Source organism: Pristis pectinata, chromosome 30 (assembly GCF_009764475.1).
Source record: "Pristis pectinata isolate sPriPec2 chromosome 30, sPriPec2.1.pri, whole genome shotgun sequence".
NCBI lineage: Eukaryota > Metazoa > Chordata > Chondrichthyes > Rhinopristiformes > Pristidae > Pristis > Pristis pectinata.
Genome location: NC_067434.1, coordinates 24,618,809 through 25,129,892, shown reverse-complemented (window position 1 = coordinate 25,129,892; position 511,084 = coordinate 24,618,809). Strand labels below are relative to the sequence as shown.

At 43.5% G+C, this 511,084-nt stretch overlaps 6 protein-coding genes and 1 non-coding gene across 9 annotated transcripts; 5 read left to right on the top strand and 2 right to left on the bottom strand.

Moving 5' to 3' along the window:
* The first annotated feature begins 11,088 nt into the window (after positions 1-11,088).
* LOC127584608 (transmembrane protein 273-like) lies at positions 11,089-58,845 on the top strand. 3 transcript variants are annotated; one of them, XM_052041395.1, is made up of 5 exons: positions 11,089-11,172; positions 41,606-41,662; positions 43,031-43,141; positions 45,911-45,941; positions 57,228-58,845. In XM_052041395.1, the coding sequence occupies exons 1-5, from the start codon at positions 11,118-11,120 to the stop codon at positions 57,250-57,252; spliced, it is 279 nt and encodes a 92-aa protein (XP_051897355.1). In that variant the 5' UTR covers positions 11,089-11,117; the 3' UTR covers positions 57,253-58,845. The 3 variants fall into 3 exon arrangements, 2 of the variants coding, with proteins under 2 accessions (XP_051897355.1, XP_051897356.1); XM_052041396.1 differs by lacking the exon at positions 11,089-11,172 and adding an exon at positions 34,594-34,728; XR_007958408.1 differs by lacking the exon at positions 11,089-11,172 and adding an exon at positions 39,548-39,566.
* A 29,221-nt stretch (positions 58,846-88,066) lies between these two features.
* Positions 88,067-138,906, top strand: vstm4a (V-set and transmembrane domain containing 4a). The gene is made up of 9 exons (XM_052041540.1): positions 88,067-88,492; positions 108,932-109,327; positions 111,871-111,939; positions 118,490-118,558; positions 120,847-120,960; positions 121,075-121,108; positions 123,250-123,356; positions 129,796-129,860; positions 136,707-138,906. Exons 1-9 carry the CDS (start codon positions 88,444-88,446, stop codon positions 136,851-136,853), a joined length of 1,050 nt encoding a protein of 349 aa, XP_051897500.1. The 5' UTR covers positions 88,067-88,443; the 3' UTR covers positions 136,854-138,906.
* Positions 138,907-183,791: 44,885 nt separating this feature from the next.
* wdfy4 (WDFY family member 4) lies at positions 183,792-422,450 on the bottom strand. Its single transcript, XM_052041363.1, is given in 65 exon segments — positions 183,792-184,600; positions 187,377-187,491; positions 190,245-190,338; positions 194,062-194,244; positions 201,176-201,355; positions 204,976-205,134; positions 207,807-207,964; positions 208,833-208,968; positions 212,095-212,307; positions 216,025-216,116; positions 219,461-219,614; positions 229,962-230,071; positions 234,386-234,500; positions 236,719-236,838; positions 238,659-238,698; positions 257,049-257,108; positions 257,207-257,292; positions 259,562-259,682; positions 260,591-260,739; positions 263,543-263,691; positions 265,298-265,388; positions 267,869-268,093; positions 278,555-278,632; positions 298,752-298,897; positions 300,866-300,988; positions 303,661-303,776; positions 307,346-307,584; positions 310,795-310,952; positions 312,180-312,306; positions 316,150-316,326; positions 317,448-317,615; positions 322,633-322,773; positions 325,146-325,315; positions 325,780-325,985; positions 326,071-326,164; positions 326,278-326,369; positions 326,882-327,043; positions 329,912-329,982; positions 332,779-332,931; positions 334,886-335,076; positions 339,074-339,185; positions 341,316-341,467; positions 341,550-341,781; positions 342,657-342,835; positions 348,911-349,129; positions 350,412-350,488; positions 353,235-353,342; positions 353,344-353,381; positions 353,414-353,454; positions 355,928-356,040; positions 357,984-358,198; positions 361,471-361,561; positions 363,595-364,202; positions 369,330-369,520; positions 370,558-370,656; positions 371,262-371,714; positions 377,042-377,202; positions 381,161-381,350; positions 389,032-389,218; positions 391,712-391,864; positions 397,201-397,310; positions 399,435-399,555; positions 409,036-409,218; positions 413,224-413,422; positions 422,354-422,450. Coding segments are annotated over 63 exon segments (9,447 nt in total). The 5' UTR covers positions 409,204-409,218; positions 413,224-413,422; positions 422,354-422,450; the 3' UTR covers positions 183,792-184,533.
* lrrc18a (leucine rich repeat containing 18a) lies at positions 245,427-254,288 on the top strand. The gene is made up of 3 exons (XM_052041648.1): positions 245,427-245,466; positions 252,021-252,172; positions 253,514-254,288. The coding sequence occupies exon 3, from the start codon at positions 253,518-253,520 to the stop codon at positions 254,286-254,288; it is 771 nt and encodes a 256-aa protein (XP_051897608.1). The 5' UTR covers positions 245,427-245,466; positions 252,021-252,172; positions 253,514-253,517.
* Positions 279,290-279,360, bottom strand: trnav-gac (transfer RNA valine (anticodon GAC)). Its single transcript has one exon. It is a non-coding gene; the product is annotated as a tRNA-Val (tRNA).
* Positions 422,363-446,181, top strand: si:ch211-223a10.1 (uncharacterized). The gene is made up of 10 exons (XM_052041702.1): positions 422,363-422,588; positions 424,005-424,140; positions 424,832-424,942; positions 427,282-427,414; positions 431,162-431,340; positions 435,800-435,873; positions 437,747-437,909; positions 439,722-439,804; positions 440,706-440,896; positions 441,787-446,181. The coding sequence occupies exons 1-10, from the start codon at positions 422,396-422,398 to the stop codon at positions 442,249-442,251; spliced, it is 1,728 nt and encodes a 575-aa protein (XP_051897662.1). The 5' UTR covers positions 422,363-422,395; the 3' UTR covers positions 442,252-446,181.
* Positions 446,182-474,720: 28,539 nt separating this feature from the next.
* On the top strand, positions 474,721-510,268 carry fut11 (fucosyltransferase 11 (alpha (1,3) fucosyltransferase)). The gene is made up of 3 exons (XM_052041703.1): positions 474,721-478,753; positions 488,980-489,605; positions 504,613-510,268. Exons 1-3 carry the CDS (start codon positions 478,118-478,120, stop codon positions 504,755-504,757), a joined length of 1,407 nt encoding a protein of 468 aa, XP_051897663.1. The 5' UTR covers positions 474,721-478,117; the 3' UTR covers positions 504,758-510,268.
* Positions 510,269-511,084: the final 816 nt, after the last annotated feature.

Genomic DNA, 511,084 nt, shown 5'->3' with positions numbered 1-511,084 from the left:
ACTCAACCTGCAAGTTAACTGTCAGGGAATCCTGCACTGGGACTCCCAAGTCCCTTTGTACCTGTGATTCACGAATTCGCTCCCCATTAAGAAATTAGTCTACATCTTTATTCCTTTTACCAAAGTGCATGACCGTACACTTCCCTACGCTGTGTTCCATCTGCCACTTCTTTGCCCATTCTCCCAACCTGTCCAAGTCCTTCTGCAGACTCCCTGCTTCCTCAACACTACCTGTCCCTCCACCTATCTTTGTATCATCCACAAAGTTGACCACAAAACCATCAATTCTGTCATCAGATCATTAACATACAACGTGAAAAGTAGTGGATGCAACACCGATCCCCGAGGAACCACTAGTCACCGGCAGCCAACCAGAAAAGGCCCCCTTTATTCCCACTCTTTGCCTTCTGCCAGTCAGCCAATCTTCTATCCATTCTGGTACCTTTCCTGTAATACCATGGGCTCCTATCTTGTTACAGCCCCTCGTGTGTGGCACCTTGTTAAAGGCCTTCCGAAAATCCAAGTAAACAATATCTACTGACTCTCCTTTGTCTATCCTGCCTGTTACTTCCTCAAAGAATTCCAACAAATTTGTCAGGCAAGATTCCCTTTAAGGAAACCATGCTGGCTTTGGCCCATATTATCATGAGCTTCCAAGTACCCCGAAACCTCATCCTTAATAATGGACTCAATGGAATGTTAATCTTACCAACCACTGAAGTCAGGCTAACTGGCCTATAATTTCCTGTCTTTTGCCTCCCTCCCTTCTTAAAGGGTGGAGTGACATTTATGACATTCCAGCCCTCTGGAACCATTCCTGAATCCAGCGATTCTTGAAGGATCACTACTAATGCCTCCACAATCTCTTCACCTACCTCTTTCAGAACCCTGGGGTGTAGTCCATCTGGTCCAGGTGACTTATCTACATTTCAGTTTCCTCAGCACCCTTTCCTTGCTGTACTGTTCTATGATGTTTATATATACTGCCTCAACCACTTCCTCTGGCAGCTCATTCCATATACACGTCACCCTCTGGGTAAAAAATTTGCCCCTCAGTTTCCAATTAAATCTTTTCCATCTCACCTTAAACCTATGCCCTCCAGTTCTTGATTCCCCAACCCTGGGAGAAGGATTGTGGGCGTTCACCCTGGCCATGCCCCTGATGGTTTGATACACCTCTATAAGATCACCTCTCAGTCTCAGATGCTCCAATGGAAAAAGTCCCAACCTGCTCAACCTCTCTCCATAACTCAGTCCCTCTAGTCCCAATAATATCTTCGTAAATCTTTCCAGCTTAATGGCATCTTTCCTATAGCAGGGTGACAAAAACTGAACACAATATTCCAAATCCGGCATCACCAATGCATTATATGAGATTTACTTGTCATTAGAGTTGCAAATGCCAAGCCAATTTAACAGAACTGATAATCCTGAGTTACCATGGAATATTCACATTTATCGATCTACTTTACATAGTATTGACACAATAGGTAAATCACCTTCTGCTGTGCCATAAGTTACTCTGATTTGAAAAGATTTCCCGAGATGTGTCACAGGGCAGAAACTGATAGTGAAGAGTGAAGGAACTTGCATTGATAGGGTGCCTATGACATCCAAAGTATTTTGCATCAAATGAAACAATTTTAGGGTAAATTCACTTCACTGATGATGATGCACTCTGATAATCAGAGGTCACACAACCTTGGTTAGATTTTAATGTCTTTGGAAAGCTTTGAAGAATGAAGACATTTTACCAATGCTTGAAAGATTAAAAATAAATTCTAGTAGTGGTCAGGACAATTGAAGGAATAGTTGAACCTTTGCCCTCTGTCACTTCCATTTGCCTGGATGTGGCATTGATTTTTCCAGACCAATTGAACATATAAAGTGGATTTTTTACTGTCAGTGGTTCCATCTTCCTGAATTTGAAACGACTAGTCAAAAAAAAATTGTGACCAATTGAATAATCTCCTCTGTAATGTGATGTGACATAGGCGTGCTCAAGTTGGCAGCTGAAGGCCTGTTTACCGGTGCTCTGTATCCCTGCCCCTTTCCCTGCTCAAAAACTCCACCTTTCATGTGTTGTATAAAAGTCATAAAACATGGAAACAGGCCCTTCGGCCCAACTCATCCATGCCGACTGCATTGCCCAGTGAGCTGGTCCCATCTGCCTGCATTTGGCCCATAGCCCTCTAAACCTCTCCTATCCATGTACTTATCTGGATGGCTTATGTGCTAATGTGCCCACCTCAACCACTGTGTCTGGCAGCTCATTCTAAATACGCATCACCCTTTGTGTGAAGAAGCTGCCCCTGATGTCCCTTTTAAATCTCTCGCCTCTGATCTAAAACCTATGCCCTCTTGTTTTTAGCACCCCCTCCCTGGGAAATAGACTGTGTGCTTTCACCCTGTCGATGCCCCTCATGATTTTATACACCTCTATCAGGTCATCCCTCAATCTCCTACATTCCAGGGAATAAAGTTCTCATCAACGCAATCTCTCCTTGTAACTCAGGCCCCCAAGTTCAGGCGACATCCTGGTAAATCTTTTCTGCACTCTTTCTAGTTTAATAACATCTTTCCTATAACAGGTGAACAAAACCGTACACAATACTCCAAATGCGGCCTCGCCAACGTCCTATAAAACTGCAAGGCAACTTCCCAACTCCTATACTCAATGCCCTCTTCACCACCCTATCTGCCCGTGATACCACCTTCAGCAAACCATGCACTTGCACTCCTAGGTCCCTCTGTTCCATTACACTCCCAGGGCCCTACTATTCACTGCACAAGTCCTACACTGGTTTAATCTCCCAAAATGCAATACCTCACATTTATCTGGATTGAAAGCCATTTGCCAATCCTCAACCCACATACCCAGCCAATCCAGATCCCTCTGTAACTTTTCATAACCTTCTACACTGTCTACACCATCTATTTTAGTATCATCCGCAAACTCACTAACCACGCCTTGTACATTCACATCCAAATCGTTTCTCTAAATTATAAACAACAAAGGTGCCAGCACCGAGCCCTGTGGCACACCACAAGACACAGGCCTCCAGTCTGAGAAATAACCCTCAGCCACCATGTCTGCTTCCTACCACTGAGCCAATCATGAGTCCAATCCACTACCTTCCTTTGGATCCCATGAGATCTAACCTTCCAGACCAGCCTGCCATGAGGGACCTTGTCAAAGACCTTGCTAAAGACCACATAGACAACACCCACTGCCCTACCCTCATCTACCCTCTTGGTTACCTCCTCGAAGAAGTCCAAGAGATTTGTCAGGCATGACTTCACATGCATAAAGCCGTGCTGACTGCCCTGAATCAGACCCTATCTCTCCAAATGTTGGTAAATCCTGTCCCTCGGGATCCCTTCCAGAAATTTACCTACCGCTGACATCAGACTCACCGGCGTGTAGTTTCCTGGCTTGTTTTTGCTTCCCTTTATAAACAATGGTACCACATTATCCACTCTCCAGTCCTCTGGAGCCTCACATGGCCAGTAATGAAGCAAAAATCCTGCAAGGGTACCTGAAATTTCTTCTCTAAAAGAATAATTATCCACAATAGCTCTCCGAGGATGAGACTTCTCCACGCCTTTGAGTTCCAGTAGAGCCATTGCCTCACAGCTGCATTGACCCAGGTTCAATCTTGACCTCTGGTAAGATAAGATAAGATAAGATTTCTTTATTAGTCACATGTACATTGAAACACACAGTGAAATGCATCTTTTGTGTAGGGTGTTCTGGAGGCAGCCCACTGTCTGTGTGGAGTTTGCATGTTCTCCCTGTGACTGCGTGGGTTTCCTCTGGGTGCTCCAGTTTCCTCCCACATCTCAAAGACATGCAGGTTGGTAGGTTAATTGGCTGCTGTAAATTGCCCCCTAGTGTGTAGGTGAGTGTAAAATCTGGGAGCAATGATAGCAATGTGGAGACAATTAAATGGGACTAGTGTAAATGAGTGCTTGTTGGTTGGCCTGCACTCAGTGGGCCAACAGGCCTATCTCCGTCCTTGTGGCTCGAGGACTAATGTGGAGTTTCAATGTAAGTGAGAACAGGAGTGGAAGCTTCATCCACTTCAGTAGTTCCAAGCGACTTTGATCATTCTGTAGGGATTCCTAGTGTATACCACAGAATTCAAAGCTCCATGCCAGAGGTTTTCCTGGGCTGTGTTGCTTCATCACTCTGACTGGAGGTTTCATCATGTTGCTTCCAGCTGACCAATCCAGCCCGTCATTTTCCTCACCCAGTGAGTTGTGAATGAATAAAAATGAAAAAGAGAGTTTTGTAATAAATTGCTTCTTCCATAACTCTCCAGAATGTCATAGTGTTTAAGGGACAGTTAAATACTTCTGTAGTGTAACTTTGTTTTCATTGTTACTTTGTTTTCATTGTAGGAAAAAAAAACAAAAGGAAGTAATAAAAACACACTTTTACCTGGAAGCTACAGTTCCTATATTTTGTGGTGCTAAATAAAGGCTGTGTACAGGCCTGACACCCACACCCCTCACCTGGTGGAAGGAGCCCAGGTGGGTGATGGTGGTGAGTGGTTTGTAGGGGTGGGCGGGGAGAGTGGTGTTGGTGTGGGTGGGGATAATGGAGAACTGGGGCACGTGGTGGGTGTGGGGGGTAGTGGTAATGTGTGGGCAGTAGAGTGGTGGGAATGAGGGAGGTGATGGGTGTTGACAAGGTGAGAGGGATGGGAAGAGGGGATAACAGAGGAGCTGAGGAGGTGGAGAATACAGACAGAAATAAAGAAGGGAGGGAGGATTGAAGAGAGAGAGGGAGCGTGCGTGAGAGAGCGCGAAGTGACATTCACTGGCATTCCCATTACTGAATCCCCCAGTCTGAGGCAGTAAGGGTCAGTAAGACCAGTATGGGTCAGTGACTGGGGACACAAGAGACTGGAAGGGGTTATAAAGATAGGAAATGACATGGGGATGGGCAAACTTAAGAGATAGGGAGGGCTGTTGGAGCAGAGGGTAGTTACAGGGATATGTAGGCTCAGCAGGATATTTTTTATTCATTAAAGGGGTGTGGGCTTCGCAGGCTGAGCCAGAATTTAATTGCCTGTCCCTAGTTGTCCTTGAGAAGGTGGTGGTGAGCTGCTTTCTCGAACCCGTGCTACCCTTGAGGGAGAGAGTTCCAGGACTTTGACCCAGCGATGGTGAAGGAATGGCGATAAATTTCCAAGTCAGGATGGTGTGAGGCTTGGAGGGCAACTTGCAGGGGGTGGTGTTCCCCAGGCTTCTGCTGCCCTTGTCCTTCTAGCTGGTAGAGGTGGTGGGTTTGGAAGGTGCCGTCTGAGGAGTCTTGGTGAGTTGCTGCAGTGCATCCTGTAGACAGTATAAACTGCTGCTACTGTGTGTGGGTGCTGGAGTGAGTGAATGGGTGTGGATGGGGTGCCTGTCAAGCGGGCTGCGATGTCCTCTATGGTGTTGAGCTTCTTGAGTGTTGTTGAAGCTGTACTCATCGAGGCCACCATACTCCTTATGAGCCTTGTAGATGGTGGACAGGCTTTGGGGGGTTAGGAGGTGAGTTACTTGCCACAGGATTCTAACCTCTGACCTGCTTTTGTAGCCACATTGTGTATATGGTTACTCCAGTTCAGTTTCTGGTTAGTGGTAACCCAGAGGATATGAATAGTGGGGGAGTCAGTGATGGTCATGCCATTGAATGTCACTTGGGTAACACATGGAGAGGGTTATTGGGCAGGAAGAAGTTACAGAGATATGGAGGGATTTAGGTGCTGGAGGGTTTATAGAGAGAGTGGGTATTGGGGCTGAGGGGGATTATACAGACAGAACAGGATGTGGGAACTGGAGGAGGTTGCAGAGAGAGAGGGAAGCAGGACTGGCAAGGGTTCAAGAGATAGGCAGGGATGTAGAAGTAGAGCAGGTTACAGAGACGGGCAGGGCTGAGGGATGGAAGGGGATACAAAGATAAGGAGGATAAAAGGACTGGAGGAAGTTACGGGGAGAAGGAGGCCATTGTGTCTTCAGGAAGATACAGAGAGCGAGGGATATAGAGGTGAGAGCAGGTTACGGAGATAGGGAGGGTTATTGGGGTTGGAGAAGGTGACAAAGGTAGTGATGGATTTTGGAGATGGAAGAGGCTGGGGGAATAACAAGGGGTCACAGAGATAGGGAAGGACGTAGGGTTGGATGAGACTACAGAAGTAGGGAGAGCTCTTGAGCCCGGAAGAGGTTATGGAGCTCGGGAAAGGTTTTGGGGCTGGATGGGTTCACAGATTCAGGGAGGAACAAGGACCATGGTGGGATTTAAACTGCTTCCCTCTCTCTCTGCAACCTCCTCCAGTTCCCACATCCCCCTCAGCCCCAATACCCACTCTCTCTATAAACCCTCCAGCACCTAAATCCCTCCACATCTCTGTAACTTCTTCCTGCCCAATAACCCTCTCCATGTGTTACCCAAGTGACATTCAATGGCATGACCATCACTGACTCCCCCACTATTCATATCCTCCGGGTTACCACTGACCAGAAACTGCGTAGCCGGTTTGTGTTTACTTCAGCAAGCCCAGCAGGATTGTGGTGGGTGCTGGGTTCTGATCACAGGTGGGATTTGGTCCAATTACTGAGCCCAGTCTCTGAAATCTCACTGTCTCGGGGCACAAACACCGCTTCACCTCACAACCCTAAGGCTGTTTTTGGTTCCCAACTAACAAGGCTAACAAGGTTTGTGCTGAAGTTGTACAACCACAGACGTATGTCTGAAGCACCGCACCCCCCCCCCCCCCCCCCCCCCCCCCCCCCCCCCCCCCCGTAAGTTGACACACAAGCCTTCTATTGGGATTTCCCTTAATTATGACTCACTGTCCAGGGCACTTGTGCAGTAATAATTAAAGAGTGGCTTATGATGGAGCTGTTTATCATATATTTTAATAATGACTAATGGCCTGAATTGCATTTGGGCAATTTGCTTTCTATCTTTACATACCCATTCGGAGACATGTTCTAATATTATAAATAACATATTCTGAAAATGGAATTAATTACCACTGATGTGAGCAACACTACTGAAATAAATAAAAATCAGGCAACATGAACATTGCGTGAGGGGACAAAGCTGGGAACTGAAATGAAGCATCTGTTTGCGGAACATTACTGGGAGTGCCTGAGTAAAGAATTCCTCCTCCAAAGTGTCGACAAATGCAGTGCTGGATATGTCACTGTGTATTGTAACATCACGTGTGCATTAGGTCACTGTGGTTCTGGCCTGCCTCAAGCTAAACCAGTAGCTGGCTCCTGTAGCTACATCATGGAAAGAGGCTGAAAGATCCAGTCGGCCACAATCTCCAGAGGACCGTGTTGAAAACTTGAGGGAGCAGCCACAATCTCATAGATAAGGCAGATAATTAGCTCCTGGAGAATTTATTTAATCCCATTTTCCGTCACAACGCCAACAGAGAAGAAATACCCTGCACTCACGTGATAAAAACAGGAAGTGCTGGACATACTCAGCAGGTCAGGCAGCATCTGGGGAGAGAGAAACAGAGTTAATGTTTCAGGTCACGACCTTTCATCAGAACTGAAGTTTTCAGACAAGCATCTTTTTTACAGGGAGGGTGGAGGGTTGGAGGTTACAGTGGGAATGTCTGTGATAGGGTGGCCACCAAGGATGTGCAGGAAAGACAATGATTTCAGGGTCGTTCCGGTAGTTGATGAATAAGAAAAGTTAGAGGGAGAATTAAAAAAGGAACGTGCTGGAACTGAGGTGCAGAACACAGCAGTTGCTGGAAGTCTGAAGCAAATTAGAGTTGAGGACAGGAAGCATCTGTGGAGAGAGACAAAAATGAGTCACAATGGATGTCCTTCCATCAGGACTTGGCATTCCAATACAAACAGGAAAAGCTGGTTACCTAAAACTGTCGAATTTGTATTGAATCCTAAGGGCTGCAACGTACCCAGAGGGAAGGTGAGGTTCTGTTCCTTGAGCTTACATTGGGCATTGTTGGAGAAATGTAGGGACCCAAAGACAGAGAGGTCAGAGGGGACGTGGGATGGAGAGTTACTGAGACTCATGGCTGGAAGTTCAGGGCCGGCTGAACCAAGGTGCTCTGCACAGCGGTCACACAATGTGCATTTGGTTTCACCCGAGGTGATCCTGCTGGATTCTGCCCACATTCCTGTGTTGCCCAGAAGCTGTATGACACTTAAACAGTCCATGGCACCATTGTTCGAGGGTCTAACCAGGTAGCGTTCAGCAGCACAAGGCACAAGGGATGGCATGCCATTGGCAGGCCTTCCGTACAGCAGTCTTTCCATGCTAAAGAAGTTGAGTAAGTCCAGAACTGAGTTTCACAAGAGAGGTGGTGGAGAGAGACCAGTATGGGCCAGTGACTGGGGACAAGAGACTGCAGATGCTGGGATTTGGAGCAAAAAGCAAACTGCTGGAGGAACTCAGCGGGTCAAACAGCATCTGTGGAGGCAAAAGGATGGTCAACGTTTCGGGTCGAGACCCTGCATCGGAATCATCCCTCTGCCTCCACAGATGCTGCTTGACCCGCTAAGTTCCTCCAGCAGTTTGTTTGTTGGATCAGTGATTGTAAGGATAGGGTGGTCAGTGCAAGTGAGGTTGGCTGTGAGGTTGGAGCAGCAGGTATGTTCTGGGGGGGCGGGGTTATGGTAAAAGTTAGCTGCCAGGAGTCATGAGGTGAGGGTGTTAGTTTGTCAATATCTGGGGGAGCGGTGACGTCAGATGGGCATCTGCGATGCTGTGAGGGCAAAGATATGGAGGCTTTGGAGAGGGTGCAGAAGAGCTTCACCAGGATGTTGCCTGGATTGGACAGTAAGAACTACAAGGAGAGGTTGGACAAACTTAAATTGTTTTGTCTGGAGCGTCAGAGGCTGGGGGGAGACTTGATGGAAGTTTATAAAATTATGAGAGGCACAGGGTAGACAGTCAGGGTCTTTTTCTCAGGGTAGAAATGTCCAATACTAGAGGACATCGCTTTAAGATGAGAGGGGGAAAATATACAGGGAGATGTGCGAGGTAAGTTTCTTACACAGAGAGTGGTGGGTGTCTGGAAGGGACTGCCAGGGGTTGCATTTTTAATAGAGGCATTAATAATAAGACAGACTTAGACAGGCACATGAACATGCAGTGAATGGAAGGATATCAATCATGTGCAGACAGATAGGTTTAGTTTAATTAGGCATCATGGTCGTGTTATGTACCAGCAACAAAAGAAACACACCAAGTCATGTATAAGTGTTAGAAACTATTTTATTAATAACTACTTATGATAATAAGAAAAATAAAAGTAAAATGTTAGAACGTTAAAAGTAAAATGTTAGATATCAAACATTAACCCCAAAAACTAAACTTGAATTGTGTGTGTGGCAAATTACCAAACTCCAAGTCCAGGAACAGTTCTCAAAGTTCAGTTCAGCAAGCCGTAAGGTGAAACGTGAGCAAAGGCTTCTTCAAAACCAGTTGACTGAAAAGAAAATGTAGAGAGAGGACAGACATTACAAAATCCAAATGTTCCACGATGGAACCCATACGACACCTCAGTCACTGATGATCTTCATTCCTTTGTTCCGAAGTACCTGCCACCCCGAAAGCATTCAAGACGTGGCCGTCCACACAAACACCTGTTTCCCACTGCAGGTTAACGACAAAGTGGACTCCACTGGAGTATTCCACAAATCCATCCGTGGATTGTAGTGACAGACACAGTTATTGTTTTTCACCCATTGATACAGAGACCAGCAGGCAGTGTCTCTCCCCTCCTCTCTCTCCTCTGATTGTCTGACTGTCTGCTCCAAAACGTCATCACGTCTTTATCTCCTGTTGTTGTCGTAATCACGCCACACACACACACACACACACACACACACACACACACACACACACACACACACACACACACACACTACTGTGCTATGTCTTAAAGGGACATTTACCAAATCGTAACCTAATCAGTAACAGCCGGCACAGACATTGTGGGCGGAAGGTCCTGTCCCCGTGCTGTTCTGTGTTCTGTGTTCTATGATCACAAGCTCACTGGGGTTAGAGGATACAACAGGAGTGGGAAAGGTAGTGGGAGACCTGATGAAGACCTGGGGATGTACACTACCTAATGGGAACTTGCTTGAAGCTAGTTGCCAGACCTGGATTCCATGGGCTTGAACTGGCTCAGGCAGGTCTCAATAAAGAGATGGTTTGTAACACTCAGCAGGTTGGGCAGCATCTGTGGACAGAGAAACATGTTAATGCTTCAGGTCAATGACTTTCCATCAGAACAATGTTACTGTGTCTTTGGAGAAGATGAAAACAGAGACCCAGATGCAAGTCAACTTTTACCAATTATCTCTATTTCCATCTCGGTTCTCACTCCCGAGAAAACAACCCCACTTTGTCCAACCTGTCCTTGTAGCACATGCCCTCTAGTCCAAGCAGCGTCCTAGTGAACCTCTTCTGCACCCTCTCCAAAGCCTCCACATCCTTCCTATAATGGGGCGACCAGAACTGGATGCAATACTCCAGCTGCAGCCTAACCAGAGTTTTTTAAAACTGCAGCATAACTTCCTGACTCTTGATCTTAAGCCTTTTCTGACTTCCAACGACTCTTTGCTCTTTTTTGAGCTTTGATAAAACCAGTCCTTGAGCGAGTTTCTGGGCACTTCCTTATAGCTTCTGCTTAGCTTGGTGTATTTTTATTTGATCGCACCTCTCTGAAATAATTTCCCACCTTAAGAACACTACCAGAGTGAGTTCCTGTTGCTAATGTCAGCTTATCAACCAGACAAACTTCCCCTCTAAAATGTGCTGGTGATCTGCAGAGCATGACAAGGGAATTAATGTAAACAATAGTTACGGAAAGGAATAACAAGGTCCAGTTATTTTAATAACGTGAAAACAGTCAGAAACTAATTTCTAAATAAGATGTTTTCAACAACCATAACTTGTGCTTTACACCGAAAGTGAACAAATCACTTGGTTCCAAACCAAAAGGAACAGCTTGATGTTTTACACCATTTACAGGATGTGGTTTTTGTTTCCTCTGAGTATTTTGTAGTTTATACATCCTAGAAGTCACAAAGTGATCTTAAAGGACAGTTGCTTTGACTGTGCAGTGAAAATGGTTCAGGCTTTCAGCTGGTTTAGGATATTAGCAACATTCATTCTCTCACTTGGTAAGTACATAAGATATTTTTATTAAAGAATTAAATGCTGATTTCTGTTGGCTAAGTGTTCTGCTCAGGTTCTTTGAACAGTTGTGGTTTACCAGATCAGTTAAGTGGTTGTTTGAGCAACAAAATATGGCCTCAGGCATCTTGTTCAATGTTTGGAAAAGGACCCAAAGGTAAATAGGCAAACTGATTTTGTGTGGAATCCAGTGATTCTGTGGTATTGACATCTTGACTACTTACGTCTGAGACCTAATCAATTTTCTTGTCATTTCCAAGTCTGTTAACTTCTTTGCCTGCATTAATGTAGACAAGTCCGACAAACTCATTTTCGAATGCTCTTCCAGCTACATTCACACAAATGTCCTTGGAAAATTCCAGGTTCTTTGCTAATCTGGGTGGACTTTCCCTTTGCATCTCATAAGGATAAACTTTAGGCTTTCAGTGAACAATTTAGTTTGGGTAACAAAATGGAAGAAATTAAATCAATTTGTTCAACTATTTTCTATTGACTGTGAATCAGTCATCTTAAATTAGCCATTTGTGAATTTCTGAATAATAATTCAGGTAAAGAATTTACCTATGGTGGTAAAGAAGGCGTATGGCATGCTTTGCCCTTGTTAGTCGAGGAATTGAGTTCAAGAGTCAGGAAGTTATGTTGCAGCTTTATAAAACTGGTTAGGCTACATCTACAGTATTGCATTCAATTCTGGTCGCCCCATTACAGGAAGAACGTGGAGGTGCAGAAGAGGTTTATCAGGATGCTGCCTGGATTAGAGGGTATTTGTCTTAGGGAGAGGTTGGACAAACTAAGGTTGTTTTCTCTGGAGCGGCAGAGACCTGCTAGAAGTTTATAAAATTAAGAGAGGCATAGATAGACAGTCGGTATCATTTACTCAGGGTCGAGATGTCTATTACTAGAGGGTATGCACTTAAGGTGAGAGGGGGAAAGCTCAAAGAGGATGTCATAGAGTCACAAAGGACTACAGCATGGAAACAGGCCCTTTGGCCCATCCAGTCCATGCCGACCTGATCTTCTGCCTAGTGCCATCTACCTGCACCCGGACCATATCCCTCCAAACCCCTCCCATCCATGTACCTATCCAAACTTCTCTTAAATGTTACAATTGAACCCACATCTACCACTTCCGCTGGCAGCTCGTTCCACACTCGCACCACCCTCTGAGTGAAGAAGTCCCCCCTCAGATTCCCCTTAAATATTTCACCTTTCACCCTAAACCTATGTCCTCCAGTTCTAGTCTCACCCAGCCTGAGGGGAAAAAGCCTGCATGCATTCACCCTATCTATACCCCTCATAATTTTGTATGCCTCTATAAGATCTCCCTTCATTCTCCTGCGTTCCAGGGAATGAAGTCCTAACCTATTCAACCTTTCCCTATAACTCAGGTCCTCAAGTCCCAGCAACATCCCTGTAAATTTTCTATGCACTCTTTTAAATATTGATATCTTTGCTACAGGTAGGTGACCAGAACTGCATACAATACATAAATTCTGCCTCATGAACATTTTGTACAACTTCAACATAACATCCCAACTCCTGTACTCAATGCGCTGATTTATGAAGGCCAGTTATGCCAAAGCTCTCTTTATGACCCTATCTACCTGTGATGCCACTTTCAAAGAATTATGGATCTGTATTCCCAGGTCCCTTTGTTCTACCAAACACCTCAGAGCCCTACCACTCTACACAGTAAGTCTTACCCTGTTTTGTCCTCCCAAAGAGCAACACCTCACACTTGTCTGCGTTAAATTCCACCAGCCATTTTTCAGCCCATTTTCCTAGCTGATCAAGATCATGCTGCAAGCTTTGATAGCCTTCTTCACTGCCCACTACGCCCCTAATCTTGGTGTCATCTGCAAATTTGCTGATTCATTTTACATATTATCATCTATATCATTAATATAGATGATAAAGAACAATGGACCCAGCACTGATCCCTGCAGCACACCATTAGTGACAGAGACAACCATCTACTACCACTCTCTGGCTTCTCCCACTAAGTGACTGAATGCCAAGCGACTTAACCCTCTGGAGCAGCCTCCCATGCAGGACTTTGTCAAATGCCTTGCTAAAGTCCGTGTAGACAGCATCCACCACCTTTCCCTCATCAACCTTCTTGGTGACCTCCTGGAAAAACTTTATAAGATTGGTTAGACATGACCTACCATGCACAAAGCCATGTTGACTATCCCTAATCAGGCCCTGTCTATCCAAATATTTATATATCCTGTCCCTTAGAATACCTTCCAATAATTTACCCACGACTTACATCAGGTTCACCAGCCTGTAATTTCCCAGTTTATCCTTAGAGCCTTTCTTGAACAACGGAACATTAGGTATCCTCCAGTCCTCCGGCATCTCACCCGTGGCTAAGGACGTTTTAAATATCTCTGCCAAAGCCCCTGAAATTTTTGCACTAGCCTCCCACAAGGTCTGAGGGGACACCTTTTCAGACCCTGGAAATTTATCGACCTTAATGTGCAAGGCAAGTTTTTTTTTACACAGAGAGTGGTGAGTGCCTGGAATGCACTGCCGGCATTGGTGGTGAAGGCAGATATGATAGAAGCATTTAAGAGGCTTTTAGACACATGAATATGCAGAGAACGGAGGGAAAGGGATTTGTTTATTTTGGCATCATTAGCTTAATTAGTTCGGCACAACATTGTGGCCTGAAGCACCTTTCCTGTGCTGTTCTGTTCTATGTTCTATGCTCTATAAGTGTAGTGGGTGTCATGTGAGAAGTTCCAACATTATCCCCTACCTTCATACCTTATTTTCTGTTCCAAACCCCATCTTTGATGGAAACCACACAATGCCTTTGCAAAGGAACTTGCAGCACCCAGAATAAATCTCTGGGGCCTGATCAGGTATATTCAAGAACACTGTGGGAAGCTAGAGAAGAAATTTCGGGAGCCCTGGCTGAGATATATGCGTTAGGGCCAGAAGACTGGAGGGTGGTTAATGTTGTGCATTTAGTCAAGAAAGAATCAAAGAAAAAACCAGGAAATATAGATCAGTAAGCCTAACACCTGTGGTAGGTAGGATACTGGAGGGGATTCTGAGGAATAAGATATACATGCATTTGGAAAGACAGGGGTGGAGAGATTTGATCAGCTGGGTAAGTGGGCTGAGGAGTGGCAAATGGAGTTTCAAAGTGAATGGCAGGGACTCGGGAGTATTGTAGAACAGAGGGACCAAGGAGTACAAGAACACACTTCCCTGACAGTGGTATCGCAGGTGGACAGGGTGGTGAAGAAGGCGTTTGGCGCGCTGCCTTCATCAGTCAGGGCATTGAGCAGAGAAGTTGTGAAGATTTAGAATATTGTGTTCAGTTTTGTCACCATCCTTTTGGAAAGATGCCGTTAAGCTGGAAAGAGTGCGAAGCAGATTTACAAGGATGTTACTGGGACTTGAGGGGCTGAGTTATGGAGGGAGGTTGAGCAGGCTAGGATTTTATTCATTGGAGTGCAGGGGAACAAGGGGTGATCTTATTGAGGTGTATAAAATTATGCAAGGCATAGATAGGGTGAATGCACATTGTCTTTTTCCCCGGGTTAAGGAATCAAGAGGGCATAGGTTTAAGGTGAGAGGGGAGCAAATTAATAGGAACCCGTGGGGCAAATTTTTCACCCAGAGGGCGGTTAGTATATGGAATGAGCTGCCAGAGGAAGTGGTTGAGGCAGGTACATTAAAAACATTTAAAAGACACTTGGACAGCTCCATGGATAGGAAAGGTTTAGTGGGATATAGGCCAAACATGGGCAACTGGGACTAGGTCAGATGGGCATCTTGGTCAGCATGGACCAGTTGGGCTGAAGGGCCAGTGTCCGTGCTGTCTGAATCTATGACACCCAGTCGAGTGGTATGTTATATGAGCAGATCTGTTATCAGTATCTGCCTTGCTGAGCAATTTCTCCAGCACTGGATAGCAACTACTCTGCTTTGCCTTTGGACCACTCCATACTGTGCCAGCCTGTTCTCTTTTGCTGTCCTGCAGGGTAGATGATAGTCTTTTGGTAAATTGGTAATAATCAGGGAGGTCTTCAAATCTGTGTGAGGAGAAAGGTCTCCCACATCTGCAAATGTGGTTTTGCCATTTCCTGGTTCTTCCAGATGTGCCTTCTTGAGTATTTGTAAAGTACTGTCATCTTGTTGAGTATTGGCAGAGTCTTGAGACTAAATATTGTAGAACTTGATGGAGATGGTCAGGCAGTTGTTACACTCTCTTTGGTTATTGTTTAAAGGGCAAGTTGTTTCAGTAATTGTCATTGTCCTTCACTGCTCCTGTCTGAGAATGAGGAATCACATTGCTGTATCAGCCAGCAGTAAAGACTTAACATCATTTCCAACTGCCCAAGTCTTATATCACCAGACTGGTAAGGTCCCTCAACTGAAACATGGTGGCCATCACAACTGAAAATGTTCTTGCCCAGAGTAGGACTTCAAACTGGAATCACTGTGCAGAAGTCTTGAGTAAGAGACACCTGATGTTGGTTCACATGCTTTGGGCCAGAAACACTGACGCCAATGCAACTCATTCAGAATTACTCAGGCTAAGACTGACTACCTCCTAGCTTGGTCATCGTCAAAACTGATGCATTATTTAATAAGGAGCCAATGTAGGTCATATTGGATGGACAGGATCTGGTGTGAGTCAAGACATGAGCAGCAGAGTTTCACATGACAAATCTCCAGCGAGTGGATGTGGGAGACCTGTCCTCAGTGATTGGGACTGTCAAGTCTGGAGGAAGCAATAGCAAGGGTGGGAGCTTCAGTAACATGAGTTGAGCCAAAGGGATTCATGAGGAGTTATGGAGGTGGAAATTGGTGGTCTTAACAATGGCAAACTCACCCTGGCATCAAATACAATACCAAAGTTATGAACAATTCAGTTCAGTCACAGACAGTAGCAAGGGAAAGAAGTGGACCTCAGACACAGATAATGAAGGGGCTTCCTAACTAACAAGTCAAAGGCCTTGGTCCTCATCAAGTATTTGTAATATCCATTCGATCACCACGGAGGCATACAGTACTTTAATATCTTCTGTCAGGTCAGCATATCTAACAATGGGCATTCCTTCAAGCTACAGTTTACAAAGGAAACACTGCACAGCCTGATCTTACCTTACTGGTGTGCATCTCTGACCTCAATATGTCCAGTCGACTCTTAGTGAAGTGAAAAACCAGGTTTCCCTGATGCCAAAACAATTGCCATGGCTGCATCAGTATTGTTCAAAATCTTTCAAACAAACTCAGAAGATAAACATTTCAGAAAATGGTCCCAACAGATCAGATGAGATCAATGCTATACACTAAATATTTTTTGTTAGCTATTGTTAGAATCACAATCAGGTTTATTATCACTGATGTATGACGGGAAATTTATTGTTTTGCGGCAGCAGTACAGTGCAAGACATAAAAATCTATAAATTTCAAAAATAAATAAATAGTGCAAAAAAAAAGGAATAATGAGGTAGTGTTCATGGGTTCATGGACCGTTCAGAAATCTGATGGCGGAGGGAAAGAAGCTGTTCCTGAATCGTTGGGTGTGGGTCTTCAGGCTCCTGTACCTCCTCCCCAGTGGTAGTAATGAGAAGAGGACATGTCCCAGAAGGTGAGGGTCCCCAGTGACAGATGCCGCCTTCTTAAGGCACTGCCTCTTAAAGGTGTCCTCGATGGTGGGGAGGATTGTGCCCGTGATGGAGCTGGCTGAGTCTACAAGCCTCTGTAGTCTCTTTCAATCCTGTGCATTGGAGCCTCCATACCAGGCTGTGATGCAACCAGTCAGAATGCTCTCCACTGTACATCTGTAGAAATTTGCAAGAGCCTTTGGTGACATACCAAATCTCCTCAAACTCTGAACGAAGTAGAGCCGCTGGCGTGCCTTCTTCTTGAATTCATTTGTCTTGAGGGCATATCTCTATATTGAACAAGCCTGCTGTGATTTGGTAGATTTGATTTAAAGCCAACAACAACAATTAACAATTGCTATTAAACATTTCTTCAATCATAATTATGTTTCTAAGTTTTCTGTAGATTATTGTTCCAGATTACATGCTTGAATTCCTGTGAAAAATTGTAATTGTTTTATTTAATACTTGAAAAGAGGTACTTAGCTCGATTAAACCAATTTTAATGACATAAATGATCAGATAAAATCATACGTTCATTTAAAAATGTATCAGAACATTACAATCATTTATCAACATTGCATTCTTGTTAATTAGAATAAGCATCGCCAAATGCCAGAATCCTGTAATATACCAGTGAATATTATATTATTCCAGAAAAACCAAAGGGCGTGGGCAGGGGTTGGGGCATAGAGTGATTGCTTTGATTGTCAGGGGCAATTCTAACTTGCAATGGTTTTTAAAGAGTTTTTTTCCTTTAAGTTCACATATCATCAAACGCAAGATCTATCATGAACTGGTGTAGAAGGGCGGTACTTTAAAATTTATTTTATTTAATGATGATTTTAGAATTTATGCGGATTGACAAGGCAAAGTTTTGGTAGTGCAGCTAAGCATGGGTTTATCATGGAAAATGATCATTTTAACTCAGTGCCAATCTGTGAATAACCTGGTATAACATTACTGGATATGATAAACAAAAATATATAGAGACCCATTTGCAAATTTGTCTCACAGTTGTGGGACTGGCCCATTTAGTGAGTGCCTGTTCTAAGTATTCACGTGGCTTGCCAACGTGGTCTCCTATTCAGATGCTGCCTGACCTGCAGAGCATTTCCAGCATTTTCTGTTTTCATTTCAGTTTTCCAGCATCTGCAGGTTTTTGCTGACATCTCTGTATAACCTCCGCACTGCCATCCAGCTCTGTATCATCTGCAAAATTGATATTACACCTAATCCCCTCATCCAAGTCGTTATGTAGATTGTGAACTGCTGGGATCCCAACAATAATTCCCCACCTATCACAGTCTTCCAACCCAAACATGACCTGTTTACTCCTCTTGATGTTCTAATCATTCACCACTCCTCAGTCCATGCCTGTATATTACCCCCCAATGCCATGCACTTTAATTCCTTGTGATTAATTTATGCTGGACACCTAGCCAGTTTACATAGTGTCATAGAATCGGACAGCACAGAAACAGGCCCTTCGGCCCACCACGTCCATACTGATAGTTTTGTCCATCTACACTAATCTAATTTGCCTGCATTAAGTCTGTATCCCTCTACACCTTGCCTATTTAAGTGTCTGTTTAAATGCCTCTTAAACACAGTGATTGTATCTGTTTCCACCACATCCTCTGGCAGCGAGTTCCAGACATCAATCACTCTCTGTGTAAAAAAAACTTAACCCTCAGATCCTCTTTAAAACTCCTTCCTTTCACCTTAAACCTTTGATAGCTTTGTGGGCACAATCAGCTTCCATTTGAACCTTCATAAAACTACCAAATGCTATCACCAAAAGTGAAGAAGTCCATGCAATCAGGACCTAAAATTCCAAAACAAAAACACTTGTGTAGCTTGCATATGGGAGAATTGTGCTGGAAAAAGACCGGCACCATCAGGCTGAGACTCCAGGCCCACAGTTGAGTGTGTGCTAAAGCCTGCGTTGGTGCACGGAAGGTGATGGTGAATTTCACCCTCAACGTCTGCATTCATTAATCGGTGGCTCCGAAACGAAGAAAAATGTCCTATGTTTTGCAATGTCTCTTTCTGAAAAAATGTGGGATTGAGAGCAATGGAGGTCTGGCACATAGAGGAGTTGGGGCCTTCTCTGTGCCAGACCTAGGTAATCACATGGCTCACCATGTGACTTTATGGATGAAAAAGGGACTGGGAAAATCGAAGTCAGAGCACAGCAAGTCTGTCCTTTGAACGAGTGGCACGAGAGTATGTAACATTCTGCTTAGTTGGGCAGCTCTTCCTTCGACTCATTCTACTTATCATCCAGTCACACAAGAAGAGAGGTTACTTCCTCACCAGCAGCGTGTGTGTGAAACACACATAGGGGGACATTCATACCTTTGTTCAGGAGTTCCATCCATTCATTTCTACAGGCAGAAGGTCAGGATGATAGTACATCCCCCTGTGCTCCCGGCATGTTCTGAGGTGGCAAAGTCTCCAACAGTGATGTTTCCTTAAGAATAAAGAAGCAAAATGATTCTATCTGTGGTTTACCAGAAAACCTCAGGAAAGAAACTCAATAAATCATCTTTCTGTTGGATCTGCCTTACCACTCCTTGCAGGAAAACAAACAAGATGCTGGAGGAACTCAACGGATCAGGCTACATCTGTGGAAGTAAATGGACAGTCAATATTACAGGTTGACACCAGTCCAGATGAAGGCTCCTCCAGCATTTTGGGTGTTGCTCCAGATTCGAGCATCTGCAATCTCTTGTGTCTCCACTGCTTGTGGTAGTTTGCTAAGCAGTAACTGTCAGCTGCATTTCCTATGTTTTGCCAGTGACTACACCAAGTATTTCTTAACAATTTGAACTACATTGGGATGTCTGAAACACATTGGCGTTGGTATCGGTTTATAATTGTCACATGTACCGTGATAGAGTAAAAGCTTTGCTTTGTATGACATCCAAACAGATCATTCCATACACTGAGGTAGTGAAAAGAAAAACAGAATGCAGAATATGGTGTTGCAGGTACAGAGAAAGTGCAGCGCAGGTGGACAAATAAATTGCAGGGGCCACAACGAGGCAGATTGGGAGATTGAAAGTTCAAGCATTCATCTTTAGTGTATGAGAGGTCTGCTCAAGGGTCTGATAACCGTGGGGTAGAAGCTGCCCTTGAGTGTGGTGGTTCGCACTCTCAGGCTTTTCTATCATCTGCCTGACGGGAGAGGGGAGAGAGAGGATGACTGAGGTGGGAAGGGTCCTTGATTATGTTGGCTGCTTTCCTGAGGCAGCAGGAAGTGTAGACAGAGTCAGTTGTTGGGGGGGGGGGGGGGGTGGAGCTGCAAAACACATCATAGAAATAAAAGTTTTTCTTTTTTACTGTTAAATGATTGCGGGTAGAATGGGACTCATCGTGAGCCTGATGTTGTCACAGGAGCACCGATGCACTCATTCCAACTGGTGGAAAGCTGCTGACAGAAGTAAGTCTAGGGCTTTAATCCTTTACAATCAGCACTCATATCTAAAGCGAGCCAACCCAGATTTGAGGAGCTTAGTCAGAGGGAACATTTGCTGATTCAATCAAAATTCACTTTGGATTTTTTTTGAAGAAGCAAGACATTCAACTCTGCATTGCTGGGACTTTGCACATACATAGTACCCTGTAATCTGAAGAAAAGGATCCCATATTGGATTTCTTACAACTATGCAGCCTCTTTTCAGAGACTTGTAGTGTTGCTGTCATTTTGTTTGGATGGGTTGTCTAAATTTGGCTGAGCTAAGCTAAACCTCGGAATGTTGGCAGACAGACTGAACTCCAGACTACGTTGCACTTACTTGGAACTGGAAAACTCCTGACAGAACTTGCAAAAAAATAATGTGTTGACAAAGGAATATTATTATCGCCTTGGAGCAATCATTTCAAAGTGCTTTGTGTAAATACAGAAATTGTTTTTAAAGATTATCATATAAGCCTAGCACTTTCATGGAACCTATTCTGATGAACAAAATGTTCAAAGATGCACAGAGGAATTGTTTTGCAGATACCTTGCAGGAAAACAAAAACTGCCAAGAACAACAAAGAGTAATGTGCTGAAAGAAGTTACATAAATAAGGGATTTTTTAAATCATTAAATAGTGCTCAATGTCACTGGTTGGGAACTATCCAGCACAGAATAAATCTTTCAAGTGTGCAGTGTGCAGATGAAGGTTGTGTACAAAGCCGAACTCCAAGTCATCGTTGACTTGTTCACTGAAGGTGCCGAAGCATTGGCCTTACACTAAACTTTTGTAAACCAGAATTCCTCTACTAATCTGCCCCAACTGCACAACATCGCCCTCCAACAATAAAAGTCCATGAAGAACAAGAGCACAAAAAACAGCAGCAAGCGTAGGCCACCAGATCCCTGAAGCCTGCCCTGCCTTTCAATATGATCAGGGCTGGTCTACCCCAGGCCCCAGCTCCTTCTCATAGCCCTCAACCCCACCATCTTTCAAAAAACAAAGACCACCTTCTATCACTTCAGAGCCACCTGTTAATGAACACAGACAAGATAGAGTCACGGAGTAATAGAGGCAGAGAGTCGTAGAGTCATACAGCACAGAAACAGGCCCTCCAGCTCAACTCATCTGTGCCGATGAAGATGCCCGACTGAGCTAGTTCCACTTGCCTGTGTTTAGCCCATATGCCTCTAAACCTGTCCTAATCATATACCTGTCCAAACGTCTTTTAAATGAAGATGAATTTCACCTCACCTTCTGTGTACCAGTGCAGCCTTTAGTTGTCTTGAAGAGCAAACCTCAAACCCCCACTAAGCTCATGATCCACTGGGTAATCAGTGATCCCTGGCTTCCTTCATGCTTTGGAGATATGGACTATCAAAGTACTGGAGACACACCACCACTTTGCCTCTGGCAGGGTGAGCAAACCAACATCAGAGTTATCTCCCAGGCCAGCGTTCCCAACATTCAGGCTCTACTGGCACCCAGTTAGCTCTGATAGGTCAACTACATTCATCGCATCCCTGACACCAGACTCTCAAAACAAACATTCTATTTTGAGCTCCCTTGTGATATGAAATTCAAAGATGTCCTCAAAGTCTCCATAACAAAGTGATTAGCCCCAAAGACTCATGGGAGTCCCAGGTCCATGACCATTCAAAATTCTCCAGGAGAACCCAGGGTGGCATTGAAAATCTCACTGCTCTTTGTCAGGACCCTACTGAAGCCCAGCAATAACCGTGTAAGGAGTACAGCACCTCCCAAACTCTTCACCCACCAACCCCATCCAGACCTGCCCTAAATCAGGACTCATGATAAGGGTTCTCGGCCTGAAACATCAATTGTTCATTTCCCTCCATAGATGGCGCCTGTCCTGCTGAGTTCCTGAGCATTTTGTGTTCATTGCTCGACAGTCATAGCTGCTCCACCTGGAGGAGATATAAATAGGAGGTGTATGAGGACAGAGATAAGAAAGGCTACAGTTACTGGAAATAAAGGAGAATGCCGGAAATAGCCAACAAATCAGGCAGCAACTATGGAGAGAGGAAAAACTCAGTTACTGTTTCAGGTTGATATCCTTTCATTGGGACTGTCCAGTTCTGACACAAAGTGAAGTTGTTGAATTCAATATTGAGTCCATTGACCTGAAACATTAACTCTGATTTTCTCTCTTCAAATGCCGCTTGACTTGCTGAATATTCTAGCATTTTTTGTTTTAATTTGATACATCTGCGTTTTTTTTGTTTTTTGAATATTTTTCAGAAACATTTTTTACTCACCTCCACCTTACACTCTGCTGCTGTTGGCTGTGCATCATGAAGCTCTGTGTAGCTCCATCCAGAGTCCAACCCAGGAAAGCTCCACCAATGTTTATTCCATGGTTTGGACTTGTACATAGGCCACAGGGTAAAGACACTTGCAAATGATACAAACATTGGCTGAATGGTTGGAGATAGTCCTTGTCTGGTCCTTTTGTGGTGTGAATGTTACTTGTCACTTATCAGTCCATGGTTAAATATTGTCCAGGTCTTGCTACAAGCAGACATGGGCTACTTCACTTGCTGAGGAGTTGTGAATGGAATTGAATATTGTGCAATTGTCAGTGAACATCTCCACTTCTGACCCTATGATGGAAGGAAGGTCATTGATGAAACAGCGGAAGATAGTTGGGCCTAGGCCACTGCTCTGAGAAACTTCTGCAGTGATGTCCTGGGACTGGGATGGTTGACCTCCAGCAACCACAACCTTTCTGAAAAGTATGACTCCAACCACTGGAGTGTTCTTTCTTTGATGTCCATTGACTTCAGTCTTATCAGGGCTTCTTGATGCAACATTCATCAAATGGTGTCAAGACCAATCACTCTTATCTCACCTCTGGAATTCAGCTCTTTGGTCCATGTTTGGTCAAGGCTGTTATAATGTTTGGTACCAAGTGGTCCTTATGAAGCCCAGCTGGGCATCAGTGAGCAAACGCTACTTGATAGCACTGTAAATGACAATCTTCCATCATTTTGATGATGATTGAGAGCAGAATGATGGAGTGGTAATTAGGCAGATAGAGTAATTATAAAGGATCTGTTTCTCTTAACAGAGCAGTCAAACACAGAGGGGAGTGGGATCTGGAACTCACTGCCTGAAAAGGAGTAGAGATAGAAACTCTCATTGTAATTAAAAAAAAGTTTACTTAAGGAGCCATAACCTGCAGAGTTATGGACCTTGTACTGAACAGTGAGATTAGACATTTGACAAGCACAGACACAATGGGACAAATGGACTCCTTCTGTGTCATCGATTTTCTGTGATTTTAATGGCAAATCATGAGAGAACCACAAGAGTGCAAGAAAACTGGGGGAGGAGACTTAATGATGGACCAAAATTCTTGCTTTCTGCACCATCTACATGTGGCCAATAAGTTGAAAATAACTGAAGTTTCATTCCCTGCTGTTCTGTGATGAAGATCTATCCAGTTCACCTCCTACCATTCTGGTAGGTTCCCAATGCAACACAAATAGAGCTGTTGGCTAATTATAGGTATCAATGTCTCAATGAGTCCACAATTGGTTTTGTTTCTTGGACTGCAGTGATTGCAGCCAACATTTAGTATCTCAGAATATCTCACAACTAATTAGTTCACATTAAAATGCAGGGATTGTTGTTAGGTGAGTCAATGTTTCAGTCTATATGTTCAGAGCTAAAGAAGGATTACTGCTTCCTTATGTTGGAGGAGGAATATTATCCAGGGCAAGGAAATTCTTGTGAGACCTCCATTCAATAATATGCTCCATCACGGGCACAACCCTCCCCACCATCAAGGACATCTTCAAGAGGTGGTTCCTCAAGGAGGCAGCATCCATCAGTAAGGACCCTCACCATCCGGCACATGCCCTCTTCTCGTTATTACCATTGGGGAGGAGGTACAGGAGCCTGAAGACCCACACTCAATGTTCCAGGAACAGCTTCTTCCCCTCCACCATCAGGTTTCTGAATAGTCCATGAACCTTGTTATTCCTTTTTCTTTGCACTGTTTATTTATTTTTGTAATTTATAGTAATTTTAAGTCTTTGCACTGTACTGCTGCCACGAAACAACAAATTTCACATCATATAAATCCGTGATAATAAATCTGATTCTAATTCTGATGGGATTATTCTGTTATGCCTGTTTAAGCTAAGAACCAAGGTCTTTGATTAAATGTTTTGTCTCACAATGCAAATTTGCAAACCATAAAGATCTATTTTTAGACAAATTGGTCAACGATCGAAACTTGAAAAATCAACCATACTTATATATGGATTATTTCGCATTCACAGTTCACTTTGACTTTGGGAGTAATATTGTTTGACTAAAAAAAACCTGGTTTACGGTACACTGTGTATACTTCTTGCAGTCACAAGATACAGGTGTTATCTTGCCTTTTCAGCTGGATGCGAAATTTGCATTGTGCTATTTAAAAGAATTCTGTGACCACAGGATGTTAAAAATCTACCTATGAGGAAACAGTAGCAGAAAAAATCAAATTACTTAATATACATTTCATCCATCTTAAAAAAGCTTTAATAATATGACACAAAGATAAGGAGTTAATTCTGCTACATATGGTGCAGGCAGTCATGGGGGAGGGCTGCAGTGAGCAAAGTTATGGTCCCAATTGTGTGATTGCAGTTATGTGTGGGAATGAAAATTGGGCAGCACATATGCAATAGATAAATCTGGATCAACATGTCAAAAGGCACACATTGTTGAACACATTTTATATGATTAATTTGATACTGGGATTCATGACCTCACCAGATGTCAAATGTTCACAGGGGTCTTTTGTATGATGTGCAGCCTTGGATGTTTAAGTTGAAGGAACTTGCCAAATTAAACTGCTGGGCCAGGATGTTCACCGCTAACACTGTTCCTGTTTACAATCAACATTGCGTAAATGAAAAGCACCAAATCACAACCTCTTAGGATTCAGCCAATTGGTACAGACATGTTTTCATAATTACCCTCACTAGAACATTACCACCATTGCTGAAGTCTCAGCATTTTTCACAATCAGCCACTTACTTCTCAGTACAAGACTGAGATTTACTGAAAACTTTTGCACTTGCAGGGGAAGGATAGGATATTTAGCTGTTGTACTCAAACATGTTTAGTATTACAGAGTTCTTCTGGGGAACCTTGCACGCCTGAAAGACTGGACCTCCACTGGGTTGGAGAAGCGTTCTGCCAAGTTTTTAATGTGTATGGACTGTACATGGATTTAAAACATCTGGCCAAACCATCTACCTCATAGCTTCATGTTTCCACCAGACCTTCTTTATATTTGGATCTCCCTGACTCTGACTGTAAATGTTCCTTTTATTATCCGGTCGTTCCTGTGGGCTGCTGTTCTTGGGAAACGTTCCTGTCTCCAGTGTACCACCCATTTCAGTTCCAGTAACAGCAGTCCTGTTGCTCAAGTATTTCTCTTTTGGGCTCTTCCTTTTTCTGAGCCAAGCTCTTTATATTCATGTCCACTTGATCATCGGATGTGCTGTTACTTTCTTTTGCCCAGTACATAGAACATAGAACATTACAGCACAGTACAGGCCATTCAGCCCACGACATTGTGCCAACATTTTAAGCTGCTCTAAGATCTACCTAACCCTTCTCTCCCACACAGTCCCCCATTTTAGCCCTCCAAGTAAAACGCGTTCTGGGCTATAACCAGGAATGGTCTTTAACCTCCTTGTGCTTTTCAACAACAGAAGTGCTTCCCATGCAGAGCCAGTGATGTACAATACATTAGCTACTAACCACCTGTGGCTAATTGGGAATCCAGAGGAGGTTAATTGAATTCCGATTTGCAAATAAAAATGAGTAATAGATTTGATGCAATGATCATATGGAGTATGCATGTGGATTCCTGCCCTTTATGAGTTTATAAAATGCAAGAATGAGAAGCTATACGTGAGCAGTTTTTGAATACTGATGGTGTTTTACCTCTTGGTTATTGAATGTGGTAGATGTTTGTTAAGTAAGCAGTATTTACCTGCATTGAGCCAACATATAGTAGGTTCTTTATCACCTTGTCCATGGGCAGGTCCCCCAGGGTCAAGGGGGATTTGCTTTCACTTCAGTTGCCTGGGTTCTGAGATGGTTCAAGAGGCCAATGTTGGACCTGCAGTGTTCGCCATGGGTGAGGCAGGAGCGGCTCGACAGAGCAAGGGGGAGACTGGGGTGTTATGCTCACCTTTTGCTGCCTGCTCTTGGCTTCATGTGCACCCATTGCAGAGATACAAGATGCTCAGTCCCTCCTCCATTTTATGTGGTCTCGAGCTAGGGATTCCCACAGGTTTTTCGAGGAGACCCTGAGAACATCAGATGGGCATAGATAGGGTGAATGCACACAGTCTTTTTCCCAGGGAAAGAGAATCAACAACTAGAGAGCATAGGTTTAAAGTGAGAGGGTACTTAAAAGGGACCTGAGGAGCAACTTCTTCACGCAGAGGGTGGTGGGTATATGGAACAAACTGCCAGTGGAAGTGGTTGAGGCAGTCATTATTAATTATGACACTATCGTACAAACTGTATGGAAGTAAAGGAAATATGTATTAGTAAAAAAGGAGCTGGAAGAATTAATGGCACTAAAAGCTGATGAGTCCCCAGGGTCTGATCGTCTGTATCCTAGGGTCCTAAAAGAGGTTGCTATGGAAATAAAGGATGCATTGATTGTCATCTTCCAAAATTCCACAGATTATGGAATAGTTCCTACAGATTGGTGGGTGGCAAATGTAACTCAATAGTTTAAATAAATAGGGAAAAAGAAAAAAGACGTTAGCCTAACATCGGTAATGGGGAAAATGCTGGAGTCTATTAGAAAGGATGTGATAACAGGAAGTGTGAATGGAGATCAGTCAGGATACAGGTTCTAAAAATGACTAACTGTTCAGTCAGTATCTTAATGAAGGAGTTTACACAGCTGCTGGTGAGATGGGCAAAGACAACGTTAACATTTTCCCCAGAGGATCTCCTATAAATCCCCAAACCCGCTTCCCTTTAAGGACAGCTCCTATCCTGCAGATTTGTTAAAACGTTGCATACCAGTCATTCTCTCTTCTCCCCTCTCCCGTCGGGCAGAAGATACAAAAGCCTGAGAACACCTACCACAGACTCAAAGACGGCTTCTATCCTGCTGTTATCAGACTCTTGAACAGACCTCTCATATGCTAAAGATGAACTTTTGATCTCCTAATCTACCTCATTGTGGCCCCTGCACTTTATGTGTCTGCCTGCACTGCACGTTCTCTGTAGCTGCTACACCACGTTCTGCATTCTGTTTTCTCTTTACTACCTTGATGTTCTTACGCATGGCATGATCTGCCTGACTGGCACACAAACAGAAGGTTTTTACTGTATCTTGGTACAGGAACAATAACAAACCGATTCCAATTCCCTTGACCCCTCAAGTCTCATTGATCAGAGAGCACATGTCCAGGTCCATCCTTGTTGATTCAGCCATATCCAGCTGTGGCTTCCCATCCTGCCCCACGGTCTTCCCTCCAGCCTGAATCCCTCCAATTTTTCATGTGTACACACTGCTCTTTGGTAACACCATCTGAAAATCCGCTGACAGTTTCTCCCTGCACAAAGCTGATGCTGAGCTCTGTCTTGCCACCACATTCTTGGCACCCAACTCTCTAACCTGCCAGACTACTTGTCTGACACCCACCACTGGATGAGAAGAAATTTCTCCAACTAAACGCTCAGGTTGTCTTTGGTTACCACCTCTCTGCTCCCACCACTCTCCTTGGTAACTGCCTGAGACTGAACTGGTTGTCATGCCTGACCCTGAGATGAGGTTTGGACCACAGATCCGCAGCAACCTCACTGAGTCAGTCTGTTTTCACCTTGAAATATCCTCTGGTCTTCCTCCTCATTCAGCTCTCTGCTTCTGAAACCCTCATCGGTTTCCTCCAGACTTTACCGATGAGCTCCATGGTGTCTCTGTAAACATTTCATCAAAACTCTGCTGCCCAGGTCCTGGCTTGCACTGTGTCCCATTCACCCATTGATCTGGTCCTTGCTGACCTCCTACTTAATGTTCAACCCCACTCTAGACACATGAGTACAATAATCCAACCTTTGCTTCAGTACCCACCTGAGGAAGTACAGCATTGTCAGGCGGCCTGCCCACTGTCAGAGAGCCTGCCCACTGTCAGACATCATGCCCCACTGATAAACCAAGATCCAATCTGCTCTTTGAGGTAGATGTCAGAGATTCCATGGTATTATTCTAAAGAGCAGGAAATTCTAGAATCCTAGTCAACATTACTGAACAATTGGTTGTCTGTTTTCTTCTTGTGGGAGTTGGCTGTGTGCAAGTTGGCTGCAGTGTCTCACAGTATGAAAGTGCCTGATCTGCATTCACACTTCCTTGGCTGTAATGCCCTCTGGGTGCTCACGGACATACTAATTAGAAGCAGGGCAGGCCACTCAGCCCCTCTAACAGCTCCACTATTTAGAAGGACCCTGGCTGATTTTTACCCGACACTACATTCCTGCAGAAACCTTTCACTCTCCCTGCTCATCAAAAATCTATCTCTGTCTTAAAAACATTCAAAGACTTTGCTTCCACTATTATTTTTTGGAAGAGAGTTCCAAAAACTCACAAACTTCTGAGAGAAAAAAAATGCCTCATCTCTGTCTTAAACAGTGACTCTTGTTCAAGATTCTCCCACACAAGGAAACCTCCTCTCCACATCCACCCTGTCAGGAAGCCTCAGGAGTTTGGAAGGTGCATTGAAGGGAATGAGAAAAATATTATGCAAATGTAAATTAATCGTTCTTTGAAACCTGACCCGACTCTTTGTCCCTGTCCTGGCAGCATCACAGCTGCAAAGTCCAGCCAGGGACCTTCTGTCCAAACTCCCTGCATTCTGTCTTATTGCAGGGAGAGGCTGACAATAACTACTGCCACAGCTTGCAACACACCAGCTCACTGGCCCTGTTACTGCTTTTAGAAACAGAACTTTCTTTCTCAATCAGGAATCCTTCTAGTTACACCATGGCAGATGGGCAGGAATTGATGTTAACTCTCAAAGATCAGTCATGCCTTCAACTGAATGCCAGGATTTCCTGTTAATACAACAGCACTAACAAACTGGTGGTGACGAGGTGTCTCAGCACATTGGAGACTGACCTTTCAAAAAAATGGCAACCATCACTAAGGACCCTCACCACCCGGAACATGCCCTCTTCTTGTTACTACCATCGGGGAGGAGGTACAGGAGCCTGAAGACCCACACTCAATGATTCAGGAACAGCTTCTTCCCCTCCGCCATCAGATTTCTGAACGGTCCATGAACCCATGAACACTACCTCGTTATTCCTCTTTTGCACTATTTATGTTTGTAACTTACAGTAATTTTTAGTCTTTATGTCTTGCACTGTACTGCTGCTGCAAAACAACAAATCTCATGACATATGGCAGTGATAATAAACCTGATTCTGATTCTGATTCATCTCTGGGACTTTAGTGCCAATGAAGCTTATATTAGGTGAGAACAATGTTGCCCCATGATCTGCCACTGAAGGATGATGTTGCCCCATGATCTGCCACTGAAGAACAATGTTGCCCAGAGGAGCCAGAGATTGGTTGGGGTGAAAAACTACGCACCATACGGCATGGATGCTGATTATTGACAGGTGTCTTCTCACCTTCAACTACCCCTCTGTGCTTCTCCAGGGAAATGCTGTTGAGGAGGCTCTGTGGCTGTCAATTTCCAAAGGAGGCAGATTATTGGGGCAGTGGTAGGGTCTGAAGGATGTTGACTAACTGTGATGTTCATAACCTGCAGAACCGAGGCCAGAGATGTCACACTGTGTGGGAGGTCACCAGTATCTCAGCTGCAACCAGCGATCCTAGAAACAGGGACCCCTCCATTTCCAGCGCTAGCATCTATCACTTCATGTGCAAAGTTACAAAAGAGATGCTGTCAGCTAAAGCTGGTGCAGCATGCAGCATCACTGGCAGTAGAATGATGGAAAGGTGGCTACAGGAGAGTAAACTTTGGCTCTGCACAACAATCAAAGATGACAAATGATTGCCTAAAGAAGCAAACACTTGATATTATGTGATTTTCAAGACACAACCTTCTATAACCCAACACACTGGAATGCTAATTGCACCATGGTTTTTGCAAGCCCATTATTATCAGTGAGTACTGTGTCATTTTAAATGGAACTTGGGTAAATTTCAACCAATGTTGAATCAAATATACAATAGCATACAGATAGGAATACTCTGAGATAAAAGACTGAAATTATTATCAAATAAAAGTATCTTTGAGTTTACTGCTGGTCCAATTGAATGAGGTAACAGTGAACTATTGTTGGAAGTTACGTTTTGTGATAGTTGTTAAAAGTTTCAAAACCAAATGAAAAGCAAACTGTTCACGTTGAATAACATACAGGGAAGAAAGCCCAGTTCCATTCCTAGGAGACCGCAGTTTGGTTTGGAATGCTGATTCCAGCTTGAAAGTTCCAAACTGGGCTGGTCATCCTGTGGGGATGGTTTGCCTCATATGGAAACTAAATGGCTTTTCCTGGAAGATGAACAAAATATGATTTTAATGTCCTCTTTATCCTCACCGAGTCTCAGAGACAGACTCAGAATCAGAACCAGAATCAGGTTTATTATCACTGAGTTAAATGACGTGAAATTTGTTGTTTTGCGGCAGCAGTACAGTGCAAAGACATAAAATTACAAATAATAAATTACAAAAATAAATAAATAGTGCAAAAAGAAGGAATAACGAAGTAATGTTCATGGGTTCATGGACTGTTCAGAAATCTGATGGTGGAGGGGAAGAAGCTGTTTCTGAATCATTGAGTGTGGGTCTTCAGGCTCCTGTACCTCCTCCCTGATGGTAGAAACAAAAAGATGGCATGTCCCAGGTGGTGAGGGTCCTCAGTGATGGGCGCCACCTTCTTGAGGCACTGCTTCTCGAAGATGCCCTCGATGGTGGGGAGAATTATGCCTGTGATGGAGCTGGCTGAGTCTGAGGCAGCCTCTTGCGATCCTGTGCATTGGTTCCTCCACACCAGGCTATAACCTTCACAGTGTGCATTCACCCTATCTATGTCCCTCATGATTTTACACCCATTGTCCATTAATTCTGTGCTGGCTTTTTCAAAGGCCAATCATATGGCACCACTCCCTTGTTCTTCCTCAAATCCATGAAATGTTTTCTCCAAGTATTTATCTAATTCCATAATGAAATCTAATTATAAACCTGTTGTCATTGCCCATCAGGGAGTACACTCCAAATATTACCCACCAGCTCTGTGAAGAATTTTTTCCTCATTTCGCTTCAGATTCTTCTGCTAATGGTTTAAGATCCCTGGTTATTAGCTCTTCAACCAATGGAAACTATCTCTCTCTATTTAAATAGAGAGAGGTATTTAAATCTTTGTGGGTTTAAATCTTGGTGGAATTTGATGAAGGAAGCATTGGGCAGGAATACAGGAATTTGCATTAACCTCTTCACACAATGCTCTTTCTATTGTATATTTTGACGGAAGTATTTTTGAATATCTTTTGTTTTGTTTTACTTGACATGTTCGTTAGAGATAGAGAGGTGATGCAAGATTGTAGCAGGATTGGGAAAGCCGTGAAAGAGCTGACCTCAGAGCTGAGGACACTCCCTGCACTTGCCCAATGTCTGTCGGACAAGTCCCGCATTCATTGAGCATTTTCATCTTCAGCACAGCAATTGTAGCCTGATCCCAATGTTGGGCAAGTTTATCGTCGGTGCTGTGCCACATTCCCATCATTGATTTAAGAATCATTAAGTGGCAGATATGCTGTTTGGGAATATCAGTGTCTTTTCTATCAGATGGCATATCAAGATGCTGAAACCACTGGACTGATCTTTCAGATTACCTCCCCCCAGGATGACAACTTTACCCCCTTTGAAGTCATCATGAGGACAATAGAGGCAGGAGTTAGGAGAGCTGTTTCTGGGAGGCATGAAATACTCTGCCAGGCACTGTGGAGGAAGCAGATTCCATAATACATCCAGAGTTTGTAGTTGAAAGTGAAACAATTGTGTTCACATCTGAGGTCCCAGATTATGGAGGAGCTATCTATTGGAGGAGCATTCAGTAAAGATTGGAATATACACATAAGGTTAAAAAGGAAGTTCAAGTACCATAAATAGATATTGTTATTCTTTTCTTAACTTTAAAATCCATGTTTTTAAATATTTGCATCAGGAGATTGCAATAAACATCGATGAAATCAGGTTTTAGAGCCAGTTACTTTGCAAAAAATAATTATGCTTTAATGAATTAATTAAAATATCATTTAGATCTCATGCAAGAAGCAAGATTTTCAGGATATTTTACTGCGGGAATAGTTGCAACGGCTTAACTCATGTCAGCTCAAGTGACTTCCATTCATTCCATGTTTGCTGAAACAGATGTAGATGGAACAAGTAAGGAGGTAAAAATGTGGCGGTTGGGGAAGATTGTGGGGAGTTGTGGTAGGAAGGGCAGGAAAGTAGAATATTGTGTAAATGAAGAGAGGAGAGTGCTACTTGGACAACTGAGAATCCTCGTACGTGAAGCAGAAGATTGGTGGAGGATAGCAAGTAATTGGGAAAGCAAATGAAATGTTGGCGTTCGTTGCAAGTACAGAAATAGTGAAGTCTTGCTACAACTTTATGGGGTACTGGTGAGACTTCCCGGGATATTGCATGCAGTTCAGCCTCTTTGTTTACAGAAGGATACACACGTTGAAACTCTCCACTCCGGCATTCTGTGGTCCGGATACGCCCATGGTCCGTCATGTTTGAATCTGTAGAACAGATCTATACTAATTAACTAATTCTAACTAAGATCTATCTACGATCTAAAATTAACTAAGATCTGAAGTAATCTGGAGCTAATTAACCTACCAGTGCAATTTTTGCAACCTCAGCCGACAGTGTTTCCAACTTACAGAAACTTGGGGTTATGGGCAGTTCTCGGAACCCTCCAGCTTCCATCTCCCACATCTGTCCCACCATACATTCTCCTGCTCAGAAGAAGATTGTCAGAGAGTGGTTTCTGTGTTCCCGATTTTCTGTGGTCTGACACCAGTCAGGTGCCAAGGGTGCTGGACTAGAGAGTTCCAACTCATACCTAAACTGGAGGCAGTTCAGAGAAAGTTCACTAAGTTGATTCCTAAAATGAAGAGGCTGCTTTATGAGGACTGGTTGAACAGGCTGGGTCTACATTGATTGGAGTTTAGAAGAATGAGGGGTGACCTCATTGAAACATTTAAGATTGTGAGAGGGTTTGACAGGGTGGATCCTCAAAGGATGTTTCCACTGATGGAGTAACTGGAACTAGGGGCATAGTTTCAGAATAAGAGGCTGACCATTTAAGATTGAGATAAGGAGGAATTTCTTCTCTCAGAAGGCTGCGAATCTTTGAAATTCTCTATCCCAGAGCACTTTGGAGGGGGAGTCACTGAATCAACAGACTATTGATTCGCAGTCCCAGTTCTGATCGATATGCTGGAAAGGGTGCAGAAAAGATTCACAAGGATTTTACCAGGATTGGAGGCTTTCAGTTATAAAGAGAGGCTGGACAGGCTGGGACTGTTTTCCCTGGAGTGTAGGAGGCTGAGCAGTGACCTTAAAGACATTTATAAAATCATGAGAGGCACAGATAGGTGAATGGTCACGTTCCTTTTTTCCAGGATGGGGTAGTCTAAAACTAGAGGGCATGGGCTTAAATTGAGAGGGGAAAGGTTTAAAGGGGAACGGAGGGGTAAGTTTTTCACACAGAGGGTGGTGGGTATGTGGAACGAGCTGCCAGAGGAAGTGGTAGGGGTGGGTGCAATTACAATGTTTAAAAGACATTTGAACAGCTTCATGGATAGAAAAGGTTTAGAGGGATATGGGCCAAATGTAGGCAAATGGGACTGGCTCAGGTGGGCAACATGAATGAGTTGGGCTGAAGGGCCTGTTTCCATGCTGTATGACTCTATGACTCCAATATTCAAGGCTGAGGCAGAGAGATTTTGGTGTATAATTGAGTCCAGGGCAACAGGGCAGGGATGTGGAACCGAGGCTGGGCCGTGATCTCATCGAATGGTGGAGTTGGCTGGTGTACTCTGACTCCCATTTGTTATGTTCATGTGAAAAGTTTTTTAGAGAGGCCAAGCTGACAGCAAGGGTCAGAAGGTGCAAATTTAAATGAGTTTATAATCCTAGCAAAACATCTGATCATGAGTTTGAATTTAGTTCCCATTATTTCATATGAGAAAAACCCAATTTTTTCTGCCTGACATTCTCTGAAATAGTTAAAAGACACACAGCACTAATCCAGGAAGCTGGGTGTTTTTTTCTGCAACAAGGAAGAACGTGTGCAGATATTTACTCCTTCTCACTCCGCGCAGAGGCAATGGATCATAAGAGAGGTGAGACAAATATATAAGCACGGAAAAAGAACAATGGGAAGGCTGCAGTATGGCACTGTAGCCAAAAGTTTTATTGTCTCTGTTGCCTGTTGGTGCTTTAGACAATGGCTATTTTCATAAATCTGTGGAAGTTTTTGAGGTTGTAATGAGCAGAATAGATGAACTTGTGGATGTAGCACATCTGGACTTTCGGAAGGCCTTTGTTAAGATGGCAGATATTTCAGGAAGACCACAGCATGTGAGATTGAAGGAAATATACTGGCATGAATGAGGATTAGTTCATGGATAAGAAACAGAGCAGGGATTATGGGACATTTTTGGTTGGGAAACTGGGAGTGCTGCAGAGACTGGTGCTATGGCTCAGCTGCTCACAATCTGTATCAATGAATTAGATGAGGGGACTACATGCAATCCATGTTTGTTGATTTAGAGAGCTGGGTGACAGTATGAGTCACAAACAAGTAAAGACGGGGAAGGAACTGGGAGTGTGCCGTGAAAGGGATCATCCACTTTGGTAGAAAGAATAGAAAGGCAAAGTATTTTTAAATGGGGAGAGATTGAAAGGAGTTAGTGTTCTGAAGGACTTGTACATGAGTCACCGAAAGTTAACATGCAGGTACAACAAATGATATGTTATCCTTTTATGCACAAGGATTTGAGTATAATTCATGGAGTAATACAGCCCAGAAATAGGTCCTTTGGCCCAACTCGTCCATGCTGACAAAAATGCCCATCTAAGCTGGTCCCAATTGCCCACATTTGGCCCATGTCCCTCTAAACCTTTCTTATCCATAGTAGAGAGATTGAAATTATATAGGATCCTGGTGAAACTGTACCTGGAATATTGTGTACAAATCTGGAAGGAAGAATGTACTTGTGAAAGAGGCAGTGCAACAAAGGTTCACCAGATTACTTTGTGTAAGGAAAACAGACTGGGTCTACACTCTCTAGAGATTAGAGGAATGAGAGGTGATCTCATTGAAATGTACAAAATTCTTATAGAGATTGACAGGGTAGATGCAGGGACGATGTTTGCAACATCCAAAACCAGGCATCACAGTTTCAAAATCAGGACACAGATGAGAAAGTATTTCTTCACCCAGAGGATAATGAATCTTTGGAATTCTCAGCACCAAGGGCCGCAGAGGCTCAGTCACTGAGTGTGTTCAAGAAGGAGATCAATAGAATTGGGCATCAATGGATATGGGGTTAGTGCAGGAAAGTGGTGGTGAGGTAAAAGATTAGCCAGAATCTTACTGAAAGGCAGAGCAGGCACAATGGGCTGAATGACCTTCTCTTGCTCCTACTGTCCTTGTTGTTACATTAGGCTCTCTGGCAGTTGCATGGGGAAAGGTTTCCTGACACTTGCCTGCCTATGAGTCAATAGTGCCTCGGTCTTGCTGAATACAGGCGTGGCTGCTTTATTTTCTGAGGAACTGTGACATTGTGCAATCATCAGCAAATTTCTGACCTGATAACGGAACTGCTGACGATAGCTGGGGTGAGGACACTGCCCTGAGGAACTCTGACAGTAACATTCTGGGTTGGATTCAACAACTACAACCATCTTCCTTTGTGTGAGGCAGTGGAAGGATTTCCATTCCACCAGGGTGCCTTGATGCCATACTCAATTCAGTGCTGTTTCGATGTCAAAGGCAGTCACTCTCACATCACCCCTGAAACTCAGCCCTTTGCCCCATGTTTGTATTTATTGAGGTCTGGAGATGAGTGGTGAAACCCAAAGAGGGCATTGGTGTGCAAGTTATCAGTGAAAGACAGCTTCCATCACTTTGCAGATGATTAAGAATAGATTGATGGTCTGGTAATTGTGTATAAAGAGAAGCTGATGACCTGCCCCCGATGACCTGCCCCCTGATGATCTGCCCCTGATGACCTCTCCCTGTTGACCTTTCCCCTCCAATGACCTGCCCCCTGGAGCTATCACACATTCACCTCTTTTTATTTACAGGAGAATGTTTTACAAATTTGAAGGTATAGCAGACAGTAACAAAGGTTGTCTGAGGTTACAACAGGATGTGGATCAACTGGGAAAGCGAGCAATGGAAAGTCAAATGGAATCTAACTTGAACAAGTGTGAAGTGATGGATTTTTGGAAGTTATACCAGGCCAAGACGTACATAGTGAATGACAGGGCCCTGGGAAGTTTTGTTGAATAGTGAAACCTTGGAGTACAAGTAATTGGCAACACAGGTAGATGGGGCGGTGAAGAAGGCATATGGCACGCTTTCCTCCATCGGTCAAGGCATTAAGTACAGGAGTTGGGACATCATGTCGCAGTTGTACGTCACATTGGTTCTGCCAGACTTGGAGAATTGTGTGCAGTTCTGGTCACCACACTGCAGAAGAGATGTGATTAAGTTAGTGAGGGTGCAGAAAGGATTCACAAGGATGTTGCCTGAACTGGAGGACTTGAGATATAAGGAGAGATTGGATAGGCTGGGTCTGTTTTCCCTGGAGCAAAGGAGGCTGAGAGGTGATATGACAGAGGTATATAAAGATGTGAGAGGTATAGATAGAATAGATATGTTTCCCATGGGAGGGGTGTCTGAAACTAGAGGGCAGAAGTTTAAGGTGAGAGGGAGGAGATTTAAATGGGATCTAAGGGGCATTTTTTTCACACAAAGAGTAGTCGGTATCTGGAATGAGCTGCCAGAGGACGTGGTGGAGGCAGGAACAATACTTAAGAGGCATCTTGATGGGGACTTGAACGAGCAGGGCACAGAGAGATTAATGCAGGCAAGTGGGATCAGTATAGGTAGGCATGATAGTCAGTGTGGACATGGTGGACTGAAGGGCCCGTTCCTGTGCTGTATCTCTCAATGATGCGATGAGACAGAATTCCTGTTGTGGGAGAGATTCCAGTTCCAGTGAAGTGCAAGGGCAGTCGTTGAATCCTAAGCCTGGGAGTGGTGAAGGGGGAGATCACTGCATTATTGGCGCAAGGTGACTAGAAAAGATCAAAGTGCACTGGGGAAAGGTCTTCAACTTAAAAACCAAAGGAAGTGTTCCACAATGCAGACTGTGGGAAGTACTGGATTGATACACTTCTGTCTGTAAGGAAGTTAATGGAAGATGGTTTCAAAGTGAGGATCCATGTGGAGGCAGAAGCGACCACCCTCTTCTGTAAGCCCTGACCTGTGACCTAGGACTTCGATGGATGCAGTCGAGAATGAACAGGATCATCTGGAGTGACGTGGCATCATGTCACACATGGGGAGGAGTGACTGGACAGGACTGGTCAGCTCCTACTGTAGTCACACCAAAGCAAGAAAAGAGAGAGAGACGACATGGGACTGCAAGGTCACGGCAAAATTTTTCCATTCCCCAATGCAGAGGATTTATTTTCACCTTGGCAGGTGGAAGGTTCTTCAGTATCGCTCACTTCTCAGCAGCTGGAGTTAGATCCAGAGTCAGGAGTTCAACTCTCCATTCACATCTACAGGGTATCATCGCCTGGCCTTGGGAGCTTCAACAGCTCCAGTGACACCCGGACCCTATTGTCTGCTTCCTCAGTGACACCTGCTTTTAACACCTACAATAACAGAGCATCTGACCACTGTGGAGGAGGTCTCCAGACTGCAGTGATACAGAGTCAGAGAGCAGTTAGCAGAATGCAACCTCCAGCAGAGGTCTGTGGCAGGCCTGGGCTATGGAAGCAGTGTGCAACACAGAGCAGGGTGATGCATTGTTAACACCCCAGCACCAACCAATGTGGCAGAGCTCAGGTCATTATTGAGTCTGTGCAACTGTTATGAATGTTCGACAAACAAAGTGCTGGAGGAACTCAGTGGGCCAGGCAGATCTATGGAGGGAGATAGACTGTCTTCGTTTTGGGTCGAGACCCTTCATCTCGACTGAGAGGGGAGAGAGCCAGTATAAAAAGGTGAAGGGAAGGGGTGAAGGGGTGTAGCAAGAGTTGGCAAACAATAGGTGAATCCAGGTGAGGAGGGGTGATAGGCAGATGAAGGAGGGGAATAGTGACAAGAGGCTGGGAGGTGAGAGGTGGAGGCAACACAGGGCTACAGATGATGGAATCTGATAGGACAGGAAGGTGGAGCTTGAAACCAAATAAGCTCAATCTTTTTTTCCGTATGTAACAGAACCAGCCATTTTGGCCTGTTGTCATTTTGGTTCTGTTTTTCTCAGTTTATTCGTATAGTCTGGTCTGCTGGGCACGTCCCACAGCCACATCCTTTACAACACATTACACAGAAAATGAAACTTAATGTGTTGGTAATTACCCTCTTTGGATCTCACCCTACCGGAGATATTGCCTTTGGTCTCCCCATCCATCTCCCACCTCTGCTACTCTTCAAAGCTTGAGAAGAGAGTTGGTGCGATGGCACAGCCTCGCTTGACCCCAGGCTGAACTTCCATTAGGACCCGTTAATTAAGATGCAGCAATGGTTGAATTTCTCAGGGCAGCCACATTTGGAAGGATTCTCCACCATCAGGGTTGGAGCCTATTGTACGGTCAAAAATTCCCTTGTATAGTGTCAGGCAGATAATATAATGTAGGACACAGTGATACCAATTCTAGGAGCCCTTTCCAAATCTTGCTGCATTTTCCTTGACGTCAGGAGTGTAAAGTTATACTCCAGCTTGGAGCAAGCACCAGGTACACCTGCAGGAAAGTAAATATTTGTGTAACTGCCCAGAAGTGGATAATTAATGTCTAAAACTCAGAAAGCATTATCTCCAGTTTCAAATACTGTACAGAACATCTGGGCAGGCCTGGACATCTCGTTGCCAGCTCTCAGTTGCTGCAGATGATGCTTGGAAACAATAGAAGACAAGTCTGGCTTCAGCACAACCAGGTGAGTGGAGGTTTCAAAAACAACTCAGCAGGTCTAGATGGAGGCTCTCGACCCGAAACGTTGACAGTCCATTCCCCTCAATCGATGCTGCCTGACCTGCTGAGTTCCTCCAGCGTTTTGTGTGTTAGCTTAGCAGGTATCTTGGTCATATTGTGAGGTGTGCTTGGTACGCAAGTAAGCCAGGAGATCCCTTCCATTCATACAGTCAAAGGGACCAAAAATGGACTTGCGTTGCTAGTTTAGCAGTTCACGCTTTGCAGTACATTTGAATATTTTATGCAGATAAAATTGAGTGAAAATTGAGTGAAGGTGAACTGGAATCTCCAAAGGCAACTACTTCACTCCAAGCCTAACCACAACACGACAGGCAGAACACGTTCACAGACTCTGAAATCTGACTCAAAAATTGCCTGAGGAATCTGTTGAAACTTTTGGACACGTTTTAGTTTTCACCTCAAGTTACATGTACTGAGATATTTGTAGAATTCTAAAACAGGAGGCTTGCCTTGTGACACAGCATGGGATGTGATAGAGCATCTGCTGCTAGTTATATGTTCTGACTTCTGCAGTGAGTAGCCTCAGTGGCTGGCATTTATCACAGTGTTGGAAACCAGAGATGGCTACTTCCTCACTGAGATTTGATTTACATTAACTGTGTAGAAGTATGCAGAGTCCAGAGCAGAGAATCCACCACTGTGTCTTCATACTACACACCAGCCACATCCTGCCCCTTGTCCACCTCAGCTCAGCATGGCCACTTCCTTCCAGCCTCCTCTGTTCATGATATGGTGACGACCTCCATTAAATTTACAAGCAAGAATTAACTTTCCAAAAAATGACTCTTATTAACAAGAATTCCCCTTCAGCACTGGAAGGGTGGGATATATTTAGGAAATTGCTGGGGAATTGCTGGGGACAGGCCCTTCAGCCCACCATGTCTGTGCTGACCATGATGCCAATTTAAACCACACAACTGTCTGCACATGGTCTGTATCCCTCCATCCCTGCTTGTTCAAGTGTCTGTCTAAATGCCTCTTAAATGCCGCTGTCATGTCTGCTTCCTCCACTTCCCCAGCAGCCCGTTCCAGGCACCAATCACTCTGTGTAAGAAACTTACCCTACACATCTCTAACTCGCCTTAAAGCTACATCCTCTAGTATTCGACATTTCTATCACGGGAAAAAAGCTCTGACTATCCACTCTATTTATGCCTCTCATAATTTTATAAACTCCTGTCAGGTCACCCCTCAGCGTCTGATGCTCCAGAGAAAACTATCCAAGTTTATCCAACCCCTCCTTACTCTCCAATCCAGGCAACATCCCGGTGAACCTCGTCTGCACCCTCTCCAAAGCCTCCGCACCCTTCCTGTAATGCACACAATACTTCAAGTGTGGCCTAACCAAAGTTTGAACTTATCTATTTAAAATCAAAGGGCATGTGTGAACTTGACAGACACTTGACAAAGTGCTTTGACCTCTCAGATTGTCGTCTGTGCGAGGCTTGTGTACCTGGTTGCATGGTCAAGGATGGTTTGGACTGGTGTCCTGTGGGTGACTCGGTAATGTACTGCATGGCTGCACAATGCTCATGTGTAAAGAGGAAGATAGTTGTCCGTCGTGTACCCAAATGTGCTCAAAGAACCTTTCTCCACCAGCTAGTAGAGGAAAACAGATAGATCACAGGTCAGAGAACGTCGGTAAAAAAGGTCCCTGTGAGATGGGGAGGGAGATTTGGAGCTCTGGTTGGGATGGGGTGGGGTGGGGAGAAATCAAGACTTTGAGGGTTGCACCAGAACATTAGGATGGGATGAGGCTGGAGCTCTGACCTCTTGGTAGTGGAGGTGTGCATATAATCTGCTAGTTTGCCATCAGGTCTTGATTCAGCAGTGGGTACCAGCAGGTGTCCAGAAGCCAGGGAGGGTTGCTGTTGGAAGCAAGTGGTAAGGAGGAAAATATTAAAGGGGGCAAACTGTAGGAGGGTCCACTTTCCAGATACCATGACTGTGGACTTATTTAATATTTTCACATTTGTGTTGTAGATTATTTCACGACAAAAGCATCTGCCAATGGAACAGACAAAGATGGTGATGGAATTGGTGAGTGTCCTCGATCTGGTTTAGCTTTCCAACTGCACTCCCTCCAGCCTGAGTTTACTCTGATAGATAATAAGTTATCTGTACCTGAACTCCAGGCTCTCCTTTGCTGTCCTATCTTCCTCTTTCAGTCCTGTCAAAGGCGCATCTGCCACCTGAACCCTTCCACACTGGTGAAAGGCCACAACCCAAATATTTTCCTACCCACTGACCGAATTGCTGTATTTTCTGTTTATAAATTCTGTTCTTGAATATTTCCAGCTACACTGTAACGTGTCCAAAGAAAGAAGATTAATGATTAAATGGTGAACATATTCCCTTGTAGACATGCTGGAGTGTCTTGCAGTCAGTGAAGTCCTTCCTGAAATATTGTGGAGGTTCTAATGCTGGAAACAGAGCAAGTTCCCACAAACAACATTGAGAGAATGACCCGATAATCTGCATTCTGATATCAGTTGAAGAGTAAATACTGTCCCTAGGACACCAGGGAAAATCCCACTTCTCCTCAACAGCATTGCAGGATATTGTACACCCCCCACAGGGGTAGACAGAACTTTGGTTTAGAGATATCTGTGCTGAGAGATATCGTCACTGACCCCAATGCTCACATTCTGCTCAGGTGCAGTGGGGCCTGAAACTATTATCTTAATTTTTTTTTAAATTTAAATTTTATTTACAATGTGGTAAAAGGACCTTCCGGCCCAACGAGTCCGCGCCGCCCACCTTAAACCTAAATTAACCTACCCATACGTCTTTGCAATGTGAAAGGAAACCGGATCACCAGGAGGAAACCCACGCAGACACAGGAGAACGTATAAACTCCTTACAGACAGCGACGGGAATCGAACCCTGATCGCTGGCGCTGTAATAGTGTCGCGCTAACTGCTACACTATTGTACTGTGTACGCGACTTCTTACTGAAGCTTCTGATATCCCATTCCTCCCTGTTTTTCCCAGCTTTAACATACACAAAACATTACAGAGATACACTTTAATGTGTCCCTCTCTCACACACTGAACGTAGCAACTTAATTGTTTTTGCTGAAACATGCTTCTTCCAGAGAGAAGTTATTGTTAATCTAGTTAGATCGGTCACTCATTTCTGCTTGTGGAATCTTGTGTACAGATGGGTAATATGTTTTCTAAATTACAATGTTGACTACATTTCAACAAGCTCTCCATTTGCCTGAAAACGCTATGAGATATACCCTGGTCATGAAAGATGCAATATAGTTGCAAATAATGGCAAGTCTTTTGTCTTTACGCAGTGCTGAGTTGTGGGGTTAAACCTGTCTGTGGGACTGGGATAGCCACTCCACATTCTCTTCATCAGCACTCACCACCTTTCATTATCTGTCTGCTCTTTTCCAGAACTCAAGTATGCCTTGATGGGAGCTGGAATAGGAATATTTCTAGTTGTCTCATTTGTCTTGGTTAAGATTTACATGATTAAAAAGCACATCTATGAAAACGATTTAACAGGTAAGATTGCAAACAATTAGACACCTTTTGTTCTAATGTTACCTTGGCAGAATGTAATTAATTCAGACACTTGTAAATGTCAGGTTTTATGGTCTCTTCAGCAACGGGAGCTCGCATATCGTTTTACTATTCATGGTATTCCTTCAATGTGAGAACTGTCACTCCCTGCGTCCCTCCCCCACCAGAGAGGGAGAGTAAGTGTCCCACCACAGCATCAACATCCTCAGTCTCCAAGTGCAGAGCAAAGCCATGAGTGAGCCAAGAAGCCAGAAGTGGTCCTTAAATCTATTTACAAATCAACACATGCTAATTGGCAGATACAAATCATTTCATGCAAATCAATGCACACAGATCACCACATATGTGTCAGGACACATAAATTCAACCTGTACAGGTTCCATTCAACATACTTAATTTGCTGAACTTGAAAAAGCAATTCTGAATATTCTCCCATCTCTTCTCACTGAGAAGATAATAAAACTCTTAAGACATCAGCATATTCTTACATATTTACCAATAAGTAATGCACAGCCATTTTATAAAATACACATTCATTGAAAATTGATATGTGGGAATACAAATTCTGGTGGCTTGTCCTTTTGATGTGAGCTAGAAGGACATATTGTAAAACTGTGCTCCCAGAGGGGATACAGAGTTTTATTTTATGTGGTGTCAGTGTTAGGATTCTTATTAACACACATTGCCAGAATTTGAACCTAAATTTACTTTGGTGTCAATCAATAGATTTGCTCAAAATTGAAAGGTCTGGCCAAATTGATATCATTCAATCATGAAAGTATAACTCAGCCTTTTATCTCCGTGCTCTGTGATCCATGTTCTTCACATCAGAGTGGGCCATACAAATGGAGTCAAGGAGCCATAGAGAGATACATCACAGAAACAGGTCCTACAGCCCAGTGAGTCCACACCGACCACCCATATACAGTCATAGAGTCATACAGAGTGGAAACTGGCCTTTGGGCCCAACTGGTCCATGCCGACCAAGATTCTCATCTAAGCTTGTCTCATTGGCCCATGTCAGGCCCATATCCCTCTAAACCTTTCCTATCCATGTACCCGTCCAATCCCATTTTGTCCTGTGCTATGTCCGGTCCAATCTTGCATTAATCCCATTTTATTCTCCTCACATTCTCATCAACTCCTCCACCTCCCCCCCCCAACCTCCCCACATACTATACCACTCACTTACACACTAGGAACAATTTACAGCAGCCAGCTGACCTACCAACTCACACGTCTTTGGGATGTGGGAGGAAACTGGAGCTCCCGAAGGGAATCCACACGGTCAAAGGGGAATGTGCCAACTCCACGCAAACAGCATCCGAGGTCAGGATTGAACCCCAGTCTCTGGCACTGTGAGGCTGTGTCTCTACTAGCTGTGCCACTGTGTCACTCATGAGCTGTCATTTAAGCAGGACACATTTATGATAGTTTGAACTGTGAACTTCTCTTTAACTCTAGATATTATTCAAGACAAATTTCAGAGTTTGACTGGCAGTTAAATATAGGAACTAGTCCAGCAACCTTAATCATACCACAAACCACAAAAACATACCTGGAATCAGTCACTGATGCCAACAAGACAGTGAGGTTTTCTAATTTATCTATTTGTGGTAACAAGATATTAAGCTAATTAGTCACTTAATGCCTGGGGCTGTCCGTGGTGAGATGCATCACAGCATGGCCATCCCCAGTCTCCAAGACTAAATCAAAATCATCAGTGAGTCACAGACTCAGGATGGGTCTGTAAGTCCAGTTGCACCTCAGCATAGAAGTTCATCTGCTACCAATTCCATTCAGCCCACATCGATTTAAATGTAAGCTGATATATTCGGGCAGTTTGCCTGTATTTCTTCATGGAGCTTGAAAGATCCTACGTAGGGCCAACAGTTTTTCACACAGCCAGTTTCTCATCACAACTGTCCCAAAGGCTCAAACAAAAGGCTGGTTGCCTTTGTCTGTGAGTCAGCAGTAAGTACCATTCAGGTTGTCCACCACTGCATCCCCTGATATTTACTGACAGGGCAGAACTGGGAAAGACCTGAAACACTGATACTCAATTTCTCAACGAGAATCTGGTACCTTGCACGTTGAGATCATAGACCGTGCCAGAAGCACTCAGCTGTGGTCAGATTGTGGAACCTCACCATCTCTCCTCAATTTTCATCATCTCTGGGTAAAGCCTGTGTGGCCTGGAACTCTGTTGTTTGTCAGTAATTCAGACTACACACTGTTAAGAACATACCTGCACCAGAAAGTACAAGCTGCAAGATTTCCTGGTGTGTTTGGTGTGTATATGCCACTTATAGGCAGAATACTGAAAACCTGGATAGAGTGAACGTGGAGAGGATGTTTCCATCAGTGGGAGAGTCTAGGATCCAAGGGCACAGCGTCAGAATAAAAGGACGTCTCTTTAGAACTGAGGTGAGGGGGAATTTCTTCAGCCAGAGGGTGGTGAATCTGTGGAATTCATCGCCACAGAGGGCTGTGGAGGCCAAGTCATTGGGTGTACTTAAGGCAGAAATTGATTGGTTCTTGATTGGTGATGGGGTTAAGTGTCACAGGGAGAAGGCAGGAGAATGAGGATGAAAAAATCAACCATGATTGAATGGCCGAGCAGACTTGGTGGGCCGAATGGCCTAATTCTGCTCCTATATCTTATGGTTTTATGGTCAAATGTTTTAATCATAATTAACACAAACTTACAAAGCCACTACTGAGCTGGTATCATCACTGTTTCCGTTTCAGATCCTCCATCCAAGCAAAGCCAGTCATTAAGGTAAGAAATGGAAATTTCCTCAGAATCATGCCCAGAAATCGGATGGTAAGGCATGAGTGTATTACACAATGTAACTTCAGTGGAAAAAACACTGGTAAAGGCCATTGGAGATTTATTAAAGTTCCACAATGTCAGTGATTTTCTCTCCAGGAACTCTGTGGTCTGACACGTTAATATTTGGAGGAGCCCAGAGAGACTCAGCTCCATTTCGTGGCCGACGTTAAGTTGAAATGTGTGTCCCATGTGTGACATGGGCCACTGACGCAGAAGCAATGTGTGAGCTTGCTTCAGCATTGTTTAAAGAGGACTTGCTTCCACAGCCCCCTGGTGCTATGAAACTCCTGCTTAAATTACATACATACCTTTTACTGTGGCTCTTCCTCAGGCCCCAGAGCCTTACCCTCCCTGTGCCACAATCCCACCTCCCCCTCCACAACCTCCAGTGCAACCCTTGCCAGCTCCCAGACACACCCTCCCTTAATGAGGTGCTTCCATCCTTGAGGTCCTAATCCCATTTGGTGACTTTCGTTCCCAGGACAGTCTGCCCCAGGATCTGCCACATCAGCTGAGCAATGTCTACATTGAGTGAGAGGAGTGGGGGCCAGCCAGAACCTGAAGTATGGGTGTAGGTTTTGGCAGCTGCTCTGGAGGAGGCCAGAGGTGGACACTGGGGCCGTTATGGAGCTGGTGGTCTCACTGGTGATGTGTTGTGCATGCTATCACTTACCTGGGGTGAACTATGACACCAACGTTGGGATAAGCTGCAGGAAGCTATAGGGAAGGCTGAAGTAAGCAGCTTCTTTATTTTTGTTCATTTTTGGGACCTGGGTTTTCCTGGTAAGACCCATCCCCAATTGTCCTTGAGAAGGTGGTGATGTGCCTCCATTACAGATTGCTGAAGTTCTTCTAATGAGAGTGCTCTTGTGGTGCTGTTGGGAAGGGAGTTCCAGGAATTAAACCCAACGATGATGACAAAATGGTAAGATATTTCCAAGTCAGGATGTTGGGCAACTGTGAACTGGACCCTATAGGTGGTGGAGGTCCCTTGGTCCTACTACCTTTGTACTTGTTAGAGGTCATGGGTTTTGCAGGTCTGGAGGTGAGGATATCTAGCCTCTGATCTGCTCTTGTAGCTAGAGGATTTGTGTGGTTGGAACAGTTGAGTTTCTGGTCAATGATGACTCCCAGTTTGTTGATGATGGGGGACTCAGGGATGGTAATGCCATTGAATGTCAAGGGTAGGTAGTTAGACTCTCGCTTGTTGGAGATGATCATTGCCTGATGCTTCTGTGCCACTTACCAGCCCATATCTGAATGTTGTCCAGGTCTTGCTGCTTGAGGCATTAGCTGCTGAATTTGCTGAGGAGTTGTGAATGGAATTGATCATTGTACACCCTCACATTTGATCTTATGATGGAAGGAAGGTTATTGATGAAGCAGCTGAAGATGGTTGGGCCCAGGACACTGCCCTGAGGAACTCCTGTAGAGATGTCCTGGGGCTGAGCTGATAGACTTCCAATAAGCACCAGTATCTTCCTTCCTGTGAGGCATGACACCAACCATTAGAGTGTTTTTTCATGAATGACTCTCTTCACCATTGCACCTTAATACAACACTTGGTCAAAAGCTGCCTTGATCTTAATGACAGTCACCCTCACCTTGTGGGGAGGGCTTCTCAAGATCATCTGGGCTGCATGTAAATTTGTCATGTCCCAACTTGGTGCCCAGACTGATACCAGGTGGTGTCCCCAGTTTTATTTCTGTTTCAATCTGACATTTGTGGTAAAACTGAGTGGCTTGTTGGGCCAATGAAGAATGAACTACACAGGGAGGTTCTGGAGTCACAGGTTGGCCAGACTGGGTTATGGTGGCTGGTTTCTTCCCTCAAGGACTTTAGTGAACCTGGGGGATTTTGCAGTTAGTCTTCCCCACCATCTCAGCTCAGTCCCCACAGGAAAGAAACAGTAATATTATAAACCTGTTTATCATTTTCAAAGTCAAAGTCAAGTTTATTGTACATGTGAGCACAGGTGCAATGAAAAACTTACTTGCAGCAGCATCACAGACACAGAGCATCAGATAAGCAGCATTCACATGGAAAACATAAATTAAACACAAATTATACACAATTTTTACAAGAAAAGACATAATTAGAACAAAATACAACAAAGTCCATTTTAGTGCAAAGTGATCAAAGTGGTCATAGTGTTGCTAAACTGTAGTGATTAGTGTTGTGCTGGCTGGTTCAAGAACTGAATGGTTGAAGGGAAGTAGCTGTTCTTGAACCTGGTGATGTGGGACTTCAGGCTTCTGTATCTCCTGCCTGATGGTAGCTGTGAGAAGATGGCATGGCCTGGATGATGGGGATCTTTGATGATGGATGTTGCCTTCTTGAGGCAGCACCTCCTGTAGATACTACTGATGGTGGGGAGGGATGTGCCCGTGATGTACTGGGCAGAGTCCACTACTCTCTGCAGCTTCTTGCACTCCTGTGCATTTGAATTGCTGTACCAGACCGTGAAGCAACCAGTCAAGATGCTTTCAACAGTACATCTGTAGAAGTTTGTTTGAGTCTTCAGGGATAAGCTGAACCTCCTAAGAAAGTAAAGACACTGGTACGCCTTCCTTGTGATTGCATCTCCATGCTGGGCCCAGGACAGGTCATCTAATATGTTAATACCCAGGAATTTAAAGCTGCTGACCCTCTCCACCACCGATCCCCCAATGTAGACTGGCGCATGTTCGTCTCCCCCTTCCCCTTCCTGAAGTCAACAATCAGCTCTTTATTTTGTTTGTGAACAGCAGAAATATTCCCTATATTACATAATTCAGAGCGACCATGGTAATTAATAGCCCCCCAATTCTCCAGTGATGGCAATGCTGTCTCAACGAGTGGAACAGTGGCCTCCTCTGTCACTAAATGCTGTTAGTGCAAACTGAGGTAGCCCTGAAATGGTGATGAAAATGAGTAAACTTCCCATGACTGGGGACCTTAGCACAGGGAATGCAGCAGAGTGCAGAGACATTGGGGGAATCAACAGAGCAGAGCTGGTGCTTCACTCTTTAGGTACACCACCTGGAGGCAGCTGATGTGTGTGGGATTGGGCAGACCGAGACTGCACTCTCTTGAGTTTAGAAAATGAGCAAAGGTCTCATCGAAACTTAGAAAATTCCGGTATGGCCTGTCAGGCTGGATGTAGGGAATACGTTTCCCCAGACTGGGGGCTTCAGGGCCAGGGACACAGTTTCAGAATAAGGGATAAGTTGCTTAGGGCTGAGAAGGGAACTTTTGGAATTCTCTGTCCCAGAGGACTGAGGAGGCTCAGTCACTGTGTTCATTCAAAGTAGTCACCAGTAGACTTCTCGTCATTAGGGGAACCAAGGGACAGTGCAGAAAGATGGCACTGAGATGAAAGTTCAGCCATGATCTCGATGAATGGTAGAGCAGACTCGAGGGGCAGAATGGCCTTCTACTCCTCAAGTTAGAGAATCATACAGCACGGAAAAAGGCCGTTCGGCCCACCACATCCAGTGGGGAGCCTCTGTATTAATCCCATCTTCCAGCATGTCCATAGCCTTCTATGCCTGGGCGGTTTAAGTGCTGGTCTGGACACTTCCTAAATGCTGTCAGCAACTCTGCTTCCACCACTCTCTCCGGCAGTGTGTTCCAGGTACTCACCACTCTCTGGGTGAGGAAGGTCCCCCTCATATCCCCCATTCTCCTCTATTTCTACGTTCTGATATTCATCTTGCAAGCAGTACTACTGGTTAACACTGCACATACAGATAAGGAAATCGCAGAGCTAAGACTATCAGTTGCAATGAAGGACTGACCATTCCAATCGATAGTGATGTGAACGAGCCAGTTGACAGTTTATTCTCTGGTTTCTGAGAAGATTGGTCCACAATGGCTGCCTCAACAACTGTGGGAAATGGGTTGCCCCATCCTGCAGGCCGGACATTGGCTGATGCAACAGGCTGTGATGTATCAGTGTGGAAGGTTCGGTGTTGTGAGCATAAAACCTTGCAGGGAACACTTCGCAATGTTGTTTTGAACTGAGCCTTCAGTGCCTGCAGTGTTGAGGGCACAGGTGAAGAAACTATGGTAAATCAGCTGGTGAGGCCTGTCAGAATTCAGCAGAAATATCAACAAATTAATGGAGGGAGATAGAGAGAGGGAGAGGTGCAGAGTTAGGCAATCTTGTGTCAGAATGAGGTAGCAGAGGATGTGGTACGATGGGTCAACACTGTGAGGTAGAGGGGAAGGAGCAGGCTGTGAGAGGCGGCAGCCTTTCAGCTTAACAGACACAGTGGAGAGTGCATGTATAAATGGGCCTCACAGTGTCCCAAAGGACCAAACTCTACAACATACATCTAAAACATGCTCGCTTTATACTGTATGAAACAGCACGGCAGCTTATGCCCGGTGAGATCCAAATACGCCAATCACCGAAATATGTGTTAGTGATGTTGGCTGAGGAATCAATGTCTGCTACAACAGCTGGACTGGACAGGACCGATGCAGGGTTTCGACCTGAAGCTTCAGCAATTCATTTTCCCCCACAGATGCTGCTTAACCCTTTAAGTTCCTCCAGCAGATTGTTTGTTGCTCCAGATTTCAGCATTTGCCGTCTCTTGTGTCTCCAGCTTGGAAAATTCCCCTTCTCCTCAAATGGTTTTTTACATCCACCTGAGAAGGTTTTTAGAGGCCTCACTTCAACTTCTCATCTAAAACAAGAATCCCACAATAATGCAACGTTTCCTCAATGCAGTCCTGATATGAGTGAATTAGATCTTAAGTTTGTCTCTGAACTTGTATCTGTAAGACATGACTTATTATTGAGCTAAGACCAACTTCAGCAGTCAGGAGCAATAATTGTGAGAGAATTTTGTAAGGTTACAACAGAGGCAACAGATAAGTTCCTCCAGGGGTGAATCATTCTTTCTTGCAGCCTCTCATGTTGGGAAGTTATTGCAGGAGATTGTCACCTAAAGGAGAATTGTGCAACCTTTTACAGACTTGGAGTTTAAGAGTTAAGAGTGGCTGGGGAAAGTGCTTGGCCACAAGGATCTTTAATGAGGAAGCAAGGAGTTCCCCATAGGGCAGGAAATGAATGTAATGTTTTCAGTAAAGTTGGCAGTGCTGCCAGAATAAATACAGCAATGAGATTTCAATATATTATGCAGCTTTCTTTAGCAAATGATGATCTTTGTTTATTTTGTCAACTTCTTAATGCAAGGTAAATTCAAGTAGTCCAGCAGCTAGATATTACTGGAATGTTAAATTTCCCAGAATGTCATCTGACAGAAATGGTCAGAGTCAAGGCTGATTGACCGGCACGACGAGAGTCAAAGAGTCATAAAACTATACAACATAGAAACAGGCCCATTGCCCAACTCACCCATACTGACCAAGGTGCCATCTTGAGTTGGTTCCATTTGCCCGCATTTGGCCCACGTCCCTCCAAACCTTTCCTATCCATGTACCTGTCCAAGTACCTTTTAAATGTTGTAATAGTACCCGCCTCTGTCACCTCCTCTGCCAGCTCGCTCCATATACTAGAGATGACCAGGCTGCACAAAACAGTAAAACGTACACTGTTTTATTTATTGATAACTTGAATACACAAACCTGAGCAGAACACACAGGAATACAGAACAAGGACTGTGTTTGATGCTGGATGTGGTTACTAACCTCGCATGACTGTTAACAAAGTCCAGCTGTAATGAAGCAGTCCAGTTATTTTCGTATTGTCAATCCAAAACTCAGACAGATGCTCATTAACTTAGATGCAAGTCTCCTTGTATCTGACTAATTATGAAAAATGGCTTCATAGAGAAATAGTTTGTTTGTGGCATAAACAGTGCTACAGAATAGGGCAACCAATAGCAATAACAATTTGTGTTCCTGTCCAGTGAGTTGGAAGCAAAGATTTGTAAGATGATTCCTATTTTCTAACAATGGAGCTTCTGTGACATGATTAGCACAAAGTGACATGGAATGCACTTTATAAAAGTAGATGTATTGTGCCTGACTCATGAGTCTGTTGCCGAGAGAAAGTGTATCCCTGTTGGAACACAAATGATGGCTTACTCTTGAGCAACTAATGGGTGAGGCCAATCAAGCTTCATTCCTCTTGGGTTTGTCATCAGAACCCAAGCTTGAATATTAACTTTCTTTATTTTAACTGTCTCGTAGCATCTTAGTGCCATAGAGTCATCCAGCAGTGAAACAGACCCTTGCCCGTGGTACCTTTCCCATTTACCCACTTTAGGTGCATAGCCTTCTATGCCTTGGTGACTTAAGTACTTATCTCTTATGTTGATAAAATGTCTGTAACTATTTAGTTGTTCATTCAACAGTCTGTATCCCTCCTTAGACAACTTTAAAATATAACACCGAAACCTGTGGCAATAGGAGGCTCAGAGTCTAAAGGGTAGAAGCACTGAGTCGATGTGGCAGATACCAGTGGATCTCCAGTGTTGTTGCTTGTGGTTACCTGGGCAATGTTGATGAGCACAGGTATATCATACCATGTGGTTCATGAAAAATTACCTTGTTGCTCAGGTGCTGATTGTATCACTTCAGGCCTCTGCTTTGTGTTCTTGAATTCAGATGAAAAACACGATGATGCTGGAGGAACTCAGCAGGCCAGGCAGCACCCGTGGAGAAACGCAGCTGGTCAACATTTCGGGTCAGGGCCCTTCTTCAGTACTGAAGAGAGGAAAAGGGGAAGCCCAATGTAGATGAGGGAAAAGCAGAGCAGTGATAGGTGGACAAAAGAGGGGAGGTGGGGTGGGTACAAGGTGGTGATAGGTAGATGCAGGTTAGAGATAGTGATGGGCAGGTGCGGGGGAGGAGGGGAGAGCAGATCCACCGGGGGATGGGCCAAAGGTAGGGAGCGAGAGGACAAAAAGGGGCTAGAAAAAAGAGAGCTAGGCTAGGAAAGGGAAGAAGGGAAGCATGGTGGGTGGAGGTTGTGGGGAAGGGGTGGGGGGGGTGAGGATTACTTAAAGTGGGAGAATTCAATGTTCATGCCGTTAGGCTGCAAGGTTCCAAGATGGAAAATGAGGTGCCGTTCCTCCAGTTTGACCAAAAATGGGCAGATTTAACATCTCACTCAGAAGAAGGCAGCTCCAACAACACAACACAACCTCACTAGGGTCTGGCATCTTTGGTACTCGAGTGTCAGCACTGGGATTGGAACCCACTTCCTTTGGGCTCAGAGGCAAGAGTGATATGGCCGAGACAAGCCGTCACAGGAACCATTCTGCTAGAAATTCCTCCTTGATTGGCCGTGCTGCATACACAATACAGCAGCTAAAAACTGCATGTTGCATTCATGTAATCCTAGCCACAAGCTGTGCTGCTCCTGGGTTATGTGTTTACACAACTGACCAAAGGGGAAACTCTAGACAGTTGGTTCTTGGGAAAGTCAGTTCTCAGAGGGATTGTGCCCTGGTGAGGCCTTCTGAACATGCAAGTACGCCACACACACTGGTTCTCCCTTATCCACCCTCTCAAAAAACACCCACAGGTTCATCAGACACAGTTTCCTTTTCGTAAATCTATACTGATGTTGTCTAATCCTATTGATATTCTCTAAGTGGAGACACAAAAGAGACTGCAGAAGCTGTAAATCTGGAGCAACACACAAAATGCTGGAGGAACTCAACGGGTCAGGTAGCATCTGTGGAGGGAAATGAACAGTCGATGTTTCAGGTCAGAATGAGAATCAGGTTTATTATCACTGATGTATGACATGAAATTTGTTGTTTTGCAGCAGCAGTACAGTGCAAGACATAAAAATCTATAAATTTCAAAAATAAATAAGTATTGCAAAAAAAAGAATAACGAGGTAGTGTTCATGGGTTCATGGACTGTTCAGAAATCTGATGGCAGAGGGGAAGAAGCTGTCCCTGAATCATTGAGTGTGGGTCTTCAGGCTCCTGTACCTCCTCCCCAATGGTAGTAACGAGAAGAGGGCATGTCCCGGGTGGTGAGGGTCCTTAGTGATGGATGCCGCCTTCTTGATTCAGTGCCTCTTGAAGTTGTCCTCGATGGTGGAGGTCCTTTATCTAGACTGGAAGAAAGAAGGGAGACAGCCAGTCTAAAAAGATGGGGGGAAGGGGAGGAGCAACATATTCTCTAATTGCCCTGTTATCATATTCTTTTCAATAGATTTGAGCATTTTCCCTACTACTTATGTCAGGCGAACCAATCTGCAGTTTCCCATCTTCTCTTTCCCTCCTTTTCACACGTAGTGTAGTTACATTTATCACCTTCGATCTGTAGGAACGGTTCTGAAATCTCTGAAGTTCAGGAAGATGACAACCAATGCATCCACTACTTCCCCGGTAACGTCTTTCACTGTTCTGAGATGCCAATTATCTGTTACTGGGGATTTATTGGTTTACAGTGCCATTCATTTCTCTAGGTCTGTTTTTACTAAGACTAATTTCCTTTAACTTCTCCTTTTCATTGCGATCTTCCTTCTCTAGAATTTCCAGCAAGTTAATCATGAAGCTATGGATTCATACAGCACTGAAACAGGCCTTTTGGTCTACCCCATCCAGCCTGACCATCACGTACCCATCTATATCAAAGTTATTTGTGTTCTCTTCTATTAAGACAGAGCAAAAGTATCTGTTTAATTTCTTTGTTCCCCATTATAAATTCCCCCATCACTGTAAGGGACCCACATTTGTCTTCATTAACCTTTCTCTTTTTGTACACTTTACAGTCTGCTTTTATGAAAGGTCATGACAGGTCATGACAGGATGAACGTGGAAGAGAGAATCCAGAACTTGGGGTTAAAAGTAAAGAGTCACTCATTGAAGGCAAGAATGAGTGAATATTTTTTCTCTCAGAAGGTTTGGGACTCTCTTCCTCAGAGAGTGTTGGAAGCAATCTTTGTGTACTCTTAAGGGAGAGTTACATGGATACTTAATGAGCAAGTGGGTGGAAGGAAATGTGAAGTTAAGGTTACAATCACATCAGTCATGAGCTTATTTAATGTCAGTACAGGGTTGAGGGTCAGAATGGCCTTCTCCTGCTCCTAATTTATATGTATCACATGCATGTATGTATGTACATGTGGTGGTATCTTTCCAATGTTTTGAGGTGCTTTCTCTATGTAGTCCATGTCTCAGAAGTATACAAGAGGCAGGGATCACTGCTGCCAGTTGACCGCATGCCTTGTGCCAGGTTTGAAGACTTGATCTTCAGACAGCAGGCACACTGGAGGCAGAGGTGAATTTCATCTTCAATATCTGCCTTCCCTGAGAAGTGTTTCCCAAGGTCTGGGATGCCATCCATATTTTCCAGAGTCTCATTGTGGAAGTTGGGTGTTGTACGCTGGGGGCAAGTTAGTGCATCTTTTTTAAACGATGTTGATTGTAAGACCCATCCCCCGTGTGTGCTTTGTAAAGGAACCAACAATGCCTTGAGCTTGGCCTCTGAACATGTACAAACACAAGTGTGGTTTTCATTTTGCAGCTCTTGGTTCTTGAGTAGAGGTGAAGTAGGTGGTGTAGTTTCCCATTTGTCCTGTATATTTCCCATGATGTTGGACATTAATTGACCCTTTACTGTTGACCAGTGAGAGCTCTGTCCATTTAACCCCACAAGATGATCAGCAGTCTGGTGTAAACCCCATGAAAGTATTGACTTCATTAAGGCTGACAAACAGTGAGAACATGACAGTTATACTTCCGTGAATCCCATGAGTGCTTGCATGAGGTTACAACTTCCACGTCAGTGGAGACAATATCATAACTAAGAGCATTTGCAATGATTTTGCCTTTGATCACAAGTAGTTCTTGAATATACCTGGCTGCCACTTAAAATAGACCCAGAATTTGCCTCTTATCAGGAAGTAAATCACACTGCATGATTCATTATGAGATGAATTCTTTCTGGGTGGATTTAAATCCAGTGCACTAAACAAAATCAAGCTGCCATGGACAGTTTTGAAAACAACTTGGCATCTGGTTGGTGTCCAAGAGAGCAAAGCATAAATACGAAAGTAGAAAGATAAAAACCAGATTAACAAGGAAAGCTGCAGGTTAAGTCAAAAAATGTCTACAGATCATTCCTACTTGCCATCAATATTAAATAATTTGTAAGTTGAAGCTGACTCCTCAGAGAAAATTCCTCCACGAATATTGCAGACAGATAATTGACAACTATGTTTTATGTAACTCTGCATCAAAAATGGTAGTTTATGAATTTTGTGATTTTCTGAGGGTCATTTCCACAGTTAACAGTATATAAATGTATTAATCATGTCACTGAAGGAATCAATATTGGAATAAGGTACTGAAAGGAGAAGAATAATGGGTAGATCAGTAGAGATTTGGGAGAAATATGATTGATCTGACATAGACACAGAAGTCTGGAAGAGCCACATCCTTTGCAAATGGAGCAAAATGTGTTGCACTGTTAGTGTGGGGGGAGTCAAGTGTTGAGCTCACCAGTTCTGACTCTCCACACTAGCAGTGAAACACAATTTATGATTGGTAATGGTCCCTCCACAAAGTGGAAAGGTCACAGATTCACAGTTCACTCCCAAGAAGTGAATGCAAATGTTTGGGCTGACTCTTCAGCACTGAACTCGGGGAACATGTCGCTGTCAGACATGCTAAGTTCCAGAGAACTGACAACTGGTCTGCTCCAGAACAGGTCAGTGCTCAGCTGAACAGAAATCATCCTGTATCATTAACTGGAAAAAGAACAGGGACATTCTTAGAAACCGCTGCAAACTTATCACTGATGACTACTCGTGCTGGAATCGGAAGCAATAAACAAGATGCTGGAGGAACTCAGCACGTCAGGCATCATCTGCATGAAGGATCTCGACCTGAACCGTCGACTGTCCATTTCCCTTCACAGATGCTGCCTGACCCACTGAGTTCCTCCAGCATCTTGTGTGTTGCTCTCTTAGCCTTTCTGCTCCCTTCCTGTACAGCTGAGGCACCCATGGTATTACAGTGTTGGCTCTGACAGCACTCCCCAAGGCTTTTGAAATTTATAATTGGCACCAGTTCTAATGTAGCCACACAAACCAAGTCTATAGATGGTCTCTGAATCAGCGTAAAATTCACAAGATCCATGCAGTGAGTTCAAATCTGTTGTACATTTATTAGTTTACTGGAAAAGGTATCTGATAGTATTTTCCCTCTCACGTTGAAGCTGCATTACATTAAACAAAAAGTGGTTTTATTGAAAATGGTATACATTGCAGTCTTGCTATTGCTTTAAAAGTATTATATTTTGTATTGCAGAGAAGAGAGAAACAGAATTGCTTAGAACAGAAGGTCGCAGGAGCAGTGAATGGGCCGAAAGCTTGGACAGCTGCTTCCCCGAAGGAGAAATGTTTGTGTTTGCAGTTACCACTTGGGACAAGTTTGGATTCATTGCCAGATATTACAGAGAATACACAATTTATTCAGCATTGAAATAATGTATTTTAGTTTATCCCAGCACTAACATTCCATTCCATTCCTACATTTCCCCAGCTAATTCTGTTTGCAGAACCATCTATTCCTGTCTCCATTATATCCTTACCTCACTACCTCTTAAATAAGTCTAGACCATTCACCTCCGTTACTCCCTGTAGTACCCAGTTCCATGTTCTCTTCACTCTCCGGATAAAGAAAAATGCTCTTAGTTTCCTATTGGATTTATTAGGCATGATATTGTTTTCTCTTTTTGTTGAATAATGTAATATTCCTGGTGCATGAAACTTAGCACTTTTAATCTTAAACTGCTGTCAGACCATGTGATTAGTCTGCCTCTTATACCAAGAGTTGACCACTACCAACTGCAGAGGTCTGGACCATACCCATTGCCTCTATTCTGCACTCTGTGGCCATTAAAATATTTACACAGGCAGTATCCTATCAGCTGTAATAGTTAGATGTTGCAAAGCAGAATAAGGAAAATGGTAAACAAGTAGATTAGGATATGGTCCAGTCATGTCTCAAATATTCACACCCACACAGTTATTTTGCTTGGTTCCTCATTTTCAAAAAATGTGCTTCCAATATTGCAACCGTTAAAGAGGCTCATTCCCAATTATCAGCTCCCAGTGTTGCAAACTACTGTCAACGCCAGTGACTAGTATACATGCAGGACAGTACTCCTGTGGAACACATGTCCAAATACATGTGCAGTAACCTGTACTGATGTCTGTGTACAATAACTCAGAGAGAGTATGAGCAGCAGCACAGACCAGAACTGGCTGAATAACCAGATCCTGTGCAGTAAATCCAATGTAGTTCAATGTTCCTCATACCTCTGTAAGCTCCATTACAGCCATGAAAATGATAATTCAAAGTCTTGACTGTGTGCTGCTAATATTTAGCAGCTTTACAGTTATTTCAGAAGATTGTATTAACCAGTAGCTTATTGTTTTGTTGCTTAACATGGCAATATCCTTTTTTGTTGTGTGTTTCCAGTCATCTATGTTCTGTATCTGTAAAATTAAAATGTAAAATTAATTATTTCTGTTATTGTTGGATGCAAATTTATAAAATCAGCAGAATTATGAATGGTGAGAAGTTGGGTGTGAAAAGTAATTCCACTATCCAACTATTCTTCCCCTATCCAGTTCTACTTTTCCACCAGGCCTGACTACTTCCTGACAGTCCCTGATCTGTCAGCTCCTCCGTAAGTTTTAGCCTTCCCTTGCAGTTTACCCTGCACATATAGGATCTCTGCAGTTTGCTTTCAAGAAACTAAATGTGCTCACAAAAACAAGCTTCCTGTATAGATCCCAATCACAGGCAATTAGAAGCCTACAATCCTAATTTATTTTTCCCAGAAGAAAACCTCTGTAACTATGTGCAATGTCATGATAGAATCCAGTTATTTGTATATTAAACTATTTTAGATTCTTGATGTATTCTGAGTCCTCAATGAAGTATTAAAAGTAGAATTCTCTTTTGAATGTGGAATTTGTGCTTCAGAGTGTACGCTTTTCTCTAACTACAGCAAAGACTATTGGTGACCAAAGTCAAGTCAAAGTCGAGTTTATTGTCACATGCACTAGTACACGTATGCACTGCAGAGGTGTAATGAAAACTTACTTGCAGCAGCATGCACAGGCACATAGCATCAGATAAGCAGCATTCACAAGAAAAGATTAAATTAAACACAATTAAATGTTCAAGGGTCACTAACAAGTGAAGTGCTGCCATAGATTGAATGATCTGATTAATTCATTGGTCAAGCTTCTCCCCTTCTAATGATCGAAAGCATTGATGTAACAATGTCTCCTCAAATGGATTTTGAGATCTCTTGCAACGTAGGTTTGCACGGCTGATCTAGTGAGCTAAGATCATCAAATTCACACAAGAAAACATTTAATGGCGTTGCATCCTTTCTTGTCATATGGAACATTGAACAATTGAACTGAAAACAAAGTTTACAATTCTTTAACCCAAAACTTGGTCAATGCTTTGCAGGGACTTTAACCCATTTTTTTAAAAATTAACTGTTTCACCAAATATCCAAGACCTGCATTTTCTATGATACCTCGAGAAGAGCAGAAAAAATGACTCTTCCAACACTATCATCTCCCAGGAATCATTCGGAATAAAGGAGGACTTCTTCACCATTTGCTGATGTGAACTGCTGCCTAGGAGATACTCTCTCGCTGAACAGAACCAAATGATGTAGAACGTAGAACATAGAAGAGTACAGCACAGAACAGGCCCTTCGGCCCACGACGTTGTACTGACATAGCTAATCGCTCCTACTTACAGAATGCCCATGTCCCTCCATTTTCCTCTCATTCAGGTGCCCATCCAAGCCCGTCTTAAAAGCCCTCAATGAATTTGCCTCCACCACACCATCAGGCAACGCATTCCAGGCATCCACCACTCTCTCAGTAAAAAACGTACTCCTCACGTATGTTCTGAACCTACCCCCTCACCTTAAATGCATGCCCTCCGGTATTGGGATCGCTCAATAATGGGAAAAAGATATTGCTTGTCCACCCTATCTATGCCCCTCATCATTTTATACACTTCCAACAGATCACCCCTCAGCCTCTGCCGCTCCAAAGAAAAGAGCCCAAGTTTGTCCAGCCTCTCCTGATAGCACATGCCCTCTAATCCAGGCAGCATCCTAGTAAACCTCCTCTGCACCCTCTTGAAAGCCTCGACATCCTTCCTTTAGTGAGGTGACCAGAATTGCATGCAATACTCCAAATGCGGTCTAACCAGAGTTCTATAGAGATGCATCATAACTTCTTGACTCCAATACTCAATACCCCGATTAATAAATGCAAGCATTCCATAAGCCTTCTTTACCAACCTGTCTACCTGTGTAGCCACTTTCAATGAGCCATGGACTTGCACCCCAAGGTCTCTCTGCTCTTCAACACTGTTAAGGGTCTTGCCCTTCAGAATGTACTGCCTCTTGACATTAGTCCTACCAACGTGCAAAACCTCACATTTATCCAGGTTAAACTCCATCTGCCATTTCTCTGCCCACGTCTGCAGCTGATCTATATCACGCTGTATCCATCGCCAGTCTTCTACACTATTCACAACTCCACCAATCTTGGTATCATCTGCAAACTTACCAACCCACCCATCAACATACTCATCCAGGTCATTTATGTACATCACAAACAGCAGAGGTCCCAGCACAGATCCCTGTGGAACACCATTACTCATAGACCTCCAGCCCGAATAAGTCCCTTAAACCACCACCCTCTGTCCTCTATTGGCAAGCCATTTCTTGATCCACACAGCCAATTTTCCATTAACCCCATGCATCTGAACTTTCTTGATTAACCGATTATGTGGGACCTTTTCAAATGCCTTACTGAAGTCCATGTAGATGACATCCACAGCTCTACCTTTATCAATCTCTCTCGTCGCCCTGTCAAAAAACTCAACCAGGTTAGTGAGACATGACTTTCCCCACACAAAGCCATGCTGGCTTTCCCTAATCGAGCCATTAGATTCCCATTTTTTTTTAAGACCAACAGTATCACTCAACTCTCTAATGAAGCTTTAAATTCCAATCTAAGAAATTGAAGTAAATGTTCCTGGAAATATTCATCTATTAACGTAGCAATTCACTAATGATCCATTTAGGGCTATAGATTCAGGCCCATCCTATCAATGCAGACCAATAAGTTTGTTTTGAAAGTTCATTTTACATTTAAATTTATGAGTCATAAATAGGAACAACAGGGAAATGATTACTAATATGGCGATGAAATGAAAGTAAGAGAAATAATCCTGACAAATGTTGCAGAATGAAATAGAACAGAAGTAAATATTGACAGTGGTGATCAAAAGAGCCCAGAAGCAAATGGTCCACCAAAAGGAAGCCCAAAGTAACCTTCAGTGACACTTCGGGGATAAATACAGAAGAAGGAGTCAAATGGAAACTGAAGATGAAGATCAAGAACAGACGGGAAAGGCTCAGAAACAAAATCAAGAAAAAAATCTGGAAGACAAAGAGGACTTAACATTAAATTATCAAGAAACATAAAAAGAAATGGTAAATAAAACAGCAGGCACATTGTACAGAAATCAAACTGGAGGCTCAAGTACCTGCAGATGCTGGAAGGACTCAGTGGGTCAGGCAGCATCTCTGGGGGGAAATGGACAGCTGACATTTCGAGTCGAGACCCTTCATCTGGACTGAAAGAAAGAGGGGAGACAACCAATATAAAAAGGTGGGAGGAAGGGGTGGAGCAAGAGCTGGCAGGTGATGGGTGGATCCAGGTGAGGGAGGTGATAGGCAGATGGGGGAGGGGAGAGTGGGGATAGTGACGGGCTGGGAGGCATCAGGTGGAGGCAACAAAGGGCTGAAGATAATGAAATCTGATGGGAGAGGAAGGTGGAGCCTGGAATGGAGGGAGGGAGGTGGGGAGGGCAGATGGGAAGTGTAGGAGAGGGAAAATCAAACTGTTTTACGGTCACCAAGTGGTGACCATAAGAAACAGGAACTGGAAGGGTTTACTTCGCTCCTTGAATCTGCTCCACCATTCAATAAATTCATGGGTGATATTCTACTTCAACACCATCTTCCTGCTGTACCCTTATATCCCTTGATTCCAGTAATACCCAAAAATCTATCAATTTGTTTTCAACACAGTCAGGGACAGAGCTCTATCACTCTCAGGGGAGAGAATTCCAAACCAAAACAGAAAATCCTGGAAGAACTCAGCCAAGTAACATTTGTGGAAAGAGAAACCTGTCAACATTTTGGGTCAGGAGGAGAGCCAAGGGTTTACGGTTTTCCAAGCAGAACTGGGGCTGAGGGGAGGAGTGAGGTATAAGACAAAAGACTGGATTGAGATAGGTTAAGATAGAGCACATGATAAAGAGCATGAGGACTATTTTAAAGAAATGGGATGAGAAAGAGACATTGGCATAATGGGAAATGATGAGAAAGCAGTTTTCCTGAATTTGGAGAATTCACTGTTCATTCCAGAAGATTGCAAAGTGCCCAGAGGTAAGACAAGATGTTGTTCTGCAGGTTTACATTGGGCCTTGCTCACTATGGTGGTGAAGGAGGTCACGGACAGACAGGAATTGAGAATTAAATTGGTTGGGCCTCCGTCTGAGGAAGAAACGGAGGGAGGAAGAAATGGAGGGAGGAAGAAATGGAGGGCCCTCAGACCTTCCTGATGTGGTGGAGCTATAAAGGGCCTGAACGTGAGCCTGTTGGGACCAGGGAATTGTCAAAATGGCAGAGGGCATCAGAAGTGCCGTGGATGTATAGTAGAAGACATAAAATTACTATAAGTTACAAAAATAAATAAGTAGTGCAAAAGAGGAATAGCGAGGAAGTGTTCATGGGTTCATGGACCGATCAGTTAAATCTGATGGCAGAGGGGAAGAAGCTGTTACTGAAATGTTGAAATGTGGGTCTTCAGGCTCCTGTACCTCCTCCCCGATGGTAGTAACGAGAAGAGGGCATGTCCTGGGTAGTGAGGGTCCTCAATGATGGATGCTGCCTTCTTGAGGCACCGCCTCTTGAAGATGTCCTCAATGGCGGGGAGGGTTGTGCCCGTGATGGAGCTGGCTGAGTCTACAACCCTCTGCAGCCTCTTTCGATCCTGCCTATTGGAGCCTTCGTACCAGGAGTGATGCAACCAGTCAGAATGCTCTCCATTGTACATCTGCAGAAATTTGCAAGATCCTTTGGTGACATACCAAATCTCCTCAAACACCTGATGAAGTAGACCCACTGGTGTGCCTTTGTCATGATTGCTTCAATGTGTTAGGCCCAAGATAGATCCACTGAGATGCTGACGCCCAGGAACTTAAAGCTGCTGACCCTTCCACCACTGACCCCTCAGTAAGGACTAGTACGTGCTCTCCTGACTTCCCCTTCCCCGTCCACAGTCAGTTCCTTGGTATTGCTGACATTGAATGCGAGGTTGTTGTTGCGACACCACTCAATCAGCCAATCTATCTCACTCCTGTACGTCTCCTCATTGCCATCTGAGATTTTGCCAACAATAGTGGTGTCATTGGTGAATTTATAGGTGGTGTTTGGGCTGTGCTGAGCCACTAGTCATGAGTGTAGAGAGAGTAGAGCAGTGGGCTAAGCACACATCCTTCAGGTGCGCCTGTGTTGATTGTCAGTGAGGAGGAGATGTTATTACGGATCTGCACTGACTGTGATCTCCTGATAAGGAAGTCAAGGATCCAGTTGTAGAGGGAGGTACAGAGGCCCAGGTTTTGAAGCTTGTTCTGAGAGGATGATGGTGTTGAACGCCGAGCTGTAATTTCCCATTCATTTCCTTTCTGACTGCCTGCTGCACCTTCATGTTGGCTTTCAGTGGCTTGTGTACAAGGGTACCCAGGTCCCTCAAACATCAACATCTCCCAATGTCTCACCATTTAAAACTACTTGGCACGTTTACCTACGGAAGTAGATAACTTCATATTTTGTGATATTCGTCCCCATCTGTCATGTTGTCCACTAGCTCAACTTGCTGATATCCTGTTGATGCCTCTTCGCATCATAACTGCTCACATAATTATTGTATCATTGGAAATATCATGCTTGGTCTCTTCAGCCAGCTCAATGATATGGATTGTGACTAGTCAGAGCCCAAGCACCAATTCCTGTTCTCCCACACTAGTCACAGACTGCCGACCCAAAAAGGACCCATTTACTCCCATTGTTTCCCATCTGCCAACCAATTCTCCATCCGCATCATATATTACCTCCAATTTCACGTGCTCTAGTCTTGTTCACCAGTCTCCTGTGTGGGATCTTATTGAAAGCAATCTGAAAATCCAAATACACCATATCCACTGGTTTATTCCAATGGTCAAATCCTTAAAGAATTCAGGGAGATAACTCAAACATGATTTCCCTTTCAGAAGTCCATGTTGACCCTCCTCAATCACATTAGTTTCTAAGTGTCTTGACGTCACATTCTTTTATTATGGATTCCAGCATGTTCCCAACTACCAATTTTAGGGCTATAAGTCAGTAGCCCCCACTTACTCTCTCCCTCCGTCCTTAAAAAGCAGATCATCGGAGGGAGGGGGCTTTACTGGCTAGCTTGAGCCTAGAGGAAAATCTCCTGCATCCAGATCAAGACCTGCTCAAATCACAGTGGTGGGCCTTGGGTAGGAGACAGGAACTGATTTAATATTTACTTACTATTTTGGTTTTGTTTCATGATAAAAAGACAGGCAGGAGCCAATTAACAATCTCAGTAGGCTGACGGCAACGTGCTGGAATGTGACTAATTATCTTCAGCCAAGGGCCGAGGGCTAGGGGAGCTAATTACTAAGTAATGGGAGAGTGACCATGCAAGTCTTCTGCAGCACTTCATGTTTCTTAAACAGCTGCAGCTTTGGATCTGACTAATTCTGGTCAGACCACCCTAACTCTCTCCTTGCAACCTACCCTGAGAGACCTTGGTATGTTCCCACTTGGTAACATGAATCAAAATGCATCCTCAATGTTATATTTAGATGTGGTACAGACATAACAATATAAAGCACTAATGTGTTAAAACCTTTCGACGCTCTGATGAAAAGAGATGTAACCATCAAGCTTCCATCAGTCACGAGAATATTTTCCATTTCTTGGAACAACCATTGATCTTAAGGGTGATCTGAGCTGATCAAATTGTTTATACTCTGTAGTTCCAGTCTCAAATGCCAGATACTCAACTGGATATCAATATCCTTTTCTGTTGACAGACAAGGATTAGAGGTTTGAAAACCTTGCAGACTGACAAATCTGATTATTAAATTAGTCATTGAAAATGCAAGGGATTTGATTTATACCAGACTGGGATTAAACATGGATTCGGATTTATCATTCAAATTATTTGCATAGAACAATAAATTCATCAGTAGTGATTGGAAATGTGCTTTTTCTTAATTCTGGGTTGGTTATAGTACACTCCATTGAAGTAATGTTTTGATGTCTTGTGTTAAATAAATAATTATTTGGCCATATAACTAGATTCTTCAAAATTTGGTACATTAGTTATATTCTTATGCCATGCAAAATTCTTATTTCTGAACTGGTCCCAGTCTATCTCCCTTATGCTCATTTTATAGCCATCCTCAGTCTTCTCAGAATTTATAGGATTCTTGTTTCTGCATGTTTTTCATGCATCATGGAGCATCATCATTCAAAAGGAACTTTGATGTACATGTTTGTGCTTTCTTTATCAGCTCTCTTCCGAAAATACAACGATTGTGTAATGATGAACTGAACAGAGAAATGTTATAGACAGAACACACGAATGTCCATTTACAAACATTCCTGCCTGTGATTTTCCAGACTACAGGCAAAGAGGAGCAGAAATTGGCTGTGTGCCCCCTTACCCTGCTCCACCATTCAGCATCAGTAAAGCTGTTTCTGTGCCTCAATTCCGTGCTCCTACCTGATTCCATATCCAAAATCTTATCAATCCCAGCCTTAAGTATAGTTGGAGGCTGAGCATCCATAGACGTTGAGGAAAAGAATTCCAAAGATTCATTTATAAAGTCATTCTCTTTGGAAGAAAAATTGAAAAGTGAAGTATTTTTTAGCTGGTGAGAGATTGAAGAGTGATGTTGTTCACGGGGACCTGGAGACCCTTGCACTCAAATCACTGAAAGTCAATGTGCAGGCACAGCAAGTGATTGGGAGAACAAACACATATCTCAAATCACCTCTCATTCTTCTAAACTCAAGCGAGTATTGACAAGATGCTAATGCAGGGTTTTGACCTGCCACGTCGACAATTCCATCCCCCCCCCCCCATCCCCCCACAGATGCTACTCAACCCATTGAGTTGCTTCAGCACATTGTTTATTGTTCCAGATTCTGGGCATCTGCAGCCTCTCGTGTCTCTAAAGTCCTGGTGTGTTGGATTATTGGAGCTTCACTGTACATTGGTTGTCATCTTTCAAAGTTCTATAGGTTTCTCGGGTTGGCAGGCTGTAAATACCACAGGGATTCATGCTTGGTCCATTCCCGATGACCAGATGGAGACACAATAGACTGCAGACGCTGGAATCTGGAGCAACACACAATCTGCTGGAGGAACTCAGTGGGTCGAGCTGCATCTGTGGGGGGGGGGGGTTTGGACAATTGATGTTTCGGGTTGAGACCCTTCATCTGAACAGGCCCTCTGAGTTCCTCCAGCATCTTGTTGTTGCTCAATGACCAAATATCTGTCTTCCAAATTTGCCGATGGTTGTAAGTAAGGAGGAGGATGTAATGAGGCTTCAGAGAAATACAGACAAGCTGAGTGAATGGGTGGACATAGCAGATGGAATATAATGTGGAAAAGTGTGATGCCATCCACCTTGAAGTACAAAACAGAAAAGCAGAGTACTTTCTAAATGGTGAGAGACTGGGAAATGTTAATGTTCAAAGGCACATGGATTTCCCTTTGAAAATAAGTCCCTTTGAAAGTTAACATGCAGTTGCAGAAAACAATCAGGAAGGTAAATAGTACATTGGCCTTTATTACAAGAGGATTTGAGCACAGGAGCAAAAATGTTTTCTGAAATTGTAAAGGCCTTGCTGAGGCCGCACCTGGAGTATTGTGTACAGTTCTGGTCACCTTATGTAAGAAAGGTTACACTTGTCATGGATGGAGTGCAAGAAAGATTCCTCAGACTAGTTCCTGGCATGGCCCATCTGTCATCTGAGGAGAGAATGAGGCATCTGGGCCTTCTTTCTTTTAAGTTTGGGAGAATAAGCAGAGATCTCAGTGAAACACTCCAAATTTACAGTGTTTGACAGGGTGGGTGCAGGGAGGGTGATTCCCCTGCTGAGGTGTCCAGCACCGACGGTCTTAGACTGACAATTGGGGATTGGCCATTTAGGACCAAGAAGAGGAAAAGTTTCTTCATTCAGAGAGTAGGAATCTTTGGAATTCTTTACCCCAGAGTGTTATGGATGCTCTACTGTTGAGTTCATTTAAAACAGCGATTGATAGAATTCTGTATATTAATGGAATGAAGGAAAGTGGCACTAAGGTAGAAAATTAGCCATGATCTTGATGAATGGTAGAGCAGGTTCAAAGTGCCAGATGGTTCATTTCTGCTCATAGTTGCTATGTTTTTATGTACAAAGAAGTTTGCTGTATGTGTGAACTGTGTGTTTTTAGAACCCTCAGTCCTGTTACTGGAAAATCTTTTCAGGAAGTTATTCTGAGTGGGAGCCAGAAAATGATTCTGTATGGATCCTGAATAGAAACTGTGGCGTTATTACTCTGTTTATTGGTGTAACTGTCAGAATCTTTAAGCCCAGGGAGACATTTGTCAAAGTGTCAGCATTTGTTGGCAGAGTCTCTGATGTCATGAAAATTAAGATTAAACTTGGGCTGCTTTCATCAACAATACTGTAGGAAACATTAGCTCGGATTCACAGGGGGGTTATCATCACTGTGACCTCCTTAAGGAACCCATGACCACTGATGATACTCACCATTTTGAGAAATGAATCAAAAGAGGTAGAAATTATCCTTTCTTAATGGATGTCAACAACATTAATGTTGCTATTCAACAGTACTAATAAAAAAAAGAAGTCTGCTTCCCTACTTATATGGTTGCGTAGTGTTGGGCTAACAACCCAGAGACGGAGAATTTTAATCCTATCAGAGTGAATGATGAAAATGAATCCAACCAACTTGCAGCTTTCACAAGTAGAATGAGCAACTTTGAAGGTTGCTGTTCAGATGGAGGGTCATTGAGCCAAGATGTTAACTCCTCGCTGCCTAACCTGTGGAGATAGCATTTTCTGTTTTTATTCTGACTTCCAGCATCTGCAGCCCTCTGCCTTAGTGTACAGCGGCACAGCTGGTCGAGCCACTGCCTCACAGCTCTATGACCCAAGTGTGATCCTGACCTCCGCTGTTGTCTGTGTGGAGTTTGCACTTTTCCTTGTGATCATGTGGGTTTCCCCCGGGTGCTCCAGTTTCCTCCCGCATAGCAAAGATGTGCGGGCTGGTAGGTAAAGTGGCCGCTGTAAGTTGCCCTCAGTATGTGGGTGAGTGGTAGAATCTGGGAGACCATTGATGAAATGCGGAAAGATATAATGGAATGAGCAATTGGATTTGTGTAATTGAAAGGCTGATGCTCAGCCAAGTCTCGGTGGACTGATGTTGCCTGTTTCTGTGCTGAGTGACTCTGTGACTCTTGTATTGCTGTGATCTAACCTAGGGTCACCCTGACTCAGAGGGAAGCCACCATCCATGATATGTCTGCTCTGTGTCTGGCCACACTCCAACACAATGTGGTTCACTCCAAGTCACCTCTAACTTAGTCCAACAAGCACTTTCTGGCAGAAAATCCCTCAGCAACATCTGAAAATAGTGGCCTTGCTAATATCACGTATCTTGGGAACAGCGTTTTCCAAACATCTGACTGCTTTGTTTGACAGAACAGACTGAGGTATGGCTGCCGTGTTCAGATTTCCTTTGGCGAACTGTGGCTCCCATTCGACACCGGTATCCCTGGTTACAAATGGAACCGTGACAACCAATATGACATGTAAAATTCCTGAGTCAGGGGGAAAATGAGGACAGTTAGAGAGTGAACACGCAAACAAAGGAGTGTGAAATGTTGCAACGCACCAGGTTCTGACACACCCAGTGGGTTAGACTGTGATAACAGAGGACTTTAGGGCCAAATGGCCTCCTTTTGAGCTGTAACCATTCTGTAGTGTATTTCACAACCTCTGGTGCTGGTGGGGCCCTAAATGTGTTGAACTGCAATGAGATTAGGTTAGAGCATCAAGAGAAATATGCAGCTCGAAACTGTCCCAGTGAAGAACTCCAAAATCTGCCAGCCCATCTGTTGCTACCATGGCATCTGATACACTTCCCACCAGCTTCAGGTAGAAAGGAAGATGCCAGGGGTTGTAAGTTAACAACACATGGAGCAGGCAGATCACTGAGTCCTTCACTAGACCAGGTTCTAGTTTCATGCTTCTCCTTGGTTAAACATACCTCATGGTAACCAATGAAATAGCCAACAAAGAATCCAACCTGACCCATGATTTCTGTACATATCAACAGTTATTGCAGTTTAAAAACCTTCAATTGGCCCAAAAGCATTTTGGAACATCTTAAAGTCATCAAAGGCAGCAATATAAATGTGGGTCACTCATTATATCCAAGAGTGAAATTAGTACACAGTGGTACAGTACAATTTACAGATGCTTGTGTAACCTCTGTTCCCTGGTGAACATTCTAATCAACACTGAAGAACAAAGAACATAGAATATAGAACAGTGCCACACGAAAACAGACCCTTCAACCCACAATGTCGTGTTGAACTAATTAAGCTAATGATGTTCAATTAAACTAATCCCTTCTGCCTGCACAAGGTCCATTCCCCTCCATTCTCTGCATATTCATGTGCCTAGCTAAGACCCTCTTAAACACCTCTATCATATCTGCCTCCACCACCACCCCTGGCAGCACATTCTAGGCACCCACCGCTCTCTGTATAAATAAACTTGCCCCGCACATCTCCTTTGCACATACCCCCTCTCCCCTTAAATGCATGCCCTCTAGTATTAGACATTTTGACTCTGGGAAAAAGATACCAGTTGTCTACTCCATCTACGCCTCTCATAATTTTATAAATTTCTCTCAGGTCTCCCCTCAGCCTCCGCCGCTCCAGAGAAAACCATCTAATTTTGTCCAACCTCTCCGTATAGCACATGCCTTCTAATCCAGGCAGCATCCTGGTAAACCTCCTGCACCATCTCCAAAGACTCCACATCCTTCCTACAATGGCATGACTAGAATTGAATTGAATACTCCAGATGTGGCCTAATCAGAGTTTTATAAAGTCGCAACATAACTTCCTGACCCTTGAACTCAATGCCTCAACTAATGAAGGCAAGCATATCATATGCCTCCTTTACCGCTCTATCAACTGGTGTTACCACTTTCAGGGAGCTATGGACTTGGACCCCAAGATCCCTCTGTTCGTCAACACTGTTAAGGGTCTTGCCATTAACAGTGCACTGTCTCTTTCCATTTGATCTTCCAAGGTGCAACTCTTCACATTTGGCTGGGTTGAACTCCATCTGCCATTTCTCCGTCCATATCTGCAACTGATCTATATCCTGCTATATTCCCTGGCAATCTTCTACACTATCCACAACACCACCAATCTTTGTATCATCTGCGAATTTACTAACCCACCCATCTGCATTTTCATTCAGGTCATTTATGTACATCACAAACAGCAGAGGTCCCAGTACGGATCCCTGCGGAACACCACTAGTCACAGACCGCCAGCCAGAACCAAGATGGCGCCGGAGTGTGGCGACTCGTTGCGAGCTGCTCTCTACAGATCTACTCATTACCTTTACTATAATCATTCTACACTTTTAAATCTAATTTCTATGTCACTTACTATTACTAATAACATCCTTTTAAATCTTCTTACAGGGCTGACGATCTTCTGCTCTTATACAATGAGATGGACTCTTGACCTCACCATCTACCTTGTTGTGACCTTGCACCTTATTGTCTACCTGCAATGCACTTTCTCTGCAGCTGTGACACTTTACTCTGTATTCTGTTATTGTTTTTACCTGTTCTACCTCAAAGTACTCTATACTAACTCAATGTAACTGCACTGTGTAATGAATTGACCTGTACGACCGGTATGCAAGACAAGTTTTTCACTGTACCTCGGTACAAGTGACAATAATAAACCAACACCAATACCATCAAGACCCATTACCCTATGGGGAAGCCAATTCTGAATCCAAATGGCCAAGTCACCGTGGATCCCATGCATCTTAATCTTTTGGAGAAGCCTCCCATGAGGGACCCTGCTGAATGCCTTACTGAAGTCCATGTAGACAACATTCACTGCTCTACCTTCACCGATCACCTCATGAAGTTACCTGCATCTTCCTTCCCTACAGATTCCCTATCACTCCTTCCATGCCAGCATTCTTCTGTTTCAAACCAACAAAGTCAACACAATCTATCATTCCAGGGATTATCACTAACTGCCTGTTCCTGTAATTGTTCAGCAGTTTACTAATACAACAGACATTCCACACAATCTCTAAAAGCAGCCTGTGATAGCATCATAGTCAATGATAATGAATCCTAATAGTTCTATAAATCACAGCAGTCCCTTAAGTAGCAGAGTATGTCTGACAGATTTTTAACTAAGTGCTTGTTTAATAGACTAGAAGAATTAAAATCTGCTACCAATATATCTTCAGCACACAAAAATACCATGGGCTATGCCACTTTATTACCCTATCACCAGCTCTACTCCTTAATTAGTGTTTAATTGGTACTTTAGTTTAATTTGTTTAGTTTATAGTAAACCATTTGTCGGTTTAATTCACTGAGAAAAATACTGTGTCTGAAATTACACGAGAAGCAGGTATTTTGTTAACAGCAGTAACGTGCCCAAGAATGAGGTTAGATGATCCTGCCCTGAGTTATTAATTCCCTTCCCAGTTCCACACTAATTCATTTCACAGTTGGATGCTGAGTCCTATATCTCGAGAAGGAAGAGCTGGTTGTGCGTGGTGTTGAGATATACCTCTTATAATAAGCCCTGTCTGCAGCCTGTGTGTTGGCTTCGGAGGTTTCAGGCTGTGAGTGCACATTGGCCTGGGTTGTGCTGTTGTTAAGGTGCTGAAACTACTACTGTCCATCACTACACAAGAAACTTGACTCAAGTTCAGGTTTCCCATGTATTTGTACAAAATCTCAAAGTTGCTGTCAGCAATTCAGACTTCATGTTCCAGCTGTACAGTTTTGCAGCCTTCGCCACCTCAATTAAGAAAAAAATGGTGACTTAATAAAATAATCAGGTGATTGCAACCAGTTCCACCGTAAAGTATACCGAAAATGATGTGCTTCTTAGCTTGTAAAGACATGGTGTCCGAATCTGAGAGATAGCCGCAACACGATGGTGGAAAACAAAAAAACTCCAAGCATTTTTAGAGAAACAAAGGACTGCAGATGCTGGAATCTAGATGAAAAACACGATGATGCTGGAGGAACAGCACCTCATTTTCCATCTTGGAACCTTGCAGCCTAACGGCATGAACATTCAATTCTCCCACTTTAGGTAATCCCCACCCCCACCATAGTTCTTCTCTACTTCCCTTTCCTAGCCTCCTTTTTTTTCCCTCTCTGTTCTTACCTTTGACCCATCCCCCGGTGGATCTGCTCTCCCCTCCTCCCCCACACCTACCTATCATTATCTCTTACCTGCATCTACCTATCACCACCCTGTGCCCACCCCACCTCCCTTCTTGTGTCCACCTGTCACTGCTCTGCTTTTCCCTCCTATATATTGGTTTTCCCCTTTTCCTCTCTTCAGTCCTGAAGAAGGGTCCTGACCCGAAACGTTGACCGCCTGCTTTTCTCCACAGATGCTGCCTGGCCTGCTGAGTTCCTCCAGCATCATCGTGTTTTTCATCCAAGCATTTTTATATTGATCTGGTAGAGAGTCGTGTAATTGGTCTCAGTGTGTTGCAGGGTTCACGAGCAAAAACCAGACTGCTGGGGAAGCTCGGAGACACAGGAGACTGCAGCTGGTGGAATCCGGAGCAACACAAAATGTGCTGAGGAACTCAGCAGCATCCAGTCCAGTGAAGTCCAGTCCCAGTCCAGATGAAGGGTCTCGATCTGAAACGTCAACTGTCCATTGCCCTCCACAGATGCTGCCTGACCCGCTGAGTTCCTCCAGTGCTCTTTGTGTTGTTGGAGAAACTCAGTGGGTCAAGCAGCATCCATGGAGGGAAATGGACAGTCTACATTTCGGGTTGAGACCCTGCAGCTGAATTTCTCCAGCAGTTGTTTTTACCCCAGATTCCACATCTGCAATCTCTTGTGTCTCCAAGTTGCAGGGTTCTGGTTCTTTTAACGAATCTTTTGATGGAATCTGGATTTTGCTCGCAAGGCCAGAACTTATTGTACGTCCCCAGTTGCCCCCTGAGAAGGGGTGGTGGTGAAAACTGAGTGACTTGTTTGGATATTTCAGCAGGCATTTTAAGAGTCATCCACAGGGTGTGGGTCTGGAGCCACAGATAGGCCAGACCAGATAAGGATGTCAGGTTTCCTCCCCCTGAATAATGTTAGTTAACCAGATGGGCTTTTATGACAATCCAATAGTTTCTGTGGTCATCATTTCTAAGAATAGTTGTTGCTGTTTCTCCAAATTCCAGATTATCAACTGAATTTAAATTCCATTGGTACACAGTTGGACTTGAATTTGGGAATCTCCGTTGCTAATCCAGGCTTCCGGATAAATTAACTGCTTCACTACCATTGAACTCTGTTGGTTTACCGCTGAACTCTATTAGGGCCAGATTACAAATGGTGCTCCTAGTGTGGAGTTCAACCTTCAGAAAAACATACTAGGAATCATGACCATTTCTGAGGCTCCGAGAAGTGGCCACAGGTTCCCACTTATGTTACCCTGGAGACAGAAGGTTTGCACCAGCGAAGTGTTTTTGTAAAGTCAGTTCTCTGTCATAAAAACAACATAAGAACATAAGAAGTAGAAACAGGAGTAGGCCTCTTGTTCCTGTTTTTCGATTCAAGAAAATCATGGCTCACCTTTTTTCTCAGCACTTTCCTGCATTAGTCAAGTCAAGTCAAGAGACACAAGAGATTCTGCAGATGCTGGGAATCTGGAGCAACACACACAAAGTGCGGGAGGAACTCAGCAGGTCAGGCAGCATCTATGGAGGGAAATAAACAGTTGACGTTTCGGTCATTCCTGATGAAGGGTCTTGACCTGAAACGTCGACTGTTTATTTCCCTCCATAGGTGCTGCCTGACCCACTGAGTTCCTCCAGCACTTTGTGTGTCAAGTCAAGTCAAGTCAAGTCAAGTCAAGTTCATTATCATATACACAACTACATGTGTGCACAGGAGCAATGAAAAACTTACTTGCAGCAACATCACAGGCACATAACATTAGAGACACAACATTCAGAAGAAAAACATTAATTAAACATAAATTATACAAGAAAGAACACAATTAGAACAAAACAAAAGTCCATTGCAGTGCAAATGGTCAAAGTGGTCATAGTGTTGTTAAACTGTAGTGATCAGGGTTGTGCAGGTTGGTTCAAGAACCAGTGGTTGAAGGGAAGTCGCTGTTCCTGAACCTGGTGGTGGGACTTCAGGCTTCTGTACCTCCTGCCCGATGGGAGCTGCAAGAAGATGGTGTGGCCCGGGTGGTGGGGATTATTGATGATAGATAGGGTAAGATATCTTCATTACTCACATGCACATCAAAACACACAGTGAAATGCACCTTTGTGTAAAATGTTCTGGGGGCAGGCCACAAGTGTCGCCATGCTTCCAGCGTCAACATAGCATGCCCACAACTTCCCAACCAGTATGTCTTTGGAATGTGAGAGGAAACCGGAGCACCCGGAGGCAACCCATGCAGCCACGAGGAGAACATACAAACTCTTTACAGACAGTGTCTGGAATTGAACCCGGGTTGTTGGCACTGTAATAGCGTTATGCTAACCGCTACGCTACTGTGCCGTCCCTCCTTGAGGCAGTGCCTCACGTAGATACTTTCAATTAATTCTATACTCCTTGATTCTCCTAATATCCAGAAAATCCATCCATCTCTGTCCTGAACACATTCAGTGACTGAGCCTCCACAGTCCCCTTGGGTAGTGAATTCCGAAGAGTACGTATGAAGAAGTTTCTCCTCATTCCTGTCCTACGTGGCTGACCCTTTATTTTGAGGTTGTAAACCCTAGATTTAATCACCTTATCCAAGGGAACACCCCTGCATCCAACTGGGAAAAGATGTAAGAATTTTATACATTTCAATAACATCATCTGTCCTAAACCTGAGAGGGTACAGGTTCTCCGCACAGGACAATCTGATGAACCTTTGCTCCATTACAAGCATATATTACTTTGGTTGAGAATTGCCTGATCTGTGAATAAAATCCCATATGTAATCCCACAATTGGATATCTTTACTCTCGTACCCAAATCCTCTCAAAATAAAGACCAACATAACGTTTTCCTTCCTAATTGCGAACTGTACTCCAATAACTTCCAGTGTCATAGAGCCATGGAGCATGGAACCATGGTCTTCAGCCAACTGTGTCCCTGATGGGCATCAAACACCCATCAATACCAATCTCATTTCCCAGCCCATAGCCTTCGATACCATGGCAATTCAAGTGCTCATCTACTGAAACGTTGTGGGAGTCTCTGCCTCCACCACCCTCTCGGACCGTGTGTCCCAGAATCCAACCACCCTCTCGATGAAAAAATTCTGCTTCAAGTTTTCTCTAAATCTCCTGTGCCTTGCTTTAAACCCATGCCCCATGGCCATAGACACCTTTGCTATGGGAAAATGTTTCACACTATCTGCCCCTCGTAATTCTGAATACCTCAGTCAGGTTCCCTCCCCAGCCTTCTCTTCACAGTACTGGAACATTCCATCCCAGGCAACACCCTGGTGAGCCTCCTCTATATCCTCCCCTATCCTTCCTGTAGTATGGCAGCCAACACTGCAGACTGTACTCCAACTTCAGCCTGACCAATGTTTTATAAAGTCATCCCATAATCAGACAACTTAGACAGCACGTTCCAAACCTACCACCTCTACCAGCTAGAAGAACAAGGGACAAGGGCAGCAAAAAGAAGGGGGACACCACCCCCTGGAAGTTGCCCTCCGAGCCACACACCATCCTGACTTGGAAATATATTGCCATTCCTTCACCGTCGCTGGGTCAAAATCCTGGAGCTCCCTCCCTAACAGCATTGTGTGTATACCCGCACCTTAAGGACTGCAGCAGTTCAAGAAGGCAGCTCACCACCACCTTCTCAGGGGCAATTAGGGACGGGCGATTAAACACTGGCTCAGCCTGCGAAGCTCACATCCCTTGAATGAATATATTTTTTAAAAATCTCCGTTCTATGCCCTGGCTAATGAAGGGAAGAATCCTGTATGTAGTCCTAACCACTTTATTTACCTGTCCTGCTGTCTTCAGGCGTGCTTGGACTTGGACTTCTTTGGGTCCTTCCATCCACCCTCATAGCCTCATAGGTCCTCCTAAAATTCATCACCTCACATCATTCAGGATTAAATTCCACCTGTCATTTCTCTGCTGATCCTACCAGCTCATGCATATTGTTTTGTAGATAAAGGCTACCCCACTCACTACCTGTACCACCACTAATTTTCACACTATCTGTGAACATAGTAATCTACCGCTGCACTCACATCCAAATTGTTGACAAATATAACAAAGAGCAGGGGTCCCAGCACTGGTCATAGACTGGTACACCACTGGTCATAGACTAGACTGGTACACCACTGGTCATAGACTGGTACACCACTCGTCATAGACTGGTACACCACTGGTCATAGACTTCCAATTGCAAAAACGACCCTCACCCTCTACCTCCTATCACTTTTGGATCCAATTTGCTAAGTTGCCTTGTATCCCATGGGCTTTTACCTTTTGGACTTGTCTCTCTTATCAAAGGTCTTACTGAAGTCCATGTAGACTACATCAACCACATTACCCTCATTAATACACTTGGTCACCTCCCTGAAAACTTCAATAAAGTTAGTCATACAGGATCTCCCCCAAACAACGCCATCCCTGATCTGTGCCTGTATTTCCAAGTCCACATTAATCCTGTCCTTAAAACCTTTTCCAATAATTTCCCCACCACTACTGTTAGATTTGTCACCCTGTAATTACCTGGTTTATCTCTGATGCCCTTCTTGTCAAGAGTCACAAGGTGATGTTGCAGCTCTTTAGAACCCTGGTTAGACCACACTTGGAGTATTGTGTTCAGTTCTGGTCGCCTCATTATAGGAAGGATGTGGATGCTTTAGAGAGGGTGCAGAGGAGATTTACCAGGATGTTGCCTGGATTGGAGAACATGTCTTATGAGGATAGGTTGAGTGAGCTGGGGCTTTGACTGGACAATTCTTTGTATCTATTTCAACTCCTGAGTATCAGAGACATTTAGGAATTGCTAACAAGGCCTCTGAGAACAGTGAGCTGTTGGGGTGGGCAGGAGGTGGGGACACAACATCAAAGTCAAAGTCGAGTTTATTGTCATTTGCACAAGTACATGTGTGCACAGGTGCAACGAGAAACTTACTTGCAGCAGCATCACAGGCTCAGAGCATCAGATAAGCAGCATTCGCAAGAGAAACATAAATTAAACATAACTTATACACAATTTTTACAATAAAGAACACAATTAGAACAAAATAAATGAAGTCCATTTCAGTGCAAAGTGGTCAAAGTCACCTGGGGCCCAACTGCTGCTCACAGGGAGCTCTGTGTCGCCAGGGACTGTGGAGTCTTCAAGCTTGAATGGAGCCTGTGCCCAAAACGGTAAGTGTGGTGGTGGGAGAGGTGCAGGTGGCAAGCAAGAGGAGTGGCCTGTTACTGCTGTGCCTCTCCCTGGATACCGCCTGACCTGCTGTGCATTTCCAACATCTTCTGTTTTATTTCATTGAAGTGGACGATCTGGTTGTTGTCACGTTGCACTGTCCCTGGGAGCTTGCTGGTTAGAAGCATTTGCTGCATGATAGCAGAGGCTATTCTTCAGACATCACAGCATTGGAAGTCAGGAGTGCTGAGCTTCTAAAGGTGCATTTTAATTTTACATTCTTTTTTCTCATACTTGTTCATGAAAGTGTTCAATCCTGGCCATCTTTAACTGGAAGAAGTCACGATGACTCAGTTGTTGTTAGCTTAGCTATTAGTTAGGTCTAATTATCAGTTGGAAAGCTGAGAGGGGAAGAGATCAGCAATCCCACTGAAAGCCTGGATCCTGGACACAAAGGGTGATAAGGTTAAACTGCCGTCTTTGTACCAAATTCCTTATTGTTGATACTAGTTATTCAGAAGCCTGGTAATCTATCATGTAAGTCATAACAGAAGAATTGCAATGCTTTAATACTTACTAATCTGTATTGTGGTTGTAGTGATTAGTACATTACACTATAGGGATACTTTTGACTGCAATTGCTGGTGTCTCAGATATACTTTAATATCTGTCAGGTGGGTTAATCACATTATGATGAGTAACTGCTTTGCATTTACTGTGGCAAAGCCATAATAGCTTTTACAAAAACATACCTCAGAAAACTATTGTTGACTCTACAAATACCTCCTGGTCCATAGTAAATAATTAGTGATAGAATCATCTGTGAATGATTTGTGTAATGGTGCTGTCAATAAGAAAATTCAGTACTGATTTATGGCACTGTCTTATTTCTTCACTGTGAGAGTGGCTTACTGTGGCTGGCAACTCACAGGGCCTCAGAGACACAGCTTCTGCAAGGACTTGTCAGCTTCTGTCTTTGTTTCCTAGGTCACTCTCCCAATACTTTGCTGCATTTTGTCCATTCTATCCATTACCTCAGTCCACATGTGACCTTTGTGTTGTTAAATCAGACCTATTAATCTCTAGGTCAGGTTGAGGCCTGTCCATTTTGCCCTGGGTGAGAGGGCAGCTCCCTCAGTAGTAACCCCACAGATTGGGCCAAAATCACTGTGCACTTTAGTGGGTAGGCAAGGGTCATCCGGTGTCAGAGGGAAGATATACACCAGCTCACAGCAGTCTCTGCCTTCTGTGAATCCACTACCTAGGGCTTGATTAATCCATTGTCTCCGCCTGGACAATTTGTCATAATCTCCTCCCAGTCAGTGTGATCAATCATCATTCTGAAAAATGAAATTTCTTACGTGAAGATTATCAGTCTATGACAGACCGTGTATGATTCAATTATCTGACAGTCCTGAGTGTTTCAGTTAAAGCCCTGGCAGCAAAACAATGTAAGAAATAATGACAAAATTTTATCAGGCTGTGGTGAAATTATGTCAGGCATTTGCTGTCTAAAGCTGCAATCGACATTCATTTGTCATTCCTATTATGAGCACCTGAAGCAGTACCAGAGGAAGTGACTGGTTTGCCCTTTTCCATTATGGTTGCAAGATGAAACTATTGTTAAACAAAAGAGCTGCTGTTGTTCAAATTAAATCATTCTGCTTTGCATAGTCCATCAAACTATTACAGGACTAACCCCCTTACTACAATGTTCCTGCCAAAACACAACCTCTTCTGTATTATGGCCATTTTGTCTTTTAAAGAGCTAGGACCTGGTGTTAAAATGGCACTAGGTGGGGCCTCTACTTGAGTCTAGGGTCTGAGGGCACAGCCTTTATTCTAAGGGACGTCCCTTTAAAACTGAGATGAGGAGGAATTTCTTCAGCCAGCAGGAACTCACTGCCACAGAGGGCTGTGCAGACTAAGTCATTGGGTGTATTTAAGGCAGAGATTGATCAGTTCTTGATTGGTAAAGGGGTCAAGGGTTACGGGGAGAATGCAGGAGAATGGGGTTGAAGAAAAAAAATCAGCCATGATTGAATGGCGGAGCAGACTCGATGGCCAAATGGCCTAATTCTGCCTCTATATCATGGTCTTACGCAGTGCTGTGTGGAGCTTTGGGGTGTTGGGGGTGGAAACAATTCTCCAACACCAATGTTGCAACCATCTTCTGCATGGGTATCGCAGACATGATCTTTCCACACCATTGTGCACCTAAACTGCACATTAATTTGAAAGTCAAGCAAGAATTTGAACTTCAAACATAATATACTTCAAACAGAATATGTCAAATACTAGACGCCATGCATTTAAAGTGAGGGGGATCATTTAAAGGGATGTGTGGGGCAAGGTTTTTATACACAGAGTGGTGGGTGCCTGGAACAGGCTGCTAGGGGTGGTGGTGGAGGCAGGTACAATAGTGGTGTTCAAGAGGCTTTTAGGCAGACATGAATATGCAGGGATGGAGGGACATGGATCATATACAAACAGAAGAGATTTAGTTTAATTCAGCATTGTGTTCAGCACAGACATTGTGGGCTGAAGGGCCTGTTGCTGTGCTGCACTGTTGTATAGTCAATGTTCAATGGTCTCCCACCGAGAAGGGAGCTGTAAAGGTGGCAGTTCCCTCAAGACTATGGATCAGTGCAGTCCTCCACGTCATCCCAGCTCAAAACTAAACCAGTGACATTGATGGTTTTCACACCCTGCTGCAGCTACTTCACTGTGTAAATAACAAACTAAGATAAGATATCTTTATTAGTCACATGTATATCAAAACACAGTGAAATGCATCTTTTGCGTAGTGTTCTGGGGGCAGCCCGCAAGTTTCACCACGCTTCTGGTGCCAACATAGCATGCCCACAACTTCCTCACCTATACGATTTTGGAATGTGGGAGGAAACCGGAGCACCCGGAGGAAACCCATGCAGACAGGGGGAGAACGTACAAACTCCTTACAGACAGTGGCCGGAATTGAACCTGGGTCGCTGGTGCTGTAATAGCATTACACTAACCACTACACTACTGTGCCTGCCCACTACTGGAGGAACTCAGTGGGTCGAGCAGCATCTGTGGAGGCAGAGGGACGGTCAACATTTCAGGGGTGGATGGTCAATGGACGTCAGGCAATGCAGGGTCTAGACCCAAAACATTGACCATCCATCTCCCTCCAGAAATGCTGCTGGACCTGCTGAATCCCTCCAGCAGTTAGTTTTCTGCTCCAGATTACAGCATCTGTAGTCTTGTATCTCCTTCACTGTGTACTTACTGCAACATCAAAGGAGCCATGACAAATGCAAGCAGTTTTGGGGCCCATATCTAAGGAAGGATGTGCTGACGTTGGAGAGGGTCCAGAGGAGGTTTACGAGAATGATCCTGGGAATGAAGGGGTTAATGTATGAGGAGCGTTTGATGTCTCTGGATCTGCACTCACTGGAGCTTAGAAGGATGAAGGACGAAGGACGATCTCATTGAAACCTACTGAATATTGAAAGGCCTGGATAGAGTGGACATGGAGAGGATGTTTCCAGTAGTGGGAGGGTCCAGGACCAGAGGGCAGCGCCTCAGAATAGAAGGACCTCCCTTTAGAACAGGGATGAGGAGGAATTTCTTTAGCCAGAGGTTTGTGAATCTGTGGAATTCATTTCCACAGACGGCTGTGGAGGTCAAGTCATTGGGTGTACTTAAAGCGGAGGTCGATAGGTTCTTGATTAGTAAGGGTGTCAAAGGTTACAGGAAAAAGGCAGGAGAATGAAGTTGAGAGGGAAAAATAAATCAGCCATGATTGAATGGCAGAGCAGACTCGATGGGCCGAATGGCCTAATTCTGCTCCTATGTCTTATGGTCTAATTGTGCAAAGCATGCTAACTGACATCAGATTTCAGATTAACTTATTGTCACATACAACAGGGTGCGACAAAATCCCTCGCTTGTGTGAAGTAAGCAGTATACACGGTAATGATAAATGCAACAACAAATAAAACAATGAGTGCAAAACAACGGAATGATGTATAGTCATGTAAACAGAGGTAGGGCACACATGGACAGGCAGTCAGATCTAAACCTGTGAGCTTGTGCCGCACAATAGAATCTCCAGTCCAATGGGGAGAATTTGCCCCCCATATGGACTCTGTCTACACTTCCCGCTGCCTCGGTAAAGCAGCCAGCATAATCAAAAACCCCATCCAGCCTGGACATTCTCTCTTCTCCCCCCTCCCATCGGGCAGAAGATACAAAAGTCTGAAAGCACGTACCACCAGGCTCAAGGACAGCTTCTATCCCGCTGTTATAAGACTATTGAACGGTTCCCTAGGACGATAAGATGGACTCTTGACATCACGATCTACCTCATGACCTTGCACCTTATTGTCTACCTGCACTGCACTTTCTCTGTAACTAACACTTTATTCTGCATTGTTATTGCTTTACCTTGTACTACCTCAAAGTACTGTTGTAATGAAGTGATCTGTATGGATGGCATGCAAAACAAAGTTTTTTTCCTCAGTACATGTGACAATAATAAACCAATTTATCTGATTGCCAGTGCTGACCAGGTCTGAGAACAGCCCACTGGTTGTCCTCCCCGCCCAATGACGCCATCAATGAGGACAACAAGGAGCTGACACTCACACACACTGTGCAAGCAACCAGAGCCAAATCTACTTTCACATTGACGCTCAGCACCACAGGTACCAGCAGTCCTTTGTTATGAGTTACTTTATGACTAAAGGATCCCTGTGTGGGCTATTCACCCAAGCTGGGAATTACATCAACACCCAGGTTTGTCCTCACACCTGCAGGTGATTGGCTATTAGGTTGAGGCTAATTCCAGCCAACTAGTTGTTTTTCAGCTGTGACCCATCACCCCAGCATGTCCCAGGGACAAAGTGTATCCTTCTACATCTATACAACATGGCCATGTATTTAGCAGCTAACCAAAAAGCTCTGCAGTGAAAGGGAAAGCACACAATCCATGTCACTGTTTGCTCTTTGTTGTCTTTCCAATGTTACTTATCTTGTATCAGTGCTCTAGCAGTAGGCAGCATTCTTTCCCTGGTGATGTTATCGGGACAGTTTCAATCTTTCCCCGAGAGCTTTTAGTTCTCGGACAAGAGAATGAGCTACGTAAAATCAGACTCTGTTTAACCAAGTTTATAAATCTTCTTGGAATGGGCAATCAATTAAACATTTCAGAGTTTGTTGTCACTCAGCCATGTTTCTTCATTTTGTCCCACTCCAGACTCTCACTAAAGCAACTAATGTTACCCAAAGGACAGGGAGAGGAAGATGACAAATTCTCTCCACCCTCAAAGACTTCAGTCTCTGCAGAGAGGGAGAAGGTGTGTACAAATGATTTTCAATGACTGAAACTTTGCTTGGCTTTTAATGCCATTAGGATGAGATAGTACTGACATGGGAAGGACTTCCTATTCAATAAAGTGTTTTGTCACAATGTCACACAAAGAACAAAAATCACAGAGAACCCAAATGCAGAACACCAGAACGAGACTGGAGTCAGGATGCTTCCTCAGTACCAAACACAGAGCAACAAACCAAAAGAGTCTTGCCAACACAGAAACAGGGCTTTCTAGGAGAAACCCAGACTGCCCTAGAGGTAACAGCTCTAAGCAGCCTGAAAACAAAGTATACCCAGATATAGACCAATAATCTGGCAATCAGTGTTTGTGAAACCAGGGTTCTTATACTAGTCTCCTGATGGAACTCAGGTGTGTGTCATTAGGCAAATAGTAGTGTATGGAAACCATGCACTGCACAACAAGGCCCCATCAATGGGGATAAGGGGCAGAATCGAGAACCAGCACTCGGAAACATGACAAGTTTGCTTCCTTCTTGAAATGAGCTTCTCTCCTTAAGCAGGAGCAGAAAAGAAATCCACCTCTTGTACAAACCTTGTTACAGCTGAGGGAACAATGTTTGTAAAAGTGAGGATCACAACTAAACCACAGAACTTTACCTCAGTCCTAAAGGAGGTTTCAGTTACCTGGTTAGTAATTGTCAAGGTCATATTAACATTTTATTGTGGGTGTTTTACACAATGATAAAACATCTTGGGTTGCATTTAAATACCTTTATTGAAAGCAGCGTCACAGGTAGACAGGGTGGTGATAAAGGCTTTTAGCATTCTGGCCTTCATCAGTCAGGGCATTGAGTATAGAAGTTGGGACATTATGTTGCAGTTGTATAAGTCATTGGTGAGGCTGCACTTGGAGCACCGTGCACAGTTTTGGTCACTCTGTTATAGGAAAGATGTGGTTAAACTGGAAAGAGTGCAGAGAGGGTTTATGAGGATGATGCCAGGACTAGAGGGCCTGATTCATAGGGAGAGGTTGGCCAGGCTAGGTCTTTATTCCTTGGAATGTAGAAGAGTGATGGTAACAGTCTTTTCCCCAGGGTAGGGGATAGATTTAGGGTGAGAGGGGAAAGATTTATAGGGGATCTGAGGGGCAACTTTTTCACACAGAGAGTGGTGAGTACATGGAACGAGCTGCCAGAGGAAGAGGTTGAGGCAGGTACAATGGTATTATTTAAGAAGCACTTGGGTAGGTACATGGAGGGGCGGGGCTTAGATGGATATGGGCTGAACGCAGGAAATTGGACTAGCTGGATGGGCACCATGGTCAGCATGGCCTAGTTGGGCCGAAGGGCCTGTATCCATGCGGTATTGCACTATGACTCTATCACCTTAATAATGTGTAATAAAAGCAAGTTGGTGAAGAAACACAGAGCAGCGATTCTTCACCCAAACTTTTTACAAAAGACTGAAGGCAGTAGTTTCACACGGACCACGAGTTCACAGAGTGGAAGGAAGCCAGCCCATTGAGGCTGTTCTCAGCTCTGACTGATCTTTCTTTCATCCCCATATCCAGGGTATCAGGAGCATTGGATTTCTGTTTCGCTGATGTTGAGATCATCTGATCAGCTTTGTCTGGTACCTTTCCCCTCAGCAATTGGGCTAACGCTCAGCTTTCCCTGCCCCAGTCCTGGCTTCACTCCTTATTTCAGCTCACCTCGTCCCTGAGACACACCTCCTGCTCCCTCTCCCACATTCCCACTAACCTACCAGTCACCCACTACCATTCCTGGCCCCACAATGTTGTCACTGCTCTCTCCCTTCACCTACTTTGCACCACTCCTTCAGCCCTGCCCACACCTTCCCCGTCCTTGACTGTCCCAGGCCCTCCCCAAACTGCAGTCTTCCTTCACACAGTGAAGCCACAGAATGGGCTGGAAACTCCCCAAATCCTCCTTGTCCCCCCACGAACATTCCTGCCCCTCACTGTGCTGAACCCACCTAATCCAACCAAGAACACCCAATGCAACTGTAACCCATCTCAAGCTAAGCAACAAACAAGATGCTGGAGGAATTCAGCGGGTCAGGCAGCATCTGTGGAGGAAGATGGACAGTCGACGTTTGGGATTGAGACCCTTCATCTGGAGATGTCTATCCATCTTAAGCTGTCTGCCGCCTTTGACACTGTGACCTCTCTGTCCTCTTCCAATGTCAACCAGCAGACTGGCTGCACTTCCCTGGTTCCATCCTTTTCCCAAAGTAAAAACAATTGCTGATACTGGAAATCTGACAACAGAGAATGCTGGAAATACTCAGCAGGCCAGGCAGTGTCCATGGGGAGAGAAGCAGAGTTCATATTTCAGAACTGGGAAAAGTTAGAAAACAAGCATATTTGAAGTTGGAGAAAAGGGACGGGTTGAAAATGGAGAGAGCAAAGTCAAAGTTATGTTTATTGTCCTATGCATGTACATGTATGCACAGGTTCAATGAAAAACTTACTCATAGCAGCATCACAGGCACAGAGCATCAGATAAACAGCATTCACAAGAAAAACATAAATTACACATACATTACACACAATTTTTACAAGAAAGAACACAATTAGAACAAAAAAAAACAAAGTTCATTTTAGTGCTGAACTGTAGTGATTAGGGTTTTGCCGGTTAGGTCAAGAACCGAGTGGTTGAAGGGAAGTAGCTGTTCTTGAACCTGACGGTGTGGGACTTCAGGCTTCTGTACCTCCTGCCCGATGGGAGCAGCGAGAAGCTGAAAGTTGCAAAGGGAATGTGTGTGATAGGTGAAGATCGAGAGAGACTGAGTGACACAGATGGTGGTGGCGCTGGCGAAGAGAGGGTGGTGAAGGTTTCAAGTCAAGTTTATTGTCATGTGCAAAAGTACGGTGAGGTACAGCTACAGAGAAAATCTTGCTTCCAGCAGCATCATAGGAACGTAGATGACACACAGAACATAAAATTATACCTAAATTATATATTGTGTTTGTTAATCACAGCTGATCTTTTGGAGGAGGGGTAAGTATATCTCCAGTCCTGCCAAACCCCACCCTAACTGGATAAAACATTCCTCAATCTGGAAAAACCCTGGGAGGAATCTCTCTGATGGTCCTGATACACAGAGCATTGAAGAGCGTACAGACCTTCCTCAACCAGCTGCCCATCTTTTTCTTCCAGTTCCTGCACTGGGCTCGAACAGACAACGAGATGCTGCTACTCCTCCTGTGACATCTTTCACGAAGGTACTCCCTACTCCTCTCGCTGTGATTTCCAGGAACCTCTTACATGCCTGTTACCTGTTTCCAAGGGAAGATTGTGTCACCACTGCCTCGGCAGGCGCTGGAGACCAAATCTGAGCCACTTGCTGGAATCCCAGTGCTAGTTGGGTCAGGTGGAGAGCGCCAGGCTGCAGGACCAGTACACACTGAAGCTACACAACCACTGTGGGAAACACAACTCCTACTTATATCATCAGAGTAGTTTGGAAAATGAAGCTTGACCTGAACAGAGAGAGAACCACATTAGCTCGCAGCAAGGAGCGAGGTCGACGGGGCAGAAGATGCCCGCAGAATAAACACTATACATTTCTCCTCTTTAGCAACAAATGGGAGGGGTCACCAATAGGATAAATGGACCTCCCACCCTGTGGTTCTAGACCCAAACATCTCGAAAAAACACATAGCTTGTGGTAGAAAATTCCTTAACGTGAGCCAATGGCTTCTTGTTTGTGGATAAGGTTAGGAAGCTCCATGGGGTACAGGATGAAGAAAAGGGATTTACAACCTCTTCCTGCCACTTACAGAACATGTTACGCTATTGGTATTGGTTTATTATTGTCACATGTACGAGATCCAGTGAAAAACTTTGTCTGCATGCCATCCATACAGATCATTCTGTGCATAAGTACATGGAGGTAGGAAAATGAAAACAGAATGTTAGTGAATGGAAATACAGGCTATGACTCTCAAAATATGAACTGCCTTCTCAGTGAGATGTTCGTTTTGACGGGTTATTCTTTCTTTACAGGCCATCCCCATCCCTGCCCCCACACTGCCAACAACAACAAACAGTTACATTTACTCAGCATCAATGAGATGGAATTGTCACCTCCAACTGTAATCTCCCCCATAAGTGATCTTTCTATAAAAGTGAAAGGTCTCAGAGTAATCATACAAATCACTTCAGTAGCTCCAGTGGAAGGGACATGGCTTTTATGATCATTTATTTACCTGATACCTTGAAGCTGTTGTTGAAGGACTTTGGAGACACAAGAGAGACTGCAGGTGCTGGAAATCTAGAGATGAAGGGTCTTGACCTGAAATATTGACTGTCCATTTCCCTCCATAGATGCTGCCTAACCTGCTGAGTTCCTCCAGCACTTTTTGTGTTGCTGAAAGACTTTGTTTGTCTCCTGAAGGGAAGACAACTGGATCTGTAACTATTTATGATGCTTTAGTCCCTCCTTAATCCTCAAAGTCAGCAGTCACATCCCTACAACACATCCTGAGGTGAACCCAGTGCCCAGGGCTGCCCAGGAGAAGCAGACGCTTCTAGCAGCCAGAGATTCAGCCCCTGCTGGTCTGCAGCCTGTAAAAACACATTGCTGGATGTGTCTGCCGCCTCACACTGTGAGGAGAAAGGTCATGTTCAAAACTGCCGTTCTGGAATTCGCTTAAAGAACTGAGTTCAGCAAAAGCCCTGGAGGGGCCGAAACAGAATACGCTGCACCCCAGGAGCACACAATGAAGTGATTATATGTCAGCTAATTTCCTCCAAACAGGAATGCCAGAGAAATTAGTCACATAACCAGGTCTCATTCTCAGCCGCTTGTATGCAGGCTTGCTCCTCCCAATGCCCCCCCCCTTCCCATCCTTCCTTCATTGCCCCTCCTTGTCCTTCCCCTTTGAAAATCTAGTGTGGTACAAATACTTTCAAGGCAACTGCTAGGCAGCAGGCTCTGTAACTGGCAGCTTTTTGCTGTGCCATTGCGCCCACTCACTGGAAAGTTTTTTAACCCCAGGCAACTTTTCTTACAGCCAAAACGTGGAGCTGCTCTGTCTGTCTTCCTGCAGCTGGGCGTCTTCATCTGCACCATATGTGCTGACAATGAACTTCAATCAGGCTTGTTCTCTTTAAACATCGACTGAAAGAAGTTCCTTGCCTGTTGGACTACAGAGGAAATGGCATTTCCTACATTCGTGGAGAGAAGATTGTGTGTGCACAGAGAATGAGGAGTCGGGAGCACACAGCTCGCCGACTTATTACATAACATGTCAGACGCTTGTACGCTTGATTTAAACAGCTGGCTTCTATGAAGCATGCAAACCCTGGGAGTAGTGCTGCTGTTGACAAAACTCCTGACAACAGGTAAGATGTCTTTTACAGCTCTGTACCAGTTGGGCAAAAATTTGAGACTTTCACTCAGAAAACAGGATGTTATCTTTTCAGTTTGCCACACAAGATATAAGCACTGCCAGGATGCTGTGGGCCCCTCGAACATTTTTAAGGAACTGCTCATATAACACTCCAGTGTTTTTCTTGTTTAATAAAAGGAGGTGATTTTAGCCAACTGCAATGTCTTTAAATTTTGTTTTACTCCTTCATTGTCTCACCTTTGTTGAGCTAAACTGTGCTTCATCAACCTTCAATTCCCAGTTAGGGGAGATTGTGATGTGGGCAACACTGACATCACTGGGTGCTGGTTGCTCCATGGGTAGCTAATGGTAGAGTGGTTCTCGCAAACCTTTATCCTGCAAGCACCCCTCACCATCTGCTATCAGTCAGTCTAAGCCTCAATCACCCTTTAACCCATCACAACAGGCAGGTTGGGAACTCCTTGGCAGCCTGCCATCACGTTGTTTAAAAATGCAAGTGAGAGAAAACAGCTCTAAGTTTAGTAGCTTTAATGCAAAACCTCGAGGACTTTAATCTGATGCCGAGTTAAGGAAAATTCTGTTGAACAATTTGAACTGTCATTTCATTTTGATGCAGGGCATTATTTTATTGCACTCAATGAAAACTTCTGATTTGTAGCAATTTGTGTTTGATGAAACAACTGTGAATGGGTAGGGAGCACAGCAAAAAAAGGCTCTCCTGTCACCATTTGAACTGTACAACTCCCAAAGGGCAGTTCTGCATGGACAGTGTTGTGTACAGTTGTGGCTATTGAGTTCCTAGAATTCCTCAAAGAAAGATGCAATAGAAGGAAGCCATTCAACCCCACATGTCTCTGGGGGGCTTGCCCAGCCTGCAGATGAGGGATGGAATTACCTTGTCTACTTATATTTCTCTGATTATGTTTGCCCGATCTATGAAACGCTACACCATTATTGTAGTACAGTGTGTTGGGCTGTAACTTTTATCATTCTTTAATTGGGTCCGTAGTGCTTTATCGGACAATCTTCCTCCCCCTCCGCCACAGACACTGGGAAATGCGCAGTATGCACAGTATCCCACTGGCGCATTCTTAATTAGTAAATGTTAGACAGGAAACACTGCACCTGCACTGGAGCCTGCAGTGACAACTGGACTACTTGCTAGCAAATGTTCTGTTCTGATTCAATGAAAGATAAGGCTTCCACTTATAGATCAGCTTGTTGGGTCCCAATGCCAGTTAGGTGTTTAGTCAGCAGATCCAAAACCATTCCTCAAAGTAACATTATGCTTTGCTGGAGCAGTGTAAGAGGTAAAGCAAGGGATCGGCGTGGGAGAGAGGTGGAGAACTAAAGCCCAGTTTCACTCCCACACACTGAATGCAGGGGTTTTACAAAGTTCTGTTAGATCCCACAGAGAGATGCTGAGTGACTGATAAATATTGTCCAGGACATCAGGAGAGCTTCTCGACCCATTACCAAGAGATTCCTGGGACCGCTTACATGGCTGAGAGAGGAAGTAGATATTGGTTTAACATCTCACCCAAAGAAGGGTAAATGGCTGACAGCAATGTACTGTTACAGCCCAGGAGAGCTCAGGGCAGGAACTCTGGTCTGTTTAACATTGAAAAGGCAGAGCAAACTAATTCAGGTATAAATTAAGCCTGGATATGCAGTGCAACTTCATGCCAAGCTGGGGTTATACTGCAGCTGAAGACCCACCACAATCTCGTCTTGCACTTTCAAGGCCTTAGTGCATGAGGGTGGTTGAGGAACATTTACAGTCACTCTTATCACCTGTGGATGTCTTAACAACTGCCCTAGCAAAGAAATAATCATCCAAATCCTGACCTCACCTTCCAGCTATTGCCTCTACAGTATTGACCGACTGCAACCTCCAACTTTTGACTCCACCAGGGCAAAGCAGTTTTCACACTTTCTTCAGAATCAGAATCAGGTTTATTATCACTGACATATGTCATGAAATTTGTTGTGTTGTGGCAGCAGTACAGTGCAAGACATAAAAATTACTGTAAGTTACAAAATAAATAAATAGTGCAAAAAAGGAATAACGAGGCAGTGTTCATGGGTTCATGGATTGTTCAGAAATCTGATGGTGGAGGGGAAGAAGCTGTTCCTGAATCATTGAGTGTGGGTCTTCAGGCTCCTGTACCTCCTCCCCGATGGTAGTAAAGAGAAGAGGGCATGTCCTGGATGGTGAGGGTCTTTAATGGATGCCACCTTCTTTATACAGCGCCTCTTGAAGATGTCCTCTTCAGTTCTTTGTGTAAAGGAAAGTGACGCAGATTATAAAAAGTCAAAAAAGAATTAAGAAAACTCAGTGCCAACACACTGCATAAACTGCCTTCAGCAGCCAGATTTATTTTGGCCTGTATTTTTGAAGAAGTCCTGGACTGAGTAAAGTTTGCCAGCTGGAGAGGCGACTGTGGATATGGAGAGCTCGATTTAAAAGGCAGCCTGTGCTGCAAAGTTCCAGTGATAATGGAACACGGCACCGCAGAGAGGACGTACATACAGGATTAGACAAATGAGGGTAGAATTAGTTTGGAATGTTGTCCCAAAAATTAGGTTTATTTCTTCCCAAGTTAGGTCTGGAGTAGAGAAGATGGAGCTTCCAGTTCACAGGCAATCTGCGATCCTGATGTCAACTTTGAAAAGTGATTTTTGCTCAAATTCATTTGCAAGTTGCTGAACATAAAGAAACTGATGAAATCAAGCTGTGCTTCAAAAACATACTTTCTCGATTTTAAGTATATTTTTATACTTTTAAAAGTGGAAATTGATAAAGTTGATTCGTACAACTGAGTAAGGATTTATTAGAATAAGCACTTTAATCTCAGTATCATCACTTTAAATGAATAAAATTGAGTTAATCATAGCTATTTGGAAGTTGTATTGAGTTCAATGGTCAGTTTGCTAGTAAATTAAAAAAAATACATTCAACAGCTTATGAAACAATCCCATTAGTGTCTTTGCACTGAAAATATCCAACTGAACTTTTGGAGTGTCTTCAAAGACCTACAAGTGAATACAACCAATGAAAGGTCACCCTCTGTAATTAATTCATCCTGGGGGGAGGGTCGGTTTCTGGATCTATAATGATTCTTTTAAGCCAGTGTTAAAGATCATAGAAACTTGGTTTGCACTGGTTGTAAATTATTCTTACAATTCTGCAGCCTTTTGTACCACTTATACGACATTGTGCAAAATGAGAAACATCCCATCCAGGCTGAAACTTTACCCCGTGATATCTTAGAATGGATAACATTCAGAAGTTAGGTCGTAGCCAGGCACTTTATGAAAATATATTCTGCTCAGCATACAGTACAATGTCAAGTTCTCTTACTTTGTATCAAATAAAATGAAATTGAAAATAAGTTTATGCTTGTTATACCAATCTAGCAGAACTTAAGGAATAGAAGCAGGATCAGAACACTCAACCCCTCACACCTGTTCTGCTATTTGTTAAGAACATGGCTGATCTTTCACCTCAATGTCACTCTCCAAACCCTTTGAATCCCCTAATATCTAAAAATCGATCTCAGACTTGATTTACACTCAGTTACTGAGCCTCCACAGCCCACTAGGGTGGAGAATTCCAAAGATTCACCACTCTGTGTGAAAGAATTCCTCCCCTCAGTACCTGGCTCTTTACTTGGAGGCTGTGACTCCTGGTTCTGGGGACTCCAGCCAGGGCAAACATCAACTCCGCATCTACCCTGTCAAGTCCTGTAAGAACTTTGCCTATCTCAGGTAGATGGTGAGGCAGCACTTGGGGTATTGTGTTCAGTTTCGGTCGCCTTGCTATAGGAAAGATGTTACTAAACTGGAAGGACTGCAGAAAAGATTTATAATGTAGTTGCCAGGACGTGAGGGACTGAGCTATAGGGAGAGGTTGGACAGGCTAGGACTTTATTCCTTAGAGTGTAGGAGACCGAGAGGTGATCTTATAGAGGTGTATAAAATCATGAGGGATATAATTAGGGTCAACACACAGTCTTTTTCCCAGGGTTGGGGAATCAAGGGCATAGGTTTAAGGTGAGAGGGGAAAGATTTAATAGGAGCTTGAGAGGCAACTTTTTTTACACAAAGGGAGATATGTATGTGGAATGACCTGCCAGAGGAAGTGGTTGAGGCAGGTACAATAACAATTTTTAAAAGACAGTTGGACAGGTACATGGATGGGAAAGGTTTAGAAGGTTATGGGACAAACGTTGGCAAATGGGACTAGCTTGGATGGAGCATCTTGGTCAGCATGGACCAGTTGGGCTGAAGGGCCTGTTTCCGTGCTGTATAACTCTATGACTCGAGAAACAAAGGACTGCAGATGCTGGAATCTAGATGAAAAACATGATGATGCTGGAGGAACTCAGCAGGCCAGGCAGCATCCGTGGGGAAAAGCAGGCAGTCAACATTTCGGGTCAGGACCCTTCTTCAGGACTGAAGATAGGAAAAGGGGAAGCCCGATATATAGGAGAGAAAAGCAGAGCAGTGATAGGTGGACAAAAGAGGGGAGGTGGGGTGGGCACAGGGTGGTGATAGGTAGATGCAGGTAAGAGATAGTGATGGGCAGGTGTGGGGGAGGAGGGGAGAGCAGATCCACTGGGGGATGGGTCAAAGGTGAGGAGAGAAAGGAAAAAAAGAGGGATAGAAAAAAGAGAGAGGTGAGGAAAGGGAAGAAGGGAAGAAGCACGGTGGGGGAGGGGTGTGGGTTACTTCAAGTGGGAGAATTCAATGTTCATGCCGTCAGGCTGCAAGGTTCCAAGTTGGAAAATGAGGTGCTGTTCCTCCAGTTTGTGCTTGGAATTCTCCCGGCAGTGGAGGAGGCCGAGGATTGACATATCCGTGATAGTGTGGGAGGGGGAGTTGAAGTGACCAGCAACGGGGAGATGCAGATCGCGGTTATGGACAGAGCGCAGGTGTTCTGCGAAACGGTCACCTAGTCTGCATTTGGTCTCACCAATGTAGAGGAGGCCACACTTGGAGCACCAAATGCAGTAGATGATATTAAGGGAGGTGCAGGTGAATCTCTATCTCACCTGAATGGACTGCTTGGGTCCCTGGATGGAGGTGATGGAGGTTGTGTTGGGGTAGTGTTGCTCCTATGGAGGGGGCAGTGGAAAGTTCCCAGGGTGGGAGTGGGACAGGTGGGGGAGGGTGAGGAGTGGACTAGGGAGTCGCAGAGAGCGCGGTCCCTGCGAAAGGCAGAAAGGGGTGGGGAGGGGACGATATGCTTGGGGGTGGGGTCCCGTTGGAGATGGCGGAAGTGGAGGAGAATGATGTGTTGCATCTGGTGGGATAAAATGTGAGGACAAGGGGGACCTTATCCCTGTTGGATCTGGGAGGGGTGGGGGTGAGAGTGGAGGTGCGGGAAATGGCAGAGAGCCTCGAATGGAGTGGACATCTGAGATCCAGAACATCCGAGATGTCCAACTTCTTTTCTAACCAGGGCTTCCCCCTGACTGTGGTTGAGAGAGCTCGCACCCGTATCTTTGCCATTTCCCGCACCTCCGCTCTTACTCCCACCTCTGAGGAACGGCACCTCATTTTCCATCTTGGAACCTTGCAGCCTAACAGCATGAACATTGAATTCTCCCACTTTAAGTAATCCCCACTCCCCCCACCCCTTCCCCACAACCTCCACCCACCATGCTTCCCTTCTTCCCTTTCCTAGCCTAGCTCTCTTTTTTCTAGCCCCTTTTTGTCCTCTCGCTCCCTACCTTTGGCCCATCCCCCGGTGGATCTGCTCTCCCCTCCTCCCCTGCACCTGCCCATCACTATCTCTAACCTGCATCTACCTATCACCACCTTGTGTCCACCCCACCTCCCCTCTTTTGTCCACCTATCACTGCTCCGTTTTTCCCTCCTATATATTGGGCTTCCCCTTTTCATCTCCTCAGTCCTGAAGAAGGGTCCTGACCCGAAACGTTGACCACCTGCTTTTCTCCATGGATGCTGCCTGGCCTGCTCAGTTCCTCCAGCATCACCGTGTTTTTCATCTATGAGATCACCTAAACTCGAGAGAGTATCGGCTCAACCTGCTTCATCTCTCTTCACAGGATATCCCACCATCCCTGGAATCAATCTGGTGAACTTTTGCTATATTCCTTAAATCATGAATATATCCTTCATTAGTTAGGGAGACCAGGCCTTTACACAATATTCCAAACATGGCCTCACCGAGGTACTAAATAATTGGAACCAGATGTCATTACTCTTGAACTCAAACCCTCTTGCAATAAAGGCCAACATAGCATTTTACTTCTCAATTGCTTACTGTACCTGCGTGTCAACAAAGGAGACGCAGATCCCTCTGACCCACACTTTTAAATCTGTCATCATTTAAAAAGTAATCCACTCTTCTGTTTGTTCCGACCCCACATTATTACCCAACTCTGTATCCATAGCAAACCTAGATGTTTTACACTAGATTCCCTGAGCCAAACCAATGATATTGATTGTGAACAGCTGGAGGCCCAGTACTGACTCCTGCAGCACCCAGTCACAACCACCAGCAAAAATTAACCCCTTTGTTTTTAATCTCTATGTTCTCTGCAGTAACCAATTTCCAATCCTCACAAGAATATTTCCGCAGTACTGTGCACTTTAACTTTGTTTAGTAATATTTTAATCACAGGAATTCTGAAAATCCAAATACAGCTCATTTGTTAGTTCAACCTCAAAAAATTGAACTAATTAGCCAACTAATTCTCATGTGTCTTTAAAACGCAGAAGACAGCCCTTCAGCCAATCAGGCATGTGCCGGCTCTCAGAGAAATCCCATCAATCCCATCCCCCCCACTTCTTCTCTGTAAACTATTCTCTCTCACTTACCCATCAACTCCCCCCTGATTCTCCTACCACCCACCTACACTAGGGGTAATTTACAGCAGTCAATTAACCCACCAGCACGTGCTTAGAATGTGGGAAGAAGCTGGAGCACCTGGGGGAAACCCACACAGTCAACAGGGAAAACATGAAAACTCCACACAGACAGCACCCGAGGTCAGGATCAAACACATATCCTTGAAGTTAGGAGACAGCAGCACTAGCCGCTGCACCACTGTGCCGCCTCTATGATTCCTCTTTCATAAGTCCATGCTGGCTTGGTTCAATGATATTATTCTTCTTCAAGTGGACCCCCGATACTCCTTAATATTAGATCCCAGTGTTTCCCCACCACTGAAGTCAGGCCGATGCTGACGATGTAAATGCCAATTCATTTTCCTGAGAATATTTCACATTTGCCTCAGGCAACAAAAGTATATCACCTCTTTTTATTCAGTTCTAAAACATTTTGACAATATTGCAATGAATTGACCAGCAGCAAAGCCTGAGCTTCTGGCAGATGGATTACCCCACAACTCTTTCATCCCCAGCACAAGATTCCAATCAGACTTGGATGCTGGTTTGGGGGGAGGTAAAGTCAAGTTGTTGGGTTTGTTGTCCAAGGTGAGAAAACATGAAATTGCAGAGAGTGGAGAGAAACTGTTACATTTTTGGCTGACAGCACATCTACGGGAGGCTAACTGCTGCAGAATAAATCACTGAATCATGAATATAATGTAACTGAGAACCTTCTTTGAACTATTAACTAGTCTGGGTGTGAGACTCAGAGCTCTGCAGCTGATTAGAATTCTGATCTGAATTCATCAGAACAGGCAGAGAATATCCAGCTCCCGAGTGTGTTCCACCGTTCAGCTTGACTCCAGTCTAAATATCTTGGTTCCCCAACCTGAGCTGCCTATTGAAAGTCTGTCAGTCTTGGCTTCAGAATTTTCAGTTGACCCACAGCCACAATAGAATTTTGAGGGTGACAGTCCCCGATACCCACAGCCTTTGGTGCCAAGTGAATGTTTCCTGACGTTACTTGTGAATGGGAGGTCATCTACGTTACCGTTCTCTTCCTTTGTTCTGGACTGACTCTAGCAGTGGGAATACCTTCTCTCCTACCTACCGCTTCCTTGAATCACCTTAAGCACCTCAATAAGGTAACCCCTCAGTCTTCTTATTGCCCTGACAATTTCACCCCTTTGGCCCAGACTCATTGTGGTGAACCTGTCCACACCCACTTAAAGGTCATCAGATCCCTTCTGAGGTACATGTCCGGAACTGAGCATATTAATCCAAATGTTAACGTGTAGGCAAAGTTCGAAATACTTCCCTTAATATTGTGATACCAGGGAGCAGTAAGTGATATGGGGGGGGGGGGGGGGGGGGGGAGGGGTGCGGTAGGTGTTACAATATGTGCCTTTACCTTTGGAAGCTGAACTGGGCACAGAGATTGATGATGATCCCTTGCTCACACACTTCCAATATAAGTTTGGGCAAATGTCATTATGGAGCTGCAGCCTGCAGTTTATCAAGAACCAACCTCACTGAAGTGACAAGGGAACAATAAATAATTCTGTATCATCAGGAGGGACCATTTGTGCATGAAGCAAAGATCTCCTGTGACACATGCTCCTGCACACTAATCTCACAGTTGACACTGTATAGCAATGTTAACAATTGTCTCCACTGCCATTTGACAGTAAACATGATTCTGAGGTGGAGATCCCAACATGGGGTCTATTGAAAGCAACACACATTGTACAATCAAACTGAGCTCAGAATTTGTGTTAGCAGCTGCACGAAACTGATTGCAATGAAAAAGAGAGACTCATATTTAAATAATGTCTTTTATTTCTCCGTCAAAGATTCCAAGGTGCTGTACAACCACTGAACTTTGAAGCATTGCCACTGTTGAAATACAGGGAATGTGACATCCAGTTTGTGCACAGAAAACTCTGACAAATTCTGAGGGTTATTGAACAGTGTCTAGAAATGTAGATTGAAGAATAATTATCAGTTGGGAAGGGAAACAGCTTGCTCTTCTTTGAATTGGGAGAGCAGACAGTTTGAACACAGCACACTCACAGCACTGCACTTGGGTGTCAGCCAAGTCCATAATATCTGCTTTTGTCTTCCAATAAAAGGTGAAGGAAGTGTAACAGTTGTGATTTGGTGAAGATTTTCACTGAAACTATAAGCATTTATGAGAGCTCTGTATGTGGTATTGTTCATTCAAAGTTACAGTGAAATCCTGGTGAATACTCACAGCCTGGTCAAGAACTTCATCCAAGAAATTGTGACCCAGACGTAATTCCATAGTTTCATCTTGATCAGGGACACAGTAGTTTAAACTTGGTACTCGGGAAAGGATGAAGATCCGATGGGCAGGATGACCTCCTTCTGTTCAGTAAGAATCCTAAAACCTGCTGGACTCAAATGATGGCTGAATTGTGAACACGGGAAAAGAGGGCCAATTGCCCCAGAAGATGGTTCTAAATGCCGCCCACGACCAAGCTGTAGCTTCCACCTCTGGTCAGCAGTCAAAGCAGAGCCAGCGAAGTCCCCCATGTTCCCAACTACTCTCAGATCACTTGCTTAAATTGAATTAAGCATTTCTTTTACAGTACCTTGCACTGAAACATAGTAAAAGAGAGCAACGCCACAAGAGCAGTTAATGTGCCTCAAAATTGCTATAGCCCAAAATCATGATGAGCTACACCCTAGAGCCTTGGAAGAAGTAGCTCTGGAGATGATGGATGCTCCGGTTATCATCTTCCAAATGTTTACGGATTCTAAAATGGTTCCTGCAGATTGGAGGGACGTAAATTGGAGGGAGGCAGGCACAGTAGTGTAGCGGTTAGCATAACGCTTTACAGCGCCAGCGACCTGGGTTCAATTCCAGCTGCTGTCTGTAAGGAGTTTGTACGTTCTCCCCGTGTCTGCGTGGGTTTCCTCCGGGTGCTCCGGTTTCCTCCCACATTCCAAAGACATACAGGTTAGGAAGTTGTGGGCATGCTATGTTGGCGCCAGAAGCGTGGTGACACTTGCGGGCTGCCCCTAGAACACTCTACGGGAAAGATGTATTTCACTGTGTGTTTCGATGTACATGTGACTAATAAAGAAACCTTATAAGAAAATATGACCCAACTATTTGAGAAAGAAGAGGGACAGAAAACAGGGAATTGTTGACCTGTTAGCCGGTTGCAATAGTAGGGAAAACACTGGAATCTATAAAATCAAAGTCAAGTTTATTATCACATGCACAAGGACATGTGTGCACAGGTGCAATGAAAAACTTTCTTGCAGCAGCATCATAGGCACAGAGCATCATGTAAGCAGCATTGACAAGAAAAACATAAATTAAACACAAATTATACACAATTTTTACAAGATAAAACACAATTAGAACCAAAAATAAGTCCATTTTAGTGCAGTTACAGTTCAGTGGTGATTAGGGTTTTATCAAAACACTAATAGTAATAATATGATTGAGTTGGGTCAACATGGTTTATGGGAGGGAAATCATGTTCGACTAACCTAATGAAGTTGTTTGAGGATGTACTTAGGACAAGGTGAAGTAATTGGATTTTCCAAAGAATTTCCATAAGGTTCCTAATGGGATATTGATGAACAAATTTAGAGCACATGGAATTGGCGGTTAATATACGGGTGTTGTTCAGAGCTAGTTAACAGAAAACAAATAGTAGGAAGAAATGGGTCCTTCTCAGAATGGCAGACAGAGACTCATGGGGTGCTACAACTATTCACGAGCTTTATCCACAATATATAATAATATATAAAGCTTTTCACTGTATTTCGGTATCTATGACAATAATAAACCAATAGCAATACCAATGTCGATCATTTGACTGAGGGAACCAAATGTGGCTTTCTGGTTTGATGATGTCACCAAACCAAGGGAGAATGGAAGCAGTGATAAGGGATGCAATGAGGTTTCAAGGAGATATAGACAGGCTTAGTGATTGGGAAAACAATACGGCAGGTAGGGTATAACATGGAAAAATGTGAGGTTATCCACTTCAGTGAAGAAAAAAGCAGAAATATTTTTTAAACAGTGAGAAATTTAGGAAATGGTGTTCAGTGGGACCTGGATGTCCTTGTACAGAAGTCACTGGAAGCTAACACACAGGTGCAGCAGGTAATCAGGAGAGTGAGAGGATTTGGATGCAGGAGTGAAGATGTCTTACAGCAATTATATAGGGATGTGATGAAATACATCTGGGGTATTGTGTACAGTTTTGGTCTCCTGCTGTGGAGACAGTGCAGTGAAAATTCACCAGGGAGTTTCCTGGCATGGCTAGTCTGTCACATGAGGAAATTGAGTGGGTTCAACCTATTCTGTTGAACCTAGAAGAATGGGAGTTTACCTCTTCAAAAAGTATTGAATTCTTACTGTGCTTGGCAGGGGAGATATGGGAGGATGTTTCTCTCACCGAGGAGTTTTGAACCAGAAGCCATGGTCTCAAAGTCAACGGAAGGCCATTTCAGACTGCAATGAGGAGAAGTGTCTTCACTCAGAAGGTGATGAATCTTTGGAATTGTCTCCCCCAAAGGACAGTGGAGGCTCAGGTCATTGAGCTCATTCAAAACAGAGACATTAAATGAACCAAGGGATATGGTGTAGGAACATTGCAATGAATAGAGGATTAGCCTTGGTCCTTGTTGAATGGCACAGCAGGCTCGAGGGGACTGAGTGGCCTACTCCTGTTCCTATTTCTTACGGTCTAAGTCTTCACATTCGCACTGATCCCATAGACCGCTTGATATAGCTGGTGCTGGCTATTCATCAGGAATGCCTGAAACAACAACTTTTATTTACATAAAACCTACAATGTTGTTACACAATCCCGACCAGCAGACACGAGAGCACGGGCACGTGTGGGGATTGAAACCTGGATGCCTTTGCAGGGGTGTGTGCAGCCTCACTGTTCTACAGGAAAGGTTTTGAGCATATCCATAACCTCACATTGTAATCAATGATTAGAGGGAGTTCCCTTACCCACCCTCCCACACCCACTCCATCTCTGTGCGTGCCTCTGATGTAGTGGACACAGCCCGTGTTCAGTTTGAGACTGGGGCTGCTGAACAAACTCGAGGCAATGATGTCAGTTTTAGAGAGTGTGTTGAAGGAGGAGACACTGTGAGTTGGGAGGTGGGATACTTAATAAACTGAAGAGCACAGATACAAATGGTAGGAAGATATTCTCTGCAGTAAGTATACAAAACTGTTACAGGTACATACATGACTTTGTGTAGTTAAATATGGGTCTGTGATTTCTGTAAAATTACAGATGTCTAGTGTCCAGGATGTGTTTGTATAAATATTGTAATAACAGATCTTATGCAATGAGAAGGTGTGTCTGAGTCTCCAACTCCTCAAAACAAATCTTGCCTGTAAAAGCTGCCTGTGCTGCCTCCATGTGAAGACTTCTCCCCAGTCCCAATCCCCTGCTTGTTTCCTGTAATCCTGCAAATTATCTACCCTCATGTTCCCGTCCTGTTCACTCATAAATGTCCTGATCAATTCTGTTTCAACTCCCACCCCACCCCATACCTCATTACAGGCACTGAGTTTGCGATCATCACCATTCTCATTGATTCATAGAGAGACAGAGCAGGGAAACAGACCTTTTGGCCCATTGAGTCCGCACCGACTATTCACACTAATCCTACTCTAATCCCATTTCATTCTCCCTGCATTCCCATCAACTTCTCCCAGGTTCTACCGCTCACCCGCACGCCAGGGGCAATTTATATTGTCCAATTAACCTGCTGACCCACACGTCTTTGGGATGTGGGAGGAAACCAGAGCACCCAGAGGAACATGTGAGCTCCACACAGACAGTACCCGAGGCCAGGATTGAACCTGACAAAGGATCCACTAGCTGCACTACTGTGTCACCTGTTCTCTGCATTCAAGGTAAGTTTAATTGCTATGCCCCCGGTATTGGGTTCTTCACATAACTCCACTGTGGAGTTGAAGCTGGAGCATCAAAGAACTACAGCTTTATTGTGACAGTCAGGTCTCCGTGGTACAAACCACGTTCCTAGGTCAATCCTGTGACTCGGCTTCGTAGAACAATAACAGGCCGCCAAACTTATAGCAGCTCATACACACGAGCCACTAAGTAATACATACACCACACTACCTCGCTTTTAAAAGAGAAGAACAACCATTTAGAGATGGGCAGACAGATGCACAGGCGAGTAAGTTAACACGTCATTAATGAACTTGTAAGACCAGATGCATTCAATAAGTTCCTAACACATAAATACACAATATGTCAAATAGCAGGGGTTTAAATCCTTTGACATCAAAGCATGACATCTTTCTACCCCCTGCCTCCGCCTCCTGTTTTGTGGAGAATTCTCCCACAGCATTCCCTGTAACCTGGAAGGCTGATCACTCTCAGGTTATATTGACAAGCTCCCCCCCAACCCCCCCGGAGAAAAATGGTACACTAGTGCACTCCTCGCATGCTCTCTGGATTGTGTACATGGATTTGGACTGTATTTCCTGCTCCTGAGCTATGCCACTCCACCGCATTGTCCAGTGGAATTCCCCAGGGCGCGCTTTCCTTCAACCTCTCTCTTTGGCAATGTCCTTTTACATTGCCTTTGCCATACTGCATTAACTGAGCAGAGACCGGCTGATATTCCAGCCTCCTTCTCTTCAAAGTCATCACTTATTCAAAACTGAATGCAGCTGCCACAACACTACACATTCCGACCAGGAATTCAAAATCAGTGAGGGAACAGAGGCCAAGTGATTTAAAAATATTCTTCCCTCAAATAGCACTAATAACTAACAGATAATCTGGTCATTGTCACACATCTCTTTGAGGAAGTTTGCTGTCCACAACTGCCTCCCACATTTCCAAATATCCATTTCAAATACTTCATTGTTTCTGAATGTCTTGGGATGTCCTGAAAGGCTTGAGTTGGATGTTTGTAAGTTCCTTCTAAAAAATCTCTGCAGCCCCTGTAACAATGAACCAGGACATCCCTGGTTGCGGCTCTGTCATTACGTTTTGCCTTTGTCTTAATTCCAGAATATTCTGTTTTGCGTGAATATGACATCTTGCCTTCTCATGGCTTGCCTGAGGGATATGCTGATCTATTGATGATTGTTAGTTGATTCTCTATGATCTCATTCACTGAGAAATAAAGATGTAGCTCTGCAAACACAAGAATCCCAAAGGCAGAGAAGTGGCAGGGTTTTCAATCTATTAACCTGGATTAGATCCAAACCCACGGGCAATGATTGAAAAGCCGGTGTGCTAGTTCACTTTTCCACATTATTCTGAAGTTCAGTATTAAAAAAAAGTGCCATATTTTCCAGTTATAGATTTTGGCAAAGCCTTATAAAGCACAACAATGCTTTTCACCTTTTCAATTGGTATCTTATAGGTGCTATTCGTTAACAGCGATTGCTTCTTTAAAACAAAACAGGTTCAGATATCTTCAACTACCAACTTCAACTTCAATGCAACTATGTGAACTTAATTACTAGATTGAAAATAGCAAATGAAATCTGAGAAGTATACCGAAGAAATGCACATATAGAAGAAACATATATCGAAGATTATGGTGCACTGTCAAGTCATTTTCATGCTATGAAAATCTGTTTGAACTTAATTTTCCCTACAAAACATTACAAACACTGAATCTGGTGCTGTAGCTAATACAACTGCTGCCTGTTGAAGTCATTTAGGAGACAGATTGATCCCTCTCTGCATGACAAACATTTCTTTAAGCGTAGCTCCCTGCAAGTTCAGACAGGGAGCCTGGTTTCCATCCAGACAGTGGGATTGTCCTTGTTCTCCTGACCCAAAGTACCAGAGGCTCAAGGGCTGAGGCAGACACAAAACTGGGATCCCAACACTGTGAGGAACAGCTGCCGTTCAGCCCTCTTGACTCTCTGCTACTGGTCTTCCGGAGCACCATGGGACCTAGAATGCACAGAGGCAAATAAAATAGATACATTTCAGCATGTTTTTAAGCCACAGCCTTACCAACAAAGTTGATGCCAGATCTGCTCAGCAAAGACAACTTCAGCTGAGCATTCATCAGCTGCTTGTTATTGCATGCCAGGGACTTAATGGGGTTGCTAATGGAAGCCTCCAGAATTACTGATACCTAACATGATCAATATGGTGTCAGAAGTATTTTAACCATTCTTAGCCCACGGGGCATTGCATTCACTGGATGGATCAGTTCCCTCCATTTACCACCTGGGCAACAGCCAACTTCTACCTCAATAAGTATTAAAAATGTGAAACAGCAAACAATGGACCACAAGCTCAGGGTAAACTTTCCACCAGTGTACTGGAATAGCTGGACAGGAAACTGACTCTGTCATCTGCTCCCAGAGCCCAGTGCACCAGGACACCGGCCATAGAATCGCAGAGAGATACAGCACAGAAACAGGCCCTTCAGCCCACAGAGTCCACACTGACCATCTACACCAATCCTACTTTAATCCCTTTTTTTATTCATCCACGTTAGAATTCCCAACTTTGTGGATCCAGCTGTACGACTTCATCACTTCTCTACAAAGCTCCTTGCCTGGCACCCAGTTTCTCAATTCCCTCCCACCTGCCCATCATTCACTTCTACACTGGCTCTTGGTCTCAAGATAAAACTTAAATTTGTTACTGTGTTTAAATCCCACCCTCACATCATTACAAAATGAGACAGAGTGGGAGAGGAGGAAAGGTGAAGACAAGAAAAGTAGAAAAGCAAAAGACACCAGTTTAGTTGTGACAATGATGTTTTGCATCAATTGGACAGCTTCTATCCCGCTTGAACGGTCCCCTAGTACAATAAGATGGACTCTTGACCTCACAATCTATCTCGTTATGACCTTATTGTCTGCCTGCACTGCACTTTCTCTGTAACTGTAACACTTCATTCTGCATTCTGTTATTGTTTTCCCTTGTACTACCTCAATGATCTGTATGGATGGCATGCAAAGCAAAAGTTTTTCACAGTACCTCGGTTCATGTGACAATAATAAGCCAACCTGCCAATTGCTGTCTCTCTTGGGGCAGCAAAAAAGATTAAAAATGATGGTGCCCCAGTGGACTATTGCATGTGGACTCCCTGAAACTACTGGACTACTTATTGTTTGACCTATGATCAGGATTTAAAAGGGCAATGCCTGAAGGAAAATGATAGTAGAACAGGCTACATGTATAATATTAATGATTTTATAGCACAATATTGAGGTAAGAGTCAGGCTTATGTTGAGTTCCCTTTTCTCTGACTCCACTCAGTCACATTTAATCAGAAACTTAGTCTCACGAATGATGTGCCATGTAACTCCATTGTTTGTGGCTCTTGCTCATGTCTTATCAATGGAAAAGTTTGCAAAGCTTTCAGATTTGTTCTGGGTATGTCTCTGTACCTTTCTGTCCACCTCCCTTGGGATATTTTGCTGTGTTTAACAGTGGAGTAAAATCTCAGAATAAAAATCAGACTTATTATCACTGACTTATGTGACACGAAATCTGTTGTTTTGCGGTAGTAGCACAGTGCAAAGACATAAAATTACCATAAATTACAAAAATAAATAAATAGTGCAAAAAAAAAGGAATAAGAGGGTAGTGTTCATTGGTTCATGAACCATTAGGAAATCTGTTGCCAGAGGAATGCATGTGTGTTCAACAAGGCCAGTCCAGTGCAGTTGTCCTGAAATAGGCAGCACTCAGTATTGTAATGCTACACTATCAAATGCCCATTGAGTTGTGCACTTCGCAATGTGGGAGGAAACCGGAGCACCCGGAGGAAACCCATGCAGACACGGGAGAAAGTACAAACTCCTTACAGACAGCAACGGGAATCGAACGCCTATCACTGACGCTGTAATAGTGTTGCGCTAACCACTATGCCGCCCACTGTGTTGATGCGCCTTGGGTTGTTGTAGTGCTGGATCACCAACAGTTAACCAGCAGGGGAGCCAAGAGGATAATAACAAAGATGGCTGTTAGGCAGATGAAAAGCAGACGTCCCTCCCTTCTTCTCTGTGTTGTCATAACAAAGATTATTACTATGCCGATAGGGTTAAACTGACATGAACCTAAAGCTGCAAATGTCCTGTATGTTGTTTTGGGGCACGTGAGTAACCAGAAATGGTGCTGTTAAAAAAACAGCAGAGCAGTAAAATGGCAGCAATTGTGCAGATATCACACTCTGAGGGATCAAAAGAGAACTGTGATTTTTATTTGGAATGTTTTGAAAGGTGATTAGAGGCAAATAATATTACTGTTGAGAAAAGGCAAATTTATACCTTGTTGTTTCAGGCCCTACAGATCTTGGAGCTAAAGATCTGGTTTCACAAAGAGATTGGTAGATGTAATGGATGGACATGTTTTTACCTCTACTGGGGGCTGTTGGAAGGGAATGGGTTTCAAAACAGAGGTCCATGTGGAAGTAGAAGCCACTACTGTCTTCCATAAACTCTGCCCTGTGACCAATGACTTTAAAGGATGTGGCTGAGAATGAACTGGAGAGACATGGCATTGTGTCACACATGGAGAGGCGTGACTGGGCAGCTCCTGTCGTAGTCACACCAAAGTTGTAGTCACAAGACAGTGAGGCAATAACAACTATAAAGCCACGGCAAATCACTGTATAAATGCTGGATCATTTCCATTACCCAATGCAGAGGATTTATTTTCACCTTGGCAGGTAGAAGGTTCTTCAGTATCCCTCAGTTCTCAGCAGCTGGAGTTAGATCCAGAGTCAGGCATTTACCTCACCATTCACACCTACGGGGTATCATCGCCCAACCTAGGGAGCTTCAAAAGCACCTGTGATTTGTCAGTGCACTGTGGACCAGGTTTGACATGGTCTGTACCCTATTGCTTGCTTCATGGATGACACCGACAGTAGCAGAGGATCTGACCACCCTGGAGAAGGTCATGTCCAGACTGCAGTGATACTGAAACAGAGGGCAAACTCCAGCAGAGATCCGTGGAAGGCCTGGGCTATGGAATCAATGGGCAGCACAGAGCAGAATGATGTGTTGTTAACACCGCAGCACCCACCAATGTGGCAGAACTCAGGTCATTCTGGCATCTGCAGAGCAGTTATGAATGGTTGCTTGTCAGACCTGTCAGTCTTCCGACAGCCACTACGTGAGTTGTTGAGAGCATAGGCCAGACGGAATTAGTTTCCACAGTGTGAAGAGGCATTTCACAATGCCAGCACTGACTGTTGAACAGCAAGTGGCTAGCACCCTATGTTTCAGAGAAGCCTTTGGGACTTGCTTGTGAAGTATCTCCATTTGCAGTGGTGCAATCAACTCACATGTTACCTGAGGTATCTCTGTATCTGGGGATTACCCGAAGAGTTTGTGTCAGACACCGATAAAACACCCAATCTGTTTTGCTTCTGAACTCTGGACACCTGGTGAGTGAAATGATGCTCAAATTGATAAACAAGCAATGAGGATAATCTTTGGCGTCAAGAAATTTCGCAGATATTTGTACGTCAGAAATTCAGCTTGTTGATGGATCACAAGCCTCTCTTGACCATACTTGGGCCAATGTCAGCAGCACCAGTCCTTGCAGCATTGAGAGTGCAGCCCTGGACCTTGACCTCGTTGGCCTTGACCACGAAATTGAGTGCAGACGTTCCCAGGGTCACGCAAATGTAGATGTGTTGATCTGACTGCTGTAAAAAATCATGCAGGAAGTGATGACAATGGAGTGGTATTTCAAGTGTTGCATATTGGGGAACTGCCCGTGTCATCAAGTGATATTCCTACAGAAACAAGGTGATCTTGTCCTTTCAAAAGTCTTAGATTTAACCCTCATGGGTTGGGCCAACTTCCTGAGAGATGCAACACTTTGACCCTTCTTGGATAAAGGGGCAGCTGCCCACAGATCAGGGCTGAATTCTGTGGGGTTCCAGAGCCATAACATTTCCAATGGTGACTGGGCGACCAACACGAGTGTCACCCTGGTATTTCCCACATGAACCCCTTGGCCTGGGGCTACCTTTGGTGACCAAGACCGGGACAAAACATAAGAGAATTTGGTGAGTCAAAGTCACCCTGTGAGGTTGTTTAGAATCTGCAGCTCTGCACCCATGGTCCTGGGCCACTGCACTAGAGGCCGCACCCACATGGACCACCCTGAAGTGGACAAGCAACATCTTCCAATGGTGTCCACTCAAAACAACTGGAATTGCTTCCCACACAACTGACCTCTACTGAGAGGACTGGGAATCCTCTGTATCTGTTGTATTACCCATAGAGTTTGTGTCAGACACCAGTTCTCAGTTTCTTTCAAATAAATTTGAATTCTTCCTAAAACTATATGGGATTAGACATATTTTGTCCCTACCTTGTCATCTTGAACTAACAGTACATCTGAGCAGGTTGTCAGAACCTTCAGAAGGCCTTCCACCAAACGTTGGTTCTGTTGTGTTTTGCAAATTGAACACGCCTCACTCCGTAACCCAGAGGATGCCTGCCAAGTTGTTCTTGAGCTCTCTCTTTTGTCTGGCTATGTTCATGCTGGAGTTGTTCTCTGCTGTTTCCAAACAACAACTGCAGCAACTGAGAGCTGATGATAAGATGACCAGGCCTGCCTGGATGTTCTGAGACATCCAAATGCCTGTGAATTTCTGGAGATGTCATCAAGTGCCAGGGACCTATGAGCTGCACGGTACAAGTGTGAACAAGTGGAACAGAGACATCCTCATATTCTCATCTATATGGACCACCTCTTATCTTCACGAGTTCCAACTCTGCCAGCAGATGTTCTTCCAGATCAAGACCTGAGATATGGAAGAGTTTGCTCCTGCTCATGAGACTGTTCCACAGGCTGATGACCATCTGACTTCACAGTTCCCTGTACTCCTGAGCAAAATTACTCCATACAGCAACAGGAGGCACCAGAGGGACCTGATCTGTAAGTCGTACTGTTCTGACTGTGTTCTGTTTGTTGGTTACAAGTTCTACAAATGAGCAGAGTAATCTCCTGAACGTTCCGGTGTTGAACATTCTACTTCAGCCTAGGAGTTAGTTACTGCTGTGGGAAGTTTAATTTCAGGGGAAGGAGTGAAGTACGTTGAGTTGCACAATTGGTTGTGTTTATTTGACCTGGGTTGTTATGCTGCTGACTTACCAACAGTTAACTAGCAGGGTGCATCAGAAAGGAGAAATAGAAAGATGCGTGCAGGTGAACAGCACGTCTCTGTCTTCCTTTCTGTATTAGTTTAATGAAGGTTATCGCACCAAGAATTAAGGTGTTTGCAATCTTGTTTTCCCTAAATTCTGAATGCAGCACAGAAGAAAACTATAAAGTTTTGAATATGACAGATGGGTAATCTGTAGCACATAATCTGTAGGCAGTACTTCTTATATAAAAATAAATATAGACACTATGCAATAATTTAACTTTACCTATTGATATTGTGACAAGACATCATTGAAACTATTGGTATTATGTCTGGTATATTGTCACTGTACATTGATACCATCTGACAGCATATATGATCTTGTAGAATATTTTAACATTGACTATAATATTATCTCTTGTTACAGATTTCTGTGAGGGCCTGAGTGTTATTGTAACCCCGGGGCCTGTGGTGGAGTTCACTGAAGGGCAGCGGGGGAGTCTGTTCTGCCGAGTGTCCCAACAGAATAGACGGAGGAACAGTTACTTGTCTCTGGTGTGGCTCTTCTCAAATTCAGAGAACAACAATCAAAGAATCCTGAGACTGAACCGGACAGGTCATGTACAAGCATTTCGGAATTGCAGGGAGCACCATTGTGAGCTCCAGTTCTTTCAACAAGGTGCAGCCAAGGTCTTTGTATTGATCATCAACAAATTTCACAACACAGATGAAGGGCATTACAGATGCAAGGTTCAGGAAATTGCATACCTAAATAGGAAGTGGCTGTCAATATCGAATGGAGAAAATGCCACAGAAGTGAAAGGTAAGATTACGCTTCACGTTGACAACCCAGCATCTTTACTTAAATGTGAAGGCTAAGTAATTAATCATGGTTCCATTTGTGAGGTCAAAAATGATGGAGCTCTCTTTTAATTGCAATGAAGAATTATAGATTATTATAGTAACTATGGAGGCAAGAATAAAACAATGTAATATTTACCAAAGTTAACATCATTGTACCCTTGGAGTCAACTGCCTTCACACAATTAAAGAAGTCATGCTGAAGTGAAGGTAACCTGTTGTTTTTCAACATGCAGAGTTTGGGCCCTGATTGTAACCCTTTTCTCTTCCCCATCACTTCTCCTCTATGCTGGTATTTCCACGAAAATCACCACCCAATTACTTCCTCATCACACTCTCTCACCTTGGTGCTGATCTTGCCATACACAGTTTACCCCTCGCCCACACTTACCCATGGAGGGTCTGAAGATTCCTGGAGTGCAGTAATGAGGTCTGGGCAGAAGTAACATCTCTGGATCAGTGAAATTCACCTAACAGCCTTTGACAGCCAGCAAAAGCCATCTCTGGCTTTGCTGCTTTTAAAAGCTGTGTGATATTTGATAGCTTTCAAATGTCTTGGAAAAAGAGAGATTTAAAAATATTAAAAATGAAGTTATGAAATAATTTGTCATAATTAAATAATAAACTTTAATAGTAAAGAGTATTAATAAAGATAAATATCTAATTAGAAACACCTAAAATAATTAAATACATTGGTTTATTATTGTCGGTTTATTATTGTCACTTGTACCGAGGTACAGTGAAAAACTTTGTTTTGCATGCTATCCATACAGATCATTTCATCACATCAGTATATCAAGGTAGTACAAGAGAAAAGCAATAACAGAATGCAGAATAAAGTGTTATGTGCAGTGCAGGCAGACAGTAAGGTGCAAGGCCATAATGAGGTAGATTGTGAGATCCATTAAACTAAGGAGAAATGATTTTACAAGGAATAGCTTACCTTCCCCTGTGACTCAAGCCTTCATTTCATAATCTTCACTGAAATGTGCATCAGGTTTGACCATCCATTGGATCCAACAGGTGGCTTCTCAGCCCAGTGATAGGTAAAGCCAGCAAGACTGTGCTGCACTGCCAGACACCATGTACAGTCCATCAGCAGATTGTGTACTGCTGGACTTGGTACAGCAAATGAACATACAAATTGGGAGCAATAGTTCACCTTCCAGCCCTCTGAGCCTGCTCTGCCATTCACTGATCACGGCTGATCTTTTACCTCAGTGCAATTGTCCACATTCTGCTCGACCTGCTGAGTTTCGTTTTAATTTCAAATTTCCAACACCTGCATTTTTATTTGATTTTCATGGGACAGATCCAAACCTCACCCAATGTCCATGGATGGTCAAAGGTGACCAGTGACTCATTCACCCAGTCCAGATGAAGGGTCTCAACCCAAAACGTTGACTGTCCGTTTCCCTCCATAGATGCTGCCTGACCCGCTGAGTTCCCCCAGCATCTTGTGTGTTGCTCCAGATTCCAGCATCTGCAGTCTCTTGTGTCTCCATTTTCCGAATGAACCAGTCTGTTCATTCCGGGTATCAGTGTGCCAAACCTTCTCTGAACCATTTCCAATGCATTAACATCTCTCCTTAAATAAGGAGACCAATATTTTACAAAATATTCCAGATGTAGTCTCAACAATGCCCTACATAAATTGAAGCATAACTTGCATACACTAAAATTTAATTCTCACGGATAGCATCCATTTTTCTTTCCTGATAACTTGCAAAATCAGCATATTAGCCTTTTGTGAATCCTGCTTTAGAACACACCAGATCCCTCTGCCCTCAGGGCTCTTCTATCTCTTGATATCACCTCGATATTAAGCTTCCCTTTTACTTTTCCTGTCAATTTCATGCTTTTCCACATTGCACTCAGTTTGCCAGACCTTTGCTCACTCACTTAATTCGAGGCATCTTCCTTCATAATATACTTCACTTGTGCTGTTAAAGGCCACTTCAACTATTTCAGATAATCAGTGAGGTTTTAAAAACAGCAGAAGTGGGTTTAATAATTGAAAAATTAAACAATATTTCAAAAATTGAAGAATAATGAATTTATTTTAAGTTTGTTTACCCCCTATAAATTAAGTAAAATGTTAAGACTAATTAAATAAAGGAAAAAAATAAAGTACATTTGTTTACTTCCCTTCTCTGTCTGGGTGGAAACCTCCATTCCAATGGCAGCATCAAGCTGCAGGCCGACAGGACAGAGCTCTGCGCTGAGTCCAGAAGCACAGCGGGTGGTCAGGTGCACCTGCCATCTGACCTTCAGGTTGTCTGAGTTCCATGTGGCAACAGTCAGCCTCAGGATCCAGAAGACACTGACCTTCAACAGGCTAGTAATGGCTCACCACAGGGGTACTGGTCATCCTCAGTGGGATCCCACCAGTGGGGAAGAGAATGTGGCATTGGCAGCGACCCCAAAGTGTGGCCAGTTATGGTTAAATCTATGATTTTGCTAACAGTGGCCAACAATTCTGATGTTTCTTTCATTTGCTGACAGTGCGTGTACTGAGGACAACTACAGTGCTGATCCCCCAGAGCACACGTCAGACTTGGACAGTCTTTGAAGGTAAAATGATCTTCCTACTTGCATATTATCTCTGTGTGATTTTCTGACAACCTCTTAGTCAATCATTGAAGAGAACAGGATGGGCTGACCAATGAAATGAGCAGGGACAACTTTTATCATGATAGAACATAGAACACTACAGCACAGTACAATGTTGTGCCGACATTTTATCCTGCTCTAAGATCTATCTAACCCCTCTCTCCCACATAGCCCCCATTTCTCTATCATTCATGTGTCTATCGAAGAGTCTCTTAAATGTCCCTAATGTACCTGCCCCCACAACCTCTGCCAGCAGTGAGTTCCACACACCCACCACTCTCTGTGTAATAAACTTACCTCTGACATCCTCCTTATGTCTTCTTCCAATCATAAAATTATGCCCCCTCGTGTTAGCCATTTTCGTCCTGGGAAAAGTTCTCTGACTGTCCACTCGATCTATGCCTCTTATCATCTTGTGCACCTCTATCAAGTCACCTCTCATCCTCCTCCTCTCCAAAGAGAAAAGCCCCAGCTCACTCAACCTATCCTCATAAGACATGCTCTCCAAACGATTATGATTGTGTACAGTTTTGGTCACCCCCATTACAGGGTGTGGAGGCTTTGAAGAGGGAGCAGAAGAAGTTTACCAGGGTGTCGCTTGGACTAGATGTATTAGCTATAAGGAGAGGTTGGACAAACTTGGATTGTTTTCTCTGTAGTTTTGGAGGCTGATAGAAGTTAATAAAATTATGAGAGGCATAGATAGGGTAGATAGAGTCTTTTTCCAAGGGTAGAATTGTCAAGTACTAGAGGTCATAGCTTTAAGGTGAGGGGGAAATGTTTAAAGGAGATATACGGGGCAAGTTTTTTACACAGAGAGCGGTGGGTGCCTGGAACGGGCTGCCAGGGGTGGTGGCGGAAGCAGATACGATAGTGGTAGACAGACACATGAATGTGCAGGGAGTGGAGGGATATGGATCATCTGCAGGCAGAAGAGATTTAGTTTAATTTGGCATCGTGTTCAGCACAGACATCATGGGCTGAAGGGCCTGTTCCTGTGCAAGACTGTTCTATGTTCTAAACATCACAGTCGGGTGTCCCGAACAGCAGGCTGTGAGATGAGATAACAAGACACCGAGGCTTCTGGGCTTCTTGAGCCTATTCCATTGTTCATTTGGATTGCGACTGGTCTGTGACTCCATCATGACCTGGTTCTTTCTGTCCCCGAGGCAAAACTACCTCAGTGTGCGCGCGATCTCAGTCTCAGGCAGGGAGGTTGTTTGGTGCTCACTGGCCGGTTTGGCCATCCATGAACAGTTGGTAAAGTTCGGATCTGTCCTACGGAAATAAAAAAAATTGCAGATGCTGGAAACTTGAGACGAAAGCAGAAACTGCTGGAAACACTCAACGGGTCAGGCAGAATCTGCGGAGACAGAAACTGAGTTAATGTTTCAGGATGAAGACCTTTCATGAGAATGGAAAGAGACAAAACAAGTTTATTTTAAAACTGCTACCTGTTTTTATCATGTATACATCCTCAGCACGCTCTGTAAGTGATGTGTCCATTCATATCTGTGTTTCAAATTTCAAAGTTAAAGTTGAGTTTATTGCCAGATGCACAAGTACATGTGTGCACAGGTACAATGAAAAACTTACTTGCAGCAGCATCACGGGCACAGAGCATCAGATACACAACATTCACAAGAAAAACGTGAATTCAGCATAAATTATACAAAATTATACAAGAAAGAATACAATTAGAACAAAAAAAAGTCAAAGTCCATTGGAGTGCAAACTGGTCAAAGTTGTCATAGTGTTGCTATACCAAGGTAGTGATCAGGGTTGTGCTGGTTGGTTCAAGAACTGAATGGTTGAAGGGAAGGAGCTGTTCTTGAACCTGCTTCTACTTTTGCCTCTACTCCAGGCATGAGACCATTATCTTTCCCCTTTGTTCTTCCCTTGTCTTTTTTCATTAGCACTCCCAGGCCCCTCTCTCTTGCTTTCTTTAACTCTTTTGTACTCAGCTCTCCCAAGGCCCTACCCTGTTCCTCCAGTGCTCCTGGCCTTCCTGTTCTCCTCAGCTCCCACTGGAATTCAAAAGATCACAAGACAAGGGAGCAGAAGCAGGCCATTCGGCCCATCGAGTCTGCTCCAAGGAAAGGGAAATAGAAATGAGAAATGGGGAATGGAGGAAGAAGAAGAAAAAAAACTATTCTAATCCCAATTACCAGCCGTATCCCCATATCCCTCGATATCCTGACTATTTAGATATCTATCTATCTCCTCCTCGAACGCCCCCACTGATCGGGCCTCCACTGCTGTACATGGCAAGGAGTTCCACAAATTCACCACCCTCTGGCTAAAGAAATTTTTCCTCATCTCTGTTTTGAAACTGTACCCTCTAATTCTAAGATTGTGCCCTCTGGTCCTGGACTCACCCACCAAGGGAAACAGCCTAGCCACATCTACTCTGTCCTTTCCTATCAATATTTTAAATGTCGCTATGAGGTCCCCTCTCATTCTTCTGTACTCCAGTGAGTACAGTCCAAGAGCCGACAAACGCTCCTCATACGTAAGCCCTTTCATTCCTGGAATCATCGTCGTAAATCTCCTCTGAACCCTCTCCAACGTCAACACATCCTTCCTAAGATGTGGGGCCCAAAACTGTGCACAATATTCCAAATGAGGCCTCACTAGTGCCCCGTAGAGCCTCATCAACAATTCCTTACTTTTATACACTATACCTCTCGAAATGAATGCCAACATAACTTTCGCTTTCTTTACCACCGATCCGGCCTGGTGGTTAACCTTTAAGGTATCCTAGACGAGTACCCCCAAGTCCCTTTGTACTTCTGTGCTTTGGATTTTCTCTCCCCCTAGATAATAATCTGCCCGCTTATTTCTGCTTCCAAAGTGTACAACTGCACATTTCCCTACATTGAATCTCATCTGCCATTTCCTTGCCCATTCTCCTAAACTGTCTAGGTCCCTCTGCAACCTTCCTATCTCTTCAATACTCCCTAGTCCTCCCCCTATCTTGGTGTCATCCGCAAACTTAGCCACGAAACCATTTATTCCATCATCCAAATCATTAATGTACAAGGTAAAATTCCCTTCCCAGCACTGACCAACGTTTCTGTCCCCCTCACTAGCACCTCTTGCAGCTCCATATCAAACTTTGCGGAGGAAGGCCTCTCTGTGGGCACCAGGCTGATTATGCTGAGACTGATAAAACATCAAATAACTTGTTAGGATTTGTCCTGATTAGGACTTTATTCCTTGGAACATAGGAAACTGACTGTGACATTATGGAGGTCTGTAAAATCCTGAAGGGCATAGATAAGGTGAATGCACACTGTATTTTTCCTAAGGAAAGGGAACCAAAAACTAGAGGGCATAGGTTTAAGGTGAGAGGAGAAAGCTTTAAAAGGGACCCGAGAGTGGGGTGCATACAGAATGAGCTGCCAGCGGAAGTTGTTGAGGCAGGTACAATAACAATATTTAAAAGACATTTGGAGAGGGACATGGAAGGGAAAGGTTTGGATGGAGACGGGTCAAATGAGGGAAAATAGGACTAGCTTAGATGGCCATCTTGGTCGGCATGGACAAGTTGGGCCGAAGGGCCCGTTTCCGCGAACAACACCATCTAGATTTTACAGAAACGTGTCTATCCTGGAATTTTTGCTCTCTGTGACTGAAATTTCCAGTTTGACTGCCTTCTGCTTGAAGAAGTTTCTCCTGAATTCCCTAATGGTTTCCTTTTGTATGATTCAGTGAAGCAATTGACGCCGATTTGGAGCTTGGCCTCCGACTGTGCACAAGCTTCACCTGCGCAGAGTGACTTAATAACTGAAGTTGTGATCATGGTTCTGGAGGGGAGACTGATGGCAGTAACTACCGAGGAAACTTCACCGTAAACCTAACCCTCTGCTTCTCTCCATTTCACCCCATCTTTAATCCCTTCAACTGGCATGGTTACTGAAAAGATAAGAATTAGAACATAGAACAGTACAGCACAGGAACAGGCCCTTCAGCCCACAATGTCTGTGCTGAACATGATGCCAAATTAATAAACTAAATCTCTTCTGCCTGCACATGATCCATATCCCTCCCTTCCCTGCTTATTCAAGTGTCTGTCTAAACACCACTATCATATCTGCCTCCTCCACCCCCAGCAGCCCGTTCCAGGCACTCTCTACTCTCTGTGTAAAAATCTTGCCCTGCACATCTCCTTCAAACTTCCTCCCTCTCACCTTAAATGTCCACTAGTATTTGATATTTCTAACATGGGACAAAGATTCAGACTGTCTACCCTCACTATGCCTCTCATGATTGTATAGCTTCTATCAGGTCTCCTCTCAGCCTCCAAAGCTCTAGAGAAAACAACCCAAGTTTGTCCAATCTCTCCTTATAGCTCATGCCCTGTAATCCAGGCAGCATCCTGGTGAACCTCTTCTGTATCCTTTCCAAAGCCTCCACATCCTTCCTGTAATGGGACGACCATAACTGCACACAATATGATCAGGGTAATTGTCAAGTTAGATTGTTTTCAGAGAATGTCAATGCCTTGATAGTTTAAAACACTACTATATTCTTCTGAGCAACATTAATCATCTTAAATAACTGTGCCATGTCTATGAGTCCTGACTCAGGGTTTTGACCCGAAACGTCAACAATTCCTTTCCTCCCACAGATGCTGCTTGACCTGCTGAGTTCTTCGAGCAGATTGTTTGTTGTGCCATGTGTAAGATCTGTCCTTCAGTGCCTATTTATCATGCAGTCCCACAGGCTATTCAATCCACCTCATCACACCACTCAACACAGGCTACCTTCAGGACAAATCCTAACAAGTCATTTGATGTTTTATCAATTTTGCATATCAGAATAACTTTAGAGATCTTTTCTGATCTCATTTCAATGGTCCTAGTATGTCAGGTTATTGATTACTCAGAACAACACAATGATCAGCTGCTACCTCAGAGTTCTAGTGACCCTGATTCAATCCTGACCTCCACTGCTGTTCATACATAGAGTGATACAGAACAGACACAGGCCCATTGGCCCTGCTCATCCATGCTGACCAAGTTGCTCACTTAAGCTAGTCCCATTTGATAGAGTCAGAGAGTAATACTAATGTCATAAGGCCAGGCCATGATGGAGCCACAGACCAGTCTCAATCCAAATGAACAATGCAATACACATAGTCTGTTTCCCAGGGTTAGGGAATCAAGAACAAAAGGGCCTAGGTTTAAGGTGAGAGGGGAGAGCTTTAATAGGGACCTGAAGCAACTCAGCAGGCCAGGCAGCATCCATGGAGAAAAACGGACGGTCAACGTTTCAGGTCAGGACCCTTCCTCAGTCCTGAAGAAGGGTCCTGACCCGAAACATTAACTGCCTGCTTTTCTCCATGGATGCTGCCTGACCCGCCGAGTTCCTCCAGCATCATGTTGTTTTTTCATCTCTATTCCAGCATCTGCAGTCCTTTGTTTCTTTAATAGGAACCTGAGGGGAAACTTTTTCACCCAGTGGATGGTCTGTAAATGGAACGAGCTGCCGGAGGAAATGGTTGAGGCAGATACATTAACAGCATTTGATAGGCACTTGGACAGGTACATGGAAAGGAAAGGTTTAGAGGGATATGGGCCAAACGTGGGCAAATCGGACTGGCTTAGATGGGAATCTTGGATATCATGGACCAGTTGGACTGAAGGGCCTGTTTCCGTGCTGTATGACTCTGTGACTCTATAATAGGCTCAAGGAGCCCAGGGGTTTTCTTGTTTTGTTATCTTATCTCACAGCCTGCAGTTCAGGGCTGTCTGTGTGGAGTTGGCACGTTCTGTCTGTGAATGTGTGGGTTTCCCCTGGGTGCTCCAGTTTCCTCCCACATCCCAAAGACTGTGAGTTGCCCTAGATGTGTAGGTGAGAGGATCTGGAGGGTGGGGGAGTTGATAGGAATGTAGGACGAATAAAATGGAATTAGTGCAAATAGGTACTTGAGGGTGGGCATGGACATGATGGGCTGAAGGGCCTGTTTCTGCTTTGTATGTCCAATGACTTAAATGGATGTCTCATTTTTCCACCTTTGAAAAAATGTTCACTGGCAATGATACAACGTTTCCTGAAAGGTGTCAGCTATTCTTCTTTACACTGTATTTAGAGTGGATTTGAACTTGTCAATGAACTTATTGTCAATGTCAATGATCTTATTACCACATAGCGGGAGGCCATTCAGCCCAGCAGGCTCATGCTAGCCCCCAGCAGAGCCATCCTTTCTCTCCTTTAGATCTTATGGACAATACATCAACTTCCTCACCTCCCTGGCCTGTAATCTCTTTCCTAACCTCTGCCCACATGGTCTCATTTTCCCGGCGCTCAGAGGCACCGCTTGTCTTAGCTAAACCGAGGCAACGATCCCTTGATGGGCTTTCGTACAGCCCCGTATCTGAGGACTGTTCACACCGGACTCCATCTTGCAATAGACAATCATCACTGTTGATGCAACTCTGATGCACAAAATCTGACACCTGCCCTTAAATTAACCAAAATAAGCAAAGGAAATTATCACTTGCAGATTCTCTTCCGGAAACTTCCACTCTGCTGATTTCTAGGAACACTAAAGAAGAATGGAAAGTATTTGAAGGTAAAATTCATTGCTCTTTGCTGATAAATTGCCTCGAGCTGAATTGAACGTGAAGGGACTGTATTTGGAACATGGGATCTATGCTATGTGTTGGCACCATTACAAATGCAGGGAGGGTCTTCAGTAAGGGGGAATCAACTATTTGAGAGAGTAATGGTTTTTAAAAATTTGTTCTTTTTTTGTAGAATAGCAATGATTGATGTTAATTTTGTTGGCGAATGTAGTGAAACATCACACAGTGTTTCCTAGATGGGATAAGATTGGAGTCCAAAGGAGTTTCAGGGTAAAATTTATAGAAGTGAATAAAGATGGGAGAGTTTCAAGGCTTCAGGAGAGGAGATCTGCCACAAGACGGGCAGGGTGAGAGGAAGAGATGCTGTTTGAATCTGATTCCAGTTCCAGTGCACCAGTTAAAATGCTGGGGATATTTTGCACTCAAGGCAGCATCTGTGGAGATAAAAAGAAGGTTATTGTTTCAGGCCAATGAACGTTTGTCAGAATTCAGATAGGTTAGAAATTAAATATGTTTTAAGCTGCAAAGAGGTTCAATAGAGAGAATAGAGGGAAAGGTTTGTGATAGGGTGGAGACCAAGAGAGACTGGGTGACACAAATGGCGGTGGTGCTGGCTGAGAGAGGAAGGTGAGACCTCATTAACTGCAGCTGATCTGTCTGGAGGAGTATGAGGACAGAGGAGGAGAGAGAGAAAAATTGCAGGAATTGTGAGGTACTAAACAATGCAGATGTCAGAAATCTGAAATAAAACAGAAAATGCTGCAAATACACAGCAGGTCAGTTAGCATCTGTGGAGAGAGACAAATTAAGTTAATGTTACAGACTGAAACTGTAAAGACCAGTTATCTGAAAATGCTGAACTTAGCATTGACTGCAAGTTCTTCCTTAGTGCACATTTGCTGCAGTCATTGGAGCTTAGTCTAACGATAACGTAATTCTTCATAGGCGTGAACCAAAGCTCAATAGTTCAAAAGCTCAACCAAAGTTCAAATCCCAGTCCAGGAACCTGGGCATTTACTCCAGGATGATGCTTTGGTACCAGACTGGTTGAAAAGTGGACAGCTGGATGTGGTTTTAAACCAAGGTTCTATCTGCCACATCAGATGTAAAAGTTACCATGCCATTATTTTGAAGAAGATAAGGAGAGCGATCTTTTGTGTGTTGGCCAGTATTTAACCTTCAATCAGTGAGAAAAATAAATCTATCTAAAGGGCCACTAAGTTGGTACAGTATGTGCTTTGTACAAATTGGCTGCTGTTTTGCGTATCAGCTTGCTGTACTCAAATATTTGAATATGCCATAGCTGAAAATTCAACATTACTTTCTGATCACAATATCACACAATGTCTAGAGTGGAATATTCTAGTAAATAATAATTGAATACATTAGTATCCATGGAGGGGTATAGACAGTGTGAACACAGACAGACTTTTTCCCGAGAAAGGGCATCGGTTTAAAGTGAGAGGTGAAAATTTTAAAAGGGATCTGAGTGCAACTTCTTCACATGGAGAGTCCTGCGTATATGGAATGAGCTGCCAGAGGAAGTGGTTGAGGCAAGTACAATAACAACATTTAAAAGACATTTGGATAAGTACACAGATAGGAAAGGTTTAGGGCCAAATGTGGGCAAATGGGACTAGCTTGGTGGGCACCATGGTCAGCATGGACGAGTTGGGCTGAAGGGCCTGTTTCCGTGCTGTATGACTCTCCGTGATTGCTCTGGAGAGAGCGCAGAGGAGATTCACCAGGATGTTGGCTGGACTGGATGACTTTCGTTATGGGGAGAGATGCTTTCCCTGGAGCGGAGGAGACTGAGGGGTGATCTGACGGAGGTGTATGAGAGGCGTAGATAGGGTAGATAGTCAAAATCTTTTTCCCATGATAAGGGTATCAAGAACAAGAAGATATAGTTTTAAGATGAGAAGAAGGAGTTTTAAAGGGGATCTAAGGGGAAAGTGTTTTACACAGACAGTGGTTGATATCTGGAACTTGCTGCCGGAGGAGGTGGTGGAGTCAGATACAATCACTAAGTTAAAGATACATTTAGACAGACACTGAAATAGGCAAGGTACAGAAGGATATGGTCCTAATGCAGGCAAATGGGATTAGTGTAGATGGACAAAAAGGTCGGCATGGACGTGGTGGGCTGAAGGGCCTGTTCCTGTGCTCTATGAGCCTTTGACTTTATCGTGAAGGAGATTGGCTGTAAACAAGCAATTGGTTGTTTGCACTTTACATGACTGAAGACCTGTATTTGTCAGCATCTGTGTCTTAGTTTCAGATCTGTATCTTTATGTGACACTGGTGTGCTCTGTGGGCATCTTATCGGTGATGCTTTTTGCAGCAGTTATCATTTGTCAGATTCTGAAGAACAGGAAGAAGATAAGAGGTGAGTGAAAGATAAACTTGCTTCTTTAATGTTCAACCTTCACAGGATAGCATCAGCACATTTACTTGGTTTCGTTGTGACTGAAGAATTTCAACTTTTGTCTTTCTTTTGCAGCGAGGAAATACTTGACAAAAGAACCTAATAGCAGGTACTGTGTGTATGCGATTTTGGGTGAATTTTAAAGAATGGAATGAAATTAACCAAATTAACTTAAAAGTTAACTAAAAATGGAACATTTTCTCACTTAAGATGCCAACCGCCAAATTCAAGCTCTTCCTGATCAGATGTGGTTTAGTCATATGTGAAATGAGGCTTCATCCTCTCCCCCAGCCTGAGGGATTGTGTGTCAGTATCCATCCGTCCCACTCCAGCCTCCATCCCACCAATCCCACACCTGAGTCAGAGTTCGGGTTCTGTGACTGTATGGACTCTTCTGCACATGGAGTTGGGTTGCAAACCACCTCACCTCATTTCACATTGGACTCTCGAGGAGATTGACCCATGAGACTGACTGGATTGGAATCCAGGTCTCGGATGTGAAACGCCTCTTCTTGTGATTTTATGTGAGGTACAACATCCCTTTTTCAGAACTCAACATGTTGGTTCCATATCTTCCAGTTACCCAATAGACAAATACCAGAAGTTGCAGCCATAAGGCATTGAGCAAAGCATCTCCAGGGCAGGGGCAAACTTTATATGAGAAAATGCAATGGCTTTTGAAAATTGATTCCTAAATATTTCATGGTGTGAAATAAAAACAGGAAATACTGGAAACACACTGCAAGTCAGGCAGCATCTGTGGAAAGAGGAACAGAGTCAGTAATTCAGGTTGAATACCCTTCATCAGAACTTCTTCAACCTGATATGTTAACTGTCTCTCTTCCTACAGATGCTGCCTGACCTGCTGAGTTTTCCAGCATTCTCTGTTTTATTTCAGATTTTCAGGATCTGCAGTTTTTTCTGATGTTCCTATTCCATGGTGTGCTCATTGGTTATTCTTTTAGCTGCCAGACCATTGGAGCTATCAAGACAGGGATAGATTTGCCTTGGAGAATTTAGAGCAAAATGGATAATTGGGATAAAGCAGCTGATCAGTCCTAATGTCTTTGACCAGCTGAGCTGGCTCAAGTAGCTACACAGCCTATTCCTATCCTCACGGTGTAATCATAATATAAGCCCAGGAGCTGGATTCAGCCATTCAGCCCATTGAGTCTGCTCTATCATGCAACAAATCATAGCCGATCCCATTTTTATCTCAATTCTATTTTTCTGCCTGTTCCCCATAACCATCGACTCGCCTATCTTAGCCTTGAATAGTTCCAATAACTCTGCCTCCGTTGCTGTCTGGAGTTAACAATTCCAAAGGTTCACATTCTGAGAAATGTCTCCTTGTCTCCCTCTTAAATGGCCAACCCCATGTTCTGAAACTATGACTGCCTTGTTCTTGATACCCAGCTTTGGGAGAAACATACTCTCATCACCTAAACTTTGATGGGAAGTACAGATTCAGGGTGAATCTTATTTTTGCTTTTTATTTTGCTGTTGGTTTGTTAGAATAGGACTAAGTTATTCTTCTCAGGAGTCAAATAGCTTTGAAACACTGAAGATATCCTAATGGAGTAGAGTTTTAAAAACAGTTGAATAATGGTACAGATTTGGTTTAACGTGTACCTGGGTATGTGTCAGACCCTCAGTGGGGCATTGACAGCCAAACCCGAATTTGTTCTTTCCCATTCCCCACAATTGGGATATTGATTGGAAAGGTTTTCTAAAGATATATATGGCTTGGGTAAATTACCATTTCTTCATTGACAATTGAGAACAAATGCTGCCTTGTGGGAAGTAAATTAGAATCCCTTCTTTAAAATATGATAACGTGGTTGCTTTTTGGTTTCCAGAAGTCTTATTATTCTGACTGGGACAGGCATTAACTTTGCAATTGAGGGAAAAAAAAATGTCAAGTACTTTTCTCCTGAATTGCAAAGTTCATGTCTGTAGTTCTTCCTAATCATATTGTTTATCATCTATTTTTGGAATGTTGTTGTATACAGTTAAGGACAGGCCATAAAGCAAAAAGTCACAAAGTGCTTGCATTTCCTAGTTTGATAGAGATGACCCTTCTGTACATCTCTGGGAGATTAGTACTCTGGGGATGACAGACAGCAGATGTGAAAAATATGCTTGTTGTGATAAATACAGAATAGAGAGCAGCTTACTATATTTCTCTGTGGAGATTGGAAGGTGAAAGGCAGCTCAATGAATCGTGGAATGAAATCTCGTGTTTTGCAGTTCAGGAGAAATGGCGACAACTCCAGTGAGCTCACCCATATTCCAAAGCAAAGCGGAGAAGAAAAAAATTGCAGCTCGTGATGCACCTCCACCAGTCCCGGTGAAAAGTAGGTCTCAGTGGATCTTCCTCCAAAGCTGGTGTATCTGCCAATGTTGTGCAAGAATACAGCCGTCTTAAGCTGTCCAGGCCCTAAACGTTGGAAGTCAGCCCTTGAAACCCTCTACATTCCTCTCCCCTATCTGTAACCAAGTTTCTGGTCATCTTGCCCAATATGTCCTGGGGCGGCTTGCTCCCAAATTTTGTTTGATATGCTTCAGTGAAGCACATTGGGAACAAGATGTTATTGGTGAGTCCCTTCTTGTCCCAGATGAAGAGCATTGTTACCCATTAAGGCGATGTTGTCAATCGTGCTGTCTTTCTCAAGCTTTGCATAACTCTTCCTAGCCAATCTAATAATACAACAAAGTCATGCTCTAAAGATTCCTTGTGTTCCTGAACCAACCTACCAGTGTGGAATACTCATTGTTTGGTCAGTTTATTTGAATATGTAAGATATCCCTATAAACATATACTCAATTATTCATAAGGAACTGGTTAACTGCTGACTCGGTTACTAACCGAGGCCAGTTTAACATTCCAGCCAGCCACACCGTGCCCTCCCCACTCATCTCCTCCACTTTTTTTATTGAGTCAAGAGTTCTACAGCACAGAAATGGGCCCTTCAGCCTGTCATGTCCCCGCCGAACTTTTTGTCCAACTACACTAATCCTATTTGCCAGCGTCAGCTCTGTGTCCTCACATGCTTTGCCTATTCAAGTGTCTATTTAAATACCTCTTAAGCACAGCAATTATATCTGATCCCACCACCTCCTCTGGCTGCAAGTTCCAGGTATCAACCACTCTGTGTAAAAAAAACCTACCCCTCAGATCGCCTCTAAATCTCCTTCCCCTCGCCTTAAACCTATGCCCTCTTGGTTTTGATGCCTCTATCATGGGAATAAAGATTCTGACTTTCTGCCCTATCTGTGCCTCTCTTGCTGAAGAACTGTCCAGTTTGGATGAATTTTCTGTGCCAAAATGCCCGTCAAGCTAAATTCCAGGAAAAGCAATGAAAGACCTGCCCCTTCCAGTATCCCAGCTTTTCCCGCTTACATGGTTAACAGTAATAAAGGACTACTTAGGATATCAATCAACAGAAGCACAGAAAGGTTATTTGGCTGCTGAAGAATTGATTGATGGAGGCGGCTTGTAATTGCTGGCAGCTGCCTAAGCCTCCCCCTGACATGGCTACTAATGAATTGGTGGAAATCTAATTAATGACCAAGTTAATGTCCAGCATTTTATTTATTTACCTTGCATGTTCGGTATCACACACATTACAGTTATCTACAGCAGAAACAGAAATGTATCAGCTGCTCTGTGAAGAGAAAATCAAAACTGACCAATGTAACCATGTCATGTTAAATACCTGATACACCGAGCAGACAAATACACAGATATCTATATACCTATATTTATTATATACCTATAGTTTGCATCAATGCATAGATAGCAAATGTACTTGTGCACATATACTCTCACATAAATATCCTCACCCCACCACATCTGCAGTGCATCTACACAGATGTAGTGTGCAGATACATAATCAGATATATGGTGCACATACTTAGATACACATATGCCAAACGTACACATATATGCTGATAAATATTTAAACACAAGTACACCCAGGAAAATAAGCTGACAAGCTGCAACGGAAGATTTTGCTCTGAATGGCAGGTTAGCACAGAGGACAGGAAATCTGGTGATGAAACCTAAGTGTTATTTTGCTTCCTGCCCTAACTAGACTATGCCTCTCGTCCCTGACTATTTTCTCACCTTGACCCATGTATGGCTATTTTATTAATTATAGTTCTATACCAGAATGGCACTAAATCTGGAAAGCTCCAAGATCTCTTTGCTCATGGTTAGGATTCTGATTTCTGGCCACTTCGTCTGATTCAAATTTGGAATTGGTTTATTATTATTGTCACATCTACCACGGTACACTGAAAAACTTGTCTTGCATACCGCTCATACGGAGCAATTCATTACACAGTGCATCAAGGTAGTACAAGGTAAAACAATAATCTAATGTAGGTGTCAATAAACAATAATCTAACGTAGGTGTCTTTACTGTCCAGATGCTCCAGAGGTGAGAGTAGGGCCAGGGAGATGGCGTCTGCCATAGTCCTGTTTCAGTGGTAGGTGAATTGCAGTGGGTTGAGGTTGTCTAGGAGGCTGGAGTTACTGTGTGCCATGACCAGCCTCTCGAAGCATCTCATGATGGTGGATGTCAGAACCACCGGGCAGTAGTCATTAAAGCATGTTACCTTGTTTTTCTTAGGTACTGGGATAATAGTGGTCTTCTTAAAGCAGGTGGGAACCCTCAGAATTTGTTGAGCAAGTAATGGGTGTTCTGCATTGAAGAGATGGAACCATGGTTAAGAAGACATATGGGATACTGGCCTTTATTAGCCGGGGCATTGCATACAAGAGCAGGGAGATCATGCTCCAACTTTATAAAACATTGGTCAGACTTCAGCTGGAGTACTGCATGCAGCTCTGGTCACCACACTATAGGAAAGATGTAATGATGCTGAAGTGGGTGCAGAGGAGATTCACCAGGATGTTGCCTGGGACGGAGTGTTTCAGTTATGAGGAGAGGCTGGAGAGGCTGGGTCTGCCCATGAGGGGACATGATTGAGATATATGAAGTTATGAGGGGTGTGAATAGGATGGACTGCAGGAAATGTTCCCCCATATCACAGGTAGGTAAATCCAGAGGACATAGATTTAGAGTAAAGGGTAAAAGATTCTACCACTCACCTATGCACTTAGAGCCAATTAACCTTCCGATCTGCACATCTTTGTGATGTGGGAGGAAGCTGGAGAACCCGGGGCAAATCCACGCAGTCACAGGGAAAACAAGCAAACTCCACGCAGACAGCACCAGGGGTGAGGATTGAACCCAGGTCTCTGGTGACGTGAGGCAGCGGCTCTACCAGCTGTGCCACGGTACCACCCAATGACAAGGGTGATAGTGGAAAGCACCAGTGGTCTCCTGATGGTGAGAGTTTGCTGCCTACACAGATGCAGGGAGTTCGTCAAGGTGTGATGCTCCACGAATGAGTGCTCTAAAGACGGCAGCTGATGAATGAGAAAGAGGAACGAGGACATCTAGAACCTGAGGGAAATGGGGCAGGAGCAAGAACAACAGGAAGAAGATGGTGGCTGCTGGTGGTCTCCCTTGTTCAGCACCCACAGACTCTTTGGGAATCGTTTAGGCCCCATTTTAGTGCTTGTTTCCAGCTGTAAGCCCTTATAAGCCACTTCAGACTGGATTTTACATAGAACATAGAACACAGAACATAGAACAGTACAGCACAATACAGGCCCTTTGGCTCACAACATTGTGCCGACCTTTAAACCTCGCCTAAGACTATCTGACTCCTTCCTCCCACATATCCCTCTATTTTAAATTCCCCCATATACTTATCTAGTAATCTCTTGAATTTGACCGATGCACCTGCCTCCACCACCGCCCCAGGCAGTGCATTCCATGCCCCAGCCACCCTCTCCTGATGCAGGCTTTCGACCCAAAACATCGAAAACTCCTTCCTCCCGCAGATGCTGCTCAGACTGCTGAGTTCCTCCAGCAAACTGTCTGTTGCTCCAGATGGGAAATAGGAGTAACTCATAGTTCCACACTTGGTTGGCATGAATAAATGGTCAAAAAGACCTCTTTTTGTGCCATAAATGTCTCTGATTCTTAGTTCTACAGCAACCACTCTCCATAACATCCACAAGAGCCTTTGCCTCATCATATTTGACGGGGCTTTGTAACCAAAAGAATTACAGACTTCAACCAAGATTTGAACCCATGTTTTTTTGGCCCTGGTCACTACTTGGAAATCAGGAACAGGGAGTGTGGTCCTACTTGTCCAAGCAGGGTCAGCCTGGTCCACATAAACAAGGGAGGCAACATTGCAAGTCGCGAAGCTATGTCATACCCTAGATGATGCATTTGGAAAAGGAGTTGCAGGACTCATGTTGACCCACAACTCATTATGTACCTCATGCCCTCTTATGCTATTGGAGTGAATGTAAAGACTGCGCACTGGCAGCTTGGGGTAAGGGAGCAATCAGTCTTCAATTCTGTACCTCCCACACAAACCCAACTGGCAAAATGACAATGTTGTTGGGGTGACCCTGATTACCAGGCCCCATTTTGCAGGCTTGGAGTGATCTTCTCTGTCATCTATACATTATTAAATACTCCCACCAGCAGAGTGATGAATTTTTTAACACACTCTGTAAATGGCAGATCATATTTCAGCTCCACATCAGTCTGGATCTTTCAACAACACCACTTTTTGCAAAAAATGTTTGAAGGCAGAAAGTGGTGTGTGTTGATGCCCGTTTTCAAACATAAAATAGCCACAGACAACAGCAAGTTATGCTTTCATCTTTCAGGCAAAGAGCAGAAAGCACTTTCTGGGGAGGAACAGGAACCAGCCAATGTCCTGAAATTCACTTCCCGCCCCCTACCAGCTGCCTGCCAGCCCCAGAAGCAAGTACGACCTGCCTATCTGATGGGAACAGAGCGTAAGGCAAGGTTTCGATTGAGCCAGAGTTTCATTCAGCACAGAGGCACGTCTCCGCCCACCAATGAAGTCTTATTTCTGACTGGGATCGAGCTATACTTTGGGGGCTTTCAGCTGGCAGCTGAGTTCTCTTTCACACTTTCATTGTCGCAACTGCACAATGGAATTGGATCTCGCTGCAGAGACAGGATAAGTCCGTTATCACTCTGGCTAGGATGAACCCCTGGCCAGGATTGACCCAAGACTGCAGTGCTTGTTACCACCGTTCAACCTGCAGTGTTACTCACCCTGCACTAACTTACTCCCACTTCAGTCACTCCCCACTTTTCTCACTCTGCCATTTACTCACCTTTCACGTTGATCACGCCACAGTTTACCCTCTCTGTACCATTCTCTGTGCTGCACTCACCTGGGCCTTTGTTCATTCCCCAGATATCCAGTGATGTTAGGAGTGCAGATGAGGGCAGGGTTTGCAGTAACTTCCCAAAATATTTAAACATGTAAATGGATTGGAAAAGTCGTGTGCTGATCCAGACATTTAAAATACCTGTACAACCCAAAAGGTCAATGTGAAATGTGATCAAAAGCAAGTAACTGCTCCATGCTCCATAACAATTCAAGCTCACAAGACTCGCTGCAGCAATAAGCTCCCTGCTATTCCTTGTCTTCGCTGAACCAGGGGAACATCGCTAATGGTGGCACAATGGCACAGCTGGTGGAGCTGATTCCTCATAATCCTGACCTCGGGTGCTGTCTGTGTGGAGTTTGCACGTTCTTCCTAGGACTGTGTGGACTGTAATTGCCCCTAGTACGTAGGCAAGTGGTAGGATCTGGGGGGGGGGGGGGGGGGGTGTAGCGATGGGGAGGAAAGTTAATGAGAAAGTGAGGAGAATAGGAAAAAAAGGGGTTAACAAAGGATTCGGGCGACACGGTAGTGTAGCGGTTAGCGTAACACAGTTACAGCGCAAGCGACCTGGGTTCAATTCAGGCCACTGACTGTAAGGAGTTTGTACATTCTCCCTGTGTCTGCGTGGGTTTCCTCCAGGTAGTCCAGTTTCCTCCCACATTCCAAAGACGCACGGGTTAGGTGCCGGAAGCGTGGCGACACTTGTGGGCTGTTCCCAGCACCTTCTCAATAACGCAAAAAGACACACTTTACTGTGAGTCTTGATGTACATGTGACTAATAAATAAATATCTTAAATAAATATCTATTGGTGTAAGTGGTGGGTGATGGTAGGTGTGGACTTGGTGGGCTGAAGGGCCTGTTTCCATGAGGAATCTCTCTAATATATTGGCCCCTATTAATAAATTCTTTCCAATCTGTGCACTACTAATGAGTCAGTGTAGTTTTTGGTACCATGTGACAAAAGGTGCTGTGAATTCACCTCAGCCTGTGGTCTCTGAAATAAAAATGCACTTTTTTTTACACACAATTCATTTTTTTCTGCCTTTGATTCACTCCGTCACCATCATTATACCTCTGGGTCCAATAACTTACATTTGCAATATGTTACACTCAGACTAAACAAGAGTGCAGACTGCTGAAGTCTACTGTGAGAGACTTGGTTATTAAAAGTAATTTAAAACTTGTTGGCAAAAGAAGTAGTTGTAATTCCTCAAAATGCAGTGTCAGCATATGTGTGTGTGTGTGTGTGTGTGTGTGTCTCCCTGTGTGTGTGAGAACATATGTGGGCCTGTCTGTACCTGTGTTGTCATTTGTCTGTATGTATACTCCACTGTGTGTCTGTGTTGTTCGCGCCTGTGCCTCTGTGTGTGCACATGTTGGGGGTGTGTGCAGTGTATATAAGCATGAGAAGGCCAAAGCATCCATAGAAAAGCAAAAGATACATTATTTGCCGACATTAACATTATGGCATGCCTCTGCTCTATATTACAGTACCAAGAAGAGAGGCATCCTCCAAAAGAAAGTTCTTGAAGAAACATGATGCCAAATCCATTCTGGTAAGTGAATACTTGACACAACCTTGTACTGAAGCCATGTCTGGAGTGAAAAAACTACTTCCCTTATTTTGAAGGAATTAGAAAGAATAGTCTGGTTCTGGAGCAATTCCTGGGTTGTCCCACATACTCTGCACAGACCAAACCTAATCTGCACTCACTGTTCACAGTTCTCCACACATAGAAACAGCCCTTAAACACTGCACAGCCAGTTTTATATGGATGTCTTATAAACTCAAATCCAGCCTTATTTTATTCAATTATACTCTTTCTGCTAATTTTACCATAGAGATCTGGCCACATCTTTAACACCTAGTTACTGAGTATTGTCTTGTTTAAAGAAAAAAACATTTGTTTTATGCTGGGAAGTACTTCTCCTATGGAGCAAAGCAGATTCCATTAACCCTACACATTCTTTAAAACCATACCACTGCTGTGACCTTTGAACGTTCATCTAACGAGATGGCTCAGGGAACAGACAGAGAAATTGTCCAGGCATCTAGGATGAACACTGCTGGAGAAAAGTAACGGGGTTATTATCTAAAATATAGTGGTCCAGAGATTCACTGTGAGCTGCTTGAGCTGAATATCCCATATAGTGCTGTCATCTGCTTCTGAAACTTGGTGCCTTTTTTTTGATGGCTGTTGCTCGCTACAGAAAAATTGGGCACTGGTAGAAAAAGCTGTAAGATTGGAAGCAGGTAATGAAACCTTCAGCAGCACACCCAGCCAGCGATGGCCACTCTATCAGCTGTTGTATTGCATTGTCTTGCCTGCATTGTTTTAATGCCTACATCTTATACAAACACCTGCCAGTTTCTGCAATATTTTTATATATTTCGATTGTCAGAACCTTAAGCAATAAGCAAAGACAGAATTTGAAATCCTATCATTTCACGTACAATTTACTCATTGTAGACTTGCTAATTTTATTGTATCTTTATTGCTTTCTAAGATCCAATTATTTATTTAGTGCTCTTTGGCTTCATTGAATTATATTTACTATCAGACCATCATAAAAATGTATGAAAAGCTCAGACCACACTGGGTGATCCATATTCGAGAATGCAGCATTATTTTTCATATCAACGCATAATAGAATAAAGAATAAATAGCTAATCTACAATAGAACACAATGCAATTTTGCAATAATTCAATAAAACATCCAGAGAATCTGATTTTACCACTTGATGTGCTTAAAATTTGCATGATTTAGAGTTTACCGGGGCGATTATAAGAGCCTGTAATAGCCCATAAGACATCAGCCCTGTGAAATGAGAATAAAACAAATGGTAATTAAATGAGAGAGCGGGATTTAACACACACACGTAGGGCACTTGGCAAAAACAATTAACACTAATTACATTACCAGCACAAAATGGCTGAAATATTACACTTCGGCTTAAACAATGTAGCATGATTATCGTGGTCCATTTTCTGTTCTTTGTGTTTAGTGAAGAATTTTTGTTATCTCTCTTGTTCTGCTCAGGCACCTTTTGAATTAACTTTTGCTCCTAAGTCGATTTGTTTTCCCTTTTGGGTTTTGATGTCATCTTTGTTGAGTTGATGCAACTCAACTCTGCATATGTAGCATAGCTTGCAAAAGTGTCAGGCTTATTCTGGAAATGATGGCAGTAATGCAGAGAATGCACTGAGATGTTGCACCTTGTAATTATTGGGTTTGCCTTTAATGGTTTATATTAGGGAAGGAATTAAAGGTTTTTGTTTTACCTAGGTAGATTTACAAAGGCTGTATTTCCATATATTCTACCGAGTAATTTGCAGATATAACAACCCTTAACCCCTCACATAATCTGGTAAAAAGATGTAGCAAGTTCAGCATACATGGTGTTACACCCAAACTGCATGGGCAGAATGGGGAAAGGAAGCAAGTCGTTGGAACTCTGATCCATCTGCACCATGGCTAAGAATATAAGGACATAAAAAATGGAAACAGGTGTTGGCTTGGGGCCCCACGAATCTACATTGGCATTCGTTAAGATTCATCTCAGTCCCATTTTCCTGCACATTCCCCTACTCCTCGATTCCATTCATGTCCAGGAATCCACCAATTTCCATCTTGGATGAACTCAAAAACTGAGCACCCACTGCCATCAGTGGTAGGGAATTCTAAATATCCAGCACAATGAGAGTGAAGAAACTTCTCCTCATCTCTCCCTCCTGTTCTGATGCTGTGACTCCTGGTTCCTCACTCCTCGGCCAGAGGAAACATCCCACCTGCATCCAGCCTGTGCATTCCAAAGATCTTCCTCTCATTCTTCTGAACTCTAGGGAATATTGGTCGAGTCTACTCAACCTCTCCTCATACAGCAAACCCATCATCCTTGCAACCAACCTAGTCTCTCTGCGGCAACTATATTCTTTCTTAGCGGGAGGGAACGAAACTTGATTCAGAATCACCACTGCTCTGTACAATTGCAGCAAGACTTTCTTACTCCTGTATTAAAATCCTTTTATATTAATAGTTAACATACCATTTGCCTTCCTAATCACTTGCTATACTTTCATGTTGGGCTTTCCGTGACTTGTGTACCAGTATTCAGATAGAGAGAAAAAGGAGTTGGCTTTTGGATTTTGTAATGACATCATTCACTTGCTTTGACTTTTACTGAGTTAAAGTATGATGTGAGTGTAGAGACACACTTGAGGAAAAGACCAACCACCCACCTTAACTGCATTGTACTATCCTCATATTCACTTAACACAATGAAAACGCACTCGTCAGCAAATCAAGACAAATCTCCGCACCATCCACTATTGTGTAATTCACCATATTTCTGTTGCTCAGGGTAGGTGGAGAAGCAGGGGCAGAAATCCAATGACATTAGTTCAATATTGGTCAGTTGCTGGTACAGCCACTGGTGACACTGATCACAAGGAAGGATTACTGCCTTCCCATGTCAGGACCATTCCTTCCGTTTAAATTTGAATGCATCTAATCTCAGGGATCCATGTAAGAAAAGGTTAAATTCCATGTTGTGTAACCAGCAAGGAAATACTTTTGTGTTTTTTTTAATATTTTAAATATAGATTGGTTGTGGGCCTGGTGACTATATGCAAGAGTTTACATTTATTAATTATATCCATTTTCCCAGTGGTACCTTTGACACAAGTAAAAGCAACTTTCCCACTCACCTCCAGCAGCGTTTCCCTACCATCAAGCTTGAGAACTTCAAAATGATTTCATGGATCCCCAATACATCTTCCCACCTGGAGAGGTTTGATCACGGTAATAAATAAGCACTGTGGTAGGCCCCTCCTGATATCAGGCTCCTTTGATTTAATTGGGCGTAAGTATTGAGAGAAGCATAGGGGATGCCTGATTGTCTATTGCCTGTTTAGTACAGGAGATAAGGATGGATTCCTAGCTCTTTGCCTCCTTTCAATCAGTGGTACAACATAGAATTGGCCCCTTAAATGAAGTAATTGTTCTATTGGAGACAACCAGATTTCAGGTTGGACCTGAAATGGAACCCAAACACTCCTAGTTTTTCTCAGCTCGGGCTAGTTGGGTGCACAGCAGGCTGATCCAAAACCCTGAGATCTGAGTGAGTTAATGAACCTCCTGTTAGTGTAACCAGCCCTGTCAGCAGTGATCCATTGACAATGTTCCCACCTGGGCAGGAAGACTGTGGGTTTGAGTCCCACTCTGGAGACATGGAGCGCAAACAAACTGAGTGTAGTTTATTCAACACCTCTGGAACAGCTCAAAGGCTAATTAATCAGAAGATACAATTCTTAACAGGCTGATGGGCTTTAAAGCAATAATTACCATTCACAACCACTGCAACAACAAACTCAGCGAGTCGAGCAGCATCTGAAGGTGAGGGGGGTTGGGGGGGCGGGGGGGGCAAAGGATTGACAACTGACAATTCCTCTCCCCCCACAGATGCTGCTCGACCCCCTGAGTTCCTCCCGCAGATTGTCTGTTGCTCCACATTCCAACATCTGCGGTCTCCTGTGTCTCCATTACATACACTGCACTGGGTATGAGGGACTTATTTAAGTATTAGATAATTGAGTTTAGTTAACTTTATTTAAAAAACATTTTTATAAAATGTAATAAATGTATTTCTGTAATTCTTTCATTATTTTAAATTAGTTTTGGATGTTTCTCAACATTTCAAAGACATCGATAGGTTTTGCAGATTAAGCAGGAGACATGGTTTTGCCAATTGCCAATTTCTTTCAGCTACTCTTTAGGAATGGCCTGATCTGTCCACCTAACCAAACCCCCAGGTGTGTTGTCAATGAGGCACATGAAACTCTGCCACAACACTGGGCTTCACCACTTAGGATCAGACTGGTCCTTGGTACAAGGAGTGCGTGTATGATGACCACTGGGGCAGACATCAGTGAGGACAGTTCAATGCTGGCAGCATCTTCTGGCGCAGTTTTTAGCAGTGCTCAGCACACAGGGTTGAAAAGCATCCAGACCGTATTTTCCAAACAGAATTTTTCAATTACTGGAGTTAGCTTACAAAGCATAAGTGGCATTTATTCAATAAAGGGAAAGTACTTCAATATACATTTTCACTCAGCAAAGCAAACAGCTTTAGCCAAATAACTCCGGTGGTGCTTTTTTAACATTTAAAACAATGCTCCAAACTAATTGCATTGGACCAAGCTGCCAAAAGACTTCAGTCCTCCTGGGTGTAGAGTCAACGAGCAGAGCTCAAGACAAAAACAACAACTTGTACTTCATCAACACCTTTATTGCAGTGGGGCATCCCAAGGCACATCAAGGGGTGAGAACAAGCATATATTGGCAGACCAAGCCTCTGAAGAAGAGAACAGGAGAGATGGCTAAATGTACCAGGAACCAAAGGTAGAAAGGTGCAGGGACCTCGGAGGACTGTGGAGCTGGAGGAGGCCACAGAGTTAGGGGGGAAGGATTTAGAAAATAATACAAAGTGAATTTTTAACTCTGTAGAAGGAGTTTTCAGGATGATATGGAGAACCTCAAGACCATACCTGGGGAGCAGACAGAAACCCTAAACAGCAAAAAGAGTGCACCACTTCACAACCTATCACTCAACTACTCCAACAGGTACCTCCTGCTCTGTCTGCGGAAGAGTTTCTGCTTCCAATATTGGCCTCATCATCCACCTCAAAACCCATAAAACCAGAGTGGAAGCAAGTCATTGTCAATCCCCTTCCGCTCCTGATACCATTGACCAGGTTATGGTTCCCTGATACCAGGCAGCTCTGCACTCCTACCAGTGGTCTGTTTAAGTATGTGGTATCCAAACCACAATTGTCACATCAGATAGGCAATGACTTTGTACAGTCGTCAAAAATGACTGATAATCTATGTTGTATCTTCTCCAATTTTTACGCCCATTAGCTTCAAGTTCAAAATTGACCCCTATTTCAGGCCAGTTTTTGGGCTGTGGCCTGGAGAGGGAAGGCTGATGAGTATTCCCAGGAATACTGAGTGTTGCCTCAATCTACGAACTCAATGAATAACCAGAGACCAAAGCCAGGACTTTTCCAGTGTACCTAGTTCAGAGCTGTGTGTTTGTGAGCCCAGCACTGGGCAAACTTCTCAGCTTGTGGTGAATAAGGCTGTTGTCCATCTGTCCACTTAGAAATCCACTTTAAAACATTGGACGTTGGATTTCTCAGTAATAGCTGTTGTGTTACTGCTGTTGGAAGCAGTGAACCTTACAGCACCAGTGGATGTCATTCGGCTCATTGTGTTTCTGCCAACTGAAGAAATGATCCAATGGCGTCTGCTCCCCTTCTCCTTCCACATCACCCTCAAACGTTTGCCTTCCAAACACTTATCCATCTCCCTTTTGGAAGCTTTCACTGAACCAGCATTCCTCACCCTTTCAGGCAGTGTCTTCCAGATCCCCACTCCCTCACTTCCCAACTATCTCACATCAGTTCCCTCTTTTTGTCAGTGCAAGAAGTCCTCTCTGCTTTTTCTTCTGGAGCTTTAATCACCTCCATCATCTTCAGTTAACATTTTCCACACCCTGGAGAAAGATTCCAGCTTTGAATCTCCACTCTGTGGAAGAACCTTGTCCGTGGGTCTGTTCCAATAAACCTCCTCTGCACCCTCTCCAAGGCTCTGACAAGTTTCCTGCAGTATGGGGCCCAGAACTGGTTGAAATTCTTTAGTGAATTATAAAGTGTAGTTCAACCTGCTTGCTTTTACTTGCATCCCTATTTCAAAAGACAAGGATCCTGTGCGCTTCTTAATAGTCTTCCTGAACTCACCACCTCTTCTCCAACTGTGCAGGCAATTCCATTTTGGAAGGTTCCACTGAATTAGCCCCCTTCAGTCTCTCAATCTCAAATCAAATCCCCACATAACTACACTCCTCCACTCCCCCCAGTCCAGCCCAGAAACTCCAACCGGTCATAGAGTCACACAGCACTGAAACAAACCCTTCAGCCCACCCCATCATGATGATCATCCAACACCTATCTACAGTAATCCCACCTACCAGCTCTAGGCCAGTACCTTTCTGTGTATTATGGAGACAGAAGAGACTGCAGATGCTGGAATCTGGAGCAACACACAAAGCGCTGGAGGAACTCAGCGGGTCAGACAGCATCTGTGGAGGGAAATGGACAGTAGACGTTTTGGGTTGAGACCCCTGTCCAGATGAAGGGTCTCGACCCGAAACGTCTACTGTCCATTTCCGCCGTAGATGCTGCCTGACCCACTGAGTTCCTCCAGTGCTTTGTGTGTTGCCCCTCTGTGTCTTGGTGATTTGTGCTCATGCAGATACTTCTTCGATGCTTAAGTCTATGTCCTAAGCCTTTCTAAGATGTTGCTTTGGGAGCTTTATAATGCTTCTATCTCTTCCTCAGCCTCGGATCATGGAAGACAGCCTGACCTACGCTGAGCTGGAACTGATGCCCACACAGCCAACTGCCCCACCTGTGACGAGCTCTCCGAGCCCCCAGAGTCCCTCCACAGTCTACGCCAAGATCTTCTTTTCCAAAAACCAGAGTTAATTAACTCCTGCCAGAACAGCTTCAAGAACTTCACAGTTAATGCTGGACCTGGTGACTGAGGTGATACTGTGGCCCAGTAGGAGTTCTCCAGGACTGGTGAAACATGTGTGAACTTGCCACTGCAGCTGGAGAAAGGCCTGGACCATGGTTCCTAGGCTAAAACGTCAGCTCAAAGCCTGCTTGTGTGAGGGGTGAAAGTCATCTTGTCTACTCCAGGCTGTCTTCTCAGTCCTGGCCTTATGCCGGCCCCTGGGCTCTGTTCCACCGACCTGTACACAAGAATTGGCTGTGTAGGAAATTTGGGGTTGGGGGTCACCTCTCCATGGCAACAAAGAAGGATGCGTGTGTGTTTGTAAAAAAATATAAAATAATTTAATTGGTGTATACCGACAATAAGGTTTTATGAGTGAACAACTGACTGTGTGAATGCAGAAGCAATTGTGAACATATATAGTTTGCTAAATTTACTTGATAATGCTCCTATGAGGCTTTACTACGATAAAAGTGCTATAAGCATGCAGTTTGTTGTTCTGCACATATGGGTAAATGATTGAGTAAAGGTCAGTGTACCTCATTATATATTACAATGTAAGTGTGCGTGATCATTGTTGTGCTTGTGTGTGTGTGTTTCTCTGTACACATGCACATGTGTGTGTGTATATGTGTGCATATGTTTCTGTGTATGATGAAAGAGCGTACACCTACGTGTGTGAGAGTGTGCAGCTGTATGTGAATGCATGAGTGTGTGAGTGAACATGTGCACATCAGTAGATGTGTGCGCATAGGAGGATGTGGACAACTTTCTGTGTGTGTGTGTGTGTGTGTGTGTGGTTTATGTTTGTGCATGTGTATGTACGAGTGTGTGTCTGTGTGTGTTTGTGCATGAGCGTGTATGTGTGTGTGTGTGTGTGTGTGAGAGCCAGTGTTAACTTGGCACCATAATCCTTACTCTTTATATAGAACCTGTACTCAATGAATTTCTTTAACAATTTGTTAACAGTCAGTACCAAACAGCAGTGGGGCCACTGACGTCAGTTGAAGTCCCAGCCTGTTGCCCTCCTCAGTTACATCAAGCAGAACTGTGGGAGATCGCCGCTAGAAACCTCCGGAATGGAACTCGACGTGGACGGTCTTCAGCGCTTCATAGTGGCTGCAGCAGCCACCATCTTGGTTGCAGGAATCAGCCAAGGCAGACAAAAGTAAACCTAAACCTGACTGAATACTCCTGTAAAATGACTGGGGGAAGCTCCTCGAACTCTAGGCACCGGGCAAATTCCAAAACGGCTTGTCATCTCTTGCCTGATTCTATAGGCAGTGTGATTTCAGTTTTATCTTCAATGTATAAGGATTTCAGTTAGTGAATTACTTGAATTGTGTGTTTCTGTACTGAGTTCCATAATGTAATGAAAGATGTGGGCTTCTGTATGCAAAAAACTTCATTGTAAAGGCAGAATGGTAATAATGCTGAATAATAAACCATAGTGGTTTTATGCTTTCATAACATACACAGCTGCCCAGATTTAGATAAAACCAACACTGCTTTCACATTGTATAGGAACTCCAGCTGTAACAGCAGGCTCCTTCAGTTCCAGCTGTGCCTGATACTCGTTGCAGACAGAAGCCTCAAGCTATTGGTGCAGTCTGGGTGAACTCAGCAGAAGTAGCCCAATAAGTCACAAAACCTAAAATGTAAGAGAGCTGTGCCCACAATCACTACGGCTTAGAACAGGCCATGCCCAGGTGAGCTTCAGTATGGCACCAGGAACAGTTCCTGCTCTTCACTCCAACCACCTCAGAGGGCTGAAAGTGATTAGGTATAGAGAAAATTCTAGAACAAGGCTGATGGGTTTATGGATACCGAGGAATATTGGGTCAGATACTCAGTGATGAAGCAGGTTGCAAGTTCATCTCTAGGGTCAAGCACAGCACAACCAGATCAATGAAATTCTCCTTCTGATAAACTCATCACAGCAGAGGAAGGCCCTTCTACTGTCTTGTTCTGTGTTGCATATCGTAGAGCTTTAGATCATTAATTTGTTCCAATTCCCAAACCCTTCTTGTCCTGTTTCCGGACAATGTGTAAGGCCGTTCCTGTAACTGGGGTGTAGATGTTCTGACCTTAAACTCCTGGTCCTCTGGCAGCCCGTAATCTACTCTCTAGTATAATTAACAAGGGCACTGAGGTGAGCTTGTGGCAAGTTCAAGACGACGATATGTCAATGGTCCTGCTTCCTGCTGTACCCAAATCCTTGTCTATAGAGTTCAGTGTATAAAGGCTGATGAACTAACCTATAGTCAGTGATTGGCCTGACAAGCGTTGTTTTTCTGTTTTATACCTTTACTGTTGCATCTTTGAAGCCAGACAATCTCTTTTATCTCCTATCATAACACTGTGGTAGTATTTCTATCCAATAGCAGTAGACAATGGCATAGCCTCACATGGTTCAACTCATTGTTCGAATTAACTTCCGGACTGTGGTCATGTTGACCCATAGACAAGTTCAACAAGGCTCATGTAACCTGAGAACAGAACCTAGTTATTTTGTTATTCTGCCATGATTTTCCTCTGAGCTTAAGATCTCCATTTAGTAGTTCAATAGAAGATTATCATGCTGGGAAATGATTTTGATAAAAGTACATCCAGTTAACAAGTGACAATAAATGTTTTGACCAGGTATTTGTCAAGCAGCAGGCTTGGCTTAGTACAGCCCTTTCTCTGGACCATAGTATCAGTGTAGCGCTGAGGGTGCCTCATGGTTAGCATTTTGGATGAGATGTTGTGTAGAGATCCCATCTGTCCTTGCACATCACTGGCACTGCTCCAGAATACTCAGAAACATTTATCAATGTACATAACCAAATCAGACTTGTTCTTTGGAAACACAAGAGACTGCAGATGCTGGAATCTGGAGCAAAAAACAAACTACGGGAGGAACTCAACGGGTCAGGCAGCATCTGTGGAGGGAAATAGACAGTCAACGTTTCAGGTCGAGATCCTTAATCTGCACTCGTGAGGGGCCATATCCAGATGAAGGATCTCGACCCGAAACATCGACTGTCTATTTCCCTCCACAGATTCTGCCTGACCCGCTGATTTCCTCCAGTAGTTTGGTTTTGCTCCAGATTTGTTCCTTATTGTTTGTAGGATCTTGTACAAAGTAGCATTCCTCTCCATTCCAACAGTGACCAATCTTCATTGATTATCCTGTATAAACTTAATCCTTTCTTCACAATACTTTTTTGCTTCTCTTGGAATTACAATGCCATTGCTACATTCAGGAGGAGTCAACATGCATTTGTTTGCTATGACCACAGGGCCAGTGCAATGCACCACACACACTGCCCTGAAGTATTCATGGGTACAGGTTTATAAATGTTCAAAGTTATCCCAGGTACCAAGGGAATTAAAGTGTCTAAAACGTATCACAGCACAGGACAGAATATGTGAAGATAAACAGTAATTAGATACCTGGGACACTCTGAGTTAATTTCATGTATAACTTCCACTGTGAGGGTGCCTTCATTACTCAGGTGTGACACACTGTGTAGTTCAGTACTGCAGGTTTGTACTGCAATAAGAGGTCTGTGTTTTATCACACGGAATGTCTCCCACTGGTGCTCTAATGCTCTGTCATATTTTATTTAAGAACACTTAAGGGAACAACATAGAAAATGTCCTGATTCATCTAGTATACATCCTGTGGTGTTGCTGAGATTCAAGAAGCCGAGTATTGGATGTACAACAAATACAATTAATTAGCAAACAAACTAATTATTAAACTCCCAAGCTTTGCTTCTGGGAGAGTGGTCAAGTGATTTGACTGATCTCCAGGCCTGGGCCATTGATTTGGAATCATGAATTCAAATCGGTAGCTGGGGAATTTAAATTGAAGTAATTAAAAAAAATAAAAAGTCTGACTTGGTAATGATGACCGTGAAACCACTAATTTCCTATAAAACCTGGCTGGATCATTTATGTCATCCTTACTCAGTCTGGCCTTATTAGTAAAGCAAAAACACAAAATGCTAGAAACACTCAGCAGGTCAAGCAGCATCTGTGGAGAGAGAAACAGAGTTAATGTTTCAGGTGAGTGACCTGTCATCAGGACTGATTTTAAAAAGTTGGGGTTGTTCCTTAGTGAGTGGTGCACTACAGGTTGAGAAAGGGGTAAGTTAGAGCAATCACAGAGAGAGGAAAAGTTGACACGGTCAGTGTCATGAATGTTAGAGATGAATAAGTCTAAAGAGGGTAAAAGAGGTGTCCGGGTGAATCAGAAATTCTGAAGGACAGAAGGAGGACTCCATTGTCTGCTCCTGTTCTATATATGACTCCAGACCAACAACTGCAGCCAACTCTGAAATGGTCCAGCAAGCCATCAGGTTCAGGGAACAATCAAGGATGGAGCAAGATGCTGGACAACAGGATTTACTCTGTGAACAAGTGAATGATAGGGTTAACCAGCAGTGGAAATTCTTGGTTAACTAGCACTGAGATGAACATATGGTCAGCTACAACTATAAGCATTCACCCCGAATTCTGAAAGAAACAAATACAATTAAAGATCAGCTTAATAAACTCAGGTCCAGACGGTCCAGTATCTGCACATTTGCTGCTGATTTGTGAAGTTGGCCTAATTACATTTAGCCGAAATCAAGAGGTCCAGAAAGCTGGGGTGATAGGCTGGATATGCTTAATATCCATAGACACATACGTCATGGAAAGAGGCCCTTCAGCCCAGCATAAACATGCTGTCTATCTATACTGTTCTTATTTTCCAGCACTTGGCCCACAGTCTTCAAAGACAAGGAACTTGACGTGTTTGTCTAAATACTTATTAAATGTTGTGAGAATCTCTGCCTCCATCACTCCCTCAGGCAGTGAGTTCCAGATTCTAACAACCACCCTCTGGGTGAAAAAAAATCTTCCTTAAATCCCTCCTGAATCTCCTACTCTTCACCTTAAGCCTATACCCTCTGGTCATAGACATTCCTGATAAGATAAGATAAGATAAGATAAGATAAGATAAGATAAGATTTGATTTCTTTATTAGTCACATGTACATCGAAACACACAGTGAAATGCATCTTTTGTGTAGAGTGTTCTGGAGGCAGCCCACAAGTGTTGCCACGCTTCCGGCACCAACATAGCATGCCCACAACTTCCTAACCCGCACGTCTTTGGAATGTGAGAGGAAACCGGAGCACCCGGAGGAAACCCATGCAGACATGGGGAGGAACTTACAAACTCCTTACAGACAGCAGCTGGAATTGAACCCGGGTCGCTGGTGCTGTAATAGCGTCATGCTAATGACTACACTACCGTGCCTGCCCTGATAAGGAGAAGTTTCTCATGTATAAACTATCTATGCCCCTCATAATACTGTCAGGTTCCCCCTCAGCCTTCTCCGCTCCAAGGAAACAGCTCCAGCCTATACAGTCTCTCGTCAAACCTAAACACTCCATCCCAGGCAACATCCTGGTGAATAAAAACCGAATGCTGGAAGAACCCCGTGGGTCAAGATGCTGCTTATTCTAGCATCTGCAGTCCCTCCTGTCTTCAACAGCCTGATGAATCCCTCTGCACATTCTCCAATGCAATCATATCCTTTCTATAGTGTGGTGACCAGAACTGCACACAGTGCTGCAGACATGGTCTAACTAATGTTTTGTCTGCACACTGTGCTGCAGACATGGTCTAACAATACCATCAATCACCATACTCTTACATTCTGCCCTGGTGAATGAAGGATCCCATACGCCTACTTAGCCACCTTATCTACCTGCCCTGCCACCTCCAGGGATCTGTGGACATGTACACCAAGGTCCCTCTGTCCCACCCAGCTTTGCACCAGCCATCACATCTGGCACTGGTGTACATCTTTCTCTTATATCTTATATTTTTATATATTTTACATATGTTTCATTCAAAATGGGATTAACTACCTTCATTTAAAAGTTACGTTTAGGTAGGATTTACATATATTCCTTTATTTCACTGTTTTTTTGATACTTCAATTAACACACCCATTTAATACATTTTAAAATAAATGTATTAAAAATTGACAATCAGGACTCAGAAGATGAAGGGTCTCGGCCCGAAACATTGACTGTTTATTTCACTCCATAGATGCTGCCTGACCGGCTGAGCTTCCACAGCATTTTGTGTGTGTTACTCCAGATTCTAATATCTGCAAAATCTCTTGTGTCTTCGTTTCACTGGTCCCATCACATTAATCATTGTCTCGACTTTGTAATGCTAAGAATTAGAACATAGAACAGTACAGCACAGGAACAGGCCCTCCAGCCCACGACGTCTGTGCTGAACATGATGCCAAATTAAACTAATTCCTTCTGCCTGCAGATGGTCCATATCCCTCCATTCCCTGCATATTCAAGTAGGTCCCAGTCCTGCTCCCTTTCCCTGACAAACACAAACCCGGCACATCCTTGTAGTTTCAGACTCTCAATCACTGAAGCAACAGGTTATCCTCAGCCTTTGTTAAGGTTCCAGTAAAGAAATGATGAGTATTTTGTAGATGATCAGGTCCCAATCACTTAAAAGGAACATAATCAGCAAAGAGTTAAGACCAACGAATACTCATGTTCTGGCCCCACGTGTGACTCTGCTAACTCATGGGCTGCGTGACTGGAACAGTCAGATTCCGTTGGCAGTCAGACTATTGCTGTCAGTATCCTGTGTTTCCACTGTAGTTGTGAGATCACTGCTGTGGTTACTCTTAAAATGCAGTCCTTAATTATAATCCGGAAGCAATCAGATCACCATTGTCTTGGGGGCTTATGAGAAAAGGTGAAGCTTATGCTGATGGATCAGCCATCCACTGGTAATCGAAACCAAAATTAAACCTTTGGTATAATTTACTTCCAACTGTAAATATTCTTTAATCTGTTTAACATCATCTTTAACCCTTGGTATGGCACGGACTAGTTTATCCTTCTCAATGTCGTTGCACTGTGGAGCCACCAAATGATCACCTGAATGATGGGGTGGGGTGAGGAGGGAGAGTGGGGGGGTGAGATGGCGAGGAACAGACCTGGGGTAGAATAGGAGGGTTGAGGCAGAATTGGAGGGGGTTGATTGGAATGGGATAGGCTTGGGTGGTGGGAGAGGGCTGGGATGGTGTGGGATGGGTGGTGGAGTGGAATGGGATGGAGTGGGCCAGTGAAGACAGGGTTGGGGTGGACTGGGGTGTTGTCAGGGTAGTGAAAATTGGGATGTAGAGTGGTGTGAGATAGACAGATGGAAGGGGAGAGGAGTCGGGTGAAGTAGAACGAGAGGGCTGGTAGGATAGTGGCGTGACGGAGAGGGTCGGGATGCTGAGGAGTGGGGTAGAGGAAAGGGATGAATTGGAGTGTTGGAATATAATTAGGGTGGTGGGAGAGGGCTGGGATGGATTGGGAGAGAGGTGGGATGGATTGGGAGAGGGGTGGGTGGATTGGGAGAGGGTGGGTGGATTTGGAGAGGGGTAGGAAGGACTGGGAGAGTGTGGGTGTATTGGGAAAAGGGTAGGAAGGTGAAATGGGTTGTTGGGCTAATGGAATATGATGGGGTGGATTGGAGGGGTGTTGATTGGGTGGAGGTAAAGTAGATGTGGGGTGGAGTGGGGGGATGGAAAAATGTGGGAGAGAGTAAGAGAGTGGGAGGGGATGTGGAGTTTAGTTTAGAGACTGAGAAAGCAATTCCTCTGTCCACCACAGCACAGTTGTTTCCAGATGTTCCATCTGCCTTGCGTTTCGGCAGTTGCTTCGTTTTTTCACAGCGGAACACTCATTCTGCACCGTGTCCCATGTTGAGAGGGAGTTGGTTTACCAAGGCCAACACTCAGAGGGACGAACAAACAGACTGCTTGCAAGTAAGTATTTTCTCAACAAATAAGAATGTGCAGATTTTAAGGCTTTTTTGCTGCCCCACCTATGCAAAACATCTGGAAGTTGTTGAACCTTACGTTGCAATGTTATGAGTGGGTCCAAACCCTGTTTCTCAAAATTAAAATGCAACCAGATGAGTTTATAGGAACAGTTCTTTTAAGTTCCACTAACCCAACAGTATAAATTGAAAAGAAATGTACAGAGGGGACTTCAGCATATGTTAAAGTTCATTGATAGTTAAGAGACAATCAGATGCCAAGTGATATTCATGTACTGCGAACCTTTGCTATCACATTAGTTGAAGTTGATCCATGGAATCGTGGTGGATAGCCTTGCTCTGCTGTCATTGTGTGTGGGGGGTTTTTGATAATAGAATTTATCCCCAGTTGTCCCACCCACTGATGGAATTGAGCTCCATGGTCAGGCCCAGAGTTCCTTACAATGGCCCGAGCAATGCATTTTTCATTGACTACCAACTATGTCATTGTCCCTTCGCAGTCATTACCTGAATTCACCTGTCCCCTGCCTGCGTGTACTCCTCCCTCTCCCTCAACCTTCTTATTCTGGCTTCTGCCCTCTTCCTTTCCAGTCCTGATGAAGGGTCTCGACCCAAAAAGGCGACTGTTTATTTCTCTCCATAGGCACTGCCTGACCTGCTGAGTTCCTCCAGCATTTTGTGTGTGTTGCTCCAGCTTCCAGCATCTGCAGAGTCTCTTGAGCCTCAGGTTTTGGGTGGTTTTGTGCTGTTCATCTGAGCCAGAGCAGTGGGCTCATTGTTGAAGCTCATTTCACTTCTCTCAACAGCTTTTAGAGGGGACCTTCATCTGATCAGTCCCAAACAGGCCCAGTTCCTGGAGATCAAACTCCAAATTCTAATGCACCTCATCACTAATTTCTGTTGTACTATCAGTCTTCATTCAGACCTGTGCATTGATCTAATCCGACCTCTGGTAGCCTGAGAAACATTGAGCAAAAAATGCATCTTATCTTTTCATGGAAATAAGTTATTTTCAGAGAGCATCTTTTTCTCTACTTGGGGTATCCCTTAGCTCACTATGAAGAGCATTCAGTGATGAGAACATTATTTAATGAGATTAACAGCACACAGACCTGGATCATAAATCAAGTGGCAATCGTAGGATTTCTAGCATCTAGATCTTGTGATTCATTGGCATTCAAGCTGCAAAGGGTGGACCACTCCCATTGATACCACATGGAAGGAAATTCCACCCATCAGCTTTAACTTAAACGTAGTTACTGATGTGACGCTGCCTTAGAAAATTAGCCTGGGTGTGAACCAGGAGCTCAGAACTGAAAATGAACAAGCCTCAAGAGTAAAGAGAAATTACAAAGATTTGTTCCTCCTTCGTTGGGAGCTTGGCTTCTGGAACCAGTTCTCAGCAGATGTAATTGGTGCGGTCGCAAAAACAATTGAACAAAATGACACAGTAGGAGTGGAATTAAAGAGGACCCAGTGGGAGTGCCCAGCTTTGTGAGCAGTTCCATAAACTGTTTCAGTGAGCTGTTTGCACAGAGACAGAAACACAAGCCCCCAGAACTCAAAAATCAGCTGCCTTCTACCTCATTTAGGCACCTGCCATTACTAAAATTCAACCTCCTTTGACTGGCTGTCTGCTACTTACCCTTGCTCCCAGTCTGATTTGATCCATCCCATCACCACCCATTGGATCCCCAAATGCTCTGCCCTCCAGACGGTTCTCTGCTCACGTTGCCTGCACTGGATCTTCCCCGCATCCGCCCCCCGCTGCTGACTCCTGTTCCCCACAGACCTTGTGTGCGCTACCTATGTATCACGGCCTGACATGCAACTCGTCAGAGCCCATCAGCATTCCCATGTATTCACGTCCTCTCTGTGCCTCGCCCATCCTTCTGCTTCTCTGGTTCCACATGCCTCACTACCCCACTGCCTCTTGCTACCTCATCTGCCTACGTGTCCCTCTCCCACACCCCTGAGTATTTACACAAAGCTTTCCCTTTCCTCAGCACATAGATGGATGTGGTAAGGCTCCTGGTAAGGTGCCTTCCATGAAGGAGTGTGGCATAATGTTTCCCCCCTGTGATGGAAAGCCACTGGAAAGTGTGTCAGGAATGTAATTGAAGCCAATAAAATATCTAAATTTACCATTAAGTGATCAAAGAACACTTGACAAGAGGAATTAAATACATCATCAAGATACTTCAGTAATTCAACCCTGCGAGGATTCCATTGTACACTAGATACTTTCAGAACCTGTGGTCCTTGGTAGTGAAAACATAATTGATATTATAAATGTTCCAGAGAGGATTAGTGCTTCTGTTGAGTTTTCCTCATGTGACACTGGTTATTGTGCCCAATGTGGCAGTCTCCACCATGCACCCTACTCCCTGTGTGAAACCCATCCTTTCATCCCGCAGGAGCTTTGTCAGACGTGTCAATTCTTGGATTTTCAAACTTCTTGTCACATAGCATCTGTTGAGAATTTCAGTAATGCTTTCACTGCAAGGAGGTATCAGCCTGGTTAAACAATCCAATTCAGTTTATTGGCAGTGAAAAACCTAAGAGAAAATTTGGCAGCAGAAGAGTCATAGAGTCAAAGCATCACAGAGCTGTACAGCACGGAAACGGCCTTTCAGCCCAACTTGTCCATGCTTACTGTGATCCCTATCTGCACTAATCCCGTTTGCCTGCATTAGACCTGCATCCCTCTACATCTTTCCTGTCCGTGTACCTGCCCAAATGCCTTTTGAATGTTGTAATTGTACCTGCCTCAACCACCCCCTCTGGCAGCTTGCTCCGTATACCCACCACCCTCTGGGCAAAAAACCTGCCCCTCACACCTGCTTTAAATTTTCTCCCCTCTCACTTTAAACCTGTTCCCTCTAGTTCTAGACTCCACGACCCTGGGGAAAAGATTCTGACTATCTACCCTATCTACGCCCCTCATAATTTTATAAACCTCAATAAGATCACAAATCAGCCTCTACATTCCAGTGAGAACAAACCCAACCTGTCCACTCTCTCATATCTACAGCCCTCCATTCCGGGAAACATCTTAGTGAATCTCTTCTGCACTCTATGTTGCTACCATATCCATTCCTGTTGTGTAGTGACCAGAACTGTGCTCGGTATCCCGTGTGCAGCCTCCCCAATGTTTTGTACAGCTGCAACATGACATCCCAACTATTATACTCAATGTCCCGGTCTCTGAAGACAAATACGCCGAATGCCTCCTTCACTATCTTAGCCACCTGTGCACCCCAACGTATCTCTGTATATCAATGCTCTGAAGATCCCTGCCATTTACTGTATATATCCTGCCAACATTTGATGTTCCAAAATGCATGACCTCACACTTGTCAGGATGAACTTTCATCTGCCACTGCTTTGCCCAATTTCCAGCTGATCTGTGTCCCTCTGTATCCTTAGGCAACCTCCTTCACTATCTACAACTATGGTCACTCTTCCCGAAGGGTTCCTCCTCTGACACTTCCACTCTATGCCCATTCTCATTCCTTAATACACGGTCGAGCACAAGGACTCTACATTCTGCTTTAGATATTGGCTTATTGGTTTATTATTGTCACTTGTACCGAGGTCCAGTGAAAAACTTGTCTTGCAAACCGATCGTGCAGGTCAATTCATTACACAGTGCAGTTACATTGAGTTAGTACAGATAAAGACAATAACAGTACAGAGTACTACAGTCACAGCTACAGAGAAAGTGCAGAGCAGGTGGACAATAAGGTGCAAGGTCACAACAAGGTAGATTGTGAGGTCAGAGTTCATCTCATCATATAAGGGAACCGTTCAATAGTCTTATCACAGTGGGATGGAAGCTGTCCAAACCCTCTTGGATGAAATTCATGAATTCTACCCTATCCACAGCCCTTATAGAAAGGCAATATCAGTCAATACTGGGAAAGTTAAAATTCCCTACTACCGCCCTATTGTTTTTACACCTTACTGCAATTTGCCTATCTAAGTCTCATTAACTCTTGGGAGGCCTATAGTATAACCCCATCAAGGTGACTGCCCCTTTCGTATACTTAAATTCTATCCATTGCCTCATTGGCCAATCCCTCAAGATCTCCTCGTTGAGCACTGCCCTAATGCTCTCCCTGATCAGCCATGCAAAACACACTTGCTTTTGCACCTTCCTCTGTCACATCTTCACACTTCTCCACCCCAGAACACTGAGCTGCCAGTGCTGCCCTTCCCTCCACCACATCTCTGTGATCGCAACAACTTCACAATTCCTTGTGCTGATTCATGCTCTCAACTCATCCAGGATTCCTTGCATTAAAATAAGTAAACCTACCGACCCTCTCATACATCCCCTCCTGTCCGTGTCTGCTCTGCCCACTGGACTTAACTGTTCTATTTTCTACAGATTATTCTGACTCCCCACTTGCTGCGCTGTCATTCTGGGTCCCACCTCCCTGCCTCATGAGTTTAAACCCACCTGAGCAGCACGAGCAAATCTCCCTGCCTCAAGAAGGAAACATCCATCATCAAAGATCCCCACCATCCGGGCCATGCCATCTTCCTGCAGCTCCTATTGGGCAGGAGGTACAGAAGCCTGAAGTCCCACACCACCAGGTTCAACAACCGGCACAACCCTGATCAGTACCTCAGTCTAACAACACTATGACTATGACCACTTTTCACTACAATGGACTTTGCTTTCATTTGTTCTAATTGTGTTATTTCTTGTATAATTTTGCATAATTTACATTTAATTTATGTGTTTCTTGTGAGCGTTGTGAATCTGATGTTCTGTGCCTGTGATGCTGCTGCAAATACGTTTTTCATCTCACCTGTGCACATATGTACTTGTGCACATGACAATAAACTCGACAATGCCTTTGACTTTGCAAGGATATTGGTCCCCTCCAGTTCAGGTGTGACTTGTCCTTGTTCTGGTCAGCCCTGCTCCAGAAGAGATCCCAATGATCCAAAAACCTGAAGTGCTGCCCCCTGCACCAGCTCCTTAGCAACACATTCATCTGTCCTACCTTCCTATTTCTATACTCACCAGCACAAGGCACGGCGAGTAATCCTGAGATTACAACCTTAGACATCCTGTCTTGCAACTTTCTACCTATCTCCTTAAATTCCCTTTGCAGGACCCCATCTCTCTTCTTGCCTATGTCATTAATACCAATATGGACTACAATCTCTGACAGGTTGCCCTCCCCTTTCAGAGTGTTCTGTACCCACTCCAAGACATCCAAGAAATGTGATTTAAATACAAAAGCAGGAAGAGGCAGTGCTTGGATAAGATTTCTACAGGAATTGTCAACCTCTGATCATGTTTAAAATCTAACATCTACCACAAGAGATCTTTGCCGGCACGTTTTATCCAATAAGTAATTCAGGCGTGAGACCACTTAGCACTGAGCAAAAAGGTGAGACATTTTAGCTCCTGTACTTCACACTACCTACACAGACAATCCTTACATTCTCTCCACCAGTTCTCTCTTCTGAAACGTTAAACATATTTGGTTTTTAATCTCTCTGAGTTCTAACGAAAGGTCATCCTGAAACAGTGACTCTACTGCTCTCTCCATAGATGCTGTCTAACCAGCTGAGTACCTCCAGCACCCTGAAACAACCAGTCAGGCTGTCAGAAGATTTCTGGGGGTGAAATGAATCTCAGAGAGCAGCACAAAATTAACGAGGATGGATCAGCAGTAACACACAATCTGCTGGAGGGACTCAGCGGGTCGAGCAGCATCTGTGGGAGGAAAGGAATTGTCGACATTTCGGGTCAAACCCCTGCATCAGGACTGAAATGAGAAGGCATAGGTTTAAGATCAGAGGCGAGGGACTTAAAAGGGACATCTGGGGCAGCTTCTTCATTGCAAAGGGTGGTGTGTATTTGGAATGAGCTACCAGAAATGGTGATTGAGGCGGGCACATTAGCCATGTTTAAAAGCCATCTAGATAAGTCCATGGATAGGAGGGGTTTAGAGGGGTCTGGGCCAAATGCGGGTAGATGGGACTAGCTTGCTGGGCAACACAGTCAGCATGAACAAGTTGGGCTGAAGGGCCTGTTTCCGTGCTGTATGACCCATGACTCTGTAAAAATGCAGCACAGGAACAGGCCCTTCAGCCCGTGATGCAGTGCCAAGCTAATTAACTAGTAATTATACGGCTAACGAAACTAATCCCTTCTGCCTGCACAATGTCCATCTCCCTCCATTCTCTGCACATTCATGTGCCTATCTAAGAGCCTCTTCAATGCCTCCGTGTATCTGCCTCCACCACCACCCCTGGCAGCGCATTCCAGGCCCCCACCACTCTCTGTGTAAAAGACTTGCCCACATATCTCCTTTGAACTTACCCCCTCTCACCTTAAATGCATGCCCTCTAGTATTACTGTCTACCGCAGACATTCCCTTTCCTCCCATAATTGCTGCTCAACCCGCTGAGTTCTTCCAGCAGATTGTGTGTTGCTCTAGATTCCCGCATCTGCCGTCTCTGGTGTCTCTGAGGATGAATCAGAAGCTGCTTTACCCCTGCCCTGTCTTCCTTTTCATTGACTTTAAGACCACATTCAGCACCGAACCATTCTGGTGTGAAACTTTTTAATGTCAGGAATAGCTAACTGCCCTGTACTTTCAATCAGACATGTAGAACACCCTTCTTTCTTTGGTCAGCAAGCATTGCAGTATAACTCAGATCTGTCAACTCTGCTCTGCACTTAACAATTACCGGCATTTAAAATTTGAATAAAGAACTCCCAAACACATGTGGAGGCACTAATTGGCGCAATCCATTTTAATTGATGATATAATCAGCTCCATTAGCACGGTAGAAATTCCTCCTGCATTTCCAACTAATATTCTGCCTTTGTGAACAAATAGAAGCAGAAACGCTGTTAATGACAAAGCCCGACTTCCATCAGTAAAGTTAATCAGTGAAGCCCCTGCTATGGTTCAATAATGTCAGGAGTGAGGAACTGAGCTGTGCAGACAGGCATGGTCCTCGCTTCACAGCTGTCTGTGCTGACTAACTGATCTCATATAATGTGGCACAAAATCTTAACCCTGCACACCCACAGGGCAACAGGGAAAGCCCACAACTCAGGACACACAATGGATTTAAAAGGCTGTTTCTCAGACTGGAGGGAAGTGTAAAATGGAATTTCCCAGCAGAAGGTACCAGGGCCACTGCTTTTCTTTATAAGACCATAAGACATAGGAGCAGAATTAGGCCATTGGGCCCATTGAGTCTGTTCTGCCATTCGATCGTGGCTGATTTATTTTTCCCTCTCAATCCCATTCTCCTGCCTTCTCCCCGTAACCTTTGACACCCTTACTAATCTAGAGCCTACCAACCTCTGCTTTAAATATATCCAATGACTTGGCCTCCATAGCCGTCCGCAGCAATGAATTCTACAGATTTACTACCCTATGTTCTAAAGGGATGCCCTTCTATTCTGAGGCTGTGCCCTCTGGTCCTAGACTCTCCCACTACTGCAAACATCCTCTCCACGTCCACTCTATCCAGGCCTTTCAATATTCAGTAGGTTTCAATGAGATCCCCCCTCATCCTTCTAAGCTCCAGTGAGTACAGGCCCAGAGCCATCAAACACTCCTCATATGTTAACTCTTTCATCCCCGGATCATTCTTGTAAACCTCCTCTGGACCCTCTCCAGCACATCCTTCCTTAGATATGGGGCCCAAAACTGCTGACAATACTCCAAATGTTGTCTGACCAACGCCTTATATATAGCTTGGACGTGGGTTTCCAAATCTGCAGATGATACAATGGTGAGAGATGGAATAGACTCCGGACAGATATAGCAGCTCGAAACTAAGCACCATCAGCAGTACACCAGCACAACCTGTAACCCCACGCCTGGCATACATCTCACTCCAATTATTGTCAGATCAAGGGATCAACCCTGGTTCAGAAGAGCATGCTGGGAGCAGTACCAGGATTACTTAAAATGAGGTATCAAACAAGTGACGCTGCCACAAAGGGTTACACACGCACTGAGCAGCAGAGAAAAACATGCAACAGCCAGAGTGCATCAATCCTACAACCAACAGATCGGATCGAAGTTCTATGCAGGCAATCCCCGCGTTACAGCTGTTTGGGTTACAGAAATTCGCCCTGATGGAGTTCACAAATCACAACCCAAAAATTTGAGATGCGGAACAAAATTGATTCTCACAGAATTTATGTGAGAAAAAGTAAATAAACACAATTTTTTTTTTCAACTTGTGCTTCTTGACACACATGCAGTGTTCGGAATCAGAGCTCACATAAAGGAAGGCGGTTACTGGGTCGGAGCTCAATCAGTCCAGCCCTAGATCTCACTGCAGGAGTTCCTCAGGGCAGCGTCCACCTTCAGCTACTTCAGCAATGATCTTCCTTCCATCATAAGGTAAGAAGTGCTGATGATAGCACAATTTTCAATTCCATTCACAGCTCCTCAGCAAATGAGGCAGTCCGTGCCTGTATGCATCATGCAGCAAGACCAGGACAGCATCCAGGCATGGGTTAAATAGCAAGTAACATCCATGCACCAGAAGTGCCAGACAGTGACCATCTCCAACATGAGAAAGTATAACCAGCTACTTTTGACCTTCAATAACATCACGTCGCCAAGACTCCCACCATCAACCGTCTGGGTTCACTTTCAACCAGAAACACAACCAGACCAACTGTATAAATACTGTGGCTATAAGGGGCTGGGTATCCTGCAGCAAGTAACTTACCTCCTTGCACTCCAAAGTCTCTCCACCATCTACAGGACAGAGATCAGGAGCTGTCCTGTCAAGAATATGTGTGTGTAACTCCAACAAGACACAATAAACTCAACAACATCCAGCACAAAGTAACCCACTTGATTTATAGCAACAATCTGCTGGAGGAACTCAGCAGCTCTTCCTCCAGTAGATCATTTGTTGCTTCAGATTCCAGCATCTGCAATCTCTTGTGTCTCCACTTGATTGACAGCCCATTTACCGGCCTATTTATTCTCTCCAGCACTGGCACACAGTGGTGGCAGTATGTGCATCTACAAAAAGCAACACAGTTATTCACCCAGGTTACTCCAACAGTATCTGCCAAGCCCGCCACCTCTATCACCAAGGATAAAGGCAGCAGAAAATGGGAGATACCACTACTTACAGGTTCCCTTAAAGTCATTCCCCATCCTGAAGTATACTGGCAGTTCTTCATCATCACTGGGTCTAAATCTTGGAAATCTCTCCTCAAAGACACTGTGGGAGCACCTTCACCAGCCTCTCAACAAGATGGCTCATCCTCACCTTCACATAGGCAATAGAGAATTGGCAATAAATACTGGCCTTGCCAGCAATGCCTAGATCCCAAAAAATAAATAAATACAAATAAACTTAGAGGCCTTGTGAACTTTGAGGAGACTTCAAGGAGATATTGGGGTTGTTGGAATGGACAGTAGGCGGCAGATGAAATTTAATGTTGAGAATGTGAAGTGTTATGTACTGGGGAAGAATTAGAAGAGGCAATATAAACTCGACGGGCACTATTCTAAAATGGTTCAAAGACAGAGATCTGGGGGTATTTGTGCATCGTTCATTGTAAGCGGCAGGGCAGGTTAAGAAAGTGGTTAACAAAGCAGACAGAATCTCAGGCTTCATAAAAAGAGGTACAGAATATCAGAGTAAGGAAGCCCTTATGAGCCTTTATACACCACTGGTTTGGCTCCAACTGGAGTATTGTATGCAGCTGTGGATGCCACCCTTTGGAAAGGATGTAGAGATATTGGACGATGCAGTAGAGTTTTACTCAATGATTCCAGAGATGAGTGACTTTCGTTATATGTGTAGAGTTGAGGAACTGGGCTTGTTCTCCTTGGAACAGAGAAGGCTGCAACAACTAACATGCACGGAATGAAGGTGATCAGCAAAAGAATCTAACATGATGTGAGGACCTCCCATTTTATGTATTGAGTGGTTGGGTTCTGGAACACACTGCCAGGGGGAGGAATGGAGGCAGGTTCAGTTGTAGTGTTCGAAGGACATCTGAATAAGTATCTGAAAGGAAAAGAGTTTGCAGGGCTAAGGTAATAGGACTAACTGACTTGCTCTGAACTAGAGTCGGTATGAAATTGATGGGCCAAACGGCCTTGGATCTGTGCTACAATCGTTCTGTGAGTCTGTGATCTTCTGACCGTCGTCCTGCCAGTTACGTAGAATCATTGACCAAGGAAGGGCTGGGGCTCTGCAGTGTTGCCCCTGTTGCCAAGCATCCTGCTGACATTGATTGGAATAAATTGTGGTCATTTCAGGAAGTTAGCTGTCAGCAATATGCTCGCCAGAACTGTACGCTACGACTCTGAACCTGATAAACAAGAAGAGGAGGGGGAAGAATGAGATTTTCAAAATCAGATTTAATTAGTTTCCAAATTTCAAATGATGAATAATCTGGAGATTGTTTATTTCTCTATATTTTCTTCAGTTGAAAAATGATGCGTTTGCCTTGAGACAGCCACTCAAATCAGGAATAACAAGAACAACTGGAATTTATTTCACTTAGCAACATTGCCGACAAAATATTACAACCTAAGGTGCAGAGAACAGTAAACATACTCAGTCATACCAATGCTAATTAATGTCTTACTTTAAATTCACAGACACAGTTCACCATGCCAGCTAAAGGCCACCACATGTATCTTTACAAAAAATTGCAGCTTGGCTTTCTTAGAGAGAAGATTGCTTCATAATTAGTTTTACAGCAGATGATAATTAGGTTAGTTCAGTAAATGGCTCTGCCTGGGTGCTATAAATTTCTCCATTAAATTATTTTCAGAGTTCCTGTCAATCTGACATTTGCGATTCCAGAGTCATAGACTTATTGAATTAGGACAAGTGCCACTGTCGTTTTGAAGGTCATTTACTTCCTCATTTAGATATATGGTGATTATTTTCCAGTCCAGTGAACTGTGTTACTTGCCAGTCAATTTAATGTTTTCTAATATAGGAAGAATATTGTTGTGTCATACATTACCAAGCCCCATTATCAGAAGCCTCACAAGATCCATAAGGGTCATTACTATTTTAATATCCAACTCTGACAATGGAATGGTTGGCCATTGCCCAGAGCCTCAACTGACAGTTGATGTATCCCTGTAACCACTCTAACCCAGATAAATGTGTTGTTGAAATGTTTAGTCTAAAGTGTAACACAAAGAACCATAGTGTGTGGAAGTATTGGAGCCTTATACTTATGGCTTCCCACAAAGACAGTCTCACTTGATTTAATGTTATCTGTTCGTCACCAGTCATCAAGGATAAAAAAAGAAAAGCTTTGTGGTTTTAGTTTCTCTCATTGTATATCCAATGAAATCTCATCCCTACAGATTTTTACAATGAAGAACGCAAATTAGTGAGGAGAGGCTGAAACGTGTATTTATTTTCATGCGTCATTGGGGACTCTGCTCATTTAGCTCAAGGCTTTGAAAGAAAATTGAGATGTAACACTTTACCACTGAGGTTCAGTGACAGAGGAATAAATCCTCTCATATCACATCACAGACAATGACTGGGTTCCTATTTCTTGACTGACACGTGTAAACGATTCACATCCATTAGATGCTAATAAAAACTAGGTTGGTTTGGTACAACAATGGTCTTAGCAGATACATTAAAAAATAGTGAGTTCAGCTCACAGGAGTACACAACAGTTACATGGAAAGGGCTGGGGCTGAGGTGAGTAGGTGCAGTGTTGCCTTGGGATTTGTAGCTCAACTTCTTGCAGCTGAGAGCACAGAACCCCAGTAATGGTTCTATGGTCCTTCTACTTTGGTTGTTATTTCCCAAGAAGAGTAAATCATGTACAAAGCGAGTTTTCATGACCGGAGGATGTTACATTTTCTCAAGGAAGCTTTGGTACTGCCCTTGAATTGCTTGCTCTAACTTGCCATGACAGAGCTTAAGTTGAGTGGCTATTTCAGGATGTGCAAATTACATGGTCTGCTCAATAAAACTGACAGTAATTACAACCCTGAAGCTGGGACTTAGGTCTTTGATGATTGGGAAAATTGATCAAGAAACCAAGGTCAGGTCCTCAAACCACTTCTTCCTTGAACGGAGACCTGACCATCCCTGTCCCCCATCACCTTCCATCGCCAGGCTTAACTCAAGCCTTACAGTGAACAACTTCTCCTTGAACTCCACTCACTTTCTCCAAAAGAAAGGTGTGGCTCAGGGAACTCACATCGGTCCAAGCTACATCGTTCTTTCTGTGGGATACGTGGAACAGTCCCTCTTTTAGTCCTATTCGGTGTCCTGCACCAATACAGAATTCAAAAGTTTCATCACCTTTGCTACCAGTTTCCACCCTGTTCACACTTTCAAGTGGTCCATCTCTGACTCCTCCCTTCCCTACCTCCGTCCTAGGGGATAAACAACCAACTGACATACTGCATAAGCCCACCGACTTCCACAGTCCACAGCTATCTCAACCACACTCCTCATGGCACTTACTGGAAGGACTCCATTCCATTTTCCCAGTTTCTGCTCAACCTTCATCAGTGTTGTGACGATGGACACATTTCATGCCAATGCTTCTGTGATGTTTTCCATTTTCCTTAACGGTGGCTTCACTTCACCATAGTTAACAAATCTTTCAACAGCACCTCCTCTACTTCTTGCGTTTCTGTTCTCACTCGCTCTCCGAGCCAAACCAAGGATGGGGTGTCCCTTGCCCTCATCTTCCAGCCCAGCAGTCTCCACACTCAAAGGATTATCCTCTGTAACTTCCGTCACTTTCAAACAAGGTGCCACCAGACACACCTTCTTTTCCCTTTCAGCATTCCGAAAGGACTGTTCAGTCCTTAACTCCCTGGTCCACTCTCTGTCTCCGTCAACACCTGCCCGTTTATCTGATATAACTCTGCAGAGACGGTGAATCCTGCCTCAACACCCACTAAACGCGCAAGTCATCCTCAGTCCCAAGAGATGCATAAATGAAGGAGCATTTGCTCATTCACGCACGTATATATAATACACATGGGCAATTCTCCTGAGTATTGCCTGTGCACCAGTCTATTGATGCTACGCCCATTACGGAAGAGGCTGGGAGAAGGTGCTGTGTTTTACTTCATGTTGAGTGAAAGAGTTGCCCTCTTTAAATTCAGTTGCAATTCCAAGATTCACATTTACCTTTCTGAACAAAGGTGTCAGCCTGTAACAGTCACCAGACAAAACTCAAAGCCTTATCCTGCTCCAAAATTAACTCTAACATCACTGGCATGAAAAGCTGTTTTAATTTCTCCAGCAGTCCCTAATCACACAGAGTTGCTTTAGTGTAAATATGATGGCCTTGACTTGCATGATGATCAATAAATGTGTCAGAATTTTCCATATCAGCCCAACATAACTGGATTTGGATTTCCAGGGACTCTACTTGCACTTTCTTGAGCTGTGCATTGGGATCAAGGGTAACTTGTTTCCACTCCGGTTCTGTAGGTTATGTGGTGATTGATGAGGTGATGTGGGAACCATAGACTCTTCCACAGATTGGGGCAGATGGTGGGGGGGGGGGATAGTTTGTGAGGTGGTACAACCCTTCCATTTTTCTGTACTATCCTTTTATTTCCTTAATAATCAAAAATCTCTCTTTTGAGTGAACTCAAAGACTAACCTTCTGAACTTGAGGATACCAAAGATTCATCACCCTTTTCTTGAAGAAATTTCTACACTGTCCCAAATGACTAACCCTTATTCTGAGCCTCTGACCTCTTGCTCTAGGCAGGGGAGTTACCCTCTCCAATTCCTGTAAGAATTTTGCATGTTTCAATGAAACCTACTCTCATTCTTCTGGACCCTAGAAAACACAAGCCTAGTCTACTCTATTACTCCTCAAATGACAAACTCCCCATCCCAGAAACCAAATTCATAAATACTTGCTTCCTGTTAATGCCTCTGTGGCCTGTTAAAGTAAGGAAACAATAACTATACACAATACTCCAGCTGTGAACTTGCCAAGGCTCTATAACATTGCAGAAAGCCATCTTTACCACAGTATAGAAATATTATTCTCATAACAAGGGCCAAAATACTATTTGCCTTCTTAATTGCTTACAGTACCTGTATATTAGCTTTCAGTGAGTTCTGCACACAGACATACAAGTTTCTTTGAACATCAACATTTCCCAATCTCACACCATCTAAAAAATGATCCATTTTTCAGTTTCGTGCACTCAAGTGGGTAACGTCACATTTCTCCACATTAAATTCCATCTGCCGTGTCCTTGCCCATAACTCACCTTGTCTCTATTGCTCGAAGCCTCCTGACCTGCTCCTCTCTATCCACAATCCCACGAAGTATTGTTCCACAGGCAAACATTTTGTCCCATCAGCCAAATCATTGATATAAATGACAGGGACACAGCCAGAGCAGCATAGGGGAGGAGCCAGCAGCTTTTTTTTTAAGTTATCTGATTGGCTAGGTATGTGACAACTCAGCCAATAAGAAGAAGGTAGGGTAAAGCACAGCAGCAATTTTGGAGTGGTCATTGTGTGAGTGGACAAGTGGGAATCTGAGGCTTTGGTGAGGAGGCACAGGTGAGTAGCAGGTATGAACAGGTAAGGTTTTTATAATAGTTAAATAAAAAGACACCAAATTACAATGAATTAAATAAAGTAGGGATGCAGGATCAGGTGATGTGTTGTAGCTGCATGATGTGGGAGCTGGTGGACCCATTGTGGTTCCTGGTGACCACATCTGCAGCAAGTATTGGTTGTTCATGGAACTCAGGCTCAAAGTTGATGACCTGGAATCTGAGCTTCAAACACTGCTACACATCGGGGAGAGGGGGAGTTACCAGACGCTGTGTTTCAGGAGGCAGTCACACTCATTAGATTAATGGCTTCAAATTTGGACTGTGGTCAGGGACAAGAGGGTGTGACGGTGAGTGAGGAAAATAGGGAGATTCAAGAGGTAGTGCTGGAGGATCCTCAGCCCTTGAGCTTGTCCAACAGGTCTGAGATTCTTGCTCCCTGTGAGGATGAGAGTGGGTGCTGTAGGAAGGATGAGCAACCAAACCATGGCATTGTGGTTCAAGATGCAGAATCCTTGTGGGCAGAGTTAAGAAACTGCAAGGGTAAAAAGACACTGATGGGAGTTATATACCAGCCTCTGAATAGTAGCCAAGATGTGGGGTACAAATTACAACAGGAGATAGAAAAGGCATGTGAAAAGGGCAATGTTACGGTGGTCATGGGGGATTTCAATATGCAGGTAGATTGGCAAAATCAGGTTGGCATTGAATCCCACAAGAAGGAATTTGTAGAATGCCTACGAGATGGCTTTTTAGAGCAGCTTGTGGTTGAGCCCACTTGGGAAAAGGCAATTCTGGATTTGGTGCTGTGCAATGAACCAGATTTGATTAGGGAGCTTAAGGTAATGGAACCCTTGGGAGGCAGTGATCATAATATGATAGAATTCACCCTGCAGTTTGAGAGAGAGAAGCTAAATCAGATGTATCAGTGTTACAGTTGAGTAAAGGTAACTACAGAGGCATGAGAGAGGAGCTGGCCAAAGTTGATTGGAAGGGGACCCCAGCAGGGATGACGGTAGAGCAGCAAAGGCAGGAGTTTCTGGGAGTAATTCGGAAGATGCAGGATCAGTTCATCCCAAAGAAGAAGCAGCATTCTAAAGGGAGGATGAGGCAACCGTGGCTGACAAGGGAAGTCAAAGACAACATAAAAGCAAAAGAGAGGGCATACACTATTGCAAAGATTAGTGGGAAGCTAGAGGATTGGGAAGCTTTTAAAAACCAACAGAAGGCAACTAAAAAAGCAAGAAGGGAAGAAAAGATGAAATATGAAGGTAAGCTAGCCAATAATATAGAAAAGGATACCAAAAAGTTTTTTCAGATATATAAAGAGTAAAAAAGGCAAGAGTGGACATCAGACAGCTGGAAAATGACCCTGGAGAAGTAATGGGAAACAAAGCAATGGCGGATGAACTGAATAAGTATTTTGCATCAGTCGTCACTGTGGGAGACACCAGCAACAAGCCAGAACTTCGAGAGTCAGGGGGCAGAAGTGAGCATCGTCACTATTGCTAAGGAGAAGGTGCTTGGGAAGTTGAAAGGTCTGAAGGTGGATAAGTCACCTGGACCGGATGGACTACACCCCAGGATTTTGAAGGAGGTAGCTGAAGAGATTGTGGAGGCATTAGTAGTGATCTTTCAAGAATCACTGGAGTCAGGAATGGTTCCAGACGACTGGAAAATCACAAATATCGCTCCACTCTTTAAGGAGGGAAGCAAAAGACAGAAAATTATAGGCAGGTTAGCCAGACTTCAGTGGTTTGTAAGATGTTAGAGTCCATTATTAAGGATGAGGTTTCAGGGTACTGGAAGCACATGATAAAATAGGCCAAAGTCAGCATGGTTTCCTTAAAGGGAGATCTTGCCTGACAAATCTGTTGGAATTCTTTGAGGAAGTAACAGGCAGGATAGACAAAGGAGAGTCAGTGAATGTTTACTTGGATTTCCAGTAGGCCTCTGACAAGGTGCCACATATGAGGCTGCTAAACAAAATAGGAGTCCATGTAGTGTAGCGGTTAGCATAACGCTATTACAGTGCAAGCAACCTGGATTCAATTCCGGCCGCTGTCTGTAAGGAGTTTGTACGTTCTCCCCATGTCTGTGTGGGTTTCCTCCAGGTGTTCCGGTTTCCTCCTACATTCCAAAGACGTACGGGTTAGGAAGTTGTCGGCATGCTATGTTGGCGCTGGAAACGTGGCGACACTTGCAGGCTGCCCCCAGAACACTCTATGCAAAAGATGCATTTCACTGTGTGTTTCGAAGTATATGTGACTAATAAAGATATCTTATCTTATTACAGGAAAGGTACCAGCATGGATAGGCGATTGGCTGACTGACAGAAGGCAAAGAATGGGAATAAAGGGGACCTTTTCTGGTTGGCTGCCGGTGACTAGTGGTGTTCCGCAGGGGTCAGTGTTGGGTCTGCTACTTTTCATGTTATATGTTAATGATCTGGATGATGGAATTGATGTCCTTGTGGCCAAGTTTGCAGATGATTAAAAGTTAGGTGGGAGGACAAGTAGTGTTGAGGAAGCGGGAGTCTGCAGAAGGGCTTAGACAGGTTGGGAGAATGGGCAAAGAAGTGGCAGATGGAATACAGCGTAGGGAAGTGTACGGTCATGCACTTTCATAGAAGGAATAAAGGTGTAGACTATTTTCTAAATGGGGAGAGAATTCAGAAATCAGAGGTGGAACGGGATTTGGGAGTCCTAGTGCAGGATTCCCTAAAGGTTAACTTGCAGGTTGAGTCGGTAGTAAGGAAGGCAAATGCAATGTTAGCATTCATTTCGAGAGGACTAGAATATAAAAGCAAGGATGTAATGTTGAGGTTTTATCAGGCATTGGTCAGACCACATTTGGAGTATTGTGAGAAGTTTTGGGCCCCATATCTAAGGAAGGATGTGCTGGCATTGGAGAGGGTCCAGAGGAGGTTTATGAGAATGATCCTGGGGATGAAAGGATTAATGTATGAGGAGTGTTTGATGGCTCTGGGCCTGTACTCACTGGAGCTTAGAAGGAAAAGGCAGGGGGTGGGGGCAGAAATCTCATTGAAACCTACCAAATATTGAAAGGCCTGGATAGTGGACGTGGAGAGGATGTTTCCATCAGTAGGACCAGAGGGCACAGCCTCAGAATTGAAGGACATCCCTTTAGAACAGAGATGAGGAATTTCTTTAGCCAGAGGGTGGTGAATCTGTGGAATTCATTGCAACAGATGGTTGTGGAATTCAAGTCACTGGGTGTATTTAAAGTAGATTCTTGATTAGTGAGGGGTTCAAAGGTTACGGGGAGAAGGAAGGAGAATGGGGTTGAGAGGGAAAAATAAATCAGCCACAATCAAATGGTGGAGCAGACTTGATGGGCCGAATGGCCTAATTGTGCTCCCATGTCTTATTCAGAAGTACAATTTCAAAATCTGCAGACAGCACTAAGTTGGGGTGTAGTTAATACAGAGGAAGACTGCAATAAAGCACATTAAACGTATCAATAAAATGTAGAATGGAAGGGAACCGGCATATACATCAGGTCGTGTGAGTTGGTGCATTTTTTGTCAGGAAAAGTACAGTGGGTCACCTCCTTGGAAAGAGAACATCTAATGAGGGAGCTGAGGGACCTGAAGACACAAATAGACAAAGCACTCAGGGTATCATGCCATGGTATTTGTCACATGCTTACATAGTAATGCTAATTAATTGCATGAAGTGCTTTGAGGCATTTTGTTTCAAAATGTACTGAATAAATACATGTATGATTATTGAACTTGCAATTAAAGATCATGTCAAAACAATGCTGATTAAATAACCAGACAATCAGAATGGAATGCAAGTCAAAGGCAGCCAGTGGGTTTGTTAATGCCTAGGAGAGCTTTCATCAAGCACAAGTCCTTGATTAAACATGTAACTGCATGGTACTTAAAATTTTATTAAAGTCAATATTGTCTTTTCAGTGCTTTGATTTACCATGTGTTCTACCTGAGAATTTACTGTCTGCAGTGCACATCACAAGTTACCGTCTTCTGCCTTCTTTGGCCCACTTGGGTTTTGGTTGAATTTCAGGTGCCAGATGTTTGGGCAGCTGGGCTTCAGTGGAAGCACTGATAGTCCTGAGACAAAACTGTAGGTTCAAACTCCATTCCAGTGACCTAAGTGTGAAACTCAGAGCAGAGGTCAATAGGAGAACAACTGCTCCTCCATGGAATTTTATTGGATGTGATGAATATCTGTGATTTCTGAGTGGACATGACCGATCTCAGGATACGGTTTAAGCACAGAACAATATCAGCCATGAGTCATGGAATAAACTCAACAGTGTGTATAATGTACTGCTGCTCCAAAGTTCTCTCTGGCAAGCTGAGCAAGCTCTGTTCCTCAACCAACACCACATCAAGCAGATTATCTAATTGGCACTGCACGATTCTTTGTGGGATCTTGCTGTGTGCAATTGGTTGCAGTGAAACACCTTCAAGAGGTTTAACATTTCAAAAGCACTGCATCAACTTTAATGCCCTTTGGGGAAAGTACATTAGAAACAGAAGTATTTTTCAGTTTAATAGCTCATTCAGGTACAACATTGAGCAAATTTCTGTGGGGAACATTGACTGAGAGATCAACAGTTTGCAAATCCCTGATCAAAGCTTCCTGTGAGGTGTCACATTCAGTGTAAACTTGAAACCCTATTCCTTCACTACTTACTATTTGCATGACTTGCCAACTGAACTCAGTGTTCTGGCCATCATAGAACACAGGAACAGGCCCTTTGGCCCACAGTGTCTATGCCGACCATGATGCCAAATTAAACTAAACCTAGAGCAACAAACAATCTGCTGGAGGAGCTCAGCAGGTCGAGCAGCATCTGTGGGGGGGAAGGAGTTGTTGACGTTTCGGGTTGAAACCCTGCATCGTCGATTCCTTTCCTCTCACAGATGCTGCTCAACCCACTGAGTTCCTCCAGCAGATTGTTTGTTGCTCGAGGTTCCAGCGGCTGCCTACACGTGATCCACATCCCTCCATTCCCTACATGTTCATGTGTCTGTTTAAATGCCTCTTAAATTCCATCAATGTGCAAACAATATCAGATGCAGCTCTAGGACAGACCCAGAACATGCCTGGATTTTCCCGGGTGTGCTCACTCCTTGAACTTGCTGCCTGTATTCCCCATTCCCCTGAACTCCCTCTCTCCGGATACAGAAGACCGACACGCTGTCCCAGGCAGCCCTGGAGCTGATTGGCAGCAGTGCCTTGGGAAAGGGGATGGAAAGAACATAGGAAAGGGAAGGAGTTGGTCGATTGGGCAGTCACGCCCGTTCCCACAATCTTCAACCACCATCCCCCATACCATTCATTCCCTTACTGTCCAGAAATCTGTTTGAACATATTCAGTGTTCACAGCCCTCTTGCATAGAGAATTACATAGAATCACCACCTCTGGGTGAAAACATTTCTTCTCACCTCAGTTCTGAATGACCAACCATAATGTTGAGACTGTGTGCCCTGGTTCTGGACACTGCAGCCAGGGGAAACATCTACCTGCATCAACACTCTCGAGCCCTATAGAAAGTTTGTACATTTCAATAAGATCGCCTCTCCTTCTAAACTCAGTGCCCAGTCTGCTTCATTTCTCCTTTTACAACAAACTGAGGAACCAACCTGGTGAACCTTCACCACACTGCCCCTATCGCAAGGCTATCCTTCCCTAGGCAGGGAGACAAGTCCTGTACCCAATATTCCAAACACAGTCTCACCACAGGACTGCATCTGGAATAAATATTTATTGTAAGATGTCTTTATTCTTGTACTCAAATCCTCTCACAATAAAGGCCAATGTGATATTTGCCCTCCCAATTGCTTGCTAACTTTTAGTGATTCATGCACAAGGACAACTCTAAGCACCAGCTTCTTTCAGTCTCCTACCATTTAGAAAATACTTCATCTTTCCATTTTTCTCCACCCACCATGTCCTCACCCAGTCACAATCCTGTCTATACCCTCTTGAAGCCTCCCTGCATCCTCCTCACAGTCCCAGCTTTGTATTGTACCCATGAAACTCCATGACTGACCTCAATACATCTCCTCCAGGAAGCCCCAGTCTCCAGTGTCACCATCTACCAAAGATGTTCAAGAATTCCTGAACGACTCAGAAGTGCATCCGGAATTTGTGCTTGCTTTGTAACAACCTGCAATTTCCTCAGAAGGTTCCTATGGCCAACATTGCTTCAGATACATAGACAACACATGGTGCTCTATGAAACCTCTGACTCCTAGTCTCTGGTAGCCATTCATTTGTCAACAGAGCAAATTAATGTTACAATTTTTAAAAACACATTTCTGCACAAGTTACATGGCTGAAAATTGCATTAAAATTCATCAATGCTGAAATAACATCTGCCAAAGAGAGGTCTGGTCTCCATGAGAAAACTGGTGGCCATGGCAACAGGAGAGCAGGATCTCCAGGAAAGAGTCAAAGTAGACCCGAGGGGCACAGAAGGAGACCAAGTGCTGAAAGTTCCCAACTTTCCGAAGGGATGAGGATGGAACAAAGTAAATAACTCTCATCTTTCGACCAATTTTATAACTTCTCCTGGTGCAACAACAGTGGTACAAGCTCGACAAAAGTCTCATGGCACCAAGTCAAGCACAGGCAGAGAAACCTCCTTCTGATTCCCACCTCCCATCCTCCCTTAGTTGATGAATCAGTGCTCCTCCATGTTGAACGGCACTTGGAAGAAACGTTGAAAGTACCAAGGGCGTAGAATGTACCCTGAGCGGGGACCTCAATGTCCAACACCAAGAGTGGCTCCATAGCACCAGCACTGACCAAGCTAGCTGAGTCCTGAAGAACAGAGCTGTCAGATGGGGCTATGGCAGAACAGATATAGCTTCTTGATCTTGTCCTTACCAATTTATTTGTGGTCGATGTATCTAGCTTTGGTAGAAATGACTATCACGCAGTTCTTCTGGAGACAAAGTCTTGTCTTCACACTGAGCACACCCTCCATCATGTTGTTTGCCACTCCAGACATGCTGAGCGGCAGAGACGCACAACAGATCGGGCAGCTCAACACAGTGGACAGGCAGAAAGAGCAAACATTTTTCACAGAGCAAGATCCCACAGATAGTAGTGAGGTAACTATTTTAGTGATGATAGTTGAGGGATAAATTTTGACCACAAGTGCTCCTACTATTCAAGTGGTGTTCTGCAGGGTTTGGGCAGAAGTCCAGTCTCCTAATCATTATCACCCACATTGAAGGTGCATGCATATGCTTTCAATGTAAGGCTCATTGTGACCCTCCAAAACCAGGCAGATCTCATTACCTGCACTTGCCCGTGGAGCCACGGAATCCTTTGGGCCCAGTTAAGAAAATGGATGATGCCTCGATTAAGTTCGCGTCCAGGCATCAGATCCTTCAAGTGCGTCACTGTAGCATCTGCCTAAATAAGCTGTACAAACCCCGGAGTGGGGTTTGAAGTAATAATTTTGTATGTGAAAGATGAATTCTTGACCTCACAATCTACCTTATCATAGCCCTTGCACCTCTTGTCTGCCTGCACTACACTTTCTCTGTTATTGTAACACCATATTCTGCATTCTGTTATTGCTTTCGCTTGTACTACTTCAAAGTACTCATGTTTTGAAATGATCTGTATGGATGGCTTACAAAGCAAAGTTTTTCACTGTACCTCAGTACATGTGACAATATTAAACAAATACCAATAAACCAATACCAATAATCTGCTGACTCATCACCAAAATGCAAATGACAAGAGTGATGCCAAAAATGGGTTAACCTGCCCATCCTAGCGCCGGGATGAAGTGTAGGCAAGAGAAACCACGGTTCTATTCCAAATTTCAGCTTTCATGTTGAACGGCACTTGGAAGAAACGATGAAAGTACCAAGGGCGTAGAATGTACCCTGAGTGGGGACCTCAATGTCCAACACCAAGAGTGGCTCCAAGAAAGGCCACTCAGATATTTCTGTTTAGTTCACTAGTGAACATAAGATAAGATAAGATCTTTATTAGTCACATGTACATCGAAACACACAGTGAAATACATCTTTTGCGTAGTGATTTTTGGGGGGCAGCCCGCAAGTGTCACCACACTTCCGGCGCCAACATAGCATGCCCACAACTTCCTAACCCGTACATCTTTGGAATGTGGGAGGAAACTGGAGCACCCGGAGGAAACCCACGCAGACACGGGGAGAACGTACAAACTCCTTACAGACAGCGGCCGGATTTGAACCCGGGTCGCTGGCGCTGTAAAGCGTTACGCTAACCGCTACACTACCGTGCCGTCCATGAAGTAACATGGGACAGGGGAGGAGGATGAATGATGTGGAGAAATAAGATCGGCTTGTCTCAGCTGTGGAATTATAACCGGGCAGATTCCAATTATCTAGAAATAGACAGAGAAGGGAAAATGTTAGTGGTTACAAAGGGAGATTTTTTTGCTATGTAATAATGGGTATTTTCTCAATCAATATGTTTTTATTTCAACAAGAAAGGGAACATTTTTGGTGTGGTTTTAGGCAATCAAATGAAACAAGTAAGCGGGACCAGCTAAAAATAAGTACGGATTTTGGAAGCTGAGAATACTGTTAATTAGAGTCAAGGGTTGAGAAAAGAGAAGAAGGAAAGTTGAGGACAAGGGCATGGACAAAAAAGTGTAATCTATAATTACAAATAACCTCCCTGAGATTATGTGGAAAGGAACCTAAATCAGGCACGGGAAATAAGAAAGCAGGGGATTAAGAGGATGACGTGTATCTGAGGAAAAGAAAAGAAATAATAAAGGGCAGGGTCTGATGAAGAGTCTTCAACCTGAAGCATTAACTCTGCTTCTATTTCCACAGATGCTGCCCGACCTGCTGAGTGTTTCCAGCAATTTCTGTTTTTGGTTCAGACTTCTAGCATCTGAAGTAATAAAAGGGAAGTTGCATTTGTGGGACTTGAAGGAAAATGCCACAAATCTAAATTTAGAAAAGGCATTTGAGCTTTCATTTCTGATGGAAATACAACACAGCCAGCAGCTGATCTACACAAGCATTAGATAAACTAGTCCCAGCCTTTGACAGATGCCCCTGACATGAACTCAGGTTGCTCATTAATGTTGAAATGATGTCTGCAATAACTTGAGTGATCAATGGGGACATTTTTAATGGACCCAGACTGTGTTAGATCCAGGACAAAATCTGGGACTGAACTTTCCCTACATTTACACCAGTGACACAGGCCACAGAGGTGAAGATTAAATACTCAGCCAGAAAAGGTCATGGAATTCTCATCTGCAAGTAGAAGTCACTTGTTCACATTTGTTTACCTAACACATCCACGCCCATAAACTGGCTAGGCCCTGAGCTACAGAACTTCATCTGTGAGTTTGCCATGTCTACACTTGCCCAGAGAGTCTCTTCAAATTACAACCAGATTTTCAGGCACAGCTGATGAAAAGTCATTTTTTACTGTTTTATTGCATTTTTAAGCATTTTTAGCATCTGTCCTCACTGAGACCTACACTGCACTTGGAATCTTACAGCATCAGTACGTAAGATTAAAAATTGAGAAGCTTTCCTAATCAAGTAAATGAAATGAAACGTTAATCATTGTGCTTAAAGTGAAAGCATACCATGTGGGTTCTTGCTTTCCTTTGATGCTACTTGTTTTCCTGATTTATGGCTCTTTTACACTTGAATGTATTAGAAAGACAATAATGGGAAATTTAAGCACAAGTTGACAACAACACATTTTCACATCTAACTTTTGGATTGCCCCTCAACCCCTTGCCCCTCTCTATTTTATAACAATATTGGAACACATTTGGTTGAACACTATTGTGTTCCATTTCAAAATTCCTTTTAGATGAATAAGGCACAAACAGAAACTGCAAACTCTGTAGTTTGTCAACTTGGGGAGAAGTGAAACTCAGCTCTCTCATAAACTTCAAAGAATCCAAAGTGATTTGCCTCAACATGTGTTATTAATTATGACTTACAGTTTTTGAAACCTTGCAGTTTTGGAACTTTTTGAAAACAGGAATTCTCTAAAACTTTATTTAAAAAAAATTTAAGGAGAAACAGATACTCAGAATGGAACTAATCAAAGGTGTTTGATAGAAAGAATGTGTGTTGTTTTCCCACTCGATTTCAGACACTGTAACATTTACTTTGTTCATTAGTTAGATGACATCTCAAAGATGCTGCGGCATGTTTTTTAACTTTCTTTCCCTTTTATTACTAACCCAGGGTAGAAATGTCAAACACCAGAGGACATGCTTTTAAGGTTAAAGGGAGGAAGCTTAAAGGTGACATAAGGAGCAAGTTTTTACGCAGCGAGTGGTGGGTGCCTGGAGTGGGTTACCAGGGGTAGTCATGGAAGCAGGCAGTTTGGTGGAGATTAAGAGGTGTTCAGATAGACACATGAATATGAAGGGAATGGAGGGATATGGATGATACACAGGAGGAGGACATTTAGTGTAAATCAGCATTAAGATCGGCACAACATCGTGGGCCGAATGGCCTGTCCGGTACTGGACTGTTCTATGTTCTATGTTAACTTTAATCTTTCATTGAAGGTTTTGGAGATTTGGAAAGCAGAGACTTGTTTGACTGTTACTGGCATTCGCCAGATTCCTCTTCATTGCTGAGAAGTTAGTTCCTTTTAAATGTGATGTCTGCTTAATCAGACGATGTGAATTATGTGCACCCATGTGGACCTGGGATATGTTAATGCCCAGGGCTAAATTAATGTTTACATTGAAGTCTTGTGGTACAGCCCCCTTTATCTCCTGCTGGGGTAATCTGCACGTTCCACACTATGCGCCAGCTCGACAGACCTCCAGCCAAAGTCAGCAGCTTCCCAACACATCCTTATTTTCAACAGGCAAACATCGATGGACCCCGAGGTAAATCCAAACTGTCCAACGTGATTGTGATGCCAGTATACATCTCCACTGCATCTCTTGAAACAGTGTGATCCTCCGCTGGTGGAGATCGTGAAGTGGGGGTGAATGGTTAAATAAATACAAAGCCAAACCAATCTGAGTGTAAAGTCTGGTTACACTCACACTGAAAATCTGCCCCACCTTATCCCAGCCCAAGCTCTGAGTCATAGAGAGATACAGAAACAGGCCCTTTAGCTCATGGAGTCCACACTGACCATCTAACACCCATTTTAACACTAATCCTACCTTAACCCATTTTATTCTCCTTGGTTGCCCATCGACTACCCCCAGATTCTACTGCTCTCCTACACACTCGGCAATTTGCAGGGGCCAATTAACCTTCCAAACTGCACATCTTTAGGATGTGGGAGGAAACCAGAGCACCCAGAGGAAACCCGCAGGTGCAAAACTCCACACAGACAGCACCAGTGGTCAGGATTGAACTCAGCTCATTGAAGCTGTGCAGCAATGGTTCTACTAACTATGCACCGCACCCCTCTGTTGGACCTAGCACCCATGATCAAGATGTTCTGGATGTTTATGTGCAGGTCTGATGTTCTGCAGTGTCTGACTCTCACTAGCATGGGCCTCTCAGTTTGGACAAACAGATGCATCTAACTTGAGGACACCCATGAGTGCCGGTACTGAGGGAGTCCTACATCGTTGAAGGTCCCATATTTCAGAGAAGAGTACTGCTGCTCAGTCACTTTACCTCACTGTGGGATCTTGCTGTGTACTCATTGGCATTTCCACCCTCAGAACAGTAGCTACTCTTCAAATGTGCATCATGGGATGTCCTGGCCAGATGGTGGCTACTTAAATGCCAAGTCCTGTCCTTCACTTTGTGCAGGTGTAACTTAATTTGTTGCTCTAATTTGCTTTAACTGGACTAAATGAGGAATTTGAAACAACCCCAAGTACCTAAAAAGGGACCGGCTTGAGTTACAACAGCACCTTTTGTGGCCTCAGCACATTCCAAAGCACCTTAAAAGCCAATGAACATGTTTGAAATGTAGTCTTTGATGCAATGTAGAAAACAGCAAATCCTTTTGCAGAGCAAGATCCCATAGTTAAGATGTGATGTCTAGGACACTGGATAACTCGTCTGATCTGTTCAAAACTTACCATGGGAATATGTACATCCCTCCGATCCAAAAAACAGTGCTCCCTCAGTACCACCCCTTTTTTTATAATATAAACATTTATTAGCCAAAAGCACTACAAAAGAACAACCATTGTCAAAATACTACAATACAGAAAGAAGAAAACAAACTAAACAGCTACATAACTACAGCAAAATAACGCTAACTAAACACCCACTAAACGCACACGCAACACTTCAGAGAGGAATTGCATTCTCACCGTTCACGGCACACGCGATCCCAAGGGGCCCACTGAGCGCGGAACTCAACCAGGGTGCCCACGGATACCGCGTGCTCCCTCTCCAAAGACACCCATGCACGGACATAAGCCCAGAAAACGGGCAGGCAGGCTGACCGGCCGGAACCCTCGGCCACCCGCTTTGGACCCATGGATGGCCAGTTTGGCCAGGCCCAGCAGAAGACCCACCAGGAGATCCCCCTTCAGCACCGCCCCTTTTTTTAATACAAAACGTTTATTCGCTAAAAGCACTACAAAAGACAACCAATATCAATACATTACAGATAATACAGAAAGAAACAACTAAGCAACTACATAACTATAGTGAATAATGCAAACTAATACTTGCGAAACACACACGCAACACTACACCCGCTACCGCAACACACAACACTTCAGATCAAAATCACATTGGTACCGTCCACAACACACGCGATCCCCTGAGGGGCCCACCGAGCGCGGAACTCAGCCAGGGTGCCCGCGGAGACCGCGTGCTCCCTCTCCAAAGACACCCGTGCGCGCACGTAAGCATGGAAGACAGGCAGGCAGGTGGACCGGCCAGAACCCTCGGCCACCCGTCGCCGCGTCCTGTGGATGGCCAGCTTGGCCAGGCCCAGCAGAAGACCCACCAGGAGATCCTCCGCGCGCCCCGCCCCGTGCCGCACCGGGTGCCCGTAAACCAACAGCATCGGGCTGAAGTGCAGCCAGAACTTGAGCAGCAGCCCCTTCAGATATGCAAAGAGGGGCTGCATCAGTACCGCCCTTTTTTTTTACAAAACGTTTATTCACTAAAAGCACTGCAAAAAACAACCAACATCAAATACAGTACATCTAATACAGAAAGAAACAACTAGGCAAAACTAATACCCGTGCAACACTACGCCTGCCACTGCAACACACAACACTTCATATCAAAATCGCATCGGAACCATCCACGACACACTCGATCCCCTGAGGGGCCTCAGTACCAACCCTCCCACAGTGTGATCCTCCCTCAGTACTACCCCTCCCTCAGTGTGACACTCCCTCAGTACTGCCCCTTTATTTATATATAATAATGTTTATTCACTAAAAGCACTACAAAAGACAACCAGTGTCAATACACTACATCTAATACAGAAAAGAAGAAACTACGCAACGACATACTATGGTAGAGAATGCAAACTAATACTAACGAAACATACGCGACGCTACACCTGTCAACGCAACACGCGACACTTCAAATAAGAATCGCGTTCGTACCGTCCACGACACACGCGATCCCCTGAGGGGCCCACTGAGCACTCAGTACTGCCCCTCCCACAGTGTGACGGTCCACACTTGCGGGCTGCCCCCAGAACACCCTACACAGAATATGCATCTCACTGTGTGTTTCGATGTACATGTCAGTAATAAAGAAATCTTACCTTATAGTATTTTATCTCTAAAAGTGCAATGTTCTCCCAGTGCTGCCCTTCCAATTGTGTCACTTCTTTGCTCCTGCCCCCTCAACAATGCAACACTCCCTCAATACACCCCTTCCAGCAATGTGGCACTCCCTCAATGCTACCCATTCAACAATTCAACACTCCCTCTAATATAACCCTCCATCAATGCAGCATTCCCTCTCTGACAGTGCGGCACTCACTCAGTACCGTCCCTCTCTGACAGTGCGGCACTCACTCAGTACCGTCCCTCTCTGACAGTGCGGCACTCACTCAGTACCGTCCCTCTCTGACAGTGCGGCACTCACTCAGTACTGCCCCTCTCTGACAGTGCGGCACTCACTCAGTACTGCCCCTCTCTGACAGTGCGGCACTCACTCAGTACTGTCCCTCTGACTGTGTGGCACTCCCTCAATACTGTCCCTCGGTGTGGCACTCCCTCAGTACTGTAACTGCGACTGTGTGGCACTCCCTCATCACTGGGCCTCCAACAATGCAGTGCTTCCTCAGTTCTGGACTAAAGTACTGGTATAACTTTTTATGGTCAAGTCTCTACAGTGGGACTGAACTCACAACCTTCTGATGTAGAGGCAAGCTGCCATCAACTGGGCACCAAAAGCCATGGGGAACACCACCCGCTGGGAGTTGCCCTCCAAGCCACGCCCCATCCTGACTTGGAAATATATCATTCTTCCTTCACCGTCACTGGGTCAAAATCCTGGAACTCCCTCCCTAACAGCCTTGTGGGGTCTACCCACACCTCAAGGACTGCAGGGAAGGCAGCTCACCACCACCTTCTCAAGGGCAGCTAGGGATGGGAAATTAAATGCTGGCTCAGTCTGTGAAGCCCACATCCTTTGAATGAATATTAAAAAAAAACTGAATCACAACTTGGTTTTGAGACAGCATCACATCTCGGGTGCATCAAAACTGCCCTGCAAACCCTGCTGATGCATCTGCACCCTGCCCACATTGGGCTGTGGGCTACACTTTCCTTTCTAACCACAGCCTGCATTTGAGGACGTGATGTGCATTTTCTTTGCCGCTGTAAATCTATCTGAGTTGGTGCAGTATTTCCATTATTTCCATGTGGGTTTGTACTATATTCCAGGAAATAGATTTATATTTATAAAGAGATTATGGTTAAAATTGGGCTTTACTGGAAGGCGGAATATGGGACATTTTTCAGGAAAAACCTGTGCCAAGAATTTGCACACATTTTTTTACACAAAGCACATATCAAAGCTGTCCAGCATGATTAGATCATGGTCGCAATCATTTCCATTATCAACCACTGGGAACTTGGATCAAATGTTTGTGGGTGAGACACACCATAGCATGGCTGACGCTTGCTTAACACCAGATGTTCCGGGTGACATCTCCTCCAATGACAACAGAAATTGGAGCTTTTAGAGGAAATCTATAACCTTTATTATTCACTTTCAGGAAAATCAGGAGCACATTTTGCAGGGAGACACAAGATTGTGCAGATGCTGGAATCTGGAGCAACAAAGATTCAGCTGGAGGAACTCATCAGGTCAAGCAGCATCTGTGGGGGAAAGGAATTGTCAACACTTCAGGATGAAACACTGTATTGGGTCCTGATGCAGGGTTTCGACCTGAAACATTGACAGCTCCTTTCCCCCCACAGATGCTGCTCGACCTGCTGAGTTCCTCCAGCAGACTGTTTCTTGCGCATTGTACAGGGATTGGAATGAGTTGGCAATGACAGCACATTTTTTTAATTCAATTGTTTTGAGATCTGAGCATCACTGAGGACACCAACATTTAGTGCCCACCCTGAGTTGCCCTTGAGAAGGTGATATTGAGCCACCTGCTTGAACTGCTGCAGACCTTCTGATGACAGTGGTCCCACAGTGGGTTGGGAGAAGCTTGACACCATCCAGGACAAAGCAGCCTTGCGTCCCACCCTAAGCATTCATTCCCTCCGTTTTGCACGCACACAGTGGCTGCAATGTGAGCCCGCTACAAAATTCACTGCAGTTACTTGCTCAGGCTACACCTACAGCACCTCCCAAACACAAGACCTCTACCTCCAAGAAGGTCAAGGACAGGCGGCACAGGGGCTTACTGCCACCTGCAGATTCCCTTCCAAGTCACACATGAACTTAATTTGGAAATGTCCTTCATCATCACCAGGTCTAAATCCTGGAGCTCCCTCCATAGCACCATGGTAGCACCTTCACCACGCAGATGGTAGTGGTTCAGGAAGGCAGCTCGCCACTACCTACCCAAGGGCATTAAACATTGCCCTTGCCGCACCCTGAGACGTGAATATAAACATGTTTTCCCCCCATAACCCTTTATCTGGCCTGCTGTCAAATATTGTTTGATAATGCTTCTGGCAAGTGTCTGGGGCTGTTTTGCCGTGTTAAACACAATGTGGTTACTGTTGTTAACTGTGGCTGTTGCTGTTGGATATTTTTGGACAATTGGATAGTGTTGTTATCATCTTCTGCAATATGGAAGAGTCTGATTATTCCTGGTCTGACCTTGCTGGATGTCCACCAGCAGGAAATCACACCAGCACGGGGTTCTGACACCTCCTGGTTATCCCGCTCTTACAACTTTTGCCTCCAGAGCTCTGATTCTGAATTACACTTTAAGACCCAAATCAGGGCTTCCTTGGTGTTTATTTTCATATTACAGGGCATGAGCTACCGAGAGATACAATGTATGATTTCTACACCTACTGAGTGATGTGGTACAGGAAATACAAGTTCTACACATGAAATTCAGAAAAAAACCTGCAGATGCTGGAAATCTGAAATAAAGCCAGAGAATGCTGGAACCTCTCAGTAGGTCAGGCAGCATCCGTGGGGAGAGAAAAACAGAGAAACAGTTAACGTTCCAGATCCAAGACTCTTTGTCAGAACCAGGAAGGGGAGAAAACAAGTTACTTTCAGTTGCAGAAGAGCTGAGGGAGGAATGATGTTATACTTGGAGACGCCAGAGACTGCAGACGCTGGAATGAAGAGCAACAAAAGTCTGCTGGAGGAACTCAGCGGGTCGACCAGCATCTGCGGGTGGGGGGGGGGGGGGGGGGGGGGGGGGGGGGGGGGAGGGAAGGAAGATGTAGATGGTTCGGTGTGAAACCCTGCATCAGGACTGAGAATGGAGAGGCCGTTTCCCCTCTCCACTCTCAGTCCTGATGCAGGATTTTGACCTGAAACATTGTCAATTCTTTCTCCCCCACAGGTGCTACTCAACCGGTGGAGTTCGTCCAGCAGACTGTTCGTTGCTTGGTATCATACTTGCACTGAGAACAATATAGATCTCTTGCAATAACATAATGCATTGGCCTTTATGCAATTACAAAGAGATTATGCAAAGTACACAGACAAAATTGTTTCGCGGGCATCCTACCTCCTTAAGGTTAACCTGCACAATGTGAGGGGAAAGCTTTCCATCTTTGTGCCTTTGGTGTCGCCAACCCATGCCTGTGGATAGAACATTGCTTTCAGCCTCTTTCCCACAACCAGTGACCTGAACATTAACTGTGCCTTGCAGTCCTGTACCAATCAACTGCTCCGTTTTCTATCACGATCCTATATTGCAATATTGACCCCACTTCATTGGATTTGGGGTGCAGTGAGACCTGCTATGGAGATGCATGAAAGTATTGAGCACTGGTGCCATCTTCTCCCCAGCCCGCGCTATAATTTTCCAGTCTTTCCTGTTTTCCTATTGAGGCCTCTGCAATGTCCATAAATTCCTCGTTTCAATTAAATGTTCCTGAATATACCTGAAATTTCAGAGTCAGAAGTGTCTACCTTCATTGCCATCCATTGCTGGACGTTTTTCTTGTTCTCACAGATGGAACAATTTCTGCTGGAGTACGGTTCTGTTCACACTCTTTGGTAATTTGCCTTCTTGGCCCAGATGTATGGTGATGTGCTCCATACAGGGCTGGTGGTCGGCTCTTGGCTCTTTGACCAGAGGATTTCCCCTCCACAAAGCCTACCAGTCACTGAGGGAGTGCTGCACTGCCAGAGAGATGGCTTTTTTGTAAATAAGATGTTAAATCATGGCCCCATCGTTGATGCGTTAAACGATTATATAAATGAACAGGCGAGATCTCCCCTGTGACTGGTTAATATTTATCCCTCAATCAGTTTCTGAAACAGATCATCAGATCACTGTTGTTTGTCAGAACTTGCTGTACACAAACTGGGCACCAGGTTCCTGAGATCGTGACAGAACCCAGAGAAACAAAGGACTGCAGATGTTGGAATCTAGAAGAAAAACATGATGATGCTGGAGGAACTCAGCAGGCCAGGCAGCATCCGTGGAGAAAAGCAGGCGGTCAATGTTTTGGGTCAGAACCTTTCCTCAGTACTTCAGGTTCTCCTGAGAGGGGGTAAAAGCTGCCATACAAATGCAAGCCTTCGTTTATTCATTCTGTTAATTCACCTTTCTTTCATTCTTAGCTGCGATATGCTGTGCTGTAAGGCTGTGGAAGAAGCTGACAGAATATAGAACATAGAACAGTCCAGCACAGGAACAGGCCCTTCAGCCCACGATGTCTGTGCCGACCATGATGCCAAATTAAACTAATCCCATCTGCCTGCACGTGATCCTTACCTCTCCATTCCCCGCATGTTCATGTGTCTGTCTAAATGCCTCTTAAACACCACTATCGTGTCTGGTTCCACCACTACCCATGGCAGCCTGTTCTCCAGGTACTTACCATTTTTTGTGTAAAAGAATTTGCCCCACACACCTCCTTTAAACTTTCCCCCTCTTACCTTAAATACATGTCCTCTAGTATTTTACTGTTCTATCCTGGTAAAAAGGCTCCGACTATCTACCCTGTCTCTGTCTCTCATAATTTTATAAACTTCTATCAGGTCTCCCCTCAGCCTCTGATGCTCCAGAGAAAACAACCCAAGTTTGTCCAACCTTTCCTCATAGTTAATACTCTCTAATCCAGGCAGCATCCTGGTGAACCTCCTCTGCACCCTCTCCAAAGCCTCCACATCCTTCCTGTGATGAGGTGACCAGAAGTGCACTCAGTACTCCAAATGCGGCCTGACCGAAGTTTTATACAGCTGCAACATGACTTTCTGACTCTTATACTCAACGTCCTGACTGATGAAGGCAAGTATGCCATATGCCTTCTTTACCACCATATCTACTTGTGTTGCTACTTTCAGGGAGCTATGGAATTAGACCCCAAGATCCTTCTGTACATCAATGTTCCTAAGGATTCTGCCATTAACAGTATACTTTCCCCTTTCATTTAACCTCCCAAGGTACAACACCTCACACTTGCCAGGATTCAACTCCATCTGCCATTTCTCTGCCCACATCTGCAACTGATCTATTCCTCCTGTATCCTTTTCCAACCTTCTTCAGTGTCCACAACACCACCAATTCTTGTGTCATCCACAAACTTACTAATCAGCCCATTTACATTTTCGTCCAAGTCATTTATATATATATATATATATATATATATTACAAACAGAGGTCCCAGCACTGATCACAGCACGGAGAGGGCAACTGGGACCACAGTGTGTGATAGAACCAAGAGTCCACCTCACAATGCAGAGGATCAAAGGAGAAAATTTGGCAGCGGTGCAGCTAATAAAGCTGCTGCCTCACAGCTTCAGTGACCTGGGTTCAATCCCGACCTTGGCTGCTGTCGGTGCGGAGTTTACACGTTCTTCCTGTGACCACATGGGTTTCCCCGGGTGCTCCAGCTTCCTCCCACATCCCAAAAAATGTGTACATTGGTAAGGTACTGGGCTGCTATAAATTACCCCTGCTGTGTAGGGGAGTGGGAGCATCAGTGCTTCAAGGGAATGTGGGGAGAATAACATGCATTGGGGTAGGATAGAGTAAAAATGGGATTTGATGGTCAGTGTGGGGGTGGGCTGAAGGAGCTGTTTCCATAACTCTATGAGAAATAAAGTGAAAGCAAGACTGGATTAAGAGCAAAAAGGCAGGAGAAAAGCTAAGAAAAAAGTCAATATATTTACACTTTAAAAATCCCTAATAACAATGCTGAAATGAGACTGTTGTTTAAATTGTTCCCTTTCTGGATCAGAGAGGCTGCAAAGCTTTGCAGGGACATAAATCTGCTCATTAAAAAGGTTAAGTGTCACTACTAACTTTCTGTGGTGAGTTTAATTGGCAATTAATGCAGAAATGCAGCAATTTCATGAAAGTCATGGGGAGGTTGACAGCAAGCTGCTGTCTATGTGAGACTAATGATGGAACAAATCAGCCAGCAACTTGCAGTGGTTCGCAACACATGGCTATTTCTTCCTTGTGATATCACCAGAGGGTTCTTGCATTAGTAACATTGAGCACCATTGAGCACACGGCAACTTCCGAATCCAGTCCATTCCAATTTCATACAAGGTCTACACATTCAACACATTGCATACTTCCAGCTGAAGCCACGACTCTCCCTGTGTCCTGACTCAGGTGAGAAAAATCAGCTCAGAGCAGGGAATAACCTGGACTCCTCCTGTACTGAATCAATCTGCTAATCCATCATATCAGAGTGCAGAACCAAGAGGAGGCTATCTAACCCGCCCTCCCCCAAATCATCTGCCTCTTCCCACACAACATTAATCCCTTCGAACCAGCTGCTGCAAACATTTTGGGGAAGGGAAGGCTTCCACATTTCCAACAGCTGTAAGAGAACAATGCTTTCTGAATCCTCCACGAGCTGGGATGGAGGAGCTGGTTGTAGAATGGGGAATGGAACATGAATCAGGTGGGGGAGAGCTTTGTGGAGAGGAGTGTGGGGGAACGGAGGCTGCAGGCACTCTGCTGGAGGTTGGAGGGAAGGTGGGATGCAAGTTTGCCTCATTTCCTCATTCTCAGTTCTCATTCGGTGTTGTTCCCTCTGCAGGGCTTGCTCAGGAAGGAGTCTCACCATCGAAGAACTAGTTATGTGGTAGCACAAACCAAGAGTAAGATTGACACTGGCATCCTTTGTTACTTAGGAGACACAAGGGACTGCGGGTGCTGGAATCTGGAGCAACACACAATCTGCAGGAGGAACTCACCGGGTCAAGCAGCTTCTGTGGGAGGAAAGGAATTGTTGACGTTTTGGGTTGAAATCCTGCACCATTTCCTCCCACAGATGCTGCTTGACCCGCTGAGTTCACCTGACGTGAGTCCAGATAGAGGGTCTCGACCCGATTATGTCAACTGTCCATTTCCCTCCACAGATGCTGCCTCACCCACTGATTTCTTCCAGCAGCTCGCCTTTTGCTTCAGGGTCCAGTATCTGCATTCTCTTGTGTCCGGTTCTTGTCCATCCTCTAACCACAAGAAAACCAGGCAACAAGCCTTGGTCAATGACCAGAGTACTAATTGCATCTGGGTTTCCAAGCTCAAGTCTTTTACCTCCCTTCTGGAATGCCTGATCATCAGATGCCAAACTAAATTACCCACTGAATTCTGACAAGAAGATACCAGTCTAATTTCCCAGTTTGTGGGAATTGTTGGAAATGGGTGCAAACGCTTCAAAACCTGCACAGATCACTTTTATGGGTGATTTATGCATTACCCAACAAACAGAAATATTTTTCTTTCTAAACCCAGGATTTGGAATTTGGCCACATTCTGTAAGAAACAGCAGCAATTGTTCCAAGGGTAGACTTGGATGGAGGGTGATGAAGCAAGATTGTCAAAGATTAAGTGTTTGACTGAACATTTGAAATCAGCAATAGATTTAAAAAATTGGATTTCGATCTGACAAAGATCTCATTCAGTGAGTTGCCAGACTTGTGCCTGGTTCAACTCCAGCCAACAAAACAGTAGAGTGAGAGTTTGACAGCATTGGGTACATTTGTCTTCTGGCCCCATGAATTTTACTGACCCTTCCCACACATAATAAATGGATTAGAAGGGTGTCCATCCACTGATATCTAATCAAATATCTATTTGCTTCCACTGGAGTACCACCAGAATTTGTATCATAATAGAAGTTTGTTTACTGCAATCATGCAGGAACAGATGATCAAATAAAGTTCACATAAACAGGATGAGAATGCAGACACAAACCAGCTCTGTTCTTTTTTGGACATATTGTGGTTTATGGTTTTGAATCACAAAACTATTAGTCTGTTTCCATTTAAGCCTGCACATTAACCCAAAGCAACTTAACATTACAAAACATGGCCAAGTATATCATTCCTAATTACTTACGAATGGAATGAAAATTGTTAGCAGATATGTGGAGTGGATAGGCCACTCATTCATTTATAAATGGCTTATCTGATTCATGGCAATTTATCAGGGATTGCCCAACTCTCAGTCTGCTCTACATAACTAAAGATTTATTCTGATTCACTGTGGGGACATCCAGCAAGAGACTAGAACGGAGGCTCCAACGTACAGGATCGCAAGAGGCTGCAGAGGGTTGTAGACTCTGCCAGCTCCATCATGGGCACAACTCTCCCCGCCATCAAGAACATCTTCAAAGGATGACGCCTCAAGAAGGCAGCATCCATCACTAAGGACCCTCACCATCCAGGACATGCCCTCTTCTCGTTACTACCATCGGGGAGGAGGTACAGGAGCCTGAAGACCCACACTCAATGATTCAGGGACAGCTTCTTCCCCTCCACCATCAGATTTCTGAACAGTCCATGAACACTACCTTGTTATACCTTCTTTTGCACTATTTATTTATTTTCTGTAATTTATAGTAATTTTATATCTTTACACTGTACTGCTGCCACAAAGCAATAAATTTCAAGTCATATAAGTCAGTGATAATTGATTCTGATTCTGACTTGTAAACTATGTTTAACTTTTTAAATGTCAGTCACTGCTTTTTTTTTAGTGTTGTATCTTTTACTGTGATGTCCCAATCCACCATTGCCTCACGCCCTCAGCTTGCTTCAGGGTTAACGTCCCACTTTCAGGTTGAGCCAAATCATATTCAATCTTTAAGTAAAAGGTATCATGTTATTAACATTGTCCCTTAACCACCAGATAATCAATTAATCATTCTTTGTTATAGAATATTATATCTAAAATAGCCTGTTCTTTTATTGATTCTTTACTGTAACCAGAGAGCGATCCACAAAGTTATCCTCCACACTATTGATGCTCATTTAGTTTTCCAAGTCTATCAGTGGATTGAAGCCCCACAATTACTGTATTACCCTTATTATATGCATCACTAATTTCCTACTTTATTTTGCTTGAGGACCTATAGATAACTCCCACCAATGCTTTCTGTCCCACTGATGTTCATTAGCTTTACCCCTTATCCCAATGATAACAGCAATACCCTGCCTCCTGCTCCAATTTGCCTGATGCTTCTAAAAGCACCTGGAATATTTAATCCACAACCTTGGTCATTTTCTGACTATGTCTCCATAATGGCATTTAGTTCTATCTACGTCATTAATTCACCTGTCTTGTTACAATCAAATAATTATGCCTTTGTACACATTTTCCCTTATTCTATCTATATCGTCCCCTCTTGCTAGAATCTGCTTATCATTTACTCATTTTGTTATCCTGAACTATTACTTTTAAGAGCAGGGAGGTTATGCTGCAACTGTACAGGGTACTGGTGAGGCCACACCTGGAGTACTGTGCGCAGTTCTGGTCTCCTTACTTGAGGAAAGATATACTGGCTTTGGAGGCGGTGCAGAGGAGGTTCACCAGATTGATTCTGGAGATGAGGGGGTTAGCCTATGCGGAGAGATTGAGTCGCCTGGGACTATACTCACTGGAATTCAGAAGAATAAGAGTGAATCTTCTAGAAACATATCAAATTATGAAAGGGATAGATAAGATAGAGGCAGGAAGGTTGTTTCCACTGGTAGGTGAGAATAGAACTAGGGGACGTAGCCTCAAGATTCAGGAGAAAAGATTTAGGATGGAGATGAGGAGAAACTGCTTTTCCCAGAGAGTAGTGAATCTGTGGAATTCTCTGCCCAGGAAAGCAGTGGACGTTACCTCATTAAATGTATATAAGACACAGATAGGTTTTTGCACTGTAGGGGAATTAAGGGTTACGGGGAAAAGGCCGGTAGATCTGAGTCCACGGCCAGATCAGCCATGATCTTATTGAATAGTGGAGCAGGTTCAACGGGCCGGATGGTTTACTCTTGTTCCTATTATGTTCTTTGTCCTTTCCTTAAACTTTCTCCTCATCAAACCACCTCCCACTCTTTAATATGTAGAAGACCACAACAGGGATTTCTTCAAGCGAGAATGTCCCAATTTGGTGATAGTTTTTGGTGATACCCGAATAGGTATAGTTATCAAACTTTAGTGCCTAAATGTCAAATACCAAAAATGTGCAACATCCAATGTTGAGGTTCGTGTCCAGCTGAGTGATGCTCAGAACCCAGCAGACTTGCTGCCTGTGACCTTCGGTTGATACATGGCATTTTCCTAGAAAATGGCTCAAAGGGAAAATAGGAACTGCTTCTAATATTTTTGGCACTGGGGAACAGCATCATCCCTCCCCAAAAGTGTTCATAATTTGGCAGTCCTCTCACTTGAAACATCTGCTGCCAACTAATCAGGAAACTTAAATCGGAATGTGGGAAGGAACAGGCAAATGAATCAAATGCATATTTTAGGATGATTAACTTGATTAAAACTTTGACACTGATGACTAACATATCAGCCTTTAGTAGTAGGAATGGAAGTCTCAATGAAGTGCATTTTGCTTAAGTTTCCAGAACATAGAACAGTGAAGCACAGGAACAGACCCTCCGGCCCATGATGAAACCATGAACACTACCTCGTTATTCCTTTTTTTTTGCACTGTTTATTTTTGTAATTTACAGTGATTTTATATCTTTGCACTGTACTGCTGCTGCAAAACAACACATTTCACGTCAAAAAAGTCAGTGATAATACATCTGATTCCAATGTCTGTGCCGACCATGATGTCAATTTAAACCATACAAAGGCCTGCACGTGATCCATATCCCTGTTCATGTGTCTGTCTAAATGCCTCTCAAAGATCCAATTGTTTTTGCAAGTATTTCCTTTCCAAAGGATTTACAGTAAAATTTTTTGTGTTGTTTTGTCAGCATGTTTGTTCCAGGCCATTTTTGGTGAGTTTTAGGGAGTGATCCCTTCTCAACACTGGAGGAGATAAACTCATCAGATCTCAGTCACCCACACCCCTAAAATTTTGTAAAACTGGATTTTGATAAATGACCTGGTCTAATATCTGTGAATTCATTCAAATGTAAATTGTCCCACTAAATAGATTATAATTTTCCAGAAATTTCCATAATATCCATAAAGTTTCATCTATAATTTCAGTCATATTTTTCCATTAGAATTTTGCTGGGTCTACTGTTTTGATATAATTTAGTTGGACTCAACACACATTATTCCAAATGTGTATAAACATAAGAAACCCTCTGAGCAGGTGCTTTTTCAGACAATTTACTCTTCACTGGAAGCCGTAGTTCCATTATGGAATCCATCGCCATTGATCTCCTGCTCGGTTATTACTTCAGCCTTCAACAGACCAAGCATAGACCCTCCCCCATGAATCGCCAACAAAGAGCTTTGTGTGATTCCTGAAAGGCAAACAAAAAACAGAGAATTGTGACATCCCGGTGAAAAATGACAGTACAGCACAAAGTATTCTTTTATTTTCACTTGAAACACTTACTTTGGGCAGGATTCGTGAGCAAGTCAGAGCTTGGCTTTATCATAAGACCATAAGATAAAGGAGCAGAATTAGGCCATTTGGCCCATCAAGTCTGCTCCGCCATTCAATCGTGGTTGTTTTCTCATCCCCATTCTCCCACCTTCTCCCTGTAACCCTTAACCCCATTACCGATCAATCTCTGCCTTAAATACACCCAATGGCTTGGCCTCCACAATTGTCTGTGACAATGAATTCCATGGATTCACCACCCTCTGGCTGAAGAAATTCCACCTCATCTCAGTTGGGACAGCCCTTTATTCTGAGGCTGTGCCCTCGGATCCTAGACTCTCCTACTAGTGGAAATATCCTCTACAAGTCCACTCTATCCTGGCCTTTCAGTATCCAGTAGGTTTCAATGAGATCCCCCCCTCATCCTTCTGACTTCCACTGAGTACAGCCCCAGAACCATCAAACACTCCTCATAGGCTAAGCTTTACATATCCCAACTAATTTGCTCCACAGTAACCCCAGAGAAGGCATTGACGAAGTTTCAGGTCGAAACCCTGCATCAGGTTTTAACCCCAGAGAAGGCATTGACGAAGTTTCAGGTCGAAACCTTGCATCAGGTTTGGACCCGAAACGTCGACAATCCCTTTCCTCCCACAGATGCTGCTCGACCCACTGAGTTCTTCCAGCAGATTGTTTGTTGCTCCAGGTTCCAGCATCAGCGGTCTCTCCTGTCTCCAAGCTAATTTATAAGACTGAAGTTTTGCATTCAGACTTTTCACTCTATGCTCTTCTCACAACAGAAGTGTAAGAAGCATATTCGGGACAGAACCAATCAATGGGAAACTGCAGTGAGATGTTGCCCTCATCCACCACTTGAAACCCTGAGCAGGTAATAGGAAAAGACCAGACCACATTTTAACTCAAGCACCATGTTTGAAAAGAAAATCAATCCCACTGCAGTAGCTACTCAGCATCTAAGTGAAGCTCCATCTCGCTTGGTTTGCTTGGTGAACCTCAAGCTATATGAAGGGGCAACTGCTTCACACAGAGGGTGGTGCATATATGGAACAAGCTGCCAGAGGCAGCCGTAGAGGCAGGTACAATTACATCGTTTAAAAGACATTTAGACAGGTTCATGGATAGAAAAGGTGTCGAGGGATATGGCCAAACACAGGCAAATGGGACTAGCTTGGATAGACATCTTGGTCAGCAGGGATAAGTTGGGCCAAAGGGCCTGCTGCTGTGTCGCATAACCCTATGACTTTATGAACGAGCAGGGTTTCAGACTGCACTCCAGTGGGCCTGAGGTGGGACAGCAAAAAAGGAACAAGATTCCTCTTCAGTAACCCAGCAGAATGAAGGTGAGAATAATTGGTTGGGCTTCGCTGCTCCTGGTTAGTTTCTGGTAACCCTGGGAATTAGGTGGCAGGCAGATGTCACTCAGCAAATCTGCAGCCGTCCAGTGGCTGCAGACACCCTACCTAGCTTCAGACCCTCAAAATTACTGGGCTAGTCATCACTCCGCTGAACATCTGTTTCGATCCAGGAACACTCCTCAATCAGCTTTCGTTGAAAATCAGGGCAATTCTCCTTCAATTTGCTCTGTCATCAGCCTCCAATGGAAGTCAGTATACACGCTGTCACTGATGCAGGATCTCAACCCAAAACATCCCTCTGCCTCTACAGATGCTGCCTGCCCCACTGAGTTCCTCCAGCGGTTTGTTTTTTGCTCTGGATTCCAGTATCTGCAGTCTCTGGTGTCTCCATGGAGTCACCACTCTCACTGTTGGACATTACGTTTTAAGCTGTGCCGACATCTTCCTGTGTCTGCACTCGAGCTCAGGCCTTTAAAGGGGTTGAGTTGGTCAATTAAAAAATTATAATAAAAATCTCTCAGGAAAGGCCATTTGGCCCATCAGCACCAGATTGGTATATGACCATGCTCTTTAGAATATGAAATATTTTAGTACAGAGACGAACTACAAGATAGCTCAAAGTAATTAAAGAAAGAAATAATAGTGTTTGGAATAATCAAAGCTAATCAAAATAAAATTGGACTCAATCCTCCTTCTCTATAGGTTTCTGAACAGTGATGCAGCTTGTGTACTGTAAATGTAAACAGGACAAGGGGTGGAGCACTGAGCACTCAAGGTCCTGAGCTTCTGTGTGTGAGCTCGTTCTGAGCATGAACAGAGAGGCACGGAGAGGGTACAGGAGAGGTTCACCAGGATGCTGCCTAGATGGGAGACCATGTGCTATAAGGAGAGCTGGGACAAACTAGGTTTGTTTTCTCTGGAGCATCGGAGGCTGAGAGGAGACCTGATAGAAGTTTATAAAATTATGAGAGGCGTATATAGAGTAGACAGCCAGTATCTTTTTCCCAGGGTCAAAATGTCTATTACTAGAGGACATACATTTAAGGTGAGAGGGAGCAAGTTCAAAGGAGATGTGCAGGAAATTATTTTTTTTTTTACACAGAGCACAGTGGGTACCTGGAATATGCTGTCGGGGTGGTGGTGGAGGCAGGTACGAACGAGGTGCTTAAGAGGATCTTAGGCACACGAATATGCAGAGAATAGAGGGATATGGACCTTGTGTAGGCAGAAGGGATTAGTTTAATTAGTTCAGCACAACATCATGGGCCGAAGGGCCTGTTCCTGTGCTGTACTGTTCTATGTTCTATGTTGTGTTACCTGGAGATGGCCAAAGCTGTCACTGCAGGGCTTCTCTTGTTCTGCTTCCCCGCCAGCCCGCTGGTTCTGCTCAGTTCCTGACAAAGCACAAGGCGCCGTTGCCATCGGTGATCAGCTGCGGTGGAATGTTAAAAGCCACGGTCAGTACTTTAGGGAAACAAGTCAATAAAGCAGACACCCCCTTTGATGGAAAATGAGTTATGAATGGACCTTTTGTACGATAAAGATGAACTCTTGATCTCTCAGTCTACCTCGTTGTGGCCCTTGCACCTTATTGTCTGCCTGCACTGCACTTTCTCTGTAACACTGTATTCTGCATTCTGTTATTGTTTTCCCTTTGTACCACCTCAATGCACTGATGTCTTGGAATGATCTGTATGGATGGCATGCAAAACAGTTTTTCACAATATCTTGGTACATGTGACAATAATAAACCAATTACAATTACCAGGTAATGCTGGCAGTAAACCAGGTTTAATGACAGCCTGCCTGGTAATGGGAGGGGGACATTCCCAACTTCATTAAATTTTAATTTGAACTCTAATTCAGTTTGTGCACTATCTAACGGCTTCTAAATTGCAAGTCCTGATCAACGGTGAAGTGACTCATCTGTGGTTGAATCTCTGATCTATTGATTGCCACAGAAAAATAAACACAAGGCTTCAGTTAACAACAGAGGAGCCAAGTTCCTATTCCCAGTTTTAACTGCTGGAAGGATTGAAATGGAAATTAAAGTCATAATGAGCCACACAACAGGGAAATCATGGCTGGAAGTTCAATTGCATGAAGGCTTTTTTCCAGGGTTATGAAATCAAGAATCTATTGCACCTCCCCCCAACCTTCCCCCCAGAGTGAAACACGATCTCCATGTTGTTTTGGTCCATTCAACCAGGGTCTTCGCACTGTGAGGCGTCCCCGTGACCCCAACAAGATTCCTCTGTCAACATCACATGGAATGATGTCCTTACCTGTGAGTGGGGAGAGGAGAACTGATGCTGGGAGGAGGGGGAGCACTGGATTCAGGTGTTAGTGCAGCTAGTAGAGTCACCACCTCACCACTAGAGACCAGGGTTCAATCCTGACTTCGGGTGCTGTCTGTGTGGAATTTGCCTGTGACTCTGTAGGTTTTCTCCCCCCACCAATAGGTGTGTGTGTCAGCAGGTTAATTGGCAGCTGCAAATTGTCCCTAATGTGTTAGTGAATGGGAGAATCTGGGGGGAAGTTGATGGGAATGTGGGGAGAATACAAGGAAGGATCAGTGTAGGATTAGCGGTTGATGGTCGACCCAGACCTGCTGGGCCAAAGGGCCTGTGTCCATGCCATATCTCTCTTTGACTTTAAACCATGTATGCCCACTTCCAACGTCAGCCAGGCAGGTGATATTGGGCCTTGGATTCCAACTTGAAGGGGGAGTTTAACAGAAACAACAATAGTGAATATTCGCTGGCTTTAACATCGTAAAATGAGCTACAGGAGCCAAAGACAAAACATGCCTAAGGCAGAATGACCAAGTACCTGGTCAAAGAGGCAGGTTTTAAAGGAGAGAGATGAAGGTTTTGGGAGAGAGCTGAAGATACAGCCAACAAAAATTGGAACAGATAGGCAGCATGTTACAACTCAAAGTACAGTTATCTTCACTCAACAACAGCGAGGACCTGAGGGACAGCAGTTCCTGGTTGAAGCTAAACCCAAACTTTCAGGCCGTGCAGGGTGGGAGATAGTGGCAGGTTGGTTTACTCAGTACTCAGGATTACAGCATCACCAGCAAGGCCAGCCTTTACTGCCTGTCCACAATTATCCTTGAGAAGGTGGTTCTGATGAAGGACTCAGTGATGGTAATGCCACTGAACGCCAAAGGCAGGTGGTTAGATTCTCTCTTACTGACACAATGTTATTTGCCATTTAGCAGCCCATGCATAATGTTGTTTAGGTCTCGGTGCATGCAGGCATGGGCTGCTATATTTGCTGAGGAGATTAAATGGAATTGAATATTATGCAACCATCAGTGAACTTCTCCACTCCTAACCCCATGGTGGAAGACGTCATTGATGAAGATGGCTGGGTCTAGGACACTACCCTGAGGAACTCCTGCTGTGGTGTTCTGGGAGTGGGATGATTGATCTCTAACAATGGCAATTACCTTCCTTTCTACAAAGTATGACTTCAACCACTGGAAGGTTTTCCCCTTTGATGCTAATTGACTCGTTTCACCAGGGCTCCTTAATGCCACACTCAGGGAAATTCTGTCTTGATGTCAAGGGCAGGCACTCTCACCTCACCAGTGGAATTCAGCTCTTTGGTCCATGCTTAGACCATGTCTGCAATGAGGTCTAGACTTGCGTGGCCCTGTGCCAGTTTAAACAAACAGCAGGCAAAGTGGGAGGACAAATATCAGGACAAGAATCTCCCATGAGAATATAAATGATACAACAAAAGAAATTCTACAAAGGAAAGCTGGAGATATTTACCCCAGTATGCTTAAAGCCTTCCATGGTGGGACGATCATGTGTACTAGGTGCTAGCAACAAAATTATTATTTAAGTTCCTTTCTGTTTCATTGTTGTTCAATTGTGTACCTCTAAGAATGGACCCTATTTTTGTTAGATAACACTGGGTCAACTCAATACTTCAATTACTACATCCAAAAGGATTATTCAGTTCCATGAGATTCAGCATTGAAGTGTTGGAAATGGCAGCTTTCAACAGCTTTATTCATACAGCTGCAAAGGACACTCAGATTATGAAAAGATAAAAACTGTCTGAGTTGTCCACAAGCAGTCCAGACTGGTATATGCCAGACAGGGAGGGAGAAGTTGTGCACTGTGAACTCCCGTCAACCTGTTAAAATACAAACTATAGAAACATTACCGTGTTTTTCTGAATCTGGGACTATGTGTTGAGATGCAGTGTGCTCTTTATCATTCCCGGAGACTTGTACTCTTGTAAACTCTGTCTTCCATAGCTGTATTCAGAACAGAATTCAGAATTTTATAAACCTCTAAGATTAGCAACACAAAATATGCCCTGCATTAGATAACCACTGGACCATGTAGAGGCCAGACACATTGTGGCCCTGGGAGTTTCTCATGGCTAACCTTCCTCCCATCATTCCCACATAAATAAACACCAGTGCCCACCAATGGAAGGAGCCATGGCTTTGGTGCATGAACACAAGAAGAATAATTAGAAAACCACACAAAAAAACAAACTACTTGGCCTGGCCAACACCTCCAAGCAGCCACACTGCTGCAGAAGATGAGTGCAGTGCCTCACAGCTTCAATGGCCCAGGTTTGATCCTGGCCTCCGATGCTGTCTGTGTGAGGTAACCACATGGGTTTCCTCCGGGTGCTTCAGTTTCCTCCCACATTCCAAAGACATGCAGATTGGTAGGTCAATTGGCTGCTGGAAAATGCCCCTGGTGTGTAGGTTTGTGGCAGAAGATTGGGAGCTGAGTTGATGGGGATGTGTAGAGAATAAGTTGCAGGGACAAAGGTGGGGAAGAGGATCAATGGTATTGATCTGAGAGCAGGGATAGACTCACTAGGGCTAAATGGCCTCATTTTATGTTTGAGGAAATAGGGAATATGAAAAGAAACCTCTCCATCCTGAGGAAGGTGAGATAGTAGTACTTGCTACCATGGATGCTTTGAGGGAAAGGGATAATTTGGCTTCCTTCTGTCCTTCAGTAATTCTCATGTGAGGAAACGGAAGGAGATGACGTTAGACTCGGTGAAGGTCAGGAGGCTCATGAGGAACAAAAAACAACACAAACAGTTGGGCCGAATGGTCTGTTCCTGTGTTGTAAATTCTGTTCCAGGAAAGCTGGCTGAAGGAATGAGCTCCGCAAACAAAACAAGTTTGAAGAACAGCGATGACTGGAAGTATATGGTAGTGACTGACCTATTCTTGCTTTTATAAGTTTGTAAAAGGCTCAGGCAAACAACCAGTTGCGTGGTTTTCGAGTTTGAGGACAATAAAAACAATGAGCGGAAGAGAAGAGAGAGATCTCTATCATTTCACTTCTTCAACACAGGGCTGAAGGATCTCCCCTGGCAACTGAAACGTCTGGCCAATGGGGACTCTCTGTTGATGCAAATTCCAGGTGGAGTTGGTCAGGGGGGAAGTTCACAGATGGAAGAGACCTAAACACAAGGACACACCAGCTGTCCATGTTGGCTGTTTACCTATATAGACATGTTGAAATACTTAAAGTGCTATACAAATTGGGATAAAGCAATTGGAAGAAACTCTAATAAATGTTACGCTCCAGGTTGTGCTGCCTTCTGTGGATAAGTTGAAACTATTGCAAATATTGTTGATTAAAGAATTGTAAGAAAAACAGCCCATTATCAATTCGTCAAGGGCTCCAGGGGAAAAAAAACATGACACAAGGATTATTCTTACTAAATTTTGAAAAGAAGAAGGGTAAATGCAGTGTGGTGGGCTGTGCAGAGATGAGAGTGTGGATGGTTCACTTTGATTGGGTGATAACTTGGGATAGCTCACGGTTGACTGTGTATGGGTCACAGTGTCTATTCAATGTGAATTGTTCTGCTTTAGAAAAGGGGATTAAGGTCCAAATGAATGTAGAACCTACAAAGAAAGTGCCAACAGTTGACACTGCCTTTATTGTGCAGTGGTTAGTTTGACAAATAAGCCAAAGATAAGCCTAAATACCTCATCTGTGATGTCTACTTGAAAAAGAGGACCTTGCCCTCCCTTCCTCCCCAACTGATTCACATTGGGTTTGGTCCAGGGACCACTGGTTCCTCGGCCACATCTCCACAGGGAATGTGGCCATGAGAAAGACAAGAGCCAAGCCCATGCATTCTTGCTTTGGATCAGGAGACGCCAGACGTGGCCGAGAATCCTGGCTATTTTATGCTCCTGCTCCTACTCCACTTCTCCATAATAACCCACACCTCCATGTCTCCCACCAGCCCTACGTACCCCACTCTACCCAACTCTTCCCATCCCTTCCCACTAACCCCTCCCTCTCCTCCCACCACCCATCCCTCACCCCACTGTAGTCAATCGTTGTCCTTCACATATAATAGATTATGTCTAATTTACAAATGTTGTGACTGAGAAGACAGGATCTGGGTGAGCAGATTCCACAGCAATCGTGCTGCCAGGGAGGTGAAAAATTCTCATTGAATGGTTAGGTGCAGTCTACAAGCTGCTCAAAGGAGACACTAGAGATTGATGATGCTGGAATCTGGGCCAGATGAAGGGTCTTGGCCCGAACACCTACTGTCCATTTCCCTCCACAGATGCTGCCTGACCTGTTGAGTTCCCCCAGCATTTTGTCTGAAGCTGCTCAAAGGTCTTGTCTGAGCTGAAGCAACTGTTTTTGAAACAGGGTTTACACATTAGCAAGCATAAATAATAAACTGATGGTGTGGGACTAGTACTCATTAAGTGTTCAACTGTTTTACTGCGATTGAACAGTGTATTTCAGTGGGGTCACTGCCTTCCCAGAATGCTGGAGAAAATAGATCTGTATAACAGTTAAATGTTGCTTCATTAACATCTCTAATTGCTGGATTGATTCTCACAACACACAAATTAACTCAAGGGATTAACTCATTTGTTTCCTATGTTGGAATTATATCTAAACTGTGCCTGAGTTGGTAGGATCAAGTCAGAAGGTTATTGGTTCAAGCATACTCGGCAGCGCGGGGCATGCCATGCAAGCTGATGCACTAGTGCAGTACTGGCGGACTGGTGCATTGCTTCAGGTGCAATCCTTCGGTTGAGATGTTAATCTGCCCTATGGGGTAGATGCAAAGTTCCTTAGCAGAAGAAAGAAAGGAGGCAGCAATCTCCCTGGGGCTCTGGCCAAAGTTTATCATTCCCCAACATGACTGAAGGAGATTACCTGCTCATTTTTTTTGTGGGAATGAACAGCAAATTACACAATAACTGGGTCAGCATTCGACAGAAATGACAGTTTTCACAAGAGGCCATAAGTGGAGGTTGAAAACCCTGCAGGATGGGAATCAGATGCATCAGTCAGCAAGTGCACACCCCAGGGTGACCCAGTGTGACTCTGTCACAGAATGGGCAGTGTCAGGCTAATGTAATACAGATCTATTTTGTTCAGGAGGTTAGGTTGCATCTGTGGGAAGAGAAACAAAACATTTCAGGCTGATATCTAACGAAGGGTCCCCAACCAAAACCTTAGCTCTGTTTCTCTTCCTACAGATGCTGCCTAATCTGCTGAGTATTTCCAGCATTTTCTGATTTTAGTTTACATTTCCAGCATCTGTAGGGTTTTTTTTAGTTTTCTGTTCAGGAAGGCGTCAGATTTTGGACCAGGATGAGCCCGGATGGAAGTTGGGCACTGGGGAAGGGCAAGAGTGCTGGGCGCCTAGGTCAGCATGGATGAGTTGGGCCAAAGGGCCTGTTTCTGTGCTGTGTTACTCTATGACTCTAAGAGTAATCAGCCAGGCCCTCACTCCCTGATGTGAAGTCAGGAGGACTCTTTGATTTGCTGTGATGCTGACAATCTCAAACTGCCAGAGCCCTCTCAGCACAAGGCAAGAGGGAGACAAGTCCTTTAGAACGGGGGAGGGGGAAGGGGTTCAGTATTATTTTCAACAAGACAGTGCAGGAAGAAGTGATGTTTGGATCAGACCATGACCTTTGGCAGTTTTACCCTCTGCCGCTGGTAACACTTACTCGCACCGTGCCATCAGAACATCCCGTTATAACAACATTGTGAGGATCCCATTCATGCGCCTCCGTGAAACAACAGCACAAAATCTGCTTCACCGGCTCCGTGGACGTGTTGATGCTTGCGATTGGCTGGCCATTGAGGGTCCACAGGTATAGGTGTGTCCCTGCACAGGTAGCAATGTCCCCCTGTAACAATAAAGGACTGAGTAGTGAGAGGGTACAAGGTACCATATTGGATAAAGCAAAGAATTCAAAGGAAACTGCTTTATCTCAGGGTAGGTAGATTGTGAAACTTGCCAAAATGTAGAATAATTGTGAAAAATAACATAGCTAGAGATGAGTACACAGAGGTAATGCAAATAGGGTTGGAGTACACAGGGAGGCTTCCCTTGACTGAGGCACCTGGAACAGTCTCAAGATATGTGTAAGACATGCAGAACTGAGATGAAGCACAGAGTAACGCTGAACCTTTATAAAACACTGGTCCCGCCTCAGCTGGAGTATTGTATTCAATTCTGGTCACCTCATTACAAGAAGGATGTCAGAAGATTAGAGGGTTAGATTTGTGAGAATGATTCTTCAAACTGAAATGTTAACTCTGTTTCTCGCTCCACAGATGATGCCTGACCTGCTGAGTGTTTCCACATTTTCTGATTTCATATTACATTGTGATAGATTAGAGAGGCTGGGATTGAGTTCTTTGGAGAAAAGAAGGCCAAGGGGAGATTTGATGGAAGTGAAGAGGGGTCAGGATACAGTGTGTAGTGGGAGGTGGTTCCCGTGGGCGGAGAGGTTGAGGTTGATGCAATTATGAGGAAGGGACACCAGTGGCTCTACTGCATTAGGAGTTTGAAGACATCTGGTATGTCACGAAAGACTTACAAATTTCTATAGATGAACTGTGGAGAGCATTCAAACTGGTTGCATCACACCCTGGTATGGAGGCTCCAATGCACAGGATCACAAGGGGCTGCAGAGGGTTGTAGATTCATCCAGCCTCCATCACGGCAACAACGCTCCCCACCATCGAGGACATCTTCAAGAGGCGGTGCCTCAAGAAGGCAGCATCCATCACCAAGGACCCTCACCACCCGGGACATGCCCTCTTCTTGTTACTGCCATCAGGGAGGAGGTACAGGAGCTGAAGACCCACACTCAACGATTCAGGAACAGCTTCTTCCCCTCCGCCATCAGATTTCACCATGAACACTACCTCATTGTTCTTTTTTCGTACTATTTATTTTTGCAGTTTATAGATTTTTATGTCACTGTGCTGCTGCCGCAAAACAACAAATTTCAGGTCATACGTCAGTGATAATAAACCTGATTCTGACACAGGTATAAAATAAAGGTGAAGAGGACTGGGAGTGATGAAGGAAAATCCTTTTTTATGCAACCTGTGGTTGGAATCTGGAACACACCAACCACGGATGTGGTGGAGGTTCTATTGTAGGAACTGGACAAACATATGGTGAAGGAAAGTTAGAAGACTACTGTAGGGGGTTGGAGTGGGACCGGATGGCTAGATAGTAGAGAATCAGCATGAATATGATGGGCCAAATGGCCTACTTCTGTGCTGTAACCATTCCATGACTTTAGGATTCACGAGTCACCCTGGGAATGAGCCATTTACTTCTACTTTCCGTTTCTGGTCTCTCAACCAAAATTCAATCCATGCCTGTGGATTACCCTTCAGTTTACACGTGTGACTATATCAAAAGCCTTCAAAAAATCCAAATGCACCACATCCATGGTCTCAGCCTTATCCACTTTATATCCTCCAAAATACTCCAGTAGATTTATCAAACACAATTTCATAAATCCATGGTGATTTTGTCTAATTCTGTTGATATTTTTAAGTGTCTCATTATCACATCCTTCATAATGAACTTGGACATTTTGTCAACTAATGATGTTATGTGTAACTGTTATATTAAGGTTGGCAGAGTTACTATAACTGAAAGCTGTGGTTAACTGCTGCAACATCTTTTTGTCATGCTTTAGGTTCATCTGAAGATCACTGTGTTTCCTTGATGTTCCTGCTCTATGACTCCACAACAGTCCATAGTAAGAATACAAAAAACCAATACACTACAGACTGTGATACTCCACAGTGAAATTGACAGAAGTGCATTCTAACTTAATGGGTGAGAAACACAAAAGGTCTTGATCAAATCTGGAGTTAGAAAAGGTTGTCTCCTCCCCTGTCTCATTTATGTGTCGTGTTGAGCCTTTGCCAAATCCACCAGGAAGGACAGGGGGATAAGGAGGGGTACGGTACCAGGCAGTGGGGGACACTCAAGTCAACATTGAGTCTTCTATTCAGACCCACTGCCGGTCCACAGATTGAATCTAAGACCAGTTCAGACTGATCTCAGTGGGGGACAGAATCAAATGCAGCCAAAGTGAGGCCACAGTATCTGCCAGGTGCTCTGACCGGTCCTCTGTCCCCTTCACTGTCAGATCCAATTACCTAACAGTGCCAGGAATCGGCTCCGGAGAAGACAGGGTTTGGGGCATCACCAGAACTTGATTCTACTTGTCGGCTGTGGCGTGGTGGGTGGTAGGGGCAGGGACTCGACTGTTGTTTTTGCCAGTGCTAAGGTACGATGTCCTCCTCCCACAGCCACCATTAGCCTGCACCTTGGGCATGTTGTGGAGAAGATGTGAAGGAAGACCTAATAAACAATCTATGTTGTGACATGCCTCCCTTTTCCCTGTCTGAGGCATTGGTTGACTTTTTAAGTTTTTGACTTTAGATCACCTGATTTCTTTTTACACTTGAATTAACCAATTAAAGAGCCACTTTACTGATGAAAGCCCACCAATGCTGATGAGATACAGTGAAGGTATCATTACCCTGTCAATTCCTAGCGAAACATGAAAAGCAAAACCATCCCCAACTCTGACACTACAAAAAGATAATAAAATTTTAGCCAGCTCTAAATATTTTTAAATTGCAGAAGATTATACTCTCTTCACCATTATAAATTTTTATTGCAGTATAATTTGGAGGATATTACCCAGCTATAAATGGCTCCTGTGGCAATAAAGCATCATAAGAACAAGACATCAGCTCACCTCTCCCAGCAGAAGAGGGAAAAGCATCTATGAACAGCTTAATGCTATCATAAATGTATTTGTAATAATATTAAGGTGTGTAATAACATACATCATTCCAGGAACCAGAGCCCTTTCCCATCTGCATAACTCCTTGAGTGTTGTCAGACATCACTACAATTCTGGTCTCCAATTAGTGCAACCTCAATATTCTTCACACCGCATTCCCAGTTTGCCTCATCCTACCATGGGAGTCCTCATCACAGACCCTGTAGGGTTCCCTAGAATTATCCATACATCAACTCCCAGTGTTCTACCTACACTCAATGCTGTTCACACTATGTCACTACTCAAGAAATCTATTTGTTCCTTCAGTAAACTGTCCCTCACAAGGGGTTCACTTCTCACACTGCCCATGCACAATCCTTCACACCACCATCATCTGAAACTCTCACGATTCCTCTGCAAAATTTGTTTAGAGCTTCCCCCAAAGCACAAGCAAATCTCCCCGTGAGGATATTGGACCCATTCCAATTCAGGTGCAACAGGTCCAGTTTATACAGGTCCCGCCTTCCCCAGGAATGGTCCCAATGTTCCAGCAATCTAAAGCCCTCTCTCCTACACCATGACTTCAGCCATATATTCATCTGACGTATCCTCCAATTCCTGTGTGGCACCCAATGTAATCCAGAGATTACAACCTTACAAATCCTGCTTTTCAATCTGACACCTAACTCACTAAATTCACGTTGCAGGACCTCATTCCTCTCATTTTCCTATGTCATTGGTACCAATGCAGACCATAATTTCTGACTATTTACCATCTTCTTTGGAATGCTCTGCAACCCTTCAGTGGAACTAGTGGTATCCTTCAGTGGTATCCCCCATCCTGGCACCAGGGAAGTTACACATCTAGGATTCATGTCTACAGCTGCAAAACCACCCACTTCCTGAGAAGGCTAAGGAAATTTGGCAGTCTCTGATGATTCTTACCAATTTTTACAGATGCACTATAGAAAGCATCTTATCTGGATGCATCACAGCTTGGAATGGCAATTGCTCTGCCCAAGACTGCAAGAAATTGCAGTGAGTTGTGAACACAGCCCAGTCCATCACGCAAACCAGTCTCCCCTCCGTTGACTCCATCTACACTTCCCGCTGCCTCGGGAAAGCAGACAGCATAATCAAGGACCCCTCCTACCCCAGTCATTCTCTCTTCTCCCCTCTCCTGTCAAGCAGAAGATATAAAAGCTTGAGAACGCATACCACCAGACTCAAAAACAGCTTCTATCCCACTGTTATCAGACTTTTGAACGGACGTCTCATGCACTAAAAGATGAACTCCTGATCTCCCGATGCATCTTGTTGTGGCCCCTGCACTTTATTGTTTGCCTGCGCTGCACTTTCTCTGTAACTGCAACACTATATTCTGCATTCTGTTTTTCTTTTTACTACCTCAGTGTACTTATGCATGGCATAATCTGTCTGGATGGCACAGAAACAAAAGTTTATCTCTGTCTCTCAGTACGTGTGGAAATAATAAACCAATTACCAATGCACTCTCAACTCTCCTGCCACTATGGCCCTCGGAGTCTGGCTCCTCTTCCCTTGTGCAGATGAGTCACCCAGAGTGCCATATTCATGGCTCTGGGTGGACTCCTCAGGAATACATTCACTGCCTCCATTTTCCATTATGGAGAGACTGATTTTTGTTCTATTCATTCTAGGGATATGGGCATCGCAGGCTGAGCCAGCATTTAATTGCCCGTCCATAAATGCCCTTGAGAAGGTGGTGTTGAGCTGCCTTCTTGAATCATTGTGGTTCTTGAGGTGTGTGTATACCCACAATGCTGTCAGGAAGGGAGATGCACTCTGAGGTTTCCCTGACTGCATCCCTCCCTCTGCCTGGTGGTCACCCATTCCTCCTCTGATTGATTGCCTTTCCTTACACTGTGAGGAGATCACCTCTAAAATTATGCTCTCATAGTGCCTTCAGTAGGTGCTCAAGCTCTGAAACCCAGCACTGAAGCTGGTCAAACTGGAGGCACCTCCCACAGACGTGGTCTTCTACATCACAAGGAGTGCCTCGGAATTCACACACACTGCAAGTTGTCCAACATATGGAACTGAGCTTCTTGCCATGCTTTTAATGTACATGGAACACTACAGCACAGAACAGGCCCTTCGGCCCACAATGTTGTGCCGACATTTTATCCTGCTCTAAGATCTATCTAACCCTTCCCTCCCACATAGCCCCCTATTTCTCTATCATTCATGTGTCTATCTAAGAGTCTCTTAAATGTCTCTAATGTATCTGCCCCCACAACCTCTGCAGGCAGTGCGTTCCACACACCCACCAGTGTCTGTAAAAAAAAAACTTTCCCCTGACATCTCCTTTATAACTTCCTCCAATCACCTTAAAATTATGTCCCCTGTAGAAAGGGCTCCTTAAATGTAATACAATCTCTGTTCCCACACTGAATTTGAATGACAAAAAAATACAAATGGCACCAACATCACACTGCCCAGGCACAGGCCAGTGTTGAGGAGCTATCTCAGACCCTCCTCACAGAAGTCCCATCACTCACGCTCTAAGATCTGCACTGTGGTTTCCCTACCTCCTCCTTTATCCACTCAGACACCTCTAGACCAGTCAGCTGAAATTAACTGACCTCAAATTCAATGTCACAGTGACAAATGGGGTACTTTGTTTACCTGCTTACGCAAAACGTGGGGAGCTTCAGCAACAACCAGTCAGCCGTCAGGGATTTAACTGCAGAAGTTACTAACTTGGGACAAACATAATGAAATGACATACAATAACCCTCAGCTTAGGACTGAGGCCAGCATTCATGTTGCTCAGAATATGGAGCTCTACAAGAAGTTCTCTCACTGAACACACAATGCCTTGCATATGGGCAGTTTGCATGAATTATTCACTCTTAGACTGTTGAAGTTGCCAGTTGTATTTCAGCTGTTGTTCTGTCCCAAGGGCTGGACTACAGGCTTTCCCCCTTCGTTGGTTTCTAATTCCCAACCAATAACCATTGAGAGTGATTAAGTGTTGCTATTGGCAACAGTAAGGCCTCATGGAGAGTGCCGTGGGGATTGTACATAGACTCCGGCAGCTGTTCTTCTCAGGAGTGCCCTTCAACACTCTCCCCATTGCCTGCTGCATGTTCCACAGGCTTGTCATGGATGGAGCTGAGTCCTTGCCCGAGTTCTTCAGGAGGAAGAGGATGTGGTGATGGAGGAGGTGAGACACTCCAGGTGCACCAGGAGGAAGGCGCACCCTGGTCACACACTTGATGTCCAGAGGTTTTGAGGAGCCCACTCCAGGGGCTTTACAACGCAACGTGGTGAAATAATCATGGAAACACAGGCCTCCTCACATCACCTGCTTCCCAGGTCCCCTTCAGGGTAACAGACCGTCCCCGGGTAATGAACGGGTCCAGTTTTTACAGACGTCCATGGGTCGATTTTGTCCATAAGTTGGAAAATACACAAAGTCACTCAGTACCATACCTCCACAGGATTGCAATGATGGCATTAAAAGACCATAAAACTGATAGTGAAGATCAATAACTAAAAGTGGAGAGAGAGGGGAAACTAATTCTGCCATTTGTAGGAATGGGCGTGTGTACGTACATCGGACTTTTGAATTTAATAATATTATTGGAGCTCATTCATATGTAGGTGTGTCCATTATCGGGCATTCGTGACACTGGGATAGCCTGTACTGTGTGACTCCCACTAACGTCATCGGCAATAGTCCTCATTGACAACCATTCAGCTCTGACCTCTGCATATGGTGAGACACATCACAGGCATGTGCACTCAGAAAGCACTCTCATGATGATCGAATCTCTTTTGCTAGCTGTACCAGCATGAACAGGCAGAGTTAACCACAGACCAAATGTTTAGCTTTTTACCTTAGACAATCAAGCTTTATAAGAATTTTGTTGGTTAAATTGGTTAATGTTAAAACATCTGATTGTTCTTATAGGTTTTTAGGTACAATTACCCTTTGAGCAAAGACGTGTGGGAAGGGACTTACAGTTAGGTTGTTGATGGAAACTGTGGAAACTGCTGCCTCATGTGGCTGGAGTTGACTGACATATGTTAGGGTGTTAAAGTCCCAGATGATGCACGTCCTGTCACATGATCCACTCACAATCGTGTTATAAGATAAACTCACTGCCAGGCAAGTGACAGCTTCTGTGTGTCCATGAAGAACCTAAGGATAAAGAATAAATCACAGCTGTGAGTTCATGACACCAGACCTTTAAATAATTTCAGTTTTTGATTATTACTTTCTAGAAAGCAGAGAAAGCTCCTCTTGCTGGTCTTGAAACAGAGACCCAGTTGTGGGAGCAGAGAACCAGAGACATCCACTGGAAATGTGGACAATTACACTTTGAAGAATATTTTGGAAGATTCTGGAAGTTCCAACGGGCCTGACCTCTTAACACTTGCAAATTTTCTAACTTTTTCATTACCACATCCAACATTGGCTATGGTCATTGCTCATTCTGCACAGTCAATTTTTCTAAAGTTCACTTTCACATGAGGTACTGATCTTCTCCAGTTCATTATCTCAGCTTCGTGCTAGTCTGTGTTTTCCCCTGTACCACTAGAATTCTACATATCTTAATCTTCAAACTCTTTATTTTGATTGTGTTTAGTACAATTAATTGTTCTGATCAGCATCAAATTATTGGGCATGACAGCCATATCAGAGTCACTAACAGGAATCTGATCTGCAAATGTTACTTCCAAAACAAACAAAAATACAGCAACTGGTTTCCTGTTGTCACTTTGAGTTCACTTTCCAGAGGCATCTTGAAGAGGGCAGGACTTCCCTGTCACATGGGTCGAGCCACACCGAAAGAGATGACAGTTGGGTCAGCCACGTCCCCAGACTTACCAGCTGTCCAAATTGTCAAAACGTATGATTATCTGTGACACCTCTGCTCTGCACAAACATTGAAAATTTTTCAAAACTTATCACACAATGATGATACATCACATCATGAAAGGGATGTGTTGCTATTATAATGATCCCATCTATTATGCCTAATTTAGTTGCAGAGGACAATTATATAATAGCATACATAGTGTGCTTTCAGCATCGAGAGAGGGTCCCAAGATGGACGGTGGAGGGACCAGGACAATCTTCACTCCAATACAGGGCTAGTTAATATGAAAGTTTTACTGTACAATTAAAAAAAAAGCAATTAAAAGATATTATAAGTAAATTATGTCAAAACTTGAAACAATTACAACATGTAAAACCAACAAATAAAATAGTCTATAAAATTATGAGAGGCACAGATAGGGGAGATAATCAGTATCTTTTTCCCATGGTAGGGGCATCAAAAACAATAGGGCATAGCTTAAAAGTGAGAGGAAGGAGCTTTAAAGGGGATTTGTGGGGTAAGAATTTTTTATGCGGGGAGTAGTTTTTTATCTGGAACACATCACCAGAGGGGATGGTGGATTGAGATACAATCGCTATATTTATGAGGCATTTAGACAAGACAAGGAAGAATACAAACTTAATGCAAGTTTAGTGCAGATGGGCAAAAAGGTCAGCATAGATATGATGGGCTGAAGGGCCCATTTCTGTGCTGTACAACTCTATAACTCTTTGACAATTACATACATGTGAAGATATATAAATATGTTTAATCAACTCAAAATAATATACTGTAATTCACGTAAAATCTAAATTAGTAAATTGGTAATTGGTTTATTATTGTCACATGTACCAAGGTACAGTGAAAGACTTTGTTTTGCATGCCATCCATACAGATCATTTCATCACATCAGTACATCGAGGTAGTACAGAGTGCAGAATATAAAGTGTTACAGCTGCAGAGAAAGTGCAGTGCAGGCAGACAGTAAGGTGCAAGGCCATAACAAGGTAAATTGTGAGGTCAAGAGCCCATCTTATCGTACTAGGGGACTGTTCAATAGTCTTATTACAGCAGGGTAAAAGCTATCCTTGAGCCTGGTGGTACGTGCTTTCAGGCTTTTGTATTTTCTGCCCAATGGGAGGGGATAGAAGAAAGAATGTCCAAGATGGGTGGGGTCTTTGATTACGCTGGCTGCTTTACCAAAGGCAATGAGAAATGTAGACCATGGAGGGGAGGCTGGTTTCCGTGATGTGCTGAGCTGTGTCCACGACTCTCTGCAGTTTCTTGTGGTTTCGGGCAGAGCAGTTGCTGTACCAAGCCGTGAGGCATCCGGATGGGATGCTTTCTATGGCGCATTGATAAAAATTGGTGATGGCCAAAGGGGACATGCCAAATTTCTTTAGCCTCCTGAGAAAGTTGGGGCACTGGTGAGATTTCTTGGCCTCAGTGGAAGTTCTGGACTTCTGCATTTGCCAGAGTGGTCCTTGGAGTGTCTCATATTGTCACACCCTAAGGAGAGGTGAGCATGGGAAACAGGCTGAGGGTTAGGGTCCACACAGAAGACAGAATCAAGAACAGCTGAGACTAATTGGAAGGTAGCAAACGTAACCATGTTATTTAAGAAAGGAGGGAGAGACAAAACAGGAAATTATTGACCAGTAACATTACATCAGCAGTGGGAAAATGTTAAATTTAATATTATAAGAGTGGTAACAAGGCACTTAGACAATAATAATAGGTTTGGGCAAAGCCAAAGTAAATTTCTGAAATAGAAAGCATGCTTGACAAAATCTTTGGAATTTTTGAGGAGGAATCAGTAGACGTGGTGTATTTGGATTTTCAGAAGGCCTTTGATAAGGTACCACATGAGACATTATTAAACAAAATCGGAGCACGTGGTATTGTGAATTGATTGGTTAATGGATAAGGTAGGAGTAAACAGGTCATTTTCAGATTGGAAGTCTGTGAATATTTTGGTGCCTAATTGTTCACAATCTGTCAATGATTTGGATGACAGGATCAAGCATAATAAAGTTTGTCGATGATGCACAGTTGTAGGCTAGGCGGTGGATGCAGAGAGGGCAATAAATGAAAGATGACATGAAGACATTTGAGACAACCCGCCTTGGCAGAAAATAAAGCAGAATATTTTTTAAATGATAAGAAATTGAAAAGTGTTGGTCTTCAGAACACATGGGTGCCCTTGAACAGGGACCACTGGAAACTAATAGACAGATACAGTCAGCAATTAAAAAAGGTCAAGGAAATGTTGGCCCTTATTGTAAGAGGATTTGAGTACAATTGCTCCAATTCTATAGAACCCTGGTCAGACTGTATCTGGAATATTCTGTACAGATCTGGTCATGTTACTTAAGGAAGGATATACTGTATTTGTAATAGAGAGATTTCAGCAAAGTTTCCCCAGACTGATGCCTGGGAGGGTGGGATTGTCATTATGACCAGACTGGGCTTACACTCTCCTGAGTTTAGAAGAATGAGAGGTGATCTTCTAGAGACATTCAAAATTCTTATGGGGTTTGCCAGGATAGATGCAAATTTGATGTTTTCCCTGGACGGGGCATCTGGAAGATTCACAGAGTATGTGGTTGCCTATTCAGTTCCGAGATGAGAAGTTTCTTCAGGAGGTTGGTGAATCCTTGGAATTCTCTACCCAAGAGATCTGTGGTCAGTCACTGACGGTGTTCAACGCAGATATTTAGCCATGATCTTATTGAATGAAGGTGCACACATGAGAGGTCTCCCCCTAGTTCTACTTCTGACAGCCTTATATGCTCAATCTGACCCTCCCTACAACAAAAGCTGTGCAGTACCTCCACAATTTCCAGAAAGGAGGACTAGCGGGAACACACTGGGACATGGAAGGCTGTCAGGAAAGCTGGATAAAGCAGATGGGCAAATAGAAGAAACATCAACTCACCTCTTTCAACACCATGCTGTTCAATTTTTCTTTGCTGCTCGACAGTTCCCATACGCAGATTACACTGCTTGTTCCGCCAGTAAAAACCATGGTGGATGTTGGACACGCAGCACACAGGCACTGTCCCCAGTCTGACAGGCATTCGAAAACCGTCAGGCTCTGTGTGAGAAAGAGGAGCACTTTCAAAAGTGTGTTCTGGTTCCAATTCGTGTTGAACCTCTCAAATCCACCCGTGCTTCAGGAATGCCTGAGGCAGATCCAGTAAAAGTAAACTGCTGCAGGAACTCAGTGGAGGGGAGATAGCCAGTATAAAGAGGAGAGGGGGAGGGGTGAGGCAGGAGCTGGCAGGCGATAGGTGAAACAGGTGATGGGGGGGATGATGGGCAGATGGAGCGAGGGAGGGGGGAGGTGGGGGTGAGGAGGGGAGGGGGAGGAGGGGACGGGGAGGAGGGAGGTGGGCGGTAGGGGAGGAGAGAGAGGGGAGAGGGGAGGGGAGAGGGAGGGGAGGGGGGAGTGGGGAGGGGAGGGGAGGAGGGGGAGGGGGGGAGGAGGGGTGTGGGGAGGGAGGGGGAGGGGAGGGGAGGGGTAGAGACTTGTTATTTCCTTCTGTGACTCCACCTTACTTGCTCAGCTTCACAACTCAATCAGCCACTTTTGCTCCCTGCTGCCGTCGACTGTTCTGTGACCTCTGTTTCCTACCTGGGAATCCTAACTTTCTTTGTGTCTGTTTCCCAAATGCGCTCCCCACCACCTCTTACTCAGAGTCAGGCTTTCACACTGGGAGTCTATACAGCAACCCGACTACCTAACTGGGATTGGGCACACCACAGCACAGAGACTCTTTTATCCGTCTGTCTTGCCCATTTCTTTCACCAATAAGAACAACATTTCATCTGTTAATAAATTAGCTCTATCAAAGGTAGAATAGTCATCCTACAGAATCCAGATTTGGAAGGATTGATTTACAAGGAACAGTTGAGCAGATTGGGTCTGTACTCATTGAAACTTAGAAGGAGAGGTGATCTTATTGAAACACATTTATAGGGGGCTCGATGGTAGACACTGGGGACGTTGCGTTTCCCTACTTGGGAAAGTCTAGGACCAGAGAGCATAGTCTCAGAATAAAAGGGCCCCCATTTCTTCTCTCAAGGGTTGTGGGTCTTTGGAATTCCTTGTTTCAGAAAGTTGTGGAGGTTGTATCCATGAGTATATTCAAAGCTGAGATAGATTTTTAATCGGTAGAGGATTCAAGGTTTATGGGGAAAGGATGGGTAAGTGGACTTGAGAAAAGTTGGATTGTCATGATCCTATTCAAAGATGGAGCATGACTGAGGGGCAAAGGGGCCCAATCCTGTTTTCTGTTCCTATTTCTTACAATGTTGTGGTCTTATCCTGTAGTTCCTCTAATATCCAGAAATCTATCAATTTCTGTTTTGAATAAGCTCAGTGATTGAGCCTACACAGCCTTCCAGAGTAGAGAATTCCAAAGGTTCACCAGCCACTGAGTGAAGAAACTGCTCCTCATTTCATTCCTAGACAGTCCAGTCTTATTTGAGACTGTTCCCCCAGTTTCCAGACTCCTCAGCCAGGGGAAACATCCTCCCAGTATCTCTCCGGTCACACCTCTAGAATGAGGTCAATTCTCATTCTTCTTATCTCTGCAGACCAGAGACCTCACCCACTCAATCTCTCCTCACCTGACAAACTTGCCATCTCAGGAACTAGTCTGCTGAATATATATGGCACCTTTCACAACCTCCAGCTATTCCAAAACTCTCTATAATGTTTTATGAATTGCAGGCAATGTTGTAACATAGGGGAGGTGTCAGCAAATGTCAACACAGCAACATCGAGAAACAAAAGAGACAATGACTAATTTATCTGTTTTTATAACAAAACATTAACCCTTTCTCTTCACACAGATGCTGCCTGACTTGCTGGTTTTTTTCCAGCATTTTAGGCCATAAGATATAGGAGTAGAATTAGGCATTTGGCCCATCGAGTCTGCTCCACCATTCAGTCATGGATAACTTTTTTTTCCAACCCCATTCTCCTACCTTCTCCCCATAACCCTTAACCCCCTTACCAATCAAGAACCCATCAATCTCTGCCTTATTTACACCCAATGACTTGGCCTCCACAGCCGTCTGTGGCAACGAATTCCACAGATTCACCGCCCTCTGGCTGAAGAAATTCCTCATCGCAGATCTAAAGGGACGTCCCTTTATTCTGAGGCTGTGCCCTCGGATCCTAGACTGTCCTACTAATAGAAACACCCTCTCCATGTCCGCTCTATCCAGTAGGTTTCAATTTTCTGTTTCTTTTTCAGATTTCCAGCATCTGCAATTTTTTTTGATTTTCATTATCAGTTTTTGCGATGCTGGTTGAGAGATAAATATTGGAAGAGCCACAGGGACAACTTTCCTGATCCTCCTTCAATGGATGGGATCTTTTCCAACCACCGGCAAGAATGGGCAGCGCCTTGATTTAATGTCTCAGCTGAAACAGAGATGAAGCAAAAATCAAACTGCTGGAGGAACTCAGCAGGTCAGGCAGCATCTGTGGTGGGAAACGGACAGTTGATGTTTTGTGTCGAGATCCTTCATCTGGACTGAAAGATAAAGCAGAGATAGCCAGTATAAAGAGGTGAAGGGGAGGGCTGAGGCAAGAGGTGGCAGGTGATAGGTAGTTCAAGAGGAAAGGAAAAAGGAACAGAGGGGGAAGAGGTTACCTGAAATTGGAGAATTCAACGCTCATGCTGTTGTGTTGTAGACTACCCAGGCAGAAGATGAAACAAAGTTGGCTATCAGCAGTTTATGCATTTTACACACCTTGTCAGTGCTGTAGCTTCCCAGCGAGCAGCTGAAGTCATCATAACCCCAGGAGAAGGCTTTGTTCCAGAGAGGTGGCATCAGTAATGTGTTCTTCTCTACAGCAAGAACTCCCTTCTCAGTGAGTACAATATGTCCAACAGCTCCGTTCAGTAATGCTGTGTGAAATGAGAACAGTGAGGAATAATGGAGTGCAGAATGGAATTGGCGCAAAGACCCAGACCCGCTGGCCAGCTGTGCTCACGGCCTCATTCCCCCATCTCAGCAGCATGGGAGGGGGACAGGCAGGGGGGTGGGAGGAGAAATTAATGACACAATTTCTCAGTCTTCACTCTTCCTGGGGCAGTTCAGACCATGGCTGGAGTTACTCCCCGCAATAGGGAGGCATGACTTTACATCCTCAGCAAGGACAGTAAATCACAAAGACCGAGCAGGCAATGCTGAATAACACCTGCTGTCAACTGACCTTGTCATCAAATGGAAGACCATCAAAGTCAAATTCTTGTAGTAATAAGAACAGTGACCTTCTGGTACTAAAGACTTCCAGTCCCCACGTTCAATCACGTATCAGAACACTTCACACAGTAAACCCATGCACCATGGTGTCTTAACCATTTCTGGAGCAGCTGTCTGTGTGTGTGGATGGTCAGTCTTCATTTCTACTTCGAACCTTATTTGATATCTGGTCAATATGAACTTCTGTAACCTTTGTACTTAAAGTCAGGGACACCATGAATACCATATGAAGTGCAGGAGAATGCTTGCTGAATCTGCTATATTTGTCCAGGCTTAATCCAGAATTCCTTGGTGAAAATGGGATACAGGATAGAGGAATTCTGACAATGGTGTGGGGATGGTTATAAACCATCATGAGACAGTTGCCTCTCACTGACAGCCCTGTTCTCACTCTGATGGTCAGTGTGATTTGAGCAGTTGTCATTGATTAGTTTACACACAGTCAGGTGGCACGTCTCACATTGTCAATGAAACATGATAAAAGCTTCAGGGGTCCTCCTTTTTAAATACCTGACACGGGAACAGCAGAGGGCTTTAGATTCTTCAGATGGTAGAAGAAGGGCTGGGCGCAGGCAAGCAGGAGACTGTCCTTCCCTGATGAATGTTTTGCTTGGATTATCCGGGCAGGATGAGCTTTCTTGAAAAGCTAAATGCAAAAAGATAAGGCTTGTGAGTCACTTATCTTAGAAAACCTCATCTACCTGCATCACTTCATAGCAGAGAGCAACACAACACAACAGGTGAAATGGAGGCTATTGCTGAATACAACCCTGTTATTCATTCAGGCTGGCCTGAGGCAGGCACAAGAGACTGCAGATACTGGAGCAACACACAAAATGCTGGAGGAACTCAGCGGGTCAGGGAGCATCTGTGGGGGAAATGGACAGTCGACGTTTCGGGTTGAGAACCTTCATCTGGACTGAAAGATAGAGGGGAGATAGCTGGTATAAAAGGGTGGAGGGACGGGGTAAGGCGAGAGCTGGCAGGTGACAGGTGAGGAGGGTGATCCCCTCCCCCACCCTCACCATCTGTCCATCACGCACATTCCTCCCTTCATTCCTTCCTATCCTATCAGATTCCAACATCTGCAGCCCTTTGTCACTTCCATCTGTCATCTCCCAGCTTCTGACACTCTTCCCTCCTCCATCTGCCTATCACCCCCCCCTCACCTACATCCACCTACCACCTGCCAGCTCTCACCTCACCCCCTCCCTCCACCCTTTTATACCAGCTATTTCCCCTCCAGATGAAGGGTCTCAACCCAAAATGTCAACTGTCTATTTCCCTCCATAGATGCTGCCTGACCCACTGAGTTCCTCCAGCATCTTGTGTGTTGGTCTGATGCAGAGAGAATCTCCAGACCTTTCCCATTCTCTGAACCATCAGAATCTGGGGAACTCTCTCTGTTCCTCTCTTGGAAGCTCTCACAGATACAGGACGCAGTTCATTAATCAGCTCTGTACCTGAGGTCAAACCACAACCTTGGTAGCTGGGGCATTTAAATTCAAATAATGAAATAGATGAAGACTTTTTTTAAATATAAAAGGAGTCATTGAGCCATAGAGCAATACAGCACAGATACAGGCCCTTCGGCCCAACCAGCCCATGCTGACCGCGGTGCCCACCCAGCTAGTCCCAATTTCCTGCATTCAGCCCATATCCCTCCAAGCCCCACCCCTCCATGTACCTATCCAAGTGCTTCTTAAATGATACTGTTGTACCTGCCTCACCCACTTCCTCTGGCAGCTCGTTCCATACACTCACCACCCTCTGGGTGGAAAAACTTGCCCCTCAGGTCCCTTTTAAATCTTTCCCCTCTCACACTAAACCTATGTCCCCTAGTTTTGGACTCCCCTACCCTGGGGAAAAGACTGTTACCGTCCACCTTATCTCCGTCTCTCATAATTTTAAACTCTTCCATAAAGTTGCCCCTCATTCTCCTACGTTCCAAGGAATAAAGACCCAGCCTGGCCAACCTCTCCCTGTAACTCAGGCCCTCGAGTCCTGGCAACATCCTCATAAATCTTTTCTGCGCTCTTTCCAGTTTAACCACGTATTTCCTATAACTGGGTGACCAAAACCATACTCAGTGCTCCAAGTGTGGCCTCACCAACGACTTATACAACTGCAGCATAATGTCCCAACTCCTATACTCAATGCCCCGACTGATGAAGGCCAGCATGCTAAATGTCTTTTTCATCATCCTGTCTACCTGTGATGCCTCTTTCAATGAACTATGCACTTGTACTCACTCCTAGGTCCCTCTGTTCCATTGCACTCCCTGGTGACCTACCATTCAAAAACTGTCATCAGTAATGGTGACCATAAAATTACCACCACATTATCAAAAAATTCCATCTGGTTCACTGATGTCTTTCACAGAAGCAAATCTGTTGGCCTTGTCTAGTCCAGTCTATATGTGACTCCATTCCCACCAACATGGTTGTCTCTTAAGTGCCTGCTCAGTGCAAGGATAATTGACTAGTAAATGACGTCAAGAAACATAGAAAAATATGAGCAGTAGTAAGTAATTTGGCCCTTCAAGTCTGCTCCATCATTCAATACAATCATGGTTCATCCTCTCTCTCAATATTCTCACTCTCTCCTTGTATCCCCTGATGCCATTTGTGTTCAAAAATCCATCTATCTCCTTCTTAAACACATTCAGCAACTTGGCCCCTGCCATTTTCTGTGGTGACCCCTGGTTCCAGACTACTTCACCAGGCGAAACATCTTCCCTTCAATTTTGTATGTTTCAAATGGATCCTCTTTTATGTTTCCAAATCCTGTGAATACAGGTCCAATGAATTCAATGTCTCCTCATGCAACAGCCCTTCCATCCTGAGAATCCTTCTGGTGAACCTGCACTCCACTCCTACTATTGGAACTATATCCTCACTTAGGTAAGGAGACTAAAACTGTACACGATACAATGTTTGGTCTCTCCAAGGTCCTATATAATTGCAGCAAGGCATCCTTGCTCTTGTACTCAAAATGTCTTCCCAAGAAGACCAACAAACCATTTGATTTCTTAACTGCTTGCTGCACTGCATGTTTTCATTCAGTGGTTGGTGTACAAGGAACACTTTGTACATCAATATTTCCTGAACTCTCACCACCTAAGTAATACTCTACCTTTCTGCTTTTCCTACCAAAGTGGGTAACTTCACATTTATTCACAATACACTGTGTCTGCCATGATGTAACCCACTCATTCAATGTGTCCAAATCACCTTGAAACCTCTTTGCATCCTCATCACAACATACATTTCCACTGCGTTCACTTCACCATGAAACTTCGAACTATCATGTTCTGTTCCCTCCTTCAACTAAATGGATGAGGTTTATTTTATGAATGCTCATCTCCCCGAGAAAGACCCATTTATTCTTACTCTCTGCTTCCTGCCTGTCTGCTAAACTTGCACTAGGAGAGAGGGAGAAGTTTGGAGGAGATTCCAGGGCAAGATTTAAACGTCCTCAGTTGTATTCTTCAATCATTAAATACACGTAGGAACAAAATTCCAACTTTACTACGTTACTTGTGTTATTTAATTCAAAATGCTGGTTAATTTTTTTTAAATATACACAATATCTTTGAATTATCATTACATTCCACACACTAACAGTGAATCTATTTTGCTGCTTTCTGCCATTCTTCATATAAAAGAAATATTTATATTCAGGGAAACCTTTTTGGAGATTGTGACCAAAAAGAATCAGTTTGCAAAATTCAAAGAAATCTGTAAAATTTTGAAATCACGTGAACTTGTACCTGTTTAGGAATCTGCCCAAAGTTATTGGCAAAACCAAGGATAGTAGCCTTTTTCATTGGGTCTTTGATGTTATTGAGATCAACCTGATCATCAAAGAAATAAGGATGGAAAACATTAACTGCTTCAATGGCACTTGGACCCTTCTGCTTGTAACCAAATATGAGGTCTATCCAGTGATGGAGATGGGCAGAGACATAGTCACTTTCCAAGGCCTGTGAGAAGAGAACAGGACAGTCTATGAAGCAAGTCATTTCTTCCATTTAGTTCATTTTATTTTAAATACACAAGTTCTTTATTGATTTACTTTATTTATTAAAATGATCTTGCACTGATATTCAAAATCAAAGTAGCTCACCAATTTTCTACATTTGTATGCTTATATTTGCAAAATCTAATTTAAAGTTTAATATTAAGCAGCTGCTATTCATTCGAAGAAGAGATGTGTAAAAAGAATGGGTGGTTGATGGTCAGCATGGGCTCGATGGGTGAAGGGCCTGTTTTTGTGCTCTATCTCCTGATGACTCAATTCCACTTGGATGGTTAGAGGTTTTACACGTGCAAAATGGAGTGAAAGTACAACAGCGAATGAAGCTGAGAAGTGAAATCCAAGCTGAGATACACGAGTGAAGAAGCCTGAACCATCTGACTTGGCTGGTGCTGTTGACTGATTTATAATTACAATAATAAGACAAATTAGGACCAGCTTATTGGACACAAGTATGACAGTTCTACAGCGCTGGCTGTTAGTTAGTAAATAATGAGACATTAAATTGATCCATTTGGATGAACAATTAACAGATTAGCATTTGCAAAGGTGAGAGTGGATGTTATTAATCACCACTTAAATCAGCAGTATGTTCGTGGACAAGGCCAGGTCTACTTAACCCTCGCTCTGCCAGCAGCAACGGGGAATTCTATACTCCCTGGCCCTAGCAACTTTTCCATCAGTTTTCACATTGTCACAATGACAAGTCACAATGTTACTGGGAACAATGGGATTACTGTCATATTTCAGTGAAATTACACATTTTAAACATTTCTAAATTGCAAGTTACTTACAGTAATTCCTAGAACTAGGGGCTGTCATCTCAGGGTAAGAAATCAGCCAATTAGGACAGAGTTTGAAAGAAATTTCTTTATACCAGGGTCTACCTCCCAGGCACTGCCTCAAGGAGGCAACATCCATTATCAAAGATCCCCACCATCCGGGCCATGCCACCTTCTCGCAGCTACCATCGGGCAGGAGGTACAGAAGACTGAAGTCCCACACCACCAGGTTCAAGAATAGCTACTTCCCTTCAACCAATTGGTTCTTGAACCAACCAGCACAACACTAATCACTACAGATTTGCAACACTATGACCACTTTGTCCACTTTGCACTAAAGTGGACTTTTTTTTGTTCTATGTTCTTTATTGTAAAAATTGTGTATAATTTATGTTTAAATTAAGTTTTTTCTTAAGAATGCTGCTTATCTGATGCTCTGTGCTTGTAATGCTGCTGCAAGTAAGCCTTTCATTGCACCTATGCACAAATGTAACTCGTACATATGACAATAAACTCAACTTTGACTCTACCACTCACTTACACATTAGGGGTAATTTACAGCAGCCAATTAACCTACCAAGTGGCACATCTTTGGGATATGGGAGGAGACCCACATGGTCACAGGGAGAACTTGCAAGCTCCACACAGATAGCACCAGAGGTCAGGATTGAACCCAGGTCACTGGGGCCGTGACGCAGTGCTGCCGGTTCTGCAGAGTGGGTCAGATGGGAAGGGGCAGGGAATCTTTGTGTACAACAGAAACACAAGCACAGGCCTGATGGACTAAACGACCTTTTTCTGTGCTGCAAGAATGTACAGCGCTTTGCCATGTGAGTAAGCCTTGCCATTTAGTAAGACCATGGCCACTTTCCTGCCAAGTCCACATATGCCTGATCGAAGGGGGGAGAAGAGAGAATGACCAGGGTGGGAGGGGTCTTTGATTATGTCGGCTGCTTTCCTGAAGCAGCGGGAAGTGTAAACAGAGTCAATGGAGGGGAGGCTGGCTTGCGTGATGGACTGGGCTGTGTCCACAACTCTGCAATTTCATGCAGTCCTGGACAGAGCAGTTGTGATACCAAGCCGTGCTGCATCCAGACACCATCTGTAAAAATTGGTAGTTGGTCATTCTGGGAATTGTTCAACATTTTCTGTTTTTATTTCAGATTTCCAGTATCCACAGAGCTTTGATTTTCATGTCACAAGCCCAACCAGGGAAGGTATGTTGTGGGAACGGCAGTGATCATATTTCAGTTGGATTTAGCAATCATGAAAAATAACAGATTATGTTGGAGTAAAGATTCTAAAGTGAGAAAAAAGGTCAGTTTTACTGAATTGGGAAGTGATTCAGCAAAAGTAGATTGGAAACAGCTGGTTTTAAAGGCTAGAAGCAATCTGCTGGAGGAACTCAGCGGGTCAAGCAGCATCTGTGGGAGGAAAGGAATTGTCGAAGTTTCAGGTCAAAATCCTGCATCAGGACTGAGCAGGGTTTCAACCCGAAACATCAAAAATTCCTTTCCTCCCTCAGATGCTGCTCGACCCGCTGAATTCCTCCAGCATCTTGTGTGTGGCTGCAGATCCCAGCATCTGGATTTTCTTGCTTCTCCAGCTCAATCAGCTTCAGAACCACTGGAGGCAGGAATATCTGTGATGGGGCAAGTCAAGAGAAGTAATGGCAGCAGGTACCAGCATAATCAGCTTCTTGGTCTGGTAACTTAAGCTGAATGTGCTGGTAACTTCCTCCATTCACGCATCTCTGACTCACTTTGTTCTACACATCCCTCCCCTTCATCTCTCTTGTTAAATAACTTGTATCTCTCTCTTTCCCAGTTCTGATAAAAGATCGTAGACCCAACACGTCAACTGCTCCTCCTTTCACAGAAGCTGCCTGACCTACTGAACTTTTCCAGCACTTTCTGTTTCTATTTCAGATTTCCAGCATCTGTAATTTTGTTGATTTTCATTGACTGCCAAAGAAAACCTCCTACAGTGAGCTGAAGGAACGAATGGGCTCTCAGGGAGGGGCCCTTCACCATCCACGAAGCGAGACCACTCGTGTAAAAGTACAGGCCAGACTGTTCCAGTCCAATACACCAGCCGATTCTTCAGTGGCCAAATATAAGCATGTGGTGTATTGGTGGGATGCAGAGTACACAGCTTGGTGGGACGTGCCAAGCCACAGGTTGAAATATGCAGCCATGACACCAGCGGTTCGTTGAATGAGGACAATGGACAGGCACAGAGCTGTCCAGTGATTTCAGAAGGAAAGGGACAAACAGTGAAGTGATGGTATGGAATTGATGGGCTGAATGGCCTCCTCCACTGCCATAACAATGCAGTGATTCTGTGAAGCTCGAGATTACGTTGGAGGCTCCATCTGCCTGAGCTGAGTTACTGCTGAGCCCGGTTGTGTTGTTGTGTCCAGTTTAAGAGATTACATCTGTCCCTTCCATCTCTGCACTTGATCTTTCTTGAGTAGGCACACTGAAGAATTTGAGATGTTGAGAGGGCGGCACAGTGGGGCAGCTGGTAAAGTGGCTGTCACACAGCTCCAGCGACCCAAGTTCAATCCTGACCTCTGGTGCTGTCTGTGTGGAGCTTGCATGTTCTCCCTGTGACCGCGTGGGTTTCCCGAGTGATCCAGTTTCCTCCCATATCCCAAAGACGTGCAGGTCAGTCGATCAATTGGCAATGGTAAACTGCCCCTACTGAGTGTTAAGTGGTAGAATCTGGGGGGAGTTGATGGGAATGTGGGGAAAACAGAATGGGATTAGTGTGGATTGGTGTTTGGTGGTCAGCACAGGTTTGATGGGTCAAAGGGACTGCTTCCATGCTGTGTGACTCCATGAATAAATGAAGTCAGCCAGCAGTTCACCAGTACTTACCATGCGATGAAGTCGGATAAATTCTCGAGCATCGCCTTTAGCCCAAGGAGGAAGAATCACATCTCCCAGTGTCGTCCCATCCTGCATGGAACCTGCAAATATGTTTGATGCCGATTTACTATCCAATATTGTTAGCTTGCAGTAACTAGTTCCTTTCTATCAGGCCTCATCGGAATTCAAATAACACACATCTCATGCTGACATCGGGAGAGGGCTACCCACTGTTGCATGGGTGTTGCATGTAGTCACAGGTGCATTTGTCACACTCCTGGCAAAGTCAGGAAGGCTTTACAGTTTACTAGGAACAATAACCTAAAGTTGGAAAAGCTGACCTATCTGGAGTAGAGCCTTGTGGAAATGGGTCAGATTATTTCACATCCATTAAAACTAATCACAGGACCAGCAACCTGACTCAGAAACCACAGCACACAAGCAGTCAGTTAGTTCCACCATCACCTGCACCACCCTCATGAGACCCAAAGCTGCTAAGATGAACCCTATGATACCTCCCAATGGTGGGACCAGAACCAAAGGGCTGACTGTCCTGTGCCCAACAACCATTTGCTTCTCCTGTTTGTGCAGCAACCTGAGCTTAGCCCGAGATCTCCAGTCCTCCCATCACACTAAGCCTGAGAGGGTTCCAGATGAGGGGCAGCACTGCTGATGAGGGGGTATTCCCCAAATCTACGCATCTCCCTCAGGCTATGCAAGCTATAATACCTATCAAAAATACACCCAGATCTGGTTCTGGGAAGGGGATGTGTCAGCTGGGGAGATGATGGAGCAGTTTCAGGTTTTCAGTCTGATAAGCCATAATTTCTTTAAAACTGGATGCATTTACACTTGCTTTAATACATGAATCATGCATAAAAATTGTTATGCACATGTTTGAAGTGCTTGCACCCATTTCCTGTAGAAGTCCTGCCATCCACACAAGTTGATAGGGTGGTAAAGAAGGCATATGGCATGCTTGCCTTTATTAGTCGAGGAATTGAGTTCAAGAGTCAGGAAGTCATGTTGCAGCTCAATAAAACTCTGGTTAGGCCACATCTGGAGTATTGCATTTAATTCTGTCACCCCATTATAGGAAGGATGTGGAGGCTTTGAAGAGGGTGCAGAAGAGGTTTACCAGGATGCTGCCTGGATTAGAGGCCATGTGCTATAAGGAGAGGTTGGACAGACTAGGGTTGTTTTCTCTGGATGATAGGGGACACAAGGATGTCCCAATCCCACAATTTTTTGGTGAACCCCAAGAGCATAAATTACCCCCATTTAGCCCACACAGCACAGAGACGGGCTCTTCTTCCCACTGAGTCCACATCAACCATCAAACTTCCATTTGCACCGATCCCATTTCATTCTCCCCACATTCCCATCAACTCCTCCCAGGTTCTATCACTCACCCACACACTAGGGGCAATCAAGAGCGGCCACTTAACCCTCCAACCCACACTTCTTTGGGATGTGGAAGGAAACCAAAATGCCCAGGAGAAACCAATATTGTCACCTGAGATGGAGGTCAGGATCAAACCAGTGTCACTGGAGCTGTGAGGCAGCAGTTCTCCTGTGCACCACTGCACTGCTCCAAGGCTCATATCCTTGCAGCTTTTTCCTTATCTAAGTGTGCTCACCATCATGGATCCCTGTGGCTCAGTGAGTGTCCCTCCGTGCGTCTGTATCAGAAGCTAATAAGCTCAAATTTCAGTGGTGCTTGCATAGCCTGAGGGAGATGCGTAGGTTTAGGGAATACCCCCTCATCAGCAGTGCTGCCCCTCATCTGGAACCCTCTCAGGCTTAGTGTGATGGGAGGACTGGAGATCTCGGGCTAAGCTCAGACTGCTGCACAAACAGGAGAAGCAAAGTGTTGTTGGGCAGGGGACAGTCAGCCCTTTGGTTGCGGTCCCACCATTGGACATCTTGTGGGCCTCGTGTGCTTCTGATTCGACTGATGCCAAGCAAGGCAGTTCCTTCATCCACTCACCAGTGTGGACCGCAAAGGAAATCAGAGGAAGCTCAGGGTGTTGGTGGGAAAGCAGGGATGTGGAGGGGGTGGTCATGGTGAAGTGGATGGAGAGGTGGGGGCAACGGGTAGTTGAATAGGGAAGTGTGACGGTGAGAGTTGGGGTGGTGTTGGGTGGGTGGGGTTGCAATCTGACATGTGAGGTTTGGGTGAGGATTACAAGCTCGTGGGCAGGGGAACGGTGGGGAGCTGAGAGAGGGCCAGTTATAGAGTCATAGAGTCATACAGCACGGAAACAGGCCCTTTGGCCCAACTCATCCATGCCAACTAAGATGCCCCTCTAAGCTAGTCCCAATTGCCCATATTTGGCCCATATCCCTCTAAACCTTTCCTATTCATGTACTTATCCAAGTGTCTTTTTAATATTGTTATCGTACCTGCCTCAACCACTTCCATTGGCCGCTTGACCCTTACACGCACCACCCTCTGCGTGAAGAAGTTTCCCCTCAGGTCCCTTCTGAATCTTTCCCCTCTCACCTTAAACCTGTGCCCTCTAGTTTTTGATTCCCTTCCCCTGGGAAGAGAGTGCATTCACCCTATCTATGCCCATCATGAGTTTATACACCTCGATATGGTCACCCTCTGCTCTGAGGAATAAAGTCCGAGTTATAGCCCAACATCTCCCTGTAACATTCTTGTAAATCTTCTCTGCACCCTTTGCAGTTTAATGACAACTGCAGTTGTACAGGATGTTGCTGAGGTCGCACCTGGAGTATTGTGCATAGTTTTGGTCACCCTGTTATAAGAAAGGTGTCATTAAACTGGAGAGAGCACAGAGAAGATTTATGAGGATGTTGCCGGGGCTCAAGGGCCTGAGTTATAGGGAGAGGTTGAGCAGGCTGGGAGTTTATTCCTTGGAGCGTAGGAGACTGAGGGGTGACCATATAGAGGTGTATAAAATCATGAGGGGCATAGATAGGGTGAATGTCCCAACACTTATACTTAACGCCCTGACGAGTTGGCAAAGGGGACCCAGTGCCAGGTGGCTCCTGTGGACGGTGCTGAGGGAGCCCTCACCAACACCGGGGAAGTTGCCTGTCCAGCGGCAGCGGCCACAGCGAGCAGGAGCGGATTGAAGGGACAAGGGCGGTGCTGGGATCCTTGGGATGGGATCACCCACCATTCTCGGAGAGAAACCCACACCTTTGCGTTAACACTGGCCAGCCCAGTTTCCAGACATTCCCTTTCAGATCAGTGTGATTACAGGATCCCACTGGCTCTAGAAGACCTTGGGATGGACTCAGGCTATGAATGGCACCTTTTACAGGACAGGGCAGGAAGTGAAGCAGTCACACTCATTCCTGTCATCAAGAGCAGGTTATATAATCAGGGGCCACCTGGGATGTAAAGTACTTTGGAAGGTGCTAAAGGACATGATACCAGGCGATAATCACAGCAGGGTCTTTGCTTACGTACCGAACTCCAACTTGTTGTGATTCAGCAGGAACTCAGGCAGATAGAAGAACTCCGGGGTCAGCTCCCTCACATCACTCATGTTGTCCCTGGACGATGATTCCCACTCCTTCTTAATGCTGAAAAACATCCTGTCCGCCACATCAAAGCTCCCTCCCTGAAAACAGAATCACAGGATATTTACAGAAGGGGTCCATTCAGCCCAGCATGTCCAAACTAGCCCCTCTTCCCCCACCATCCCTGGAACTGTTTTCCATCCAATCTCTTTGTGAATGTCACAACCGAATCTACCTCCACAGCTCCCGAGGAAGGTGCATTCCAGGATCCAACCATTCACTACAGAAAAATTATTTTCTTCATGTCAACACTTGCTTCTTTTGCCAATCTCTTTCATTGGATGTCCTCTGGTTTCTGAACCTTCCATCACTGAGAATAGTTTCTTTATCGACTGTGATCTCACCTCTATCAGGTCCCCTTCACAATCTCCACTGTTCCAAGGAGAACAACAAACACCAGCTTCTCCAGTCCATCCACAGAACTAAAGTTCCTCATCCCTGGAATCACTTCAGTAAATCTTTTCTGTACCTTTCCAAAGTCTTCACACCTTTACCGAAAGGTGACCCCTGAAATTGGACACAATACTCCAATTGTGGCTCAGCCAGTGTTTTATGGGGGTTCACCATGACTCTATTGCTCCTTTACTATGCTTCTCTGTATAAATCCCAGGATCTCATAAACTTTTTAACCATTTTCTCAACTTTCCCAGTGTTATGGACTCAGTGAAAGTCCCTTTAAGATAGAGAGTGTGTGTGTATGTGTGTGTGGGGCGTGCTTACGTCAATAGAAGATAAAGGACGTAATGACGTTGTTGAAGAGGTCAGAAGTCAGAAGAAGAAGGAGAGAGAGAGAGAAGGGAGAGAGACACCAGCCTGCTTGTTTTCTCTATCGATGGATGAGAAACAATAACTGTGTTTGCCACTGAAATCCATGTATGGAAGTTGGAAGTAATCCGGTGGAGTTCACTTTGTTGCTGACCTGTAGAAGGAAACAGGTATTTGTGTGTGGACGACCATGGTTCGGATGCTTTTCGGAGTGGGGAAGTCACTACCGAGTAAACACTGGAGTGTCGTTTGGGTTCCATTGTGGAACATTTGGATTTCGTATGTACTCTCTATGTTTTTCTACATCTACATCTTATCTTCAGACAACGGTGGTTGTTGAAGAAGCCCTTGCTCATGTTTCACCTTATGGCTTGCGGAACTGAACTTTAAGAACCATTCCGGAACTGGGAGTTTTGGACTTTGTCACACACACACACGACGAGTTTAGTTTTGGGGTTAACATTCGAGGTTTAACATTTTTGAATTCTAACATACTAACATTTTTACTTTTATTTTACGTATTATCATAAGTAGTGATTAATAAAATAGTTTTTAACACTAAATCATGCTCAGTGTGTTTCTTTTGTTGCTGGTTCGTGACACCAGCAACTTTCAATATGTACATATATCCCCAGATCTCAATGCCACTGCACCACTTTTAGAATTACGCTCTTTAGCTTACATCGCCTCTGCTCACTCTTCCCACTGAAGTGTAAGATATAAAATTCCATCTGCCATGAGTCCACCCATTCAACCAAGCTGTTCACATCCTCAGAGTCCATTACTATTCTCATAGTTCAGTGCACTTCCAAGTTGTGTTTCACCTGTAAGTGCAGAGATTGTGTCCTGTAAAACCAAGGCCAAATCACTAATACATGTAAAGACAAGCAATGGGCCTGGTGCCAACCTTTGGGGAACTCCACTGGACACATCCTTCCAGTTCCGAAAAACAACCTCCCACCTCTACTCTCTGTTTCCGATCAGTTAGCCAATTTTCTATGTCCACTGTCAGTACCTCCTCTATGCCACACACTTCAATCTTGGTGACAAGCAGATCTTTATCCTAGAGTCATAGAGTCATACAGCACAGAAACAAGCCCTTCGTCCCAACTGCTCCATCCCACTCAAGGTTCCCATCTAAGCTAGGCCCATTTGCCGGTGTTTGGCCCATATCCTTCTAAACCTTTCCTATCCATGTACCTGTCCAAGTACCTTTTAAATGTTGTTAATGTACCTGCCTCAGCCACTTCCTCTGGTAGCTCGTTCCATAGACTGACCACCCTCTGGGTGAAAATGTTTCTCCTCAGGTTCCTGTTAGATCTTGCCCCTATCACCTTAAACCTATGCCCTCTAGTTCTTAATTCCCCAACCCTGGGAAAAAGACTGAGTGCATTTACCCTATCTATGCCCCTCATGACTTTATACACCTCTATAAGGTCATCCCTCATTCTCCTACGCTCCAATGAAAAATGTCCCAACCTGCTCAGTCTCTCTCCATAACTCATTCCCTTGAGTCCTGGCAACATCCTTGTAAATCTCCTCTGCACTCTCCAGTTTAATGGCACCTTTCCTGTAGCAGAGTGACTTAAAATGAACACAATATTCCATTGCAGCCTCACCAACGTCTTGTATACCTGCAACATAACATCCCAACTTCTACACTCAATGACCTGACAGATGAAGGCCAGCGTGCCAAAAGTCTTCTTCACCACCCTGTCTACCTGCGACACCACTTTCAGGCAACCATGTACTTGTACTCCTTGGTCTCTGTTCCCTTCCAGGTGTTCTGGAGAGCCATAGAATGGTGTTCCAGTTCACTGACCATATCCTTCATTTAGGCACACCACTTCTGCCACATGCCACCCAAACCCGCCTGCTTGGTCAAATTTAAATTCCCAAATCCAATGTCCTTTATAATAAGTAAAAATATTCAAAGAGATGGAAAATGGAAATACATTTTAAATTCCTCTGTTCATACGTGCTGGAGTTTCCAGAGATTAATATTTAATTCCTGGCAACTCTGAGACAATCCTAAAGGCTGCCAGCCCTTCATTCTTTGAAAGCCATTTACAATTGGAAGCATTATCATTCAAACATGACATGGAATGCATCGGAAGATTCAGGGCCAGAGACCAAAAGCTTGGTCAAAGCTTGGACTAAGGACAGGTTTGGAGGAGGTAGAGACAAAGAGGCAGAGACGGTTAGGGAGGGACTTCCAGAGCTTAGGGGAATTGAAGGGAAGCAAGATTATAGGGAACTGTTAGGAGGCAGATGGACCATGGAGGGATCTGAAAACAAGGAAGAAAGCTCACATCTTTATGCTAAATTATATATTCTTCTACAGATCTCACACCTAATCAACAGAATCCGTTGAGCAGCACCTGGGTAGACAAGCACACTCTAATTTGACTGGCACCCGTTCAACTTGTGTAGTTTAGGGAGTGGGTTTTACCCTGAGCACTGTCTATATTTAGCTGGGAAAGCTCAGCAATTGGCCCTGGTTAACGTTGGGCTGAGACAAGTCTTGCTGCTTAAGGTGTACACAAGGTGATCTCAACATTAATTATGTGGACAGTCCTGTTCCTGGAGGACCTGAAATTGATAACACTAAGAGCAGATACCCCCTCTCACAGATACCCTGTTTAGTTACTTGGGGATCACCTGTAGACCCAGAGTTGACTATCAGAATCTGTGAGGATGCTTCATGAATACATGTCCCATTTTGAACAGATTCCCAGCTCCCCCACAATAAGGCAAAGTGTTTTATTGTTCACCTGAAAACAGCCGTCATCCCTACACTGTATTCTCACACGAAGCACCCACCCCACGACAACCGTTGCCCCCTCCCCAAACCTCTCCCAGATCACTTCCTCTCCTTCCTCACCACCCTGCCATTACTTCCTTCTTCCCATGGTCCCACCACATCAGACCCACCTTCGTCACACCCATTCCCATCATATGCCCTCCCACCCTCATTTCCCTTTCATCCCCTTCCCCTTCCCACAGCCTCTCCCAATCATGCATCACCTCTTGCCAATCCCCTCTCAAACTCCAGACCATTTCCAGCGCATCTCCTAGCAGCACATCCTCTACTGATCCCCTGATAACCCACCCCCAGTCCCTACCCCATCCCCAAACCACCCACCCAATCCAGTTACGCAGAGAAACCACTGACTCAATTCTCTACCTGTACCCAACACCCAACTGCTTCCCACCACACCCCACAGTGCACCAACTGCAATCCGTCACCCACCCTTCCCCATACTATCACCCTAGTGAGCCAAACACCCCCCACTCCCCATTCTATTGCAAGAGAAACCAATCAACCCTTCAAAGGGTCTGATACCATGTCTCAAGCAGTGTGCCAATCTGGAGATCAAGTGAGGCTCTGAGATTCCAGGGCAGGAGTGAGGAAATTTGATCAGGATTACAAAATAAAGATTACATTAAAAGATGACAAAATACTATTCTGGTGAACTTCAGTTCACTGATTCCACAGGGTGAAGAGCGCTAGTGATCTTTGCACTTAGTGAGCACAAACAAGGCGGCGGCTACTGTATTCAATAAAGCAAAAATGTGCAGATGCTGGAACTCTGAAATAAAAGCAGGAGATGCTGCAAATACTCAGCAGGTCAAGGCAGATGCTGGAAACTGTTGTACAGTGTAACAGCTATCAAGCTGCAATCTTTTCGACTAAATAAACTAATTAGGCAATGGTGTCGGTTCTGTGACCACAACTAGGTCAAGGTTACCAGAACTAATGATCCTTTCCTCTGATCTCATTAATCTTCACAGTGCTACCGGTAAGGTGCGAATATCAATTTTCATCCTAAGCTATTGCTAATACTTGATCAGTTCCTCCCTCTTCTCACCTTCCATGGCTGATTGTAACTTGCCCTCTTTTTTATTGTATTTGAATCTCTCTCTGACACCCCTAGGCCATTTATATTAAATCTTACCAGCTGCACTCAACTCCTTCCCAGACAGTTTTTATTACATTTTATTGTTCCTTTTGCAGTTCCTTTAGGCATTCATTTTTTCAGTTAATTTCTTTATGGTCTTTAACTCTCCATTGGCACTGTTAAGAAATCAAACCTTGGAACACTCATTGAACAACAGCTTTGACATCTTCCTAGACAAGTGGACATTTCATTGATAAGAACATAGTACTAGTTTTAAATGCCTCTTTACACACTAAATAACAATATGCCTGTTAGAATTGTAACTTTCCCAGCGACTGATTGTATGCAGTTCACTGATTAAAGTATCCTTTACTTTACGTACTCTATTTCTTTCAGATTTATCATTTTCACAATGCTTAGAAATATGAAAAGAACATGTTGCATTTTTTGTCAAATTGCTGCCATATATTGTCCATGAATTTACATTATGATACTTTTGTTTTGTTGCAATTATTATTTAGATGTAAATTACAGCACTATTTTTGAGGGTGCAATGTGATGTGACCAAGACACAATGTGGGATGGTGTCTAATTAGACCATTTTTAATTTGCCTCTGGTGAGTGACCAGCCAGTGACAGCCCTCTGCACCTTTTAGCCACACTAGGGAGATTTGCAGACTACAGAATCACTGATGGCATTATTCCAAACTTTCCAAACTCTCCTAACTCTCCTGTGGTCCTGGGTTGAAATGGTTTTACACATTTTCTGCTACTTCACCAAATGAAGCATCAGGCACCCCACAAGAAAGGTTTGCCAATGTACCACTTCCACCAATAAAAGTCTTCTCTTGGGTTGATGTTTGAGTTCAATCCAAAAACTGTTGCCCTCACCTCTAATTCAACAATGTTACTCACCCAAAAACAACAGCCCCATCTGTTCTATGTACGAACTGTGGATCTTCCATTGTTTGTCATAAGCATCAAGGTTTAAGTCTGAGCTGCCAGCGTGCACTGTCTTCCACTTTCACAGTTAACAGGGTTAGCCTCAGTCACTTTGTACGTACTAAATCTTCCCACCACGATGAGATGAGATGGATTCTTGACCTCACGATCTACCTTGTTGTGACCTTGCACCTTATTGTCTACCTGCAATGCACTTCCCTGCAGCTGTGACACTTTACTTTGTACTCTGCTATTGTTTTTACCTGTACTACCTCAATGCACTCTGTACTAACTCAATGTATCTGCACTGTGTAATGAATTGATCTGTACGATCAGTATGCAAGACAAGTTTTTCACTGTACCTCGGTACAAATGACAATAATAAACCAATACCAATACCATCCCCCCAGCTCAGATCCAATCCTCAGACTTGCCACAATCAAACATCAGCTTCCCAGAATCACTCAACCAACATGGACATGTGGCTGCTCGATTCCTCATAAACCTCATTCCTTTTGATAGTCATGACTGTTTGCCACGCCATCCTCGTTGCCAGCGTAGGACAGGTGTCCTCAGTGCATTTGTAACCTCTAATAGCATTGCAGACTGGTCCACATGGGACCTGCAGGGATCCTGGTTTATTCCTAAATAGCAAGGGGCTGACAGGTTCCGGTGGAGAGATGGGGATGTTGAGCTGAGGTTAAAAACAGATCAGCCATGATCTTATTAAACGGTGGAGCAAGTTTGAAGGGCTGAGTGACCTACTTCTGCACCTAATTTGTGTGTGTGTTCTTGTATTCTGCTCAGACTATATACTCACACACGTGAATACACATGTGTCACAATACACACGTGAAGGAATACGTCACAGCCAATGTCACACGTATGTACACATTCTACAACCATGTATTTAAAAATCTTCCCAGTCCTTCTAACAGTCCATCTGGAGACACTTCAACATTTGTTTCAGTGCTGGTTTGTAGTTATACTGCAGCAGGTGTCAGCCCACGAAGGCATGGCTCTCTCTGAAGTATTTTCAGGTCTCAAGCCCTGATAGTGGGCAAACTACCATCGGGATTCCTTAGTTATATCACTGCCTGTGCAGCGATGTCCACACAAGCCACTGCTTGTTGGCCCTCCACTGTTCACTGGCATTGATGTTCATTAGCACTTTGCTGCTCACTCACACCTGCTACTCACTGGCACAAAAGTGACAGTGTAAAGCTGCATTCCTCTAGAAAGAAAATTATAAAAATATTAGGTCGTGTTTCTATTTATTGCTTCAATGAAAGGCCTGATCTCAGTACACCGACGTATGGCATGGGGGAGTGTTTGGGAGCAAGGACTCCAGCGTGATCACCCTCCAGGTGCTTTGAAGTGAAAACTCAATGGGCTCAGGTACGGGAAGATCCAAGTCTCTCCCAGCCAGAGCTGAGAGATTCCAGTCTGGATAGAACCCAGGATTGCCCATGGAAGTAAGAGCCAGGTGAGTTCAGGAGCAGGTGATGGGATAAATCCCAACAGTGGAATTCCAGGTGCCCCTGTTCCCTCGCTCCTCCCCTTCTGGCTTCTGTGTCAGCCCTGTCCTGCTCCGGGAGCTGCCTCCTGTAACTACTCCTCACTACTCTTTGCTTCCCATCTCCCCCTCCCTCCCACAAACCTTTCCTTTCGAGGTTATTGTGTGACACCTATTTCCTTTCAAAACTCTGGGTCTATCTGTGGGTGTTGCTTTCTCTGCCTCACTTCTTCACATTGCCACACACACACACACACACACACACACACACACACACACACACACACACACACACACACACACACACACACACACACCCGCGACTTAGTTCACTTTCCCAGGGCACACAGAACGTGCTTTCAACTTGCAGCTCGATCCAGTGAACAGAACTCAATGTCTGTCCACTGCCCCACCTAGTGGTGAGATGAAAACTGGCAATAGTCAACTCACCTGGCAGGTTCTGTGGAAATTCAAATACCTGGACATTGAGTTGAAGGTAAAACTCTTTCTTTTATCACTACTAAACAGTAACAAAGTGGACACTTTAAGCTGTAAATAAAAGAACTTTTGCAGGTGGAGTTAAGCATTCTGTTATTTTATATTAAGATGTCATTATTTAGTGTTTTTCCAACTAAAGAATAAATATATTTGATCAAAGAACAGTTGAAATGCAACTGACTAACACTGCTCCAGAGACAGGAAAACTAATCATAAAATTCCAATGAATTGACAACCCACGTGTAGGCTGATTAATGATTTTAATAGCCAACTATATAATTTTTTTTTACCTCTGTGGCTATTTCTTAAGAATTTTTTTATTAAGTTTTAATAACCAACTCTGCACAAACATTTTTCCAGCTTCCCTGACCTTAATGTTGTGACTTTGGTTTGTATGTGCTGGAGGACAATGGAATCTAATCAGTTATTTCAAAACAGCACAAGTGGGGGGAAATGGAATAAAGCAGAGCTAACACACAATTATGGATATTGTTAATATTTTGATATTAAATAGAAAAATTGCTAACAGGCAACAATAACTACAGAAAAAAAACATTAAGCAAGTGGTGAGTGATTTTAAAATGTCAGCATTTGCATTTCCTTTCACTTCATTCTCCCCTACCCCTCCCCAGGAGACTGTGGCCAAGTTGTTCTTTGCACAGCTGCCCTCTGGTTCTTTGAGTCACAGAGTCACACAGCACGGAAACAGGCCCTTCGGCCCAACTATTCCATGCCGACCAAGATGCCCATCCAAGCTAGTCCCATTTGCCTGCGCTTGGCCCATATCTCTCTAAACCTTTCCCATCCATGTACTGTCCAACTGTCTTTTAAAAGTTGTTATTGTACCTGCCTCAATGACTTCCTCTGGTACCTCATTCTCTACACATACCACCATCTGTGCAAAAACGTTGCCCCTCAAGTTCCTATTAAATCATTCCCCTCAAAAAATAATTTGGGATTTGGGGCAAGACGTAAATGCCAGCGAGGAGTACTGAGAAGACTGTGAAACCTTTTGACCCTGTTCTGCTGCACAACGATTTGTACCTGGACTATACCTAGCTGACATTACACGAGTGCCAACAGCCTGACTGACTTTGATGGCTAGCTTAGGTGTTTCCTCCAACTTTAGAGCACATCCACTCTTCAGCTTGGGTCTCCCTCAAGCAGGATCCCTGACATACTTTACTGCCTTGTTCACCTGTGATTCCCCAGAGGTCAGTTCCTCCTCAACGCTGATCCGGAGCTCTGCAGTCTGTCCTGAGTCTGCAGTCTTTTTTAATATTATGCTCTAAATTGGAATGGCACTCTTCACATCTGCAAGCATGCAATGATTGATACTTTTCATTAATGTAATTTTTGTTTTAGATAGGGACAGAAGTCTCTCGGGAGAGACAATAATATCTGATAAAAGCATTAGTGATATCAAATAAAGAAAAGAAATATACATGCGAAATGTTGTTAGTGCATCAAATTGGGTTAAAGATATTACTCGAATAAAAAGTAGGATCTGTGGTGCCCTATTGCTTTATGTATCAGCAAATCTCTTTACTGTGGGATTTGGTGCAGTGTCATCAAATATGCATCACATTTCTCTAATAAAATAGACAACATTTTATTATTTTACATTGTATTGTCTTGGGCCGGAAAACTCTAAACTTTCTAATCATCTCTGCTCTTTTTTTGTACTTTGCATATATTTAACTGCTTTAAAACTTCTCATGAAATATTGAAGACTTTTTGATATCATTATATTTATAAAAGTGTCAGTCAATGTACTCAATGCTGTCCAAAGGCAAGCAACAAATGCCTTTGATTCACTGTTGGGGCAAACATGCCTTCCTGGCCAGCTTAGAGAAATTAAACAAACCTTCCAATCACTTTGTCTATGAATAATCAGGAGACTAATACATAAGGTTACTGTTCATTTGATTAATTATAACATATGTTCATGAGTGTCTGTATTTCGGCATCAGGGCAGATATAGCAATCTCAGCTTTGCCCTTTTTTCCACCAGCGGCAGAGAGAATTGAGCACATATTTTGGGGTAACGCTCTGTAGGACTGAGCATGCCATGGAAACTCTTGGCCCTGCTCTGCTATTTGATGATATCCTGGCTGATACATACCCAGACTTTACTGAGTTACTTTCACATTATATCAATCGATGCCAAATACCAGCAATTTCAGTCCTGACTCAGCATTCACCGCCTTTAGCAAGAATTAACCAGTTTCCTATCACCCTCTCTATTAAAGAGTGCTCCCTGATTTCCTTTCAAGGTGGCCACACTGTTCTGACCCCCATCTTACAAATCCTTTTGACCTTCACAACCCCTTGATTGGGCCACTCAAACTGCTAAGTGCAACACAGGAGGTGCTAGAGGAACTCAGTAGGTCAGGCAGCATCATTTTCCTCCATAGATGCTGCCTGACCTGCTGAGTTCCTCCAGCACCTCTTGGGTTGCTCCAGATTCCAGCATCTGCAGTCTCTTGTGTCTCCAAACTCCGAAATGTCCTGCTCTCATTCTGCTGAAAGTGGAACTGAATGCGGGGGGTGTTGCACAGTTGGAGGTACGGGTGGTATTAACCATGGCTGTCTCAATGAAAACAGACCATTCCTTAAGAGGCATCAAATGTGACCACTCAAACCCAAGACTGGACCTCCCTTGGCCTCTGTGAATCAACGTTGTACTCAGGCTGTTGCTCCAGGTGGTCTCGGAGAGGAGCCCAGCCAGTCTATGACAGCAGTTAATGACAATCCCAGTGTACCTGGAGTGAGCAGAAGATCTCAGTGAAGGGTTCTATTCGGACAAGGTAAGAAGCGACAATTATTGCTGACGAGTAGTGAGTGCAGTAGTGACACCTTACAGACAGGTTTCCTGTAAGAAAAGGAATTTCCATTGGTTAGCAAGGTTCTGGAAAATGAAGAGAGGCTTATACAGTATACTTGGGATGATTGTCAGGCAAGGGAGGGAATGAGCTGTCCACTCCTTGTATCTCCTTCCCTGATGAATTAAGGTCACAACTGATCTACACCTCAGCTCCATTTATTCACTTCAGTTGCATGTGGAAAGTGTAACTATGAATTCCTCCCTTAACGGCCAAGGATGCTTGGCAATTCAAGACAGAGCAACAAACAAGGAGGAACCCAGCGGGTCAGGCAATGTTTGGAGGGAAACGGTGGTCCAGGTGAAGGGCCTTGACCCGGAACATCGACTGTCCATTTCCCTCCACAGATGCTGCCTGACCCGCTGAGTTTCTCCAGCACTTTGTGTGTTGCTTCAGATTCCAGCATCTGCAGTTTCTTGTGTCTCCAGTCCACACAGAGAGTGAAATGGAGTCAAGTGAGGAGGAGAAAAAATGGGTGAATAAGTTCACACAGTTAAAGCTAATTGATTGGCAGAGGAGACCTGAAAGGCTGGAACCCTTTGCCTATTCCAGGCCCAGGGACAGAAGCTGTGGAGCCTGTGAGCAAGGAATCACCGTCACTTTGAAATACAGGAACACATAGGCTAGGAAGGACCTATATATGAGAATTAAAAATGGGGCCAGAGAAAGTATCTGCAACTGAAGGAATTCCAGCGCAGAGTTGGTGAGTTGGAGTCTGAGATTCAGGGGGAAAGTTACATGTTCTTTGTTCTCAGAGATAGTCACAGGCCTTAGATTAAGCACCACAGAAGTGAGGAACGTGAGGATGTGATTATGAGTGTGGGGACCCAGAAAGTGATGTTGCAGGAACCTCAGCCCTGGCACTTGTCCAACAGGTATGAGGTCCTTGCACCTGTGTGGATGAGAACAGAGACTCCACGGAGGATGAGCAAACTGATCTACAGCACTGCAATAAAGGAGGCCATTCAATTTCAAAAATGCCTTAGAGATAGGGATATAGTTAATGTTCTCTGCAGTCACAACTGTGAATCCCAAAGGCTGTACTGTCTGCCTGGTGCGAAGGTTAAGGACATTTCCTTAACTGAATATTGGAACGAGCTGCCAGAGGAGGTGGTGGAGACAGATACTATTATAATGTTTAAAAGCCATTTGGATAGGTACTTGGGTAGGAAGGGGGTAGGAGGACACAGGCCTAATGCAGCAAACAGGTTTAGGGTAGGTAGTCATCATTCTCAGCATGGGCTGCAAGGGTCCGTTTCTGTGCTGTAAACTTCTGTGGTTCTATATGTGGCACAAAGACTGATGTAAGAGAAATGGGGTTAACTTATGTGGCACCAGCACAAGGAGAGAGGTAGCCTTTCCTTTGCATCACCTATGGGACGGTGTCCTAGATAATCCAATAACCGAGGCAATTGGTATGCCTTTAAACTAAATAGTAGGGGGAAATTTCATGTGAGGAGAAAGGTACAGAGTTAAAAAGAACAAATGAGACATTAATGCAGAGTAGCAAAATGGGCAATGATAACCAGAGTCTGTCAAGAAGGAACGGTGTGTACAAACATAAGAGTATAAAGTCAGAGCAGGGAACATTGGTACAAAGACAAAGCTGTGGGTTCTTTATCTGAACGCAGGGAACAATCCACAACATAAACTCACAAGTGGAACGAAACAGGTACCAGTCTAATAGCCATTACAGAACTGCGGCTGCAAAGTGACCAGAGTTGGAAATTAAATATTCCTGGATACTTAATTTATAGAAGAGGCAGATAAAATGGAAAAGTGGTGGGTACCACTGATGATATGGATGGGGTTAAAGCAGTTGAAAGGGAGAATCATTGCGAGGAAAATCAAAAAGTAGTTGGAGCTAAGAAACAACAAGTGGCAGAAGACATTGATGTGAAGTATCCTTAAGTCCCCAGGTAGTAGTTGTGATTAAAGTTCATTGGCTTGAGATGTTACTACAGTTTCTCTGTCCACACATGCAGCCTGTCCTGTTGGGTATTTCCAGTATACTCTGTTTTTAATTCAGATCTTCAGCACCTCCAGTTCTTGCTTTTCAAGTAATATAGGACAAAGCATAAATCAGGAAAACTAAAGAGCACAGAACAAAGGTGATATAACAGTAACAGGGCAATTTAATCTATATATTGACTAGGAAACTCAATTCAATGGTAGTAGTCTGAAGTGCATAAAAGGTGGAGTTCCAGATCATTATGTCGAAGGATCAATGAGAGAACGGGGCATTTTAGATCCAATATTTCAAAATGAGAAAGGATTAATTAGTAGTCTTGTAGTTAAGGGGCCCTTAGAATCATAGTCTGACAGAAATTAACATTAAGGAATGAAGTGATTTAGTTCAATCTGAAATCAAGGCTTAAATCTGCACAGAGCAAACTCTGTAGGTGTGAGGTGTATGTTGGCTCTGATGGATTAGGAAGCTACAACGACAGGTATGACAGTGAAACGGAAGCAGCTAATACATAAAAACCAATACATAGCTTTAACGAAGTAAATGTGGGAATAAGGAATTAGCAGAGAAATGAAACAAATAGTCTGTGCCTATCTTCACAGAAGAGGATGTAAAAACTCCACGAAATAGTGGTGGACTGTAGGTCCACGGTGAATGGGGTAATGAGAGAAACCAGCATTAGAAGGAGATCAGTAATGGAGAAATTAGTTGGAGAAAAAGGCAACAAAAGCAGAGGAACCCAATGATTTGCATCCCAAGATTGTGAAGATCCTGGGTTCGGAGGTAATGGATGCACTGTTTGCCATCTTCCAAAATCCTAGATTGGTTCCCATGGGTTGGAAGGTAGCACTATTCATTAAAGGGGAGAGAGAGAGAGAGAGCGAGAGAGAGAGAGAGAGAGCGAGAGAGAGAGAGAGCGAGAGAGCGAGAGAGCGAGAGAGAGAGAGAGAGAGAGAGCGAGAGAGAGAGAGAGAGAGAGAGAGAGAGAGAGAGAGAGAGACGAGGAACCTAAGACCAGTTAGCGTGACATTGGAGGTAGAAAATATACTGGAATCCATTATTTAGAAAGTAATAACAACACACTTAGAAAATTATACTGGAATTGGGCAGAATCAGTATGGATTTTATGAAAGGGAGACTAGTTTGGCAAATCTATTAGAGTTTTTTGAGGTTGTAATCTGCAGACTAGGTAAGATCAAACCAGCTGACAATGCAATTGGAATTTGAGAGGACTTCAGTAGAGTTCTACCCAAGAAATTATTGAACAAAAGATCACAGTAGTGGGATAATACATAGCTGAGGATTGAGAACTGGTTAAGAGACAGAGAACAGAAAACAGGAATAATTGTTCTGTAAAGTGAGACTAGGTAGACTGGACCTCTTCAGATGAATGAGAAGTGATATTGAAAGGTAAAACATGCTAATTCCTTGCTGGGGTACAGAAGCAGCTGCAACTGTGACTGTCTCAGTATCTGTGGAATTCCTTGCAACAGACGGCTGTGGAGGCCAAGTCATTGGGTGTGTTTAAGGCAGAGATTGACAGGTTCTTGATTGGTAATGGGGGGTTAAGGGTTATGGGGAGAAGGTGGGGGAAAGGGGTGGAAAAAAAATCAGCCATGATTGAATGGCAGAGCAGACTCAGTGGGCCGAATGGCCTAATTCTGCTCCTATATCTTAGGGTCTAAAATGAAGGGGTGACAATTTCGGACTGAGATGGGAAGAAGGTTCCTCATCTGGCGTCTGCAAACCTTTGAAATTCTCTGCCCAAGAGAACTGGAGGGACTCAGTGGCTGAGTTAACACAAAGCAGAGATCAATAGATTTTTAGATATTAAGGAAATCAATGAACATGGAGTTAATGCGGAAAGGTAGTGCTGAGGTAAAGGATCAGCCATGATCTTATTGAATGGTGGAGAAGGTCCATTCCTCTTATACCTGGTGGGAGTGGGACTCCCTAACCAGGGTGAGAATGGGACCACTAAATGTGGGAGACAGTGCGATCCACAATCCCAGATGAAAATGGGCAAGATTGTGACCCACGTACCCAGGAGAGAACAGGATTCACAATCCTGGGGAGGACAGGACCCACACACCAGGATGACAATGGGATCCATGTACCTGGGAGACAATGGCTTTCACAAACCTTGTGAACCATAGAAACTAGGTGCAGGAGTAGCTTATTTCACGATGGCGGCCCTTTGGTTTTGATTCCTTCAGAGAAGGAAATAGCTTCTGTCATCTGCCCTGATGTACCCTGTAATATTTTAAGCATATATATTCCTCCTTCACTCATTTCAGTTTCTCCTTATTGATTACTTCCTCATGAAAATACACACCATCATTATCTGTTTCAATGTATCGCTTGATGAATTTATCTTTCCTCTCCTCTGTTTGTGCTCCCATGGGTCTTGAGAGATCACGGAAGGTCTTTGCATTGGTCAGATCCAACTCCTGGGAAGAAAACCGAACATGAAGAATGACACAAACACTTATTGCATTCCAGCTCTCAGCAGCCAATTCAAAATTTACGAATTTAAGATAAATTTAAGTCATTATGTTATGTAAACAGATTGTGTGATATTCCACTGAGGAATGTTTGGCTCCACAGTTGGGTTAGGATTAGAACATACAACACAAAGCATCCAAAGAGGACAAAAGTGAGGGTAAGTGTTCAATAATAACAACAGAAAATGCAGGAAGAACTGAGCAGGTCAGGCAGCATCTGTGGAAAGAAAAACAGTCAATATTTCGGGTCTGTGATTGAACTGGGAAAGAGAGAGATACAGGCTGTGCCCAGGTTATGAGTGCTTGACTTATGGACACCCCCTATGTACGAACGAGCTCCTGTAATATTATTAATTATTAATATTATTAGCCTTGCACTGTACTGCTGCCTCTAAACAACAAATTTCACAACATATGTCAGTGATAATAAACCTGATTCCGCTTCTAAATTCTCAGGTCTGATGTACGTACGTATGTTCATTCCTATGAATGGCAGAACTTGTTTCCTCTCTCCTTCCACTTCCAGTAATCGTTCTTTCTAATCAGCCTTGTGTGTTTTTGATGCCATTGATTGCAATACGGTGGAGGTGTAGTCACCATACCAAGTGATTTTTGTGTATTTTCTAATTTATGGACAAAATTTGTAAATTCGTTACTTGGGGACAGCCTGTACTGATTAGTTTTGAGCATGAGAAAAGGTGAGGGAGAGATGTGTAGGACAAAGGCAGAGTCTGTGATAGGTCGAGGCAACATTCCCTTACTCTATCAAAGACTGTTTGTTCCACACATCCCTCTTTCCCCCTTCTCCCCAACTGAAAACTAACTTGCGTCTCTCTCCCATGCCCAGTTCTAACAACGGTTTGCAGACCGGAAACGTTGACTGTTTCTCTTTCCGCGGATGCACTTTCTGTTTTTGTTTCAGATTTCCAGCATCTGCAGGGTTTTTTTTGTTGAGTACTTTTCCCCAAGATAAATTTTTAAGTGGGTTTGGTTGGTCAAATGGTGAAGATATCCTAAACACCACAGAGGGTGTTTACACTGAAAAAAAAATGATTCTCAGAGATGTTTAAAATCTTCAAGAAAGTAAGCAAACTAGGTGGCGAGCTGTTGAACACCAGTACCCGCATCAAACCTTGGAGGAGCAGGTGGATGTAGAGTTATCACTGAGAGGCTGCTTTGCATTTTAACAGGAGTGAAGAACCATGGTTGCAGCTCAGGCACTTGCACTAAACTTGGTCAAAAACTTCAGAATGAAGAATGGGAGGTTGTATATGGGTGTGACCAATCTGCCATCTTACAACTCCTGGCCCCAGCATTTCTTCACACAGTGATAGATAATGGGAGCAACACATTACAAGTACCTGCTGTTGCTAGTAAGTTTTTCATTGCACCTGTGCATACATGGACCTGTTCATATGACAATAAACTCGACGTTGACTTTGATAGATGGGCTTCTAGAGGTTAAATGCAACACATGTGTTGGGATTAGCTGGTCATTTCCAATCCTGTATGGCTGGAGCTGATAAGTGAGCTTGTGGAATAGTGCAGGGAAAGATGCCCGGAGTCTGGTGATATGTGAGCTGGTGATTAAAGGTGAAGGAGGGAGCACAGCAAGGGGCACTGGAATAGCTGTGTCTAGGTAATGTGATCGCAGATTATAACAGTATTCATCCTTCATACGGCATCATTAGGAGAAATAAGATCAGGGTAGATTTACCACTGAATTCACACAAGGAGAAACCAGACCCAAACCAGACTGGAGACACAAGAGACTGCAGATGCTGGAATCTGGAGCTGGAATTCTGGTTCGGAATCTGGAGCTGCTGATTTCCTCCAGCAGCTCGTTTTTTGCTGCAGAGAAAGATTGTCCTTCTATTTATTTGTTAAGACAGCAATGGATGATGGAGGACCTTTGGCCCATTTGAGGACACCACCCCAAAGTTTACCATGTTTCCTGGCCAATATTCTTTTAATCAGCACCTGCACTATAGTTTGAGACATCAGCTGCCCATGCCACTTTGCTGCATACAGATTGGCTGCTGGGTTTTCTACACAGCAACAGAGATTAGAATTGAAAGGCACTTATGGGCAGTCAAGTGAATGAGAGCACAAAAGATTCTGCCAGAGACAATACAAGCAACACACTGTGCTGTGTATCACTTACCTCAGAGTCATAATCAGCAAGAATCCAGGGGAACACTGGATACTGCATTAGATCTTTATAAGTGCGCCCAGCCAAACTGTTCAGATACATGAGATACTCAAAGTTGCTCATGTCTCCTTTCTGTCACATAGAAGGGAGAAGATACAATTTCAGAAATACATTGTAATTAATAGCTTATTGAATTTCCTAGTACTCCCTTGTACTACCTCAATACAATGATGTGATGAAATGATCTGTATCGATGGCATGTAAAACAAAGATTTTCACTGTACCTTACGAATTACAAATACAAAAAAAATTACTCTTACAAATTTCTATAGATGTATGATGCAGAGCATTCTGATTGGTTGCATCACAATCTGGTATGGAGGCTCCAATGCACAGGATCGCAAGAGGCTGCAGAAGGTTGTAGGCTCAGCCAGCTCCATCACGGGCACAACCCTCCCCACCATTGAGGACATCTTCAAGAGGCGGTGCCTCAAGAAGGCAGCATCCATCACTAAGGACTCTCACCATCCGGGACATGCACTTTTCTCATTACTACCATCAGGGAGGAGGTACAGGAGCCTGAAGACCCACACTCAACAATTCAGAAACAGCTTCTTCCCCTCCGCCATCAGAATTCTAAACGGTCCATCAACCTATGAACCTTATTATTCCTTTTTTTTGCACTATTTAGTTTTGTAATTTATAGTAATTTTATGTCTTTGCACTGTACTGCTGCCACAAAACTACAAATTTCATGTCATATAAGTCAGTGATAATAAATCTGATTCTGATACCTCAGTACATGTGACAATAATAACCCAATTTACTAATTAGAACTTTATGAAGCATCTTTAAAACCGATGCTTTTATAGCATTTTGGGTGCACAGCTGGTGGAACTGCTGCCTCATAGATCCTGACCTCTGATGCTGTCTGTGTGGAGTTTGCACATTCTTCCTGTCAACACACGAGTTTCTCCGGGTGCTCTGATTACCTCCCTCACCCCAAAGATGTGCATGTTGGTAGGTTAATTGGCCACTGTAAACTGTTCCAAGTGTATGTTGGTGGTAGAAATCAAGTTCATTCACTGCCATGGGCACACATACCCAGGGCATAAATGCAATGAAAATGAGCTTTTTGCAGCAGCAGCCCAGTACATTACAAACATCAGTTAATATGGAATTAAATTAACATAAATTACTTACATGACACAATAAACAAAAACAAAAAAAACACAAAAAATGAACATAAAAATAACATAACAATTGCTGGGAATATGCATAGAATAGGTATAGGTCAAATCAGTGAGAAATAGGATTGCTCAGTAAACTGGCATAGCCTCGTTCTATGCTGTAAGGAAATATGGAAATGTATTTTGTGATTAGGGTTGAACATTGGTGAGACAAAAATGGTTACTTGGCCAAACAATTTAACACAGTCTTAAATATCCAATCTCCTTGACGGTCTTAATACACTCGGCTTTAAAATGTCAAAAATCAGATTTCCTCTCATGTAAACACAATGCATCACCTACAACAGACCAAGTAGAGGTTTGTTTGGGTATAAAATTAAAACGCAACCTGACCATGGCCAATCTGAACCTGGTCCAATCTGGAAACATGCGGCATGGTCCCTCCAGACCAGTTAGCTGGCCTCAAAGTCCAAGACCCACCTCAGATACCTGAGCACAAAAGTCTAAGCTGACAGTCCAGTGCAGGACTAAGGAAGTGCTGCACTGCTGGAGGTGCCACCTTGTACATCCTGTCTGTCTCAGGCGGATGTGAAGGATCCCACAGAAGCCTTCTGAAGATGAGCAAGGAATTTATCCCCAATCTACAGGCCATTTGTCCCTCCTCAAAGTTATACATCAAATTATCTGGACAATTTCACATGTAAGCGCAGTATTTTTACCTCCTTCCTGCCCAAGTCTGTAAGGAGGAAAGGCATATTTTACCTGCCACTTCTGAATTACTCCTTTATCCACCACTGTTTTTCTGTGGAAAGGAAAAAAAATAAAGAGGTATTTTATTGACATATCTCTGTAAAATAAAATCACACTTTTGTACAGTTCTCTGCTCTGTTTTCAAGTATGTAGAGTGACTAATATCAGCACATGAAGGCCAAAGCATGGTGTTTGATTTGTATACTTCTGTTTTGAACTTTCTCTTGTATTGACCAAAAAGTCAGGAAAGCACATACTTCCTCTCCATCTCGGGTAGATATCACAGTCAGCGCTGATTTGTCATAGCCAAATTGTTCAACCAAATTCTTCTCAGTGTAGGTTTGAACCTCCATTTAGCTGAAATTCACAAAATTAAATCTTCCACCACACATTATAAAATTCAGATGGAATTCAGTTGGCCATAATCATGGAGACACAGTCCAGTCCTGATGAAGGGTCTTGACCTGAAACTCAGCTGTCCATTTCCCTCCACAGATGCTGCCTGACCCGCTGAGTTCCTCCAGCACCTTTTGTGTTAACCATAATCATAAATGCTATTGTAAGGAACTCAGCAATTGGCCTAAAAATTAAAGAGTTCCACAGTGAAAGCATCTATTTATAGAGGGACAGGATATTAGGTTCCATTAAATATTCCTGCTAATTGTCAGAATATTGGAGAGGGTGGAATGAGTGGGGCTGGCTGGAGTAGGTGAGGAACAAGGGAATTAACCAAGTGGACTAGATGGACATGGGGGATCAGGAGGTGAGATGTTCAGGAATGTGTGCAGTCAGGGTTGCCACCCAGTCAGGCCTAATTGATGCCCAATAATATGAGGAAAGCTCTAGCTCATAATTAATCCTGGAGTAGTGGGTGGAGGACACTACGCTTTCAGACAATTGTTGTGTGTAAAGTGTTAGAGCCTATCCTTAAATAACTTGCTGAGGTACAAGTTACAGCATGTCCTTGTTTTCAGAACAGGTCACTTGTTCAGAAACTACTGGGAGTTTTTGTTTGACTAGCAACTTTACTTCTGTTCAAAGTTGATGAACACGGTGCACCATAACAACCACTGGCAACTCACTGCAATAGCCAAAGTCAATGAGCTAACAGTAAGTTTAGGAGACACAAAAGGAGCCAATCGTTTTCCCTGTGAGCCTAACACACACTAATGGACACCAATGTTACACAAAGGCCCACATCCAGATTATCCATCAGTTATTGCCCTGGGTTCTAACAATATTCCACTGGGCTGGATCACACTGGGCCAATGCACCTGCCTGGAATCAGCTCCACAGTCCTGCATGCCTGTACTTCCCTAGTCTGATACAGAGGGGTAATTTTGTGGGCCCTCTGAGTTCTGCAGTCCAGTGGTGTGGTCTCAGTGACCGGGACTCAGGCAGTCTCTCTCTCTCTCTCCCTCACTCCTTCCTATCTTCCTGGTTGTTCTCCTAAACCCATCCTCCCTCCCTCACTCCAACTCTTCCACCCTCTCTCTATTCACCCTCTACCCCATTTTCTTTCTCTCAAAACCACTCTCTCTCATTCAGTCCCATCCTTCCACCCTTGATCTCTTCCACCATCCCACCTATTTGCCCTCCCACTCTCTCTGTCTCTGTCGTTATCTCTCTCTCTGTTCATCTTACTGTCTCTGTCTGTCTCTCTTCTCACACTCCCTCTCTCTCTCTCTGTCTCCCCACCTCTCTCTCTCTCTGCCTCCCCACCTCTCTCTCTCTCTGTCTCCCCACCTCTCTCTCTCTCTGCCTCCCCACCTCTCTCTCTCTCTGCCTCCCCACCTCTCTCTCTCTCTGCCTCCCCACCTCTCTCTCTCTCTGCCTCCCCACCTCTCTCTCTCTCTCTGCCTCCCCACCTCTCTCTCTCTCTGCCTCCCCACCTCTCTCTCTCTCTGCCTCCCCACCTCTCTCTCTCTCTGCCTCCCCACCTCTCTCTCTCTCTGCATATCCTTTATTCCTGTTCCTTTTCAACATTCAGACACTTAGATTATTTTTATACAATGGTGCAGGGAGAAGGAAGTGGATTTCTTTAGGAATTGAAGCATTTGGTTTAGTGTTACACAGACACTGAAATATTTCACCTGTCTGCACAGCTAAGGGCTGTAACCAAACACCTTAGCAACACTTGGTGTGAAGGTGCTTTCCCAAATAAACACTTCATAACCAAGACCTTTCATTCTCCAAAATAAACTCACTGAGTATGTAGATTTATTGTTGAGTACTAAAATGCGCAAGATTATAAATTGTAATTTATATCTCAATTTACACATTTTAACAAAAAGAACACTACAACACTACTGAGTGTGTTGGGGTGTTGGGCAGTTGGGAGACCTAAATCCAGTCTTTACCTCGCTGTACATTATGTATCAGTCATTTCAGCTTCCATATCTGCAGTTTTCTATCTCAAAAAACAACCTCTGTAAAGCAACAGGAGGTGTACAAGGTAGTTGAACACCTCGGAACTAAAGGCCGTTCACTACCAGAGCCAAACATGCTAATTGTCAGCAAAACCCATAGGCCATGCTGCCTAGCAACCAAGTTAAACAAGGAGCAGAAGGAAAGCTCAGCTGTAAACAGGAGTTGCTGTGTGTCTTATTTCTTGAGCAAATGTTTGACAGCATTTTCACTTGTGGAGATTTCTCTGGCTCCTATTCCACAAACCGGGAGACTTAATCTGGCAAGGGTGACAGTTCTCTCAGCTCCTGATCACTGGGCTCCACACATGATCTTTGCTTAAGACGTAATCCATTATTCAAGGTAGGAGAAAGAAAGAGAAAGAGAGAGAGAGAGAGAGAGAGAAATGGAAGGAGCTTGTACAATGGGAGGCAGCTCTGGGCAGAAAGGATCAGAGTGCTGAGAAAGACACTGCCAATCAACTAACCCAGTGGGTAAGGACACACACAGCCTCCTGTTCTTAAATCCTATTCAGCAAAGTTGGATGAATGAGATAGCTGGCTTTCTGAATCTCTTACTTCTCTTTTTACATTTCTCCAAAGTGCTGTAAAGTAGTTTGAACAAGCTTGATCGATTAATCCCTTATTGCATTTTCAATGTTAACAGTGCGGATTTTAATTGCTGTTCTGATACCAGTTCCTGAGTGCCGACTTGATACCTAATTTCTCTGGCAACGATCTTGAGCTGATGTGAAAATATGTGAAACATTTCTAACCTGGATTAATATCTAATAAATGCTCGCTAATCTTCCATACTAATCCATCTTGCTTACATAAAGGTTCAGGTTTGTGTTACAGTGCTGCCACTTCATCACCCCCTCTCAGCCTGCAGTGCATAACTGACCGCAACAGTGCAGCACTGGGGAGGGGTGAATTGGTGCAGGACACCCTGCTGGGGGAGTGGGCAGACTCCTTGTTCAAACTTGGCAGCTGAGGTTCATCTCCCACCAGTAAACTCAGCATTAACTTTGAGAAAGGGAGAAGAGAGAAGCCAGGTACTAATGGACCCATTAGCCAAACATCAACAGTAGAGAAAATATTGAACTATTTAATGAAGACTGTAATAACAGAACCCTTGGAAAATAATAGGTTTGAGCAAAGTCAGTATGGATTTATGAAAGAGAAGTCATGATTGTTCAGTTTCCTGCAGTTCTTTGAAGATATGACAAATAGAATAGATTAGGGTGGAAGAAGTCATAGAGTAATACAGCACGGAAACAGGCCCTTCCACCCAACTGGCCCATGCTGACCTAGATGCCCATCTAAGCTAGACCCACTTACCCTATTACTGTCTTATGAGGATAGGTTGAGCGAGCTCGGGTTTTCCTCTTCGGAGAGAAGGAGGATGAGAGAAGGAGGATGAGAGGTGACGATAGAGGTGTACAAGATGATCAAAGGTATCGAGTGGACAGTCAGAGACTTTTTCCCCGGGTGACAATGGCTAACACGAGGGGGCATAATTACAAGGTGATTACAGAAAGGTATAAGGGGGATGTCAGAGGTAAGTTTTTTTACACAGAGAGTGGTGGGTGTGTGGAACGCACTGCTGGCAGAGGTTGTGGGGGCAGATACATTAGGGACATTTAAAAGACCCTTAGATAGCCACATGAATGATAGAGAAATAGAGAGCTATGTGGGAGGGAAGGGTTAGATGATCTCAGAGCAGGATAAAAGGTCGGCACAACATTGTGGGCCAAAGGGCCTGTACTGTGCTGTAATGTTCTGTGTTCTATGCCTATATTTGGCCCATATTCCTCTGGACATTTCCTATCCATGTACCTGTCCTTTAAACATCATTATTGTACCTGCCTCACCCACTTCCTCTGGCAGCTTGTTCCATATATGGACCACCCCCTGCGTAAAGAAGTTGCCCCTCAGATCCCTTTTAAATCTTTCCTCCCTCACCTTAAACCTATGCCCTCGAGTTTTTGATTACCTTTCCCAAGAAAAAAGACTGTGTGCATTCACCCTAAGTATACCCCTCATGATTTTATTCACCTCTATGAGGTCACCTCTCAGTCTCCTACATTGCAAGGAATAGCTTGCCCAACCTCTTCCTCTAACTCAAGTTATGGCAACATTCTCATAATGCATGTGGTACATTTAGATTGTCAGAGGGCTTTTGATAAAGTCCCACATGGGAGAGTTGTTGGGAAGGTTAGAGAGCATGGAACTGAGAGTAATATATTGGCATGGATTGACAACTGTGTAATGGACAGCAAGCAAAGAGTGGCAACAGACAGTCTGTGTCAGGTCAGCAGGTGGAGACTAGTGGATACCACAGGAATGGATAGGCTTCACAATCTATTTCAGAGATTTGGTGATGGAAACCAAATGTTATATTCCCTAATTTTCTGATGACACAAAACCAGGTGGGACTATGAGCTGGGAGAAGGATGTAAAAGGGCTTCAAGGAGTCATAAAGAAGCTGAGTGGTCAAGAATGTGGCAGATCCAATATAATGTGGAAAAATGTGAGGTCATCTACTTTGATGCTGAAAGGGACCTAGATGTTCTTGCCCACAAGTCACTGAAAGCTAATATGCATGAGAAGGAAGCAATTAGGAAGGTGAATGGTACATTGACTTTTAATACGAGAGGATTTGAGTACAGGAGTAAAGATGTCATGCAATTATATGGGCCTTGGTGAGACCACACTCAGAGTATTGTGAGCAATTTTGTCAAGTGGAGTTTATTGTCATGTGCATGAGTACGGTGAGGTACATGTACAATGAAGACTTGCTTACAGCAGCATCACAGGCACATAGGTACGGACAACACACAGAGTATAAATTATACATTAATTATACAAGACAGTGAAGGGAGAGAGAAAAAAAGTGTGCAAAAACAAGACCTCATGGCAAAAAAAAGACACAGTCAGTGACAAGTCCATGGTAGTGCAAGGTGGTCTGTAGTGTTCTGCTGCTGAGGTAGGATTAGGGTTGTGTGGGTCGGTTCAAGAAACTGATGGTTGTAGGAAAATAACTCTTCCTGAACCTGGTGATATGGGACTTCAGGCTTCTGTACCTCCTGCCTGATTGTAGGAGCATGAAGCAGGCATGACCAGGAGGGTGGGGATCCTTGATGATTTGGTCTCCTTCACCTAAAAAAGGATGCACTTGCTACAAGGGAAAACAGCAAAGATTCACCAGACTGGTTCCAGGAATGGTAGGTGTTCCGTGTGAAGAGAGATTGTGTAGACTGGGCCTGTATTCTTTAGGGTTTAGAAGTATGAGAGGAGATCTCATTGAAACTTATTAAATTCTTAGAGGACTTGACAGATTGAATGCAGGACAGATGTTTTCCCTGGCTGAATTGTCCAGAACCAGGGTCAATAATGGGGGGTGCATTTAAGACTGAAATGAAAAGAATATTTTTTTCATTTTGAGGGTGGTGAACATTTGAAATTCTCTACCCTGTGGTCACTGAGTCCATTCAAAATGGGATTGATTTGCAGTATCCAAAAATCTCTCAAAAGATATGGAGATAGTTTAAGAAAATGAAATCGAGGTGGAAGGTCGTACATAATCCTCATTAAAGGCATAGACTTACTGGGCCAGGTGACCTACTCCTGCTCCAAATTCCTATATTCTAAACTTGCATATTAAACTGAGTTGTTCAGACCTCCATATCAGGGTAAAGAATGATTAGAATCAATCATCACCTTCCATACCAGGAGCTGAGCTCCTCCTTTTTAGGCCTAAATTGATTCCCTGAGTCCCTGGAGTGGGATAAATATGGGTTCAAATCCCACTCCAGTGACCTGGGGAATTAATTTAGGCTGACAGACTGGCGTACAATGAGGGAGTGAGGTACTATTGACAGAGCTGTCTTAAAGCGAAGCCTCATATTTTCCGTCAGGTTGACGTGATGTGCAAAGTAAACCACTCTATTATTTACTGCTGAAACATCTCATAGATGTTTGAGTTAGCTTGTTGTTTTGTTTCCATTGACTATACTTCAGCATTAGTTGTAAATGTGGATCCAAAGAAGTGAAAGGTGCCAGATAAATGCAGACTCTTCCTATGAATACAAGCTTCCTACATTAGAACACATGGAACAGAAGAAGTAGGCCATTCAGCCCTTCATGCTGGATCCATCATTCACTAAATTGTGGCTGGTCTTCTGCCTCTGCTCCACTCTCCTATACTAACCCCACATCCTTTAGATCCCTTAATATCCAAAAATCATACTCACTAATTACTCTTCGGGTATTTCCTGGATACAATTCACATGGAAGTCTGAATTCTGCCAACTGTCTTGTTCAGTTTCACTCGTGAAGAGTGAAAACATCTGTACAGAACTCAACCTGGAGATCACCTTCACCATAGGAAAGCAGAGAACCCTGAGCCCAAGGTATACAACCAAACCATCCACCGATTCCTATTTCCCACTGGTGTGGTTCCTCCATTAGGAGAGATTATAGAGGTTTGCAAAGATCCCGTGCAGAGGTTGGACAACCAAGATGTTATAACAGACAACACAGTGTCCCATGAGGGAGTCCCAACCTTTGATGCTGAATACTGGAAATACATAGCAGAGACTACTCATTCCAGGCCAGTGTTTACATTATGGATGAGAATGATCCTAAGCCTTCAACATATCCCTCCGCTACAACAGGATAAATGACAGCCTTCAGTCCTGGTATCAATGCGCAATAACAAGCCCATGTGAGGCAGATATTTGTAATGTGGACATTGAACTGTCTGAAGAATTACATTGTGGGGAGCTTGCTGAGATTTCACCCTGAGAAGGTTGTGAGGAGGAAGGAGAGATGTTTTCTGAGTCACATCCATGAAGCATGTTCAGGGAGAGCTCTGACAGCTACTGAACACAAAGAGATTAAATGTTCTCACTGGTCCTACTCGCATGAGCCTGTTAGATTCCCCAGATCTCTTGCTCACCGCATAGTTAATCCTCACAATTTCATTTTCATGTCGTTCCTCATGGCTGCCTTTTCAGACCGATTGTTTCTCTTCAAATTAACTCTGGAAAATGTTCTGACTACTGACCTTCAACCATAGTTGTTTAAAAAAACACTTAACAACTTTTCCAGTACTTTCCAGCAACAATTCCAGAATCATTAACTGTCTCTCTTTCCACAGATGCTGCCTGACAGCTTCTGTTCTGCACTGGGGAAAGCTGCATGTTCACACAACCAGTCAGCACCCCAGCTCATTTGCTATGTCTTGAGATGTATGGTGCCGCCCAACACCATGACTTAACTGCACCCCTGTGTGACATTGTCCATTCTCTGGATCTCCTGTGTAATACTGCCTCCCAGGATGGATTACCAACACATTACATACAGGGTCCTGGCTATTTCCGGATTGGCCTGAACCTGCCCAAAATTCCTTTCCCAGGACTGACTTAAATAAGAGATGGTGTGATTGCATTCCAGAGAGTGCAGAGGAGATCCACCGGGATGCTGCCTGGATTGGAGGAGTTTAGTCATGGGGAGAGATTGGACAGGCTGGGCTTGTTTTCAAGGGAGGCTGAGATATGACCTGATTGGGGTATATAAGATTATGAAAGGCATAAATAGGGTAGACAGTCAGAAACTTTTTCCCATGATATGGGTATCAAAAACAAGAAGGCGTAGTTTTGAGGTGAAAGGGAGGAGTTTGAAGAGGACACGAGGGGTCAGATTTGCTTTACACAGAGGGTAGTTGATATCTGGAATCCGCTCCCACAGCAGCTGTTGGAATTAGATACAATTACTACATTTAAGAGGTAGTTAGCGGACACTTAAATAGACAAGGCATAAAATCACACGGTCCTAATGCGGGTAAATGGGAGTAGCGTAGATGGGAACAAAGGTTGGCACGGACAAGGTGGGCAAAGGGCCTGTTTCTGTACTGTAGAAGAGCAAGAGTCAACCCACCTCTCTGGGCTGAGCATAAAGATGGAAGAACAGTGTATGACCCATTTCCTCCACCTCCTCCTCACTCAGAATCACACAACATAACTTCATTTCAGGGACGATGAAAAGAAGTTTGTTAGCATTAATCAAATCGATTAAGAGATTGTGGAGACTTAGGCAATTGTTTGGTCAAATTGGTCTCAGTAACTGTCAGCTTCACAGTCTACTTGCTTCAAATCATTTTAATTAAATACTATAGTTTGGTCTAAATAAAATTTAAAAGATGAAAGTATGTTGCAGACAACAGACTGTAGTAACTCCAGGCCCTGATCTCTCAGAACTTGTATTCCTGCAACTACAAAAATATCACTGCAACAGCTACGGACAAGTTTTGTTCCTGCTACAATGCATCACTGGATTAGTTTTGTCATAACATATGTCACCATATCGAGTTGCTGACTTTCCAGTAATGTACATTCAGGCCATTACTCTATTACCATTAAATCTGATAACTGCTTCAAACTCAGCTCAGGAAATTCAGGTAGGTCAGTGCTACCTAAAAACACTGTGGTGTTTTGTCTGCATTTCAGAAGATGAACAGGCGACACATACAATCCAGGACAATTGGAGGAGTGAAACGGCAGTAATCAAACGTCATTCATCTTGTGATTTATTCCAAAGGTGTAAGGTTGTCATCACCTTCCAATGCCCCGATAGGTTCACTGTGTGTGTAGACACAATCAGATCATTGTGATGTTGTTTGAAACAAAGATTGTTCTATGACTTGGAGATGACTGGAATTCTTTGAGATAGCAAATCATTTATTTATTTATTCCCACTTCCCTCCATCTGATGAACCTGTGGCACTTTGACTGTCACCTGCCTTCTGGTGGTCTGTGTCCTGCATTAACTACCTCACATAAGGTTAGGTAAACACATCATTAGTGATATTTATGATGTCACAAGGTACAAGTGTTGATATCCATTTCAAGAAAATGTATCAGCTGTCTTCAGGAAGGATACATTTGCACTGACTCTGCTTCTCACTGATACAACAGGGCAATTGGAGCCAAGCTTCAGGAGCTCAACTATGTCTCCATTGTTTTTCTTCTTGAGATCAAAGATGACTCCAGTAGTGTGGGTTCTGAGGTGGCTGATGAAGCCCCTGTGGGAAGCACAGACTCAGCTACAGATGGGGTAGGAGATGGATGCCCCCTGACTGAGCTTTTAGCTGCCCAGGACTTACCCTTTCCAATTCCCTGCTTTGCCTCTCACTCTCCTCCTTTAAGACACTCAAACCCACCTCTGTGAGCAAGCTTCAGTCACCTGCTCTAATCATGTGGCACAAAACCTCCTGTAATGCGCTTTGGAAAGTTCATTATGTTAAAGCCACTGTCTATTGGATGAAGTGTTAAACCAAGGCCCAATCAGACCCAGTGACGGACACAATAAAGCCCACTGGACTACTTCAAAGTAGCACAGGGAGAGTCATCCCAGATGCCCTCTGTCAATATCACTGGAAGAAAACCTAATTATCCATGTTGCTGTTGTAAGTTACCACAGAAACAAGTTCTTTGGTGCAAATGATAGCTGTTGTGGTCATGGTTCTTACATAGAACATAGAACAGTACAGCAGAGGAACAGGCCCTTCAGCCCACAGTGTCTGTGATGACCATGATGCCAAACTAATCCCATCTGCCTGCTCATGGTCTGTATCCCCCTATTCCCGGCCTGTTCGTGTGTCTACCTCAATGCCTCAAACGTTGCTATTGTATCTGCTTCCACCACCTCCCCTGGCAGTGTGTTCCAGGCACCCACCACTTCATGTAAAAACTTTGCCTCATAAATCTCCTTTGAACATTCGCCCTCCTTTGCCATCTATTTGACATTTTCACACTGGGGAGAAGACTCTATCTACCCTATCTATGCCTCTCATCATTTTATACATCAGGCCATTCCTCAGCCCCCAACGCTCCAGACAAAGCAATCCAAGCTCGTCCAACCTTTCCTTATAGCTAATACTCTCTAATCCAGGCAACAATCTCTTCTGCACCCTCTCCAAAGCCTCCATATCCTTCCTAGAGTGTGGTGACCACAAGTACCCCAGTACTCCAAATGTGGCCTAACCAAAGTTTTTTTTACAGCTGCAACATGATTTGCCAACATCTTGGTGAATTAGTTTATTATTGTCACATGTACCAAGGTACATGAGAAACTTTGTTTTGCATGCCACCCATACAGATCATTTCATCACATCAGTGCATTGAGGTAGTACAATGGAAAACAATAACAGAATGCCGAATAAATTGTTGCAGTTACAGAGAAAGTGTAGTGCAGGCAGACAATAAGGTGCAAGGCCATGATGAGGTGGATTGTGAGATCAAGAGTCCATCTTATTGTACTAAGGGACCATTCAATAGTCCTATAACAGCAGGATAGAAGCTGTCCTCAGTGCCTTGACTGATGAAGGCAAGCATGCTGTCTGATCCACTTGTGTTCCCACTTTCAGGGAGCTTTGGACTTGCACCCCAAGGTCCCTCTGTACATCAATGCTCCTTAGGGTCCTGTCATTTACTGTATATTCTCCTCTTACATTTGTCCTCCCAAAGTGCAGCACCTCACACTTGTCTGGATTAAACTTCATCTGCCATTTCTCCATCGATATTTTCAACTGATCTTTCACCAATTCCACATTACAAATTAAAATTAAATTCTTCCAGCACCCCCCTAATGCCCAGAGCTTCCAAGCCAAAACTTCTAGTTATTTGAAACTTGTGCCTCATCAACTGGTGTCAGGTCAAAAGTCCCAGCTGGAACTCAGGTGGAATACCATCGGTGTGTGGAGCAGGAGACTGTTCGTTCAAATACTGAGACTTCCTTCTGTTAAGTGATGTACCTCCAGCTTGCTCATTAATCTGTTATCCCACATTACTTCACATCCCTCTGGAAAAACATGTATAACTGTTATACTGTTTCTGACTATATAACTATATATACACTGTTTATAGCTGAAACAGTATTTGCTGGCATCTCACAGCAACTGTGGAGACACAACGATAGTCAACGTTTCAGTGATGTCAGCCTGCTCACTATGACTGCTGTCTCCTTACATTTTCAGTATTTTCACTATTTCAGCTTTCCAGCAACTGCAGTATTTATGTTCCTTCAATTTTCAAACAGAAAATAGTGCAAATATATTATTTGGCAAAAGGAAATTCAATAATTGAGTGAGATGAATTAGACAGGGAGAGCAGAGCGCAAAGGAAGGTGAGGTAAGAGAGAGAAGGAAAGAGGCAGGGAGAACAAATATGGAGAAGGAGTGTACAAGATGATAAGGCATAGATCGAGTGGACAGTCAAAGACTTCTTCCCAGGGCGACAATGACTAACACGAGGGGACATAATTATAAGGTGATTGGCAGGAGATATAAGGGGGATGTCAGGGGTAGGTTTTTTTTTTACACAGAGAGTGGTGGGTGCATGGAACGCACTGCCGGCAGGGGTTGTGGGGCAGATACATTCAGGACACTTAAGAGACTCTTAGATAGACACATGAATGATAGAGAAATGGGGGGCTATGTGGGAGGGAAGGGGTAGATAGATCTTAGAGCAGGATAAAATGATGGCACAACATTGTGGGCCGAAGGGCCTGTACTGTGCTGTAGTGTTCTATGTTCTATGAGTGAAGGAGAGATGGAGAGAGGGAGGAAGGGATGGAGGAGAAATGGGAGGGGAGAGGAGAAGGGAAAGGAGGGTGGTAGGGAGTGAGGAGGGAAGAGATTTTGTGTCTAAGCAGGTTTGCTTTTGGATCACTAGAAACAGACCAGGTGAGAAACCCAATCATGCAGCACTGTTTTTTCAGTTCTACATGTATGAGAAACATTTTTTCCACAGAAGGTAACAAAATGAATCAGAGTCAAGTGGCTGGAAACCTGAACACATGCCATTGTGAATTATGCTTGCACAGACCAGCCACCTTCTGAGCAACAACCTCATTCAATGAGTGTTTCTGGAGAAATTATTTCTCATGGTTCTGAAACATGGCTAGTATCAGGCATTCCCACAACAACCAAATTTTCAAAGTTTGCTTGCAACTTAAAATGGGCCTCCCTGGTTAGGTTACAGCTCGAATTAGGCAAAGGATCCAAAAAAGTTATTTACTTACCCGCTGTTCTTTGGGCCCACCATTGATTTCACCTCTCTCCCCACCATAAAATCATGAGGGGCAGAGATAAGGCGAAGGATCACAGTTGTTTTCCCAGGATAGGGGAGTCGAAAATGAGTGGGCATAGGTTTAAGGTGAGTTTTAAAGGGGACCCAAGTAGCAAGTTTTTCCTCACAAGGCTGGTGGGTATATGGGATGAGCTGCCAGAGGAAGCGGTAGAGGTGGGTACAATTACAACACTTAAAAGACACTTGGACAGGTACATGGATAGGAACGGCTCAGAGCGATATGGGCCAAATGAAGGCAAATGGAACTAGCTCAGGTAGATAAATTGGTCGCCATGAACGAGTTGGGCCAAAGGGCCTGTTTCCCTGCTGTATAACTCGATGACTCTATGACCCATGGCTGTCAATCTTAGGCCCTGACTCCCCCATTACCAGCATCCAACCATTACCCCAACACCCTTCACAATCCACGACCCCTTCCCCCCTCCCCCCATGGCCACTTTCCCCAGCAAGTCATCAGACCCACATCACCCACTTCTCTTCACATACCCGCAAAGGTGCAGTGCGAGAAGGGAAAAGCTTATCCTTGTGAAAGGCTGATTCAACAGCATCCAAGTCTTGGGACATTTGGTGCTGCTGAATTTGAAAGCACTGGCTCCATGACCCAAAGGATTGGCAGTCTGCACTGTGCCCAGTGAACGGATGTGGGGCTGAGGGTGATTATCACTGTGCTGTCACTGGGAGCTGGTGCTGCACTAACTGGCTGCTAAATGTCATATATTCTAAAAGTGAATAGACTTCAAAAGCAATTGGTGGTGAAAGGCACTGTCTAAATGTAAGTTTTTTTCCCCAATCTATGACATAATTAAACAACAAAGGAACAACTTGGGTCTACGGTTCCATGATACTCGAAACAGGTGGTCTCCTCTGACACAGGGACCCCCCCTTTACAGGAGGCAAACGTTCCAACAGTGTGACTCTGCTTGTGCTCAGAACACATTTTCAACTCTGTGACTGCAGATTACAAACCGTAAGTATGCCTTTGGACAAATTTTATGGATGGATTAGAGGAACTTTATTACATTGTGTATTCTTTTTGTTCTTTCGTCTCTCCCTTCCAAGAGGGATAATTGAAATTAGCTGGATGGATTAGTTATTATCTCAGATTCCCCTGCACATGGCTGAATATGATTAATGAGTAGCCAGCGTCCCTTAGGGCTTGTAATGAAGCCTTTTTAATGGAAAGGTATGTATGTGAGAAACCCATATTGCTTCCCAAACAATCATTCATCACCACCCAACCTGGCTTAGCACAATTAAGTGTTGTTGTACAAAAGCCAGCTACAGAGCAGTCAGCTGTAACCTGTTCCAGCTCCCAGTGGCTCCCAGTTAAATTCAGCCCCATTTGTTTATGTTAAATCACATTAAAAGTGTTAGTCAGGACACCCATGCAGGAGGAGTGCTTCTTTGTGTTTTAAAAAGTTAATCATCTTCCTTTATAAAATGAAAACAATACCTCATTGTTGTGCACTATAGGATGTTCCTATTAAGTCAATGGCCTTTAAAATGATCGCAATCAATGCTGGGGGAGTTTGTGGGAGGAACCACACACAGTGAACAGCAGTGTGGATTTGGGTGCGAGTTTGGAGTTAAATGGGATGAATTAACTTTGCCCCAGGAAACCAGGCTCCATAGGGCTGGTTCTGGGATTTACTGGGTCCAAACAAGTGGTGAGCATCTGTGGAGGGAAATGGACAGTCAATGTTTCTGGTCAAGACCCAGCTCTGACTCCACCCTTTTACCTCACCTCTTTATACCGGCTATCTCCCTTCTATCTCCTAGTCCTGATGAAGGGTCTCCACCCAAAACGTCGACTGTCCATTTCCCTCCACGGATACTGCCTGACCTGCTGAGTTCCCCCAGAATTTTCTTTGTTGTTCCTGATTTCAGCATCTGCAGTCTCTTGTGTCTCCCTGCATTAACCAGTTGACGATTGGTGTCACTGAATCACCATTAAGATGTACCTCAGGTTAATGCACAAGTTGCTGTCCTGATTGTAATAGAGCAGGAGACCTGGAATAGATGGTCTTTCTGACTTTCCATACAATATAATTATGAAGTACTATTTGAAGGGAGGTGAGATAAACAAACGAGAGAGAAGGGAAAGGAAAGGTCTACGAGGGGGTTAATTGGGAAGGAGTGGTGAGGCTGTTGGATGCCTCTCTGGAGCTTAACGCAGGCAGGAAGCTGTAGGTTCAAATGCTCCTTTGAGCACTGAAAATACCACATCACTCCGTGTAACTGTTTGTTTCTGTGGGAGTTAAGAACATTGACTCATTGTTTTTTGTTTACTTTCTTCTAAAAATTATAGGAAGATGCCAAAAAAGAAAGGTGCACAGGGGAAAAAGATTACCCTGAAGATGGCAAAAAAGTCCATGAAGATCACAGTGGACGGAAAGCGCCGCTTAGACCTCAGCAACATGGGCATCGCCACCTTCCCCAGGTGCATCCTGAAGCTGACCGACATTGAAGAAATTGATCTCAGCAGAAACATGATCAAAAAAATTCCGGACTACATCAACAGATTTCCAAAGCTGCGGTACCTTGACTTTCACACAAATAAGATAGAGAAAATTCCGGAAAATATTGGCCAGTTGGAATTACTTTATTACTTAGACCTGTCCAATAACAAACTCACAACAGAGGGCTTGCCCTTAGAACTCACTCAGCTGAAAAATCTACGTGTCCTGAACCTCGGGCTGAATTCAGTAGAAATGATTCCAACGACCATCGGCACGCTAAAGGAACTGAAGGAGTTAGGGTTGTTTGACAATCGGATCACCTACATGCCAGAGAAAATCACCAAGCTTCCGAAACTGAAGAAGCTGAACGTGATGCGCAATCCCTTCACCACGCCACAGATACCCGAAGAGCCAATAGACACAATTGATCGCATTGAGGATATTTACCTGGCCAGGAAAAACATGCTGTGTCGCCCCTGCCTCAGGAAGTTACAGCAAGAAAGGGACAAATGGAGCAAAGTGAAGCAAATTGCTGAGTTGGATGAGGAGCCTGACTTCAGTGGTCTCATTTCACCTAACTCTGTTGCCAGACAACATGAGGTCTCCTGGAGAGTTACTGAATAAGTTTGTGAGGTGAATAAATCACTATGATTAGTCTAAAAATGACCCAGCAGCAAATAAACTTAATTTCCTCAGTCCCCTATATTTTACTGCACTCGCACCTTCTTTTGTGCTTTGCACTGTCCCCAAAGCAAAACAATCTCTCCTTGGTATTTGACATTTGCAGCCTTGAAAGAGCTTGATGCATTGAAACTGCTGCCAGCAAACATAGCTCCCTGGTCTGTGCATGACCTGGTCCCGATGGACCATCTTACCTTGGCTTCTATCCCATTTGATTCATGAGGTTTGACACTGACAACACTCTTGCTGCTGGAGGCAACCATGGCAAGAAGAAAAACGTTCTTGAAAGTATCTTCAAGGGGAAGGCAGGGCCCAGTGTTTGCATCCTGCTGCAAGATGTTTTCACTGTTGCTGACCTGAGGTACCTTGATATCAACTCAAGGAAGTTTCTGGCCAGATGCTCATTTTTGGACTCTGAGTTTCCATGAAAACCACATACATGAAGTCACCGAAGGCAGTAAAATCTCTACACTGCGAGCAATCTGTGTAGTGACAAGTGCCTTGCTTGCTGTAGGCTCGATGTGGCATTCACTCCATCAGAGCACAAGTTCAAGCTTCCCATTCCTTGCTGAGCAAAATCTGTCAATTCAACAGCCCACTCTGTATCCATCCATTCTACTTCACCTCCCTCAGAATCAACCTCCTCAAAATGGTCTCCTCTGATGACACAGAGCAACATGTGAGGATGTTTTTGTACATCTCTTCATGCACAATACATCATCCACAATGAACACAACACCCTTAAGAGAAAAGACACTAACCATGGACGTTTATCCTGGAATTGATGAAGCTGTGTAACAGTAATGAATAACATCATTCTAAAGGGATTTAGGATAACAGTAATTAAATAACTTAGTATTTCTCTGTCTTTACACTGACCATATTATAGTAAGTATTGAGAATTTTAGTTGTATGTATATATGGCTGCATAATTCTAATTGCAGCTACTAATGTTCACTGAAAGACTTTTGCCCCAAACTAGACGATACATTGGCGATGTTGCTGACTAAACATTGTTAGTAATGGTCACTAACAACTCCCAATTTTATTGTAATATGATTGCAAAGGTGTCTCCCAACACTGTGTGGCTTTGTCTCTGATAATGGAGTTTATTAAGAACGTTTCTGCAAAGGAAGTGTTTTAACATCAACACAAGCAAACTTTCAGCAATGTTCAAATTGCTGGAGGGAGTTTGGAGAACTTCTCACGTTCCATTTGTGTTCATATTCCAAATGTTGAAGCTTGACTGAATCGCATTGAATAAACATTTGAAGTCAACAGACTGATTGCAACAAATAGAATTATCTGAAAAGATGAGCACAGTATCTAAAATATAAAGTTTAAATTATTGAACTGTATGAAGTCATTAACAATGTAAAGGTTGAGCTCAAAGACAACGGGCCACACACTTGTCATTTAATTTTGAGTTTAAATGAAGAAGCACCCTGTGAAATATACCAAGGAGCTCCAAAGCATCTAGATGTCAAAGTTAACTAAATCATTAAGGAATGTGAATATTATGATTGGAAACATTCACTACTTTGAAAATATGAAGAATAAATTGTAAAAATGCGAATGTTGTGAGTATTTGCTTTGGTTTTATTTCTGAATGTTTTCGGGATTGAAGTTTGACAAGTTCAAAGTTTGGATAAAGGCTGCTCGAGGAGTGATCCTGGAGCTGAGTCTGGAACCAGGCACGCTTTGGAACTCGCACTGGTCCATCCTAGAGATCGCAAGGTCAGGGTGTGAAGGACCAGTGTCTCTGATCCCTGGAAATTCAGTGGTACAGCAATGTGCCTGCTGAGGATTCCCAGGAATGTGAGATGGCTGTGAGGTGGGATGCCTTGGGGGAGGGGGTGGGGGGGGTGGGAATGTTGGTGGGAGGAATCCAAGGTTCCCACTCCCTGCAGGGGAACCTTGATGTAAAGGGGTTGTCTTCAAGCCTCCTGAACGAGCACTGACTGAGTTTGCTGCCTTACTGGTAAGGCAAACATGCGGTTGAAAGACTTTGACATCCAGTCTGCAATTTACACTCCTGGAGGGTTGAGTGGATCCTAAACTAAAGCTCAATCAAGATTGCACTGCGATCAATGGATGCTAACACAGAGGGGTGTGGATATTGAAAACTGTTACCTGATTTGGCGGTTTGAGTCAATTTAGATGGCAGAGCTAATAGAGCTGTTACCTTGCAACACCAGAGATCTGGGTTCGACCCTGCCTACATGCTTTTCCTGTGATCACGTGGGTTTCCTCCGGGTGTTCCAGTTTCCTCCCATATTCCAAAGATGAGCAGGCTGGTAGGTTAAATGGTAATTGGCCTCTGTAAATTGCCCCTTGTGTGTGGAAGAGTGGTAGAGTCTGGGAGGAGTTGATGAGAATCGTGGAGAATAAAAGAAGCGTGACTGATGTAGGATTAGTGTCGATGGTGGGCGATGGTTGGTGCAGACTCGATGGGCCGAAGGGACTGTTTCTGTACTGTATCTGTCTATGATTCTGTGAATGGAGGAGGGTTGGGGGAGGGCAGCTGGTGCTCAGCTTCAGAAGCTTTTCCTATAAACTTAGTTTAAGCACAATAACACTGGCATAGTTTCCCACCCAGAGGTCAGTTTGGCCGATAGACTTGATGTCCTACTTGGCAGGGAACACACCAGAATGAAGCCCATTGCAGACAACAGTCAGGAAATCTCAACAGAGTGAACTCACCCTAGATTTCTGGTGGTATCAGGATTTCCTTTCTTCAAAGCTGGTATCATATTGCAGAATCTGTAGAGAACAAGGGTAAACCAATCAGAAATTCAGTGGAAAACTGCCACTCAAATGACAGCAGTTGGGAGAGCCATGTATTTTATTCATATACTTACTTTCTTAAGATGCTTTTCTTATCATTTTTATGGCAAACAAGGAACTTTGTAAATCCACTCTTTAAAAAGATTTCAAATGCAATATCCTAAAGGGAAAGAATGAAAAAAAAGTTAGAGGGTCCTAAACACAATATTGTAATTACTTAACACAAAACAGTCCAAAGTGGAATTGTACAATCTAAAGTGGCTGTAAGACTTCAATTTATAATTAGTACAAGTGTCGCCCTTTAACAACTGCCAAGGGAAATAGGTCCTTCCTGTTTACCAGCTCTGGTCCTTTGATCATTTTGTACAGCTCAATTACATCTCCTTCCAGTATCCTTTGTTCTAAAGAAGCATCCCAGCCTAGTCAGTCTCTCCTCATCACTCTCATTGACCAGCCCTGTGAATCTCCTCTGCATCCCCTATAGCTCATTGACCTATATCCGCCCATGTAACAGGACCCAAGCCCTGATCTCCAGCCCCATGATTCCCACCATTGTGATTTCCACCTTCCCCAGACACAGTACAAGCCCAATCAGGTCACCAGCCACCCCGAACCTAGCCTCTGAATGCAGGGCTCATGGTGTACCCATTAGGATTTGTGTGGACACAAATTTCAGGGAGATGAGTTAAGGTTATCTAGGGAAAGGAGAAATCAAACCTCAACAATTCTAAACAAAATGCGCTGATGATATGAAATATGTAACTACAAAGCAAGCTAAGGACTAATTCTATTTCAAATTGTGATAGGGAGATTGTATTTTTAAAGTTTTTCTGATTGATTCAATGACCTTTATGTTGAAGATGACCTTTGCTGCACTGTCATTTACTTGGAAGAAATGTTTTGTTTCTTCATTCTTCATGTATTTGTTCAGTCTGTGGAATCGGCATTGTAAGAAGTTTTAACAGACTGGATGTAAAGCTTGTTCGAGGCTGTATTTAATAGAGCAATGAGGGTAATGAGGGTGATGAGGGTAATGAGGGCGATGAGGGTGATGAGGGTAATGAGGGTAATGAGGGTGATGAGGGTGATGAGGGTAATGAGGGTAATGAGGGTGATGAGGGTGATGAGGGTAATGAGGGTGATGAGGGTGATGAGGGTGATGAGGGTAATGAGGGTGATGAGGGTGATGAGGGTGATGAGGGTAATGAGGGTGATGAGGGTAATGAGGGTAATGAGGGCAATGAGGGCGATGAGGGTGATGAGGGTAATGAGGGTAATGAGGGCGATGAGGGTGATGAGGGTAATGAGGGTAATGAGGGCAATGAGGGCGATGAGGGCGATGAGGGTAATGAGGGCAATGAGGGTGATGAGGGTAATGAGGGTGATGTGTTAGTGGAACTGGCACAGAAGAGGGGTTGAGTCCGGCATAGATCAGCCGAGGTCACACAGCAGGTTGCCTACTCCTGCTCCTATTTTCTTGTGTTTTCATTTAAATCTCCATAAAACGCCAACTGGGATTCACCTGGAGTGTTCTGGGCATCAGACACTTGAAGATTTGTCAAAGCTTGGAGAGTTACAGAGGCAATTTACCCAAACCGCCTCAGCTTTGAGGGAATTTAGACCTGAGAATCTGGAATTGTTTTCAGACACCAAATAAAGCATTGGGAAACTTAACAGAGGCATGCAAAATGATAAAGGGTTTGGATGTTAACAATCTGAGGATGCAACTGATCCAAAAAGCCAGGAGTAATCAGGAGAATTTTTTAAACCCAACGTCCTGCTGTGACCTTGGTTGTACTGCTGAGAGGGATAGTGGGGCAGATTTGATGGTAATTTTCAAAAGTAAATTAGATGCAAGCTTAAAAAGGAAAAGATCTGTAGGTTTTCAATGACTTAGTCTGGTCACATGGTCTGCCTGTATGCTGTAAGATTCTGTGACAAGTCTGTCTAAGTCCCAAACCCTACTGCTTGGGAAGTCTTAGATTCCATCATGATTGGTCCTGCCAGCTCATCTCCAACAGTGAGGTTCACTCAATCCAAATAGCCCAAGGTGAAATGAATTGACCAGGCATCATGATCCTATTTTGTTGCCAATTCCCCTTAGGAGGTGGACATGCTGTGTATGGTTCTGAAGAACTCTACAGCTGAGTTGTCTGACAGCCCTCACTGTCACACCTTCTACTTAAAGAACAGCCACTTGGGTGACACCTGGGCAGACCTGCCAGATTAGCCACCCCTGGCAGAGGAGGCAACACACAGGTGACAAAAGCCCCAACTTTCTCTTTAAGCTGGAAACCTCCTTTAAGGCTATATTGCCTTTTATCACCACAATGGAATAATTCTTTTGTGATCATTGTCCTCAATCTTATTGACTGTTGATACATCAGGGATTAGATTTCACCTGATCAGATGCAGAAACCTTTGATCACCTGAAGGAGGAAGCGGCGATGATGGATTTCTTGAACACCATTCCAAGGATATCTGGAACATTTTGGAATTTTCCCACCAGCCTCTTTATTGCACATATCGTAAATGTAGGAATCATTAATACTGCAAAGCAAAAACAGGGTAACATTGACATTAAAAATCCAACAAATACAATTCTTAAGACAGAACAAACCCACTGCAAGGCCCTGCCTTATGCTGGGACAGTTTCCATGGCTACCAGTGGGTGCGATAGGTGTGCTGTCCAAGTCCTTCAGCTGTGAAATAAGGATTGTCAGCACACCAATCCTCGGACAACAGCAGGACTGGTCCTCCGAGCAGAACTTCACCCGAGTCTTTATGGCAGGGATGGTTGTGTCTCATCAGCTTGGTTGAAGTTTGTGGAACTAACAAGGATCAGAGGGCAGAGCACTTGATGTAGCCAAGAATGTTAGCTCAGCACTTGACTAAGTCCTTCCTGGCTGACTGAACAAAGAGAAAGCCCACAGGTTCTATGGGAAAAGGGAATTAAAAACTGGCTTAGTAGGAGAAAACCAAGGGTAATGGAGATGGGAGTTTTAGTGATGGGAAAGAACTGTGTTACCGGGGCTCCTTGGGACCCCTACTGGGCCCCTTGCTTTTCATGATTTAAACTTAAATGCAAGGACCAGGATTAAAAAGTATTCTGATGACTCCAAGTTGTGCATTTGATAATGAGCAGGAAAATCCCGGGGGAGTGGGGGGTGTGGGGGGAGGGGGAGACATCAGTGGACACAGGAGCAGCAAATGGAATTCAAATTGGGCCACGTGCATGGTAATGTGTTCGAACAACACGAACAGGGCAAGGGAGCCTCGATAAGTGGAAGGACAATAGTGCAGAGGAACAGAGGACTTTGGAGTGCACGTCCACAAATCCCTAACGGTGATGGGCCAAGGAGAGAAGATGGTCTTGAAGGCACACAGAATACTTGATACAGAATATAAGAACAGAGAGGTCAAGGGAGAGAGTTTGACTACATCAGATGGAACATTACCTCGAAGGATGGTGCTTGGTACAGTAAACATCGCCAGAAGACGACAGAGTGAAATTCTCACAGATGTAGAAGTGATTTTTACCAAACAGCAGAACACTTTCCATCAACAAGTGGTCTTCTGCGACAATGAGGGAAAACTTCATGTTGATCTGTGAAAGAATGGCATTTTAATGTTGGGCAATGCTGGAAATAGACCTGCTCCCATCCTCAATTATAAACAGTCAACAAACAAGGACTTAATGGATAAAAGCAGGAAATGGCCAGCTGTCAGGAACTCTGGGACCATACATGGTCCATTTTCAGGATCACTGGAATCAGACCAGACCAGGTATTCAGGGCCTCCAGAATCAGACATGGCCAGTGGTCAGCATCACTGGAATCTGGCTGAGGATAGGATTCAGGATCTTTGGAATCACACTGAATCCAGTATTCAGGACCTCTGGAATCAGACAAAGCTCAGAATTTTGGATTAATGGAATCAGGCACAATCCTGCATTCAGAATCACTAGGCACAGTACATTGGATCAGCGAAATCAGAAATTGTGGGTTACTGGAATCAGGCAGCTGGCTATTCAGGAAGACTGGAATCAGGCTGAACACCAGTATTCAGGATCACTGGAATCAGGATCTCTGAAATTTCGGCTACAAAACTAGCCCCTCTCCTAAAATGAAGATCAAGTGTCTGCTGTGTATTAGAGGAATCAATAGATACGGGGATCTGGAGGAAGACAATGTTATGGTAGGAGATCAGCCATGTTCTTGTTGAATCAGGATAGAGGTGATACAAGGCTTACCTCTACTTCCATTTCTTAAAACAAACCCCACTTCCTGGAACTAACCTTGTTCCTTGAAAGAAACTATGCTCTGCAAAACTATTCCCTAACTCAAAACCAAACCCACTCCTGAAAACTAACTCTTTCATTATATTAATCCCATTCCTCATAACAAAACCCTCTCTGGTATTAATCCAAATCCTTGAAACCCATCCTCTCCCCAAACTAAACCCTCCCTAAATACTAGCCCCCCTCCCCAGTATGGAGACTCCTTCCCATAATTACACCTACTTCCCAATGATAAAGACTACTCCTCTCCAAAACTAACCCCTCTCCATGATGTTTACTCCCCTGCTTGATTCATTCCCTGATACGTAAACCCCTCTCAATTGCCACAAGGGATAAAGTCCAATAAAGTTAATGAATATTAGAGGCTGGCTGCTGTATATCTGGAAATATTGTGAACAGCAACTACATTGTAAGTTGTGGAACAGGGAACTGGAGAGATATTTCAATTTGTTTCAGTAAATTGACTGAATTACAAAGAGGCTAACTTTCACATCAATAATGGACTCCTTCAAAGTCCCCTCATTCCCATCAAGTTTGTACATCCATTACACCTGCTTTTGTATCATTATGTTTTTTACCTTTCTTAGAAATAGGTCATTCGCCCCAACTGGTCTGAGCTCCTCCTCTGTGCCATCTTCCCCAGCCATGACAACCCTTTGTTCCCGTCTTCCCCTCCAGAGGTGGTGTGGATTTAGGAAGGAACTTTCCAGAGTGGAGGTGACAGTTCCTGAAGGTGGTGCCCAGTGAAGACCAGTACTGACCCGTGGGTAGTGAGGGGACAGCGAGAGGATTGACTGGGAGATGCTGAAGGACCAGGATTGAACAGAATGAGGTGTACGGGTCTGGTCACCCGTTATAGGAAAGACATGGTTAAACCCGAAATAGTGCAGAGAAGATTTGTGAGGATGTTGTCAGAACTAGAAGGCCCGAGTTACAGGGAGTGGTTGGCCAGGCTGGGTCTTTATTCCCTGGAACGTAGGAGAATGAGGGCCGACCTTATAGAAGTGTTTAAAATGATGAGAGGCACAGATAAGGTGGATGGTCATAGTCTTTTCCCCAGGGTAGGGGAGTCCAAAGCTATGGGGCATAGCTTTAGGGTGAGAGGGGAAAGGTTTAAAAGGGACCTGAGGGGCAACTTTTTCCACGCAGAGGGTGGTGAGTATATGGAACAGACTGCCAGAGGAAGTGGTTGAGACAGGTACAATAGTATCGTTAAAGAAGCACTTGGGCCGAACACAGGAAATTTGGACTAGCTGGGTGGACAACATGGTCCGCATGAACTGGTTGGGCCGAAAGGCCTGTATCCATGCTGTGTAGCTCTATGATTCCATGACTCCTCTGTTATTCATATCAATCACTCCTTGGGGCAGTCAGTCCAGTATTTTCTGGCTGAAGAGGGCTCCTCAGATCTGAAATTTACATCTTCAGGTTTTGGATTACATTTTCTCAATAACCATCCATCAGATCATCACCTTAACGATCACCATCAGGTCACATCTCAATTTTTCCTTTTCCAGAAAGAAACTTCCAGCCAAGTGCTGGGAGTGGAATGAGGTTTGTAGCTTTTACACCTGCTCAGTAACGGTGGGTTGAACAGGCCCTTTCTATGAAAGGTGCCAGCCTGTGCAGTCTCCGTCGGGTTCAATCCTGGTCCTTCAGCATCTCCCAGTCAATCCTCTCGCTGTCCCCTCACTACCCACGGGTCAGTACTGGTCTTCCCTGGGCACTACCCCTTCAGGTATCAGCACCCCCATTCTGGAAAGTTCCTTCTTAAATCCACACCACCTCATCCAGGTCTTTCTAAAAAAGACAATTTATTTTGACAGGATAGTTTCTGTAATAGTTTTGTCTTTGATTTTGTTTATTGCTTAAGCCCTTGCACGGACAAGGTGTGATGAAAGCCACAAATGCCGTGGTGACTGTGGAGGAACAGCAGAGGAGGGGTTTTTTGAAATGTCCTCTGTGTATTTTCCTCACAAGGCAACCAAACTTAAAATCTCCATAAATCTCTGACTTTAAATGAACAATTGTGTTTTGAATCAATTTGGCTTAAGGAACAATCTTAACAATATGATGCATCAACTTCAACTTGTTGATAATATATCCATACCTTCTCTTTCTCAACCAGGTCCTCGAAAATGGCTTGTCTCTCCACACACTGCTCAAAGAACTCCTCAGAGTGGACACTTTCAGCAAGGGCAGGGAAAAACGTTAACTGACTGCAGTCAATGCCCTCTTCATCGATGCTCATCTCCCCTGCTGGAATCAACACTAATGCTGAGTGTGTATTTTATGGCAAGTTCCATAAGACCATGAATTAGGCCATTTGTCCCATCGAGTCTGCTCTGCCATTCAATCAGGGCTGATTATTTTGTTCAACCTCATTCTCCCACCTTCTCCCCGTAATCCTTAACCCCCTCACCAATCCAGAACCTATCAATCTCTGCCTTAAATACACCCAATGACTTGGCCTCCACCACCCTCAGTGGCAACAAATTCCACAGAATCACCACCCTCTGGCTGAAGAAATTCCTTCTCATCTCAGTTCTAAAGGAATATCCCTTTATTCTGAGGCTGTGCCCTCGGATCCTAGACTTTCCTACTGATGGAAACATCCTCTCCACGTTCAATCTATCCAGGCCTTTCAGTATTCAGTATTTCAAATTCAAAATAATCACCATGTCCGAACTAATTATAACACTATACAACATAACTTCCAGCACAAAAAAGTACTGTGAATAGTGGAAATCTGAAATAAAAATTCATTTGCTGGGAAGGACACTCAGCAGGTCAGACAGCATCTGCAGAGAGAGAAAGCCCCAGAAATTCAGCTCTTGTTATGCTTATGCATTAAAAGTTTAAATTTTCCAATGTACAATGAAATTACAATGATTTTCAGGTTTAATCACATCACCCCAGAAGTTCGGCCAGGCAGTACCAGTTGCACACCCAATAGTGTCAAACCGTGATGGAAAATTGGCCGTGTGGTTCAGAGTGTCCCTCTAACCGGGCCAGATCTCGTGCAGCTACTTTCTCTGTTGTAGCACATTAAAGGGAAATGCATTGAGCAGCTCTGGGAAGCTAGCCTCAGTCCACGGAATCTGCAACCCCTCTGCTCTGTATAGATCTCCACACCTCCACCTCATGAATAACACGGCAGCCAGACCATGATCCTTGCACTGGACACCCCTCCCACCCCAGGTGACTCAACAACAATCCTCTCTCCTTCGCCACATCCCAGCCTGGAATCATGGAGTCATATAACTATGCACAAAGCTATCTGTGAAAGAGATTGGAAATGCAACAAAATCTGAAGGAGGTGTACATGGGCAGGCACGGTAATGCAGTGGCTATCATGACGCTATTACAGCACCAGCGACCCAGGTTTAATTCCGGCTGCTGTCTGTATGGAGTTTGTACATTCTCCCCGTGTCTGCGTGGGTTTCCTCCGGGTACTCCGGTTTCCTCCCACATTCCAAAGACGTACGGGTTAGGAAGTTGTGGGCATGCTATGTTGGTGCCGGAAGTGTGGCGACACTTGCAGGCTGCCCCCAGAACTCTCTACACAAAAGATGCATTTCACTGTATGTTTTGATGTATGTGTGACTAATAAAGATATGTTATCTTATCTTATCTATGGGAGAAGCAGAAGCACTACCTGAGGTCAGCAATGTTACAGAACTGCACTTCACATGTGCTTAGTGCGGTTAATCCTGCAAAACATCCAGAAGTGCTCACCATAAAGGGGAAGAAGGGACCAAAGCACTTCGGTTATCAGGTATTAGGTATTAAGGAAACTATTCATTTCTACCTCCCCAAGGATTCAGACCAGCAGCAGGAGTGTTAGAAAATTTTAGTGATTTACCCGAGTATAGTTGGTTTTCAGTTCTTCCCACATGTTCATCTGTGGAGCATAACTTTAGGTAGAACTGATCATTTCCAGGATTCACACTGATCTGTGATGAAAATAAATGATAAATGTGAAGGATTTTGAGACTGGATTTTTTAATCTGATTCTCCTTAACTCATTATAATGAAGTATGAACAATTCAAGAAGTAATTTTTCAAACATGAGATGCTATGGCAGGTCACAAAGATGAACAAAGTGTGGTGTAAGTTAATTCATTGGGATTGAGGCAAGCAAGTTGCTTTAATATTTTATTAATGAAATGTAAAATGCTGTCTCCAATTATAGACCAAAATTCAGAGGAAAGCAAATACAAGAAATTTGAAACCATCAGCAGGTCAGGCAGCACCTATTGAGAGAAAAACAGAGTTAGTGTTTCAAATCAATAACCTTTCATCAGTTCCAGTATCTGTAGTGCTTTGTTATTGTACTGTTGAAGAAAGCAATGATAATATAACAATGTTAAGTTGCATTGGACATTGATGAGACCACACCTGGAAATATTATGCACAGTTGTAGTCGCCACCAGAATGATGTTGTCAGGTTTTCTTTAGGGGAGAGCATGATGGGGGTGACTGGGGACCTTGGGGCAAGGAGGCCTGGCCACTCAGCACAAAACAAGTCCTGGCAGGGGATCTAAAACAGTTACATACATAAAGGGTCTAATGACTATTTTAGGAGAGGATAAAAAAAACTGCAGATGCTGGAATTCTAAAACAAAAACAGAAAATGCTGCAGATACTCAGCAGGTCAGGGTGCATCTGTGGGAAGAGAAACAGAATTAATGCTTCAGATTGAAGATTCTTCATCAGAACTGAGAAGAAGACTAAAGAAGCTTCTAAAACTGCAGGGAGGACGGGGGAGAGGGATGTCTCTGATGGGATTAAACTGGGGTAACCATGGGAATAAACTGTAAACAAGGTTATCTGGTCAGTGAGTAAATGGGAGCAGTTAGGGAGTAAGAACATGGACAAAAGAATGTGGGAGTTGTGAAATGCAGGGCAGGGGGACAAACCTGGCAGGTCAGATTGGGCGTGTCCTCCATCCACAGAGAAACAAAAGGAAGGAAATAAAAAAGCAAGTTGAGCTGATGTTACAGACAGACGACTGATACAGACCGAGAAACCAGGTTACCTGAAGTTGCAGGATTCAGTATTGAGTCCAGAAGGCTGCAACGTACCCAGATGGTAGATGAGGTGCTGTTCCTCAAGCTTTCCTTGGGCCTCACTGTGACAGTGCAGGAGGTCACAGACCAATAGGTCAGAGTGGGAGTGGGACAGGGAATTAAAGTGTCAAGGAACTGGTAGCTCAGGGTCATCCCTGCAGACTGAATGCAGGTGTTCTGCAAAGCGATGATCCAATCTGCATTTGGTTTCCCTAGTGTAGAGGATACCGCAGTATGAACACTGAATGCACTAGACCTGACTGGAAGACATGCAAGTGAATTGTTGCTTCATCTGTTAGGACTGTTTGGGTGCCTGGATGGTGGGAAGGGAAGAGGTGAGAGGATAAGTGTTGCATTGCCTGTGGTTGCACTGGGAAAGTGCTGTAAGGGGGGATGTTTGGTGGGAACAGAAGAGTGGACCAGGGAGTCACAAAGGGAAGGGTCCCTGTGAAATGCTGAAAGAAAAGGAGAGGGGAAGATGTGCCTGGTGGTGGAATCTCTTTGAAGGTTGTGGAAACTGTGAAGAATCATCTGTTGATTGTGGAGTCTGGTGGGGTGGAAGGTGAGGACCAGGGCAACTCCATCCTTGCTCTGTCCCAGAGGAGATGGGGGTGAGAGCCGAGGTATGGGAAATGGATGAGATATGATTGAAGACTTTGTTAATGATGGTAGAGAGGAAGTCGCAGTTCAGAAAGAAAGACTGTTTCGGGATGTCACCAAAAACTCAGGAAATACAGCTAATAAAATTTTGAATTGACATTTCTTTTCCAGTGAGCTTGGGTGCAGGACTCGACCTCTGAACCAGGGTTTCATTGCACTGACTTTATACTCATAAACCAGGCCCTGTGTCCGGTTTCTAATGTGCTGTCCCTGTGCCATTTAAAGGAACGCCCCTTTCACTTTTCCCATGATCGCACATCACAGGAATTCCCGAGAGAGAGCTTACCCGCTTCATTTTAAGTTATTCCATTTCCAGCTGCTACCGTGAATTTCTGATGTCAAGCAAGTTGCAAATTTGTGTTCTTACTGCCAGTTGCTTCAGCAAGAGACAGGCCAATGCCACTCACCACTTTTTGAATGACTATTGGAGGGGGATGGGGTGGGGCCAGGGGGAGAGGCAATCATTTTATTACAATTTTAACATTTGTGACAATGTGCCTTGAAATGTTATCATTTAGAACTTAACATATTTTCTACTTAAACACCCCTGAGAGAAGGGACATATTTACTGCACATCTTAATACTACAAACACATAGGATCAATTCTCTGCCTTAATTAACAGATGTGCCACTTTGCCAGCTTAGACAGTGATGCATTGGGGTTCTGAAATATTCAATGTATTCTCCAAAAAATATAATCTTACTTCACTTTTGGCCTGTTTGGCTCGACATGCACCGTAAGCATAATTGATGCAAATGGTTTGTCGTCTCATCTTCTTCCTGATTCGGCTGGGGCCCTCAGCCATGTCCAGCATCCAGGCACCCTGCTGGAACCCTGATGAAGGACCCCATAATCCTCTCTCTTGAAGCAGCTGCTGTTCAACCTTGGCCCAGTCTTTTGACGCTCGGTTCAGAATGCACTTCTGCATCTGGGGACGCAAGTGAAAAGCCTCAACAGATGGTGTCTATGCAGCCTGCAGCTGCCAGCTCAATTGGCACTTTACTCCTCTATATATAAAAAAAGACACTGGATTTTTTCTGCTGGATTACACAGGCTCCAACACATTATCCTATAATAACAAACTCAGCATTGACCAGGGATCACACTCACTCAACAAAGGCTACAGTGGTCATTAAAGGCCCTTGGCCTCATCTCCAAGTTCACGGGACCACCTCATGTACATAGACTTTATTAGGAAATAAGGGAACCAGCATCTCGCAGCCTCAGGGCATGTAAAGCATTCTGGAAGTGTGACCACTGTTGTAATGTAGGGACCACAGCACCAGTTTAAACACAGCAAGCTCCCACAAACAACAAGGTGACAATGTTGAGATTCTGTCTCTGAGTGGTGGTGATATAGGGATGTTCATTGATTATGGGGGAACTTTCCTGGTTCCCTGCCGAATTGGGGTGAAAGATTGTTAAGAGGCACTTGGACAGGTACATGGATAGGAAAGGTGTAGGGGGATATGGGCCAAACACAGGCAAATGGAACTAGCTTAGGTGGGCATCTTGGTCAGCATGGACCGGTTGGGCCGAAGGGCCTGCTCCCCTGCTGTTTGATTCTATGACTCACGAAGGCAGATAGGACTTCGGTCGAGCAGCTGCACTGAACGTCAGTACCTCCACGTCTGAGTGCCAGATTAGAACTTTGTGCCAAGCCCTTGAAACAGGACTTGAATCTCAGCACCTTCTGGCTGAGAGGTGAGAGTGCAACCCACTGAACCACAGCTGAAATGTCAGGATAGTTTGTGACAGGCCACATATTTAAAAGTACACAGGGTTAGGTGTTTAAAAGTAAAGGTGTAACACTGAGCAATAATGAATGGTACAATATAACAACAACAAATGATTTGATTGTGAAAAGCAGCCTGGAACCTGCTGTAGTAGCAGCTAATGTATGTTTAGTGTGTTCCTGTGACAATCCTCTGACCACTAATTAAATGGAATTGCAAAGCAATTTCAAGGAATGTTTCTGTTGAAGGAGCAGCCAGAGGAGTGTGCTGGCAATTCTGTGCTGCCATCACAGGAGACACTGATCATTTTGGATTTACCTTCAAGCAAAACCCAGTCAGAATCTTCAAGACATTGCAAATTGCTTACCAAACTTTGATGGTAGTCAATACATTTTTATCTTTCTTAAATTGCTACACGTCTAATAAGATTCCCATAGGCTGCTGGCACCTAGTCCTTGGCTACCTAGATAAACTCCAGAGATACACTGGTTTAATCTGAAACTTCCATTAACCTGTACATTAGATCACACGTGTTCACCACATCCCCACTGTCCATTGATGAATGCTCATCAACCTGAACTTTTTCTCTCTCTCCACACATGCTGTCAGACCTGCTGAGTGCTTTCAGCATAGTCAGATTTGTCTTGGGTTTCCAACATCTGTAATGTTTTGCTTTTGAATGATATATTCATATGTAACCATTAGTAGGTTACACATTATCATTTTATGTCATATAACTCAATGGAACAATATGTACAGACTGAAAATAATCATTCTGATTCTACACATCTCTACATACACCACCAGGTTTAAGGACCGCTTCTATCCCGCTGTTATAAGACTCTTGAATGGACCTCTTACGTGATAAAGATGAATTCTTGATTTCTCAATCTCACAGTCGTGGCCCTTGCACCTTAACTGTCTGCCTACGCTGCACTTTCTCTGCAACTGTAATGCTATATTCTGTATTCTGTTATTGTGTTTTTTTACGTTTTTATACTATCTTGATGTACTTATGTATGGAATGATCTGTCTGGATGGCAGGCAAACAAAGCTTTTCACTGTATCTTGGTACATGTGACGACAATCAGCTCACATTCAGCTTAGTGTTAACTTTGGTTCAGTAATAGCTCAAAAGGTCATGTTTTCCAGCCCCACTCAAACAAAAAACACAAGTAGCTAACCTCAGCAGATAGTTTTTTTTTTCAAACATGCGAACTTGATCAGGAAGGATGTAGGTACAGGAGGAATGATGATCCCAAGCAGTGGGGACATTCAGGTCAAAGCATCTTTCTGCTCGACCCATTGATGGTCCACAGATTGAATAGCACCTTCAACTACTTTAAACTAGCCTCAGGGGCCAGAGTGAGCAGTGGCAAAAGGGAGGCAACGTTCTTTGGTATCTTGTCTGATTGAACCTCTGTTCCTTTCACCCTCAAGTCCAATTACCATGAAGGTGCTGGGAATATGGTTCAGTGGAGTCACAGCACACATCAAAAACTGGGTGGATCACAAAGCCAAGGTGAAGCAGAAGCTGAGATTGTGGGAGCATTTCGTTGCAGGAAGAGTCTGGTGTAACGGCCAGAGTGATGTCAAGTATCCCATCAGGCTTCGGCAGGATACTCTGCTGCCTAGGAAGAGACATTGGAAACCACAGAACAAGGGGGCACAGTGGAGGAAGGTCATGTAATTTTCACTTGGTCAATCTCAATTGAGAACATAGCTGAGAGAGTTTTACCAGCCCTGTGGATTATCCTATTGTAAACATCCAGGACATTGGATGGATTATAAATCTCAAATAAACACTCTGGTAATTTAGGAACCAAATGGTTAAAATAATTGTAGGATGGCACCAGCAGCAATTTGAAGAAGTTAAGGAAACACATGCTCATGTGGATGAGGATTGGAATTAAGGCCCTATAAAGGCAATAAAGAACTAAGCAAAGTATGGGAGGCGTGTGAAGAAGTGTATAAAAAGCTGCCTTATGAGATGACCAGCAGCAGTGACCCCGGAGACCAGCCACTGAAGAAAATGACCGAGTCAGGGACTCAGAGAAGAATCACCAAGATCGAACCCCGGCCAAGTTCATCAAGAATGGGTAATACGTGAACATAGGTGGTGGGTTTTGGAAGTTGTGGAAGTAAACCAAAGAGTTGTGCAAGTAACTAAAAGAGTTGTGAAACTAAAGAGTTAAGTGATTGTTTGAAACTATGTGGTGAATCTTTGAGTTGTGTGAATCAATCACGATTAATAAAGAAGTGCTGTTGTTGGGCAAAGTCAATTTCTGGTGTGTTTTTACCTGTGCTGTATTTAATTGTCATCAGCTGTAAGGTGTTTGGGGTGTGTTTGGGGGTCCATACCCTGCCTCTGCACCGCATCAGTCACCCAAACTGTTTTCAGGTTTATCTGAGATCAAAAATGGATTGGGTCTGCAGAATTACAATGTACATATTCCCAGAAAAAAGGAAGAAAACTATGCCCAGTGTGGCCCTCATTGTCATGGCCAGATGTGTGTGTGTGTGTGTGTGTGTGTGTGTGTGTGTGTGTGTGTGTGTGTGTGTGTGTGTGTGTGTGTGTGTGTGTGTGTGTGTGTGTGTGTGTGGCTGTGTCCAACTGTGTATAGAACCTGAGTACACCAGCACCATTACTGCTGAGGTTCTAACTGTTCCTGGTGTTACAAAGGAAGGGACGGGCTGAGGTACAATCAATTTAGTGAAAGATGGGCTCTAACCTGCTTGAAATGCACTGATCTTTTTTTCCACACTTGTTCATTTTTCAGAAGCTGGGTCTTGCAGAAGGTGGGCATTTATTGCCTATCATTTATTGCCCTCAAGAAGTGGTGGTGAACTGTCTCCGTGAATTGTTGGTGAAGGTACCTCCACATCTTGTTGGGCAGGAAGTTTTGCGATTTCAACCCGGTGACGAGGAACCAACGAGAAATTTCTTAATCAGTAACTGTGCGCGACATGGAAGGGAACCTACAAGTAGCCTTCCCATGCTCCTGCTGTCTTTGTCCTTTTTTGGTGGTCAAAAATGCGGGTTTGGGAGGTGCCCGGATTTTGTAGATGTTACACACTGCAGCCACTGTGCACCTGTGTGTGGGGGGGGGGCGGAATGAATATTTAGGGTGCTGGACGTGGTGCCAGTTAAGTCCTTTGATTGGTCCCAGATGTTGTCAAACTCATTGAGAATTGCTGGTGTTGCACACATCTGGGAAAGTGCAAAGTTTTCCATCATACTCCAGACTTATGCCTATTAGACGGCTATTGCCTGGTACTTTGGTGATGCAGTTGTTACTTGCCACTTCTCAGCCCCTGCCTGAATGTTGTCTGGCTCTTGCTCCTCACAGACATAGATTGTTTTATTTGATGAATTACAGCAAATGGAATCAAACGCGCAGTCATCAGCAAATAAGTGGCATGCAAGAGTTTGAGCACCCCGGTCAAAATTTCTGTTACTGTGAATAACTAAGCGAGTGAAAGTTAACCTGATTTCCAAAAGGCATAAAGTTAAAGATGACACATTTCTTTAATATTTTAAGCAAGATTACTTTTTTATTTCCATCTTTTACAGTTTCAAAATAACAAAAAAGGAAAAAGGGCCCGAAGCAAAAGTTTGGGCACCCTGCATGGTCGGTACTTAGTAACACCCCCTTTGGCAAGTATCACAGCTTGTAAACGCTTTCTGTAGCCAGCTAAGAGTCTTTCAATTCTTGTTTGGGGGATTTTTGCCCATTCTTCCTTGCAAGAGGCTTCTAGTTCTGTGAGATTCTTTGGCTGTCTTGCATGCACTGCTCTTTTGAGGTCTATCCACAGATTTTCGATGATGTTTAGGTCAGGGGACTGTGAGGGCCATGGCAAAACCTTCAGCTTGTTCCTCTTGAGGTAGTCCATTGTGGATTTTGAGGTGTGTTTAGGATCGTTAGCCTGTTGTAGAAGCCATCCTCTTTTCATCTTCAGCTTTTTTACAGATGGTGTGCTGTTTGCTTCCAGAATTTGCTGGTATTTAATTGAATTCATTCTTCCCTCTACCAGTGAAATGTTCCCCGTGCCACTGGCTGCAACACAAGCCCAAAGCACGATCGATCCACCCCCGTGCTCAACAGTTGGAGAGGTGTTCTTTTCATGAAATTCCTCATCCTTTTTTCTCCAAACTTTCCTGTGTCCTCACCACAAAATTCAGCGTCAGAAGTTTGCAAACGAACATCTAAACAAGCCTGATGCATTTTGGAAACAAGTCCTGTGGACTGATGAAGTTAAAATAGAACTTTTTGGCCGCAATGAGCAAAGGTATGTTTGGAGAAAAAAGCTTTGGGCTTGTGTTGCAGCCAGTGGCACGGGGAACATTTCACTGCTAGAGGGAAGAATGAATTCAATAATTCTGGAAGCAAACATCACACCATCTGTAAAAAAATTTAAGATGAAAAGAGGATGGCTTCTACAACAGGATAACGATCCTAAACACACCTCAAAATCCACAATGGACTACCTCAAGAGGCACAAGCTGAAGGTTTTGCCATGGCCCTCACAGTCCCCTGACCTAAACATCATTGAAAATCTGTGGATAGACCTCAAAAGAGCAGTGCATGCAAGACGGCCAAAGAATCTCACAGAACTAGAAGCCTCTTGCAAGGAAGAATGGGCAAAAATCCCCCAAACAAGAATTGAAAGACTCTTAGCTGGCTACAGAAAGCGTTTACAAGCTGTGATACTTGCCAAAGGGGGTGTTACTAAGTACCGACCATGCAGGGTGCCCAAACTTTTGCTTCGGGCCCTTTTCCTTTTTTGTTATTTTGAAACTGTAAAAGATGGAAATAAAAAAGTAATCTTGCTTAAAATATTAAAGAAATGTGTCATCTTTAACTTTATGCCTTTTGGAAATCAGGTCGGCTTTTACTCGCTTAATTATTCACAGTAACAGAAATTTTGACCGGGATGCCCAAACTTTTGCATGCCACTGTATCTGCCCTTCTGACCTTATAATGGAAGGTCACTGGTGAAGCAGCTGAAGATGGTTATGCTAGGACATTGCCTTGAGGAACTCCTGCAGGGATGTCCTGGGGCTGAGATGATTGACCTCTGACAACCACCTCCATCTCCCTTTGTGCGAGACGTGACTCCATTTAACATTTCTTTTCAATGCCCAATGACTTGATGTCAGACTCTAACGAATGCTGCGTGAAATCAAAGGCAGTCATTCTCACCTGACCTCTGAAATTTGGTTCTTTGGACCACATTTGGACCAGGGTTCAAATGAACTCTGACAAAAACCAAATTAGGCACTGGTGACTGGGTTATTGGTAAATGTCTCCTGCTGCACTGTCTGTGACACCTTCTATCACTTTGCTGATGACTGAGGATAAACTGACTGGGTGGTTATTACCAGGAATTGGTTTGTCCTGCTTTTTGTGAACAGGCAATTTTCCATACTGTGAGTTAGCCACTGGTGTTGGACCTGTACTGGAACAGCTTGGCTGGAGAAGCACAGGTTATCAGCACTGCAGCCAGGATGTTATCTGGTCCCAGAGTCTTAGCTGTATCTAGTGCTCTCAGCTGTTTCTTGACATTGAATTGGCTGGAGACAGGCTTCTATGATGGTGAGGATCTCAGGAGGGAGGCAAGGAAGAGTACCCATTCAGGACTTCTGACTAAATGTGGTCATGAATGCTTCAGCCTCGTCTTTCACACTCACTTGGTGGAGCCCATTATCATTGGTCATTGGGGTAATCTTGCAGCATCTGCCTCCTTTTAGCAGTTTAATGTCCACCCCCATTCAATAAGAGATGTGGTAGGACTGCGGAGCTTGGATCTGATCTGCTGGTTGTGAGGTCATGTTGCTCAGTCTATTGCCTGCCACTTAGCAAACATCTAGTCCTGTGCTGCAGCTTCATTTGGTGGGCTCCACCTTCTTGGGTCTGCCTGGTGCGGTTCCTCATTGAAACAGGGCCATCCCCCGACTTTACAGGGATGGTGGAATGGCTGATGCCATCACAGACTGTGCTGGTGAACATTTCTGCTGCTGCTGCTGGTCCACAGCACCTCACGGATGCCCATTGCGAGGAGGTGCCCATGATCGAATGTTGCAGACTGGTACGTTCCACAGTCCAGGAATGGTGCAGATGTCACAAAGGTGTATTCTGCTGGCCAGTGCTGTGTCATCGATCCCTTGTGGAACACATTAACAGAAGATCACATTTGATCGCAGTCAATCAGAGACGAGCTGAAGTAAAGTGACTTGTGGAGATTCAGAACTATCAGTTCCAGAACTGTAATTGTTTCCCTACAGAATCATTTGGCATAAAATGATAACATGGAAACGTAGCAAACAGGAGCGGGAATAAACCATCTGGCCCTTTAAGCTGCTCCAACATTCAATCCCAACACCACTTTCCCACTGTCACCTTGTAGCCCTTGATGACTTCTGCATCGAGAAATCTATCAACCACCTTAAATATGCTCCACGATTTGGCCTCTGCACCCTTCTGTGGTAGAGAACTCCACAGCTTCACCACCCTCTGAGTGAAGAGATTTCCTCCTCATCTCAGTCCTAAATATCTTAGCCTGTGACCCGCATCCTAGTCCACACCCACACCCCAATCTGGCAGAAACACCCTTCCCGCATCGAGTCCGTCTCATCCTATTCAAATTTTGTACGCTTCAGTCAGACCTTTCTCATCCTTCTAAACTCTAGTGAACACAAGCCCGGTCAATCTAATTTCTCCTCATATGACAGTTCGGGAATCAGTCTGGTGAACCTTTGCTCCACTGTCTCTATGGCAAGAATATCCTTTCTTAGGTAAAGAAGACAAAACCACACACAATGCTCCAGCTGAGGTCTCATTATTAAATTATACCCTGTACAACTGTAGTAAAACATCCTTGTTCCTGCATTTAAGACCTCTTGCAGCCAAGGCCAACGTGCCACCATTTGTCTTCTTAACTGCTTGCTGTACCTGCATGTTTGCATTCAGTCACTGGTATATTGGGATACTCAAGTCCCTTTGTACATCAACATTTCCCAATCTATCACCATTTAAACTGAAGTGGATGACTGCACATCTATGAATACTATACTGCATCTGGCAATACGTTTGCCCACTCACAGAACTTGTTTAAATCACCTTGTATTCTTGCTCACAACTCACATCCCCACCCAGTTTGAAGTAATTGGTGAACTTAGAAACATTATATTGGTTCCCCCATCAAACTATTGGCACATATTGTGAACAGCTGAAGTTCAACCGCTGATCCCTGTGATACTGTACTTGTCATAGCCTGCACTATGAGAAAGTCCCATTTATGCTAACACTCTGTTTCCTGTCTGTCAATTAATTTTCAATCAATGCCAGTATGTTATCCCAAATCCCCAATCTTGGAAAGCCCATTCCCTGGTTGACTCCTCAATGTGTTGGTCCATGAATCATCTTGTACACACTCCAGGAATTTACCCACCACAATGTTATCCTTAATCTGTTTTGGCCAGTCTATCTTTTGATTAGAGCAGGCCATTATTAACAAAGTATTCTTTTTACACACTCTAAATTCCTGTTTAATGCTGCCTCCTATATTATCAAATGAGAAAGTAATTGGGTTATTTTTAATTATCATTAAAAATAATCCAATTATATGACTATTTATAACTTTGCTTGTCAGATTCTTGGAGATGCCCTGTCAATGTGGTCAGAGGAATGTTTACTCATTCTACCCCTTATCCATGAGCTAATGCAGCACAGCTCAGGTTTTCAAATTAGAGCTTCCAGGTATGTTGTATCAGAGACCTCAAGGTACAATGCAACTGAAGTACACAGGGTGCAAAATGTTCTGGAATGGTTGGATCAAAAGATCAAAGGTTTTGGAATTTCCTGCATTAATTCACCCTCTGGGCCATCACATCATCTGATATTGAACTGGAAAGAAGTGAATCTCTGCTGTACGGATATTTGGCAAACTGACTGGAGGCTATTTTTCATGTTTGGCTAATAGAAATAGGAGAAAATGTGATGTATATAAAATAAAACAAAATGCAGGTAATACTCAGAAGGTTAGACGACTTCTGTGGAGAGAAGCTAAGTTAATGCTTCAGGTCTGCCTCCTTAAACAGAACCAATCCTAAAACACTGAGAATCTAAAACCCTCCTTCCTGCACTACCCCTGGAGCCACACGCTCCCCTGCATTCTCCTCCTTTTCCGTACTTCTGGGAAGCGTGGTCGGTCTCCTGGTGTTTGCTCCCCCGCACACAGGGTCTCTCTGTCAGCATGTATGTTGTTTGAACGTTGCTTACAGTGAAGGTGAAAGCTGCCTTCCTCTCCCCAAAGCCTCAGTCTCACCCATGGCATTCATAATGGCTCATTGCTGCTGTCTGAAAGGGAGTGTGTCTTTGAGACTCCCAGCTCTGATGAAGGATCCGGGACCTGAAACATTAGTAGTTTTCCTTTCCACAGATGCAGCCTGGCCTGCTGAGCATCTCCAGCATTTTCTGTTTTTCATTTTTTTGATTTTTATTTCTCTTAAAGGGCGGTTGCCTGGTCCAGTTGCTGTACAGGGAACATAGAACACAGAACAGTACAGCACAGGAACAGGCCCTTCGGCCCACAATGTCTGCACTAAGCACAATGCCGAATTAAACTAATCCCTTCTGCCTGCACGTGATCCGTATCCCTCCACTCCCTGCACATTCATGTGTCTATCTAGCAGCCTCTTAAATGCCACTGTCATATCTGCGTCCACTCCATTCCAGGCACCCACCACTCTCTTTGTAAAAAAAAACTTGCCCTGCACACCTCCTTTAAACATTCCCCCCTCTCATCTTAAATGCATGCCCTCTAGTATTAGACATTTCGACCCTAGGAAAAAGATTCTGACTGCCTATCTACGCCTCTCATAATTTTATAAACTTCTATCAGGTCTCCCCTCAGCCTCCGTCGCTCCAGAGAAAACAACCCAAGTTTGTCCAACCTCTCCTTATAGCACATGCCCTCTAATTCAGGCAGCATCCTGGTGAACCTCTTCTGAACCTTTTCCAAAGCCTTGACTTTCTTCCTGTAATGGGGCAACCAGAATTGCACACAACACTCCAGCTGCAGCCTAATCAAAGTTTTATACAGCTGCAATTATTGGGAGTTGTGCTGAATTAAGTGTAATACGTCTGGGAACTGTGTAGGCCTTGTTTTAGTGTCAGTTTCTGAAGGCAAACCATTCAATGCCATTTTCTGAGCAACACACAAAAAGCTGGAGGAACTCAGTGCGTCAGGCAGGACATGGGCAGTCGACATTTCTGGTCGAGACCCTTCATCAGGAATGGAAAGAAAGAGGGGAGACGGCCAGTATTAAAAGGTAGAGGGAAGGGGTGGAGCAAGAGTTGGCAGGTGATAGTTGGCAGATCAAAGCACTAGAGAGCAGCAGAGATCACAGAGGGGAGCAATGAGAGAGTCTCCCAGGACTCCCATTGAAGAGATGAGAAAAATTGGAATTTTGGTATTTTTTTAAATGGAAACCTGATTTATCATCAGCGCTAAACACAATCATATTTTAGCCCAGCAAAAATGGGTGCAATCCAATTTTTCGATGTCTCTTTGTATTAGAAAAGGATCTCAGGAGACGCACTCCTGGGCAGGAGTTATTTATTGCTGCTAACAACTTTCTGTAGCGTTACCTGCATATGTTCTATGTGAAGGCTGGCAAACACGTCTTGTCCGGTTTTCCTTTGTGCATCCATTCTGATGGTGAAGTCCTACACACACACACACAAAAGAGAATAAGAATTGTGTTTGACATGCACAGTAACACTTCAGTAATCCACCGTCTGACCTTGGGAATCCCAATGGTTCAACACCTGCCTCACCAGGTAATGTTTGCCGTGCTCCCTACCCACCCCCTGGGGCCCCAGGTCCCACAATCCCTTCCAACTCACCAGGATCCAGGTTCCCACACTCACCGGGTTCACTGGATAACGTGTTGTAATGTTGTGCAACATCTAAAAATAGTGAATTCAAAGTGTGCTGGTGTATTAATAGGACCAATATCTAACAGTGTGGAAAATCTGCCAGTCCGGCACCTCTAAAGTCCCAAGAATGCCATATCACTGATATTTTAAGATAAGATAAGATATCTTTATTAGTCACATGTACATCAAAACACACAGTGAAATGCATCTTTGCGTAGCGTGTTCTGGGGGCAGCCTGCAAGTGTCGCCATGCTTCCGGCACCAACATAGCATGCCCACAACTTCCTAACCCGTACGTCTTTGGAATGTGGGAGGAAACCCACGCAGACACGGGGAGAATGTACAAACTCCTTACAGACAACGGCCAAAATTGAACCCGGGTAGCTGGCGCTGTAATAGCGTTACGCTAACCACTACATTACTGTGCCTGCCCTAAGATGTGATTGCATTGGCCGGGAATCGAACTCGGGTCTCCCATGTGTCGGGCGAGAATTCTACCACTGAACCACCAATGCAAGTGATTATATTTTTATTAGTCACATGTACATCGAAACACACAGTGAAATGCATCTTTTGTGGAGAGTGTTCTGGGGGCAGCCCGCAAGTGTTGCCATGCTTCCAGCGCCAACATAGCATGCCCACAACTTCCTAACCCGTACGTCTTTAGAACATGGGAGGAAACTGGAGCACCCAGAGGAAACCCATGCACACACATGGGGGGAACGTACAAACTCCTTACAGACAACGGCCAGAATCGACCCCAGGTTGCTGGTGCTGTAATAGCTAACCGCCACACTACCGTGCCTGCAAAGTATCAGAACTAACAAAGAGTATCGGAACTAACTGACTCCCACTGAGCACGAGTGGAGCAGAGCTCTATCCAAAGCTGCAGAAGATTCAAGCAGTCCTGGCTTGTCCCTGGACATCTCCACACTGAAATGTATCCATCCTCACCATGCATTGGCCAAGTGGCAGCATTCTTGCCTGAGAGGTAGAAGATCTGCAGGTCAAATTTCAAATGCCAATTCAAGCTCCACTCCAGAAAATTGACTCCTGTCCCAACCGACAGTATGTTACACCGACAATGATGCCTTCTTCAGATGAGACATCACTCCGGGGGCCCATCAACCCTCAAGCGGCATAAAAAGTCATCCCTTTGCCTCCACTGCTGGTAGACCTGCTGCGTTGATTGTTTGCTTCAGATTCCGATCTCTTGTGTCTGACATTAAAGATCCTTTGTCTGGGGCTTTGATCTGTGGGTCTTGGCCAACATTTACCCTTCAATAAGCACCACAGAAAATGTCGAATGTCTAGACATCATCACATTACTGGTCGCGGAATTCTGCTTTCTGCCTTATTCCATTAAATCAAGAAACAGGATTAGGAGTAGGGTTGGGAAATCAAGAACTAGAAGGCATAGGTTTAAGGTAAGAGGAGAGAGATTTAATAGGAATCTGAGGGGCAACAGAGGGCAGTATGTATATGGAATGAGCTGCCATAGACAGTGCTTGAGGCAGGCACAATAATAACACTTATAAGACATTTGGACTGGTACATCGATAGAAAAGGTTTAGAGGGATGGGTCAAATGTGGGCAAATGGGACTTGCTTAGATGGGCACCTTGGATGATATGAATGAGTTGGGCCGAATGGCCTGTTTCCATTGCTGTATGACTCTATGTATTCTACCATTCAGGCAGGTTGTTCCTCTGCCTCTCCTACATCTTCCACTCTGGTTCCATTTCCTCAGATTCCAGCAACAGCCAAAAACCTATCCCTCTACTTAATGACTCAATACCCATCGTCCTCTCAGGCAGAGTATTTGAGTGAAGAAATTTCTCCTCATCTCAGCTGAAGATGGAAATCACCTTTCTGTGTAACTGCATCTCCTGCCTTCAGCTGTGAGAAAGTGACTGGGTTTCCAACAGTAAACCATTGTTAGGTGTACGGTGGGTTACATTATGACAGTGAAAAAGTAGAAGGACTTTCCCCAGGTCTGACTGAACACAGAATTAATAAGTCTCTTTTTTTTATAACAGTTCATAGAGCACAGAAACAGGCCCTTCAGCCCACCCCATTCATGCCCACTATCATGTACCAATCTCTAACACATAATCACCAGGGAACTGCAGAATACAACCCAAACACGGCTCCCTCAAACTTCCAACTTCACATTCTAGACGCAAAGAATGCGGCATTATTACACTAAAAAATAGCAAAAAACTGCACATGCTGGAAATCTGAAATAAAAAGAGAAAATGCTCAACAGGTCAGGCAGCATCTGCAGTGAGAGAGACAGATTTGACATTGCAGGTCAAAGGCCACTCATCACAATTTAGACGCAATTAACCTGAAATGTTAACTTTGTTTCTCGTTTCACAGATGCTGCCCAACTTGCTGATTATCCCCAGTATTTTCTGTTTTTATTGCACTAATATATGCATCACAATGCCTCTGGAATCAAGGGATTAGGTATAGTAAATACAATGCAAAGAAAAGGAACAATGATGTTCATAGAACTCAGCATGAAACTGGATTTCACAGATTATTCTAGATAGGTTGTCTAATTTATAAATGGCATTTGATGTAATCAAAACCAAACATCTAAAATATGCATTGATCATTGTAGTTAGTAACAAAGCAGCAAAAGCTAGTTAGTGCACAGTTTCTGGTTCTGGTAGTTTACTCACACACCACCTAATGGCCTCTTTTACCCTAGCTGTTAAAAAAGATCACATAAAATCTACACATCAAAAGGTCTCATTTCTTGTTCCCACATTAAATAGTACAAAAATTAATTGAAGTTTTGTCAATCACAGAGAAAATCTACTCCTAGATGACGTGTGACTAAGTTTGGAGGCTTGTTTCCTGTTTAAAACAATGTGTAAGGGACTATGCTAATCTTGACTAGGTTATAATTTGACACGCATTCTTTGTTTAGTTTTAGTTCTCCGTAAAAGTGACACAGCAGACGCAAACATAATTACATTCTCCCTGCTGTGAGATAACATAGATTCTGAATAGTACAGATGGGTGCTGGCAGAGAGCCAAGCCCAGATATCCCACAGAGAAGTTATATTCATTAGCAGCTCACAGCAGGAGATGCCTGCGCAACGTGAAGGCAGTGATTATATTGTGTTTGTTTACAGGATCATTAAGCTTTTAGTCACAGCTAAGCACTGACAAAACATTATTGTTACTTAACTGAAACTCTCACTGAATTAACCCATCAAACAAATATGAGCTGGGCCCCAGCGAGACCATACAATTGCTAAGCTAATAATTTTGTTCAAGGTCATTCCTTGTTACCAAGCCAGTCAATCATTTTTGCTGATGATTTACCATAATAGCTTGTTCACTGCCACTACATTGATAATGTCACAGTGCCTCCTGCTTTGATTTTGAACTGATGGCTTCATAATGACCTGAGGCACCATTGTACTACAGAAAAGTTAAAAGGAAAATTAAGTCCAGGAGTACTTTACGTCAGAAGTTTATCCATCTATTTTGTGCGTAAAGTATAGTGGTTTACGAAAAAAACATATCAAAGCAGAGATGTCCCAAAAGCAGTCTTTGGTCAATCCCAATGCACCAGAATCTGTCCAGAGCTCCCACCTGTAAAGCTCAAGAAATGCAGTTCTGATTGTGCTGAGCCTGGCAGTCAGTTGTTAACAGAGGCAGCAAATGTTCCTGTTGCCTCTACGGTTCTCGTTCTAACCACCGACTGCAAGTTTCAGCAGGGGGTTGGTATTTCATAACAACGTAACAGATGGAGCAGGACTACACCTGGTCCACCATTCAACAAGATCACAACTGATTGCCTTCTAACAACGCTTACCTGCCCTGGGCCCATGATTCCTCTAACATTCAGAAATCTATTGAATGGACCCAGTGACTGAGCTACCACAGCCCTGCAGGGTAAAGAATTCGAAAGGTTCATCATCCGCTACATAAAGAGATTTCTCCGTGAGAAAACATATTGTTTTCTCAAACAATATGTAGATGGCCCTACTGGAGAGGGGGCAACACTCAACCTCCTTTTGAGAAGTGAGACTAGGCAAGTGACTGAAGTGTCAGTGGAGGAGCACTTTGGGACCAGTGATCATAATTCTTTCATTTTAAAATAGTTATGGAAAAATAGAGGACTGGTCCACAAGGTAAAGTCCTAAATTGGTGCAGGGCTAATTCTGAAGGCATTAGGCAGGAAGTTGCGAAGGTTGGTTGAGAGAGGCTGTTTGAAAGTAAAGGGATGTCTGGCAAGTGGGAGCCTTTTAAAATTGAGATAGGTAAAGTTCAGGGACAGCATATTCCCGTTAGAATGAAGGGCAAGGCTGGCAGGATAAGGGAACCCTAGTTGATGAGGGATATTGAGGCTCTGGTCATGAAAAAGAAAGCGTATGACAGGTACAGTTAGCTGGGATGAAGTGAATCCCTTGAGTATAAAAGATGTAGGAATACACAAGAGGAAAATCAGGAGGGCAGAAAGCGGCCACAAGATAGCTCTGGCAGATAAGGTAAAGGGAAATCCTAAGAGCACTACATTAAGAGCAAAAGGTTAACTAGGGAGAGAATAGGCCCCTTTAAGGATCAATGTGGTCAGCTGTGTGTGGAGCCACAGGAGATGGGCGAGGTCTTAAATAAATATTTCTTATCTGTATTTACCGTGGAGAACGTCATAGAAGCTAAGAATTAAGCGAACATATCCACATCAGAAAAGTGGGGGGTGCTGATAGTCTTGAAGTTGGATCAATCCCAGGGTCTGACCTACTGTATTCTAGGACATTGCGGGAAGCTAGGGAAGAAATTGCTGGGGCCCCAGCAGAGATATTTGCATTATTTTAGCCACTGGTGAGGTACCGGGAAGCTGGAGGATGACAAATGTTGTGCCTTTATTTAAACAGGGCTGCAAGGAACTATAGGCTGGTGAGACTAACATCAATGATGGGAAAGTTACTGGAGAGGATTCTGAGGGACAGGATTTACCTGCATTTGGAAAAGCAAGAACTGCTTAGGGATAGTCAACATGGCCTTAGTGCGTGGGAAGTCATGTCTCACAGATCCAATCAAGTTTTTTGAAGAGGTGACCAAGAGGATTGATGAGGGCAGGGTGCTAGATGTAGTCTAAATGGACTTTGATGAGGTCCCGCATGGCAGACTGGTCTAGAAGGTTAGATCCAGGTTGAGAGATCCAATTGGATACAAAACTGGCTTGGTGGTAGGAGTCAGAGGGTGGTAGTGGAGGGTTGTTTTTCAGGTTGGAGGCCTGTGAGCTGCGGTGTGCCGCAGAGATTGGTGCTGGGTCACCTGTTCTTTGTCATTTATATAAATGATTTGGATGAGAGTGTAGTTGGCATGGTTACTAAGTTTGTGGATGACACCAAAATTGATGGCATAGTGGGCAGTGAAGAGGGATATCTAAGATTACAATGGGACTTAGATCAACTAGGGAAGTGGGCCAAGGAATGGCAGATGGAATTTAACTTGGACAAGTGCGAGGTGCTGCACTTTGGTAAGTTAAACCAGGGCAAGACTTACATAGTAAATGATAGGGCCCTGGAGAGTGTTGTTGGACAGAGGGACCTTGGGTTTCATGTACATAGTTCTCTGAAAGTGGAGACAGGGATAGACAGGGTGGTGACGAAGGCATTTGGCACGCTGGTCTTCATCAGTCAGGGCATTAGTATAGGAGTTGAGATGTCATGTTACAACTGGACAAGCCTTTGCTGAGGCCGCACTTGGAGTATTGTGTGCAGTTCGGGTCGCCCAGCTGTAGGAAGGATATCACTAAGCTAGAAAAGGTGCAGAAAAGATTCACAAGGACATTACCGAGAGAGACTGGACAGGCTGGGACTGTTTTCACCTGGAGTGTGGGAGGCTGAGGGGTGACCTTATAGAGGTTTACAAAATCATGAGGGGCATCGATAAGGTGGATGGTCACGGTCTTTTTCCCAGGGGAGGGGAATCTAAAATTAGAGGACATGGGTTTAAAGTGATACGGGAAAGATTTAAAGGGGACCCGAGGGGCTATTTTTTCCAGACAGAGGGTGGTGTGTACATGGAACAAGCTGCCAGAGGAAGCTGTAGAGGCAGGTACAATTATAACATTTAAAATATATTTAGATAGGTACATGGATAAGAAATATTTAGAGGTATATGGGCCAAACGCAAGCAAATGGGAATAGCTCAGGTAGACAACCTGGTCGGCATGGATGAATCGGGCCAAAGGACCTTTTTTCTGTGCTATATAACTGTCTGACTCATCTCACACACACACACACTCATCTCATGTGTGTGTGTGTGTGTGTGTGTGTGTGTGTGTGTGTGTGTGTGTGTGTGTGTGTGTGTGTGTGGAGATGTGGGTGGCTGCATGCAGGTGTGGGCGGATTTATGCAGTGAGCCTTTTGAAAATCATGGAGCTCCCTTCCTCTCCCTTGCAGCCTTACTCCTCTCTGGCAGCCATTGTACATGTGGCTCCTGTCTGACTGCCACAGGGAGTGTGTCGTTGAAGGTTGATGCCCCGCTGTGAACTCCAGGTCTCAAACTACTAGCAGCTAAATGAAATCCACACTAGTCCTGGCAGACCTGCATAGTTAGTGATTTATTGCAGTGTTTGGGATGCACATCACACCAGCACACTTGACCTCAGTCAACAATGAGACATTTTAGAGGGACCACGTTCAGAGCAAGCACTTCAAACAACAATATTTTAGTACTGTAAAACTGAGCCAACCAATTTCTTTGCAATAATTCACCACCAGAGTTATGGCAGTGGATCTTAAACTAGCATTAAAACTGTCCTCCTATAACTAACACTGTAAACTACCACTATTTTCATACTAAAAGGAGCAAGGCTAAATACTCCACTGTGCATTTTCATATAGAAAATTCTGTCTGTCCATAGTTCAAACTGAGCAGTTACCAAGCTGCCTGACAAGATGGGATTGGTGCTTTGTTTCAGCAGAAACTTTGCAACATAATTCAGGGTGCAGTTACTTGAATCACACTTGGGTTGAGTGTTAGGAGACACCCTGAGATTCACACTGAGTGTTGCTTTGCTCCAGGTGAATTGGAGGATCATTGCCACTTCTACTCCAGCTTCAAAGACTGGTTTCCGACTGTGCCCCTGCCTTGCATTCCTTCTGATCTACTTTCATAGCCACAGTTCTTTTCTCAGGACCTGCCTGTGGCTGATGTTTATGGTTCCACTGACAACCGTTGATATTCTGGTTACGTATGTTATGCTTGAGGCTGCTGCTCTCAAAACTTTAACTGCTTTGTCATTTGACTTCCTATCCCCTAACCTTGACCTCCAAGATGATCAGGGGCACTAATACTGCAGGAGTGCCTCAAACCGCTCCGACACTGCTTTCATTGTGCTTGGGTCGGAATCACGGACCTTCCACTAACGTGGGTACGGTCACAGTAAAGACAAGCCATTCACAGAAAGGGTCTTCTACCATCATTCCCACTAGCAATGACCAATAAACACATACCAAGAACTAAAGGATCTACTAGGCATCACTGCATTCATTCCCTCAACCTCCTGTTGCTTATAGCTTCAGTTTAAGCTGCATGGCATTCTACCTCAGCTCATTCTTAAACCCCTCTGTCTTAACAGGTAGTTGCTGTGTTTTGAGGATTTCTGATACAGGGACCAAACAAAATGGTTAAGCAGCATTTTACCCTTCAGATGCTGACCAACTTGTTTCGATACCAAACTTTGGCAGGCAGACCAAGATACGATGACAAGAGTCTACTTAAGCTGTAACTTGCCACATAAGAAACATGTAATGTGGAGATAACAGCAGCCCAAAAGCATGTAATGGCGATTTTCTCAACTGAGTGAGAAAAAAAAATTTGAATTAAATTGGCCATGATAATATTGCATTAAGGATAATAAAAATCTAGCTGGCTAATGATGCATTTATGGAGAAGCTGGATTGGGACATGAGGGAGAAGGGTCCAGATGAGAAGATGAAAGCATTAGATGGACAGGAGTGGGAGGAGTCATGTGGAGCAGAAATGCTGCCTTGCACCAGATGGGCCAAATGGCCTCCTTGAGCAATAAGGCCTAGGCAATTCAGTGTAACTACCATATAAAGGTATATAGGTTTATGTGCAATTCACAAGCCTCCCCAAATGCAATTAACATCATGCTAATTTACATTTTAATTACTTCCCAAGAAAACAGTGCAGTTACTGACAGTAGAACATAATGTCAACTTCATGGTGCTGTGTTGGTAGACACTTAATGAACTTAATTAGATAATAAGGGATGTTAATTATCTCAGTAATATGCAGATAAACATATTATGCAAATGATACATTAATTTTTCAGACAAAATTCACGGATAGATTTGTAGATTCATTCTTCTGTACACTGCCAACATGCCTGCTAATGTCAGGCAACTGAACCAGCAGGATAATTCACAAAAGCAGCTATAGTAAACCAAACTATCACAAGGTAATATTAACTAGCAATGTGAAAGAGATAAATAAATAATTCTGCTGTCATGTTGCGGCTATATAACACCTTGGTTAGACTGCAGCTGGAGTAGTGTGTGCAGTTCTGGTCGCTCCATTACAGGAAGGATGTGGAGGCTTTGGAAAGGGTGCAGAAGAGGTTCACCAGGATGCTGCCTGGATTAGAAGATATGAGCAATAAGGAGAAGGTGGACAAACTTGTTTTTTTTTCTGGTGCGGCGGAGGCTGAGGGGAGATCAGATAGAAGTTTATAAAATTCTGAGAGGCATTGATAGGTTGGACAGTCGGAAACTTATTCCCAGGGTAGAAATGTCAAATACTAGAAGACATGTGTTTGGGGGGGGGAGTTTAAAGGGCAAGTTTTTTGTTTACACAGAGAGCGGTGGGTGCCTGGAACAGGCTGCCAGGGGTGGTGGTGGAAGCAGATATGATAGAGGCGTTTAAGAAGCTTTTAGATAGACACATGTATATGTAGGGAGTGGAGGTATATGGATCATGTGCAGGCAGAAGGGATTTAGTTTAATTTGGCATCATGTTCAGCACAGAATCGTGAGTCAAAGGGCCTGTTCCTGTGCGGTACTGTTCTGTATTCTATGTTCCCTGAAGGTAGCGTTCAATCTTCATATTAAATGAAGTCTGATGTTGACTGGAGTAACTTTTGTGTAACATTAAAGTGACAGTTCTGTGCGTGACTGGAGAAAATAGTGAAGGCACAAATTTACACACAAAAAAAGAAAGGAAGAATTTAACCTTGTTTAGCATCTAACCAGATCCTCATGAGGACCTTGCACCAGGACATAAGAAAATACAAGCAGGAGAAGGCCATTCGGCCCCTCAAGCCTACCTACCATTCGATATGATCACAGCTGATCTATGCTGGCCTTAACTCCTCTTCTGTGCCGGTTCCCCATAACCCTTAATCTTTTAAATATCTATCTATCTCAACCATAAATATATCTAACCTCAACCTTCAATGATCTAGTCTGGCCTCCACCACACTCAGAAACAGAGAACTCCAGAGAACCACTATCCTCTGAGAGAAGTTCCCATGCACCTCAGTTTTACATGACCAGCTCCTTATTTTGCAGCCAAGTCCCCTTGTTTGTGACTCTCACACTAGTGGAAACATCACAACATCTGCCCAGTCAGGCCCCCTTAAGATCTTATAGTTTGAATAATATCACCCTTCACAGAGCATAGAACAGTACACCACAGGGACAGGCCCTTCGGCCCACAATGTTGTGTCGAACTAATTAAATTAGTAATAAAATGCCCAACTAAACTAATTCCTTCTGCCTACACAATGTCCATATCCTTCCATTTCCCTCACATCCATGTGCCTATCTAAGAGCTTCTTGAATGTCCCTATCATATCTGCCTCCACCACCACCCCTGGCAACACATTCCAGGCACCCGCCACTCTCTGTGTAATAAGAACTTGCCCCACACATCTCCTTTGAATTTACCTCCTCCCACCTTAAATGCATGCCCTCTGGTATGAAGCATTTCAACTCTGGGAAAAAGATATCAGCTGTCAACTCTATCTATGCCTCTCATAATCTTATAAACCTCTATCTGACCTCCCCTCAGCCTCCACCGCTCCGGACAAAACAACCCAAGTTTGTCCAACCTCTCCGTATAGCGCATGACCTCTAAACAGGGCAGCATCCTGGTAAACCTCTTCTGCAGCCTCTCCAAAGCCTCCACATCCTTCCTATAACAGGGCGACCAGAACTGAATGCAATACACCAGATGTGGCCTAACTGGAGTTTTATAAAGCTATAACATAACTTCCTGACTCTTAAACTCAATGGCTCGACGAATAAAGGCAAACATGGCTTATGCCTTCTTTACCACCCTATCAACCCGTGTAGCCACTTTCAGGGAGCTATGAACTTGGACCCCAAGATCCCTCTGCTCATCAACACGGTTAAGGGTCTTGCCATTAACAGTGTACTGTCTCTTTCAATCTCCCAAGGTGCAACGCTTCACATTTGGCCAGGTTAAACTCCATCTGCTATTTCTCCGCCCATATCTACAATGGATCTGTATCCTGTTGTATCCTTTGCCAGTCTTCTACACTATCCACAACACTTCCAATCTTCATATTGTCTGCAAACCCCTCATTCTTCTAAACTTCAAGGACTATAAAGTTAAACTGTCTAGCCTTTCTTGATAGGACAAACATCTCATCCCAAGAATTAGCCTAGTGAATCTCGAATGTTACTTTTATATCCTTTTTTAGATAAGGGTACCAAAACTGTACACGGTATTCCAGCTGTGGCCTCGCCAACACCCTGTACATCTGTAACAAAATCTCCCTATTCTTAAACTCCAACCTCTTTGCAATGAAGGGCAACGTGTGTGTTTTCCTGCTTGACTACTTGCCAGATAATTTATTGTGATTCATGCACTAAAACACCTAGATCCTTCTGAACTTCACTCATTGGCAGTCTCTCTCCATTTAGATAATAATCTGCCTCTTGATTCCCCTTGGTACAGTGCATGACCTCACACTTTCCCATTTGCCAGGTTTTCACCCAATCACTCAATCTATGCACATGCCATTGCAGAGTCACAATGTCCGCATTACCACACACCCTCCACCTGCAGGGGTGGTAACAGAGTCGGTGATAATGGTGGGCAACGAATTTGTTCACAAGGTAGCTCAAACAGCTAATGAAATTACTGAACCATGTTGATAAGTCTGGCGAAATGGCTTCAACAGGCACCAGGAGGAGGACTGCAGCCCTGCTTAATGGCAGACCGAGGAAAAGTGAGGATGGTCAACTGCTGGTCTGAAAAATGGACAACCAGCAGAGGGAAACTTGGTGTGAAATTTGGATGAACATTTATGGCCTTGGAACTGATCTAATTGGAAAAAAACTTTCATGGTCCTCCTGAGGAAAGTCCTTCAGTTTGCTGCAAGGTTGTTCTCAGTGCACTCAATCACACATTCCTGCTAGGCTCTTGTCACCCTGATCCCACTAGGCCTGAGACCCGTCATCACCAAATGCCCAGATCACCATCATCCCCAATCCCATTCTGCAGACCCTCAGCACCCTCCACCCATTCCCCCCAGACCCCTGTAATCCCCCAACCCCCACTCCTCCCAGATCCACGTGGCAGCCCTATCCCATTCCCCCGACACCCTCTTCAACCCCATTCCCCCAGATCCTCATTGCACCATATCCCATTCCCTGTAGATGCTTGTCAGCCCATCCTATCCCCCCAGAACCTCATCATCACCCTATATCCCATTCCCCACAAACTGTCGTCACCCCCCACCCCACTCCTCCTGGACCCGTGTGATACCCCTCACCCTGCTCCCCCAGAACCTCATCACCCACCCTTCACCATTCCTCTCAGTCCCATCTTGAGGACCTTCATGTTGCAGCTTTGGTTGAGCCTCATTTGGAGTATTACGTGCAGTTCTGGTCACCCCCATTACAGAAAAGATGTGGAGGCTTTGGAGAGGGTGCAGAACAGGTTCACCAGGATACTGTCTGCACTGGAGTATATTAGCTGTAGGGAGAGGTTGGACAAACTTGGGGTCTTTTCTCTGGAGCACTGGAGACTGAGGGGAGATCTGAGACTTTTTCCCAGGGTGGAGATGTCAAACACTGGAGGACATAGGTTTAAGGTGAGGGGGGCATTTATAGGAGATTTGCAAGGCAAGTTTTTCTTTACACAGAGAGTGGTGAGTGCCTGGAACCCATTGCTAGGGGAGGTGAAAGCAGATAAGATAGCAATGTTTGAGGCATTTAGACACATGAACGGGCAAGGGTACTGAACACGTGCAGGCAGATGGGATTAGTTTAGATTGGCATCACGGTCAGCACAGACGTGGTGGGCAGAAGGGCCTGTTCTTGCGCTGTACTGGTCTACGTTCTATATTTCAGATTTTATGTTCTAGCTGCAGGTTAGAAAGATAGTTTGACTGTTCAGGAAATGAGATCAGGACTCCTGGCTATGTTTCTGGCCAGGTTCTATGGCCACAAAAGTGATTTTCTGCATGACTGAAGTTAGAGTTATAGAGTCATACAACAGGGAAACATTCCCTTCGGCCCATCAAGTCCATGCCAACCATCATCTATCCATTTACTCTAATCTCATTTTATTCTCCCCACATTCCCATCAACTCCCCCCAGATTCTACCACCCACAAACACAGTAGGGGCAATTAATCTACAACCTACATGCTTTTGGAATGTGGGAGGAAACTGGAGCATCTGGAGGAAACTCATGCAGTCACAGGGAGAATGTCCAAACTCCACACAGGACAGCACCGGAGGTCAGGATCGAACTTGTGTCACTGGAGTGGTTCTACAAGCTGCAGCGCACTGTGGCACCCAAATCCCAGATACAATCATAAAGCTTCCCCATTGTTCAATGAGATCACAGCAGTCCACAGCTCCTGTTACCTCCTTTGTGTAACTTAAACAAACATCTTGGTCTCAGCATGCAAAAGTAAAACGTCATCCTCTGTGGCAAGCTTTAAGCATGTGATGTACTAACATATCCAAACTGAACACTACACCTGAAATTCAATCCTATTGAAATAAATGGAATCAAATTCCAGATGTGAGTTCCATAGCCACAGTCATAGAGTCAAGCAACATGGAAACAGGCCATTCAGCCCAACACGTCCATGGTGACCAAGGTATCCATCTGAGCTCGTCTCATTAGCCTGCATTTGGCCCATATCATTCTAAACCTTTCCCATCGATGTACCTGTCTAAATGTCTTTAAAATGCTGTAATCATAGATTTACACATACATGCACATTACTACACTGTTCATTTGGCAAAACCAACCAAGGACAATTGTGAACCTTCTAACCCAGCTGATGATGCTACCTTAGTGATGCTCTGTTTCTACCACAGGATGATCAACATAAAACCTTCTTTTGTATCTGGGGGTGAGGCACACCTATCAGGAGGCTGCTATGGAAGCAGTTCCAGCTCAAGGAACGGTTCTCGTGGCATTTAACAACTCACACTCATTGTTGACTTACATGTGAGCTCACTGTACCTTTCTCTGTTGCTATGACTTCCAATTCAAAAGTTAAACACTACTTTAAAACCGAAGCCAGCAGTTTACCCTTGATTTTTTTCCTAAACAAAATGTACTTGATGTTGACTTACAGGTCAATGAACAGAGGACCAGGTAAGATGGCAATAATGGAGTGGGAGTCAGAGGAATCGTACAATGTCTTTAAACCACTTTCAGGGATTATTTTAATACTTCAAGTTCAAATCCAAGTTTATTGATGCCACGGGCATACATACAACAGAGGGTATAAATACCAGGAAAATTAGCTTTCTTGCTTTACCCATATAGGAACAGTCAAAGGCTGACAAAAGATTTGTCCCTGTTTTTCACTAAACAGGATGATAATACAAGACCCCGACTCCAATTTAATATCGGAGGTCTTTAAGACAGATCCCTTTGAGTTTTCAGATAGTTGTAGCTTTTTTTTTGCAATAGAATTTGATGATTATACAAAGGAATTAACGATTCCTACAACGTTACAGCTAAGCAGAACTGAATCAGATTATTGGGTTGTAAAATAATATACCGCCTGTGAAAATAATTGTGGCTGAAACAAAGTAACACTTCCAACTCTGTGGTTCATAGAAAAGTTATACAGCACAGAAAACTGCCCTTCAGCCCAGTGAGTCTTGCTGACCATCAACCACCCATTTACACTGGTCCTGCATTAACCCTACTTTTTATTCTCCCCACATTCTCATCAACTCCCCCCACATTCTACCTAGAGGTAATTTACAGTGGGCAATTAACATACCAACCTGCATGTCTTTGGGACGCCAGAGGAAACCAGAGCACTGGGAAGCCCAGAGGAAACCAGAGCATTGGGAAACCCACACAGTCACAGGGAGCACCCCAGGTCAGAATCGAACTCGGGTCTCTGGGGCTGTGAGGCAGCGACTCAACTAGCTGAGCCACTGTGTTGGCAGACAAGTGATGTACAAGTAACATATCTTATATCATCTTACCTTACCTAAATGAATCGGACCTTAAGTTATTTGATTATAGTTTATCAGAAGCAATATACTGCTCTGTCATTTGCAGAATGGAACTGGTCTTAATCAAGTCTTTTTCTTTAAAACTGAAGTCCAATTACCATAAATCTTGAGGTCAGTCAGCAGTTGATATTTTTAGACAGTTTACAGATTGGGATACACTTGCAAATTCCCATTAATAAGTCAGAAGAAACCAACACGAAATAATTTCCTTTCACTTTTGATATTTATATAATGAACAATCTCCAGGTATAACTTTGTATTTTGTGATTATAAGCATATTAGCAGAACTTTAATGCCTATTATAAGGCAATTATTAAGACCACTGACAAAAAAGATTTGTATTGTATTTGTCTAACACTGTATCCAACCTCAGAACATCTCAAATTGCTTTACTGATAAAAAAAAGTACTTTTGAAGTCACAGTTGTTAAGCAGTATATTATTCTGGTTAAGTCACAATAGACTTCAAAGCAAACTAACAGAATGTCTGTGAAGCGTTCAAAATTAGGAATGGTTTCAATCAGCTAATCAGAGAAACATAACTGACTTGCATAACATAAAGCCATTTTCTGATTCTAAATAGAGATTCAGTTTATTTGGAGCTTTATTCAAGTTTGTTTTGGAGCCTTTGTAAACTTTGATGTGACTATTAATTATATATTGGTAGTTGGAAGGACAAGTCAACATTTTAGAATTCTTTGCTATCTGTAACAAAGCTGAACCAGAATATAAGATCTGTTGTATCAGTATTGAAGCATTTTTGGTCACAAGACAGGCAGATATCTAGGGAAAGAGAGAAATGCAGTTGTTTCTTTACCATGTCTTTCTAATCATGCAGTTTTGGCGATGTTTACAGAATAAGAAAGGAGAGAAGGCAAGGTGCTATCGAGCAGGACAAACACAAGGGATAATTGAGAAGTGGCATTAATGGGACTGAGCTGGTTGAGAGGTAAAAATCACCCCTCTACATGAAGCACTTGAGTTAGCAATTAAATGGGGCAACTTATGTAAATACATTAATGTAAGTTTATCCAATTATTGTTGAGGAAAATAGATTAGATAGATTAATTTAGTTTCTATCTAATTATGTAAGCATGGAAAAATATCTATAATTGTATAGGAACCTTAAGTTTGAAAGCTGGAGACATTACTTTGATCTCCAAGAACTATATTTGAAAATTTCAACAGTATCCTAAAACTTTAGACTACTCACAACTGATCACTGGTACTTATAATGATCTTTTACACCAAGAAAATGAAGAGACATTTAAGATTAACAAAATAAAAGGCTCACGGTGCAGTCATTTATCAAAGGCTTGATAGGTTGTCGGAAGGGTACATGTTAAGGGAGATCACAAGATGATGAATAATGTTTTGTCTGATCACAATTTACTTAATTACAGTCTTTTTGTCTAGGAACTAAAGCAGGAGTTGCAAAAACACTAATTTCATGCATTCGTGCATGAGTTATGTCTCAAAGCTGCATTTTCCAGATGGTAACATTTTCACTGGAAGAACTAATGATGTGGATATATTTAGAGGAAAACCAATAAAAGAGTCTTTAACCTTCAACAGCAAAAGCTTGTTCTACAAAATGTTCCAAGGGATAAATTAACAAATATCAATTACACTGCTCACTGAGGTGTAATCAGCTGTAATAATCAAAATTAATTTTTAAAAATAATTAAACAGACCCTTGGGCAAATTGTCTATGCTTTCTGCTATGACATCACAGCTTACATTTGTACCTGTGACTGAAATTTCATTGTTTAGTAATCCTCCCATCTAAACTATGCTACCTTGAATGGTGCAGTTCTCCGAAGACAACAAGACTGGCAAATCCTTACTCTTTTCACAACTTCAGATGGAGGTTTCATGTCAAGTTGCAGCTACTTTACACTGTAAGATGAATGATGCAACAACATTCATTCTAAGTTTCACCCTGGCAAATAACACTCCACTCCTCAGATCAGGTATGTACTCCACTGTGGAGAAGTTCTAACCAACAATTCCCAGAGTAACGTCTACACAAAGGAAAATTACATTTGGCAATGGAATTTAACACGTGCCTGGTAAATGTAAAGGGACGGAGAGGAACGTTGCTGTTGCAAAGGTTCCAAGTCTAAATCTGAATGGAAATTCCAGAGTTTAACGAGTACATTTTCAAGAGTCTTGCCTTGACCTCCCTATCTTAGGATCTCAGAGGTCCACAGTAGAACCAGCCAAGCTGATATAATCTAAATCAGCAGGACAGATGGAAGAAATTATAAGTTTGTGAAAGCCAGGGCTTTCCACTAACTGAGATTTAGTTCCATACTGCCTTCAAGGGATCTAGAAACTGCTTGAATTAAATTCTGGCAGAGAACTATGAACAATTTTAGATAGCCATTAAAAAGGCCATAAGCTCTGGTCATTCTATAGTTGTTTAGTTGAAACATATTGCAATATTGAAAGGAAAATCATTCTTGGGAAACTTGCATTGACTTATGAACTTCCTTGTGTCAATTTGGTGCAATGGATACAGTTCAGCCAAGAACAGTTTTGATGCTTCATAGACAAATATTTACCTTTCAAACATCAGTTGAGTCATAGTCATGTAGCACGGAAACAGGCCCTTCAACCCATCACGTCCATGCCGACTTGTTTGCCCAGCTACATTAATCCCATTGTCCCAAATTAGGACCATATCCTTCTATGCTTTGCCTATTCAAGTGCCTGGCTGAGTGCCTCCTAAACACAGTGACTGTATCTGACTCCACCACTTCCTCTGGCAGGCACGTTCCAGATATCAATCACTCTCTGTGTAAAAAAACCTACCCGTCAGATCCCTTAAAATTCCCTCCTCTCACCTTAAACCTATGCCTCTTGTTTTGATACCCCTACCATGGGGAAAAGTTTTTGACTATCTACCCTAAATCTGCCTTTATAATTTTATATGCTCAGCCTCTTTCCACTCTAAGGATAACAAGCCCAGACTATTCATTTTCTCCCCATAACTAAAGTCTTTCAATCCAGGCAACATCTGGTGAATTTCCTCTGAACTCTCTCCAGCACAACCACATCCTTCCTACAGTATGGCGACCAGAAATGCAACAGTACTCCAAAGCGTGGCCTAACCAGTGTGTTGTAAGGTTGCAACATAATGTTCTAACTCTATACTCTGTGCCCCAACCTGTTGAAGGCAAGCATGCTACATGCTTCTTCATCACCCTATCTACCTCTGTTGCCATTTTTAGGGAACTATGGACTTGATATCTGTGGTTGATATCTGTGGTCAATATCTGGAATGTGCTGCCAGAGGAAAGTGGTGGAGTCAGATACAATCACTGTGTTTAAGAGGCACTCAGCTAGGCAACTTGAATAGGCAAAGCAGAGAAGGATATTGGTCCCTAATTTGGTCTATCTGTTCATCAACATTCTTCGTGCCCTACAGTTTACAGTAGAATGTCCTAACCCCTATTTGACTTCCCACTTCACACCTGTTGGGATTAAACTCCATCTGCAACGCTCTGCCCACTTTCCCTGCTGATCCATATCCTCCTGTAGCCTTATTCAACCTTCCTCGCTGTCCACACACCACAGTTTTTGAATCATCTACAAATTGACTAATCAAACCTCCTACATTCCATGACCAAGGTATTAATATATATCGCAAACAGCAAAGGTCCCAACACTGATCCCTGTGGTCCACAGTCTTCCAATCAGAAAAAATACCTTTACACCTCTACCCTCTGCCTCCTGTCACCAAGCCAAACTGGATTGGTATTGGTATTGGTTTATTATTGTCACTTGTATCGAGGTACAGTGAAAAACTTGTCTTGCATACCGATCGTACAGGTCAATTCATTACACGGTGCAGTTACATTGAGTTAGTACAGAGTGCATAATGTAGTACAGGTAAAAACAATAACAGTTCAGAGTAAAGTGTCACAGCTACAAGAAAGTGTGGTGCAATAAGGTGCAAAGTCACAACAAGGTAGATCGTGAGGTCATAGTCCATCTCATGGTATAAGGGAACCGTTCAATCGTCTCATCACAGTAGGGTAGAAGCTGTCCTTAAGTCTGGTTTTACAAGATCTCCCATTGTTCTGTAACACCTTTACCTGGCAACCTTTTCTTCCATTTCATCCTGCCCAGGCCCCTCCTCATCCCACTTCCTCCAAGTAAGACATTCTATTTTAGATAGCTCCTTGCTGCTCTGCAGCAATAGTCTAAACCCCATGATCCGATGATCACTGCTCCCCAAGCTTTCTCCCACTGACACATGGTCCATTTTGCCCACCTCATTCTCCAGACACAGATCGAGCAATGCTTCATTTCTCATTTGGTGAAAATGCACCAATCAAAGAAGGTTCCACAAGAACATACACATAGGAGCAGGAGTAGGCCACTCGGCCCCTCAAGCATATCCTGCTGTTCAATATAATCACGGCTGATCTGCCCCAGGCCTCAATTCCTCTTCTGTGCCAGTTTTTCACTGCTGTCAATTCCCCCAGCTTTCAAACATTTATGGACCTACTTTTTAAATACATCCAATGATTTATCCTGCCCAACCCTCTGGGGTAGACAATTCCAGAGATTCACTAACCTCAGCAAGAAGATATTTCTACTCCCCAGTTTTAAATGACTTCCCCTTATTTTGTAATTATACACCTTCATTCGAGATTCTCCACTCATGGAATCATCTTAATATCTATCATGTCATGCCCCTTGGGATCCTAGGAATAGCGCCCCTCCCCTCCACAACCTCCCCTCCATGCATTCCGTCTATACTTCTTACTGCCTTGGTAGTCAACGTAACAAAGACCCCTCCCACCCCCGGACATTCTCTCTTCTCCCCCTCCCATCGGGCAGAAGATACAAAAGCCTGAAAGCACATACCACCAGGCTCAAGGACAGTTTCTATCCTGGTGTTTTAAGACTATTGAACGGTCCCCTTGTACGATAAGATTGGATCTTGACCTCACAATCTACCTCGTCATGGCCTTGCACCTTATTGTCTGCCTGCACTGCACCTTCTCTGTAATTGTAACACTTTATTCTGCATTCTGTTATTGCTTTTTCCTTGTACTACCTCAATGTACCAATGTGATGAAATGATCTGTATGGATGGCATGCAAAACAAAGTTTGTCACTGTACCTCGGTACATGTGACAATAATAAATCAATTTACCAATATTAATTCTGTTTTTCTCTTTCTGCAGATGCTACCTGTTTTCTGTTTTTTTTTACTTTATATTTCCAGCAGCTGTAGTGTTTTGCTATTGTGCTAATATCAGCAGAGGGGTGAGGGAAAAGTGAGTTTTCAATAAGCAATAGCCAAGTTGTATAGCTGCTGTACAAAGGCAACAGGAAACAAGTTTGGGAACAGATACCTTTGCAGTCAAATCGTCAGACTCTCTTGAAAGCCGCTTGCCCACCAAACGCACAGCCGTTGACAAGCTCTCGGAGAACCATTCTGTTTTATTCTGCTGAAGCTGTACTGGGACACCTTTACTGCAGACATTCTTTCTTTCCGAAGCTGGGGAATAAAAGCAGATCCTGTTTAAGGAGCATCATGCAACCTTCAGCGATTTACCTTGAATGAATGCTTATGATTACCACAAGGTGACTCATGTGGAAAACATGAAAGCTGCATCAGTTATACTTCTGCTGCAGCACAGCTAAGAAAAGATAAAATGAGCTTTTTGTCGCCTGACCTGATATAGCTGACGTACAAATGCTTAATGGTTATAGTGGATGGTTAAAATAAAAAATGAGCTAGTGTGCCTTACCTCAATTAAAATAAATGTTTACTTCACTGAGTCCACTCTCATAAACACCAGTAATCTATAAAGAGGGCATCGGGAGGTCATAAGGGGGATATAGATTGGTTTAGTGAGGGAACAATGATAGGAATATAATGTAGGAAAATGTGAAACTGTATATTTTGGCAGGAAAAAATATAAAATAAAATATTATCTGAATAGTGAGAGACTGCCCAGTTCTAAGATAAATTGGTAAATTGGTTTATTACTGTCACATGTACCGAGGTAGAGAAAAAAACTTTGTTTTTGCATGCCATCCATACAGATCATTTTGTTACAACAGTACATTGAGGTAGTACAAGGGAAAAGCAATAACAGAATGCAGAATAAAGTGATTACAGTTACGGAGAAAGTGCAGTGCAGGCAGACAATAAGGTGCAAGGGCCATGACGAGGTAGATTGTGAGGTCAAGAGTCAATCTTATCGTACCAGGGGACCGTTCAATATATGCAGAGGGATCTGGGTGTCCAAATACATAATTTGCTAAAAGCTAAATAGAAAAGTATAGCAAATAATTATGAAATTTAGGCAAAGTTTTATCATTTATTGTGTGGAGAATCGAATACAAAAATAGAGAGGATTACCATGTAGTTGTATAGGCCATTGGTCAGAAAGCATTTGGAGTTCTGTGGAGCAGTATTGGTCTCCTAATTTAAGGAAGGATGTTCACGTGTTAGAAGCAATTCAGAGAGGGTTGACTAAACTAATACCTGCGTAGGGCAAAGGTTGGACAGGATAGGCCTGTGTCCATGGGGGTCTAGATGAGTGAGAAGAGATGATTGAAACATATCAGATTCTTAAGGGCCTTAATAGGATGATTCCTTTTATTGTTGAATCTGGAATTAGGCTTCACTATTTGAAAATTAGGAGTCACCCGTTTAAGGCTGAGGTGAGGGTGTGAGTCTATGGACAGTGCAAAACAGTGGGTATTTTTCTGGCAGAGACAGACTGATACTTGTTACGTGCGGGGTATGGGTGTGAAAGGTTATCATGACTAGTCAGAAATGTGGGGCTGGGATTAAAATCATATCAACCCTGATCTTATTAACTGGTGGAGCAAACACGAGAGATCAACCGGTCTACCTTGTTCCTAATCTGAATGCTCATAGCACCACACCACCAGTATATTGTCATCTTGCAATTATTTTCCCTGGGATAAACCTGACTGCAAAAGTGGAAGCAATGGGAATGTCAATATTTCAGGTTGAGACCCTACATCTGATGCAGGTTCTTGACCCAAAATGCCAACCATCCCTTTGCCTCCCCAGATGCAGTCTGACCCATCGGATTCCTCCAGCAGTTTCTTCTTTGCTCCAGATTCCTGCATCAGCAGTGCCTTGTGTCTCCTGTGGGTGAAGGTACTGGGCAATAAAATTAAGAAGATAATAAATGAAGATCACAAAAAAAACTGCAGATGCTGAAATCTGAAATAAAATGGCAGAAACATTCAGCAGGTCTTTGACCTGAAACATTAAACTCTGTTTCTCTCTCCAAAGATGCAGTCTGACCTGCTGACTGTTTCCAGCATTTTGTTTTTGATTTAGATTAAGAAAAACTTACAACTTTGCTTCAGCTTGAGATCAAACCTTGTAGTTCTTCAATGCACTGACCTATATACTGAAGCCATGCCTTTGTTGCCCGATTCTTCCCAGAGGAGGTGAGACCTCAGAAATGCCAACAACCCTTCTCGCTGGACCCTTGCTTTACGGAGAGGTCTATCTTGTAGCAATCCTCCAGGGCCAGTCTTCTCTGTGCCATTAGATGATTCCACACCCACTCAACCAAATCGAAAACTTCTCTTTGAACTTGCAATTCAAAGCATAGAAAATTTATCTATCAAAACTATATTTGTCACTATTTCACTGATGACATACAAACCTGTCTACAATGTTCAGAAACTGAAAATTGGCTTCATGTGCAATTGAACTATTTAATACAAAGAACGGTTAAATATTTTTCCTAGATTTCCTCTGGAAAGTCATTGCTGAATGTTTTAAGACAGACAAATTATAGAGCAAGTCAAAGCTGGAAAGGAGCACACATTGGGAATCTGAATTGTTTGTATGTAATTGCCTGGAATGATGTGGGGTTCTCAGTTCTCAATCTCCTCACAGACCACATGCCTGACTCCCCCACAGTCCCTGGGTTCATCCTGTCTCACCAACAGTGGCATATCAGCAGGAGAGCATAAACCTCAGAGTTCTCCATGTTGAATCCACACTCTCTGAAGCCTCAGCATCAGCTCAAACATGGAAGAGGAAACCTCCTCCTGGTTACAACTCACTGTCCTCCCTTGGCTGATGAATCAGTGCTCCTTCTTTTAAACAACTGACAGTGACTTCAAGGCCCATCAGCAGGTGTGACTTGATGAGTCCTGAAAGACTTGGTTGCCAGGCTGGGTCTGTGGCAGGTCAGGGATAAACCTACTTGACCTTGCCCTCACCAATCAACCCGAGAGTGTCCCTACCACTGCAGCACTGGTGGAGGTGGCCACTGCACAGTGTTTGGGGAAACAAAGTGCTGTCTTTATTTCTAGACGCCTCCCTCGAAGTGTGGCACTACAGTCGTGCAAAATGAGATTGGCTCGGAACAGATTGGGTAGCAGCAGAACGATACACCCCCACAATCTGTAACCTCACGGCCCAGACATCCCTCACTCCACCATTACTGTCAGCCTGGGGTTCAGCCCCAATTTAATGCATGCAGAAGGGCATGCCAGGAGCAACAGCAGGCACACCTAAAGAAGATGGGTAAAACTACGCAGGGTTACATGCAGATAAAATGTCAATAACAGCAAGCAGCTGGCCAGAGCTAGGTACTCCCACTGTCAACAGATCAGATCAAAACTCTGGGGTTCTGCCACATCTGGTTGTGAATAGCTGTGGACAATTAAACAGCCTACAGGAGGAGGAAGAGGCTCCATAGGTGATGGTGGGGTCCAGAACGTGAATTCTGAAGGAAAGGCTGAAGCATTTCAACCATGTTCAGCCATAGGTACCAAGTGGGTGATCTCTGCTTCCTCCTGAGATCCTCTCTGTCACAGAAGCCGTCTGCAGCCAAGTTGATTCACTCCTTGCAATGTCAAGTAGAGACACAAGGTACTTGATACAACAAAGGCCATGGGACCATGGCAACATTTCAATGGTAGAAATGAAGACCTGCACTCCGGAAACCAGCCGTGCCTTTGTCCAGCACAGTTACAGCGCTGCATCTAGCTGGTAATGTGAGAGTTGCCCTTAACATGTCCTGTCACAAAAAACAGGACAAATCGTCTTTGGCTAATTACCATGAAATCAGACTTCAGTAAAGTGACAGAAGGCATCATTGACAGGACTTTCAAGTGGCACTCACTCAGTAATAACCTAGTTACCGTTCCCCAGTTGGGTTTACGAGGACCACCCCAATCCAGCGCCTGAAATCAAAGAGCTGAATTCCTGAGGTGAGATGGGATTGACTGCCCTTGATGATAAGGCAACATCGGATTGAGCTCAAGGAGCCCTGGTAAAACTGAAGTTAATGGGCATCAAGAGAAAACACTCCAACAGTTGGAGTATATTTATTATAACATAGCTGGAGGTCATTTGGCCCAATAGGGTCAATGCCGGCTTCCACATGAGCAATCCCAGCAGTCCCATTCCCCCCTTTCCACATTTCCCTGTAACTCATTGTCTCTTACACACACAGCATCAACTCCTCTTTGAGTCTTCTTGCCATTAATCTACACAAAAGGGTAGTTTGCAGTAACCAATTAACCCACTGGCACATCTGTGGGATGTGGGGAGGACACCAGAGACCAGGAGGAAACCCACATGGCCACAGAGAGGACTGGAGTATTTTCTCCAGGACAGCAGTGGTTCAAGCAGGCAGCTCACCACCACCTGCTCAGGGCACGTGAGAATGGGCAACAAATTCTGGCCTTACCAGTGAAACCCAGATTTCACATCCCAAAGAATGAACAAAAACATTGTGCCAAGTTCCAAACAATTCACGATATCTATGCACTGCTCTCTGGTGTAAAAAGACAGGAGAGCATGATGGTTACAGTCCGTGGAGGTTATAGTCCGTGGTGGTTACAGGTCACAGGACAGAGCCAGCAACCAAACAATCACAAGTTCCAAACATCACATGAAAATGAATTCAATAACTCTGGGTAAAAATAACCATGGATCCAGTCAAACCGCTTAAACACTCAATTGGATCACTCATCGTTTTGGAGGAAAAGAACTGAGCATTGCTATCAAGTGTGGCCGATGTGATTCCAACCCCACCCCTTGTGACAGGCAGTTGATGCCCTCTGGGTCACCTCCCATTACCACAATCCCCGAGCCATCATCCCCCCAAAATGAGTCGAACTACCTCACAAAATTAGTGACCTCCGGGTGAATAAAGGTGAACAATTTCAGAAGGCAAATTGTTTGATAATTAACTAATCATTTATTCATTAGACTTTTTTTTGCTTTGAACGGACAATCCTTACCATTGTGTGTGTGGAATGATTCGAAGGATCCATCATATTGTTCACTGTATGCTGCTGGCTGTAAACTCCAGGAGGCCTTTTTGCTGCCGGTTCCCACTCCAAAGCCGTCAGGATAACTGGAAAATTGGACAAGATAACATCCTGCCAGAGGAACTACCCAAAGGAAATGGCATATCAATGTGACTATGGGTCAGGTGACTAGTCTTGTCCCACGAGGAGGGTCACTCAGTAAAACGTCTTTTACACACTGGATCCCTCCAACTTAAGAAGTTGTTCGTTGATAACTTATGCTGTGTATCCCTGGGTTCAGGAAATACAGCAGCTGGAAACAGGGAGCTGTCCTGGCTCAGTCAGTGAAGGACTTTTATTGCACTGGTGTAGGCCAGGAGTGGGAGCACACTTCTTCTGTGGCCCCTCCCAGGTCTGTCAGATATCCCGCCGGGCATCACAACCATCTCCAGTTCCCTGGCAAAGTTCTCCCTCCACCACACCATCTCCATCACTGGCCATGTCTTCCACCAACCACTACCTGCAGTCTCTGCAATCACCTCCAACCCTCTACTGGATCCCCAACCATTCTCCACACTCTCCTTCTTGGCTCCTGTGTTGTATGATGCAGGTTTTCCCCTCTGACCACCAGCTAACCTATCAACCAAGAGAGCTATCAGACAGAAAACACCAAATTATAGAAGTTTACTCACTGTAGCATTAAGGAAAAGAACTCTAAAAAGAATACTGTGGGTTAAAAAGTGCAGATGTTCAGGAAACCCTAACTTGCAGCTTTCTTATCCTCTGTTTCTCCATCAACCTCAATCCAAACATTGTCCATAAACACTGAGTTCTAGACTCCTATATTACACATTCAAGGCACACACCTATGATATTTACAAAGACCTAGATAACATGGTGCTTATAGGTTGTGTTCTTTCTTGTAAAATTGTGTATAATTTATGTTTAATTTATGGTTTTCTTGTGAATGCTGCTTATCTGATGCTCTGTGCCTGTGATGCTGCTGCAAGTAAGATTTTCACTGCACCTGTGCACACATGGACTTGTGCACATGACAATAAACTCGACTTTGACTTTGATGGAACCAGCATCTGAATAGTCACAAGTCACAATAACCCCCAATCCCCAGCTGTTGAGGTGGATACAAAAGGCAATGAAGGTAATAAGAATGGAGTCTGTTTGTGCTTAATGGTAGGTATCTAAATGCAGCAAGAAGACTAAGTAAAGTAGATGAGCTGGAGGCACTAACAGACACATGGAAGTGCAATATGGTAGTTGTCATGGAAACAAGGCTTAAATGGGAGCAGTTTAATGTTCCTGATTCCAGGTTTTCAGGCAAGATAAGGAGGGGGAGCAGTAAATAAAAATGGAGAGGTGGGGGCAGCAATGACAGCTGTGAGAAGATGTTAGAAGGTCCCCAAGTGTAGATAGATGGGTTGAACAAAAGTACAAAAAAGGAGTAATCACAATATTGTTGCAGGGAAATTGCTGGAGAAAATTCTTAGAGATAGGATACACGAGCATCTGGAATCCAATAGCTTGATTAGGGAAAGCCAGTATGGCTTTGTGTAGGGCAAGTCATGTCTTACCAACCTGGTTGAGTTTTTTGACAGGGTGATGAGAGAGATTGATGAAGGTAGAGCTGTGGATGTCACCTATATGGACTTCAGTAAGGCATGTGACAAGGTCCCACATAAATCAGTTAATCAAGAAAGTTCAGATGCATGGAGTCAATGGAGAATTGGCTGTGTGAATCCAGAACTGGCTTGCCAATAGAAGACAGAGGGTGGTGGTCGAAGGGACTTACTCGGGCTGGAGGCCTGTGAGTAGTAGTGTTCCACTGGGATCTGTACTGGGACATCTGCTGTTTGTGATGTACATAAATGACCTGGATGAGTATGTTGATGGATGGGTTAGTAAGTTTGCAGACAATACCAAGATTGGTGGAGTTGTGAATAGTGTAGAAGACTGGCGATGGATACAGCGTGATATAGATCAGTTGCAGACGTGGGCAGAGAAATGGTAGATGGAGTTTAACCAGGATAAATGTGAGGTTTTGCACGTTGGTAGGACTAATGTCAAGAGGCAGTACACTCTTAAGGGCAAGACCCTTAACGGTGTTGAAGAGCAGAGAGACCTTGGGGTGCAAGTCCATGACTCATTGAAAGTGGCTACACAGATAGACAGGGTGGTTAAGAAGGCTTATGGAATGCTTGCATTTATTAATCAGGTTATTGAGTATAGGAGTCAAGAAGTTATGATGCATCTCTATAGAACTCTGGTTAGGCCGCGTTTAGAGTATTGCGTGCAATTCTGGGCACCTCACTATAGGAAGGATGTCGAGGCTTTAGAGAGGGTGCAGAGGAGGTTTACTGGGATGCTGCCTGGATTAGAGGGCATGTGCTATCAGGAGAGGCTGGACAAACTTGGGCTCTTTTCTCTGGAGCGGCAGAGGCTAGGGGTGATCTGTTGGAAGTGTATAAAATTATGAGGGGCGTAGGTAGCGTGGACAAGCAATATCTTTTTCCCATTACTGGGCGATCCAATACCAGAGGGCATGCATTTAAGGTGAGAGGGGCAAGGTTCAGAACAGATGTGAGGGGTACATTTTTTACTGAGTGCTGGATGCCTGGAATGCATTGCCTGATAGGGTGGTGGAGGCAAATTCATTGGGGAATTTTAAGAGGGGCTTGGATGGGCACATGAATGAGGGGAAAATGGAGGGATAGGGGCATTCTGTAGGTAGGAGGGAATAGCTATGTCGGCACAACATTGTGGGCCGAAGGACCTGTTCTGTGCTGTACTGTTCTATGTTCTATAAGGAGAGTATCACTGAATCCAAGGGAATGAGTAAAGAATGTTCAACACATCTGAGATAACTGGGAAGGTGCATGGGCTGTGATGGTGGGGATCTCAGTGATTGGAATGTTAACTGGGATACAGGCAATGTAAAAGGTACAGAGGATACAAAGTTCCTAAAGTATATTCTGCAGCAAGCCCAATGAGAGGGGAAAAATTCTGGATCTAGTTTTAGGGAATGAGGAGGTGGAAGGTGTATCAATGGGAAAGCAATTTATAGTAATGATCAGAATACAAGAAAATGTGAGTAGGTCACTCACCCCCTCACGCCTGCCCCTCCATTCAATATCATCATGGCTGATCTGCCCCAGGCCTCAACTTCTCTTCTGTGCCAATTCCCCCATCTTTCAAAAATGTATCTACTTCCTCCTTAAATACCTCCGGTGATCCACCTTCCACAACCCTCCGGGAAAGAGAATTCCAGAGAATCACTACCTTGTGTGAGAAGAAATTCCTCCACATCTCAGTTTTAAACAACCACGCCTTTATTTTGCCACTAGATCCCATTGTTTGGGTGTCTCCCACCAGTGGGAACATTTCAACATCTACTCTGTCTTTGCTCCTTTGAATTTCATACTTCAATGAGATTACCCTTCATTCTTCTAAACTCCAAAGATAACAGAACCAACTTCTTAAGCTGCTCATGATAGGACAACTAAAACTATGAGTCTATTTTGGACTGCAGGGTTTGTGGACATCATTAAAAAGGTTGGGCACAACAGACAGTTTATCTCATCTCAAGATTAAAGTTGCAATTACTAGCTGAATTAAAATCAATAAAATGCTTCCCTCCAAAAGGAGATATCAGTGTATTTACCTTCCAGTTTTAATCTGACAAAGGCAATGGATGAGGCAAATGATGAATGATAAACTGGAGTTGTATGTTGCAAAGATGACATCCCATTGTTCTTGCAGGAACTTCAGAGTATTCACCAGGATTAGCAAATCTGAAGACGATTGTCTAGGTCGTGATAGGCAATATAGAATGGCTCTGTTTAGGCTACTGTAAAGGCTGCTCACAACGTGATCTTTCTGGGAGTAAACAAGTTCCATTACCTAAGGAAAAAAGAGAAAGGCCGAAGTAATCAGACTCCAGAGTCCTGGAGCAGAGCACACCATAAGATCAGATCTTCATTAGTCGCATGTACATCGAAACACACAGTGAAATGCATCTTCTGCGTAGAGTGTTCTGGGGGCAGCCCACAAGTGTCGCCACGCTTCCGGCGCCAACATAGCATGCCCACAACTTCCTAACCCGTACGTCTTTGGAATGTGGGAGGAAACCGGAGCACCCGGAGGAAACCCACGCAGACACGGGGAGAACGTACAAACTCCTTACAGACAGTGGCCGGATTTGAATCCGGGTCGCTGGTGCTGTAATAGCGTTACGCTAACTGCTACACTGCCATGGAACCTACTTCAGCAACCTGCAGCCAACGAAGGGTCGGCAACTTTAGAAGTGTTTTGTGTTTAAGTTTATTTTAATACTTAATGTGTTTAATATACTTGTTTTTAATATTTTGTGTTTAATTTCTTTAGTAGTCTGATTAACTTTAATAAATTGTGAATGTTTTTCAATGCTTCTGCATGTCAGTAACATTGACAGTTTTTGATAGGATTGACAACTGAATCCAAGGCTTAGCCACCTTTTAAAGTATTTTTAACCCTTTCACGCGTGAGGCTCAGTTTATGTTCTACCCCCACAGGGTGGGCCTTCACCTTCACCCAACAAGTTTTCACTGTGACATGGGGTAAGTTCAAACTTAGTCAAGTGCAGGCAGTTCACCGAAGACTGCACCTTTCAGGCAATATGTTTGGCAGAAGCACAGAATCTCCCAAATGCCATTGGCTTCACACTCAGAAGATAAGCAATTACTTTGTATTCTAAATAGGTGATATATCAATGAGGAATACAGAGAAATGGGTAAGGGTTGTGTGTGGATATTTCACAAGAGAATTTATACTGTCAAGGAACAGTGCATTTTTTTCCCCCAGACATCAGATCTGTTCATCTATGGTCTCTGGTCCTTTATTCCGATGTTCCAAAAAGTCACTCAGAACTCCATGATCTGCAAGTTGACCCCGCTCAATAAACATAAGTCATGTCCAAACAACTTTCACAAGTGCTTCTTCATTACATTCAACTGAAAAGCTCCAGAGCAAGTTGAAAGTGTGAATCCTTAGGTCTGCTCCATTGGCTGCGGCTGGGTCAGATACTGTGCTGCAGGACTGATTACCTTGGGGGAGGGATCATTTTCTTAAGGAAACATTACGGTGAATTGCTCTATAGAGTGAGAGTAAGAGAGCAGATTGGCAAAAGGTCTGAGAGTTTGTCCTCTGTTCTATTTCACATTCCTTCCTCTATAAACCACTGCCATGTCCAACGGCTCACAGGTACCGAGAGGGAGACCGAGGATATCCTGTTCGGGGGTGAAGGGAGTTTAGAGAGGTGCAACCGGAAGTATCCCGCTCAGGGTGAAGAGACCGGCCCTACAACACTGGCCTGGCTCCATGCAGGAGGCAAGATGCATCAAAAACAGGTACACGACTCAGTCAACATTTAGCTGTTTCTGGGATTAGTTGCATTTCTCTTCTGCAGTGTCTTCATTTCAGTCCATCGACTGTGAATCCTCAGGATGTGATCGGTGCTGACTAAATGCAAATTAATCTGCCTTTAAAACACTGATAGGTAAAATCAAAAGTACGTACAGCAAAGAGGCATTGAACTCAATGACTGTAAACAATCTTGGAAAAGTTATGCTGATAAAACAGGGGACAGAGTTAAGGTTAAAGTGAATAATTGCAATGTGATTGATCAGATTAATTTCTTCCTCATTTAATGTACAATCTCCTCTTGGGAGTTGTGAGGGAAATTATGCAATTTGCACACTGAGGAATAAACTGTAACATTGACACCTGCATTTACATAGCTGCCTTTCACTGTTTGACAGCAAACTCTTTAAAATGAACACAGAGACACAAGAGACACAAGAGACTGCTGGAAGAACTCAGCAGTCAGGCAGCACCTGTGGAGGCAGAGGGGTGGTCAATGTTTTGAATCAAGACCCTAAACAAACGAACATTCCCTGCCTTGACAAGAAACAGAGAACTGCCCGGGACCGCAAGAAACTGCAGAGAGTTGTGGACACAGCCTAGTGTGTCACAGAAACCAGCCTCCCCTCCATGGACTCTTTCTATACTTCTCACTGCCTCAGTAAAGCACCCAGCATAATCAAAGACCCCACCCACACCGGACATTCTCTCTTCTCCCCTCTCCCATCAGGCAGAAGATATAAAAGCCTGAAAGCACGTACCACCAGGCTCAAGGACAGCTTCTATCCCACTGTTATAAGACTATTGAACAGTTCCCTGGTATGATAAAATGGACTCTTGACCTCATAATCTACCTCGTTATGACCTTGCACCTTATTGTCTACCTGAACTGCACTTTGTCAGTAGCTGTGACACTTTATTCTGCATTCTGTTATTGTTTTACCTCGTACTACATTAATGTAGTGTAATGAATTGATCTGTATGAATGGTATGCAAGTCAAGCTTTTCACTGTACCTCAGTACAAGTGACAGTGATAAACCAATTCCAATACCAATTCCAATTCCAACTCAGTTCAATCTGAATTCAAATCCAACTTGAAATTTAGGACAGAAGACACAAGTTTCAAGGACCAAGTTCTTCAAGATTCCATCAAACTATATTACTCAGACCAATACTATTAAATAATAATTAAGCAAGCACAGCAAAAATAGCAGTGGATATTAATGCAATATTCTTGTGTTATTCTTGTGTGAAATGATGACAACAGATTTCTCACCTGAAATATTTAGAAAGAGAAGGATTTAGAAGCATTGAACAGTGACACGGCATAAATAAGATTATCATTAAATTTTTTTCTGGAATTTTTTATGCAATTACTTTGAGTTTCTACTTCTTGTTTTACTTTCATTAATAATGATTAAATGGAGTAAATCCATTGGCAATAAATAGTCCAACTTACTTGGATCTTTTTCCTGCTTTTCAGTTTCAGAGTTACCTCTATATTTTTACAGAAGTGGCCCAGTTTTATTCCAGAGTTAGCAGTATTACAAATTTAACACACATTGTAGATATACTTAGTCAACTTGGAACTGAGAAATTTAAGTATTTTGCTTTTGCATATTTTTATCAGCCAATACTGACTTTTAACATCTTAACTTAAGTAATAAAGCTCCCTATCTGAAAAATTTTATTTAACAAGTAAGGCACTGTACCTTACAAATCTGTTTGGTCAGGAAACGAAGGATCTGTTCAGGGTTCACATCCAACATTCTGGCATACAACTTGTCAACAATTCTTTGGCTGAAGTAGGTAATGTTTCCAACTAGTATAACCAGGCTCCCCTCAGAAGTGCTTTGTGTCTGACTCAGACCTAAGAAATAACATGGAAAAAATGGGGAACGATAATAATCCATCAGACCACAGTTTAATAAATGTGGTTCGTCACACATGAAGGACTCTTTAAAGCCAACTCATGACTTATTTATAACAATTTATGAGTCAGCTCCATCACTTGTGTTGTTGGGGGATTGGCCAAATGCCAGTTGGGTGCAAGAATGCGTGTACACATTCCTATCCTTTATCATAGCTTGGTGAGCTGGGCTTATTTAAAAGTGTTAACAGTAATTCCCATAAAATTTGTTTGTCAACCACCTTAACTTTGTAAATTAACAGGTAAAGGAATTTCATATGAATGTAGCCACCTGAATTTGTTTCCATCAAATGTGCTTATTTTAAATGTGTTATCCATATTGTTGGTAATGTATCGGCATTATCTTGAAGTATTTCAAACACATTAGATCATACTTACAGTCACATTTGCTGTTGGTCATGTTTCTCGTCAACTTTATTTGAATTATGGGACTTGGGGGTTATTGACAAAGCCAGCATTTATTGTCCATTACTAATTGCCCTTGAAAAGACAGTGGTAAAACACCTTCTTGAACTGCAGGGAGTTCCAGCTTTTAGATGCACCAACAATGAAGGACTAGTGATGCATTTTCAAATCCGGAGGGTGTCTGACTTTGAGGGGAACCTGCAGGCGGTGATGTTTCCATGAACCTGCTGCCTTTCTTCTTCTTGGTGGTGAAGGGAATGAATGTTATGGGTAATCGATAGGATTCCAATCAAATGGGCTTCCTTTCCTGGATCATAGCAAGCTTATTCACTCACCTCGGCAAGTGGATAGTGCTTTTTCATGTTACTCTGTGTGTCTTGTAGATAGGAGAAAGGCATTGAGGAATCTGCAGATGAGTCAGTCTCTGCAAGATACCAGTGTCTGACCAACTCCCATGGAATTAAAGAGAGGAAGAAATCTTAGGAAAGAGAATCCTTAACTTAAGGTCCCATCAGTGGAAGAAACAGAAGCCAACGGGCAGGATTGGTGGGTTACCTCAGAGGTTTGTAAGACTGGAGAATTCCAGACATTCATGGAAATGAGGCCATGAAGTGATTAGAAAACAAGGTACAATCTAGTTCGGAGTACAAGGACAATGGACAAACAGAACTCACTCTGACTCAGGATATAGAGAGCAGCATTTGGTTACTCCATCAAAATCTTCATAATGAAGGAATTTCTAGGTTTTAGTCTGTGACTGACCTTCTCTGACTAAGGGCTTCATCACAGGATGTTCCTCGGTGGTGATATGAAAAATGTCCATGATGAAGAGTAACATTTCAGTTTGGAATGTCTTCTTCTGCTCTTCACTTGCTTTCTCTGGTGACCCCTGCAGTAAAGAAACAGGTGTGGGAACTATATCAAAAATTGTTTATGAAACAGCCTTTGCAAATAACAATGAAACTTACTGCCAATGATAATTGCACGCTGACAGCGTTCCCAGAACACTCCACCGCTCTAATGGATCGCAAATTATTTAGAGTAATTGGTTCCCATTATTTTCAGCCAATTGAGGTGAATTGATATTGGAATTGGTTTATTATGGTCATATGTACCAAGGTACAGTGAAAAGCTTTTGTTTGCCTACCATCCAGACAGATCATGCCATACATAAGTACATCAAGATAGTAAAAAGAAAAACAGAATGCAGAATATAATGTTGCAGCTACAAAGAAAATGTAGTGCAAGTGTAAGGGCCACGATGCGATAGATTGAGAGATCTAGAGTTCATCATTAGTGTATGAGAGGTCGGTTCAAGAATCTGATAACAGCGGGACAGAAGCTGTCCTTGAGTTTGGTGGCACGTGCTTTCAGGTTTTTGTATCTTCTGCCCAATGGAAGGGGGGAGAAGAGAGAATGACCAGGGTGGGTGGTGTCCTCGATTGTGTTGGCTGCTTCCCCGAGGCAGCAGGAAGTGTAGATGGAATCAACGGAAGGAAGGCTAGTTGCGTGACGGACAGGGCTGCGTTCACAACTCTCTACAATTTAATGCCAGCTCAATTAACGGAATTGTTTTCAGTAGAGAACATTATGGTCTCCTCTCTCTGCTCTGAAGAATATCTAGTTGGGCAAAGTCAAAATCACATTCAAGTTTATTGTCAAATGCACAAATCCATGTATGCACAGATGCAATGGAAAACTTACTTGCAGCAGCATCACAGGCACATAGCATCAGATAAGCAGCATTCACAAGAAAAACTTAAATTGAACATAAATTAAACACAATTTTTACAAGAAAGAACACAGAACAACAAAAAACACGAAGTCCATTTTAGTGCAAAGTGATCAAAGTGGTTACAGTGTTGCTAAACTGTAGTGATTAAGGCTTTGCTGGTTCGTTCAAGAACGAATGGTTGAAGGGAAGTAGCTGTTCTTGAACCTGGTGGTGTGGGACTTCAGGATTCTGTACCTCCTGCCCCTATGGTAGCTGCTAGAAAATAGCACGACTTGTATGGTGGGGATCTTTGATGATGGATGTTGCCTTCTTGAAGCAGCGCCTCCTGAGAATACTACCGATGGTGGGCAGGGATGTGCCCGTGATGTATTGGGCTGAGTCCACTACTCCCTGCAGCTTCTTATGTTCCTGCACGTTCAAATTGCCGTACCAGACCATGATGCAACCAGTCAGGATACTTCCAACAGTACATCAGATGTAGTCCATGACACCTGATCTTCTGCCCAGTCCCATCTACCTACACCCGGACCATATCCCCCCAAACGCCTCCCATCCATGTACCTATCCAAACCTCTCTTAAATATTACAATTGAACCCACATCTACCACTTCCACTGACAGCTTGTTCCACACTCGCACCACCCTCTGAGTCGAGAGGTTTCCCCTCAGATGCCCCTTATATATTTCACCTTTCACCCTAAACGTATGACCTCTAGTTCTAGTCTCACCCAACCTGAGGGGAAAAAGCCTGCATGCCTTCACCCTATCTGTACCCCTCATAATTTTGTATACCTCTATAAGATCTCCCCTTATTCTCCTGCGCTCCAGGGAATAAAGTCCTAACCTATTCAACCTTTCCCTATGACTCAGGTCCTCAAGTCCCGGCAACATCCTTGCAATTATTTTCTGCACTCTTACAAGTTTATTGATATATTTCCTGTAGGTCTGTGACCAGAGCTGCACACAATACTCTAAACTCGGCGTCACGATCGTTTTGCACAACTTCAACATAACATCCTAACTCCTGTACTCAGTGCCCTGATTTATGAAGGCCAAAGTGCCAAAAGTTCTCTTTACGACCCTATCTACCTGTGACGCCACTTTCAAGGAATTATGGATCTGTACTCCCAGGTCCCTTTGTTCTACCGAACACCTCAGAGCCCTACCATTCACTCTGTAAGTCTTGCCCTGGTTTGTCCCTCCCAGAGTGCATCACCTCACACTTGTCTACATTAAATTCCATCAACCATTTTTTCAGCCCATTTACCTAGCTGGTCAAGATCACACTGCAACTTTGATAGCCTTCCTCGCTGTCCACTACGCACCCAATCTTGGTATCATCCGTAAATTTGCTGATCCAGTTTACCATGTTATCATCTAAATCACTAATATAGATGATAAACAACAACTGACCCAGCATCAATCCCTGTGGCACACCACCAGTCACAGGCCTCCAGTCAGAGAGACAACCATCTACTACCACTCTCTGGCTTCTCCCGCTAAGCCAATATTGAATCCAATTGACTACTTCATCCTGAATGCCAAGCAACTTAACCTTCTGGAGCAGCCTCCCATGCGGAACTTTGTTAAAGGCCTTGGCTAAAGTCTATGTAGACAATGTTCACTGCCTTTCCCTCATCGACCTTCTTGGTAACCTCCTCGAAAAACTATTAGATTGGTTAGACATGACCTACTACGCACAAAGCCATGTTGACTATCCCTAATCAGGCCCTGTCTATCCAAATACTTATATATTCTGTCTCTTAGAATATCTTCAAATAATTTACCCATGAACGATGTCAGGCTCACCGGCCTATAATTTCCCGGCTTATTCCCAGAGCCTTTCTTGAACAACGGAACAACATTAGTTGTCCTCTGGCACCTCACCCGTGGCTAAGGACATTCTAAATATCTTTGCCAGGGCCCTGCAATTTCTGCACTGGCCTCCCACAAGGTCCGAGGGGACACCTTTTCAGAATCCTGGGGATTTATCCACCTTGATTGAGGGAGGTTATCTGGACTTTTGGAGGAGCTAACAGATGCTAATTGCCACAGTATCAGGGAGTCAGAAGAGAATATCAAAAAATACTTGGCAGTAAAGAACATGGAGATTGGGCTGGGGAAAGCCACTGGCTGAGGGTCTGGGTCATCTTTTCCTATTGTCATTTCCAGTATGTGACTGATATTACATGACTAATGTGACAGATATCAATGATATTGTAGAAGGGTGTAATGACTGAAACGTTAATCAGTATGTATCAGTCAGGGCATAGTCCAGAATTATGTCCAGTAAACATGGAAACTTAGTCCAGTAAAAATATACATCAGTACTGTATCAATATGGCAATTATTTCCAAACATAAAACAATCTGAGAATGTCTTGTGCTACATTTAAACAATAAAGAATAATTTTTCTTTCTGAAATTATGTGAGCAGTGTAGCAGTTAGCATAACGCTATTACAGCGCCAGCGACCCAGGTTCAATTCCGGCCGCTGTCTGTAAGGAGTTTGTACATTCTCCCGGTATCTGCATGGGCTTCCTCCAGGTGCTCTGGTTTCCTCCCACATTCCAAAGACATACAGGTTAGGAGTTGTGGGCACGCTACGTTGGCATCAGAAAAGAGGCGACACTTGCGGGCTGCTCCCAGCACATTCTCAGTAACGCAAAAAGACACATTTCACTGTGTGTTTCAATGTACATGTGACTAATAAATAAATATCTTAAATATCCTTAAAATGTAAATGTAAAATTAAAATTTCTGCCTGGACAATTGATTAGTAAATGCCTGCCAGGTTTTTTTACTTTAGTCTGCAATCTGTCTTTAATTTCTGGTTTATTAAAATAAAATGATGAGAGATTGTCAGTGAATGTCAGTGAATATATTAATGCATGTCATCATTTCAAGGCAAGAAAATAACATTCAAAAATACGGACAAAGTGTGAAACCAAAGATTAAAAACTCAGAACATCTCATGCAAATGAAATGCAGATACCCACCTCGACTAGAATCTCAACTGGATGCAGCAGCTTGTTTGCAGGAATGTTGAACAAAGTATCCAGAAGGAGAATGCGAATGAAATCTTTCACTTGCTTCAGGGCAGGGTGGGCTGACATTTGGAGTTGTGCTTCAACTTTACAAATTGGGTTTTCCTGCAACGACCTTCTTGAATCAGTCTGATCCAGGGGACAAATGCAAACAAAAAGGCATTCACTTGAACAACAGTGTTTTGCTTCACCAAATCCTGTATCAAAATTGACATTCACCTGCACATTTTAACTCTGATATACATTTGGGTGCAAGAAGTGTATCTGAGAGAACCAATAACGTATCAATTTCAAATCACTGACTCACCATATTTTATAATATAACTAGATATTGTGGGTTAGTAATTGGTTCACTGTTTAAACCAGGATCACCCTAAAGCGTCTTTGAAAGTTGCATAAAGAATAAAATCTTACATGCAAGTTCCACATGACAATGTCACCAGGTATGGGGAGTGCACATGGTGTCAATCTCAACATAAATTTCTTTACTGATCAGGGCTGTAAGTTCTCTCGGATCTCTTCTACCAACTCTCAAGGGAAAATATCGCAATAAAAATAACACTTGCAGCTACTATGATGGGAATGAAGGGTCGGTGGGAAAGTGCCCATGGATGGGGGTGGACAAAGAGACTTGGACAGATCAGGAATGAACAGTGCATGCAGAAGGCAAGTGCATTGTGTACTGAGGCCATAGAGACTTTACAGGACATGAAACAGTTAGAAGAACATCTTCAAGCACTACAGCATTCTGCTTTGGCATTGCTGTAGTTTTTGTCAGAACTTCTGTTTTCTTCACAACCGAAGCAGCTTGTTTTCTGAGTAAACTGTTGTACACTGGACCTGGTTATGTCCCCTGCCCCACCTCCAACTTGTTGGCTAACAGAGTGTTGTCAACACATATTCTGAAACAGAAAGTGTGGAAGACTTTTCACGTTCTTCATTCAGTCATCACATGAGGGAATAAGACCAGTGAAAATCTCAGATTTGGTTCTTTATTGGAAGTGGGCACAAGCTACAGATACTAACTTCTTGCTAACACACTGGCCATACATTTTAAAATTGTTTGTTCTTCCAATATTTGAGGTAATTTTTAATTCTGGTATAAATATAAGGAGATTGCTGACGAGTCAGCCAGAGGAAATTAAAGTACTTCTAAGTTTAATTTGAGATCTATTCATGATATTTAAATGGAATGTCAAAACCCATGAACACGCACTGGAGTGAAGATATTAAACTGCATTGACTCATACCGGGCAACTGGGTGATTCATCAACCTGGAAAGCAGCAGCAGCCAGGCCTTGAAGAAACTCCGCAGACTTCCACAGAGGGTCATCTGGGAACCAATTGTAGGTGAGATAAAAGAACTGCATCACACTGCCAGGATAGGTGACCTCCCACGAGTCAGTTCCTGAGATAGGCTGTAAGCAAAAATCCTATTACTGTTTGAACCAGACCACCTTAAATGATTTTAAACCTCAGATAGCAATCAATGTACTTCTACATTCAAGCTGCTGTATGGAGTAAGTTGTTAATGGTATTGCACAGGTACTAGGGTCCTAGTCATTGACTCATAAAGTAATATGGCACGGAAACAGGCCCTTTGGCCCAACTCGTCCATGCCGACCAAGATGCCCATCTAAGCTTGTCCCATTTGCCTTCTTTTGGCCATTTTCCCTCGAAACCTTTCCCATCCATGTACCTCTCCAAATGTCTTTTAAATGTTGTTATTGTACCTGCCTCACCCACTTCCTCTGGCAGCTCATCCTATATACGCACCACCCTCTGCGTGAAAAAGTTGCTCCTTAGGCCCCTTTTAAATCTTTCTACTCTCACCTTAAACCTATGCCCTCTAGTTTTTGACTCCTTTTCCCTGGGAAAAAGACTGTGTGCATTCACCCTTTCTATGCCCCTTGTGATTTTATACACCTTCGTAAGGTCACCTCTCAGTCTCCTATGCTCCAGTGAATAAAGTCCCAGCCTGCCCAACCTCTCCCTATAACTCAGTCCCTCAAGTCCTGGCAACATCCTCGTAAGTCTTCTCTGCACTCCTTCCAGCTTAATGACATCTTTCCTATAACAGGGTGACCAAAACTGTACACAGTACTCCAGGTACAGCCTCACAAATGTCTTGTACAACTGCAACATGACATCCCAACTTCTATACTCAATACCCTGACTGATGAAGGCCAGTGTGCCAAATGCCTTCTTCACCACCTTGCTTACCTGGTACTGGTCAACTTTGTGACAGTGCTACAACAAAAAATACTGAAGCACTCAGCAGGTCAGGCAGCATCCATGGAAAGAGAAACAGAATTAACATTTTCAGTTGAAGTGTTAACTCTGTTTCTCTTTCCACAGATCCTGACTGACCCACTGAGTGTGTCCTGTATTTTCTGTCTTTGTTTCAGATTTCCAGCATCTGCAGTATCTTTGAGTTTCATTGTGAGAGCAATGACCACAGTGAAGGAGCAGGGAAGGGTCAAGGGAACAGGAGCAGCAAAGTTGCTGCGGGGGTGATTAGTGAGGACAAATTAGAGACGCTCAGCTTCAACAAATGAGAGAGAAGGTCGACCTCTGAGTGACAGAAAATATTACGTCATTAACCGGAAGCAAAGCCCAAAACGTAGCTTCAAGAGTAAGTTAGGTCAGTAGAGCCAGAGGAATTGGGGCAGCTTGAGAATTAAATGGGTGGAAAATATTCTTCACATTGTAGACCATTGTCCTGCAATGTTCAGTCATTTCAAGTGAGCAGAGATTTAATGAAGATTGGAGAATGTTCAAATGGCTCATAGCTGGTAAACGCCCACATTGCTGGTCAGAGCCGAGACGTCAATAATCTATGTGGTAAGGCCTGGATGACAGAGCAGCAATAAATGTGGATAGAGGAGCAGGAGCATGATACTGGGGGTCTGTGGGGTTTAGTAACTAATGATCCAGTGCAGGAGTGAATAAAGGAAACATCAAAATTACTCGTTTATATCTTCAAATCTAGTAGATGATACTTCAGCACAATTACCCAGCACAGAGACACACAAGCACATCCAGAGAAAAGAGTTCTGGATTGACTGATAATAGAAAATTAATAATTATCATCTCTAAAAATGAAAAAGTATTTCTAAAAAACAACCAGTAGATTGTGATATATAATGAAGACATGAACAACACTGAAATTAACCATTTCTGCCACCAATAAAACTATTAATAATATTCATGTTACCTAAAGGCTATGGTGTAATAAGTAGAGCTCAAACCACAAACTTTGCCAAGTGCTGAGCATTAATCCTCTGGTAAGAGTACAGCAGCACTCTACAATGTGCTTCAAAGTGAGTCCCATCAAACAATCATGATATGCTATTGTTTATTGAATCGATCTCTAGTAAAAATCTCTACATGTTGTCTCGAAAACTCTCTTGGGAACATTTAACATCTTAACACTTCATGCCCCATCTAAGTCTCTTGCACGAAGGCAATCCCATCAACATTGGGAAAGTTAAAATTCCCCAGTATTATGACCTTCTTGCTCTTGTTGTTACCACCATAGTGGGCTGTATCTCAAATAACAATAAGTCAGAGTGTAGGAAGGAGACAACAACCTTTCTCTCAATGTCAGCAAAACAAAAAAGCTGGTCATTGGCTTCAGGAAAGGGGGCAGTGCACATGCACCTGTCTACATCAATGGTACTGAGGTTGAGAGGGTTAAGAGATTCAAGTTCCTAGGAGTGAAATCACCAACAGCATGTCCTGATCCAACCACATAGATACCGTGGCCAAGAAAGCTCACCAGCGCCTCTACTTCCTCAGGAGGCTAAAGAAATTTGGCATGTCCCCTTTGACACTCACCAACTTTTATTGACGCACCATAGAAAGCTTCCTATCTGGATGCATCACTGCTTGGTATGGCAGCTGCTCTGCCCAGGACTGCAAGAAACTGCAGAGAATTGTGGACACAGCCTAGCGCATCACAGAAACCAGCCTCCCCTCTGGACTCTTCTATACCTCTCTCTGCCTTGGTGAAGCAGCCAGCATAATCAAAGACCCCATGCACCCCAGACATTCTCTCTTCTCTCCTCTCCCATCAGGTAGAAGATACAGGAGCCTGAGGGCACATACCACCAGGCTGAAGGACAGCTTCTATCCCACTGTGATAAGACTATTGAACAGTTCCCTTATACGATAAGATGGACTCTTGACCTCACAATCTACCTTGTTATGACCTTGCACCTTATTGTCTACCTGCAATACACTTCCTCTGCAGCTGTGACTCTTTACTCTGTATTCTGCTTTTTTTTTTACCCTGTACTACTTCAATGCACTGTGTAATGAATTGATCATTACAATCGGTATGCAAGTCATGTTTTTCACTGTACCTCGGTACAAGTGACAATAATAAAACAATACCAATACAGTTTTCTGCAATTTGCTTACATATCTGTTCCTCTAATTCTCACTGACTATTGAGAGGACAATAGTATTACCACAGCAAAGTGATTGCCCCTCTCTTATTCCTAAATTATCCTTTAAATTCCTAGCTGTTAACTCATCTGATGACCTGTCCTGGGCCCAGCACACAGATGCAATCACAAGGAAGGCGCGCCAGTGTCTTTACTTTCTTAGGAGGTTAGGAGGATCAGCTTGTCACCAAACACTAACAAACTTCTACAGATGTACTGGTGAAAATATCTGGACTGGTTGCATCATGGTCTGATACAGCAATTTGAATGTGCAGGAATGCAAGAAGCTGCAGAGAGTAGTGGACTCAGCCCAATACATCACGGGCACATCCCTCCCCACCATCAGTGGTATCTACAGGAGGTGCTGCCTCAAGAAGGCAACATCCATCATCAAAGATCCCCACCATCCGGGCCATGCCATCTTCTCACAGCTACCATCAGGCAGGAGGTACAGAAGCCTGAAGTCCCACACCACCAGGTTCAAGAACAGATACTTCCCTTCAACCATTTGATTCTTGAACAAACCAGCACATCCCTAATCACTACAGTTTAGCAACACCATGGTCACTTTGATCACTTTGCACTAAAATGGACTTTGTATTTTTTTTTGTTCTGATTGTGTTCTTTCTTGTAAAAATTGTTTATAATTTATGGTTAATTTATGTTTTTTCTTGTGAATGCTGCTTATCTAATGCTCTGTGCCTGTGATGCTGCTGCAATTAAGATTTTCAATGCACCTGTGCACACGTGTACTTGTGCAGATGACAATAAACTCAACTTTGACTTTGACTTAAAGTTCCAACTGCATGGCCTCATTGGAAGTTCCCTCTGTAGGTACTGCCGTAACATTCTCCCTTAATCAGTTGTGTGACTCCACCTCCTCTTTTGCACCCTGCCTCCGTCATGTCTGACATTTCTGTACCATGGAACATTAAGCTTTCTTCAATCATGTTTCGATAATTGCAATGGTATTATAACTCCATGTGATGATCCATGCTCTAAGCCGTATAATCTATGCTTAATTTATGTTTTTTTCTTGTGAATGCTGCTTATCTGATGCTATGTGTCTGTGATGCTGCTGCAGGTAAGGTTTTCAATGTACCTGTGCACACATGGACTTGTGCATCTGACAATAAACTCGACTTTGACTTATCCCCCTCATGGCTGCCTTTTGCACCTCCTGGACGAGACATAAGTAAGACTCTGGAGTCCTTTTGACAATGTCAGGCCACAGATAAGAGCCTATAGTTTCGGCTGACTAGCACATCCCCTGCTCTGGAAATCCACCCTTACCAAGAGCAGGGCCACGAGTGCAGGCTTTGTGCAACTCCCACCTGATCAGAGAAGCCCATCACAGGGCAGGACATTCCATCCAAACTGGCAGGATCCACCATGAGACCCAGTTAAACCAGGCCCAGATTTACCAACCACGAAAGCTACTGAAGAGATTGGATGTTTGTGAATGTCTCCGACATTCATGGACATTCAAAAACCAAAAATTAAAACATTATTAAATCTTTGTTTAACATTTTTGAAAAGTAAGAGAAGACTTAAAAATATTTTAAAACAATTAATGCATTGAAACTAATGCAATTAAATCAAAAGCAAAAGAAAATTACCTCGTCCATACCTTTCTGAACAAAGTCCATCCCATTAAAATGAACTTGTCAATTGGGCTTGTATCAGGTTAGCTGGCACAGGTTCAATGCATGGATTTCCCAGTCTAACCTGGATAAGTGTGCATTCTCCTACTCTGTGGAGAGCCCAGTGATTGAGGACACCAATTGGAACTATTTGACTTCTGCCTTCACTTAGGACTCCTGAAATTCTGCACAGCCATGTAATACAAACAGGCAGTTCAGAACGGATCTGTTGGCTTTTGTGTGGAGTGTGTATCTCTGGTACTTCTCTAACTGAAGCAGCATTGTTTGTGCTGCAGAATCCAATGTTTAGAGCATGCTTGAACATACGTGAGTTGTCTCACCTTGCTTAATATGGCTCTCACCATCCCGAGCAGTATCAAAGCAGCTTCAATGCACAATCCATTTGGGATTTTTATGGACTTTTCCTTTGGATCTGGTCTCACTTGTCCAAGAAGCCAAGTCATCCTGGCGTCAAGGTCCAACTAAATAGAAAATCATAGTTTAAGTACCCATCCTTTGGACAGCCAACATCACTTGGAAAGCAGAACAGTTAACTTTCTATCTTTCATGTATAATGGAGTTGTACTATTTACTTTGAGACAAAATTAGATAATATGCTATTAGATAGTTCTAAATCACAATGGTTCGATATCTGACTCATTGAGCGTTGTTCCATGTGATCCCTTTAAACTCACCGCAGCCCCATTTCCCGCACCCCCTTTAAACTCACCAAGGTCCCATATCCCACACTAACCAAGGCTCTGTTTCCTGAATTCCCTTTAAACTAACCACATGCACAGGAAAATTTGTAATACTACTATGCAACATCTTTAAGGAAAGCAAATTAGAAGTATATTAGGATATTTATGGTCCAGTAAATCTGCCAGTCCGGCACCACCAAAATCCAGAGGGTGCCAGATTATCAAAGTCTGCACGTGGCTAAATTAATGGCCAACTGGCATTCACGAGGTCCAGAATGATGCCTGATCTTTTCCCACACTTCTTACTCAGCTGAGTTAAAGGCTTACTGAATTTATGAGACGTAGTTTAACAAGATGTTGATCTGAAAAATCTTTAGTCTTCTTTATATTTCTCAAGCAGTCATGGTAACACAATTTAATATCCAGTCTGTCTTTGACAATTGTGCAGAAGGCAAGTTAGAATATTGTATTTTTATTAATGCTGGTGTTGCATTTAAATCGTCAGCAATTTCACATTATAGTTGATGAACCATTTTCTACAAATGCCATATCAAACTGCTTTATAACAACATTTCAGCAGTTTCCATTTTATCTCCATATAATGTGATGGGTCAGTAATGCTTTAAGATTCTACAATCCTTTATACAGCCATAAATTGACCCAGTGATTTCATCTATATATTGTAATACCAATACAGGCCACTGTGAAAAAACCTGCCTGTACCTTGTTCCATCCTGCTGGGAATTACTTGTTACTGTCTGCTTCATGGGTTTCATATTCGGTTTACTACACTCGGAACACCAATCCACTGCTGCACCACACCCAGCTGTGACATGCTGCTCACACACCTAATTACCAGCACAAGCCCCTCTCCCTGCACCAACTCCCTTCAATGTCACTGACAAAATTGTTCTGGTTTGCAGACTTGGGCCTCCTTGAAATCTCTTGCCTCTTCATGGTGTACCTCTGTGCTGTTAAGCAGGTTTGGGAGGTCAGAGTATCTGGCAGTTATTGTCAGAATTACCCGAACAGGATAATGATCATTCCAACTACTTGTACACAACATGTAACATTAATATGGAGAGGAACCCAACAAATCTATCAATAACATTGGCAGAGAAGGGAAAATGGTTGCATTGACCAGAACTAGTGGGAGTATAATGATGCTCCACTGACATAACATAATTTCAGATTAGCAGTGGAAACACCACACACAGGAGCAGCCAGGTTAGAAATGTATCTGCATAATGGCATCTGAATGCCACACAAAATCTTTAGTATAATAAGGTCTTTTCATAAAGTGTGGTGCCATCGGTAAATATAGTAAAGTTTTATGAATTATTTAAACTCAAAACATTAAATAAAAGTTGCCACAGAATGGTAAAAGAGGCATAATTCATTCACAAGTTCCATTAGAGAATTATATGCTGTTATCACTGTCCTTTGACTGACAGCATATAATTCTCTCGTCAGAGTGAATAACATTAGGCATTGCCTTTTATATAAAAAATAACTATAACCATCATTAAGCTGTGAAAATTACCTATTTTTTTCAGATTTCAACCATGAACTATTCATTGTCCCTGCTATAATATGGAAGAAATTACTCGACAAATTTACCTTCAGCTTTGGTCAGGGTTGGTTTTAAATCTCTGAATCAGAGGCTTGAGCACACAATCTGTACTCATCCTCCTGTGCAGCACTGAGGGACTGCTGCATTATCAGAGGCACTGCCTTTTGGAAGAAGCATTAACTCATTTTTTTGCCAGCTCAGTGGCTGGTACAGACCTGGTGAAACTCTTCAAAGAGCTGGGAAATTCCAGACAACGATAATCATCCCTCAACCAATATTATCTAAACAGATTATCTGCTTATTTAGCCCTGCCGTGTTTGGGACTTTGTATGATAATTAGTTGCACACTTCCCATCATTTTCACAGTGAGCACATTTCGAAAGTGAGACACTGGCTGTGAAGTGCTTTTGATAACCACGGATGTGAACATACCAGTTTGTTCATTCTTCCGTCCTGCTAAAGTTGTGCTGGTTACTTGCATCCAGGCAGCCTCATCAATTACTGAGTGTGTCAATCACCTTAAAATAGCATTAATAACTAAAATTTCAAGGTTCATTTTGCACAATTAGTGAGACCTTACCTCCACGCCTTCTGGCATCTCATTGAGCGGCTTCTGTACGATCAATGCGGCCAGGAGCACATACAGCTGAGGTATGGCAATGTGATGATTCAAAAACATTTGAATCATTTCCAATCCAGGAATTAAGCATGGAGTCTTATTGCAGTTGTGGGGGCGAGATTTTATATTGTCTGTAACAACAGATCAAAAACAAACACTCACTTTGATTTTCTGTAAAGATTTGTTACTGCGTAATACTTGTGATCATTTCCATTGTTGTTAAACATGACATTGCACTTAAAAATTACTGCTGTGTCATCAAATGCCATAGAGTTTACAGATAAAAAGCAAGGTGTGAGAGGAGGTCCAAGAGCCTGAAGACCCACACTCAATGATTCAAGAACAGATTCTTCCCCTCTGCCATGAGATTTCTGAACTGTCCATGAACCCATTAACACTACCTCGTTATTCCTTTTTGTTTGCACTATTTATTTATTTTTGTAACTTAAAGTAATTTTATGTCTTTGCACTGTACTGCTGTTTTAAAACAACAAACTTTGCGATATACAAATCAGCCATAATAAACCTGATTCTGATTCTACACGATTAGTGGAGATAAGCTGAAAGCTCTGGAGTTATTTGGATTATCACATACCCATTAAGATATTGCACTCTGCCGTACTGTTCTCCAACCATACATTTCCTGCCATGCCATCTCTGAACTTGGTCAGCAGCACCGGATTGTACAGGAATTGCAGCATTAGTCTTGTGCTCAGGATCACAGTGGTCGGATGAAGGTGAGCTTGCAAGAAGAGGAAGAACCAATCAGGCCCCAGAGATGTGAACATTTTCTCCTGATCTCTGACAAAAACAATATGGAAAAAAAAAGAGCATTCAGGTTAGGGGGAGGAGTTTGAAAATGAATAAAGTTCAAGAGAATACCTACTTCAGACTGAGGTGATCTGAACACAAGACATCCAACAGCATCTTCAACAGCTGATTTCTTAGCCAAATCGTCCTTCCAGAAACTTGACTTATGACTTCAAATAACAAAAGAATTGAAAGCAAGATAGACTGGATTTAGCATTTGTGAGAGATACAAAGCACACACTTCAACCATATAATTCTTTTAAATAAATTAGAAAAGTCTCACCATCTATTGATGGATCAGAAACTCTTTCCAGTGAAATAAAAGTTTCATTCATAGAAGCTGGAGGCAAAGTGTAGGTAAGGAATAGTCCAATCCTTTAACACAGAATATTAAATATTTCAATAGTAATTAACCTTTAAGTATGTCTCTAATTATACTACTGTTTCTTTCCTATTTATGTCAGTCATTTAACTGGCAGCCAAGAAATAACAATATCCTTGCACTTTTAACCACACTTGAATTGTTGCCACGTTAACTCAACAGTAAAAGAGGAAAAAAATACAAAAACAATCTGTTGGATATCTGAAACAAAACCCAAGCTGACCACATACATTGTGATTCTTGAGAAGAAGGCGATACAGATAGAACTGTAGTTAATTCCCAATACCAAAAAGCCCCAAGACCAGCACAGTGTGGGTCAGACAGGGATGAGAGGGCCAGGTTTGCTTCCCTGAAGGACATTAGTCCACCAGCAGCTTTTATAAATAACAAGATTGATTGGAAAGAATTCTTCCAAAGGAATATTTCCATCTGTTTGACAAAAAGTAAACATTCAAACAAAAGCAACAGGAACACAAATCCATAAAGCAATCCCAAAAAATGTTACCTGAGAAAATCTGTCATACTGAAGCAACATTCCAGTAACCCTGCAAGGATAGCTTGTATGAGATGAACCTTTGTTCTGGTATTATTTGGGTCATTCAGAAGAAAGACAAGTCTCTGTGCCACTTGAAGTCTGTGCATTACTTCAGCATTTCTGCATCCATCACTGCAGGAACAACACGTGAATATTGGGGTGAAGATGTTTATTCACCACCACACATTCCGAATTTGAGAACTTATAGTTTATAGAAATTAGAACACCAAACAGTACAGCACAGGAACAGACCCTTCAGCACACAATGTCTATGCTGAACACGATGCCAAATTAAAGTAATCACTTCTGCCTGCACATGATCCATGTCCCTCCCTTCCGTGCATGTTCCGGTTTCTAACTAAAAGCCTCTTGAACACCACTATCGTATCTGCTTCCTCCACCACTCCTGGCAGCCCGTTCCAGGTACCCCCCCTCTCTGTGTAAAAAACTCTCATCCCCTTTAAACTTTCCCCCTCTCACCTTAAAGCTGTGCCCTCTAGTCTTCGACATTTCTACCCTGGGAAAAAGATTCAAGTTCAAGATTCAAGTTTATTGTCATGGACGTACATAGCCAGGGTATAAATGCCATGAAATTAGTTTTTTGCAGCAGAGCACAGTATGTTACACACACGACAAACATCAATTACATAAACTTAAATTAACATGAATTATATATAACTTACCAAACAAAATAAACAAAACTAAACATAACAGCATTAGTGCAAGTTGAGGGAAATGAAGTCCGAGGTAGTGCTAGGGTTTTTCAGGTGGGTTCAAGAACCTGACCGCAGTGGGGAAGAAGCAGTTGTTGAACCTTGAGGTGTGGGTCTTCAGGCTCCTGTACCTCCTGCCTGATGGCAGCATTGAGAAGAGGGCACGGCCCAGATGGTGGGGATACCTGATGATGGGTGTTACCTTCTTGAGACATCGCCTCTTGTAGATGTCCTTGATGGTGGGGAGTGCTGTACCCGTGATGGAACTGGCTGAGTCCACTGCTGGTGCACCATATCCTGACCATCTACTCTGTCTACGCCTCTCATAATTTTATAAACTATCAGGTCTGCCCTCAGCCTTTGACGCTCCAGAAAAAAACAACACAAGTTTGTCCAACCTCTCCTTATAGCAATAGTTTCAAAGAATTAAGCAATTTGTGACATTATCAAATCCCAGACCAGCAGTTATAAGACAGGAAGCAGGAGTAGTCCTTAAAGGTTCTATGTCAGGGAAATCACATAAAAGGGGGGACAAAAGCAAAATTGATTTAAGTCGGGAAAGGATCTGAAAATAAACTGTATATTTCACCACTTGATCAGGAGGTGAGCCAATTTCATCTTTTCAATCTTCATTTATTTTTGTATTTTTACCCAAACTACACCAACCAATTTGACACATCTCACCAGCCTAAGTTGTCTTTCTCAGTTAGAGGATGTGAAGCAATGTTCCTATCCAGTCACAAGTTCAAGAAGGTAACCCTATTCTGACTTTCTTGGTGAGCCAAATCCCAGAACCAACCAATATACTGCATTAATGTGTTCCTCTGTAAACTCCAGGTGATAACTGTTTAAAATGTACTTCTAACATGGAAAAATTAATAAAAGAATTATATCTGTCAGTCATGTAGTGACAGGTGTCATGTATTAATAGGTTCCAAGAACATCCCTATCCTCGAATGGTGGGGACAGGGACGTTCCTGGAGTGGGTTGCTTTGTCCTGAATTGCAATGCTGAATGAGTGTACTTCCCCCGTTGCTATTCAGGACAAAGCAACCCGTGAGATTGGCATCCCATCCCCACCCTGAATGTTCACATTCAACCATCACAGGCATGTATTAGGGCAGGCACTGTAGTGTAGCGGTTAGGGTAACCCTAGTTCAGCGCCAGCGACCCGGGTTCGATTCTGGTTGCTGTCTGTAAGGAGTTTGTACATTCTCTCCGTGTCTGTGTGGGTTTCCTCCAGGTGCTCCGGTTTCCTCCCACATTCCAAAGACGTACGGGTTAGGAAGTTGTGAGCATGCTATGTTGGCGCCGGAAGCGTGGTGACATTTGTGGGCTGTCCCCAGAACACTCTACTCAAAAGATGCATTTCATTGTGTGTTTCGATGTACATATGACTAATAAGGAAATCTTAAAATAATGGTTGCAGTGTGCACCATCAACAAAATTCTCACCTCGGCTACTTTGTCAGCACCTCCCAAATCCACTGCATTTACCAGCAAGTAGTAGAGCAGCAAGTGTATGGAACACCACTACCTGCAGGTCGCAGTTCAAGGGGTGTGTCTCACTGCACCTTCTTATATTAGGGATATTGGAAATGGGAAATAAATGTAATTTTTACCAATCAGGCACAAAGTCTTTTGATTTCCCCAAGAAAAGCAGGGTTGCTTGATAGTAAGCTGTCAGCTTGATTGGCATAACATCCACTAGCTTAAATATCCAAATACTGAAAACACCACAGAAACTCAAAGCTCCAAAGCTGTGAACTTTACCACTCAGGACCTCAAAGTTATCAAGTGCCGAATGGAATCATTCCTTCCAAGTCCTACACCATCCCAACATGGAAGTAACTTCCTGATACTTCATCAGTGCTGTGTCAAAATCCTGGGCATGCCCACCTCAGCACAGAGTCATGCCTCGTCTTCAAGCAGCACATCACCACTCTCCTACTGGAGATGGATAACAGGTGCCAGCACTGCCAACACTGCCAACACTGCCCATAATCCAAGATTATCAAATGAGAGGACCCCCGTGAAGTGACAAGCAGTTGCACAGCCATCTAGCAAGATGTATGATGCAAAAGCTCAGTTACAGAAAAATAACACAATTACATTGATTTACTGAATGTAACCATCAATATTTTCACTTGCAGAGAGAAGAAGATTGAATAATTTCCATCGGCACATCCTGAATCAGTGAATCACTTGTCCAACATCCCAAGAGTAAAGCAAAAAATATAATGAAAGGTCTAAAGATCAGATGGCAGCGTCCCAACACACGTTGTTACCTGCTTCGGAGAAGTTCCACAAAGTGTCTAAGAAGCAGAAGGTCGAGGTTCTCAGGTGCATGCAACCAAATCTGAAAAAAAATTAATATCTTTCCATTAATAAAGATGAGACACCAGTTCATTGTGCAGTGGAGGTAACAGCACAGGCAGCTAGTTAAAGTTTTCCCAAAAAATGGGTGTTAGCCTATCAGTAAAGACACTTAGGTAGTGTCCAAAAGCACTGAGTGATTTATTGTTGTCCACTCTGCACCATTGCAAATGCCAATTTCACCCCTACAATGGATCAGATCACACTGGACCACACTTGCTGGAATCACCACCCAGGGCAGAGTGCTTGCTCCCTTGAGTTGGACAGAAAGATTTGGTTAGTGGCTGGGCTGTGTGCAGTTTGATGCTGAGGCCTCACCCCGTGAATGACCCAATAGACTTTGACAACCAGCAAAGTTGGGGATGGAACTTTACCAGCTGTGAATGTGACACACAGTTTTCATTGTTTTTAACTAGCGCTTGGCATTCAGAGGTTTAAAATGATTAAAAATGAAATAAATCATTAAATCATATGAAAATTATTTAAAAAAATAAATTGTTAGTTAGAAACATGAAAAGGACTGGAAACTAATAACATTAAACTAAAGCAGAATAATGAAAAGGAAAGTTACTTTTTATTAAGATGGAGGCAGAGTGGGGCAGGTGTCTATTCTTTAGAGTTTGCAGGAATAAGGAGTGACCTCATTGCAACATATGAATTCTTAGTGGGCTTGACAAGGGAGAGGAGGGGAGGGTGTTTCCCCATGCTGAGGAGCCTGGTAAAGGGATCATTGTCTCAGAGGGAAAATGTCTTCATGAGAACATAAAAAATAGGAGCAGGAGTTGGCCATCCAGCCCCTCGAGCCTGTTCTGCCACCCACCAAGATCATGGCACATCTGCTACCTCCACCCCATTTTCCAGCACTATCCCCCCTAATCCCTTGATTCTTTTAATATCAAAAAACCTATCAATGTTTTGAATGAATTCAGTGATTGAACTTCACAGCCTTCCAGGGTAAGGTACTCCAAGGATTCACCACCCTCTGTGTGAACAAATTTTTCCTCATCTCAGTCCAAAACAGCCAACCCCTGAACAACTAAAACTGTGATCTCAGCTTCTAGGTTCCTCAATCAGGAGGAACCTCCTCCCTGTCGAGCCCTGTGAGAATTCTGTAAGTTTCACTGAGAGCTTCATTCATTCTTCTGAACTCCAAAGACTAGACCTGTCCATGCACTCTCTTCTATTTGTAAACCTGCCATCCTGGAATTAATTCAGTGAATCTTTACTGTGCTCCCTCAAAAACAGGTATATCTTTTCTTAGGTAGGGAGGCAAAAATGTACACAATACTCCAGGTGTGGTCTCACCAAGGTTCAATATAACTGCAGTAGTTCAATATAACTTTCTTATTTCTGTGTTCAAATCCTCTCATAATAAAGGTTAACATACCATTTGCTCTCTTAATTACTTGTTTCACCTGCATAGTAGCTTTCTGTGACCTGTGTAGAAGCACATCAATAAACAGCAACAGTACCTAGTCTCTCACCGTTTAAACAATACTGTTTTTCCATTTTGTGTATTAAACCTGCCATGTTCTAGCCCTCTCGCTCATAACCACCAGAAGCCTCTTTATATCCTCTTCTGTGCCCACAAACCGATGTAGTCTTGGAAACAAACTTTGTGCAAATCGTTGATACAGATTGTGAATAACTGGAACTCAAGCAGTGATCCCAGAGAAGGAACTGTGTATAGCCAGTCTTTGCTTTGTCTGATAACGACTTTTCAATCCACATCTGTAGATGATCCCCAATTCTGTGTTCCAATGCTGTTGACCAATCTCCTATGTGGGAGTTTATTGAAAGATTTCTGAAAATCCAAATATACCACATCCACTGGTTCCCCTTTCACTATTCTACTTGTTCTACCCTCAAAAATCTCCAGCAGTTTGGTCACTCCAGTAGATTCACTCAAAATGAGGTGAATCTTTGGAATTCTCTTTCCCAGGAGGCTTGGCCATTGCTTGTGTTCTGAACAGAGATCAATTAAGATCTGGAGACAGGGCAGGAAAATGTGTTTGAGATGGAAGATCAGCCATGATCTTGTTGAATGGCGGAGCGGGCTCGAGGGGCCAAATGGCCTATTCTTGATCTTATATATGTTCTCCCCCTTTGCCTTCAAATCTGCAGGAAAAGATTCCCCATTGAGACCAATGGAGTCCTCGGTCCTGTGCCAGATCTGAACTGGTGCAGTGTCTGAGAGACACGTCTTTGTGTAGATGCTGGTGAAACCTGACATAATGGAACCTTGCCCCAGGAGTCCAGCAATGCCACCACCTGAATTATTCAGCAGGTCCCGCAGAGCACGTACATTGGCCGATCACCAGCCACTCTGTTTGGAACGAGTGGCCACAAGCAGCATGATTGAGACCAATATCCATTCATAATTTACCGACGATGTTTTTCCAATGCTCTTAGGTCCACTGATTGGGTAGTTAATCTAGCTATTGTCATGAAGGTCAAGGTGAAGCACCTGTCTCAATCCCAAATCCATGCTGAGCTAGATGAATTAAGCAAGTTTGGCAGTTTGGGTGTGCTACAACACCTCAGTGTCCCTGCAATAGATGTAGAATACAGGGGCTCAGTTCTGAACACTACCTGTGTGCACGTGTGCATGTGTGTGTGTACGCATGTATGTGCGTGTACAACTGCATACATGTGAGTGTGTGTTTGCAGATTCCCAGGCATAAACAGAATCATTCCAAGTCATAACGGCTTTTACGTGCAAGATTTGTGCAGGGTCAATGACAAGCCTTGGATGACGTTATTTTCAAAGTCCAGTTACCTCAAAATCACAAAGAAGATCTCTAAAAGCACACTGGTTCTGGATTGTTGCGCTTCCTCGGCCCAGCTCCACGGTTCCAACTATGGTCAGTACAAGTTGAAAAATCCTGGCATTTAACAATCGGGTTTTCCTTTTCAGCAGCAATGCCAAGAGCTGTATGGAATTTAAAGAGCTAAATGTGACAACCATTGCATTAGGACAATAGACAGGAGGTAACTACACAAAATGTGGGAATTACAGGTCATCAGAAACTAAACATTAGAGTTTTTCATAAATGAAACATTCTGTCTGTTCTTAATTCAAATTATCTGATTATTCATCTTTTCATTTTTTGGTCAGCTCCCTGTTTTATGGTTTGGTTATGTTGCTTAATTAAAATTATTGGAAAATTCAATTTATTTCAAACTTAATTGTCAGGAGGAAGTTATGGGGGGTCTTGTCATTATTTCCATATTTTTAACTATATATTGAAACACATAGAATGTTTTGACTTTGTAATTAAAGGAATTTAAATACCCATTTACTGCAAACAATAAGTGCTTCAAGGACAAAGTTTTTTGACACTTCAGATAAAATTTTTGACACTTTGGATCATCTTGGAATATGAATAATTATGACTTTCTCATTGAAAGGTACAACTTTTCCATCTGGATTATTTATCCTCAACATTTGTGACTAATTGAAATATTTATTTGTCTGTATTGTCTTACTTATACTCTTTGAGGACTCTCATAAGTAGCCAATCAAATTCTCAGCCCCGGAGTGGGGGAATTCTTTGATTTCTTCCAGCTTGTGTGACAAATACCACAATGCATTTAAAAGTAGAAGAAATGTAATAATGGTTGGTAATTATAGGATGTGGACTACGTAACTAAACTCAGTAACTTATCAACTTCCACAAGGCCAATGAATCAGAGACAGATCCAGATATCATTTGATCAGCAACGTAGCTTCACCCCTGTTGGTATAAGGTTAGAAGGACACGTGCCAAGAAATCGGATTTCATCCATTTTCGGTGCATAAAATGGGTGTCGTAATGACACATTGTGGTTCACCCAAAAAACTGGGACCTCCTTGGTTTAAGAAATTATTCTTGCAGTTTACTTCCTTCAAGAAGCATTAAGAGTCAACTCAGCCAAACTTAGAGCTGCTGTCTCATTCTCATACTGCCACTTGAAAGCTGGTCAACGCCATTAAAGTGACCTTTCTGTGACTACCACAGAGGGAAGAAGGGAAACTGGGGTGGGGTATTTTGCAGGGAACATTGGAGATACTGGTAGGGAAAGGGGGATAAAATCACAAAAAGCAAGAGTGGGGCCAGGTGGTGTAACAGAACGCAGGTCTCAGGATGGAAATGTCATGAAGCAGCCTGATCAGACCTGGTTCTGCAGAGACCCCAAACTCCCGTGAGAAGCAGCAGTGTTGGGGTCACAGATTGAATGGTCTGTGGACTAAACATTCACTGTACCTCAATATGTGCTAAGATTCTTAACACACTAAAATGTCTGGAAAGGATTTACAAAACAAAAGGGTGATATTCCATCAGGAACCCAATGTCACACAGAAGTCACTGGTTCTGTCTGAGGTGTTCCTTATTGAACTGGGAGTTAACAACAAAGGTTGTAAGTCATGACTGTTTGATCCAATTTCTGTTGGCAAGTAACTTCTGGGAACTGCACACACTGGTGACATCACCATGTGTGATGGGGAAGTGACATCCTCATGAGGACAAATCACAATTTCTCTCTGGGCAGGACTTCAACAGGAAGTGGGCATGAACACTTCAAAGCAAGAGAAAAATAATAATTTATATGTAATTTTGCATAAAGGTGTAGGCACCAATGGGTGCAATCTCTAAACAAAGATCCTTGTCAATCTTTCTTTGATTTGACTTCCACTGTGTATCATCAATATCAAGTATCGGTTATGCAAATAATCTGACAACATAACATTTACAAGATTATAGTTAAGAATCAACTGATAAACTGATCCTAATTGACCTTCAAAAATGTTATGAACTTTGATGATCAATACACGTATTAGGATTCCACGAGACCATTTCAAGTTCTAGCATCCAATATAATAATTTCTAAATTTGTCATTTTACCCTGTAGCCTTTAATGCGTTGCATCTCCCCTTCACACAGTGTACTGCCATTCAGAACAGAAATCAGAACTTTAATAGCTGCATACATTTCACCATCATCAGACGCCATGGCAACCAAGCCTAATATCACAGCAGGACCACCGAGGAATTGTAAACAGTTGGCAGCAGGATTGGAAATGAATGTTCTGACTCCTAAAAGATAAACCCAAGCAGTTCAGTGTTCACACACCACGATCCTCAAACCAAACGTTTAAACACAATAATACATAGAAGTCTACACAGAGTTATTTAACTCTGAAAACACCTAGCAGGTCCAGCAGCATTTGCAGAGAAAGAAACAGAAAACCCTTCAGGTTGATGCCTTTTCATTTTGAGATCCAATTCAAGGTCATCGAACCAATAAGATGGTGGCTTTCTTTTCATAATTGTTGCTTGACCGCTGAGTGAATCATCTGTTTCAATCACAGATTTCTAACGTCGATAATGTTTTACTTTCAGAGTCTTTTATTTGGATTTCAAAAGGGCATGGAATAGAATTTACCAGGAGAGAAATTCCTCTTTGTTCTCTGGTATAAAACACATGTAGGAGTCACAGAGTGATAGAGTAATACAGCACGGAAACAGGACCTTCGGCCCAACTCGTCCATGCCAACCAAGGTGTCCAACTAAGCCATTCCCATTTGCCTGCATTTGGCCCATGTCCCTCTCAACGTTTCCTATCCATGTACCTGTCCAAGTGTCTTTTAGGTGTTGTAATTGTACCTACCTCTACCACTTCCTCTGGCAGCTCATTCCACATATTATCCACCATCTGTGTGGAAAAACTTGCCCCTCAGGTCCCCTTTAAACCTTTCCTATGCCCTCTAGTTTTAGACTCCCTTATCTTGGGATACAGAATGTGAATTTCTACGCTATCCATTCCCCTCATAATCTCTGCTTTGAATACACCCAGTAACTGAACCTTCACAGGCCTCAAGTAGAGAATTCCAAGGATTCCCTGCCCTCTGGGTGAAGATCTCACCTCTTTCTTGAATGGATAACCACTTATTCGAAACTGTGACCCCTCGTTCTAGAAACCCCAGCCAGGGCAATCATCAACTCAACATCTACCCTGTTGAGCCACATAAGAATTTTGGATGTTTCTTTGAGATCACTAGGTTTCTTCTAAGCTCAAGAGAGGACAGGTCTAGTCTCCTTAATCTCAATGTGTACCACCAATCTGTCATCCTAAGAATAAATCTGGTGAACCTTCACTGCACTCCCTCCTACAACTACATCGTTCCTCAAGTAGGGAAATGAGAGCTGTACAGAATATTCAAGATACAGTCTCACCAGGGTCCTATATAATTGGAGCAACATGTCTCTTGCAGCTCATTATGGCTTGGTACGGCAACTGCTCTGCCTGAAACCGCAAGAAATTGCAGAGAGTTGTGGACACAGCTCAGCACATCACAGAAACTAGCCTCCCCTCCATGGACTCTGTCTACACTTCTCACTGCCCTGGTAAAATAGCCGAGATAATCAAAGACCCCACCCACCCCGCTATTCTCTCTTCTCTCCCCTCCCATCAGGCAGAAGATACAAAAGCCTGAAAGCACATTCCACCAGGCTCAAGGACAGCTTTCATCCTGCTGTTATAAGACTATTGAACGGACCTCTTGTGTGCTAAGATGGACTCTTGACCTCACAATCTACATCGTCATGGCCTTGCACACTATTGTCTGCCTGCACTGCACTTTCTCTGTAACTGTAACACTATATTCTGCATTTTGCTATTGCTTTTCCCTTATTCTACCTCGATGTACTGAGGTGATGAAATGATTTTTATGGATGGCATGCAAAACGAAGTTTTTCACTGAACCTCTGTACATGTGACAATAATAAACCATTTACCAATTAGGACTGAAATCCTCTTGTAATAAAGTTCAATCCACCATTTGCCTTCCTAATTGCTTGCTGAATCTGTATGCAAGCTTTCAATGATTCACGTACAAGGACACCAAGGCTCCCCTGAGCACCAACACCTTTCAACTTCTCACCATTTAAAAGGTATCTGGTCTACCGATGGGGATGATCTCACATTTTTCCACATTATAATCCAACTCTCGAGGAGCTGTTTAAGGGTCTGAACGTGGATACACTTTTATTAGTTGGACCTCGCCTCCCCAAATTTCCCTTATCCCAACTCTGAGGGAAACTGATCAAAGACGGCCACTGTCAGCATTTTAGTTGGGTTAGAATACTGAGAGCAAGTTTTGCTGGAAAATCAGTGTCTATGGAAGACTGTTAAATGGCAAATGAAAAAATAAACTGCAGCTGCTGGAAATCTAAAACGTAAACAGAAAATGTTGGAAATGCTCAGCAGGTCAGCCACATCTACGGGACGAGAAACATAGTCAACGTTTCAGGTCAGAGACCCTTAGTCAGAACAGAAAAGAAGACAAAAGAAGCTTGAAACATTGACCCTGTTTCTCCTTCCACAGATGCAGCCTGATCTGCTGAGTATTTCCAATAAAAGTCGCAAGTTTTAACATTTTACATTTCAAAAGTAATTCACTTTGGGTCAACTTTGGTTACAGAATATGCAATTTACATGAGCTTTATTGTGGAAGGCAATCGCTATTATTATTTGGGCAGATCTGCAAATCAATTTGCATACATCAAAAGTCAATAATTGATCAAATGATGGGGCTTTGGTGGTATTAGTTGGAGGTTATTGTTTTTTTTTTGGTATAATAATGAAGGACATTTTACATCCAGGTAGACAAGGTCTCAGTGTGATGGCTCATTTGTAGGTTATCACTTATGAAAATACAATAGCCCTGGCTGGACAGAGAAACATCAGCCCAGGTTGTTCACAGACACAACAGAGTTCAGCTGGAATTTGCAACTTTCTGACTCAGGGAGGATTGCTACCATTGAGGCAGACTGGCACTACAGTGCAATATAACAGGAAACATTAATATTAAAGGTGCTATAAATTCATACATGCCAGAGTAAAGTATTGATATAGTTTGTTTTTTTAATTAAAGGATTTTCTCAAAAGGGAATAGAACGCAGTGTAATTGCTACAATAAAATAAACCTTTTCAAAATATTTCAGCAGAAAGACCTAAAAGGTCCTGATGACTTGTTTATAACAGAATGCTGTCACAGTATGGGGTAAATAATGATACAGAGATTAGGCAGTGCAATTTGTCCAGGGCCTCAGCCTTTAGTAGTTCCGCTCATTAGAAAGTGCATCGAGGGACCATTCACTTGTGCAGGGCATTAGGGGCTCTGGTTTGTCACCTCATTCTAAAGACAAAGGGAACAATTTCCAAGGACTAATTACAGCAATCAAATAAATAGTTAGGATTATCTTCAAAACAATTCCCTTATCAATCTCTGCAAGCTCTTGGGCTCTTGTCAATCCTTCAGCAAGACTTTTATACTGAGCCATTTGTTGATACCCTATATCCATCCTGACGGTAATAATGGGAGCCTGGAGCCTAAGTGACAAATTAGCCAAGATTTTGCTGCAGACTGCCAGACTGAAATGAATTTATCAATACAAATAATAGAAAAAAGTGTACATGGCTGGATTTCCCTAGGCATGATGCAAATATAATTGGGCCTTTGTAAGTGTTCAAATAATAAAAGCAGCATTTTCTTACAAAGATAAAAAAGGAAGGAGCAATGTTTAAAAAAAGACTTGCATTTACGTAATAGCTTTCACAGATCAGAACATTCCAAAATAGCCCAACCAATCAGGTATTGTTTGAAGCTCGCTGTTGTAATGGAGGAAATCTGACACAGTAAGCTCCTGCAAGCACCAATAAGAACTTGCTTTTCTTTGAGTAATGTCATCAGACTTGTTAAAAATATTGAGAGGGCAGAAGAGGGCTCAGTTCAGTAGGTCATCTGACAGACAGACAGTGCATACACTCTCAGTACTTGACCCATTGTGTCAGCTCACACACGAGGTCGATGTGCTCAGTATGTGTGGAACAACACACACTGCAGCTGAAGGCAACACTCTTAGGACAGGTAGAGAGAAAAACATCTCTCCATGAGACTTTTACAAATAATAAAGAGCAACATTCTAAGTTACTGAACAATATTTAATTATCTACTGTATATCTATGAACCTGTCGTTACAGTACCCATAACCTTTTAAATTTACGGGAAAGTGACTTCATGCTTCTTACCAAAGAAGCTTGCAAGTGGTGCCCCAATTGTTCGCGCGGGTCCTTGGAGATGGCTAGCCGTGTTTTTCACCATAACAATGGGCATTGCGTCATCTCGCGATGAAATTCCCAACTGCCCACAACAAAAAGGAAAAGTGAACACGACAACATTAATAGCAGAAAACTGGAAACAACTCAGTATCTCTCAAGTCCTTGATGAACAGCTATTAGGGAGTCAAATTAAGATTATTTTTAGGCATGTGACGTATTTTGCTGCTTATTTCAGCACGTGGAATGACAGGGAGGGCAGAGAGAGGCAGCTCATTCCAGTGGCTTGGAATGAAGACAAAGCTCCAACCAGGTACTACCAATCAAAATAAGTCGTACACATATTGCATCTTTAATACAGTGAACCTGTCCCAAAGCAGCTCAGGATGACTGAATTGTCTAAGGAAAGAGACAATAAAGGTTAGAGAGGGAAGTTCAAAGCTCAGCAGCCGAAGGCATGGCTGCCAACTCGAGAACAACAGAAATAAAGGATGTGGAAAAGCCCAGAAATGGAGGAGCATCTGCACCTTGTGAAGGTTGCAACATTATTCAACCAGCTTCTAAAACGTACTTGGGAGTATTGTGTATAATTCTAGTCACCCCAATTACAGGAAGGATGTGGAAGCTTTGGAAAAGGTGCAGAACAGGGTCACCAGGATGCTGCCTGGATTAGAGGGTATGAGCTATATGGAGAGGTTGGACAAACTTGAGTTGTTTTCTCTCTTGAGTTTATAAAATTATGAGAGACATAGATCAGGTAGAAAGCTGGTATCTTTCTCCCAGGGTAGAAATGTCAAATACCAGAGGACATGCATTTAAGGTGAGAGGGGGAAAGTTTATGGGAGATGTGCAGGGTAAGTCTTTTTATACAGAGAGTGGTGGTGGAGCTGGGGTAATGGTGGAATACGATACGATAGTGGTGTTTAAGATGATTTTAGATAGTCACATGGATATGCAGGAATTGGAGGGATATGGATCATGTGCAGGCAGAAGAGATTTATTTTAATTTGCCATTGTGTTCGGCGCAGACATCATGGGCCAAGTGGCCTGTTCCAGAGCTTTACTGTTCTATGTTCGCAGTACAAACTGCTAATGGGATATTCTAGTCTTCTTGTTTTTTTAAGTTAACAGCAGAATGGCAAATGTTGCTGGGAAGTTCATAATATGGATTTTCAGTGCTACATCCTGTTCCTAGGAAGTCTCTCACAGTCAAGGAGATCTTGCTGCCACCCCAGTTCTGTGGGCTCTGAAGTAGTAGGTGAAGTCAGTGTGGGACTGGTGGACACCGGTGGAACAGGAGGTGTTGGATGAACTGAGTAAATGGAAGCACAGAACGTGATGAGCTCCTCATGTTCAGAGCACAGAAAGGGACACTGGCAGGCTTTAGGAAGAGTAATCCCAAATCAGTCGCTGTACTCCCAATATCCTTTCCACTTCCCTCGCTCCGGGTGTTTATCCTAGTCCAGTCAAGTCAAGTTTATTGTCATGTGCTCAAGTACAGTGAGGTACAAGTGCAATGTAAAACTTGCTTGCAGCAGCATCACAGGTACATTGGTGCAGACAACACACAGAACATAAATTATTCATGAACTATACATTAAAAAAGTCTGCAAAACAGTACATTATTGCAAAAAAGAAACACAATTAGAAACAAATCCATGGTAGTGCAAAAGGTGGTCCAGAGTAATCTGTTGCTGAGGTAGGGTTAGGGTTGTGCAGGTCATAAAATCATAGAATCATAGAACAGTACGGCACAGTACAGTTCAAGAACCTGATGGTTGTAGGAAAGTAGGTGTTCCTGAACCTGTGGTATGGGACTTCAGGCTTCTGTACCTCCTGTCTGATGGTAACTGTGAGAAGATGGCACGGCCCGGATGGTGGGGATCTTTGATGATGGATGCCACCTTCTTGAGGCAGCGCCTCCTGTAGATGCTGTCAGTGGTGCGGAGGGCATTGATGTCTTTCTCAACTATCTCCCACACTGAAACAGTTCACACTCTAACAGCAAATCAATTCCTCACAAGGTCTTTTGTCAGTGAAAAGTTAAAATTCTAAACCATTGACACCTTGTAAGTCACTCACAATCCAGAGGTGATAAACCAACCCCAAAATACAATGCTGCCACAATTTTACAAGCCTCCGCTAAATCTGAGAATCTTCAAAAAAAGATGTTAAATTCCAGGAATATAAATTTTAAAAAACTTGGTGAACGTACCTCACTTGATATTAATCGGCTGTCCACTTCATTAAACATTTTTCTTATACCTATTATGGTCATCACATCTGAAGATATTACATTGATACCAAAGGATAGCTTCTCCTCTGCCACAAGAACTGAAGGCACTGGCACATTGGTCAAATCATTCACTGTAAAATAAGAAGTGAGGAATTTGTTAGGGAGCTGGCTGGAATGGAATTTCTGTTGGTAGTCTATGGGTCACCAACCTACCAGGCAAATAAACAGACTGAAAGTTGCCCAAATAGTTTGGCCCCAGTTGGTAAATGACTTCAACTGTCTCTGAAGAAATCGCCTCTTCAAGTAGATAAGTGGGGCCGAGACGCCAAACTAAGGAAGATCTCTGCTTCCAGATCTGGGGAGTTCCAATAAGTCCATGAACGTCAATGACCGCTGAAGAATCCAAAGAAAAATGCATTCCTGGAAATGTCTGAATGTACTGCATCTGTTAACAGTAAGGCAAAATTATAATGGATAATTCACAACAAATGACAAACTTCATTGCAATAGTCAAAGCATCATCTACTTGCTGCATGATTTCTCAAGTCCCACAACTATAATCGTGATTTTCTGATGCTGAGAAAAATCTTAATTCATATCATTCTGGTTTTCCACTCTCTGCAAATTCAAGATGCATTGGTACGGTCTTTACAAACAATTCTTTAATAACTTCCCTTTCTAAATCAATTAACCCTGAAATATTCCATACATCTATACAGGTTATTAAAATTCCGTACAGGCTGCACAATTCCCGTCCATAAACACAACTTTGTGCTATAGCAGGGTGACAGACATAAAATGTGGAAAGGCTGCAAAGGTGGATAAAGAAAGGAAATCCACGGTAGTGTAGCGGTTAGCGCGACACTATTACAGCACCAGCAATCGGGGTTCGATTCCCGTCACTGTCTGTAAGGAGTTTGTACGTTCTCCCGTGTCTGTGTGGGTTTCCTCTGGGTGCTCCGGTTTCCTCCCACATTCTAAAGACATACGGGTAGGTTAATTTGGGGGTTTAAAATGGGCGGCGCAGACTCATTGGGCCGGAAGGGCCTGTTACCAAGCTGTAAATAAAATTTAAATTTAGATTTAAAAAAAATATTGTGAGAATAGTTTGTGGATCACGGTGAAGACTAGGATTGAGGGTGCCGAACACCAGTTAGAGAAATTCCTTAAAAGGATCCATGTGAAAACCATTTTTTTAACATTACAACAGCTCACAAAGTAAACAATAACTTAATTCTTTCAGTGTTAAAATACATGAATGCAATGGAAAATGCACATTTACAAATTGATTTCAATATAAAACTCAAAGCCACAATTCACCTTAGATGTTCCAATGACTTTTCCATTTAAGTAGGCGAGGACAGTGCTGTTTCTTCGAACATCTTTGCTCAGTGTCACAGCCAAGTGGTGCCACTGACCGATAACCAAATACTTGGAGATGTCGAACTCAACAGTGGTTAATGTGGAAGATTGCTGGGCTTGCTCTGATGTGTTCCATTCTGAAGTGGACATCAAGAAGAATTGTTCAGATGGTTAGAACATAGGACAGACAGTACAGCACAGGAACAGACCAAACACGATGGCAAATTAAATTCTTCTGCCTGCCCATCATCCACATCCCTCCTCTCCCTGCATATTCATGTGTCTAACAGCCTCTTAAACCACTATTGTACCTGCTGCCACCACCACCTCTGGCAGCGCAGTCCAGGCACCCATCACTCTGTGTAAAAAAACTTGCCCCACACATCTCCTTTAAACTTTCCCCCTCTCAGCTTAAATGCATGTTCTCTAGTACTTGACATTTCTACCCTGGGAAAAAGATTCTACCCTATCTATATCTCATAATTTTACAAACTCCTATCAGGTCTCCCCTCAGCCTCTGATGCTCCAGAGAAAAAAACCCTAGTTTGTCCTTATAGCTCAAACTTGGGTTTTAGCAACACATTCTCTAGAGTACAAGTAAATGTTAACACCAACAAATTGGCTCCTACCTACCACAGTAAAACTCTGATAATCCAGCACACTCGGAACTTTGATGGTGCTGGACTGGAGATTTTCCAGACTATTAGAATGTTTTTTTCTGTTAAAACCCCAACACACTTTTAAGTCACATTTTTAAAATGTAACACAGAATTATAAAATATTTAACAATCAACCAGGTGAGTTTCGAGGGAGGCCAGGAACCAGGACAGCGGTGACTGGAAAGGGACCGTGGTAAGCATCAGCTGGTGAGCCAGACACCAAACCACCAGGACTTCTGAATGGTTGGTTAGTGCATTGTTGGACTTTTACTGCATTGCAGAGTGCTTTGCAAACCACTCTGTACTGTGTTGTGCTGTAGGATGTGAGAAGGCAATACACCAACTCGTGCTACTGGGAAGAACTGTCGTGTGAAAGCCTAAAGCCTCCAAGAGGATAGGGAAACTGTAATCTAAAGCTCAGCAGTAAGGCTTCAATGATGCTGAAACTGGGATTGACATGCTTGGTGGGTGGAAGGGGAAGGGGGCCCATTACCGTGAAGGACATTGGTGAAGCAAGTGTTTTATAACAATCCATTACTGTCATTAACTTTTGTACTTTGTTTGTGCAATTATTTAAAGTTCGTGCTGTTTTCTCAGTTGTTGTTGGATTCAAATGTATCTCTCGAGCAACAGACCAGAACTCCAGTCCAGTAACTTAATCACCGCCACGTCCCAATGTACAGAACAGTCCAGTGTTGTTCCAACATTTCCAAATGTATGGCAACTTTTGTATTGGTCAACAGTCACAGGCACCAACTGAGGCACTGGATTGGGCAGACATGTTGCCATGTAAATGTATTACTAAATCACACCCTCAAAATTAACAGGATGATGGTGCTTTTTCTTCCATTTTACAATATAAACTCAGGGTAAAAATTTGTTCACCTTGTGTATACCAATCATGCAATATAAATTGTGCGTATACATTTTCCATTTACATCAAAGTAATGAATTTCAGAAGCAGAGTTGAAGGTGCAGCATTTATTTTATCGTGGTACAAACAAAAGGGGCTTCATTTCCATGTCAATGTCTATAATCGCCCTCCGCTGCCAACCCCAGTGTCTTTCACTGTTTTACTTCAACTCCACTTCCTTTCCCTTTTACAAACCCATTCAATTCCAGTGAGGAGGACATGTTTTTCTTTCCTTGGAAGCATTGCACAGATCCTTTTATTTTAAGGCCACGTTACCACTCACACAATACAGACATCTTATGGTTGACTGTGGAGGACATTAACCAATCCTACGTTATAACTGCCATCAATCATTTGAGAAGAAATGGTTAATTAAAGGACAGTTAGAAGGTTAGAAAGAAGTTTGTGAATGTCTCAAATCCAACACACAATGAGTGAATTTGTTTCAGAACCTTCACAAACACTTCATGCAACAACAATCAAAAAAACATTGATAGTTGCAACAGACAATCTGCCAGAAGAACTCAGCAGGTCAAGCAGCATCTGTGGGGGGGGAAGGAATTGTCGACGTTTCAGTACGCATTCAGTCCTGATGCAGGGTCTCAACCCAAAATATCGACAATTCCTTTCCTCCCACAGATGTTGCTCAACCGGCCGAGTTCCTCCAGCAGATTGTTTGTTGCTCCAGATTCTGACATCTGCAGTCTCTTGTCTCGACGTTGGTAGTTGGCAATGAAGCAAGAAGAATGATTCTTAAGTTCTTTGTCTCATTGGTTGCTGAGCACAAATTGGCTGTCACATTTCCTACATTAACACAGTGCCTACACTACCAAAGTACTTTAGGGGCTGTAAAGTCCTTTGAGATATCCCACTGTGCTACATAAATGCAAGTCCTCGCTGGGGCCTCAATCCTGCATTGCACCTCATTGTAACAACATAGGAGGCCAGAGACCGATAGATCAGAGTAGGAGTGGAATGGGGAGTCAAAATGGCAAGGAACAGGAAGCGCAGGGTCACCCCTGCTGACTGACCGTAGGTGTCCACAAAGCGATCACCCAATCTGCATTTGGTTTCTCCAGGGAAGAGGAGACCGCACTGTGAACACCAGATGTAGTGCACTCGATTGGAAGAAGTGCAAGTGAATCACTGCTTCACCTGGAAAGGCTGTTTGGGTCCCTGGATGGTGGGAGGAGGAAAGGTGAAAAGACAGGTGTTGCATCACCTGCCGTTGCACTGGGAAAGTGCTGTGGGGGGGGGGGGGGGGGGCGGTTTGGTGGGAAAGGAAGAGTGGACCAGGCAGTCACAAAGGGGACAGTCTCTGCAAAACGCTGAAAGGGGAGGGGGGAAGTCGTGCCTGATGGTGGCAGAAAGTGCAGAGAATGATGTGTTGATTGTGGAATTGTGGACGCTGGTGGAGTGGAAGGTGAGGACCAGGGCAACTCCATCCTTGCTCTGTTCCAGAGGAGAAGGGGTGAGAATAGAGGCATGGGAAGGGAAGTGTGTAAGATGTGGTCATTGTTAACGATGGTAGAGGGAAGCCACCGTTCAGAAAGAAAGAAGATCTGTAAGGAAAGAGTCATCATCAGAGCAAATACAGTGGAAATGGAGGAATTGGGAGAATGGAACAGAGTCCTTACACAAGGGCGCTTGGGCATAGGGTAGTCGAGATAGCAGTGGTTGTCAGTAGGCTCGTAATGGATGTTAGTAGCTGGTCAATCTCCTGAGATGGAAACAAAGAGATCCAGAAGAGGAAGGGAACAGTTGGAGATTGACCATCTGACGGTGAGGGTAGTGTGAAAATTGGCAGCAAAAGTAATGAAACTGGAAGCAAGCACCAGTGCGGTCATTGACGTACCGGAGAAAGAGTTGTGGGAGTGGGCCTGGTTAGGACTGAAACAAAAACAAAAAGGACAGTCCATGCTTGGGCCCCATGTGAGTGCCCATAGCTACACAGTTGATCAGGAAGTGAGCAGAGTTGTTGTTCAAGTTCAGCCAGGCAATGAGTGTGTTGATGGAGGGGAACTAGTTGGGCCTCTGCTCCAGGATGAAGCCAAGATCCCTCAGACCATCCTGATGTGGGACAGAGATTGAAATCAACTGTTGTAAAGGGAGGTGTAAGTGAGATTGTTGGGACCAGGGAATTGGAAACGTGGTAGAGAGTTAACTGCTCCCATTCACTCATTGACCAGATAGCCTTGTTTATAGTTTATCGCCATGGTCACTCTGGTTTTACCCTATCAGAGACCTGTCTCTCCCCACCCTTCCTGCAGCTTAGCAAGCTTCTTTTTTTTCTTTTGCAGTTCTAACAAAGGGTGTCTGACCTGAAATATTAACTTCCCACAGATGTGGCCTGACCTGCTGAGTATTTCCAGCAGTTTCTGGTTTTGTTTCAGATTTCCAGCATAAAGTCATAGAGTTATACTGCACTGAAACAGGTTCTTCAGTCCAACTCATCCATGCCGACCAAGTCATCGACCTGAGCTACTCCCAGATGCCCACATTTGACCCATATCCCTCTAGACCTTTCCTATCCATCTACCTGAAGATCCCATACTCAACGATTCAGGAACAGCTTCTTCCCCTCCGCCATCAGATTTCTGGACGGTCCATGAACCATGAACACTACCTCGTTATTCCTTTTTGCACTATTTATTTGTTTTGTCATTTACAGTAATTTCATGTCTTTGCGCTGTACTGCTGCCTCAAAGCAACACATTTCATGACGTATAAGTCAGTGGTAATAAATCTGATTCTGATACCTGTCCTTTAAACATTGTAAATGTACCCTCCTCTACCACTGCCTCTGGCAGCTCATTCCATATACCCACCACCCTCTGTGTGAAAATATTGCCCCTCAGGTCCGCTTTAAACCTTTCCCCTCTCACCTTAAGTTTTTGCACCGCTACAGTTTTGTTTTATTTGCATGTAATTTTAAGCCAGGATCAGACAAAGATTTGAAGATTGAAGGAGGAACTAGCTATCCATTACATTGTTTATGCTACACACATCTGCCTCTCATTCTCTCCCATGTCCTTGGAATCCTTCATTTATGGCAAAGTAAGAAATGGAAAATATTCTAAAATCTTGGCACCACATTTCCAAATTTTGAGAAAGATTAAAACCATCAATTATTTTAAAAGTCTTCAAATGATTTTGCTGAATAGAATAAGAATGAATTTGAAAATGTAAAATATTTAAGGAGGGATACTAATTATCTCGGTCATTTGGTATAATTTTCTTTATCATAAAAATATGTCACAGGGAAAATTCAGAAAGATTTGCTGGAATCAGTTCAGGCCTAAGTGGTTACGATTATCAGGAGAAGTCTTTTCTGTCATAAAAGGGAACTGAGCAGAGACATGACAACGGTCTTCAAGACTGGTAATGGACTACAGCATGTCTCCACTTACTGCCAAGACTAGAAACAGGGCCCATAAATGTGTGGATGAATCCAATGGGAATCTGAGAAAATTTTCTTTCCTATTTAAGATTTAAGAAAAGATTTACTAGAATGTTGCTGGGTCTTCAGGAGTTGAGTTACAGGGAGAGATTGAACAGGTTAGGACTTTATTCCTTGGAGCGTAGAAGAATAAGGGGAGATTTGATAGAGGTTTACAAAATTATGAGGGGTATAGACAGAGTAAATGTGAGCAGGCTCTTTCCACCTAGATTAGGAGAGATAAGTACAAGAGGACATGGCTTTAGGGTGAAAGGGGAAAGATTTAGGGGGAACATTAGGGGGAACTTCTTCACTCAGAGAGTGGTGGGAGTGTGGAACGAGCTGCCATCTGACGTGGTAAGTGCGGGCTCACTCTTCAGTTTTAAGAATAAATTGGATAGATATATAGAGGGGAGAGGTCTGGAGGGTTACTGACCGAGTGCAGGTCAATGGGACTAGCGGATTAAAGTTTCGGCACAGACTAGAAGGACTGAATGGCCTGTTTTCTGTGCTGTAGTGTTCTATGGTTCTATAGATTAGTCCAAACATGGAACCTGTTGCCACAGGTGTAGTTGAAACAAACAGCACATGAGAGTTGTTGAGGCAAATAGCTTGGTCTTTCAAAGGGGTGAATGTATATATTGATGTGGTTAACTAAAGTTGTGTGTTTATGTGCCCACGGGTGTGTACGTTTGTGAGTGTGGAGGGAGTTACTGCAGTAGGCACGTGTCAGGGATAAAGACCAGGGAGGACATCCCAACCCAGGTGGCCTGTTTCTGCCAATACAGTTCCATAGCCAGTTTCCACTTGAGTATATCGCTTATGTTTTATTTTTCCCAACCTGTAGCTCCCTTTCACTTCCATTACCAAAATGTTTAACTATGGATTCACTGCCCTACCTTCCCACACACACCTTCAAGAATGGATAGTGATAAGCAGGGACCTATGTTAAATAATTAGTGGCACACCATCCCCCTACAACCGCGCCAAGGAATGAGAAGACCCCAGAGCCATGGGGCCTCATCACCCAATTAAGGGTCAGTAACACCACCTGTGAACCAGACATGGGATAATCTTTGGTCCAATTCTACCAGAAGCCACATACTTACCAGTTCAGCTTACAGGAAATAGAACTAAAACATTATAATATTAAGTGCAAAATTATAGTTCAGTGTTATAACAAAGTGTTAATACACTGTACCCAATGGTTCAAACACCTCCTCTTGTGTGGAAATGACCAGCTGGTTCCCTGGTGCTGAAATGCTGATGGATAAACAAGTGTAATCTTTTTCCATCTTCGACATGTGTCGGAAGAGTGTCAGGAATCGAACAGGATGGGCATCAAAAGCAGAACTGAAGCTGTTAATCACAAACCACGTGGAGTATGTCAGTCCAACAGGTGGTGGAAACCCCCGGCAACCTGAGAGAGAAACCGAAAACAGAATAAAAAAGCAGAAGTCTGTCACTAACCAGCTTGTGTGCTGGCCTTCTTGCTCAGATTTTGAGCCTTCCAAAACCTGTTGAAATGTGCCATACCTACGCTCCATACCTGTTACCTTTCATTGACATGAGCCATCCTCGGACAATGAGAGTTCTGGCTAGGAGTACAGCAAAGTTCTATGTGTCAGTGTGCTTTGGGAGCTGCTGTCCCTATTGGATAGCTATGACTGTTCCAATGTTGTCCAGGTCAGCCTCCCACTTCCTATCCTCAGCTCATCCAAAGCTCTGCCCGTGAATCACCCACACAATCAGCTATGTGACCCACACTGGTTTCCAATTCAGCAACATCTTGAATTTATAATTCCCATCAAATGTGGAAATGCTCCAAGGTATCACCCGTCCTCACCTCTGTCCTGCAAATAGAGTCACAGAGAGATACAGCACAGAAACAGGCCCTTCAGCCCATCGAATCTGTGCTGACCAGCAACCACACATTTTACACTGATCCTACATTAATTTCATTCTTCATTCTCCTCATGTTCTCTGCAACTCCCCCCAGGTTCCGACACTCACCTACACACTTGGGACAATTAACAATGGACAATTAACCCACCAACCAACACATCCTTGGAATGTGAGAGGAAACCGGAGCACCCAGGGGAAAGCCACATGCCCACAGGGAGAATGTGAAAACTCCATACAGAGAGTACCTGAGGTCAGGATTGAATCCGGGTCTCTGGCGCTGTGACGCTCTACTAGCTGTGCCACTGAGTCACCCACAGCCACTATGCCACCCAAGATATCACCCTCCCCATCTCTGCCCTGCAAAGCTCCAAATCTTTGTGTTTCTTCGATTCTAGCATGCTGAATTTCCCTGCCTCTGACTGTTGTGCTTTCATCTCTTATCCCTGAACTCTCAAATTCCTTCTGTAAACCTTGGCTCTTCCTTCTTGTCTAAAATGGTTTCTAAAACTTTCCTCTTTGACAGCATTATGTCTCCTATCCTAATATCGCTACCTGTTTTAGTGTCTGAACATGCTCAAGGAACACCTCACAATATTTTATTACCTTAAAAGCATAATAAAATGCAAGTTATATGCACTGTAATATCGTGAATGAAACACAACATTGTTTGTTAATACATGAAAAGATACAAAAAGGGAAATGATTTGATTAAAGCATTCCAACTGCCCCTGCCAATTATCGTCTAAAAAGAGGATAGTCATAAAATAGAAGATAACGGTATGGAGCTGTTTGCTTACCACTCCCAATTCCACCGACAATTGGAGAATCTGCATTAGACCCCAACACTGTGGCCAATGTGGGCAAGAAATAGCACCTGTTGAAAGATTCAAAGAGTTACATTTGCTTTCAAGAACTGATAATGTTTAAGGTCCTCCTCCCTTTTGATTTACTTTCATCTTACGTTCCTTTCTCTTTCATTCTCCCTGCACTCCACTGCACCCCTCCCCTCTAATTCTCAAGGGTCAATATCACCAGTGATAGACTCCTCAGGACAAACATCCCTGCAATATCCCAGCTTTCCTGTCACCATCTAGCAGGTCCTGCACTCTAAACAAACATCTCATGGGCACAAAACTGCCATCCTCTCAGTGCCTCTCTCTCTCAATGTTCCTTGAACAGCTTCTTTGACCAGATTTTATCAAGTCACCACCCACAGACAGAAACTGAAAAAGGCCCTCAAAATAACTAATTTTCTGTCATGAATTTTTGAGAAAACTGTGCATACACCTTGTGTATTCTACTGGCAGGATGCACTGTAGAGATGTAATATGCTCCTTTAGCATTGCTTCTCAGACCTGTGACGTCCCTCAACAGGGAGAAGGGCAGCAGGTTTACAGCACTGTCGACTGCAGGTTCCCCTGCAAATCCTGCACCACGTTGAGTTAGCAATAGATCGCCGCTTCTTCATTGTTGAGTTGAAACCCTGGAACTTCCGAAACAACACTTGCCAGAGCAACTGCAATGGTTCAGTAAAACAATCCAGCATCATTTCAGGACAAGTGGGTTGGGTGGTATATGCCATCACTGCCCACAGTCTGGAACATTTAAAAGTGCTGAGTCGGATGGCCTCATTCTCACAGATGCACAAGCATTTTAGTTTGAGGTACATATGGTATTTTGTATTGAACAGCCTTCCCCAAACTGACTCTGCACTGAATGAAAACTGGCAGTCGACCTTCAAATAATAACAGTTAAAGCAAGCAAACAGTGAGGCACCATCAGCTCTAATTCTCCTTCCTTGTGGATCCACCATCTGTTGACGCTCCACCCATCTGAACTTAATAACCATAATTACATGACTGGGATTGCTAGACCTTGAATAGAAGCCAGGTTAGGAATGCTGTTGTAGGTCTACTTGTCATTTTACAACTAGCTGACTGATGAAAAGCATCCATCCCAGTGCTGTGCCCAGGAAACAGTCCGGTGAGTCTGTGCTGCGCTAGTTCTGTCACGAGTATATCCTTTATTAGGTAAGGACATCAAAATTGTATGCAATACTCCAGGTTTTGTATTACCGAGGACCTGTATAATTGTAGTCAGACATCTCTACTCTTGTACTCAAATGCTCTCCTTATAAAGGCCAACAAACAATTTGCCTTCTAAATTCCCTGCTTTCAGTGACTTCTTTGCAAGATCACCCAGATTCCTTTAAACATCAACATTTTACCAACCTCTCACCATTGAAAAGAAATATTCAATATTTCTATTTTTCTCTACCAAAGTGGATTTCACATTTTCCCACATTATATTTCATCTGCCATGTTCCCACCCATTCACTGGGTCAGTCCACACCTCCTTGAAGTGTCTTTGTAATCTCGTCAGTACTGACATTCCCACTGAGTTTCACATCATCAGCAAACTCACATCTTACAGGTGACCCTCTGCCAGATCATTGACACATATTGTGAATAGCCAGGGCCAATACTCCGATCCCTGCAGTTCCCCACTACCAAAATAGAAAGGACTTGCTTATTCATACTGGAGCCACAAGAGGTCACAGGTGCTAGAAATCTGGAGCAACACACACAAAGTGCTGGAGGAACTCAGCAGGTCAGGCAGTATCTATGGAGGGAAATAAACAGTCGACGTTTCGGGTCGAGACCCTTCATCAGGACCGGAAAGGAAGAGGGCAGAAGCCGGAATAAGAAGGTCGTGGCAGGGGGAGGAGCACAGCCTGTTTCCCTCCATAGATGCTGCCTGACCTGCTGAGTTCCTCCAGCATTGTGTGTGTGTTGTATGGAGGGAAATGGACCGGTGATGTTTCGAGTCGAGACCCTGCCTGACCCGCTGAGTTCCTCCATCTCTTTTGTGTGTTGCTTATTCATATTTTTTGTTTCCTTTCTATATTCACCCACAATTCCTCACCACATAGAAAGAGGCCATTTCAGCCCATCAAGCCAATGCTAGCTCACAATGCAATCTCATTCCTTCACAACTTTTCCCTACAACTCTACTCTCCCCACATTAATTATCAGTTCATGATAGTATTTTAATTTTGCTTGCTAATCTCATACTGTAGGATCATGTCAAAGGCCCATTGAAAATCCAAATACACCGCACCTCACCCCCCCTCATCTATTCTTCTAGATACATCCTCAAAGAACTCCAATAGATTACTCAAACATGATTTTTCTTTCATAAACCCATGTTGACTCTGCTTAACCAGATTATTTCCCAAGTATCTTGGATGTTGGTAGCTCCCTTGTTTCTTCCTCCTTTCTTAAACCGTGGGGTCACATTTGCTCCCCTCCAACCTGCAGGAACCATTCCAAGAAGTATAGAATTTTGGAAGATGATAACTGACACATTCATTATCTTTGTAGCCACTTCTTTCAAAACTTTGGGATATAGATCTTCAGGTCATTAGCATTTATCAGTTTCCAAGCTCATTCACATCCTTGGCAGTATTTACTTACTAATGCTAACTTCTTTCATTTTCATGTTTGCACTAGACCCTTAGCTCTCCAGTGCATCAACACAATTGAGGACAATTTCCATTATCCATAACTATTAGTCTATCAAATCAATCACTCCCTGGGTTTTATATCGATTTCTCATACCCATAGCCAACGACGGACATGTCAAACTCTGTAAAGGAGGGTGCAGCAGTTGATTTTATTGGATGGAAATGTCGGGAAGACATCATGGAAACCAAGCTCATGACTCGATGCCGTGGTATTGTCATTTGCTTTGGCAAGTGGAATAAACTGAAAGCCAGAAGTGGTCTGTTCTTTGCCACAAGCGAGCCTCTTCGAGAGTGGCTTGTCTTCCTGCCTCTCTCTGAAATAGGGAAAGACGAAAGAGCTCAGGAATTAAACAACACCTTTTGTTGCACTCACTGATGTTAACTGCTTTTAATACATTATAAAAAACAACAAACAGAATATTGGAAGGACTCAGTGAGTCGAGCAGCATCTGTGGAGTCAAAAGGTGTAAGTCAACATTTCGGGTCGGGACCGTGCATCAGGTCCTCAAGTTCTTCCAGTGTTCAGTTTGCTGTTGCAGATTCCAGAATCTGCAGTCACTTTTGTCTTCAGCCTATCTGCATGAATTAATAACCATAGATGACCCCAACGTTACGGAAGGGGGTTGTGATCCTTGAAAACGGTCCATATCGTGATTTTCCATAACGCGAAGCCGCATCATCTGTGAATATGTCAAGAAATGCGAGTTGAAAAAAAATTGCTTACTTATTTATTTTTTCCACATTAAGAGAAAATTTTATTCTGTATCTCAAATTTTTGTGCAGTGAGTTGTGAATTCTGTAAGGACAAATTTCTGTAACCCAAACGGCCGTAACGTGGGGGTTGCCTGTATGAAACACGTGACTCCTGGCAAACATCCGGCACATGAAGGATAAGCCATTGTGAATCCTTTAATTCAATAGGATTCATTTTTATCCCACATTCATTTGCATGATTGAAAAATCTGTAATTTGCTTTTCAAATTTATGTTAAAGATGAATAAGTTTCATAACATTTGAGAAAAAGTAAACGGAAGTATTTTGGAAAACATGTAAGAAAATTGCTGCCAGTTTTAAGCTGGTAAAGAAAACTTTAAGTTCTTGGGTAAGTAATAAAATCCACTGAAAAACTAAATCATACAACTCCTGGTTTGCAAACACATTCTTAACCTACCTTATCTGAATCTTCAGCAGGGTTTTAACTTCTGCTCTTTATTTACAAAGTGCCATTGTCAGCTGATTTAGCTCAATGAGATAGAACAATTAAACCAGTAACAAAGCTGATTCACAAAACACTTTACATAGTGGAATGAGTCTATTGGCCAAGATATACATTAGCATAGTATTGGCTTCAGGCATGAATTCTTGATTATATAATGCAGACCATTTAATGTTTAATAATTGGTTATCCTTATTAGAGTGGATCAAGGAGGTGCTTTTCCTCACTTGTTTGGCCTGGGTCCAAAAGCAAGACACATGACATGCTTCCAGATTAACCCCTCAGTGCTCAGTCCCACCCTGAACTTCTGCGCTCAAAGTCACTCAGGTGTGTATTTCAGCAGAAGAGGTTCAAATCTCCAGAATTTGTGTCTGACACTGCTCAGCTTGATTAAAGAGAAGGCCAGGGTAGTAGATTAGCAGTAAGTGAAAACAATAGAAAATATATTTGTAATCTCTAGTCATCCTTAGCACAATAACAACTTCAAAGGTTGGGCAATCCAAATTGGAACGACCCACAAAATGACAAACAGCATTTTGTGGCACTGATCATAATCCAGTTGGATTTAGCATAGAAATGGAAAAGGACAAAGGTTAAATTGAAGTTTCTAAACTGAGGCAAGGGTTGTTTTACTTGACCGAGGAGTGATTCAGTGAAAGTGACTGGAAAACAGCAACTTGAAAGACAATCCACCTCGAAGCCATTGGAGGTACTCAAGGAGGAGATTCAAAGGGTTTCAGGGTAAATGTATTCAAGTTTATTGTCATAGGCAAACATACACAGGGTATAAATGCCAATGAAAATAAGTTTTTTGCAGAAGCAGCACAGTACATTACCAACATGACAAACATAAAGTTAACAAAAAATTAACATAAATTATACATGTTACATGTGCACAAAACTAAACAACAAAATAAACATAATGAAACTAGTACAAGTTGAGAGAGAGAAAAATATATATAGTCTGAGTAAGTGTTGGGGTTTTTCAGGTCAGTACAAGAACCTGACAGCAGTGGGGAAGAAGCTGTTGTTGAATCTTGAGGCGTGGGTCTTCAGGCTCCTGTACCTCCTGCCTGATGGCAGCATCAGGGAGAGGGCATGGCCAGATGGTGGGGGTCCTTGATGAGCACACAAAGAAACAGGGTGGGGCTGCCAAATCCAGAGTCCCCTGGATTTGTACTGCAATTTTGGCCCCCTAATTTAAGAAAGGATATGCCAGCATTGGAGGCAGTCTAAAAGAGATTCACCGAGTTAATTCCTGGGATGAGACAGTTGTCCTATCACAAGCAGCTAAAGAAATTAGATCTATATTCTTTGAAGTCTACAAGAATGAGTGGTAATCTTATTGAGATCCCGAGTGGGAATGACAAGGTAACTGTTGAGGCGTTTTCACTAATGGGAGAATCTTGAACGAGGGAACACATTTACAAGACAAGGGGCCTCTCATTTAAAACTGACCTGCATATTCCTTCCTCTCACAGAGGGTAGTGAACCTCTGTAATTCTCTTCCCCTGAGAGTTATGGAGGCTGGATCATTGACAACCTACCCTTCTTACCAAGCCCAGCCTTACCGTTGGAGTCAATCTGATGCCAGGACAAAGTGGTTTGATGTTTACGAGATAAAGCACACATCTGGGTCTTTCCAACTGCACAATTCAGTGGATCACCAAGGCGCAAGAAGTCTCTACGAGTAGTAAATCAGAAGGCAGTAGAATTAGTGAATGGCATATCGTTAAAGGAAACCATTCAAACTATTAGGTGTTGGAGCTTTTTGTTGAACTCTCCTGCTCCTCTGTTTTTATCCCATCACCCTATCATTTCCTTTCAAGTATTATTCCAAATTATTTACCCAATAGAGTAAAGCAAACAACTTGCCCCACCAGCTAAAATTTAGATAATTGAATGCAAGTCTTATGGAGAAAATTCTTGCCAATTTCACAGACTTTAACAATTTTCTTATAGTGTGAAGCCAAGGCTTGGGTTTTTGCTCTGATGCTTCAGGTGGACCTTGTAGATCTTGCTGCAATAGACAAATAAGCAGAAAGTTCTCACAGGGCTTTGCAAAACCTTCCTCCTATTGGTCATTCATCCTTATGCTCTCACAGAAAATTACCACCCTATTATCTAGGATGTGTTTTTTTGTTCTACGAAGACATCTGGTGCATTATGAGACACTTTGAAAAATGCGATTAGGTGCCATGTAAATGAAAACCTTTCTCTGATGCAGTGATCCGAAACAGGAACCAACCCTATTGTTATCAAAAGGCATCATTGTCAATATTTCCTTTTATATGTGGGGTCTTGTCTTTGTTACGTATATGCTGCAATCTTGTAACAGTACTGTTAGGTTTCCCTAGGTCTAAATCTAGAAACTTCCTCCTCAACAAAATTGCAGGAGCACCTTCACCAGAAGGAATACATGATTCAAGAAGATGACTCCCCATGACCTTCATAAGGACAATTAGGGATGGGCAATAAATGCTGGCCTTGCCAGCAATGCCCAGATCAGAAAAATAAATAAACTAAAATAGTTCCTCCAGATAAAAATCAGTTTTGTACCATAGAACAGACCAGCTTTTATTCTCACAAAACTTGAGTATAAAAAGCCACTTCAATCAAAGAAAATGTAGCAGGGAAGGTATAAGAGCTTATTGGAGGCTGTTTGATTTTTAATCAATATTCTCTTGTTGTTGTCTCCTTTTCTAGGAGAAATATTAACAAGATACATTAGCCAGTTTTTAAGAAAATATGTTTCAGTAACATATTTTCTGTTTCACTGCACATAACGGAAACAAATATTTTGCAACCTTGGAACATCTCAAAGCAGTTGACAGGCAAACTGTAGTTTTGAAACATTACAAAGTAGGAAGCACAGCAGCCAATTTGCAAAGTGCAAGCTCCAACAAACATCAAAGTGATGGTAATCAATCCGTCCTGGAGGCATAAGTTTATTGTCCAAGATACTTGGGCATCAAGGACTCCACAGAAGCACTCCAGATACTTAATTTGTTGTCTTCCTGCCCTGACTGAGGAACATATCAGGCGAGTGATGGGGACCAATTTCTATACAACTGTGACTAAGACTGGAGCTGGATTGGAAATGACTTTGACATTGGAGGAAGCCAGTTCTGCATCAAAACAGAGAGATCCATCTTGCATTCAGTTATAAAATATATGTGATGTTAATATTTACAACAGCTTTCAACAAAATAAATTATTTCATCCTCGAAAATTACTTACGAAGCATGAATTTTAGAAGTCCACTAGTTCAACATATTCAACACAACTTGCATTTATGTAGCACCTTTAACATAATAAACTGTTCCAAGGCACTTCTCAAGAGATTTGGCAAAGAATATTCGGTACCACGGTGACATTAGACAGAAAATCAAAACATTGGGCCAACAGAAGGGTTCTAAGGAACATTTAAGAGTAGAGGCATAGTGAGGTAAAAGGATTTGGAGAGAAAATTCCAGAGTTTATACAATACAATATTGAAATGATTTTACTAACTGTATCAAAAACATTCCACAGTGTGCAGGCATACTAGTGTGCACATATATGCATGGGTGCTTGTGAGTGTGTCTGAGTGTGACTACATACATAGAACAAAGGGGCAGACATTACCTCAAGACTGGTGGATCGATTGCCTGGCATGCCAGCTTCTCAAAGATCCTGATGAGGGGAAAGTGTAGTGGGTTGGAATTATCAGCCAATACCTCCTTGAAGCAGTTCACCAAGACCTTCAAAAGGCTAGATCCACACATGGTCTGGCGGCTCCTTTCTGATTTGACAAGCGATAGAACGTAATCAGCTATTGCATATTGCAGCTCCAGGGACAGCTGAAGAGAAAAGAGATCAAAGTCAAAGTCCAGTTTGTTGTCAGATGCACAAGTACATGTGCACGGGTGCAACGAAAAACTTACTTGCAGCAGCATCACAGGCTCATAGCATCAGAAAAGCATAAGTTAAACACAATTTTTAGAAGAAAAAACACAATTAGAACAAAAAAAACAAAGTCCATTTTAATGCAAAGTGATCAAAGTGATCATAGTGTTGCTAAACTGTAGTGACTAAGGCTGTGCCGGTTGGTTCAAGAACCGAATGGTCGAAGGGAAGCAGCTATTCTTGAACCTGGTGGTGTGGGATTTTAGATAAAGTTGTTTTTGCTTATATTGTGACAAGAGACAATCCAGAACATTTGAACATTCTACATCTTATTGTGACTCTACAATAACATTTCTTGGTGTGGCTGCTTAAATAGTACTAAATAATGTACTCATTGCACAATTGCATGAGTTACCTATTTCTGTGAATGAATTGCTGAGACTGTAAAACAAAGAAGCTCTGTACAACCACATTTAGACACATCTGCAAGTGAAAAAACCATTTGAGAGGGCTCACTTCTAACACTACAAATGATGAAAACTCCATTTGTGCTCAAGTGACCTGGATCATTTAGATTAGATGAAGCAGCAAGTTACAAATGCAATAAAACTTCAATAATCTGGCACACTTGGACTTTGTTAGTTCGAGACTAGAAGATTTTCCCAAACATCGGATATTGTTTCTACTAATACCCGAGTAGGTAGGGAGCATGGGAACCAGAGTAACAGGAAAAGGGGAAGGGAGCACGACAAGCATCATCTGGTGAGGCAGGTGCCAAACCATTGGGATTTCCAAATCATTGGATAGTGGATAATCAGAGCTTTCCTGTACACTTGGCCTGCTTGAGATGTAGTATGCTGTTTTAAAACATGGATTAACACAGTTGAATTTATACAAAACCCAAAATAAATCCCAAATGGTATAAGAGGCAATTACTGATTACAGGCAATTGAACTTTACTCCTGCTGGTTTCACTGGAAGTCAAATTAATTGTAGCAACCTTCCAACCTCACCAACCCAAGTTTAGAGTTACTATACACAGATGTAGTAGCACTAGAGATGGTGTAGAGGAGATTTACAAGGATGTTGCCAAGGTTGGAGAGTTATAGTTTGAGAAGAGACTGGGGAACTTTGGGTGATTTTATTTGGAACAAAGGAGATTAAGAATTTTTCTATAGATTTTCACTTTTCAGGATCTAGACATCAGTGGCAAGGCCAGCAATTAATGCTCAGACCTAATTATCCTAGAGAAAGTGGTGGTGAGCTGCCTTCTTGAACCGCTGCAGTGCATCTAGTAAGGTGCTCCCACATTACTGCCCCAGCAGGGAGTTCCAAGATTTAGATCCAGTAATGGTGAAGGACAGGAAATATATTTCCAAATCAGGGAATTGTGCAACTTGGAGGGGAACCTACAAGTGTGGTGCTCCCACACTCCCGTTGGCCTTGTCCTTCTCGGTGGTGGAGCTGGCAGGCTTGTGAGGTTCTGCTGGAGTAACCTGGGTGCGTAAGTGCAGTGGAGGGAATGGTGCTGGATGGGTTTCAATCAATGGGGTGGCTTTGTCGTGGGTGGTGTCAAGCTCCTTGGGTATTGCTGGATCTGCAGTCATCCAGGCAGGTGGAGAACATTCCATCACACTCCTGGCATGTTTCATACATGATAGAAAGTTATTGTCATGTCAAGGGGAGAATTACTCACCACAGGACGCCCAGCCTCTGACCTGCTCTTGTACCCATAATACTTAAGTGGCTGGTCTACTTGAGTTTCTGGTTTATAGTGTCCCCAAGGATGTTGATGCCAGAGGACTCAGTGACGGTAATGCCGTTGGCTGTCAAGGGTTCATTTAATTGAGTTGTATAAAGTGATGTGAGGCCTAGAGTATAAACAGGAAGGGCTTATCAACTGCTTTGTAAAGGGAAAGAACTGGGGGCACAGAATTAAGTTAATTGGTAAACAGATCAGCGGAGAGTTGAGGACATTTGATTGACCTAATGGGTAGTGGGGCCCCGGAAGTGTGATGGGGTACCCTCCTCACGTTTAACAGATACTTTGGATGAGTGATGGACTGCGAGTGAGGATACAGGAATAAGTAGCTATTTTTGGGCTTTATGTGCTTGAAGTCTTCATGATTGTAGCTGCACATCTCAAATTGCATCATGTCTACGTAGGACTTCAACTTCTACTCTCCTACTGCCTTGTTGGTGCACCTTATTAACATTTGTTCAGCCAATGAGAAAATACCAGTTGTGTATACCAAATATTATTTTGTCCGGTGATATTTATTTACAAGAAAAGCATGGCTCCCCTTGCAGGGACTTGTGCTCAGTGTTTACATTTGCCACAAGTGGCCATTGTTTTACAGCACTTGGCACACATCAAGTATGTTGCCAATTGTTGAGGAGGTGTCAGCCACAATCTGTCCCAGTTTAGCAAAGCAAAAATATTTCCATGATGTGCAACAGGGCACAGGTCTTCTCAGATGGCACTGCCAAAAACTGGTACAAGGTTCAGAAGGGATGTTGTGCCAAACTCTGCCAATCAGTTCAAAGTTACACACAGTTACCCAATAAAACTTCCACAACCAAAGGTTGGAACATTAGGTAATGATCCAGGTGGGTGATGGGCACTACGAGGCCAAAACCCAAAGGGTGGACCATCCTACACTATTGTGACACTTCTGCATCACTGTAGTCTGTCCCATGCCCTATGATAGCTTTACTCTTAAGTTTCAGTGCTGAAAGTCTCAAATGATCCCATTACACAATAATTAGCAAAGATGTGATTCCAGATTTCAACTCCACTTTCTGATGTTACTTTTGAAAGGTCTGGCTTCAATGGCTCACAGAGGAAAGAGCCCTTTCTTTTGCCACACTTTCTAATCCCTGTAGTATTTCACACACCACAGTTAGATCAGATCAGCTCTCACCCTCTAGTGAATATAACACAAAACAAAATCATGCAAGCTGTTCAAGTCATTTAACTTTTAAGCCCTGGCAAGGTTTTGATAAATCTGCCTCATACCCTCCTAAAGTCAAGGCATCCTTGCTGACCTGTGATGCCTGTTAGTAAACAAGACTGTTTAGACATAGAGATTTAATACAGCCATCTCATAAAAGTTGGGATCAAGTTATACAGCAAAAAGACAAAAGGTAAATTGTTCTGGAAATATGAGGTAAACATATTTCAGTCTGCATTATAATTATACAATAATAATAAAATTGTAGATACCTGTGGAATTTCTTTGCAGTTAATATTCGGTAATAGGTGCATCATGACACAAATAGCACCTGGGTGGACAATCATAGGGTCTGCAGGGAACCTTCATGAAGATAAGCACAAAGGTGTGAATAAAAGGTTTCAACAGAGCAGCAACCCCTAGCATCAGATGAAGGAGAAACCAGAAATTTAAGAGTAGGAATGTCGATCTGCACTCCCACCACTTGAGGCTTCTCATTGCATCCTTTCAAATATATTACACTTACTCTCAACTCCACAACCAAGCACAGAGCAACTCTGATTTACATTCTTTTCAGAACTGTAATCAAGCCACTTTGGTTCACAATTCAAATTGAATGGCAGACTACTGATTATCACATAACTATCCAAACCATTACATTTGCATCTTTCAAAGGAATAAATACAATATTTGAATTGTCAAAGTTCTTCTCTTCCAAAAAAACTCAAGTCTTGGTTTCCAAAGAAACCCACGTTATTCAAACCCAGTCAACAACATTTAGCACTCTCACAGAGTGGAGCAGTCAGAAGTATCTAAAGAAGAGTCATAGAGGTGTACAGCACGGAAAAAGGCCATTTGGCCCATACTTCTCCGTGCCGACCAAGATGTATATTCAAGCTAATCCCATTGGTCCATTATCCCTCTAAATTCTCGTCATCCATATACCTGTACACATACTTATTAAATGTATATAATGTACCTGCCTCAAACACTTCCTCTGGCAGCTGTTCCTTTATATCTATCACCCACTGTGTAAAAATGTTGCCCCTCAGGTTCTTATTAAACCTTTCACCTCTAACTTTAAAACTATGCCCTCTAGTTTTCGATTCCCCAACCCTGGAAAAAAAGACTGCTCACCCTTTCTATACCCCTCATGATTTTCTATACCTCTATAAGATCACCCCTCAGCCTCCTACGCTCCAAGGAGTAAAGGCCTGGCCTGTCCAACCTCTCCCCTTAACTCAGTCCCTCAGGTCCTGGCAACATCCTTGTAAATATTTTCTGCACTCTTTCCGGTTTAATTACATCCTTCCAAGGAAAATCGAGTCACTAAGGCATTGAGTGCTATGGACCAAATGCAACTAAATTGGACTAGTATAGATAGGTACAAAGGTCAGCTTGGACATGGATGCCACAGGGCCTGTTTCTGTGCTGTACAACACTGTGACTCTGCATCATGGTTTGCTGCTCAGTGCTGCATTACGGAGGTCACTCAAACTCCTTCCTCAAGGAGAAAAGGCATCCGCAAGGAATAGGCATTGTGGGCACAGCAATTTCCTACACTGAAGGCTTCCTCTAAGTGTGGCCATTCTGGGCTATACTCATAACCTTACAGAGACCTCCTTGAAAACATTCTGCCAGAACACTTGCCCTGAGCCATGGAGAGTACATGTGGACCTCATGCAGAAGAGCATGCCATCTGTGGGCACTGTTCTTCAACTTACAAAGATCCCTTTGTTCCCCAAACAGTTGAATTGAAATTGAATCAGTCTCTCTCTGTTATATTCCACTCATCCCTCGTAATGAATCCTCAGGGATAAATCTTAAGAATTTTGCACAAATATGTTCTAGAGTCTTTTTAACTTGAGAAATGGAGAAAGGTCTTTACGTGGCCTTAACACAGATACAAGTGAGTCTGTTCCATTTAATGAAGCACAGAACTTATTACCAATGAACAGAGTTATGATTAAAAGTGATTAGATTATCACTATCAAATCAGATTACTCCAGTTTGGGCTAATTCAAAAAGCTTTTGATGAAGAAAGATACATAAATCACAGAATCAGAAAATGTTTCTTGTACAGAATAGTTTTAAGTGCACCAGTCAAAATCTTCCTCACTGTACTGTGCAGAAGCAAAGAACAGTAAGAAAGAAAACGGAATGAAGACATTACGCATCCAGAATTTAGATAAAATCTTCTACTAGATCCATTATCACACAATGTGCAGTTCAGCAACCTCAACAATTTGAATATCTGTTATCAAACTTATGCAACATTACTATAAAGGAAGTAAATCAGGAAGTGACTGTGCAGCAGCGAAGATTTAATATTAGGTTTATGTTCCTACATCATTCTGCACTGAACACTGAACATTGATGAATGTGTAGTGACCTACCTATCTTCTGGATCACCAGCAGCCAGCTGTTCTGTAGTCTTTTCACTGGTATTGGATGCACTGTGGTGTCTCCTCATTAGTTGTTGAACATCACTTTGGTTGTTCGATTCACTAGGATTTGGAGGATGAAATCTCCTGGATAGCCAATGGGGAGAAGACAAACTGTCTTTCGCCATTTGATCCAGAAATCCAAATATTTTCACACAACTCCTCAACGATTGTGGAATATCCACTGTGGAACAGTCGGCCAAGTCTAGGAACTCCTTGAACTTTCTGCAGGCGCTAACATCCAATGGATAACATAACCTTTCACCTTCATTGTTAAAGCAACCAAAAAGCCTGAGGTCATCTGTCATTTTGTCAAAGTGGCCCTGTGTTCTGAAGAAGTAACTGTTGACAGGGTCAGAGTGCATGGCAACAGTTAGAGTGCAGAGAGTCATTTCAATAAGACACCATATGTCATTCTGATCCACTGAGATCCACTGGGCTGAAGGCGGGTCACATAATGCTCCTTCCATGTCTGCCAACACCGACTGCAATGCATTAAATCCTCCAGCAGTCCTGAATGCAGAGCAAGCCTTTGGCGTTCCTAGAATATTTAATAGGGACTGCAGTGGAAGGAGATATACACAGGTTAAGGCACTAATTTCATTTACAAAAAAGGTTCTAATTCTTTTCAATCAGAGAACATGGTGATACTAAAACCTCACATACCTCATAGGGTAATTAAAAAGTTTTAAAAATAAAACATCTTGTTTAACAATATGTGAGGCCCTTGTGTTGAAAACAGAAAATGCAGGAAATACTTAATAAGTCAGGTGGTGTCCATGGAGAGAGTTAATAGCTTAGTTTACAAACCTCTCACCAGGACTCACAAGGCCTTTGTGAACTGATGGATGGTAAAGAATTGTGTGGAAATTTCAGTTAAACACTGATGTTCACTGACAGGTAAAACTGAGAGCAAACTGAGTATTTTCTTTTAAGGACAGGTCAATATGGGCATCCCAAAATCGCAGTCAGATGTTTGAGATTATTTTTCTGACAACACTTGCATGCTGAATTTATCACAAAGTATGAGCCCGGAGCTGTGACATTAGACTGTTACAACAGGAATCACACAAAAAACCTTGGGCAGGTTAGACCTGGCAAAGGGATTACTTCTCCATTGATTTCTGTTTGTGTATATTTAAATGTTTTTAAGAGTTCTTCAATGTTCTAAGTTTATTATCCCAAAATAGTCTAATTTTAACATTTTGATAATATTAAATAGCTTTCAAATGTTTCTGTTTATGTTAACTTATGTTTGTCATGTTTGTAATGTGCTATGCTGCTGCTCCAAAAAAAGCTCACTTTCATGGCATTTATACCCTGGGTATGTGTGCCCATGACAATAAACTTAAAATCTAATTTTCTGATTGTCAAAGTGTTTGTCATCTTATGGTAACTTTGGGAGTCAGCTAAATTGGAGTTGAGCCAGCTGCCAAAGTGCTTTTCAGTGCCTGTGAACAGGGCTCAATCTATCATCAGTCCCACTCCCCCTCCCCCTTACCCACCTCCCCTCTCCACCACCACCCCCCCCCCCCCCCCCCCCCACCCCCACCATGAACCTATCTGTAAGAAGAGCCCTTGTTGTCATGCAGGGGCTCACTAGGACACCTGGTGTTCACTCCAGATTGCACAGCCTTGATCATGAACCAGGCAAAGTAAGGTTGAACTTTCTTCAGGAGGCAAGTGGTGAGAAGTAAAACCCCAGCCTTCAAAGATAGAGTACTGGTCCTGGGCTAAGTGACCCAGGATAGTATTTGACACAGATTCCACCACAAATTCAGGGCCAAATGGGGCTCTGTGTCAATTGCTATCCCAGGACCATTTACCCCACAACTAGGACAGGATGTTTGTAGATTCAGGCTGTCCTAACTAAATCAGTGGTCAATCTAATCTAAACATCTTATGCACAAATAGAGGATGATGGTTCCCCTAAATGTTAACACAGAGAAGGAATACAGGCAGTATACCACATTGTGGACAGCTAAACTATCAAACTTTTATTGATAGGGCAGTAGCCCACGAGAAGCCGGGAATATTTCACAGGATTCTGTATAAGATGTTAGATTGCTTCATCAATATGAAACTACATGCAAGATCAAGGGATTAGCTTATAGACCGAAAATCGTATTGAAACAAGGAAATGTTGTAAGAAACTATTATAAACAATGCATTATTGTCACTCAAGTGTTTACAAGTGACACAGGTTATAAAGAGAACATAAATTTAATAAAACTAAATGGAAGTAAAGCAAGTAGCTTTGACACTTTTCAGGATGGGCCATAGATAACCTTATTGGTACAATCTTTAACATGGTTACAACTTTAATCCTTGGTGACTTAATATTCCTTAAACCTCAATCTATAAAGCACAAACTGAGTTACACATAAGCAAATTTACCTCCCATTCTGTAATTTAATACAGTGTACAATATTCAATGTGTCATCCTCATAGTGTGGAGATGTAATGACATTTATTTTGGGTTACCAGCTAAATATATATTAGCAAATCAATCTGAATTTGTGAGTAACACAATAAGGACCCTGAGGGGCACAAATAATAAATTCAGTTACTTATTATTTTGTGACTGCTTCACAATTTGTCTAAATTAGATGCACACACAAGATTTAGTTTAATATATCAGTTTAACCGTATAAAGATTCTATATGGATATAATTATAAATCAGTTTAATGATATAAGTACATCTTTTAAATATATAAAATTATTTTTGTTTATTTACTCATCCTAAAAATTCAATCCTTTCTGTAGCCTGCAAAGATGATCAACTAATGATAGCATTTCCATTATTATATTTTTTTAAAAATATCTTTACCTCTCAGTAAAAGAAAGAAAGACTGGTGCTTATATTATTACCATTTAATTCTCATTTCAGAATGTTCCAAAGCTGTTTCGGACCAATGAACTAATTTGGAAGGATTGTCACTATTATGTCTCAGAGGAGAACTTACCATTTGGGTAGAAAACAGGAACAAAGGAGACAGCAGGTAGGAGTCGGTCGTGCAGCTCCATGACCCCGCTCTGCCACTCCATAAGATTTTGGTTGATCTGATCTTGGTCTCAGCCCCTACTTTCTTGCCTGTGCTCCATAAACCTCAACTCACCCATGCCCAAAAATCAATTTATCTGTCTTGAATATAATTAATGATTCAGTGTCCACACCTCTCCAAAGTACAGAACTCCAAAGATTCACCATCCACTGAGAGAACTCACTCTTAACTGTGCATCCCTATATCCTGAGACCCACACCAGGAAAAACATCTTCGGAAGATTTACACTGCCAAACCTCCTGTGGAACTCTTCCCTGAGCCACATTGTGTACAGTTGCAGTGACATTCAGCTGAAGAGTTACCATGTGGTCAAGACGGACACCCCAACATCCATTACAGTGATACAGATCTCACATGTGGCACTGTTACATTGGCTTCTCTACAAATCCAGTTACTCTCCTCTTGGAAAACAGGGAGGTCACCCAACTTAATTATCACTATACATAAAGAAAGAGTTACTTTTGGTCACTGAAAACTCAACTTCCTTTTGGCAAACATCAATGGTTCAGTTTCCCAACAATGCCTCATTATCCATCATGTCTCACGAAGTCCACACATCGACCCATATACAGACACAAGGTCTTGGATCAGTGTGGTGAAGGAGCCATCCTGCAAGCTGCCAAGAATTTCTGACGAGGTACAGACTAGATTTTCAGTTCATTTTTAAGAAAGTGGGAGTTACTGGTAAGATCAACACATTGCCCTTCCTTAACTGTCCTTGAGAAGGAGATGGTGAGCTGCCTTCCTGAAATACTCCAGTCCTTCCTGCGAAGATACTCCCACAATGCGTCTGTGGAGGTTCCCGGAATAAGACCGAGTGATGATAAAGGACCGGTAATATATTCCCAAGTCAGGATGATGTGTGATTAGGAAAACCTAAGGCTGGTGTATCTGCTGCCCTTGAACTTGGCAGAGGTGGTGGGTTTGGAAGGTGCTGCTAGAATAGCCTGGGCAGGTAACTACAGTGCATTTTGTAGGCAGTACACCCTGCAGTCACTGGGCGCCAGTGGTGGAGGGAATGAATATTCAGGGTGGTGATGACAGACTAATCAAGTGGGCTACTTTATCCTGAATAATGTTGAGCTTCTTGATTGCTGTTGCAGCTTCATTCAACCAGGCAAGAGGAGGGTATCCCATCAACTTATGCCTTTTGATGATGGAAGAGCTTTGGGTGTCAGTAGGTGAGTCATTTACCACAGGATACCCAACCTCCAAACTGTTCTTGTACCACAGTATTTACGTGGCTGGTCCAGTTGAGTTTCTGGTGAATGCCAACTCCCCCCAGAATATTGATGGCAGAAGGGGTACCTGCCCGTGATAATGCCATCGAGTGTTAAGGGTAGGTGTCTCTCATTGGAGATGGTCATTGCCAGGGTTGGCTATATTGAGGGAACTTTAGAAATGTGAAGTTCACTTACGAAAGCTGTTGATTACACCAAATAATCAGGGAATTAAATAAAAGTCTGAAGACAACAAACTTAATTTAATCAACATTGCCAGTCACACAGGTCTCACATCAATTTTCCACAGTTCACTAAAGGTGGTCAATTCAGAATTGACAATTTTATCAGCAGTGCATCACAAAGATATGAATGTCTAACCCCAAAAAATCCATCAGGATCAAGGCATAGATCGAGAGCTGGTTGGAAAGATGTTTTCAAGATGATTTGAGTTCAGGGGTAAAGACCTCTTACTCTAATCATCTACAGCCTTGGTGAGATCACTGCTGAAATATTGGGCACAGTTTTTGTCTCCTTATCTAAAAAGGGATCTAGTTATTAAGGGGAAGGTTCACCAGACTGGGTCCTGGGATAGTGCAATTGTTGTATGAGGGGAGATGGAGTAGACTTGAGCTGTATTCTCTGGGGTTTAGATGCATGAGAAGTGATCTCACTGAAACTTGTAGATGCAGGGAGAATGTTTTCTCTGGTGCTGTGAGGCATCTAGCCCATAGTGGTATAAATTTAGTTATGGGCACGTTAAGGGAAGCTTAAGCAGAGGTAAGGTAGGTAATGAGGGTCTTTGCTAACTAATCAGCTTGGTTCACTGATATAGAATCATATAGCACGGAAACGGGCCCTTCGGCCTAACTCATCCATGCCGACCAAGATGTCCATTTAAGATAGTCCCATTTGCCCATATTTGACCCATATCCCTCTCAACCTTTCCTATCCATGTACCTGTCCAAATGTCTTTTAAAAGTTGTTATTGTACCTCCCTCAACCACTTCCTCTGGCAGCTCATTCCATATACTGACCACCCTCTGTTTGGAAAAAGCTGCCTCTCAGGTTCCTACTAGATGTCTCCCCTCTCACTTTAAATCCATGCCCTCTGATTCTTGATTCCCCATCCCTGGGAAAAATAGTGCATGAGATATTTTATAGCTTCACCATCCATCAGCCATTATACCCAAACCATGTAAAATTAATTGTTCTAACTCTCAAAACATGGGCATTAAAATACAGCTTACACTGTGAAGTAAAATACAACATTTCTTAATTTTTTTCACTTGGGAAATTTGCTACTCTGTTGTGAATCTCACTGAAGCAGAGAGAGAAATAAAAGGTTTTCCTAGTCCTCACCAAAATGAAAAAGACAATTCGAGAATAACCGTTACATACCTGCAAAATGTCAAGTTTCAACATGAATTCTCCCTGTGTGGCAGAGCACAACACTCCTATTACGACACGCATGTACTCCTCTGCATTTACAATGAACAGTTGTTCTAAGATGTCTAGTGCATGGCTTCGATAGGACTTGTCATCAAGAAAAATCTTGATGTAGGGGATCATCCCATATTCTCGAAGAATCACTGATCAGAGAGAGGAAAGATCAGATTGGCAAGTTGTGGCTTTCACAAGACACAATGTAGTGGCAAGGATTGATTGTTGGGTGACCAAGGATTGATATACACATAGGGGGAAGGTATGATCAGGGGGTGGACTACAGAGAGTAAAGAAAGCTAACATATCAATATCATCATCTCTGGTGGGTGCTGTGATTTCCAGACCATTTACTTCCCTTGAAAGAACTAAATTTGCAGAGTTAGCATTCCTAACTTTAATATCCTGATCTCTGGATTGCCATTCAGTGTGGTACACATGCAAGAGGCATCCTACCCTCCTACAGTTTAGGACTAGCCACCTTATCGATACAAATATAATTATGGACATGTTTAGAGAACCTTAAGAGAAGTCAATGAGGGTAATGTGAGTCTATTATCATCGGAAAGTAGTTTCTTTAGCAAGTGGATTGGGTGCTGGAAGGCAGATTGGGTTGGGTACAGATTTAAAATGATTGGCAAAAAAACATATGGGAAATGAGCAGAATTCTTGACCACATGAAGAATGGTTAAGATTTGGTGCACTACCAAAAAGCTGATCGAAGAGTACTGGCCTTGTGGTTGAAGAAGGCTCGTTTGCAGTTATAAGGAAAAGGCCTAGATTTTATGACCATATAACTTAAATGGCCAGAGTAGTCTGCACACTATCACCAAGAAAGAATGTAAAGATGTGACAACAGTAACTTTAAGTACTGAGTTTTCTGCTTTAAGTGGATAGTTATTTGATGGAATGACATTTAAACTAAACAGAAAACTAATCAGTAAAAAGATTAACGCAAAATGCTTAAGATACTCTTTGAGCATTCTATTGTCTGCTATTTTAATGCCAATTTAGTCAGATGATGTTACCAAAAAGAGGAGCATCCTAATGCTGACATCACCAACAATTACTTCCAAGTGTATATAAAGAGATTAGGAAAATGTTAAATAAACCATGAAACAACACTGCTGGCATTCCCCTAAGGACCACTTGGGTGTTCAGTGTCGCCCCAGCACTTGGAACTTACCGATGTTTTTCACAGAGCCTTTAAGCATGGTTGCTACAACTTTTAACATCAAACTTAAGGCCTCTCTCTGGTGCTGCTGGTCATCAGAAGGTCTATTCCCTGTAGTTTCAGCAGGAAACAAATAAGTGGAAGAAATTAAAAAGAGCAAATATGAATCCCTGGATATTTATTAAAAGTAAACAAAAGTAGTTTAATTCCAGTGATGGGTTAAATGAATTCCAGAGGTTTCATCACATGGCTTCCCTCCACCTCTGGTCACCCAACGGGTCCACCAAAATGACAAACCGACAGAACGACAGCCAAAATAATCTTCTTTCTCCCTACCTTTGATATTTGTAAAACTAATAAATACAAGTTATCTTCAAATGATTATTTTGAAGTTTTGGACATTCCTTGAGGCTCGAGGATGATCTTACCCTGTAGATGCACAACTTCTACTAAGTATTTTAAGGGAAAATTCAGTAAATGTGAAAATCCTGTAAGGGATTTTTGTGGGTGCAAGCTTCAGGCTGACACAGGGCTGGAAGACCAGTGTTCTGACTTTGCAACCATGCTCACAAAGTTCTAATTGGGATCAGAGGTTGAAATAATTAAGTCCTTTTAATGACCTAATTACTAATTCCAAATAGAGAGGAGAAAGTAATGTCAAGAACGAATCTCTGAATATTGATGCCTGATAGTTAGTTGGCAAAGATCATGCTTACCCGCTTTCCTCAGGATTTTCGCCTGCCTCTGAAGCCGTGTGAGGAGCATCTCGAGGAGCCTGGTTTCTCGGAACACAACGGTGAGCAATGGATCGTACTTGGAAATATCCAGCACACATTCAAGTGCCAGCAAGGCACAAACTGGGGAGAGATTCTCTCGAATTATGGCTTGAACTCTTGAAAAAACCTCATGGGGTATGTAAGACAGTTCGAATACAACAAACCGCAGCATCTCAAAATACTGAATCTGCACCGTCTCTGACTTGAGGTAGATCACCTCAGCAAACTGGAAGAAAACTTGCTGTGTCCATTCCAGAAGGAAGAAATTGGCTTTATTCCAGCTCCAGATCTTCCTGATTCTGTCCAGGATAATTGATGAGACGTGGGAACAATTAGAATTTAAAAATACCGTTTGCAAAATTTTGAAAGCCTGAAGATTTTTCACAGTTGTATCTAGAAATTGAAACAGAAGGCATGAGTTGCTTGCAATAAAGTGAGATACAAAAGCCAACAACCATTTCAACCACTGAGTGCTGCAGGAAGATTAAACATTAAGAATCAGACAAAATGTGCAACTTTCCCATTGAATATCATTGGTAATGCAAGACTATCCCAGGCACTATTGCAAAGTATTTTGTGGTTCCAATAGATAACAGTATTTCCTTTAAGAGTCCTCAAAGGTTTTGTTCTGGGTCCCTCCTATTTCTCATCAATGCTGCCACTTGGAAAAATTGTCCATGGCATCAGATTTCAAACTGACAACATCCAGCTGTACTTCAGCACCACCTTCTCTGGACATCTCCCAATACATTTCATAGAATCGTAGAATATTCAGCACAGAAACAAGTCCTTTCACAGAACTCATCCATGCCTACCATGATGCCTATTTGCACTAATCCCATCAGCTTGCATTAAGCCCATATTTCTCTGCACCTTTCCTATCTACCTACCTATCCAAATGGCTTTTAAACATTGTAATTGCATTTGGCTCTGACAACGCCTCTGGCAGCTCATGCCAGATAACCACCATCTTCTGTGTGAAAAACTTGCCCCTCCGATCTTCTTTAAGTTGTTCCACTCTCACCTTAAACCTGTGCCCTCTAATTCTAGACTCTCCTGCCCTGGGAAAGAGATTATCTACCCTATCTATGCACACATAATTTGTAAACCTCCATCTCCTCAGCCTCCTAAATTCCAATGAGAATAAACCCATCCTAACCAATCTCATCTCATAACTGCTGCCCTCCATCCAGGCAACATCCTGGTGAATCTCTTCTGCACTCTCTCTATTGTTACCACATGTCGTTTGCAAACTTACTAAGCAGAACATCTTCATTCTCATCCAAGTCATTTACAACAAAGGTCCCAGCACTGATCCCTGTGGTACACCACTTGTTACAGACTTCCAGTCAGATAAACACCCATCTACCATTACTCTGTGTGTCCCATCACCAAGCCAAATTTGATCCAATTTACCAACAAACCTTGGACCCCTTGTGCCTTATACTTCTGGACCAGCTTACCATGCAGGACCTTGTCAAATGCCTTACTGATGTCCATGTAAACCACATCTAATGCTCTGCCTTTATCAAGTTTCTTAGTTACCTCCTCAAAAAACTCAATCAGATTTGTGAACCAACCTCTTGTTCAACATTAGTAAAACTGAAGAGTTGATTGTTGACTTCAGGAAGGGGAAGGAGGGCAAACATGTGCCAGTCTACATTGGGGCATTGGCAGTGGAGAGAGTCAGCAGCTTTAAATTCCTGGGCGTTAACATATCAGATGACCTGTCCCAGGCCCAGCATGTAGATGAAATCACAAGGAAGGTGCGCCAACATCATTACTTTCTCAGAAGGTTAAGGAGGTTCAGCTTGTCACCGAACACTCTAACAAACTTCTGCATATGTACTGTTGAAAATGTCCTGACTGGTTGCATCACAGTCTGGTACAGCAATTCAAGTTTGCAGGAACACAAGAAGCTGCAGAGAATAGTGGACTCAGCCCAGTACATCACAGGCACATCCCTCCCCACCATCGGCAGTATTTACATGAGGTGCTGCCACAAGAAGGCAACATACCCACCATCCAGGCCATGCCATCTTCCCGCAGCTACCATTGGGCAGGAGGTACAGAAGCCTGGAGGTCCCACACCACCAGATTCAAAAGTAGCTATTTCCTATTCGGTTCTTGAACCAATCAAAACAACCCTAATCACTACAGTATAGCAACACTATGACCACTTTGATTACCTTGCACTAAAATGGGCTTTGTTTTTTTGTTCTAATTGTGTTTTTTCTTGTAAAACTCGTGTATAATTTAAGTGTAATTTCTGTTTTTCTTGTAAATGCTGCTTATCTGATGCTATGTGCCTGTGATGCTGCTGCAAGTAAGTTTTTCATTGCACCTGTGCAGACATGTACTTGTGCATATGACAATAAACTCAACTTTGATTTTGATCTTCCCTGTACAAAACTGTGTAGACTCCTCTTAATCAGTCCCTGTTTTTCCATGTGAACATAAATCCTGTCCCTCAGAATCTTCTCCAACAACCTCCTGAATACTGATGTAATGCTTGCTGGCCTGAAGTTTCCAGGCTTGTTCCAACCACCCTTTTTGAACAAGGGCACAACATTAGCAATCCTCCAGTCTGCTGGTATCTCACCTGTGGCAAATGAAGATGTAAAGATCTCCCAGCAATCTACTCCCTTGTTTCCCTTAATGTCCTGGGATAGATCCCATCAGACCTTAAGGATTCATCCACACTAATGTACGTCAATATTTCTAACAGAAATATCAGTGTACCCCATCTCCACATTCTTCTCCCTAGTGAATACCAAAGAGAAGTATTCACTTAGGACCTCGCTCATATTCCTTGGCACTGTAAGTTACCCCTTTGATCCCTGGAAGGATTACTCTTCCATTAGCTACCCTCTTGCTTCTACAATACTTGTAGAAAGTTTTGGGATTCTCCTTAATCCTATTTGGATTGGGATATCATGTTGGGACTGTACAAGTTACTGGTGAGACCACCTTTGGAATATTATGTGCAGTTCTGGTTGCCCAACTAAGGGAAGGATGTCATTAAGCTGGAAAGGGTGCAGAAAAAATTCACAAGGATGTTACCAGGACTGGAGGGCTTACATTAGGAGAGATTGGATAGGCTGGGACTGCAGTTAGCATTTAACATTTAGTACTGTGTTGGCAGAGCGGGACTGGGTAACTGTCAAACAACCAGAAAAAGCAGTACATGGGTAGTTCAGATGATTGCAAGACTCTCTAACTAGTGATCAGCCCTGAATACTGATGGAGCAGAGGTTTCACCTGAGAAGTGCAATTAGACCAAAAACCATTGGTGGCTCAGCTGTACAGAGAGGCTACAGAAAGATCGAGAGAGAGATTGTTGTGGGGGAATCGACAGTCAATGGTGTAAACATGTGTTTCTGCAGTCATACTCATAAAAAGAGTAAATTACTGATGTTTTGAAGCATTAGGACAGCAATGGTGGGGTTATTCAATTACCCTAACATTAACTAGGTTATTTTCAGTGCAAAAGGTATAGACGAAAGAAGATTCCAAAACTACATAAGCAAACCTATATTTGGTCAGTATGTAGCAAGCCCAACAAGAGGGGATGCAATTCTGGATTTAGTTCAAGGGAATGAAGCCAAGCAGAAGAAAAGAGTATTATTGAGAGAGTTTTGTGACAGTTATTACATTTTGGTTAGACTTAGTATAATTATGCAAAAGGACAAAATAGGAGTTTAAGTTCTGAATGGTGAAAGGACAATTTTGGGCTGAAAACAGCTCCATAGAGTCAGCAGGAAACAGGCTTTTTGGCCCAACTCAACCAAGATGCCCACCTAAGCTAGTCCCACTTTCCTGCATTTGGCCCATACTGTATCCCTCTAAACTTTTCCTATCCACGTACCCATCCAAATGTCTTTGAAATGTTGCTGTCATACCTGCCTCAACCACTTTCTCTGGTAGCTCGTTCCATATACCCACCACCCCTCAGGCCCCTTTTAAATCTTTCATCTCTCACCTTAAACCAATGCCCTCTAGTTTTTGATTCCCTTTCCTTCAGAAAAAGACTGTGACCATCTCCTTGATGGTCAGTCTCAGAGCAGCAGGAGGCATTTGGGGAGAGTCAGAAAAGAAATAAAATTGCAGATGCCAGAATCTGAAACAAGAACAAAACTGCAGGAAGAACTCAGCCAGTCAGGCAGCATCTGTGGAAGGAGAAACAGTTAACGTTTCATGATGAAGTCCCTTCATTAGAAGTGAGAAAGAGAGAAAGCATGATACGCTAAGTAATAGAGAAGGTGGGGAGGGCAATGGGTGGATGAATGGAGATCTCTGTGTAGGTGACCCCCATGTTACAGCAGACACAAGAGACTGCAGATGCTGGAATCTGGAGCAACAAACAATCCGCTGGAGGAACTCAGTGGGTTGAACAGCATCCGTGGGGGGGAAGGAATTGTCGATGTTTCGGGTCGACACCATGCATCAGGTCCCCACATTACATCAGTTTGGGTAAGAGAAATTCGCCCTTACTGAATTCACATATTACCACCAAAAGGTTGGAGATAGGGAATAAAAATTTGCTCTTAACAAAATTTTTGTGAGAAAAAGTAAATAAATAAACCCAAAATTTATTTTTTCAACTCATGTTTTTTTTAATGTATGCACAGATGACATGGTTTCACGTCACAGGAAATCTCCATACAGACTGCTTTCGAGGAACACAACCCACCCCCAGTAACGCAGGGGTCACCTGTAACAGGTGCAGTGATGGACAGCCAGTGATGAGCTCCTTTGGCTGTGTAATGTGTTGCTCATGTTGTGAAGTCTGGGTGATGTTGCATGGTCTGGCTCACTGGGACTTGCTGAGCAGACCAGAACACAGAAACAGAAGAAGCAAAGGGGAGGGGAATGGTAGTACAAGTGGCCAGTCCTGATCCAAACAGAAAGAAAGAGCAAGTTATCTGAAGTTGGACCTGAAGTATTATCCCTGTTACTTAGAGTAATTTGCTGTCTCACTTTCTCAGTTCCGATGAAGAGTCTTTGACCTGATATGTGAGCTGGTTTCTTTTTCCACAGAACTACTTGACTGGCTCAGTTCTTCCAGCATTTCTGTTATTGTTTGGGGAGATTCAATGGGTTCTGGATAAAGAATAAACAAGGAGGGAGGATGCCAATTTCAAAGTCAGAATTCATAAAATATCAGTGGATAGAAGCAATATTTTGGTAGCAGCTAAAAGTTCATCTTTCTGGTTGCCTGCCTATGTCTTCAACCCGTGGACATGGTTTTAAACCCTCCTTCTAACCTTCATAATATTGATCACCTTGTGCTCCATTAATTTCACCAGCAGCTGATGGAGAAACATAAGGATTTTCCTTTTGTATTAAAAGAGGAAAATCAGACTTTTATGGTACAGTGAATAGTTTATTACTGTCCAAAGGTTTCCAATTTATTTTAATTTGTAAAACAAATGGCTGTACTAATCTCTTGCTCTGGTAACATTACATTCCAATCATTAGACCACACCTGAATTACCTATTCAGTGAATAGCTTTGAGTGACCATTTCTTTCTCCTCACTGAATGTGGTCTTTTATTAGCCAGTTGGAATTATAACAGATTATCAAAATTATAAACAGAGATTATTTGGATACATTGAGACCAGAGCACACCAGGATGTTAAATGTCAGAGCCATGAAAGTTTCAGTCAATTTGTAATGCTCACTATAGTTACTGAACTGAAACTGATGCAGCATTTACCTGACTTTGGTGGCTGTTGAAACTTAAAACCGGGGAACTGAGAGCCAGTAACAGAGGGTATCACCTTCAGTTCTCTCTCTCCATAGGTTGTGAGGGAACTCAGGAAATCAATTAGTTCTTCCAAGGATTTTTCTTCTTCCTTGTCCAGTTCTTTATCAAACCTGAAGAGAGAGTGTGGTTTAAGTCATAGAGAGATACAGAACAGAAATAGGCTTTACAATCTGCTTCAACAATCAAGAACCCATTTTTACGCTAACCTTAACCTGACCCATTTTATTCTTCCCACATTCCCAGCAACTCCCCCCAGATTCTACCACTCGGGGCAATTTACAGTGGCCAAATAACCTACCACCTTGTACATCTCCCAGAATCAGGTTTATTATCAGTGACATATGTCTTGAAATTTGTTGTTTTGCGACAGCAGTACAGTGCAAGACATAAAGATTACTTTAAGTTACAAATAAATACATAGTGCAAAAGAGGAATAACAAGGTAGTGTTCATGGGTTCAGGACTGTTCAAAAATCTGATGGCGGAGGGACCTATGGGGTGTGGGAGGAAACCAGAGCACCCAGAGGAAACCCATACGATGACAGGGAGAACATGCAAACTCCACATAGACAGCACAAGAGGTCAAGATTGACTCTGGGTCACTGGAGCTATTAGGCAATGGCTCTACTAGCTGTGCCTTTCTGCCAACCTAGTTTAACTGAGAACTGACTATTATTTCAAAACACAAAAATGAACTACAAAAATAGTAACAAGGGACTGTGTGGACAGAACTGTTCTTTCAGATGAGGAACTAAAGTTTAAATGCAAGTGATAATGTAAAGCAACAAAACTAGAAATCTGAAACCAATACAAAAAAACTGGAGGGACTCAGCAGGCAGCATCTGTGGAAAGAGAAATAGAGCTAATGTTTTAGTTGGAGACCCTTTGTCATTTTCTGACGAAGGAGCACCCACAAGAACTTTTACACTTAACTGACCCTATTAAGGTCAATAGGACACGCTAGTTATTCACAAGGGCACCCACAATTTTTTGCATGCAGGAGCAGTTCTGGGAGAGAAGCAAGCTTTCCACTGTAAACTCAGCTCCTCCAGTGATCAGAGTTCATTCAGACAGCCCTGGTTACTTTTATACAATTACTCTGGGTGAAATCTGGGGGGGTTTGCAGGGTTGAAAGAGTGGTTATAAATGTGTAATTACATTTAAAGTCAGGTGAAATGACTGTTACTAATCTTAGCCCAGTTCCCAGTTGGAACACCTGCACAAATTTACAGCAGCTTGCAAGTTCACTCAGAGAGCCATCAGTAGTTTATCATGTGAGATGGAGAATTGTCACGTTGGGACATTGGAGAATGCTCCTCCAACTTCTACCCTTCCATCTCCTGTTAAACTTAATCTAATTTTGTCAAGTGGAAAGAAAATCACTACTGCCTTGCAGCGATTAAGGACATTAATTAAATGAGTTAGCCACTCTCATTCCCCCACATATCAGAGTAGAAAGATCCTTAGCAACTGATTTTAATCTCCCTGATAAAGGTTACAAGGACAGAAGACGCAGTGTATTGAAACCCTCAATTATCCAATACTATGAAATGAATATACACAAAGCAACCGAAATTAACTGCCAAAAAATGTGAAGTGATGCACGTTAGAAGAATGAATGAGAAGAGGAAATATAAATTAAATACTACTATCTTAAAAGGGGTGTGAGAAAAAAGAAAGCCATAAGTTTGCATATACAAGTCTTTGAAAGAACAAGTTTTTTTTTTAAAGTCAGTATAAAGATATTAGCTTTAGAATTAGAGGTATATGAAACAAAAGTACAGAATTTAATGTAAAACTTTATAAATCAGCAGTCATTAACCTAAGTTAGAGCATTGTATCTGGGCATAATTCTTTAGGAAGTACAAGAAGATGATGAAGGAGGTGCAGTGAATTATCAGAATATTACCAAGGATGTATGACTACAGTCAGGTAGATATACCAGAGAAGGTTGGATTGTTCTGAGTTCAGCAGATTTAAAGGGAGAAGTCAAGTTAGTCATTTATTGTCATATGCACAAGTGTGCACAGGTGTAATGAAAAACTTACTTGCAGCAGCATCACAGGCACACAGCATCAGATAATTAATAAAGGTGTTCAAAATTTGAGGGGTTTTCATGAAGTACATAGGAATTAGCAGTTAACACTGATAATATGGTTGGTAATCGGAGAAGTAATGAAAATTGGCAAAATTAAAACAAAAATTAGGGAACATTATCCCCATTCTACAGGTTGTAATCTGAAATGTGTTGTTCAAAAGGACAGAGGAAGCAGATTCATTAGTTACTTTCAAAAGGGAAATGCATGTGAAATAGAGGAAATTGTGACAAAATACAAATAAGACAAGAGAATACATGGTAAATGATAGGACACTGCAAAACGTAAAGGAGAAGAGATCTTAGAGGGCATGTCCAAAAATCCTTGAAGGTAGCAGGATACGTAGACTAGTTGGTAAAGAAAACTAGTAAGTCTACAGCTAGAGCACCATGTAGATTTCTGGTCACCACGCAGAACAATGTGATGGGACTGGAGATGGTGTGGTGGAGGTTGACAAGAATGTTGTTATAATGTTGGAAAATTGAAGTTATCAGGAGAGGCTTACAAGGCTGGGGTTGCTTTCTTTGGATCAAGAGGGACTGAGGGGAGATTTATAAGATCCCCAGACTGGACAAACAGGAGGGACCAACTGTCAGTGGCAGACAGGTTTAACATAACTGGTAAAATAATTATAAGGAAGATCAGAGAAACATTTTTCACCCAAGGACTATCAAATGTCAAGAAGGGACGATGGTTGCAAAAGCTGTCAAGGTTTCTGGATAAGCACAAAGAGCTGTGACTCAAAAGAACTGGGAAGTGAAAATATGCTAAATAGCTCAATGTTTAGCCATAATTTAACTAGCTTCCTCACAATGAGTCTAGGAACCACCATCTCCCCCAGCGATATCACTGCTCACTGTAAAGTGTGCTGGGTACATTCCACAGAAGGTACATGAATGCACCACTGAAAAAAAGAACAATATGTGATCAAATTTCAAAACTATTTTCTCTGAGTGTGCAGTTAGCTGCCTTTAATTTGTAACCGTGCTGCACCTATCAGTACTGGGTAGGAGTAACAGCCTAAATTTTTGTGTGCAAATCCCCGCATATATTTTCATTTCTTTCCACGTCCTAGGTCTCAGTTTTCTAAAACTCATTAGCTTTAGTGGGCAGGAGGATCACAGAACATCATAAAGAAGGAATACTTACTTGCCTTCATCGGTCAGAGTGTTGACTATAAAGATTGGGAAGTTACTTTGCAGCTGTATAAAACTTTGGTTGGGTCATATTTGGAGTACTGTGTGAAGTTCTGGTTGTAACGTTACAGGAAGGATGTGGAGAGGGTGCAGAAGAGGTTCACCAGGATGTTGCCTGGATTGGAGTGTATTGGCTATAAGGAGAGGTTGGACAAACTTGGAGCTTTGAAGGCTGATGAGAGACCTGATAGAAGTTTATAAAATTAAGAGAGGCATGGATAAAGTAGAGAGCCAGAGTCCTTTTCCCAGGATGGAAATGTCAAATACTAGAGGGCATAGCTTTAAGGTGAGAAGAGGAAAATTTAATGGAGATTTGCAGAAATTTTGTTTTTACACAGAGAGTGATAGATGTCTAAAACGTGCTACCTGGGGAGATGATAGAAGCAGGTATGGTAACAAAGTTTAAGGAGCATTTAGACAGCCACATGAACAGACAGGGAACAGAGGGATAGGGACCATGTGCAGGAAGATGGGATTAGTTTAGATTGGCTTCATGGACAACACAGACATGATGGGCCGAAGGGCCTGTTACTGTGCTGTACTGTTCTATGTTCCATGTTCTATTCTCTTTCCCAACTTGAGTTCCAAACTCCAGAGCATTAAATCCCCATTATGGAATCCATCGCCATACTCAAGAAACATACACAGCAACTGCGAGATAACATTATGACTGGTGGGGTGATCAAGAGCTCTGCAGAGACAGGTAAAAGAGATCCACCATTTAAGGCAGAGCTTTTATTCTTTTATGCAAGCTTCAAGAGATTTAGTTGCACTTGCCCGAGCAACAGCGTAGTCAGCAGTTCGTAACCTTCATTCTTTTCAAAATCAGCGAGTAACTCTCCAGAAACCTGATACGAATCCTTTACAAAGCAGATGACATTGACTGCTGCTTGAGCTACAACATAGACCGAGCTTCTGCCTGCCATTGCCGATAAACTTTGAATGCACTCCTGCACACATTTGCCTTCTGTAAAAAAAATATATATAAATTCACTTTTTCATCTTCAAGCCAAGTGCACAAGTAATATTTCAGCAAAAAATATATAATGATAATTCAGTCACTAATTTGCATCTAGAACATATATCCCTGGAGGTTTGCAGTTTTTCCCAACAGTGTCTGAAATTCATTCACTGCTTGTATTTAAATCTGTTTTAATGAACCATTATTAATCTGTAAATTGGCCAGTAAATTCAAGGGATTAAGAAATACTGGACCCTTGTACAACACACACGTTTCTGTTTAGAAAGTGGGCAGAAATGCCATTTATCCAACTGCTGACTTCTTATCTCCTGTTCTCTCTCCACAGACACTGCCTGACCCGCTGAGTATCTTCAGCATTTTCTGCTTTTACAGTATTTGACATTCCTGCATCTGTAGCTTCTTGTTTTTTCAATTTTTAGCCTATTTCTTTTAAGTTTTAGTTTCAAAAAGCCAACTCAATAAAAAAAATAACCCCTTATCTTAGTTGACCATGGCAAATTTTCATTCCCACACAACTTTCTGAAGGAAATTCAGGCATTAGGCTTTGCTTGTGAAGTTGAAAATCAAACCAGACTTTTGGGAAGTTGTGATTTTTGTGGTGATGTTATCAGAACATGCAAGAGTCAGTCACATGACCATCTCCACACGCCAATGATCAGTGAGTGACATGTAGTTCACCACAGGGTCAGCCTGAGGTCAGGCTCGTCAATGGTTGTCAAATGGTGAGGTAGCACCTCGGACAATGAGGCCCACTTGCTGGTGGGTTACACATGTCACTGGCACCTTTGCACCAATAACACCTCGCTCTTTGTCTTCCAATTATTTTTAAGGGCTCAATAATTTTCATTTTAACTGTCCTTTGAAGTCGATCTGGTCATTATTGGTGTACATACTCTTGGCAACATGATGACTCGATGATCATCAATCTCATCTCATGTCCACAACTTAAACTATGACTTCTCATTCATTCAAAGAATGAATTATTGCTGGAGATTTATAAAAAGCCAAACCTTCAATTTTAAAAGTATCCTTATTTTGTTTTCTTCCTGGTCCTTTCTTCTCTCTAAATCCAATCTTTCTTGCTTTCTTTCTGTTTGGCTTTCAATTGAGGGTCCTTCTCAATCCTTCCCACTGATTCCGTCTCAGTCCTACGTACCACCTACACATCACTTCAGGGTCCAGCTGAACTATGGCCCTCAATCTGCCATCAATGAGCAGTACTTCCAAAGTGCAAAACACTTCTGAGCTGAGCACGTGGGAAGGTTTGGGACAGGGTATGACATCCCACCGAGTCTTGGCAAGATCAGTTTATATTATCTAAACACAGCAAATTTTCTGATCTGCAGCCATTAGATTACAATCCAGTGCCCTTCTTAAAGTCATAGAGTCACAGAGCTATACACACGGAAAACAGGCCCTTCGGCTCAACTTGTCCATGCTGACCAAGTAGCCTACCCAAGTGAGTCCAATTTGCCTGCGTTTGGCTCATATCCCTCGAAACCTTGTACCTGCACAAGTGTCTTTTAAATGTCATAATTGTACCTGCCTCTACCATCTCCTCTGGCAGCTCATTCCACACACCCACCACCCTCTGTGTGAAACGTTACACCTCAGGACCCCTTTTGATTTTTTCCTCTCTCACTTTACACCTATCCCCTCTAGTTTTGGGCTCCATCAGGATGAGTAATTCAGGAGGAAATGCATGGCACAGGCACACATCAAATACAGACAAAAAACAAAAGCTGGCAGGTGACCTGAGAGAGGTCATTAAACTATGAATTGGTTTGATATCGAGGTATTTCCACATGTAGGGGCATTTCGAACCAGGGACCACAAATATATGATGATCACCAACTCCATGCATGATGAGGAGTAAGAGGATCAAAGGGGATCTGAGCAAAGATTATTTTCACCCAGAGGATGGTTACAATCTAAATTGGTAAAGTGGTTTATTATTGTCACATGCACCAATATACATTGAAAAACTTGTCTTGCACACTGTCCATACAGATCATTTCATTACAACAGTGCATTGGGGGAGTACAAGGGAAAACAATAACAGTCTGCAGAATAAAGTGTAACAGCTACAGAGAAAGTGCAGTGCAGGCAGACAATAAGGTGCAAGGTCATAACAAGGTAGATTGTAAGGTCAAGAGTCCATCTTATCATACGAGGGAACCGTTCAATAGTCTTGTAAGAGCGGGATAGAAGCTGTCCTTGAGCCTGGTGGTACGTGCTTTCAGACTTTTATATCTTCTGCCCAATGGGAGGGGGGAGAAGAGAGAATGTGCAGGGGGGGTGGGGTCTTTATGTTGCTGCTTCACCAAGGCAGAGAGAACTGTAGACAGAGCCCATGGAGGGGAGGCTGGTGTCCATGATGTGCTGAGCTGTGTCCACGACTCTCTGCAGTTTCTTGCAGTCACGGGCAGAGCAGTTGCCATATCATATCCAGATAGGATGCTTTCCATGGTGCACTGATGAAAGTTGGTGGGGGTCAAAGGGGACAAGCCAAGTTTCTTTAGCCTCCTGAGTAAGTAGAGGCACTGGTGAGCTATCTTGGCCATGGTGTCTACATAGTTGGACCAGAGCAGGCTATTGGTAATGTTCACTACTAGAAACTTGAAGCTCTCAACCATCTCAGCCTCTGCACGGTTGATGTAAACAGGAGCGTGTGCACCACCCCCTGGAACACAGCCAGAGTGGGTGGAAGTAGTGAGTACTCTCACTACATTGGATGAGCACTTGAATCACCAAGGTATAGAAGGCTAAGAACAAATTGATGGTAAATGGGATTAATATAGATGGGTATTAATGGTCGGCATGGACATGGTGGGCCGAAGGGCCTGTCTTTGTGCCGTACAACTCTATGACCAACATAACCAGCCAGAAATTTAGATGAAATATCTTTTCTTGGTTGAGTGTAGGGCTTGCAACTACATGGAGTAGTTAGGGTGAATCGCTTGGATCCAGTTAAGGGCATGGTAGACAGACAGGTACATGAGGGAGAAAGGATCAGGAAGAGAAATTGATAGAGGCAGGTCAAGCATCATCTTTAGAAACAGAAATTGAATTAATAGTTTTTAAGTTCTCGAGCTTTCATCAGAACCTTGGAACATAGAACAGTACAGCACAGGAACAGGCCCTTCGGCCCACAATGTTGTGCCAAACCAATTACATTAGTAATAAAATGCCCAACTAAACTAATCCTTTCTGCCTACACAATGTCCATATCCTACCATTTCCCTCACATTCATGTGTCTATCTAAGAGCCTCTTGAACGCCCCTATCGTATCTTCCTCCACCACCACCCCAGGCAGCGCATTCCAGGCACCCACCACTTTCTGTGTAAAAAGCTTGCCCCGCACATCTCATTTGAACTTACCCCCATCACCTTAAATGCATGTCCTCTGGTATTAGAAATTTCAACCCTGGGGAAAAGATATTGGCTGTCTACTCTATCTATGCCTCTCATAATCTTATAAACCTCTATCAGATCTCCCCTCAGCCTCCGCCGCTCCAGAGAGAACAACACAAGTTTGTTCAACCTATCCTCATAGCACATGCCCTCTAACCCAGGCAGCATCTTGGTAAACCTCTTCTGCACCCTCTCCAAAGCCTCAACATCCTTCCTATAATGGGGCGACCAGAACTGAATGCAATACTCCAGATTCGGCCTAACTAAAGTCTTATAAAGCTGCAGCATAACTTCCTGACTCTCGAACTCAATGCCTTGACTAGTGAAGGCACACATGCTATTTGCCTTCTTTACTGCCCTGTCAACCTGTGTAGCCACTTTCAGGGAGCTATGAACTTGGACCCCAAGATCCCTCTGCTCATCAACACGGTTAAGGGTCTTGCCATTAACAGTGCACTGTCTCTTTACATTTGATCTTCCAAGGTGCAACACTTCACATCTGACTGGGTTGAACTCCATCTGCCATTTCTCCATCCATATCTGCAACTGATCTATATCCTGCTGTACCCTCTGCCAGTCTTCTACACGATCCACAGCACCACCAATCTTCGTATCATCTGCAAACTTACTAACCCACCCATGTATATTTTCATCCAGGTCATTTATGTACATCACAAACAGCACAGGTCCCAGTACAGACCCCTGAGAAACACCATTAGTCACAGACCTCCAGCCAGAATAAGTCCCATTGACCACTATCCTCTGTCTTCTACGGGCAGGCCAGTTCTGAATTCAAATGGCCAATTCACCATGGATCCCATGCATCTTAATCTTCTGGGTGAGCCTCCCATGAGGGACCTTGTCAAACATCTTACTAAAATCCATGTAGACAATGTCCACAGCTCTACCTTCATCAATCACCCTTGTCACCTTATCAGAAAACTCAATCAAGTTAATAAGGCACAACTTGCCCTGAACAAAGCCATGCTGACTGTCCCTAATTAGGCTATGGTTTTCCAAATGCTCATAAGTCCTATCCTTAAGAATCCTCTCCCGTAACATCCCTACCACTGATGTGAGATTCACCAGTCTATATTTACCAGGAACCTTCTCGGCCAGAAAGGAGCAGAAAGCTGTGGTGATAACCTTAAACAAAGATGCACCAGAAAGGCTAATCCAGATCAAAATAATTGGCATGAACTAGATGGGTTAACTGTCCTGTTTCCTTGTCTTATGTTCAACATGATTCCACATGAATCTTAGGATTCAAGCTGGTTCGAGGTAAGACAGGAGGACATTGGGGTTCGTCTGCTCTGTAATGAGTTGATACCAAGGTTTTGCCCCATGCAAATACTAGGCGGTAATTAGAAAAAAATGATGGAGGTTCTAGTGTGTTCTAATTCATAGAACATAAAACATAGAACAGCACAGCACAGTACGGGCCCTTCGGCCCATGATACTGTGCCAACCAATATAAACCTTATCCACATTCTATCTATCCCCCCTTTACTTCTCCTCCCATAACCTTCTATTTTTCTATCATCCATGTGCCTATCTAAGAGTCTCTTAAATGACCCTAATGTATCAGCCCCTACCAGCCCCACACCAACCACCCCCCCCCCCACCCCAGCAGTGCATTCCAGGCACCCACCACTCTCTGTGTAAAAAACCTACCTCTGACATCCCCCCTGAACTTTCCTCCATGCACCTTAAACGGGTGACCTCTGGTATTGGTCATTACTGCCCTGGGGAAAAGATGCTGGCTGTCCACTCTGTCTAATAATCTTATATACCTCTATCAAGTCTCCTCTCATCCTCCATCTCTCCAAGGAGAAAAGCCCTAACTTGCTCAGCCTCTCCTCATAAGACATGTTCTCCCATCCAGGCAGCATTCTTGTAAATCTCCTCTGCACCCTCTCCAAAGCTTCCACATCCTTCCTATAGTGTGGCGACCAGAACTGAACACAATATTCCAGATGCGGTCTAACCAGAGTCTTACAGAGCTGCAACATTACCTCTCTACTCTTGAACTCAATCTCCCGTCTGATGAAGGCCAGCACTCCATACTCTTTTTTAACCACCCTATCAACTTGCGTGGCAACTTTGAGGGATCTATGTACTAGAACCCAAAGATCTCTCTGTTCCTCCACACTGCTAAGAATCCTGTCATTAACCATGTACTCTGCCTTCAAGTTAGATCTTCCAAAGTGTATCACTTCACACTTCTCTGGATTGAAATCCATCTGCCACTTCTCTGCCCAGCTCTGCATCCTGTCTATATCCCATTGCAACCTACGACAGCCTTCTACACTACCAACCACACCACCAACCTTTGTGTCATCTGCAAACTTACCAACCCACCCTTCCACTTTTTCATCCAAATCATTTATAAAAATCACAAAGAGCTGGGGTCCCAGGCAGAACGCCACTAGTCACTGACCTCCAGGTCAAATACTCCCCTTCAAGGACCACCCTCTGCCTTCTGTGGGCAAGCCAATTCCAAATCCACTCAACCAATTTTCCATGTATTCCCTACCTCATGACCTTCTGGATGAGCCTATCATGGGAAACCTTGTCAAATGCTTTGCTAAAATCCATATATACCACATCCACTGCTCTACCATCATCAATCTGTCTTGTCACTTCCTTGAAAAACTCTATTAGGCTCATGAGGCATGACCTGCCCTTCACAAAGCCATGTTGACTATCCCTTATAAGACTATGCATCTCCAAATGCTCATAAATCTTGTCCCTAAGTATCCTCTCCAATAGCTTGCCCACCACTGACGTAAGACTAACTGGTCCATAATTCCCAGGATTATCCCTTTTACCATTCTTGAACATTGAACAGCATTTGCCATCCTCCAATCCTCCGGTACCACTCCTGTGGCCAGAGAGGACTCAAAGATCACTGTTAATGCTCCAGCAATCTCTTCCCTTGCTTCCTATAGTAACCTTGGGTATATCCTGTCTGACCCCAGGGACTTATCTATCCTGATGCTTTTTAGTAGCTCCAACACTGCTTCTTTCTTAACTTCAACATACTTTAACACATTTGCCTGTTCTACGCTAACCTCCCCTTCTCCTCGGTGAACACTGAAGCAAAGTATTCATTCAAGACCCTACCTCCTTCGCCTCCAGACACATTTATCCCCCTTATCCCTGAGAAGTCCTACCCTCACCCTAGTCATCCTCTTGTTCCTCACATATGTGTAGAACGCCTTAGGGTCTTCCTTAACACTACTCGCCAAGGCCTTCTCATGCCCCCTTCTCTCTCCTTAAGTCCCTTCTGAAGCTCTTTCCTGGCTTTCTTATAGCTCTCAAGAGCCCTGACTGATTTTTGCTTCCTAAACATTAAATAAGATTCCTTCTTCCTCTTGACTAAACCTTCTACCTCTCTTGTTAACAATGGTTCCTTCACCCTATCATCCTTTCCTTGTCTCAGTGGGACAGACCTTTCTAGAACCCATGCAAGTGGTCCCTAAACAGCGTCCACATTTCTGCAGTGAATTTACCAGAGAACATCTGTTCCTAATTTACACTCCCAAGTTCCTACCTAATATAAATTTGGTCTCCTCCAATTAAATACTTTCTCATAATGTCTGCTCCTATCCTTGTCCATGGCTAAGCTAAGGGTCAGGGAGTTGTGATTCACTATCCCCAAAATGCTCGCCCACTGAGAGGTCTGTCACCTGACCAGGTTCATTGCCTAGTACCACATCCAGCATGGCCTCTCCTCTAGTCGGCCTGTCTGCATACTGTGTCAGGAATCCTTCCTGGACACACCTCACAAATTCTGCGCCATCTAAACCTTTTGCACTAAGGAGGTGCCAATCAATATTGGGAAAGTTGAAGTCACCCATGACAACAACCCTGTTATTTTTGCACCTTTCCAAAACTGCCTACTTATCTGCTCCTCAGTGTCCCAGTGGCTATTTAGGGCCTATAGAATACTCCCAATAAAGTGAACGCTTCCTTTTTGTTTCTGACTTCCACCCACACTGACTCAATAGACGATCCCTCTATGACATCCTCCCTTCCTACAGCTGTTATACAGTACTATCCCTAATTAGAAATTCTTCGAACAAATTTAACCAAATTTCAACTAAAGGATCATCTGAAACTGAATAAGTTTTTATTTTTATCTGTAAAAGTTGCACAATCACACTTTAGGAATGCAATTTTTATCTGTAGAATAAGTTCTAGACAAAAAGGCAAAAGAAGTACAGAAAAAAGGAAGTATGGACCCACCATGAAGGTATCTGATAGTATTTTTAGTCGGTGTTTTTGAAATAGCCCGCAGCACATGAGCTGTATATTTTCTCCAGGAAGGGTGTCGGTCCCACTGGGAGACTACTGTTAAAATAAGACACCCAAGGTCATCATGTTGAATCATCGCCTCTACAGCAGAAACTTGGGTGCACAAGTTAACCATCACCTGCAGGAGAGAAAGACCAGTACGATGTTTAGTATAAACTTTGGAGTTATGGAGGCATTATTACTGCAGAGTAAACATGCACCTCATTAATAGAGTCATATACCATAGGAACAGGCCCTTCGGCCCAACTGGTCCAAGCCGACTAAGATTCCTATCTAAGCTAGTCCCATTTGCCTAATTTTGGCTCATATCCCTTTCCTATCCATGTAGCTGTCCAAGTACCTTTTAAATGTTGTTAATGTACCTGCCTCAACCACTTCCTCAGGCAGCTCATTCCATATACTGACCACCCTCTGGGTGAAAAAGTTGCCTCTCAGGTTCCTACTAAATCTCTCCCCTCTCACCTTAAACCTATGCCCTCTAGTTCTTGATTCCCCAACCCTGGGAAAACGACTCTACGCATTGACCCTAACTATGCCCCTCATGATTTTATACACCTCTATAAGAACACCCCATCAGCCTCCTACACTCTATTCTCCTAGTAATGAAGGAAAATATTTAGGCCCAGGTTCTTCTGTCCAGAAAGTCTTCTCAAGAAATGGAAGCTTAAAATTAATCCCAGAAGTATCAGAATGCCTGCTAACACTGAACTGTATTGGCTTGAACATAAAGGCACCCTTTGAGTTCCTACATCAGTCGTTTGTCGTTCAGTTCATGTTGGACACTGACTGTGGCTTCATTCTGAATTCGCTGGTCTGATTTTCCAGGGATGATATCAAGAAGAACTTTGGAAGAAGAACCCCTGGCTCTTTTACCATGAATTACATCAATTATTTTACATCAATTATTCGAGCAACAAGGTAAAAACAAGCAATAATTTTAAAAATTTCAATGATTTTAAAAACAAAATGAAAGATATGTTCCAATTGATATGTATAAACATTAAATTGTAATAAGATAATTATATGTCTGAAGTCCTCCAGTTTGGTGGGGTGGCAGAACCCTTTTGACAAAAGCCAAGAAGTTTTCTGTTTTATTCCAAGAGACCACAAAGAAAAATTGCAATCTGCAAAATCATTGAAGAACAATGCACTTCCTCTATCAGATCACAATCCCTGCTTCCAGTTGCACTGGCATTTAAATCTATAAAGCTGGAAGAAAATATAATGTGATTTAAAAAACATATATGGATTTTCCAGGTATCTTTTATCATTTTGAGTTCGATCTCTTCACCATTAAAACATGTGCTATTAGTGATACTTGGTATGACAACTGCTTGGCCCAAAACTGCAAGAAAATCGTGAACACAGCCCAGTCCATCACGCAAACCAGCCTCCCCTCCACTGACTCCGTTTACACTTCCTGCTGTCTTGGGAAAGCAGCCAGCATAATCAAAAACCCCTCCCACCCCAGTCATTCACTCTTCTGTCCTCTCGGCTGGTTGAGTGGTGTCGCAACAACAACCTCACATTCAACGTCAGCAAGAACAAGAATTTGATTTTGGACTTCAGGAAGGGGAAGTCGAGAGAACACACACCAGTCCTCATTGAGGGGTCAGCGGTGGAAAGGGTGAGCAGCTTCAAGTTCCTGGGCGTCAACATCTCAGAGGATCTATCCTGGGCCCAACACATTGATGTAATCACGAAGAAGGCACGTCAGCAGCTCTACTTCATTAGGAGTTTGAGGAGATTTGGTATGTCACCAAAGACTCTTGCAAATTTCTATAGATGAATGGCGGAGAGCATTCTGACTGGTTGTTTCACAGCCTGATATGGAGACTCCAATGTGCAGGATCGAAAGAGGGCTGCAGAGGGTTGTAGACTCAGCCAGCTCCATCACGGGCACCACCCTCCCCACCATCGCGACATCCTCAAGAGGCGGTGCCTCAAGAAAGCAGCATCCAGCATTAAGAACCCTCACCATCCGGGACATGCCCTCTTCATGTTATTATCATCGGGGAGGAGGTACAGGAGCCTGAAGACCACACTCAGCTATACAGGAACAGCCTCTTCCCCTCTGCCATCAGATTTCTGAATGGTCCCTGAACCCATGAACACTACCTCGTTATTCCTCTTTTGCACTATTTATGTTTGTAACTTATAGTAATTTTTGTGTCTTTATGTCTTGCACCGTACTGCTGCCGCAAAACAACAAATTTCACGACATATGTCAGTGATAATAAACCTGATTCTGATTCTCCCATCAGGCAGAAGATACAAAAGCCTGAAAGCACGTACCACCAGACTCAAGGACAGCTTCTAACCCATTGTTATCAGACGCTTGAATGGACCTCTCATACACTAAAGGTGACTGTCTTGATCTCCTTGTCATGGCTGTTGCACTTTTTTTGTTTACCTGCACAGCACTTTCTCTGCAGCTGCTACAATATATTCTGCCTTCTCTTTTCTTTTTGCTACCTCAATGTACTTATGTATGGCATGATCTGCCTGGATGGTACGCAAACAAAAGAGTTTCACTGTATCTCAGTACACGTGACAATAATAATAAAGCAATGTTGCAAGAACCTTGCAAAGACTGGAAGTTCCAACTTACATGGGTTATAGTTTCTTGAAATAATGTACTCTCATCTTGTGTTTGCTTTTCCCTTATTTCAGTCTTGTTTTCCGATGGAAAAGTAAAGAAGAGATGCACACATTTTAGAAGAATTAAGGGCAGTCCTGTATTCACCATACCCCTCAGTGTTTCCTGAAAGAAGTAGAAATTAAGACAGGTTTACTTTATATACACAATGGATTAAGAAACTTGCATTTATGTTATCTTTAATCATTGGGTATGTACTGAACTCAGGATGTAAAGCTTCTGAGAGCTATTGTGGGATTTTATTTTTAGAAAGCAGATCAAAAGTTGCATAAACATAGATGAGTAAAAATAAATAGAACTTTGAGATGCTCCCTGTCCTCACGAAGAAGCACTGATTCAGTGGTCAGAATCTCTCTTCCCACATGGGAAGGGAAATACAGATCTGTGGTACAATTTACATCTGAGCAAAATTAACTGAAATGGATTTAGGTTTTGAAATAGCATCTATAGTACCGAAAGTGACAACCAAAATAACACTACGTTAAAAAAAATTAAAAATACAGAAAAAACTAATTTCCAGCATTTTCAGTTTTTCTTTCACTCAGCAGGTCTACAGTGATAGAGTTGTTTCAGGTGGAAGACTCTTCATTGGAACATAATATTATGTTGGATTCATTTTCTGCTTCCAGTACTGTACCAGGAAGAAATATGGGTTAAAACAAAAACTCAAAATGTTGGAAATATTCAGCAGGGCCGGCAGCGTTGGTGGGGAGAGAAACCATATTTCAGATCAAAGTTTAAAGAGGAGACACAGAGACTGCAGATGCTGGGAATCTGGAGCAGCACACAAAAGGAGCTTGGAGAACTCAGTGGGTCAGGCAGCATCTACGGAGGGAAATGAACAGTCGATGTTTCGGGTTGAGGCCCTTTATCAGGACTGGAAAGAAAGAGAGATAGCCGGTATAGAGAGGTGGGGGGGAAGGGGTGCTGGTGGGTAATAGGTGGATCCCGGTGAGGGGGGAAGCGAGAGTGGGCATGATATAAGAAGCTGGCAGGTGATAGGTGGAAGTGACAAAGGACTGAAAAAGATGGAATCTGATTGGATGGAATAAAGAGAAGGAAGTGCAGAGGGGAGGGGAACCCCTACCTATCACCCCCCTCAACTGGATCCACTTATCACCCGCCAGCTCTTGGTCTCATCCCTTCCCCCACCTGGTTATCTCCCCCTTTTCTTCCCAGTCCTGATGAAGGGTCTCAACCCGAAACATCGACTGTCCATTTCCCTCCATAGATGCTGCCCGACCCGCTGAGTTCCTCCAGCTCCTTTGTGCGTGGCAGCAGGTTTAAAGTGGAAGGAGGGAAGACAGGGAAGATCTGTGACTGAGCGGAAGGTAGGAGAGAGGGGAACTGACAAAGAATATAGTGGTGAAAATGGGACCTTGAGGGACTTGTGTACTGGAGTTACCAACACCTTTCAACTGGTGGCGGTTAATGTAACACTATTACAGCGCCAGCGACCTGTTTCAATTCTGGCCGCTGTCTGTAAGGAGTTTGTACGATCTCCCCGTGTCTGCGTGGGTTTCCTCCGGGTGCTCCGGTTTCCTCCCACATTCCAAAGACGCATGGGTTAGGAAGTTGTGCGTGTGCTATGTTGGCGCCGGAAACGTGGTGACACTTGCGGGCTGCCCCCAGAACACTCTACACAGAAGATGCATTTCACTGTGTGTTTCATACATGTACATACATGTGACTAATAAAGAAATCTTATATTTTATATATCAATAGCAGATAACTGAAACAACGCATTTAATATAATGTGACTCAGTGATGCACTTTCTAAAACACAGCACCTGCAGTCAAAAGCTTGAAATCCCAACACATAAAGGCTCACGTGCTCGCCCCAGGCAGATCTTTCAATGAGCTGCTTTATTTGAAAGCTTGCTATTGTTAAACTGACACTCAAAGGATTTGATCACTTTTGCCTAACAAAAGTGAGTTACCAGCACCTCCTGCTGACTAACAAAGGAGTAAGTCTGGCAGCATGCTCTACGTTCAAACAGAACAGATGGTGCATTTTCAGCAGGCTAGAAAAGCCATGAGGGTCAAACTTGAAGCCAGAAATGCCAGTCATTTTGACAACCAAGATTACACAATTGTGCTAAATACAACACTCGGTCATACACTGAGCAAATAGTATCAGTGTTCCTGCTGCATATTTATTCCAATATCACCTTCCGAAGTGATGTTTATGACATGGTTTTCTTAATTCACAAAAAATGTGGTGTGAAATCTTTCAAGTCTTTGCAAGCTGAAAGTTCTACTGCAGTGTTCTTCAGCGCTCCAGAGCAAACATTTGATTTACACATTGAAACAGGTTACATATAAGGTAAGATAAGATAAGGTATCTTTATTAGTCACACGTATATCGGAACACACAGTGAAATGCATCTTTCGCGTAGAGTGTTCTGGGGGCAGCCCGCAAGTGTCGCCATGCTTCCAGCGCCAACACAGCATGCCCACAGCTTCCTAACCCGTATGTCTTTGGAATGTGGGAGGAAACCGGATCACCTGGAGGAAACTCACGCAGACAAGGGGAGGACGTACAAACTCCTTACAGACAGTGGCCAGAATTGAGCCCAGGTCGCTGACGTTATAACAACTAATTAAAAGTATTTTCGAAGTATGTTATTCTATGTTGCCAAGTTGGACTTCTCACTGTTTGATTGAGGGTATGTTACTGGTTAACTCTCGGTAACCACGTTTGACATGTTGAGTGAGGGTTTGGTATTGATATTAATATTGGTATTGGTATTAATATCTATACCAAACCCTCATCAACATGTCATATGTGGTTAATGAGTCATCACTATTTATAAGCACTACCTCATATGGAACTTCAATGTCCTATTTCTCAGCAGAACATAATGACCACACTTCATCAGTAATTCTGTGATTATGAAGCCCTTTGAGTCTTGAAAGCTGATATACAAATGTAAATTCTTGATTTCCAACTTCCGGTAACCAAACATTGGTTAATGTCGGCCAAGGCATTGAGAGAATTGTAAGCTCCAAGCATAATAATATGGTTCTTGTATGCTCATTTGAACAGGCAAGGCTTCTGGTACTCTTCATTAAAGATGGCATATTCAACAACTTAACAATTCAACATCGTTAAAGCGTCAGCCTGAATCGCTCACTCAAGCTCCAAATGATTCTTTTCCACCCACCTACACTAGGCATGACTTGCAACGGCCAATTAACCTACCAGCATGTCTCTGGGATATGGGAGGACACTCGAGCACCAGAAGAAACTCACACGGACACAGGGAGATCATGCAAACCTCACACAAACAGCACCCAAGACCAAGCTCAAACCCGGCTCACTTGAGCTGCTGAGCCACTGTGTGCCACCCTGACATCTCGAAACACAATGCCCGAAACAGAAAGAGCAACAAACAATCTGCTGAAGGAACCTCAGCAGGTCGAGCAGCACCTGCAGGGGGAAAGGAATTGTCGACGTTTTGGGTCAAAACCCTGCATCAGGACTGGTTGAAGAGAGGAAGAGGATTTCTTCAGAGTTGGCAGATCTTGAAGAGACCATAGTGGAGACACAGATGCTGGAATCTGGATCAATACACAAAAAGTTGGAGGAACTCAACGGGTCAGGCAGCATCTGTGGAGGGAAATGGACAGTTGACATTTTGGGTCGAGACCCTTCAGTAAGAAAGTGGAGGAGAGGTCCATGGCAAGTCATGGCAAGCGAGGCCCAGAGCTGTGGGAGAGAAAGAGAGAGGGCTAGATGTTGCTCCAGATTCCAGCATCTGCAGTCTCTCGTGTCTCCATTGTACTACTCCACTGCGAAGTCTCTTCAAGGTATGCTGACTTTGAAGAAGTTTCCCTCTTCTCTTTGACTGCTTCAGATTCCAGCACCTGCAGTCTCTTGTGTCTCTCCCAAAACCCGGGAGGTGTATAAAATCATGAGGGGTATAGGTAGGGTGAATACACTCAGTCTTTTTCCCAGGAAAAAGGAACCAAAAGCTAGAGGACATAGGTTTAAGGTGAGACGGGAAAGATTTAGAAAGGACCTGAGGGGCAACTTCTTCACACAGAGGGTGCTGAGTATATGGAACGAGCTGCCAGAGACAGTAGTTGAGGCAGGTACAATAATGACATTTAAGAGACATTTGGACAGGGACATGGAAAGGTTTAGAGGGATACGGGCCAAACAAGGGCAAATGGGACTAGCTTAGGTGGGCACCTTGGTCGGTATGCAAGAGTTGGGCCAAAGTGCCTGTTTCCATGCTGTATTACTCTATGACTCTGTACTGTATCTACAAAATACGCTGTAGTTATTCTCCCAGGCTACTCTGACAGCATCTCCCCAGATACCAACCACTCCCACCAAGAAGGACAAAGGCAGCAAGTACATGGGAACACCACCGCCTGCAGGTTTGCCTACAAGTCCCGTCTGTCCTCACCATCCTCTGTCATTGCTGGGTCTGAGCCCCGGAACTCACTACCCAACCACACTGTGGGATCACCTTCACCAGAAGGACTGCAATGGATCAAGGAGGGAACTCACTGCCACCTTCTCAGGGGCAACAAAGGACAGCCAAATCCAGATCCCAGAAAATGAATAAATAAATCAATAAACTTCAAGGGATATGCAGTTAGTGCAAGAAAGTGGTGCTGATGTAAAGGATCAGCCATGATCTTGTTGAAGTGCCAAGCAAGTTCGAGGGGCCACATGGACTACTTGCTTCTATTTCTTCTGTCCTCACGGTCTTGTCCCGAGGGTGAAAACATGGGCTGGGTTTGATGTTTAATCTGGAAGGTTAGCCCCTCCCTCAAAACTGCATGGATGGGGTTAGATGAGATTTTACATCCAAGTATAGGACATAACTCTTCTGCTTCAAAATTAACTGAACTACAGCTGAAACCCCTCCAGGTTCAGGAACAGTGACTTCCCTTCAACCATTCGGTTCTTGAACCAACCGGCACAACCCTAATCACTACCTCAGTACAGCAACACTATCACCATTTTGCTCTACGACAGACTTTGTTTTTTGTTCAAATTGTGTTCTTTCTTGTAAAAATTGTGTATAGTTTATGTTTAGTTTGTGTTTTTCTTGTGAACATTGTGTATCTGATGCTATGTGCCTGTGATGCTGCTAAGTTTTTCAATGCACCTGTGCATACACGTACTTGTGCACATGACAATAAACTCAGCTTCAACTTCGAACTACTTGAAAGCCGATATTGTCATTTTAAGGTCTGACTTTCTTCACAACACAAATAGTGCTTTATTACTCTCCAGTGATCCATATAATCATACTAAACCAAGTAAACTGAGCTACTGGATATATCTGAGAGAAAATACATGCCATATCTTGTAATGGAAACACCCATTAACATACCAATCCAACAGGAACCATCTAAAATGACTTCCCTGTGTTATGTACTGAATTCACTTGCAGTCATCAGTTCACTTTTCTACTTACTGAGTCAACTGTTGATAGCAGGTGAATTGTTTGCAGCAACTGCCACCCCTCATTGCTTCCTTCTTCTTGCTTCCTTTGGAGAAACGTCTCAATAGCGAAGCGTGCTTCGTCTGTCATCAGAACATAATAAATTCACTTTTTTTCAGAACTTTAATTACATTAATATCTTCTACATTTGGTATGCTTTGTAATCAGACTTTCACCTTATAATACTGGAAGGGGGGACTTTATGAATTTCCCTGTGTTAACATGGAAGCTCAAACAAACTAATCAACGCTAATTAAGTCACCATTGATGACTTACAATCCTTAAAACTCTAAACATGATTCAGGAGCCCATATCTGCCCAGACGAGGATTAACCTTGCTTCAATTTATACACAGTGGTCATTTACTTTACGTTAGATGTTGATTGAAAGACAAAATGAATCAGTTTGTGCTAATGTAAGACCTAGGTAGACTTCTGAAAAAGCTATCAATTGCCAAATAAACCCTGCATGTCCATAGTTTACTTATTAAGCCTCATTTTAATGATACCATAGATCTATTCTTAAAACATAAATTAACAATTTCTGGGGCAGGTTTGTTCCTGATGCAGCCAGGATTAGCCTGTAATACTCTTCAATACTTGGTGAAGGGTAGGGGGGAAAATCAAACAGTGCCCCAAAACTGAAATGTACCACATCTTTCATGTTGCCTTCGGTCTCATGTCTGAGAAACTACTTTTTCCTCCAGAAAGTTTCAATAATTGACATTTTGTAATGACAATACAATAACAATCAATGAAAATGGATTCTGGTGCTGGGATTGATTCTGGTGTTGTTGTGCTAAGGCGTCTAATATGCTGAGATGTCAACAGGAGCAACCAATCTAGAGAGGCTGATGAATGACCCTGAACCGTACTCAACGTTAATTCTCCATTCTGGTTTTTGGAGCCAACATTTCAGTTGTCACTGCTGTCAGAGAGGAAGTTCCACAGTCAAGACAGATAAGTCATGTGCCAACTGGTCACATATCATGAGATGTAATATCCCAGCAGAAATTGCACCAATCCTAACGACAATATTAACAACAATAGTGCACTCAATGGATCGTTTAAGGGAAAGTTATAACTAACTAACTTGATTGAATTCTTTGAGGAGGTAGCAAGAATGGTGACTGAGGGCAGAGCAGTTGATGTAATCTATGTGGATCTTAGAAAGGCTTTTGACAGGTTCCATATGCTTGCTGGTCAAATAAGTAAAAGCACATGGGAGTGAGTGGTGAACTGGATCCAAATCTGGCTCAGTGAAAGCAAGCAGCAAGTAATGGTTGACAGGTGCGTTTGTGACTGGAAGGCCATTACCACTGGACTCAGTACTCAGTCACTTGTTTTTCAAAATATACATTAATAATTTAAATCTAAATGTAGGGATATGATAAAGAGGTTTGAAGATGATACAAAAAATGAACTGTATGGCTGACAGTGCAGAGGAAAGCTTTAGACTGCGGGAAGCTATGGGCCATCTGTTCTCTTTAGCAGAAAAATAGCAATAGAACTTAATCTGGAGATGTGTAAGATAATACATTTGGGAGGTGCCACAAAGCAAGGGAAAATACAATGAATGGGAGGATATTGAGTGATGTGGAGGAATAGAGGGATCATGGAGTTCACAAACTCAGATCCTTAACAATGGAAAGACAATTCTATAAAGTGGTTAAAAGGTATCAGGGATAACAAAACTCCCACCACATTTATAAGGTATCTGGAGGTGCAGTTGAAGAGCCTGCAGGGCTATGGACCTAATGCTGGAAGTGAGGATTGGGCTGAAGAGTTCATTTTTGACTAGCACAGATATGAGGGACTGAATGGCCTCTTTCCATGCCATAATATTTTTATGATCCTCTCATTCATGCAGTGTATTTATTGCAATAAAATGTCCCAAGCCACTTCACAAGAGCAATTATCATTTTATACCATGACATGAAAAATTATATTCAGAGAGGAGTCCTAAAGTTTGGTCAAAGAGGAAAGTTTTGAGGATCATCTTTGAAAGAATAGAGGAAGAAATATTGAGATGTTTCGAAAGGGAATTCCAGCGTTTTAGGCTGAGATAACTGAAAGCTCACTTGCTACAACTTAACCCATGGTTGAACAAAGCATGTTTAAAACTGTCCCTGGCAAAAATTTCACGGGAATAATCCATGAATCAGCAATAATTTAAACATTTGCAAATGTATTAATCATATTTGTTACCTCCTTGTTTGTCAGCAAGTTTCTGTTTGAGTGTTTGCACCATCACTCGAGACGCTTCGATGGAGAACGGCAAAATGCTCGGGAACCTCATCATCCAATTATTTGAGACATTGTCAAAAATCTACAATAGCAAATAACATGAAAAGGATTATGTAACATCTTAAGTGAGTGGGTTGAGAGCAATCTCTGTACATCGGTGGGTTCCTGAAGACAGACAATTTGAACTCAGTATGTTAGATAACTGTGTTCCTCTCTCCACAGCTATTAACATTTCAGATCCAAAGCAACATCAATGACCTGAAACATTCAGCGTTCTTGTCATAGTCACAGAGCAATACAGTACGGATAACGGCCCTTTGGCCCAACCAGTCCATGCCAACCACAGTGCCCACCCAGCTAGTCCCAATTTCCTGCGTTCAGCGCATATCTCTCTAAACCCCGCCCCTCCATGTACCTATCCAGTGCTTCTTAAATGATACTGTTGTACCTGCCTCACCCACTTCCTCTGGCAGCTCGTTCCATACACTCACCACCCTCTGCATGAAAAAGTTGCCTCTCAGGTCCCTTTTAAATATTTCCCCTTTCACCCTATGGCCCCTAGTTTTGGACTCCCCTACCCTGGGGAAAAGACTGTTACCATCCACCTTATCTATGCCTCTCATGATTTTATAAACATCTATAAGGTCGCCCCTCATTTTCCTACGCTCCAAGGAATAAAGACCCAGCCTGTCCAACCTCTCCCTATAACTCAGGCCCTCAAGTCCTGGCAACATCCTTGTAAATCTTTTCTGCACTCTTTCCAGTTTAACGTCTTTCTTATAACAGTTCTTATAAACTGTACACAGTGCTCTAAATGCAGCCTCACCAACAACTTATACAACCACAACGTAATGTCCCAACTCCTATACTCAGTGACCTGACTGATGAAGGCCAGCGTTTTAAACACCTTTTTCACCAGTCTGTCTACTTGTGATGTTGCTTTCAATGAGCTATGTACTTGTACTCCTAGGTCCCTCTGTTCCATTACACTCCCCAGTCCCCTACTATTCATAGTATTAGTCCTACGCCAGTTTGACTTTCCAAAAAGCATCACCTTACACTTATCTGTATTGAAATCCATTTGCCACTCCTCGGCCCACTTCCCAAACTGATCAAGATCCCCCTGTGATCTACGATAATCTTCTTCACTATCAACAACACCTCCTAATTTTGTGCCATCTGCAAGCTTACTGACCAAGCCTTGTGCATTCGTATCCAAATCATTCATATAAGTAACAAATAACAAGGGTCCCAACACCAACCCCTGTGGGACACCACTAGTCATCGACCTCCATTCTGAGAAACAACCTTCAACTACCACCCTCTGCTTCCTAGCTCCGAGCCAATTTTGAATCCACCTAACCAGCTCTCCCTGGATTCCATGGGATCTAACCTTCCAGACCAGCCCACCATGCAGGACCTTGTCGAAGGCCTTGCTAAAGTCCATATAGACAACGTCCACTACCCTACCCTCATCTACCTTTTTGGTTACCTCATCAAAAAACTCTAAAAGATTTATCAAGCACAACTTTCCGCACACAAAGCCATGCTGAGTCGTCCAAATCAGACTCTGTCTATCCAAATGCTGGTAGATCCTGTCCCTCAGATTTCTCTCCAGTAACTTCCCCACTACTGATGTCAGGCTGACCAGCCTGTAGTTCCCTGACTTGTCCTTGCTGCCTTTCCTAAACAACGGAACAGCATTAGCCACCTTCCAGTCTTTGGGAACATCACCACCGGCTCGTGATGAAGCAAAAATCTCCACAAGGGCCTCCGCAATTTCTCCTCTAGCCTCCCACAAAATCCTGGGATGCACTCGGTCAGGCCCTGGGGATTTATCCATCTTAATATGCTGTAAGGCTGCAATTACCTCTTCCCTGGTAATATGAACGTCTCCACAAATGCCAGTTAATTGCTGAATATTTCCAGCATTTTCCAACTATATTTCAGATTTTATCAGCATTTCTCTCTCAAAAAGATGAAGCAGTTAAAATTAATTATGTGTATAACATTGCTGAGTATTGTGGTGCACGCTTTAGAAGGTGTGACAAGTTCAATGCAACCCCCATGGCAGAAGGGTCAGTAACTTGAGGCACAGTTTCAAGGGAACTGGCAAAACAATCAGAGATAAAATCAGAAATTTTTTCTTACAAAAGCAAAAACAAAATCCTGAGGGTTCTAGATATCAACGAAAGATGTCATCAAAGAATCTTACATATTTCTACAGATGTACGGTGGAGAGCATTCTGACTGGTTGCATCACAGCCTGGTATGGAGGCTCCAATGCACAGCATCGCAAGAGGCTGCAGAGGGTTATAGACTTAGCCAGCTTCATCATGGGCACAACCCTCCCCACCATTGAGGACATCTTCAAGACACAGTGTCTCAAGAAGGCGGCATCTATCATTAAGGACCTTCACCATCCAGGACATGCCCTCTTGTCATTAGTCCCATCAGGGAGGAAGTACAGGAGCCTGGAGATCCAAACTCAACGATTCAGGGACAACTTCTTCCCCTGCGCTGTCAGATTTCTGAACGATCCATGACCCCATGAACACTACCTCATTATTTCTTTTTTTTTTGCACTATTTATTTATTTTTGTAATTTTTTTAGATTTTTATGTCTTTGTTGTTTTGCGGCAGCAGTATAATGCAAATTTCACATCATACGTCAGCGATAACAAATCTGATTCTGATTCTGATTTTGATTCTAAAATAAAAACTGAAACTGCTGGAAATGTTCAGTGGGACAAGCAGCATCTGTGGAGAGAGAAAATAATAAATAATTCATGTCAATTGCACAGCCATCCCCATCACTGACAGCATCTGCAGGAGGTGCTGCCTTATGAAGGTGCCATCTACCATCAAGGATCCCCACCATGAAGGTCATGTCATCTTCTCGCTGCTACCATCAGGTAGGGGGTACAGAAGCCCAAAGTCCCACACCACCGGCTTCAGGAACAGCTACTTTCCTGCAACCATCAGGTTCCTGAACCGCCCTGCACAAGCCTAACCCTACCTCAGCAACGGAACACTACCGACCACCTCTTGCACTACCACGGACTTGTCTTCAATTGTGTCCTTTTTTTGCACTAAGGTCTTGTTTTTGCACACTTTTTTTCTCTCTTCACTATCTTGTGTAACTTATGTATAATTTATGTATAACTTACATCCTTTGTGATGTCTGTACCTACGTGCCTGTGATGCTGCAGCAAGCAAATTTTTCATTGTACCTGTACCTCACCGTACTTGTGCACATGACAATAACTCAACCTGACAACTCTTCTCATGAGTTCTAATGAAAGGTCATTAACCCAAAACGTAAATATGTTCCTTGCTCGTGGACTTGATTCATATTTTTTTTCCACAAGTACTACAAATTGTTGTGATCTATGAAGTTCTGCCCACAAGGTGGTGTAAGCAGATTCAACTGTAACCTTCAAAAATTAAGTGGGTGAGTCCTGGACAGAACAATTTTACAGAACTCTGGGTAATGGGTGGATGGGGCTAATTTGAGAATTCTTTCAAAGGACCACATAATCACAATGGGCAAAATGTCTTCCTTCTGTCCTGTATTATTCTATGATGTTAAGGTGTCTCAGGGGATAAACACATTTTGTTGGATCTGGTAAAAGAGCTAAAGCTATCAAGCCATCAACTCTGGCAACTCCAATCCTCTCGAGTGATCAGCGATCCAACGGAAAGAGTGCAACCCCACAAGTAAATGGCCCACACACTGATACCTGGGAATTCATCCTCAGTCATTTGCACCAAACCCAGTGACTGCTGTTTCACACCTGTTTCTGACATTCAGTTCTATTGGTCAAATGAGCCAACTTTCAAAGTGAAGAACAGCACAAAACTGTGACAGTATTGTGTGTTTATTGCATGAAATTGAGGGTGGATTTCTCTCTGTGGGTACTAGGTCAGCCACAAGCCCACGAGCAAGCTTTAAAACTTCTGGTGCCATCTTAGGTGCAACAGGGCACAGATGAATAAAGTACAGTTGTTTACTTCTCCCAGTTATACTGTAACAGCTTTGTAATGTTATCTTCTTCCTGACTTCAGCTGTGGCTCATAATCATTCATAATGGGATTCTACGTATATCAGCATTACAAAGTGTTCTAAGACCTTGGCAGTAGTTAATTCAATGGAAGCTTGGGAATAATGACACCACAGACATTACATAAAACAGTACAGCACAGGAACAGGCCCTTTGGCCCATGATGTCTGTGCTGAACACAATGCCAAATTAACCTAAATCTCTTCTGCTTGCACATGATCCATATCCCTCCATTCCCGGCACATTCATGTGTCTGTCTAAAAGCCTCTTAAATGCCACAATCCTATCTGCCTCCATCACTACCCCTGGCAGCCCGTTCCAGGCATCCATCACTCTCTGTGTAAAAAACTTTCCCCTTCTCATCTTAAATACATGTCCTCTAGTATCTGACAATTCTACCCTGGGAAAAAGATTGTCTACCTTAGTTACGCCTTTCATAATTTTATGAACTTCTATCAGGAAATAAATTTGTTATCATCTATCAAGGTTTGTGATTCACTGATGGTCAGAACTGACCACTTCAAAAATAGAATCAAGACAAGTAAGATTAATTACCCACATTTATCAGAATGTATGGAGAGTAAGGGAAAGGACACCAGATGTGTTTTCAAAGCCCAATCTTACTATTTAAATCTAGATGATGGGTTAACCTTCATTCTTGTTGCTATTACAGGATCTGAGTTTATCCTTTGATACCAATTCATGATCCTTCTCTGTAAAGATTGTCCTTTATGATGCTGTTTTGCTGTCATTTTAAAAACATTTATTTCAAGGGAAGCAACATTGCAGTATTAACAGTGGTCATTTGACAGATAGGGCGATCTGTCAAACTCAGGCTCATTTCTTATCATCCCACATAGTTGGGATGTGAGAGCAATTCAACTAGTCCCACTTTCCCCTGTCACTCTCTCGCCACAGCCCTGCAATTAGAACATAGAACAGTACAGCACAGAACAGGCCCTTCGGCCCACAATGTTGTGCCGACATATCTAATCCCTCCTGCCTACAGAATGCCCCTATCCCTCCATTTTCCTCTCATTGATGTGCCCATCCAAGCCTCTCTTAAAAGCCCCCAATGACTTGGCCTCCACCACCCTATCAGGCAACGCATTCCAGGCATCCACCACTCTCAAAGGCATCCACCACTCTCTTTGCTTTTACAATCTTTGCTTTAAATTCTTTGCTTTTAAATACTTATCCAGCTCCCTTTTCGAAAGCCATAATTTGATTTACCTCCATTCCTACCCTTGGCTGTGCATTCCAGACCCTAACCACTGGCTGCATGAAAAAGATTTTCCTCACAGCACTCTTAGTTCTTTAACCAATCTCCTTCACTTTATGTGTCCTAGTTCTTGACCCTTCCCCCATTAGGAAAAGATTTTCTCCATCTAGGCTGCCTACACCCTTCATAGTTTTGAATACCTCCATCAGATCCCCACGCAATCTGCTCTGTACCAAGGACTATATTCCTTTTTCTCTCTCTCTCAAATTGCACTAGTGTTGTTATGTTTATTTTGTTGTTTATCTTTACGCACGTGTAAGTTATGAATAATTTATGTTAATTTAAGTTTATGTTAACTTATGTGTGTAATGTACTGTGCTGCTACTGCAAAAAGCTCATTTTCATGGCCTTTATACCCTGTGTACGTATGCCTCTAACAATAAACTTGAATTTGAAAGTGTCCAATGTACCCAGCTCTAAGTCATCAGTAAAGATTATGAAAAGAAGTTGCCCTTGAACTGACCCCTGGGGAATTCCTCGGTTCACTTCTTGTGACTGCATTCTTTCTTGTTACTTAGTCAATTCATCTCTTTGGCTTCCCCCATGAGATAAGTCTACGATGCTGCACTTTACCAAGCACCTTTCAGAAGTGCACCTATACTACATTAACTACATTTCCTTATTGACACACTTTGTTACTTCATCAAAAAGCTCCAGCATATTAATTAGACATAACTTATCTTTAAAAATATCCATGCTAGCATTTTCTAATCAATCCACACTTATTCAAGTGATTACTAATTCTGTTCCTGTTACTATTTCTAAACTTTCCAAGCTAAAATTAGTCCCTGATTGCTGGGTGTATCCCCACACCTTTCTTTGCAAAAGGGCTGTAACATTTGTACTTCTCACTTGCCTTCCATCAGTAACCTGGGATGCATTCTGTCTGAACCCTGTGACTTATCCCCTTCAAGTACTGCTACCTTTCTAGCACCTTCTCTTGATCACAACCTACCTCATTATGACCTTGCACCTTATTGTCTACCTGCACTGCACTTTCTCTTTAGCTGTGACACTTTACTCTGTATTCTGTGTTGTTTTCCCTTGTACTACCTCAATGCACTGTGTAATAAATTGATCTGTATGGATGGTGTGCAAGACAAGTTTTTCACTGTACCTCAGTACATGTGACAATAATAAACCAATTCCAATTTCATCCAGACACACAGCTACATTTTCCTGTCATCAGATTCCAACAGCATCTTCTTTCGTGGTGAGGACTGATGAAAGTACCACATTCATGCCCCCTGCTCTACAGATCTCAGACGGGCATCATCTCTCCTCTTATAAACCTTTCCCTAATCACATTCCAACCAAATATCTGTAAATTCTGGTTGTGTCTGCCACCGGTCTTTTTTAATGCCCTCTCACGTTATTTCCCTTCTGAACCTGGTTCTCACTTGTGTTACTAACTTGGTTTTAACTTCCTTCCCTTCTACCTTATGGGAATCTAACTAGACGGAGCTGAAACAGTCCTGTCTGCCAGCCTTCGATTTTAGTTTAGACCAGCCCAGATCTGTTCTCCTACTCCAATTGACTACCCCAACCTTGGTATGGTCTATATCCTTTTCCATAGCTGTTCTAGATTCTCATGACATTGTGATCACTGTTTCCTACAAGGTCCCTCATTGATAATTTTTCCACTTGACCTGGAGCATTTACCAGAACAAAGTCCATTAATGCTGTCTTATTTATTGGGCTGGATCAAACTGATCAAAACAGTTCTCCTTAACACACTTCAGAAACTATTCCTCCCTTACGTTATTGCTATCCCAATTCTCCAATATAACCACCCAATGCCTTTTGCACACGTCTGCATCCTTCCAGCTGAAAGGCACAAAAATCCTCTTGAGACTAAGACCAGCATTTGGATAACAAACCTGGGACCTCAACATCGCTGAAAATAAAACAAAACCTGGAGATGCTGGAAATCTGAAATATAAAGAGAATGCTGGAATTACTCACCAGGTCAGGCTGCATCTGTGGGAAGGGAAAAAGAATTAATGCTTCAGGTCAAAGACCATTCTGATGAAGGGTCTTTCACTTGAAACGTTAACTCTGTTTCTCTTCCCACAGCTGTGCCTGACCTGCTGAGTACTTCCAGCATTTTCTGCTTTTATTTCACCTCAATACCCTCGCCACAGGTTGGGAATAATGATCCATCATGAAAATCCTTAACGATCCTGTTTGATCTTGTTATGTTGCGGTTGTACAACTTGTTGGTGAGGCCGCACTTGGAGTACTGTGGAGTTTTGGTCACCCTGTTATAGGAAAGAGGTGGTAAAACTGGAAAGAGTGCAGAGAAGATTTACGAGGGTGTTGCCAGGACTAGAGGGCCTGAGTTATAGGGAGCGGTTGGCCAGGCTGTGTCTTTATTCCTTGGAACATAGGAGAATGAGGGGTGATCTTGTAGAAGTGTTTAAGATTATGAGAGGCATAGATAAGGTGGACGGTAACAGTCTTTTCCCCAGGGTAGGGGAGTCCAAAACTAGGGGGCACAGGTTTAGGGTGAGAGGGGAAAGATTTATTAAAAGGGACCTGAGGAGCAACTTTTTCACACAGAGGGTGGTGAGTATATTGGAACGAGCTGCCAGAGGAAGTGGTTGAGGCAGGTACAATAGTGTCATTTAAGAAGCACTTGGATAGGCATGAATGGAGGAAATTGGGACTAGCTGGGTGGGCACCATGGTCGGCATGGACTGGTTGGGCTGAAGGGCCTGTATCTGTGCTGCATTGCTCTATACCTCCGTCTACACTTCCCGCTGCCTCAGGAAAGCAGCCATCATAATCAAGAACCCCTCCCACGGTCATTCTCTCTTCTTCACCCCCCCCCCCTTCATTGTGCAGAAGATACAAAAGCTTGAGAACACATAACACCAGGCTCAAAGATAGCTTCTATCCCACTGTTATCAAACTCTTGAATGGACCTCTTGTACAATGATGATGAACTCTTGATCTCTCAATCTACCTTGCCATGGCCCTTGCAACTTAATTGCCTACCTACACTGCACTTTCTCTGTAACTGTAACACTATTCTGCATTCTGGTATTGCTTTTTCCTGTGTAATACCTTGATGTACTTATGTTTGTGATGATCTGTCTGGATGGCACGCAAAACAAAGTTTTTCACTGTATCTTGGTACATGTGACAATAGTAAACCAATGACCATGATCTTGAACCTGGTGGATTATTTATTTTCCGGACAAGAATTTTAAAAGTTCCCTCATGAATGAGTTTAGATGACAAATCTAGGGTCTGCTGGATTATAAAGATCTGTAATTTAACACCTTGGATTCTCTGAGGAAATCAGACAATATATTTCATAATTAACAAAAACAATGGAAATCTCAGCACATAAGGTAAATGTCTGTACAGTGAAAAATGAAGGTTGCAATTCAATGTCCTTTCAGAATTCACTGACCTGGAAGATTAACTCAGTTACTCTCCCAACAAATGCTCATTAGTCTTTTGTCAATTCATATCCCAACACCTGGTGCATTTTGTATTTGTATCTTGTAATTGGACTCTGCCCAATACATCATGGGCACAACCCTCCCCACCATCGGTAGTATCTACAGGAGGCACTGCCCCTAGAAGGCAACATCCATCGTCAAAGATCCCCACCATCCAGGCCATGCCATCTTCTCGGAGTTACCATTGGGCAGGAGGTACAGGAACCTGAAGTCCCACACCACCAGGTTCAAGAACAGCTACTTCCCTTCAACCATTTGGTTCCTGAACCAAATGGCACAACCCTTTTGTGCCATTTAGCACTACAGTTTAGCAATACTATGACCACTTTGATCATTTTGCACTAAATGGACTTTGTTTTTTTGTTCTATTTGTGTTCTTTCTTGTAAAAATTGTGTATAATTTATGTTTAATTTATGATTTTCTTGTGAATGCTGCTTATCTGATGCTCTGTGCCTGTGATGCTGCTGCAAGTAAGTTTTTCATTGGACCTGTGCACACATAGACTCGTGCATATGACAATAAACATGACTTTGACTTTGACCATATATAATTTTTGTGTGCAGAAATCTACATGCATTTGGAACTGGTTGAGTTTCATCAGAAATGTGCAAATACAAGACATTTTCACGATATTTCATTTTTCTCCTCAAAACTGTCTTCTTGTTTTAATCCTAAATCCAAACCAAGTGGTGATACCAGGTGGGTGTACAGAAAGAGATCACAGAAGGCCAAAAGCAGGTACCTGGAGGAAGAGAGAGATGAGGCTGCTCCATGACTTCTGTTTCTCTTCCTGTGTAAGAAATGGGAGCGAGTGCAGGTAATCATAGATTTGCCTTTCCAGAATCTCCAAATCCGTGGCTTTGGTATCCATTTGCTCCTTGGTTTCCAGCTGCTGCTTCAGTCTTTCCATATCTCTCTCCGTCTGCTGTAACAAAGAAAGGGGCTTGTCAGGTGATTGGTTAAAATGAAAACAAGAGTAATTATTCTAAGTTGAGAAAGGTAGAAAGGAAAACAGGAAAAGCAAAAATATGAGAACAAAATGGGAGTCAACATGAAAGTGAACCCACAAGTCTTCTATAAGTGGGCAAATGTAAAGATAAGATAAGATAAGATATCTTTATTAGTCACATGTACATCGAAACACACAGTGAAATACATCTTTTGCGTAGAATGTTCTGAGGGCAGCCCGCAAGTGTCACCACGCTTCCGGTGCCAAAATAGCATGCCCACAACTTCCTAACTTGTATGTCTTTGGAAAGTGGGAGGAAACCGGAGCACCCAGAGGAAACCCACACAGACACGGGGAGAACATACAAACTCCTTACAGACAGTGGCCGAAATTGAACCCGGGTCACTGGCGCTGTAAAGCATTATGCTAACCGCTACACTACTGTGCCTGCCAACATTAAGCTGACATTAAGAGAAGGGGTAGAACCAAACTGAGACCAAAAAGGTAATCTATACATGGAGCCAGAAAGCAAAGTACTTATCAAATACTAAGAAAGACAATGTTACTGGTATCTCAACAGGAGAGAGAGGTAACGAATGAAGTGAAGGAGATATCAGAAAGGTTAACTATCCTTAAAGTAAAGTCACCTGATCCAATGGGTAGCTGAGGGAAACACAAGAGACTGCAGATGATGGAATCTGGAGCAAAAAACAAACTGCTGCAGGAACTCAGCGGGTCAAGCAGCATCTGTGGAGGCAGAGGAATAGCCGACATTTCGAATCTAGACCCTGCATCAGGACAAGTTTGCCATTATCTCCCAATTCTCCCAAGATACAAGGAAGATGGTAGAAGAATAGAAAATAACAAATGTTCAAAACTGGTGTAAAGGACATGAAAGGCAACTACAGCCCACTCAATGGAAATTTAATTGTGGGGAAGCTTTTAAAAACACAGAAAACTTTAAAAGGCCCTTGGAGAAGTGAGTTGATGAAAGAAAGTCAGCATGGACTTCTTAAATGCAAATCACATGTGACCAATCTGACTGAATTTTTGAGGTAATGGAAAGAATTGATAAAGGGAGTAAGAACATAAGAATTTGGAACAGAAGCGGAGATTATTGTCAATATTTTTGGAAGATTCTTGATAAAGTCCTTGATGGTTCACAAAACAGAGATCTGTGGAATAAAGGGGTCAGTGACAGCAGGGAATGGAAATTCTCTGAAGGTGAGTAAGCAGAGAGTTGTAGTAAATTATTGACTCAAGGATGGCAAACAATGAGAAGAATATTATCACGCTGCAAAGAACACAGACAGACTGGCAGTATGAGCAGACAAGTGGCAGATAAAACCTAAAAAGTAGAAGTGTAAAGTGATTCATCTCGGCAGAAGGGACAGCCAGACATTAATGCTTCAATGGCACAGTGTAAAAGAGTGTGCAAGAAGAGAGGGAAGTAAGTTTAATTTGCATAAATTATTGAAATGGCCATGGCTTTTTGAAAGAGAGAAATCGTAAAGATTACTATTTCTATAGCAAGATCCTGGGCTTCATAAATAGAAACTCAGTGTACGAAAGCCTGGAGGTTATGTTGAATCTGTATAAAACATTGGTTAGGCCAGAAATGGAATGTTGTATCCTCCTGAGCACTTTAGGGGGCAATGGATCTAATTAATTGGTAATTGGTTTATTATTGTCACATGCACCGAAGTACAGTGAAAAGCTTTGTTTTGCATGCCATCCAGACAGAACATACTATACATAAGTACATTGAATTAGTACAAAAGGAAAAACAATAAAAGAATGCAGAATATAGTGTTACAGTTGCAGAGAAAGTGCAGTGCAGGTAGACAAATAAGGTACAAGGGCCACGACAAGGTAGACTGAGAGATCAAGAGTTCATCTTTATCGTACAAGAGGTCCTATTTCCCGCACTCCATTTAAATGCATCGGGACCCCACTTTCTGCACTCATTTTAAACACACCAGAACTCTTTCTTCCTGCACTCCCTATAAACCCACCAGGACCCCATTTGCCACACTCCCTTTAAACCCACCAGACCCTGTTTCCTGCATACAGTACCCTGCTCCTTTAAACTCAACAGAGGCCTGTTTCCAACTCCCTTTAACTTTACTAGATTCACTGGAAAATTTATTATGCTACCATGTAGCATCAAAGAAAGTGAATTAAAAGTACATTGGGGTATTAATAGGTAATATCCAACGGGCTGAAAAATCTGCTAGTCCAGCACCACCAAAGTCACAATGCTACCGGATTATTGGGGTTTTCCCCTGGATGGAATACAAGGTTAAAAATGTGAGATTATCTACTTCAGTGGAAAAACTCAAAATGCTGAGTGTTTTTCAAATGGTGAGCGATTGGGGAGTGTTAATATTCAAAGGAACCTGAGTGTTCTAGTACAGAAGTCAATGAAAGCAAATGTACAGGTAGGATAGGCATTTAGGAAGGCAAATGATATGTCAGTCTTTATAGCTCGATGCTTTGAGTTTAAAGATGTCCCACTACAATTAGTTAGAGCCTTTGTGAGTCTGCATCTTGAATGTTGTGTGCAGTTTTGGTCTCTTTACCTAAAGAAGAATTTACTTGATGCAGAGGGAGTGCAGCAAAATAAGATTCACCAAACTGATTGCTGGGATGGTGGGCCTGTTAGGTGAGGAGGGATTATAGAGGATAAGCTAACTCCCAGAGTTCAGAAGAACAAGAAATGATGTCAACGATACACAGAAAATTCTTAGAGGACATTCTTAGAAAACTTACAGGGCAAGTTTTTTTTTACACAGAGAGTGGTGGGTGCCTGGACTGCACTGCCAGTGGTAGTGGTAGAAGCAGATACGATAGTGGTGTTTAAGAGGCTTTGAGAAAGGCTCATGAATGTGCAGGGAATGGAGGGATGTGAATCACGTGCAGGCAGAAGAGATTTAGTTTAATTCAGCATCGTGTTCAGTGCAGACATCATGGGCTGAAGGACCTGTTCCTGTGCTGTACTGTTCTATGTTCTATGACTTCACTGGGTAGGCATGGGAGGGTGGTTGCCTTCATGGTGGAGACCGGAACTTGGAGTCACGTTCTCAAAATAAGATGCAAGATGTTTAGCATTGAAGTGAAGGGAAATGTCTTCACTGGAATGGCGGGTGGTCTTTGGACTTCTTTACCCTCGAGGACCATGAAGGTCAGTCATTGCCTTTCTCACAGAGATTAATAGATTTTGGATATCAAAGGTTTATGGGGAGAGTGCAGGAAAATCCCTATTCTACCTGTACGTTTGCTTTCATTGACTTCTGTACTAGAACATGATCAGATAGGCTTCAGGGACTGAGTGGCCTCCTGCTATAAGTGGATGCTCACCAATGATAGCCATTCAAATCAGATCCTTTCGATTTTTCACTTCATGAATTCAGTGTTTCGTTTTCTGTTGGCTGTTTCTGTACAACTTTAACCAACTGATTCTTGCGCCCTCAACATCATTTTCCTGCAGGTTAACAAGCTGTTTGACCCATAACTTGGCAATAGCGAGCCTGGTGGGAAACCACATCCTTTCAGTGCTGTGGGGAAAGGAGGCAGTGACGGGCTCATCTCCAGATGTTCACCAACTTACACAGTGAAGCCACACATTGAGAAATAGGAACCACCTCCTGTGCTCCCTGAACTCATCTAACCAGAAGTCGGCAGTCAGCTGTAACAAGTTCAACAGCACCGAGCTTTAGTGCATTCACTTATAAGGAGCTTGTCCCTCATCATTCAACCCAAGCCTAGGGACTTGCACTTTTTTCCACACTTAACCCAAATCCAACACATATAATCGTATCCCATCAGCTTCATTTGGGGAGGCTAACAGAAGGGCATTTCATTCAATTATAAAATTCACTTTCTGGACAGTGGCTGTCTAGTTTAGTGACAGATTCTTCCAACACACGGTATGGGAACCTGTTAAAGAGTTACACAAGCAAGAGCAGTAACAGAACTTACTTGACTACTGCTCAAGGTAGATTCAAATTTCACTGGAGTGCGGCGTTACATACGTAGTCCTCTCCAAACCAGCAGCTTCATCTCTCCTTCAAATCACAAAACTTACAATGTAATCCATGTCGAAACACGAGAACACTTGTCTTGTTCAGCAACAGATCTTCAACCAGTGAACAGACACTCGAGTCATGTGGCTTATTTCCTGATAAAAGGAGAAGTGAATTAAATGTGGGCTGTCCTCCCCCAGTAAATCAGAGAACTTTGCAGAAGCCGTTTGAGCAAAATGTAATCTAATTGTGCACTCCCCATTCTACCATCTAGGTATAACGACAGGCAGTATTGGAAATTTCAGCTGTATGGCAGGAGTTAGCAATAAACAGAGAGCACATGGATTTAAGGTCAGAGACTCATACAGCACAGAAACAGGTCCATGTTCATCAATGTGTCTTCCTGAGCCAGTCCCATTTGCCTGCGTTTGGCCCATGTCCCACTCAACCTTTCCTATCCATGTACCTGTCCAAATGTCTTTTAAACATTGTCATTGTACCTGCCTCTACCACTTCCCCTGGCAGCTCGTTCTGTATACCCACCATCATTTAAGAGAATTGAAAACCAATCCAGCGGTATGGCTCGAGGATGGGGTTTAGATATGAGAAGTTTTTAAAACACAAAGTGGGTTGCTGCAATCTGGAATGCATTACCTGAAACCAGCTGTCCAAAGTGGAACTAGAAACAAAGCAACTTGCAACACTGTGGGACAAGAGCGAGGAACTGGGCCAAAGTGAGCTGTTCTTTCTAAAAAGCCCTGGCACAATGGGACAAATAGACCCTTCTGCAGGACATAATTCTTCTGAGTAATCCAGTTTTATCGGAGGGTGACACCTTTCACTTAATGCTGAAAGACCCCAACAACCATTCAAGTTCAGAAAGCGATTTTGTGCCCAGGCAAAACAGCATCATCACAGAACACAGTAGAGTACAGCACAGGAACAGGCCCTTCAGCCCACAATGTCTGTGCCAAAAACGATGCCAAATTAAACTAAATCTCTTCTGCCTGTCCATGATCCATATCCCTCCATTCCCAGCATATTCATGTATCTGTCTAAAAACCTCTTAAATGCCGCTATCGTATCTGCTTCTGCCACAACCATTAGCAGCCCATTCCAGGCACCTATCATTCTCTGTGTAAAAAACTTACCTCACACGTCTCTCGTAAACTTTCCCCCTCTCACCTTAAGTGCATGCCCTCTAGTATTTGACATTTCTACCCTGGGGTAAAGATTCTGACTGTCTATTCTATCTCTGCCTCTCATAATTTTATGAACTTCTGTCAGGTTTTCCCCCAGCCTCCGACGCTCCAGAGAAAACAACCCAAGTTTGTTCAACCTCTCATTATCACTTCTAATCCAGGCAGCATCCAGTTAAACCTCTCCTGTACCCTTTCCAAACCCTCCACATCCTTCTTGTAATAGGGCAACCAGAACAGCACACAATATACCAAATGCGGCCTAACCAAGGTTTGGCTGCAGCATGACTTCCTTACACTTTTCCTCGATGCTCTGACCAATGAAGGCAAGCATGCCATAACACTTCTTTATCACCCTATCTAATTGCATGGCCACTTACAGCGAGCTATGGACTTGGACCCCAAGATCCCTCTGTACACCAGAGTCATAGAGTCTTACAGCACAGAAACAGGCCCTTTGACCTATTCACATCCATGTTGACCTTTTTGTCCATCTACACTAATCTCATTTGCCCGCATTAGGACCGTATCCTCCTATGCTTTGCATATTCAAGTGTCTGTCTAAATGCCTCTTAAATGTAGTGATTGCTTCTGATTCCAACACCTCCTCTGGCAGTGAGTTCCAGATATCAACTACCCTCTGTGGAAAAACCTTTCCCCTCAGATCCCCTTTTAAACTTCTGCCTCTCATTATTCCCTCTTATTTTTAACACCCACACCATGGGAGAAAGATTCTGATTATCTACCCTTTTTATATCCCACAATTTTATATACCTCTGTCAGTTCAGTCCTCAGCCTTTGCTCCAGGGAAAAATCTATCCAATCTCTCCTCACAACCAAAATCTTCCAGTCTAGGCAACATCGTGGTGAATCTCCTCTGCACAATGGAGTTATAATGCAGAAAACAGTACAGCAATACTGAAGTGCCTGACTTTCCCATTTAATTTTAGTGGTGGAGAGGAGAAGTGAACTGTGGACCAGTGCAAAAATGCCAGTCAGTCATGAGAATAGGTGGAGAGGAGAAACAAAAGATAATCCAGAAAGTCTCATGAGAAACACATTTCTCAATTACAGTTTCAGTTTCACTGCAGCAACATTTGCCTTTCAACAGGAATGTTTATATTTTTCCCAAGGTGGCTGAGCTAATGGAAGCCAAGAACGAGCAGTATCTTGTGGTATTACCAATTTTAGGCAGGCTTCCTGTGGAATTTTTATGCTCCATAGCACTATGTTCCTGGTGCCCGAGCCATGTCAACAGTAACGTAATGCCAAAACTTCATCTCCAGAAATAACGTTAGTTCAAGAAACAAACCCATCTCAACTGCATTCAATGACAAAGTGCTACACATCTCTCTGCCAAACAAACCTTAATTAGACCTATCCACACTGGGATTCCAGTCACCACACCCTCAGATGGTTTCAGCAGGTACACCCTCAAAAACTGTGGCCAGGATACTAGAAAAAAGCTCGCAAAAAAAAAACGTGGCTCCACGTTCATCTGGTCGGAAGTGAATAAAAGCTTTGCCAAAGTCAAGGCGCTCATAGAGGACACTCACACACTTGCAGACAGGTCCTTGGAAACTTTGCACAAACCCTTGGCCTCCTGTTTGCTCTGTTTCAGAAACCTGTGCAGATTCCTCCAGTTCCCCCAGGAGAACTCTGCTACCTTATCCCAATATTGAAGCGTGCACTCTTCTTTCCAGCATTCCCCAGTGACAGATCACTCATTGTATTGCAGGGGCTACTTCCGGAGGCCAAAGTTGTGAGGAAAGGTGGTACTAACACAGGGAATTTGAACTCTAATGCCTGGAGTACTGATAACAGAGCAGTGTTACATGAGAGAGACTACGTGCTGTTTTGAACTTCAAGGCGACAATTACAATGAACTGCAGATCCTCAAACAATCCAAGGGAGATAGAGGAGCAAACAAGCACGTACATTTCTGACAAATACAGAAGCACTTGGGCAGTAATAGTGAGAAGCAATAGTGGAGGATTTCAATTTCCTTTTATAATAATGGGGATACAGTCAGTGTAAAACATATGGAGGGCAGAGAATTCCAAAAGTGCATTCAGGAGAATTCATTGGCCAGGATGTAGCAAGCCCATTAAGAGGTGGGAGGGACAATTCTACATCTATTTTAGGAAATAACCTAGCCAGGTGGAAGGAGTATCAGTGGGGACAGGTTGTTCAGAGGCATCATACTTCATTTGGATTTAGCATGGTATAGGAAAAGAGAGAGACAAAATAATAGTAAAAGTTCTAAACTGGGTCGAGACCAGTTTTACTAGAGTCAAAGAGTCATAGAGTCATAGAAAACAGGCCCTTTGGATCAACTCATCCATGCCAATCAAGTTGCCTAACTGAGCTAGTTCCATTTGCCTACATTTTGCCCGTATCCCCCTAAACCTTTCCTATCCATGTACCTGTCCATATATCTTTTAAATGTCATAACTGTACCTGTCTCTACCACTTCCTCTCACAGTTCACTCCATAAATGGACCACCCCTGTGTGTGAAATATTTACGCCTTAAGTCCCTTTTAAATCTTGCCCCTCTCACTTTAAACCTATGGTTTCGGACTCCTCTACCCTGGGGAAAACAGTCCCAGCCTATCCAGCATCTCCTTATAACTAAAACCCACCAGTCCCAGTAACGTCCTCATAAATCTTTTTTTTACCCTTGCCAGCTTAATGACTGGAAGTAATTTAGCAAAAGTGGACTGGAAACAGCTACTTGAAGGTCATTCAGTCCTGGAGTAATGGGAGGCATTGGAGAAGAAAGAGAATGTTTAAAGGACTCAGGGTAAATGTTCCATGACAAAGAACATGTGTGGGCTGTCCACTCTAGAGCAACCTGGATGACAAGATTCAGAGGTGCAAAGATAAGCCAGAAAAGAAAAGGTAATGTCAGACACTAAATGTAAAATGTGTCCAAGTGGGTTCCAAACTACTGACAAAATATATTGCTAAGTATACAAACTGGTGAGTGGGAAACAGGAGTTCAAACAACTATGACTAGTTTATTTAAAGCAACTTTTCAGATTAAGTAATTGTACAAAATACACATGATCAAGTACATCACAAATGATTTCATATTTATATATACCACAACTGAGGGCTCATTGCTACAAAAATAGAATATAGAAAGTGTAGGGATGACATTAAAAGTGGAATCAGGAAACCAAAGAATGGGCCTGAAAAATTACTTTCAACTTAAATCTACAGTGTTTTTCAATTACATAAAGAGCAAATGGGTAATGAAGGAAACTGTAGGGCCTACAGAAAGCAAGAAGATAACTTACGTGTGGAGGTGGAGGATGTCATAATAATAAATATTCTAAATAAATACTTTGTGATCATCTTTGCAAAAGTAGACAATGGTGCTGATGGTGTAGTTAAGTTGGAAGAGTGCAAAATCAACAGACAAGATCTGCAAATGCTAGAAATGTAAAATAAAACAGAAAATGCAAGAAGTACCCAACAGGTCATGCAGTATCTGAGAAAGTATGAGCATTCAGTAAATAAATCATCAGGCCCAAATGAGATATATCACAGTACTTGAGCATCAGAAATCAAAAAAGCTGCAGGTGCTGAAACTGCTGGAAAAAATCAGCAGGTCAGGCAGCATCTGTGGAGAGAAACAAAATTAATGTTTCACATCATCATCAGTTCTGACACTTCATCAGCTTCTCTTTCCACAGATATTGCCTGGCCTACTGAGTGCAAATTAATCTTGTTCCTCAGAATTTTTCCAGTAAGTTCCCTGCCACTGATGTTAGCCTCACTGTCCTTGAAATGTAGTTCCTTGATCAAGGGTTTGGACTTCTGTTATGATTTTGATGCTGATGATTATGGAGAAATGGGTGGTTATTGGCTTTAAGCCTTATTTTAGTGAATTATTATAGAACATAGAACAGTACAGCACAGGAACAGGCCCTTCGGCCCACAATATTGTGCCAAACTAATTAAACTAGTAATTAAATACCTAACTAGACAAATCCCTTCCCCCTACATAATGTCCATATCCCTCCATATCTGTCAAGTCAAAATAAATCATTGTTTCTGATATGATGATGTTATCTCCAATATGTGTGCTGACGAAGACCTGGCAAAGTACTTGAAGCACTACTTGAAGGGCCAAGGTCTTTAAGAAACTAACTGATCAACAATTTGCTTTATTTTGCATACAAACACGCAAATTGACTTGCTGCAGATGATTGAGCTATGTAGGGTCACAGGAGTCTTCACTCGATAACTTCGAGGAACTATGACCTGCAGGGCTATAGAGTTGGGGTTGGAATTAGGTTGGGGATCTCTTTTTTGACCATCAGAGAGATGATGGGCCAAATGGCCTCCTTCAGCATTGAGCACTTTTTATGACACAGGGAGAATAACACTGCGAGAAACCACTTGCATTATTGCTCTATGGTCAAGGAATCATTTAGAAAAATGTGCACCAATTTACATCTGCCATACAGTCTATCAACTACTCCACCTCGCCCTAAGTTTCACTTCTGTTTCCCGGATCTGTTTTTGCAACCATCACCTTATTTTGAAAACAACATGTAGGAGGAACTAGAGACCTCTGTTCCTTTTAAAATCCCCCATGGACCCAATCAATTCGCAACAGAGATTGCTCAAAGTCATTGCAACTGAAGAGTTTCTATATCACCAGGCAATTCTTTTAAATGTCGCTGACTTGATTTCACAGAAAAGGCAGGCTGAGAGATTACAAGTAACTCGGTGGCATGAGCCCTGCCAGGCAGCCCAGCCAATTGGAACCCAAACTAAGCAAGTCATAGTATTTAATGACGCAGTACTCAGGAGTTCAGCTTTCACCTGGGCTTTCAGAACTGCTTATATTTTTAGGGGTTTCAACGTATCACCTAATGTCTTCAACACCATTTGAAAAATGGCAGATGTTTAATACCTGACAGAGGGACACACAAGAGACTGCAGATACTGGAATCTGGAGCAACAAACAATCTGCTGGAGGAACTCAGTGGGTCAAACAGAATCTGTAGCAAGGAAAGGAATTGTCAATGTTTCAGGTCAAAACTCTGAATCAAGACAGATGCCTCATTGATGCTTTTGGTATTGGTATTGGTATATTATTGTCACTTGTACCAAGGTACAGTGAAAAACTTGTCTTGCATACCTTTCGTACAGATCAATTCATTACACAGTGCAGATACATCGAGTTAGCACAGAGCACATTGAGGTAGTACAGGTAAAAGCAATAACAGAATACAGAGTAAAGTGTCACAGCTACAGGGAAGTGCATTGCAGGTAGACAATAAGGTGCAAGGTCATAACAAGGTAGATTATGAGGTCAAGAGTCCATCATATACCTTCAACTTAAGAGAAAATTACAACAACATTCCAATCAGTATACGAAAGAAAGCCTTGTGTTTATATAACATTTTTGATCAGTTGAGATGAAGAAAGTGGGATCATAAACACTGCCATGGCCTTGTTGACTTGCTGGGCTAAATAACCAGTTTCCATGCTTCAAGTAGTTTATGGGTCAGATCTTACTAGGAAATGCAGGGAGTTCTGTGCAACGATTTACCATTTCTAACAAAGTTCCATCACCACTTTTTCTATAATTAATAAACATAAATGTTAAAAGGAGAATGTGACAGGTGTACTTCTTAATGTCTCTTATTTTACTTCTGAGTTAGGAGGACAAATGGTATGTTAGTCTTCGTCTGATTACAGACAAAGTTCGATTACAGCTGTAGGGAAGTCTTATTACCATTGTACAGGTCATGGTGAGACTGCACCTGCAGTATTGTGTACAGTTTTGTTCTTCTTACTCAAGAAGGGATGTTGTTGGTATAGAGGAAGTGCAAGTAAGATTTACCAGACTGGTTACAAGGATGGTGAGTTTGTCGATATGAGAAGAGATTGAGCAGACTGGAACTGTATGCTTAGAGATTAGAAGAGAGAACTTGAACTTATGACATTCTTGATAGGCTAGATGCAGGGAGGATGTTTCCCCTGATTGCAAAGTCTAGGACCAGCTAAAACAATAAGAATAAAGAGTAAGCTGTTGAGCACAGCAATGAAGAGAAATTTCTTCACTCAGAATGTGGAGAATCTTTGGTAGAGGATCAGCCACAATGTTAATGAATGGCAGAGAAGGCTCAAAGGGCCAGATGTCCTCCTGCTCTTAGTCCTCACATTCTTATGTATCTGTGACCATAGATTAATCTTCAAATCCCAGAGTTATCCCAAAATCTGAGTAACCCTACTGGAAGGTCATTAAAATCTGCCTTAACTTCCTTTACAAAATCACAGAACGTTACAGCACAGAAGGAGGCCACTTGGCCCATGTTTTCAGTGCTGATTCTATTTAAGAGCAATCCAGCTAGTCCCATTCCTATACCCTCTCCCCATACCCTTCAGATAATCCTCCACATGTTAGTGCATCCCTCAGCACATATTCCTGGACTTTGAAATGTGCCAGTCTGCAACATTTGGTCATAAGCAGGTTTTGGGCAGACCAGACTAGATGCAGAGAGGGGGTTTCCCCTGGCTGTGGAGAATAGGACCAGAGGCCACGGTTTGAGAGTGAAGGATAGGCTGTTTAAGCTAGAGATGAGGAGAAATACAAAATAGGCTTGGTGGAAGGAGTCAGAGGGTGGTTGTGGAGAGCTGTTTTTCAGATTGGAGGCCTCTGACTGGTGGAGTGCCGCAGGGATCACTGCTGGTTACCCTGTTAGTTGTTACATATATTAGCAATTTGGATGAGAATGCAGGTGGCATGGTTAATAAGTTTACTGATGACACCAAAATTGGTGGCATGGTGGACAGTGAAGAAGGTTGTCTAAGGTTACAACAGAATCTAGATCAACTGAGAAAGTGGGCCAAGGAGTGGCAGATGTGTGGAGTGATACATTTTGGGAAGTTCAAATAGGACATGACTTACACAGCAAATGACAGGGCCTTTGGGAGTGTTGTAGAACAGAGGGTACAAGTAATATTATTCCCTGAAAATGGAGACATAGGTAGACAAGAAGGCATATGGCATGCTTGGCTTGATCAGACAGGGCTCGGAGTACAAGAGTTGGGACATCACGTTACAGCTGAACAAGACGTTGGTGAGACTGCACCTGGAATATTGCATGCAGCTCCTGTTGGTGTACTATAGAGAAGGATGTGATTACGATAGTGAAGACAAGATTCACAAGGATGTTGCCGGGACTGGAGGGTTTGAGTTATAAGAAGAAACTGGATAGGCTGGGACTGCTTTCCCTGGAGCAAAGGAGGCTGAGAGGTGACTTTACAGGATTTATAAAATCATGAAGGGCGTAGGTAAGGCGAAAGGTCAGTCTTTTTCCCAGGGTGAGGGAGTCTGAAACTAGAGGACACAGATTGGTGACGGGGGAAGGATTTAAAGGGCTGCTGAGGGGCAAGTTTTCCAGACAGAGGGTGGTGGGTATTTGGAACGAGCTGCCAGAGAAAGTGTTAGAGGCAGGCACAATTATGACATTTAAAGGTCATTCGGACAGGTACATGGATAGGAAAGGTTCAGAGGGATAGACAGGGTGAATGCATACTCAGTCTTTTCCCCAGGGAAAAAAAGACAAATGGCATAGGTATAAAGTGAGAGGGGAAAGATTCAAAAGGGACCTGAGGTGCAACTACTTCACTTAGAGAATAGTCCGTGCATGAAACAAGCTGCCAGAGGAAGTGGTTGAGGTGGGCGCAGTCAAAGCATTTCAAAGATATTTGGACAGGTTCATGGATCTTAATATTTTAGAGGAATATGGGCCAAACGCAGGCAAATGGGATGCGGTCAGAAAGGCACCTTGGTCAGCATGGACAGGTCGGGCCGAAGGGCTGTAAGATTATACATAAAATTTGGTTTCAATTCTTACCGACCAAGTGATGCTTTTGTGCGCGGTTGAAATCCGGCAAACATGTTGCTGATGATTATCTCTGACGCAGGGCGGCCGTTGGCTGTGGGGAGGAGCGTTGTTCCCCCGGCCCGCCCGCCCGCTCCGATGCTGCGGCCCCCCGGCCCCACCGCCCTGGCCGAAGCCCTGCGGCGGGGAGACCTACAGCAGTGCGCTCGCTGTCTGCAGCACGACCCGAGCCTGCTGCACGCCAGGGGTAGGACCAGCGGCCCGGACCCAGCCGCCTCACCGAGGCCGTTACCTGTTCGTGCACCCGAGGACCTCCCTCCCCCACCGGCCCCTCCCTTCCTCCCTCCCCCCTCCCTCCCCCTCCTCCCCTCCCCCTCCCCTCCCCTCCCCCTCCCCCTCCCCCTCCCCTCCCCTCCCCTCCCCCTCCCTCCCTCCAGTCCCTCCCCCTCCCTCCCCCCTCCTCCCCCTCCCTCCCCCCTCCTCCCCCTCCCCCCCTCCCTCCCCCTCCCTCCCCCCTCCTCCCCCTCCCTCCCCCCTCCCCCTCCCCCCCTCCCCCTCCCCTCCTCCCCCTCCCCCTCCCCTCCTCCCCCTCCCCCTCCCCTCCTCCCCCTCCCCCTCCTCCCCTCCCCCTCCTCCCCCTCCCCCTCCTCCCCCTCCCCCTCCTCCCCCTCCTCCCCCTCCCCCTCCCCTCACCTCCCCCCCCTCCCCCTCCCCTCACCTCCCCCCCCTCCCCCTCCCCTCACCTCCCCCCCCTCACCTCCTCCCCCTCACCTCCCCCCCCTCCCCTCCCCCTCCTCCCCGCCCCCCCGTCCCCTCCCTCCCCTCCCCGCCCCTCCCTCCCCTCCCCTCCGTCCCCTCCCCTCCCTCCCCTCCCCTCCCCCCCCCTCCCCCCTCCCCCCCTCCCCCTCCCCCCTCCCCCTCCCCCCCTCCCCCTCCCCCTCCCCCCCTCCCCCTCCCCCCCTCCCCCCCCTCTCTCTCCCCTCCCCTCTCTCTCCCCCCTCCCCTCTCTCTCCCCGCCTCCCCCTCTCCCCGCCTCCCCCTCTTCCCCCTCCCCCTCCCCCCCCTCCCCCTCCCCCTCCCCCTCTCCCTCCCCTCCCCTCTCCCTCCCCCTCCCCTCTCCCTCCCCCTCCCCTCTCCCTCCCCCTCCCCTCCTCCTCCCCCTCCCCTCCTCCTCCCCCTCCCATCCTCCTCCCCCTCCCCTCCTCCTCTCCCCTTCCCTCCCCTCCCTCTCCCCCTCCCCTCCTCCTCTCCCCCTCCCCTCCCCTCCCTCTCCCCCCCTCCCCTCCCCTCCCTCTCCCCCCCTCCCCTCCCTCTCCCCCCCTCCCCTCCCTCTCCCCCTCCCCTCCCTCTCCCCCCCCTCCCCCCCCTCTCCCCCCCCTCCCCCCCCCTCTCCCCCCCCCTCTCCCCCCCCTCTCCTCCCCCCCTCTCCCCCCCTCTCCCCCTCCCCCCCTCCCCCTCCCCCTCCCCCCCTCCGCTCTCCCCCTCCCCCCCTCCGCTCTCCCCCTCCGCTCTCCCCCTCCCCCTCCCCCTCCGCTCTCCCCCAGCCCCAGCCCCAGTTACACTCAGTCCGTCACTCACTGGCTGAGCAGAGGAGTTGGTCAGCCTGCAGCCCTGTGCTCACACTTTGTGCATTCATTAATGTTTCTGTTGTTTTCCTCCCGAGGTTGGAATGGTTTCACACCGCTCCACCATGCTGCATTATGTGGCCACAAGGAATTGGCATATCTGCTGCTGGAACATGGAGCAGATACTAACCTCCCAAATGATGCAGGAGAGACACCCTTTCACTTTGCCTGCAGGTGAGTTAGGAATCCTTTTATACGGGTTAGAAATATGAAGTCTGAGCCTGGCCAGGTTAAAATGTCAGGTTGCAGTATACAGGGAATTAACAGAGCTATCATCCATTTGTATCACAGCACTACCTCTGAAATTCATTTTATGACATAAATGGGGTATCAAAAGTCCATCAAAGGTGGTTGCTTGAAGAAAATTGTATCCTTTATTCTCATTGAATAAAGAGTACAACTGTGACTGAGGAGGAATCTGAAGGCTGTGATCCTAGATTCACTCTAGGGACCTGAACAAACAAAAATCTAAGTTGACAATTGAACTGAGGGAGTGCTGACCCCTCAGAAGTGCTGCTTTTGAATGAGACATTCTGCCTAGACCTTTTATACCATTTCAGGTGGATGTAAAGGGTTAAGGTCTTGATTTTTTTTCCTCTCCCATTTGGTGCCCTCTTCTCTTGCGCCCCCCAGCCCACCTTTCCTAAGGCCTGTGTCCCTGCAATGAACTTGCATCAGCTTTTTAAGGAAGGAGTTGTTTATTTCCCAAACCTTTCAAAGAAATACTTCCAATGTCACCCTTGATGAATCAGAATTATATATATAAGTTTTTGTTCTCGTTGTCCCAACAGAAATAGATTCTCTACACCCACCCCAAATGTATGTGTAAGTTTGTTTGTGATTAACACCAGTGTCTTTCCTTTAGACGTGGGGAGGTCTACATAATGGACCGGATGGTGAAAGGAGGTGCAGATGTCATGGCACTGGATCATCAAGGGAAGACTGCACTTCACCAGGCTGTGTCTGGGGGCAGCATGTATGTGAGCTGTTTATGTTTTGCATAATCTATCTTGGCATGTTGCAACTTTTCTTAGAAGCAAATTGGTAAACTAAATCGGTAACTTGGTTTATTATTATCACATGTACCAAGATACAATGAAAACTTTGTCGTGCATACTATCCATACAGATCATTTCATTACAACAGTGCATGGAGGTAGGACAAGGGAAAATAATAACAGAATGCAGAATAAAATGTTAGCGTTACAGAGAAAGTGCAGGCAGACAATAAGGAGCAAGGCCATAACATGGTAGATTATGAAGTCAAGAGTCCATCTTATTGTACTAGGGGACCAACAAGGCAGAAGAAAGCAGTCATGGTATGTGAGTACATCCACTGCCCCCTGCCACACATCTACTCTACAGATTAAACAACTGCTACATCAGCTGGAATACCTGATGAACATCAATCCTCTGTTCTCGGTGTGTTGTTGATTAGGGTGTGGTACAATGAAGCAGCTAACTATCCACAGTCGCTGTTTTTCAGTGGTTAGAGTCTGGTGCAACCAGGGTGCAGCCTGAGATGGAATATTTCAGTTATGAGGAGATACTGGATCTGGGTATGTTTTCAAGGAAAACAAGGAAAGTATTCCAAGGAAAACAAACCCAGATACTGGAGCGGAGGAACATAGAACACTACAGCACAGTACAGGCCCTTCGGCCCACAGTGTTGTACCGACATTTTATCCTGCTCTAAGATCTATCTAACCCTTCCTTCCCACATAGCTCCCTATTTCTCTATCATTCATGTGTCTATCTAAGAGTCTCTTAAACGTCCCTAATGTATCTGTCCCACAACCTCAGCCGGCACTGCATTCCACGCACTCACCACTCTGTGTAAAAAAAAAACTTACCCCTGACATCCCCCTTATACCTTCCTCCAATCACCTTAAAATTATGTCCCCTCGTGTTAGCCATTGTTGCACTGGGAAAAAGTCTCTGACTGTCCACTCAATCTATGCCTCTTATCATCTCATCCTCCTCCTCTCCAAAGATCAAAGCCCTAGCTCGCTCAACCTATCCTCGTAAGACATGCTCTCCAATCCAGGCAACATCCTGGTAGATCTCCTCTGCACCCTCTCTAAAGCTTCTACATCCCTCTTATAATGAGGTGACCAGAACTGAACACAATACTGCAAGTGTGGTCTAACCAGAGTTCTACAGAACTGCAACATCACCTCACGACTCTTGAAAATACCCCGACTAATGACGGCCAACACTCCATACGCGTTCTCAACAACCCTATGGACTTGTGTGGCAACCTTGAGGTTATGGATGTGGACCCCAAGATCCCTCTGTTCCTCTACACTGTTAAGAGTTTTGCCATTAACCTTGTATTCTGCCTTCAAATTCAATCTCCCAAAGTGTATCACTTCACACTTATCCAGGTTGAACTCCATCTGCCACTTCTCAGCCCAGCTCTTCATCCTATCAATGTCCTGTTGTAATCTACAGCAACTTTCTACACTATCCACAACACCACCAACCTTTGTATCATCAGCAAACTTTACTAACCCACCCTTCAACATCCTCATCCAAGTCATTTATAAAAATCACAAAGAGCAGGGGTCCCAGAACAGATCCCTGTGGAACACCTCTGGTCACCAACTTCCAGGCAGAATACGCTCCATCTACCACCACCCTCTGTCTTCTATAGGTGAGCCAATTCTGAATCCACACAGCCAGGTTTCCCTGGATCCCATGCCAGGGAAGCTGAGAGGGAACTTGACAGAGAGATATAAAATGATGAAGGACATAGAATCAGAGTTACTGTCACTGACGTATGACGTGAAATTTGTTTTGCAGCAGCAGTACAGTGCGAAGACATAAAAATGTATAAATTACAAAAATAAATAAATAGTGCAAAAAAAAAGGAATAATGAGGTAGTGTTCGTGGATCATTCAGAAATCTGGTGGAGGGGAAGAAGCTGTTCCTGCATCGTTGAGTGTGGATCTCAAGGCTCCTGTACCTCCTCCCCGATGGTAGTAACGAGAAGAGGGCATGTCGCAGATGGTGAGGGTCCTTAAAGATAGAAGGAAATATTGCCCCATAGAGGAGGTGTCTGAAACAGCTTGGGTTCAGATGAAGGGTTTTAAAGGGGATTTGAGGAGGAATTTTTTTCACCCCAAAGAGCATAGGAATCTGGAATGCACTGCTTGAGGGGGTGGTGGAAGCAGCCCCATTTAAATATCTAGACCAGCACTAAACTTGTGTAGGAGGCTACGGATTGCTCCCAGATTGTGTAGAAGGAGCTGAATGTGGACTCCTCTCGGTTCCAGTCTCTTACTCTCGTCATTTTGCTGGTTCTGTCCCCAGAGTCGCCATCCGTTACCTGGAGGAGATGGGTCCCTTCAATTTCCGTGACTCAGACAGGTTTTTGCAAAACCCTCTGCACATCGCAACATCGATCGGCAATGAGGACGTTGTTAAGTATTTGCTGAGAGGCATGGTGAGTGATCTTTTGATGAGTAAAGGGCTCCTCAACCCAGCACAGGAGACCCCATCAAAATTCCCTCATTTATCAGGATTCCCTTTTTATTGTGCAAAATGCACACCTGATCACTTCCCTGCTGATTCTTGTTGCTATCAAGATGCTGTATGTAATATTTTGTGAAGGATTATTAACACTTGGGATTTACAGTGTATGGTAGCATAGTGATAGTTATTGATTGAGTCGAAGGTTACAGGGAGAAGGTAGGAGAGTGGGGTCATTGACTTGAAACATTAACTTTGTTTCTCTCTGCACAAATGCTGCCTGACCCGCTGAGTATTTCCAGCAATTTCTGTTCTTATTGCTGTTAACGTTAAGTCTGTCCCCTCACTGTTCCCATCTGGCCACTGCATCTCTGTTAGTTGGTTCCATGCTCCACCTTCCTTTGCTGTCAGCTTCCCTATCTGCAGCCCTGTGTCGCCTCCACCCATCACCTCCCAGCCTCCATCACTTTCACTCTTCCCTCCTCCGCCTGCTTATCGTCCCTCCTCACCTGGATCCACCTATCACTTGCCAGCTTTTGCTCCACTCCTTCCCTTCGTCTCCTCATACTGGCCATCTCCCCTCTATCTTTCAGTCCAGGTGAAGGGTCTCGACCCGAAACGTCGACTGCGTATGTCCCTCCACAGATGCCGCCTGACCTGCTGAGTTCCTCCAGCATCTTGTGTGTTGCTCCAGATTCCAGCATCTGCAGTCTCTTGTGTCTCCTTAAGTTACCCACTGCTGGATCATGTCAAAATGTGCTGATCTATCCTATCTTTCAGGTCTCCCTGGTTTTCTCTCTGTGGGGGTCAATATTGGCAAGGTGCAATTTTTCTTTATACAATATCTGCTGAACAGATTTAAAATTAATAGATCCATTCCTTCAACTGTTAGCACTCAGGACAGAGGAATTTCCAAAATCTTCGTAAGGAACAGCAAACTTGAAAAGTCCTCCCACTCATAATAAGTGTTTAACATTGTGAAACATAATGAGTCTTTAACATTATGAAAGGATTTCCACGTACAGAGAGAAGACCAAATCTTGAAGCTTTATATAAAAGATTAATAAATCCAGTGGGGAAGTTGGTCACAAATTCCTTACTGAGAGTGGTCAGAAAGTGGAACCTCACCACAAGGAGTGGTTGAAGTGAGAAGCAGGTAAATTGTGGTTGGAAAAATGGAGGAGAAACTAGAGGGGTATGGGATAAACACCTCTTCTGACCAGGTTCAGTGAGTTCTGTTTTTACAGACAACCAGGTCAATTTTGTCCGTAAGTTGGAAAATACACAAAAATCACTCAATATGGTAACCACACCTCTGCAGCATTGTAGTGAATGGCATCAAAAGCATATAAGGCTGATAAGAAAGAACAATTACCAAATGAGGAGAGAGAGGGGAAACTAGTTCTACAGTTTGTAGGAATGAGCATATATACGTACATAGGGCTTTTGAATTTAATATTATAGGAGCTCCTTCGTATGTCGGGGAGTCCATAGTTGGGTGTTCATGGTCCAGAGACAGCCTGTATTGTACATTCTGTAGTCTAGAAATTCTAGCACAACCAAAGCAGTGCGTAAGATGGGCTCAGTAGTGGGCACCAACACCACTTTGCTCGCTGCTGGAAACCAGTTAATTTTGAAAATGCCGCCCAGTCCTCTTGGGATCACAGGCTCAGTGGGCACAGGCTGGTTTGGAGGAAGGGGTGGCATCAGAGTCCTGCAGTTTGGAGCGTGGGTGGGTGTGGATGGATTGGGACTCGCAGTATGGGGGCTTAAATTGGGAGACCAGCAGTTCTGAAGAAAGAGGGTGTAGACTGGTAGCTACAGGTGGGGGGGGGGGGGGGGGGTGGGATTGTATTGTCAGGGGATGTTGGGGCCTGGGAGTTAGGTGGGCAGTGTTATTGAGGGTGGCAGGATGGTGTGGATTTTAAGGATGAAGGTGAATAATTCGCTTGCCTGGAAGGCATCCCAGTCCAGCACTGCACCAGAGAGACCAGGTTTTCCCAGGATGCCCAATGCTTGGTGCTCCTGAGACAGTATAGCCTAAATTTCCCTGAAATATTTCAGAAGGAGCATTTTCATCGGGAACGGTGGAAGTGGTACAAGGGTAACTCATTTGGAAGTGGCAGGTTGAATTTCCATTCTGTAATTCAACGACCCAAATGTTTGTTACCTCCCTTCAGTCTGAAAAACATCACACTTCACGTGCACAATGCTGTAGAAAAGGGCAGCCGTTTACAATGGGGTTTGCAAGCCATGTGTACAAAACATGACATTTTGGGGCCTCACCGGTGAGTTTCCCAACAATGCCATCAATTTAAAATGATTGACAAGAAGAAAATGAGATCAGAAAAAATATCTTTGTTCAAAGGGAGTACGCAAGATGCACAAGGAAATAGGAGCAGGAGTAGGCCACTTGGCCCCTCAAGCCTGCCCTGCCATTCAATATGATCATGGCTGATCTACCCCAGGCCTCAGCTCCTCTTCTTAGAGTCTCAGATTTATGCAGCACGGAAACAGGCCCTTTGACCCAACTCGTCCATGCCAACCAAGATGTCAATCCAAGTTGGTCCCATGTACCTGCATTTGGCCTATATCCCTCTAAACCCTTCCTATCCGTGTACCTATCCAAGTGTCTTCTAAACATTATAATTGTACCTGTGTCAAGCACTTCCTCTGGCAGCTCATTCCATGTACCCACCACCCTCTGTGTGGAAAAAGTTAACCGCCCCCCCCCCCCCCTCCCCCACCGGGTCCCTTTTAAATCTTTCCCCTGTCACTCTAAATCTATGTCCTCTAGTTTTAGACTCCCCTACCCTGGGAAAAAGACCGTGACCATCCACCTTATCTATGCCCCTCGTCATTTGATAGGTATCTCTCTAAGGTCACCCCTCAGCCTCCTACGCTCCAAGGACAAAAGTCCCAGCCTATCCAGCCTCTCCTTACAACTCAAGCCCTCCAGTCCTGGTAACATCCTCGAGCATCTTTTCTGCACCCTTTCCAGCTTAATGACATCCTTCCTGTAACTGGGCCAGTTCCCCATCGTACGTGAATGCTTTGGGCACAAATTATGTGTGCTTGAGGTTATTGGGAAAAGTGGACAAATGTGCAAAACGGAAGACGATTCAGGGCTGTGAGGAGAGTGTGTGATTGGTTGTGGGCCAAATGGACACCCTCTTCTGTTGTGTACCTGCAGAAGTCTGAAGAAAATACTGCAGTTGAATAAAATGGGAGGAAGTAAGGAAGTCCATCTGCTGCAAGTCAAAGGTCTGGAATTCATGACACAAAAGCAATTAGCTCTGTATTAGTTGGTGTGTAAAAGGAATTATAAAAGACCTATTGCCCATCACTTAGAATCACGGCACAAGATCATAAGTCGATTACAGGTGGAATTTGCAAGAACTGGAAGCTTATCACATTCAAAACTGCATCAAGAATAACTACGACAAATGACAAGAGATTACAAAGATATGGAGGCCAGGAAAATGGATTTGAAAACAAGTATGAAAGTTTTATAATTAAGGCATTGGTTTCAGGTAATGCAATGTAGGTCAGCAAGCACAAGGGTGGTGGAGAATGAGATGATGTGAGATAGGACACAGACAAATAGAAATCCAGAATGAAAGATTAAGGTGCCTTTCACTATGATTCTTGATCTTGTATGGGAGAGGAACAGGATCTGAAGAATAACAGGCAGTGTTCCTAATATTGTGTGTATTTACAGAGGTGCAGTGTGGAAGCGATTGACACTTGGGGCATGACTCCCTTGCATGTGGCAGCTCACACAGGATCAGTGAACATCTGTTGGCTGCTGATGATGGATGCTGGGATCTCCACCATGCAGTTCCAAAATAAAGATGGACTTACCCCATTGGATCTGGCAAAGCGAGGGAAATCACACAGGTTTGTCTGTGGTTCTTGTTGTATTCACATTTGTTGGGTGTTACTGGTGAAGGCAGTTCCAATCTGTATGTGATATTGGGTCGACCTTTAACTCTTGAGGGGTGAAGTAAAATTGAATACCATCATGCTGCCTCATGGCTCCGTAGAAAGGCCATGGAGAGAGATTTACTCCATTTGGCAGCAGAGGTTTAAACATTGCAGAATGCATTGACCATGTATATTGTTAATCCAGAAACTGGCTGGTTATCCATCACTAACACATCTTCCATCTACTTTTTATAACACCTTCAACTTATTTGAGTTCAGCCATTCATATTAAAATAGTCAGTAGTGAGTTGTCAGGTGAACTAGATAAGCCTTCATTCATTAATTTCATCATTGGTCATTTCCCCAGTGAGAATGAGGCACTGGCAAGTTTAAAACCAGCTTCTGAATGCGTGACTTGCTCATAATTCTGACAGGAAGTTTTTCAAACGGTAGAATTCTGAAAGAAGCAACTTCTAAAATGTTATAAGTACCAGAAATAAGAAAAGATTAAGGCTGTCAATAAAACAGACAGAAATGTGGAATTGCAGATAACAAGGCCAGGTGAACTACTGTTTAATTCTTTTTGGATAATTTCCATAAGGTATTTAATATATAAGGAATTCAGAATTGGTTTATTATTGTCACTTGTACAGTGAAAAACTTGTCTTGCATACCATTCATACAGATCAATTCATTACACAGTGCATTGAGGTAGTACAAGGTAAAACAATAACAGAATGCAGAGTAAAGTGTCACAGCTACAGAGAAAGTGCAGTGCTAATAGGTAATAAGGTGCAAGGTCATAACAAGGTAGATTGTGAGGTCAAGAGTCCATCTTATCATACTAGGGAACCGTTCAATAGTCTTATAACAGTGGGATAGAAGCTGTCCTTGAGCCTGGTGGTACATGCTTTCAGGCTTTTGTATCTTCTGCCTGATGGGAGAGGGGAGAAGAGAGAATTTCCTGGGTGGGTGGGGGGGTCTTTGATTATGCTGGCTGCTTTACCTAGGCAGCAAGAAGTATAGACAGAGTCCATGGAGAGGAGGCTGGTTTCCGTGATGTGCTGGGCTGTGTCCACAACTCTACAGTTTCTTGCAGTCCCGGGCAGAGCAGTTGCCATACCAAGCCGTGATGCATCCAGATAGGATGCTTTCTATGGTGCATCGGTAAAAGTTGGTGAGTGTCAAAGGGGACATGCCAAATTTCTTTAGCCTCCTGAGGAAGTGGAGGTGCTGGTGAGCTTTCTTGGCTGTGGCATCTACGTGGTTAGACCAGGACAGGCTATTGGTGATGTTCACTCCTGGGAACTTGAAGCTCTCAACCCTCTCGACCCCAGCACCATTGATGTAGACAGGTGCATGTACACCGCCCCCTTTCCTGAAGTCAATGACCAGCTCTTTTGTTTTGCTGACATTGAGGAAAAGGTTGTTGTCATGACACTATCTCACTAAGCTCTCTATCTCTTCCAGTACTCCGACTCATTGTTATTTGAGATATGGGGAGAAAGGATTTAAATTTATAAAGCACTTTTCATGACCTTGATATTTCAAGACAACTGGGAACCATTGAGGTACCTGTGTGCAAGGAGATAGTAGCCAATTTAAGTACAAGGTTCCACTAATAGTGATGAGTGAAGTATCCCAAGGACTATCGGTGATGTCAGTTGTCAGAATTCCATTCACTAGTTTACTGGTAGAACACCAAATGATACACACTCAAGTGGATATAAAAGATTAATGAGAGAACAGAAGCCTGGAAGTTCTTCTTCATTAAGAAAAGCTTATTAAATTGGCAATGTCAACATAGAGATAATCATGGGGATATTCAACATGGCTTTGTGCACGGTAGGTCTTGTCTAACCAATCTCATAGTTTTTCGGAAAGGTTACCAAGAAGGTCGATGAGGAAAAGGTGGTGGACGTTGTCTGCATGGGCTTTAGCAAGGCCTTTGACAAAGTCCCACATGGGAGGCTACTCCAGAAGGTTAAGTCGCTCAGCATTCAGGATGAAGTAGCCAATTGGATTCAACATTGGCTTAGCGGGAGAAGCCAGAGAGTGATAGTAGATGTCTGTCTCTCTGACTGGAGGCCTGTAACTAGTGGTGTGCAGCTGGGATCGGTGTTGGGTCCGTTGTTATTTATCATCTATTTTAATGATTTAGATGACAACATAGTAAACCGGAGCAGCAGATTTGCAGATGACACCAAGATTGGGGGCGTAGTGGACAGTGAGGAAGGCTGTCATAGCTTGCAGCGTGAACTGGACCAGCTGGGAAAATGGGCTGAAAAACGGCTGATGGAATTTAATGCAGACAAGTGTGAGGTGTTGCACTTTGGGAAGACAAACCAGTGTAGAACAGAGGGACCTGAGAATACAGATCCATAGTTCCTTGAAAATGGTGTCACAGGTAGATAGGGTCGTAAAGAGAGCTTTTGGCACTTTGGCCTTCATAAAGCAGGGCTTTGAGTACAGGAGTTGGGATGTAATGTTGAACTTGTACAAGACGTTGGTGAGGCCAAATTTAGAGTATTGTGTGCAGTTCTGGTCACCTACCTACAGGAAAGATATCAATAAGCTTGAAAGAGTGCAGACAAAAGTTACAAGGATGTTGCCAGGACGTGCATTATAGGGAAAGGTTGAATAGGTTTGGACTTTATTTCTTGGAGCGCAGGAGAATGAGGGGAGATCTTATAGAGGTATACAAAAGTGAGGGGTATAGACAGGGTGAATGCATGCAGGCTTTTTCCCCTCAGGTTGGGTGAGACTAGAACTGGAGGTCATAGGTTTAGGGTGAAAGGTGAAATATATAAGGAGCATCTGAGGGGAGACTTCTCGACTCAGAGGGTGGTGCGAGTGTGGAGCGAGCTGCCAGCGGAAGTAGTGGATGCAGGTTCAATTGTAACATCTAAGAGAGGTTTGTATAGGTGCATGGATGGGAGGGGTTTGGGGGGTATGGTCTGGGTGCAGGTAGATGGCACTCAGCAGAAGATCAGGTTGGCATGGACTGGATGGGCCGCAGGGCCTGTTTCTGTGCTGTAGTGCTCTATGACGCTGTGTGGCAAACCAAGCCTGGTAGAGCTCACTCTCTCTCTCGCCCGCCCTCCCTCTCTCTCTCGCCCGCCCTCCCTCTCTCTCTCGCCCGCCCTCCCTCCCTCACCCTTCCTTTCTCTTGCTCTTTCCCAGTTGTAGTGAAGGGTTGCCGAACCAAAACATTGACCGTTTCTCTTTCCACAGATGCTGCCTGACCTGCTGAGCTTTGCCAGCATTTTCTGTAATTGTTTCAGAATTCCAGCATGGGGAGCCCTTTTTGATTTTCAATTACTGCTAGAACCTGATTTTGTTCTGGAGATTGGATTTATGCATTGATACAACATTTGGGTTTGGTACACCCAGCTGAGTACTGTTTTTGGATTGGGCTGATTTTCTTGATATTACCAAATGTTTCCTCTGTTTGTCAACAATACTTGACGTTTCACCCTCCAAACAGATCATTACTGTATTTGAGAGTGTCAGATTTACTCTTGACCAGTCGTGAATCTTTGACTCCCCGAGAGGCCTAAAAATTCTTCTATACCAGAAAAGGCCCATTGAACCAAACCAAGCCTGATGGGACTTCCCTGTGCCTGGGGTAGAGGGGGGGGAGGGGGGGAACAACTGTATCTGACAGAAGTTATTTATACTTGGGTTCATCTTTGGATTGGATTTTAATTTTTTACCTGAACAAACCTGTAGTCCAGAGGGCCAATGCAAGTTCTGTGCAGAGCAAGTGGAGAAATTCACTGGTTTACGTCCATCCTGGTGAAATCTGGAAGAGAAGGGTCAAAATGTGTAGTACCAGAGGGCTTGCATTTAAGGTGAGTGGGGGGGGGGGGGAGTTCAAAAGAGATGTGAGGGACACGTTATTTTTTACACAGAGAGTGGTGGGTGCCTGGAATGCACTGCCAGGGGTGGTGATGAAGGCATATGTGATGGAGACATTTGAAAGGCTCTTAGATAGGCAGAGGATGGAGAGAGATGGACATTGTAGATTTGGTTTAGTTAGGTGTTTAATTACAATTTTAATTAGTTCAGCACAACATCATGGGCCAAAGGGCCTGTTCCTGTGCTGCACTGTTCTATGTTCTAGAAGTTTTATGTGTAAAACTGAAATTTAATCGCCAGTGACATTGATCTTAGAGGCAACCAATTCAGAAATTAAAATATCCCATTTTTCCCCCTACTGTCTTCAATCTGTTTGCAAAAGGTGATCCATTTCTACTGAACAGTATAATTAGCAGCACATCTCTGTCATGATTTTATTGAATACAGGAATATTCTGTCTAATAGTTCATAGTGTACTCTTGCTCCTATTCCCTAGGTTCATAGAAACTGGAAAATCTCTCAGGCTGTTACTCATATTTGCATCTCAATAGTTAATATCATTTTCTTACAGACACCAGGAAGTAGTGAAGCTTTTGACAGAATATAGTAAGGACATACAGAATGGGAAACCCAGAAAGCCAACTGGTAATTGTTTTAATGTGTTCTTTTAATTCTTTACAAACAGATGCAGTGAATGCTTTGTTTATTAAAAGTTGAATTATGCAGGCCAGTAATAACAACTTTTGTGTGTTTATTTTGTGTCTTGTGTCTAAGCCATTCATAAAATGAAGGAGTTTGAATCCCAGTGCCTGTGCTCTGTGGTAAATCCAATTGCAACCTTATGACAACTGCGTAACACAATCAGTGTGATGCAGCATCCAATGGCATCTAGTAATTCAGAGACTACTGTTGACCAAGAGATAGGGTGAAATAGCCGATTATGGAGTAATTCTCGATGTTAATATTCATCTGGATCACAAACTCGGTAATCTCTGCCAACCAGTAATGCAATATTCCATGTTTCACCGGTTGACCAGCTGAATTCTGATCCTCATCATATATAATGAGCGGCAAAATCTGAATCGTTCAGGGAGCCTGTCTGCCCCCAGAAACCTCTTCAGCAAATGACTTGGTAGGAATCCCTTTCTGAAATCAATATGTTTGAACTGGTATTTCTACTGAATGTTAATCACTTCTTATTTAATAGGTTGACAACCTGTTGGTCAGCATGCCAGTTTTTGTTCACCTGCTTTAGAAACTTCTTGTCATACATGTTTACGTATAAAAAAGAAAAATTCACTTGTACCTTCCAGTGATATGCTGGTATTGGGTGTACTAACCCAGGATGATTGGAGCTCTTAACTACTTATGTATCAAACAAGTAATCTAAATGGCTGTGTTTACAATGGAGAAATAGATAATGATAGGTGTATCTTTACCTATGTTGTAGGATAAGGCTTTTGAGGAAATGATGGGCTTAAGGTCTGTTTTTTTTCTAATTCATTGTTTTTGTTTCAGAATCTAGACATTGCTGGCAAGGCCAACATTTATTGTGCCCTATATTTGAGAACAAGCCAGCATAATCTGATTTGTTGTCCAGATTTAAAGGTTCCTGTTCCTCAGTTATGAAAGCATTACCCTCTGCCTAAATGTGTCCACGTAAGCAGCATATTGGTGGTATTATCACCAAATTACCCTGCTGATGTGGAGATATGCCTTGATGTTTCAGAGAAAATACAAGGGAAAGTAGAATAAAATATTGTCATGCCCATTCATTGGCTCTTACTAGGAAGTAAATGGATTGGATGTCATTCCAGTGGCCTCTCTTTGGTTGGTAACTTTCACTCTTTAGGTTTATACAAGAATCACTATCCAAACAGTGCCATTAAAACTTAACGTTATCTTCAGAGAAAGGGAAGGTGTAAATCTGGGGTTTGGCTGGTGGGTAAATTGGGAAGTACAGAGTATCTCAGCGAGGGCATAATTTAAGTAAAGCTTGTTTGGACTTCACATTGTTCCTTATTCTGGTAATAATTGACAATATGATGTGAAAGTATCAGAGTACATACATTTACCTACAGTAGCTCTGCAGTAATGTGGAAAAATGGAGAAGTTGTGGCTCTTCTACAGCGAAGGAGACACAATGGGTGTATCAAAATTATAAAGTGTTTTGATTCAGTGGATAAGGACAAACTGTTTCTATGGGCCATAGTGTCGTAGATTTAAGATAATTTTCAGAGTTATGAGAGAGAAAGTATGAATCCATTTGTTTGGTACATTGATTAATGCCCTGGAATATGTTGGCTTGTGGAAGGAAATTCATTAATAACTTTCAGAAGGGGATTGGATAAGTATGTGAAGGGCTCTAGGGGAAAAATGCAGGAAGAATGGAATTAGTTGGAGAACTGTTACAGCGTGGTCCAGGCAAGAGTAACTAGTCACCTTCATCTGCCGATCAGAAGGAGATTCTATGAAATGATCAGCTCACTAATACTATACCTCTACCTTTATTGTTTAGGTCTGTACTACAGCAGTCTGCTTTGCCCAGCCATTCTGAGTTCAATCATATTTCTTATTGCCAGCCACCTTGGGGAATACGGAGGTGTTTTCAGTGCAATTGCTTTCGCTGTTCTCGCCAGGATAGTGTTTTTCCAGTACCACCGAATCTCTCATTACTCTGGGTAAGACGATTTTGCACCAGTGTCTGCTGATCTCTGCACCCTCCCTAGTTTTATCATATCTTTGCTTTTGTGTGCTGACCAGAGCTCCATACAGCACTCGAGCTGTGCCTAACTAGAACTTTATACAGTTCAAGCTTGATCCTTTTTTTGTAGTCTATGCCAGTTTTCTCAGCAATTGGTCTGTGGGGCTGTTTCCAGTCCATAATAGCACCTTAATCAATCTATGTGAAATGAGTTAAAAGAAAAACAAATGTATACATTTTTAAGAAAAGGAAAAAAAATATACAAATTTATAGAATTTTGAACAAATTGGAATTTAACAAAGTCCCAAACAAAATGCTTTTGCGATTTGCAATGATGCATCAGGCTTGTATATCTGGCATGTGTTTGATTAATTTAGTCATCCAAATCTCCGAGCACAGGGAAGTGTATCTAGTGTGTTTGAAACGACGAACAAGATCACAGCTTAAAAAAGTTAGTCTACAAAAAGAGAGTTTGAGGCAGTTGTCTTGATGGCCTGCAAAGATATCAGACGTTCTCTCCAATGCAAAAAATCATTTACCAACACTTGTTTTGTCTTCTCCAGGTGCATTACCTCGCACTTCTGAAGACAAAACTCCATTTTCTATTTTTTATTCTTAGTGCTTATAGATTTTCCTTCTTCCTCACTATCAACTACACTGCTAATATTGACGTTATTGACAAGCTGCTTAATCGCACCTCTACAGTCATCGATGTATATCACAAAATAAGTGACCTGGTACTGAGTCCTGTACAATTCCAACTCGTGCAATCACTAGAACGCCCGTTGACTATCGCTGTCTTTCACTGAGTCAGATTTTAATCTAATTTACAACATTCCTTTGGATCCCATGGGTTTTGCTTTCCTGATCATTCTACCATGTGTGACTTGTCAAGTGCCTTGATGCTTTCCATGTGGATGTATCAAATGCCCTTCCTTCATTCACTCACCTGGTTATCCCCTCCGGTAGACACCCCCTTCCCCTAACAAATCCATGTTGACTTCTCTTGACTAATTTGAACCTCTGTAAATACTAATTTTTTTTTGTGTGTTGTTCCTCATTTTATTTGCCAACCTCAATGCGCTGATTAGCCCGTAATTATTTGCTTTGTCTCCTACATTTGTAAGCAAATGTACCACATTAGCAGTGTTCCAGTCTTGCAGCCAAAGAATATTGGCAATTAATTTCCAAAATCTGTTCCATTGCTTCCTTTCTGCCTTCCGAGAGCCTGGGATACACTTCATCCTAGCCTGGGATACACTTCATCCTAGCCTGGTGATTTCTCTAATTTAAGGATGCTACACATCTTATTATGTCCTCTCTCGCGCGCACTCGCTCTCGCTCTCTGCCTCTCTTCATCATTTCTAATCCTCAAATTCTTTTTAGTTGTACAATTGATCACTTTCTTCCATAAAGGCAGACAAGTAGTGTATTTGTACAGTATCTCCTCAAAGGTGCTCTGCAAACTTTAATACATATGTCCCCAGGCAAACAGTGATTGCATTGAAGGCTTCATTATCTCATTTGTATATCATTGTGTTACTCACCATCAGAATGATTTTGAAGTTTTGTCTTCCTAAATCAAGGGAAGTTGCTGAGGTCTCTGCCTAAAGTTAAAAGTTAATGTGTGAGAGTCAAACTGTAGATCCTTTACCCTGGCCTGTAGCTTGTTGTTTCATTTTAGTTGAAAAAATAAATGCAATGATATTGCTGTTGTACCTACTAGTGTTCTTGGATTAACACTGGTTACCCAGCTGAATATTAACACTTTTCTTTACCCCTGTCACAGGTTACCCAACCCCGTGTACCTTGGCACCTTTGCTGCAGGGATCTTCCATTCTCTGTACTGCTTCTACTGCAAGATCCTGCCAGATATCCTTTTCGTGCACAGTGATGAGTCAGCAATAGTTACACTGCCAGTACGATTATATCTGCCCCTAATGGATGGCCTAAGGTGGCTCTGGGGTAGAGAATGCAGAAGAAAATCTTCCTTTCTCTGGCACCTTTCACATCCCTTTTCAGAATATGCAAAAGTCCTTCAGAGCCAATGGATTAATTAGTTATCATTGTACTGTAAAGAATCTCTCCATTAGACCTATCTGAATAGTCCAGTGTTTTCCCAATGGCCCTGTACTTTTCTAAGTATTTTGAACAATACTATTGAACTACTTAGATTGTCATTTCAGGTGGTGGACCTCAGATAACTACCATTCACTATGTTTAAAAGACAGGTTTCCTCATGTTGCCTCTAGTTCTTTTGCAAATCACCTGAAATTTATGTCCTTTGGTTTTTGACCTTCCTGGCACTGGAAATATTTTCTCCTTATTCACTGTATTGAAACCCTTTGTAATTGTGAACACCCCATCAAATCTTCCCGTAAGTTTCTCTCACTGTGTCTCTTTGGACATTCCTACTCCCATTCTAGATGACTGAGCCTTCAACCATACCCTTGGCCCTTGCCCTCAATGGGGCTGCATTCCCTTTTATTCCTTTCCAAGCCCCACTGCCATTCCAAGGCATTTGCCACTTTGTAGTCTTCCTTCATTGGTTCTTTTCAGTAGAAAAAAAATGTGGATAACGCAGTCACACAACCAGCTCCCGTGAAAGAGAATAAAATAATGACCAGATAATTAGGTCTAAGTGTTGGTTGGAGGATAAACATTCATGTCAACAACTTTGCTTATTTAGATTGCCATGTTAATGTAAGTGATGTTGAAGATAATTCCGATACTGAGTTGACAAAGGGTGAGATTATTCCTTGACCTATAACACCTCTCTGGCCAGCGAAGATGCTGCTGTGTTTCATGACACTGTTGACTACCCTTTTGTTATGGATGTTCAAGAACCTGCTAACTGAAGACCCTGGGAATCTGCAGGAATCTGGCTGTACAACCAAGCATTTAACCATTGCTCAGCTGATTGGAACAAATCAGAATCCATCCAGATTCTGCGTTTATTGTGAGGTACTAACTGGTGCTATACAGGCAGTTTGCTCTTGGTGTTGTCTGCTGTTGATGGACAACACCAGATATTTTTGATTTGTCCAGAAGTGTATAATTAGGAGAGGAAGAAGTTGAGCACTCTTGGTGCTATTGCACCCTGTATCTTCACCCCTGCCTCGCCTCCAGTGTCACTATTGTGTTCAGTGATAAACTGTAAAGCTTTGAACTTCTTAAACTTTTAAGGTCCAAAGAAATTCTTTGGAATTTTTAACTCAGTGTTCAGAATTTGAACAATCCTGGCATACTGCCCATCTGTCTTCCACGCAGGTTTGATACAGGCTTGTGCTGTTCATTGACTTGAATTTACTTTCATTAGAATTCTTTGTTGTTTTCAGCACTGATTAAGTTCCACATCAAAGTCAAGTTTATTGTCAGATGCACAAGTATGTGCAGCACAGGTGCAATGGAAAAACTTACTTGCAGTAGCATCACAGGCACATAGCATACAAGTCAGAATGCTCTCCACTGTACATCCGTTAGAAATTCCAGCAGTGTTTTGATCTTCAGGAGCAGGATAGAACCAGGTGTAAGTTTGTTTTGCAGCACCAGGGTTGTCAAGCCCCCAGGGACAATGGAGTAATTCCTTGATCATGGAAGCAAACAAGTGGGGAAGAATACAATAGGGATTTTTTAAGTTACTTATTAATCTGAATACTTTGTAGTCACAAGAATGCAGGATATTGAGGATGGTGTTTGACTGGGCAAGTTGACCTGAAGATGAGTCACGTGGATAAATTCCTAGGGGCTGGCAACACAATGGGATATTTAGTCTTTTTAATAGTTCTTTTATGAGTTGGAGGAAGGTCTGTTGGAGTTCATTTTATTTCCTAAAATTCTGTCTATTTCTTTAGATTGTTCAGCCAGAAGGAACAAAGCATTGTAGACTCTGCAACAGCTGCATGGAGAACTTTGATCACCACTGTCTCTTCCTAATGAAATGCATTGCAAAAAAAAATCAGAGACTCTTCATTCTGTTCCTCCTGGAGATCCTTGCCTCTCATTTGACCTTCATAACATCAGCTCTGTATTCCTTTCACCTTCAATACAGCCTGAACTTTGAGGTGTTCCTGAAGGCCTTCAGTGGTCAACCTTGGGTGATGGGATTGACAGTGATGAACATTGCCACAGTCTTGTGGGAGCTTGTCGTGCTGAAGAGTCAGCTAACAGCCATCTCCATGAACTCCACAACTACGTGCAGGGATAGGGTGGACGGCAAGGACTTTACATGGAGGCACCTTTTGAGAAACATTACAGTCTTCCTCATCTTTGGAAAAAAGCTCCAAAGCAGTGGCAGAAACCTCTCATCCCAGTTTTAAATGGCTGAACTGAGAAATGTTAGAAATCCTAGCGTTTTAAGTTACAAGGAGGGGTAGAAGCATCAAGGGTGGAGACCAAGACTGGATGATACAAGTGGTGGTGCTGGCTGAGAGAGGCTGGTGAATCACAGCTGATCTGTCTGGGCAAGGAGTAAAAGAGAGAGGAAGCAGAAGAAAGAAGGGAAAGGCAGCAAAAATTTGCTGGAACAGTCTTGTGCCTCCTTTTGACATAGAAGGAGGCCATTTAGCCCATTGAGTCTATGTCGGCTCTCAGAGCAATCCCATCAACCCCACTCCTTTATACCCTTTTACATCACACACATGCCACCCCTGCCCCTGGATGCTCTTACAACCCACCTACCCTAGGGACAATTTACAGCAGCCAACTAACCTGCCAAATTAACACTGCAAATGTTGAGGATCTGAAGTAAAATGCGCACTTCAGGTTGGTCTCCTGTGCTCTTATGGGAAGATGTAGAGGGGGAGAGTCACTGTTTCAGGTTGATGACCTTTCGTCAGAACTGGCCGTTTGTGAAACAAACTGTAAAGGCTGGTTATCTGAAATTGTTGAATTCACTGCAAAGTCCTGGGGGCTGAAGATAAGAGGCTGTTCCTTGGGTTACATTGGGCTAAAGGCAGAGGTAAGAGTGGGAAAGGGTTGGAGAACTAAAGCAACACCAGCTAGAAGCTTGGGATTACTCCTGCAGACTGAAGGCAGGGCTTCTACAGAGCTGTCTCTTGAGCAGTGTTTAGCTTCTACAATGTAGAGGAGACCACACTGTGTGCACTGAAAGCAGTAAACTAGATTGGAATAGGTACAACTGAATGGCTGCCTCACCTGAAGGGAGCACCTGGGTTCCTGAGGAGGGAAGAGGTCAAAGGCCAGGTGTTGCATCTCCTCTGCTTTTCTGGGAAGGTGCTGTGGGAAGGGGGATGAGTGTTGGGGATGGAAGAGTGAACCAGAGCATCATGGAGGAAATAGTCCAGAATTCTGAAAGGGAAGGGAGTAAACAGGTCTTTTCAAGCTGGAAAGATACAAATAGAGGAGTTGGGGGTCAGTTCTTGCCCTCAGTTATTTAGTATCTACGTCAGAGGAGGCAGTATGTAAGTAAGTTTGCTGACTACACAAAAATAGTGGGAGGGCATGGGATATTGGGACCTGCAACAAGATGTACATAGGTTGAGTGAATGGGTAGAAGCTTGGGGAATGGAATTTAATGCAGGAAAGTGTGAAGCCAGGTGGTGTGAGGAACCAAAAAGCAGACTATTATCCAACTGGAAAGAGGCTGCAAATGAGGGAAGTTCAGAGGGATCCAGGTGTTCTTGAGCTTGAAACACGAGTTAAAATGCAGCGGTGTGAAGTAATTGGGAGAGCGAATGGCATATTCACCTTTATTGCAGGTTTTTTTAATGGAGAACCACTGTTACACTTGTACAGGCTGTTGGAAGGTCCACACCAGGAGAACTGCGCAGGTTTGCTCCCCTTATTTAAGGAAGGATATACTAGCGTTAGAGACAGTCCAGAGGAGATTCTCCAGGTTAGTTCCTGGGATGAGAGGGTTGTCCTATAATGAACAGCTAAAACATGTTGGACCTACATTCACTAGAGTTTAGAAGAATGAGAGGTGATCTTCCTGAGACATGCAAAGTCCCAAGGGAGCATGACAAGGTAGATGTTGAGATTTTTCCACTAGTGGGAAAACCTCAAAGGAGACCCAGTTATAAAATAAGGAGCCAGACATTTAAAATTGAGAAGTGTTGGAATTTCTTCTCTCAGAGTAGTGAATCTCTTGAATTCTCTCTCCTGGAGAGCTGTGGAGACTCAATCACTAAAGGTATCTAAAGAAGTTGTAAATAATTTTTTGAAAGATTGGGGAACGGAGGGCTGTGGGAAGCAGGTACAGTGGAGGAGTTGAGGTCTGGGGCAGATCAGCCATGATCACATTGAAAGGAAGGGCAGGCTAGAGGGGCCAAGTGGCCTACTCCTGTTTTCTTACATGAACAGCAGTAGGAAGGGAAGATTGGTCTGATAGCATCACATAGAAAGTGGTGGGAGTTGGGAATGATTTGTTGAATTCAGAGGCAAATGGGGTCAAAGGTGAGGGAGAAGAAGCACTCGTTCTGGTAGGTGGAGTTGGGGCAAGATCCAAAGTGCAGAAAGAGGTTTAGCTGAAAGTTCTGTAAACTGAGAGAGATAATGAAGATATTGAGAAGCACTAGTGTGTCGATGAAGATATGATGGAGCTGGAGAAACCAGGAGAGGTGGGATGGAGTCCTTTCAAGAGGCCAAAAGACATACAAAGTCAAGAGAGCATTGGCAAACTGGGTCCGTCATGGCTATCGATCACTAACCTACCCCAGAGCTGGAGATGAAGGTGAGGAGGGGAAGAGGCAGAGATGGATCATGAGAGAGGGTGGAAGATTGCAACAAAGGTGATGAAACTTTCAAGTTCTCCATGATAGTAGGAAGCTCTGCCAATACAGTCATCAATGTCCTTTGACAAGAGGTGAGGGAGCGGTGGCGTAGGATGGAGACAAGGACTGATCCAAGTCCCATCACTGAGCTAGGTGTAGCTTGGATCCGTATGGATTCTCATCACTATTGATTTTAGGAAGTGACTGGAGTTAACAGAAAGTTGTTCAGCCAGGTGAAGGCAGGGTGGGAATGGAGGGGGCTGCTTGGGCTTCTATTTGTAGATGAAGCAATGGGTCCTTGGTTCATTCTGGTGTACGGTAGAGGTGTACAGCTATTGGAGGTCCACAGTGAAAGTGAGCTAGGTGGGACCAGGAAATTGGGAACTTTCAGCAAAGGGTGTCAGAAGTACCTCAGGTGTAAGTGAGAAGATGCTGGAGGAAAGGATGGAGAATAGAGTCAAACAGCGATGAGTTAACTGGGGAGGAGATGGACGTGGGCAGTGCAGGGATTGGGAGTTATGAGGCTGTCAACTGTGAAGGAAAGATCTAGGGAAATTGGGTCAGTGACAGTTTAGAAGCCGATGGCCTGATCTTAACAGCAGCGCATGCAGAAATGTCAGATCTGATAATCTGCCTCTGCTAAGTAGAAGTCAGTGTGCCTGATGTGGAGCTCTTGTGTTACAACTAAAGATGAGCATGTTTTGTAAAGCAAATCCAGAGAGTTCAGCAAGGGTGTAAGAATGGGAAATCCAGCATGTAGATGGTGATGGAAGGGATCTATTAGAGGGGTGTGTACTGACACTGCAAACAGGAACTCTCCTGATCCGAGTAGTAAACGTGTGGTCTGTGGATAGATGCCGTCCACATTCATTAAGAGCATAGCACATCCACACCCATCGTAGCACGTGGTGAGGTCAGACACCCTGTGGAGAAAGTTTTCTAATGTTCTTTCTCATAGTTATTTAATATAAAATGTTGTATAAACCGTCCACAATATTCTGCTTCATGGTCTGTTGTCCTGAATCTGATTTGCTTTTCCTGTGTCGCACCTTGATCATTATGTTGCTCACAGACTGAGATCATGACACCAACCCCAATTAATGGCAGCCATGGCCAAACCAAGCTTCACCAGTGGAGTTAACACCATGCATTATTCCCACAAATGCAGCCACGGTTGGAGCTGGAAGAACGTGCCGCCTGTGCTGTCGTCGATGCACTCCCAGGCCTGGCCCATTTCACCAGCACCTGTTCCAAGTTTTCACTCAGGTCATCTGCATTGCTGACTCTGTCTCGCAGCCACAACCCTGGAGAGATGGTGTAGGGACTGGGAATGGTCCAAGGGCCTATCTGTCAGAACTGCTGTTCTTCCATTTGAAAGGTGCTGCTGGCTGGTCAGATATCAGTCGAGTGTTACGTGATTCCTGATGTATAATTTGTCATTCGGATTGGGTCGGTTTGTTCCAATTCACTGTGCAGTGTCCCATCACCACAAAGTATTATTGCCAGGTGGGGGCTCAATTTACCATGATTACCTTCTATAGGCCTCAAAGTAATCATTGTGATGTAGGGCACAGAATAAATATGGAAATTGGAGATGTGTGTGTTAGGTGATATGGTATTTGTGGGGATACATTATCTAGACTGGACAAATTAAATTGATACTAATGAAGTGGAGGATGAATTCCTGGAATGTACAAGATGGATGTTTAGATCACGATGTTGAGAAACTCTCCAGTGTGCAATGGATGTTCTGTGCAATGGATGTTCTGTGCAATGATCTCGTAAAGAGACCCCTAGGAAAGAATAACCATAGTGATAGAATTTTTCATGAAGTTCAAAAGTGAAGTTGAATCTGAAACCAGGACTTTTACCTCCAGGTTCCCTTATTTACATTAAAAGGGGCAGGTTTGATAGGTAAATGATACTAATGGGTGTGAGAGTGGATGGGTGTTGGCAGGTATTTCATGAAATAACATGTGATTTGCAACATTCCTCTCCCAGACAAATACAACAGAAAAGCTCGCTCAATCAGGAGAAATTAGTGATGGCATTAAATCTGAGGAAGAACGGTGAACTATAGGATCAAGTACTTTAGAATGTGGCAATGGATAGGCAAGAAATGAATAAAGATGGGGAACTGGAATATGAGAGTAAACTAATGAGAAACAACATTAGACTGTCAGATCCCCTATAGATGTGCAGAGGATGAGACTGGTGCTGGCAAATGTGGATCCTTTGTATAAAGAGACAGAAGAATTTATAATGGGGGTATAGGAAACAGGAATTAGACAAATGCTTTGTCTGTCTATGAGAGAAACACAAATCTCCCAGAGATACTGGAAAACCAAGGGTTCCAACCAAAGGAGGTTTCAAAAAAAAGTACTCATTAAAAAAAAACTCAATTTGCCTGAAAACTAATAATCGCCAAGGCCTGATCAACGTCCCTGAGATTTGAAAGAGATAGCTATGGAGAAAGGTGGAATTCTCATGATAATTTTACAAAATGCTATAGATTCACACTGGTTGGTGGATAGAATATGGGACCCAATTATTTACGAAGGGAGGGACAGAAAACCTTAGTGTGAGAGTGGTAGAGAAAAATACTGGACACTATAGTAAAGGTTGTAACATCAAGATACTTAGAAAATGACAATAAGAATGAGAAACAACAGTGGCCCTGTTTGGCTAATCTATTCGAGATCTGAGGATGTATCCTAGAGCTGATGTGGAGAGCCACTGGATATGGTGCATTTAGACAGTAAGAAGGCTTCCATGAAATTCCATGTCAGAGGTTGCTGACTAAAAATAGAGATCATGGATTTGAGGAGTTAAAATGTCCTGCATGGATTGAAGGTTAGTTAACAGATGGAGAATAAGTAGAAAAGAAAGGAATACTCCTACTGGCAGGCTTTGACATGGAATTCTAGATGGATCAGTGTGTGGGTCTCAGCTATTGTCAGTGTAGGTCAATGACTTGGCTGAAGGACCAAGTTTAGCATTTCCAACAGAGGCAGAACATACTGGAAACATTCGGCAAGTCAGGCAGCATCTGTGGAGAGAAAACCAGTAACATTTCAAGTTGACCCTTCATCAAAAGTTGCAGTGAGGGAGGGAAATGGATGTGAGGCTAGGGTTGGCTGTTGTTGACGTTCTCTGGCTCACGTTTAATGCAGGTGTATAGAGAGAACACAAACAAAGGAACATAGCCACGAAAAGCAGTGCTGTAGGAAACACCCAGCAGGTCAGGCTGTGCTGGTGGAGAGAGAAAGACTGAGACAATATTACAAATGGATGAGCTATAGAAGAGAAGGCCAATTCTGATACAGACGCACAGAGCAAGTTACTTGAAGTTATAGGATTCAATGTTGAGTCTGGAAGGTTGCAACGTGTCCAGACAGAAGGTGTTCCTTATATCAGGCCTTGTTAGAACCATGTTACAGATGGATGGATCAGACTTGAAATGGGATCATGATTTAAAGTAGCAGACAACTAGAAACTTAGGTCACCCTGCAGACTGAACGGAGGTGCTTCTCAAAGTGATCACCCAATCAGTGTTTGCTTTGTCCAACGTAGAGAAGACCACATTGTGAGCACCAAATGCAGTAGGTTGGAAGAAGTCCAATTGTTTAGTGTGAGAAAGCAACATGAGGAGGGGATTTGGTGGTGGAGATGGAAGAGCAGGTTAGAGAGTAATGAAGGAACTGGTCCCTGCAGAATACTGAAAGGGGATGGGAGAAGGAGATGCATCCAATGGTGAAATCTCTTCAAATGTGCAAACTGCAAATGATGATCTATTGAATGAAGAGGCTGATGGGTTTCAGGGGAGGCCCAGAGGAACTCTATCCAGGAGGATAGCGGCATGAGCAGAGGTGCAGAAAAGAGATGTCAGGGACCTTGTCCACGATGGTGGTGTAGAAGCCACAATTAGGAAAGGAGGACATCTGCGAGACACCTATTTGGAAAGTCTGAAGATACAACAGAAACTGAGAGAATGGAGTCCTTACAAGAGATGGGGGGGGAGGGGAGGGGAGTATAGTGGAGATAACTGTGGGAGTGCTTGGGGTTGTTGTCAATCTCTCCTTTGATCTGGAGACAGATCCAGCAAAAGACAGGAAGACTCAGGGGGACCATATGAACATACTTCCCTCTTAATGCCCTTGGTGGACTTCTGGCATCTTAGAGCATGAATTTTCTGGGGCATTTAATAAAGTAACTGATTCTAGAGACACAAGAGACTGCAGATGCTGGCATCTGGAGCAATAAAATAAAATGCTGGAAGAACTACACTGGTCAGGCAGCATCTGTGGAGGGAAATTGACAGTTGGAAGGGTGTCGACCCAAAACATCAACTGCCCATCTCCCTCACAGATGTTGCCTGACCCGCTGAGTTTCTCCAGCATTTTGTTTTTTGCTAACTGTGATTACAAGTTACTCCAGCTGCCTAATCCTGGGTGGTGGGAGATTCCTGTGTGTGAGTTTCCGTTCAGGTGCATTCCACTGCAAAGCAAAAGGCTTTCTTTCTCTGCACCATGTTAGTAACTCACCAGCTGTACAACATTTAAAATCTGCTGCTAATCTCGATTTAACACAGTTGGATTTCCTAGACTCTTTGGTTCAGCTTGTTCTCCAGCTGAAAAGTTATTTTTGAAGCCATGTTTCAACCCAGTATCTCTGTCTTTTTCTTTAAAGAAGTGGCCAGTTCATATTTGTTCGAAGATCTAAAATTTCAGGGATTGCAGTAGCTTTCAATCCCTCGTGCAGAAGTTGCTGCTGCTCCCTGGAACTTGCTGCATCTGTATTTGGGGCTGGATTGCATTACAATGCTTCCCTCTAATGGGCTCCTCAGATCACTACACGTTTGAGCAACATCTTTCAAACATGCTTCTCTTTAAGCTATTGCCCATCATTTCTTCCTCACTTTCCGCAACAAGCTGGGCTACATCTCATCCGTCCCTGGGGAATTATCCACCTACAAGCCCACAAAGACATCAAATACCTCCTGTTTAATTGTAACCTGTTCTAGAATTTCATCAAACTCTCCACGAATTCTCCAACTATGATGTCCTTCTCCTTAATAAATACAGATGGGAAGAACTCATTTCAGACCACACCTACAGTATATCCTTTGGCTCCATACACAGATTGGCAGGGGACACAGATACAGTGTGGGGAGTTGGAGTCAAATTTAGAATATAAACCAAGCAAGTCCTGCAGGAAAAGTAGATGGGGCAGAAAAGTTAAACTGCATGTATTTTAATGCAAGGAGTCTGACGGGTAAGACGAATGAATTTGGAACACTAATCAGCATATGGAATTATGATATTATCGCAATCTCAGAAACATGGTTGAAAAAAGGGCAGGACTGATGACTCAATGTTCCAGGGTGGAAGTTTCAGGCGTGATAGGCTGGGAAGTAAGAGGATAAAAGGGACATCACCATATTGATTAGGGAGAACATTATGACAGTATTCAGGATGGCTTGGAAATACTTCCTATGAGTCCATATGGGTAGAACTTAGAAATAAGACAGGGGTGATCACTGTGCTGCGTTTATATTCCAGCCCTGCCCCCCTCAGCAGTCAGCAGGAGCAGATATGTAGACAAATCACAAAGGACCAAGAACAACAGGGTTATGGTGGTGGGGATATTAACTTCCCCAATATTGACTGGGACTGTCTTAGTGCGAGGGGAGGAATTTGCAAAGTGCATCCAGGAGATAGTCCTCCAAGAGAAAGGGTTCTACTGGATTCAATCTTAGGAAATGAAGCCAGGCAAGTGGTGAAAGTGTCAGTGGTGAGCATTTTGAGAACAGTGAAGTTTCAGGATAGTTATGGACAAAGATAATGATGGTCTGTATGTTAGGGTCGCAAATCAGGAGAGAGCTGATTTCAACAACCTAAGGAAGGACCTGGCAAAAAGTAGATTAGGAGCAGCTGCTTGTGGGTAAAACAACACCCAACAAGTGGGAGTCTTCTTAAAGGGGAGATGGTGAGAGTTCATAATGTATTCCTGTGAGGCTGAAAGGCAAGATTAGGGAACCCTGGATGACAAGGGGTATCCAAGGAAAAGGAAGTACATGATAGTTATAGGCAAAAAAGTGACAGAATCCCTTTAGGAATTTGGTGCAGGAGAGTGTTGTCACAAACCAGCAACAAAAGAAACACACTGAGCATGATTCAGTGTTAAAAACTATTTTATTAATCACTACTTATGATAATACGTAAAATAAAAGTAAAAATGTTAGTATGTTAGAATTCAAAAATGTTAAACCTTGAACATTAACCCCAAAACTAAACTCGTCATGTGTGTGTGTGACAAAGTCCAAAACTCCTAGTTCCGGAATGGTTCTTAAAGTTCAGTTCCGCAAGCCATAAGGTGAAACATGAGCAAGGGCTTCTTCAACAACCACCGTTGTCTGAAGATAAGATGTAGATGTAGAAAAACATAGAGTACTTACGAAATCCAAATGTTCCACGATGGAACCCAAACGACACTCCAGTGTTTACTCGGTAGTGACTTCCTCACCCCGAAAAGCATCCGAACCGTGGTCGTCCACACACAAATACCTGTTTCCTTCTACAGGTCAGCAACAAAGTGAACTCCACCGGATTACTTCCAACTTCCATACATGGATTTCAGTGGCAAACCCAGTTATTGTTTCTCATCCATCGATAGAGAAAACAAGCAGGCTGGTGTCTCTCTCCCTTCTCTCTCTCTCTCCTTCTTCTTCTGCCTTCTTCAACCACGTCATTACGTCCTTTATCTTCTATTGACGTAAGCACGCCCCACACACACAAACACACACACACTCTATCTTAAAGGGACTTTCACTGAGTCCGTAACAGTGTTTACAAAGGAAATGAGGGGGGGCAAAAGAGGACGTGAAATATCGTTGTATGCCGAGGAATTCCATAAGTATATTAAGAGGAAGAGAGCAACCAAGGAGAGAGTAGGTTCCTTTAGGAACCAAAAGAGGCATTCTGTATGTGGAGCTAGGGGACGTGGATAGCTCTATGAACTTGCAAGAACATGGATAGGAAAGGTTTAGAGGGAGATGGGCCAAATGCGGGCACATAGGACGAGATCAGGGAGACACCTTGGTCAGCATGGAGGAGTTGGGCTGAAGGGTCTGTTTCCGTGCTCTATGACTCTTCCCAGAATCCACTGTCATTTGCAAATTCGCATCAAGCCCCGCCACTGGTTTCTCGGTTTAACATCTTCAGCCCCCGAGAAAAGCTTTTATCTTTTTCTACATTCTTTTCTTTCTAGATCTCTCGGTAACGGGAACAATCCGAGCGTCCCCAATCTCTCTCAGTATTCGCTCACCACTGGGTCCAATGCAATTCCCCCCTCTGCAACTCTGGTCCCTTCCTGGTGTGGTGCGAGGAAAAATTCCATTGGAGACCTAACGAGTTTTGTATGCACCCGTTAATGAACGTTTCCAGGCCATTGTCCTCTGACCCACTTCTAAAATGTGAGCTAGCACAATTTTTTGTTTTAACTGCTCAGCTAACCTTTCCATTACCTTCAAAGGTTTGTGCACAAACCTTCCCACCCTCTGTTCTTTGAAGTATTATACAATCCCCACTGAATTTATTGGGCGCCCAATTTTTTGCCCCATTTGGACATTTCAAAATTCGTCGTGTGACACGGCAAATTCCCCCTCTGCTGTACCCCGGAGAAACTGGAACATAATCCCAGTTTTCAGCCAATTCCATCAAATCACTTTGTAGAGTTGCAAAACTTCATCAGATTTCGCTCCTCTGAATGAAGGCGAGAGGTTTTGGACTTTGGTGTTGCTGTAGATAGTTCGAAACATCAACCTTTATTCTAGCTCCAACAGCAAGCCCATTTAGGACGTTGTGGTTGACGACCAGGAGACTGGGCTGTTGCTTGAACTACCTACCCAGGGTCACCAAGTAATGACGAGCGACAGAACCCGAGCTGATCCCACAGGTCAATTCCACTAATTATAACGAGACCCAGGTTTTGAACGGTTAATATTGGATCACTCAGTCTCCCCCACCCCCCAGCGCGTTAACTATTTGGTTACCGTCGACTTTATAGCGTGCAGCTTCTCGTGTTATTAATCCCAGAGATAGAACCAGTTGCATTTACTGGTTGATTTCAGCGAATAACAATAGCCAGAGGATAATCTCCTCCCCGGGTTACTCCCACACCTTTGAATACAAAAATATCTTGTCTAGTCTAACTTTGTTCTCGATGTATTCATTAACTTGCTAATAAATTACTTCAGTTTCTACTTAGCCCAAGAACCAAATCCTTGCCTGGACTCCCCACACCTCGTATGCGTCGGATCGCAACTCTTTCTACTGCAATTAAATGTTTCGAAGAAAAGAAATAGAGTCCGAATCATGTGACAGAAAAGCGATCACAGCTCTTGTCAGGGGCTCTCAGAAGAGCCCTGGCGGGGCAGAAGGCGAGGTCGACTTGCGGTGCTCCCTGGATGAGGTGATTCACTTGGTGCGGACCGTCCCCAGAGCGCAGCCAGGTCAAGCTCTCTGATCTCCTGAGAGACCACGGCGGCCGAGCTCCGGGGGGGGGGGGGCAGGTCCCTCCCCATGTCCTGAACGATCTCCTGCCCCCAGGCGCTGAGACGAGCTGCTCAGTGGGCTCCCGGTGATGCCCGATCTCCCTCCTGGACGTGAGGCGGCGGTAACACTTAGCGCGAACCGATGAATAATCGCCAGCCCGGCTTTATATACCACGGGAGCCCCCGCACCCGGTGCTGATTGGTTCCCGGGCTCCATCAGATCACCATGAAGATGACTCATTGGAAGCCATTTGGAGCCGATTGGTTGAGAATCATTGTCCATTGGGAAAAGCCCGCCAATCGCAGAGCTCAGATGTTGTCCTCCTCAGGTTGGGGCGGTGACCGGTGGGAGACCGCTCCCTCCGCCGCCGTGGGCCGAGGAACTTTTCTCACCTACTTCTACCGACAACCGAGCGGAGCAAGCCCAGACATGTCCAAAGTAGCGCTGGGCTCCCAAATCTGGTACAGGAGCCTCATTTACTGACAGCCAGTGCCTAATGCCAATTTCAGGCGATGCCATGAGGTTATTCCTCGACACTGACAGGAATATTTGTTTGAAGGACACGATGAGATCTGATTTCTCTCAGCACACAATGAAACACACAGATGACTCTGCCTAACAACCGTACTTTATTAATCCCTATTAGTTCAAACAACTCAAAGATTTACTGGGTAATTTCAAACGAACGTTTAATGCTAGTTTCACAACTCTTTTAGTTCCCTTCACAACTTTCAGAACCCACTTCTTCTACTCAGATGTTACCCACTCCTAGTAAACCCGGCCGAGTTCCAATACAGCAAGCTCTCCTCTGACTCACTGCCTTCTGCACTTGTTGGTCTCCGGAGTTATTACCGCTCATCATCTCACAGGGCAGCTTTTTTGTACATTTCTTTGCATAACTTCCAAACATTGCTTAGTTCTTTATTGCCATTTATACATCTGTAATGCCAATCCTTATCCAACACAAATATGTAGCAACACACAAAAAGCCGGAGGAACTCAGCGGGTCAGGCAGCATCTATGGAGGGAAACGGACAGTCGATGTTTAAAAAGATACCGTAAGCCAATATGAACCCTTACCTCTGTAAGCAATTTCAGTAATATCACTATGGTTTAAATTTTAAATTTCCATTGTGCAGTTAACTGTGGCTTTAGGGCAAGAGCTGTTAGATCAGATAGTGGCAAACAATATATTGACCAGAGGTGCTTGGACAGGGATATACCTATCGTACTCCCATGTCATTCAATAGCAAACGGTAACAGGGAGGAGTGTCCCGTCCACATATCACCACTGATTACACCAATACCATCAGCTGAAGAGACATTATAATCGTCGGCATAAAGTGCAATGATGGGAATACCCAAGATCAGGGCCGGCGGGCTGCGGACGGTAGCGGCCGCAGTGACGGGCGAGGATCCGCAATCCGCGCCGCCGGATGGTAACGTGCGAGTTTTTGTCCCCGGGTCTGTGGTGGGGGGTGTTTGCGGGGTACTTGGTCCTGCGGGACGTTGTCAGCAGGTGATGCCGGTTGGTGAGGGGTTGCAGAGCGTATTCCGGGCAGCTTCCCTTCCCATCCCAAAACTTTGTCCCAAATGTTTAGTTTGAAACTACCGATTATTCTGCTGTAAATAGTTGAAGATGTGTGTTTGAGTGGCACGTTGTAAAACCCTGAGAGCGCTGTGCTGGAGGAGCGGTGAGTGTGTTGTTGATGGTGCAGGGGTGTGGACCCGCTCCATTCACCGTGGTGTGTTGGAGGCCGCAGCTGTGTGAGATCGCTAATTGTCCGCAGACTAATTGTGTCGCCGGCGAACAGGTGGGGGAGAGTCCCCGGGGACGGGGGGAGCCCAGGGGTGCCGTCGGCTCAGGAACAGAGCAGTTCGTGTGATGATTGCAGTAACTCATCGCCCTGAAGTTCCCCGGTCCCTGGGAAAGTTGTTTCTCCTGTGAGTGCAAACTGTTTCATTGGCACTTTCTTTAACCAAAAGCAATGCTGACACCTCGAATACTCGCGGCAGAGCTTTCAGGTGAGGGGGAAAGTTTAAAGGGGGTAAGTGGTGGGTGCCTGGAACGGCTGCCAGAGACGGTACTGGAAGCAGCTTCGATAGTGGCTTTACAGGCTTTCAGGTAGACGCGGGGATGGAGGGATGGGGATCAATGCGGGCAGAGGGGATTAGTGTAATTTAGCATCATGCTCCGTACAGACATCGTGTGCCGAAGGCCTGTTCCTGTGCTGTACTGTTCTGTTCTGAAGCTGTTCTGTGTTTTATAAAACCATGTTTGGCCAGTTTGTTTGTGGAATGGGGGGAAATTTTAACGCAGTATTGTTTCACGGAGGTGACATTTGCAGGTGCTTTACTTCACAGGATTGTGTGCTTGGCTATTTTTGTTTGCTTTCTAAATTATAGCACAATGTCACTCACAGTCTGATTCCAGCTTTTTTGAGTATATTGTCATTCAGTCATGCTTACCCACAAATCAGATGTTTCGGTGATACTGCAGGGGCAATATTTACCTGGTGCTATGAGCCAATCACCTGACACCTTTTATCCACAAAACTAAATGGAGTCATTGAGTAACTTCAGTTCCATCACCTTGCATGTTTGAAGCATGATCTGACTAGAAGCCGCAGGTTTAAAGTGAGAGGGGAAAGATTTAAAGGGGCCCTGAGGGGCAAGTTTTTCACCCAGAGGATGGTGGGTATAGGGAACGAGCAGCCAGAGGAAGTGATTGAGGCGGGTACAATTACAATATTTAAAAAGCATTTGGACAGGTACATGGATAGGAAAGGTTTAGAGGGATATGGGCCAAATGGGACTGGCTTAGATGGGAATCTTGGTTGGCATGGGCGAGTTGGGCTGAAGGGCCTGTTTCCGTGCTGTATGGCTCTGTGACAAAGACCAATGGCTCCAGTGGAGAAACCAGCAACAAAACCATGGAACCAAACTTGGGTAAGCTTGTGGAGTTGACAAGCAGGAATATTTGCCAGCTGGGGCCATTTGGAGAGAGAAATCAGCTGTGTATTGATTATCCAAGTAGGAACCAAATTTTGTTTTGTTACGTACCAGCAACAAAAGAAACACACCAAGTCATGTATAAGTGTTAGAAACTATTTCTATTAATAACTACTTATGATAATAAGAAAAAAATAAAAGTAAAAATGTTAGAATGTTAAAAGTAAAAATGTTAGATGTTAAACATTAACCCCCAAAACTAAACTCGAAGTGTGTGTGTGGCAAATTCCCAAACTCCAAGTCCAGTTCAGCAAGCCGTAAGGTGAAACATGAGCAAAGGCTTTTGCAAAACCACAGTTGACTGAAGGGAAAATGTAGCGAGAGGACAGAGACATTACGAAATCCAAATGTTCCATCATGGAACCCATACCACGCTTCAGTCACTGATGATCTCCACTGCTTTGTTCCGAAGCACCTGCCACCCCGAAAGGCATTCGAGATGTGGCCGTCCACACAAACACCTGTTTCCCACTACAGGTTAATGACAAAGTGGACTCCACTGGATTATTCCAAAAATCCATCCGTGGATTGTAGTGACAGACACAGTTATTGTTTTTCATCCATCGATACAGAGACCAGCAGGCAGTGTCTCTCCCCTCCTCTCTCTCCTCCTCCTCCTCCTCCTTCTGACTGACCCAAAACGTCAACGCGTCGTTATCTCCTGTTGTTGTAATAACGCCACACACACACTACTGTACTCTGTCTCAAAGGGACATTCACCAAATAGTAACCTAATCCGTAACAGTTTGGCCCGTTCTACATCCTCATGCAGTTACTCCAACATCCAGGATCCATAAATACTACACAGTGTATGATCTGAACAGACCAGCGTTCATAAGAAATTGCTTCAGGATCTGGTTAATAGTGTGTTCTTCAAAAGCACCAACAATATTAACGTCAGCATGAATATTAGTATCATTGCCTTAAGCATCTAAAAGTTGTTAAAAAAGATTTAACTTGACCAGAGAGAATATGTAACTTGTTATCTAAAATTATATAAAAATTACTATAAGTTACAAAATAATTTTTACATCTTGCACTGTGCTGCTGCCACAAAACAGCAAATTTCACAACGTACGTCTGTGATGATAAACCTCATTCTGTATCGGCCGTCCACATACATCAATTAAATACATCTGTGTACCATCAGGTTGATCACAAGTAATAAGGACACATGGTCGAGCCCGGTGGTCAGGGGGAAATGCCATAAATTGATTAGATCGGGGGTAACATGTGTAAGTACCCATAATATTGTGGCAATAAGTAATGCTGTTAACAAGCGTGATGCACATAATCCCATAATTTGAGGGATGAGAAAACTTAAATGCACCGTCCATTAGAGTCAAATTGCCACCACATCGGAAACAAGCAGGAGTCCGATGGGGAAAACGTAGAGAAGAGTCTCTCTCAGCTCTTGTCGGCTGTCTAGCGATCTGAACTGCAGCAGAAGTGACGTGGAACAGAAGAATGGCGAGTGGAAGCTTCATCATCATGATCCAATGGCAAATCTAAAAAAGAAAATAAAGTGTAGTTTGTCCTCTTATGTACAGTTCAGATTTAAAACATTAAAATTTAATTGTCACTGTAAAGGGCGAGGAGACATCAGTCACTTCTATAAGTGAGGGGTCGAGGGACAACCGATCGCCAGGTCAGCAGTGCCATTCTCGGTAAAATTGTCTGCATCTGCGTTGATGACCACAGGTCGGACACTCAGGTCCCGAATCAAACTCGGGTCCTATCAGGGCAACAAAAAGAACGTGCCACTGGTGACTATACTGAGAGCCGCAAGCTTTTAGCTGGTTAACATGATACCAGCCAGTCCTCCCTGTGTCCAGAAGTTTGTATTACACAAGGGCAGACTTTATCAATAATCGTTTGTGGTTCCCAATATCCCAGGGAAAGGAAAGTACCTGGGTTGAATACCTGGAGGATATCTCATGGTCCAACATCATACTCCATTTGCATATCTGTTTTCACCTCTCTGTTTGAATAAGCCAATGCATGTACTGCTGAAATATTCTCCAATAAAAATTTAACTGCTGGTTCATGAGTAACTGCAGCCTTTGCTGGTTGGGAAAGATCAAGACCTTAAAGAGTGTCAAGTCCTCTCATGGTATAGCCAGTCATGACTTGGAACGGGGAACATCCTGTAAAAGTGGAGATGCTATTGCAAGTAATCATTAACACAAGGGCGCAATCCAGCTGCCCAGCTAGAATTCTGCTGCTGAACTGTCTAATGTAATGTTTTTTATTTAAAGTGTCCAGTTAATATATTCAACATTACTGCTAGACTGAGGATGATAAGCAAATGTGAAATTTCTGACAGATACCAAATAACTTAATATTGTATTGGCTTTACCTGTAAAATGGATGCACTGGTCAGAATCAATAGCACAGGGTGAATCCCGACAAGTAAAGATCTGGGCAACCTAAACCTGTGCTGTAATTTTAGCTGTGTTCGTTTTTGCAGGAAAAGCTTCAACCCATTTAGTGAAAACATCCACCACAATTAGAATATACTTGTACTCCCCCACCCCCCCTTGCAAGGTGGAAGGGCTCCGGTATCGTCAACTTGCAGAGCAATCCACAGACCAACAGCTCATGCAAACTGCAGCATCCCCTTGTTCGTGCACTGCTCAGGGTTTCTTTGAGCACAAATGATGCATTCTGTACATAATGACACACGTCATTTTTTAGATCAGACCACCAGCCAAATGTTTAACCCCTTGATAGGTAGCTTGATGTCCATGAACATCATGACACTGTTAGATCACCGGATTACAACCTTGGGCTGGCATAGCATGCTTTTCCTCCTTTGAAACTAAACCATCCTGAATGTATCATTTATTAGCCCACCGGTGGTAGGCATCTGGAGTGGTACCTCATTGGAAAAGCTTTAAGTCTTTATCTCGTTGTTGCACCTGAACAAGGTCATCAATGTTGGTTTGATTAACTGTATCAGCCTGCATTAATTCAGTTCAGGACTGACCTGTTCAAGCCCCCAGTTTAGCCAATGCATCAGCCCAAACATTTCCAGCAGTGGGTGTCTGACCATGTGCTTTAACTTGAACAACACCACATCGTCGACCTTGAGCATCTTCGAAAATGTACTTCAGCAGGGGAGCTGAGGAAAGTGGTTTGCCATCAGAGACAAAATCCCATCGCCTCCAGTAGTGGCAGATAATCAGTAAGACTTTTACACACTTACATACTGTCAGAATAAGTATCAGCAGATGGTGGGAAAACATCAGGGTGAGTCACAACACAAGCCGCAGCAGCAAGTTCAGTGTATTCATGGTGCAAGGTAGTTTAAGGATGAAATCAGTGATCTGCTTCCCCTCCTGATTCTCAGTGTAAGTGCCACAACCATTCGAATTCTGTCCTCATCCACAGACCCACCAAAAGTTCTGAGGGATGCAGAATGTGTAATTCTGTTCTCCTCTCCAGGGTTAAAAAAGGTCCCGAAGAGGATATATTAGCAACAATAGAAACCTCGTGTGGCTCACTGCCAATAATCAAACTGTCAGCTAAAATGTAGGAGTATGAATGTGCTTTACAGAGATACCTCATCCCTATAGATGGGGCTGGCTGGCTGGTTGACTGACTAACCAAACCATCTTTAATCCAACCATCTAACAACATCTGGATAGGTGTATGTCCTGTTAATATGGTAAGGGAGTTAACACCGAAATGTCAGTAAGATGTTGAACTTCCCAAAAGGCAGCCAGTAGATGTTCCTCACAATGAAGCTTTGTTCAACTGGTGTCAAACAATGAGAAGCATGTACTACAGGACCTAGACAACCATCTCATTCTTCTGAAATCACAGCAGACACTGTATGGTCAGTCACGGCTACTTCCATAAGAAAAGGCCGTTATTGATTCGGGACCCAAAGGGCAGGGGCTTAGCCAAAGTATGTTTAAGATCAATAATGGCCTAACTACGTTCAGTGGTCCAAAGCCAAGTAGTGCAAAGGACAGGGCTGCCTTCATTGCAAAGCCATCAATGTGGTGTCAACAACAACCAACTAACCCCAAACATGAGCGGAGGGAAGAAACATCAATAGGAAGAGGTAATTTAGCAATAACATCCCCACGTTTCTGTTCCATTTCGTGCTTTCCTTGTGTCAGTGTAATCCCTAAATAGGCAACGTGTGATTTCATAATTTGAGCCTTTTTAGGGTCAACTTTTAATCCCAAGGAGTGGAGTAACTGAAACAACTCACTGAGTGGGGTCAACCGTTCCTCCTCACTATTTGGTCTATAGTGGGAAGTCATCTACAAACTGAATCAAACAATCAGGATAAGAAAAGTGTTTCAGTCCCCTTAGCTAAACATTGATGAAAGATGGAGAATTGCGAAAACCCTGTGATAAACAAGTCAGGTTTATTGCTGACCCTGGAATGTAAAAATATTATTATGACACTGTGGAGGAAGGGGTATAGACCAAAATCTATATTAGTGTCCAAAACAGTAAAGTAGTTGTTCTGGGGACTTTGTTTTATCACAGTCACAGGGCTGGTAGCAACAGCGGGAGTCAACAACTAATAAATAGTCAATAGTTAAACACCAAGATCAGTCAGGTTTACAGACAGGTGAGTAATTAATAGAAACAATGGGGGTGTAATGAACTGTGGATGACTTTAGCAACCTCAGGTTCTGCTTCCCTTGGGAATACTATCTCATTTGAGGTCAGGTCCTTCAACAACAACCTGCCCGTGCATCTTACAACAGTCGTGCTTTTGTGCAGCAAAAACATGACACCATCTTTAATAATCAAGAACCGCTTTAAATACATCCAATGACTTGGCCTCCACAGCCATCTGTGGCAATGAATTCCACAGATTCACCACCCTCTGGCTAAAGAAATTCCTCCTCATCTGTTCTAAAGGGACATCCTTCTATTCTGAGGCTGTGCCCTCTGGTCCTGGACTCTCCCACTACTGGAAACATCCTCTCCACCTCCACTCTATCCAGGCCTTTCAATACTTGGTATGTTTCAAGAGATCTCGCCTCATCCTTCTAAACTCCAGTGAGTCTGGGTCCAGAGCCATCAAACGCTAACCATACGTTAATCGTTTCATCCCCAGGATTATTCTCATAAACCTCCTCTGGGCCCAGTTGCCAGATGACAATTTGTATCCGTTGAGCGTAGTGCAAGAGCAAGGAATTCGGAGAGGTGGCCTCCTACACACCTTCCACTACAGGTCTCCCAATACTGTCCCACTCCCAATTAGCTGAGGCTGGACACCATCATGCAGATGGAGATCCTTTGTCGGATGTCTCTCACAAGATTTCTCACCCATAGATGCCGTGTGGGCTGTTCCTAGCTGTCATGGGTCTTCCAGAGGAAAACTTTTCATTGGATCACCTCCCCTTGGCTTCACATGTGGTGGTTGACAGTTTCTGGAACAATGACCCAAGTTACCACAGGTGAAGCACTGAATTTCAGTACCACACTGAGGCATCTGTCTCACCCCCTACCATTTCCTCGATAAGGTGATGGTATACACCTGCATTGTGATATTGCCCTTCTGCAACTCTGTTGTCCCTAGCACTATCTTCATTTGACTACACCCAATTCCCTGTACAGTTTCCTGAAGGGGAAACATTCTCGCTGTTCCTGAAACCTTCCCCAGTATAGAACCTGACTCCTGCAATTCCCTTCCCCCGCTCCCAGGTCATTCTCCACAACACCATGCTTCATTATGGGTCTCACCTGTAGGTTCAAAACTGTCACAAACCTGTTGGGGCTTTTGATTAGAACGTGAAACCAAAGTACAATCCAGCACTGTCTCTTTAGGTTTGGTCTATTTCAGTTTGAACCATAAACTCCTTCAAAATGAAGCCATAAACAGTTTACATACACTGTGGGACGTCCCCCTTTCTGTTGTTTACACCTATTTGCACCTATTGCACTAGTGATGGGGGACTCTATAGTTAGGCGGGCAGACAAGCGATTCTGTGGACGCAGGAAAGAAACTCAGAAGGTAGTTTGCCTCCCAGGTGCCAGGGTCTGGGATGTTTCTGATCGCGTCCAAGATATCTTGAAGGGGGAGGGAGAACAGCCAGAGGTCATGGTACATATTGGTACCAACGACATAGGTAGGGAAAGGAATGAGGTCCTGAAAAGAGACAATGGAGAATTAGGAAGGAAGTTGAGAAGCAGGACCTCAGATTACTGCCTGTGCTAAGCGACAGTGGGTATAGGAACATAATGAGGAGGAAGTTAAATGCATGGTTGAGGGATTGGAGTAAGGAGCAGGGATTCAATTTTCTGGATCATTGGGGCCTCTTTTGGGGCAGGTATGACCTGTTCAAAGAGGACGGGTTGCACTTGAATCCCAGGGGGACCAACATACTGGTGGGGAGGTTTGCTAAGACTACTAGGGAGAGCTTAAACTAGAATTGTTGGGGGGTGGGATCCGTACTGGAGAGACTGGGGAGGAGGGGTTTAGCTCTTGAGTGGAGGAGGCTAGGAGTGGGTGCTGTGGGCAGGTGATAGAGAAGGGACGTGTTCAGACAGGCTTGAGATGTGTCTATTTTAATGCAAGGAGTGTTGTGAACAAGGTGGATGAGCTTAGAGCTTGGATCAATACTTGGAGCTATGATACGGTGGCCATTACGGAGACTTGGATGGCTCCGGGGCTGGAACGGTTAATTCAATTGCTGGGTTTTAGATGTTTCAGGAAGGACAGGTAGGGAGGCAAGAGAGGTGGGGGAGTGGCACTGTTGATCAGAGATAGTGTCATGGCTGCAGAAAAGGTGGACGTTGTGGAGGGATTGTCTACGGAGTCTCTGTGGGTGGAGGTTAGGAACAGGAAGAGATCGACAACGGTGCTGGGTGTTTTTTATAGGCCGCCCAATAGTGACAGGGTTATTGAGGAGCAGATAAGGAAGCAGATCCTAGAAAGGTGTGAGAATAACAGAGTTGTTGTGATGGGGGATTTTAATTTCCCAAACATCCATTGGCATCTCCAGACAGTGAGGGGTTTAGATGGAGTGGAGTTTGTTAGGTGTGTTCAGGAAGGGTTCTTGACACAGTATGTAGATAGACCTACAAGAGGAGAGGCTGTGCTTGATTTGATATTGGGTAATGAACCCGGTCAGGTGTCAGATCTCTCAGTGGGTGAACACTTTGGTGACAGTGATCATAATTCTATCTCCTTTACATTAGCACTAGAGAGGGATAGGAACAGACAGGCTAGAAAAGTGTTTACTTGGAGTAAAGGGAATTATGAGGCTCTCAGGCAGGAAATTGGAAGATTAAATTGGAAACAGATGTTCTCTGGGAAAAGTAAGGAAGATATGCAGCAAATATTCAGGGGATATTTGCGTGGAGCTCTGAACAGACATGTTCCGATGAGACAGGGGAGTCATGATAGGATACAGGAACCGTGGTGTATGAAGGCTATAATAAATCTAGTCAAAAGGAAAAGAAAAGCATACAAAAGGTACAGAGAGCTAGGTAATGTTAGAGATCTGGAGAAGTACAAGGCTAAAAGGAAGGAACTTAAGAAAGAGATTAGGAGAGTCAGAAGGGGACATGAGAAGGCCTTGGCGGGCAGGATCAAGGAAAACCCCAAGGCGTTCTACAAGTATGTGAAGAGTAAGGGGATGAAACGCAAAAGGATAGGGCCTATCAAGTGCAGTAGTGGGAAAGTGTGTATGGATCCGGAAGAAATAGCGGAGGTACTTAATGAATACTTTACGTCAGTATTCACCACGGAAAAAGATCTGGGGGGTTGTAAGTGGGGACTTGCAGTGGCCTGAAAAGCTTGAGCATGTAGATATTAGAAGAGGTGGTGCTGAAACTTTTGGAAAGCATCAAGTTAGATAAGTCGCCGGGACCGGATGAGAAGTACCCCAGGTTGCTGTGGGAGGCAAGGGAGGAGATTGCAGAACCTCTGACAATGATCTTTGTGTCGTCCATGGAGATGGGAGAGGTTCCGGAAGATTGGAGGGTTGCGGATGTTGTTCCCTTATTCAAGAAGGGGAGTAGGGATAGTCCAGGACATTACAGAGCGGTGAGTCTTACCTCAGTGGTTGGTAAGCTGATGGAGAAGATCCTGAGAGGCAGGATTTATGAACATTTGGAGAGGTATAATATGATTAGGAATAGTCAGCATGGCTTTGTTAAGGGCAGGTCCTGCCTTACGAGCCTGATTGAATTTTTTGAGGATCGATGAAGGGAGAGCAGTAGATGTAGTGTATATGGATTTCAGCAAGGCGTTTGATAAGGTACCCCATGCGAGGCTTATGGAGAAGGTGAGGAGATATGCGATCCAAGGGAAGATTGCAGTGTGGATCCAGAACTGGCTGGCCCACAGAAGGCAAAGAGTGGTTGTTGAAGGGTCGTATTCTGAGTGGAGGCCGGTGACCAGTGGTGTACCTCAGGGATCTGTACTGGGACCCTTACTATTTGATTTTTATAAATGACCTGGATAAGGAAGTGGAGGGGTGGGTTAGTAAGTTTGCGGATGACACGAAGGTTGGGGGTGTTGTGGATAGTTTGGAGGGCTGTCAGAGGTTACAGAGGGATATAGATAGGATGCAGAGTTGGGCTGAGAAGTGGCAGATGCAGTTCAATCCAGATAAGTGTGAAGTGGTTCATTTTGGTAGGTCAAATATGTTGGCATAATATAGTCTTAATGGTAGGACTCTTGGCAGTGTGGAGGATCAGAGGGATCTTGGGGTCAGAGTCCATAGGACGCTCAAAGCGGCTGCACAGGTTGACTCTGTGGTTAAGAAGGCATATGGTGTATTGTCCTTCATCAATCGGGGAGCTGAATTTAGGAGCCGTGAGGTATTGTTGCAGCTATATAGGTTCCTGGTCAGACCCCACTTGGAGTATTGTGCTCAGTTCTGGTCGCCTCACTACAGGAAAGATGTGGAAGCCATAGAGAGGGTGCAGAAGAGATTTACAAGGATGCTGCCTGGGATGCAGAGCATGGCTTATGAAAGCAGGTTGAGGGAACTCGGCCTTTTCTCCTTGGAGAGACGGAGGATGGGGGGGACCTGATTGAGGTGTATAAGATGATGAGAGGTATTGATAGGGTAGATAGTCAGAGGCTTTTCCCCAGGGCTGAATTGGTGGCCACAAGCAGACATAGGTTTAAGGTGCTGCGGAGTAGATATAGAGGACATGTCAGGGGTAAGTTTTTTACTCAGAGAGTGGTGAGTGCGTGGAATGGGCTGCCAGAAACGGTGGTGGAGGCTGATAGGATAGGGTCTTTCAAGAGACTGATAGGTACATGGAGCTGAGAAAAATAGAGGGCTATGGGTAAGCCTAGTAATTTCTAGGGTAGGGACATGTTCGGCACAGCTTTGTGGGCCGAAGGGCCTGAATTGTGCTGTAATTGTTCTATGTTCTAAATCCCACAACCCCTAAAACTGCAGTTTTCTTCTAATCTAAAGAACCTCCACCTTCGTTCTGAGGGTGGGGTCAGGCTGAAAGCACGGCGGAACTAAGACCAGCCATTATACTTCCTCCCCATCATTTATCCCATGCAGCACTTGCTGTTTGTCGACCACATCAAATAATATGTGGATTTTGGTAAAAAGACAGATTTTCTTTGTTATCTCTGCTAATTGTGTGACCCTCATGCACTGTTCGCTCTTGATCATCAGTGAATGTCCTAGTTGTTACTGCGGGATTCGTCGATAACAGCTGGAACTGCTCCACATCTACCGGCAACATGGGTGCCGTTGGAATGAGACCCTCCCACAGTGGGGGTCCTAATGCATTCACAGTTCCCACTCAGAGTATACCCACTTACCAGTTTAACTCCTTCCCCATCCTCACTGTATCCCACCTTTGATTGATGGTGCACATGAACACACTGTGAACACTGAGCGGCTGTTTCAGCATTTCAATTTCACGATGGCATTTAGAGTGGCCAGTTCCCTTCCACCTCTCAGCTCGATTACACGTTCGGAGGACTTGTACTGCCACTCGCAAATCAGTACATTTATTTTCTAAATTTGTGATTTTCCTCCTCCAGTTTTTCTTATAATTGTTCCTCTCAAAATTCTCTCTGCTTGAGCCTGCAAATGACGTGTAGTGTTCATTTCTCCCTTACTTTTCTCTTACTCCCACCAAGATTTATACTTTAAATTCTCATCCTGACTTCCACCCCCCCCCCCCCCACGCCGCCAATTACTGCCGTGGTTCCGTTCCGTTCCTCTAACTTCTAAATTCTCAAAATGCACCATGCAACTGGATTGATTTGTGTAATTCTTTGACCTCTACCACCTCATTGCGTTGAGCTCCCACAGCATGTTCCCATGAATCCCGTCCACGACGGGTCTTCCTGACTAAATTTTCTACCCATTTCGGTCTTTTTTTAAAATTAAAATAGTCTCGCAGAACTATCTGCCACAATCCTTTGTCTTTCGTCATTATCGGATTGTTCTGGTTGTACACAACCACTTTGCTGTGCCGCGACTGCTATGTGGTGTCATGGGTAGAGCAGGCACAGTACAACTAACCCAGGCTTCAGTATTACAGTCAGATAATTATCATAAATGGTTGAACTCAGGATGATAATAAACCCACCTCTTAGAACCCACCCGGGGTCGCCAAATAAATGCAGCACATGACAAAACACATAATGACTATCCAACAACTACACTACTTTATGGATCACAATTAGTTCAAACAACTCATAAATTCACTACGGAGTTTCAATTACTTAGCTCTTCATTTTCTCGACTCTTTTAGTTACTTCCACGACTTCCAAACCCCACCACTTGCACTCAGATGTTACCCGCTATTGACGGACCTGGCCAGAGTGGAGGATGAGGGAGGACTTGAGGTGTTCCCCAGCTGGCGCTCCCGGGACGAGGTGACTCACTTGGTGCGGAGGGTCCCCGGAGCGCGGCCAAGTCAAGCTCTCTGGTCTCCTGCGCTGGGACGAGCTGCTTAGTAGGCTCCCGATCTCCCTCCTGGACGTGAGGCGGCAGTAACACTTGGCGCGAACCGATGAATAATCGCCAGTCCGGCTTTATATACCACGGGAGCCCCCGCACCCGGTGCTGATTGGTTCCCGGGCTCCATCAGATCACCATGAAGATGACTCATTGGAAGCCATTTGGAGCCGATTGGTTGAGAATCGGGCTCAGATGTTGTCCTCCTCAGGTTGGGGCGGTGACCGGTGGGAGACCGCTCCCTCCGCCGCCGTGGGCCGAGGAACTTTTCTCACCTACTTCTACCGACAACCGAGCGGAGCAAGCCCAGACATGTCCAAAGTAGCGCTGGGCTCCCAAATCTGGTACAGGAGCCTCATTTACTGACAGCCAGTGCCTAATGCCAATTTCAGGCGATGCCATAAGGTTATTCCTCGACACTGACAGGAATATTTGTTTGAAGGACACGATGAGATCTGATTTCTCTCAGCACACAATGAAACACACAGATGACTCTGCCTAACAACCGTACTTTATTAATCCCTATTAGTTCAAACAACTCAAAAGATTTACTGGGTAATTTCAAACGAACGTTTAATGCTAGTTTCACAACTCTTTTAGTTCCCTTCACAACTTTCAGAACCCACTTCTTCTACTCAGATGTTACCCACTCCTAGTAAACCCGGCCGAGTTCCAATACAGCAAGCTCTCCTCTGACTCACTGCCTTCTGCACTTGTTGGTCTCCGGAGTTATTACCGCTCATCATCTCACAGGGCAGCTTTTTTGTACATTTCTTTGCATAACTTCCAAACATTGCTTAGTTCTTTATTGCCATTTATACATCTGTAATGCCAATCCTTATCCAACACAAATATGTAGCAACACACAAAAAGCTGGAAGAACTCAGCAGGTCAGGCAGCATCTATGGAGGGAAATTATCCCTGTAAAGAGTGAGGAGACATCAGCCACTTCTGTAGGTGAGGGGAGAAGAGACAACCGATTGCCAGGTCTGCAGTGCCATCTATGGTAACACCATCTGCATCTGCGTTGACGGCCACAGGTCCCAAATCAAACTCGGGTTCTATCAGGGCAACAAAACGGACATGCCGCTGATGACTGTATAGAGAGCGGTAAGCTTATAGCTGGTTAACATGATACCTGCACCCAGAGGTTTGTATACACAAGGGCTTCTTAATCAATAATATTGAAATGATTCACAGCCCAACATTGTACTCCATTTGCATCAAAATAAGCCTTGCATATCTGTTTTCACCGCTGTTTGAATAAGCCAATGTATGTGCTGCTGAAATATTCTCCAATAAGAATTTAATTGCTGTTTCATGGGTGACCACATCCTTTGCTGGTTAGGAGAGATCAAGACCTTGAAGAGTCTCGAGACCTCTCTTGGTATATCTAGTCAGGAGTTGGCGTGGAGTATGTCCTGTAAAAGTGGAAAGGTTAATGAAGATACACAAGAAATTCTGCAGATGCTGGAATCTGGAGCAATACACAAAATATGCTGGAGGAACTCAGCAGGTCACGCAGCATCCACGGAGGGAAATAAACAGTCGACATTTCGGGCCGAGACCCTTCATCAGGACTGGAAAGGAAGACGGCAGAAGCCAGAATAAGAAGGTGGGGAGGGGGAGGAGCACACGCAGACAGGGGATAGGTGTTCAGGTGAGGGGGGGGGGAGAAGGTAGGTGGGTGGGGGAGGTGGAGATGTAATAAGATGAGAGGTGACAGGTAGAAGAGGAAAAGGGCTGAAGAAGGAGGAATCCAGTAGGAGAGGGCAGTGGACCATGGAATAAAGGATGGGGGAGGGGAGGAAGGAGATGGGCAGGTCATCAAGGCAGGGGAAGGGAGCCACGGGAATAAGGGAAGACCGGGGGGGGGGGGGGGGGGAGAGAAAAGAGGGGGAGGGGTTACATAAAGTTAGAGAAATCGATGTTGAGGCCTTCAAGATGTGAAAAGGGGAGGTGGGGTGGTGATAAGGAGATGCTGATGGGCAGGTGCAGGGGAGGTGGAGGGGGGGGGGGGGGAGAGAAGAGCAGATCCACCGGGGGATGGGTAAAAAGGTAGGAGAGACCACAGAGATAGAGAGAGACCACAGAGATAGAGAGAGGGGGAAGATGCAGACATATCAGTGATAGTGTGGGAGGGAGAAGTTGCATAACTGGCAACAGGAAGACGCAGTTATATCAGAGAGTGTGGGAGGGGGAGGCATCTTTGCTGTTGCTAGTCACTTCAACTCCCCCTCCCACACTATCACTGATATGTCAGTCCTTGACCTCCTCCACTGCCAGGAGAATTCCAAGTACAAACTGGAGGAACAGCACCTTATTTTCCGTCTTGGAACCTTGCAGCCTAACAGAATGAACATTGAATTCTCCCACTTTAGGTTAAACCCCCCACCATGCTTCTTCTCTTCCCTCTCCAAGCCTGTTGTTTTTCCTCACTTACCTTTGACCCATCCTCTGGTGGATCTACTCTCCCCTCCTCCCCAGCACCTGCCTATCACCACCTTGTGTCCACCCTGCCTCCCCTCTTTTGTCCACCTATCACTGCTCTGCTTTTCCCTCCTATATATTGGGCTTCCCCTTTTCCTATCTTCAGTCCCGAAGAAGGATCCTGACCAGAACCATTGACTGCCTGCCTTTCTCCACAGATGCTGCCTGGCCTGCTGAGTTCCTCCAGCATCATTGTTTTTCATCTAGATTCCAGCATCTGCAGTTCTTAGTTTCTCTTGAGGCCATCAGATTGGAGACTCCCAGGTGGAATACGAGGTGTTGTTCCTCCAACCTACTGCCACATTGAGGCCAGATGTAGAGGTGGCCATGGATAGACATGTCAGTATGGGAGTGGGATGTGGAATTGAAGTGGGTGGCCACCAGGAGATCCTGGCTGTTGTGGCAGATGGAGCGAAGGTGCCCGACAAAGTGATCACCCAATCTGCATCGGGTCTCATCGATGTACAGGAGGCCACACAAGGAGCATCAGACTCACAGGTGAAGCACTGCCTCACCTGGAAGGATTGTCTGGGACCCTGAATGGTGGTGAGGGAGGAGGTGTAGGGGCAGGTACAGCACTTGGTGCGGTTTCTGGCATAAGTGCCGGGGTGTGGGTTTAATCAGTGGACAAGGGAGTTGCGGAGAGCAGCCCCTTCAGAAAGTGGAGAGAGGGGGTGAGGGGAAAGATGTGCCTGGTGGTAGGATCCCATTGGAGGTGGCAGAAGTTGCAGAGAATGGTGTGTTGGATGTGGAGGCTCGTGGGGTGGTAGATGAGGACAAGGGGGACCATTGTGTCTGGGGGGGGGGGGGGAGGGGGTGAGGGCAGGCGTGCGGGAAGTGGAGATACGGGTGAGGGTAGGATTGATGGTGATGGAAGGGAAACCCCAGTCACTGAAAAAGGAGCATATTCTGTTAATCGCAAATAATCATTAACACAAAGGGCAACCCAACTACCCAGCTAGAAATATGCTGCTAATGTAACAAGTTTTTTTTAAAACAAATCCAGTTAATATATTCAACAATATTGCTAGACTGAGGATGATAAGCAATGTGACATCTGATTGATACCAAACAGATTAATACTGTATTGCATGACTAACTGTAAAGTGGGTGCCCTGATCATAATTGAGAAAACTTGGGGTACAGTTATTCTCAGTGGATTTACTGGACACATACAAAGGGGAAACATTAGCGTTCCTTTCCCCTTGTTGGTAGGGTGGTAACACTTTAAAGGATCGTTGTTTTGGTAAATTTGTACCAGAAACAGTGCAGATTTTGGGTTCTGATTTTATGCAAAAGTTCTCCCTTTCCATTGATCCTGTGAATTGTATGTAACAAATTCAGCACCCACAACATTATACTCATGATATTTACTAGTTCTCATCATGATCACATTTTGGGTTGAGTTTACCCAACTTACTCCTCATCCCAAAAACTGTTGCAGAAATGTTGTCATGTTTTTGCTGCACAAAAGCATGATTGTGGTAAGATGCACAGACAAGTTATTGTTGAAGGACCAGACCTCAAATGAGATAGTATTCCCAAGGGAAGCAGAGCCAGTTCATTACACCAGGGAGTCCTTCACCCACATTGTTTTACTAATTACTCACCTGTCTGTAAACCTGACTGATCTTGGTGTTTAACTATTGACCATCACCAACTTTATCAGTTGGTGACTCCCGCTGTTGCTACCAGCCCTGTGACTGTGATAAAACAAAGTCCCCAGAACAACTACTTTACTGTTCTGGACAATGATAAAGGATTTTGGTCTATACTCTTTACTCCACAGTGACATTATAATTTTTTTTTAATCATATTCCAGGGTCAGCAATAAACCTGACTTGTTATATCACAGGGTTTTCACAATTCTCCCTCATCTTTCATCAATGTTTAGCTAAGGGGACTGAAAGATTTTTCTTGTCCTGATTGTTTGATTCAGTTTGTAGATGACTTCCCACTATAGACCAATAATGAGGAGGAACATTTGACCTCATTCAGTGAGTTGTTTCAGTTACTCCACTCCTTGGGATTAAAAGTTGACCCTAAAAAGGCTCAAATTATGAAATCACACGTTGCCTATTTAGGGATTACACTGACACAAGGAAAGCACGAAATAGAACAGAAACATGGGGATGTTATTGCTAAATTACCTCTTCCTGTTGATGTTTCTTCCCTCCGCTCATGTTTGGGGTTAGTTGGTTATTGTTGAAACCACATTGATGGCTTTGCAATGAAGGCAGCCCTGTCCTTTGCACTACTTGGCTTTGGACCACTGAACGTAGTTAGGCCATTATTGATCTTAAACGTACTTTGGCTAAGCCCCTGCCCTTTGGGTCCCGAATCAATAATGGCCTTTTCCTATGGAAATAGCCGTGACTGACCATACAGTGTCTGCTGTGTTATCAGAAGAATGAGATGGTTGTCTAGGTCCTGGAGTACATTGTTTGACACCAGCTGAACAAAGCTTCACTGAGAGAAACATCTACTGGCTGTCTTCTGGGAAGTTCAACATCTTACTGACATTTCGGTGTTAACTCCCTTACCATATTAACAGGACATACACCTATCCAGATGTTGTCAGATGGTCAGATTAAAGATGGTTTGGTTAGTCAGTCAGCCAGCCAGCCAGCCCCATCTACAGGGATGAGGTATCTCTGTAAAGCACATTCATACTCCTACATTTTAGCTGACAGTTTGATTATTGGCAGTGAGCCACACGAGGTTTCTATTGTTGCTAATACATCCTCTTTGGGACCTTTTTTAACCCTGGAGAGGAGAACAGAATTACACATTCTGCATCCCTCAGAACTTTTGGTTTGTCTGTGGATGAGGACAGAATTTGAATGGTTGTGGCACTTACACCGAGAATCAGGAGAGGAAGCAGATCACTGATTTCACCCCTAAACTACCTTGCGCCATGAGTACACTGAACTTGCTGCTGCGGCTTGTGTTGTGACTCACCCTGATGTTTTCCCACCATCTGCTGATACTTATTCTGACAGTATGTAAGTGTGTAAAAGTCTTACTGATTATCTGCCACTACTGGAGGTGATGGGCGTTTGTCTCTGATGGCAAACCACTTTCCTCAGCTCCCCGAAATACATTTTCGAAAATGCTCAAGGTCGACGATATGGTGTTGTTCAAGTTAAAGCACATGGTCAAGGCACCCACTGCTGGAAATATTTGGGCTGATGCATTGGCTAAATTGGGTGTTTGAACAGGTCAGTCCTGAACTGAATTAATGCATGCTGTTACCATTAATCAAACCAACATTGATGACCTTGTTCAGGTGCAACAACGAGATAAAGATTTAAAGCTTTTCCAACAAGGTACCACTCCAGATGCCTACCTGTGGTGGATGTTTTCACTAAATGGGTTGAAGCTTTTCCTGCTAAAACAAACACAGCTAAAGTTACAGCACAGATTTAGGTTGCCCAGATCTTTACTTGTCGGGGTTCTCCCGGTGATAATTGTTTCTCTCAAAAATTCTCTCTCTGCTTGAGCCTGAAATTGACTTGTGTAATATTCATTTCTCCCTTAATTTTCTCTTGCTCCCACCAAGATTTATACTTTAAATTCTCATCCCAACTTTCTTCTGCTTACTTGTTGCCGTAGTTTCCTGTTTTGGTCCTCTAACTTCTAAATTCTCAAAATGCACCATGCAACTGCGATTGATTTGTGTAATTCTTTGACCTCTACCACCTCATTGGGTTGAGCTCTCAGAGCATGTCCCCGTGAATCCCGTCCATGACGGGTCTTCCTAACTAAACTTTCTACCCACTTGGGTCATTTTTTAAATAGTCTCACAGAACTATCTGCCACAATCCCTTGGCTTTCATCATTACCTGGAGCTTCTAGTCGTAACACAGCCACCTAGCTGTAACACAGCTATTCAGTGCCATAGGTCATAATGCAACCACTGGCTGGGCAGCCACAGTACAACAATTTAGTACTAAATTTAGATGACTTTTATAAGTGGTTCAACTCGCAACATAAATAGAACTGCCTCTTAGAGCCCACCCAGGGATGCCAAATAAATGCAGTACATGATAAAACACACAATGACTCTGCCTACCAACTATACTCCTTTATTAATCACAATTCGTTCAAACTACTCAAAGATTCACCACAGTTTCAAATAATTACTCAGCTCTTTGGTTTCACAACTTTCAATTAGTCAGATGTTACCTGCTCTTGATGAAACTGGCCAGGATTCAATAAAGCGACTTCTTTGAGTCGCTGACTTAGCATCTTCTGCAACTGTTGGTCTCTGAAGTCACTACTGCTGACCATCTCGTAAGGCACCTTTTTACACATTTCTTCCAAATATTGATTAGTTCTTTATTGCTGTTTACATAGCTGTAATTCCAATCCTTATCCATACAAATATGCATTTAACTTCAAATTCATGCTGGCACCATCCTACAATTCCTAATCACTACTAGAGTTTATTTGACCTTTTGTAATCTATCAAATGACCCTTTTCCACAAGATGCCAGTTCCCAAAACACCGTTATCTGCTTGTTCTGTCCTTCAGAGAGCTCACAGTAGGATGTTTACAATGGGACAGTTCACAGGGCTGTAGGAATGTCTCAGCTATGTTCTCAGTTGAGACTGACCAGGTATCGATTACATGACTTTCCTTCACGGTATCTTTGTTCTGTGGTTGCCAACATCTCTTCCTATCCTCCCAAAGCCTGATGGGATACTTGACATTCTTCTGGCTGTTACACTCAGTGACCAAAAGGAGAAACGTTGAACCTTAAGCATGAAACCAAGAAATGCTGAACCGATCAATTGGCAACCAAGTGGGTGATAGGGATCAATGGCTACAAATTCCAGGTCTTTTTTTCCCCCACCCAGTAATTCCCATCTTCCTCCTGTATGGGAAATTGTTCCTGAAGCAACAGTTCTTATTGTAGATCTGCAGTTACTCTAACCAATGATATCAATTTACTACTATTGTGGTGCAAGGCAGAAATTTATGCCGACTTCTGACTGGCAAGTCATTAGATTTGTTTTTTTATTAAAGAAAAGCTGCCTCATACTCCATATTTCAATTTTACAGGCTGTACAGGATGATAATTCCTCACTTTAACTTTGGGGCAATTCTAACATTAGCGAATCACATCAAATACTACCAGAGTTACACAGCACAGAAATGGCTCCATTTGATTGGCAAGCTGTCAGCATTATAACGAGAATGCACAAATCAAAAGAAAGTCACCCAAAATAAAATCTCTCAACATAACAGTTAATGGTCATTTTGGCCAGCATGGACCAGTTAGGCCGAAGAGCCTATTTCTGCACTGTGTAACTCTACGAGTTAAGCATTATCACAATCTGGGTGATGCCTGGGGTCAACTATCAGAAATTTCTTTCAAAATCCTGACCTCAGCACACCCTACTAGATCTGCATGTTACTTCCTAGACCAGCCTTTCCTCAGCCCATGTGTACATTTGCCAGCCCTCGCTAAGTAAATGTCCTTTGGCTCTTCAAGCTCAGTCACAAGCAAAAATATCATTCCCAACATTGAGGACACTCAGGAACCAAGGACCCACAACTCTCTGGTGGATTCCTGCGATTTACATTACCTTCATTTCTAGATAAGAGTCCAAAAGACAAAATAATTTAAAAAAAACACAAAATGATAAGTACACAAGTCTAGCAACACACAGAGCACGACTTCCAAGCAACAGCCGCTCATCACAAATGGAGAAGGTTACAGAGAAAAGTTTTTGAGCTGCTGAAAAAGAGAGGGGGAGGGTGGGGAGAAAAGAAAACAAAAAGGGAAGTGTGACAGGTTGGAAACATTGGAAAAGGAATATGGCCTGAGATGAGAATGGTAAAGAAGGATCTAGTAACAAATGAACAAAATTAACAGTTCCTATCCAAAACATTGGAAGGAGAAATTGTGATTACCGGAAAGCTGTAAAGTGCCCAACTGAAGTTCATCCTACTATGGCTGCAAAGTCAAATCAAGATGCTGCAGATCATGGAAGAGTACAGCACAGGAACAGGCCCTTCAACCCACAACGTCTGCACTAACCATGATAGCAAATTAAACTAAACCTGCCTGCCTGTACATGACCCATGTCCCTCCATTCCCTGCACGTTCATGTGCCTGTCCCAATGCTTCTTAAAAGCCACTATAGTGTCTGCTGCCACTACCACCCCTGGCAGAGTGTTCCAGGCACCAACCACTTTGTGTAACAAAAACCTTGCCCTGCACATCTCCTTTAAACTTTCCCCCTCTCACCTTGAAAAGATGTCTTCTGGTATTTGACATTTTCATTCTAGGAAAAAGACCATTTATGCCTCTCAGAAGTTTATAAAATTACTTCAGATCTCCTTCAGCCTCTGGTGCTCCAGAGAAAACAATTCAAGTTTGTCCAACCTCTCCTTATAGATAATACCCTCTAATCCAGGCAGCATCCTCATAAACCTCTTCTGCACCCTCTCCAAAGCCTCCACATCCTTCCTCTAATAGAGCAACTAGAACTGCACATAATACTCCACATGCAGTCTAAGCAAAGTTTTATACAGCTGCAACATTACCTCCCAACTCAAATGCCCCAACTGATGAAGGCAAGTATGCAGAACTTATTTTTTGGGTAACTTTTGTTGCAACCCAAGATCCCTCTGTACATCAAAGCTCCCAAGGTACTGCCATTAACTGCATACTTTCCCCTTACATTTGTACAGAGTGGTGGGTGTCTGGACTGCGCTGCCAGTGGTGATAGTGGAGGTAAATATGATAGAGGTGTTCAAGAGGCTCTATTGTAGCCACGTGAATATGCAGAGAATGGACGGATATGGACATTGTGTAAGCAGAAGGGATTAGTTTAGTTAGGGATTTCATTGCTAGTTTAATCAGTTCAGCACAACATCGTGGGCCAAAAGGCCTGTTCTTGTGCTGTACTGTTCTACGTTCTATTTGAACTCCCAAATTGCAACACCCCATACTTGCTTCAAATCTTGCCGAAAAAGATTTGAAAATCCCAAGAAGGATAAAGGAACTGACGACATTGTGGCCAAGTTTGCAGATGATACCAAGATAGGTGGAGTGATAGGAAGTGTCACAGAGGCAGAGTGTCTGCAGGACTTGGACAGATTGGGAGAGTGGGCAAAGAAGTAAGACAAGATATCTCTATAAGTCACATGTATATCGAAACATACAGTGAAATACATCATTTTGCGTAGTGTTCTGGGGGCAGCCCGCAAGTGTCGCCACGCTTCCAGTGCCGACAATGGCAGATGGAATACAGGGTAAGGAAGAGTGGAGTTATGTACTTTGGTTGAAAGACTATTTTCTAAACGAGGAGAGAATTCAGAAATCAGAGGTGCAAAGGGACTTATTCCCTCAAGTTTAACTTACAGGTTGAGTCAGTAGTAAATTTTAAATTTTTTAAATTTTATTTACAGCGTGGTAACAGGCCGTTCTGGCCCAACTAGTCCGCACCGCCCATTTTAAACCCAATTAACCTATCCATAAGTCTTTGCAATGTGGGAGGAAACCGGAGCACCCGGAGGAAACCCACGCAGACACGGGAGAACATACAAACTCCTTACAGACAGTGACAGGAATCAAACCCCAATCGCTGGCACTGTAATAGTGTGGCGCTAACCACTACGCTACCATGCTGCCCCTGTAAAGGAAGGCAAATACAATGTTTGCATTCACTTTGAGAGGACGAGAATATAAAAGCAAGGATATAATGCTGAGACTTTACAAGGCATTGCTCAGACCACATTTGGAATATTGAGAGAAACTTTGGGCCCCATATCTGAGGAAACATTCACTGGCCTTGGAGAGGATCCAGAAGGTGGTCACAAGAATGATCCCAGGAATGAAAGGCTTAGCCTATGAGGAGTTTTCAATGTTCCTGGGCCTGAACTCAATGGAGTTCAGAAGGATAAGGGGGAGGGGAATCTCACTGAAACCCAGCGAATACTGAAAGACCTGGACAGAATAAACGTGGAGAGGATATTTCCATTAGAGTCTAGGATCTGAGAGTACAGCCTCAGAATGAAATGGAATCCCTTCAGAATTGAGATGAGGAAGAATTTCTTCAGCCACAGGATGGTGGATCGGTGGAATTCGTTGCCGTGGAGGACCACAGAGGCCAAGTCTGTATTTAAGGCACAGATTAGCAGGTTCTTGATTGTTAAGGGGTGTAAGGGTCAGAGGGGAGAAGGCAGGAGAATTGGGGGGGGGGGGGGGGGTCAAAAAAAAATCAGAGCAGACTGGATGGGCTGAATGGCCTGCTTCTGTTCCTATATCTGATGGCCTAGAAATAGTCAGAAGTCAGGCAGCCACCGTGGAGAGAGAATCAGAGTCAACCATGAAAATACCTCATTGAGGCACTACCTTGACCTTCTGCCGTCAATATCGTCAGCGGCCCCCCGACCTGCTACCGTAAAGGCGAGGGCGGCCGCCAAGTGTCGCGAAGTGCAGCGTTTCCATGGCGGGCCGCTGGCCGCTGCTGCTGCTCCTGCTCCTGGCCTCGGTGCGCGGCCAGCGGGAGGCCGGGGTGTTCGGGCCGGCGTCGGCGCTCTCCGAGTTCCAGTTCGGGACGACGGCGGCGGCGGCTCCGGCGGACGGGCGGGCGGACGGCGAGCTGCCGCTGCTGCTGTGGTGGAGCGGGCAGCTCTTCCCGCACTTCCCGCGCCGCAGCCGACGCATCGAGTGCGCGGCGGGCTCCTGCCTCAGCACCCGGCGCCGCGCCGCCCGCCGCCGCGCCGCCGCCCTCATCTTCTACGGCACCGACTTCCGAGCGTACGAGGCGCCGCTGCCGCGCCCGGCCCGCCAGGCCTGGGCCCTCTTCCACGAGGAGTCGCCCATGAACAACTACCTGCTGTCGCACGCCGCCGGCATCCGCCTCTTCAACTACACGGCCACCTTCCGCCGACACTCGCACTACCCGCTCGCCCTGCAGTGGCTGCCCGGCCTCGGCTACCTGCGGCGCCCGCCGCTGCCCCTCGCCCACAAGCGCCAGCTCCGCCGCCACGGCCGCGCCGCCGTCCTCTACCTGCAGTCCCACTGCCAGGTGGCCTCCGACCGCGACCGCTACGTCCGCCGCCTCATGGAGCACCTGGAGGTAGGCGGGGCCCGTATGTTAATGAAAGGGGCGGGGCCCGTATGCTAATTAATGGTTGTTAATAAGGGGAGGGCAGGTGTGATAAGGGGGAGGGTCCCGTATGCTAATTAGAATAGTTATGTTAACAAGGTGAGGGGCAGGTATGATAATTAAGGGGGAGGGTCCCGTTTGCTAATTGGAATGGTTATATTAACAAGGGGAGGGGCAGGTATAATAATTAAAGGGGGGGTCCTGTATGCTAATTAGAATGGTTATGTTGATAAGGGGAGTGGCAGGTATGATAATTAGGGGGGTCCCATATGCTAGTTAGAATGGTTATGTTAATAAGGGGCGGGGCAGGTATGATAATTAAAGGGGGGTCCTGTATGCTAATTAGAATGCTTATGTTAAGAAGGGGCAGGGCAGGTATGATAATTAAAGGGGGGTCCTGTATGCTAATTAGAATGCTTATGTTAATAAGGGGAGGGGCAGGTATGATAATTAAAGGGGGGTCCTGTATGCTAATTAGAATGCTTATGTTAATAAGGGGAGGGGCAGGTATGATAATTAAGGGGGTCCCATATGCTAATTAGAATGGTTATGTTAATAAGGGGTGGGGCAGGTATGATAATTAAAGGGGGGTCCTGTATGCTAATTAAAATGCTTATGTTAATAAGGGGAGGGGCAGGTATAATAATTAAAGGGGGGGTCCTGTATGCTAATTAGAATGGTTATGTTGATAAGGGGAGTGGCAGGTATGATAATTAGGGGGGTCCCATATGCTAGTTAGAATGGTTATGTTAATAAGGGGCGGGGCAGGTATGATAATTAAAGGGGGGTCCTGTATGCTAATTAGAATGCTGATGTTAATAAGGGGAGGGGCAGGTATGATAATTAAAGGGGGGGTCCTGTATGCTAATTAGAATGGTTATGTTGATAAGGGGAGTGGCAGGTATGATAATTAGGGGGTGTCCCATATGCTAATTAGAATGGTTATGTTAATAAGGGGCGGGGCAGGTATGATAATTAAAGGGGGGGTCCTGTATGCTAATTAGAATGCTTATGTTAATAAGGGGTGGGGCAGGTATGATAATTAAAGGGGGGGGTCCTGTATGCTAATTAGAATGCTTATGTTAATAAGGGGAGGGGCAGGTATGATAATTAAAGGGGGGTCCTGTATGCTAATTAGAATGCTTATGTTAATAAGGGGAGTGGCAGGTATGATAATTAGGGGGGGTCCCATATGCTAATTAGAATGGTTATGTTAATAAGGGGCGGGGCAGGTATGATAATTAAGGGGGAGGGTCCCGTTTGCTAATTGGAATGGTTATGTTAACAAGGGGAGGGGCAGGTATAATAATTAGAATGGTTATGTGGATAAGGGGAGGGGCAGGTATGATAATTAAAGGGGGGTCCTGTATGCTAATTAAAATGCTTATGTTAATAAGGGGAGGGGCAGGTATGATAATTAAAGGGGGTCCTGTATGCTAATTAGAATGCTTATATTAATAAGGGGAGGGGCAGGTATGATAATTAAGGGGGGTCCCATATGCTAATTAGAATGGTTATGTTAATAAGGGGTGGGGCAGGTATGATAATTAAATGGGGGGGTCCTGTATGCTAATTAGAATGCTTATGTTACTAAGGGGAGGGGCAGGTATGATAATTAAAGGGGGGGTCCTGTATGCTAATTAGAATGGTTATGTTGATAAGGGGAGTGGCAGGTATGATAATTAGGGGGTGTCCCATATGCTAATTAGAATGGTTATGTTAATAAGGGGAGGGGCATGTATAATAATTAAAAGACATGTTGGACTAATCAGAGGATGGGTTATGTTAAGGATGAAGGGGCATGTATGATAATCAGGGGTGGGTCTTCAGGCTAATGAGAGGAGGGGCCAACATGTTAATAGAGGGACAGGTATGCATGCTAATTACAGGGGTGGTAACCACCACTGATGAGGGAAGGGACATAAATATTAATTACAGGGGTGGGGCCCACAGGCTAATGAGAGTGGTTATGTTAATAGAGGGAGGGTGGCACATGTTAATTACAAGGGCAGGGGTATGAGAGGAGGGGTTATTTAATAGGGGAAGGGAGCTTTGCAAGTGGGGGACCTACAGGCTAATTATGTAAAATAGGGGAGGGGCATTTGTGATAATTAAAGGAACAGGTAAGGCGAATCGGAGGATGGGTTTTCTTAATGGGGAGGGTCGTGGATGATAATCAAAGGGCAGGCTAATGAGGGGAAGGGCTAGCATGTTAACAGAGGGAGAAGCATCCAATCCGGATGCATCACAGCTTGGTGTGGCAATTGCTCTGCCCAAGACCACAAGAAATTGCAGAGTTATGGACACAGCCCTGTCCATCATGCAAACTAGTCTCCCCTCCATTGACTCCATCTACACTTCCCGCTGCGTTGGGAAAGCAGCTAGCATAATCATGGACCCCTCCCACCCCAGTCATTCTCTCTTTTTCCCTCCCATTGAGCAAAAGATACAAAAGCTTGAGAAGACGTACCACCAAAAGGACAGCTTCTACCCTGCTGTTATAAGACACTTGAACAGACCTCTTGTATGCTAAAAGATGAAGTCTTGATCTCCCACTCTACCTCATCGCAGCCCTTGTACTTTATTTGTTTACCTGTACTGCACCTTCTCTGTAAATGTAACACTATATTCTGCATTCTGTTTTCTTGTCTCTTTTACTATCTCAATGTACTTATGTATGGAATGATCTGTCTAGATGGCATGAAAACAAAAGCTTTTCTCTGTATCTCAGTACATGTGACAATAATAAACTAATTCAATTTTCAGTACATTTATAACAAGGTTTTAGGCTTGTTAATGGCCTGTAAAGGGAAACAGCCTGGGGTAATGTTAAAAAAACTAGGTGGTAATGATGAGTAACAGCATGCTTGGAGTCATAGATTAAGCAGGCTTGAGGTAATCAGGGTGAATTCACTCTCATTTGAAAAACAAGATGTATGTGGCACCCTTCAAATTTCCAAAATTATAACAGATACTCTTTTGTCTATAAAGCACTTTGAGACATCCTGAAGCAATACTTAGGTGCATTTGAAAGCTAGTATTGTAGGAACATATTTGCGTACAGATAGATCCCACAAAGCTATGGGAAAATTGGTATTGGTTGGTATTGGTTTATTATTGTCACTTGTACCAAGGTACAGTGAAAAGCTTGTCTTACAAACCGATCGTACAGGTCAATTCATTACACAGTGCAGTTACATTGAGTTAGTACAGAGTGCATTGAAGTAGTACAGGTAAAAACAATAACAGTACAGAGTAAACTCACAGCTACAGAGAAAGTGCAGTGCAATGAGGTGCAAGGTCACAACAAGATAGATCATGAGGTCATAGTCCATCTCATTGTGTAAGGGAACTGTTCAATAATCTTATCACGGTGGGGTAGAAGCTGTCTTTAACTCTGGTGGTACGTGCCCTCAGGCTCCTACCAGATGGAAGAGGAGAGAAGAGAGAATGACCCCGGTGCATGGGGTCTTTGATTATGCTGGCTGCTACACCAAGACAACGAGAGGTAAAGACAGAGTCCAAAGAGGGGAGGTTGGTGTCCGTGATGCGCTGGGCTGTGTCCACAACTTTCTGCAGCTTCTTGCGGTCCTGGGCAGAGCAGTTGCCATACCAAGCCGTGATACATCCAGACAGGATGCTTTCTATGGTGCATCGGTAAAAGTTGGTGAGAGTCAAAGGGGACAAACCAAATTTCTTTAGCCTCCTGAGGAAGTAGAGGCGCTGGTGAGCTTTCTTGGCCGTGGCATCTACATGATTTGACCAGGACAGGCTGTTGGTGATGTTCACTCCCAGGAACTTGAAGCTCTCAATCCTTTTTTAAGTTGTGATATTTGAGAGGTAGATATCGGCCAGGATATAAGGGGGAAACCTCCTCCCTTTCAAAATAGTCCTGTGAGATGAAGAGCTGATGGGATCTTAGCTTGCCAATTAAATGCACCACACGATAAAACACACCAGACAATTACTTTGCATGACACCAACTTCTTTGTCAATCACGATTGATTCAAACAACTCCAGGATTCACCACGTAGTTTCAAACAAGACTCATTAACTCCTTAGTTTCAGAACTCCTTTAGTTACTTGCACAACTCTTTAGTTTACTTCCACAACCCACAAGCTATCACCCACTCTTGATAAACCTGGCCGGGGTTCGATCTCGGCGAGTCCTTCTCTGAGTCCCTGACTCAGGGTCATCTTCTTCAGTGGTTGGTCTCCGGGATCACTGCTGCTGGTCATCTCGTAAGGCAGCTTTTATACATTTCTTCACACGCCTCCCGTACTTTGCTTAGTTCTTTATTGCCTTAATTCCAATCCTTATCCACATGAGCATGTGCTTCCTTAACTTCTTCAAATAGCTGCTGGTGCCATCCTACAATTATTTTAATTATTTAGTTCTGAAATTACCAGAGTGTTTATTTGAGATTTGTAATCCATCAAATGTCCTTTTCCACAAGATGTGATGTCCCAAACACCCCTACTTGCTTGTTCTGACTTGTGGATAGCTCACAGTGGGATGTTTACAATGGGATAATCCACAGGGCTGTAAAACTGTCTCAGCTATGTTCTCAATTGAGGTTGACCAAGTGTCGATTACATGACCTTCCTCCAGTGTATCCCATTGTTCTCTGGTTCCCAAAATCTCTTCCAAGGCAGCAGAGTATCCTCCCAAAGCCTGGTGGGATACTTGACATCACTCTGGCTGCTAGACTTAGTTGGATATCTGATACAAAAGATGACGTCCAACAGAAATTTCAACCTACATATTATTCTTAAGTCCCAACTGAGCCATAATTGGCACATAGACCAGAAGCAGGCCATACAGCCGTCAATTTATGTTGTCATTTACCCTTCACCTGGGTAACCATTTCTAGTCACGTTTATAGCCGTAAGAATTCACGTAACTTAACCATCTTTTATTTTAGGAAATGATTTTTCTCTCCTCCCAGCTTGTCCAAGTGTTCAATGCTGTTGTTGAAATTCAGTGCTGTAGGTAGAGGAGCCTGGCACAACTTTACTGACAACATGGTGTTCAGTCAGCATATATGGTGTGATAAATTACATATTTAATCAGAAACAACAACACTCAGCAGCTGTATATGTTCTCAACTGGATCTAAAAGAATTTCAGCCACCCGTGACTGAACGGTGGATTGCATCTTTAAAGAGAAGGAAGTTCTGGCACCCGATTTAAGAACATGATGTTGCTGAAATCCCAAATCACGAGATTAAAGCTGTCTGAGATTTGTATATCACCAAGTGGTATGCAAAGGTACCTAGGAAAATAACATGCTGCAGAGTTCTGCCAGAAGCATTTTGTGATGAAGCAAAGCACCAAGAGAGTGTTCTTTTCGTCTGCCAGCTTCAACTGATAACAATCTTGGTTCAGTCCTTTATTCCTTTGGCTATGAATAAATGGAAAACTTCAGTTTCCCATATTACAAGAAAGGTGTAAGAATTTCTGACCCAATTTCAAAATACTTTTAGCTCTGAAATAAAAGCAGAAAATGCTAGAAGTAATCAGCAGGTCTGGCTGCATTTTTGGGAAGAGAGAAAAAGTTAATGTTTTAGGTCGAAGACTTAATTAGTCTAACGTGGCTGCTTGAGAATTGCTGGACAGCTTACACTTCATGTGTTGCTATATAGTTTACATGTTGCTGTTCTAAGAAACATACAGGTCCTCAGGTTACAAACAGAGTTGGACAACAGAGGCTGGAGCAGCAGAGGCTGAGGGGAAACCTGATAGAAGTTTATAAGATTATGAGAGGCATTGATAGACAGTCGGTATCTTTTTCCCAGGGTCAAAGTGTCTAATGCTAAAGGACACGCCCTTAAGGTGAGATAGGGAAAGTTCAAAGGAGATGTAAGGGAGCTGGAGTAGCACTCTTAATTAAGAATGAGAGAGAGACGATATAAGATCTAAGGAGCAGAATGTTGAGTCCATCTGGGTCGAGATTAGGAATAGTAAAGGGAAAAAAATCACTGGTGGGAGTTGTCTATAGATCACCAAATAATAACATGACAGTGGCACTGGCAATAAACCAGGAAATACTTGATGCATGTAAGAATGGAACGGCAGTTGTCATGGAGGACTTTAACTTCCACGTAGATTGGGCAAATCAAGTTGGTCGAGGCAGGCTTGAGGAGGACTTCATAGAAAGCATTCGTGATAGCATTCTCGAACAGCTTGTTAGTGAACCTGCAAGGGAAAACGCTATCTTAGATCTGGTCCAGGTCAATGAGACAGGTAAAATTAACGATCTTGTACTTACGGATCCTCTTGGAAAGAACGATCACAGTGTGATTGAGTTTTTCATACAAATGGAGGGTGCAGTAGTTTGATCTAAACCCAGTGTATTATGCCTAAACAAGGGAGACTACAATGGGATGAGGGAGGAGTTGGTGAGCGTAGACTGGGAACACAGGCTGTGTGGTGGGATGGTTGAGGAACAGTGGAAGACTTTCAAAGAGATTTTTCATGGTGTTCAACAAAAGTATATTCCAGTTAAAAGCAAGGACAGTAAGGGTGGGGAGAGCCAGCCTTGGATAACGAAGGAAATGAAAGAAAGTATCAAGCTAAAAGCTCATGCATACAAAGTCACCAAGAGTAGTGAGAAATCGGAAGACTGGGAAAACTTTAAAAAGCAACAAAGAACCACTAAGCAAGCAATAAGGAAAGGGAAGGTAGATTATGAAAGTAAACTAGCACAAAATATAAAAACAGATAGTAAAAGTTTCCATAATTATATAAAGCGGAAAAGGGTGGCTAAAGTGAACATAGGTCCCTTGGAAAATGAGAAGGGGGAATTAATATTGGGTAATTTGGAAATAGCAGACGCCTTGAACGACTATTTTGTGTCAGTCTTCATGGTGGAGGACACGTCTAACATGCCAAAGAGAGATGTTATTGGATGCGATGGGAGGTAAGGACCTCGATACAATCACTGTCACTAAAGAGGTAGTGATGAGCAAACTAGTGGACCTAAAGGTAGACAAGTCCCCTGGTCCTGATGGGATGCATCCCAGGGTACTGAAAGAAATGGCGGAAGTTATAGTGGAGGCGTTTGTGATAATTTACTGAAATTCTCTGGACTCTGGACAGATCTCGGTGGATTGGAAGACAGCGGATGTCATGCCGCTGTTTAAAAAAGGATGTAGGCAAAAGGCAGGTCACTATAGGCCAGTTAGCTCAACATCTGTAGTCGGGAAAATGCTTGAAGCTATCATTAAGAAATAGCAGGACATCTGGATAAAAGTGGTTCCATCAGGCAGACACAGCATGGATTCAGGAAGGGCAGGTCCTGTCTGACAAACTTACTGGAGTTCTTTGAGGATATAATGAGCGAAGTGGACAGAGGGAAACACCCGGGTTCAATTCCGGCCGCTGTCTGTAAGGAGTTTGTGCATTCTCCCCGTGACTGTGTGGGTTTCCTCCGGGTGCTCCGGTTTCCTCCCACATTCCAAAGATGTACAGGTTAGGAAGTTGTGGGCGTGCTATGTTGGCACCGGAAGCATGGCGACACTTGCAGGCTGTCCCCAGAACATTCTACGCAAAGATGCATGTCACTGAGTGTTTTGGTGTACATGTGACTAATAAAGAAATCTTATCTTATTTAAAAGACTTATCCATAAGGCTGTTTGTAACTCAGACATTCATAACCTGGAGAGGACCTGTAAATGGGATGGAGTGGGTTCAACAGAATAGTACAGAATCTGTAGAGAGCATTGACCGTACTTCTGGTAGGACTTATATATTTGAATTTGATTTGTGATTGAGGTTTTACGAATATTGGGGTGAAGTGTTAATCAATTTTTAAAAGTTCAATGTAAAATTACATTTCTGCCTTTTTTTTCCTCTTAGATTACATCTGAGGAAATTTCTGGAAAATTTTTGTTTAAATATTGAGTAGGGTTTTAAATTTTATGCAGGATAGAGTCAGGCAAAAAGATGAATCCAGTCCAAGACTAAAATAGAAATGTATTTTGTTTGTTCTTCAAACACGAAGGAAGTGTAGTGAAAAATCATCTCAGCTGGGACTGCTCAGTTTTGCTTTTGCATTCCCTTTTAGAGTATAATGTTCTATCAAGATGAATACAAATTTACTCAAAGAGGTTGATATCTAAAGCAGTATGTTTAAGCAGCAGGGATGAGGAGCGGAGAGAATGAATGGAATCTATACGATTGCTTTGGATTTGTGCAAAGTACAGCTTCCACTTTTGGTAAATTGGTAACTTGGTTTATTATTGTCACGTGTACCGAGGTACATTGAAAAACTTGTCTTGCACACCGTTCATACAGACCAATTCACTACAATAGTGCATTGAGGTAGTACAAGGTAAAACAATAACTGAGTGCAGAATAAAGTGTTACAGTTACAGAGAAAGCACAATGCAGGTAGACAATAAGATACAAGGTCATAATGTGGTACATTGTGAGGTCAGGAGTCCATCTTATCATACTAGGGAACCATTCAATGGTCTTATAACAACAGAATAGAAGCTGTCCTTGAGCCCAGTGGTGTGTGCTTTCAGGCTTTTCTATCTTTTGCCCGATGGGAGAGGGGAGAAGAGAGAATGTCCGGGGTGAGTGGGGTCTTTGATTATGTTGGCTGCTTTACCAGTACAGTGAGAAGTGTCGACAGAGTCCATGGAGGAGTGGGGGGGGGGGGGGGTGCGGGGGGGGAGGGGGCTAATTTCTGTGATGTGCTGAGCTGTGTCTGCAACTCTCTGCAGTTTCTTGCAGTCCCGGGCAGAGCAGTTGCCATTTCAAGCTGTGATGCATCCAGGTAGGATGCTTTCTATGGTGCAGCAATAAGAACTGGTGAGGGTAAGAGGGGACATGCCAAATTTCTTTAGCCTCCTGAGGAAGCTGGTGAGCTTTCTTGGCTGCGGTGTCCACGTGGTTGGATCAGGACGGGTTATTGGTGATCTTCACTCCAAGGAACTTGAAGCTCTTTTACAGCAGGGGGCAGTGTAAGTCCATGGGCACAGTGTGAGAGCTGGTAATAATATCATAGGATTGGATTTAACACTGAATTTCAGTCTGCTGCAGGTAATCAGCATTAAACTGGAAATAATGTTCTCCATTATTGAAGCTATTAGCAGTGTGTAGAGTTTCAGCTGAAATTCAAATTACAATAATAATTAAATATTAAATCTTACAATATTGATACCTTATCAACGCTGAACATGAACCCCATGTTTTCAAATTCCCTGGCACAATTTTAAAGACAGCCAGGGTTGTTACCCCTGATGCCTTGGCAATATTTAACTCTCAGTCAGTATCCCTGGTGGTTATCATATTCCTGTTTGTGGGAGCTGGCTGTGTATAAATTGGCTGCCCCATTTTCTACCACTTTTCTAATTGCTTTGTTAGGAATCTCAATGAGTTAATATCCAAGCATACTTTTAGATGCTAACAGTAATATTGTGTGTAGCTTTGACAGTAACTAAAATTAATTGTTCTAAATTAGCTGCAACATTGGCATACCTTTCCTGCTAAAATGGTGAGCAAGTTGAGTCTGTGATGCAGCTGGGTTAATTGCCACGTTCATGCTGCTTTGCGGTGGCAAGCTGTGTGCTGTCATTTAAATTGCAGCATGACCTCAAATTACCTCAACCTCTCACACAAAAACCACAAGCAGCATTCTTTTTATCCTGTCCTCCTATTAACAGTTTTTTTAAAATGCTAGTAATATCGTGAAGGGCTAGAAGTATTGTCAAGAATGCCTGCCACCCTGGCCATCCCCTTTTCTCTCTTCTACCTCCTGAGCTTGAAAACCTGGACATTCAAACTTAAGAACAGCTTCTTCCCCACTGCTGTCAGACTCTTAAACCAATTACCTCTTTCACACCCCCTTCCCAGTGGTGCTGCCACATTCTCGGACTCTTAGCTCTACCTCTCTCAGTTAATCTTCTATTGTCACTTTAGTATTTTTTTGCACTACTTCAGCTTCTTTGCAGCAATCTGCTGTTTTGTGCTCGTATTTATTTTTACCATGTATTCTGTTTACTCTGAGCTTCATGCGAACAAGGAATTTCATTGCACCCTGGTGTATATGACAATAACCTAATCTATAAATCTGCCTTCGGAGTTTACATCTTTGGCCTGATAAAGTGAACAGCTGCTTTTAAGCCTCTATCAGGATACACTTTGACTGGTATTTCATTTTATTTTCCTCTCTCTTTCATTTATAGATTGACTCCTATGGTCAGTGCCTGCAGAACAAAGAGCTGCCCAGTGAACGGCTTGTGGACACTCTAACAGCTACAACAGAGGATTCAGAGTTCATGGATTTCATTAGCAAGTACAAGTTTCACCTTGCCATGGAGAATGCAATCTGTGACGATTACATGACTGAGAAACTGTGGCGCCCCATGCACTTGGGAGTGGTGCCAATATACCGCGGTTCCCCTGTGGTGCAGGACTGGATGCCTAATTCCCATTCTATAATTCTGATTGATGACTTCAAATCTCCAAAAGACTTGGCGGACTATATCAATTTCCTCGATCAGAATGACGAGGAGTATATGAAGTATCTAGAGTATAAACAGCCAGGTGGCATCACCAACACGCTACTGCTGGAGAGTTTGGAAAAGCGGGAGTGGGGCGTGAATGACATTAGCAAGCCCAACTATTTGAATGGATTTGAATGCTATGTTTGCGATCAGGAGAATATGCGCCTTCGGGCAGAGAAGGCTCATCAAGAGCAGCCAGATAAATTTCCACCACCAGCCCCCAGGATAGCTGCCTATAATCACATGGGGTGCCCAGTTCCAGAGCCCGGATATGGAAGCTTTGATGAGATACCTGACAATGACAGGTAAGTCACCAGCATTCTCTCAGGTGTACAAGGCTTACAAACAGTGTTTCCATGGTTTAATATTCCCTGCACCCTGAGCATGCAGCTAAAGTTACATTTGAAAATGGCAACTCCCTCCCACTGTGTATCCTGTATATAATATTAAATCTGCATTTTGGTGAGCAGTAACCATGTTATGGAGGTTAAGCATATTGCTGCATTCTGGGTGGTAAGACAGAGGTGGCAGCCACAATGCATCATTCACCTATTTTATTGAGTGATTTGATTCTATATTCAAATAGAACATTCAAGTTCAAAACATACAACCTTACAAACTGCACCTCTTTTCAGTTACTTTATGGCTTGCAAAAGTCCCAGAATGTCATGCAGGAAGCTTACATAGACTTCTGGCTGAAAGTGCAAAAGCCACTGTATTTGGTTAAGGGCAGTCACATGTAGGGCCCCTAAAGCCTGCTCAGAGTCTCCTTGCCAAGACTGAGTGGTCCTGAGACAGCCCAAACCAGTGCACAGGGTGCCCAGCACTGAGGAGCTCAGGCAAATCATGGCAATGAGTAGCCTATCCGATTGTGGATACAGGAAGATAAGAACCCTCCTGTTGCTGATGCCTGTTTCTGTGCTAGATATTCTTATGTAATTCAGTAAAAGTAAATATGTCAGGTCTCTCCATGGATGCTGACTGAACTGCAGTGTATTCAGCATCAATCAGCTAAGAGCAGTCACAATCTAACCAAATGGCAGAGCATGTTCAAGAGACTGAGCAGCCTATTCCTGCTTCTAATTTGTGTGTTTGTACTGACTGCTTTAACTCTTTTTCGAGCTCTTCCTATTTGTGAGTTTTTTGGCAGCAGAGTAATAACAGAGATTTTCGGTGGTTACCCGCCAAGTGCTGAATTTGCGTCAGCATCTCCAGGATTGGGATGAGACATTAAACAGAGAGCCTGTCTGTCCTTTCATGTGACCTGAAGAGCAGCAAAGTTCTGATGCCAGCAATAACTCCCTCAACCAGCATAACTTAAAAAAAATTGATTTTGGATCTTGTTGCTATGAGATATTGGCTGTCACATTACAGCAGCCGCTACACTTCAAAAGCAAGTCATTTGCTGTAATAGGCCATGAGAAGCCCAAAAGTTCTGAAAGGTATTATATAATTTGTACATTAGTATTTACAAGAAATGTCAAAATCTTGAAGTTTCAGAGGATTTGCTCAAATGGTGCCAGGAATGTGGTACTTCGCTCAAAATACTTGAAGCTGTTCTCCTTAGAATTGAGCAGGTTAAAAAGAGATACAATAGAGGTGGTCACACTCATAAACAACTCTGATAGAAGTAAATAGGGGGGAACTTCTCAGTCACAGAACCATTGATAGCTGAAGGACAATTGGCAAAAGAGCCTGATGAGACATGAAGAAATATTTTGTCAGATACTTGGTGTGGTTTGCAACATGCTGCCCAAAAGTGGTGGTCGTGATTTTATGGTAACACACACGAATTGGATGAATTTGTGAGGGAAAACAAATTGTAAGGCTATGATGAAAAATAAGGGAGATTTGATTTCTCTGGCAAAGACCAAGCAGCAGTAACCACAGGCGGAATGGCATCCTGTACCATATCATTCTCTAAGTTTTTTTTTTCTACATATAGTAATTTAAGCTCTTAAGTGGTTACTTCAATACTTTGTTATTTCAGCCAACTCCTTCTCTCAAAATAATAGATCTTTGTTCAGAGTGTGTAATGGACATGGAAAGTGGCATGGTTATGTAACTACATAGAGCCAGCCAAGCGTGCACCAAACAATGAACAAAATGACAAGAATAACAGAAATGAGTGCTGCTAAGCCAGCCATCAAAATCTTTTTTATTTGATTGAAAATTCTTTCGGTGTTTCGAATCTTTAAAGTTTAAATTGTGGCTACAGTCTCCTTTGTTGATCTTGATTGAGAAATGTTTGTGCCTTCCTTAGTGTTGAAACTGCTCAAATGCAATAATTTTGACAGTACTTTAAATTCTGCATGAAGCATAGTGCAGTACACATTGAAGAGAATTTCTGGCTAGGCTACTTCACAGCAGATGCTTGGTACCTGGTAACCATACAGACACCAGGGAGAATTTTTCAAAGTAAACTATAATTAGTGATGTATGTGTGAGCACATTAGGATTGAACTGCATTTGGTCATCAGCACGTATACAAAAGTACTGACTGCATCATTTCTGTGTGCATTTACTCATGCATGTGCTGTAATTTCAATTAAAAATTCCCAGTGGGAATTCCCAATAGAAATTGTACTGAATATTTGACAAAGAACCCAGCTTTTAGTTCTCAGCTGTCGGTGGATTCCCTTAGGAAGCAGCCAGATTACGGAGGAAGAGAGGACATAATGACATTGGAGAGGGTTGCCCACTACATTTAGGTGAAGCATGATGTTGTTTGTACATTAACTCGCATCTCTGAGCAGGACTTTGGGGTGGTACAGAGTAGCATGTGTTAGGGTTACAGAATAGAAGAAGGACCTAAAAAACTGTAAGGTTTATTTTGCCCTACTGTATCTTCATCAAAAATACGTATAAACTTTTCTGCGTTTCTTGACTGATGTTTTGTGGTGGCCAGCAGGTGTGCCAGTGTTGGCACATTAATGACAGAAAAATTGAAGTATGGTACAGTGGTACAGTACGAAGTACAGCACCAATGTTGTTTGCTGGAAGAAAAATACAAAGATGGGAATTGGTTAAATATTTTTCACCATTATATTAATAGAATTGTGCTACAGATGCAAATCTTCTACCAAGTAGATGCACAGTGAGCTAAATGGAAAAATGCAACAAAAGCTGAATATTGGCTTTGAAGCTAGTCTATACATTGTTGGTCAATAGAGTCACAGAAAGCTGACAATGCTGGAATCTGTAAAAGGGTCCTGATGCAAGGTTTCAACCTGATACATCGACAGTTCCTTTCTCCTCACAGATGCTGCTCGGCCCACTGAGTTGCTCAAGCAAATTGATGATCAGTAGCTCCTTTTTGATGCCTTGGTGCTACATCAAATGCAAAAGCTTTTTGCCCATTAACTTCAGATTATAGAATGTGGTCCCAAATATTTGTAAGATTTTTTTATTTAGTTACTTCATGGTTTAAGAATCAGAAGGGATGGATTCTCAAAGTTACTGGCAATATCATCTTCAGCTAAGTGAAATTTATTAAATGCAAAAAATTGTGAGACCCAACACGGAGGTGGTACTTGACTTAACGTAAATAACCCAGGAATGTTTCACCAGTGGTCAACCACTTTGACAAGTGTACAAAACTGAAGTGCAGCATAAGCAACTGCTTAGGAAAGCAAAGACCTTCATAAAGCACCGAGTGTTTTTTCACATGCTTCATTAAAGCAGTACCCAAACTGTGGAAAGTGGCTTGGAAATGCAGGGAAGAAAAGAACTGATTGATTTTGTGTGTCAGAATTGTGGTAGGCTGCTGTTTGGGGTTGTAAATAAAATTTATTAAATTGGAAACTGGCCCAGAACTGATCAAATGCCATAAGTGGAACATTTGGGTTGATTAATGGTCAAAGATGTAATTGGCAGACGACAAATAACTGTGTTCTGAGATAATCCATTGTGATGGCAGATTTATGGGATTGTTAGAGAGGGTGAAGGGTTTCAGTAAAGAGTCCTCAAGATCAAGTGTACAATTATCTTCAATGTAACCTTGAGAAACCTGATTGAGGATCCTGCATGCAAGAAACTACCAGAGTTTTAAAACATAGCCTGTTTATGCTACCTCAAGAGGATGTCAGGATTAATCTTGAAAGTCTATCAATTTTGGTCAGAAGGATGAATAAAGGGTAAGAGTTCAATCATTCTGAGATTGTGTATTTGATCATTTATAGCAATACACTGTGCAGTGTGTATTGTGCCATAGGCTGTGATGTTTGCTGTGCAATTTACTCAACTTTTATATTTCCTCTCTGCCACTGTCTGCAATTATTCTACTCAGAGTACCACGTTGACTGTGATGTGCCTTTATACATCCTGGTTTTTTGAAAAGCATCTTCTAAATTCAACTTGTTCTTGGGTTGGAGGTCAGAATATAGGAACCTAGAGTTTTAATAACAAAAACACAAAGATATACATAAAAGGAAGGGATTAGATGCAAGTAGTTTTTTAATGCAATAAAGTAGCAATGCAATGACTGCTTAAATATATGAATACCAAAGAATTCATGTGTGAAGAAAGCTTTTTTTTTGGATTAAAGTTTGTGATTATTTCATTAGAATGTATTACTAAACTTGAGCAACAACCTACTGGAAGAACTCAGCAGGTCAGGCAGCGTCTTTGGAGGTAGATGTACAGTCGACATTTCGGGTCAAGACCCTTGGTTGTCTGTTGCTCCAGATTCCAGCATCTGCAGCCTCTTCTGCCTCTGTATTATTAATTTTGGTTTGTCTGTATTTAAGGACTTACAGCTATTAACTTTAGAATTCAGATCCTGGACATACGGACACTAGTGAATCAACCCATTACTTGGGCCAGCTGCATTTAATTTCTATAGGACGTCCATTAAAGAAATTGTTCTTCCTGTCTCATGAAATCAATTGGATTTTTACACTTAGTACTTACTTCCTTCTGTCCAATTTCATTCCTCAACAGGAAGCCACCCGGTTATCATGATTCATGGAAGTGTTCATTTTGCCTTTCTTTTTCTTCCAGAAAGATAGGATGATTGAGTAGTCTCTTCGAGAAGCAGACTTGATAGAATTAAAGTAACATCAGAAGATATTTCCAACTTTTTGCTGCCAGTGTGAGGGTTTCACCGTAGGTAAATCAAATCTTTGTCGCCAGTTGCTGCCTGCATATGGCAATGTTTACTACTTCAGTCCACGCAGCCAAGTGATGTTGAAACCTCACCATGGCCTCACCAGCCCCTCTCTCTGTAACCTCTTTCAATGCTACTGCTTTCCCAGATTTTTGCACTCCTCCATTTCTGACATCTGTGCATCCCTGATTTTCATTGCTTGCTTCCCTGGTATTGGCCTAGCTGTCAGCTGCTAAGGCCCAGAGCTCAGGACCTCTTGCCCAAAATCTCCCCACCCCTCTAGCTTTCTCTGCTTCTTTTAAGATATCAACATCTACCCCATCAGCTGACTTTTTAGTTATCTATTCTGACACCACCTTATGTAGTGTATGGCCACATTCTGTTACAAAGTGCTTGGGAAATGTTACTACATCAAGGATGCTAGATTAATGTAACTTGTCTTTGACAGGTACTGTTGACACAATGCTTTTGACTCTATGTATTTGACTGAGGAGGGTTTGGTCTGGGCTGTGGAGCACAGCTGAAGCACTATAGTCCCCTTCACCAGTCTGACAAATCTTTCTCAAAGCCCCTTCGGTTAACTACTCAAACCCACTCTTATTGAGAAAGGGAGGAGGAGAAAGTTAAGGAAAATGAATTTAGCTTCAACCTGGTTAGTTTTGTCATCTGTCCAGGTGACAACGCGTTCACATTCTGATGGAGAGTTATGACTTGCCGTGCCCAACTGAAGCAGAATCAGAGCATCTCCAGAGGGGTAAAAATTCATTCCTGGTCACTGGTGCTGAACAGATGTTATAGTATCAGCCACTCATTAAAGTCTTTGGAACCAAATATCAGGAATGTAGTACAAGGGCTGGCTGTCAATAAATTAGCCATTTAGCTCAGTTTGATGTTTGTCACTTCCATTGCTTTCCAGGCTCAAGCCTTCCGCCTCCTATACACTTGCCCAAGCCCACACAACCTCCTGCTCACCAGTAAGCTATGTATTTGCTTCATGCTTTGGCTGCTGGTCCCTAAATGCCCCCAATTCAAAACTGTGATTATGGCTTTTAACTCTTGCTACTCCCTACCTTTGTTTAGAGGTGCACGGTATTTGAATTTCCAGAAGGTTTTTTTATGTTGACACACAATAGACTTGCGAATTAGGCCTGAGCATGAGGAACCAGGAGCCAGGAAACACACAACTAGGCTACAAAACTGAAAGCAAGACTTGGGGTTAAGGGCAGTTAATCAGATTGGGAAAGGCATAATGGTAACATTCAGCAAGGATTGGTGATGGGACCATTGTCATTTGCCAATCACTTGAAACAACTGACATTCTGGAATCAAAAGATTCCAAACGTTGTGGATAAACACCAAATTGGAGTAGCTAATATCAGGAAGCACAGCAAAGTACAAGAAGACATTTATCAACTTGCAGAACTGATATATATAATTGGCCAATAAAATTTGATAAGATTAGTGTGAGGTAGTACATTTTGAGCAAGACTAATACAAGGGCTCGTTAATGTAGGAAATTAATGAAAGATTTCTTTAGCAAGAGAATGAATGGTTCAATGTAGAACTCTAATGGAAGTGAGTGGCTTGAATACATTCAGAGGAAGTTGAATAAACACATGAGAGAGAGGGAACAGAGGCAATACTCTTATGGTTAGATGAACAAGAGTTGACTTGTAAGAAGCATAAACTAGCATAAAATAGATGGGCTGAACGGCCTGTTTCTTTGCTATATATTCTGTGTACTTCTTTGTCCAACCCACTTCCTGTCTACAATGCAACTACACTACCTTAGAAAGCTGTGGTACTTAATCCAGTTAATTTACTTGAAGTCTCTAAAGGAAATAAATTGTGTCATACGGTATAGAATGGTGAGTGAGTCATTGCATCTTTGAAGATGCCTTTCACTTACCGTAATATAATTAGGATTCAAGGTAAATTTATGCAAGAACAATGTTTAGATTCTTCATGATGCATTACTCTTGCATTCATCTGAATAAAAGCAAAACATTTCACTCGTTTTTGAATATCCAGTTTAAATATGAATCAGTTTCGCACTTGGTCTCTCTTGAGAGAATTTACTATTCAGGGAGAGCAGGTGTCATGTATTTTTAGTGATATCAAAATATCTCTTCTTAGAAACAAAAGTGGGGAAAAGCATCCCATTATCTTTCAGAATGGGCACGTATTTCCCATGTTTTCCTACAGCATATGTGGAGGCCATTTGAACCATCGAATCCATACCATTTCTCAAAACATTCCTATTAGTCCATTCCCCTGTTTGGGGTCATAGAGTGATACAGCATGGAAACAGGCCCTTCGGCCCAACTCACTCATGCCGACCGTGGTTGCCCACCAAGCTAGTCCCATTGCCAGCGTTTGGCCCATATCCCCCTAAGCCCTTCCTATCCATGTACTTCTTCAGATATCTTCTGAATGTTGTAATTGTACCTTGTTGCTTATTGCACGTGATCTGTCCTCTTTCACATAGGCATCAACGTTCCCCTAGTTCTACCACCTGCCTACACTGGGGGCAATGTATGGGTCAAGTTTATTGTTGTCATAGGCATACGTACACGGTATAAATGCTATGAAAATGAGCTTTTTGCAACAGCAGCAAAGTGTATACAAGATGAGGACAAACATAAATACCTGGGAGAAGTCACAGAGAGAACATGCAAACTCCACAAAGTCAGTACCCAAGGACAGGAGTGAACCCAGGTCACTGGACCTGTGCAGCAGGCAGCATTAATTACTGCACCACTGTGCCAGCAGGTGGAGATGTGGTTCAGTGCAGACAAATGTGAAGTATTGCACTTCAGGATTAGGAATGAGATTGGGAACTGAGACACGTTCCATTTACGTCGCCCCTTTTAGTATAACGAAGTACACCAAGGTGCTCATTGAAGCATTAGCCAACAAGATTGACATCAAACCATGCAAGGAGGTACTTCGACAGGTAACTAAAAGCTTGTCAAATAAATAGATTACAAGAAGCTTTTTAAGCAGGTGAGTGAAGCATGCCACCATAGGGACTTGGCAGCTGAAGCCATGACCACAAGTGATGGAGCGATTATAATCGAGGCTGCACAAATCTAATGGGTAAGATTTTGAATGGCGTAAGGAACAAAAGGAAAGTGCACAGATATAGTAACACTAAATAGAGCTATTTCACAACTAAAGAGATAAACCAAAATTTTGGTTTGGTGTCAACAGACAGGAAGGTGGAGGAAAAGACCATAAAGACTACCTCCCACTCATGGTAACAAAAGCATCACCCTTGAATCACTTCTTCCCAATTTTGTTAGAAAAATAACTATTTTCGTCTCTCCCATCCCCATTACAAAAGTTGGTTGATGTCTCAGATTGCTGAAACTGGTGACAGAGTGCAGGACTGCAGCATACGCAAACACTTCAGTGGCCTCTTCAGGAACAACAGTAAAAGTACATTATTTATCATTTAGTTGAAGGTTTTTGTTCCATGCTTTGGAGTCAAGGTGAACTCTTAGTGTGCACTGCAGTAGTACGGAATACGTCATTTAGACCTCTTTTAAGAAGAATCTAGTTTCCTTTGGGAAGGATAGTACTGTTTGTGCCTTGTCAGTAGCTATTGTGACATTTTAAAATGAAAATGTTTTATAATACAATTGACTCCTGTCTTGATGATGACAAGTGTTTACAAGGGAACGGTCCAACTTTCCACTTTGCTTGGTGATATGGCCAGATCAGGAAATTTTTAAAAATCTTTGATGATTGGGATTGAAAGCAGGAGCAGGCCTAAATCTCAAAAGGATTAGAATGAGAATCTTATCAGTTAATATTCAATACTGTTAGCGAGAGTGCCTTTGGTCATCCAAGGAAAAGAGTGTTTAAAGTCCAAGATCTCTAGCCAAGTGCTATGCTTGTGGTCTACTGAGCAGCAATGATGCCAACCTTCCAATATGAGAAGAAATTACAGCACAATTGTAGTGATGTACAGATTCAACTTGAAAAAGACTTGATGTCTGATGCAACTGTATTGTAAAGGTCCAATTGCATTGAGTGGTTGGGTTTTTGCTTAACTTCCTTTGCATAACATAGAGAAACATCACGCTGCACTAAATAATATTCTCCCAGCTGAATGGAGACTGGTTGAAGCAAAAAGAGAGAAAGTAAAGGAGCTGAATGAATTAAATGTTTAAATATTCATTTTGTGAAGAAAAGAGTTTGCAACAGTATCATTTACAGATTAGCAATGAGAGACAACTCAAGTTCTGTTTTTATTACATGGATTTCTGGTTTTATACCAGTATTTAGGATTCTGTCATAATAAAAAAGACAGGATTACTCTGCAGAATAAACAGTGTCTGTGGAGAGAGAAACTTAAGAAATAAGAGCATCCTCCTTGAACCTGCTCTGCAGTTAAACAAATTCAACCTTTCAGATATGTGACCTTCCGACAGACCTGGACAGCATTACAGATGCAGCTGCTTTAGTTTGTCAGTTTGCCATGAAAATAAGTAGCCTTGCCAATCACTTGCGACTGAAATCAATATTCCTCCAAATCTTGTCAGCAGATTTTCACATCGGAAGAACACAGGCCGAAAGAATTGCCAAAGGACAAAGTGAGGGGTAGTAAAAGTTTTGTATGGATAAAGTATAAATTTACAAAAGAGAATGATTACAAAGTCAGTGTCCTTTTAAGCATTATGTGGCACAAAGCTACTGGTAACTCCAATGTAAAATCACTGCCTGAACATGTTAGCTGACCTGTATTACAACCCCACAGCTTGCTGCTTGATTAATTGTGATCCCATCTTGTTCATGGTTAGTGATACAACTATGAAGAGCTGTATCACTAAGATGTTATGATGATTGTAGGATCAGTGAAACCTGTGAATTTACATACACAAATCTTTGGTGGTGACAGCACTGGTTGATAAAGTTGTTAGGAAAGCATAAAGGATATTTGGTTTCACCAAAGAACCTAAGTTATGCTTAGCCTTGTTGTGACTGTGACTAAGTCACTGGAGAAACTGGTAGGTGTGGAAGGTCTTTACTCACATGACAAGGAGACCCTCTCAGTAGAATCTTCCCAAACTCAAAGTACGTCAGGTTTTTATACTCTTAAGAACAAAGGTAACAGCAGGTGACAATACAATTTCAATAGCTACAATGACATCATCTACTTCAATATTTTGTGTCTGACAACTGGTTCCATTGAGGTACATATTACAATGGGAGCACACTGTAACTGACAAGACAGCTCTGAAGGTTCAAGTACCTTTGGTGAGACAAAGTAATTCACAGGGATGGTCTAAAGTCTTCTGAGGATAGAAGACCCAGGATCTCAAAATTAGTGTTGTGAGGGCTGACCCTCTAAGCACACAAATATCCCAATTATTGAAAGAGGAAATATTCCTATGATCATGTTTGATGTGCTAAGTGATGAAATAACTTAGGTGGTGTCTGGTTTGATGTAAGCCATATAATATAGCCACATTGTCTTATGTTTGGCTGATGCATAGGAGAATGTCTCATGGTCAGTTTGTCTTGAGCAGCCGGCTACTGTGGGCCAATTGCACTGTAGACACCACTGTTTGTTTACAAAGCTGTCTTTTTAATTTCAAAACTTTGATTACACTTGTACTTTACATTTCAAGTGTTATTTTTGATGACTGGTTCTCGTTTGTAAAAAATGCCTCTGTAACTCCTATGTCTAACAATCCCTAACAGCCTTTAAAATCACTGATCAACTGGGGAATGTGTCCTTTCTAGGCACTGTGCCTTAGGAAGAATATGAAGATCTCGGAGTGGTGCAGAATGAAAACAGGGCTGAAGGCTTTCAGTTACATGGAGAAATTCAGATAAAGCTAGTGCTCTCTTCAGAATAGCAGATGGAGAGATTAAATCCAAATTTATGAGCACCTCTGGCAAAGAAGATAAGGAGAAACTGTTTACAATGACAGAAGCTGGTACCAAAGGACAGGGGTTCAAGTTAATATTCAAGAAAATCAGAGGGAAAGTGAGGAGAAATTCTTTTATACAGCAAGTAGTTGGGATCTGGCTGCCTAAAAGGACAATGAAAGCGGCCTTCAATGGTAAATTTGAAAAGAGAATTGAATAACATTTTGAAGAGAAAGCAAAATACTCTCCCACTCTTGCTCTGTGGGAAAGAGTAGCTCCAATGTCCTCCATTGCTGATTTGGAGTTTGGTGGCAATATCGTTATCAAAAGCTAACATTCAATGTTCTTGTGCAAGTAAACACTACTACCTGGAAATTCGTAACTGGTCGGTCGGGCTGAGAAAAGTAAATAGTCACATTCTCAGGTTTTCTGCCTCTAAAATTCATTCCATCGATGCAGTGAACTTTGAAAGTGCAGTGCAACTTGGTGATGCTACCATACAGTGGAACTTAACATTACGGATGGGGGATGAATCTTTAGGCCAATATGTTGTAAGGCTTCTTAGTGGTGCAAATTCCTTATGGAATGGTGGTAAATTTGCACACCATATGTAAGATGTACCACACACATAAATACACAAAACCTGACAGACATGCTGATCTACCCAGTCTGTCTCATACAGCTCTAATTCCCTGGACATCATAATAACATATTCCAGAAGCTACCCTCCCAGCCCTCCACCCAGGGCCTTGTTATCTTCTGAGGGAGGTGACAAACCAGAGCGGTTGGAGAAAAAAATCTTAAGAAGTTCCTCTTGATCAAAGCTGGTCCATTCCACCAGTCTGACTCTGTGTAATACACTACCTTCCTCAGCAATCTTCAAATCATCTGTAAGCAGCTCCAGCTCTCTCTGAATCCATGTTCACTGCTCGAACCTGTTCTCTCAAAGATAAAGGAACCTCAACTGTAATCTAGCACTCGCCTTTGTATAACTTATTGTGCCCTAGTTGTCCCTAATCTATTCACCCAATTTACACAAACACAATCAAGTCCCCTCTTCAATTTATAAACTATGATGAAATCACCCCTAACTATATCCTTCTCCGAAGTAAAAGTCCCATCCCTTTGATAACCAAGATGTTTCATGTCCTGTTCAGGGCATTGCAGAGCAGATAACAGCCAATGGAGTACTTTTGAAGTGTAGTCACTGTCATAATGTAGGAAAAATAGCAGGCAATTTCTGGATGTTCCCATAAACAACAATATGTTAATAACTACATAATCTGTTTTAGTGATGTTGATGGATGAGAAATATTCTCTTCAGAAAACTCTGGATAACTCCCTGCTATTTTTCTAGTAGTGCCATGGAATTTTTTTACATCTGTCTAAGGGAGCAGATGGAACCTTAGTTTAACATACTCTTCCAAAAGTGGACACCTCTGACAAAGACAGCACTCCCTCAGTGCTGCACTAGGGTGTCAGTCAGATTTTTGTGCTCAAGGCCATGGAGGGGGTCCTTGAACCCATAACCTTCTCCCTCAGTTAGAACAGCTTGCAGAACCAACAGTGTCAAAGAGACAGAAATCATATCAATCTGCAATAAAGTGAAAGCTTCGAGCATGGAGAAAAGTTATGGATCTTAGACTGAGGTTAAGGAAGGCAGGCATTTATGGACTTTCCTGTTTCATTTTCACAAGTTTGGCAGAAAGGGAGAGGCCTGAGGAAGTTCAGTCCCACTGACTGAGTGTGAGGCTCTGCATGAGAGCGGCACGGAGACCAAAGAGAAAATTAATTTTACTCTCATGGGACATGGGTGACACTGCCAAGACCAGCATCCACTGCCATTTCCAAATTGGCCTTAGTGAATTATTGCAATTCTCAAATTAAAACAGAAAATGCTGGAAATACTCAGGATGCGAGGAGGCATCTATGAAGATAGAAACAATATTCCTATTTCAAATTGAAAGATGTTTGCAGTCTTTATATTGCTAATGATGTTTTCATCCGACGGGTACTTGATGGTTGGCATGGACATGGTGTGCCAAAGGGCCACTTTCTGTGCTATGTGACTCTATGACGTGATCTGGTGCGACCGAGTGTCTAGAGGTAGTTGAGTGTCACCATGGACCTGGGGACAAGAACTGGTGTTTATTTTTCCCAATGCAATGTAACCATTACAACTTTTTTTTAAAATTCCAGATTTATTTTGTTGCAAATCTCACTAACGTCAGATCTATATGCCGTACAATGATGTAGGTGGTATAGGCGGGGGCACGCGGGCAGGAAGGGAAAGAATGGGGGCGTTTTGAGGATGTATGTGTCAGTTTTGTGGCAGTTTGCAAAGATGAGATTGTGGGATGTGCAGGGAGCTGGTTGGAAGGAGAGAATATTAAGAATTGGAAGTAGTCATTGTTTTCATGGGAGAAATATGATGTTTCTTTGAAACATGACCATTGTCATTGCACAGTACTTTGTTTTAATGTGATCGATCATAACGTCGTGCTTGTTTACAATACGCAATCCTCCTCGTCTAAATTTGAAACTAATCTACATTTTCATCAAGTTAAATAAAGTGAATGATTCACAGTGCTGAAGCTCTATACGTCCATTTCAGCAAGTTACTGATTACTTTCAAATCTTCTTTAGAGATTTAAGTGTACAATTCATGTCTAGTCATCGAGGTATCTGAAAAAAGCTAAGTGGCTTTTTAAATTTATCTAATTATGTGCATGCTTTCTCTTTTTATTGTTGCTAATTATGACATAATGTGCAGTGTTCTTAGCCTTGGAAAGAGATGTTCAGAGGGGGCTACAGTCTGGCTACCATGTGGGGCCCAACTGTGTGTAAGGATTAGGTCAGGTTGGCTGCATGTTCTGCTAAGACATTTGGATTTGTATCGGGTTGGGCCATGCCATGTTAGCCTCTGCTCAGCACTTAATCCAGACTAGGATGATTTGCCTGAATAATAGCACATGTATCCTCTGTTTCTTGTTTCAATTGCAAGGTTGCAAAATTACAAGTCCTATTTTATAACTGCAAGTGCTTGCAGGTGGGTTTGGATTTGGCCATGATCAGGTCAGATGTCTAAGTTACAATAACAGGACATGAGGACAAAGGGGCGATTATAGAACAGGTTATCTCTTAACATTCAAAATGTACCCAAGGGAGGATAATGGGGAATAGATCATCTGGCAGCAGGCCCCTCTGCCCACCAAGTCCACACTAACCATTGCACACCACCTACACCGATCCTTTTTTTTTTAATTCTGCTCCCAAATTCTGCAGATGAAGAGGAGAGGACTAAGGGAGCTGGGGCTTTAACTCTTTGGAGAGAAGGAGGATGAGAGGAGACACGGTAGCGTAGCGGTTAGCGCAACACTATTACAGCGCCAGCGATCGGGGTTCGATTCCCGTCGCTTGTCTGTAAGGAATTTGTACCGTTCTCCCGTGTCTGCCGTAGGTTTCATCCGGGTGCTCCAGTTTCTTCCCACATTCCAAAGACGTACGGGTAGGTTAATTTGGGTTTAAAAAATGGGCGGCGCGGACTCGTGGGTCGCAAGGGCCTGTTACCACGCTGTAAATAAAATTTAAATTTAAAAATTATCATATTTATAAAATTTAAATTTTATATGATAGAGGTATACAAAATATTAAGAGGAATAGATAGAGTAGAAGCAGCCAGTGCCTCTCTCCCAGGGCACCAATGCTCAATACAAGAGGGCATTGGCTTTAAGTAATGGGTGGGAAGTTCAAGGAGATACCAGAGGGAGGTTTTTTTACCCAAAGAGTGGTTGGGGCATGGCACGCGCTGCATGGGGTCGTGGTGGAGGCAGGTACATTGGTCAAATCAAGAGATTACTAGCTAAGTATATGGAGGAATTTAAAATAGAGGGATATGTGGGAGAAAGGGGTTAGATAGTCTTAGGCGAGGGTTTAAAGGTCGGCACAACATAGTGGGCCAGAAGGGCTGTATTTGAGCTGTACTGTTCTAGATTCTAATTTACAGCAGCCAATTAACCTACTAACTGCTTGTTCATTGTGGGGGGAAACCACAGCATCCGGAGAACCACCACAGTCACAGGGAGAACATGCAAACTCCAAACTGATAGCACCAATGTCAGGAGCGAACCCGGGTTGCTGGAGCTCTGAAGCAGCAGCTTACCTGCGAGCTGCACCATGTACCGCTCCTTAATGTTTAGTTGAGTGCAGTGGGGCCAGATGTTCACTTTATAATTTACGATTATTTTGCAGGATTGATAACTCTTGTTAATCCTCTCCCACTCATTGGTGAATCACTGATATTGTTTCATCCTTTTCCACAGTTGGAAACAAATGTGGCAGCAAGATTATTGGCAGAGCGTCGACCAAGCTGAAGCCCTGACTACCATGATTCTTCAGAATGAGACTGACTCGAGTAAACTGTGGGATTATGTTCATCAACTGATGATGAAGAGGAGCAAACACTAATACTGGGATTAAAGCGTTTTGCAAATCCTGCTTGAAAATCATGCCAGTAGTGGATAAATACTACCAATTATGTGCGATTTAATGATCATGTAGACTCTCTATAGATCTATTTTCATTGAGAACATTTTCTTACAATTTTATATTTTTAATAGTTTTTCTCATATTCATTCTGCTCATAATGCCAAAAAATAGGCAGCTTTTTATACTTATTGAGGAGTGTAAGAAAAGAAATGTTCAACGTAATTGAACTGACTGCAGGAATCCAGTAGTCTAGCACACACTGTTACGTTATAAAGGTGGTGCTAACCAGCAGCTTTAAAAGAGTTCCTGCCTTAATATCCGTGCATGTTGCACTCATTTGGGTTGGTAGGTTAATTGTTCATTGTAAACTCCCCCTACTGTGTAGGTGAGTGGTAGAATAGGTAGGTTCATAGAGTTATACAGCACAGAAACAGGCCCAACTCATCCATGCCAACCAAAGTACCTATCTACGATAATCACATTTGGCCCATATCCTTCTAAACCTTCACTATAATATTAACCTAATATTTTCCCCCGACTTTAACCTGCTCTTTACATTCATTGCACCTTAATCAATGCTGATGACCCAACAGGAAAATAATAGAAAAGGCACACTTCCATTTTAATGTTGGAAGAGTTGATGGGAATGAGGAACAATAAAGTGGGATTAGACTAAATGGGTGTTTAATGTTCGGCACAAATGGTGGATTGTAGAGCCTGCTTCCGTGTTGGATAACTCTGCAGCACTTTGGGTCTCTCCCTCTTCTGGACTTGTGGATTTCTCCCCAGCTGCAATTTAGAACATAGAACACAACAGCACAGTACAGGCCCTTCGGCCCACAATGTTGTGCCGACATTTTATCCTGCTCTAAGATCTATCTAACCCTAACCTCCCACATAACCCCCTATTTTTCTATCATTTATGTGTCTATTTAAGAGTCTCTTAAATGTCCCTAATGTACCTTTTAACAAGATAAGTAACACTAAGTTATGATGTGGACATTACAGATAGGGAGTTTGTATGTCACTTGGTCTTCCAATCCTTAACCCTTTCAGTATTGCCTTTTGTGAAGCGGCTACTGATTCAATGTGACTGCACTGTGCAATGAATTGACCTGTACGATCGGTATGCAAGGCAAGTTTTTCACTGTACCTCGGTACAAGTAACAATAATAAACCAATACCAATACCAATAATTTCAGATCAAACTACAAAGCAGAAAACAACCATTCAGCTCCAGACTCCCACCTCCCTCCACCTGTCACTCCCAGGAAGTGACCCCATATTTCCAACTTGCAACTGTTGCTCAATTCCCCACCTCCAATCTACTGTCCTGCCACCTGACCTCCCTCTCCCCCACCCCGAGTATCAATTTGACTATAAACACCCCTACCAATCCTCCATCAAGCACCAGTTACTTCCCCCGACTGCCCACACAAGCCCCAAATACCATCCATCCTACTGACCACAGATCTCCAGCAGCCAACACTCACCCAACCTCTTTACCTGCCTCTAGTTCCTGACCACTCTACCTATTGGTTAGCCCCGACTCTCCTGATCCCTGACCCACCCACTCCACCCCAGATCTCTGTACCCCCATGGTGTGCAGGGCTGTGTCCTGGACTTGCCTGATTCCCTCTATGCACTCTGCAAGAGCAGTGCACACTAAAGAAACAAGAAGAGTGAAGCCATGCATCTGGAACAAGCAGTCATTGGCCTGCTGTGAACTATAATGTGCCCGATCAACCCACTTTCTGGGCATCAGTATTTCTTGACAACAGTCCCACTTTAGCAATGATACCATCCTTGCATATCATTGTCCCACTTGCACTTGTGTTTCACGATCCATTTTGTAATATGGGCATCGGATCTGTGCAAATCGCTCCCCTGACCCAACCCAGGTTCTGTGTAATTTCACATGACTTCCTTCTTCTCCAGTAACTGGTCTGAAGCCAGGACCACGTAACTTCGGGTGAACCAAGATTAAAGGTTTACGGTCATAGAGTTATACAGCACGGAAACAGGCCCTTTGGCCCAACTCGTCCATGCTGACCAAGATGCACACCTAAGTTGGTCCCATTTGCCTGTGTTTGGCCCATATTCCTCTAAATCTTTCCTATTCACGTACCTGTCAAATGCCTTTTAAATGTCATAATTGTACCTGCCTCTACCACTTCCTCTGACATGCACTCATCACCCTCTGTGTGGAAAAAGTTGCCTCTCAGGTCCCTTTTAAATCTTTCCTCTCACCTTAAACCTGTGCCCTCTAGTTTTAGACTCCCCCACCCTGGGCAAAAGACTGACCTTACACCTTATCTACACCCCTCCTGATTTTATAAATCTCCATGAGGTCACTGCTCAGTCTCCTATGTTCCAGGGAAGAAAAATGTCCAAGTCCAGGCTAGATAAACCAAAACCCACAAATGTAATTTTATCCTTATTTAAATTTGGTGCCTTCTGCCTTTATTTTTCAATATAGATGTTTAAAAGTAAAAAAATTCATCCAGTCACATGTGCTACACATGTGGTGCCCTGTGTGAGTTAGACAACACTTGCAAAATTTGATTCTAGTGACTTAATTTGGTTTCAACAGTACCAAATTTCAGAAGCGAGGTGTAACCCCAAATATCTGCCTGTGTAAATTCCCCCGCAAGTGAACGTGTGTGATTATGGTGAAGAATGTTTGCTAAATCAAAAGTGGGCATTGGAATTTGTATTGCAGGGGATAAGAGGCACAAAGTTGAAAGGATGCTGTGTGTTCAGGGAGTTCAGCTTCACTTGAAGTTTCAAAGCAAAGGAGCTTCCAACCTTGAAATGCATTGCTTAATATTTAGAAGGAAGGTATGGCAGGGGGTTATAAAAAATGTGCACAAAAATATTTTGAAGGCATGGCTTCTGTCTTTGTACCTTGGGGGTCACCACTGCAGACCTTGCTGAAGATTCATTATGTGGCAACTTGCAATTGCTTCCTCTGTCTTTTCAAGGTTACTTGTTCATTTATCTTTTGGTCACGGGAGGTTCAGTGCTGCAGGTTTCCCCGTCTGCTTCACAGTGATTGACAGCGGCGATGTTGAAATGGGGTTAATTGATGCCGGAGGGAGACCAAAGCTCCACTGAAGAACTGCCAGAAGGTCAATTATCTTAAGTTTTCAGTCATTTCCAAAGCTTCATGGTGTTCCTACAGAACACAAATTGTACTCTTGAGGTATAGTTTTATTAACCACATAAATCACAAAGGTGCATTGTTGATTTTAGCTATTTTTGACAAAAATGAGTCTTTCATCCTGGCATGACCAGGGAAAGTATCAGGAGGATAGAACATAGAAAAACTACAGCACAATTCAGGCCCTTCGGCCCACAAAGCTGTGCCGAACATGTCCCTACCCTAGAACTTACTAGATAGTGCAACAAGATAATTTAAGATACTATGTTATATAGGTGTAGGATGTACTTAAATCACTAAAAATACCCCTGCCTGACAAGTGTATGGGTATGAGATTTATAGCACATGATTAATTTGGCATCTGTGAAATAGAGTATTTCTTTTGCAGACGTTACAACTCATAACACTACATAGGATTATTTTACAAAGGAATCAGTCCCTCGATAGAACCATTACATAGTCAAAATGGCAGTTCGACCTTTTAAAACAAAATAATTATTTTAAATTTTCGCAACATTTATAAATTCTACAATAGTGAAAATAGTGGCTATTTTTACATTGGGAAAACATTGGACCTCAAATCCACATGAACTAAACTGCTAATCCACTGTTCCCCGTTTGTTGCCCTAGTGTTGGTGGATTGGGGTGCAGTTATCGATTTCAGAATAGTATCCCAATTACCAGTGATGCAGTATTACATTTCTGCACTGCTGTATGGTAACCTTTGGAGGAACTGCACTCATTCTTTGTGCCTTCAGTGCAATTCGGATATTTTCATTATTACGTTGATTTAAAATGGATGCCAAAGGATTGTTTAAAATTGTTTCCCTGGGTTCTATGTAATTATAGATGTTGGTCATTTTTGAGTATTGTATACCTCTCAACTTTATCTACTTAGTGAGGTTAAAGTGGAAGACCAAGGATTTTTTGTGTCTACCTGCTCAGATGGTGCTGTTTACAGAACTTGTTGCCGATAACCAAAGAAGTTTCTTGCTACATGTCTCTTTAGTATTCATCACTACATTGTAGAACCTGGCTACCCAGTCCAAACCTAACAGAATTCAACTATGTATGTGTGATTTGGTCTGGGTCATGCCTTGCCATGCCAGCTACATTCTGTATTTCATCCAGGTCAGGATGATTTGCTTTGTATTACTGCCCACATTCCCTGTTCTCAATCTAAGCCAGATCCATAGCATGTTTGAAGTTGTTACATTTCCAATGAAAGATGGGTTGGAGCAGGAAAGGAAGAAAATTCATCAATCCTCAGGCTAGGGTTGAGTGTGGTTTGGCCATGGTTGGGTTGGTTTAGGTTTTAATTACATACCTGTGTGTTGTGACTGACTGAGTCACCAGAGAGACACTGAAGCTGGCGATATTGAAGACTTCAGCATAGCAGATCTTCTGGAGAGAATCTAGTTCTCCTCTCCCGACACAATTTTTTATACTTTTTGAACACAAAGACTGCAATAAACGATTAACTACAGTTTCTATGGCTATAATTACCTACTTAACTTCAACATTTTGAATGTAGACTGGTAACTTTGCAGAATTACATATTTACAATGGTAGCACATCCACTTTGAATATTCAGATATTGGTGGCTGGTCCAAAAGCTAATTTTCATGCCGTGAAACATATCTCTAAATTGACACTTGACACCTGCTGAGTTAGTGGAATCAGCAATGGGTTATGCATTGCCAATAATGCATCCAAGAACTGATTTTGGGGAAGAAAAGATCCTTCCCCGGTTGTGAAATTACTCAATTTTTCTGTCCCCAGGAATATAAAGTGAAATGTAGCGTATAGGGCCCAGCAGACATGTTTCTTGCAGATCTAGAAGAAAGATATAACCATTCTCATGAAATATGCTGCAGTAATTATGATTTGACAACTGGATCATATTTTCTGAATTGTAACATGGACAGTATTGGACATTTTTTGCACAAATAAAAGCAGTATCATGACAAGAATTTAGAAAGAATTTGACCTTTCGGACAGAAGTCTGGCTTATTTATTTTGTATTTTTATCTGTTCTTTCCATTTACCCTGTGTGTGTGTGTGTGTGTGTGTGTGTGTGTATATATATATATATATATATATATATATATATATATATATATATATATTTGAATATAAGTTACTTGTGAGGAGCTTGTTCTGAACATGTTGTAGAACACATCTTCAAAATTACCGAATCAATCCCAGTGGTTGGGGTCTTGCTGTTATTTTAGTCATGTTATATAAGCTAAAAGAGAGAAGTTGTGACTTCCCAAATGCAGATAATGCTGGATACAAGATCAATAAAAATGATAATTCAAAAATGAGTTCATTGCATGTCATTAACGTAGATTATGTTGCTTTTCATTGATTCATTGCTGTCAGTTTGAACCATAATATTCTCAGAATCAGGTTTATTATCACTGACTTATATGACATGAAATGTGTTGTTTTGCAGCAGCAGTACAGTGCAAGACATAATGATTACTATAAATTAAAAATAAATATATAGTGTAAAAAAAAGGAATAATGAGGTAGTGTTCATGGTTTCATGGACTGCTGGCTGAGGGGAAGAAGCTGTTCCTAAGTCATTGAGTGTGGATCTTCAGGCTCTTGTACCTCCTCCCTGATGGTAGTAATGAGAAGAGGGCATGTTTCAGATAGTGAGGGTCCTTAATGATGCCTTTTTGAGACACCGCCTCTTGAAGATGTTCTCGATGATGGGGAGGGTTGTGCCCATGATGGAGATGGCTGAGTCTACAGCCCTCTGCAGCCTCTGTTACTTCCCAAGCTTATTCCTCCTGAATTCTGAATACACCATGCCACACATCCACCTTCTGGTTAAACTCTCAGTGTTGGAATCAATCCTGCAGTTCCCTGCTCTAATTAATTCTTCCCATAAAACATCAAAGCCCTTCTCAATTTTCATAATTAAGTCAGCTAATTAAGGCTTCCTAGCTTTCTTTTCCCTTTACTTGGTGCAGCTTGATTCAGTGATAGCACCTTTGCTTCTGAAACAAAAAGTTATGAGCTTAAGCACTAGCCGGGACCAGAGCAAAAAACAAACTTCTGGAGGAACTCAGCGTGTCGAGCAGCATCTGTGGGAGGAGAGGAATTGTCAACTAGAGCACGCGTGGTCTTCA

Coding starts and splice junctions, on each gene's coding strand:
- fut11 (XM_052041703.1), top strand. CDS start 478,118: ATGGCGGGCCGCTGGCCGCTGCTGCTGCTCCTGCTCCTGGCCTCGGTG. Junction 478,754..488,979: donor GCCTCATGGAGCACCTGGAG/GTAGGCGGGGCC, acceptor TTTCATTTATAG/ATTGACTCCTATGGTCAGTG. Junction 489,606..504,612: donor GAGATACCTGACAATGACAG/GTAAGTCACCAG, acceptor CCTTTTCCACAG/TTGGAAACAAATGTGGCAGC.
- si:ch211-223a10.1 (XM_052041702.1), top strand. CDS start 422,396: ATGTTGCTGATGATTATCTCTGACGCAGGGCGGCCGTTGGCTGTGGGG. Junction 424,141..424,831: donor CCCTTTCACTTTGCCTGCAG/GTGAGTTAGGAA, acceptor TCTTTCCTTTAG/ACGTGGGGAGGTCTACATAA. Junction 431,341..435,799: donor AAGCGAGGGAAATCACACAG/GTTTGTCTGTGG, acceptor ATTTTCTTACAG/ACACCAGGAAGTAGTGAAGC.
- lrrc18a (XM_052041648.1), top strand. CDS start 253,518: ATGCCAAAAAAGAAAGGTGCACAGGGGAAAAAGATTACCCTGAAGATG.
- vstm4a (XM_052041540.1), top strand. CDS start 88,444: ATGCAAACCCTGGGAGTAGTGCTGCTGTTGACAAAACTCCTGACAACA. Junction 88,493..108,931: donor GACAAAACTCCTGACAACAG/GTAAGATGTCTT, acceptor CTCTTGTTACAG/ATTTCTGTGAGGGCCTGAGT. Junction 118,559..120,846: donor AGAATGGAAAGTATTTGAAG/GTAAAATTCATT, acceptor TCTGTGTCTTAG/TTTCAGATCTGTATCTTTAT.
- LOC127584608 (XM_052041395.1), top strand. CDS start 11,118: ATGGTTCAGGCTTTCAGCTGGTTTAGGATATTAGCAACATTCATTCTC. Junction 43,142..45,910: donor CTATGAAAACGATTTAACAG/GTAAGATTGCAA, acceptor TTTCCGTTTCAG/ATCCTCCATCCAAGCAAAGC. Junction 45,942..57,227: donor AAGCAAAGCCAGTCATTAAG/GTAAGAAATGGA, acceptor TTTGTATTGCAG/AGAAGAGAGAAACAGAATTG.